Below are 519,397 nucleotides of genomic sequence, written 5' to 3' on the forward strand. Positions count from 1 at the left end.
CATTTGATTTTTGGAGTTGGGATCCTAGGGAGAGGAGGAGATAATGATTTTGGCTAGTCGACAGAAGTCTGAGGTGAGGGAAGGGAAAGTAGTATTTTGCGGGGGACAGCATGACTACTAAATGGCTTAATCTCTCTAACTAGAGTCAGTTCTTGTGGCAGACTTGTACTGTGGCATCCCTGGGAACCAGGGGGAAAGAGGAGATTGCCTGGAGGTTGTTTGTGATCATTTCTGCTCAAGGACTGGTATATACAGTGTAAATAAAATGAGGTACTGTAATATTAATAATAATGTTATGCAGAAAAAATACCCAGACTCCATGTCACTAATTTTTCCTCCAACAGCAAACTGACCTTCAAGGTCTGCTAGGCAGAGTGGTGACAATATGTATTAACAGTGTGTATGTGTTCACATATGTGTGCTGGAGTTTGGGAGAGCACACATAAGTGGTCAAACAGTATGCTGGGACACACTGTCTGACATGGGTCCCATTTATCACCATAGGATTGCTCTGGCCTTATTTAGGGCCACTTTCTCAGATTGGTAATATATCACCATGTGCACCTAGTGTGATGTATGCAACATAACACAGCCATGAGACGTGGAATACCCTTGTCTGTGGGGGGTAGCCTTCATAGAATTTGGGGCCCCCAACCAATGACAGTAAAGATGAGGAAGAATTGATGGTGCTCACGCACAAGAAGGAGTAATGGAACCAGACCAACGTGGTGGGTCTGGAAAACAAACCAGCAACTTATTAGTCCTACCCCTTGTGCCATCTGGAAATGCACAGACTGCACCAGCCCCCACCACCCATGGATGTTTGGGTAGTTGGCAACTTAACTCAGCCAACACCTGGGTAGACTGGCCTGGAAATCTTATTTTTAGAGTAATTAATTCTCATGGACCTCAGGACACAGCAATGTGACTGTATCTGTACTTTTGTAGCATGTGGATTTCAGACAGGGCAGCTGTGTGCAGTCCAGCATGACAATGCTCATGTGATAATCATGACACACGCTTGCTGAGTGGTGGAGGGAGGCCCATGAATCATTGCAAATTGGATGGAATAGGGGCTATAATTTATGAGAAACCTCTCTCCCCTCTGCCTTATTTGTTAACACATTTAATGCATTTATTCTTAACTTACGTTTCTGATACCTGGTACTAACAGGATTTCCATTTTGTGGATTTGCTTTCAGCCAATAGGAGAGCCTGATCACTGTCACTCTCCACCTGAGAGTATTGGTGATGTATACGTGCTACTCCCCAACCCCGTGTATTGTCCTCTACCACAGTGTACACTCCTCTTTACTATTATCTAGCACAGAAATGCATGACAAATGTCTTCACCCTTATGGAAGGAAGCAGCCCTTTACTGAGCACACATTAGACAATGCTTTGCATCAAGCAGACTCGTGTTTACCTCCCCAACAGCAAATAATCATTGGGTTTGGTCATGCTTGCAAAGAATCAGTGGAAAAGTAACTATTTAGTTCTTATGGTTATTAATTTTGCATCTGATCTTAGCCCAATCATCACCACTGAGATAAACACATTTCTGTTACATCTAAATGACTAGGAGATTGTGTGATACATCAGATAAAGCCCTTCTTCTCATACCCCGCTAGTTTTACCTGAAAACTGAACTGGCTGAATATTAAAAGAAGTGATTTTCAAATACCAGTTTGGTTTCAAATATGGGTTTTGCCTATTGGTTTCTGAGCCTTTAGGATACATTCAGAACACAGTTTCAAGCTTTCTTGTGCAACCACAGAGCATAGAACTATACATTTTTTAAAATGAAAGCTGAGATTCTTACAATCTCATGCCTCCAGGAGCTGGGGCTATAAGATACACACACACACACACCTTTCAATAAAATCATGAGATTTAACAACACTGAAATATTTTAACAAATAAAGAGGGTGAATTAGGCCCTACTTTTATGGATGAGGCCACTTTATTTGTAGCTGAAGAGTCTTCAGTTGACCAATGGTTTAATTTGAAACTGAAAAAGTTTTACACTTAGTGGCACAAATGTTTATTCCCCTGGGAAGTCCAACCACACTGTGCATTATTCACTTCTCTTCTTTTAAAAGTTTCAGGCAGTCACAGAGCAGAAGCAATACCTCTGATGCAGGTGACCAATTACCCATTGCAATCAGAGTCAGAGAACACTTTCCAAACAACTCTAAGCTGACATTTGTCTGCGTGAAATTTTTGGCAACTACTTATGAATAATGAGCATCTTTGTTGAAATTAGATCCGTTCACAAATAATTTGAAAACAGAAAAACAGTAAATTGATCTGTTCATTCTTCCACAATGAATAATTTGACCAACTCTGCCTGGGAGATTTTAAGCAACAGCTAAAACAGCAGTGACATTTTTAGCTACATATAAATTGAACCGTGGTGGGTTTCCTAAAATGTTGAATGGTGAGACGCAAGCCCTTTTCCTTTCATTTAGTCATACTCAGTCCAATATTCGAAAAGTAAGCAAGCCCTGTATGAATATTACAGGCCTGAATCAAAAAGCTTTATACCAATAATTGTTGTATGTATGTGACACGAAGTAGCTGTGGGGCAAGAAAACAGCTCTTAAAATGAAGACAATAAAGTGCATGCACTGTGAAATAATTTGTCTGTCCATAAAAATGTTCCATTTAAAACCCTAATTTAAGTTTACAAAAAACATTTGTCACTTTCACAGTGCTGAGCTTAGAAACAATTATGGTTGCATGTGTACAATCCATAAAGCAAGCTGTTTCTGCTGAGAAGACTTATCAGCTGATTAAGGGAACTTAAAACAAAATAGACTTCTAACATCTCTGAAATGTGAGGGAGTGATAACAGTGCCTGGCATCAGAAATGGAATGGGTGGGGATCTCACCGTTGGAGTGCCCCCTTGCATCAGTGCAGGATGTTGTCACTATCTTTGCCTCCAGCATCTCCTACTGGCTGGCTGTCTCTGGCCCCAGGTCTTCTGTGCCTCAGGCCTCCAGCCAAGTTCAGACCTCTTCCAAGGTATCATAAACAAGTCCAAGCAAAAGTCCAGATGAAACTGAATAGTTTTTCTGCCCTTTTGAGCTACTGAAGTCTCTTATTTTCTACTTACAGACTACCTCAGAGCTTCCCCTACAGGAGCCTATGCTATGCCTCCAGTGCACAACCTCACTGTTTCTGTCTGTGTACCCTAACCCTGGGCCTCCTTCAGCCAGAGAGACCTGTTTTTTCTGTTACTCTTCAGTCAATTTATTATGGCTTAGCTCCACCCCCTCTAGCCTGGAGCCAATTAGCTACTCACCTCCACAGGTGCAAAGCATGACTAATTGGGTGCATTCCCTAGCCTTGCAGGTGAACCATCACCTGCAAGATTACCATATACCTTTCCTGTATGCTTATAAATTAATCACAATCTGTAGAACTCTTGCTATTTCAAGGCTTTACACTGTTGTAGTGATTTGTACAATGATTTTTGGGATATGAAAAGCATCCACTCGGGACTAAGTAGAGACAGGCAAGCTCATTTGTGCCCTGATCCTACAAACACTTATATATGTACTTAATTTAAGCATGGGTAGACCTATTGATGTCATCTGTATCATCAAGCCTACGTGTTCAAAAATCAAGTGCCAAAAAATCACTACAGGCTTAAAAGTAATGATTTTGTTTTAAATAATTTGTTCCTGATTTGCCTTCTGTTTTTTAATCTTTTGGTTGCATTCGGGTCACAAATTACAGCTTTTCTCTACAACCATGAGGGTTAGAATTTTTTTTTTAAGTTGAAATTCTCATGTAATAACATGAGTCCAGGAGCTGGGGCTTTAAGGAAAACTCAAAGATCACAGGCTTTGCTGTAAAGTCATGTGAGTTGGTAATACTGAATCAATGTGTCTCAGACATGCTTAATGGTCAGATAGTGGTCAAATAGTTTAAAGTATTAAGTTAGAAGCACAGCGACAATAGTAACAAAAAAAGAATAAGATTTTACGGTCTCCGGTAGTCTTAGCCTTAGATACTTATGCCTAATAACAGTAAGCAAGTTACTAAAGTGAGTTATTTTAACTCAGAAAATGGATTAACACAATATCTACCTCTCCTAATGAAATTACAAAGAAAGATATAAAATCATAGTAAGTAACATTTTTATTATATATACACACCAAATTACATTTTGACCCGGTGCAGCCCACTCCTTTCAATACTGAGCTCCTAACAATAGCAGTAAAGCGGATTTTTTCTTACCAGAAATTGTTGACTTTTTAACTTACATTCTAAGCCAACACTAAGTCTGACTTTGCTCCCACTATAATATGTAGGGCAAGTCTTCCATTCACTTCAGTGGGAGCCAGAACAGGCCTGTTACTTCTATAAATCCATCCTCCTCATGTAGAACTCGCATTCAACCTGGTGAGTTCCCTCCCCACTTCTCCTTTCTCCCTCCCTCTCTCTATATACATAAACTAACTTTCCCATCCCTTGAGCAGACATTCTGAGTATCATACTAACAGGGCTGGCTCCAGGCACCAGCTTTCCAAGCAGGTGCTTGGGGCGGCATTTAGAATGGGGCGGCAGTCCGTGTCCCGCGGCAGCAATTCGGCGATGACTGCTTTGGGGCAGCAAAATTGGCCCTGGCATACTAATGTCCTCTCCTCCAAGTTGAGGCCAAATCCCTCAGCCTCTTCTGTTACAACAGTTTTAATAATTGCTATTATATAATGGATTTCTGATGCACATTAGGCCAGATCCTCAGCTGATGTAAATCGATATAGTTCTATTAATATCTATGGGGCTATAACAGCTGAGGATCTGGCCCATTTTTTCAAAATTAATAATTCTTTGGCTTTTTACATTATTTGCCCAATATCTCATAAGAAAAAAGCCTAGGAGACCTTTAGAATAAGCTACTGCCTAACATGAAAAGCTCCAACAAAAAGGAAAAAGTTACAGAAAAGCGTTTAGAAGAAAAATAAAGCAATTTTCTTGACTTCGTTTATTTTATTTTCAGACCATGTATGCAACATTCAGAAGAAAGGACCTGTGCCACTGACATCAATGGGAGCAGGATTGGGCACAAAGACCACAGTGCCTCCTCACCCCCAAATCCATTCCACTCTCCTAAACGAACTTTCTCCATTGCGAACACAACTGCTCATCCTTGCACTAAGCAGAAGCTGCCTCTAGTCACATGAAGTTCCACTTTATAGTTTGCTTAACTTACTGTCAACTAGCCCAGCTCATTTACAAAGGGCCATCTAATTTATTTTCTTATGACGCTTTGGTTCCCTGTAGCAATTTCAAGGGCTTTTCCTTTTCCAGGCACAATTCAGTCTTTGGAAAGGAGGATATAAGGTCCCTATGACATCACTCCTGGGTGGCATGCAGAGCAGACATGCATCAGGGTGGGAAACATTGAACTTCATCCTTAAAAAGTATCAAAAGGCGACTTCATTAAACCTAAAGATTTTTTGCACTGAGGTAACAGCTTATAGTGTACTGCAAAGAGATATGAGAAAGGGCAGATTTTTCTTATCTTTTGTTATTGGAATTGACCCTCGGGGTCCTTAGGCCTTGGTGAGAGCTTAAGCAAGCTTAGATCAAGGAAGGATTTTGAAATTGAATTTATTCAGATTAGCAAAACCTTCCATGAGAGGATTTACTCTCAACAAGCTGTTGCCAACTTGGAGCTTACACATCACAGCCCATTTTGCTGATTTACAATCAACTTTTTTTTTTTTTTAAACCAAGAGTAGACTGGCATTATTAAAAAAAACTTGCAAGTGAAGTTCACACAGTACCAATGTTTTTCGATCCACAGCTTGTTTTTCAGTAATTTGTGTGATATATGGAACAACTTCCATTTATTTGGCCATTTCAGGATATTGGCCTAAAACACTCCATATAATGATACAGGAAAAACAGCAAAAATGGAACAGTGAGCTGGTCATCACAATTAAATGTAGCCAGTTTAGATTGATAGCTGCCTACCAGTCACCAATTCATGACGAGATACAAATCAAACCTAGATGTTATATGAATATGCATATATGTGTACATGTATTTGTGTGTGTAAATGTATGCGTAAACACACACAAAATATTTGTCATATATGACGTATTGGGGGGAGAGAGAGAGAGAGAGCGCGTGCAATTTTATGGGAGAAATCCCAACCCTACTGAAGCCACTGGGAGTTTTGCATTTGATTTCAGTGGGGTCAGGATTTCACTCAGTGAAGCTAGGACAAAAAGCACACCGTTGAAAATCCTTATCTCTTTGTGCTTTAAACTTTCCCCCTTGATTTTAGCGAAAGGATGGGACTTCAGACAACTTGTTGAGAGAGATTGTCACCTTGTTGATTTCTCTCAGTTCAGATGGTAAGTCAATGACACATAGTGTAGGAGTTCTTATTTTAGCAGAGAAGAGCTGGCCACATTGCATTAAATCATTTTTATACCCCCAGCGGTGTATGCAGGGACATTGGGTTCTTGCTGCAAATAATCCTGGGAAATTTATTTTTGCTTATTTTACAGATCAGCAAAAATAATTGACAGGAAATCTGTCCACCTCTGAATTGTACTGAAATACCATATGCTTTGTTGTATTGTTTCATCAGACTTGTGAAAATCATCCAGCTATTCAAGGGCTTGTAATTACATTTTAAAAAGAGATTACGTAACACTTGAGGCAGCATGGCCTAGTGGACAGGGCACTAGATGGAGTGTCAGGAAATCTGGGTTCTGTTCCCGGCTCTGCCACTAACCTGCTGTAGGACAACGAGCAAGTCATTTCACCTGTGTCCTAATTCCCTTCTCACCCTTTGTCTGTCTTGTCTACAGACTGTATGCTCTATAGGGCAGTGACTGCCTCTTGTAAAATGTATGTATAGTGCCTACAACAGTGGGCACCTACAACTACTACCATAATACAAATAGTAAATAATAAATAATGACAACACTGAAATTACTGCACACCATTGAAAATGAAAATAGAAAGATACCCACAACACTGAATATGCCCAGTAATTCTATACTTGTTCTCCCATTTATGACTGAGGGAAAATATTTAGTGCTACAGTACATTGCATCTAAGTGACAAAGTAAGCCCATACAGTGAAATAAACACTGCACAAAGTACAGGTAACCAGGTTTTGTGAGAGAAATTAAGGGGAGAATGGTAGTGACAAAATCCAACCTTGAAGGCAGGCCACAGGGCTACTGTGCAGTCCCTCTACAATCACTATAGTGGCCATTGTCCCAAATGAAGGGTTCTTGAATATTAGATACACAAACCAATCCCCAGCTAACCCGCAGTGGTACCACTGTGGCTCATAGGGGCTCTGAAGGATTCTGTACAACCATTGCACTTTTGCCCTCATGCATGTGGGACTATGGCCTTTTATAGATCCTCCACAAGGGGTAGGAATTTCACACACATTTGGTATGAATTTCACTCCTTATTCAGTGTGGTTAGAGTATAAACCAGGAATACTGTCACCATGAAAGGACCCAAACTGGAATTTCTTGGATGTCTATAATTCTCAATGATTTCATCAGGAGTTCTGGGAGTGCAGGAGAATGTAAGATGGATTCCATCAATATTCCTAATATCCATTTTCAGGCACAATAGAAATAATGAATAATAGTAATCCATCTTCTCCTTCAATTTCCTTCTCTTTGTAACTTGGGTTTAACAATAGATGAGGTTGTTTTGTTTTTAAACAAGCAACAGATTTCACATTAACCATACAGACAACAATTAATAATTTGCCTTCAAAACCGATGCAATTTTCTTTACTAATGAAGGTTTTTAAAATAATATATTGTTAACACTAATAAGTGAAATAAGCCAATGAATAGCTAAGATTACAGGATGAAACTAATGGTGAATACTGAAATAGGATAATGAGCTAATGGTGAATAAGTATAATAAGAGCTTCCAAACATTGTTATATATACTAAGAAATTATTGTTCATGCAAAATCATCTGGGTATTTTACAGAAAGCTGCATTTTCCCCTATTCAGATGTCTATTCTACGTGGCTTAATGTTTATCTAATTTACCAATTAAGATTTTTTTAAACTCAGATTTTTACATTTTATTTAAGCTGTAAACTGTAAACCTGCAGCCCCCAAACCTTAAAGAATATTGTACAACACTTGTTGCATGGATTCCTAGTCACAATCAGTTTTGCAGACTTTACCATTATTGTTTCATATACCCCCTTGTGGAAATTGTGTTGCATTTTACATAGTTTCACACCTCTAAAATGTTACTTTTGATAAAATAGTTATTTTCACACTGAGGGGGAAACATATTTTTTCTACATTTCTGACGCAAAGAAAAAAAGTGATTACAAATTTTTTTAAATTAAGTCTATTTGTTGAAGAAAGGCCCATTTTACTTGAAGAAAATATATATCTAAGCAACATTTTTGTCTGAAATAGTTCTACTTCTAAATTTGCAATGAATTGCAAAAATACTTGATTTTGGCATTTCATGACAACTATTTCACACACATCCAGCCTTGATGAATTTAGTGTCTTTAAAACGAAATGATGAATTATTATGCTATGGTTACTAACACAAGTATCAAAAAATCATTATATGGACTTCTAAAGGGAAGGGGTTAAGAGAAACCTCAGAGACAACTTCTAAGTAAAGTCAGATCTTTCCCAATCAAAATAAGTCAGATAAAGTTGTTTATACACAAAGTGCAATAATAAGGATGACGACTAACACTCCACCCTTGTACCATATAGTTTGGCCATGCTTAGTGTGACACAAACATTTTCTTATCTGAATGAAGATTAATTGTAGTTTCTGCTAAAAATATCATGCATTTTTGCACTATTGAGCCGCACTCAATAAAAACCAGAGTTATCTAAAACTGAATTCCCCCCCATACACTGAATTTACTAACTTACAGATTATATTTTAAAAAGTCTATATATATTTAAAGTTCCCTATTACATTTGGTAGAATAGTTCTGAAAAAAATCAAACATACAATCAATTGCATCAAAATAGCTACAGAACTTCTAGGTACACAGGAGCCTTTTTCCCCCCTCCTCAGAAGTATACGTATGCATGGATTACCACAACCAGGTTTAGTAACAATTGTAAATTCTAGTTTTGTATACATGCCTAGCTATAAGTCCATTGTATGTGACATTAGGCCCATTTCTTGTAAGAAAGACCACTGTTGTATGTATACTATCTTAAATGGTCTTTTTGTGACCTCAGTCTGTACCCTCAAACAAATGAAGCAGTTTGGGTTTTGTTTTTTTTTTCCCCCCGATGGGCGTACTAAGAGGTGTGGGGGAGGAATCATCATTACACATGCGGTGCACCAAGGCACACAGACTTCCTTGTGACCGTATTTTAAAAAACGGACACAAAGAAATAGTCATTGCAGTTACAATAGGGGAAATCTAGTATGCATTTCCAAGGAATCACATTTTGGGGAGAATTACAGAATAATTACACATATGCTTAGATCACGAGCATTCAATGAAGCGGACAATATTTTGAGGATTTAAGATGTTGGTGTTGTGGTCGTCTCTAAGAAACCAGGATAATTCAGACATTCAAATGCAAAAATGCACCATTTGGAGAGTGTAATGCGGTCTGTTCTGGTCAGTGTTACAAATTCGGAAAGGATTCCCTGGCTGCAGACATTAGCCACTTAATACTTAAATCTGTTTCCAAATGTAAAGCATAGAACAAAAGTGCTTTGCATTAATGAAATGTATCCTAACACTGGTGTAGTGACACATTTCATTAATGTGTCACATTGCTGATGTAAAATATAATTACAACAGATATGCCTGTCTTATAGCTTGATAAGACCCTTGGATGAAATATTGTTTAACTAAATTAACAGTAAACATCTATCACAGCACTATCATTTTCCTAGTTGTAGACTGGGTTAATTTCATGCCAGCATATGAAACTAACTAATGCAATTGAACCTTTCAACTTCACAGCTATTACAGATGATTTATGCATGTTGATTTGATTTCTCTCTGCTAGTACAACAAGCATAACCCACAAATATAATCGTTAATTGCCAGTGAAGGTTGTTGTTGGGGGTTTTTTAAATACTGCTTTGTCTCCATAGAAAAAGTGCAGGGAGATATTTACAATTTATAAATATGTTTTGAGTTTCCTAAGCAAAGTGCTGCACAGTAAACTATTGTTATTTATTTTGATTATCCACTGTCACCAAGTCAAGCTACTACCACGTGTAAACTTTGGAAACTTCTTGCATCCTTGTTTAGAGGACTGGAAGAAAACTGCCATGGGTCAGGTCACTGAAAATCACTTATGTATTGGGATAAATAAAATACTGTGACATCGCTTATACTTAGGTTGGAGAGGGGGAAGAAGGAGGAAATCAACATTTTCTACTTACCTTCTACTATTGTAGGGCTTATATATTTGTTGTAGGAGGTTTGCTTCTTCGCATTTTAGTTCATTGTACCTGACAGCAGCAGAACAGCTTTGTCAGTGTTATGATTGATTGATTGATTGACTGACATATCTGAGGTCATACGATTCAGAGTACTTTAAGTGATCAACTAAATAATGCATGTAGTGTTACAGCACCCACAGTGCTACATACTTTATAGATAAGGACGACAAAGGCTTGATCCTGAAACTCCTACTCACATGAGTAGTCCTTTCGTAGTCAATGGGACTACTGGTGTGATCAAGGACCTGCTTTGAAGATTTCATAATCCAGGAGACTGATCCTGCAACAAACACTTACTTCCAAGTATAAGACTTGATTCAGTGCCTATAAATATCAAAGGGAGTCTTTGGATTGGGGCACACAGTACTTACTACCACGAGCCAAAGGGACAACTTGCTGCAGTAAGCATGAGACTCTGTAATGAGTGTTATGGTATCATAGGCAACACATGGACAAGGGAGGAGGGATTTGGATGATACAAACTGCAATGTGATTTGATCAGTTTGCCATGGTTCAGTATTCCTAATGCCAAGCATTCAAAAATTATGAGTCAGGCTTCCCCACAAATCAGAACATCTGATCTTTAAGCCAGAGATTTTAAAATAATAATAAATGATGTGGGGTTCCTTTTATATGCCTTCTGGGTTTTGAATCTTTAGGGTGTTCTTAATTCACTTTTTAGGTTTTCTCCATGACTATGAGGTTTATAAACTTTAAGTTAAACTAATTAAATGAAAATAAACTTTTAAATGAAAGCTGAGATTCTCAAAACATTGCATGATCCCAGGAGCTTCAGGTTAAAAAACCCCTCCCCAAATATCTTGAGAGGCACAATAAAATCCTAAGAGCTGGCCACACTGCATGTCTGATGAAGGTCTACTATTGCCACAATTTTAATTTATGTATTGGGGGGATTTATTACGGATTCTTTTTCATATCTATTTTAATGATCCTTCTTTCAAGAGGAGGACTAGACTATGCAGGCCTTGAACTTGAAGGATGAGAGAATTTAATCATGATAGGCCAGGTGAGGGAGGAGTCAATCAACAAAACTAGTCCTAAAAATAATTTGCACCTAATTTGTATTTTGTTATAGGTAGGCTGGTAGCAGCTCCTATATTTAGATACACTAACATTTTTCATTATAGAGGATTCTTATTACTGTTATTTTTAGAAGAGCTCAGACCTCCATTGTTTGTACCAGGCTTTTGATATTTGGCAGAAGATTAGGCCCCAGATGACAAAAAGTGGCCTCTGAAATGCCGTTCAATTTTTACAGTGATATAAACTGTTAAAAATTGCCATCGGTCTTCTCTCACTTGCATTCCTCAGGAAAAGGGATTGTAGAATTTGTGTTCTAGGAACTAAAATGCAAAGAAGCAAACCTACTAGGAAATTACGTACAAAAATTACATTAAAGGAATGTTATTTAGGTTGCAGTCATGCCGTTGAAAGTTAGATTTATAGTTGTCTGTACAACCTTAATTCATCTCCCTAATTAGGGTTGCCACCTTTCTAATTGCTAGTAACTGGACCCCTGAAGCCCCATCCCTACCCCGCCTCTTCCCCCAAGCCCCGCTGCCTATCGCTCACTCCTCTCCTCCTCCTCCATCACTCACTGGATCATCTCAAGAAGCCTGCCTGCAGGTAGGAGGTGGCCCCAGCTGAGCAGAGGCTAGCACGTGTTAATGACCTGGGGCCTCCCCCAACCCTACAGGAACTGGACTTTGGGTTCGGGTGCCATTTAGAGTTGCCAGGTACCCAAAAAACAGGCACCTAGGAACCCTAAATGGAACCCTGACACAGAAGCAAAAATGAGACTGTCTGGGTAATAACCAGCTGGTGGCAACACTATCCCTTATGTAATTATGATGCAGTTTTTAATTACATGATCGCATACTATTTATTTCTAAAGGACCCCTGCCTAATTCAGTGCACATAAGGGGACAGAATTAAGGTTGCTCAGACAATCTGGAATTTCTTAACTTTTGACTGCATGACTTGGCAAATATAACGTTTTTTGGATTTAGTTTTTTGCATTATATATATATGCGTGTGTGTGTGTGCGCACGTGGGGTTTAGAACTACTCAGGAAAGGTCTGCTGCACAAATGATGCTGGGGTAGCTCCATCAAGCAGGAGGTAGGCTCTACTCCAGCCAGCACACATATTGAATTAAGTGTGTTTTCAGAATCAGGCCTTTAGGAAATCAAGATGCAGGACTGAGAAATTACAGAGAGAAAGGATCAAGGTCAAGTCAAAGGAATAATGTAAAATACAACAAGGAGTATAATTCTGTGTAATATTCCACGTTTATCTGATGCGGAGATGAGTTAATCTTCACAATTTTAGTTAATTTCAAAAGCCAGTTGCTCAAACAATTAAGTAAAAATAATAACCATCATTAGAGGAATGTAAAAAGAAAAAATTCAACCACCTTAGTCCTGAGTAAGCTGTAAAGTTCATAAAAAAGATTATAATTGTGTTCTATTTGCAAGTTAGCCACCATACTAAAGATTTAGAGACAGAAAAAGTAAAAATGCATTTTAATATTAGAATTTATCAGAGGAGCCAAAGGATGAATTGGAGTCAAACACTGGCGGTCCTTGCTACAGGTTACTGGCAAAACCCTGGAAGAGTTCTCAGCACAGACCTCTAGTTACCACAACTTAGGCCTTGTCTACACTGGCAAGTTTCTGCACAGTAAAGAAGCTTTCTGCGCTGTAACTCCCGAGATGTACACGCTGCCAAGCCACTTTGTGTGCAGAAATTGCGCAGCGCTGTTAAAAAAAAAAAAACCCACCTTGATGAGAGGTGTACAGCTTTCTGCACCGGGGGCCCAGTGCCGCAGGGTCAGTGTAGACACCCTGGTGGATTACAGCGCTGCGATTGGCCTCCAGGAGGCATCCCACAAATGCCTCTTCTCGCCTCTCTGGTCATCAGTTTGAACTCTACTGCCCTGCCCTCAGGTGACCAACCGTGAGCCCCTCTCCTTAAATTCCTTGGCAATTTTGAAAGTCTCCTTCCTGTTTGCTCGGTGATGCGTGCAGTGGTCCACCCACCAGTCAATCCCCCACTTGGAGCAATGCCGAGCTGCTGGACCTCATCAGCATTTGGGCAAAGGAGGCTGTCCAGACCCAGCTGCACTCCAGCTGTAGAAATTATGATACCTACGGACAGATTTTATGATGTATGATAGAAAGGGGACAGGACCAGGACACACTGCAGTGCAAGGTCAAAGTGAAGGAGCTGCAGAACGCCTACCACAAGGTGCGGGAGGCAAACCGCTGCTCCAGTGCTGCTCCCACAAGCTGCTGGTTCTACAAAAACCTGGACGCGATACTCGGTGGTGACCCCACCTCCACTGCGAAGGCCACTGTGGCTACTTCAGTAGCTTGCATGCCAGTCGAGAGTGGACCGAGCCAAGAGGAGGAAATCTTGGACGAGGATGTGGACCCGGAGGCAGAGGATGACTCGGAGGTCAGAGATGCATGCAGCCAGGAGCTCTTCTCTACCCCAGAGGAGGCTAGGCAGTCACAGCTGTCAGAGCTTAGCGAAGCGCAAACAGGAGAGGAGGCCCCTGGTAAGTGGCTTTGATTTTGGGAATCGATGAAGCAAGTTTTTGGGGGCAGGAGGGTTGCAGAAAGCAGGCTTGTATCTGTATGATGCACGTACCACCACGTGCCTAGTCTGAGTAGAGTCTTTCGGAGCAGAATGCGGTCTTTTGGAGCAGAATGCGGTTAATGGCCCTGCACACTTCCATCAAATGAGTCCAGTGATCGACTTTCCCACTCTGAACTGGTTAGTGACTGATCGGTAGCTGTCTGAAGTAGTCAGTTTCCACAGTGCAATCGCCATGCTCTTCTCCAATGGCAGAGCAGCTCTCATTCTCGTGTCCTTGCACTGCAGGGGTGAGGCAAGCTCATCACACAGGCCCATCAATGTGGCTTTCCTCATCCGAAAGTTCTGCAGCCAGTGCTCGTCATCCCAGACGTGCATGACGATGGGATCCCACCACTCAGTGCTTGTTCCCGAGGCCAAAAGCGGCATTCCACTGTGGTCAGCACCTCTGTGAATGCCACAAGCAATCTCATGTCATAGGTACTATGTGTGGCGAGATCAATGTCCAGCTGCTCTTGCCTTTGTAGTTTAAGAAATAACTCCACTGCCACTCGTGACATGTTCGTCAGAGCGAGAAGCATATTGGTCAACAGTGCGGGATCCATTCCTGCAGACCAAAGAGGCAGAGCATGCAGCACACAAACCTTTGAAAGATTGTGCCAAATGCGAACGGAAGCCCAGGGATTGCTGGGATGTGAAGCAATGCACCACGGGGCATTGGGACAGGACCCAGGATGCCCTGCAACCCCCTCCACCTTCCCACAACTCTTAGCAGCAGAAGAGGAAGAGATGCTCTGTGGGATAGCTGCCCAGAGTGCACCACTCTGAAAAGCCGCAAGTGTGAACACGCTATTGCGCAGGCAGCTGACAGTGTGAACACACAACAGCAGTTTCCCTTCAGTGCTCTCTGAGTGGCGCTGTAATTCTGCCAGTGTAGACATACCCTTATGAACAAGCCTTCCAGCTTGTTCACTTGCAGCAACAGAAGACATCAATATAGCTGTCAACGTTACTTAAGCAAGCTGAGATACATAAAAATTCATCAGGATTATCAGAAAAAAAAATCTACATATTAAAATTCTACATTTGCATGGCAATTTTCATCCTGAAGAATTCTAATGCTTTAACAAACGGAAGAACATCATCTGGTGCCATTAAAGTTTTTGACTTTCTCCACCCAGCTCTGAAATACAGCTACCCACAGTAGGACACCGCAGCTGTTTAACAGAAAAATTCAATGGTTTAGAAAAGGGAATGATTCATATAGTATCCAATTGAAATTGCAGGGTGCAATGTAATTACCTGACTTTCATTTTGCCAGGAAACAGATTCCCCTCAAATTTAAAAGATAACTTGAGATCAATTTTCCCCCATGTAAAACCAGAAATTAATTATAAGAATTATTGAAACAGATCATCAGCTGGAGTAAATCAGCATAACTCCATGAAAGTTAGTGGAGCGGTGTCCATTCAGACCGGCTAAAAATCTAGCCCATAAGATTCAAGCCATTTGTGCACCAGTTCCTGAAGGCCCAAAAAAAACAGAACATAAATACTACATAAGGACTTTTGGTTCAGTGGCATCAAAGGCTGCCAATAAATCAAGTAAAATTCAAAGCAATGATATTCCTAGAGAATCAGCAGAAGTAAGGTAATATAAAAAAAATATTCTATCACATATCCAGGATGATAATGAGCAAACTAGAATCTTAAACAAGAAAAAAGTAAGATTTGGCCACTCAAGTAGTTTCAATGTAAAAGGGAGGAAAGAAATAGAAGAGGAGTCATTAAGGGCTTGTCTACACATAAACCACACAGCAGCACAGTGGCATAAACCTCTACAGCAGCACAGCTGCAGTGCTTCAGTGAAGATGCTACCTACGCCAGTGGGAAGGGTCCATCTCTCTGAGGTTCAATAACCAATAGAGGTTCAATAGGAGAATCAACTGGAGAATTCTCCCCTCAACCTACTGCTGTCTACACCAGGGATTACATCAGTTTAACTGCATCGCTCAGGGGTGTGGATTTTTCACACTCCTGAGCGACAGTTATACTGACCTCATTTCCTAGTATAGACCAGGCCTATATAGAATGTGAAGCTCTAAACCATGTCCTTGCACACTAGCATTCACTACAGCGAGCATCAGACTTAAATGGAAAAAAAACAAACACCAGACACAAAAGCTGTCTGCCCTCAGAGACTGAGTGCAGGCTTTTGAGACCCGGGTGGCTGAACTGGAGGAGCTAAGGAAGACAGAGAGGAACATAGATGAGACTTGCAGGGACACCGCAGTGTGGTCTCCGCCCAAATCTGACAACCTCTGTGCTGTTGAGTAGGATGAAAGTCTTGGGAAGGAGAACATCAAGTTCGAGTGTGAGGGAAATGATCCCTTAATTTGGACCCTCCTTCCAGATGATGTTATGGTATCCTCTTGCACTGACCCCACTTATTAGAAGAAACAGGTAACAGTAATGGGGGGTGGCTAACTATTGGAATATAGATGGTAGGGTTTGTCATGACTGAGAGAACCGCATGGTGAATTGCCAGCCAGGTGTGAAGGTTGTAGACATCAAGACATCTAGGTAGACGTATGTGCAGTGCTGGGGAGGAGTTGGTGGTCATGGTACATGTATGTACCAATGACATAGGGAAAAGGTAGGAGGGAGGTTCTGGAGGCCAAATTTAGGCTGCTAGGTAAGAGATTAAAGTCCTGGAGATTAAACCTCCATGGTAGCATTCTCTGAAAACATATCAGAATGGCAGAATAGGTCACAGGAGTGGCACTATATGCGAAAGAAAGCATAGAGTAAAAATACAGTAAAAATCTTACATAAATCAAGCTGTACCATAGTCTCTCTATGGATATAAATTCCATGCCTAAATAATAATAAAATAAAAAAAAAAGAGAGTCTAGCCTTAAGAACATACCATCGACCATCTGACCAGGATGGTGACAGTGGTTGTGAAATGTTCAGAGAGATTAGAGAGGCTACAAAAACAGAAAACTCAACTAAAATCTCTTATTATTATTATCCCCATGTTGACTGGGTACATGACATGTCACCTCAGAACAGGATTCAGAGAGAAAATTTCTAGACACCATTAATTATTGCTACTTGGAGAAGCTAATCTTAATACCTACAAGGGAAAAGGCAATTCTTGATTTAGTTCTAAGTAGAGCACATGATCTTGTCCAAAATGTGAATATAGCTGAACTGCTGAATAATTGTGACAATAATGTAATTAAATTAACATCCTTACTGGGGGGAAATACCAAAGAAACCCTCTACAGTAGCATTTAATTTCAAAAAGGGGAACTACACAAAACTGAGGAAGCTAGTTAAATGGAAATTAAAGGGAATAGTCACAAGAGTGGAATGCCAGAAAAGTGCATGGAAACTATTTTAAAACACCATAATAGAGGCTCAAATTAAATGTATACCCTAAATAAAAAAACCAGTAAGAGAACCAAAAAATTTCACCATGACAGACAACTGAGTAAAAGAGGTGGTTAAAGGCAAAAAGCCATCCTTTAAAAATTGAAAGTCAAATCCTTTTGAGGAAAATAGAAAGGCACATAAACTCTGAAAACAAGTATAATTAGGTAGGCCAAAAAAGAATTACATGAGCAAATAGCAAAAGACACAAAAACTAACAGCAAAAACAAATGTAAGTACATCAAAAGCAGGAAGCCTGCCAAATTATCAGTGGGGCCACTGGACGGTCAAGGTGCTGAAGGAGCATTCAGGGAAGACACAACTATTGCAGAGAAGCTAAATGAATTTTTTTGCATCGGCCTTCACTGCAGAGGATGTGAAGGAGATTCCCATGCCTGAGCCATTCTTTTTAGGTGACAAATTTGAGGAACTATCACAGATTGAGGTGTCAGTAGAAGAAGTTTGGAAGCAAATTAATAAATTAAACTGTAATAAGTGCTATTTATTTAATCCATTGTCTTTTTGCATTAGCTTTTTGCTCTTCCCTAGTATGGACTCTCCATCTGCTGCTTAAAAATTCATAAATGAGAACTGATCCCACATGAGGGCGTTAAAGTGTCCCTTTCCTCCTTTGCATGCCATGTGCAGTTTTCCTCCCCATCTGGCCATACTGGGTAGGCAGGCTGGTATCCTGCTGTAGAGTTTCACTGCACAAAACCCTCACAGCAACGGGCCCAGGTACCAACATCTACATTCCCTAACTCAGCCTGCAGGTAGCTCCAAACTCACAAAGAACCAGGACTGGTCCAGCAACAGGCTAACCAGCAATTACAGAGCCACCCGCCCCCAGCCTTGTGGATCTATGAGCTGAGCTGCGTGCATTTTTCTCCTAGCTCCAACTGTTCTCATTTCAATCTAACATTTTATACATTTATTTATGAGAACATGCAAAACACACAAACAAGTGAAAGCAGTAAAATGGAGCTGAAGGTCTGTGACATGGATCCAGTCACAACCTCTTCCCTCTCTTCCAGCATTTCCACCTCTTCTACCAAGATTGCTCAGATTCAGGCTACAGAACATACCCTGAGAATTCAGCATCTGCCTGTAACAAAGATCACTGCTAATGCCAGATATTTAGATCCTTCCTCAATATTGCTACAGTTGCAATTGTTGATGAAATTTCTCCCGTTATTTTTTTCCTCAGCATTCTTGAGAATCTGACTCTTTCTACCATCAAGGAATGAGTTGAGAGCTTGGTGTCTCAGTAGAGAAATGTGTATTAGGAGCTCCTGAGCTCTAACCATGAGTACTTCTGTGACTTTGGGTGAGTCACAGCCTCTGCTCAGCTTTTCCAGCTGTAGCGTGGGGATAATACAGAGCAGAGCCATTGTGGAGGCAAATTTGTATAAAAAAGTATTTTAGATGCTAAATACTATTATCACGAATAATACCTTTTCCATGGAAAGTTTGGGGACAACTGTGATACAGAAACTTTCTTTCAGCTGAGTAACTTGCACAGGCTGGAGAAGTAGTTTATCACAACAGGAACAAAAGGTCTTGTAACCACAAGGCTCAGATCCTCTAATTCTCTCTTCAGAGGCTTCTGGAAGGTTCTCCTCTACTTGCAGCTTGGCAAGAATGCAGCATCATGCATGCTCACTGGACTGAACAGCCCTGATCATGTTTCATCCTCCTTGGTATTGAATTTAAGCTTACCCTGTACACATTTAAAACTCTTACCATTGAGGCACCTGGCCCTATTGGAGACCTCCTCCTTCATGGACTTTGGGAAATGAATGGTTGTAATCTAGTTCAAAGCTGACAAGTTTCTGTATCATAAAAATTGGCAGTAAGTGATCCCCTAGTTTGTAATCTCAGCAGAAAGACCAAGCTTTCAGTGGGCAACAGATACTGATTACTCCCAAGGGTGGACTGTTCACATTATGGAAGCTCTCACTGTCTGTCTGTGCTGTACCTATTTTGTGCCAAAACCAAGGACGTCAGTCTCAAAGGCCCGCAGTCTGATACCTTTCCTCAAACACAAAGTACATCCACAGACAAATAATTATTACTGGAGTCAAATGTACTTTAAAAAGTTACATCTCCATGAGCATAAAATGAAAGTCCACAAATCATGTGTTTTAATCTTCTACTTTGTTGATTTCAGACAACATCCTTTGAAACTATCAGCCCAAGATACAGAGAACAGTAGTTCAAAACAAATACACTGATACCAGATCAAACTGCAAAGAAGTACTTCTAAAGGTAAACAGCAATAAAATTAATCATTTAAATCTAAAGAGGTGGTATATTCTCTTTATAGTACCTGTACATTACAGAAACAAAAGACAGATGCAGCAAATGTATACATGATGAATACAACTACCTGTAACATTTTATTCTTCATAACATACACATTTATAGCTTGGCAACATTATTATGAGTAAAATAATAAATTGTCTGAATAGTTTATCTAGATTTTTTTAATAATGTTCTTTCACCACACTGCTAAAAATACTAAAAAGGAGCAAACAGTTAATAATTCAACGATCGACAGGTAAATGTCTGTAGACTCTAAAATTGCCATATAATTCAGTAGCTCAGACTCATTTTAGAAGACCTAATATGACATGCATCTGACTCTGCTTTCATTTATGCCACTTTTACGCTGATACTCCTGATGAACACTAGTCAGTAGAGAATCAGGTCCATTTGTTCTAGTCTCAACTCTAGCAAAAAATGTTTTGGGACTGCTGTCTACCAGAGGACTTAGTAGCAGCCTCCTTCTTGCAAGCTAGTAGCCTGTGTGAGTGCCTCAGAAAAGCCATAGGCCAATCCTGCAGTCTTTACCCAGACAAAATTGTCACTTCAGTCAATGGTATAAAGACTACAGGATTGAGCCCATAACTTATTAACTAAATGCTAAACCTAACACTATGACAAATCGTTTAATCCATAAAGTTGGTGGGTTATGGCATGTGAATGTAATCAAGTAGCACCTGCTAAATCAGCTAAAAGCAGGAACAACATTTATACAAATTTCCCTACCATACAAATGACATTGTTTATACAATTTTTTCTATTTGACATTCATAGCTGAGAATATGAAACCAATAGTTAGCAAAAGAACAACAATAGCAAGCTCTAAATAACGGTTTCTGAAGATCCTAATTTGTTTGGGGCCAGACTGTGGCCCCTTATGCCCCAGCCGCAGGTATTCGCTTGACGGCTAGAAGCGCAGCAGGGGAAGCAAGCTCCGCAGAGGCCACTATGTCTCTCCCCTTACCCGTCATCTCTACCCCCTTCTGTAGATTGCCAGGAGGGGAGTGAGTGAGCTAGAGACTTGTCTCCACCTCACCCAACATGCCAGCCAGTGTATCTACACCAGGGAACATACACTGCACCTGGTATAGACCCAGTGCAGTTTACTACCTCCCCAGACCAGAGGGGGATCCAGGAGGGAGATTGTGAATGTGTCACCATCACCACTGTGTCTGAGATCAACAACATTAAAGCAGGTACTTTATGGGCTTTCATTTTGACACAAGTCACACTCTTCCTCCCAGGCTGCTCCAGGTGCAGTGCAACAACATATTGCCCCTTTCTCTGGGCTCTTGGCATATACAGGGCTCAGATATGGGTATCTTGTTTCAAAAGATCAATCTTTTATGGGAAGGGACTATCAAATTCTTCCTACATGATGTTATATCACTATTTGTTTTTTCATATTGCTGAATTGCTGAAATCATTTTAAAAAGCAATACTGGAAAACATTGCCACCTAGAAATGCGTAGAGCCAAATTCTCAGCTGGTGTAAATCAGCATAGCTCCACTGAAATCAACAGAGCGATGACAATTTACAACAGCTGAGGATCTAGCCCCGGTGTGCTTTCTGAATTCCCAGAGGCTTATAAAATTGTATTAAATTTGCATTTCATCCTGCTAACACACATGAAAACTAGATAGAATGTCAGAATGCAAGCCAGCACCATGGCATTTAGAAAAAAGTTTATTAATATTATGTCAGTTTGATTCTAAAGTTTAAGTAGCGATAATAAATAAAGCACAAGGAAATCTTGCTGTTGAACAAAGGACACTCCATATTTTGGCTGCCTTTTCACGCTTTCCCCATTCTTCCAGTGAAAACTTAAGCCATGAAATTTCTTTTTTGTTAACGCAAAGACATGGTAATGTCAAGCATTCATGACCATAAGCATGGAAAATTGATGAAATTACAGTGTGTTCAGGGAAATAATATGGTGATGAGAAAGAATCTTTTCTTGTGTCAGCATCCTGGTGGCTTCTTTTTAAACAGGTGAACATTTTCCCCCTCTGTGCAAAACATCTCTTGGTATGAATATGCCAAATAGATGCCTATGGAGAAAGGTCAAGGGGAAATAATCACCCAAATAATTAAGATATTTAGAAGCCATTTATTAAGTTAGTGTTTTTCACATGTCCTGTCATTGAGTGGTATGGTTGAGATATAGCTTTAAACTTGACATATGATGAATATAATATTTTTAAACCATTAATGTTCTTGGAACTGTGCAAATATAAAAGAAGATTCAATCCCTGCCCTCCATAAGTCAAAACTGCACCCTTAATACAAAATATAATATAATATAATATATATCCATACACACATACACATTTGTAAATGGTAATGTAGTAATATATACATTTAGGCCGAAATTCACACCCATTCAGCAGGCCAGTTCAATGTGACACTTTGGATTCACCTAAGCCCTGCTTTGAGGGTTATGTAGGCCTGCAGTTGTGCGTAAGCCTTGTTCTGGCCTAATGCACAGGGGTAAATTTCATCTATGTTTTGAACACCCACCAATGGTAGATCTAATGATTGTCCATTGTAGAGCAAGAAATTGCCTAGATTTCCCTATCCACAAGCCTTAATAGGAAACTGAATGTGTTTGTTGGCAGAGATGTAAAAAGATAATAAAACACATGGGATTGTCACCAGCACACTTGTGTGCAAAGGTGTGGTGTGCAATAAAATGGGAATACTAGAGGTTTCTAAGCAGCAGAGCCAGAAGGAGAGGAAGTTTCTAAAAACTACATTAATACAAAACCACTTTTGGTTGGATGTATTCCTGGAGGTTTCATCACATGACATCATCTTTAATTAAAGATTAATCTTTAATTCCTGGAGACTCCAGGATAATCCTGTAGGGTTGGCAACCCTAAGATTTATGCAAAAAATCCTGCAATCCCCACCATGGCAAAACTCCCCTAGACTATAGTTTGCCCGGTATTGAGGAGTAAGAGACAATCCCTGCCCCAAAGAATTTACCATCTTGTGCAAAGAATAATGGTAACTTTTTTAGGCTATAGAAGCTGGAAATGAGACCTACCAAACTCATCTCATATAGGGTCCACCAAACATCAATCAAATGGGAACCGTTTTTACTCCCTGCTTAGCTGTGCAGGATTCACACTGTTGACCCACAGGTGAAAGGCTCTATTGCTTCTTAGCAATTCCCTGGGACATCCAGCCCTCCAGAAGTGCCTTCAACAATGAGGCTTGCTTTCTGGAAAGAGGTGTTGATTACAGTCAATTCTCTTCTTTGGACAACCAGGGACTTCCACTCTGAACACAGGCAAAATTTCCTCCAGGTTACTCTCAGACTCACTCTCTGCAATAAAATGCCACATTTAAAGGGACAGCTCCCAGAAATCAGTTATGGCTATGAGACATGGACATTCAAACGATCAATAATAAACAAACAGCAATCCTTTAAATGACAGTTTTATATAAGAATTCTGAACATTTCATGGATAGACCATTTAACCAGTGAAAAAGTATTGGAAATGATTGGAACTCTGAACACTAGTCAGAGATCTTAGAAAAAGAAAGGTTCAATTTTCAGGGAACATTTTAAGAGGTTCAGCAGGTGACGCATGTTTATGGGCATTGGAAGGAAAAGTTGAGGCAGAAGAACACAAAGCAGAAAAAGATGATCTTGGTTGGATGATGTGGTATCCTGGGAGGATCAAAAGGACTATTCATCTATAAAGAGATTAACAGAGTATCATACAGAATGGGCTATCATGGTTGCAAACCTCCAGTAATGGAAATGCCACAGAAGAAGAAGGAGGACTGCCAACCAAATATTTGCCTTTCAGTTTCATTTTCCATCTGCTTCTGTGGGAACTGCTTCCCATCAGTTCTCCAAATGGCTATTATATTCTTATTTAACATTTGTAGCACCTAAAATATCAGGTTGGACCTATTGTCCTAGGCACTGAACAAACATTCTTATTTCTTAGCCCTGGTCTACACTACGGGTTAGGTCGATTTTAGCCACGTAAGGTCGATTTTAAGATGACTGTGTCTACACAATCAACCCCGTTCCGTCGACCTAAAGGGCTCTTAAAATCGACTTCTAGTACTCATCCCCAGCGAGGGGAGTAGCGCTAAAATTGACCTTGCTGGGTCGAATTTGGGGTAGTACAGACACAATTCGACAGTATTGGCCTCCGGGAGCTATCCCAGAGTGCTCCAATGTGACCACTCTGGACAGCACTTTCAACTCCGATGCACTAGCCAGGTACACAGTAAAAGCCCCGGGAAATTTTGAATTTCATTTCCTGTTTGATCAGCATGGTGTGTTCAGCAGCACAGGTGACCATGCAGTCCCCTCAGAATCACAAACAAGGTCCAGCATGGACCAAAAGGGAGACACTGAATCTGATTGCTGTATCTGGAGACAAATCCGTGCAGGCCGAACTCCGAACTACTCTTAGCCCAGTTCTGCACATACTCCAGGATAATGCGCGAGGTGTTTACAATGCTCACAACAATAGAGGTGAGGTGAGCAGGCTCCATGCTTGTCATGGTATAGTATCTGCATGGGAAAAAAGGCATGAAACAATTGTCTGCCATTGCTTTCACGGAGGGTGGGAAGGGTAACTGATGACATGTACCCAAAACCACCCGTGACAACGTTTTTGCCCCATCAGGCATTGGGAGCTTAACCCAGAATTTCAATGAGCAGCGGAGACTGCGAGAACTGTGGGATAGCTACCCACAGTGCACCACTCCGTAAGTCGATGCTAGCCACGGTATTGAGGACACACGCCGCCGACTTAATGTGCTTAGTGGGGACATACACAATCGAGTGTATAAAATCGATTTCTAAGAACTGACTTCTAAATGACCTAATTTAGTAGTGTAGACATACCCTTAGATTGCAAAGGCACCTTGGAACAGGAACTGCATCTTATTCAGTGATACACCTCAAAAAATCATTAACTGTTGAATTAGCAGCAAATAGATTAAATACATTCTTTGTTTTAACTTTTCATAGAAGCAATTGCTGTAATTACCACGTGATATTACACAATCACTGTACTGGCAACCCAAGCATTCAAAAAATCCATGAGGGAGGCTCCAAAACGTCATGAGGCTGACTAAAAAATAATTCGAGTTTTAAAAAAATAAGATATTTAAGTTGTTTTTATTTGCCTTCTAATTTCTAAGCTTTAAGGATACACCTCAAGTCAAGTTGTCAAGCTTTTCTCCACAATCATGAGGTCTGAAACTTACTGCTTTTAAAAAATGAACACTAAACTCATATATTCACATGACACCAGGAGCTGGGTCTTTAAGAAAAACACCACATATGAGACTTGGGATAAAATTGTGAGAGGTGGCAATATCACACTTGCGAACAGGTGCAGATGATCGGGCCCATTGGGTCTGATTCTACACGGTCTTTCCACTTGTGCAATGTTGGTGCACTCCCTTTAAAGAGCTACACAAGGTTTGAGACGGTGGAGAAGTAGGCCACATAGGAAGAATTTGATTCCTCCCTCCAAACATACAAGAAGCCAAACTAGATCTAAGCCAATAGTTCTTGCCAATGACAGTCATAATTTATGCTTTAGCCTGCCTCCTCCCTTTAGAGCATATTGCAGAGGTTCTCAAACTGGGGGTTGGGACCCCCCAGGGGATCATGAGGTTATTGAGGGGGTTCACAAGCTGTCAGCTTCCATCCAAAACCCCACTTTGCCTCCAGCATGTATAATGGTGTTAAATATATAAAAAGGTGTTTTTAATTCATAAGGGGGGGGTCACACTCAGAGGTTTGCTATGTGAAAGGGGTCACCAGTACAAAAGTTTGAGAATCACTGACATATTGGCTTTGTCTGTAATCATGCTCATGTTGCCCTCTTGTGGCTGATCTGTCAAAAGGATACAGGATGTACCACCAGTTTAAGGAAGTCTCCTTCAGCTCAAGTGATTAAGGATTGTAATTTTTGGAACTAAAGGACCAGCATTCTGGTTCTGAAGCTGCTGATGTACGTGTGGTTTCCTCTAGTAAGTTCCTATTGTCTGAAGAACAGGGAGAGGACAGCTCCTATCAATATCTTTATTCACCTAACCTTAAAGCTATAAGAGCATTAATGATTTAAAGCCCCAAAGTGTACGCATTTACCCCTCTAGTCACGGGAGCTTACGTTGTTTTAAACATCTTTGGGAGGATAGCACATTTATTGTTACTACAGTAGTACCTAGAAGCCTCCACTGGGATTGAGGCTCCATTCTGCTATTCATTGTGAGGTCCTATACATACACACAGTCAAGAGCAGTCATTGCTCCACAAAGCTTATGATCTAAATAGACAAAGCAAAGAAAGGGTGGAGAGTGGAAGAAGCAATGGGCAGGAGAAAAAGTATTTAAGTTTTAATCACAATTACACAAAGATTATATGTATCAAATATTACACATATTTGTCAATAACCATGAATAAAAAAAGATATAACTCCTCCAAAAGATGTTTAGTAATTTAAGGCACTGAGGATTTGATAAGAAACAAGATTTAAGGGGTGGTCAAGGGGTGAATTAGAGAAGCTGTGCATAGATGTGACTCAACTGTCCTTCACTGCAAAGCCATATTTAACCCAATACACTCTGGAGTAAGATTTTTAAGATGAGAAATGTGGAACCATGAACAGAAAGTGTCAAAATAAACGTCGTAAGAAAATATATTTCATCCTCTCATCACTAAATACAAACTGGTTGTTAACTAACTGCCTTTGTTAGATGAGGGTCAGGGAGCAGAATTCTTTTGACTTCCCAAACACAGACATCTATTGACTGCATTAAAGAGCAGCTCTGCTAAATCGTACCACGCATGAGTACAATTCTGACATACATTCTATCCTGCAGAGTAAAGTGGTACATACATACATAAACCAATACAATAGAGAGTGTCCCATATTTGCAGCCTGATCCAATGCCCAATAACTCAATAGAAAAGCTACTATTGACTTTAATGGCAATTGGTTTGAGCCTAATGTCCTCATCAGATTGAGAAGTCTCATAGCTAGAGGATTCCTTGTGAACCCACCTCTAACCATTTTCCGGTATGCCTCGTGGGGATTTGGTATCTCACCCCCATCTTAATACACAGGCACACACGCAAACCATAAACCTGACATTGTAAAATACTGTACATTAACATACTCAACATTTTGCTGTTTTATTCCCCTACTATGTTTCAATGGGCGGAGTTAAGGGCTTCTCCCAGTGATTTCAGTGATATCAGACCCAAACCACCAAAATCCTAAACAATTATCAACCAAATCCTACTCTCAGCTATATCAGTGTAAGCTCATTGACTCAGATTTTCCTTTTATATACCAGTGAATGTCCACTGAAGTAAATTGAGTTATTCCATGTTATCCTGGTGTAAACAAGAACAAAATCTGGCTTGTGGTTCTTTGTGGTGAGAGGAAGGATGGCCTATGGTAAGGCACTGACCTAGGACACAGGAGAGTTGGGTTCCATTCCTGGTTTTACCTGTATGGCCTGGAACAAGTCACTTAGTCTCCACGTGCCTCAGTCTTCCAGCTGTAAAATGCAGATAATTCCCTATCTTACAGGGATATTGTGAGGGTGTACATTTTAATGTATGTAAAATATTCAGATACGACAATAATGAGTTCCACAGAACAGCCTATAAAAAAATCAGTGAAATAAATGGAATTCCACTCACATAAGAGCGAGCGGAATTTGATGCTATATGTTTAACAAAAAAGACTTGTGGAATTTCATTTGAAGGGTTTTAGTTATCATTATTTAAAATCGCACAGGACAGTGACCTTGCATGTCAGTGTAACTCGGGAAGATGGGGAAGTCCATAAGACGGTGGAATGGCTATTGAAAGAACAATAGGCTCTCTGTTTGCCTCAGGGGTTCGTTATTATAGGGAAAGTAGTAAAATAATATTACAAAATCAGAAACTAAACAGAAAGCTCCCCAATCCAGTCCTGTAGCCCTGAGTATATTTTAAAAGACATTCTCCCTCCACAGTCTCACAAGCATCCATGCTTTAGCCTTCCCCCTGAGCACCTGTGTAATGGGAGGAGGAAGATATGCTGGGATTATCATCTTGCTCACCAACAACCAGACAATGCTCCTGCACACTGTCACACCTACCAAGAGAAAATATGGCTAAGAAAACGGAACTAAAACTGTGCACATGCTCATTTATACACAGAACAAAAAGTGCCCTGAGATTATTGCTAAACCCAGTACTGCAATTTATATCTATCAAAACACTAGGTAAAGAGCATTTATATTTTGCTTCCATCTATATGTAATTCTGGGAAGAGAAAGGCAGGTTTGTTGGAACAGTTCCCTCTTCTAGAGCCCCTTTTAACAGCCAAGCAGGCATAGCCCAATATGGTCCATAGGCTCCTATAAACACTATTTGTTTTGGAGAAGCCATCATCTTTCACAATTACACTCACAAAAATGATCTAGCAAAATATAGCTAGAAGCCAGCTAACTAGAGAGAGGCTCCAATGCCAAAGAGGGTTTGGTGTTTTCTGCAGGAGGGTAGAGGAAGATTCAGAACTGGAACTGTGCAAACTCTTCCAAGTTTGTTTCAAAAGCACTGTGAGAACTGGATCCCCCTGGTTTGCAGGCCCTGACGTTCTAAAACATTCAAAGCTTGAACAAACTCACTGTCCTTGTCAGGGCTTGTCAGGTCTGTTCCCCTTTACATGGGTTCACTGGAAATGGAAGTAGGATTGACTTCACCTCTGATGCAACAACAGCGCCCTGATCTCAGGGAAACAACTTTCCCCTTGTAATACTGAGCTATTACTATGCAAGTAAATAGGAGTATTTCCCAGGGAAGGCTGAATGAAAGTTGAGTATGGCTTTCAGGATTTGGCCTTCAAAAATTCAATATATTTTGATAGTATTCCTAATACAGTGGACCATCCAAAAACACCACAGAGATTGTCAATCAGTGGTTAGAGAGAAAATATGCATTTCAAGGGTAGGTTTAAAGTAAAGTAACCCTGGGACTAAGGTTCCAGATACATGAGTCAACAGAAGAAAGAAAACAACCCTAGACTGTGGATTGTCTTGCACTGCACAGACAACTGTATAGTATAAGCTCATGAAATTCGCTCCCTCCCTCAATGTGGAGGAAGATATGCACAGCTCTCCTTCACCTCCCCCCCATTATGAATTACACAAACTGGTTATAGAACAAAAAAAAAAACAAGTTTATTAACTACAAAAGGTAGATTTTAAGTGATTATAAGGGATAGCAAACAGATCAAAGCAGTTTACTGGGCAAATAAAACAAACACGCACACTAAGCTAAAGAAACACACTAAAGAAACGGGCTACAAATAGTAATTCCTTACCCTAAATGTTGTTTTCAGCAGGTTGCAGAATTTCTTTGTGGATATACAGCTCTTGCTAGCAGCTTAAAACTCGAGGTATATCCTTCACAGCCTGGATTCAGTACTCCCCACTCCCTTCCCCTTTGTCTTTGTTTCTTAGATGTTTCCAGAAGTCATCCTGGGTGGGGAATTCAGTGAAGAACAAACCTAGATTAACTCACTCCCCAGCCTTAAATAGGATTTGCATATGGTGAGAATCCTTTGTTTCCCAGTTTGACCCCCGCCCCCCATGGAAAAATACTGACAGTTCAAGATGGTGTTCAGAACCAAGCGACATGATCACATGACCCTGCAGTGTCAAAGCAGCATCCCAGGAAACTTCTCAGGAAGGAGGGATATTAGCATCTTCAAAGTTCTATTGTTCTCCCTAATGGCCCATCTAGGCTGATTGCATTCTGTCTGGTGAGTGTTCCAAAGGTCCAAACACAGTTGCAATTGTTACATAGTTCAAAGTCCTAACTTTGGATACAAGAAATGATACATGCAGATAAATAGGATAATCACATTCAGTAAATCATAACCTTCCCAATGATATCTCAAATGACCCATCTAGCACAAAACATATCTTAGTTATGCCATATTCATATCATAAGCATATCTCTATGAAGAATATGGGGCATAGTGCCACAGCATGACCCAGGTAATTATAAGCCTTTCAGTCTGACATCAATCCCAGGCAAGATAATGGAGCAGCTGATACAGGACTTGATTAACAAAGAGTTAAAGAAGGGTAATGTAATTAACGCCAACCCACATGGGTTTATGGAAAATAGATCCCATCAGACTAATTTGATATCATTTTTGATGAGCGTACAAGTGTTGTTGATAAAGGTAATAGTGTTCACGTAGTAAACAGACTTCTGTAAAGCCTTTGACTTGGTGCTGAATGACATTTTGATTAAAAAACTAGACCGATACAAAATTAACATGGCATACATTAAGTGAATTAAAAACTGGCTAACTGATAGATCTCAAAATGTAATTGTAAATGGGGAATCATCACTGAGCAGGTATGTTTCTAGTGGGGTCCCTCAAGTACAGGTTCTTAGCTCTACATTATTTATCAATGATCTGGAAGAAAATATAAAATCACTGATAAAAGTTTGCAAATGACACCAAAATTCAGGGAATGGTAAATAATAAAGAGGACAATTCTGGTGCCCACAATTCAAGACGGATGTTGATAAATTGGAGAGAGTTCAGAGAAGAGCCACAAGAATTATTAAAGGATTAGACAACATGCCTTATGCTAATGACTCAAGGAGCTTAAGCTATTTATCTTAACAAAGAGAAGGTTAATGAGTGACTTGGTCCCAGTCTATAAGTACCTATATGGGGAACTAATGGGCTCTTCAGTCTAACAGACAAAAAGGTATAATATGATCCAATGACTGGAAGTTAAAGCTAGACAAATTCTGAATGGAAATAAGGCATAAACTTTTAACAGTGAGGACAATTAACTGCTGGAACAATTTACTGGAGGGTTGTGATGGATTCTTCATCACTGTCAATTTTTAAATCAAGATTGGATGTTTTTCTAAAAGATATGCACTAAGAATTATTTTGGGGAAGATCTATTGCCTGTTTTATACAAGACATTGGATTAGATTATTACAATGGTCCCTTATGAGCCTGGAATTTGTGACTCTATGACTTTACACAGTTCAAGCCTGTTTATTCAGGTCATCATCAAATACTATTTAAGGGAGCACTATCCAAATGTCACAAAACCATTACCATTCCTTAGTCTGCATTTGGAAGTTTCCGACCTGCTATCATAATTAGAGGAACTTAACTCTGAAAGAGGGCTCTGCATAAATAGTATTTTGGGATTCCATATTTATCATTTGAACGATTTCATATCTAATGTGCCTTCTAACTTCTAGCCCTAGCCAGCCATATAAACTGAGCTTGAACCTTGAAAACCAGTTGGGTCCTTTTCATCTCATGTATCAACATAAATGGTTTTGCAGGTCAAATTTTGCTCTCATTGACACCGATGCAGTCTCAATGGCTTCACATTGTGCCACCAATGAAACCAGTGCAAATTGGTTTGCTTCAGTGGGTTTGCACAGATGTAAATGAATGGACTATAGAGAACAATTCTGTTGATGCACAAAATAGTAGAACAAGAATAGTCAGCTCACTCTCACTTAGCTCTGTTGGCTCTGCAGAGCTAACAAGAGTAAGAAACAACAGCACTTATTTTTGTTGCTAGAGCAGATAAAAGCGCAAAAAAAACCAAAACCCACCACACTCAGGGAACAGATGTATTGAATAAAAAGATATTACTGCAATTTGGGCTCTATCCAATGAGGTGCTAATCATACTCAAATCCCATTGATTTTAAGAGGAGCTTTGAGGTCTCAGCACCTCTGAAAATCAAGTCCAAATTCTCACTGGTGTTAAGATGCCTAATTCAATTGGGGCACACAAACCACTGCAAATCAGTATACACATGTGGTAAGGCCCAGATCCTCAAAGGTATTTAGGCCCTGGGAATTAGGTGCCTAAATACTTTGAGGACCTGGGCTTTAGGCCAATATTTTCAGATGTATTCAATTAATTTCCTGGGGTTTGTGCTTTGTGTGCCCCAGCTGCGTCAGGGACCTAAAAAACATTGGGAGCGAGAGGCCTGAATTTCTTTGAGGATCTGGACCTAAGTGATTATATCAGCATCACAGCAGAAGCCTGTGGAAGAGCTGGGGTTTTATATTATATTCAGATCTCCTGAGTTCCCGCTCCTGAGCTTCCTGCACAGGACCACTCTCCCTCCTCTCATGCCCTCTACAATTCTGATGACCCACTAGACTGTGTGAAATTGGATAGTTTTAATTTACAAATGATGGCGCAAAAGTTTTTATTGTTTTGAGGATATTTTCTCTCTCACATGCACATGCCCACACACACACACACTTTTCTATGGACATTGAGTAAAACTCAGTTGAGCCCACATACATTTGCATGGCTTTAGCCCATGTTCACTCAAAATCAAATGCAATTTCACTGTATTTTTTTTATCCTGGTCCAAGATCTTGTAGCCTAATGTAAATGAAGGAAAGTTTTGCTGGTTTAAGGATTTCCTATGAAATTTTTGCACATTTGTTCCAGGCCTTTAGTTAGCTGATCTGTTATTCAGATTTTTTATTTCGACTCAGACTCCAACCTGACTTACAGGCTGAACATCAAATGAATTAGCAATATAAATATAGTCACATTTCACACTGCAACTGTGGCTACTGCTTTTCTTTCGCCCCCTTTGCCATACTCAGTCCTTTGCCTTACTCAGCACAAATGTTGGATCATAAACAACCCCAAGTTGCAACTTTCAGATCCACATTTTGAACCTGACAAAATTCAGGACTGTCTGAGCTGGAGATTTGGTTGAGGCTTATCTTTAGTTAAAAGTAGTAACAGACAAAGCAGATGGCTGTCCGAAGTGACCTTAACCATGATCAGATGTATTGGAGAAACTAATGCCATTTCTTGTCCCGGGCTCCATGTGTAGGAGCAATGGAAGGAATGGGTGGGGGTTAGACCAGGTCTACACTTAAAAGTTATATCAGCAAAGCTACATCAGTCAAGGGGGGGTGGGGTGAGAAAAAAAATACACATCCCTGAGTGTCATAGATATGCTGACCTAGCCCCCCACATAGATGCAGTTGTGTCAATTGAAGAATACTTCTGTTGATGTACTGTCACTTGGAGAGGTGGTATTCCTTCATCAATGGAAGAACCTCTTCTGCCAGTGTAGGCTGCTTCCACACTACAGTGATTTAGCTATGCCAGTATAGTCTCCGTAGTGTAGACATATCCTTAGTCTGTGTTATTTTTTTTTTATCACCTCCAACTTTAACTGGTTCACTATGATTCTTCTCCCCCTCTTTTCCCAGTGTCCTTCCTCCTTTTCTTCACAGTCCTTCCTGTGTCTTTCTAATGTGCTAGTCCATGATCACACGGGTGTCATTCAGATGGAGACAACATGATGCAGGTAGCTTCACTTACCTTTGCTTCTGTGTCCCAAAATTTATACTTACCACAAAAATAAAACAAGCAAATGATATATTTGTGTATTGCACAATGTTGGCAAACTGCATCTTTTGTCAGTTTTACAAACAAAGGCAAGTATTCTTTATTTTTTGCATTTTTTAAACTGACAAAGAGGTGGATTTTGCCAATATTGTGCAATACACAAATCTTTTCACATCACTCTAGCTGACCGGCAGCTTTGAGTCTTTTGCAATACTACTTTTTGCCTTAAAAATTCAAGTCCCATCTGTTGTGTTTGCAATAGAGATATCATGGGACTTTTGGTAAGAGTAGTGGTTTTCCCTAGTATCCTTGGTTACAATTTCTCCACAGTTGTGGAGCATGATGTGGGTGTGCTTCATCCTAGGGTCAGCTGCATTTCCATGTTGTTATATGTATATATTTGAGGAAAGTGCTTTGGGATCAAAGATGCTTTGCAAATGTTTAACTACATTTGCATTATTTTTATCTAAATACTAAGATCTTTTCCAAATTGTGGAATCCATTTCCTTGAAATCTCACACTTGTATGGGTTCTTTCAGTCCTAAACTTCCCACACTCCTTTTTCAGAGACAAAATTGATTTTATTACATAAGTGATGTAAAATATCTTCCCATGTGCATTTAACTGAAATGGAATAGACAAATTCAACTTTTTGCCCTCTCTAACAGAAATCATTTCATTTTGACCACCTGATGGGCCCTTGGGGTTAATTAGAAAATCCCCATCAAGAGCTCAGAGGCCAATATCAGCTGTCAAAATCCCACATTCCCCCTCTTTCACCTCTTTCAAGTGCAAAACAACCTGTGTCTGAAGATGTGCCAGAGAATAAAAGGGCACACCACCACCACTGTGGGCTCTGACTTAGACCTATTCATGGCCTTGCTACTATGAATACTGCAAAATCTCAAATGAAAGTTTTAATCTCCCCACTGCATTCAGCCCAAAGAGAAAAGGGCTTCCCTTTTAACAATTTCCCCCTTAAATCTTTTGTGTTGCTATGCTCCTGAAAAAGCAGAGATTTTGCTCTGACCCAGCAAGGGCTTTTTTACCATAGAAAGCACAGCACCTAAACCCTTTGTGCTGAAATAAGAGTAAAGGTCTGCTCAGACCAAAAGTAACTAATGTGAAAGGGCTTTGGAGGGTCTAAATACAAACTGAACAAGATCAGAGCTAAAAATGCAGGCATCTGATCTCAGCAACTTTTCCTTTCTGCTCTCTGCTGCTGCCAACTGTCTCTGGAGGTGCCCACTAAATACTAAAATGATGGGCGCATTAGAAATGCTTAGACAGCATAATGCTAGAAGTTACAGATAGAAAGCTTTCATTAGATCATCAAGTCCATATCCCTGCCAATGCTGTACAGAGATCAAACAGCAGATATTTATCAGACACATATATTTAGATGTGTGCTATTAAAATTGTTGCAGTGTTGCCTTTGCTACTAAGTATCTTTCCCCTGGTATTTCCTTTACTTAGCAAAGGAACTCACTTAACTTAGCATAGGAAATTCTGTACTATCCAGACAAATGGTACATCTTGTGATCTCAGTAGTAAGGTGCACAGGCATTTGTAAAGATGCTAATGAAGAAGGTAGGGGCAGGCAGTTAGAGGGAGTGAGTTAGTATTAAAACATACACATCCACTACATGAATCTTTAGAAGTGCTGCCCGGTCTTTTTGATGGCTATTTCACTGCAAAACGCAGCTTCTCTCACAATCTCATTTAGAACAGCATGTCACTTTCCAAGTGCTCCCAACCCTCTGAAAGTACCATTCCAAGTCACCTTTTGTGCCCAGTCCCTCTTACTGATATGAAGGAGGCATGATTTTATGACTGAGAATGAGTCTTTCCCCTTGCCAGGACAGTGCTCACCCCCCTTCAAGTGATTATTGTTTTGTTTTTTTCCCCTCAGAGCAGTAACACCTACATTGTATGGGGGAAGACAGAGAGCATTCATACCCTTCAGAAAGCCATTCACTTAAAGGCAGCTGGAGAGGCTAAGTGTTCAGCTTGCCCTCTTCACTCTTGGATGAGTTTTGTGCAAAGCCAGGGCTTGGAGGCCTTTCCTTCACAGATCCAAGCAATTAATGAGAGAATGATGGAAAAAGGAAAGAAAAATGTCTCAGTGTTTTGTCTGCCTTCACAATGTGTCCATTTTTGTTTGTAATTAAATTATACCACTAAGGTCCCCCACGATAACAGGAAAACACCTATCTTGAGGATTTTTAAAAGGGCACAATGTTTATTTACATTTAATATTTGTGTGAGTTTTATATTATATATGAAAGTGCTAGTAAGTTTTTGGAAGTAGCACCTACTACTAATCCAACAGCAACTGGAATTAATACTGCTGGCAAGATGCTTAGTCAAACAAGACTTTATTGGTGTTTTAATTTAGTATTGCCCTAGTTCTGACAGACCAGTCAATCGGTTCTTTTCAAAGGATGCTTTTGTGGAGTGGACAGAGTTCAAAAGGTCCTAACGGAATGTTAATGACCTTTCTGCCCTAAGATTTGTGTGATACTGACCAGGATCAAATTCCAAAGAACCAGTGTGGCTGTTCACTTCTTAAAGTCTATGAGAGAGAGAGAGAGAGAGAGAGAGAGAGATGAACTAACCCCCTCACAGCTTCACTCATCTTTCTGTCTCCTTTTCATTTTACTGGTTCTTCCTTGTGATATCATTAGACTATTCAGTATTGCATAGACCACTTTTTATTAGCCAGTTTTAATTTTATCTTCCATTTCAGTTAACAGCATCATAGAAGAATATGTATTTTATATTGCGGCATCAATGCTGGATTACCAAAATTATTGATTTGCTCATGTTACTTTGTTTTAAAAAAACAAACAACCAAGCACTAAAATTAATGTACTGAATACTGTCACCAACACTAACTTTAAGATAACACTGCATAACTGTTTTAGTGCTTTGTTTAAGAACAAGAGAAGGTGATTTTGTTAGACGTGGAGATACCTCAGTGATAAACCTGGTATAAATACTCTGATTAGATAAAATAGATGTTTGCACTAAATTATGATCAAGCTCTAGTCATCTTCTGCCGGGAAGCAAGGACAAATGCTTTTTGCTAGGAATAATCACTCTAAATTAATTTTTCATGATTTAAGAACACACAACACATTTGACTTGATGGCCAGCCAAGTGTGGACGGGATCAACCTCCTCGCTGCCCACTGTGTAGTGGGTTTGTGTCCCAGAGGGCAGTAAGCAGGGACCAATCCCTGTGTTCAGGGCAGTGCAAGGGATGTAATTATGATTCATAGATGCATAGATATTTAGGTCAGAAGGGACCGTTATGATCATCTAGTCTGACCTCCTGCACAATGCAGGCCACAGAACTTTGTTTGTCCCCTGCATGGGAAGAGCAAAGGAGGACAGGCTCTTTGTTTTCTCACCCCTGAACCTTTGTGCGACCTTCTTATTAGCATTGAATTTGGCAATATGATTGTATATCATATTTCCATCTTCTCTCTCTAGAATATCCTGAGATTATTAGTCAACTAGAAAAAAAAGGAAAGGATATTCACTGGAATAGCTTCAATATGCAATTATTTTTCAATATATTATTTTAAATAGAGAAAAATGTTTTGAAAGCTATGCAAGTATGCATTATGAATCCATTTGGCTCAGTCTCCTGTCTGATTTCAACCAGTTTCCTAGTCAAACAACACAGATAAATTGTTAACTTAAAAAAAAAAAAAGCCAAAACTGTAAAGTTTGTGCTTACTCTTAGGCCGTGGCTGGACTAGGACATAAAAAGTGCAAGGTTGGAACATGTTAGCTAACACACTCTAAGGTTTGAAAAGTCTAGCATCCTGAGGGCCATTTCACATGTGCAAAAATAGTAAAGTTAAAGCCTCGGCTCCCACAATTCTCCCATTCTCATGACATTGCCACCTTCACCAGCTCCATCTAAATCCCACCACCACCTGGAATATGGGATTGCAGGGGTCCCCTCCTCCCATGGGTCCTTTTCCTTCCCTAACTTATTTCTTCTTTCTTCTCCTTTTACCTTCTAATAAGAGTCTGACTTAGCCACATGTCTACAATAGCACAAAAAGTGTATTTTAAAACACATTAGCTAACACATGTTAAAATCCTACTCTAGACAAGGTAGTTGTAGTTTTAACACATGTTGGTTTGAGGATTTTGAGATAAACCCTCCAAGCAGCCTAGGCTTACCTCACATGCTAAAATTACAACTTGCCCTGTCTATGCTAGGATTTTAACACATTAGCTACCATATGTTAAACACACCTTTCTTTCTAGTGAGGATCTGTGTACACTAGAGCTTTTCAATCAAATTCATGGCTTGCCAAGGATTTTGGCCTCTCAATTTAATGGTAACCCATTATAATTGCAGGTTTTGCCAGCTAGTTTGCATATTTAGTGAATATGATGGAAGAAGCAATTCTGCTATCAGGATTAGCGGGTAAAGAGCTTCAAAAGAAGTGAACACCATTCTGTGCTATAGTTATAAATGGTGACCCTCAGCTCTTATAGACCAGCTAACTGCACAAAACAAAGTGTCAGCTGCTTATGTGGGACTCATCCCTGAATCCATAGCTCTAGCATCCACACATGAGGAAGCACTACACCTAGCCTGGAAAGGGAAGGCCAGGATTGAGCAGGGGAGGGAGGTCGAGGAGGGGGAATGTGAATCATTTCCCCTAGAAACTTGTGGGGATTCCACAGGAACATTATTATACCTTGAAGCTATAATAACTCTGCCAGTGCAGAGGGAGCTCTGCAGTAATCTCCTTTCTTTAAAATGGGGCTTTGGAAGTGACCAAAGGTTCAGGACACCTGGAAAGCTGAAAGGGACCTGGAGCCAATTTGGAGCCAATTTAGAGGGCACAAGGCCTCTGAGCAGATGGCTCCATGCAGCTAGCAGGTCCAGAGTTCCAAGTGGATTTCAGGGGTTAGCAGGGTGTGTAGACACCCCTCCTGCTTTGCAAGGATGGGACGCCAGCTCCACCATATAGTGGAAGAATTTGGATGGACCGCTTTGAGGGGAACCTTGCCATTTGCCTCCAGTGCTGTTATCCTCTTATTATAACTGGGCCTAAAAATTTACCATACTTGTGAGCTCCAAGTGAGTGAAAGTTCATAAAACGTCACAATAACCTATAATTTTTTTTATTAATGGAAAAAACGTACAAAAAAGAGAAACAGGAAGACTGAATTAGTCAAAACAAATAGGTCTACCATCATAATTTAAGTACTGTGTTGGGAACATTTCTGGTCTTTTACTGCTTTTATTTACCAGGCATCAATTAATCAAAATTGATGTGTCAGAAATTAAGCCTAATTCAAAATAAATCCCCTTTTCGGGTCCTTAAATAGAGACTTTGATGGGGAAAAGCTGGATACCGCAATGCTGGAGGACTGAAAGACAAGAGATGAGGAAGGAGACAACTTCACCATCATGACTGCCACCTCCGCTGTCTCCTGGGAACCCAGACCTACTTCTTCCTAATCCTGAGATGTGTCCTGACTGGACCAGGCCAGAAAGAAGAAGCCAGATGACATTGCGACCTCCACCAGCTCCAGCTAAATCCCAATCACCACCTGGTATGTGAAACTTCATGGGTTTCCCCGTGTGTCCTTTTCCTTCTCTGTCTTATATCTTCTGTTTCCTCTCTCTCTCTCCCTTCTATCTAATAAGAGTCTGGCTTAGCCAGCCAAGATTGTACATTTTGCAATGCTGCTGTAAGCCTGACTAGAAAGAGGCAGATAAAAGCAATGCTCTAAACAGCCCAATGTTGGTACAAGTTCGCCAGGTATTGGAGCGGCTGATAAGACCGTGTGCTGTGTTTTTTGCAGCAGTGAGGTTACGAGTGAGAGTTAACACCCAAGACAGCAGCTGCATTTTGTGTCTTTGCTGTTCTTTTCTCTCCTTTTCTCTCCTTTTTTGTATAGTTTTGTTTTTTAGGAAATGGGATTGGACTTTAACAACAGCAGCAGCAATGACAGCTCCAGCCCACTTCATCTAACGTCTTCTCTTTTTCCCAAATAAGACCATTACCACCATCTAAGAGACTGTTAAACAAGGGGCTTTTTCCATCTAAAACTCTCTCCAGCTAAAGGGAAAGGGCATAAGGGATGCTGAAATGTTAATATTTTGTATTTAAAATGCTTTAACTGCTTCTTCTTTTCTGCATCTTGAATAAAAGGGTTCAAAGGATTTTTTTTTAATGGTGCATTTGCCATGGTACTAAGCAGGCTGAGGTCTCTGTACACTGAGCCCCAAACCTTGTTTAACCCTGTTTATTGATGGACAGTAACTGGGTTGTGTTAATGCCATAGGGCCCATATAGTCCATCTAAATTAATATAACACCTCTTATTCACCACCCAGCTTTTCCTATGGAAGGGCAAAATCTGACCTAGAGTATGTTTTGTTCATTCCAAACACAATACAATGAGTTTATTTATATATCCAGTTTGGGTTAGGAAAGACAGAGAGAGAGAGAGAGAGAGAGAGAGAACGAAACCTAAGGCCTTGTCTATCCTAGAGGATGGCACCAGCATAGCTGCACCAATGCAAAGGCCTAGTGTAGGTGTGCTGCACTGGTGTAGACTAGAACTGGCATCAGTGCCAATTCCCTTGCTTTGAAACTCAGTTGAATGATTGATAATACATGCTCACCGAGGTAAGCTGCGCTGGTGAAGACAGTTTACCAGTGGTGCAGCTATGGTTGTCTGGGATGGAAAACAGAAAATAAGGTGATGAGTTTGGAAAGCTTATTAACCACACAATAGCATGTTGTTTCTTGGATCACTAGATTGTCCCCTCAGCCATTCTTTCGAAGGAAGGCAGGGAAAATGTGAGAACAACCATGCCAGCTTTGTATCTTGGCCCTATCAGAGCCACACAAGACGGGGAAGGGAAGGCTATGGATCAGTCTTCATCCATGAGAAATAATGGCCTTAAATTGCAGTAAGGGTGATTTAGGTTAGACATTAGGAAAAACTTCCTGGCAGGGTAGTTAAGCACTGGAATAAATTGCCTAGGGAGGTTGTGGTTGTCACTGGAGGTTTTTAAGCACAGGATAGACAAACACCTGTCAGGGAGGATCTTGGTCCTGCCTCCATGCAGGGGACTGGAGTAGATGGCCTATAGAGGTCCCTTCTAGTTTGACATTTCTAGGATTTGGAAAAGCCATGGAGAGGGGATTAGTGCAGTTTACAAGCAGTAACACTAATGATGCAAACAGGAGACATTTTATCCACTCAGAGCTCCCATATTATATGTTCCTTTGTGAACCCCAGCTTGAAATTGCTGGCAAAATTCCCATTTGGTGTGAATGAAGCAGAACCAGGCCCTTAAACTAGAGATTTTTTTTAAAAATGACTATTTTTCTAGTTGCCACATTGTTAATTTTGCATGGTTCTTTTTCTAATTTGAACATTTTTGGTGCATGTGGAATATTTTACATCAAATTACATCAAGGAAACAGTACAAACTCCAGCATCTTCCAAAAAGATTCTCTGCCAAAGTCAAATGCTTTCCTGGAAATTGTAACCTTCTCATTTTGTCATCTGATACCATGGTGATGAGTACAATATAAAAATGACATATCTAAACACATAGTTTGACAGGCAGTGCTGGGACATTTTCCTGTTTGTAAAATGGCTTATGTTTCCATGTGAACATTGCTGAGTGAGCAGGCACCCTGTCTTAGGAATGGTTTAATTTATACGCCCTGAGATTGAGGTCATATCGATATCATGCATGATCTCTATCAGCTTTACAGATTCCTTAACCTGAGAACGTTCAAGCTCATTGAGATCTATTCATACTTGGCAGATTGATATAGTAACTGACAATTCACTGCCATCCAAGTGTTTCTGAGAGCACAAAGCTCACATAAATATTGTTGAGCATATCCCATTGTGGAATAGTTGGTTATTTACTTCTGCCATTCAACTTTCTACAGCTCTCTGTGGAAGATCATTTCTTTCAGTGTCATATATCTGACTCACCCAGCAGACATGGCAAGCTTCTTGTTCCCTTTTTACCAGTAATGAACTGTGCTGGAAATGTCAAACACAGATTTGTTCATCCCCAACCAACAAAAAATGTGGAACCAAATAGAACATAAAAGAAGGGTTGATGGAGACCAGAAGCAGCCAGAGCTCAAACCCAGCTTTATAAATGTTACTGAAATAAGTTGCAGCATACTCAGTAAGGCTTCTGCATGTAAAAAAAAATAAAATAAAATAAAAGAGTCCCAGAAAGGCATATGGAAGCCTACCTGATTCTTCTTTCCTTTCTGCCTCAGAGGAATGGGCTGCCTGCTTACCCAATCTAAGCCCTTCCTGAAGATATCAGTGAATGAGCAGAATTATATGGAATGTAAACAGGATTTTCACGCAACTTTACTTCAAGGCCATTTTAGAATTGTCCAGCTGGCCTCCAGATTTGGGTTAACCACACTTCTCTTACTGTCATCCTCCATTGCTGGCAACTAGATGAACATCTGGGGCAGAAAAAAAAAGTCACCAGAACCAAAGGATTGGGGAGGTGAGGGCCAGTATGAAAAGTTACTCATCCCTCAAATCAAACCTGAGCCAAACATTTTTGAAAATTCAGAGTTTGCTTGAGGCACCCAAACAATATTACATCTTCGTTATGTGGGTCTTTTCAGAGGAATCCATCTAGCCACAAGCCCAATTCAGAGGGCATCTGCACACTTCCCCATACCTGCATCTGGGTGTTGGTTGCTTTCTTTTTGGCCTGTTTTGCCGATATGCCGATTAGAACAGACCTTATGATCTCCCAAAACTACTGTTGTGCTGCCTTGCTGCAGTCAGGAAAGAAGTGCTTTCACACGTCTCACATTTGCTGGCCTTCGTCTGTCTGTGCAGCACAGACTTAGCTGAAAAAACCAGTTGGACTGGCTTTCCTTATATCAACAAGAAATATCAGGACAAACCTCAATTGTCTACCTTGCAATGGACTTCCGGAGTTAGGCTTAAGGTAAACAGGCATTAAACAATCTTGCCACTTGAGCATCATTCATACACCAGCCCCTTACTAGCACTTATTATTTTGATTCAAAGTATTACTACAATCTTGTGAGAGATTGTGTGGACGAGAAAGACGCTTTTTCCTTCTACCCTTCTCTTCTTTACCATGATGACATTAAAAGCAAAATATCAGCTATTATCTGATTAACACGATTGCAACAGAACCTAACCCTGAGATTAACTCCAAGTAGTAAAACCCTGACAAATAGTTTCTTTAATTTTTATATAGCACAAAATGAAATCTGTGTTAGAAAAATCAGATTGGTTGATGATTCGATCTTTGTTTACTTGTAAAGTGTAAAAGAAAAAGGCATCCATTCAGACAGTGCTGGTTAAGAAAAATATTATAACAAGATGATTTTTTTTTTAAACACATCAATGGTGCCTTTTGTATGAAGGCCTCAAAGCTCTTTTCAAACTTATTTCAGTCTCAGTACAACCCCATGGAGTTAATAAGTATATGGACGGTATGGCCACATTTGATAGATGAGACAGCTGAAAGTCAGAGAAGTGAAGCAACTTTTACGTAAGTTCACTGAGCAAATCAGAGCCAGGAATAGAACCAGGAGTCCAGATGCTTGGTACTGTGTTCCATCCACTAGGCAATACTTCTTCCTGCTGTGTTCTAGCAAAAAAAGAACCAAAACCTTGTATTTGTACAGAAAAGCTACTTGTGGCTAACACAAATAGGTCTGCTATCTAAGTCAGACAAGCACTGAGCTCCTATTTCATCTGGCTCCAACCTCCATCAAACAAAACAACCACACCTACATCAATCATTTGGTGTAAAAGAGATGGAGTAATTGGACTAGAATGTAGTCACAGAATTGAGGTCTTGTCTTCTGTTTGGAAAGCAGATGTCTTGGCTTTGCCTTGGTCTTGTTTATTCTTGATAAATACCAAAGCAAAGCAGCAGGGTCACTATTATCCTGTGACAACGTTCTGTTAATTAGGCATGTCATTTGCTTGTATGGCCTAACCTTCTGCAGGTCCCAAGCATTTCCCCCTCCGCAAGAATTTAACTACACAAATACCGCAAATGTAGGTGCTTTTTGATCACTACTCGGAACAGTTTATTTTGTAGTTTCAAATTATCTATCAATAGCCACCTTAAAAAAACAACAACAAACAGTTGGGCTGTCAGCTGGGCATGAATGTAAAAGATACGACATCATTTTTCTACAAGAATAGGGACTCTCGGCCAAGATTTTCTCGTCTCCAGCTGCTACGTGGTGACTGTCATGATCCTCCCCAGAGCTGGCTGCAACCAGAGGTGAAGCAGTGTGTATGTTTTGTACAGTGCTTTGGGAAAGGTGCTACCACCAGGTAAATATTTTTGCATTAAAATTAATTGGGTCAAAATCTGCTCTCAGTTACACACATGCAATCTCCCTGATGTCAAGTTTTCTGAAGGTGGCCCATTAACTATGAATGAGCAGAAGTTGGAAAGCAGGCACCAGGCTTAAAGGAGAAAGAACACACTTCATTCTGAGGAATAAGTCCAGTAGAATGAGATCCTCAATTACTGCACATTAGTAAAGTTTCACTGAAGACAGAGCTATGCCTATCAACACCAGCTGAGACTCTGGCCCCCTATTGCATACACAGGAAATACATGGAAGTACCCAGCAACAAATAGTGAGGTACAAGTCCCAGTGAAACTGAAGCTTAGAAACACTGAAATAGATGAGGAGGCAGAAAGCTGAGGAGGGGAAGTATTACCTATAGGTGATCTGCAAAGGGAAAAAAAATGTGCTTTCTGTGGCACAAAGGATGTCTGAAAGGTTCCTATAATCTTTTTTTTAATCTTAAACATCAGGAACATCACATTAGATCAGCTGTGGTATTGCTTGATGTCTCATCGGGGATCTCAGAGATGCCTATACCGAGATTTCTCAGCCCTTAAATGAAGGGAAGGGTTTGCATTAGCAAAACCAACAAAAGTCAAAGAATTTTAAACAGTCTCTATAAAAATTACTTTATCAGTCCATGGATGCTCTCTGCTGGTGTAAAAGAGCCACAGAGCGGCCTGAAGTGCCCCCCACAGGGAATTCCCACACACCACAATGCCCTTCAGTCCTACCACCTACCAGGGAAAGGGGAAACATGGCAGAGAGCCAGACACCTCAATCCCTTCCAGCTTCATCACTTAACAGGACTTCAATGCACAGTTAACTCAGATGATCAGTGCCCAAGTGTTTACAGCCACAGTGTCATGCTCTACCTGAGTAACTGTGTCCCTTCTGGTGCTGCACTCGCTCATGTGTGTTGCTAGAACTTCTTGGGGTATCTCCATGATTTTTTATGCCACTGCAAGTTGAGCTGCTCTCGGAGGCTTTCCCAGTGAATTGTGTGAAAACTTACCTGTCCTTCTGAGCACACAAGGGGAACTGTGGAAAGTTACTGGAGGACTATCAGCATTCAAGTGATTGAACCTAAGGCATTATTGTGAAGCGGGTGAGTTACCAGCCAGAGCAATGCTTCACTGTTATGTCTTCACTACAGAATTAACCTGGGTTCTTAAATTAACTGTTTCCCTTAACCCCACTTCTGGCCACACATAAAACCCTCTCATGCAAGTTTGGTGGTGCTTTCAATTCTGGCCCATCCTGACGTACAGGCTAGAGCAGTGATATTCAGACTGTGGGTCCTGAGCTCTTTGCAGCACATGATGTTAAAACGCTGTGTGATTATTAACCAGTCTAAGTTATTAAACAATCAGGATGTTTTTACTACTTTATTAACCAATTAAGATATCAATTTTCACTAAGTTATTAACTTATTTACTGTGAGAATAATATAGGCTCCTGACCACAGAGATCTGAGTATCACCGGGCTTAGAGCCTGAGTAAGGCTTTCACTCAGACCGATAACCTCAGACTATAAACACTTGCATTCACACCAGTGAAGTGCAGGCTAAATCCCATGGCAGTATAGCACCAGTGAAGATACAATAACTTAGGTAGGACTTTGCAGTGTGGCTGCTCACACCCGGACACCAATCACACAGTCTAGCTCTACAGTGAGCACATACCCTGTGTGACTTACCCTGTGTGACTTACCCAAGTTCACACAAGATGTCTGTGGCTGAAAAGGGACTTGAGCCTGGGTATCCCAAGGCCCAGGCCTGTATCCTAACCACAAGACCATCCATCTTCCCTCATCTTGGTGATGTACAAGGATTTCACAAACAAACATCTGCCTATCTAGCATGCCTCAGTAGACACATGCTTGAGTCCACCCCCAAAATTCTTGAGGGAAGATTTGTATTTTGCGCTTTACTAGGGCCTCATCCTACTCCCACGGAAGTCACTAGCAAAATTCCCTTTGACTTCGGTGAGAACAGGATTTGGTTCTTAGTTTTCCAGAGAATATCTGGGTTGTCCCTAATGCAACCATTTCTTATGATTTTTAATCTGATGCCTCTCATCTAAATGGATTCCAGTGTTCTTCATAAATGTGCTAGGTGTACATATTTGTATATTATTACTTTGCCCAACTGTGAAATACTGCTTCACCCCAGAAGTGGCTGCAACCGCTTTAATAATGCACAGCTACGCTACATAACACTTTAAGACAGGAAGTAAAGAAGCACACTGTTTCCAATTAAAAATACAGGGGAGATTTAGGTAGGGAGAATGTAATGTAAACTTAATGCCTTTACCCTTGTGAAATGTACCAGGGTTATTTGGGTTTGTTTTTGTTTAATGATCTCCAGTGACTTAATGATCTCCAGTGACAAGGGCCTCAGATTTAGGTCTCATCTGAAAGATCAATGTGAGAATGGTGCTACAGTTAGATTAGGACTTACATTTTCAGTCATCTTGACTTTGCTTGGCCATGTTTCATCCACATCCATTCTGGCCAGACAGGCTGTAAAAAAAAAAAAAAAAAAACCTCTCTCTCCTACAAGTTCCATTTCTCTATTGGAGGTGCTGCTACCCTCAGTGCATTTTCTGGTGTTTCTGGGACATGCGAGTGGCTGGCAAAGTCCTGCTTAGCAAGCAAGAGAAGACCGAGCATCCTCTTTTTCTTTATAACAAACTTCTCCATTTAAATACATGTGAATCCAAATTGAGTTTGGCTCTCGTGGTTCATCATGTCACCATAAAACCTAGATGGAATTCAATATTTATTCTGCATACTTGGGCATTCCTTAGACTGCAGGTGAATTGAACGTTATAACAGCAACAATATCATACCCCACATCTCTTACCATGGGAAGTAAAATTATTTAAACCAAATGCAGGCAAATAAATTAAAAAAAAAAAAACCAGACAGATAGTACATAATGTTCCTTCAGGAAAGCATTAAACTTCTTGTGTGAACAAATCCAGCCCCTGCGTTTAGCACGTCAGGGTCTTGAGGGGGAGTAGGGGGCCGAGATGGCTTCAGGAGACCTATTGAGGTGCTTTTGCTTCCCTGACTTCTCACACACTGTTCTTTCAAATAAATTTAAAGCTTTTCTTGTCCAAATCCCTGCAAAAGTAACCACACTGCAGTGTTTCTACTATTATGCAAATAGATTAATCAGCCAATGCTCCAGTGAGAATTAATTTATATTTGAATCAAATGAGGCCTAGACTCTTTATAACTGAACCCCAGGCCAAGGCCTAGGCTAGGTAGCAACCTCATATTATTCATTTGACGAAATGTGAACTGACATAAATACCATGGCTAACTTTCAATCCGATTACTCCGTTACCTCACATCAATGCTCTCCCAGCCATCAGACTCTGGCGTCCCTCCTTTCACCGGCCCTGCTAACAACTGACAACTCCTCCCTGATAAACAAGCACCCACGCTGCCACCTCATACCCCCATCTTAACCCATCATCCCTGCTCAATGGGCCCTATTCGACAAGGTACTTTATTTTGTTTGTAGGAATCAAGGACTAAACAGTTCAAAAATACTGTTTTGCTGGGGCTGCAATTCAAAGCTGCCCTTTCAGAGCGACTGAGCACTTGAGTCATTAACAATAAATACCCCAAATACATGAGTATGTATGTGTGTGTATATATATGAGAGAGAGAGAGAGAGAGAGAGAGAATTTAAAACAATCACCAAGGTCTATTTTCTTTTGTACGCTGATTAAAAAAAAAAAAAAAAGTAAAACAATGTTTTAGGCTACTATGACCAAAGGTCAACGTAAACTGAACCCACATTTTACACAACACCCTCATACTAAACTCATGTTGACAACCACTTAATTCTTTCTATTGCACTTCACAGGAACTTGTTTTTTAAAAAGATCTCTTCTCCCCCCCACCCCCTTTAAAACTGTAGGCATTTAAAAAGTTTGTCTAAACAATCCGCCAGGTGTGAGGAAAGCAGGCAGCTCTGTCAGGGAACCTACACTTTGTAATTAGATTAGCAGGAAAGAATTGAAAAGCTCTGATCCAAACATATCCCCCTTCTATATTGTTTATTGTGCATAATTGATAACTAAGCTTCTCAAGCCATGGTTAAATTCTACTTAAAAATTTGAGCCCTGAGCACCATGGAATTTAAATGAAGAAGGAAAATAAAACAATGCTCCCATTACTTAGAAAGCTATAATTGCTTGGCTATCCCATTTAGACAAGGCATTCTTTGAAAATATGAATCATAACACAAGCTGCGTGGTGTTATGGCAGCTCTTCAAGCTAGACCTGCTGGAAACATAGAAGAGTTACATATCTAGTGTTTATGTCTGCATTAAAATATACCTCACAATAGACTGGCACAGCACTTCTAAAAACCAGTCCCTCTATTGTGACTAAGAACACCTGTAAGTATTATACAGGGTGCTAGAGATCAGTGTAACCCAAACTCCCCAATGTGCCTATTTCTCCTCATTTTTTCTGCTCCTGATGTGGGAACCACTTCTGCTGTATGTGAACACAAACAAGGAGATTCGAGTTGCTTAATGTTTCTGTTGATTTTGGATCTGAGCACATACATGAATGACACACACATGTAATTCCTAATTTAAAGTTTGGCTTATGGAATGCAGCATCTCTATTGCAGGGTGAGGGTCTTTTGGAGGCAGTAGGTAAATATATATATGCATAATTCAATTCACATGCTGCTGAATTATGTGCTCTTTTGGGCAGTGACTGAGTCTTCTTCTGTATGTGTGTGCACGGATAATGTCTAGCACATTGTGAATGCTGCCAGAGTACAAGTGTATGATAATAACAAACAGTCTGCATAGTAGCAAAGGTGTGTTGTTCAGTGGCTGGAACAAAAGAATGGCTCTGCACTGATTCACTCTGACTGGACAAGTGGTTTAGTTTCCAAGTCTGCTCCCACTGAAATCGATGCCAAAACCCCTCATTAGCTTCAGTGAGGCAGAATTTGGACCTTAACTGTAGCCCACATCATCCCGCAATAGAATCAGAGGAAGCCCTCCTTAAATTTCTACAGGAAAAGGGGCTGAGTTGCCCCCACAAGAGTGTCCCCCTCCACCCTGGCTGATCACTTATGATCTTTGCTGGTGCTGCCTGGAGCTTCTCAGGAGTCAGTGGGGCCAGGAGTAGTGGAAGACCACTCTCCGCAGTACCATCTCCTGCTCTGCAGCCACCTATCCTTTCACAAGTATCTCTAGGTGAGAGACAATACATTTAATAGCTGTATTATCTCACTCTGGATCCCTAGTATGGCTGCTACTGAGCTGGGGAAACTCCCTACAAGGGGAACAGAGTAACAGCCGTGTTAGTCTGTATTCGCAAAAAGAAAAGGAGGACTTGTGGCACCTTAGAGACTAACCAATTTATTTGAGCATAAGCTTTCGTGAGCTACAGCTCACTTCATCGGATGCATACTGTGGAAAGTACAGAAGATCTTTTTATACACACAAACCATGAAAAAATGGGTGTTTACCACTACAAAAGGTTTTCTCTCCCCCCACCCCACTCTCCTGCTGGTAATAGCTTATCTAAAGTGATCACTCTCCTTACAATGTGTATGATAATCAAGTTGGGCCATTTCCAGCACAAATCCAGGGTTTAACAAGAACGTCTGGGGGGGGGGGTAGGAAAAAACAAGGGGAAACAGGTTACCTTGCATAATGACTTAGCCACTCCCAGTCTCTATTCAAGCCTAAGTTAATAGTATCCAATTTGCAAATGAATTCCAATTCAACAGTCTCTCGCTGGAGTCTGGTTTTGAAGTTTTTCTGTTGTAATATCGCAACTTTCATGTCTGTAATCGCGTGACCAGAGGGATTGAAGTGTTCTCCGACTGGTTTATGAATGTTATAATTCTTGACATCTGATTTGTGTCCATTTATTCTTTTATGTAGAGACTGTCCAGTTTGACCAATATACATGGCAGAGGGGCATTGCTGGCACATGATGGCATATATCACATTGGTGGATGTGCAGGTGAACGAGCCTCTGATAGTGTGGCTAATGTTATTAGGCCCTGTGATGGTGTCCCCTGAATAGATATGCGGGCACAGTTGACAACAGGCTTTGTTGCAAGGATAGGTTCCTGGGTTAGTGGTTCTGTTGTGTGGTATGTGGTTGCTGGTGAGTATTTGCTTCAGGTTGGGGGGCTGTCTGTAGGCAAGGACTGGCCTGTCTCCCAAGATTTGTGAGAGTGTTGGATTTGTGCTGGAAATGGCCCACCTTGATTATCATACACATTGTAGGAGAGTGATCACTTTAGATAAGCTATTACCAACAGGAGAGTGGGTTTGTGGGGGGAGGGGGGCGAAAACCTGGATTTGTGCTGGAAATGGCCCAACTTGATCATCATACACATTGTAAGGAGAGTGATCACTTTAGATAAGCTATTACCAGCAGGAGAGTGAGGTTGGGGGAGAGAAAACCTTTTGTAGTGGTAAACACCCATTTTTTCATGGTTTGTGTGTATAAAAAGATCTTCTGTACTTTCCACAGTATGCATCTGATGACGTGAGCTGTAGCTCACAAAAGCTTATGCTCAAATAAATTGGTTAGTCTCTAAGGTGCCACAAGTACTCCTTTTCTTTTTACAAGGGGAACCTTGGTTTTCTTCCTTCACAGGTTTTTCCACAGGATGGAGCAATCTAGTTTTTAGCTTTCCCTCCCCTCCCCCCATAAATAGGGTGTAATATTTTCATACCTCACAGGGATGCTGCAAGGCTTACTCAGTTGTTTGTGAAGTGCTTTTGAGATCCTGGGATAAGAAGTGCTACAGTATGTAAGTGCAGATCATTCTTATCCAGTCATTTGCAGAAATTTTCATTTTGGTGCAAGCCTGGTGATTGATTGAGAATGCATCGCTAGCAAAGATAAGATTCCTCCCAAGGTTTGTACAAATGTTTTAAACATGGCTCAGTAATAGTGAGGCTGCCTCTCAGCTTGATCCAGCTATCAGATACACATACTCCCCTTGGACTGGATTTCAATCCCAGTTACACCAGTTTGATCTGGAGTCACTCCAGTTTTACTGAAATTAGACTCTAGTCCCTTGTGTATGAATTAATTTTACTGGAAGACTTGCACCCTTGTTCCAGCTCCTTTACTTTTGGTAAAAGGGCCAGAGCAGCGTGAAGAAGTTCTACAAACTCCAGATCCTGCTGATGGAGAATTCCCCTGGATGCAGGAATTGAGGAAGACAGCCACAGGCTGTTTTCCAAAGACCCCCCAAACAAGTCCCAGAGGTGTACTGGGAGCAGGGTGTGAGTTTGTGTCAGGGCAGGGCCACAGCACTTGGCACTGTGGAGATTCTGAGCAGCAGTGGGGACAGACTGCTGTAATTTAGGCAGCCCTGAAGTACGGTCTAATTTTATGCTAGGAGCTACTTCAGCTCTTGGAGCAGCCTAAAACTGGGAGGATGTAAAGGTGGCTTAAAGCTACTTTAACCTCTGCTCCCCTCTGGACTGCTAGTTCTTTGCTATCTCTATCTAGGCAGCTCAGAATCTCATTCCATGTGTCTAATTGCAATTGGCATTTCTGAATCTCTTCCCCACAGCCATCTTGATGTTAAAAGGTGACATGTTTAGATAACCAGGTCCCACCCTACTTCAATAGTGATTTTTGCTACTGAAATATCATAGAAACATAGAACTGGAAGGGACCTCGAGAGGTCATTTGGTCCAGTCCCAAAAAAGCCCTTAAGGAGAACCGCATAAATATTGATAACTTTAAGACAGTCAAGGACAGACCTGAATGGAGAGCAACAATCAATAATGATTGTAAACACTTTAAGACAGATCAAAAAACTGATTGAAAAAAAGAACCAACCACTATGCCAAGTCTTCAGCGTGATCTACACATTCCTATGTAACATCCATTCGCAATGTTGTGCCTCACAGATCAGACTATACAGCCACAAGAGAATACACAAAGTCATTGTTGCATATGAGGGAGAGCCAATTATTATTGGAAAAATAATTTTTTTTTAAAAGGTCAATTTTCAAATTGATTTGCTGATTCATAAAGCAAATGGTTTACAATCCTTTCTGCCATGGCCACAAACTGTGTCACTTTTACAAGACTAGTGACCAGAAGCAAGTAGCACAGAAACATAAGATAGAATCCTCAGCTGTGTAAAGCTCACACTCCATGTAGCTGAGGGGGATGGAGGGAAAAAATGGCACTAAAGCCATCTTTACAGCTGTCCGAATCCTGGGGGCTGTATTCATTTGTGCGGTCTAGATTGATTCCTTAGGAACCATTCTGCCATCTGGAGATTAGTGAAGTGCATCATGCTCTGGCTCTTCCTCCTCCAGCTCCCATCACATGCACTTCCCAGTACAGAACCCCCCATCCTATAACTACTCAGACCCCACATGTCCCCTGCACTGGGATGGAGTCGGGATGAGCTGCCTGGCTTTACGTCAGCCCAGGATTCCCTCACATCAAGGAAATCCTCATTATCTCCTTTAAGACTGCACCTGCCACTCTGGCAACTCAAAGGAACTTTTCTAGGAGCAAAAGATCTGACTAACTTAGAAAGATCTTTTCCATTTTGAAATGCAATTTATAGGACACATAAGCAGCCACCAGATTTCACAGAAACAATGTGCCCCTTTCCCTTCAGATTCGTTATGGAAACACTTCTGAAATGGTCAAGCCATGAAGCAAAGGGTTGCCTAGTGGTCACTACTAGCAATCAGAGGACAGATCTGGGTTCTTTTCCTTTCTCTGTCACTGACTCATTGTATGACTGTCATTTAACTTCTCTGTGTCTCCATCTGTACAACAGAGCTAATAATTATCCATTTTTATAAAGCATTTTGTGGTCGTCGGATGAAAAACCATGGATAAAAATGCACAACAGTAGCAGTATTCTATGAAGTTTTATACAATACTTATTGTATCCTGCGACCTGTTTACTTCAGTCAATTTGATCATTCCGGTCTCATTTCACATTTAACGTTTTAGCAGCTTGTATTGGTTTTACTACCGGCACATTCTCATGTATTTATATCAGGTGCATTTCTGCTATGAAGCCTGCCTGTCCTTATCAACATCAAGTTCTGTTGTTCCTAGATCTTATCTAAAACATAATTTATTACCAGAACTGCCAGAAATCTACCATTCATACAAAAATAGAAATATAAAATAAGAAGCCACCATAGTGGCATAGTTTGGGTTAAGATAATCGCTGTTGCAAAACAGTTATTTCTAAGTGCAAGAATGATCTAGGCCACAGAAAGTGATCAGTACTCATGAAATATACAAGGGTTGGGGGATTGGTTGGTTGGCTTTATTGGAGGAGTTTTTGTTAACAGATAAAACTTACATTTACTGAAATGTAAGATCTGTATCTGACAGAGAACAAAAAAGAAAAAAAACAAGCCTCAGAATTCAAGCAATGACCAGCACTGAAAGTGCTCAAATACCACAAGAGAGACTATTCTTGCAGTAGTTCTAGCTTATTCAGAAGCAGGAAGTATCAGAAATCTTAAAGGAAGCCAGTTCCAGACCGAAGAGGTTCTCCTAGTTCAGACACTGTAACCATCCAAATTTCTGGATGGTTTCCTAAACCAAACCCAAACCCCATTATTTTTATTTGTATTACCATAGAGCCTAGGATACCTTGTCATGGACCAGGGCCCCATTATGCTAGATTTTCTCTTTGGTATCAAAATACCTACAACAAAGTGCTGGGCATGGACAAGTACACTCAGATTATTTTAGAACTTGACCTTGATCCATTGAAATCAAGAAGATTTTTGCCGGTGACTTCAGTGTGAGCATTATCACTCCCTTAATGACCAAGCAGGGGTCTCAGGCTGTAGACATGGGAAGATTTGCATTCTTTACTAGAATATTATACAGTTTACAACCTTCTCTTCTGTTCTTGGGAATTCCCATTTCCTGTTTCAGGAGTTTTCTTGCTCTTCATCTTGACTGTATAGGAGACAATCCCCTTATCTTCAATCAACCATGGGGATAGACAGTCAAAATGATGGAGCATGATGAGGTTTCCTATTCTTCTACAGGTGACCTCAGCAATTTGGAAGCATGGTCATTTGGTAAAGAGGCACTTTCTATACACTGGCTCAGCTCCACTGGGACAGAGAGGTGAACATAGCTGAACTGCTCAGTAATAGCGACCATAATGTAATTAAATTTAACATGCGTGTTGGGGAGGAAATACAAAAAGAAACCGACCACAGTCACATTTAACTTCAAAAAGTGGAACTACACAAAAATGAGGATGCTTGGTACATGGAAATTAAAAGGAAGAGTCACAAAAGTTGAATGTGAAACTACATGGAAACTTTTTTAAAAAACACCAACTATATGGTATACCCTAAATTTAAAAAAAAAAAAACAACAACAAAAACCCCCACACACAACAGTAAGAGAATCAAAAAAATGCCACCATGGCTAAACAACAAAGTAAAAGAGGAGGTAAGAGGCAAACAGGCATCCTTTAAAAATTGGAAGTCAAATCCTACTGAGGAACATAGAAAGGAGCATAAACTCTGTCAACTCAAGTGTAAAGTATAATTAGGCAGGCGCAAAAAGAATTGAATGAGCAACTAGCAAAAGACAAAATGTTGCTTTTCATTTTTGTGAAGTACATCAGAAGAGGACGCCTGCCAAAACAATCAGTGTGGCCCTGGACGATTAAGGTGCTAAAGGAGCACTCAAGGAAAACAAGGCCATTGGGAGAAGCTGAATGAATTTTTTGCATCAGCCTTCACCGCAGAGAATGTGAGGGAGATTCCCCACACTTGAGCCATTCTTTTTAGGTGACAAATCTGAGGCACTATCACAGATCGAGGTGTCAGAGTATATTTTGAGCAAATTAATACATTAAACAATAATAAGCCACCAGGACCAGATGGTATTCATACAAGCGTTATGAAGGAACTCAGATATGAAACTGCAGAACTACTAACTGTGCTACATAATCAGCCTTTGTACTAGATGACTGGAGGGTACCTAATGTAACACCATTGTTTTTTTTTTAAAGGCTCCAGAAGCGATACCTGGCAATTACAGGTCAGTAAACCTAACTTCAGTACTAGGGATATTGGCTGAAACTGTAGTAAAGAACAGAATTATCAGACACACAGATTAACACAATCTGTTGGGGCAAAGTCAACACAGCTTTTGTAAAGAGAAATCATGCCTCACCAATCTATTCTTTGAGCGGGAACAACAAATATGTGGACTAGGGTGACTGAGTGGATATAGTGTACTTGGACTTTCAGAAAGCCTTTCATGAGGTCCTACACCAAAGACTCTTAAGCAATGGAAGCAGTAAGAGGGAAGGTCCTCTCATGGATCAGAAACTGGTTAAAAGATAGGAAACAGGGTAGGAATAAATGGTCAGTTTCAAGGTGGAGAGAGGTAAATATCAGGGTTCTCTCTCTGCCTCCCCCAATGATCTGTACGGGGTGTTCAACATATTCATAAATAATCTAGAAAAAGGGGGTGAGGGATAGCTCAGTGGTTTGAGTGTTGGCCTGCTAAACCCAGGGTTGTGAGTTCAATCCTTGAAGGGACCATTTAGGGATCTGGGGCAAAAATTGGGGATTGGTCCTGCTTTGAGCAGGGGGTTGGACTAGATGACCTTCTGAGGTCCCTTCCAACCATGATATTCTATGATTCTATGATCTATGAACAGTGCAGTAATGAAGTTTGCAGATGATACAAAATTACTCAAGATAGTTAAGTCCAAAGCTGACTGTGAAGAGTTAAAAAGGGATCTCATTGAACTGGGCAACAAAATAGTAGGTGAAATTTAATGTTGATAAATGCAAACTAATGCACATAGGAAAAAATAATCCTAACTATACATACAAAATGATGGGGTCTAAATTAGCTGTTTCCAAGCTCTCTTTCTTGAATGGTGTCATTGTGGAGAGTTCTCTGAAACCACCTGCTCAATGTGCAGTGGCAGTCAAAAAAGATAACAGAACATTAGGAACCATTAGGAAAGGGATAGATGATAATACAGAAAATATCATAATGCCACTATATAAACCTATGTTATGCCCACACCTTGAAAATGATGCACAGTTATGGTTGCCCCATCTCAAAAAAGATTTTAGATTGGACAACATTCAAAGAAGGGCAAGAAAAATTATTAGGAGCTTCCATCTGAGAAGATATTATAAAGATTGGGACTCTTTAGTATAGAAAAGCAATAACTAAGGGAGAGGGATGTGATAGAGGGCTATAAAAATCATGAATGGTATGGCGAAAGTGAATCGGGAAATGTTATTTATCCCTTCACAACACAAAAAACAGGCATCACCCAATGAAATTAATAGGCAGCAGGTTTAAACCAAACATAAGGAATTACTTCTTCACACAACACAGTGTCAACCTGTGGAACTTGTTGCCAGGTGATGTGAAGGTCAAAAGTATAACTGGGTTCAAAAAAGGAATTACCGGTAGATAAATTCATGGAGGATAGATCCATCAATAGCTACTAGCCAAGATGGTCAGAGACAACCCCATACTCTGGGTGTCCCTGAACATGACTGCCAAAAGCCAGGACTGGATGACAGGGGATGGATCATTCCCTACATTGTCCTGTTCTGTTCATTCCCTCTGAAGCATCTGGCACTAGCCTCTGTCAGAAGACAGGATACTGTACTACATGGACTATTGGTCTGACCTAGCATGGTCATTCTTATGTTCTTATTCTGATCTCAGTTTCTTCCCTTATATTGGAGTGAATTAACTCTACTGAAGTAACTGAGATCAGAATCTGAACAATGGGAAAAATTATACTTGTAACCAAAGCAAGGCCTAGAAGAACAAGATCCCACATTCCCTAATGTAAATACCTGCAAATTGAAGCTGTCCCTGCTTCTCTTTTGAGTTCTGTTCTGAAGATAATGTATCCTAAACAAAAGTTGCTCTCAGGTGCAAAAAGGTTTCTAAAAGCCATTACATCTGCTATGAATCTTTCTTACATCCAATAACTCCAACTCAATAGGTTTCAGATTTCCCAAGCTGAAGAGGCAACCCGCTATGGAGGAATCTAAAGGCATTCACTCCCAACAATGCACAGTTATTTATGCACAGTTTCAGTGTTGTGAATTCCTTTCTCCTGCGAAGCACCTCAGACAGAACCAGAAATACAGTGCTGTGATTCTTTTATTTCTGATCATGCCCATATTTTCACTTTTCAGAAATGACTGTGAAGACACTAGGAAAAAAAGCATAACAGCAGTGTCCCACTATCTCACACACACACAGATTTTAGCTTTGGTTGGGTTTGGAGAGTTGTGGGTTCATGCAGCTCAAAGGATCTGACCAAAATTCTGCTCCGATTCTCCAAATCCTGGCACTGGGGAACAATGCATCATAGGCTTCAAATCCTCATCTTCAATCAGATCATCCGGATAAATGATTTCCTGGTCTGCTAGTTAATGTTCTCTTAATGTGTTACTTAGCCTACGATGTTAAACAGTTAATGCCTTCAAAAACAGAGAGAGGTTCCTGATATTGAGGCGAGCTATGTCTACATTGACCATTTAAAGCGCAAAAAAATTCTTTTTGCCATAAAACCGCGGGAGCGTCTACATTTGTTAATGACTTTTTGCAGTAAAACTCAGAAGTTTCACCGCAAAAAGAAAACCACTTTCACGAGAGGCACACACAGTTCTTTCCGCTGTTCTTTTTGCGCTGTTGTGAAAGTGAAGACACGTTCTAACTGTATAATCACCTTTTGGCCTCCGGAGGATATCCCACAGTTCCAAAAGTGACCACTCTGGCCAGCATCTCCGCTGCTGTGACGCCAGGTAAAGGGATGTCCACCCCTCCCCCTGTAAACCCTGGGAAGTTTGAAACTCCATTTCCTGTTGCGAGTGCTCATCTTCTCAGGTGACCATGGCTGCTCCATGTAGCAAACAATCCCCTGCTTGGAGCAATGCTGAGCTACTGGACCTGATCAGCGTTTGGGGAAAGGAGGCTGTGCAGTGCCAGCTGCATTCCAGCCATAGGAATTTCAACACCTACAAGCAGATTGCACGCAGCTTACAGGAGAAGGGGCATAACAGGGACACACTGCAGTGAAGGTGAAGGAGCTGAGGAACGCATACCGCAAGGCGAAGGAGGTAAACCGTCAGTCTGGTGCTGCACCTCAAAGTGAGTTGGATGCAATTCTAAGTGGTGACCCCACCTCCATTGCAAAGAGTCCAGTGGATACCTCTTCACGTCTGGAGGCGGTGGATAGTGGCCCTAGCCAGGAGGAGGAGTCATAGATGAAGAGGAGGCGGCTGAGGAAGCTGTGGAGCCCGTTGCTGCAAGCACTCAGGACCCCTTCTCTGCTCTGGAGGTGTCCAGCCAGTGTGAGCGGCCACTGTCTGCTGAGGCAGAGCCAGGAGAGCAGAGCTCTGGTATGTTGCTTTGCTTTATCAATGCATAAAGCAGGTTGAGGGCACAGAAAAGTACTAAGGTGGCTGTGTTTGTGCGCTGGGTGTCCTCCCTTCATGCTAGCCCTTTTCAGAATGGGTGTTTCCAATACACCGTCTAACCCTGCGTTCCCTCACCATTGCTGGGTTCTTGTGCACCATGGATGCTTGACTTTTGTCACCAAGACAGTGATTTCTTACCAGTGGTGTATTGCAATGTGCACACACAGTGATTCCTGTAGGTATGTTTCACAGCAATGTGTTGCTTTTGTCTCCCCGGAAAAGACTGGAAGACCCACCCCCCCACACACACTGAAGCAGACAGTCTGTGACATATAAGAAAGTGGCCAAGATGCACTGCGGCGGACATGTTTGCTGAGGTAATTCAGCACTCCCAAGCGGAGACGTATTATAAAAATAAATGGAGAGAAACCATGACAAAGTGGAAAGAGGGAGATAACCGAGACCAGAAAGAGAATAATGCTTTCCATAGGGAAGCTACGGAAAGGCTAATCAACGTTCTGGAGCGTCAGACAGACATGTTGCATTCTCTCATTATGCTGCAGAGTGCCCTGATTTGTGTCCGCCCCCCATTGCGGCAAGTGCAGAATTCTTTCCCAGGCACTCCCCAAACTCCCACTGCACATTCTTTTAGGCTCGCTGCAAATTTTTCCATTCCTCGACAATCCACACCCACACATAGCTTGTCAAACAACAGCTGGAGGTATACAGAGCTGGGAGGTATACGGGTGTTCTCTGTTTTTAAAATAAAAGGACACATTTTTCAAAAAGAAGCAAGCTTTATTTGTGTGTTCACGTATCTGTACATGTCATCACAGCTACAAGTCAACTAGCACTTCATCTTCACTGAAATTACACACAGAACCACCATGTAGCACAGCACATGCTGTTAACACTTCCTTTCCCAAGCACAGCAGCAAAGTTTAATGATTTTCATTTGCAAACTTTTCCCTCAAGGCATCCTGGATCCTAACTGCCACACGTTGTGCCCCCCTAATAGCCCTGGTATCTGGCTGCTGAAACTCAGCAGCCAGGCATTCGGCCTCCACTCTCCATGTATGAATAAACCTTTCGCCCTTTCTCTCACGAATGTCATGTAAAGTACAGCATGCTGCAATAACCATTGGAATATTTTCCTCACTCATTTCCAGTCTACTGTACAAACATCTCCAGCGTGCTTTCAAACAGCCAAAAGCACATTCGACAGCCATTCTGCACCTACTCAGCCTGTTGTTGAAATGTTCCTTACTCACATCCAGGTTTTCCGTGTATGGCTTCATGAGACATAGCATCAATGGGTAAGCTGGGTCTCCCAGGATTAAAATGGGCATTTCTACTTTTCTGACGGTGATCCGCTTGTCTGGAAAGAAAGTCCCTGCTTGCAGCTTTCTGTACAGGCCAGTGTTTTTAAAGATACGTCCATCATGCACCTTTCCGGACCATCCAGCATTAATAACAGTGAAACGCTCACGGTGATCCACTAGTGCCTGCAACACCATGGAGAAGTACCCCTTATGATTTATGTACTCTGTGCCAAGGTGGGCCAGGGCAACAATAAGGATGTGTGTACCATCCACCGCCCCACTACTGTTAGGGAAGCCCATTTCTGCAAAGCCATCCAAAATGTCACGCACATTACCAAGAGTCACAGTCTTGCACAGTAGGACACGATTAATGGCCTTGCACACTTGAGTTACCACGGCACTAATGGTCGATCTCCCCACTCCAAACTGACTCGCAACCGACCGGTAGCTGTCTGGAGTTGCCAGCTTCCACAATGTGATTGCCACATGCTTCTCTACAGTGATTGCAGCTCTCAGTCTGGTGTCCTGGAGACGCAGAGGTGGGGAAAGCTCTCCCCACTGTATTTTCCACTGCATGCATCCGATGAAGTGAGCTGTAGCTCACGAACGCTTACGCTCAGATACATTTGTTAGTCTCTAAGGTGCCACAAGTACTCCTGTTCTTTTTGCAGTTCCATGAAGGTGGCTCTTCGCATCCGAAAGTTTTGAAGCCACTGGTCGTCATCCCAGAGATGCATAACGATATGATCTCCCCATTCTGAGCTAGTTTCCCTAGCCCCAAAACACCGTTCCACAGTGCACAGCTCCTCAGTTAATGCCAAAAGCAGTCGCATGTTGCCTATTTCAATTTCAGGCAGCTCATCAGGCATCTCTGACTGCAGCTCTCTTTGCAAGTTGAAGAACAGCTGCACTACCAAGCGCGATGTGCAAGTGACAGCTAGCAGAGTAGTGGAGAGCAGTGCAGGATCCATTCCTGCTTGTGGATGTGGCGGGGAAAGCAGCCAGACAGCAGGGGGGTTGAAAAAAGCCGCCAAAGAAACAAGGAAGTAAAGGGGCTGCTGGGACATGAAGCAGTGCACCAAGGGGCACTGAGCAGGGGACCCAAAATGCCTTCCGCTCGCCGGCCCCCCCTTCCCACGAAAGGCCTATGGAGAGCGCTGCAGTATGGGATAGCTGCCCTACAGCCCTGCTCTCATCGGCCATGGAAGTGCAGCTAGTGTGAAGGCTCTGACCCCTGAGGAATTGAGTGAGTACACGAACCAGCGCTTGGCTTTCACCGGTTCCCCCCTAGCACCGGTGAAACTTACGGCGCAATAACACTGCAAGTGTGGACATACCGGTAGTCTCTATCTTGCTTATATCACATCCTGAAGCTGCCAGAGCTTTTCTTATAGCGGAGTTAAGATAGCTGCCAGCTACCCACGTGTAGAAAGATAACTATGTTTGAGTTACCAACTTGAAACTGAACCACTGAACTTTGTATCAACGTATTCGGTTTCCTCATCTTAAAGGTAATGCCTTTGGCAGTGTAACCGTTGAACTCCAATTGATTTCTTTTTCTCTCGGCTTATTAAGATACAAAGAGAAGGGAGCTAAGAAAATTTCAGCATCCGAGAGGTTTAAAGAAAAAAGTCAAAGTTTCTTGCAAGTGAAAAGTTACTCTGTGGTTGAATTTCTTATTTTTCTCCCCTTGGAAGCCTTTGGTAGTTGCTGGGAAAGATGTAGTGGGTTAAAAGTGGTAATTGACCATCTCCCGCCCAATCAAGACTTTCATGGGCTTCTCAGTACTGTGCTTTTGGTGGGGAGAGGGTACGTTTTGCAGAAGATATCCCGATTCCCAGAACACCCAGTGCCACTCCACATTGATCCCAGCTGTACAACACCTCTGCCGAAATTAATGGTTGTACGCCAAGAATGATTTCGTGCTAAACACTTCTTCTCGGTGTGGAACAAAGTACTTCCCGATGGTATCACTTGCCGGTTAAGAGCAGAGGATCTAATATACAGGTAAAGCCCGTTCATACATAGCCTATGGGTACACTCTACCATCTGCGCCCTGAAAGCCCCCTAAACGAGAGCTGATTTAACCACTGACTCACACAGTATATGTGTGTTTCCTACAGCTAAAGGAGCAAATAAAACCCCTCCTTTGGCTTCTCTTCAGCCACCTTCCTGATCACCCACTAGCCCCAGCAGAATTACTTTCAGATGCCAAGGCAACCTTTCCTCTTGGGCTGAAGACAAGTGTTTCAAACGAACTAGCGTTCTCAGCAATAGATAGAGCTCTCTTCTGTCGCTCCCCCTCCCCTCCAGCTCCTGAATTTGGTAGTCCACTAACTAGCCATCCTTACTTGCCCTTTTCTGCTCACTGAGGTTTACGTCCCAAAGAAGGGAAATACTGGCTGGTATTAGTTGTAAAGGTCAAAGACAAGGCTTCTGGAAGTGTCATGGTCTCACTTTTCTTTTTCCTTTGGCAAGATGGGGGATGGAGGGGCGTGGGGGGGAAGCTGGCGTCCTAGTTTTAAGAAGACAGTCCCACTCTGGGTTAAAAGTGGCTGGTTCTGCCCTCCTTCCCATCTGCCAGGCTCTGCTTTCCATGTGCTCCTCCAGCAGCCCATGGGGTTGAGGTCAGCCTCTGGTCCCATTACAGGAACCATCTAAGGCGGGTAGAGGGAGACAGACAATGAACAGACTTCATCTGATCATTCCCGGGGCAAAAGTGGTCTATTTTCTAGACCGAAAGCACTCCCTCCACCCCCGTCCCTTTACTACCCTGAGCTCTGTCGCTAACCTCACCTTAGTCCACCTCTTTACCAAGGTAAATTAAGGACAGAAAAGCAACAGCCCGGCTTTGAGGCCGGACGGGGCTTGAGACTGGAACTGAACTGCTGAAGGGGAGCAAACGGGGCATCATCACTTCATATTTCTCACTTGATAACTGATCACATTTAGGAGTCCAAAGGAGGAGACACCCCAGGTTCAGGTGCCCTGGGTCGCTCACGGCCCCCTCACATCCTGGTCATCCCAACCTTTGCACTAGCGCCAGAGTTGCTGCTTGAAAATAAATGCCTTAAACCAAGCTGAAAGTTCATTACCCTGAGTCCCCAGGCTCTTTGCAGAGGAACCGAGGGAAACAGTCATTCCCCAGTTCTGAGCCTTTGCAGTCAGGACTAATACCCTCTCAATAAACCATCTGCAAAGGGACCTTTTTCTTTCGCCATGTAAACTGGCGAGCGGGGACGAAAACGTGGCTTTGGGGGACGAGACAGCCTTCTTCCTCAGGAAAAGTCCTGGTACTTTACTGGCAAACCATATCGCCCGCCCTAGAGATTGCAGCAGTGTGTCTGGAGAAGGGCTTTACAGGAACCTTGCCAGAAATGCAACTAACGGGCTGTGGGTTTATTTGGGGGAGTTTTACCAGGGGAGGGGAGGGGAGGGGAGGGGGAGGGGAGGGGAAGAGGAGGAATCCGATTTGTGAGAAAGGTTGGGGTCAAGTTTTTGTTTGTTTTTAGAAACTCCCTTAGGAAGATAAAATAAAATTTCACACACAAGCGTTAAACCCAGCAACAAACATCACCAAAAAAATTAAAAACAAAAAAACGAGCATGAAGCTTTTTGCAGACCATCACTTTGCTCACTCTGCTTCTATTCTGTCCCTTCGCCCACTCTTTGCATGTATTGTCTATTTAGATTGTAAACTCTTGTGGCAGAAGACTCTTGAAGAATGGCTAGCAAGTTTACAGCCTCCAGGATTACTGGAATACAAATAATTAGCAATTCCTAATTCCTGTGTCGTTTCAGCCGTAGATCCCACAATAAAATAAATGATAAAGCAATAATAAGGCAAAGAGGAAAATCCCATATAGCAATTTGCAATCCTCCGAAATATTTCCCCTTTTATTGTTTTTTAAAATAAATAAACAAAACGAAGGAGAAAAGAGCAGAAAGACTGGAACACACTAAATTTAGAAAAAAATTAAAGGGACAGGTGAGGAAAAGATAAACAGATGAAAACGACAAAATAATCAAAAGTTGAAAGAAAAGCAAATTAAACAGGGTTGGAATGCATTAGTAAAGCGCAAGCAAGACAAAGACAAAACTAAAGTTAATTACTTTTGACATGATCAGATCATATGGTTCCATTACAGATTGTGTGCACTCTGGGCCGGCTAGAATGAATGGTGGGGTAGAAGAAAGTAGCTCTCCCCTCTAGGTTTCTCTGCCAAGTCTGGGTTGTGCGCTCTATCCAAGATCCCCTCTTTCTTTACGCGGGGAGGGGGGGGGGAAAACACAGTTAACCACCTGTCAGGGCTGAGAACACAATAAGGCAGCCCCCAAAAGAGCTTTTCATGCATGCGTAATATATTTGTTCAGCTATTCACTTAATGAAGCTGATAAATGTGATGCAAAACAATAGTCAAGTTAATCTATTTAGTAAAATGTTTTGAGACTTTCAAGCGATGTTAAGGAGGGCAGTGTGTTCGGAGACATTTTCATTTCAATACGCTCCTCTCTCCCCTCTTGGGGTGGGGGGGAGGGTTCAGGCAACCTATGTGAATATAATTTCTTATAAATGTGTCTTTAATGGGTTTAATTCACCCTTGCCAGCTGTTTTTTAGCTATTTTGTAAGAGCAAAACAAACGTGCCAGGCTTGGAAAGCTAATTAAAATTAGTTTCGGTCACTGGGGCCAAGCTATATTTCCTGCAAACCATCTGCTTGATTGGCACAATAGAAGGATTTTCAAGAAAAGAGGGATCTAGAAAAGCTTTGAACGAACCAACAGTTACTGTTCCTTGTGTTGAATTCTAAAGGTGAACGCCTTAGGTGTCTTAATACAGCTTCGCACCAACAGCCCTGCATTTAAGCTCTCAACGAGGTGGATAAGCATCATTAAAAAGCTTGGAAACGCATTAAACTCGAGGGATAGAGCATCCACCTTCCCCTCCCCCAGGAAAAATAAAAGCCACATATATCTTTACTCTATAGATTTTCAGAACAACGAGTCAAAGTGTCCGTAGTATACAGAGCCCTTCCGCTCTCTGAATCCGCAGCAGGGAGGCTCCCGACAAACTGCTACCTGGCTGCCAGCTGCACTTGAGCGCTTTACAAAGAGCTTCAGGAGTTTATGTGCTTGCAAAAAAGTGTTTAGCAAATAAAGACCAATATATAGAATGGAACAAACTGATGACTACCAATCTGTCTCCTTTGATCGCTGCACATGTCAAATAGTGCATTAAAGTTGGTGATGGTTTATAAAGATATTCCACGATCATTTTCCTTTGTGATAGTTTACAGCTGAATATTAAGTTAAAGCGTTTGGGTCTGATTTTTTCTGCTTAATTAAAACAAATCAGAACTTTTCATTTGTTTATTATCTTGAAATTGTTCTACAAGGCCAAGGCGGGTACAAGACACAGTAACTGTGTGAGTGAGACAGACGCAACCTCTGAAATACTGCCGGGCTCTCCATTTTCATGAAGAGACTTGCCCGCGATCCGTTCTGAAATTGATGCATGTTTCTGATTTGCAAGCTGAGCAGCTGTGCAAATATCTTGGCTGGCAATGCCAGTTGAGTAAAACGTTGCAGAGCTTTAAACAAAACCCTACCCCATCTCTTTTTTACAGGGACCTACAAAATCAACCAATCGATTATGAGGTTCTGTAGCATCAAATCCCTGGTCTTTAAAAGTTATTTCCTGCCTTTCGTTTCAGGCGTCGCTTATCCTTCTTCCAAAATGATTGAGACCTTGTAAATATGACCGACACGGAGTGACATTGTACAAATGATACTAAACGGGAGGAGATGCTCTAACTAACACAAACAAAATTCTGTATATTAGGTGAAGCAGTGCGAAGTTCTGGCTCTCCCGGACAATTCCGTGCAGATTACCAGCAGGCTGGGAGGGAGACACACACGGACTTCAAAGTTTTTCCCCTCGATTATTTTTTTTTAAACTAAGAGGGGGCGACAAAGAACGTGAGTGACTTTTAAGAAATAAATTTGAAGATAACGACATTAAAATGAATGGCAGGAAGCACAAAACCACATGAGCATAGGTCAAACGGCATTAGTCACAGGTTTTATCTCCAGACATTAGAATTCCCTTCTCTTAAACGATCACTGCCTTTGAAAAGAAACTTCCAAAGGAGATCACTTAAAATAAGATCCTTTCGTCCGATTTCTTGGTCTCTTATGGTCTATCTTCCCTTTCAATAGATGTCTAGTCCCTTTTGCCTTGGTGCTTAAGGAATTCTTTATGAGTGTGCTAAGACATATCACAAGGAACTGGGTCCACGTGTGCCACAGCATGCGTTTGACCCAACCTTCCAGAAGATGTCAGCCCCTTTTTTAAAAGCCAGAGAAATTAGCAGCAGTTGGTCTATAGTGAGGCAAAATGCCCCCGATGTATATGTAAAGAAAGGAGTAAATCTCAGTGGAACATAATGACTGTAAAAACTATAAAAAAGAAAAAAGGAGGACTTGTGGCACCTTAGAGACGAAGGAATTTATCTGAGCATGAGCTTTCGTGAGCTACAGCTCACTGCATCCGATTAAGTGAGCTGTAGCTCACGAAAGCTCATGCTCAAATAAATTGGTTCGTCTCTAAGGTGCCACAAGTACTCCTTTTCTTTTTGCGGATACAGACTAACACGGCTGCTACTCTGAAACCTGTAAAAACTATGTGTTCTCAGATCCGCCTGGGTTGCTCTTCTAGACACTCAAGTTCTGCTGGGAAATGCCGCGTTTGGGGGTGGGGAGAATTCATTATTTATTGTTTGCAGCGTTCTAGTCGATTGTTTTATTTGTTACTGCTCCACTTGCCTGAAAGTAACACCTTGAGAGCAGCCAGGCATACAGCATGGTCTCGCCTTATCCGTAGGGAAATGCTATGGTAAGAAAAGTAAATGCAGAAAACAGAGCAGGATATGGTACCGGCAGACCAAGCCTCCCCACTGTGACTTGGAGTAGTGCATAAAACTATGCCAGCTCCCAAGTGCAGGTGTTTTGGAACTGGGCTTCATTTGAGCTTAGTTTGGTTCCTTTGTAGGTCTTGCTGGGTTCTTTCTTTCTTCCTTCCTTCTGCAAAACATTAACACTAATTTAAAAAATCGCAGAGTTCTTAAGCTGTTCCTGAAGATCTTCTGAATCACCATACACTCTTACAAAGCGATAGGTTGTTGGAGCCTTGGAAATCGCATTGGGAAAACTTGTCAGCATCATATAGTTTCGATGGCCAATTCCGTCCTCTCTAATAAATAACTGTTTGATTTGAATCAGGGGAGAAGTTTAACAGACTTTCTTTCTTCCCTAATGTGATATAAATCGCAGATGCACTTTTATTGAATGGTTAAAGCATCGACATGGAGATAATCAACACAAAACACCCGGACAAAAACCATCGAGAGAAATAAAGCTGGTTAATAAGATTTTTGAGAAAGCTTTGTGTTAAAAAGTAAAAAGAGAAAACAGCTGAAGGTGACAGTTAGTTCATGGTTAATAGGATAAAGGCTGCATGGCTGAGGCTGCACACTTCTGCTTGCAAAGGTTCAGCAACACCAAAGAACTGAATAGGGTGCTTTTAAAACATTTAACACATCTGTTATATTATTTAACATAGAAATCAGGTAAAGCCACTTTTCAATAGCCTCTTTCAGCAACCTACCCCAAAGAAAATCAACTACAATTTCATATATTTCCATATTCGCCATTAAAAGGGCTATCTGAAAGTCACTTTTTAAACTATTCCCTTAAAATATTATTTGTTGTCAGAGAAAAGTGGTGGGCTCTCTGTTTGGAAGACATAATTAAATATACTTTCAGAGACTCAGATAAAAAAAGCTATTGAATATGAATTTTGGGGGACCTGAGAAGGATTCAAGCTATATTTTTAAAACTGCTGTTGACAAAAAAAATGGCACAAACTCAAAGAATACTTATGTTAGTAATATGGGTAACGACTTCGGAATGTTTCACTCGCCTTCACTTTCAAATAATGTTTATTTCTACTATTTACAAAAAATAGATTGGATAAACCCTACCAGCCGATTTAAAATGTCAATTGTTTGTTTGTTGTGTTACTAGAGTTTTATAGGTCTTTTCTATTTTTAATGTTCATATTTCCGCAGTTCCTTATGAACTAAAATAACTATTACATTTAGGTTTATTTGCAAACCTGTTTGAACACAAAATTACTTATCCAATAATCGGCATAGTAACAAAAACAGATGTAATCCTTCAAATCAGTTTATATTATTCCAAATGTTTGTAGACTTGATTTCGTGGACAGAAAAGATTGTCTTACATTCGTACAGTATACTTTCAAACTTCACTGCATAGGATAGTACAGAAGACATTTTCAGAAAACAATCAAATCTAATATCAGGATCTTTTCATCAGCAGAGTTTAATTTTATGTTCACTAATTTGTATCTTCCTTTATTCAAAAATGGTGCTTTTTTGACAGCCTGTAGATAAGTTTGTATGAATATTTATTGATTTATTTCCTAAACTCGGCAGGGGAGCAGCAAATAAATTTAGTGCTTTCTTTAAATAATTCTTTTTCTATGAGGCAAGATGTCATTTGAAACTTTTAAATAGGCATTTAATTAGCTTGTGTGTGTTGCTTCTGAACAAAACCCTGCTGGGAGCTTTTGGAGAAATGTATTCCAAAGAGGCGGTCAATATGCAAAATTGATGACTACACTTTCTTTGTTGCAAGGCCATTGTGCATTGCTTGTTTATGAAGTCTAATCCAATCATAAATTGCACCCCTGGACCAATCAGAAAGCCCAGAGCTCTCGATGAATGAAGCTCAAGTGGAGAACTTTGTTGAACCCCTTTGTTCGAGCTGTCACTTTTGAAAGAGCTTTAGCAGGGCTGACCACTATAAAACCCATCATCCAGGAGGAAGCGCAAAGAGAACCCTGCCAGACTTATTAGTTGGATCTTTACTAAAGAGGTTTGCAAAGCAGGGGGGGAAAAAAACAAGCCAGGTTCCTTGGACCCTGAAAAGTATTTGCTCAGCCTCTGCGATGATGTTCCCAAGTCTCATAGCTCCTCCGGCTGTGTACCCGAGTCTCCTGCGGCCAACTCCTACTTTAACTTTGCCTCAATCTCTGCAGTCAGCCTTTTCTAGCCATTCTAGCTTCTTGGTGGAAGATTTGATCAGGATCAGCAGGCCTGCCAGTTACCTGCCTAGGAACGGCCCTCCGCCTAGCATGTCCCCTCCAGCCTCCGGGACCAGCACAGCCAGGACAGACACGGTGACATCAGAGCTCGTCAGCTGCAACACCTCTAGCGCTAGGAGGGTCTGTTCCCCGCAGACTCCAGTCTCATCCAATAACGATTCCACTTTCCTGAAGTTTGGGGTCAACGCCATCCTCTCGTCCACTCCTAGAGCTGGTAAGCGGCCAACTTTTAGCGCCTCAATTTAGTGTTTCAGGGGGATTAGCGGGAGCTTATTCCTGTGCACTGTTTTCCAGTCGTTGGAGGGGGGGGGGGAAGAGTTTCTTCCTATACATCATTGCCAGTGTTGAAGAAATGATCATCATCTGAGTGTTTGAGGAAAGGGGGGGAGGGAGGGAGAGACCTGCAATCCAGAAGCAGAAACCTTCTGCAGAGCATTGGTTGAAGAGTGATGGGAGGCCCTGGCTCTCCGTTCGTTCTGCCGCATTGCCTCTTGAATCTTTGCAGAAATGATGAGGGTCCCTCTAAATTTTGGAGAGCAGAGTGGTTTGTCGAGTCTGATAAACGATGCCAAAGTGCCTAATCTCTGCCTCGTTAGTATCCGTTCCCTGGGAAAAAGAAAACACACTCCCGGGAACAAGGTTATTTTTTAAACTATAACCAGGCAGATTAATTTGATCCGTCTGCATCTGCTTTAGGGAAGAAATATTGTATTGAGCTGCTACTTTATCATCTCCACTGCTCTGTTCCTGCTACTGGTGGAATCCTGTGAACGGTAAATATCCTTTTTTATTTGCTTTTATTTTTATTTTTGCCAGAAACCTCCCCTGCGTTGCTTCCGAGTGTCCCTCCAAAGACATTCTCCTTTCCATACTTTGAAGGATCCTTCCAGCCTTTTATCAGATCTTCTTATTTCCCAGGTAGGTCTTAAAGCCCCTCCCCTTCCCCCTCCTGACTCCTATCTCATCGCTCTCCTCCACTCCCATCCCCCCTACTTGTTCCAGGCATATCCCAGTAATATTTCTCCGTCCACCCTTGGGGGTTATGCTCTAGTTCAGAGGTTGGACGGAAAACAACATTCAAGAATCAGTCGCGCCAATTTGATGCCCTATTTAGCACAAGCAGTGACTGCTTGACATTTCGTACCAATTTCCCCCTGATCTACGAATTAGCCGGAATTGTCATGGTCCAAATTTGAGGCGGTTCCCTTCTCACAGAGAAGCTGCTGGCATCCTCTTCATGGCTGCGGTTTTCCCACAGAGTCAGTGCACTCTGCCGGTGATCCCCAACAAAAGTTTCAGCACCATGACCAATTTGGTCAGCTCCCTCTGGGCAGCCACACACAGACCTAGCGCTGACTTTACCATGCTGCTGATAGACATTTACCAGCCATGGGCTAATTTCCCATTAAGGGTCATTCAGTGTTCCAGTATTTTCACAAGACCACATGGAGCGTTCCCTTGTTTGGGGTATTCGGTGTGGCAAAAAAGCCACATACATACCCCAAACCCCTGTCCATTCGAAAATTTACAAATACGACCTGGGCAGGTAAACAAAACAAATCAAGACTACGATGAAAAGTCCATTAACCTTTTCATTGCCTACTTTGTGTCTTCAGTGTCATATTATTACTAAATATTATCCCCTTTTCTCAATTATAGTGAGATTGAAATGCAAATCTTATCCCCTTACAACCAGAGAGTATATTCATCATTTCGTTCTTGGGTCTCCAATTTCATACATTTATATATATTAACCAATAATGGCTATTCAAATGTAATGACATCTACACGGATTAAGAAAGATAAAAATCAAGAAGGCTCGGGGTATTGAAATCTGAGTCCTATAGCTGCAAAGAGTCAGGATTTGGGGCAACAATTAAAAAAATCTAATTAGACAAACAAGCTATTAATATTTTTTTTAAAAAAAAGAGGAAGAAAATAATCCAAGCTCTTCCATTCATGCTCCTGATAATGGAATTTGCTTCTTTTCTCCAGCATGTGAATGGCCTAACAAAAACAACTTGAGCTTTATAAATAGCTTTTCATGTCCATTTAATGAAAATGATTTGGGGAAGAGAAGACTGTGTCATCAGTATTCTCCCAAGGAGCTTGGCATGCAGTTGTGTTTAGTTTGAAAGTGTAAATCTCTTTTGTTCCAATAATATATGGCTTTAGCTGCTTGTCCTCAGTCTTTTTCTGTTAGTTCATTACTACACAATTACCATTCACGCTTCATTAGAATCTCTGTCTCTCTTTGGGATTTTTTTAAAGGCGAAACTGTGCCCTTTTTATCATACCAATACCATTGGGAACCAGTCAATGTGCTAATTAGCTGTTACTTTTCATGTCTTCGGATTGAATTCTTCAAGTTTTGTAAGGGGGGAGGGAAGATTAATATAAAAAAGATGAATACTGATTGATCAAAACTGCATCTAAAGAGGAATTTTTTGTTCAAACCAGAAAAGTCCCTCATTTTCATCTCAAGAATAATAAAGTGCCTGAAATGATAAAAGCTTCTGAAAAATCAAATACTTTGGAGGGGGGGGGCGGAAATCTTTATTATACCTCTATCTTAGTTGGTACGCCTCGCTTTGCCTTTTCAAGCTGCAAACCTTTGAAACACATAACAAAACAGCCCACTATTGATACATTTTACACGTTTCAGTTGATGTATCTAATCCTAGTTATCACTTGTTGAAAGGGACAGTTATTTAAGCGGAAAGTTCCTTTCATTGCTTCAGGTTTATAGGTGCTGGTCCATTCAGTGGGATGTGTGTACAGAGTGAAAAGGGGGGGGGGGCGGAAGAGTGAAAAAGACAGAAAGAAAGTTGAAAAAGAGAAGAAAAAGCTGGAGAAAGTGCAAAGAAGTTAAAGGAAAGAAGGGGGGAGAAGCGAAGAAGTAGAAAGCGGGGGAAAGCTTGCTGTTTCTTGGCTAGCTCAGCTTAGTCTCTGCTCTTGTCTCTTTCCCCAGCGTCCTCCTCGGTGGTGCCTATCCCTGGCACTTTCTCCTGGCCCCTAGCTGCTAGAGGGAAGCCCCGCAGAGGGATGCTTCGCAGGGCAGTCTTCTCGGACGTGCAACGCAAAGCTTTGGAGAAAATGTTTCAGAAGCAGAAGTACATCAGCAAACCAGACAGGAAAAAGCTGGCAGCCAAACTGGGGCTCAAAGACTCGCAGGTAATTAAGAGCCCCCGTGTGTGCGCGCTTGCGTGGGGGGGAGGGTGGCATTCATCCTGGGCGAGCTGGCATGGGGGCCCAAGGACCAGCCATGTGATCAGCATCACGCCCTCCAAGGGGAGAGCCTTTCGCAGGCCACTGGCGGGGATGTCTGTCACTGGCCCATTGGGACCAATCCTGCTAGCTGCTGGGCGCCACCTTAAGGGCACTTAGCACACGACTGTCCATCAGGATACACAGCTTGTCCTTGTGGACTCAGCAACTGTTGGTGGAGCCCCCAGAGAGACACACGGAGGGAGAAGAAATGTGGACCCCCCGGGTGGGGAGTTACAGAGTGTACACAAAGAGGGATCGCCTCGCTAGCTGGGATGGGGTTTCCTTTCCCTATCCTTCCTCCCCTTCCCACGTGTCATCGCTTCGCCACCTTTATCCTCTCAAGCCTGGTGCACGTACACTGATGGAGCCTAGACAAGAGGCGGAAAGGGACAAGATCCTTACTCCAAAGATCTTACAATTTAGGACCCGATCTTGCCAGCTCCTGGGCGCTCTCCGCTCCCACAGACCTCAGCAGGGCTGGCTGGGACCCAGCGCCCTGCGGGGTGATAACACGAGGCGCTCCCCGCATCCAGCCTGCGCTCTGGCTAGCGCTGGACAGGGGAGAAGAGATCAAAGGCAGGGCGGATGAAGTAACTGCTAAGGCTGGAGTGGGAGGAGGCAGCGGCCTGGCAGGTGGAGCAGGGAGATCCGAAGGCTGTTCCAGATTGGGGTGGGGGGGCATTCAAAGACAAGGAGAGAGCCCAGAGTGGGAGAAAGCGAAAGGGAGAGCAAGCCGAGGCATCGCTCTCAGGAGTCAATAGAGCTGGGCTGCCCATCTACAGTCGGCTAGTGCCCACTGCGCGCTGGGCACCGTCCACACCCTCCCCCGAGGCTTCAGTGCCTGCCCTGGGGAGCTGATATGAATTGAGAGTAGATCAGGCTCCCTCTGGGCCGCGGCAAGCTCTCAGCAGCTGCGCATTGGAGCGGTGGTAGTCGCTGTAAGTCACACGTGCCCCGCCGCCCTACACTACAATTCTGTGTAACCGGAGCCCGGGGCTTTGTGAATCCCTTTCCATCCAGGTGAAGATCTGGTTCCAGAACAGAAGGATGAAGTGGAGGAACTCCAAAGAGAGAGAGCTCCTCTCCTCCGGGGGCTGCAGGGAACAAACCTTACCCACCAAGTTCAACCCTCACCCAGACCTCAGCGACGTGGGCAAGAAATGTTCAGAGGAGGAGGAGGAGGAAGAAGAAGTGTCCCCTCTGTGCCCAGCCAGCCCTCGGCACACCCTGACCTACCACCAGTCCCCAGAGCACCTACACTTGAGGGACAGACTGGACTCCCAGATGCCCCCCTCTCCATCCCACTCCAGCAGCCCCAGCAAACCTTCAGACTTCTCAGACTCGGAGGAAGAGGATGATGAGGGGGAAGAGGAAGAGGAGGAGATCACAGTCTCTTAGATCTCCTGCCTGCCCCCACCGCAACAGGGGACTTTGCAAAGATGTAAATCAAATAGAAATATAGACGTGCTATAAAATTGAAGAGGTGGTGTCCCTCCTGAATGTCTACATGGTTCTCACATGCAGGTTATTTATGGCATAGCCAGGTCTGTCTACACTTACACTCCTTTCCTTGTTTATTTGCTCTGCTTATCAGGCCTTGTATACATAGCATCCATTCGTCTCTTTGTATGTATGTTTAGCAACCAAACTTGTATGATGCTGCATTTTCCCTATTCAAGCCACAGACAAGATAATGGGGACACCCTATTTTGGAAGGCATGCTTGGTATATAGCAAGGGGGAAGTAATTAAATGGAGCGGCGACTGTGGTTTCTAGACAAAATCATGGTAAACGCTGTAATCCTTTTATTAGATTTCAGAACTCCCTGCTATTATTAAGTTATGGAAATGACTCGGAAGCTGTATGGTCTGATCCTGGAACCCTTGTTTACATGAGTAGTCCTTACACATGTGAGTAATCCTTGTGGAACTATTCATGGACCAGACCCCGCTCCTCTTAATCACATCCAGTAGCACCATACTCCAAGTAGGTCAGTGGGACACATTTGGAGTATGTTGTTACTTAATTCAGAGAACCTAGACCCTCATAAGCAAGGACTAACTGGCATGAACAAGGGTTTCAAAACAGATCTATGTGTTTATATTTTAATTGGTGCAGTAATTAAAGCACTGTCTAAACCACTTTTTGTCCACACATCTGTGATCAATTTCTACATTGCTTCTAGTATAGGTTAAATGTGGATGGAGGATAATGGATATGCCTCTTTGATTTTTGACTGAACTCTGCTGTCTTTGCACAGCTTTTATGAACTGTACACTATTTTGTACACTTACGCTGTATGGATGTTTTATACCAAGGTTATTGTGAATGAGTATAAAGATGGACTGATAAGATTTCTCTCATTTTTTTCCCCATGGTTTTTAAACTAAAAAAGTAGCTGTTTAACTGTGTAACTTATAAAAAAACACTTATTTTGTATTTTATGTGTACAGATTTTAAATATGTATATATAATAAATGGAATGAATGCCAAATAAAAAGTAGATTTCTGTGGTTGGTCATGTCAGTCTGTTGTTTACAGGCTGCTGCAAATTGTGTCTGGGAACAAAGGAATGTGTGAACAACAGGAGAATATCAGGACTGGAGATTATAGAACACCCATATCAGCACCTTTAATTTAAAACTGCTGCATTTCAATTCTGTTACTAAATGGATTTTAAAGGGTATGGGACCTGTCCCCAAACCCCTATTCCTAGGAGTAGCCCCTACTATCACAAATAATCTCTCTAACTACAGTGCTATGCACGAGCAAGAGTTTGCATCTTCTATACTAGTTGCCTCAATTATGATTCCTCTTTCCTCCAACTCCAACCCTCACCCAAACCGACAGAGGGCAAACCCTAGACGCCATGGGCCAGTCCTACATGGTGCTGAGCACCCTTAAGTCCTAGACTGGGTCCCATATCGTCAGAATGTTTGCATGGGGAGGGAGGGAAAAAGAGAAGCTCCAGGTTTACAACAAGTTGTTATTCAAAATGTGAGAACACCACATCAAGTCTGTGACCCTTTTAGTAACTCAGTTTGGAACAAGCAGACAATTTAGAAGCTTTAAGCCCCATCCTGCCTACACAGCTGGGTAGAGGGCTTACAACACAGTGTTGCCAGGGTCTGGCTCCAAGCCAGTAATACCACATCATCCTCAGATCAGTAATCCCAGCAGAGTTGGGGTAGGGCCTGTTTTATTTATAATTTTAACTGTTTCAACTTCATATTTGGGACTCAATGTTCCACTAAAGAGGAGGACTGAGGTCCATGATAACCATTCACAAGTATTTAAAACACCAAGAGCACAATACTTCTACCATTAAATCCAACAGCAAAACTCCCATTAACTCCAAAGAGAGCAGGATTGGGTTCCAAGAAAGGAGAATAATCTTTAGGATTTACAATTAGGAGTAAAGCAATAAAATTAAGCAAGGGAACAATTAGGCTGAATATCAGGAATTATGGGGAACTCCCTAACAACTGTGGAATAATCTCTTCAAGGAAATTATGGGAGCCCCATTGCTTGCGATATTTAAAATTGGAATGGAGATTATACTGCATGGAATAGCTCTGAATTGATTGCAGGGATGAATTAGATGACCTAATAGGTCTTTTTCATCTCTAATTTCTATAATTCACTCACTGGGTAATTGTAAAGCTGATCTACAAAGAAAAAGGCATTGACAATTGCCGAAGCACTTATTTGGCATTGGGTGAAGGCTCTTTACTGGTATGTGCTTAAATCCTAAAAACACAGTTACACCCCATACATTGTCTCCTTTCTATTCCAATATTATCATTTTGTCAACAACTAAATTTGGGTCAGGATTAATTGGTGACCTGTCCACTGACAAGAAAAGAAAGTCTATGAGAGCATTCTCTTTCCTTAGTCTCATCCTCTGATATTTTATTTAAATTAATGTTTTGTGACCAAAACTCCACTTATGACATAAAAGGACCATAATCATGGCCAAGAGTTTTAAGTAGCTAGTGATTTTGGGTGTCCAACCAGAGATGCCTTAAAGGAGCCTGGTTTTCCTTAAAGTGTTCCCATCCTCTGAAAATCAGGCCCCATTAAGGTGTCTAAAGCTGGGCAGCCAAAAATGGAGGCGCCCAAAAACACTAATTACTTTTAAAACTCTTGACTCAAGGCCCCTCTGAACAGGATGGTTGAAAATTAAGAATTGTACATTAACAGGAGTTTGTGTTTCATTTGAGTGCAGTATAAGTGGGAGAGGATTTCTCCCTTTTTGGGGGAGCAGCTGGAAGAGACAAATTAGTCTAGGGTCAGTATACAATATCCCCCTCCTCTTCTGCTCCCTCCCTATTATCTGTGGGTACATTACATCACCTCCACTGAGCACAGTTGAACAGTTCAATTCATGCAACATAAAATGGGCTTTCGTCAAAATTTCATCATATAGCATTAATGAGATTAATTTGGATAGAGTTTTTAAAAAAAAAAACACAAAATGCGTAATTAACCTTTGGAACTGATTGCTACAAGATCATATTAAAGTCAAAAGCTCAGTAGGCTTCTAAAAAGGATTAGGGATGAAATCCTGGCCTTATTAAAGTCAATGGCAAGCTCCCATGGACTTCAATGGGGCCAAGATTTCACCCTAGGTATATGTATAATGAGACCATCTGCAGTTACTTTAGTTATCATATGAACATGTGTTTAAAAAAAAAAAGAACTACAAACACTCATCGATAAGTCAAGCTGTAACTGACAGGATTAAGAAAAGACTTGTTGTATGGGCAGATTATTCCATTATTGTGCATTAAGAGGTTTCTTGCACCACTTTCAAAGAAAGGATCCCGGCTAGATGGACCATTAGTCTGATCCAGTTTGGTGATACCCACAATACCACAAAGGGTGAAATAGGGTGACCAGATAACAAGTGTGAAAAATTGGGATGGGGTGGAGGTAAGGGGTAATAGGCACCTATGTAAGACCCCCCAAATATTGGGGCTATCCCTATAAAATCAGGACATCTGGTCACCCTACCAGCAAGAGACCCATACAGTACATCTGTCCTTGTGCTGGATTTCTGCAATGGGGCAAATTTCACCCAGATTCTTGTTTGCACAGACATAATGAGTGGGATTTCTAAAAGCACCTGACTTCAGAGCACAAGGCTCATTGAGTTTGCAGATCTTCTTCATTGTTGCTCAACAGTATCTTACCACTAAACCAAGGCATTTTTCACTGCTTGAAATTAATTCAGACTTACAAGGTTTTGGTCTTTAAAAAGACCAGGGGTGGGTAAACTTTTTGGCCTGAGGGTCGCATCTGGGTATGGAAATTGCATGGCAAGCCATGAATGCCCAGTGAGGGAGGGGGACTCTATGGGGTGTAGCATGGTGGGGGGGCTCTATGAGGGATGTTACCGAGGTGGGGGAGGGGGGACTCATGGGGTGTGGCACTGTCCATGGGCTCTACAGGGGCAGTCCAGGGGACTCCTAAGGGCCCTGCTGGCAGTGACACCAAGGCGGCCATATCAGGCACCGCCATGGCACCCTAGCTGGGATGGGTGCGGCCCCTGGGCGGGGCCATAGGAGCCTGGAAGGGGATTGGGCTTGCTGCTGCATGGGGGGAGGGGAGGGACTGCCACATAGGGGTGGGCTTCCGATCCCAGAAACAGCATGATGAAGCCATGCCTGCGCAGTGAGACTCTGCGTGCCGGAAGATGGTGCTCATCAAGGGAATTGTGAGTCAGGGCTGGGGAGTGCCAGGCAGGTGGGGTGGGGCAAGCCCCTGACCCTACTCCCTGGTGGGAGCGCCAAGCAGAGCAGGGCAAGCCCCCAACTCCACTCCCCAGCAGGAGCTCGAGGGCCAGATACAAACCATTTGATGGGCCGGAAGCAGCCCACGGGCCATAGTTTGCCCACCCCTGGGTTAAACAGATATTAAGGGTGATGACCAACTAGCTGAACATTAATTCAGACTAAGGCCAGATGAATATTGCAGTAATTTTTCGGTGCACAGTTGCTTGAATTTTTAGATGAATTTCATAAGAATTGTAATATGAATTGCTCATGGGGAGTGGACAACAGAGCAGTTTCCTGGGGATGAGGGGAATGGTTTGATTTCCTCTTTCCCTATCCCAGCAGTCTTTGACAGAAATTAGCCACCCAACTTCACCCAGCTCCACTGTATCAGTGAAAGTTAAATAGGTGCATTGTTATAATTTCTGCTAAAATATTCAGCCGTGAAGATGATACCATTAATACTTAAATACTTAATTACTATTATTAATTAATACTTAAATACTTAATACTTAAAATGGGCATCAGACAGCCTTCTGAGATTAATGGAAGTTTTGCCATTGACCTCAGTGGAGCCAAGATTTAACCTTTGCTCTGTAAGTCTCATCCAAATATATAGGATATTACACAAAGATATTATTATTCACTTGCTACTTTAATAGGAAGCTGTGAAGGCAGATCAAACTATGTAATATATTAACTATATTTTTTGTGAATAAATGTATAACCTGGATCTCTACTGCACTGCCATATAGTATATGGTTTTTAAAACCAACCCAACTCCTCTTGGTGTTAATCAGAAGTGCAGGTCATTTTTTCTGTCAGATTATACACAAAATGGGCAAATGATTTCACTCCACTGAGACTGTTCTATTGTAAAATTTCTCTTGTCTATATTCTTTATTATTGTTCCTTGATCTTCTACCTACTTTGTGCTAGAAGAGAGGCAACTCTCTGGTATCAACTCTTTTGCATTCAAAAACAAAGAGGGAAAAAAATCAACAATTACCTTTAATTAAAAGAAAACCACACTAGGGTACAGATCACATGTGAAAGTTCAATGTGTACCTAATGATTTAAAAAAAAAAAACAAGAAAGATGCATTCAAAGATTATTCCACAGATGACTTTTTCGCTTGGATCAGGGTTTGCACTCTCTGCTTAAATACCACCCCTTGGCATTGAATCATGAATATTCATCTGAATCTGCTTTAAAAATGGACTTGAAAAAAATCAAACCAAATGCTAATGTTTTGCAAAGAAAGTTCAATCTAGATACTCAAAGAGTTAAATATCTTCACCTGAATGGGAGTTCAAGAGGTCTGAGGATTAATGTTCAAAGATGCTGATCCTATAGGACCTTAGTACCTAACTTAGCAAAACTACTTCAGAAGATCTGGGATTATGACCGGGGATATATCACTATACCAAGTTCTCAGGCCTTGTAATTGAAAGCAAGGTCTCTTAATCTACCCTAATATGATAAACATCCAATGTAACAAAATGTATGCATGAGGAGTCCAGACATGGAGAATGAAACAGCAGCCAAGAAGGCTGCCTGAAGAAGAGCTCTGTGTGGCCTGAAAGCTTTACCCTCTCACTAAACAGAAGTTGGTCCAATAAGAGATATTACCTCACCTACCTGGGCTCACTTACTCTAGAGATTATTCTTATATGCAAGTAAAACAACAGCACATTAGCATCAGCCTCTGAGCCAGCACACTTAGCAGCAATTATTTTTGTTTCCAAAGATGAAGATGAAAATAGTAATCACCACAGCATGTCATTCATTTAGAAAGCTCTGTCCTTCTTTGTGACAGAAGAATGATTGTGAGTGAAGCACAATCCAAGAGGACTAGTCGTTCTTGGAAAAGTCACTTAACCACTCTGGGCTTCAGTTTACACATCTGCAAAATGTATCTACAACTTACATGCATTACCTCACAACAGTTTCAAAAAGTTTAACTAATATTTGTAAATGAATTTGAGATGTTTGTATTCCTTTGCATTTCTATAGAACCTTTCATCCAAAGACGCCGTCTATTGAGAATCTTCCCATTCATTAAGTTTAACAACAAAAATTACAAAATATAAGCCACTTGTCCTCATAAATGTAATTTCTGTAAGTGCTGTTTATTATGCTGGAACTGGTTGTGACAATATAGTTAGGTAGAGGTTTAACAGGAATTTTACACTTTTTATTTCATAAAAAAATAGTAAAAATGGCAAAAGTGGAAGAGCATCTGAATTTTGACTAATATTTGAAATTTTCATGGTGGTTTGATGACAAATGGGTCAATACAGAAAAAATAACATTTCCAAAAATCATCACTTTCCGATATTTTTCAGGTTCCAGAGTAGCAGCCGTGTTAGTCTGTATCCGCAAAAAGAAAAGGAGTACTGGTGGCACCTTAGAGACTAACAAATCACCAAAATGTCTCACCTTTTTTCAATGCTTTTGCAAGACAAGGCATGAAACATGCTGGGCTCTGGTCTTTGCTCCACACGTGGCAAGTAATGCAATATCGGTTACTTATAGGCAGTGTTTGTCTGTCTCAAGACTGGCCACCTTTTCTTCTTAACTAAGAAGAAATGGGGCTAGACAAACCCACTGTATTCAGAAGTGATGATGTAACATCTGCTGGGAAAACCTCAGGAGGGGGAGAGGGGTGAGAGATGTGTGCGCATGAAAGAAGGGGGGGGAGATGATAATTATGTAGCAGTAGCATCTGAAACACTATAATCATTGGGGCTTAGAGAGACAACCAACCAGTTCTGCTGGGGAGACCGTCCAACTGATTTAAATCCACTAGTTAACCAATATAACCCAGTGACGAAGCTTCCTGAAAAATATCTGTGACTGCAATTTGGGGAAATAATTGTCTCATGTCATTGTAGAAAAATACCTGGTCTGAATTTGGCTAGGATCATTGGCCTAAATTTTCAAACCTAAGTGCTTAATGCTAAGAGCCTAAATCTTTATTTTGATACATAAATGTGAGTGACCAGATTTTCAGAAGTGCTGACCACCCGCAAACCTGAGCAAAACCAATGGAAGCAGCAGGTGTTCAGCAGCTGTGAAACTGTTGTTCTGTCTCAAACAGTGTTAAAATGAAAAAGGGGATTGTTGAGCATATCTAGAGAGCGTGTATCTTTCATTTCCACTAAGAAGCCCTCATTTTGCAGGGTACAAAATGGAAACTTGCCTATCAAGATCCTCATATGAAGAACCCAAAATGTCCATCTTTATCTGTTCTGCGGCTGTAATCAAGATGTAATCCCTATGTCTGGTTTTGTTTGTAGGTCTCTCAGAAATACAATAGTGAAAAGTTGCTTCTCTGAATAATGACCACCCCAAAATGTGCTTGTCTGAAATGGGATGCTTTCTCCTGAATTATAATGAATACACCAAAAAGTCCACTTACCTCATTTCCATGAATTAATTCCAAAGAGAGGCAATGTGGTCCAGTGGGTTACTCACAATAGAAACATGAGGCTGGTAGAAGTGGAATGTTTGATTTCCTTTGATTTTTTTGCTAAGAAACATCTAGCTTTAGATATTGTACATTGGCTTGCACCAAAAAAGTTATTAGTCTCTGATCCAACCAACATAATTAAGAATCCTGACTCCACTCCAAATCTATATTTGTATTCATTAGTTCAAAATCCTAAGTAGACAGAAGTGAAATAAGGAATAATTGATGGTCCCTGGAATTTGAAATCTAGATAAAGCTTATCAGGTAGGGTATGCTGGTTATAGACTAAAAGACTTACAACAACATAATTTACTCTGACTGAACAACTTGATGCCTCCCTAAGAACTGATCCACTACAAACTTTTCTTCTCCCCTTCATATGTAACTTTACTGATTGAAGTCCCTGAGACTTCATTAGGAACTTCCATACATTCTGAATTGAATCTTAACATCTTCCTCATATGTTGCTGTGCCACCCATTCAATGCCTCAAAGTGACCTTTCATCCTTCAGACTTTGAACCTACAGTTTTAAAAAGGCACTAGGTCTTTCATTTACCATATTCCCCCTAAAGTAGATAGGTGAAGGAGTATTTAGGACCCACTAGATCACACTCACTACATGTTCTACAAACTCATCTCTTTCCCTTACATGCATCTACTAAGGGCTTATCTAGGTCAGGGAAATTCACATTCGTGTATGCCCCTAATGTAGACATGCTGCCTTGATGCAAAATGAGGCCTCCGATGATGTGACTTATCCAGTGCCATGGGTCTACTCTGGGGGTTTGCACCCACCAAACTCATCCCCTATAGAGGCTATCAAACATCCATTCAAGGACAATACATTTTAATTTCTACTGAGCTGGGCAGGATTCAAACCAGTGACCTGCAGATAACAGGTTCCATAGCTCACTAAGGTTATGGTCACACTACAGGTGCTACACCTCCAGAGCTGCAGCTATGCTGCTGTAGCAGAAAAGGGGTGCAGTCATTCTCTGGGCATCAGAGAGAGAAAGGAGGAAATCCATGGGGAGTTTTAGAACCAAGATCTTTAGAACCAAGACATATATCCACCACCACCACCCCCCTCAGGTGTCAGAGCCAACGGTATAGGCATGTAGTAAATGTTTGTAAAGGGAAAACGAGATGTGGTAAATGTGGGAGAGAGCATTCCGACCAAAATTGTATTGAAGGAGTGGAGTTCAAATGTCATAACGGCAATGGTAAATACAGTTCAGCATATGGAGAGTGTACAGTGACAAGCTAAGGAGATACAAAAGGCAAAAGTTGTTAATATATCTTATGCAGAAGATGTAAGGAGGCTGTCAAAATATCAAGAGGAGAAAATCAGCACAGGGAAAGGGGAACTGTAGACATAGCCTTACTCTATTAAAATATGATAAATACTGTGAAAGGAAAAGGCGATTATATACTATCAGAGAAAAAAGAAAGGTTTATTGCATTTATGACATCAGTGATAAATTGCATATTTAGAATAGTGGGAAAAAATCAGAAAAAAATGAAAATTATAGCAAGCAGAAAAATACTTGCATGTTAGCAATCTGTCAATAGGCCACATTGAATGAGGTTAATGGTGAAATATGACTAGATTGGGTATCACAATCTCTTGCTGGAATGTCCACAATCTGATAGCACATGGTTAAGCTCTAAAAGAAAATATCCTGGAAATGAAAACAAAACCAGATATCATATGTATCAAGGAAACATGGTCAGTTAAAGAGCTTGCTTTTAAAATTTTTAAAAAGTGGTATGCCACAAAGACGTGTTATCAACCCAACCTTGTTTAATGTGATGAAAAATGAGCACCCAAATCAAATAAGAGCTACGGTAGATGTCACTCTATTCACAGATGATTGTGCTCTGTGGGTTTGGAGCAAGCATTTGAGGTGGCAGAAAAGAGAATCAACAAAGCATTATGAGACATGACTGGGGAAATGCATGGGGTTTCAAGTTTTCCACTGCCAAAGCCAAAGAACTGAAACAAAAGGTAAAAAGTAATGTAAACTGTATCTTTATGGGGAACAAATGGACATATTAAAAAGTTTCAAATTCCTAGGGGTAATAGTGGATACTAAATTACTTTGGAAAGATCATATAAACCATGTTACGGGTAAATGTATAGGAAAGATTAGCCTGTTTGTCTTGGTGGGACTAATTGGGGGTGAATAGCTAGTGGTGGTACACAGAGCCTTAATCAGAGCAGTTGTTAACTATGGCTGCCAAGTTTTTGAGTAAGCCTCAAAATCAGAACTTAAAAAATTAGGATTAATACAAGCCCAGGCACTATGAATTGCAGGCAGTGCCTATATGTACCCTACAGATAGTTTCTGATGAAATGCCAGTTACATTACAAATGAAACTACTGGACCTCACTTTCTGGGCCAAAGTTAATGGGAACTATAAGGATAAAGATACCAAACAAAGGATTGTTGGGAATCCAATAGATAGGAGAACTATTGCACCCAGTGTTAGAACTGCATGTGCCATTTGAGTTAAAATGTGGCTGCAGAAGTAGAAACACAAGGAAAAGCAAAACAATGTCAAACTTTTAGTCATAGAGAAATTAATGAATGGAAAGTCACATGTCCAGACATGGATTTAGATGTATTTTATAAACTTTAGGGGAAAAAATAGACAATAGGTATTAAAAATGAAGTGTGTCAGTACATGATGAAAAGTGGAGTTGGTTCCCCCTCCCTTGCCATATATACAGATATGTCCAAAACAGAAAAATCAGGAAGACTAGGGACAGCATATTGTGTACCAAAATCGGAATTAGTACATCTAAAAGAATATCCCATTGCGTAGCTGTGATGACCTCTGAACTAGTAGCAATTATGCTAGCTTTAAATGGGGTCTGGAATGTATGCTCAGCAATAGCTGTCATTTTTTTGGATTCCATCTCAGGCCATATGGCCATAAAAATGGTGTCTTGTATGTAGAAGTGACATAATCAATGAAATGATATTTCTAATAACAGAATTAGTACAGCTACGGATACACGTAGCAGTAGCTTGGATCCTAGCACTTATTGGGATAACAGGGAACAAAATTGCAGACAAAGCAGCTGAAAACGTGATAAGAAATGGAAAGATTGACATAGAAATACCCTTGAGTAAACAAGAATTGGATTAATGAAAAAAAGAAGAAGGAGACTTTTTGAATTTTGCCCTAGAGTTGAGGATGACAACACATTTCAGGGCCTGGACAGGAAAAAACCAAGTTATTTTGTTTAGCGTACTAACTGGCCGTTGTGGCTTAAACAAAAATCTTTTTCAAATAAATAGACACAAAGATGGACTATGTGCACCTTGTGTGGTGAAAAAAACAACTGATCACCTTTACGGGTATATACAGGCTTTGATAAAGAAGGGGAAAAACTTTCTAAGAAATTCAAATGTCTTAAGGCAACAAAAGTTACATTATACTATTTAGTAAAAATAGTGGGGGGGAAATATAGGGCAGTATTTAAAGAGTATTGTTACTGTACCTAAAGGACATAAGGAAATACTGTAGCTGACTGACCAAAATCAAGTCCTAACTAGTAGAGAATTGTAGAGGCTCTAAGTAAATAGAACAAATCGACTTGACAATGGGATCACATGTGCCGTTGTCAAACAGGAGTAAGAGACAAAGCAGGAATTATCTCCACAAAGAGATTTAATCCTGGGAAAGGCCTCCATCACTAGCATTTTATCTCTTTCTGATTCTAATGAATATTGATGAACCATCAATAGCTAAGAAATAAAGAAATCCTCCTCAGCACTTGTTGGTGTCTTCCCTGTTAACCTGTATCATTTACTTAGGGGTAAGTGAACCCACCTCTGGCAGCCATTCCAAATAAAGGGCCCTTGGAGGGGGAAAGGATAGTGAGAGACTGAAGGAAAGCTGTTCCACAAGAAGACACCTTCAGCTGTACATCTCCATATCCCTTCTACTGAATCACATGCAAGAGCAGAGAACAGCCCTGAAGGGTTATTTACCCACAGTACACACAGCAGAGGCAAAACTCATACTTCCAATGCGAATGGCTATGCTAGGGTATGTCTAAACTGCAGATGGGAGTGTGCATCTCAGCCCAGATAGACAGACATGCTCTAGGTCTCTTCACGCTAGCACTGTGGACATTGCAGAACGGGCTATCTGCCCAAGGGCACACCTGCCCCATCCCCTGGGTCCAAGCTCCGGGGGCTAGCCCAAGCGACTGCCTGAGCTGCAACAGCCACACTGTTATTTTTAGTGCATTAGCTCAAGCAGAGCTGGCCTGTGTCTGTCTACTCAGACTGGAAGTCATGCTTCCAGCTCCAGTGTAGACATACCACCAGTGACAGCAGTGGTGGATTTAGAGTTAGTGGGGGCCCTGTGCTCAGCTTCATTTTTGGGGAGCATTCTCTCTTATCTCCTCCCCACCCCCACACCCTGTTTTTCCATTCCTTTTTTCTCCATTCTCCTCCTGAGGCTCAGGGCTGGGGATGCAGGGTCTGGGAGGGACTTGGGGTGCAGGAGGAGACTCAGGATGGGGGTGCGGGGTCTGGGCGGGAGTTAGGGACTTAGGGTGCAGGAGGGGGTACAGGGCTGGGGCAGGCAGGGGGTGCAGAACATTTACCTAGGGCAGCTCCTGTTTGGTGCAGGTGGTTCTGCGCAACACGGCACCGCCCCGATGGCTGTGATTCTGGGAGCTGTATGTGATCTCTGCCCCCCGGCAGGGCCGCCCAGAACACAGAGGCTGCAGGGCCCTGGGCTAAGGGGACCCCAGGCTGCAGCTCTAACACCCCTTTCGAAATGTGGCCCTCAACCTGTGAACATGGGCGGAGGACTCAGGAGGAGCAGGGGCAGCCACGCAGCCGGAAAGAAACGGTGGTTTTCCCCTTGGCCAGCTGCACGGCCGCCCTGTGGTCCCCCTGAGTCCTCTGCCCGCTCCCGCCACCCCCGCCTCCCTCCCGCTCCCCTGAGGCTGCAGGTGAGCCTCCCTCCCTGCTCTCCGCTGCCCCCACAGTGCAGCCCCGGCTGGTGCTGAGCTGCCTGAGTGCCCAGCCCTGGGGTCCCCTGCTGTTGGGGAGCCTCGTGCCAGGGCACCCTGTGTTTATTGGTAAATGTGCCCCTAAGTGACAGTCCTCAGCTTCACACTGGCCTGCAAAGCCTCAGGGTTCTGCAGGACTGTGTCTAGTAAACTGGTTCATTGGCTTTGTCTAGTTTGAATAAAATCATCACTATCAGAGTACTGTATCAATGGCAGACATCCTTGCTCAGCCTGTCGGTGTGGAGAAAGTGCCATTGTTATTAAAGTAATAAGGAACAGGAGACAGTAATATAAAATGGGAGAGAGGCCATTGTCCCTACCTGATCCAGGCCTGCTATAGTCTAGGATAAGAATAACTTTGCAACCTGTGTCTAATCAAGTATACACTGTTCAGAGCAAGGAAAAATCCTCTCATCGGACAGAGTCACCCATCACTGCCTGTGACTCTCTGTCCACACACATACCAACAGGTATTTTTTCTCCCATTCCCTTGGATTTGGGCACTATAAATCTGGTAGTAACAAATAGCCCTTTCCTTTACTCTCTGCTTGCTATACGACAGAGCTTTTCCCCTGGGTATACCTGTGCCTCTCAAGGCCAACAGCAAAACAGACTACAAAATATGAATGTAGCTGATGGGATAATCCACATTCCAGTGGACTGTGGTGGAGTAGCACCTTTTAGGAAACACATAACATGTCCCCACATGCTCCTTTAACCTATAACACCTAGAATGCATCTTCCCATTAATTCTTTTGTACCACTAACAGCTGAGGCTCATGTAATCAAATAATCACTCAAACTTCAGGCAGGATAGAATACCACACGCACACACACAAAAATTTGGACAAGGGCGGTGGGGAGACATGACCAAATTAGTATTGCCTAGCTCTAACACCTCCAAAAGAAAATCCCTCCCCACATCACCCAAAAGGTTATATGGATGTATATGAAACAGAGACTTGCAGGATGGGCCTCAGCTCCAACTCGGCTTAAATAAAAGAACCCTTAGCTCCCATAAAACACACACATGGAAAAAAATACATGGCCATCGGCATCACACAGTTGTACATGTTGCAGCACTGCATGACAGTCGTGCAGGACTCAGTAACATGGAACCATAACTATACTAATAGCCTTAAACCAAATCAACCCTATAGCCATTAAGGCCCCCTCACAGCTCCTTCAGAGGTCACAGATATAACTACAGTCACACAGATCACAATACACAAAATGTCATATTTAGGATGGGGAATTGTAATTTAAATGTAGCTCCCTTAGACCTAGTGCTCAACAAAGGGTAACAGTCCCCCTTGCCGTTGGGCTCCTTAGGGAGTGTTTACACAACTATTCTAGAATAATTATTCTGCACCAGCTATTTTAGTACATTTCCAAGCATGCACGAGCCCTTAGAGGTGCGGAGTTTCAAGCGCCAATGCTTGTTCCTTCATGGTGAAAGGACACTGGAACAAAAAGGCCCATTGCTTACCTCAAACAAGAAGGAAGTTCTGTGGCTATGCCAGAGCCTGATACAAGCTGAGTTTGTGTTAGGGGTATGGTAGGGCTGGGAATTCTGGTTAGGCCTTCCCTTAGAAGAGAGGAAGGGCTTCTTGATTTGCTCTTTATATAGGAGAGACACAGCAAGAGACATTAGCCACCCATGTTGCCCTTGGCCTGAAGCTTTCTAGTCCTGATGAGGAAATTTTAAAGTGCTGGTCCTTATAAATGCTTGGTCTTCTGATACAGAGCTCAGAGTGCTAGTTACTGTCAATTCTGAGAGAGGAAGGGAGACTGTGGTTTCAATGTCACACCATGTTATGTTCTGATACCTAATGTCAATATTTGTATAAGCCTAAGCTCTGGAACAAAGCAATCCTTTGTCTAACGCACAGGTGCAAACTAGGGCCCATGTTAAAACATTTAACCACTTGTCTAAGGGACACCACAGCTGGGATTGCTGTTATGTGTTAGTTATTCCATCTCAGCAGAAGGAATGGTGCTGACTTGAAACTCTTTTGTGGGGGAGGTGTTGAACCTTGGGCAGCAAACTCCCTTTTCCCCTTTGACAGGAGGCAGGAGAAGAGAAGATCAGTCTGAAGGGGGGATGTTTTTGTTAAATATTTCACACTTGGTCTTGTTACCAATGTTAACGTACACCGCCCTCATTAGGCTTCAGAGTTAACACTCAGCCCAAACAAATGAAGCTGCTCATACTTTCTCAGACCTATTATTTTGCTCTGTCTGTTGGCAGGCAGTATTACATCTGCTCACAGAAGGAGACATTCACACTGACAGGGGCTGGAGATGTACACTTTTTAAATGAAACCATAAACTAATTGGAAGGGTGGAAAAACCAAAGCACTTTAAGTCCTGGGAGATGAGATGATTCAATTTCTGTGCCTGACACAACCTTCATCTCATCCAATGTTGGATGGTGGGTTTAAAAGCAAAAAATAAAAAAAATCCCCTTTTGCAGGGAGGTCAAAATGACACCCCCTTTTCCCGATTCTGTGGAATGTGGGGCCTCACTGCTGTAAATACCTCCTGTGGGCACAGGAGTGTTGGGAAGGATCATCTTATTGGCTACTGATCTGTGGGCTACACTGACCCAGGGAAGTGAACATTGTACCCCTCCCCCTGAGCCCATTAGTTCTATAGGCCATGGAGTGTGGGCTATGCTGCCATGTGGGTTTCTAGTGGTAGAGGGGAGTTTGAAAGTGCATCTGAGATGTGCAGGAGCTCTGCTGCTGGAGACTGCCTGGGGCTATGCTGAATTTCTTACCCTCCAACCACAGTGGTTTTGCCTCTGCAGTTGAATCAGCTGGAACTGGTGATTGCTCTTTGAGGGAATTTAAAACTTGTATGCTGCCTTTGGTTTGTGCACTGCACCTTTAATGTCTATGGACCCAGGTCCATCCTTAGCCATTCTGGGGCCCTATGCAGCCCCACTGTGGGGGGCCCCAGGCCTCCATGGGGCGGGGGCTGGCTTGGGGGGCAGGGGAGAACCGCCCCCCAGCAGTCACCGGTGGCACGCCGAGTTGCTGCACTTCCCGCCGTTAGTGAGTGCAGGCTCGACCCTGCAGTAGTCCTCAGGGGAGTGGGGGCAGGGCTGGGGCAGAGCAGGGTGGGGGCTTTGGGGAAGGGGTGGAGTGGGGGTGGGGCTGGGGCAGAGCAGGGGTGGGGGCCATGGGGAAGAGGAGGGGCGGGGGCAGAGCAAGGGTTGGAGCAGCATGCAGCTGCCTAGAGAACCAGGAAATTTGGTGCCCCAAATTTTCTGGTGCCCTACGCAGCTGCATACTTTGTGTATGGGTAGGGATGGCCCTGTCTACACTGGCAGATTTCTGTGTTGTAATTTCCATGGTGTACACACTGCCAAGCCATGTAGTGAGCAGAAACTGCGCAGTTGCAGTGCTGTAAAAAACCCCACCCCAACGAGAGGTGTATAGCTTTCTGCTCCGGGGGTCCAGCACCACGGTGCCAGTGTAGACACCCTGGTCAATTAGAGTGTCTGGGAGGTGTCCCACAATGCCTGTTCTCGCCTCTCTGGTCATTGGTTTGAACTCTACTGCCCTGCCCTCAGCTGACCAACAGTCATCCCCACCCCTTAAATTCCTTGGGAATTTTGAAAGTCCCCTTCCTGTTTGCTCGGTGATGTGTGCAGTGATCTCAGCACATCTTTCCAGGAGATCCCCCGCTTGGAGCAATGCCGAGCTGCTGGGCCTCATCGGTATTTGGGGAGAGGAAGCTGTCCAGTCCCAGCTGCACTCCAGCCATAAGAATTATGATACCTACGGACAGATTTCATGATGCATGACAGAAAGGGGCCATGACCAAGACATATTGCAGTGTAAGGTGAAAGTGAAGGAGCTGCAGAACACCTACCACAAGGTGCGGGAGGCAAACAGCTACTCCGGTTCTGCGCCCATGAGCTGCACGTTCTACAAAGAGCTGGATGCGATACTCGGTGGCAACTTCACCTCCACTGCGAAGGCCACTGTGCGTACTTCAGTGGCTCGCCTGCCAGTTGAGAGTGGACCGAGCCAGGAGGAGGAAATCTTGAATGAGGATGTGGAGTTTGATGGGGACCCAGAGGCAGAGGACGACTTGGAGGTCAGAGACGCATGCAGCCAGGATCTCTTCTCTACCCCTCAGGAGGCTAGGCAGTCATAGCTGTCGGAGCTTGGTGAAGTGCAAACAGGAGAGGAGGCCCCTGGTAAGTGGCTTTGATTTTGGGAATCGCTGAAGCGAGTTGTTGGGGGCAGGAGGGTTGCAGAAAGCAGGCTTGTGTCTATATGATGCACGTACCACCACATGCCTAGTCTAAGTGGTGGAACAGGGTGTTCCTTGACTCCCTCAGTTCACAGGAATCTGCATCAGAGATCTCCAGGAAACGCTCATGGAGATACTGGGCAATCTGCTGCCGCAGGTTATTTGACAGAGCTGCTTTGTTTCTTTCCCCATTAAGGGTAATTTTCCCATGCCACTCTGTTGTCACGGGGTGGGGTGGGACCATTGCCGCACATAGGCGAGCCGCATAAGGGCCAGGGTGGAAGCCGCAGTCTTAAGAAGACCCTCCCTTGATTTCCTGCTCACACTCAGCCATGAGATATCTTTCATAATGAACACAGGCTGTGGAAAATGTGGGGACAGTAATGACTATAAGACCCCCTCTACAGTGCTGGCTCTCCCCAAGAACCACGTGCCCAATGTACAGTAAGGTCCTGGAACACTGATTTCTCCTGCAGTTACTCACCATTTTGGGGGTCTTGTGGATCGTGTGTGCTTGCCTTGGGTCAGCCAGTTAGTGACAGGTATGTGAATAGTGGCTGTGTTTTAAATCACTGAATCAGTGGTCTGTGTGTTGCAGATGATACTGCTTCTGTAAAATGTTGCATTTTGGCTTCACAGATATGACCTTGGAAGCCCAGCCTCCCTCTTTGTTATCACCAGCTGAACACCTGCGCAGAATTAGAAAGCAGCCACGAAGAACTAAAGGGGACTTTCTGCATGAGGTTATGATGCACTTCGCAGCCGAAAAACAAGAATTGAAGGAGTGGCATGACAACAAGAAGAGGGACTGAAAGGAGAATGCGGCACGCCAGAACGAAGCCACGGAGGGGCTCTTAAACGTTATGGAGCACCAAGCAGACACGCTCCGGGCGCCACTAGCACTGCAAACCAAGCAGCTCCGCACCCGCCCGCCCCGGCAGCTGCTGTCGCAAAACTCTTTCCCATGCGCCCCCCAGACACCGCCAACACACCTCTTATCAACCTCCTAGCTCCAGTCTATACCCGCGGCATTCCACTCCTGTCCCATCACAGTCCACCACTGTGGACTCCCGGTACCCACTGCACTCAACACCCGTCCCTCTGCAGTTTAGCCCTGCTGAAGTACAGTACCCGCTGCACTGCACTCCAAAGGAGAGGCTGGATATGATACCTGGACATACACAAATCTTTAACCATCCCGGGACCCCACCTACTGCTGGGACCCTCCCTTCCCCCTTCCCCCTCTGTGGTAATGTGTTTTTTGTTTGTCTCTCTCCTCCAGCTGTTGTTTTCTAATAAAATAATTGTTTTGGTTTGAAAGCAATCTTTATTCCTTTAATTGAAAGCAAACAGAACCCTGCAAAGCAACAGGTACTTTTCTCAAACCTTCATAGTGCATCATCTGCACCAATCTCAATCACCTAGCATTACAAGCATTGCGCTCCCGAGCACAGCAACAAATATTCGCGGCTTTCAGCTTTAAATTGCTGCCTCAAGGCATCCCTGATCCTTATGGCCCCATGCTGTGCCCCATTAATAGCCCTGGTCTCTGGCTGTTCAAACTCAGCATCCAGGCACTGAGCCTCAGCAGTCCAGCCCTGAGTGAAACTTTCACCCTTCTCTTCACAAATATTATGGAACGTACAGCACACGGCTATAAGCATAGGAATAGTGTTAACAGGCATGTCCAGCTTCCCGTATAGACAGTGCCAGGGGGCCTTTAAATGGACAAAAGCACACTCAACAGTCATTCTGCACTTTCTCAACCTGTTGTTGAACCACTCCTTGCTGCTGTCAAGGTGCCCCATGTATGACTTCATAAGCCATGGTATTAAGGGGTAAGCAGGGTCTCCCAGGATCACAATGGGCATTTTGACTTCCCCTACAGTGATCTTCTGGTCCAGGAAGAAAGTTCCTGCTTGCAGCTTCCTGAACAGGCCAGTGTTCTGAAAGATGCGTGCATCATGCACCTTTCCGGACCAGCCTGCATTAATGTCTGTGAAATGCTCTCCACAAGTGCCTGGAGAACCATTGAGAAATACCCCTTCTGATTAATGTACTCGGTGGCTAGGTGGTCTGGTGCCAGAATTGGAATACGCTTGCTATCTATCACCCTTCCGCAGTTAGGGAAGCCCATTTGTGCAAAGCCATCCACAATGTCAGGCACTTTGCCAACAGTCACGGTCTTTCAGAGCAGGATCCGATTAATGGCCTTGCACACTTCCATCAACACGACTCCAGTGGTCGACTTTCCCACTCTGAACTGGTTAGCGACCAATCGGTAGCAGTCTAGAGTAGACAGGTTCCACAGTGCAATCACCATGGACTTCTCCGATGGCAGGGCAGCTCTCATTCTCATGTTCTTGTGCCGCAGGCTGGGGCGAGCTCCTCACACAGTCCCAGGAATGTGGCTTTCCTCATCCGAAGTTCTGCAGCCACTGCTCATCATCCCAGACGTGCATCACGATGTGATCCCACCACTCGGTGCTTGTTTCCTGAGCCCCAAAGTGGCAGTCCACTGTGGTCAGCACCTCCGTGAATGCCACAAGCAAACTTGTGTCGTAGCTACAATGCATGGCGAGATCAATGTCGAACTCCTCTTGCCTTTGTAGTTTAAGGAATAACTCCACTGCCACTCGTGACGTGTTAGTGAGAGTGAGCAGCATATTGGTCAACAGTGCGGGATCCATTCCTGGAGACTGAAGAGACAGAGCAGAGCGTGCAGTACACAAACTGTTGAAAGATGGTGCCAAATGCGGATGGAAGCCCAGGGATTGCTGGGATGTGAAGCAATGCATCACAGGGCATTGGGACAGGACCCAGGATGCCTCATGACCCCCTCCACCTTCCCACAACTCTTAGCGGCAGAAGAGGAAGAGATGCTCTGTGGGATGGCTGCCCAGAGTGCACCACTCCAAATACTGCTGCAAGCGGCGCAAGTGTGAACACGCTATTGCGCAGGCAGCTGACAGTGTGAACACACAACAGCGGTTTCCCTTCAGCGCTCTCTGAGTGGAGCTGTAACTGTCAGCGCTGTGACTCTGCCAGTGTAGACATACCCTAAAACTCTGCCTCTCTGCAGACAGTGAAGCAAAGTGGGTGAGGTAATAGCTTATATTGGACCAACTTCTGTTGGTAAGAGAGACAAACTTTTGAGCTACGCAGGGCTGAGACCTGAAGAAGAGCTCTGTGTGGCTCGAAAGCTTGTCTTTCTCATCCATAGAAGTTGGTCCAATAAAATATAATACCTCACCCACCTTGTCTCTGTAATTTCCTGAGACCAACACAACCAGAACTATGCTGCATGGAGAAACAGTGGTCATTTTGTTCAGAGAGTTTTTGCAGCCTGTAAGAGTGGAGCTAAACCCAAGGGGAGTGATTTTCCTCTGCCTTGCACTTGTGCAAAGTGGGTGTAAAATGCTACTACAAGTGTAACTGAGTTGAGAACTCTGATGTGGTAGCATTTTGCACAGGTGTAAAATAGTTTTCTATTGTTCTTGTCACTGCAGTTTGCCGTTGTTTAAAGTGAGCCTTCTAGACTGACAAGACATGTCTGTCTATGCAAACCTAACACTCAACACTTCTCCAATCCAGTGACCTTACATAAAAGCCAGAGTTTACTCAGCACAGTACAGAAACCAGAAAAAATAGAACACAGTGGGCCAGATCCTCAGCTGATGTAACTCAGCATAGCTTGTCTAAAGTCAGGGGACTGACATTGCTTTACACCAGAGTGAGAATCTGGCCCAAAGTGTTTAGGAGAATATAAACACTTATAAAAATCACAGTTAACCAGGTATAAAGGCTGAATTAACCATAGAGCTGTTGTTATGGATACTAGTACCTTGCATTTAATTAGTACAATGATCTCAGTGTGCTTTACAAATGATAGTCCTCATTAAAAGGTAGCTGGTATTATCCCCATTTTATAGGTGAGGCACAGAGCAAGGAAAGGACTAAAGTCACTTCCCCAGGTCACAATGAATCAGTGGTAGAACTAAAATCCTTGACTCCCAAGCTCCTGCACCTGCAAAATATGAAATAATGGATACCTAATCTTTGCTATGGATTTTGGCTTGTATGTCTTTGTTCTATCAAATTTTAATGAAAAAAATATGCTCCTGCAAATTGTTGCCAAAGCAAAATATTTTCTCACCAAACAGAAAAAGTAAAATCTGCACCATCTCTGCTTTGCATGTGAAGCCATTTCATAGTCAGTGTCATTAGCAGATGTTAATGGCAATCTCAGAAATACATCCTCTTTTATAACCTTGTCTTGCTTACATTTGGAATTGAGGGTTTCAGACAGAGATTTGGATTCAATTATTTTGTCTTTGCTGCCATCTGGTGGCAATGTTTTGGTAATTAACTGAAAGCATCCCTCCCTCACACTGAATGAAAAAAGACATTATTTTGCAACAATGGTGGTTGTACCATTATTTGATTTCCCCCTCTGTCCCACCCACTTCCATGGCATGCAGGGCTCCTGGAATAGTATGTTTGGTACATCAAACAAAAAAAAAGAGCATTATTTTTACTGGTATTACAGTAGCGCCTACAAACCTGAACTAAGATCAGGGCCATATTGTGCGAGGCACTGTACAGACACATCAGCCTGGAGTTAGGTACCTAAATACCTTTCAAGTTCTCATACTAAGAGACAGTGCCTATCCCATTGAACTTACAATCTAAGGCCCTCGTCCTGCAAAAAAGTATGTGTGTGGTAATCTTTACACACTCCAAGTAGTCCCATTTACTCCAATGCGTAAGTCTTTGCAGGATCAGAGCCTAAGTAGACAATACAATCAAAGTGGAGAAAGGAAGTAGTATTAGCCCCAGTTTACAGCCAGAGAACTGAGGTGAAGAGAGATTGTGATTCTTCTCTACAGGCAAAGATCTTGATGGGATGGAGTGCAAGACGGTTAATACTATGTATTATATACATAGTACTGTACTATGCAAAGATTAACACCATTAACTAAGGGTTATACAGGAAAAAAAGTGCTCAGCTAGACATAATGGCAAGGTTGCTGTCATATGAGCTGATTAATATAATGGGCATTGGCTAAGGTCAGTGCTGGTAAGTTCACTAAAGGCTGGTGTCTCCAGGAGAAGATCGGAGTCATAGAATCATAGAATCATAGAATATCAGGGTTGGAAGGGACCCCAGAAGGTCATCTAGTCCAACCCCCTGCTCGAAGCAGGACCAATTCCCACTTAAATCATCCCAGCCAGGGCTTTGTCAAGCCTGACCTTAAAAACCTCTAAGGAAGGAGATTCTACCACCTCCCTAGGTAACGCATTCCAGTGTTTCACCACCCTCTTAGTGAAAAAGTTTTTCCTAATATCCAATCTAAACCTCCCCCATTGCAACTTGAGACCATTACTCCTCGTTCTGTCATCTGCTACCATTGAGAACAGTCTAGAGCCATCCTCTTTGGAACCCCCTTTCAGGTAGTTGAAAGCAGCTATCAAATCCCCCCTCATTCTTCTCTTCTGCAGACTAAACAATCCCAGCTCCCTCAGCCTCTCTTCATAAGTCATGTGCTCTAGACCCCTAATCATTTTTGTTACCCTTCGCTGGACTCTCTCCAATTTATCCACATCCTTCTTGTAGTGTGGGGCCCAAAACTGGACACAGTACTCCAGATGAGGCCTCACCAATGTCGAATAGAGGGGAACGATCACATCCCTCGATCTGCTCGCTATGCCCCTACTTATACATCCCAAAATGCCATTGGCCTTCTTGGCAACAAGGGCACACTGTTGACTCATATCCAGCTTCTCGTCCACTGTCACCCCTAGGTCCTTTTCCGCAGAACTGCTGCCTAGCCATTCGGTCCCTAGTCTGTAGCGGTGCATTGGATTCTTCCATCCTAAGTGCAGGACCCTGCACTTATCCTTATTGAACCTCATCAGATTTCTTTTGGCCCAATCCTCCAATTTGTCTAGGTCCTTCTGTATCCTATCCCTCCCCTCCAGCGTATCTACCACTCCTCCCAGTTTAGTATCATCTGCAAATTTGCTGAGAGTGCAATCCACACCATCCTCCAGATCATTTATGAAGATATTGAACAAAACCGGCCCCAGGACCGACCCCTGGGGCACTCCACTTGACACCGGCTGCCAACTAGACATGGAGCCATTGATCACTACCCGTTGAGCCCGACAATCTAGCCAGCTTTCTACCCACCTTATAGTGCATTCATCTAGCCCATACTTCCTTAACTTGCTGACAAGAATACTGTGGGAGACCGTGTCAAAAGCTTTGCTAAAGTCAAGAAACAATACATCCACTGCTTTCCCTTCATCCACAGAACCAGTAATCTCATCATAAAAGGCAATTAGATTAGTCAGGCATGACCTTCCCTTGGTGAATCCATGCTGACTGTTCCTGATCACTTTCCTCTCATGTAAGTGCTTCAGGATTGATTCTTTGAGGACCTGCTCCATGATTTTTCCAGGGACTGAGGTGAGGCTGACTGGCCTGTAGTTCCCAGGATCCTCCTTCTTCCCTTTTTTAAAGATTGGCACTACATTAGCCTTTTTCCAGTCATCCGGGACTTCCCCCGTTCGCCACGAGTTTTCAAAGATAATGGCCAAGGGCTCTGCAATCACAGCCGCCAATTCCTTCAGCACTCTCGGATGTAACTCGTCCGGCCCCATGGACTTGTGCACGTCCAGCTTTTCTAAATAGTCCCTAACCACCTCTATCTCCACAGAGGGCTGGCCATCTCTTCCCCATTCTGTGATGCCCAGCGCAGCAGTCTGGGAGCTGACCTTGTTAGTGAAAACAGAGGCAAAAAAAGCATTGAGTACATTAGCTTTTTCCACATCCTCTGTCACTAGGTTGCCTCCCTCATTCAGTAAGGGGCCCACACTTTCCTTGGCTTTCTTCTTGTTGCCAACATACCTGAAGAAACCCTTCTTGTTACTCTTGACATCTCTTGCTAGCTGCAGCTCCAGGTGCGATTTGGCCCTCCTGATATCTTTCCTACATGCCCGAGCAATATTTTTATACTCTTCCCTGGTCATATGTCCAACCTTCCACTTCTTGTAAGCTTCTTTTTTATGTTTAAGATCCGCTAGGATTTCACCATTAAGCCAAGCTGGTCGCTTGCCATGTTTACTATTCTTTCGACTCATCGGGATGGTTTGTCCTTGTAACCTCAACAGGGATTCCTTGAAATACAGCCAGCTCTCCTGGACTCCCTTCCCCTTCATGTTAGTCCCCCAGGGGATCCTGGCCATCTGTTCCCTGAGGGAGTCGAAGTCTGCTTTCCTGAAGTCCAGGGTCCGTATCCTGCTGCTTACCTTTCTTCCCTGCGTCAGGATCCTGAACTCAACCAACTCATGGTCACTGCCTCCCAGATTCCCATCCACTTTTGCTTCCCCCACTAATTCTACCCGGTTTGTGAGCAGCAGGTCAAGAAAAGCGCCCCCCCTAGTTGGCTCCCCTAGCACTTGCGCCAGGAAATTGTCCCCTACGCTTTCCAAAAACTTCCTGGATTGTCTATGCACCGCTGTATTGCTCTCCCAGCAGATATCAGGAAAATTAAAGTCACCCATGAGAATCAGGGCATGCGATCTAGTAGCTTCCGTGAGTTGCCGGAAGAAAGCCTCATCCACCTCATCCCCCTGGTCCGGTGGTCTATAGCAGACTCCCACCACTACATCACTCTTGTTGCACACACTTCTAAACTTAATCCAGAGACACTCAGGTTTTACCACAGTTTCGTACCGGAGCTCTGAGCAGTCATACTGCTCCCTTACAAGTCAAGGGCCTTGTGTCACTGCCTGCTCCGAGTCCTGCCCTGCTCTACTTCTCTTTGCGGGGGCCACAGGCCAAAAGAATTTCAATAACAGATACCAAGGTGTGAATGGTGTGAAGTCCTTGGGCCCAGGTCTGGCCTCAGCTACACAGGCACAACTGTCATTTATCTCAAAGCACTCTGGCCTGATGCCGCTGTGTTACCCCGTGTAACACCACTCTAAGTTCACTGAAGTCATGGAGTTGCAGACGTTTAAACCCCAACTGGAGCGTCAGAGCCAGTGACCTCAATAGGAGCTACGCCTATCTGGCTAGAGAAAAACTGAGCCCTTTGGGTTAAAAATATTGAAGCTCCCCTTACAGAATTGTACTGTGAGTACAATAAAACACACGGCACTGCATTGAGCATCCCACTGATGTCCATAATGCAATATGGTCAGTTAGCAGGATGCATACGTAAACACACACGCTTCAGCTAATAAACCACAGCTGTTAACACCATATGCACAAAAGCATGTTTGTCACACCAGCATGAAACAGTGGGGCTTTACAGACAGCAGTAAGAGGAACGGTGGTGCCTGCTTTCACACCAGCCAGTCTGGTCCCCAGGCCTGAAGTTCCACACACTTCAAAAACAACACACTTCATCTGAAAGAGAAAAAAAAATATCCACTGTTGATTAACATCTCCTAGCAGGAACATTTTTTTAGAATGTGTAATCTTAAAAAAGAATAGCCTCTGATGAGCGAAAGCGAAAGCATCTCACTACCAATGGCCAAGATCACCAGACTTGACTAGCAAATGTCTGTGGCTTACTTGAGATCCCTTTAAGGAGCCTGATCTTCAGAAAGTGCTGAGCTCCCACTCTCTGAGAACCAGGCCCCTTTGAGAAATCTCCTGATAGGTCCTCAAAATCACAAGCCACTTGTGAAAGCCTTGGCCAAGAGTTGCAGGAGATCAGGTCAGGCTTTCAACAACCATAAAAAAAATGAGAGCATGTTCCTAATGCTGGGAAATGTATCCGTTCTGCTCCGCCCCCAAATGACAGGAGAACAATATCATTACAGTAAGAGCTCTGGTGGGTGAGTGAGCACCTCCCCAGTGCAGTGTGTTTGCTGCAATCCCAGGTGCACTAGCTGTGCTGTTCCTGCCTTGGTGGTTTTCTTCTTGACAGCAGGCAGAGTGTTCAAATATGTTCACAATGCCATAAAATGAAACTCAGGTGGGGGTGCTAGCTGGGAGCTGAAAGCAGGGGAGAAACTTTGCCAGCACCTTTGATTGGCGTGGGACAGAAAGACTCTCAGAGCACTGCCACAAGCTCTGGCTGTTTTTCTTAGCTCCTTCTTCCTCATACCTGAAACAGCTTTGCTGAGAGGAGGAGGAGCTGGAGCTGCAAGGGGAGGAGTTGAGCCTCTCTTCAGTGCAGTGCATTTGGCTGCCCCACTTGGCTCCCTCTGATGGTGTGTGGGTTGGTGGGGGAAGGAAGGAGGCAGAGAGAGAGCTGAACTGGCTTCAGAAAGTAGTCTCCCGCCTGGCCACCAAAGGGAAAGTATGGGCCTAGTGGCAGTAAGCTGCTTCTTCCCTGCCCAATGGACCCACTGGGTGTATTGAGAGCTGATGCCTTAGGGTATGTCTTCACTACCCACCGGATCGGTGGGCAGCGATCGATCCAGCGGGGATCGATTTATCACATCTAGTCGCATAAATCAACCCCCGAGTGCTCTCCTGTCGACTCCCGTACTCCAGCTCGGTGAGAGGCGCAGGCAGAGTCGACAGGGGAGCGGCAGCAGTCGACTCACCGCGGTGAAGACACCATGGTAAGTCGATCTAAGTACGTCGACTTCAGCTACGTTATTCACATAGCTGAAGTTGTGTAACTTAGATCCATTTCCCTCTCCCCCACTAGTGTAGACCAGGCCTTAGACAGTTCTCTCTTTCGCTCCCTTCCAAGGAGGGCTGAAAGTTGGGAGAGAAACACAGTGATGCTCCCCACAAACTGAAAGATGGGGGGGGACGGGGGATGTTTCCCCTCCACCCTTCATGCCCAGGTAAATAATACCCATGTAGAGAGGTTGATGTAGGAGTCATCAAGATAGAGGTGGTAATAAATGGTGGGTGAGGCTGTCTACAGAGAGCGAAGAGGATGGGACTAAGGTAGGAAACCTGGAAGCTACCAGCAGGAAGGAGCTGGAAGAGAGAGGCAGTGTAGACTGTTGGAAGCAGAAGGAAGGAGGGAGACAGAGCAGCAGCTAAAGAGAATGTGGGGGTGAAGGGAAGATGTTTTGAGTATGCCACAGGTAGACCCAGGAGAAAGGGTTCAAAAAAGAGTGGGGCTGAAGGTAAGCGTGGGGGCCGGGTGAGAAAGAAAGAAGAGGTTCGTGGTGCTGAGCACTTTGGTCCCAATCCCCCAAAGCACTCTTTGCAGGGTTAGAGCCAGAGCGCTGAGCACCTTCCAGTACCATGCCCCAAATTTGCGTGTCCCGGAATCAAAACAGTCTGCAGAACAGGAAAAAACCAGCTGGCTAAAAAGAACCTTTTAGAAATAAAGTTGCTCCCGCCTCAGGAAAACACTGCCACAAACTGAAACACTCTGTTACTGGCTGCTCAGTGCTGGACCCGGACTAAAAGGAGATTAGTCCGTAAAAGGAAGCTTACTGGAACTGGTGAGGTTTCGTTTGTATTCAGTTTTATTAGACATAGACATGTGGGTTTTATTTTATTTTGCTTGGTAATTCACTTTGTTCTGTCTGTTACTACTTGGAACCACTTAAATCCTACTTTCTGTATTTAATAAAATCACTTTTTACTTATTAATTAACCCAGAGTATGTATTAATCCGTGCATATCTCTCTACCAGTGTTATAGATGGCGAACAATTTATGAGTTTACCCGGTATAAGCTTTATACAGGGTAAAACGGATTTATTTGGGGTTTGGACCCCATTGGGAGTTGGGCATCTGAGTGTTAAAGACAGGAACACTTCTGTAAGCTGCTTTCAATTGAGCCTACAGCTGTTAGGGAACATGGTTCAGACCTGGGTCTGGGTTTATAGCAGGCTAGCGGGTCTGGCTCAAACCAGGCAGGGTGCTGAAGTCCTAAGTTGACAGGGCAGAAGTAGTCTTGGCACATCAGGTGGCAGCTCCCAGGGGGTTTCTGTGATCCAACCTATTGCGCAATTCTCCCCTCTGCTTGATGTGGGGAGGAGATCTGAACTTAGGTCTCCCACATTACAGCAGAGCCATTGCCACTAGGCTATGCGATAGTCTGCTACAGAGTTTTCCAAGGCCTGGTCTACACTAGAACTTGTTAAGCCAACTTGTTTTGCATGTGTCTGCATCTAAACTTGTCTGCTGCCAACATAAGCACCATTTCATTGATGCAATTACAGCACTTCCCGGAATGATACAAGCCCAAACTGACCTACTTCTCGCAATGTAGTGCTAGTGTAGACAATGCATTATCTTTGTCGACCTTACCAGTCATCCAGCAGCTAGCTCGCAACAGTGGTCACTCTGGTCACAGTTTTTAACTTCACCGTTTGGGGGAGGCACTAATACTGGACACCTGACCCCTCCCCACTCATGCCTTAAAAAAACACAGCATGGTTTTGAAATGCCTTTTCCTGGTTGTCCGCTTTGGTTAGCACACATATTAACCCACTTGTGCACTTCCATCCCTGCTGGCTCAGAGCAGACAGAGAGCTACACCTGATGCGCTCTTGCCTGGAGCCGAGGCCTGGAGCTCCTCGGCTTGGATGGGCAGGCGGGTGAGGGGAGAAGAGACTGTACTAGCCCAGCTCAGGAGCAGCCAAAAGAATAGAGCTATCTAAGTGCAGATTGTGCAGGGGATGTGCTAAGCCTGGGGCACAATAGGGGTGAGAATCCATCGCCGGTGACAGTGACAGAACTTCAGCAGGCAGATCATAAGGGCAGCAACTAATCTGTGGCTGCCCAGCACACCTGCTGCTTCTACAATGACCTGCATGCCACACTTGGCAGGGACTCCGCCAGCACCCTCAATGTGACTGGGGACACTTTGGGTGTGGAAGCCCCTGCAGTGCACAGTAAGGAGGAGGGAGACCTAAACCACAGGGCAAGCCAGGAGCTATTTCAAACTCTGCCAGAGCCAAGCCAATCCCACCAGCTGCACACAGATGAGCCTGCTGATGAAGGAAAGGGCATGCAGGTAAGTGTACGGATGCATTATTTCTTATGAGCATGTTTGTTTCCCTTTTCAGTGCCCTTCTTCCCTATTTAAAAATTGCCTGCCCCTTCCCTCCCCTCTGTACCGGTGAGAGATGGCAGCAACTTTTGATGCCTCAATTTACTTTTAAAACCAGCACTGGGCATACAATTCAACCCTCTGGACTGTATAGCAAGCAACTACTACATGGGCAAAAATAAATTCAAACAGTTGAGTGCAGCAGTCCAAATTACACCACCTACATCAGCTCGCTGCCCTGTGCTCTGACAGAGGTAGAAGAACGAGATAGTGGTGGTGTTTGCTTTGCCTTTCTTTGGCTTGTTGCGGGTGGCAGGCCGGGGACATGAGTCTCCCTATGTGGTGTTTAATTTCTTGAACATCCACGATGAGGCTTTCATGGAGATACTATGCCAACCTCTCCTGAATGTTTCTAGGGATGGCGCCATCATTTCTTCCCCCACCGTAGTACCAATTTCCATACCACTCTCTGAAGGGTTTCACTGGCACCAGTGCAGTAAGCAGGCTGGCAGCCCTAGGGTGGCTTCGGGATGCCAGTAGCAGCTGTGTTCTCTGGGCATTTGCCACCCTTAGGCTCAAGATATCAGCCAAAATCACCACTGGCTGTGAAAATATTGGCACCATGCACTGCCATTTCCCTGTACTCATATCCAGGGCTGCCCAGCATATAAAGCTCCCATGCAATAGTCCTGACTCAGCATGGCTTGAGCTACAGAGTGGCGCTGTAATGAGAGGCTAAAATGACAATTAGCATTTTTTATTAAAGATCACGATGGCACCGATGTAAGGCAGGTTTGAGCCTTAGCATCACTCCCTTTCTGTTATGACTGTAAATCTAACACTGTAGTTGTTGCTCTGCTCATCTGCCTCTGGCATGGTGGCCTTGTGCGGCATCCCCTCTGCATCCGCTGAATGCCTGAATGTCTAGATGAAGAAAGAAGCGGCCCAAGGAGGATTTGGTCTGTGAGCTTCGCCAGTCTTCTACTGCTCCTGACCGTGACCACAGGGACTGGAGGTGCTGAAGGGCTGAGAGCAGGACAAAGGATTAGGTCTGGAGTGATTGGCTGCTGGAGTAGAGGCAAAGGGACAGCGAAGTGCATTATGGCTTTGCTCAAGCAACAAACACAGATGACCATTACTGAGGCCAAAGACCCTGTCCACAACAGCCTTTCCATTCCATGGAAAACTCCATGGTCACTGCTCCCTATACTCCCCAGCATAACAGGTGGCATCATGGCATGAATGCCAGGGGAGAACCATGATTACACCTGCACCACTGACCTATGATAGCTGCAGGCTCAGCCAGCACACACAGTGCACTACTTGTTTTTAAACATGAATGAACCGTTGTAATGTGGATTTTTTTATTTGTAAGCATGTATACTTATTGTTGTAATTGGTTTTTATAAGGATAGGGCACACTCTTACAGTGCTGCTAAAATGTTTTTAACGTGTTGATTTGCACTTTATCTTTGTTTCCTGTTTGTTTGCACACAAAGTTTTAGTTTTTGAAACTCTGTGTATATTCATTAGTTTGCACCAAGCAGCCATGCCACATTACAAAAGTCCTATCAGGACTTATCACCCACCCATATTTAAGGTCTACCTGCATGAAGGCACACAAGTTCCCAACAGTACTACACTACTCTAGCTTACAGTTAAAATGGTCTTTTAAGGCCTCCCTTATAGCTCCACGGTTGGCTCTTCTAATAGCCTTTGTGCCTGACTGTTTGAAGTCAAAAGACAGCTGGTCCACCTCACCCCTCCACTCTGCTGGTAGCCTTTCCCCCCTTCACCTCCCAGGTACTCTGGAGTACACAACAGGCAGCAGTACTAATAGGAATGTTTGCCTTGCTGAGAGCCAAGTAGTAATTAAACATCACCAGTGAGCTCTGAGATTACCAACGGGACATTCATCAGGGAGCTTGCACCTACTCAGCTGGTAATTGAATCTTTTCTGGGCTCTGTCAGGGTGGCCAGTGGACGGTTTCATGAACCAGGGGAACAAGGTTCCTCCAGAATCACTATCATTTCAACATCACCAGTGAGAATGCCGTGGTCGGGGAAAGATGGGGTGGTGCCAGAGTAAGGATGTTTGCCCCATCTAGCCTGACCACAGTTCGGGAACCCCATTGCTTCAAATCTAGCTACTACTTCCTGCACAGCAGGATACACTTGATGGCCTTGCACACTTGGATGCCAATGGCCCCCACTGTGGATTTTTCCAACTCCCCACTGGCCAATAGCAACGTGCCTGTGCAAGGTTCCATAGTATGCTCACCACTCGCTGTTACGCTGTCCATGCTGCTCTGATTCTGGTGTGTCTGGGCTGGGGCGAGCTCGGCCCACAGGTGCAGGAATGTGGGCTTTTGCATTCAAAAGTTCTGCAACCAATGCTTGTCATCCCAAAGCTGCATTACATTGCCACCCAACAGTCTGTGCCCATTTCTCAGGCCCAGAAGCTCCTATTCACCCTGTGGAGCTGCTGTGTGAAGGCCAGCACCCCCCTGACACTTTTATTCACTGTGTCCATCATCCGTGAGCAGCTCCTCTTCCTCCTTGCACACTTGTTTGTAGTTGTACACACTGAAGTTCCAAAAAGGGGCATGTAGGAATTTTAAAAGAGGTCTGAAAATTTATGGGATGGGAAGAGTGAGATTGTGGGAATTTGACTCCTCTTTCCCAGCAATTCCTGGATGACTTGCTGGTGTCCCTCAGTGCACTGTGAAAACATTCCACGAAGCATGGCGCTGGATGGTACTGGTGTACCTACCCTATTTTCTACTGACACAAGCAGCTGTGGTGAGGACATGCAGTGCCGACACGAGCACCCATGTGCCTGAGCAATATACAAAAGTTGGCAGCTCTAAGCTGATGCAACTTATGTTGACCCAACTGTAGCACAGACACAGCTTCGGTCTTTCCTGTTCAATTTTTTATAAATAAAGTCAATGGAGCAGGGACTTGAACCTCTTACATCCTAGGTGAGTGGCCTAACCACCATTCTATAGAGCTATTTCCTTGCTAGGTCCCTAGCACCGTGAATAGTCCTTGGGCCATGGTATAGTTTTTTGGAAAATTTCCCCTTGTAGACAAGCTCTTATGAAGCGTGTCATCTTACTATACTCTCAGAGAAATGGACTAAAAACTTCATTTCCACTGCCTTGTTCTGTGGACACAGGGTCTTCAGTCTAGAGGGCTGTCAAGCCAGCATTCTTTCACAAGCACTGAAAAGAGAAGTATTTTAAAGAACTAAAAAGCCCAAATGCCAGTATACTAAACAGATACACTTGATCAACATGGCACAAAATTGCAGCAAAACCACAAATATGAATAAATAAGTATCAATTTTATTGAATCATGAATAATTTAAGACTGGTACAATCATCAGCTTTATTTTCCATGACACTCGGGGCGGGGGCCATGATCTCAAACAGACCATTTGCAAATTCCAATCCTAAATGACAACTGAAAATTAAATAGGGAGGGGAACAGATGGCAAACATCATACCGTACACAAAATACTCAATTCCTAGTTTTCTCTTTAAAAATGGCTAGAAAAAATTCATCAAAATGCAGCACTTTTAATCAAATATTTACATTTCTATGTTACAGTGAAAAAATGTACATCTTATAGAACATATTTCATAAACTGTTCCACTGGAAACGACTAGATCAAAACAGCAACCTTCCATTTAATATCCACAAAGACTTTTTTTTTTCCTTGAAAGAATTGCCACATTTAGACAAGATTCAATACACATAATATCGAAGTTAAGCATCAACAATGAAATAGTTTTTTCTTCCAAAATGTACAAAAAAAAAAGCTAGCCAAATGCACCCTCAGCTAAAACTGTCTCCATGTCTCAGTTATGGCCTGTACAATTCTTGGCAGTTCTGAAGGAAAAGAAATGGTTTAAGCTTCCAATTTATAACTCAAGATGAATGTTGCATAGAATCTTGTATTTTTTTTTTTTAAACAAGCCAACTTTGTAGAAAAAAAGGCAAAAAAATTGGAAGCATTTTGGACAAAGCCTTAAAAGAAGAACAAATTCATTAAAAAAAAAAGTTTTACTAAGCTATACTGAAATCATGAAGAAGATAAGAAATGTACATAACAGGTAACCCTGCTTCCCGAAGTTTCAGAAAGGACACTGAGTTTTGTGAAGATTAAAATGACTAACTTACTCAAAATCGCCTCTTTTACATTACCCCAAATGGTCGTCAGAGAGTAGCAGATGGATAGAGCCCCTTTCCTGCATCTGAGCACAGGATTCACAACAAAATATAATCTGACAATTTCAAATGTATTTGTAGGATTCAGTTAAAAGTTTGCTGAGAAATGCTGTGATGTTAAGTCATCTTAGGCCTCTATCCCACAAACAGATCCACACAGGCACAAGGGCCTACTTGCATGGATTCAGTCTCAGGTTCAGGCATTCAGTCTCTACCCAGATTCACAGTAGTAGCAGGTAAAGTCAGTGCTGGGAAGCAGAATTGTTGGATTGCTGAGAAATGAATCACTAACTCCTCAGCACGCTCTGCATGTGATTCCATATGAGTGTAGCCCACTTTACAGTAAGAAGATCTGGTTTAATAAGGTTGATTGAGTAACCCTTTGCCTTTCATTTAAATGACAATCTAAACTATAGTTCAGTAAGGTTAAAAGCAGTGACACCAGCTCAGGGGATTTTCTACTCGCCATCAATAAAATATTTTACTTACTCTTTTACAATTTCTTTTTTTTAAAAGATCATCAAGACTTGAAAGCTGTAATGGGAGCAGATTCACGACCAGCTCTCATTGGACAAAGACAAAAAAGTAACTACAGTCATGTCACAGATAGTAGAAAGTCATGAGGGATAATAAAACTATCCATTCAGACTGAGTCACAGAAGCATGAGCTTGCATCTGTTATATTATTTTAAACCCAGAAGGATTAACCAGCTCTTACAAAAAGTGTTTGTACTAAGTTTTCTACCTGTACACTGAAAAAACAGCAATCGCTTTTCTGTAGTTTAGAAGTGATGGCATTTTTCATCATAGAAAAGCTTTTATTTTTTTTCTTGCATTGAACAAACAGCTGTCCAATGACCTAGTAGCTGCAGATTGATATGAACCTGAAAAGTTCTCTCATTTCCCTCCTTTTGTCACGGTCACATTTAAACAAAATCTAATATTTCACACAAACAATATTCACAGCAATTTGTTATTATATTCCAAGAGATGACTTCTTTAGCCCTGTTTGTTCACTTACATAAACCCCCCAGTATACAGCACTAATGTAACGAATACAGTTAGTACAAAATAAGTAAGGCATCACTTTAAAATTCAGCACCGAAATAGAGCCGGAAAGGCTTGTAGAGATCAGTGTTGAGGACTGTGGTTCTTGCTGAGTACAGCCTGAGACAGCTGATGTGTGGTGGTTTTAGTGAAAGTATTTGCTCCCAAGGAAAGGAAAGTGCAATTCTTAGTGAGGTGTTCTTGCTCCCCAACCAAAGTACAAGCCTTAATACTGAAACTGTATTGTGTGCGTGTGGAGAGGAGGAGGAGAAATAGAGAACCAGGTTCACAGCTCAGCCATAACCCATGAGCAACTTTTAAACCTTAAAGAGATAGTGCCCCCCTTTTTAAGACCTGGATAAGACAGTTTCGATGAACTGCAAAAATACTACTTTCTGCTATTTAAAAACCAAACGACTAAATGATGTTACCAGAGTAGCAGCGGACTGCCTGCAGAGCTGAGCTTTAATGAACCCCTTTTGTAGTTGTAATGGTCAGAGAGAGAAATCCCTGACAAAAAAGTCTAGAAAACAGCTATAAAATTCTAATACAAACGGTAAAAACTGAAGGCCTGACTACACCCTAATTGGGTGAAATTCACCCCTATCCATAGGGCGAACAGACAACCTATGCACCAGTGAAGTTCCACTTAAGCTATGGCATTTAAATGGGGCATAGGCCCTCTGCAGAGGAGTGAATTTTGCTCACTTACACCAGTGTAAATCAGGAGTAGCTCTACTACAGTTAATGAAGTTTTACTGGTGTAAGTAAGAGGAGAATCAAGCCCTGAATATCAAAGGGGTACTTGGTCTTTAAAATTCTGTACGATAGTTTGTTACACAGTGTTTGAAAAAACCCTGATTTGTTTAGACTGTACATATATTTCTATTTATATATCTGTAAATCTCTATAAACACATGGTGAAATAGAGAAAAGCAAGCCAAGGTCTCAGACTGGCAAGGAGAGCAGCTTTTTTTATTTTATTTTAATATTTATTTTAAATTTCCCTGTCTTGCAGCTTTGCCTTTTATGGACCATTATTAGCAAGGCAAGCGATATATTATAGCACCAGAACTATCCGCAGCTGAGGTTAGTCTGCAAAGCTGATTAGTAGAAATCCAGCCCTCACCCAAATGTGTTTGGTCAGAAGCAACGTAGGCAATAAACATCCCTCCCTTCTCCTTCTGGACAGTACATAGCACAATGCTGTTTGTTTCAAAGCTGTGAAGTGTTTCGTTTTTTTAAATGTCTTCAGTATCTTAGGCATGAGGGCTTACAGTAACTAAACAGAACAAAACAAAGACATAGTGCAGTTCTTATAATTGTAAAAAGAAAAACAGTACAAAAGTTGTTTGGGTTACCTGCACCCACATTCAAGACTGACTCAAATAAAGTGTCTTGTTCTTGCAGCTCTAATACTGAGACATCTGCCCAGTCCAGTACAGTAACAAGTTATCTTCATTAGTTTGTGATAAAGATTCTTTTAAGTAGGAGAGGGACAAAGGGAAACCGCCTGTTTTCTGTCTGCTGAAGATCACAACGTCGACTCCAAGGATGAGTCAAGGATGTCATCATGATGGCTGTTGCTATTGGAGTCGCTGTCGTAACTCTGGGGGCTCGAATAGTTGGCTGCCTCTTGCAGTCTCATTAGCATGTTCATCTAAGAAAGCACGGAAAAGGGTTAAGGGTTATTTGTCTGCTGAGACGAAAGAATCTTAATACTATATAACAGTCAGATTTGCACTCACATCACTCATGTGAAACCAGTGCCAGAGCAGAGGGGAATGTTTATTTCTGATACTACATGTAAAGCAATTCGCACAGCACAGTTGTTATTACACCTCTCCTATGAGAGACAAACTGAGATGCAGAGCCGTTAAATGACTTGCTCTAGGTCACACAGAGTCAGTGGAAGAGCTATAAAGATTCCACATCTCCTTATTCCCAGCCTCTTGCACTAGCCAGTCTTAATATGTATTAACTAGAATTCTGTAGTTCTACAAACAGGTCAGAAAAAGAGATCTATTCAATTAGACAACGGATAACAACATCTCTGTGAATGTGTGCATACAATAATGGAAATGTAAGGTGATTCTTCAATATACCCAACTTATTTTGGAGGTGTACATGATTCCAAACAATAGTTTAAGAATAGCTGTAACATAAGCAATTATTGCAATAACTGTTTTCACCAGGAAGAAAGCTGCATGAACTAGTGTTACCATCACGCTCATATTAAAATGTGCATTAACAAGCAAATCCAAAGCTTAAACTATTGTATATATTGTGTACAATGTTTAAAATCTTGGTTTCCATACACTTGCATGGTATTTGCTGATTAATAAATGAGACACCAATTATGTAAGCTTCAATTTTCACACAGCAACTGAACCAGAAAAATAGCTCAATATCATAGTGACACAGCTATCCCGTGGTCCTGGCCGGGCAGGTTATGTCAAGAATTTCCACGACATTATACAAATGTGTTCCATTAAATCATGCATTTGCATACTTTATATATACACAAACACCAGAAACAGGCAAAAGGCATCTAGTTTATTGTGCAACGCTTTACATGAGGTGGACAAAGTTTCCTTCATATTCTTATAGCCATTTTAGCTACACTCTCACAGCTAGGAGATCTGAGTATTCTCCTTCACTGTATCTGGCAAAATTACATCTGACACACCGGTCTCCTGTGGCAGTGCATTCCACAGGCTGACTGTACTCTGTGGCAGGAAATATTTCCTTGTAATTCTAGAACATTTAACACTCTTAGCTTGTCACTTATTCTTTCATTCCTATTTATTTTTGCCCCCTAGCAAGTATATCCTAATTAGCTCTGGAGCTTTAGATGGAAGAACTCACCAAAGGATCTCCTTCAGCATCACTCGGGGGAACTTGTTTGCTAGTTGAACCTTCCCGTGGCATTGAGTACCCATCAAATCCAACATCTTCAGGCCGCAGTTGCAGCAAGGGAGGCCACTCGTGGTGCTGTGGGGTGGCTGCCCAGGGATACGTGTCCATTACCCATTTGGCAGGATCCTCCCAGGGAGCTCTCCTTCCATACAACTAGAAAACAAGAGCAAATGCATCTCTTAACATATGTCTGTAATATAATGGGTTCTACTACTTTAGCCCATGCTTGTCTCATCAAAGTGAGCTCTTGTGTCATGGTTATCCCAATGTGGAAAACACTCTGAATGAAGGCTGGCCAAACAGGCTGTGATTTTCATCCTTATTACTCTGACTGTGAAGTTCTAGCTATGTAATGGTAACTGACTCAGAGGAGGCTGACCTCTGAGAGCACAAACCCTCTTAATCTGCCACCAACTGGGGAGAAAGGGAACCTGAGAACAAACAACCTTGCTTCAGAAGTTGAGTGCACCATCTCTCTGTTCCTATTTCTTTTGGACTAAATAAGCAAAATACAAAATCCAAGTCACTAGTGTACACATCCTATCTGCAGTAGGATACCAAATATTTGCTTTCAAAGTCATCAGGAAGTTGCAGTATGTTGCTAGAGCATATAAGTATAACTGCTCGATGCCTTTAATCAGAAACTATGGCAACGAATGCCAAAGAAATACTTTTTGAAGTCAATGGACTTTTGGACTTTCTCTGTGCTCACACTAGTGAGAGTGCCAGCAGAATCTGGCTCCGTATGATCAGCCTCGAAACACACACACCTCCAGAAAGGTGTTTTGATTTGAACAGAATGGTCAGGAAAACACAGCCAGTTATATAATTTGTTTTATTTTTAATTTATTTTTAAATAAACACTGATCTTTGATCTATTCAGATCACTTAGTTTTCATTAGATGAAAACTCACTATTGAGCCACATGGGTTTCAAAAGCAGACGCCAAATGAAAAGAGATCTTCAAGTTTTCACTTCTGCTATAGGGTACTCTAGGCTGACTGCCCTTCAGGAATTGGATTTCAGTAGCTGCTCTTTGTCACTTGAGCTCAAAGGATTCAGGTTCCTCTTTATAGTGTACAGTGAACAGTGAAGCAATAAGACACAGTAGGTGGTCATGGATGTATTATAAGAACATCTGAATGCCTTTAATCCATGGGGTATAACTCAGTGCTAACCATCACCCCAAATCCCTTTATTGACATTAAGAATACTTTTTATGATGAAGACAAATGTGTTTCCACACACGGAGATGGTTGATATTGGTATTTTAGAAAGCTGAAAAGCAACTGAGCTGTGAGATTCTCTCAGATTAATCCCAATGCTCTCATTTTAGATTATTCTCCAGACATCTGAACAAAGCCTCAACCCAAGAATGTTTACAATATAGAATGCAAAAGTCAGCCACAAAAAGGATATTTAGCCATGAACCCATTCTCCCTTACGCTCTTAGAAAGCTCAATTGAAGCTGAATTCCTGAAGTCCTGGCTCCTATACCCTCAGTCAGCATTCTCTCTCTCTCAGAGTCTGTCCCCACTCAACACTGAGTTTTTAGATGTATTTTTCCAGAAAATAATTACAGTCTTGAACAGATTTCCTCACAACCAATTAAGACATAAATAAAATAAAATAAAATAGCATTTTGAGATGAATTTGTTGATTTTCATATCATAGTCCGGAAAGTAGCAATGATCAACAACCCCATATATTAAGCGCTCATAGGTAGAACTGGAGAGGAATGAATGAGGACAAAGACAGTTCCACACACTAACTTCAGTGCAGCGACTCCTGATTTACACTGGGATAAGTGAGGAGAAAAATCAAGACCACAGATTTTCCATTCATTTCTGGACAAACATACTCCTCTGACAATTTTGGAAACTAAAGACTTAAAAATATCTGAATGAGAAAGCCACTTCGTAACTGTCACGAAAGTTGTTCAATGACTAAACAGCTCCTTTCCCTTAGCAGAAGTGGTGGGGATAAAGGGATTTGCCAACTCTTTCAGAGCTCAAGAATAGCTCAGTTTCCTCCAACTTCCCCCCACTTATCGATCATAGAGGCTGCTATCCTTACTGGCCAAGTAGGGCTAGTTAGGGAAAACTCTGAAGCCTATCGGTGCTATTTCTTATCTTGGCTATTACTGTCGATGGTACTGGTACCAACAACTCCTCCCCTCCTAGTCCAGCATGTTATCTCCAGAACAATCCAAAAAGAATGGTCCCAACCAGTAGCCTGGTTAGAGAGTCAAATCTAGTTCTCCTGGATGGCGATGTGGAGTGTTAGCACCAAATATGCACCAAGACAACTGTGTTTGAATGCCACTAATTATGCGGAAGAAACAGTACAATGATTAAATGAGCTTCCAATGAAACAAACATGCTACAGAGATTAATGTACTTAAAGGGAACATCATCATCATCATCAGAGAAATGTTTTCTCAAATTTTTGCTCATGTTTGTGATGTTGAATTACAACAGGAAGATTAATAGCCAAAGGTCCAGTTCTATTACTGATCCTGCAGACTGAAGACACATCACAAAAATAAACTACTCATGGAGTAAGGCACTACTCAGTCTGAGTAAGAGTGGCAGAATGATGCCCTGAATAAATACAGAAGGAAACACAACATAAACTCCACAGCAACATCACACAACAGGAGACTTTGTTACAAAGATACATATATAGCAAACAGACTAATTCCTTCTTGGAAGATTCTGATCCCATTAAATTATATGAGCCAAGTGGATTATTCCAGTGGAGCCACCAAAGAGATTAAAGTTTATGTGCAATGATGGTGTGTATAAATATATATTTTTATATATATATATAAATAAATATATGGCAGCAAAGTGCAGATTCAGAAATTATGCAATGATTAATTGCTTTAGATGTTAACATTTATTCCATTCTGAAATTATGCCCAAGTGATCAAATGAGTTGGCACAGTTGTCCAGTAGGTGGTGCCAGCCAGTCTTAAACCCACCTTTCCCTTCCCAAAAAGAAAATATTCTTCATAATCATTTAGTCAGGTTTCAATGTAAGTTGTGGTAAACTGGGTCTACTATTTAAATCTGTTCCCCCAACATATGGAGCATTCATCACAGCTGCTAAACTGCTAAGAAGTGGAGAGATTTGTAAATGCTACATAAAGCTCCTGGGAATTGAAAAAGACAAATGTTTCCATTAATTCCTAGTCCAGCTCTGAAAAATCGTTATATAGTAAGTGCATTTCCTATTTAAGTAACTACCATATCTCCAGTGTGCTACCAAACCAGTGTATTAATAGTATTACTCTGTGATCTGAAAGCAGCTGCTTTAAGTGAAACAGGCAGAAGGCTGGAGGCAGTAAAGATGAGGGCATGTGCAAAACTGAATGATTTTAAGACAACACAAAATGTTAGAAGGAGGGTAGGATGTGAAATTAGGATATGAGACTGGCTGCAATAAAAAAAGATTACAATGGTAGGGATGCTCAGAAGACAGAGATGATAAGATGACAAAGAAAATAATTCAAACACAACCAAAGTCAGGCAGACCTAGAGGCTGATCACCAACTAGCTGGTGGGACATTGTATGCAAGGACATAACCAGGCTGGGCTTAATGGAGAAACAAGCCATAGATAGGAATGAATGGCAATGCTGTACTGCTCCCTGTGTCTGTGAATATGCTTTGGGATGAAAAGAAGAAAAACAAATCTCCAGCAAACTCAAGACAGGAACTAACATTTTCTTCCTGCAACCCTTGCAGATGCTCACTCTGCAAAGAAACTAGGAATGTTCCCCCTGTGCATATTAGAAGGTGGCGGTACCTAGCTAACATTCACAAGTGCCAAAGATAAAGCATAAAAGAATGTACCAGACTGGCAGGAAGCAGGCATTCTGGGACCTCCTATTTGCTCTAGCTATGGCCTATAACAATAACAGGAGGGAGAGAGAGATCTCACATTTTCACATCCCTGCTTTAGGGAACAGAGCCAAAAATCAAGATTCAGCAAGTCCATGGGAACAGTCGCTAAAAGGATCCACTTGGCCCACATGCCCTTCACCCATAATGCGTCTTTAAATGGCAATAAAAATACAGTATTCATTCAGTCCATGTCCAGCCCCATAAATCATAGTGCCTGGACTGAAATCAGGACTCCACTTTTCTTTTCAGATAGTGGTTCCAAGTAACAAGATGTGTTCACAAAGGAGCATTCTCCACCCCGCATTCCTCAAATGTATTCTGAAATGGCCACAGCTGGAGATGGGACCACACCCACATGCTGGAGATCACTTGCCAGGATCATCTGGGATTCTCTTTTAATCATTTTCCTGCCACTGCAGAGGCTGTGGGCACTGGTGTACCTTGGTCCTTGTGGCACATAACAGTCTAGTCTCCTGTAGGCTGTAATACTTTGTTCCTAGATGTAGGATCTTGGTGTACCAGAACACATGTTCAAATGAGCTCACCTTACCAAGCAATCCTGATCAGAGAGATGAACATGGAAAACCTAAGATTGCCATCCCTCCAGGTTTTAATGTGACTGTGCTGATTTTTAGTTTGAAAGTTGGGAGGGGCGGGGGAAGAGTACAGGGCCATTGACATATCCTAAAAATTTTCTCAGCCAGCATAACATCTATAAGTTGTTCCATGAAATTTAAATGCAAGGACTTCGATTATTTTTAATAAAAAGCTTGTTCTGTGGAACAATCACTGTCACTCACACACCCGTAAGACTTTACTACCATTAATTAGATAAATGCCATGACACCCATGTGAGGCAGGTATTTTATTATACCAACTTTGTGGATAGGGACCTGAAATACAAAGAGATCAAGTGCTTTTCCCTAGGCCACACAGCAAGTCAGTAGCAATCTTGAACTGAACGTGTATCTCCTGACTCTAAACCCCCTGCTCTAGCCAGAGACATGCTGGCTCTGATAAAAACTAAAAAGTGCCAGTACTATCCCAGCTTTCTAAAACTGATGGAGAACCTGAATTTTTAATCAAACGCTAAGTGCAGGCAGTTCAATAACTGCTAAAATTAGAGTTAATGAAGGTTGCTTTACAGACCCCGGAGGCACTGCAAAGAAATTCAATCAATATTTCATCACCTGGAGTGAGAAAAAATAGACAAAGTGCTTGAGAGAACGATCCTAACACTCGCTCAATAAATCTCTCCAAATGCTGCACAGTTTCTCTGCTGACAGATAGCTAAAGGTTGTGAGTTCATTGGCCATTGTAAACATATTGCAAATTCACATTTAGTTTTAAGAAGGAAAATTAGAGATAATACTGTAATAAATGCTTTCACGTATGGCATTTTAGATGTGGGGTAACATTTTCAAAAGTGCTTAGAAAACCTAGGAGCCTAAGTCCCATTTTCAAAATGGTTTAGGCACTCAGAAACCTAATTGTCATTGAAACTCAAAAGGGATTTAGGTTCCTAATGCCTAAATCATTTCTGAAAATTTTATCCTTTAAGTTTCAAGTTGTTTCTCGAGGAAAGTGTTAATGTGGTTTGATTGCATCCAGTATCTCCTTACTATTTAGACGGAAACCGTATTTAGGTTTCACATCTGACTTCCTCACCTGTAGTCCTTCTCTGACTGCCTCCAAAAGATACGGGATAATAGAGTAGTTCCACAAGTCAGTAAACCAGACCCTAGAACCATCCACGTCTATTGGACAAGAGAGGAAGAGTCGTGGACCTAGAAGGGAAAATTAAAGTCACATCATGAACATGGTTTGCAGCAGTCAATTCAAAAGCAATATCAAACAACAACTCTAAGTTCTTTGGAGACTGTAACTTAAGAGCTGAGAAGAAATGCACAAATGTCAGCATCTGCTCTTTTTGAGATAATTTGAAAGTCCCTGAATTACCTTGATACTGTATTGCATTCAAGAAGGAACCAATTACAGAATTCACAATCAGAATTTTAAAATCTTCCTTTATGTCTACAACTTATTTATTATGAACCCTTGGTACAGTTTTGCTTGATAGTATGGTCAGTCTAAAAATGTGGCTTTTATAAATCATTTCCCCGCAATGGCTCTTTAATTCCAGTGGAGTATGCGGAACTGGAATATATCCTCTCAGAAACATCAGAGAATGCTTTGGTGCTAGAACGTGAATTCTCAGTTCTCACCAATAGTAACATCAGAGGAACTGTGAGCCTCCAAGAACTTGTTGAGATGCTGCCAGACCTTGGGAATCCAGTCAATGATTTTAACCAGTTCTGCATTTCTCATCCTGCCACTGATTTCTGTTTCAATTAATTTTCGTCTCAGGAAACGACCAAGAAAGCCCTTGACTGGCTCAGTGTGGTTAGCACATAGCACCCATCTAAAGCAGAAGAAGAAGAGAAGAGTCAGAGATTTACCTGTTATTCTAGAAAGTAGTAATATGACTACTGGACTGCTGGGATGATTTAGTCGGTGTTGGACTAGATGACCTCCTGCGGTCTCTTCCAACCCTAATTTTCTATGATTTTATGACAGGTTAGATCCGGAATGGATTTTGTTCATCCTAGCTAACTGATATTCTCTTTAGATTCTCAGCTAACCAGTATAACCATAACCATCAGGTAATTTGGCAACTTACATACAGTACCTGAAATTGTGGTGTAGTTGAAGGTTAGGTGTTGAGGATGTGGCCTGGTTCATTGTGCCAATAATGTAAGGACTATGAGAAAACATTGAACAAATCAGTATTTGTAAACTCATTTCTAGGCAATAATTAAAACACATTTAATAAGTAACTTCAAATTAAGACCTTTACAACCTTAATATTCAGCTAGGTTTACTCTAGCCCCTACTCTACCAGTGCAGTTTATCTGCAGGTACAAATAATTACACTCACATTTTTGTGCCTGCAATGAATTGTGGGTGCAAAACTAACACCTCAAAATATAGAGGCCTTCACTGAAAACTGGGTTATTAATATTCAAGGGCTATTGTGTGTGATGAATACAATTTACCCAAATACTTTACTACATTTTTATTACATATATACACACACACAATTTTTTTTTAACAGTCCTATGCAACTAGACTCTGCTGACAGAATCAGTTCTAGCCATCTCCGATCATAGTATCAAAAATAATCTGATAAATGTTGTCTAGAATTCATTTTATTGATCAGGGTATAAGTCTGACTCTGTGGAAGGATCTCTTTCAGGGGTTTGAAGTGTGGGTCTAATATCCCATTACCATTTATGGTACTTGCAGTTCAGAAGCCCATTGAAGATCTCGCCTAGGGAGCTAACGTGATGCAAATTGTCCAGAATGACGACAAGAGGCATATCCACAGCATTATTTTCGCTATTACATTGGTCAGCAAGGTTAGACAAGTATTGGCGCAGTTCCTGCAAAGCATATGTAGAAAAGGAAGCTGGTTTTCATATTATTCCTTGGATACCCAGTTAGAGAAAAAAGATTTGCTATTTGGCTGTTGAATTCAATTCTAGAAATGCTCCTGATAACGAATATAACATAGCCTGCTTTGCTTTAGTCACAAGAGGTCAGATTGTTCCAAGTGGAGTAATCATATGACTTCTACTTTTAACTTTTGTTTTAATCCAAATACTTTCGGGTGTTACAGACTCAAAGATGTACCAGGAGTCCTGTTTGGGAAGCCTATTTGGGAATTCCAAGGGGCCATGGTCTGCCTTTTTGCTAAAGCACCTTGTGCTACACTGTTCTAGCCATGCTGCCCAGAGCTCTGAGATGTTTTAAGAACTTCCTCATATCTCAGTATATTGGGTAAGCAGGTGAGAAAGTTGCAGAAGGAGCAGTGCACCTTAGCTGCCCATGCTTGCCATGTTTGATCATGTTCTTGCCATTGTGTTAATCTCTAACTACAAATGAGCCCGGCCATGATGCTCATTTGCGGAGGCAGAAGTTAGATGGCTTGGACGGTGGCATGAAAGAAGGAGGAGTTCAGTGCCACTGCCGAACATTTGGGTGAGATTGCTCTCATCATCTCTAACATGTGCATTAAACAGGATGCCCCAAACTATAACAGTTGCTAGTGACCACACTTTCCAGCACTTTGCTCCAAAGAACTCCCTACTCCACCTGAGGCCAGCACATACATAGCTTGGCAGGACAGCTTTGTTTTCTTACCTACAAACCTACAAACCAGAGGTATACACAGAAAAACGCTGCTGCTATTATTTGTAGCCACATAGCTACTCGAGCTTTTAGGTTAATACAATGTAGAGGTGAATTATATTGTTACCTTTTTTTTCAAAGCGCCCACTAGCTCCCATTAAGGTTTGACATCACAATAGCCTACCGATATTTTCTTAAAGTTTAACAGCTGAGTCCCTCATTTCTGGCACATAGTAGTAGTGTTTCTATAAAGATACCTTCCATCTCCTCACCTTACTGGACTTATGATCCACGTTGAAGGTTGCAATAACTCCATCAGCCAGCTCTCTTCCCTCTTTAAGTACCATAAACTCAGACAGACGATTTGCTAGGTACGTTTTACCAGTGCCACTTGGCCCAGACAAGATAATCCGTCTATGTTCCATTAAGAGAGAGACATATCGCTGCAGTATAGGCTTTGGAATCAGCGACTCAAACACCAGACAGTCCAAACTGTTCTCACAGATACCTGCATTTAGAAAATCATCATCATTCAGGGGATCCACACCTTGCTAAAGTTGCTAAAAAAAAATTTTTTTTTTAGCGCATTTTTAAACTTCTCTCTCAGTAGCAAAAATATCATTTCCCATTGAGGAAAATGTATGTATTTCAACTGCCAAGTTTAGACTAAATTAGAGCTAAAGGGTAAAAGAAAGCACTGATCTAAAATAGAAAATGTGATTGTGTGTGACCCTGTGGCCAATTATACCAGGAAACAACCCAAAAGCTTCACTCAGAAGTTGCAGACTCCACCCACACCAATCATAAGCAAAACCTTCCTGACCCCAGATGAAGACTCCTTTTTACACTATAGCATCTCTCATGGCAGAGAAGAGTCATGAATCAGTTAGTTATATTGAATGCAAAGTGTCTTTACCGGGACCTCTCGAGCTCCCAGACTAACCAACACAGGCTACGCTGCCTAAGTCCTGCCCTGGACAAATGGTCATAGATATAATTACTGGTTAAACTATATGCCCATGAGCCATCTCCATTCTTTGGATTTCCTCCACCATGGAGCAGTGAAAGTTTATTTCGTCTATCAAGAACTGCTGGGTAAAGCCTGGCTTCCAGTTCTATTGTAGACAAATCTATTCACAGGCCATTTCACTGTCAAGTACAGTCACAGAAATAGATACATTTACCCAGAATTTAGCCATTTATTTTTGCTCTGCAAACAAAACAAACCTATCTATCATCAAGTCCCCCTGCCCTCACCAAACATCCAAACCATTTGCAATTAAACTCCTTCTGTGTAGTATGATAGACACAGCTTCAGGCATAAAAATTTCCATAGAGGAGCATTTGTGCAATGTCAGCAGTCACTTTAGGCAGAACTGGCTCAGGGCAAGCACACAAAGCTTAAAAATAAACTGAAGGAAGGGAATGTTAGCACATCAACGGCTGACAGAATCATTAGCACCTGACTGATTACTTACAAAATCAAACATTTCTATGCACAGCTCTGTATCTGGAAGGCATAATGAATTACTGGCTTCCCACAAATTGATTAAAATAGAATTTTTAAAATAAAAACAGAAGTATATCTTAAATGAGTCTACAAAGCACAAGTAAAGCTATTACAAGCTGAATATATAACTTATTTAGTATGACAAGTTCTCAAGCAACATTTTCATTCTTCTAAAATCCCCACAGTACAACTTGAATGTCTTGGTTCTTGGATAAACCTGAATAAACTGAAATGTTTCAGTATGTTTCAGTATTTTTGTGATTATGTTTTTCCTACTTTACAGCTAACATTAACACTAAGGGCTTGTCTACTGTGTGTGGGATGATATGCTTCACGGGCATGTGCTTTCTAAAGTGCACTAATGTGTAAAACACAAAACTTCTTTATCATATATGGTGGATTTTGTGTAGTTATGAGGTGAGAGAAGAAGCACACTGTTCCCTTAAAGTTTTGCTTTTAATGCCACAGTGGAAAAAATGCATTTTTGTTGCACATATTAACAGTTTACTTTTGGATAAACACAATGAAAATATGGTTCTCTTGCTTTCCTACAATAGCTTAAGTCAGTAGTACTTCACATGTAGTGTTTCAAACAGTACTATGTTCAAGCGTACTTCAGAACTTTTAGTGCACACCAGTGCTAAATTACACAGGTGAGGCTGTGGTGGTAACTTAATGGTACTGCTGCTGTGTAGGGCCATGAAAGAAAAACTGATTTCATTCCTGCTCCCTCTTTTTCATAACAGCAAGCCTGTTCAGTCCTTTATATGGTAGGAAGAGAACATTTTCTCTTGCTTAACAGCACCTCTGGTTGATTAAATGAGCAGCACTGTCAGCCAATAAAGGAACTCCCATACGGTCCACCCCCAGCTGGAAGGAAGTTGATTATAGCACAGATCTGAAGACAGGGAGGGGACAGAATGAGTCACCAAAAGAAATATAACAGATTCCCCCTCCCCCACAAGCGCGTTAAAGAAAGGAAGGAAGGAAAGAACAAACGCAACAGAGTTCAAACCATGAATCCTGGGATCTTTTCTTGGTTCTGCCTGTAACCCAATGAGGGACCTTTATTGAAGTCGATGGGCCCTGTGGGAGAATGGTGCTAATCAACAGGAGTAAGGGATCAGAGTCTGGCCCAAGGTGCATTCCAAATCCAGGATGAAATCTGCTATAAGTGCAATTATTATTACTACTATTACAGGACTGAGAAGATACAGTGATACTGAATTTGGGTACAGGCCCAATGTCCTAAAACTCTTCAGCCTCTACTGCTTGCATTAACAAATGTCACTAAAGAAGTAAGGTACAGGTGGGCTAAAGCGAGAGACAGGGAAAAAGAAATGTAATAAAACTTTTCCGATTCTCCGGGCTTCCTAAAACCATAGGCGTTATCAGATATAATTACTGAGAACTACAATGGCAGTATCAAGTATAATTACCTTTGATAGTAACTGAGATGGTGTTGTTTTCGCCAACCAGATAGCCACAGGGCAGCAGCTCAGGTGTCTCGGCACTATTTGTGCGTTTGATTTCTCCAATGTTGTATCCCAAAACACTGTCTGAATTCAGTCCTAGCTGACTCACTGGATCCACATGAATGATATATTCCTGGGGTGAAAAAATAACTTCTAAAATCTACTTGCCCTGAAGATTCTATGTCACAGTAACACCACACACCACCACCACTTACGTAATGTAGTGCTATACAAACATTATCTAATTAATCCTCACAGCATCCCTGTGAAGTAGGATGGTAACTGTTATCTCTACTTTACGACCGGGAAGTTGAGGTAGAAAGAGGTTAATTGAATTGCCCAAAGTCACACAGCATGTCTCTCTGAGCCAAGATTAGAATTCAGTGCTCCCTGGAGCCAAGTTCACATTCAGACCAATATGCAAATCTGAGCCTCCATGGAGGTCTACAAGGTATTGTAGTAGGATGTACTGCTAACTCTGAAAACATTTATTACTTAGTGGGAAGATTCAAATACACAGTAAATTGTCACTGTTTACCTTAAATAACCGTCTAACAACCCCGTCCAGTACATCCCATTTTGTCTTGCCACTGACTCCAATGCAGCCAATGAGGAAGAGGCGGGGCCTGGAATCCTAATGCATACAAACGTATTAATTTAAGTGAAAAGAAAACTAATGATGTGAGACTGTCCAAAGTAAATGATTTGTTTAAAATACCGGTTTGTCTCTACCACAACTGGTCTCTACTTTATACCAACATATGGTAAATTTTGAAAACCATACAAAAATCCTCTCTCTATTCTACTGAATAGTCATTGCATTGTTAAATGCACAATTAAAGTAATGGTTATTAATGTAGAGGGCACTTAAAATTCAATCCACCAGAAGTTTTAAATATCAGAAAATAGAGCTTAGCAAGAAGAAGAAAATTATAGCCATTATAATCAGAAACTGAGATTGTGGTACCACATTTATTTTCTCAATAACTTCCAGATCAAATATGCTCAATTTGCAAGTGAAAAAAGTTTTCCCCTCTCCATTTCAGAAAACTCCACCAGGGACCTGAAAATCAAGTTAGATTTTTTGTATCTCTTGGCAATAAACATTATACTAAGAGAATTTAGCTGATAATTTTGTTCATGATTGTCTAAGGGAAAACAGAAAGAACAGAAACCAAAAACATTTTTTGCAACAACTGCATGGGATCTGCACTGCTAACAGAATTAAAAATAGTTGTAGTCATTAAAGACAACAGATATTACACTATGGGTCTTGGAGTCATAAGGATACCATTTTTATTTAATTACTTTTCTGACCATAAACACAGGTCTAGTCAAATAGAATTAAACAAATCATTTTTATAGTTAATTTGCTTATACAAATTGGTGGATTCATTTCTCCACAGAATTTATTCACGTACATTTGGCATGTAATGGAAAGCAGATCTGAGTGACACAAATTATTCCTCAAATAGGTGTTTATTAAGGAACAACTACACAATGATTTGGTTTGATTGGTGCTCTGTAAATGCAATTTAGCAGATTTACACATGCACCACAAGTTTATTAAACGGACTGCAAGGCACAATAATTGAAATGTGTTTGTTGTTTAATCAGTTTAAAATTAACCAGGTGTGTTTGGACGTCAGGGGATACGGGTGTTTAAGCCTGGAACAGTTTCAAAATTTGACCCTGACTTAAATTTAGACAATTTGGGCTGGAATGACAAACTTTGGGTCTCCACAGACTGGATCCATTAGTTTTGCTGCGAAGCAGGCCACTCTTCTTACTGCGTATCTCAACAGAATGATTTGAATGCTAAATTAGTATGAGAACTGGAGAACTACTAAAATAATTTTAAAATGTTTGCCAAAAAAAATGCAAAACAGATTCCAAGGAGTAAAGACACGAGTTCAGGATCAAGCCCCAACCCAGTTACATTTCAAAGCTGAGGACAGGGTGTACAGGCCTAATATAGAATGAAACTCACCTCCTTCCATTTAATTTCATCCTGAAAGTTAACAACTATTTTAACATGCCTGCCTCCTTCCTTCCGGGCACAGCCATCACCGGGGTCATCTAACAGCATGTCTATGAATGGCAAACATCAACAGTCTCTTAGTTTTACAATGACAACAATGAAGAGCCTTACACCAATATTTTTGTTACACTGGGACAGAACACAGCTTAGTCCTCACATGCATAGAGGCATAACATGAGAATATTGTTACTGACATCCCTGCCAAATCTGCAGATGATTCTCAAAAAGGGAAAGTCACAGAAAATTACCACTGTCAGTTACCCCATATTTTCCTTCCTACAAAATATCATGTTGGCAAATGTACACAATTAAATGGCTCTGAACGTGATTCTGTGTAGCTGAGGTCATAATTGGAAAGCTAGATTTTAGGGTGTAGCAGAACGATGACGACATTCTAATAGAAGGGTTTATCCCAGTGGCTGACACATATCCACACCATAGCCATTAATAATCCTTACTCTTTTGTTTCTCATGGCTAACCAAAGTGAACGTTCCAACTACAGGATAAAACTTGCCCATTGCCTTTCACCGGATGCTCACCGAGGCTGGTAGACTCTGTGAGGCTCAGGCTGTGCTGAGACAGACCCATGGACTGTCTTGGCGAGGATGAAATGGAAACTTGAGACTGAGCCCTGCTACAGCTGCCATGGTTTTCAGACTTCAACCGGTCATTTTCTGCTTTTAACTTCTCAATCTCGCTCTTGAAAAGAAAAGTGAGTAGACAAGAGGCACATGCTACCTCAATTCATTTATGAGTGGCTGCAAGTATACATTTCAAGAAACTACCTAAAGTATCTAAAGAATAAACGCCAGGTGTTTAATAAGATGCACTTTTCAAAATCCCTTTGAAAAACCTGCATATTAAGAAATCTAAGGGGCACACACTTTGTAGTGACTGTAGGCCAAGTGCATGCGAACACCAGGGGCTCCTTGGGTTCCTCCCTTCTATCCCACAAGCTCCTGGTGTACCATCCTCCCATCCACCTATATTTCTGGGATTCCCTGAAATCTCTCTCCCTGCCAAGGGTTATGTGTGCCTCCCCGTTTCCCCTCCTTTCATTCCTGGGTTCCCCATTCTCTCTTTTCAAGGCAGAGGCTCAGTGTATGTCCCAATTCCCCCATCCACCTGTACCAAGGTTCTTCAATATCCCCTTCCTGCCAGAGGTTCTTGTACCCCCTTTCACTCTATTGCAATTCTCCCGCATGCTGGGGGCTTTGTGTACACCCCTATATCCCCCCATGCTAGAGGCTCTGTCTGCATTCACCCCTCTATCATACCAGGATCCTGCAATCTCCCCCACACCAGGGATTCTGTGTCTCCCCCATTTCCCATCTCCCATTTCAGGGTGCCCCAATCTCCCCTACACCAGGGGCTGTGTGCCTCCCCCCCCCCCGTTCTAGGGGTCCTCCCCCTACTCCTCCCTCCAATTCCAGGGGTCCCACATCCTCCTCACCATGTCAGGGTCTGTGTACATGTTCCCATTTTCCCTTGTCCCCTCCATTTCTCTCTAGCCCTACCACCCTAGTTGGCCAAGCTTGCAAAGGCCTCACACTCAACTCAGAAATACTGTCCCTCATCTCCTTTTTTTGAAGTTTCAGTGTTCCCCCAAATCAACAGCATTCTGGCCACTGATGTCTAGAATATTCTCTGAAATGTTTGAATTGATTGGATGCAGCATTCAAACATTATTGTGTTACATACAGACAGAAAGAGAAATGCTGTTAAGTGTAGGGCTTTTAAAAGTTTGTCCAATGAAAATCCTTAACATTCTGATAAGAGTTTCCCAAGGCACACTACAAGTCACTTCACCACCCCCACTGACATGCAGTAACCCCTGGGTAGAGCATGGCAACTGTCTAAGTGACCACTGGTGGTGGATGAAGTGATTTCTTTAGATAAGTAGCTGTAAAATTGAAAGTGTAATACCAGAGGCGTGGGTTGCCATGTCTACATTGGTGAGAAGAGCCCTGGGACCTTCAATCGCCATGAGGCATCACTGGACCTTGATTTTATACATCCTCTGAAATTATGTAGTGTGGTGGACTGTTAGTCCTTAACAGATAAAAGCAAATTTTAATTTTTGGGGGTTTTGTTCCATTCCTACCTGCATCCTGTTCATGGCCTCCCGAAGCTGGTCTAGCTGGTGGGCAGAGCTAAGGGCCTCCAGACGAATATCAGTCAGTTTCATCTCTTTGTCTCTCAGCTCGTTCCGTAACTGCATGACTGTTTCAGCTTCACTGTCAGTACATTCAGAAATACTGGGAAAGGTTGTAAAACAGTCACTTAACCAGAGAGCTTGGGAGCATGACTTTCAAATGCTGTTTCAGAGTATTTAATTAATAAAGCAAAAACAAATTTTCCCTGATTCAGCAAGATGTGCTTGATGGACAAAAATCCATTGCTGCTTACAGCACCAATGATGACATAGATAAAGTTCAACATAGACGTTTTTGCCCCACTTTCTCCTCAATTCTAAAATACTGATATAAAATTCTTGCAAAATTTCGCCCCATTTTCTCTCTAGTTATCTATGTCTGTTTTATTATCCCTTGAGATTTTTCTCATCTAATTATCTGATATTAACATTAAATCTCCTCACATGTTGCCCTTTTCTCCAATTCTTGAATACTGATTGATATAAAATCCTTGCAAATTTTGCTAATTTTCTCTCTAATCATCATATATGGATATAAAATACACTCAAATTTTACCGCTTTATATGTATCAACTATGGCTATAAAATCCCTCAAACTTTTCCAATTTCCTCTAATTTATGACAATGGATCTCATATTCGTACCCTTTTCTTTTTAATCACTGAACATTAATATCAAGTTTCAGATTTTACCATTTCTCATGTAATTACCAAGTACTGATTTGAAAAAAATCCTCTCAGGTTTGCAGGCGTTCCCCATGTATTTTAAATGCTGCCCCCCCCCCCTCTTTTGGAGTGAACCTGTTGCCCTGAGTCATTCTCCACTGGAGGTACCAGGTGGGTTAAATTCCCTCCCCCAGCTTCCCCTAATCAGGCCCATGGGCCCATCCAGCCCAGTATCTGTTGACCTTTATGTTGATAAACTGGAGAGGGTTCACAAGAATCATTCAAGGATTAGAAAACATGCCTTACAGTGAGACTCAAAAAGCTCAACCTATTTAGCTTAAGAAAGAGGTTAAGGGGGATGACTTGATTACAGTTTATAAATACCTACACAGGGAACAAATATTTAATAATGGACCCTTCAGTCTAGCAGAGAAAGGTATAAACAACCCAATGGCCGGAAGCGGAAGCTAGACAAATTCAGACTGGAAATATGGCATAAATTTTTAGCAATGAAAGTAATTAACCATTGGAACAATTTACCAGGTGTCGTGGTGGATTCTGCATCACTGACTATTTTAAAATCAAGATGAAATGTTTTTTTTAAAAGAGATGTGCTAGAAATTATTTTGGGGAAGTTGTATGGCCTGTGTTACACAGGAGGTCAGACTAGATGATCTAATGGTCCCTTCTGGCCTTGGAATCTATGACTATGAACCTATGACTCTGAAACATCAGAAACTAGCTTTACGAGCACAGGAATTATGCTTTGAGGGTAATAAAATTAGTACATGAAACTAAATTCTGGCCATTACCTATTCTTGGACAACATTAGTATTTCTTTCAAAGTAGTCATCATGCAGGAAATCTTTTAAATGCAAAAAATCCAAATAAATTAAGGAAGTACAGAGAGTAGCAGCAGTCACTTGGAGATTGATGAGTTTACAGAAAGATTTAAACCTCAACAGGTGTGCACAGCTGGGCTTCCCTGAATGATTCTGGAGGGCTTTGGAACCCTACCTATTCAGACATGATAAATTCCTTCTTGCTTTAAACCACTCATGCTTAAAAGTTTATTTTGATGGCATTTTTATTGTTCTCCCCCAAAACTCTGGGTGAACAGCCTTTCAGCACATACATTTTCTGGAAGATTGCCCTGCTGCCTCTTCATTCTGCTGGCCCCTCTCTTTCTCTGCCTGAGCCTTGTACTCAGTGTAAAGCGATTAAGCAGATTGAAGCTGATGTTCAGGTGCAGGAGTTTGTACATAGGAAGATCAGCACCAGAGCTGTATGCTTTCAGCGAGGTTTCAGTTTAAAATGTCTCTGCCTAAATCCCTAAGTAAATGAGCAAAGTTTTCCCTCCCATCAGAAAACAAATAAACCAAAACATGTACACCTCACTCATACTGGTGCCCTGCTTGAAGCCCTCCCTACGGATGAAGTATTTGACCTTTCCTCAATTCATCTCCAGCCCATTGGCTCTCCAGCTACTTGTCAAGACTAGCCATATTCACAGAGTATTTTGATTGATGACAGATATAATCAATTTCAACATTAAAAGCTAGCTTTAAGCTTTGACGATTCCATAGTATTATGGGCTGAGGTTGCTTGAAAGTGATGATATTGCAATTAAGCAGTAGAAGAACCGTGACCTTTACATGTGGTGGGGGGATTATTTCATGCTAACTACATCTTATTGCTATTGTTCTCTTGAATCATACCTCCTTACATAGAAACAAATGATGGGAAACTTGAAGTTTGGATACTATTCAAATGTATTTGATCTGAAATCAATATGGAAGTCTCATAAGGCAGGATCTCTTACAATATTTTCAATGCTTCTTGATTTCAGGTAGGTGGCATCTCTATTTCTACTGATCCAAATCAAAGTGAAGAAGTTACTGATGTACTATAATTATAAAACAGCTTTATAAGGTTCTCTCAGCACTTTATAAACATTCATTTATCCTCAAAACACCTCTCTGAGGGAGGTACCATTAACCTCATTTTACAAATTGTCAAACTGAAGCAGAGAGAGATTATGTGGTTTGCCCAAGGTCACGTAGCGAGTCAAATGACAGAGTGGAGAACTGGGCTTTTGGCATAAATGTTTGAAACAATTCTTATCGTTACTTGAACTAGCTCGACCACTTTGAAATTAAACTCTTCTCTGAAGTTTATAGTAACATGTGTTGTCTTTACTTAAAAGAAAATATGAAATCCCAGATGCCAACCTGTGCTGGAACAGCTGATAGCACAAGGAGAAGTTTCAATTAGTTCTGCAGTCCAAGATCACTTTGGTTGCAATTACTTCCCTTACATGGTGAAAATATTGAATTACTCTGTAGAAGAGAGTTGATGTCTTTTGGCTTCACAGAGTATTATGGTTAAGATGCAGGATTGGGACTCAAGATATATGTTCCCAGCTCTGCCACAGACTTCCTGTGACTCCCCTGGCAAGTCATCTAATCTCTCTGTACTCCTGCTGTAAAACAGGGATAATAATACTACTACTTCCTTTCTTCCACCTTTGGTTTATCTTATTTACTTAGACTGTGAAATCTTCAGGGCAGACATTAGGTGAAATCCTGGCTTCATTGAAGTCAGTGGGAAAACACTGAGTTCGGAATTTCAACCAGAACTGTGTTTTGTGTGTATGTATGTCAAAATGGGGCTCCGATCTCATCTTGGGGTAATATCACTAAATAATATATGGCACTCCTCATTCCATTAGCTAATCCAGTCCTATTTCTCTGTCAATGCAGGACTGCTCCTTACAGTACATTTCCTACGGTTACATTTCCAAACCACTCATTTTAAAAGATTTTAAAAAATAAAAATGCCACTTACAGAGAATTGGAATGAGAAGCTCTTAGCAACGGGGTAGAAACAGTTGAGCCATTGTGTGGTAGCTTTGGTGACGAAGGTAAAGAAGAATCAGTCATCTCCTCAATATCTGAATGAGAAGATGCTGACTTGGGGGATTTCTTTTTACCAAATGCTTGCTTGAAGGAGCTGCGTAACTGAAACAACAAAACCATAACAGTAGAGACATCATAAAGAATGCATCTAAGCAATAAATTAAGTCACAAAGTACAAACTCTAGCATGCAAATCTTTCCAACAAAATGGCAACAAATACTTCACATTAATCTTAGCCATTTTATAAGATTAATAAGGGAATCTAGAATAAGCTCTTGAAAGGGCTGGATGTTGATGCCTCCCGTTTTTAGGGTGTCTCCCTCACAACAAATACTGAATTCCATTTAGCACAAGAAACTTTGTAACAATGTTATTACAATTTGCAGTTATAAAGCAACATGGCTCAGACAAGGTTATTGATGCTGATGGGGTTAGTCATGTAAATGGATGGGTTAGCTTTGTATTTTATAGTTTAAAGTAGGTCTTCCTTACCTCATTGACCTGCCAGAGGAAGCGCAAGCAAAAGGGAAGGGGAAAGGAAAAAAGACAAGTTTTAACAGAGAAAGCCAGTGACGGGGAAAGCTTTGGATTTCTCAGACAAACATGACCAATAAACAACAAACACACCAGAAATAATTTTAAACAGGAATCAGAGTACATGGAACTATATTATCTAAAAAGGGGACCTTCGAACACATGGTCATTTCACATCACATGAGGGATGGCACACAGATCTGAATCTCAACACTGCCTGAATCTTATTTTCTCCATGGCTAGTAATCTCTTAACTGAGTTGCTGAGGCACTGGTACATCGTGTCTTCCGTCAAGGGATAAATATTTCATCAGGTTAAAATATTCAGCCTTCTCTACCTATCTGCAACTTGTAAGTCTTTTGAATGGGACTCCCACTTACAAAATGACTGAAAAATTAAGCATGATGATGACTAAACTGGTGGGTCCCTGTGATCTCAGTTCATTACAAAAGTGTAACTCACATGTTTTATAGGTGAATAAGATTTTTTTAAATTGCACTAAGTTTTCAGTGGCAACATGTCTCTGAAGTACTTTTATTTTAGCCTAAAGGTAATGTTTCACTATGTAATTAGACGTTCTGAGTTTAGAAAAGATCTCACAAATATTTGTGAAATAAGCATTCTACATTCACTGGGTGCAACTTATATCCAGTTTATAAATAAAGAATTAATTTTATATCCATTCTTCATTCTGCTATAATGTGGTCCTTTGATGAAATCAAGATGCTATTTCCTCTGTTTACCCAAACTGCACTAAGACCCTATATATTCATCTTTTTCACAATAAATAAATGTCCCCTAATCCACACTAAGAATAGTGGAATGACAAATGAGATATATAGCTTGGTGCTAGGATGAAATCTTCTAGACCATGGAAACATAAAACAACTAATAAAATAGGACTGAAAAGATATGATGAGGTATTGATCATGACTGAGGGATTACTGATCATATAGGATTAATCTAGCTGATGTGAAAAAGACTCATTAACTGTTTACAAGGAGGAGAGAAAATAAAGTCCATCTTGCCAGCAGAGTACCCCAACAAGTAACACACAAGACAGCACTGTGAGGATTTGGAGAAGCCACTGCTTTCATTGAATCCAAGGTTTGGACAATGCGGGGAGGGGAGAGAAAGTGTTATGATTAAAATATAGAAGTGAAACCACTGGGATAGAAAAGATACATTAAAATGAGAGTCTGTTCAAGTAAAATGTTGCAGTCTCATGGCACAAAGGGAGTTTCATACATAACCGTAACAGGATCACTGATAATTTCAGAATAAATGTTCACAAGAGCAAACTATCACATTTTGTAGCAACATATTTATAATTTCAGTGTGCTAAGGATCCAGGAACATTTACATTGAGTGGGAAGGAGGGTGTGGACTGCTTTACTGACTATATTACAAGAACTAAGTATTTTAGTCCAAACTAAAATAAAGCTAAAGTTACTACAGCAGCAATGGTCTAATTAAAAATGGAGTTTAATACTGTGTACCTTTCCTCCAGTGCATGGTACCTTGTATAGAACACATGATGAGCAAATAAAGAGAAGTGGAAAGTGAAAGATGATTATTTTGAAACCTTTTGGAAGAAACTTCTATCACAAGAGAATTTTAAAAACGGATTTATTTGATTTAAAAATTTCATTCAGAACACAGCCCAAGTTAAAATGGAATGAATGGACTCAGAAGAGGAAAGCAATATGAGCTAAGAGGCTTAATCTTCCTTCATTGTGAATTTGTTTCATTTACTTGGATTTTTCTCTAATTTTTACACTAATAGACTAGACAATGTATGTCTCTTAGCCAGGATTAGTCTTTGAGAGCTATTGCAACTACAGGTTTTATGACTGGCCTTTTGGCTAGTGAACGTAAAATTCTTTTCCATGCAAAGGGCCAGCACAAACATAGGCATCACTTAAGATTCACTTAGGTCTTCAAAAGAGGGTTTAGGTGTAATTTAAGTGGTCCATAGTCCTTGTGTTGACCTGATGCACAAGGGAGAATTTCAACCTGGATGTTCATAGGACAATTTTATATCTGTTTCACACAGTCTCCTGAAGAACACTCACCCAGTTTTTCCTCTTCTTTTTCTTTGAATCACTCTCTACGTTGCTTCCCACACTGGAGTGACTAGTAGCACTGTTAATACTAGAGACACTATCTGAAGAGTGTTGCCTTCTGATTCGCAGGTCAGCAGGTTGGGCAGTCCCAGTACCTGAATGTTAACAGCGATATAGTCAAATTTACTGGAGACATTTCAATATCTCCACTGGTCACTCATCCCGGCAAAAATGCTTTAGGAATTAAGTGCATTTAGAATCATTTGCACAAAATGATGGCATTGCATAGTTCACAGCAATATTCCTTGTTTCTCATGGCACAATTAATATTTCACATATGAGCCTGCAAACCTTTCCTCATGCAAATAGTCCCAATTTAAGTCAGTGAGATAAGTAATGTGAAGGAGACTTTGCAGGATCAGGCCCTTACTTTGCACTGGAAATTAATTTTTTTTTTTTTAAAGAATCAGGTAATTACTTAGAGATCCACAACTCTCAGAAGGAGGATTCTATTCCTTTATTGTGCTGCTGTGAGAATTCTGAAATGCTTACAGTGAATTTGAGCAATACAGCAACTACAGATAGCTAAGTTTTATTAAACTGTTTATTAGACAGCACAGGAGGGTCTGATAACAGTTTATTTAAATAGAAGGTACCAACAAAAATCATAGGGCTCTACTGAGATATAAATGTATACATCTCCATGTTACATCAAAGCAGAAGCAAATACAGTTGATGATATATACAAAGCCAGTCTCTGGGCAAGGTAAATTGCATCAGATATTACCAAGAGGACAAATGTCTCAGGAGTGCTACACTGCTGTTAAAAGTAGAGTTTGCCTCTTTACCTTTGCAAGTGAGTTCAGGTGTGTTAATTACTCCATTAATGGCAGCTTGGGCAGCAGCGTTCTGCTTTTTCAGGAGTTCAATGGTTCTCCTTAACTCATTCAGTTCGGAATCCTGAAATGAAAAAGAAACCAATGAGATGTCCATACATTTAGATTCCATGTAACTGTTCCCAGGGAGCCTTCTTTCAATCTGGGTTTAGGTACTTGGTGAATGGTCTGGGGTGCATGAGAAATGTGCTGAGGCTTGGTGTATACTGCACGATTGACTGGACCTTGAAAGCACTACTTTTTAGGGGTTCAGATATTGTCATTCCACAATGTAGAGAAATTATTGTGCATTAAAGTAGCACTAAACATGGTGATTGTACATAGTGCAGTAATTTTTAATAGTGTTTTTACTGGATGTATGCATGTATGTGTTGGGAAGAAGACACACTGTAATAAAAAGCAATAATTAGCCTCTCTTTTGTTCCAAGCAACTTACAGTCATTATCTAATCAGTCCTCAAAACACCCCTGTGAGGTAAGCAAGCAGAAAGATTGTGATTTGCCCAAGGCTACAAAGGGAGTCACAGTGTCAGAGCTGAAATAGAACTTAGGAAAGATCCAGGTTCCCATTCTTGTGCTGTTATCCCACCAATCACATGCACATTTCTATTTTAAAATACAAATGAAAGGATTATCCTCTTTCACAAGACCATAAGAATGGCCATACTTGGTCAGATCAATAGTCCATCTAGCCCAGTATTCTGTCTTTGGACAGTGGCCAGCTCCAGATGCTTCCAAGTGAATGAACAGAACAGGGCAACTTACCGAGTTTGTAAGACAGGTTTCATAAAAACTCCACTACTGTGAATTAATTTTTAAAAATCACTTGGTCCTCCTCCCCACTGGGATGTGTGCATCTACATGTACGCATACAGAACAAATGTTTCTCAAACTTGCCTTTTGTTCTGCTGTCATAGTCAGACTCTGTAGTCGAATGGTCATGTTGCCAAGGCTCTGCTCAAACGCTGCCACAAGGTGAGCCTGAAAATTAAATGACATTGTAGAATGAATACTGTTCTCTCCACCAAATAAAAGAGTGTGCTTATCTAAGTATTTAAGAAACGTTGTATAGCGTCTTCCAGTGTTTGTTAACTAGATACCACAAAGAGAAATAGAGAGGTTAGAGTAGGCTTGGCAAAATAAGAACACCTCTTGCCAAATCTGTTTACAATCAAAACTTCTAGGAGTGACTTATGTGTGGGAGAGTCAGCAATGCCAGAAGGTAACAATTTTGAAAATCCTCAAGCTTTGGGACATAAACCAACCTCTGATTACCGGAGGTTAGCAGGAACCCTTCCTGGGGTGCAGATTATCCCACAATTGCCAACTGCAGTGTTTCTTCCTCCGGAGCAGTTGATACTGGTCATTGCTGGAGACAGGATACTAAACTAGAAGGATCATTAGACTGATCTGGCATGGCAGTACTTAGGTTTCCTAAAGACATATTGCTTACAGGAAAGATTCTTTACAGTTCTCCCTGATTAATATTCTACATCAATTTTTCACTATGAGATCAGTGGACGGAGCAGGAATCTCAAACGGACAGATAGATCAGCAAATAATTGCAATCTGTTCTGGACTGGAGCTTTTATTTATTCTGAAAAGAAAATACAATCCTCCATATAGAGGATAACAGAGTGAGAACTGTTCTAGAGTAACTGCGAATAAAATGCCTTTGAGAAACACTGAGTCTCATAATAGGTTCAGTCCATTTTATGTATTTTTCATAGTAGTTTAAAGCTGCTTGGATTTCATTCTAACTGGGAAACTTTTATTCTGCTGCTTTGTTCAGCTGGAAGGAACTATTAGACCCAGTGTTGGAAATCTGAGAGACAACATCATTTAATTTTTTTGTTGGGAACATTTCAGGGACTAAATTTTGTCCTTTGAATATTAAGGAATAATACAAAAGCATTGTATTGTACCACCACAATCTCTATATAGATTAATAATTTTCAGTACCTTTGCACTTCTTACCAGAGAACATCAAAGCATTTTACAAACAGTAATCCTCATCCCAGGTAGCTAAGTATTACTATAGCCATTTCTCAGATGAGGAAACTGAGGCATAAAGAGGTTAAATGGTTTGTTCCAAGCCATAAAGCAAGTTTGTGACAGAGTGGGGAAGAAAACCCAGAAACCTTGACCCCCACTATCCCATTAGATGACAACATCTTGCTTTATTCATGAATTCTTTTACAAAAAGATAAAGACGCCATGGTGGCCATGATATGGTGAATTATTTTTGTTTATGGGTGGAAAAGGGAGAGTGAAAGGTTAAAATAGGAGGAATAGGAAGGGTGTGAGTATATGTGCAGAGGGAAATAATCTCCAGGTCTCTGTCAATGACGTGGAAGTGCCCCCTATTATTTAAACAATGGGATTAAATAATAAAGAAGTGGTTATATAAAAACTGTACATAACTGCAATGATGGAGCTCTAAAGGGCATATGATGATGCTCTGAAGGTGTAAACACCAATGCTGTCTCTATGAAATATCCCAAACTATATGTATTAATTCTGTGTCAGGTAAAATCAGAAACAGTAGCATCTTCCCTTTCCTGAATTGCCATTAAAAATCAGCTGGGAAATCAGCCAGTAGAGTGATTCAAAAATACCAGATACTCCTCAAAACATTTTAAATACTTCAGTTTCAAGATTTTAAAATAAGACCAAAATTTGCAGGTTTAATATATAGCAACAGTTTGCAAAGATTATATAACTTGATTTTAGTACGGCTTTTGACACACGATATTCTCATATGCAAACTAGGGTAAGGTGGTTTAGATTAAATTACTATAAAGTAGGTGCAAAACTGGTTGACAAACCATATTCAAATATTCAAAGAGTAGATATCAATGGTTTACTATCAAACTGGGAGGATGTATCTAGTAGGGTCCTGCAGGTATCTGTCCTGGGTCTGGTACAACTCAATATTTTCATTAGTGACTTGGATAATGCAGTGGAGAGTCTGCATATAAAATGTGAAGATGACAGCAAGATGGGAGGGGTTGCTAGCACTTTGGAGGACGGGATTAGAATTCAAAATGACTGTGACAAATTGGAGAATTGGTCTGAAATAAATGAGATGAAATTCAATAAAGACAAGTGAAAACTATCACACTTAGGAAGGAAAAATCAAATGCACAACCACAAAACGGGGAATAACTGGCTAAGCGTTAGTACTGCAGAAAAGGATCTGGGGGTTACAGTGGAATGAGAGTCAATAATATGATGTAGTTGCAAAAAAGACTAATACCACTGAGATATATTAGCAGAAGGGTCATATGCAATACACGGGTCTGATAGTCTACCCATGTGTTCATCCTTTTTACAAAACTATAATAGATTTTGTATGCATTGCAAGGTATCATTTGAAAACTCAAATCTGCTGAACAGTATTGTCCTGTTAAAATATGTGTGGCAACATTGTACGTAGAGTAATAAAATTCTACTGTAGAAGACATGTTCCAAGTCTGAGGAAACAACTTCAAACCAGTTCCCCAGAGACAAAAGACAAACTGATGTCTCAGCCAGGTCTCAACACAATCATATGGACTATCACCTGATTAAGCGGTCATTCTTTGGTAGGAAGAAGGGTGTGAGCGAGAAATTTACATCTTGGCAATGGAACAACTGGGGGTTCCCTTGTAAACAGACTGGCTGTTGCCTGAACCCCAGCTAGAGATGATTCTCAAAGTGGAGGAAAAAGATATATAAATGAGCAACACCTCTCTCCCCTTATCTCTACTCACATCATCGTCAACATTTGAAAGAGAATAAAAGCATGACTGAACTGGGCGAGGGGTCTTGACTGGGGAGGAATCCAGCCAGACTGCTATAAACGTACGGTGAGAGAAACCTTTTTGCTTTGAATTCACTTAGCTTGATACATTAAGTATTAGTTATTTCTTTGTAACCAATTCTGACTTTTATGCCTCATTGCTTGTAATCACTTAAAATCTATCTTTCTGTAGTTAATAAACTTGTTTTATTGTTTTATCTATGCCAGTGTGTTGGGATTGAAGTCTTTAGGAAGCTTCATTTGAGATAACAAGGTTTGTGCATATCATTTTCTATTCATGAAGTGACTGACCTTATATAAGCTCGTATTGTCTAGGAAGGTACTGGGCAGTACAAGAGACGCATTTCTCGGGGAAAGTCTGGAACTTGGAATTTGCTGGTGTCACTCTTCAATATAATTCAAGAGTGGCTAGCTAACAGCACTCATAACTCAGCTAGGAGTCATTTACATGCTAGAGGCTGTGTGTGTGTGTGCGCGAGACAGCGAGAGAGCGCGTGAGCGCAGGCCAGGAGTGGTTGCTCTCACAGCAAAGCAGTGTAAAAGGCACCCCAGGTTGGAGAATTGAAGGGACACAGCTGTCCATCAATCCAGATTGTCACAATGGTAGGTAATAGTTCCACGTTACTCAGCTCTGGGGAGACCTCAGCTAAAGTATGGTTTCCAGTTTTGGGCCCTACACTTTAAGAAAGATGTTGACAAACTGGTGTGTGTCCAAAGACGGGCAACAAAAATAAGATTTAGAAAACATGATGTAGGGGGAAGGGTTAAAAAAATTGGATATGTTTAGTCCTGAGAAGACTGAGGGGAGACCCGATAACAGTCTTCAAATATGTTAAAGGCTGTTATTAAGAGCAACGGTGAAGGTAGGACAAGAAATAAGGAGCTTAAACTGCAGCAAGAGAGATTTAGATTAGGTATTAGGAAAAACTTTCTAACTCTAAAACTAGTTAAATACTGGAATAGGCTTCCAAGGAAGGTAGTGGAATCCTCGTCAATGGAGGATTTTAAAAATAGGTTAGACAAACGCCTGTCAGTGATGCATTAGGTATATATGATCCTGCCTCAGCACAGGGTAGATGACCTGTCAAGGTCCCTGGCAGACCTACATTTCTAGGATTCTGTGCCATGTTTTTCATAAATATTAAGTGTATAGATACAATTGTGACAATTACATGCTTTTGAAGGGGGAAGGCAATGATTGAGTTTGCTGGCAAAAGCTAGTGACTGCACATACAGCTGCTGCTGCCTTCTGCTTGACCAGCCATTATCTTCAAAAATTGTTAAAATATAGTTAGAGTTTCAATTTCTAAGACAAGAAAATTCCAAATGCATTTTTCACAGCTGCTTTTAAGTCAAGCTGCAAAAATGCTATCACAGATTGATGTGCTAATCTTACCTTAAAAGAAATACTCACCAAAGAGAGAGTGCTTTTGTCAAATTAATTATTTATTAATCTATTTATAAACTAACAGTGTAGGGGTTTAAAAAAAAACCTCTTATCCCAGATAGGCTTGCAGACACTCAAAGTAACAGGGCACTGTGGAATTTTACAAGCAAATAGTCTAAAGCAAAAGTCCATTACCAGGATTTTTCCATTTCTTACCAAGTCATCATTCTAACTATGTATAATATTAAAATAATTGTACAGAGCTTAATATTTTAGATCTCTATTAATATTTTACTAGAAAAATCTACGAAGTTAAATAAAAAACAATACGTGGCTAAGTAACTAATTAACCAACTCACAGAAATGCTTAGTAACAAAATATTAAACCTGAGTTGGATAATTATCCTTTCCTTAGATAGGATAGTCAATAATTCATCTGCAGAATTCATAATATAAGTGTCTTAAGAAAGCAAGATTGAACCTCACTAGCCTGCAGCTTGATTTTGGTAACAGAGGCTGAGATTCTTTTCCTACTGCCAAATAGGAAGAATATTGCCAGTCAGTTTAGGTCCAACATGCCTTTTTTGCATAAAAGGATAATGGTTGAGGCCAGCTAGTGTGAAGCAGCTGCCAATTTACTAGAGAATTCCAGAGCTCACATTTTGCATTCAGCTAAAGAGTTCTTTAGAAAAGTTTAAGGCTGATGGAGATGCCATCGAAAGAAGGACCAGAAAAGCCATTGACTAAATATCATTCCAGATGTTCAGACCAGTTTTTCTTCATGTTTTCCTATTTTCATGGAATGCAACATTAAAAATATAGGTCAGCCTTGAAAATAAAATAACTGATGCTAATAGAAAAAGATGCAACGTCCTTCAAATTTCTTCATTTTCAGGTCTTCATGCATGGGTCCATATGAAGTTCAACTGTTTTTCCTGTTCATTATTATTGACATCCACTATCATTTCGAAATGCATATTTTCAGCTTCGAAAAGCAAGCAAGTAGAAGTGCAAAATCCTCTACTGTACAAATAAGGAATGAACTTTGAACAGTTTTCCTCAACTTTCTGTTAGAGGTATTCATGTAGCTAAAATAATTTTACTACTACTGTTTAAAGTTGCTGTAAATTTGCTAAATTGACTTGGAAATGTTTGCTATTCAATTAAATAATAATTCTGTAATATTCTGACTTTCTTGCACATCCACCAAGAAAACAAAGATTGGAGCTCAGTTTGCCTTGAGATCAGAGAAGTGCTGTGGTCCCTGAACTTAGATGGCTACAATGCAAATATGTGAATCTCTCCAAGGTGTTGTACTGGGAATATAGGGTTTGAGAGCAGAGATAAGCCAGTATGAAGAAGACTGAACAGATACCAACATGTGGGTAATTGGAAGTTCTGTATTTCTGTAGAGTTTTTGCAGGTGTCTAGATGACGCTTTTATAGACTCATAAATGCAAGTGCTGTTACAATGTATATAGATAGAATACTCAATGTACTATCAACACAGGAAATAATTATCTAGGATATTTTAAATGACTGGTGATCAGTGTGATAACCAACCTCCTTTAACAGCAAAGGAAATCCTGCTGCTCTAGAGTCATACATGATATTTGTTTTTTGTACTCTGTTCGATGACTGCAACATATTATAATACAATATTATATATGGAGAAGAACATGTATTTTCAGAAGTTGTACAAGTCTAAACTATAGGGACGGCGGGGCGGGGAGGACAAAAGTGCTAGCAGTAAGTCTACAGCTGCTTTAAATTAGGGAAGACATGAAGGTTATCAGCCATATATCTGCAACTTGTAAATTCAACATTCACTTCCTATCTACCCCAGTTTTTTATGAAAGGGGAGTTTTCATCTCTTTGTCCAGATGATGTCTGGAGTTGGCAGCTGTAATCACTGAAGACCTATTCTCTGAGAGATACTTGTCCAGTCTCATTGCTTGAAGCTAAATGAAAAGAAATATTTCTGTTATACACTTCTACCCAGGAGTCTTCACAATGATACATAATCCACCTCGTTATAAATTGAAGGAGTTAGGTCTCACAGGATGGAGTTTCCATCTTAAATCAGTTTTAATTCTAACTCTGAACTGTGCAGGAGGCTTTTATTTTTAATAAATTGCAGTGTTTAGCCCAAGGAAAGCAAAATCCTGAAATCTTAACGCTTTGCTCATTGTCCATTTTTCAGGACCCACTTACTTTAATAACATGACATTTTCTTTTTAAATCTCTTTCTTGCCATACCCTACTTCTATACTATGTGTTATTTTTTGAGTTTCTGATTCAAACTTCCCTGTACTTAGGTGGTGTTCAGATCTAATTTTTTTTTATTGGGGTCATTATAATGACAGGGGCCAGAGTAATGAAGTTTGGAATTTTAGACCTGTATCTGAATGGCCCCAAAGTTCTGATTTGAGCCTTCCTCTGATTCTTTTCATTAAAAAAACAAAACACCAGTGAGCAGCAGCAACAGAATATACCATCTATAACACACTAAATATTCTCACAATCTGCAAAAAAAAAATAATCACATTTACTACACAGTCTCCATCCAGAAGAGAGAGACTGGAATAGTAAGAATTAACTGGATGAGACAGGAGAATCATTCTCCCAGTGCCATGCCAGAATAAGCAGGGTGTGAATTTAAAGTGGATTAACAATTCCCAATATATTCCATCTGTGGATGTTCTTACTCTGGAATAAGAGTGCTTTATTACAAATTATCTTAATTTACTTAGATTAAGCTAATTTGGAATAAGGCACTCTTATTCCAGAATAAGTGTGTTCACGCAAAAAGTTAATCCTGAATATATCCCTGTGTAGACAAACCCTTAATATACATAATATTGAATACATACTTGCCCACCCTTTGCCACGACAATTGATGATAATCAAAACAAACTAATGATATTTTATTGTCAGATCAAAAATAATTATATACACTGAGCAAGTACAAATTGTATATATATATATTTTAAATCTGTCCACTAGAGAAAAGGTCATTCTCTCCTCTATGTATATACAGAATTGTAAAACCTTTCATGTAGCCATTCCAGACTTGTTCTTCATCAACACATAGCCGACTTATCCCAAATAACTGTTCTCACACTCACAATGAAAACAAACATGAATAGTACAATAACATGAGGATATATGTGGCTGTCACTCCCCTCAGACCCTAAGAAAATAAACAGGGCTGAGACTGTGAGAAAAAAGGCTGAAAATAAAACAAGTTAAATACCCACTACATGTGTTGGAAAACTAAAATGTTTATTTTAAAAACACTGGACTGAATAATTTCTTTTGGGGTTGGGGGGTGGGGGGATGCTGTGTTCAGTAACAATGAGGAATATCATTTAAAATCTTTGAGAAAGTGAAAAAAATATGGTGAATGGGACTGCATGGGTCAAGGGATAAGTAAAGGGATACAGAGCCTTTCAATTTTCAGTTGCCCTTTTGAAACCATTTAAAGTGACCACAAGTTGTTACTATCTAGTAATTGTTCAGTGAATAAGGTTGCCAACCCTCCAGGATTGTCCTGGAGTCTCCAGGAATTAAATGTTAATCTTTAATTAAAGATTATGTCATGTGATGAAACCTCCAGGAATATGTCCAACCGAAACTGGCAACCCTATCAGTGGGCTATAGGAAATACGTTGGTGGGTCTTGGTTTACTTTTTAGTGAAAGCAAGCCCTTTCCACAAAATTATCACCGCAACAAACACCCATAATGGTAGTCTCAGCCAAGTGGCCATAGGAAATAAAGTACCCTGTTGCAGAAAGAGGTGGTCCAACCCAGGTTCAGGCTGGGGCACGCTGGCAGGACAGTCTGGAGAAGGTTGTTCTGCCAGTGACCCAGATGCACCTGTTTTGTGGATATACAAGGGACTTCAGTGCTCAGGGCTGTCAGGGCCTTAGCACATTACAGCAGTGCTAAATTCACCCTGGAGAAAATGAAATGGAAAAAAGAAATGTTGCTAATTTTATAAAAAGCAAATGGAGTGTCAACATGGAGGACAATCTGTTCAGACAATGGTACCCTTAGTACCAGGAAGAAATATTTTGAGGCTAGAAGTTTCTGGAAAGAGCAGTTCCTCCTCCTTGAAGGAGGAATAGCGGCAGGGATGCTGAATGGCTTCTTAATATAGACAAAGAAGGGAAGTAATTGCTGCCCTGGAGAGAACGTTTCATCTCTACAGTCTGAAGAGGTTACTCTTCCAAATCAGTAGGCAGAGCAACCCCTAGAGTGAAAAATTTAGCCTAACTTACATGAACAGTTGTGTAATTTGTTGTAAGGAGCAGAAGCTGGAGTAATTCAAGAATAGTCTGTCAGCAAAAAAACAAACTTAAGAAAACTCTGCAAAAGAATTGGCCTACATTTAAGAAAGCAAAGCCCACTTTTCTGTAGACATTGCACATTAAGATGAGTTAAAAAAGATATTAGATACAAATGAGGTGGTTCGAATGAAATCATTTAATCTAGTCAGGTATTTGCATCTGCAGGGCAAAAGTTAACAACTTTCATTTTTGGGTTTGTTTTGTTTTTTGCTCCTGGAATGTGGCAAAGTACTAAATGTAGCCTTAATTTTCTTTCCTTAACCTATATGTTAACCATTCAGCTGCCTTCCCGTTTCTATTTTTCAAGTTGTTTGAAGAAGTATGATGCCTGCAGCCAGAAGATTAGATTAAATCATGTATGGCCAACACACTGACATACATTAGCTCTAGTTCTGATTTCTACTTTGTGAAGGATAGTATCACTTAGGCCAAACTCATTCTTCATGTTGGTATATTTGCTATTACCACCCATTCAAGAGGGAATGGCCGCGATTTCCTCTTTGGTCACTGTAAATTCTCACATCTACCCAGCCCCATAATCCTGGAATACAAATATGAAATGGTTTTTAAATGGTCCCTAGTCATTTTTGTCTTATTTGCATTGGAATCACTTATTTGTCCAGTGAGCTTCAGGGATTTTTTTAACCAGGATTTCAGCCACCTGTGATTACACAGTGTTGACTCAATGGGGATTAAAACCCCAATGTATCCTTGGTTTTCAGTCCTTTGTTCCAAACAGCGTGCAAAGATAGTTATTTCATGGCAGTGAATATTCCTCAAAGCAAACAAGTGAAAACACAGCATACTCTGATTTGAATCAGATGCATTATGCTTCTTAGACCCTGCCATAAACTGGCTCTCAGGGCACCTTTTGTGTGTCAGTTTTGCCTACTCTTGCCATCAACCCACACTGTTGCATGGTTTGTATGCTATGGGAAAACATAATGCATTTAAATCAGGTTTCCCATTTCTCATTGGCACCCACTGTTATTCTCATGTCTCGTATGACCCCTTTGACACATGTATGTGAATGTAAGACCCACTTTTATGAAGAGGACTGGGTCTTCAAAGAATCTCTTTCAGCATTAACGAAACCTATGTACCTGCATGTTGTACATATACAAAAGGAACAGCCAAATCAGTATAACTGTATTTAATGTTTTTTTTTTAAAAAATGATCAATTGAACACTAGGATAGAAGGCTTTTTCTTTTCAGAATGACACAAAATGCATATATTTATTTTAACACAAATGTGTGACCTGAATTGCTTATTACAGACTAGTGATCTTTTTGCTAATTAAAAAAGCTGGGATGGTGATTTGTGCACTATATAATTTAAGGTTTGTGCACTACATAATTTATCTATCAGCCTCCATTTTTCTGAATTGTACTCACATTGGCAGTCAACTGAGTTGTTAGAGCTGACACCTTCTCCTGGGATGCATCCAACTCCCTTCGTAGCTTGCGAATCTAAATATTGTATTTAAAAGATTAGTTTATTGTACTGTAATCTACAGAATTAGAGGAGTAAAACACTCATGCAAAGTGTCTAGATTGAAAGTTTATGTTTACAAAACCCGTATTGCTCCTTACCTCTGACTGACATTTTTCTTCAGGCTACAACAAAAAAATCAGGAAAAAACACATATGAGGAACTTACAATAGTTCATTACTAGCATATGCCAATTTTTTTACAAGTAAAATTCAAAATAGGAGTTCTTATTTATTACTTATTGATTCAGCATACATAGGTGTTTGCAGGCAACTTTATTCACATTAATAATTCCACTGAGTACCACCATTAAAAACTTTGACATTATATCAATCTAAATCCATTATCTTAGTTCTGTATTTCTGAACATGTTTGGCTCTGTTTAGATGGAAATTAAATTTACTAGCAGTAATTCTGATACTCCAAAACTTTTAATATCCTAATTCCCCCCAAAGCCTATTCTATTCAGTGGTTAGAATAATACACTTTAAATAATCTTACATTTATATGCACCATTCATTGTGACCATAATTACTTTTGGAGGAGAAGGTGGAGGGCTTATTCACACAGTGAGCACTTACTTATGTAGTGGTATTGTTTTCAATGGGATTAATTATATGAATAAATGTTCATCAATTTGAGTAGGGGCTCTACAATCTAGTCATTTGTGAATTTTAATTTCATGTAATTGGATTACAGTCTAAGGTGATGTAGCTGTAGTTCCCCCCTTTTTTTTTTTTTTAAACCAAAGGTAAAAGGTTCTCTGTTTTAGGGCCCTACAACTCTTTAATGCAGCTAGTATCACTAACTTGAAAGGAACTACTTGCTTGAATAAAAACTGCAGGACCATGCCCTTAAAGATAACGTTATTAAGTATAGGTTTGTTTCAAATATGGATGCCTGGTAGTTGTGTGGTTGTATCATACTTTCATACCAATTTGTAAGGTGATCCTCTAATACAATGACCGGATTCCACTGTTGTCCATTGTTTTTAAAAGACCGGAGTGTCAGTTCAGATATATTTTCCTTTAATGTTACATATTCTGAAGCAAGATGCTTTTGTGAAAGTATTAGAAGAAAATAATATAATACACTTTTTAAAAAACACTATAATTATATTATTTGTCCCACAATATCATTAAATCTTCTTTCAATGTCAGATTATTAAGAGACTATGCAATTAAGATTTTTAATACAAAAATTCTTGGCAAAATGAGAAGTAATGGCTCCTTTGCGATCATTAAATCCATTGCATTAAGACCTACTTAGAGAATTCTTAATTAGCAGATCACTAAATTATCAGACTGAAATGGCTTTATCTATTGAATCAATGTGGGTGGTGTTGGCAAAAAAGACCAGGACTATCCCTTACGTCCTTTCTATCAAGGCTTCCTTAGAATGGTTGTGGATTGCTGATTTAAGAGACTAACTCCTGCTTCTGGGCCATTAGGGTCTATCAGGCTAACATGAATATTGTGATAAACATCCATTAACACCTTTTTGGGAACATAAAAATAAATACCTTATGTTTACATGCAAAGAGCCATCCTCTTTACACGGAAAAAGCAATTAGCGCACTTGGTCCAATCAATTAATTTGTTTTACTAAAAAAAGTTATACAACTGCAAAATAATACTTAATATTACATTTCTCAGCAGGCTCCTGCTGAATGTTTACATTTCACGACACTCACCGTTGAATAAATAGATGATGTACTGGACACCAAGGAGAGAGAGGATCCATGCACTAAAGGAAAGATAAAATAAACAAATTGCATATCTGTTTGCAATACAGTAAGCACATAGTGGAATCATATACAGAGCATTCACTGCAGATTTTACACCTACTGAGAGCATATTTTCATAAGAATGCAAACAAAATTGCATCATCCATCATAAACTTTTTATTGTAAGACAAATCTTTGCAGATGTAAAGTTTGCAGATGTAAGTTGAAATTGCTACACAAAGGAAAGAGTTATATAAAATGTCTTCACACAGGAAAAAATCATTTGGCTCCTATAACTCAAATCATTTTTCATATAAAACGACAACATCCAATCCATTAGGCGTTCTGAGTGAGTGACTTGAAGCCAGTGGGAGATTATCACCTGTATCTGAGGAGAGAATTTGACCCCAGGATGGCCCTACTAAAAAAAGAATTCCATTTCAAATAGGCAGCAGCTATTCAGCACCTATGGAGATAACACATTTTAACATGTTGACTGAGAACATATGTGCACTGGCTGTATTTCAATCTTCAGACTAAAGACCTCACAGAAAGCACAATCAGGCCCTTTGGAACCCACTCATTGCTTCTTCCTGACGCATAATTTGCACTGAAGCTGATGTATTTTTTGCCTGAGGAAGAATTTAGTAAGGAATGTTGAATGGGAATATCATTAGGACCTTAATTCTCCTTCTACATGTCCCATTCAGGTTAACAGACATAGTCCATACTGAGAGACCCAAAGATTGGGACAAAAAGTAATAATAGAAACAAAATACAAGATTAGTGGCCAAATGCAGCTTGGTTACATGATTGTACTGCGGAGTAATTAACCAGTATCATTGGAGTAGAATCTGATCCTAAGTAAAACCTACCAACCTACTGGTCTTTATCAACCCTTAAGAGTGAAATCCTGACCCCACTAAAAAAAAACCTCTCATTGTCTTCCATGGAGCCAGAATTTCACCATTAGGGATTGTGTGTGTCACCTCAGTGACCTAATGATGTTGTACTCTCCCACAGCAAAGCCTGTAGGCAGAAAGGGCAACCAGCCCAGGAAATAATTTATTTTGTAAAGGTTTTCAGAGGCTGTTTCCTTCAAGAGGGAAGGGCTTTGGGGATGCAGGGATGGTAGTGGGCAGATACCAAAGGACCTTTGCATGAACATAAACTCCATGCTACCATATCCCCACAGTAGCAACATAATGTAACCTGAAAAATGAAATTTAACCATAGAAAATGCCTAGAATTTAATTGTAACCTCTTAAAAGATTAACATGCTTGCATTTCAAGAAATTGCAATACTAATAGTAAGTTTTTCTCTTCCAACCTGTATATTAAGTTCCACCACTTTTGGTCTAATATGAATCTTGTTATGGCAAAATATTTTGCATAGTTCAATCTGCATGCATTCAATTTTTTCTTATACTCCTAAAAATTTTACACTTCTAATTACATACTTGTCATAAATCTTCTGTATCATAGTTCTGAATGTTAATATGAAATAAAGTAAACACATAACTAGTTGACACTGAAAGGTAGGTTTGTGGAAAGGGGAGAAAAAAGAAAATCATATTAGCCTATCTTTGATTTAACTGTTTAAACTGAAACTCAAAATGCACCCAGAAGAAAAAACCATGTTTGAAATTCTTCCATTAAAATAGACTATTCTTTTGCCCCCACCAATCCCTCTAGTTAAATTTCAATCTTACACACGAGCTGGACAATATACCCATGTCTACAGAAATCAGCAAAGTTCTTAGTATCTGCTTAAGCAACAAGGAGTCTGGTGGCACCTTAAAGACTAATAGATTTATTTGGGCATAAGCTTTCGTGGGTAAAACAGCACTTATGTTTTACCCACGAAAGCTTATGCCCAAATAAATCTGTTAGTCTTTAAGGTGCCACCAGACTCCTTGTTGTTTTTGTGGACAGAGACTAACACGGCTACCCCCTGATACTTAGTAACTGCTTGTCTTTCTCTTCTTCTTACATTTTATGAGCCTGATCCAAAACTCAGTGAAATCAATGAGAGTCTTTCCATTAATGGTAATGGGCTTTGGATACTGCCTTACATTCTTTTTCTCCTTCATTTTCAAAACTGGTACAACAAAATAACTTGACACTTAACAACATTCAATTTTAAATAATTTAATTGGTAGGATTATGGGCCTGATCCTATTCCTGTTTAAGTCAATGAAGCTTTTTCCATTGATTTCAGTGTAAATGGTTTCCAGTCCATTAGCAGTGCCTTCACAAGCTTGATTTACCTTCTTCAAAGCCATCACGGAATGACCCAGAGCGGCTCATAGTTCTACTCTTCTCATCTAGTGACATTGAGCTATTCCGGAAGCGTGTGTCACTGTAAGGATCATAAGGACCATCTGCATTGGAAAGGCTGTGCGTCCGTAGCATGGTTGGATTTGACAAGCTCATCTGGACCGCAGTAGTAGGGCTTGCTAAAAAGTAAGGAATATATAGTAGAACAGGAAATTCACATATCTATTTCTTGCGCAGCTACCGAAAAAAGACTGTTTTCTTATAATCAGATATGCAGGCAGAAATTTATATCTTCTTGGCTTAATTTCCTTCCTACAATGCAGTGGATTCATACAAGAGCTATATAAACTAAGTTAAAAATAAAAAGGTCAGCTTCGGCACAGGCCTTTGAGTCTTTATGTTTACACTGGAAGTTCAGTCAAGTCAATATCACCACATAGGTAGGAACTAATTAATTCTAAATTCATTTGGAATAGTTCTCTCTCCAACTGGAGTAAAGAGCCCAAACTAATTTAAATGATCTTTTGCAGCGGTTCTCAAACTGGGGGTTGGGACGCCAAAGGGGGCCCCCTTTGAATTGGGTCACCAGGGCTGGCTTAGACTTGCTGGGGCCCAGGGCTGAATCCTGAGCTCCACTGCCCAGGGTTGAAGCCAAAGCCCTAGGGCGTCAGCCCTGGGTGGCAGGAATCAAGTTGCAGGTCCCCTGCCGAGGGCTGACGCAGTAGGGCTTGGGCTTCAGTCCCCCCTCCTGGGGTCGTGAAGTAAGTTTTGTTGTCAGAAGGGGGTGGCGATGCAATGAAGTTGAGAACCCCTGATCTTTTTCATAAACAGCATACTCTGTGAAGTATTTGCTTCAAAGCTCTCAGAAAGACTGACATTCTCATGTGAATATAAGAGTAGCTACAAATTCAAAGAACTTTAGTTTCATAATAGTACTGCACTTTTCAACTGGTGTTTTCCAGAAAGGGATCTCAGTAAGTTACAACTGAGTGACATACATACTTGCATGCATACAGAACACATAGATCAAGGGTTTTATATAAATATTACCCCTGCCTCAAATACCCTGTGAGGACCAATGTTGTTTAGAACATGTAAGTTCTACATCCAGGACCACCTTTTTTCTGGATTTTGTGTGTTTTTTATTATTATTCAGTCATTTTGCAGAGGAAAAAAAAAACCCGATAACATTCGCCAAACTTGCCACTCAGCAGTCTGATGTTCCATTAGGTTTGTTACTATTCACCTGTTCCTCTGACTGAGAAACAGTTGGTTAGGAGTCAAGTTGAAGATTGGACTGCTGAGTCCTAGCTCTCCCTGGTCTCTTGATTTCATATCTGGTATTATGTTCTCTTGGTATCTTGGGCTCATTTATCATCGGAGATATGGTTCATATTTCTCTTACAAAAGGTCAGTTTCTTTTTTCTTTGAAAAAAAGCTATAATTACACCTGTGTCCAAAAGGGTTTGGCCCTGCATGTCAGCACTTGCTACTGAAGTCAGTGGAAGTTTACTTCCCTTGCAGGGCATCTCTTGAGCCCAAAATGTCCTGAAGGATAAAGCCCAAATCAATCACCTTCCTCTTCTATTGAGGATAAAGTTAACTATCATTTACCTGGCTGAATTGCTGAAAAGCATCTCATAAACCATCATTGGGCTTGATTTGAAAGCAATACTTTGCAGCTTTTATGGCTAGCACACTAAACTAGCTGTATTCATTTTCCTCAAAGCAGTTCCTGGAACCTTGAAGAAATAATTGATTTACAACATCTTAATGAACTTCATTTCTGGTAGCTGCATTACTTATGAAATATGGTCATATAGTTCATCTTCATGTAAATTCCAAAGTAGCTAGAAGCCCCAACATTTTTACTTTGTGAGCCTGCAAAGGCTGTCATACGGTTTTGCTTGACTCGTGATATAATTCCATGCTCCTGATGCAGGTTGTTTGCTGCGAACACTTTAGGAAGTTACCCCCCCTCTCTGTTTATCTTGAATTTTGTTTTAGATGTTGATTTGACAAAAACTATTTTGGACTGGTTTATAGCTTGTTTCTTTCAGTGCATTCAAATTGTTGCTAGGACGGTTTTGCTTGAGCTCAAAATTGCACTGGAAATAAGTGACCAAGCAAATTTCTACAAATCACATAGTACACAAACTGTTCCATAAATACTAGGATGCAGATAGCTCACAGGTATAGGTTTAACTTTGGGGTTTTTTTGTGTTTTTTTTTCCCATATTTTGCTTTATCTTTCTAGCATACAGATTTTTAAAAATTAACACAAAAACTAAAAACTTAACTACGGATTATCGGAGATACAACCTTTGTTTAGAGTACATTAAGTATATATATGTCACCTCATAGGATTTAGGTTTTCCACATCAAAATAAACCGCAAAGGTAACTAAGAAATATTTTAAACTGGTGCACCAGACATCAGATGTGTTTGTGATAACAGGATTTTTACAGACAACTGCCCACACACCACACTGAAAGCTTAACTCGTACAATAAATGGATACTTACACAGAAAAATAAACTGTTTTAAATAGTGTCAGGTAACAGTTCCAGCAACAGTCCATGCCTATAAAAACCAGTAACTGAGCAACCCTGACAATAAAAACTCTCATATATTGTATATATATCTTTAAAGACAATAAAATGTTATACATAATAATATATTTGTTTCTTATATAAAATATTTTGAAACCCCTCTGATTCAGATGTTCCAACTTGAGTGCCTAAGTACTGATTTATGTATCTAAACTGGGCCCTAAATGAACAGGGAATTACTGTGCAGTCGCTTTTAAGTTGAAAGCAAGTCTATTACTGGATAGAATTTCAAGACTATGAGAACTTTAAAATTACTTTGTTTCATATGCTAGTACATTTAATTAAAGCTAGCAGAATTATATAGCTTCTTCTAAGCAACTTTAACATTTCTTCCATTTAAAAATGTGTTTATTTTAATCCAAGTTACCAAATGAAGGGATGGTAAACTTTCCAACTTAAAATTCCACTGGCTTGTCTGTGATTGTGTTGGATAAAGCTTTGTCTGGTTTCATAATAAGCTGACTGAAAGTCTATACAATGATAAAAGATACTCAAATGCTTAGATGATCACATTTTTTAATATGCCTGGAGTTCAAAGATGAAGTAGATCTAAGCATGTAGGGAAGTTTAGGTGAATAGCTTATGTAGGGCATTTGATTATACGCACAGCACCATTTTGAATAGGGTCAATTCAGATGTACCACTTTTGATCACACCACAGAACAGTGCTGACTGGTCAGCACCCAAAGGCCTATCTTATCACTGTCAAGATAAATATTTCCTGAATTGAAGCTAGATGGTAGCATGCTGTACCCAGAGCTAGGTAGGGCATTTGGGCCTGTGAGAAGAAAGGTACATTGTTAAATTCACTACTTTCAAAATAGACAACATGTGTAACGGGGGCACTCACCTCTTAAGCACTTCCTGCTCCTGCTTCAGTGGCTCAGCCCTTCAGCTGGCTCACAGTCAAAACGAAACCCTTCCAGGTGAGCAAAAAGTCCAACAAAACCTGTATATCTGCCCTGTCCGGTTCTGGGCAGCACCAGCTCTGGGCCCTTTAAATTCAGTCTTTCACCTGGGGTTCCCAATGAGCCTTGTCACCTTCTCAGGGTTTACACAACTTTAGTGGTGGCCAGTGGAGGAACCCAGGCTGGCCCACTATTCCGGGTTCCAACCCAGGAACCCTATAAACAACAGCCATGTACCTCTTACTGCAATACTCTGCTATTTCCCTGTGCCTCTTCCCACCTAGCTCCTTATCTTCACCCATACCTCAGGGTTAAAGTTCTCAGGTCCTGTCTTTCCCAGTTTAAGCAAATACAGCCAGAACCACACACTGGTTTCCCTCAAGCTGCTTTGGCCAGAGAGGAGCACCCTTTCATGCCCCTCTGGTCCCAGCCAGGAACTGATCGGCTAAGGCCCTGCAGCTCCTTTTATCTGAGTCTGCTGGGCTCTGACCGGCTGCTTCCATGAGGCCTCTCTAGGCAGCTTCACTGCTCCTTTCTTGAGGTGGGATGAAGTAGGACTGAGGGGCCTTCTGCAGGGAGCTGCAAAGGCCAGGTACACCCTATCACATTATGTTACACTGATCATAACACTTAATTACTCACCAAGCTGGGAGAAATTAAATCTAGTTCCAGAGGGTGATGTTATACTGGAGCCAGATGAAAATGGAGAATTGACAGCAGTGTCCTGAAGGCCTCCTGCCGAATGTGAACGTAGCCATTCTTTTGCATCCTCTTGACTACGAAGTTGGGATGAAGGGGTGTACCTGCAAAACCAGAAATTATTTCAAAACTTATCTTAAGATGTACTTGAAAGAAATATTATTTGGGAAAAAAAATCTTCAGATAAAATTTAAGGACTAAGTGATATAAAAGGTATATAATTCTGAATTAAGGCTCTTATCCCAACCCCAACTCATTCCACTGGAGTTCAAAAAGTGCATCTTTTTACTATGGATTCTGCAATGGGTAAGTACAAGGGAAGGAGCCTTAAGAGCTGATTTGGCAAACACATGTATGCTTACAGTCAAGCACATAAGTCAGTGTTTGCAAAATCAGTGACTTTACTTTGGAATTTCTTTGCTTGTTTTAGTTTATACCACAATTTTATCACTATTTCAACAGCTCAGTTCATCTTTGAAGTCCCTTGGCATGGCTCTTTGGCATACTATAATCAGATTCAGATCAATGAAGCCGCTAAAAGGTAGACCTTTAAACAATGTGTATTGCAATGATTCATATTAGGGAGACATTAATACATAGGCCCCTGGAAATATATCACATTTGTTCAGAATTCGTAGTATTACATCATTATGAAGTAGACTGTGTTTACCCTTCTCTTCAGGCCAAGGACTGGGTTTAATCCTGGCTACACTGAAGTCAATAACAAAACTCTCAATGATATTAATCGGGCCAGGGTTTCTCCCCTGGTCTTATACCTATGTTAGAAGTAACTAGTCCATGTAAGTGCTATACAACTAATAATAATAATAATAATGAGAGATGTGAAATGATACAGATGTCACTTTGAAATACCGTATGAGAAGTATTTGCTTATTGTGACAAAGTTCCTCCTCTACCTTGGTGGGTTCTGTGCTTTTTGGAGGATTTGCTCACCTCAGAGTTTCATGGCAGCCCTCAGTTTGGCTGCTTCTGCTAGAGACGCAAACCTGCCGTTCAGTTAGCTAACCTCATCACTGGCCAGCGTGGGGAAAATGGAGAACAATCTCCACAGTCTCTGTTGTCCCACATAGTGGGTCGGGAACAGGCCAGATCCCTTTCCAAATTAGACCTTCCCTTCTGGTGTTGCTCACAGACCAGGTCAACTCCTCCTGTGTCTGATCAGGAGTTGGGGAAGATGGGGGGAACCCGGGCCCGCCCTCTACACCGGGTTCCAGCCCAGGGCCCTGTGGATAGCAGCTGTCTACGTCTCCTGTAACGACTGCGTAACAGCTACAGCTACAACTCCCTGGGCTACTTCCCCATGGCCTCCCCCCAGCACCTTCTTTATCCTCACCGCAGGATCGTCCTCCTGAAGCCTGATCATGCTTGTACTCCTCAGTCCTCCAGCAGCATGCCTTCTAACACCCTGCTCCTCACACACGCTCCACTAACTGATGGGAGGTCCTTTTTTAAATCAGGTGTCCTGATTAGCCTGCCTGCCATAATTGATTCTAGTATGTTCTTAATTGGCTCCAGGTGTCTTAATTAGCTTGCCTGTCTTAATTGTTTCTAGCAGGTTCCTGATTGCTCTAGCGCAGCCCCTGCTCTGATCACTCAGGGAACAGAAAACTATTCATCCAGTGGCCAGTATATTTGCCTTCTACCAGACTCCTGTACCCCACTGCTCTGGGTCTGTCACATAATATATAGATAGAATGTCATAAAATGTGCCAAACAGGTACAGATGACAACTGACAAGATACTTTCAACTTTTTTTTAAAAGCCAAAATGGCCAAACCTACATGAGGTCTAATTGCTTGTAAATAATAGCTATATTTGTTTTTACTCAAAGAGTATAACTTTTGTCCAAAAATAGCCCTAATGTTATTGTCCCTTTTATCTTAAAAATAGCACCCAATTAAGCTCAATGGAATTTTACTTATGGGTTTCTGTATCTCTGCTAAGATATGTCATCTGGTCTTAGAAAGTAAATATTTATGGGGAATTAATCTCTTTATAAAGAGGATTGGCTTCAAATTAAAAAAAATCAGTCAAACATAACTCATATTAATTTGGAGTTCTATTTAACATCTAATTTAGGCATACAGGTGATCAGATTGCATTAAATATAGTAAAATATTGTTTGCCAGTTAAGAACAACGAACATTATAAGAACTTGGCCAAGAGAGTTTTTTAAAAGTACATTCTTTTCTTATGCCTTAGCCTCAATCCTATAGTTATAGTCACTGATTTCGGACTACTTGCATCTTTAAAGTTATGCACATGCATACATCTTTGCAGGACTGGGGCCTTTAATAGTCACTTTATTTTAACACCTATTTAAAATAAAAATAATACAAAATTAATACATACCTCTTCAGCCCTCAAATGTTTCAATCTTAAAAGATAGTGTTTATTAACTAGATGCGCATTTGACAGCCATAGACACATTTTACACAAAAATTTCATTCTATGAAATGCTTTTAGCACCCAGCTCGGTGTGATAAAGCTGACACAAAGAACAATGTGTTTATAGTGCAGAATAAATTGCAGCCGCAATTTGAAGCCATTGGTTCAGTGATCCTAAAAGCAGCATAAAGCAAGTCTAAAGTTTAAATGTTTTAAACTGGCCAGATATTTTCTGTGAAGTCTGTAACATGGACTTAAAGCATTTAATTTGTAGCCTTAAAGTTAATAATTTCACTAAAATTGCTTCCGTTTACTAAGGGAGGAAAAATGTTTCTCAGTGCTTTTTTTCTAGATTTCAATACTCCCTACATATCGATGGTGTTTCAGGAACAGACATTTACCAAATGTTTGTCAGGTTGTATTTTTTTCTATCAGGCCACAAATTGTCTCTCTAGAGATCCATTAAAAGTGTATTCTGAAGCAAACACACTTTTAAAATGCTTTTTTTCAATTTCATCCTAAGAAGTTCATTAAGATGTTGTAAATCAATTTTTTCTTAAATAAATCTTCAAGGTTCCAGGAACTGCATTGTGAAAATGGATACACCTAGTTTAGTGCACTAGCCATAAAAGCTGCAAATTATTGCTTTCAAATCAAGCCCAATGATGGTTTATGAGATGCTATTCAGCAATTCAGCCAGCAAAAGCCACAGTTCCTGCTCAAGCAGTGAAGCCACTGGATGAAGAAAAGAAACATGTTGGAAAAGGGCCTTCTTTGAGGTGTTTAAAAAGAAAGAAAGAAAGACTGCTGCCACCCCCTGCAAAAGCAGAGACCACCACGAACAGCCACAACAGAAACACAAAGCAAAGCTCCAAAACCACAACAAAAGCTGTTATACTATGTGGAAACACCAATACCTGAATCCCTTCTTAGGCAAAGTGTTCCTATCAAGATGTGGGTCGCTGTAGAAAAGTTAAAAGAAAAGAACTTCAGAGAAGAACAAAAGGGGAGGATTAAAAATCAGGACGAGGAGAAAAGTATTAACATCTACATCACATTTTCAGAGGAAAAAGTGATGCACCCTGTCTAAGTAAACATGCAACAACAAAAAAAAGCCTCCTAGGCATGTGTGGATCGTGTTATACATGCATTTGGTATCATGCTAATGAATTTCATCTGCTCACAATGGTGGCCTTGCTATTTCTCCTTTTCATAGTGAACAAAAATGGCTCTTTAAAAAATAAAAGAACATGCTTCAAATGAATGCTTAAAAATATATATTTAAGCAGGTGTGCAGCCACCTACTTGTGAATACTGATAATATCTCAAAGTCAAAAGATGCCTTCATACCATTTCCTTCTGCCTTCTTCACAGAGCAAATGCAATCAATTACTGTCACTTAGGCCATGTCTATACAAACAGCACTGCAGCGGCCCAGCGGTAGTGATACAGCTGCACCACTGCAACACGTGTGGTGATGGGAGAGGGCAAAAAAAAACCAACCTCTGCGAGCAGCAGAATCTATGTCATTGGGAGAAGCTCTCCTGCTGACATAGCGCTGTGCACACCAGCACTTATGCCGACCTAATTTACGTTGCTCAGAGGGGTGGTTTATACGTACCCCTGAGCGACATAAGTTATGTCCGCATAAGCTGTAGTGTAGACACAGCCTTAGTTGCAATGTAAATATAGTGGCTGCTTTTTCAAATGGGCACACGGTTTTCAGTGCTTCTGTATTTCAACTTAAATTCCATCTTCAGAGTGAAATCACTCTATTAGCATTTGCAAAAAGCAAATATTTAAAGTATTGTATTTTCACTTAACTGGCAAATGGACAACTGGCTTTTCATTTTATGAGGAGGGTTTGTTTTTAACTGAAATAAATACCATGTTTAAATACATTAATTTACTGTCAAGCCCTCTAGCTAATATCATTGTCAGTTCCTAGATGTAGGAGTGGCCATATCATAGCTGAGTGCAAAAGCAAGCTGGAGTCATTAACTTCATGTCCACCATCTCTCATCTTCCTGCATTCATTGTTACAAGAAAGGACACACACACAAATCTGCAAGACACCTACGAATCAAACTGGAGTAAAGGACTTACAACACTGAGTGTACTGAACAACACTTGAACTTCATGACAAAGGTGAAAAGCCTGAAACGCAGTGAAAAAAGCAGCATGCCATAGGAATGCTGAAATGCTAGTGAGAGTTCATCATGGTAGATACAAATTGCAGGATTTTAAAATTGCCTTTGTCAAAGAAACAAAAGAAACCAAACAAAAAAACCCAACAAAAACCCCACGAACTACATCTGTCAACTCTGTATGCCACCCCCAGATTTAATTAAGTCGACTCTCACTGGCATGTCTGTGTCACAATTTACATCTGAACAACAAACACAGCAGAGGTCTCAACTGAGCCCATCTCTCACAAGACACTTTGCTTTATAAATGTGGGCAACAAAACCCAGAGCCTTTGTGCATTCTACTGCCTTGAGACAGCATTACCTGTCCTGTCTCCTGGGTAAAGTATTTCTGCAGAATTTGGGACTAGCACCAGGGGAAGAGAGAGGGCTAGAAGAACAAGTCCAATGAGACAGAAAACAAGAGAAGGAATATTAGCATGAAAAATGGAGAGAAAGGGGAAGGAGTTAAAACAAAAAACTGTTAGAACATTTTTTTTAGTAGTTGTTTTCTGTTACAAAGATGCAACAAAGTTTTAGTAATAAAGTCATACAATAAGGTAAGGCTAAATTCCAAGGTTTCAGACACTGCCTTCTGCAGACAGTGCACTCTTGTTTGCTCAGAAAGAAATTTTCTGTTCTACTTCGGTTCATATACCAGACTAATCACCACAGTATCCAAGCACTTATTGTCCAGATCCTAATTGTGTGAAATATTATTAAAACAAACTCATTAATTTTAACCAGAAATACTTGGCTTCTCAAGACAAGATTAAAATGCTGGTATTGTACACCACTACTAGGTCAGCTGATACAGAAAGATAAGAAGATATGTGAAATTCAAATAGGAGGTAGCACTGAGTAATTAAAAATGTCCCACAGCAGTGGCAATTGCAAATGAAAGACTCTTCTGAACCCATCTCCACACCTAATGTAATTCAGAACTGAATTCCTTGGTTGAAATGGCTATTTTCGTATCTTGTGGTAGTATCATTCGATATTTACCTTGTAGGAATGGCAATCTGAATTGTAATCATGAAATGTCAGTTACAGTTGTCACATCACTGATTTTTAAGATATGAACATATAGTACATATTAATGGGGTCTAAATTTAAACCTACTCACCTCTCAGACAAAGTTGTCTTAACACTGTTGGTTCTGACAAAGGGAGTCAAAGAATCATCTTTAGAAGCTGCGATCAAGCCACTGGACGAGTTATGGCTCAGCCCACCTCCACTGCTGAGAGAGATATCAATGGATTCACAGCTGGTGTGAAGACTGCTGACAGACTGGTATCCAATGCCATCCTTGCTAACAGCGGAAGAGCTACTTGCGTTGGTACCCCAAGTTAAACTGTTGGAGGGAGCTGAATGGGCCGAACTGGGACTAGAGGCTAACGGAGACTGGTTCATGTCTGTGTTTTTACTGTAAAGAGGACTGCTGCCCCCACTGCTCAGTATACCACTGCCAGAAGGAGAATCAAGGTTACCCGGCTGGTTCAAGGTAGCATGAGGATTGGAGATCACCACTGAATTTTTCATATTTTCAGCTGTTGTGATTGGAACTTGTTTACTTGGTTTTCCACCAAAAAGTCTGTGAAAAAAGTTCAGAGAATGTAACAAAAACTTCATGAAATGGAATGTAAAATGACTAAGTGATACTTTATACATATATTATTTGTCCTTAGACACCTGAAAAACTATTACTGGAAAATTACATATTCAATTATATTGAGACCCCAGATGTTACATCTATAGGAAATGGTACAATGGTAACTATGATAATAGACTGAAAACCGGTGCTTCAGAAAAAGAATTTTTTGTTGCTAGCTAAATCGAAAAGAGAGAGAAAGATAGGCTCTGCTTCAAAGAAATTTCCTGCCTGTAAATTGTCTTTCTTAGATTCATATCGACAACCATGAATTGATGGGCTTCCTTTTCCCTTCCTTGCCATTAATAAAACCCAGAGAAAATTATTATGCCAATTTCAGACACATCTTAACTTTTCCTTCTATGAACCTTCAAACATAACTTTCACAGAACTAAAATATATTAGCCATTTTATCTTCTGTTTCCTGAGGGAAATGGATTTTACCTGTGATAATACTGAACTGATGACTTTAAAGCATGGAATATTAGACTGGCCTTTGTTCAGATCTATAAGTACAGATTACTCAAATCATATTTTAAAAGATAACACAGATTTCTGAGGAAAAGATTTTGACTTTTGCATTAATCACCGAGCGGCCCATACAAAAGTAAGTATCTGAAGAAATCCCCTACGAAAGTCAATGACACCTAGAAGGGAAAGTCTGATAATTTCCCCCTAAAAACACTGCCCTGTCTAAATCATGCAAATAGCCTCTATTACCTTCAGAAGAGCCATTGGAGGAAAGTTTCAAAAGCACCTAAACTATTCAAGATACCCATTTTCAAAGGGCCTTAAGCACTTTGGAACCCAAGTCTCATTGAAAGTCAATGGCACTTAGACTTCTAAGTGCCTACATCACTTTTGAAAATTGGATATATGCTCTTAAATCACTTAAGTGCTTTTGAAAATGTCACCCACTCGGAGCAGTGGTTAGGAGATTTCAAACAGCACTCTGCTAGGAACATAACAATATACCATCTTCTATTATCCCTAAACAACTTCCTTAAGGGAGTCCTAGATTTCTTCTGCTTAGGAGCAGATATGATCACTACATAGTGGTGATTTAACAGAGGAGATCCCTGCATTTATATAGCAAGCCCTGCTTCTAGAATGTACTATGAGGGTGTTTATCTCTTAATTTAGCTTAATTTGGTCTTAGTTTGCTGAGCGTACTTACAACAAGCATGCCATCAGACCAAGAAGGTGAAGAATGTCTTTGAGTAATGGAGATTTTTGAGGTCAAACTAATGCTAACTTTTCTCTGAACTTGGAGTCAATACCGCAAAAGAAACTAGATAGGGAGGGAGATAGGGATATTTTCAAAGTGCTACCGTAGAACAATGACAAATTCCTTTCTTTAAAACAGATTGTCACCAACTAGAATATAGTCAATATGTATGACTCCCAGACCCACTGGGATGATTCTGTCGTATGGATAATGTCTCCTGGCATACTGATTCCCAAACCTAATTAAATGAGGTAATTAAATAAATAAAAAAGAGTCGTGGAGCTGGACATCCAAGGAGGATGGGGTCTGAAGAATGTACCTTTTGAATGCAGAACCAGCCCAACTCAGCAAGTTGGCAGTGTCAGTCTAAAGATTAACCTTGGAAGGAGACATCCTACAGACAATGAGAATATTTTTCCTCCTCTCCGAGTTTTGACAAGAAACAGGCATAACTAAGCTGACTATTGGGTTGTGTCCTTAGGGATGCATCAAGAGAAGAGTGAACACTAAGGCTCACAAACAAGTGGCATAAAAACATGCATTGTCTTCTATGTAATATAAATTGTTTTCACATGACAGAAAGTGATAGATGAGATATGCTTGAACAATTAAGACAGTGCTAGACTTTCATAAAATAATTTAATTATGGAATTTTACCCTTCACATGAGTGTAGAAAATATATTTGCTTTCAGATTCAAGGGGGGTAGTATTTAACATACAGAAGTAGCAGTCTTTACTGCTGTCTTTTTATAGTTATAGATGCTTATTTGCATGTCAAATCAGCATGGAATATTAATTAAACACAAAGAGTGCAACAACATTCTCAATATTACACAATGACAGGGCTAGTGCCCAGCAATACACACACTAGGCAATTTCCACTACAAACGATTTAGCTCTGCCAGGGACACGTTTATTTACATAGTCTGGTGACAACTGAAACATGAAATAGCTAACCGAGAAAGTGAAGGTTTAGACTGAACCTTAACCTCCTCCACAAAAATCTCTCTAAGACACCTGACAGTCTCTATTCTTAAAAGTCGCATGTAGTTCAAACGTTATACCAACGACGGGTCTAGCAAAATGGTTTTCTGGTCATCAACAGAAATGTACGATTGACTTTGATTATTAATATATTTGAGGCAAGCAACATGGACATTTTTCATTTGCAGTATAATATCAGAACAACAAACAATCTTCTAGTTTTTTTGTTTTAAAATAGTAATTGCTAGAAATTAATTTTTCAGCAAGACATAACTTTTCTAACGATGTCCAGAAATAGGAGAATCACTAAACTACACAGGTCATGCTGAATTATACTTGCACAGGCTTTTCAAAGATGGCCATTCATCTCAAAAGAAATGAAGTAGTCCTTTTGTGCCTAGCTGGAACCCAAACCACCATTACAGGAGTTACGCTTAAGTTGGCAAGTTGAACAGAATGTGACATCCTCACTTCATTTGAAGTAGGATGATGTCAGTGTCCTTGTACAGAGATGAAATTATGATGTCAAGACAACAATGAAATCCAGAACACTGCAACTCAAAAGAGACTATGTTACTTACGATGTCAAATTAAAGTGGAAAATAATGTTAATGCATACCTTTGCTACAGTCAAGACATTGATGCAAATGCTGCAGAAAAGCAAGGAAATTAACTCCCACTCACCCAAGTACTTATGTTAAAAATAATGGGGAAGGGAAGGGAATATATAAGGTCAGAAAAAGCTAGGAAATAAATCATTACATGAAAGAAGATTTTTGTAAAAAATAAGAAAATTCAATGCGGCTGACATAGTACCTTTAATTAAGCTCTTCTGTACCTACATACTCGGGCACCTAAGGTAAAGAGTCTCCCCACACAGGACAACGTTACATGTAACGGAGTGAGATACTGTATTCGGCCAAGTAAGTGAACAAATGTAAATATACTGGGTCACATTACATTCTCACACTAATGCAAATCTGGAGTAACTCCATTGACTTCAATGTGTAAATCTGGCCAAACTTTGGACTGGTTCCCTGTGTTGCTGCACAATGTGTAAGTACAATGGGGTGGAATTAGGGTGACCAGATCACAACAGTGAAATATCAGGACACACTGGGTGAGCGGGGTGGGGGCTGGGGGTGGGGGTGGAGAAGAGACAGACACAGGTGCACAGCCCCGACTGGAGCCAGAAGCACACTTGTCCGCCGAGCCCTGTGCTACCAGCGTGCCGCTTCCTGTTGGGGGTGGGCCCATGCTGCGCCACACAGCTCCCCTGCCCAGCGCCCCCTGGATCCACTATGCCCAGAGCCCCCCCTACAACCCTTCCACCACAAATGCACAGTGCTGTGCACACACACACCCCGCCCAGCACCCCCCTGCCCACAGCCCCACCATAGCTGCCCAGCACCCAACATAGAACCCCCCACTCGCTAGTTTCCCAGTACACACAGATTTCCCCTCCCTCCCTTTTTCCCTCCCAGTGCCCTTCCCCACAGCCCCACCACCACAACTACACAATGCCCCACACAGACCCCCACTGCCCAGTGCCCTGACACACACAGATCTCCCCCCCTTCCCAACACCCCAAAACACACAAATCTCCCCCACTGCCCAGTGCCCTCCACACCCTCACAGCCCAACACCCCCCCACACACACCTCCCAGACACTCACCTTCACACCCTGCCCTCTTCCCTGGCCGTACTCACCAGCCCTGCTGGGAGGTCTCTGGCTCCTAGGGTGACAGCGGCGAGGGAGGGGGTCTCCACTCTCCACGTGCTGTGCCTGCCACAAGTGCGAGCTCCGTGGCTCCCACTGGCTGGGAAAAGTGCCAATGGGTGCTGCCGGAGATGTGGAGTGGGGCTTGCAGGCGCTGGCAGCACGCAGCGAGCCCCTTGCCCCCAGCCCCGCTCCGACCCTAAGAGCCAGAGGGACCCGCCAGGGGGTGAGGTGGGGAGCCCCAGCAGTGCTTACCTGGGGCAGCTTCCGTCCCGGGAAGCATCCAGCAGGCAGGTCCCTCTGGCTCCTAGTGTGGTGGGGTGGGCGGGGGGCTCTCTGCCCGCTCCTGGCGCCTGCAAGCCCCGCCCCTGCAGCATGTGGCGCTCCTGCCGGCAGGCGGGCACCGGGAGCTGCCCCAGGAAGCGGTGCGCGGTGGTGCCGCGGCTGCGGTCTGGACAGTCCCGATATTGGAACAAAGGGCGTTCTGACCAATGTAAGGTCGGGACGCGGGACAAGTCCCCTAAAATCGGGACTGTCCCGATAAAATCGGGACATCTGGTCACCCTAGGTGGAATTAGTAGTTCTACAGGAGCCTATAACCTTGCTGTTGTGGGTTTATATTTCAGCCTTTATAATGTTTTCAAGTACTAACTTTATTCTGAATTAGCCACAACTGCGATCATTTTGGGGAGGGCTTAACAATCAATTTCAAATGTTTAAGTCTGCTACTGTCCTGTAATGCAATAAATATTTACAATATTACTGGCGCACATCTTTACTAGCTGTGAAATTAAATTTCAGTACAAAGACCTCAGCCTAGCACACACATTAGTAAGCGCCCACAAAACTTAGCCAGTCCCTGGCCTGAACAGCCACAATTGTATAACTACAGTTAATGTACTTCCACAATGAACAAATTTTGTGCCTACCTGCGCAAAGTGGGGGAGGCCACGTCAGGGTACTTGGCTCCTTGCTGGTGAGTGCTTTGAGCTCCACTGGAAGTAGTCTGTGATGCAGGGTTCACTTTAACAGAATTACACGAAGCCACACTTTCATTGTCAGACGATATCCCTTTCTCTTTATCTGTTTGGTTGACTAGACCTGGCAGAGAGCTTCCGAGGGATACCTTAGCTGGCTCTCTCATTTTTGGGACAGGCAACCCAGCTGACTTGCTGCTTATGTTGGAGTCTATGCTACTGGTACTAGATCTATTACCAGCTCCACTTCTGCTACTGGATTTACTGGGTCTGGGTAAACTACGATACTGAAGATTAGTGCGGGCACTAAGTGCTAAGTAGCCATCGTCCTGGTTTTGTGAGCCATCCACACTAGTTTTCCGACCAGTGGACCGACCAATGAGTCCAGATGATTTGGGGATTTTGCCCAGTGTGGCTGATCTGCTGGTGATAGTTGTGCCACTGGCAGTAATCATAGTCATGCCTCCAGCTGACCCACTCTGCTTCTTAAATCCAAATGTATTTGTATTAGCAGCAGCTGTTCTAGAGTTACTTGCGGGAGGCTTTTTGGATTCATCACCACTGCTGCGTCCTGCATCTGATGGAGAACGTTTAACATGTCCAGCTTTAGGAGAAAGTCTACCTTTTTCTGATACCTTGGCATCATCAGTTTTCCCTAAAAAATAGAAAAAGAAGTCTAATACTTAAATTGAAAATGCTAAGCAAATGGTAAACATCAAAGCATCATGAGAAACAAAAGTATGCAATTATGATCCAGTTTGTATTAAACTGCACTATTGAGAGTTATATATGCAGGCTTGCCAGGAGAGAGTATCTGGTGTGTTTGCCCTTGAGAATACAAAAAACAGCGAACAGATTTTTAAATAATAGTGACAGATAAATAAGATGTGTTTTTCCTTCATGACTACCATTGGTTGGATCCCTTTTTGTCAATAGTGAAGTGATATGATATAGCAACAATAAATAAGCTTCAGAAAAAAAGTGTATATAACTGGTGAAGGCCACATTTTCAAAACAGACCTTGAAATTTCCATTCACAATAGGGTATACAACCGAGTGTGAGTGAAAGCGTAATTCATCTATTTGCATGCACAAATATTATTAATGCTCTTGCACAAATTTGCATGTACTAAGAGCTCTGATGAAGTCTATCTGAAAATTTGCTTTAACATAAATTAAGATGCAGTTGCTATTTTATCATTGAAAAAGCTTCTTTCACACAACTATCCTTAGCCACGTAAAGTCTAGATTCTGAGTTACTCTTAATCCAGGACTATGAAAATGGAGTTCCTCTAATTACCATTACAAGAAACCAGAATATTGAACTGCGAACACTGTGTCCAATGAACAATCTAATTTAAGGGACATTCAAAACAGGCAAACAATACTCAAAGCATTTTAGTATAATAAGTATAATTTAAAATTCACTTTGAGCCATAAAACAGAAACACAGAAATTTAGTATATTGTATACACACACACACACACACAAAATCTACGATTAAACATAGAACTAGTTGAAGTTCAGCTCCTGCCACAGGAAAGCAGTTAAGCACTTCATTTCTCCAATGTAAACTGTTGGCCTGCCTGTGTGTTAAATTTTTCCTCACCTGTTCCAGGTGTCTTCAGTGAGCCTGAGGTGGTTGAAGGTTTAGTCCTCGGTGTAGTAATGCCAATCTGAGCTGACATGCCCCGTCTCCAGGAACCAGTCTGTGAAATGACAGTGTTCTTCCTACCAGAAGTGCTTTTATCAGATTCATCAGACACATCGGAAGGATTTCGCCTCCATTTAGATCCAGACTCCATCTTTATGCCACTATCTGATCCTCCATCAGATTTCTTGACTTCATCACTGGACCACAGGGAATTCCGCTCGACCTGCGAATGCTTTTCTGCATCAGTCTAAGGGAAACAATAAATCATAACAGAATCTCCATTGTAAATGTCTTTTTGAAATCCTTCCTTTTTTTAGGGTTCAAAATCTAGAACCACCAAGCTGATTTATAAATTCACTAATAATTTTTTATTATACTTAGACATTTTACTTTTGTTTGTTAGTTGAGTCTGTTTTTTGCCAGCAAAAACCCAAGATAAATTAATTCTACTAGCTGTGTTTGCTTTCTGATACACTGGGGAACAATCATTAAAAAGCCAAAACCAAAAACGAACCAACTATCCAACACACACCAAACACCTGATTAATAAACAATAAGGAAAATACTCAGTTCATTGCCATTTACCTCCTCCTTGAATTTTATATGAACCTTTTCACTGTAATGCATAAAAATCATTTTAAACACGTGCAGCTAGCTTTTCTTTGTTCTTGCTGTTTTCCTATCTCTCGTCTGGCAATTTGATCTCAAGAGCACAATGAGGTGGCTTTTTGCATAGACTGAAAGATGTGGAATGCTGTTAGTTTTAATCTAACCCATTAGAAAGACACCCAAGAACTGGAGAGAAATAAAACCCCATTATACCACTTTCAAACACATTAAAATCTGACTTAAATCCACAAAGCAAGTCAGTTCACAGTTTGCACTGAAACTTCATCTCTTACTTTTTTATATTTTGCCAATCCTACTGCACATCCCGTTTATAAAGTCAGATGCTTTATGGAGAATTTTGCAACTACCACACTCAAGGAAGGAATTTCCCCCTGACCAAACCATAGCCAAACTCCGGACAAGCCTATCAATATCCCATTATATTATCCTATATATTCCCAACCCCATACTCCTTTTCCTTTCCCTTTCCCATTACGAATGATTACTAAGAGATACACCTATTAAAAATTCTCTTACTGAATTAGGTTTCCCCTGCCAAACTTATTTTGTGATAAACAATTGGAAGTTTGTAATATCACAACCAACTATAGAAGCTGACCACCACCCACACCTCGGCGAATGTGAACTCCAAGCGATAGCTAAGGTTATTCTCTAATCACAGCACCTTCATGGAAGCAACTGTAAATCCACACTGGCTTGTGTCTCACTGAACTGAGTTGTGCAGGAGGAGGCTAACTAAGGCCTGTTTCTGCAACTTGCTGAAAAGTGCTTTCATCCCATCGGCCTCAGGGGAGGTGACGGTGGTGAGAACCTTGTATTAGGCTTTCAAGCACTTAGAAAGATCTGGTCTTAACTACCCCAAGAGCTTTTTAAAAAACACCGTCAGATACCTGGGTAATCAGCAAAGTGGCAAAAGGAAATACAGAAAAAAGGACATGACAATTTAACATGCTCTCCGCAAGATATTAGATTTTATTTTGAAACCTCCCATTGCCCTGAATCTATCTATGGTTTTATAATTTATTTTCTTTTATCACTATGTCACATCCCTAATATTATATGAGTGAAGGGAAGAAACCTTAACCAGCTAATGAGACTCTTAGAACTTTATGACTACAATAGCAAACCCAGAGATTCGCTCAGTTTAAAAAGGTTCCATTTAAAGGTTCAGTTACCTTCCTTTCCAAATAATGGGGTCTTGATTTTAGATAAGTCTTCTTGACTCATCTGATAATTTACTGCTGCTGTTACCCTTGTGAAGGAACTGCTTTTTCTTGTGAACTATTTTAGTATTTAATCTACTGCCAGCAAAACTTCCAAGCTATTTTATTCATTCTCTCTCCCAATTCTTGTTGCAGTCTGAGTCCTTTTCATATATCTCCTAATTCTTACTTCCCATTGTTGTGGGAAGGGACAACCTCCATAAATTTTCTACATAGATTTAAACTTTTACCACATTTATAGTCTGTTTTTCAGAGGTGCTGAATTCTCACAGCTCCCACTGGCTTCAGTTGAAGTTGTGGGTGCTCAGTACATCTAAATATCAGTTCCTTAGTCTTGTATTTAGCACAATTAGATTTGTTTCTGTTTTCCCTTTCTTGTTTCTTTTGTTCAGATAATACTGCATATGCATTACTGATTACATCTACAGAGACTAACATGTGAGGGCCCTCCCCCTTTGGTATGTTGTATTGTTGGTCTGGGTTCCCAGTTTCACATACACGAGCTCCACGATCTCTCTTTAATATCTGAAATCCAAACCCTGCACTCCCTTAAACAGATGTTGTAAGACCACAACTATCTTAAAAGCTATGAACCTGTGACACGGGGACCAAAGCAGTAGGACCTCTGAGAACGGGTACGCCACATCCCTGTGTGCTGTGAAGATCTCTGTGCCAGGTCTTTGTGGCTCACCACATAGAAGAAGGCAAATATGGACAGGCAAAGACCATAATACATGAGTCTAAGCAAAGAATACAAGAGAGGGAGGAGCACGGTGGCCAATACGTAACACTCCACTTTCATAGGCTGCGGCATTAGTTCTGAGTCCACTCCCAAACTAAACATGATTCCCACAGTCAAAGCCCATTAACTTGCTCTATGTTGGTGAGATTAGGATTTGTCTTTTAAGAGATGAAATAAAGTCTTTTGTGAACAACAATTTGCATTTAACAGCACCTTTCATTTTTGGACAGCAGAACACTTTACAGAAATTCTTTAAAGATTTTAAATATTTTTGTGAGATAGTCTTATAATTCTCTCACACAGGCATTATAAAATGGGTAAACTGAGCAAGGAGCAGTTAAATTAGGTTACAGCAAGTAAATGGCAGAATTACAAATATAACCCATGTATCCTGGTGTGACCCAAGAAGCCATTAATACTAACAGGGAAGTGGGTTACAAGAACTCATTCTAGTTGACCAAAGAATGTCATGGGAGGTCTCAAATGAAAGCTCATGTTACACTGGTCACCAATATCATCGCCAAATGTATGTACAGATGTACTGAAAATATGTTCTTAAGAGTCTGTACCAAGGTATAGCCACCAGCAAAGGGGAAAAATCAGGTTTTCCTCCAGACAGGAGGTAAGAAATGTGTATCTCTCTGTTGGGATGTATATTAAGCATTGTAAGGTAACAAAATGGATGTCCATTTACATACAAAGTCAAATGTTAATGAAGAGAGATGAAATCAACAGGAAAGGAGCACACAAGAAAAAACAAGCCATGGGAGGTTATCCTGTATATGAGTGAAGACAAAGACGATCCTGCACCTAGGGAAGTAAACTGACATCACGTTTGCATTCATGAAAACAGGAGCTTCGCCAACCTTGGTTGAAAACACCAAAGAGAACTTTGGGTGAGATAAACTTCTTTACTCAGTAACTTTACCTGTTACTTAAGTTTAGCCTCTAGAAAGCGTGTAATGATCTTGTTTAGATATATCCATTTGTTTCCAATATCCTTATTCACTATCACCTGAATCTCTAGTCTTTGATAATAAATTTATTCTTGCTTTCACTATAACTATATGTCAGTGCTCTAGTATTAAGCAAAGAGCTGGTCCTAAGTGGCATGATACAAGCAGGTGTGTATACTGTTCCTTTAGGAACAGCGGACCTGGTATTTCTGTGGATAAGGGTCTGGACACTACAGGGAATACTTGGAGATGGCTCGGGGATTGGTGTGTGCCATTCACTAATCTGCAAAGAGGGAGCAGAGCCTGCGGGGGTCTAGAAGATAAGTACTTATGTTGCCAGAGGTGAGTGGCTTCAGGGAGATGACTCACAGCAGGCACAGACAAGGCTGCCTGATGCTTAAGGACTGGTGCTGGTGAGGTGCCCCACAACCCTGGGCATCCCTGGGGAGCATTCCTACTCCAATCACTGGATTGTACTGCCTGTGCAAGTTTTGGGCCCTATTGTTCTACCATATGCTTGCATTCCCTTGGATGCTAGAATGGTTGTGGGAGAAAGGGAAGTAAGTTTGGTAGTACTATTCGATTGTGATCTCTTAGAAATACTTCCTAGAATCTGACCCACTAAAAGGCATGAGTCAAACTCAGTCACCTTATTACAGACTAATATTTAGTCAATTGCCTTTATTTTCCTCACTGTATTCTAATGTTCAGACATTTCTAATTTAACAATTGTGGGGGAACCCTTAGTTTGCCTGTGTAACTGCTTTTGTAACATGCTTGAAGAAGTGCTTCAATGACCGTAACTCCTCTCTCCAATTCAGTGGAGGACTTGCATTAGCCATTTCAAACACACATGAAATCGCTGACACAACCAGAGGCTCACTCTACAAGTCTTTAATGTAGGCTCAGATACGCACCTCATGGCCAGGTAACAAAGCGTCATACACTCTTGCAACACAGTACTTTAGGCAGTGCAACCCTTCACAGCAACTACACTTCTACATTAAAACAGCCATTAAATAAAGATTCAGATCCCAGTCCAACCTGCCCCCGCCCCCCTTAAAAAAACTGTAACCATATAGGGGTCCCTTTGCAACGCCACATGTGATATCAAATTAAGACACCTTGTGTCCCATTTGTGATAACAGAGACACCCTGGCTTCCTAAACTGTTTTAGAAAGAACAAAAATGGGTTTACAGTCCTGAACTTTTTATGAGAAAATTAGTATCAAAATGAAAAGAAAACCATTTATGTTATTGCACCCTTTAGTGATGACAATCTATTTTATGAATCCACTAGATATGTGGTTTCTGAGCACTAAGAGTTGTATGCATGATGCTTATGGATATGAAATTTACGGTCTGATGAAATACTGCCAAAAGTAGAAAGCCTGCAATAATGTGCAGCCCAGGAAGCTTAAGATAATACAATTCCTTAGCCAATGTGTGTTTACATTTCCGCTGAAAGTGTAATAAACTCTAAACTCTGGCAGTAACTTAGTTAAACTCCGTTCTTTAATAAATGGTATGGTATACTTTCTAGTGCTAAAGAAAAATCACATCTGTTACTTATAATGTTGTATGTACAGTGGGTCTATTAAAAAAATCAACACTTAATTGTCACCACACTGTGGTAACAAAGGTGTCGCAAATTTCACGTACAGAGAAAGATGGTGGTATCTTCCATACACCAGTGTGGTAACTGGTGATAAGCACTAATGATAACCAGTGTATTGGGGTGTTTGCAGAGAGAATAATTACTAACTACCTTAGTGACCTATGGCCTGATTTACAAAGGTGCTGAACTCCTTCCGTAGCTTGACCCCGGCTGAAGTTGTTTAGGCCACTAGTGTTAATATTTTTCATTAAAATAAAGACTAAAAAGCATGTAAGGTCCCACAGCACTTTACCAACTCTAAGCCTGTTCTCAATAGGTGCTGAGCACCAACAACCCTCAGTGAAATCAATGGGAGTTGTGGGTGCTCAGCCTTTCTGAACATCATACATACAGCATGCCTTTCAGTGTGGAGGGCAGCAGCCAAAGTAGCACATAGCACAATTCAGAGCAGATGTGGGAAATAATATATCTGCCCTCTTTTAAAGCAGAAAAATATTATAATCGCTACGCAAACTCCTCCTAAAGTGACCTTCTTATAAGCGAATATCAGAAATCCTTATCTGATCATTATGTTTACACCAAGTACTCTCCAGAAAACATACTTGTTATGCACACACGGCACAATGTATTTTGATGCAAGGGAGCATGAAGGGTACTGTTGAAAAGATATAAAGGAGTCAAAGAGAAAAGGAACACTGAAAGATCAGACTTGCCTTCCAAAGTAGCAAGTCTGTAAAAAAACAACAACTGGGAAGTAAAATAATATTTTGAGAGGTTAAAAAAATGTACAGAAAAAAGTGATCAATTCTGCCACTCTTAATTTTTCTGAGTAGCAAGTAGCCCCACTGATTTCAGTGGGACCAGCTGTGCAGGTACTCTATTACTCAGATCAGTAAAGGGGGCAGAATTGAGCCCTTAAGGTAGAAAGTGCTGAGAGTAAAATATTAAACATTGATCAAGACAAATTCTGACAGCAGGAGTTTGTTATTTTATTTCTGGTCAGGTTTTCAACAATTTCAGAGTGAGTTGCTGAAAGGCTGTAAAGGAGCCAAATATCACAGTCTAGGGTTACTATTATAAGAAATATGCTGATGCATTTCATTCTTCATTTCAAGAAAACACTGAACTGTTGAAAGGATGAAGTAATAGTCAGGCTCATTCACTTTAAGGGATTGTAGCTATTGCTTAGAGAAAATAACTCCACCAGTGCTGCTGTATGTCTAGAAGCAAACAGAAATTTTACCTGTGCATCTATATTTTTACGGGAAGAGGCAGGTGTGTTGGCATAGGAGCTGATGGAGGAGCTGGTGTTAATGTCATCGGTGCTGAGGTTATCTATGGTATCACTGATCCCACTGCTGACAGAGCTGCTGTCATCCCAGCTGTGGAAAGAACACATGCTTTATACCCAAGCAAGACAATACTAGAGCTGTTGAGGAATCAAAAGACATACAAGTGATAAAACAAAGTCTCAAGATGACAAATATTATTGATACAGATATATCCAAAGCGCAACTTTTGACCGGTATAAGGCTGTGCTTCTTGGTGACCTACTTTCTATGGGATATCTTATTCAATACTATAGATCATCATTTTATGATCACCTATTCTGTATTAGCAACAACATCCTGCCACCAGGATCCTGGCTCAGCCCCCCGTTCGTATAGCAAAACAAAGTTTAAACTAAACATCACTCCCTACCTCCTCAGTCCCAGAAGAGGAGAAGTGGTAGGTTTAAGAAGATACCTCTTGACAGATGAAGCAGGATTTTACCGACTCATCAGCAGGGACAGGAGCTCAAATTCAGTGGTGAAATTAATTTTTGAGCAAACTTCTGGACTCTGTCTTACTAACTGAACCTGGATAACAAACTATCATATTCCATCCCCAGCACCACCACCATCAGCACCTAGTTATATTGTGTGGTTGCCAAAGAGGACAAAGGGACAGAAATTTATTTAGAAATAGCCAGCTGGTTGTAGTTTTTAAAGCTTTAATCAAAGAATGCATTTGTTGTTTAACTAATGCATAACCCTGCTGACACTTACATTAATACTCCTGCCAGTTTGGTAAGGCAATAGGTTATTATTTAGGACTAGCTTTTCCAGCACGTTAGCTGCAGCTTTTTCCATCAAATATGAAAGACACAACTGGAAGTTTAGCACAAAAAATAACCACATATTTAAATCAATTGGAAGGTCACAACAGACAAAAGAAAAAAAAATTCTAACATCAAGACAGACACTTCACCTTTAATGTGCACTTACAGTAAACTGCTGAAGTAAAGATTTACAAACTAGTATACAATGGCTTCTTTTCTAAGGATAATAAAACCCCATTTGAATAACTGTCCTACTGGCAACTCTCCAAAGATGCCTTTGGAGCCCTTGCAGCCTACTGGTAAATACACTTTTCAGAAAATGTATAAACAAATATTTCAGAGACAAAGTGTTAGCTGTAAAGAAGCCCAGGTATCTATGGCAGTGCTTCTCCAGCTATATTAGAATATGGTCCGCAGATTTAGAGAAATCCAATCCCCTACTTTTCTTACAACATTTCCTGTCTGCTTTCATAGTCCTGTATTCCCTAAGATCACTGAGGGTTGCTGGACAATTGTTTAGAAATCACTCACAAACGGATACACAGGATACACAATGTATGTTTGTTTCTTTGTTTGTTTTTAATTGTATGATTATACATAAACCCAAAGACCAATGGGTTGTAGAAGTTAGAGTTGAGGAATGGGAGCCAGATTTTCATGTATTATATTCTCAGATCTGCCACTGACTTTCTGTATACCCTTTCGCAACCACTTCCATCATGTGCTTCACGTTGCCTATTTGTGTTTACAAAGATATCTACTCTAATGTGTTGCATGAAGTTTAAAATAATGTCTTTTTAAAGTGATTTTTGCTCAGAGTATATAAAAGCAACATTTAAAATTACAAGAAAAAGGATTTGCAAACTCGGGCTGACTTGTCTACATGGGCACATTAAAAGTTCATCCAAATTAACTGAAGATATGCATTTAGAGTGAATTCATTAAACCACAATAAATCCCTGTATGGAACCTCTCATTCAGAATTAAAGTGGCCTTAATTTTGGTTTAGTTTAATGGCTAAATTCACACTTCTTGTTAATTCAGATCAATTTTCCTGAGGGTCCCCATGCAGACAAGCCCCAAGTTTTGCAAACTCCACACATAATTTGAGAAGTTTGCAAGACCCTGAATCTTAAGTTCAAAAGGAAAACAGAAGTTCACATATTTGGTGTTACTATTGTTTAGAAGAAAAAGATTTTTTTCCCTCTAGGACTAGTTTAATCTGATTATATTTTGAAGGAGGAGCACTTAGTAATAGAAAAACAAAGATATAAGTTTTTTAAAATTGAATCTAAGAATCCTTGGAATATAACAAAATAAGCAAAAAGACCCGACAACAAGAGTTTTGTTGCAATTGCTGTTTTCTAGTATTCCTTGTAATATACCACAGCTCATTATGTATGACCACACAGCATTCTCGTACTCCAATAGGCCCTGATTCACAAGACGCTTAAGCATGTACCTAATTTTAAACACCTGAGTAGCCCTATTGACATCAGTCAGTTCCCTTGACTTCAGTTAGCCTGTTTACATGCTTACTGTGAGGCATGTGGTTGCTGAATTGGAGACATAAGGCCTAGGAATAAAGTCAGAAACATGCATCTGACTGTACTAGCTGTTGTGGCTTTAAACAGAGACTGCAAAGTGTTTTAGTTTAAATATTTGATCTACCTTAAATTTGTGGTACTAAGATGGAGAAGGTTAATCATTTAAACTTTATGTATTAAAAAATATACTACTTCATTACCAAATTAAAAAACAAAACAAAACAAAAAAACAGAATTGCAACATATGTGGGGCCCAGAGCTAGAATATCTTGCATTTTGCCTGCTAATAGATAAATTACACTATTCTTGGAGCAATGCTGATGACATCAGTAAATGATGCTGATGCACAAGCAAAACTATTTTGACAGGATAAGATGCGACATAAGCTAAAATCAGCCAGGTCAATTTCAGCTTTACTCCAAAGCACTCCAGAGTGGGGGGAAATCAGTCTTTAACAAAAAGGGAAAGAATTAGATGGGCAGGAAAAAGAAACCTTGTACCATTTAAAAGATAGTTTTTTTAAAAAGGCTACATAAGCAATTACTTCGCACCGTACTTTCAAGCAAGACAGATCCTTGACTTTATTTTAATACAGGGGTTCTCAAACGGGGGTCGGGACCCCTCAGGGGGTCGTGAGGTTATTACAGGGGGGATCGTGAGCTGTCAGCCTCCACCCCAAACCCTGCTTTGCCTCCAGCATTTATAATGGTGTTAAATATATAAACAAGTGTTTTTAATTTATAAGGTGGGTTGCACTCAGAGGCTTGTTATGTGAAAGGGGTCACCAATACAATAGCTTGAGAACCACTGTTTTAATATAACTGTTGTACTCTGGACTCTGTAGATAAGATCATCATGGAAGTAGTTTTATCTGTTACTTGGCTAAATCTTTCAAAAATAAAATCTGTACAACATACATCTCAGTACAAACAGTAGGAGGATTCATTTGATCCAATTAAAATACATGCATATTTTAACCTCTTTTTCTTCAATCCAGCATATGTAAAGTTATTCATCCAGTATTCTAAAGAAATAATAATATGGTGAGTAGTACACATTATAATATATCCTACATTTTGCATTAAATATGTTATATAATATATCCTATCATATACACAGGGTCAAAAAAAACGTAGAGCTCTAAAAAAGTATCAGTTGAATCACTGTGTACACCCCCCTGCAAGGGCAGGGTGTAGTCTCCTCATAGAGGACCTAATCAGTTACCAAACTGATAAATGTCCATTTCACATTGTTTCTTTAAAAGATGCCCAAAACCCACATAAATTAGTTCGCATTATTACCTTCCTTCCGTGTCTTGATGGTTAAAGTCAAAAGAGAGGAAGCAGAAAGGGAAATCTAACAGCCCTCACAATTACAACATTCCTGGCTCTCTGAGCCATGATAACTTCTTTGTAATTTAGCTGGTGCAATTAATAATTTCTGATGTCAGCAAAAGTCAACTCAGCCATAACGCAAAGCTGGAGCCTTTGGGCTTTCCTTCATCCACTTGATCAATCAACTGAAACTCTACTTGGGTTACTCAAAATTACATGAATTCTTAGAAGTATATTTATTTCAACCTCTTGCTCCATGTGCATGGAAGTAGTACAACGACGTTCTCAAAGGATATCAGCACAATTGAAAACGTCAGATTGTAAATGCGGTCAAGATATAGTCTGAGATTTCAGATATTGTAACATCTGAAGAGATAAGAGACATCCAAAGGGTGTAACAAGACCCTTGAGAGGCTTGAAGCTCTCAGAACTCTCAAGAGACACAGGGCCATCAAGTTTAAGGGACCACTAGATCATCTAGTCTGACCTCCTGTACATCATAGGCCACCAACACCATCCAACATACTTGTATTAATTTAGATGGAGTAAATGGGCCAAAGATGTTAACGTAACACCCACACACGAAACCCAATAACTGAAATAAGAAAAAAAGCACTACAAACCACAGAAGACTAGATTATTATGTGCCATGGACAGAGAATAGGAAGGACTGATTTGTACCAGTGCTCAAGGACCCCGCAATGACAGGAAAATAGTTAATGAGATAAATCCAGATAATCCTGGTAAGTGATCCACACCCACGCGCTGCAGAGGAAGGCGAAATATGCCCACTGTCACTGCCAAACTGACCTGGGGAAAAATTCCTTCCGAACCCCATACGTGGAGATCAGTTAGACTCTGAACCATTGAATCAATGGGAGTTTGGGTGCTAAGTTATCGGTCCGGATCAGAACTACACCATGCACTGAGGAACAGACTCTATTATACCACTAATAATTATTTTTGGCTGATGTTATATTTGAACATAATCTGTTTTCTGATGCTCTGAATTGAAAATAAAGTTTAACAATGAAAGCCGGAATATGTAAGAACCTGAATAGCCTAGTATCAACATATCAACTTGAATATTTTCATGTCTACTTTTGAAGTATGGGGGATGGCTCCCGTCAGGCATCCAATTGTCAGCCTAATGCTCTCATACCTTACCCTGTTCCACTGTGTGGCTCAGCACTTCATAGACAAGAAAGCTGACCCAAATGATGAATTAATTCAGGGTCCTTGGGTTTTCACCCTCCCACAGTAACTGTTTCTCTCACCCACATACACTGTTGCTCCTCTCTGCCAGCACAGGAATACCATCTCTTCCATAGCAGCAATTGCTCCTAAGAGGTGCTTTAGAGCAGTGGTTCTCAACCAGGGGTCCGGAGTCCCCAGGGGGTTGTGAGCAGGTTTCAGGGGATCCGCCAAGCAGGGCCTGGGTTAGACTCACTGGGGCCCAGGTCAGAAAGCTGAAGCCCCACCAAATGAGGCTGAGCCCTGTGCCCTGAGCAACTTAGCTTCGCAGGGGGCGCTGTAGTATGGGGTCCCAGGCAATAGCCCTGCTTGCTACCCCCTAATGTCGGCCCTGGCTTTTATATGCGGCAAGTCAGTTGTTGTGGCACAGGTAGGCCGTGGACTTTTTATAGCATGTTGGGGAGGGCCTCAGAAAGAAAAAAAGTTGAGGGCCCCTGCTTTGGAGCAGTGGTTTTCAAACTTTTTTTCTGGCAACCCAGTTGAAGAAAATTGTTGATGCCCGCGATCCAACGGAGCTGGAAATGCGGGGTTTGGGGTGTGGGAGGGACTCAGGGCTGGGGCAGAGGGTTGGGTCCGGGAATGAGGGGTTCAGAGTGTGGGAGTGGGCTCTGGGAAGTGGGTTGGGGTGCAGGAGGGGGTCAGAGCTCTGGGCTAGGGGCACAAGCTCTGGGGTGGGGCCGGGGATGAAAGGTTTGGGGTGGAAGAGGAGGCTCCAGGTTTGGGGGGCTGGCTCAAGGCTGTGGCAGTGGGTTGCGGTGCGGGAGGGGATCAGGGCTCTGGGCTGGGGGTGCAGGCTCTGGGGTGGGGCCGGGGATGAGGGGTTTGCAGTGTGGGAAGGGGTTCCAGGTTTGGAGGGGCTCAGGACTGAGGCAGGGAATTGCGGTGCGGGGTTGGGGCGTGGGCTTATCTCTGGCAGCTCCCAGTCAGCAGTGCAGCGGGGATGCAGAGGCAGGGTTCCTGCCTGTCCTGGCACTGTGGACCGTGCTGCGCCCCGGAAGCGGCCAGCAGCAGGTCCAGCTACTAGGTGGAGGTGCAGCTAAGCAGTTCCGTGCGGCTCTCACCCGTAGGCACTGTCCCCCCAGCTCCCATTGGCCGGTTCCTGCCCAATGGGAGTGTAGAGCTGGTGCTTGGGATGGGGGCAGCGACCCAGGCCCTTCCTGTTCTGCGTCGTGACCCACGGTTTGAAAACCACTGCTTTAGAGTAGTGTGGGATGCACTCTCTCCCTTCCCCCACTCTTCTCACTCCAAAGTGACTAAGAACATTAGTAGTTAAGTACTGGAATAAATTACCTGGGGAGGTTGTGGAATCTCTGTCAGTTTAAAAATGGGTTAGACAAACACAAGTCAGGGACGGTCCATATATTAGTTAGTCCTGCCTCAGTGAAAGGGACTGGACTAGACAACCTATCAAGGTCCTTTCCAATCCTACACTTCTATAATTCTAAGATTATTCCTGTGGGTTTCCCACATAAATCACTAGACTAACTACTCAAAGCAGCTTTTTGGTTTGCAGTCAGGACTGCAAACCCATTTAATGGTTAGGTTCCAGCTTGTTGCTGTTGTGTGTATGTTTTTTTAAAACAATCTATCAGCATATTCCCATTTAACAATATTCTTGTCCATAGAGTTGTCTGCTTTTGTCTATTTGGAAGGTGCATAAGTATCACCACACAATCCTCAGGACAACCTATCACCGCAGACATCATTCATATTAGCATATTATAAATATGCTACTATGAAGAGGGGGGAGTGATAGCTTAGTGGTTTGAGCATTGGCCTGCTAAACCCAGGGTTGTGAGTTCAATCCTTGAGAGAGCCATTTAGGGATCTGGGGCAAAAATTGGGGATTGGTCCTGTTTTGAGCAGGGGGTTGGACTAGATGACCTCCTGAGGTCCCTTCCTACCCTGATATTCTATGATGATCAATTAAATCATTACTAACTAGTGCCATTGTCAAAGTTTGAACTTTGCCCTTATGCTGATGTGTGTATTTTATAACTTCTCTCTGGAGCTTCAAAATCAGAAACAAAATTAGAATGAACAGCTCAAAAGGATCGTTTGTCAAAGAGGGGAAGCAGAGCCTTGGGGCATCTACAGTATTTCAGCTGGAAACATGGCAATTACCCTTTTCCACCTAAAGCTTTAACTGTTTATTTGCTGATTGAGAAAGAAAAACTTCATAGTACAAAATTAAAAAACAAACAAATAAAAACTTTAAAACTCATCAAATCTTCCAAGAAGAAAGCCTCACAATAAAGCAATACTTAAATTTCCATTAAAAAGAAAAGGAATACTTGTGGCACCTTAAAGACTAACAAATTTGTTAGTCTTTGAGGTGCCACAAGTACTCCTTTTCTTTTTGCGGATACAGATTAACATGGCTGCTACTCTGAAACCTTAAATTTCCATTGTTTCCTTTGGGATCCACCATGAAACTGACATGATTGTATCAGGAATTCAAGAAACCATATAGAATCACTTGCATGCTTTCCCCCCCCCAAAATGTTTTACTACCAGTATGCCAAATAAATGTCTGCAAAAGCATGGATGAAGAAAGCATCTATTTGAAAAAGCAACTGTGAATTTAATGAAAATATTTTATGTGCATATGAATCAACTACAATATTCTTCAGTAAGTCCCCTTTGTCACAATTCTGTATGTTTACCTAAATTTTACAATGAAACAGTTCAGAGCCAACCAAATTTGGAGTTTAGAGACACCAATGTTACATTGGAACAGCTCTGAAAAGTGAGAATGCCAAAACATTTAGAAAAAGCAAACCATGAAGGATCTGACCATCATATAGCAAGTTTCCAGCTGGTCTTGTTGAGACAGAATCTAATCCTTTTAATGACATCCCATATCACGCTGTATAGTTAGACTTTCAGAAATCTTGCCAAAGCTGCTCAAACCATTTTAGTTTTTAGGGAACACTCAGTTTTTATTCAATAAAACATTCCATTTCATTAAATTTTATTTAACATTTATTTTAACTAAGATATGATTTCAGGCATATTTTTGAAGGCTATATTAGAAAAAGAATAGTAATCAGCAGGCGATAATATTTAGTCCAGCAAAAGACATTTACAAGATTTATAAAAGTTATAGGTGCCCTCTTCATATTTACTCTGCCCCCTTTCTTAGTCCCTAATCAAAATTCTTCTATCAGCAGTGACATAGTATTCTCTCTCTCTTTCCTGCTCTTTTAAAACTTGAACAAGACCAGCCACTGACAGACTTTCTGTGTGCACAATCAAGCGCACACCAACTAGGGGATTTTTATCCCATCTGAGCTTGTCCTGTGGAATGAAGATTCTCAGAAAGAAAAAAAAAACCACTATGTCAGTTTCTACAGAAACTAATAATCTCTCCTTGAAAAGCAGAAATTTAAAGTGTGATATCATCATGCTTTACCTGACCATATTTTGAGTCAAAGAATCATCAGCTAGTCACTATATATAACCACTAAGCACTGCAGCCAGACTGCTGTATTAAGTTGCAAACATTTGACTGGTGGAACTTGTTTTTTGGCCATTGTTCAACACAATTGTGCCTGTGAACCTACACTGCCTTGAGGGGTTGGAGATAAATCAGTTAGTGCGTCTGACCCAAATGTAGGATTAGCCCTAACCCACAGCAAAGTGAAAAGAATCCTGTAAAAAGTTTTTAGTCAGCTATTAACTTTTGTTTGCTGGAGTTGCACTTCATCATTCATATTTTGTAGATCTTCTTATATAAGTAATTGCATAGTCCCCTTTACTGTAGTTTCTGAGCGCCTATGAAGTGTATAAATAAGGGACTGATCCTGAAATTAGAGCACCGGAAGGGGTCCCTGAGCCTCTGAATCTGCCTGCATAGTCAATTGCAGGATCACGGCCTTAATTTAGCCAACAGTAGAATGCCTAGGGTCTGGATCTCATCCCAGGTTCTTGCAACTCCATTGACTCCCGTGGACTTACTCCTGATTTACCCTATTGGAAGTTGGCAGGAGAATCAGAACTCTTGTACCATTGCTGAGATCAAGGTTAAGCTCTACTGTTAGTGATAATAATCCCTATAAAAATGTTGTACTGTACTTTTGTTTTAGTAACAGATAAGTCCTTTGTTTTCCGAACAGTAAAAGCAACAAATCAAGGCTGCAAATCAATCAAGCTTATTTACACCCGAATGCGCACACATATATGTATGCTCACACACATACAAACCGAAGAGATAAACTCTGATTCAGTGTACAGTTTGTGTAAATGGGTGGTAAACTGAGGAAACCCACAGAGCTGAAAGAGGTGGCTTTGAGGGCTGTAGTGGCCCCTGCAATTGTTGCGTTCCCTAAGCCACTGCACAAACTCTCTGCATTCTTCCCCTTTACAACTGATCTGTAGTATTTTTACTGTATTCAGGCTCTTCCACATCCAAAGAGAGAGTGCAGGATTTTCCCCATGGACATATATGGCAGTTCTGCATGTGGATCACAACTGGGATTTGCCCTTTCTTTTTTCATTAAATGTTCTCCACCTCTCTCCAACTGGAAGAAATCAACAGTGTGAACACTCACAGCTAAACATGCAGAGCACAGCTACATTGACTGGAGCAGAGAGGCTGGGCTAAGAAACATGCTCCAGGATGACTGATCAGAGCAATTCCCACCGTGTTGAGAATTACCTGAGCAGAATGTCAGACTATTTGTGAATTTCAGAATCTTTGGGTCTTTCTGTAGTTGCCCATTGATTTTGCCCCTGGCAAAGATTTTATACTTCTCCAGATCCAAAAGCTGACTCCTCCAGGATCACAGTGCCCTCTTACATTGTACTAGGGCATTAGTTCAATAATGACTCAAAGAAGAGAGTCATTGAAATACCAACAGCATTTCCTGACACAATGCCTTCTGAATACCTAGATCTTCTATGGTGGTCTTCCATCCAAGTACGAGCTCCGGACCTTATTTAGCCTGTCAAATCTTATAGGATCACATCAGAAGGAGATACAGTTGTGGAAATTCTGCTTCACAGATCAAGCAATGATTGTACATTTGAGATCCACATTTCGGATACAATATAAAAATATTGTCCATAATGCAAAAGCATATGAAATAAGACTTAGTGAGCTGGATTCTTATAGTTTTGATGTAAATCAACCATTAAAATGTGGGAAGAAAGGCATGAACGACAGTAAAGAAACAAAAATATCCTGAAATGCAACAAGTATTCAGATTCCACAGTGATAAAAACTTAGATGGATAGAATAGCCAGCATAGTGGGAAAAGCTCTGAGCATTATCATCCCACGTTGGTGTTTCTGCTTATGCTTAAACAGGACAACCTATATGCACATGTGTGGCAAATGCCATGAACTCACTGACAAGGCCATCCCAAAAGATGGATGGACACTCCATACACTCACATAACTCAAACCTACCTGTAAGTGGCATGATAGAATGCGACCTCTTCTTTCCCTGTCACCCCGTTTTTCCTCTCCTGCCTTTATGCAGTATTACAATGACAGCACAGGGGGCATGGATCAGCATTCATGTCGCACTGCCCGTCAGTACCCGGACTGGGCTAGGGAAGCTAATAATCCAACCAATGGACCAAATTTGGTGATGAATCCTGGTCACATGCCACCTGAGTTAGTTGCACATATGTTGAGAAGAATGACAGCATTATACAAAAGTTCTCCAGTCTCTTCAGGTCTGCCCATTGCTATACGCCTCAACCAGGATTCAGCATAGGAAACTGCAGAGAGACAGTGCAGAACTCCTGTGTGCCAAGAACTGAAGTAACTGCCAATCACTGAAGCTCTCCTTCATTATTTATCATGGACCATAAAAGTGCTTTATAAAATAATTAAGGTTCAGCTCCTGCCCCAAACTGCATACAGTCAAACACAGCTTTTTCACATTTGGAACATACAATGCTGATGAAAGGCAGCTGAACACACACAGACACAGGGATAATGTATGCACACTTGCACGGTACTCCCACAGTAAAAAGAGGGCAGAGACTAAATTTTGCCTTGCTAAAACATTAGAATTTGCCAACATATGTTCGAATAAAATCAAACTTGGAAATAAAAGTAGTTAATTTGATCACTGGGAGCAGGACTGTCCCCAAAGAAGCCAATCACTGAAGAAAGAATGACTTACCATGGCACGATTTAAAAGAACAAACACACAATCAATCAATAGAATCCATTTTACTACTTAATTACTCAGACACACTGTGCTGAAGATGTCAGTATCAGCTCAGTAAGCAGCTGGTTTTCTGGTGGAACTGCAACATTTTAAGTAGCATCAATAAGTCTTAGGCTTGTTTCAAAGAAATTGCAAATGTAAAGGATCTTACTCTTTAACTCAGACAAGTACTTCCATGGAAGCCAATGACACTTTGCACATGAGTAAGAACTACATGCATGAAAAAAAGACTGCAGATCAAACCTTAAAATGTCAAAGAGCAGACTGCACTCACAATGGGGTGACAACAGCCCCAAAAGCTATTGTTACACAGTGCCTACAGTGAGAGCACTCACTCTTGTAAAAGCAGGTTCCTACTTTTGCACAAAAAGCAAACTAACAGTGCAAGAATATTACAAAGCCCCTAACATAGCTTCCTGAGAGGGATGAAAGGTCTGTAACTCTAATGGGAAAGATACTGATTTCTAAACCGAGTTACTTATAATGAAATAATTTAACAACAACTTCATAGTAACAGTTAGTCAATAAATATATTTGTAACTGGCTGAGGCACAGATGAAAAAAATATACTAACAATCTGTCAATTCTTGAATATTAAATTCCCTGTTATTTTATGAAAATATACCTAAACAATAAAATCCTGATTTAATTTATTGTTCTGCACTTAAAATGGAATACAGAGTGAAGTGAGAAAGAAACAAAGTTCTAAGATTTACTGCATAATTCATCACATATTCTGCTTCCAATGTTGCTGCCAGTGTAAAAACTGACTCTGTTTAAACAAAGCTCTTACACAGAGTTCATGCTTTTGAAAGTATAGAAAACTTCCTACCTTGTAATACTCCTAGGCCAAAGCATTTCTCCACTTTGCTGCCCATGACGAGTTCCAGAGAAAGGGCTTAGATTGATTTTACACGTTGATACCTTCATCAGGCTACCATTAAAAACTCTGCTAAAGAAACCAGCTTTTAATTTAAATATATGAAGAGATATTTTAAGAAACTGAGCAAGGTTGTTTTTCAGCAGAGCACTCAACAGTTAGCAGCTCTTAAAGACACTAAAAGTAAGGGCTAGTTAGAAGGTGATCATCAAACTTCCCTGGAAAGAAATCTGATCCCTCAACTAAATTAACCTCTGAAGTGCTGAAGGAGTAGGAGGTCAAGACTTTCTGCTGGTACTAGGTCATCTGTGAAAAGTTTTAATGTGGTGGCAGTGAAGGGGCCAGCTTATGCAGACCTTTAGATCAGATATCATAAGGTACAGAGTAAAAGCCCAAGTCAGAATACCTGTAACTTTGTATTTTCTACTCGCTAGGCAGCATAGTTTGATCACAACTGTAACCCCTTAATCTGAAAAACACATTTCCTAATCTATTTTGATTTAAATAATGTTGAAAAATTAGACTAACGTTTTTCCTTTTTAACATTTTCACAGAAGACTCTGATAACACTGTAGGATCAAGGCAACGCCTATTCGTGCGTGTAACTCAATACAGAGAGGACGAGAAAGACAAGAAAGACAATAATAGCAACACAAAGTTACACAGAACAGCTAAGGGCTTGATCCAAAGCCCAGTGAAGTAAGTGAAAAGATTCCCTTTGGCTGCATTGAGTGTTGGTTAGATCAGACCATAAGTGTACAATTTGGAGGCTTCCCAGTTTTTGTTGCTGTTTTAAATAACTCACATGGACATGATATGTTAATAAATGCTATTTGTTCTGGATCTACGCAACATAGCAAGTTATGAGGAATGATTAAGTTGGTAATTTTTCTAAGGGTAATCAATGCCTGTATAATTAATGTGGTTCAGGACATACAATAAATAAAGTTCATTACGGTACAGCATATTTTCCAAGGAGTTCAAGCTCTCACTAGGAAAGAACATGACACTTGTGAAGTGTGTTCAGTTTTTGGGGAGAGAACTTCCCTTGAAAAATGGGGAGCCTGGGGGGAGTTATTGGTGGGGCTGGTAGAACTGCCTATTATTACGGTTGCCTGACACTTCACATTATAAGTTTCTGTTTTCAGTTGCTTATAACTTTGCCAAACTTTTAACTGTTTGGGCTGAAATTTTCTATGTTGTATTTCTGCCTCAGATTGAACTTTTTGGGAAATTTCAGCAAAATGATGTAGTCATTTCAGAAAACAAGGCTAGGGAAAAATACATTGTTTTGCCCATGTTAAAAAATTCTCGATACTGTGATGGAGGTGGACTGTGGCTAGGACTTGGAAGGATGAGACTGGAAATGTTTGGGCAAGGAGACTGGGACTGGATTAGTAAGGAGATTGGGGAGCTGGGGTAAAGGCAAGCTAGGACTGGTTGGGTGAGGACGCTGGGATTGGTAACTGATGGGAAGGGGAGCCTGGAAGTGGCTGGGCCAGGAGATTGGGGCTGGAGCTGGTGAGGGAAACACGGAACAGACTGGGAGTAAGAATCAGTGGGCAGGGACAGGGAAATGGGGGCAGTGAGGAGGGAAAGAGATCTGACAAGGAGCTGGTGGGTAGGGGGAGAACTGAGATCTGCTAGGCAAAAAGACTGGGACTATGAGCCAAGGAAGACGGAGATGGGATGGGGAGACTGGGAGGCATAGAGGGAAGAGAGAGATCGGATGAGAAACCAGGAGGGGAGAACTTGGACTGACGGAACAAGTAGACTTGAGCTGGGGGCAACTAAGTCTGAAAAAATATTATGTGATTGAGCCATTAAATACTGAATCATAATACATAAAGGGGTGAATCAAGGTTGAACCCATAATGATGTTCTTTTAACATAGTTTTTTGTGTTGTATAAAAATGACATTTCCTGTAGTTTACACTATTACTGCCCACCATCAAGCTCACTGACTCTCAGCTTTATAGGAACAGACACACTCCTTCATTTTTGCAAGACAACTTATTCATCATGCTAAAAACTAGTGTTAGATTTCTAATCTATCTAGGTTAGATCTCAAATATTCAGGTTACTGATGAGAGAGTGTGTTGTGGAAGCAAGATGGGCAGACTTTCACATGAAGGGGTCAGGGAGAGGCAATACTGGCTGTATCCTTAGTTTCATCTCTAAAAAAACACCAATCATTCATCTAAAAGCCAAAGAGAACAGAAGGAAAGAACAGAAGTCAGAAGAAGTCTACCATAGTGGAGTATTAACCCTTTAGAGACTAGATATTCTACAGCATATAAATATATATCTTTTTTGCATTATGACACCTTTTTGGTTGAAAGGTTTAAAATGCAAATGTTCAAAAGGTTCTAAAATACAGGCTCTAGGAGATAAATTCTCCTGCCAAAACCTCCAAATAAGCGAGTCAAAGCCCAAACTTCCCTTTCTATTCTAGAGCCTATATTTTAGTGGGTACCATGTTACTATAGTAACACAGAAGACTGGTTATTTAGACGATGGCGGATGTGACAATTTGCTATTTAGAACAAATACAAATAATCAAAGAAACTCGGAAAAGCATCATTTAACATAAACGTTTGTGTTTTAGCAAGAAAAGAGAGGCTGTTAATGTAATTTCTTTCTGCAGCTAGACCATTATCTGTATTAAACTAGATTAGTGATGAATAAAAGATAGGAGCACCACTCTTATGCTTTTTAATGTGTCTCCAACTTGGAGCACAGTCACCCACTCTTTCACTGCATATTTGTATAATGACAAGGCTAGAAGCCTCATTAGCTTGTTGAGCCTTACGTGGGAGAGATATTAATGTAGTTGCAGCACGTAGTACTTTAAACAAAATATGCATTATCCAGAACCCATAAAAAGAGAGAGAAGACAATGATGTGCTATTCATACCCTGCTCCTGCCTCTGTTGATGCAGGTGGTAGCAGTCCTTGATGAACAATTTGTGTGTCATCTATTAGTTTGATCATACAAAAGTTATTATGCTGGATAACCAATCTGAAATAGCTCATTTTTCTTTTATAAGCTACAATACAATAACATTAATTTCTAGTTACCTGCCTACATAGGAAAGCCCTATGGGATTTTATAGAAAATTAGAGCATTTCTTTAGGTTTTCAGATCCATCCCATACATTTTTGTATTAAATTTTATCCCTGCTACAGCATTTTACACGATAGCTTAAAAAAAACCTATCTGTCTATTAAATTCAATGGGCCCGATTCTCCACCCACAACACCAGTTTTACACTGACATGTCATCACTGGAGCTCCTCTGTCATAGAACTGTTATAACAGAGCACAGAAAGAGTCCTTAAACACTTTTAAAGTAATTCCTATTGAATTTATATAAAGCACTTTGAAATTCTTTAAGACTTTTCTTTTTAATCAGAGTAGTAAAGGAAGGATTAGATTCCATTTTATTTTGAAAACCTATGTACCAGGACTGAATCAAACATGATTTTTCTAATAGTGATCAAAGCACTTAAAATGAGGATTTAGAATGGAAGTCCTGACAACCTTTATCAGAGTGTTACAACTATATAATATGCTATGATGTATTCTTAGTGTAATTACCACAGGGAACAACAATGATGTCAGTCTGCTATTCAATACCCACACCGCATTTTAAAAAGTCTATGCTCAGGGGAAATAATGGAGTTCTGCATGCCATATTCTAGTTCCTTTCAGTGTCAAATCAAATCTGAAACTACAGCCAAGCAAATAAAAAGAACAACAACATAGCATCCGATCTGCTAATTCTCTAAATCCAAATTAAAATAAGATCATAGTCTTAAGGAATGATGCCATTCACCATACCCAAAGCTGCAGCCTCAGTCTTTATTTCCTTAATAATTCCTATTTTGTAACCATGAAGTGAGAGGGATTTTGCAGCATACGCCCATGGTACTGAAGATGCACAGAGGGACATTTCAGGACTGGTTTTACACTTAGTAATAATCATAGTTTAAAGTGTCAGGAAGTTTAGGAGATTAGTGTGTTATGGAAGCAGTTTATGAAGGTGTTTTTGTTAGAACTTTCAAATAGCAATCTGGTGAGATAAGCTATGAGCAGCTTTACATTAAGCTCTGTTACAGCAGTTAAAGTTCGAGAGAGAAGTAAAGAGACCCCAGATATTAATTTACCTAAAGAGCAGCTGCTTAGAAAACACTGCAATGTGTCATACATACCTAGGGTAATAAAATCACAGAACGATAAAAGAGCAACCAGTTTCGGGGCACATTTTCTTCTTTATGCATGTGTGTAACTTCCATTAACATTAATTGGAGTTATGTCCATGCATTGAAAGGAGATAAAACAGTATGTGACTTAATACATGCGTATAAAAAGTAAATCTTTGTTTTACGTCTCTTTTGAAAAGTGCCAGATTCTAAGACTACAATTATATGATCACATTCTATTCAAGTGAGGTTAAAAATGCACAAGCCTATCCCATTTCAAACCCTGCCTTAGAGAGCAATGTAACACTTGAAAATCGATTTTTATTTTGTTATACCACTTCCCTCTACATTTTTCTCCAATTATTCAAGTTGTACCACTTAGAGTAGGGTTTGAGGATTACAGTGGAAGGGAAAAGCATGGCAGGATCCCACAATGCATTTAATAGAGACTGCGAAGACACCATTGTTATGGATTGTTGCTGTATGCCATTTAGTGTGTGCAGTGTAGTTTTAGCTGTGTCAGTTCCAGGATAGTAGAGAGACAAGGTGGGTGAGGTAACCTCTTTTGTTGGACCCACTCTGTTGGTGAGAGAGGCAAGCTTTCGAGCCACATCGAGCTCGTCTTCAGGGCTCGGAAAGGTACTCCAAGGATCGCAGCATCCTCTTTTTTGTCCTAGGACAAAAGTTTGTCTCACCAACAAAAGTCGGTTCAATAAAAGATATTACCTCACCTACCTCGTGTCTCTAATTTAGCGTCTGCAGTATTTCATCTCAGAAGAGCTGCATTTCAGAATTTGGTAGAGTGATCTCTTTTAATAATCCACATATCAATTTGTTAAGTTTTTAAAAGGATGTTAAGCATCAGAGGGGTAGCCGTGTTAGGCTGGACCTGTAAAAGCAGCAAAGGCATCTGACGAAGTGGGTATTCACCCATGAAAGCTTATGCTCCAATACATCTGTTAGTCTATAAGGTGCCACAGGACTCTTTGCCGCTTTTAAAAGGATGTTGACACCCCTTCGGATGAGAGATGTTTTAAATATTTACAACACACAAAATATTCTCAGGAGACTTGCGTGTACTCCTATTGCTCTTCTGTACTTTCCCTCTGTTAATCTAGGAGAATTTAGAACAAAAATCAATTTTTAAAAGTAAAATAAAAATTATTATTAATCATTTTTCAGTGCTGTCACTGTGCTCGTATTTATTATATGAGAAAAATAAATGTAGCAAGGTTTCTGTACCTATTACAACGATTGTTGATCAGATTAAAAATGGTACAGTACTTCTGCACTTATCAATAGGAAATAAACTATCCATTTAACTAATGAAATAAGCATATTTTAAATTTACTCTTTCCTAACCTCATTTACTATTTTAGAATGTGTGAAACAGAAGCAAATTTCAAACCAGAAACTGAAATGGTAAATAAGACTGCCTGATCCTCTGCTCTTCACTGAAGTAAAGCAGGAGTCAAATCAGCGGAATCACACCACCATAAAGTTGGTGTAAGTGACAGGAGAATCAGACCAGATATTTCTAATGAAATGCTGAGGTGAAGCAGAACCAGCGTGGTTCCACTGTACAAGAATGGGGGAGAAGATATAGAGAGCACATTTGCTGTGGTCTTGCGGTGGCTGCCATGAGAGCTTCTTGCATGTGTTCAGGTAAAGGAGCTTGGGAGCTAGGTGGGGTACATCTAAGCAATAACAATCCTCTGTTTCTTTCACACACCACTGGATGGAAGGGGCACTAGAGCCACAGAACCTATTCACGGTACAGGTTATAGATTGGGGGCAGGATTCTTCCTGCCTTGGCCCTGTAGAGTTCTCTGGCAACCAATCCATTGATTTAGGCTGCGTACTGGCTTGCTATGAGGATTTAATATAATTAAAGATGAACAAAATAATGTAGGGGCTCTGTTCTGAATATTGGTAAACTTTACACTGGCAGAAAATAAAAAAGAGTCACTGATACGTTGTAGTACGCTGATGCACATATAACATGTAGGAACTGGCCAGGCATGTCTTTAGGGAAAGATTTCAGATGTAGCAAGAAAGATACAAAGCCTCCAGCAATGTGATCTATTTCACAGTATGTCATGTAAGAACCACTCAAACTCTAAATCCCTTAGTCCTATTTTATCAGATTTCTTGGAGATGCTTCCACTAAAGCAGCAAACATATACCATTGTCAATGGTGCTATCCAATGCTTTCAAGCAAGAAGCGGAGTATCTTCTCTTAAAGGCACAATGAAAATCTATTCTAAATTCTCAAAGACAGGATTTTTGGTGTGTAAGGTCCCTGAATGTTGGGATTTCTATAGCAAAGGAGTCCTGTAGTGAAACCCTGGTCCTGTTTTAAGTCAACAGCAAAACTCCCATTGACTTCAAGGGACCAGGATTTCAGACAGACAAATCATGTATGTTAAGATCAGGTGCTTTGACAATGCCTTAGGGGGATACTGTAAGAGACATTCAGTCTCTAAATCCTGGGAATTTCCTTTTACTAATCAAACTGTTTGTTCAAGACAACAAATAACTCCAGCAATAGGACATATATACCTGATGGAGAAGAAAAGCCGGTTTGTGCAGAGTACGTGGGAGAAATTGTTTAACGTCACTTTATCTTTACTTAAAGATTGACTCTGCAATGCTGCCGAGGTTGGTGTCACTTAAGTGCTGGGTACACATTCACTGATGCACTTTTCAAATGAACAAGGGTGGCAGAATCTGGCCTCATGTGTAAATGGTTACTTTCTGTAAGGAATGAGGAAAGGGGAAGGCAGGAAAGGTCTTATCTAAACTAAAGCAGTTGAACAAACATGTAATTTTCACTTATTCCTGTAGTTTAACTTAAGTAAACCCCAGGTGACCACTGAATCCAATGATACTGCTTACACGAATCAAGGGAATAGGATTTGTCCTAAAGTCTTAAACATTATCAAATGTCAAGCACCTTGAGGCAGGGACCTTGTCTGCTTATATATACACAGCTAGACACTTTGTGTGTGTGTGTGTGCGCATGCATGCAGGTGTATAAAGTGTCTTGCATGTATATGGCATATAAATAAAAATAATATTAAATGTCACTTAAATAAAACAATAAATAATAATAATAAGAATTGTGAAAGACAAATGGTCACTTAGCAAATAGAGTCTACATAAAAAGGCCAAAAATTTTAATAATCCCCTCAAATGTAAACAATCGATCCAAGAAAGGAGAAAAAGAATTAAATCAGTACAGAATCATAGAATATTAGGTTTGGAAGAGACCTCAGGAGGTCATCTAGTCCAATCCGGACCAACACCTGCTAAATCATCCTAGCCAGGGCTTTGTCAAGCCGGGCCTTAAAAACCTCTAAGGATGGAGTTTCCACCACCTCCCTAGGTAACCCATTCCAGTGCTTCACCACCCTCCTAGTGAAATAGTGTTTCCTGATATCCAACCTAGACCTCCCCAACTGTAACTTGAGACCATTGCTTCTTGTTCTGTCAACTGCCACCACTGAGAACAGCCTAGCTCCATCCTCTAAGGAACCCCCTTTCAGGTAGTTGAAGGCTGCTATTAAATCTCCCCTCACTCTTCTCTTCTGTAGACTAAATAACCCCAGTTCACTCAGCCTCTCCTTGTAAGTCATGTGCTCCAGTCCCCTAATCATTTTCCTTGCCCTCTGCTGGACTCTCTCCAATTTGTCCACATCCCTTCTGTAGTGGGGGGACCAAAACTGGACGCAATACTCCAGGTGTGGCCTCACCAGTGCCGAACAGAGGGGAATAATCACTTCCCTCGATCTGCTGGCAATGCTCCTACTAATATAGCTCAATATGCTGTTGGCCTTCTTGGCAACAAGGGCACACTGCTGACTCATATCCAGCTTCTCATCCACTGTAATCCACAGGTCCTTTTCTGCAGAACTGTTGCTTAGCCAGTCGGTCCCCAGCCTGTAGCGGTGCATGGGATTCTTCCTTCCTAAGTGCAGGATTCTGCACTTGTCCTTGTTGAACCTAATCAGGATTTCTTTTGGCCCAATCCTCCAATTTGTCTAGGTCACTCTGGACCCTATCCCTACCTCCAGCGTATCTACCTCTCCCCCAGCTTAGTGTCATCTGCAAACTTGCTGAGGGTGCAATTAATCCCATCAGCCAGATCATTAATAAAGATGTTGAACAAAACTGGCCCCAGGACCGACCCCTGGGGCACTCTGCTTGATACTGGCTGCCAACTAGACATGGAGCCATTGATCACGTACCCATTGAGCCCAACAATCTATCCACCTTATAGTCTATTCATCCAATCCATACTTTAACTTGCTGGCAAGAATTCTGTGGGAGACCATATCAAAAGCTTTGCTAAAGTCAAGATATATCACATCCACCACTTTCCCCATACAGTGCCAGTTATCTCATCATAGAAGGTAATCAGGTTGGTCAGGCATGACTTGCCCTTGGTGAATCCATGTTGACTGTTCCTGATCACCCTCTTCTCCTCCCAGTGCTTCAAAATGGATTCCTTGAGGACCTGCTCCATGATATTGTCAGGGACTGAAGTGAGGCTGATCCTTCTGTAGTTCCTCGGGTTCTCTTTCTTCCCTTTTTAAAATATGGGCACTATATTTGCTTATATCATTCACCTTGTTTTTTTAGTACAGTTTTCTACTTTCCCTCTTCCAAATCATACAAGTTAATTTGTCTTTCCAAAAGATACGTTCTTTTTTTTTACCAGTATCTCATAGCTGTAAAGAATATATCATTGTGAATGATAGATTTCAATTTAAGTTTCCTTGACTAAAGAGAAACATTCTATTCTTTTGGTTTAAGCTGCTGAACAGAACATTATTTTATTTCTTTAATGCTATGAGATATCCTTGTCTTCAGCAGCTTTTAAGATTTTAGCTTGATCCCCGAAATACAAAAGGGTTATAAAAACAGTGAAATTTGAAGTGTTATTCTCTTATCAGGAGTCTGAAGAAAGGATTTGGGATGGATATGGTAGCTTATCTGTATATATGATTTATAAGCTTGTTTTCAGTTTCTGGGACTAGTAATATAATTTCTGTATCAGTAAATGACAGAAGCAAAATATACAAATAAGGTTATAAAAATCCAGAAGTCTAGTAGTAATGCTCTGCATTGCCACGGAGGGGAAGATAAATTTGAATCCTAGTCTCTTGCTGCATAAACAGTTAGGAGCTGCAGGACAATGTCAAGAGGATGCATTCAGCCAATCTGACATACCTAACCGCTAGGGAATACTTAGGTGCTGCAGCTGTCAATAAATAGCACTATCTGAGTCAGTGCTACATCAATGCTGCTTGAAGCGTGCTGTGCTCTTGAATATGCCATCTTTCACATGAGATACAAAAGGCCTTAACCATTGGTGGTCATTAAAAATGTCATGGCACTTTTTGTATGAGCAGAGGTGCTAACTATGTCCTGGTCAAATCCTAGCTCAGATACTGTCATAATTACAATCTGCCCACTTAAATTCCACCTGCCTTTTCAGTCAGACCCTTCTCTGTTTTTCGTACTTGGGTAGCATTCTTGTTAAAAAGCTAATGCATTGCACCACAGAAGTAACCTCAATTAATAAAGTATAAGTGTTAAATCAAGCTAACATCAAATAAGACTGATGTTTAATGTTTTGGATTTTAACTGTTTAGCAAAGGGCTCTATATCCCAGTGGAAATCCTCCTTCTCAGGCAGTCTAGACACCCCAAAACAAAAGATTTTTTCCCAAAAATGTATTATGGTGAAAGGACACACACACAAACTTTCATCCTTTAACACAATTGATCTCCATATACAAATCCACAACCACATACATTTCAAAAACTCATCTGTGTTCTGTAAATAAAACAAAATAATCCATTTTACCTGCACAGGAGATGAATGAGCTGGAGTGTGCATCTGAGCCAAAAGCAGGTTTCTTCTTCAGATTATCTTGTAAAATCTTTTCATCAAGAATTTCCGCATCCTTTCCCTTGTGAATTGTTTCTCTCTCTCTCTCTCTCTCACTGCTACCTGCCTATCAAATCTACTCTCTTTCCATTTCCAAATTCTTGAGCAGAATATTAATGAAACTAAGTCAAGATTTCAGATTCCTTTCTTTTTTCACCCATACCATTTTCACTCATGTCTGGGCAAGAACAGCCCCGAGTTTCCTTTCAATCTACAATTTTCCACAATAAAAGGAATTTATTCAAAATCTGATATGTATTATCTGCCTACAAACACTGACTTTAACTGGTGAGCGCATTTAAACAAAAGCCTTTTCTAATTCTGCATTGTAATGTCTGACCTTTAGTATCGAACATGGACTCTACGTTCCTGTCCTTTTTGAGTTATAAACTCTTAATGAATCAATAAGAGAACTCTAAGCTCTCCAAATAAAGCTTAGAATTTAAAATAATATTTGAAAAGTGTGACTGATCAGACATATGCCATAAATGAAGCTCCTTTATTATCCCATAAACATCTGGTGTAAATCGGCACTTCCACATATGAACTCCTGACTGTTACAAAGAGAACTAGTCTGTAATAATGCTCCCAGTCAAGGCCTTCAGATCATTTGAGAATATTAATGGCCCTTTCTCATCATAGTACTGCAGTGAAACTGTTTAGGTAGCCAACATATCAGCTTCAAGGAGTTTGACTGGAAGAAACCTCAGCCTGTAGAAGTGTAATGATCAAAAGGCTAACATTTTAAACTTTTATGGTCAGTAAGATGAAAACGTATGTTCCAGCACTTACTCATGACTATCCACGTAGGGGGCAAACTCACTCCCCTTCTCTGCAGGTGCAGACGGCGTCCAGGGGCAGAACTGGCTGTGTTTCATTCTGCAAAGGATGATTGGGTGATTTTGCACTGATGTTGTACACCTCCTTTGCAGCATGGCACTTAGTTCTGTGGTGACTGCCGGTACAGCAGCACATGAGCTGGGTTCAAAGATCCACAGCTATGTGAATCTTGCCAACTTCCCTCCCTTCACAGACAATAATAATTCACTAGGATCTGTGGGGTCTACTGCAGCCTATGGATGCAATTGTAACCACCATTTCTTGGCCTAGGGGTGAGGTGTGAAGACACCTTCCCACAGACTGTGCAATGCAGTGGAGGCCTGGGCAAATCCTGTTCACTCCTTTCACTCATGGGTGAAGACTACCACAGATACAGTGGACCAGTGCCATTCCACTGCAGAAGGAAGCAGGATTTGGGGAGCTAAGAATCAGCAACAGGAACTGCGAAGTCTAACGGTGATGCGATTGGGTTGGCATAACAATGGTTTTCACTTAAGTTCCTACCCATGTACTGGGTGCTCAGCTACCATAGTGATGGGCACAGTCTAAAAACCCATATACAACAAAACTGGGATGTGTGGGCTGAAGCAAGGATAGAGATTTTGCAGCTATTTGGATCATCCATGAGCTATTCCCTCCAGGCAGTTCAATGAGGAAGACTAGCTCGAGATTGCATTTGTGGCTATGGAGTAGCTTCACTAGTGCTTTATAGCCTCAAAAGGGGAGGCTGTCCTCTTTCATTCTTCCTGAGGCTCTCTCCAGTACACAGCTTCATTACTCTGGCTGTAGACTTCCTCCTTAGCAATGATTAACAATGTGGACTTTTTTTTCCCAGAAGAGATCACTGTTTTAAAAAACGGAGATACCATCATGCAATCAACAGGTTAAACAACTCTTCAGTTATTTTATGGAGAACACATATTGCAAAGGTATGTGTAGACAAAAAGGACAAGGTAGCATCTGGCAAGCTATTGTATTTAACAACTTTATTTTCTCTGTAACAGAATTACTTTGGAGATTCTGATTTTTTTACAGAATTACTTACCCCAAATCTCTGTGCCCTGGAGGGTTATAATCGTTACCCGATACCTGAAAAGCTAATCTGATAATGAGTTGTAAATTATATTCTTTCAGTTGCCTATAAAGTAAATATTTCCATTATATACCTTATGAACTATGTTAAATATTTAGTCTGGAGTGCCAGATGACAAATCTCAGATCTTTCCCCAAGATACTGTTTTTTTAAAAAAATTCCTTATAATCATTCTTTCCTCTGACTAATGAGCTGCAGAACTGAGGCTCAGAAAGCAGAGGTCAGTGGAGTCAAAATACTATAGTCAGGGTAACCTATACTCCCAAACACTGATAAATATTTAGACACCCAAGCTGATGTGAAAGTCACCCACGCTATTCTCGAACAGGGAAAGAACACTGTAGAGGAGATCTGTGTGCATGTTTCTGCTAATAACCTAAATCTATTCAATCAATTAATTAATTAATGGAGCACCAAAGCAGCTTTCAGGCAAGCAGAAAAATCAGGCCAGGCACTTTCAATCTATGGGCCAATTCCTACTTGGCTTACTCAGTGAAGTTAACGCTACTGCTTGCGTGAGAAAGGTGAGCAGGAATTGGCCTTCAATAAGATACAATAAAATGAAAAATGATTTTCATAAGATCATAAGATTTCCATAAGATTTCCATAAGATGCAACAGAAGGCAAGGGGGAGATAACAAAACTAGGAGAAAAGGAAGCTGCTCGTGGCAGAGATCTATTACTAGGTATTAGATCAATTTATTATATTTCAGATTCAGGCTTTCATGGCTGTTTTAATTATTTTTGGTTTTGTATAATCTTTTAAATTGTTTTAGTTTCATTATAATTATGTGCAACAGTGGAAGCAGTCAGTACCAGAGGTGAGATGTGTCATGGTCTTGTTCTGTACACTTTTGTGATGTACTTTTTTTTGTCATCAATGGGCTCCTGTCTGAGAATGCTAGAATCCATAAATTACCTGTGCTTTCACAAACTAAAAATATGCAATAATCATGAATATCTGGTGCTATTTTATAAATAAAAATGCTAAAGCAAGAACATTGGTGAGGAGAAAAACTAGCAGCAACACTGGTTATGTGCACAGTCTAATTAATATACCTATAATCTGAAGGCAAACCACGTTACTGAACACACTGGCCATTAACATAACAAGTGCTTTTTATTTACTGAGATGCAACTCAATCAGACATCCTACAGAGGTCTAACCTCCTTTCCTTAAAAAGCACCATCTTTTATTTCTTTTCCTACTCATTCTTTTCTTGATGATTAACTGCACAGAACACTGGGAGCCTCCCTTCACTGCCTTTGTTTAAAGTGAGAATCTTGTGTATTTAATTGCCCTGAAGCATCTGATCCTCTTCAATGCCCAGTGGACTCACTCCCATGGTACAGTATCCCACACCACCATTAAACTGCAGACTGCTTAAAAGTAACTCATTCAGATAATATATGCGCGATTGCCTAGATTATATTTCTCTCTTTATTTCCAAACTGATATAAAGATACAAGCAGTTGCATTTTTTCTTTAACATAATAAAATAATCACATTAATAACAACAACAATAAGAGCTCAGCTATGCAAGATCATAAACCCTTTAAGTCTTGCTACCCTTCTCATCTAAGATTGTACCCCTAATAAACGTAATCATTTAATTACTCCAACAATGAATTTCTGCAGATAAATTCATTTTATTAACTAGTTTTGAACAAAGCTCTCTTGTTGGCTCAGTTTTGTTAGCCATCTGCTTCCAGAAATATTCCATATCATGGATTTCTTGGGTGATGTCTCTCCCCTCCACTTCCCATTTTGCAGAAGACTGAGGTCCTGTCTGTTCTGCAAGATGCTTAAAGATTCTGTTGCATTTTCATAAGAGTCAAGGTTTGCTCAGCTGTCTCTTATCCAATATTTCCCTCTCCTGTCTCACCCCTGTTGAGCTTTGGGCATGTTTGTTGTCTGTGGATACGTCTAGAGATAGCTAGCTATAATGCAGCAGTGAAGAAATTGTTGTATTAGAGGCAAGGCTGGTTACACTGTTATTAAGATTTACCAACGCTACCTATTATAAGACCATGTTGTTAGTTGCTTATAACTTCGTCAAACATTAACAGTTTTTGCCTCCCAGAAATTTTCCCTCCCAGATGTTTGCCTTAGGCTGAACTTTTTTTGGAGGGGGAGGGAAATCAGACCCCAGAGTCTCAAGTTCAGCACACAGAAATGAGGAACACATAATTAGTGTCATCCCGTAAAAAGTCTGGATGAAGTGACTTGCCGAGCATCACACAGGAACTCTGTGGCAGAGGCAGGGATAGAACCCAGTTCTCCAGAGCAGCATTCAACTTTCTTAACCATGAGACCCTCATTTCTCTCCCTGCAATCCCCTGCCTTCCAACTTCTATAGACCTTCCAACTTCTGCAACAAATGAAGCGGGGGTCTAACAAACTAGAGACCCCTTCACTACACAACCCTGATTCATCCCCAAAGCAGGTTCATTCTGTGCAATGAATGTTAGGCAGGGGACCTGTGGAAAAGTATATATGATCACATAATTAAAGACTGTATCATAATGCACACGTACAAGGGAGCCAAGTTAAGGCTGTCATAGGAGCCGAATTAAGGTTGACCTTAGTTCTGGCATCTCCTTACTCTGGAGTGCTCAACTTTGCAACCTTAGCTTTTCTTGGGTAATATGTATATAGGGCCAACTTCAGCCCTACATGGGTGTTTTTAAATAGGAGACTGGAAACTTTAGGAGCCTGTTTCCCAGTTACACTAAGGCCCCTTTACACTACGAGGACAGCATGAAGGGGGCTTAATGTAGTAATTTACCCCCACTTTAAGGTCCTCACACTGTCAAAGCCTTTTGTCCCCTCTTGCCCTTCAAAGGGGTTTGGAAATAAACCCCCCAGAACATGGGGGCCTAGGGTTGCCAGGTGTTCGGTTTTTGACTGGATGTCCAACTGTTAAGAGTCTGGTTGGTCATCCGCAGTACCTGGCTCCGCACAGCTCCCGGGAAACTGCCAGCATCTCCCTCTGGCTCCAAGGCGTAGGGGCAGCCACAGGGGCTCAGTGCAGTGTCCCTGCCCCGAGAGCTGGCTCCTCAGCTCCCATTGACTGGGAACCATGGCCAATGGGAGCTGTGGGGGCGGCGCCTGCAGACAGTGGCAGTGCGCGGAGCCACCTGACAGCGCCTCTGCCTAGGAGCCAGAGGGAGATATTGCCACTTCTGGGAACTGCCTGAGCTGAGTGCTACCCCGAGCCCTCACCCTCAACTTCCTCCCATGCCCCAACCCCGAGTCCCCTCCCATACCCAAACTCGCTCCTAGAGCCTGCACTCCCTCTCGCACCCCAACCACCTACCCCAACCCTGAGACCCCTCCTGCACTCTGAACCCCTCTGCCCCTGCCTGGAGCTTCCTCCTGCACCCCTAACCCCTTATCCCCATCCCCACCCTAGAGCCCGCACCCCTAGCCAGAGCCTGCACCCCCTCTTACATCCCAAACTCCTGCCCCAGCCTGGTGAAAATGAGTGAGTGAGCGAGGGTAGGGGAGAATGAGTGACAGAGGGTGGGGGTATGGAATGCGCAGGCCTCAGAGAAGGGATGGGGCAAGAGCGTGGCCTCAGGGAAGTTGGTGGAGGAAGGGTGTTCAGTTTTCTGCAACTAGAAAGTTGGCAACCCTGTGGAGGCTCTGTATCTCCACAGTGCTTTCTCTTTTCTCTGTTCTATCTGAAAAGTAGCAGAACACAGCCACACTACTGATACTAACTGCAATGGTCTAAGAAGTGAGGTTTCATGCTGTGGTTGGAGAACTGTCATAAATGAATGCCGACAGAGCCAACATTAACTCAGTAAATCACTGCAGGATTACAGTGGTTGGTCAAAGTGTTGGAGAGTAAACATCTGTTCAACCCTCTCCCCGCTTTCTACCCATGCAGACCCATCTTTGTGGTCAGTGGAAAAGGGGGAAGTGGTCTGGAATCCTTTAGAAGGAAACGTGCTTCAGAATTAAACTGTTTCCTACGAAATTTAAAAACAATTTTCATAGACAATTCCACTGCTGTTAGGTCTTGTCAATTATACAGCATACTGGGATCATTCCAGACACCAACACATGGGTGCAAGCTCTGATTTCTTGCAGCCTATTTTTAGACATCTTCTACATAAGCTCACTAGACAGATGAATGTGTCAACAGATCTATGTTACTATAGTTGCAACTGATTGATAATATTTTACACGTCAACACTGCCAAGGGATTACACCAGCTATTGGAGAAGTTCTGGCATGAAGTGAACTGCATAAAGGACTACAAAAGGATGTGCATCATCTTCAGATCAATCAAAAATAATGGAAGATGGCACTGTACTAAATTATTTCAGGTAGTACCCGTTTATCTATTCCACTGGGTGGTTTAATGGATAATTATCCACCTTGCATTGTACTCAGGAATTGTGCTCACGACTAGCAAAATACTTTAATGCAAAATGCATTAATCAAATGCATTAATCAAAATGCACTATCAAATGCAAAGTAATGTGTTTTAATAATAGCTTCATATTAATATTGAACTCCCTGGAGTTAGATCTGGAAAACATGTCCTAGGTCATCCAGTCCACCTTCCTGTCAATGTGCAATTCTTCTGTAATGTTTTGCCCAGTTCAGATTTAAAAATTCCAAGGACTAGACCTGCCACCTCTCCCACTTTAAGAGACTATTTCACAGTTCATTACGTGTCAGGGAGTTTTCCCTTATGTTCAGTGTAAATGTTCCCTGTCTTAATCTGATTCCATTACTCCTATGTGAAACAACACTAAATTATGATGTGCTAGTATCCTTTAAATATCTGTCGACAGCTATGTCCTCCCTCCCACCTTCCCACCCATCCTTGCTTAGCCCAGTAATAAGTTATAAATTATGTTTGGCTCTCTTAATTGCAATCCTCCCTATATTTCTGAAAATGCATGCAATGCCACAAATGTTCTTTACCCTTTATAGCGGCAGGTCAATTCCCAGCATGAAGTGGGTCTCTATCCCAAAGGGCTAAAATCTATAGATCCAATCAGTGACTGATATTAGTCCACAAGAGAACAACATATACAAAGTGGGGTATGACCATTAAATTCAAACATCTGTTTAACAGAGAAGGTTTGAATAGCTTCATGAAAGTAGAGGCAGAGGGATCTTAGCAATTGCTAGTGGGGGCTAGTGTTCAAATCAGGCTGCAGAGACAATGGTGTGGAGATGGAAGGAAAAAGGGACAGTGAAGCAGCCAGCTTGGATAGAATGGAGGAAGTAGCAGTTGATGTGGGAGGGGATGAAAGAGTTGTTTTAAGCAACCAGGGCAGGGCCAGGGAGAGAGGATGGATGACACATGGTAAGATTCATGGGAAAGAAAAGTTTAGGACCCTCATGTTGAACTGACTGTAAACAATGCAGAAGCAGACCATGTAGCATGGTAAAGAACAGAAATGGGGCAGGGAGTGGGGGAGAGGGAAAAATCAAAGAACAGTCAGCAGCTATTGGAGAAACTCAACTAAGAGGAGCTCTGAGCCACAGAGAAGATATCAGAGTTCACTGTCTAAATTTTGGGGCTATGGGCAAAACCCAATCCTCCTCCACAATAGTAAAGAATGCCGACTATTACAGTTTGCCACTAATCCTAAGGCACCACTATGTAGCTAGTGATATTAAAAAAAACACAGCAAAACTTAGAGCTGGCACATTAGGTGTCATGAGATATCACATACGGATAATCTAAAAACCCAGCAATTGTATACCTATTGTAGTCAGACACGGAACAGTACGATGCTCACCGCTACTCCAATTTGAAGACAGGAGTAGTATCTGAATTTCACCCAGCATGAGGATGTTAATATCTATTTGTTTGTGATGGTTACTCATTTATGATTTTCCCTCCTCCTTTTCCTCTCCTTTTTCTATGTTTTCATCTCTGACTATTCTACAAAAAATATACAGTCCTGATCCCTCATTCCTTACACATCCAAAACAGCTTTTCAACTTCAGATTTGAGTGCACATGGAATCTAGTATTGGGCCTGCATTTTATTATCTCTGAAAATAAAAAAAAACAAAAAACAAGTGAAACCCAGAACTGTTTAAATGCAAATCAGATCGCACCTACCAAGTATCAATAGTTTCAAACAAATGCAAAGCACAGCCAGGAATGTTACTATGAACATTCCTGGTTGCAAATTTCATGACAAGAATAAATCACTTATGCTAGAACATGAATTGCAGGGGGTGTGGGGGGAGATATCTGTTTGGAAAATTCAAAGGAATTTCTCATTTCCTCTAAAAACAGACTGATTAATTAGTTGATGCAAATGAAAAGTAAACTCAAACTACAGAATAATTAGTGAAGATGCAATTTAAAGTTAAAATTAGATTAAGAAGATAAGAAATTACTTGAGGCAGATGAGAGCGTGCAGCAACACAGCAGTATCAGCTGAATTGAGCCCTTGTCAGTTAAGGACTGAAAAGTTAAGCAGCTAAAATTCTTTAAACTCAGACCTGGGGCTTTGTTCAGATACTATTCAAAGGTTAGAGTTCCAATGTCCAGTGTGACCCTCCGGCTACTTATTGACCATTCATACCCTGATATACTTGAGTGTGGCCTCCCACAATGAGAGAGTTCCCTGAAGCTCTTTGGGGTTTATACCCGTTTTACAATAATATAACTCCATTTACTTCAAAGGAGTTATCCTCAAGTTACACAGCTGTAAACTAAATCAGAATCAAGTGCTTTATTTTTTACTGAAAAACTGAATAGAATAAGCTACTACTAATAAAAAATAAGTTACACGGTCTTACAGCAGCTGCCTTGACAAAGATTTTCCAGGATATAGTGTGTAATTAATTATAATTGTCTAATGTATACTTGTTGTTGTGGTTGTTTATGAAATATGTAATCTTGTAAATATACAGGGATTGACTTCACTGGTATATAACCCTTATAGTTTCTCTTGGACATTTAGTGTCCTAATTCCTAAGACAATTCTTATTCACTGAATTGAAGCAAGCAAGTTTTGGTGTAAATCTACTGAAAATTCAGCAAGTCTGCTGAAGACAACTCAAGATAAGGAGATAAAAGAGCCAAAAGAAGCACAGCAAGGAAGATGAGAGACAAGCTTATCATGGGTATGGACTGCCTGTTTTTTTATATAACTTCCAAAGCAGTAAAATTACTGCAGAGGTAAAGTCACTGTGTAAAATGCTAATCTCCTGGCTATGGAGATTAAATCTGTTTATTAACAAATCACATGGAATCACATACAAACTGAAGATATCTGCGGTATACATATAATTGTCATCCCACACTAGCGTAATATACAACTGTGGACAATTCCACTGAAAGGCCTAATGCACTGTCCAAGTGAGGTAAATTAGAAACCATAATGGTACATTTTCCAAGTGCTGGATGGGCTTTATGCCATGCCACTCCCATTGATTATCAACAGGAGTCACATGGGTCATTATATCACAGTAAGTGAAATGAGCTGGCAGTCTTTATCCATTTTCTAATGGAAAGGTGTCCCCATTGCAAAAAAAAAAACACCAACTAAATGGCTTTCTTGGTCACCTCAGCAGGGAAGCCAAAATCATTGAATGGGCATGGAAACTACATTACTTCCTCACCCCTAGACATTTTTCTAGGTCAGCAGTGGCACATATTGGCAGAACAGTGTGGGAAAGCTTGCACCACTATCACCCAAGTTATACCTGACAATGGCTAAAGACTTCAGTCTCCTGGAGCCTTTCTTGAGCACTGAGGCTTTTTGTTTTTGTTTTTGTTTTTTTTAAGTAAAAAGTCCTTTGCACTGTGTATCGTCGAACTACCACAAATACAACACAGGCCATAGGAGTTGTGATTGTAGTGTTCACCTTTTAAAAAATGAGACATTTCAGACTGCACACAGAACGAAAAAGAACCCACCCTCAGCCCCAACTCGCTTTACATTTGCTCTATAGCCATACCAAAACCTTCAAGCTGGTCAAGTAGTACAAACATCTGAATCTGCTTTTGGAGTTTGAAAACTGTCATTAGTTTTATCTATCCAATCTCCAAATCCTGAACTCAGAGGTTACTAGAATAGGTCAATCTTGAGACTATGTTGACATTGTTGCTATTAGACATGAAAAACTAAATAACAGGGTCTGCACTGTGTCAGCGAACATTGCACATTCTTTGGTTTGTCATGCAAAGCACGAAGTCCCTGATACAGTTTAAAATGGCCTTTGTGTCAGCAAAACTTGTTTACTCGTGGAATACAAGCTTAATGCCCAAAGCATTTTTAAAAGAAATTGCATGTAACAGAGAAGGCAATGCTAGTTCCAGGCACTGGAAATACAAAATATCACTGGCTTCACATAGCCTCTAAATTGCATATACATCACTATAGTTACATACACATACATGTGCTTACACACAAAGAAAAACACTTTAGGAAAATTTAGGCCCACGTGTAGGAAAATAAGATTAGTCATACTGGATCAGACTAGTGGTTAACATGGTTTTATAGTCTGTTTCCACTGGAAGCAAATACCCAATACTTTGAAAAAGTGAGATGTCCCTCCTAATGTACACAGGTAAGATCTGTGGTGTTTTACACCCACTTTCATAAGTGTAAAATGAAAACACCAAGTATAAGGCAATGGAGAATCAGGCCCAAAAGGGCTATCCATGAGGGTGGACTGCATAGACCAGGAGTAAAGAAAGGTATAATTCTCAGGGGTCCAGATCCACTCCATGTCTTTACTATCTATCTCTGTGATGAAGCCAGTTCACTTGAGTTTTAAACTATGGAGACCAATCTAGCCTGGAAAGACTACCTGAGGTGAGCTGCCAACCTTGGAGAGAGTATCTGGCAGGAGTAGCTTGTTAAACTGCTGAGTGGTAGTACTGTAGCTCTGCAGTGGCAGAAAGGGGAGGAGTTGTTCTCTAGTATCGTCTGTGCCCAGGAGACTCCTGAACCAGATACGGGTGAGGGAAGAAGAACAACTTGCTAATTATCTGCTTGTCCTGTTTGGATGAGGTCTATGCTTGTGCCCAGGACTTTAACCAGTATCTATTTTTGTTTGTTTTGTCCATTTGATCTAGGCACAAGGAAGCTGCCCTGTGTTTATTTTCTCATTTGGACCTATGGCCAAGGGTGCCTACCCTATGACTGTCCTATTTTCCTTGGACTGAGAGGAGAATGTCTTTTCTTCTGTCAGGGCCTGTTACCCCAAAGCCCCCAGAGCTGGCATCTACACTTTTGCCTTCTGCTTTTATTTGTTGTTGTTTAATATAGTAATTGTATTATTTAGCCCCAAGAAGCATTTTGGTTTACAGCTTGTAAAAAAGATACTATACAAAATAAAGGTTTCAGAGTAGCAGCCGGGTTAGTCTGTATCTGCAAAAAGAAAAGGAAGACTTGTGGCACCTTAGAGACTAACAAATGTATTTGAGCAATCTCTAAGGTGCCACAAGTCCTCCTTTTCTTTATACAAAATCAAGGTATATTGTATTGTTACAACTTGAAATTCTAATCAGCTGATCTTTGTTACAAAATCCCAAGGCCAAAAGCTTCAAAGAAACTTGTTTCTTTGTTGCTGTGGTATCTGATTTTTCAAGATAAACATGGTATCTTTCAAAGGCTGAGGGATGATTATCGACGTGCACCAAAGTACATCTTACATCTTTGGAGTGGCGTTTCTTCTTGAGCTTACTGATAAAATCCAAGCAGACTATGAGGCTGAGTGGTAGATCTGGTGGGATTGAACATTTGAGTAATCCTTTGGTTTCACTATTAAGCAACTGTATATATAGTTATGTCATATAGTTTGTCTGACTTAGTGCACAGATGTTAATATATATTTATTCTTTGATGGATTTGAAATCTACCAGATTTATGGCTTTTTCACTATTTTTTGTGAAAATATATTTTACCTACTATATTGGATACCTGTCTGAAGGTATCCTGCTCCACATTGCTGTCCCACAACCAAATGCACTTGCAATTTTTAGGGCTTTAAGCAGGTGAAGGGTTGTGGGTAGGAAAGTGGAATCCAGGAGGTAAATGACAGCATTGTAATGGCAACAACTGTAGTATCTTAACTCCTATGGCTGCTACTACTAGCTGGAAGAGCAGCTGCACTTTTGCTGTGGGATGCAGTCTCTGGTTAACTCAGATCTCTCCAGTCTGACAAAAATTAGGAAATGCTGACGTGAACTACAAGACTTTGGATGCAATTTCACAATTTCAGATAAGAAAGGCACTGAAACAGCCTGCCTCTGAGCAAAAGGGATTAACCTGTGAGCACATGGAGAAGCCACTGAAGGGGAGAGAGACTGTCACGAGTATTCTAGAGTTAAAAATATACTGAAATAGTTTTCTTACACATTAACCTTGAAAGCTGTTCTGTATCTGCTTGTGCACTCAGACTCTAAGAATCAAGGCGCTGACAACCTAAAGGTTAAAATGTAACAAGTCATGCTTTAACATTTTAGGATAAAGGCTGTCTTAAATTCCAGACACGTTTTCAATAGGTGTTTTGCACTTCAGTAACAGACAGCAGTATAATGCTGCCCTTCTTAAAGTAGCATAATTATATAAAACTGAATCCAAGATGAAAGGAGTATGACTGTTGTGGTGCATAACAGGGTTTTGTGGTTCACTATTGCTCTGAAAATAATTCATCACCCTGTTTGCCACGATCTACAGAGACACCTTACTGTAACAATAAGTGTACTATTTCAGTTCATTGTGGTATGCAGTGTAGTTGTAGAGATGTCATTCCCAGGATATTACAGAGACAAGGTAGATGAGGTAGTATCTTTTATTAGAACAACTTCTGTTGATGAAAGAGACTAGTTTCTAGCAGCACAGAGCTCTTCTGTGGCTCGAAAGCTTGTCTCTCTCACCAACAGAAGTTGTTCCAATAAAAGATATTTCCTCACACACCTTGTTTCTCTTATTTTAGCTAAGGAAAATACCATGACAGTTTCCACTAAAATGCTGCTATTTACAAGTAATTAACAGTATGGGACTTGTGGTGGAATTGTGTTGATTGCAAATGGTAAATGGCAACATTTTCATGATGAACATTGTAAAAATAATAAGTCCACTCATCATCTTATATTATGCCCATTACTGCAGCATCTGTGATAGTATTCTCACCCTGTCGAAAGTGATAACATTCCTCCCCCCTCCCCTCAAAAGGGAGAGTATTACTTCCAAATCGATCACATGATACAACCTTTTTCTCAACTCTTTTTAAGTGCACTCCTAGTTCCCACGTCTACCCAGATAATATAACCATCTCTATCCCCCATTGAGCACTAACCCAACTTACTAGTAGCCTTGTCATTTTAAAGCAATCCTGTTATACTTCACTCAGTTAACTCACAACTAGTGATCCTATGCATGCTGCAACCTACAGGTTTTACACCATGAAAGTGTAGTCTATTGCTCAGAGTCAAAATATAGGAATGCAAGCTACATTTAACTCAACCACTGGCTTGCACTATGACCTTAGGTAAGACCCTTAACCGTTCTCTGTACTCCAACTTTAAAACAGGGATAATATTGCCCACCTTTGTAAGCTGCAAGAAGATGTTAGCAAGAAAAGTGAAATAAGTCCAACGTATTACTATTAATTATTATTGCAAGTCCCCATTTGTTATTACCATTTCTTTTGCACCTAACATTTGTTCAGGTTCCCTGCAAACATGAAATACAAATTTCTTCCCACTGCCTAAAAAGTGGCCATTAATCTCAGGTAAATTGCTGTTGATGCTGCCATTCTAAAACAGGAGTCAACTCTCTTCCAAAGGAATCAATCTGTGCTTTTTTGAAAGCCATTAAAATAAATATTTCATATGACTAATGAGTACTACATTCTTTAAAGAGAAACACATACAGTACAACAGAATATGTATGTGTGATGTAAAAAAGAACTCTTCCTACATTTGGCATAGACTCCCACGCAAAGCATTAATATTTTTGTATTCTGTATAATCCTCTAGTTTTAGGTTTATGGACCAATTCTTTCTTCTGAAATTTGCGGTGGTTAAAGTCTTTGTACATAAAATGAATACAGACTTTAAAAGCAATTAATCTGCCCAGAATATTTTAATTAAATTAGATGTAAACTGATATGTGAGAATTGCACAACACTGTCATATGAGGAAAACGAAGGATTTTCCAGTCAAGTCACAGGCTTTTCAATAGTACAGTTTAAAGCCAATTTAATAAAGGTCACAACCTACCATCAATTCACATGCAGTTCCATGGGATGAATAATGACAGGACATAGTGCCTCAGAGTCTAAACAGTACTGGGGCTACAGTAAGCTATTTGCTATCTATAACTTGCTGTCGGGGTCAGTGGGCTGGCAATTATGTTATTTTCTTCCTCTGCACTCCACAGTCATAGACATCTATTCCTTGGCTATGGCTGTCTGCTTTCCACTACTTGCCCTGTCCTCTGCCACTGTCTTTTGACATTGTCAAAAGGTCTCAAGTTTTTCATTCTGTTGTGTGCGTCAATTAGCTCAAATCTTTATCTTGCAACAATTTTTGTTAATTATTTGTGTTACCCCAGCACCCAGGAGCCATAGTTATGGACCAGGACCCCATTGTGAAAGGCACTGTAAAAATACAGAACCAGTGACATCTATAGTTTTAATCACTGATACCTACAGGTAGTTGCAAATTTGAAGTTTCTATTTCAAGTTTTACTATGGAGTTGGAGCAGATGGTAAAAAGTCCCTAGGCTTAATTCCCCTCTTACACTGCTGTGAATTAGGATTAACTCCATGGAAGTAGATAATGTTACACAGGTATAAGTGAGAGGAATTAAGATGGTATTAGTGAAACAAAATTAATGTTGCTGAGTTATACACATTTATCCAAAAGATTCCCTAGTGGTGACTGCATTAAAAATATTGGGTTTCTCTCCATTGACCGACTTTCATATTAACATCACTACATTTGTGGTTTGTATTTCCCTGATTTTATTCTGCTCTGGTTCAGTTTAACTCTCAATACCTGTATTTTACAGTGTATCTCCTCTCTTAGGTCCATACCCATGTCTATAATCATCATAAGATTATCTGAGACTCTTGTCTATGCTGTGAAATGCTATTGAGTTGCAGGAAATAGTTACATCATGGCACACGTCTGTGACATAGTTAAACTCAATCTGCTCCCACAGTACTGCAGAAACGTACAGTTTCAATAATTGTGTTCCTGGACTGTGCTACAACCTTGGCCATTGCAAAGGTGAAGCATGATTCAAAAACACAGTTAAAACACAGTTTGGTCCCATTTATGCTGGAAGATTGAACCACTTTTTAACTGCAGCCCACAACACAGTAGCTTTCATTGTGCAGTGGGGGGGATGTAATTTAAATTGAGGTGAAATTTCTCTCCCCAGCAGAGTTGAAAGGATGCATTCAAAAGGACAAGGTGTGAAGAACCTTGGAAGGGTCCAAGAATCCCTTTAGCTGTTTTACTTTTCATATTAAAATATTTCTAATTTTTCCAATCTCAATCTAAAGTATAAAAGTGAAATAATCCAAGTAAATCATACTCAAAAATAGTTTCATAAGCACTCGTTCATTAAGGCTTTAAAAAAAGACAGATTTATTGATATTTGCTTATCATATTTAATAGTAGCTTTAAAGTTATTCTTGATAAAGTCACATTCACTAATATAGTCTTCTGAGCTATTCGGGAAGATACAGTAATTTAGCTAGATGTCGGTCTCAAATTATCTACACAGAAAGAAACAAGGAATGTTTGTACGCAGCTATATTAAACTTTTTTCTCAACTCGGATATCCATATTCTGCACTCTAGTAATTGGAAGCTTTGAGCATGAATCTAATGTAGCCTTATATCAAGCAGCTCTGTCTGACAATGTGAAACAAACTTATGCAACCAGCTGGTAAACACCAAACCATAAATATGGAAGAGATGAAACCATAGGTGGTTAATTTACAAACTTAAAAAAAACAAATACTCAATAAAAAGGCATTGAAATTGCTGTTTATTCCACACACACAAATTTTCTTCAAGTGAGTAAATAAACTCAGCTGCATTGTGTGATGATTCCATTAACCTTGCAATCAAGCATTAAATTAAACTGCCTAATTCAGATTTCCTCTCCTGCTGCAGGGGGAAATGTACCTTGTGAGGGCTATGTTTTATGCTAATAGAGCTAATGTACAAAAGCTTCTCTACTAGCCATCTACAATTCATGAGATAACACTAGTAAGTAAAACAAGTAAGCAAATTGCAAAAACTCCTTTGGGAATTCTTTAACTAAATAACCGTTTAGGTGTGATTTGCTATATTTTCACACTGTGTTCTCTCATGTTATTCAGTTTACAGCTATTTATGGTGAGCTAAATTTAATCTTCATACATATTTTCTAGGTAGACTACTTGAGCAGCACTGCATGATCATTAACTTCTGTTCATAGATGGAATAGACTCTTTAACCCTTTGTTGTATCATTTTATTAGATTACCCTTCATTGCAGTAAAAGTTCAGTTGAGAAATGGATTAAAATGTAGGATTTGTCTACACCAAACATTACTACATCACACGCCAGGGTGTGAATCTGAAGTGCTCCAGGTTGCCTCACAGTAACATCCCATGTGGACGCTGCTACAGAACGCTGAAAGTGCAGTAATGTGCTTTGACAAACACCCATTTCAAACAGCAACATGTCAAAGTGCACTATGGAACTTCCAGCGTGCTGTGCAGTGTCCACATGGGACATTACTGAGCAGCAAGCTATTGCCCTGTCACATTGTGACAAGCCCTTGGTTTTAATCCCATATTTTAAATCAGAGGTGGGCAAACTACGGCCCGTGGGACCGTCCTGCCCGGCCCCTGAGCTCCTGGCTGGGGAGGCTCGCCCCCGGCCCCTCCCCTGCTGGTCTCTCTCCCCCGCAGCCTCAGCGTGCTGCGCCGCCAGTGCTCTGGCCCACCGCTCCTGCTGGGCAGCGCGGTGGCGTGGCTGGCTCCAGCATGGTAAGGGGGTGGGGAACGGGGGGGGGTCTCAGGGGGCAGTCAGGGGACAGGGAGCAGGAGCGGTTGGATGGGGCGGAGGTTCTGGGGGGGTGGTCAGGGAACAGGGGAGGTTGGATAGGGGATGAGGTCCCAGGGAGGGGGCGGTCAGGGGGCAGTTAGGGGCGGGGGTCCCGGGAGGGGGCAGTCAGGGGACAAGGAGAAGGGGGTTTGGATGGGTCGGGTGTTCTGAGGGGGGCAGTCAGGGGGCGGGAAGTGGGAGGGGGCAGATAGGGGGTGGTGTCCAGGCTGTTTGGGGAGACACAGCATTCCCTACCCGGCCCTCCACAGAGCTTTGCAACCCTGAGGTGGCCCTCAGGACAAAAAGTTTGCCCACCCCTGTTTTAAATGCTCAAGGAGCTTTTTTCAAATCACAGACTCAAATTTTTCAAGATACATAGGCGTTGCTGAGCTTAATGTTGCAACACTTAACTGATTTAGAAGTCTTAATCTCATTTTTAGAAGCAATTTAGATATGTAGGACCCTAACTCCCATCAGCTGTCCATGGGATTTTGGATCCTAAGTGCCTAAATCCCTTTTGATATTGTAGGCTCCTAGATACATTAGGCATTGCAACACTGAGCACAGCAACACCAAAACACCTTTAAACTCTGGGTCTTAGCCTCTAGCAGAATGCACTGAACTTCTGTTTAAGACAGATAGGCAAATACAATTACTATATTCTAATTAGAAAGGATTTAATCAAACTATTCGTAATAAAGCCACAGCATATGGGACTAAGCGTAATCTATCGAGTGCTCATGACCCTGTTTTGCTCCTGAGTCAGCAACATGAACCCAACCTCCAGTACTTGTATGGTTTCTTCTTCCAACTTAAGTTATAAGATTCATTTTCATAATAACCCTCCTTCTCTCCCCCATTCTCCTTAGTTTCTAATTATGAGGATGATGAAAGCTCTTTCACCAAATGTGTTCTTTGGTTTCTCTGTAACAAGTTGCTACTAGCAAGTAATTGCCTTTTCTTTTGCAATGTGACATGATTCCTCTAACTGGAATTTATTTAAAGCTGAAATAAAAAGCTCTTGTAAGAAATAAGAAAACCACACACAGGCAGGCTGGATTTCAGGCAAGTGACTTAGCACATAGAACTCAGGAAGATTTTCAGACCAAATGAAAGTATGACAGATGCTGTAAACACTAGAGGGGGAGGGAATCAACAGCTCCCTAAAAAAGTTTTTAGTATTTTTGAAAATATTATTATTTATTTGTATTGTAGGAGTGCCTAGGAGCCCTAGAGTCATGGGCAAAGACTCCATTGTGCTATCAGTGTTCAGCTTCCTTGTCAGTTCCCAAGCCTTATGTCATTCACAAACAACCCTATCTGACCAATTAGAAGTGGTGTTAAGTAGAAATGGGTCTAGGCTTCAAAATTCAGCACAAGATATGAACTCCTGAAAAATACAGGCATGTTCTGGCCCTAAAGCAGTGACTGCTTACAGAGAACTAAACTGAATTTCTTCACAGTGTTTAGGTGTTTGAATTCAACCTTTTTGTTCTGCTCCTTTTCTAGTATTAAAGAAGCATCAAAAGAAATCCATCTCTGCTCTCCTCAGAAACCACACCTAGATTCTCCTATACTTATATACCCTTATTAATCTAGTTGTCACCAACCAGAAGATCTCAACCACAGCAAATGAAGTCTATTACAGTATGTTCCAGGAAACGTTTACTGTTAGCAGTGAAAAAAACATTTGCTAACTTCAAAATCTGGTTAAAAAGTGAAGCTCAAAATCCACATATACTACTTAGGGGCACTTTATGGAAGCAATGAGGCAAACTCACAGGCCATGCATGGGCCCTTCTGCAAATGTTCTCAGTGCAAAGGCTAGGTTCAAGCAATAGATCAACTGCTTATGTTAAATTTATCAGGCACAATGGTTGGGAGGGGATAGGAAGTCCTTCGAATCAAATCCTGTTACAAAGCAAAAGTACTCAGCTTTTTCTACTCATCACAACACTAGCAATGTACATGTCACATATCTTCTCCAGAAGTTTCCTTTTTGATCAACCTCCCTAGATTCTCTTTTCTCCAGTTAATCATGTTCCTTTTAATAACCTGACAAAGCCCTTATACCAGACTTTGGGCTTGATTCTCCTCATTGAAGTTAATGAAGTGAAAGTGAGAAGAGAATTGTGCCTTTCTTTTTCAAGCTAATGTATTAAAAGTAGAATTTTTTAAATATGCTTTTGTTCTTTCCAGCTCAGAAAAACCCACTTGAGAAACCCACATTACAATCAGAGGACAATATTTTAAAGGGTTTACACTGTGTCTCTTCCCTTTTCCTAACGCATTAAGTGGTACACAGCATTAGAGATCCTTACAACCACATAGTCAACCACTGAAATCCCACTACACAGCTATTTACCTGAATTTCAACATGCATTAGCAGCTGCAAATTATGACACTGTAAAAAGGCACAATCTAAACATGCATTTGCTTGACACAAGCATACCTGTCAGCATCTCCTAGTCCCAGTGAGGTGTTACGCTGCAGTGTCTCCCGCACTGCAGCCATCCCATCTGGTAGCCGATTCAGTCTTCGAGTGTACAGGCCCAAACCACCATCAGTCATGTACCTTTAAAAAACAAAACAAGATATCAAGATATCAAAGGTTCAGTAAAACAATTTGTAAGCACTTCCACACTTTTGGTGGTGTTTGTATATCCATTTTATACCTAGTACTCAGATACGGAGCAAGCTTTGCTCTCAGTTACTCCAGAGTCATTTTGTTGAGTTCTGGCCCAGAACTCAGCCCTCCCCATTCTCTTTTCCACCCCAGGGCAAAATGAGACCAATATGAAGAAGGAGGAATACAATTTTCATTAAGAACGCACACGCATCATTCCTAAATGACTTGTGATTTGAGCTCTCTTTCCTCATTCCCCAGCTATTTTGTGTTATTTAAAACGTTGGGGGTGAAATCCTGGAGACACTGAAGTTACTCACAAAACTCCCACTGATCTCAGTAGAGTCAGGATTTCACCCAAGGTTGTATCTGCTGTACACTTACATTAAAGATCCCATAGCACTCTGTGTGAAAAAGGGGATTTGCCCCACTGGCCAAAAGTGGCTGCTCTCCTACTTTTGTGCACTGTGCTGTCTGTAACTATCCTCCTCAACCAGAGAGGTGGCTGCATTTCAGTGTTGTTGTTATTATTAAATACTTATGAAGGACTGTGTGTGTATATGGAACTTTACAAATGAATAAGACAACATCCTTGTCCTGAAGTGGTCAAAACAAAACAGAGATCTGTCTGAAATGTATTATGTTGGACAATTAAATAACATGAAATAAGTCTGTATTTTGTGGACTTCTGCATGGCCAGCAATGCAAACAGAAATCCTTTTGCATCTAGCTTTGTCATAAGAATGACTATACCGGGTCAGACCAAAGGTCCATCTAGCTCAGTATCCTGTCCTCCAAGAGTGACCAATGCCAGGTGCCCGAGTGAATGAAGAGAACACAGAAAGGATTTCAAGTGATCCATTCCCTGTTGATTATTCCCAGCTTCTGGCAAACAGAGGCTAGGGACACCATCCCTGTTCATCCTGGCTAATAGCCACTGATTGACCTATCCTCCCTGAATTTATCTAGTTGTTTTTTGAACCCTGTTATAATCTTGGCCTTCACAACATCCTCTGGCAAAGAGTTCCACAGGTTGACTGTGTGTTGTGTGAAGAAATACTTCCTTTAGTTTGTTTTAAACCATCTGCCTATTAATTTCATTTGGTGACCCCTAGTTCTTGCGTTATGAGAAGGAGTAGATAATACTTCCTTATTTACTTTCTCCACCCTCGACATGATGGGGCGTGGGGGGAAGCAATCCAACTTAATTTTCATTTCCCAATTGTTTTCTAGATCACTGCAGAGAATCTAATGTAGGAAACTTGCTATGCAACTAGGAACAGGTATGTATAGTATAAGTACTAAAAGCATCCCTTCTGCTTTATACTGGAGGTTTATAGGAACTTTCTAGAGATCCCTGATTCAGCGCAGACATGAAAATACCAGCTGACTTGTGATTTTATCCTAAAATGACAACTGCTGAAATTGGAACCTGCTGTACTATAGGGTGAGGTTCAATGCAGTAGATTTATTTGCAATCTGCTGTGGAAATGATGGCCGGGTGAGGACAAACCTCACCACCTCTTCTTTCAATAATCTAGTTACGGTCTTAATGGGACATGAGTGTTCTCACTGGGGTTGGCCCAGAGCAGTATGAAGTCGAGATAGGAAAAGAGTACCTTCTCTTTTGGAATTCCTGCCCCCTGGAACAGCATTCCTGTTGACAGAACCCTCTAACTAACATGCCCCGTGTAGGTGTATTTTGTACACATACAGCCTATACAATTGTATATATATGCTGGTAAAAGATATAATTATATAGCAGGACAAATGAACAAAAACATCATATACTCTGTATTTAAATAGCATGAGAATATAAACCTTAAACATATTCACTGAGATTTTTATATTCATGATCTCATTACTTTAATTGTGTTTTTTAACATTCTCAACTATGCTATAAGAGGGCAAAAAATTCATTTGTAAGTTAGTGATCTGCAACGCTAGTTTCTAGATAAACAAGTCAAAGTATCTATATAGTCCTGGGGTATAAAGAACAACAGGACTTAAAACCTCAGGACATAGATACTCTGAATGTTTATCTAGAAACCAGCTTTACAGATCAATAACTTACAGAACGAATTTATTGCCTCATAGTAACATAGTTAAAAGACATTTCTGCCTTAAAAAAGGAGAGCATTTCTTCTTAATAGCTTTAAAAAAGTAAATGAATGGAGTTGCTGACAGTGAGTGCAACACATCTTTATATAGACAGTTTGAGAAATGAAGAACTAAAACACATCTCAGACGACACCCGATCCCAAATGTTCTGTTGTTTTTTTAAATACCCTCAATATATTTTTCATTATTGATATTATGAATCATGATCTGAGACTGTTTTTAAAATTTAAGTCAAATATCAATATTTTTTAAACTTCTCACTGAATTAAATGAGTGTAACAGTTATGCTCCAAAGCAAGTAAAGCATGTCCCCAAGAAATACAAACATTGTGTAATATTTGCACTAAATCAATGCGAGATATTTTAACAGTGTTCTGTTTAATTGGTAAATTTTAAAAAATGCAATAATCTCATACCCAATCTTCTAAAAAATCCCCAACAATACCAAAACAACACTGCGTGGCACATTAATACAAAGATTTAAGATAATACATAGATCAATTTCTTTTCTTCTGGAATAACTCTTCAACTAACAGTGGTATAAATAATACAAATACATTAAACAATTGAACTAGATTTTTAAAATTGTCTGGAAAATAATATGCAAAGAAGTTCATAAAGTCCAAAGAAAACAGGATATTTTTGTTCTTGCTTTATATCTGTACGTATTTGTGCAACAATTTAATAATGTTATAATCAAATAAATATGTGACAACTACAGTGGTAGAGTTGATATCTTTGGCATGCAGTTCAACATACCTTATTGACTTGTAAATTGAAACGGCTATATCCTCTCAATTCTTTTGTCACTCTTAAGGAAATAGTGGTACAACACCAAAATTATATATATAGGATCTCTTCCTCTGTTTTAAAAGTACCAAAGCCAGTTACTGATTTGTCTTACTAGGGCATATTTTTGCTCACAAGAAGAAAGAACAGTCAATCCAGCCTTAAACTCGTAATATGTCCATGGATTAGAGGGAAAAAATCATGATGTAGAGAGCACTGGCTCCATCGTCTCACTTTTGTATCATTTCTGTCACAATGTCTCTGGTAACAAACCTAGCTGACTGTGCAGCCAGACTCAATTACTACAATTACATGAGACAGGAAGGTTAAAAAAAAAAAAAGAAAAAAGAAAAACCCTGCACTAGATGTGATTTAGCTATATAGGTCTGTACTGGGCCTGTTCAAGAACAACAGAAGAGTCCCCGTGGGGAGTTTTACAAAGAGGTTGCTAAGCTAGTAAAACTAGGGACAAGGTTATTTTCAGTTCTCCAGTGTCTACAGAGACAAGATACAATGCTTTTCTCCAAATTTAATAAACAAGTAGGCTTAAAAGAATTATAACTGTTCCTCCGGAACTGCTATAGCATAGCTTACATCAGGTGTTCCATTCTGTTGGTCAGAAACTCATAAAATCCTTAAAATGGAAGAGCAAATTTTGTTGTGAGCCAATCACAGAAGAAAAACAAAAGCTAGAAAAAAGATACCATTCTAATTATTTAAGCCCATATCATTAAATGTGCATATTACTGGCATGTTGCAAAAACTCATACCTGCATATGCAAATCAGCTAATTGCAGCTACTCGTTTGCACATTCAGTGACCGATTTGCATCTCAAATGCAGAAACATTATTGTGAGTGTACCTGTTACACACTTTGAAACTGTAGCATTTAGGTCTGTATTTGTCATCATCATCCTCATCTGGCATATAACTAATCCTTTTAAATAAAATAAACTAATTTCCAAGATTATTTTTTTTTAAAGTTAAAATAGATGTGATACTAGTTGAAAATTATGATACTGTGTATACACACTACATACACTAATTAATCTTAATATGAAGAATCTAGGTGAAACCCCGGTCAATTGAAAAACTCCTCTTGATTTCAATGAGGCCAGGAGTTCACCCTCTGTATATATGTGCAGCAATCAGATACATTCAAATAACTCTGTACTTGTGCCAGCTGGAACAAACAATAGCTTTTCATGGACAGATTTTCAGAGGCGCTGAGCATCCATACACCCAATATAAGTCAATGGAACTGCAGGGGCTCAACACCTTTGATAAGGATGTGTGCAGGTTTTATTACTGCTTTTTTTTTTAAAGGAAAACTAAAGTGTGCTAAAAAGAAAATATGTGAACTCAAATCTTATAACAGCTACAAGTTATGTAGTCTCACCTCGCTCTATAAAAAAATGGCACCACGGGATTGTTTTCTTAAATATTAGATAGACAAGAGTTTTAGTTAACATTGTCAAATAGGTAGCACAGCTTGTAGAATTAAAAGTTTTACAGGTGGAGTGCTATTATACATAAATTCTATCTAAGAATGTGGGTGCCCCACCCCCATTTAGGGGGAAATTTGGTCGGACTAAAAGGAGTGATGCCCTAACGCCAAACTGGGGCCAAATGGGGGCGCTGCAGAGGGCCCCATCTAGTATATTGTGCATGGAGGAATGGGGAAGTGGGGTTTTCTGTCTCCTATGGGTTGGCTGCGGGGGAGGGGAAACAGAAGCGCCAACTGGCTATGAGACCCCCTTTCCCTAATATAAAGATATTAGGGAAATTAAGAAAAAAGGCAGGCCTACAGAAGTGTTCTTATGAAGCACAAATATCATTAAGAGCCTAATTCTGCAAACACTTACTACTGGCCATAACTGCTTCCCATTATAATTTAGGGGCCAATCCTACACCTTATTATTAAGTACCTGTCTACCTCTGTTAAGCATTGGTCATGCCATCACTGGTCACTTAAAACAGGCTGGACTGTATGTTGGGCTGTACAGATTAATGGCTCTGAAACAAATTCACAACACTCTGTCCAAGGGGGTGGAATATAGGCTCTCCTACTCTTGCCTTCACAACAGGCTCAGCGGGGCAAGAAGAAATTGAATGCCTATGCTACCACTAACTTTTATCTAGTCATGTCCTGATACATCACAATTCACTACTTTTAAGCACCTGTAATAGCAGCTGGGATTTGTGTTAGCCAGTGTCAAGGGGTTGTATTTAATAACCTTATAATATATTGTGATATGCTTATTTAGTGTTTTTAGTGATGAGGAAGAACACTAAGCCTTATCCACTATGCTGACTAAGGGAATCTAGCAGATGTACCTCCAAAGCAGAAATGCAGGATGCTAGAATAGCCTAAGGGAGGATTTTCTCTCTCATGTGTATTTTGGTCTTCATGTTCCCCATAGAACTCCTGATAAGCAACTACATAAATATGTTCCTCTTTGACGCTGTGAAGGTTGACCTACCCTCTAGTTCAGTGCCGTGTGTGTCCCAAATCATCAGCTATTGGTGTGTGGCAATGGGTTCTTACACCTAAGAAGATGTTCTTTCCTCTTCACCCAGCCTGAGACTAACCACAACTCGTCCACAATACTCGCTGTATCCATTAGCCCAGGGAAAGTTTCCTTATTCCCTTGTGATAGAGTGTCTCCAGTATGCTTGCCCATAGTTCTTCTGGTATTCTTTAATTTCTTTACTTGTCTTTACAAGACAATATATTAATTGCCTTATTAGACTACTGCATCACTAGCACATTCAATGTCAAACACTCTTTAAATATCTTAAAAATGGCAGCTGAACAAAAGTTCAAATGACATAGTTCAGGAACTTTTCCGGCATTTCAGTAATAACAACCAGAGGTCTCCAAACACTGTCACTTTTTATGCAGATGTGTAAATTGCAGTTCCTCAGGAGAATTTAACAGCCATGCTTTAACAAGGTTAACAACAGGCAATGGAGAGAGTGCCTTTACTAGACTCAACTAGGAGAAGACTTTTAATGACTGGACAATGAAGCACCGATAATAAGGAGCTAATCCACATACCTTCTGTGGATTATCCCTCAGGACTCATCTCAATATTTTTACTTCTCAACAACAAGGGAAAACAATTAATTTTCCACACTTTGTGCCTCTCCACACTTGTGTACAGGTGTTGTTTACCCAAGTGTCCTTAATAGTGTATTAAAAGTGCATGGCACAAATGGAAACAAAACAATTCATAGTACTTTCTAGGCAAAAGAAAAAAGGTGCCCCGCTCTCCTCTGTTTCAACTGTTTTTCAGTTCCCTTGGCAATTTAGATCTTTGATTTGCTCTCTTGGTTTGCCAACTACACCGCTGTAGGTGTCCCTGAAACTTTGTATGGTGTAATGTATCCTTCCAAGTTCAATATTTTTAGGATGTTTCTGATGCCTAAGTGATTTTTTCCCCCTTCCCTAAGTGCACATACAGAAAACAGGATCAAGTTATACCACAGATCAACCAAAGTCTTACTTAGCAGGCCAAGTCACTTGACTTTTGTATGCACTCTGTACTTGCCCATGTATACAGAGCACCAACAACATGCTTATGGCTACACATCTGACAGCTCCCATACTTATTCAACTTTGCTGCTAAATTTCAAAACAGATAGCCAGGAGAGCAGAATTCTCAAATTGTGAGTATATACAGCCTAAGGGATAGTCTAGGCTTCGACATACACTCTTGACATTCCAAGGACTTTTTTGCCTCAGTAATAAAATTAAATTCATCATCTCAAGTAAATCAAAGTCCAGACAGGATAGTGAATTCAAAAGATAGGTCATATCAAAGTTTCCAATCAGGCAATACAAACATTTACTCTTCTAGGCTTCAGTTACAGTGTCATGGGTATTACTACTTGCTAAGTGTCAGTGCGCAACAGCCAGTCAATGTGGTTAGTTAGACAAGAACAAAGTACATTAAAGCTTTGATGTGTGTAAACAGCACAGCTCTACTACTGCTTACAAAGTATGATAAATGTGATCAAAATATGCTTGTTGATGAAACCAGGAAATTGTCTTAAAATATGACTAAACTGAAGATCATTACTGCTGCTCGACTGACTGAAGGACCACTGCTAACCAGAAACTTTTCAGTTTAGTATAATTTTGGTTTGCCTTTTTTGTTCTGACAATATTCTGGTGTTGGATCATATGCTTGTCTCTCACTTTTTGCCAAATTCCTGTCACCAATCAATCTTGCCTGACCACCATCATCCTGCCACTGCCAACTATCAGCACAGCATTTTATCTTTCTCACCAAAGGCTGGAACATGCACCCTGCCCACAAAGCCTGCCTTTAAATTAAAAAATTTAAAGTTAAAGAAATAAATAACCAGCCAAGCAAGGTCAGCTTGGGTTTTGTCTCTGGTTTAAATTCCAAGTTTTGATCCACATACATTTCAACAATTCAGCAAAGGCATTCAGGAGTGGGCTCAGGTCCTGAGCTTTTTCAGCATGGTCCTGTTGTCACAAGGCCAAAATACTCAACTTGCAATACAAATATTTCCTTTCAGGTTCACATCAGCTCATACCCAGTGTGCACTTCACTTTACATCTAATTAGATTGCGCAATACAGATGAACTTTGCGGGGTGGGGGGAAACAAGCCCTGAGTATGGAATAACCCCTCTGCCCCCAGCCATGTCTTGCATTCTCCGGAATAGCAATCATTGTTTGGGGTTGCGAAGAAGGAGATAGCCATCTAAGAGATAGGTGAGAAAGGCAATTTCCTTTAATAAAATCTCATGAGTGAATTTCACAGCTTAGTTTGAGAAACCAGGTAAATGCAATATACTTATATCATTAGCAGTGGAAGCAGCAGCTCCCCCATGGAGGGCTCATTCTCCATGCCAATTTAATCTTGACCCTTTCTGCTGGGAAAGGCACTAACATGGGGAGGTGGTTTCTGTGAAATGCATACTTCTCCATGATACTTCTCCACTGGGAATAGAACTGGGACACATTTCCCATACACCACTGAACAGCCTTCACATGGTAACAATTTTTGGTCACTTCAGCTGAGGTCTAAAAATATTTCTGCTTGCCTGGTCTCCTGGGTCCACACTTTATTATGAAGTCCACAGCTGTGCTGGTGATATTCTACAGTAAAGAGATCTTCCCTTTGCTAGAAGAATGGGTATCAAGCACATCATCTCCTGTAAGAGATTTGGTGCTTACTGTTGTACTAGATTAGAACTCAGATATGAGTCGCATGTTCTGTATGCTTTATAGTCACAGTTGCCTATTTAGGGTCCAATCCTGCACAACCAGAGTTAGTGGCAGTTTTGATAATTGTCACACTAACAGTAGTACTGGGCCTTTATTACAATGAGTCCATTTGTCCCTATTTCTGCAGGCCTCTTTTGGTGTCAGAGGATCTTAAAAAAAATTAAAATGCACATGCTTGTCCTGGTTCAAAATCCTGTTCCCATACTGGACATTAGGCAATCATTTCAGACACTGATACAGCCTCCCTTTGCCAATTCTGCTTTAAATTGTAAGCTGCACAGGGAAGGAGTTTGCCCTGTATTCATCTTTGAAGCACTATTCAAACCTAAGCCATTATAATATAAATGACAAGATTAAACACACTGACCCACTATCCAGCTCTCCCTTTTAATGGTATCAGGAAAACCAGCTACTTTTGAAGAAAAACATATACAAAAAAATCAGAGCAGTGCTGTTTCTTCAAAAACAGGGAAAAGACAATTAGAAAGACACAAGTAGTTGCATTTCAAATTGCATTAATATCCAATTCTTCAATGCAGACAATCTAAATTGTAAATTATGTGGAGTTGTAATCCTTTGGTTTAGTGTATGTGATTGCATCTCCCTCTTGTGGCTGGTCCTACAGCCTTCTCCTTTCTTACAGCTAAATGAGGTGTCCTTTAGCTCAAATGGTAAACCTGTATTTTTGGTGCAGAAAGTCCTCAGTTCAATTCCTGCTCTGGTATCTACGTGTGTATGTAGATAGGGTTTATTACAGATCCAAAAAAGAAAAGGAAGGAAGGTGGAGGCTAATTGCCTTTCATTTTCTTCTTGCATCAAGCAGCAGCCCACAATAGCAAATGTCATTTGATGTTATAGGTCTCAGTTCATGCAAGTGACCCAGAGGACTGCCCCACCATGAATCACACTTGAGCTCTTTTCTGTTCTTTTTGCCCATTCTGTTATGGCTTCATTCACGTTTGCAGCTGATTATCACTTTCCACTTCCCTTCACCTTTTCAACACTTCAACACTACAGCGGATAGCTCTCTCAGTCCTTATAGGGTGGTGGGGAAGAAGCCCAGTTGTGGGGGAGCTGCAACGGTGGAGTGAGCTGGATTTGGGAAGGTGACACAGGATGCAGGAGTGTGAGAGGAAGGATTCCCCACTGTTTGCAATAGAGTGGGTGATCTAAAAATCTAAGAATCAGGGTTGTTATACACAGTCTAGCCAAAATATCACACTGAGATCCCAGCAGCATCACCTCTTCCCTTCATTCTTTCACGACAGTGATGTGCCATCAGAATCCATACACAAAAATTTCACCTCAGTTGGCGATAAATGTGACACTCCCTAGTTAAAATACTGTTCCTTACGCATTCCAGCCTGACCCTGGGAACAAAACAAACAACTATTCCATTCTCTCGCCTCCTTATATAAATCCATCAATACAACTCCTTCATTGGCTGAGGAGAGCAACCATGGCATTTGTTGGAGGCGGGGGACTCCAGACTCTTCAACTCCCAACTGTGGCTAAATAAGCAGGCATTGGCATGGAGAGCAGCTGTTCAGGGCTCCCATTCAGCACAGCAACACACTGGCTCTCTCTCTCTTCCGGATGCTGCTGAGTAGCCGTCTGAGAAGAGGAGCCTGGAAATTAGATGATGTGCTCCTAGAAGTGCTGGTGGGAGACAGGAGAGGAGTTCCCCTGGCAGCCTCATTCAGGCAGCTGCCATACCATAGCCACCTATGGCATGACAGCTGCCTGAGGCCTGGTCTTCACTATAATTCTTCTGTCGACCTAGCTACTGCCTCTTGGGGAGGTGAGTTACTTAAACCGATGAGAGAAACCCTCCCGTAGGCGTAGGTAGTGTCTACAGTGAAGCAGTACAGCTGCACTGCTGTAGTGTTTAAAGTGTAGAAGTAGCCTGCGTAAGTAGCAGCCTGCTCTGTCCCAGCTGTAGAGAAGGCAAAGCAACCTGTGGCATTCTTGGACAGGACTATGAACCAAGTTCCCCCCCACCGCCCTTCCTGAAGTGTAACCCTTTCCCACCTGACAAATTTTGTGCAGCTCCATATGTGACTTTTCTCAATTCTGAGAACAAATTAATTGATTTCTCCCTGCCCCCTGGAACCTGCTGGGCAGGTAGGAAACTATTTCCCAAACTGGCCAGAATCAAATGAGGCTTGGGAAGGGAGCTGAAGGCCCTGGTTATGGGCTTGCTAGCACAGCCACAGGTCCTGGCAAAGCCATTGGGTTCCAGAATATTGGAGGGAGTTGGTATGGGCGAGTCTCAAAGAGCAATTGCTGAGGGGCTGGGGGTTCCTGGGAGAGTTGGTGTGGGTGGGTGTTGGAGAAACCCTGAGACTCTGTTTTATGGCATAGTGCCAATCTGAGTGTAACTGGGAGAGATCAAGACATCCTCCCCCTTGCTCTCCCCATTCCTTCACTCTGACCAGGGACCAGAGAGAGAAGAAGCAGAAAGCCCACATGGGTGTTGGAAGCCAGGTGCCACAGTGTTACCCAGTGAGCTTCTTCCCCCTCTCCCATAATGATAAGGGATTTTCTGGCTGTCACTGGCTAAAACATTCCTACTCCTGACTGTTGTGCAGTCGTGTAACTCCAACTAAGTTATTTAAGGGTCTGGATCCTGCAAACATTTATGACTTGGTGTAGTACTTCTTAAAATGTGTAGTCCCATTAATTTCTAAGGATAGGTCTATACCGCAAAAAAACAAAAAACCCGCATCACCGCACCGAGCCTCAGAGCCCAGGTCACTTGACGTGGGCTCATGGGACTTGAGCTGCAGGGCTAATAATGGCAGTGTAGACATTCAGGCTTGGGCTGGAGCCTAGACTCTGAAACCCAGCAAGCAGGTCTCAGAACCCAGTCTGCAGCCCTAGCAGGAACGTTTACACTGCTATTTTTAGCCCTGCAGCCCAAGCTCTGCAAGCCCAAGTCAATTGTCCCAGGTTGTGAAACTTACTGCTTAGATGCATCCGATGAAGTGAGCTGTAGCTCACGAAAGCTTATGCTTAAATAAATTGGTTAGTCTCTAAGGTGCCACAAGTACTCCTTTCCTTTTTGCGGATACAGACTAACACGGCTGCTACTCTGACACCTGTCTTAGTGCTGCAGGTTTTCCTTTGCAGAGTCATCGTATCCTAAGGCTCTATTGTTGGTAAGCACTATGCCTTCAAGCCTCTGGGACTGAGCCCTAGCGTTGCAGGAAAAGCTCTGTGATATCCAATTGTATTGCGTGTGAAGCAGTTTGTCATAACTGATTAAAACTTGTGCTGCTATTCACAAGAGACAGAGTTAATGCTGAGTGTGAAACATTAACTTTGACACTTGCTGACTTGCGTGCTTAAATGGGTAATATTAACACTCTCAGAATAGCTTTTTTATGCAATATTTGATTTATTTTCTTTTTCGGCCCGGCTCTCAGGACGTGATTTACTTTATATTTGAATATTACCTTATTTTTGTCTTTTCATTTTTACAGCATGGGGACAGCCGCAATTCCCTACATCCAAAGCTGGATATCTCGACAGTTCTCTGAGGAGTCAGAAGTCAGAATTTCCTAACGCCATTTCATAAAGGTCACTGATAGTGGGCTGAGTTGTTCTGAGTCTACTTAGAATTCCTTGGGCTAGCACAGGTAAAAATAAAGAAATCAATTAACTACCTACCCTCACAGTATTTACTGTACAACAGTATTAAAAGGATCAAAATGTAAGAAGCCTGTTCCAGCAAGCCAGAAAGAAGTTCGAACAAATAGCACATTCAGAGAAAATATAAAATAAACTAAATTCTAATGATTTTTCGTCATGTTGGAGTATTGCAGCCTTATATGGTATCTGTAGTTTTCAACTTCATTCATTATTCATACTTAGATCAAGTCCTATCATGCATGCTAAACTGCAGCGCCTAATGAAATGACCAAACCACTGAAATTAATTTGAATCAACCAAGGTACAGAGCATGGATATGAGAACGGTTACAAAGTTCATATTGCACTGAATGGGCTATAACATTGCAATTTGGCCCATACTTCAAAATTTGGGCCTTGATCCATATCTGCATTTTAAACACTCCAAAGATGAGGAATGTTTGGATGCAGGACTTTGATGGCTTATACTCCATCTTCTTATCATCATTATTTATTATTTGTTGAGTGGCAGCAGTGGGCTCAGCTCTGTAAAAGACCCAAAGAAAGACATGGTCCCATTCCTGAGTACTTTCATAGTCTACATAGGGCACAACTACACTTGTGAGTTACAGCGCAATAAAGGAGCCCCGGGCGCACTAGCTCACTCCCCATCCACACTGGCAAGGCACGTAGAGCACTCTGACTCCATGGCTACAGCGCGGCTGGTACTCCACCTCAGCAAGTGGAATAGTTTGCTGCACCCCCGCTGGAGTGCCGTGGTGCCAGTGTGAACGAGATGTTGCATTACTGCACTCTGATCAGCCTCCGGAAACGTCCCATAATCCCCTTAAGTCAAGTGGCCACTCTTGTCATTGATTTTGAATCACTGCAGAAATGCGGATATGCCCTTTGAAAGCTCCATTTCTGACAGCCGGCAGCTTATCTGCTCCGAGATGAAGCAAGCCATTAGTGTGGAATGCTGTGTGTGAGAGAGAGACGTGTGGGGGTGAGGGGTCTGCTGCTGTCTGAACTTACAAGACAGCATGCTGACATACTCTGAGCCCCGCAAAAACCATCTCTCTCTCCCCCTACATATACACAACACACTCCCTTGTCACACTCCACCCCACCCCACCCCTGTTTGAAAAGCACGTTGCAGTCACTTGCATGCTGGGATAGCTGCCCATAATGCACCGCTCCCAATGCTGCTGCAAGTGCCACAAACGTGGCCACGGCAGTGCGCTTGAAGCTGTCAGTGTGGACAGACTGCAGCGCTTTCCCTACTGCGCTCTCCGAAGGCTGGTTTAACTCAAAGTGCTCCATATCTGCAAGTATAGCCATGCTCTTAGATATGGCACAAACCAGAACCAAAATGTTTAGTGTGACCCAGAGGACAATTCCACCTTAGGGCCCCCGAAGTCAAAGGAAAGACTAATATTGATTTCAGGGGCATTTGGATTGGCCCTTTAGAGCACAGGCTTTTGGTTATTAAATTTACTGGAAGAGTGATGGATTTTTGCTACTGCCAATTCAGCACTGATGGGTTTTTTCAGACAAAGTGAATTTTAAGGCTTAGGGCTTGACATAGCACGGTATATGCCAAGGCCTAGGTCAGTATAACAGTGTTGCTCAGGGGTATGGAAAATAGTAAGTATTACCGACATAAATTTGTAATGTAGACCAGGGCTTAGTATTCTAAGGAGTCATTTGGGACCAGGGAGTCATTTGAACCAGCATGTACACATACTGAGATGTAGAAAGCAAAAGGTTCAGAGTTGCAGAATGGATACACAACAAAAAGTTTGAATGTAGATCTTCTTAAATCATACAGTCCTGGAATAGGCTTCTCATGCTAAATGGCAATACCTATGCTTTCAGTGCCATCGGAAAATGAGAATTACACAGCTACAGAAACAGTGAAAAATACTGAGGAAAAAGAGACAACGGAACTTCAAATAATGTGCAAGTCAAATAGGTTCTTATTTTAATCTTCACCAACTCACCTCTCCTTACTTCTTGTTAGCCATTATCTGTAGCAGCAATCATTTTTACTGAGAATAGCTAAGAAAGCAACCATTATTAGCAAGAACCTTTTTCTTAGGTTGTGAAATATATAAGCCCTTCTTTTCCTTCTCCCAGAAATGTGCTCACCTTGACCCTAATGAAGGACTGACAAACCACGTGCAAATGTAAAATAAATTCAGAATCTAAGATGCCTTCCAGACAATAACTAGATAGGCAATGAGAGTGTATTGCAATATCAATCAATCGAGGCATCAGAGCTCTCCTGCTGGTAATAGCTCACCTTAAGTGATCACTCTCATTACAGTGTGTATGGTAACACCCATTGTTTCATGTTCTCTATGTATATAAATCTCCTCACTGTATTTTCCACTGAATGCATCCGATGAAGTGAGCTGTAGCTCACGAAAGCTTATTCTCAAATAAATTTTTTAGTCTCTAAGGTGCCACAAGTACTCCTTTTCTTTTTGCGAATACAGACTAACACGGCTGCTACTCTGAAACCTGTCATTATGCAAGGCACTGAATTTAGCCATATGGAGTGGAAATCTATCAACTTCATGAAAAACTCATACAGATACAGACAGACATCATCTTCCTTTCCAAATGCAAACAGATGGACATCATACCAAAAGGACTGAAGGTAAAAAATCCATTACAATCTATATATCACACAGACTATGCTGACAGCTTGTGCCACACGCTCTCAAAGAAACTGCAGAACCACCTGATCAACATCCTCTACAGCAAACAGGGAAAGATTAAGAATGAGCTCTCAAAACTCAATACTCTCATAAAAAAACAACCTTCCACACAAACTTCCTCGTGGCTGGACTTTACAAAAACTAGACAAGCCATTTACAACACGCACTTTGCTTCTCTACAAAAGAAAAAGGACACTAAACTATCTAAACTACTACATGCCACAAGGGGCCACAGCAATGGTTCCCTCAACCCACCCAGCAATATTGTTAACCTATCCAACTATACTCTTAGCCCAGCAGAAGAATCTGTCCTATCTCGGGGTCTCTCCTTCTGCCCCTCCACCCCCATGAACATGATACAGTTCTGTGGTGACCTAGAATCCTATTTTCGACGTCTCCGACTCAAGGAGTATTTCCAACACACCTCTGAACAACATACTAACCCACAGAGACCTCCCTACCAAGACTACAAAAAGAAGGATTCTGGGTGGACTCCTCCTGAAGGTCAAAACAACTGACTGGACTTCTACACAGAGTGCTTTCGCCGACGTGCACGTGCTGAAATTGTGGAAAAGCAGCATCACTTGCCCCATAACCTCAGCCGTGCAGAACACAATGCCATCCACAGCCTCAGAAACAACTCTGACATCATCATCAAAAAGGCTGACAAAGAAGGTGCTGTCGTCATCATGAATACGTCGGAATATGAACAAGAGGCTGCTAGGAAGCTCTCCAACACCACTTTCTACAAGCCATTACCCTCAGATCCCACTGAGGGTTACCAAAAGAAACTACACCATCTGCTCAAGAAACTCCCTGAAAAAGCACAAGAACAAATCCGCACAGACACAGCGCTGGAACCCCGACCTGGGGTATTCTATCTGCTACCCAAGATCCATAAATCTGGAAATCCTGGACGCCCCATCATTTCAGGCATTGGCATCCTGACAGAAGGATTGTCTGGCTATGTAGACTCCCTCCTCAGGCCCTACGCTACCAGCACTCCCAGCTATCTTCGAGGCACCACTGACTGCCTGAGGAAACTACAATCCATCGGTGATCTTCCTGAAAACACCATCCTGGCCACTATGGATGTAGAAGCCTTCTACACCAACATTCCACACAAAGATGGACTACAAGCCGTCAGGAACAGTATCCCCGATAACGTAACGGCAAACCTGGTGGCTGAACTTTGTGACCTTGTCCTCACCCATAACTATTTCACATTTGGGGACAATGTATACCTTCAAATCAGTGGCACAGCTATGGGTACCCGCATGGCCCCACGGTATGCCAACATTTTTATGGCCGACTTAGAACAACGCTTCCTCAGCTCTCGTCCCCTAATGCCCCTACTCTACTTGTGCTACACTGATGACATCTTCATCATCTGGACCCATGGAAAAGAAGCCCTTGAGGAATTCCACCATGATTTCAACAATTTCCATCCCACCATCAACCTCAGCCTGGACCAGTCCACACAAAAGATCCATTTCCTGGACACTATGGTGCTAATAAGCGATGGTCACATAAACACCACCCTATGCCGGAAACCTACTGACTGCTATACTTACCGACATGCCTCCAGCCTTCATCCAGACCACACCACACGATCCATTGTCTACAACCAAGCTCTACGATACAACCGCATTTGCTCCAACCCCTCAGACAGAGATAAACACCTACAAGATCTCTATCAAGCATTCTTACAACTACAATACCCACCTCCTGAAGTGAAGAAACAGATTGACAGAGCCAGAAGAGTACCCAGAAGCTACCTACTACAGGACAGGCCCAACAAAGAAAATAACAGAACACCACTAGCCATCACCTTCAGCCCCCAACTAAAACCTCTCCAACGCATCATCAAGGATCTACAACCTATCCTGAAGGACGACTCATCACTCTCACAGGTCTTGGGACACAGGCCAGTCCTTGCTTACAGACAGCCCCCCCAACCTGAAGCAAATACTCACCAGCAACCACACACCACACCACACAACACAACCACTAACCCAGGAACCTATCCTTGCAACAAAGCCCGTGCCAACTGTGTCCACATATCTATTCAGGAGACACCATCATCAGGCCTAATCACATCAGCTACACTACCAGAGGCTCATTCACCTGCACATCTACCAATATGATATGTGCCATCATGTGCCAGCAATGCCCTTCCGTCATGTACATTGGTCAAACTGGACAGTCTCTACGTAAAAGAATAAATGGACACAAATCAGACATCAAGAATTATAACATTCAAAAACCAGTCGGAGAACACTTCAATCTCTTTGGTCACTCAATTACAGACCTAAAAGTGGCAATTCTTCAACAAAAAACCTTCCAAAACAGACTCCAAGGAGAGACTGCTGAATTGGAATTAATTTGCAAACTGGATACAATTAACTTAGGCTTGAATAAAGACTGGGAGTGGATGTGTTATTACACAAAGTAAAACTATTACCCCATTTTTATCTTCCCCCACCCCCACCCCCGCTGTTCCTCAGACGTTCTTGTCAACTGCTGGAAATGGCCTACCTTGATTATCACTACAAAATCCCCCCGCCCCGCTCTCCTGCTGGTAATAGCTCACCTTAAGTGATCACTCTCATTACAGTGTGTACGGTAACACCCATTGTTTCATGTTCTCTGTGTATATAAATCTCCCCACTGTATTTTCCATTGAATGCATCCGATGAAGTGGGCTGTAGCTCACGAAAGCTTATGCTCAAATAAATTTGTTAGTCTCTAAGGTGCCACAAGTCCTCCTTTTGTTTTTATAAAAATCTTGTTCGTGTTACGCAACACACAAGCAAATCCATCCTCTCACTCACTTCTCTAGTAAGGCACTCTTATCTGCTGTACTATAGGCACAGGGTATTAAAATTCAGCTTTGATAAAACTCTGCTTCAGTGATTGCTTTGGCTTATGTAGTTTATGAGGATACATCTCTTCCAAGGACCTGGCACAAGATAGACAATCTGCCAGCTAAAATGTCATTCCCAATTCCGCATCTGTGGCCCTGTTTAATTCTGGTGACAGCAGGCCACGAGAAAGCCTGAATTCCCAAACTGCTCCAACCTGCTCTCCCTTTGAATCTCCCTCCACTTCAACTCTACATCCTCACTTTACAATCCTTGTAGGAAGATTATTAGAGACCACAAAGCCTCAAATAAACAAAGAGGGATCACCCCCCAATACGTGTGCGCATGTGTACAAACACACAAATAAATTCATACATACATAAATGGAAGGAAAATGAACATCCTAGCAAAAGGGAGATTGGGGTAAATTGCCCTTTCTTGACAATTAAACCAAAATCAAGGAGAGGATGGGGGTGTCACAACCAGGACTCGGATGGCTAGAGCAGGAGTCAGAGTCAGGCCAAAGCTCAGAGCCAGAAGTTAAGTCAAGGATCAGGGCTGGAGTGAGAATCAGGAGTCAAGCCAAGGGTCAGAGCCGGAGACCAGGGCAGGGATGAGGAACAAGATGGGAAGGCAAGAACCAGCAACAGGCAGGGAAGTAGGAATCAGGGACAAGTCAGGAAAGCAGAGCTCAGGAGTCAGGCAAGAAGGCAGGGTCCTATGTAGCAGCCAGACAGAATTCACTCAGATGCACAGACAACTTCCGGTGTCTCCTTCTGGCTTAAATAGTGCAGCCGGACCAATTGGTGGGACTGGGCGCTTGTACAATCAGGACTTTCCTGGGCAGTGCCACATCACTCACCAGTCACTAGCAAACTGCCAGATGGTGGCTGGGATGCCAATGCTGCTCGCAGATCTGGGTTCAAGACTTGTGGATCCTCACATCAGGTCACAAGCCCTTTCCAGTTAATAGCACTCTTCAGCTCTGGGAGAAGTTAAAAGTCTCCCTAAAATTACTGCTTTGGTTTTGAAGTAGATAGGTTACATGATTCCAAGCCCACCGAGGGGGAACGAATTATTTCACATCAAGGCCTTTAAAAGCCTGGAGCTACACAGTTAATAACCGGGGAGTGTGATACAGAGTCTTGTTTGCTCCCTGCTCCAGGAAAATTCAAGTTCTCCACTGCTGCTTTGTTTTGTCAACTTTTTGGTTTCCAGGAGAAGTCAATTTCACACCTGGATGGGTCAGCCTGCTGCAGATCCAGCACCTGTGGTCTTCCTAGGTTAGCAAAGGTTTGGGAGACCACAGATATTTTTCTGCTGGACCAGGCCATAAGGAATGGCACTCTTTCTAAGCTTATGAAATCAATACTAATTTCTGCCAGAACCCTTCTTGAACAGAACTGGAAGGCAGGAAAAATGGAACTTCCCATGACCTGGTGCATTTAAAAGAAAGCCTCAGGAACCAAGGGCTAAAATGATTTATTTTGGCTGCAACAAATATTTTGGCTTCCTTTCCTATCAGTTTGCCAATAAAAACACAGATCCAAGGTTTTTCAAACTACAGCATTGCAGCAATTTTGAAAATGACAAAGTGAAATGTATACCAACTAATAAAGGGCTATTCATGCTATAAATGCCTTTTTGTGCTGTTTTCCACATTCTGTAGCATAACTTAGGAAAATATTGGGCTTATTTGTCCTCCAATTTATCTTAAAGAGCCATTGTGCAGCAAACCACATCAATGCTGTCTTTACAAGCAAGCTCTCTCACTTCTAGATCCTATATTACCCTTGTCCCACTGATATACACTGCTATCCCATTTTCTGTTGTTGTGAATAACTCACATCAGGGAAGATGACTCATGACACTGAGGTTACAAAACAATCTTTTCTTACCGAAGACAGCAATCCAGCATTATTAGGTGTCAGTAGGGTTCACTGAGGGTAACACCCTCGCCTCAAAGACAGAAGGTTCAAGTCCCCCAGTTGGTCCTGGGATCATATCCAATGCTGTAATTTCAATGCAGTATTGGAGGATTGCCTCCCTTCTGATGAAACCTTCCCCATGCGATTATATTCTAAAGAGTGTCTCCAAAGTCAGCATTCTGTGGTACTGCATTGTCTCTGTGACTGCTCAAACTTCAAATGTGCACACATTTATAAGTAAATATGGTAGGGTTTTTTCCCCCAACTGCTCAAAACTCAAACTTGATAAATTATCTCAAAGTGAACCTGGCCTTTCTGGCTCTGACATCACCAATAATAAAGATTCTGCCATTGGAACTTAGTTCACCCTTAAAATAATGATACGTGGCCCAGAAAACAGTCCAGTTCACTCTCCCATACCTGTTTTGGCTCTGCAGTGCTCACATAAATAAAAACATATTTTAGTCAGCAAGGGCAGCAGACATGATTCACTACATTAAGGACACATATACGTTAGAAAGGAAAATGCCATTTATATACAGCCATGCTTCTGATCCTATGCTTGAAACTGAGGTCCTTTCTATCAGTCTTTGGTTGGCTGTCCAAGTGAAAGGCAATGATCCCATAGTCCTTTTGAAAAATTGTAGCAGATAAGAGTCCTGTCTCGCAGTCTGTCTCCCTAATATCCATACTACAGGTGAGCTCTTACTGAGTACATAATGGCTGCTCTACTGGCCTATGCAGCCATGCTACCACTGGTACTTATTATGTTGAGATACCTGAAATGAGAGAAATGTTTGGTAAATTTTAATCTATTGTATTATTTTATGTGTATTGCATTGTGAGCTCCATTCTAGATTGTTATTCAATATTTTAAAGGCTAGTGTTATATTTTTGAACTTCAGCAGGTTCACTGCTATATAGTGCAGGGTGACCAGTTAGTACAAAGTAACAAATGATATGTGGAGATCTATACAGTCACTAGTGTCTCTGGAAATGTACATCCAGGACCTTAACCCCCCCCCTTTTTTTTCCTTTCATAAATACATCCTTGTTTGTAAGATGAACTTTTAGAATGTGAGGTACTGAAGCTGGAAATATCAGCTTATGATTCTGCTGAGGACAATTTTTAGTTCAGATAAAAGAAATGAACTTCTTGAGCAAAACATTAGATGGAGCCACACACAGTAGCCTTATACTCATGGTCCAGAACACATGCCAGCTCCCTGCAGACAGGCTCATTTATATTGTGAAAAAGGTGTAAAGACAGAGAAAACCATGACAGCTCTCTGCAGACAGGCTCATTTATATTGTGAAAAAGGTGTAAAGACAGAGAAAACCACAGTTCTACCAAGGTCATTCTTTTTCACTGGACAGGCCTACCCGACTGTTCAGCAGGCATAACCTGAGAGAATAGATGTTTTTGCCTTAAACTTGTTACTGTCCACTCCTATCATAATCCATGACTTGCTACAGATGAGATGTTCAGAGGGCCAGCACTAGACCCATGCACCAATTAAATTCTCAAAATAGGGCCCAAGTAGGACTAAGGCGGTGACGTCGGTCTTCTCTACCGTATGAGAATAAACTTCTCTCAGTTATATAGCTAAAACCAGCCCTTCCCTTCAAATTACATTCGCTATCTAGAACCCACACAGATCTTGCACTAGGGTCTTTTATAATGACCACAGCAATAGTCAAAATCATTTTCTTTCTCTTCTCGTCAATTTTACAAATCCAGCTTGGGGTGAAGGTCGTTTGTCTTGAGGAAAGAGTGGTAACTTTTAGTACAATAAACACTGCAAAACAAAGATATAAGCTGCTTTATTTTGTGTAAACATGGGTGATTTTAGGGTCTTTGTATACTAGCAACTAAAAGTTCCTTACATAAAATAGAGAATTTACTACTTCTCCAAATAGCTTTCCCACTGGATTCTTTAGTATATGATCCCTAAAGGAAAAAAGAAAATGTAAGTAAAACTTCCAAACTCTCTGATAGAACAGAGTGAATTGGAGGTTTCCAGGGTCCTCTGTGGTTAAATTTGCTGAACCTTGTTTCATAATAATGGTCGCATATTGGCAAACAAACAGCTGGATTCTAGCTTTCTGTTTCAGTAAGAGGCTCCAAATCTTGTGACAAAGCCATTGCTACGATAAACAATACTAAACTGTTCAAGATTTTAAAAAAGGATGTAATGTTGCCAAAAAAGGAAAAGACTAGTTATAGAAAAATTATCATGTTCACATCAATGATCATGAGTTTTGTAACATAAATCAAATGCTGATGTATTTACATACAAATGAGTTTCCCAGCCAAAGAAATGCTAAAATATTGACATAAAATTTTGCAAAGTTTAAAAATTGTCCATCATTTAGAATTTCTGCATTTTCCTTGTTCCTTAAGTTGCATCTTGCATACTAATTTTTTCCCCATCCACTGAAATGTAAAAAACACATCCCTTTGGTGATCTGAAAACACATGGATGTTCTACTGCAAGTTCAGAGAAATCACTGGGATCCACAGACAGCAAATACTTTCAGTTGCAGTGTAAAAAATGCCACAATTTCACCATCTTGTGGGGACACTGAATACTGCAGCAAACATCTGACAACCATTGACCCTAATTCAGGAAAGCATTTAAGCAGCCCATGAGTATGTTCTTTTTCAGGAACACACTAAAACCTGCTTAACTTTAATCATGTGCCAAAATCCCACTGACTTCAAGAAGAATTAAGCACATGATTAAATGATTTGCTGTATACGAATGGCGCCAGAGAGAAGAACCTGTGCTACATACACACTTTGCGACATTTACTAGAAATATGTGACTAATTCACTTAAAATACCTTTCTTTTTCCTCACCTGAAATTTTGATTACAACTCAAACGGAAATTGTGTCGAAGTCTGAAAAAAGTTGGGATTTTACCCCCCACCATTTTCAAACACGTCTAACAATTTGAGATTCTGTCCAGACCTTAGGTGCCAAGATTCCGTGGGAAAGGCTCTTCCTATAAGAGTTCTAGGTCAGGCTGGCAGATTCAAGAGATTCAGAACTAATTACAGAAACTTCTGATTTAAGTGTGAAAGGAAGATAGAGACAGCATGAGTAAGACTCTAGCCACCACTCATTCAGGTATGGCTGGGAGCTTGCTCTCCATATTCCCATTAAAAATGGGCACAATCCCTTTGCTACCTTTAAGTAGCCATTTAAATGGATCAATTTAAAGCAACAGTATAAGACTGAAAAATGCACAGTTCCATTATGCACGAAGAGCCAAATTACTTTTACTTACCCACTCGTAATGTCATCAGTCCTTATATTCTTGCCCAGAACATCGCCATCACTCATATAGCCTGTGGCATCCATGCTGATGCTTTCAAGATCTATTTCATCACCGCCCTTCTCTGAGATGTCCATGTGACAAACGTTACTACCACGGGATGCTAGCTGTCTCCTCAAAGGCGCTGAATACATATAACGCCCAGACTCAGCGTTGATGAAGCGGCTGGCATTGGCTCTTGGAGGATACCCATTTCCCATTGATGGAGCATCACCTGCCTGAAGGCGGGGGCTGGACTGCCCAAGTCTCCACGATAAAGGTGTTGGTCTTCCAGTCAAGCTGAGAATACTGCGACCGCTTATTTCAGTAGTGACATTGGTGTCAAACGTGGTCTCCAATGTGCTTAAAAAAACCCAATTGATTTAGTCTTCACTGACATGGTATAGAACCATTAGATTTCAGGTCATGCTACTGCATACATCATAAAAGAATGCAACTTCCAAATAGCGGCAAAGGTATAAACTGCAGTTGACACACTTAACAGCATTTGCCTAAAACAAATCTCTTCATGTATTTTACACAACTTAACAACACTACTTTAAAAATAAAGGGTCTCCCTAGCCAGGCCATCAGTGTTGTGTTGGGGAAGGGAGCAGAAAGAGAGGGGGTTATTTATTTACTTATTTGTATGTTTATTCATTTTTGGCATGGGTTCTCCCCAGTATCCAAGCACAACTTTTCCTCTTTCAGTCAAACCTAACCCATAATTGATGCTGTCACCATTCCAGGCAGGAGGCTTAAGCTGATAAAAAGACCACTTTTGATTTTGAGCAGATATTTTTATGATCCCTTCTCTCCTTTCTAGCTGCATTAACAAAATAACCTATCCGTTTGGAGATGCTCAAGATAGCTAACAATCCTTCTGCCTCTCTCAATGAAGATTTAAGGGGAAAAATAGTTATATAAAGATTAGGCTAATTTCATATGTTTTACCAAACTTAAGGATTTTGAATCTATTTACACAGTACTTTGATTTTCAATTTCACCTCATGACCACTAAATACATTTTCCAAGGCTCAAATGTACACTATATTCTTCATGCCTCTATAGGCGAGTATATTGCTTCCCTTCAATGACAAATGCTAATATAGGCTGTCTATTTTCTCCTCCTCCTCGAGAGCTGCAGTTTCCCTCTCCCAAACCAACCCCGATTTCCTTTCTGGCTGAATATACATACTGTTACCCTCAGTTATACTGGACTCTGGCTAAAATGGACTAAATGGGCTCAGGCTACTCACAGCATGACAAATCCTGTGGAACCATGAGCAGGCCTGTGGCTACAGTAATTAAATCATAATGAGCTGTCACTTTAATCGAGACTTTAAAAGGAGAATAGATGCACTGGGAGTTCATCTGTGGAGGCACTGGCACTGGCTTAGCCAAACTACAAACCTTCATCTGCTGAGCTCATTTAGGGCTTCATCCTATGAAGGGTTCAGCATCGTTAGTCAACTGAAATTGAGGGAGCTGAGCACCTCACAGGACCAGGCCCTTCATGCGGCCAAACATCATATTCTCCTAAGCCTCTTGTTGAACATTTAAAACAACAGCTCATAGAACGTTCAAATGTAATCACAGCTTTTGCTTATCTTGAGCATATTTTAAATATTACTGGAGATTTCTAAATACTGCTTTACTAAAAAAAATTGTACATACGCATCACTAATAATATTATAAAGCTTTGTTTGTCCAAAGACCAGTTAGGAATCCAAGTTATGCACTTTATCAAGTAGGTCAAACACAGTTCACCTGCTTGTTTAAACAGCATACTATAGATCTGGGGAGGGAAATGCATTAAAGTCACTCATAAGTAAACGAAAGTAACATTTTAAATGGTAACCTTTGCACAATTTTATTCAAACACCACCTAATGTAGTTAACAAGCATTGCTCTTTCCATGACTATTTTTCTATATCCAACCATCCTGTTCCCTGCACCACCACCACTTACTCTTCATAAATCTTGATAAATACTAAACAAGGATCAGAAGCTGTGCTTTCAATAAAAGAAAAAAGAACAATAAATGCTTAGCCAACTTAATTTCCTCCATTGTCAGTGTTAATCATTTTTGCAGGGGCACAACCCAGCCAGAGTCGGGACAGGTATTATAAGAACACAGTTATTTCACTGTTCAATAAAGAAGCAATTCATGCCACTACCTGTGAGAGACCTGGGTTCCCCTTAAGCTGGACATGGTCTCCTCTAAGTTCTGTCGAAGATCAGCAATGTTCTTGACGGTTCTCAATCGTCGAGTTTCTGGATCCTCCCCTATGAAACAACAGAACTTTAGAAGGAAAGAACTACCCCACATTAATTAGCAATAGCAAAGACATGCATTATCATCTCTTCAGGGCTCTGAGTCAAGCACAAATCCCTGCCTTTACATTATTTAATATCCCACACTAAATATGATGTAGGATTTCATTCGCTGCTGGAAGGAGCTTTCCATTGCCTTGGCCAGACTGAGGAATAGCGCTGCATTGTTAACTTCATTTCATGGGCTTTCTTTGAACCATAAAGTAATCAAATATTTTTGTATTGGACTTTACTCAAACCTCCCAGGTACAATTTTGCTTAATAGCCAGAATGGTTAGAGCATATGGCAGTCCACTCCATCCCTCCCATACTGGCATGATGAACACGTACTTGATGAAGACTGTTCTTTGCAAGGTTATCATCTCAGTAGATATCCTTTTTTCACTTTAAATAAATCAAATTCATTATTAGAAAGCTGCTGTTTTGGGAACAAACTAAACCATGTCTATTAATTGCTCCACAGGTGAATGATGTACCAGGTATTCCAGCAAATGCAGCCTGCCCAGCTTCATCCTGATATTTCATTCGTGTAAATGAGCTTTACAGAGGAGGTATGGTCACCAGAATGCATTATGATACAGAGAAAGTTTTGTTCTGTTTTTTTCGTAGGAACTCAAATTAATTTCCCTTGCAGGCTGTAACAAATTCAGGTCAGCATGATTCATGTTCCAGTAGTGAATTAGCGTATAACAGTATAGAAACCTTCCAAATTAGACCTGCAATAGTCAAGAACACATTGATACGTTACTTGAATCCTCAAGGCCATAACCACTATTTTTTGGCTTTGCATAAGAATTCTTTGCCATTTTTGTTTCCCTAAGGAAATTCTTAAGGAATTCCCTAGGATGGTCCATTCGAAAACAGCATATTCCCTGTTTTTGGACCAGAAAAGGAATCTACTTCCATTTTATAAAACCTCCTAGTGGCCTCAGTGGAATTTATTTTGCTTACTTGTCCTCTGAAATTGATTCATAACCACTTCACTGCTAGCTCACATACAGTTTATCTACTTAAAAGCTCCGTAGGTGTTAAAAAGAAGTGACTTATGATTGTTAGTGGTACCAAGGTGCTTGCTGTCAGCATGGAGCATAACCGAACTAGAAAACCTCCACACAGGATATAGAAGAAAAAAAAAACCCTGCTAATTAGCTAGGATCATTTCACAGCAGGCAATGAGCTCGTTCAAAAGGCTTACAACAGACAGCTAAATAGCAAAATGCTTCATAACCGAAATTTAGCTATTTTTGATAATAGTGCAGTCTTAATACTCTTGCATGTTCTTGAAGTGAAGCCTTCTTCCCTAAAAGCTCCCATGAAACTGAGTTGAACTAATCTACAAAATGATTAGTTCAGATGAGAATCTACACATTAAAATTAAAATTTCTGATTTAAATAAAGACTGAAAACAGCCTCCAAACAGTTGCTGCTCTTTAAGAAAGCTTCTCTCAACCCTTGAAGTAAATTTAGTGCTTGTGCAAGGTGCCAAATTGCTAGCTCTGGAGGATAAAGACCTCCAAGGCATCAGTGCAAATGTCCCATGCTGCTCCACCAATCTGCCTCAGCTCTGACTTGTAGGGATCATCTCTAGGGAAAAGAAAGTAATTTCATGTTCATCCAGCCCTTGGCCTTTCTGAGATAGACAAGAAGGGGCCAATTATTGTCCATGTTAGTGATGTTTTTCCATGATGTGGACGCTCTCTGGGAACCAGATTGATACCAATAATGCATTTCACATAGGCCACCTAACCATCAGATAGTTATGGCTTCATCATTACTGACCTGACAAGATTGGCAATAGAAACTTAATACAGCTCAATTCTCTAAGCCATAGAGTCTCTGGGATGTAAACATTTTTATACACTCATTAGTCTGCAAATTATTGCAACACTAAAGAACATTTAAAAATAATATTTCTAGGACTATGGCTGATATCTGCTCTTTCCACAGATTATTTCTTTTGTAACTATGAAGGCAAGTTCTAGATAAGCTATTAAGAGCACAGACAAGAGGCTTAGATGAGGTAAAAGCAATTAAAGTTGTTTGCTTTGAGACTCACAAAACTAAATTGTGACAATGTTTTTCCAAAGAGAAAGTCATATTCAGACATCAGTTTTAAGCTCTTTAGAAGACATTATATTGACTTTCATTGAAAATATCCAATTAGACTACACTTAAGACGTTAATCACCTTTTTTACAAGATTCTTCTCTTCATGAATATTCTGTATATTGTCTGTGAACTGTTTACTTCCATTTCTCCATATATATATATATATATATACACACTCTTCCCTCTCCACATACACATGTAACTCATTAGCATCAATGTTTGTTACATGCATGAATGAACAAAACAAGAGACATAAAAGACTTATTTATTTCTTAAAATTTTCTTCTCTTTTGGAGTTGAGGAACTGTTTTGTCTGTTCTCCATTAATGCTCCTTGATTGAATACCACTATCTGTTGACTTTGGCTTTAAACAATTTCTTCTTTGGATCCATACTGTTTGATATAGAGATTGTCCTGCTGTTGTGTACTGTTGGATCTTAAACTAACACGCATAATAAAATAATAATATTTGAAATTAAATATTATCTTCGATTAAGGGCTCTGAAAACCCTCTGTAAACTAGATATTATTACCATATTACCAAATGAGATATATATTTCATTTTACCCATTTGTAAAATGGAAATAATATACAGAGTTTGGGAGGATTGCCTAAGATAACACACGAATTAAGAGGCACTATTGAGAAAACTCAGGAAGCCCAATGCTTGTTCCCCCTATTCTAACCAACAATGCACTGCCTCCTATATTTATGTATCACTGCAGGAATGTTCACAAGGACTATGTCCCTAATGCCATTTGTTTGTCTGTTTAATATTTCATGCATTTACATATAAATTATATATGCAGATATGTGCATACGTGCACTCCTGCTGCTCTCCTCTTCCCCAATGACTCTTCCTCTTGGTTCTGTGGCCAGCATGCATGCATGCAGGTATAAACGTGGCAAAGGCAGAATATATAATGAAATTAATATGAAATTTAAATATGAAATTAATCCAATTGTGAAGCTTATAGCCACATGACTTCCCAAGCAGAAGGATCAGTTCCAAAGCTCACATTAGACTGGAGAATGCACAAAATAACTAGATAAAGAACTCTATAGTGATACCTCAATTGTGAGACATGTTAAAGACATACTTAGTTTATAAACAAAGACACACAGTTCTCTAAAAACAGAAAGAAGGATGGAGGGTGGAGACACATCAAAGATTGACAAGCACAACTCACATTTGTACTGCAATGTTGTTGCTAAAAGTCACTTGGTGAACATGTATTGTTAATTATCAGCTATTCCTGGCAGTGGCAGGAATTTTAGAATACGCACAACACATGAAATTACTTTACAACCCATAGCATCTTAATCCCAATCAATTTCAGCACACTTCTTATTCAATAGACACAGTAAATTAAAATTGGTTTTATATTTCTCATTGCAGCAATGGGAGTGTTCCCATTAATTTAGTCATCAAATTGATGAATGCTGTAGAGAGATGATTTTATGATGAATGAGAAATTGCCAAAACTCCAAACTTTCAAAACAAGAAATAGCTTGTTAACCTATTGTTTTAAATCTGGGAAACGCAAACATGAGTTGAAGCTAAAGTACACTACTTCTCAAATTATTCAGACGGAATGTGACAATGTTGGGATTTCCCCAAAGTTATAAACTAATGCAAAATGCCAAAGGAATGAGCTTTATCTAATCCACAGTCTCTGAAGTCTGATATATTAAAAAATGGAAAACATATCAGGTACATGGTTCCTTAGGGGTTCTTGAGGAATATTTTAGTCTAATCTGGCAAGACGCTGAATGTCTGCTGCAAGGTGCTAAAGCAAGGTATTAATTACCCTCAATTCCCAATGATTTCAATGCTCAGTATCTTGTAGAACTAAGCCCCTGGTGTCCAAAATCTGATCTTTACCCAGTTTCTGTTTCTGAAGGACCGAATATTAGAACTCATCAAAAACAAGGCATTAGGAATAACCACATATATTAAATTGCCCCCTAAAGAGAGGAGAAGCAAACTTCATTTAGCCCAGTCTCATTCATTATATACAATTCACACAATTCTAGACATCTTCCAGGACCTACCTGAAAGGTCTTCGAGACCAGGCTGTCCAGTTTTAGTGTAAAGAGCAGTATCCATGCTCACCCCTTCCGTGCCGGACTCAGCTGTTACATTCCCTTCATTGTCTGTCTGTGATCTTAAAGGCAACACAAATAGAGATATGCAGTCACTCACCACCAAAAATATATCACGTGTAACATTGATAAAACTGCACCCGCCATCATCCACTGTGTCCTTTTCTCTAGAATACACTAGCAGACTGACTTTACATAATTCATTAGTCCCATGTTGAGCTATGTCCTAGAAACGGAAACAGGCACTGAACTGTAAAAAAAAAAAATGAAATATTCATAGTCAAATTGTAGACTTCACAGACCCCCAGACACTAAGACATTTCAGATTTTCAGCAGCACACACTGGGCTGAAACCCTGATCTTCCTTAACAATAGAGTTTATAAGTGACAGTTCTTCACACCTGTGCAGAATTCCATCTGTTAACTAGCAATGCCACCAGCTCTTTTTTTAAAAGAAACTAATAGGTAAAATAAAACAATAACAATTGACTGCAAGAAGAACTTTGGACATGGGATTATTCAGTGGAAGGTGATTTTCTAAGAATCTGCTTTTCAGTTATGTATTAGTATAAATCTGTGATCACTTCATTTTACTGGTTACACTGTGTTTTGGATCAGAGGACCACAGCAGTTAGCAGTTAGAAGTGCAGCCTCCTTTAAGTGCAAGAAAGAGTTCCTAGATAGGAGGACACCGAAGGTATGTTACTGATACTGCTCTTGATCTCAGCTAAAAGACCATGTGGAAACATACAGGAGGGTATAATAATTTCTCTGTTTGCAGTTTAAAAAAACAGGAGAAGTATATTTACAACAGATTATCTGCTTCTCAGCTCCTTGTGTAGGGGTTGTGAACAGGGGGAGGGGATGGCTAGATTGTTCCTGCTCTCCGGTGATTCCCAAATAGTGAACTGCCCCCTTACAGCTATCGCCTACTGAGATAGTTTAGAACAAACCTCAGGCCTCTCTTGTAACATCTCAGTGTAGCAGTCTGTCCCCTTCTCGTGCTGGCTGGGCCACAGATACAGGTTGATGAGCCTAACATAGACTTAGCTAACAGAGCTGGATCTTTGAATTCATGCAGTAGAGACCCATGCATTAACATCCCGATGTGCCAGATTCAAACCCTGCTGCTGACATCCCACCTTGGAGGGCAGGACCCCAAGATCAAGAAGATACACTAGCTCCTTTGGGAGTCCCCTACAGCTGTGTCTAGCACATACTGGCTCTTTGGGGCAGAGACCATCATTTTGTTCTGCATCTGTACAGCTCCTAGCACAGTGAGGTCTGGGTCCATGGCGGGGCTCCTAAGCACTATGGTAATATGAATAAATAACAATAACAGTCTAAGGCAGAGTTTAAAGTTTGGAACATAAACTTGAAAATGATGCTACACATCATATTCTTCAGGTCTTCCAAATAGTTACACACTATTAGTGATTGAATCCCTTTTTATTAAGCATGGATTTACTTTTCCTCTTCGTTTTTCAAGAAAACAAGATAATACATTTTGACCTTTCACTTTGACTTCTGGCTGGGCAAGTAAATATGATTTTTTTTCAAGTCTGCAGCAGTTTTTCTGGCAGGGTTGTACAGTTTGTTTTGCATTCTTTTGAAAGGTCAAATAAATATTACCTTGAGACTACCAATCTGTTATTAGAGTTATAAAAATTGTACGGTTAGCAGCTCAGCTGCTTTCATGCTTCAGATGATACTGGTACTGAAAACACTGAATGGAGATCAGCTCCAAGTCAGTTATTACACTGGATTTTATTTTAGCTTTTTCATCAGGACATTATAGTCATAAACAGACACCAAGCCAATGCCTAACTCACCCTTGCATGTTTGTGGGGGTACGAAATGTCACAATCGAGAGCTCATCATGGATACTGGGAGAGTATTTGAGAGGCCAGCTCAAAATGTTTTTTAATTTTGTGCCCATTTTTTCAAAAGTGTGTGTGTATATATACATAATGAGCCTTTTGGCTATTATGCAAATCAGTTTAACATATGTTATGTCCTATGTTGGGAGACAGGCTCAAACACAGAGGTCTTTTCAATCTTTATCTACAGCATTATAATTCTAAGAACTGCACTGGCACGCTCCAGCTCAAAACAGAGAGCTGCACCCCTAATGGGTTTATAAACAAACAGCAGGCTTGGTCCAGTTCGCCATCAGGCAAACGTAAGATGCTGCACTGGTGAGGATTTGAAAATAGTGGGGTTTGGAGCAGGGTGAATCCAGAAATTTTAATATGTATTTTAAAAGTGGCACCAAGAAGAATGAAATATTAATATGTATTTTAATCAGGTTAATCACTCACAGGTGGCTCTAGAGTGACCAGATATCCTGATTTTATAGGGACAGTCCCAATATTTGGGGCTTTTCATAGAATATCAGGGTTGGAAGGGACCTCAGGAGGTTGTCTAGTCCAACCCCCTGCTCAAAGCAGGACCAATCCCCATTTTTTACCCCAATCCCTAAATGACCCCTCAAGGATTGAACTCACAACCCTGGGTTTAGCAGGCCAATGCTCAAACCACTGAGCTATCCCTCCCCCCTATATTTTGCTTATATAGGCGTCTATTACCCCCCCCACCCCCGTCCTGATTTTTCACACTTGCTATCTGGTCAGCCTAGGTGGCTCATTTTCATGTGCTGGCACAGCAGAAAGCATGCACAGCTTTTTACAAATATCCTGTACAATGCAGAAGAACTGTATTGGCCTGACTGTGCCCAGCAATGGGCAGGTGCCCAAGGGGAGGAGGCAGAAGGCACAAGGATCCCACTTTATGTTCCCATATAGGGGCCAAGCACACTATCAATCCTTTTGCTTCCCCGAGTGCAAGGACTGTTCCATGCACCTTTGCTACAGATCTATGGATGAAGCAGGGCTATGGCCCAGCTCCCCTGAGTCAACACCTACCAACAGAGCAAAACCCAAAACTCATGGGGAAATGAATGCTTGACCCTAACCAAGGATCGAGCTGCAGCCATGCTCTTCCTTCACTCCTAGGCCTCATCTCCACTACGGACATTTTCTAAACATATCTCAGCATTGCAAACACTGAGCTAGCTTCACTACTGTTAGCAACATCACGAGCACCGGTGTAGAGGGGCCACCAACTCCTGCAACCATCTTTAACACGATGACATATAAGAGCCAGTCTAATCAACACAATGTTAAAAACAACCAAAGCAGCAGCTGGACTATCTACATGAGGGCGCCGAACAGGGCACAAACTCCAGCGGAGCTGAACTGGTGTCTCCAACAGTCGGACGTTTTAGACAGAGCCTTGCAGACATCATACCCGCCAAAGGCACAACGCCTATGGAAGCTCCCAGTGCTACACTGCAACTCCACTCTACCCACCACAGGCTAAGACTGCCACAGCTGAACCACATAAACATTACATCTAAAGCACACACACTGTATACACACTATTAATACGTCAGTATCATAAAGTCAGCGTTAAGCAAACACAGTATCTGAGGCAGCAATCATTTACTTATTAACTGTTGGGAACTATAACTATCTCAGCGATGACTGTTGGGTTTTAACAGTAACCTGATAAATTATGTCACTTTTTAAAAAGAACTGTCAGCACCAATGCGACTGCTGTACAGTTTTTCTCCCCCTGCCTCCAAGTACCCATATCATAAGTAGATAAAAATGTCAGGTTCAAAACACCCTACCTGTACATGAAAGGAGCTACTGTGGCAGTGTTCGGGTGGTTGTATTGCTGTTGTGGATGAGGTAGCTGAACACTCACAGTATTGCTTCCGGTAGTCTGTGTGGTACTCACTAGCCCATTGACAGCTTGGGTGCTGCTGCTACTGTTAAGAGCAGACACCCCTCCGATCCCTTTTCCTTCTGAGGAGGCTAAACTTGAAGTGGAACTGGAATTCCTGCTGTCTAGTTGGGTCTTCTGATGAGAGAGCCCTGAGCCAGGTTTCCCACTGCGGCTTCTCTCACCTTCCTTTGCAGAAGTTGGGGCACTTGAGGATTTCCCTGTGGTGTTTTTCATTCCTGGTTTTGGTATGCCACTGTGCGAAGGGGCAGAGGCCTCCTTCTTGGCACTATTCAGCTTTCCTCCTTTAGGGATAAAGCTTGCAATCTTGGAGGACTTTTTTGGCATCTCTGTTGTAGCTGGTGCTGTCTGTTCTTCTTTTGGCTCCTCTTTCATCTCCTGCTTCTCCGTTACGGATATCCTTTTTGCAATGTCTTTGCTTTTATCCTTTTCCTTCTCTTTCTGCTTCTCTTTCTCATTGCCTTTTGGGGAACTTTTCTTATTAGTCAGTGCCCGGCTAAAAGTTCTTTGTGCAATGCCCTTCAGTGCAATTTTGGGGCTACTGGATGTTGGTCCTGGGTTGTTCATATTTCGATTTACAGCATCTATCTCTTCACTTTCCTCAAAGCTGGGAAGTGCCTCTAGTCTTTCACAGCTAGTGTCCCGAGACCCTGAGCACTCAAGGGATGTTCCTCCTGCTTTGGAGCCTCCTTTGCTATTGAAGAGTTTTAATTTCTCAAGCATGGATTTTTGACCATTGGGAGTTGCTTTGACCATTTCTGAAGGTGGTTTTGGAGACTCTGGAATTGGCTGCTTTACAGATAACATGGAAGACGTGGCTGTGTGCTTCGCACTAAGGGACTTGCTGCGCCAGGGTTTAATGGCAGAGCTGGGCTGGGGTATGGCTGATGAGTTATTGCAACTAACAGCATTTGTACTGCTGCTGCTTTGAACTGAAGATGGTACATTTTCATTCATTCCCGTGGACTGGGAGGCTGTACTGTCTGCTGGCTCTGGGAAAAACAAACAAAAACAGTAGTACCTGGTATTAAAACAGCTCTGACTAATGCAATTCCTTTCCATGGTAAAAGGGCTGGTGTTTTAGACTACTACTATTAGGAAAGAAAGAGAGATTTCTCATTGTATTACAATACAAGTTGTATTACAAACTACAGCAGTGTCACTAAACAAAATAAGATTTCTGATTTTTTTCTCCCCTCAGTAAAGTAGCAAACTCTCACTATGGCAATTTAAATGTATTCATAGTTTTACAAACACACCTAAATGAAGGTTTCAGAGTGACAGCCGTGTTAGTCTGTATTTGCAAAAAGAAAAGGAGTACTTGTGGCACCTTAGAGACTAACCAATTTATTTGAGCATAAGCTTTCGTGAGCTACAGCTCACTTCATCGAATGCATACTGTGGAAAGTGTAGAAGATCTTTTTATATACACACAAAGCATGAAAAAATACCTCCTCTCACCCCACTCTCCTGCTGGTAATAGCTTATCTAAAGTGATCACTCTCCTTACAATGTGTATGATAATCAAGTTGGGCCATTTCCAGCACAAATCCAGGTTTTCTCACACACACACCCCCGCCACACACAAATCCACTCTCCTGTTGGTAATAGCTTATCTAAAGTGACCACTCTCCTTACATTGTGTATGATAATCAAGGTGGGCCATTTCCAGCACAAATCCAGGGTTTAACAAGAACGTCTTGGGGGGAGGGGGGGGAGGGTAGGAAAAAACAAGGGGAAATAGGTTACCTTGCATAATGACTTAGCCACTTCCAGTCTCTATTCAAGCCTAAGTTAATTGTATCAAATTTGCAAATGAATTCCAATTCAACAGTTTCTCGCTGGAGTCTGGATTTTAAGTTTTTTTGTTGTAATACAGCAACTTTCATGTCTGTAATCGCGTGACCAGAGAGATTGAAGTGTCCTCCGACTGGTTTATGAATGTTATAATTCTTGACATCTGATTTGTGTCCATTTATTCTTTTACGTAGAAACTGTCCAGTTTGACCAATGAACATAAATGAAGTTAAACATGCAAAAGGCAGATGTGTTTGAGAGACTCCTGTAGATCTACACTGCATCTTCATTAGCAATTACATTTGCATTATTATCTGACCAAGCCTTTCCCTCTGCTTTTAGAAAAATCCTTACTGTTCAAGTTCATTTCTTAAAAAAACCTCAAGTGTATTTAAAAAGAAAAACTGCATGGAAAAAACAAAACAAAAAAAACAACAACCGTGAAGTTATTTCCAGTTAATGGTGGTTTCAAATTCTGATATCCATTAAAACCAGAGGCAATCCCATTCTGCAAAAATAAAACCAATTGTGTCCTTATTTATGGAGTGAACCTAAGTGATACATTTTTATCTAATAACTCCATCCAACTGTAAGAAGAGCTAGTGTCAGTAACTGCAAATCCTTCTTCAGTGAGCATGAATCGCTTGTTTATTTAGTTTTTTTTAATGTTACTTGCTTTTCTTAAATAATAAGTTCAAGAGAGCTTGAAAATCACACTGGCTTACTCACCTATCAGTGGCCACTTCTCCTCTTCTGAAGTGTTTCTTTGCAAAGTTTCCCTTCTGGAGACTTTACTCTCTCAATTATCACAAATATGTTTTCTGTTAAACGGCTCATGTTTCCAATTAACTTTTGTCATCCCTAACTGTTCGGCTGCCCAGCAGCCTGCTGGGGATTAACGGCTTTTACCTATATTTCCCTGCCCTCTAGCAATAAAGTAAACTGAATATAGAGCTGCTTTTTTTAATTTAAAAATAAACAGCAGTTGAGAACGTACGTTTTCAGCAGCAGGAGCAGCACTGTGAATTCAGTTCTGTAAATCATGAACCGCTGCAACCACACAGGGGCTGTTTTACTTCACTTTCAGCTGCTCACTGAAGATATAGCTTTGTTAACCTCACTCGTATGATCCAAACCAGACCTCCCGAAGATTTAAAGCACATACATCTTTATGACTTAGTGTAGATCTGTGTTTCTAGGAGTGTTGGAGATCCCTTTATAATATACTCAGAGTCATTTCACATTGTTATGTATCAAATGGAATAACAGAAATTAATGGTACTTTTTTTTAAAGAGAAGTCAGAACTTAAATGGGAAGATTTCCAGTGCTCTGTTATTAACTATCAACTACTAGAGTGGCTGGTCTTTCTAGCCCTTTCTTCTGGAAAGCGTTTCTCAGGTAGATGGAGAGAGGCAGTATACAGGGCCACCTAGGGCTTGATTCTGAACGCATTTACCACAGGTTTAACTAGAGCCACTCTATTGACTTCAATACAGTTACTCCTGATTTACTCCAGTGTGGGAGCAGAATCAAGTCCCAAGTGTCCCACATCCTATTCTGCCAGGTGGTGCTTGAGTGCCACTCTCTCTGCCTGAGCTCAGCACTCCAGGCTCAATCATATGGATTAGGGAGTGTGGAGCAAATGCATTGGATGGCGTAGGAGTCACAGGGGGAGCAATGCCACTGCTTTTCACTCCATGTTTCTGGCAGTAACTTGGTTCTCTTTGCTGCCACTTCCCCCACCCATAGCAAGGAGGAAGCAGGGTAAGAATTGTGCCTGAATCACCGTGCCTCTAAGGCTACATTTACACAACACACCACTGGCAGCGGTGCGTAGCATACATGTAGCTACACTCCTCAATGGATAGCATACCACGTCCACACTGCGGTGCGTAGCTAAACGTCAGCAAAAAGCTCTGGCAGGAAAGTTGGGGGAAAAGCTGTAGCAGCTCCTTGCTGCCAGAGCCTTTCAGTACTGCCAGAGTTGCTCCAGCAGCAGAGAGCTGCCAGAGCCTTCCCTGTAGCGGATAAAGGCTCCTGCAGCGAGGAGGCAGCAGGACACTACCCTGGTACAAATAGCAGTGCAGACAGAGAGACAGGACTGGGGCGAGTAGAGAGCCACATAGGGTAATGTATTCGGGTACATACACATACCCTTCATGTTTATCTAATCTACTCACCTAAGCCATGCTTCACCATCTACATTATTTATACCCATATTAGGTGGACCCATATGTGTATGTACACTACATACTGCCGAAAGAAGGGTGCATTGTAGATGCGCCCTAAGGGTATGTCTACACTGCAATTAGACACCGGTGGCTGCCCTGTCCCAGCTGACTTGGGCTTGGGCTAAGGGGCTGTTTAATTGCGGTGTAGATGTTGAGGCTCAGGCTGCAGCCTGAGTTCCAGGACCCTCTCCCATCACAGCCTCTACACCACAATTAAACAGCCCCCTAGCCCAAGCCCTGCAAGCCCGAGTCAACTGGCATGGGCCAGCCATGGTTTTTTTAATTGCAGTGTAGACATACCCTAAGGGTTACTCTTGGGGTGGTACAGCTTCTGAACTATACCTTGCTGAGGGCTGTCCCTAAAGTAACAATCTAGCCCAATGGAACCATGGAGTAAGATGCAGCTCAGCATGTGTAAAGAACCTGGCTCTTTGAAAATACTGATGAACACTCCAGCTTTTTTTTTTTTCACAACTAAACCTGTGAACATTAGAAATTGTGTGTGTGTGGAGCGGGGGAGGGACAGCTGTTAAAAAATTAAGAAAAAAGTAAAACTTCTCTATGGGCATGAAAGCTGCCATTTTTCTGCTACAAGGCAGAAAGGAAAAAGTTAGGGAAAGAAACTAATTCAGCATTCAAATAAAAGGAAAAGGTATTGGATTTAGACCACCAATTTTAGATAGGCGTCAATAAATGATTTTTAAAGATAGGTCAGTTAACTCTATATTTGTTTTAATATTCTGTAGCTTTTAATCACTTTGTTAAATGATTTCAAATGAGGATACTAAAAAATGGCATCTAAGAAATGGTCTGTCTCTAATCTATGTACATTTTCCTTGCTTCTTTAGCCAAGTACTAAGATTAGATTACTCCACCAGAGTGGCCTTGTATATTCATGGAGACTCCTAAGGTATTATCCCCATTTAACAAAGGGAAAACTTTGTTACAGAAATTAAGTGACTTGGAAAAGGCTACAAAGGGAACAGTATCAGAGCTAGGGTTAGAACTCAGGAGTTCCTGGTTCTCAGTTCCCCTCTTTCAATTTCTCCCTTTTCCTGTCTACTCAATCCCAACTCCCCCCAGCCCAACCTTCTCTCTCACACACACAGTGGCCACCGGTCCCTCACCACACACACTTAAATGTGGGACCCAATTCTCCTTTCACTTATACACATGTAAAACTAGTGTAACTCCAGTAACTTTAGATGAGTTACTCCTGATCTATGCCGGTGTCAATGAAATTAGAATTAGTCCCTGTTGCGAAACATTGGAGTATTGTAATAGATTTTGGGGCGGGGGTGGGGGGATGGTTGGAATAATCTATGAACCAGTATAATGCTATTATTAGTTTCTGTATCTGATACTTTCCAGGGAAAACCATTTGATGTCCATGAACGTCTGACTTTGCATCTCTGCTTTTATTAAAAGATGTGCAAAACCTCACGAAGCCAGATAGCCAAATTAAAACTGTTCTGTGGGGGAAAAAATTGCTTCAACATAAGAGAATTCCAATCATCTAGAATTATCTGTTCCTTTGTTACAACCAGCTTGCCAAATGTTTTTATTCCTACTACAACCAACCACTTATATTGGTAAAAGAATTGGGTTCTGCTCCAAAAGTGTGTATTAAAATGTTCTTTTTCCTTAAAAAAAAAAAAAAAAAAAAAAAAAAAAAGCAGATACCCCAGCATAGCAGATACACTAGTGTGAAGGGAAAGGTTAATTCAAAAGAGCATAGACCTGATGAAAAGCTGAGTGAGTTTTATGCTCAGTTTATTAATTCCCTTGTGTTCCTTTGTGGGGGAGATATTTTCTTTCCTCGGCAGCCTACATTAACTAAATTGACAATAAAAGAAATGTGTCCTAAATCAAAAGACAGCATAGGGTAAATAATCATTTCTCTCCTCATTTCAAAGACAAAATGTTGGCCTGAAGTCCATTTTATTCCCAATGTTTCTGTTAAAAACATGTTGGTGGTCTAGTACCAATGCCAATATACACTGTAATATGGGTAAATCAGATTTCATCTGCTCTTGTAAAACCTTAACTGCATCTGCAGACCTATCAATTTGTGATGAGAAAAGAAAATCTAGAGTCTTATGATTTAAATTAGCCACTTAAATCTTTGAGAGCACATATTATAATAAGGTATAGAGAAAATATATGCTCTTTCCTACGATTTGTCAAGCTAAATCTCAACAAGTGCATTCTCATTTGTTTCAACTGAAAACCGTCTGAAACGCAGTCACTAGAAGCAGCAAAAAGCAGCACTTACACAGATGATGTTCTCAACGTTCTCAGTAAAAAGGTCAAGATCTTTACAGTATCTTTCCATTAAAGCAAATAAAGGTATGTCCCTTGATTTCAGAGCTATGGGGAACAAACAAAATGTTCTCATGAAAAGACAAATCCTTAGTCCAGTGCATAGCTTAAGTAACCAGGCTACATTCTGTGTAATAGATGCAGAGAAGAGAGAAATCCACACTCCAAGTCCAGGTTAGAAAGTGGTAGTAGACCTGTTCTGTGGCCATTATTGTAGTCTCAGAATGGCAGAAGGCTGTTGTGTTGCTGCATTCCCAGGGTAGAGGAATGACTGGTGTATCTTGATTCTTCCCCCGTCCAGCCACCAAACCATCCTCTTTCCAGGCAGTACCAAATGAGTACAGCAAAGGCAGCTTCAGACCTCTGCTGTATTAGTGATTCATCATGCTCGGCAAACAATGCTTAGGGGTTATTGTGGCTTACATATTTCTATCAGGAGTCTACTGTAAAAGTAGAATTTTTCCACAAGCCTAAGTAATGAGACCACGTACAGAGGAATCTGCTTAATGAGCTAGCTCTGCACATGGCCTTTGTCAAAATTAGCCAACTTTATGATTAACAAAAAAGGTACCATTTCAATAGTAATGCTGCTGCCTATGGAGCTGTAGTGAGCATACTGCTGGACTGGGCAGGCCCTCTGGTACGGGAGGGTGCACTATCTGCACTGGAATAGTGACTGAGCCTGTGTCAGCGGCAGCGGCAACAGCAACCACATGAGGTGCACCATCATTTTTTTTTCTTTAAAAGCAGAGATTCCCAGAAAGGGAAATGCTCTGTGATCCCATAGTGAAGTGTACAACAAACATCTCATTTAACTGAAAAGAAATACACTTCACTGAACTGGATAGAATCGCTTGCTTCCACTTTAACCCACTGGATTTCTATCAAGATGTTTCCCCCTTTAGAAGGGATTTAATTTACTGTAATATGAAACAAAAGTCACATTTATTCCTTGAAACCTGGAGCATTATTTTCCCCCAACAGGAGGTAAGCTCTATTTGGTAAACTTCAATTGCTGTGCTGGATACTCAGCACTTCTGAAAACCAGACCCAAGATGTGTGGAAATGTCATTCAGGAAATTTTCACATTTCTGCAAAGTCCTCTTTTGTTCACATTGAGCTGCAGTATTTGAAACAACAGTTCAGTTGTTTGTGGGTTTATTTAATTAAGATTCAGCAGTTTCTGAGAGTGGAGGGGGGGAAGAAGCTGGAGCCCAGACCACACTTTTCTCTCATTGTCTTGACATAACTGACTAAGACACTTGAATTCCTTGTTGTTTTTGTTTAGTTTCAGTAAAACTCAAAAGACTCTCCACATGACTGGCTAAGAACAAGGCCAGAGGGACCTTTATCGTCCGGATACAAGTTATGCCATTATGAAATAATGAAACAAGTGGACTGCTTTCAAAACCGGTGAGTTTTTAATTTAAACCTAAACAAATACCACCCCTGTTCATTGTTCTTAAAGATTTCTCTCATTTGTAAAAATAAATCCCTGAAGGCCTGGGGTGACAGAGCCATCAAAAGGCATTAATAGGCTGCAGACAAGGGGCTGTAACTGCACCCCCTCACTTGGATGATATACATAATTTAATATTCAGTGTTCCAATCTGGGCCCACTTTAACTGCAGTCAGAACACTGATATAGAAATGGCAGGCACTAGGAAAAATTTAGACTGATAATACTGAGCAGGCACTCAGACATCAAACTAGACAATATTTGTTACTGAATGACTTACTCTGCCAGTCAGTGAAGTTGTGTAACATGCAACAGTAACAATAAAGTGATAGTAACATTGATAGGGTTGTCAATTTTGGTTTGGATGTATTTCTGGAGGTTTCATCACGTGACATAATCTGTAATTAAAGATTAATCTTTAATTCCTGGAGACTCCAGAACAATCCTGGAGGGCTGACAACCCTAAATATTGGTATGCCTAGTTTCTCTCTCTTGTTCTCTGCCTGTGGAACACAAACTTTCATCTCCTGAGGACTAAAATGCTTTAGTTTAACTGCAGTCTTTGGGCTTATTTGCATGAGATGTAATGGTCTGCAACAGGCAGGAGATTAGACCAGCCCATCAGTGCTTTGGATCCAGCCCGCAGGATTGCCACCCCTGTGGCACCATGGGCCCTGTGCCACTACTGAAAGCAGCCGGCACCAAGTCCCTGCGGCCCCTGGGGGAGGGGAGGCAGAGAGCTCTGTGCGCTGCCCTCACCTGCAGGCACTGCCCCCCGCAGCTCCCATTGCTCACTCTGCTGCCACCCCGGAGCCGCTCCAGGTAAGCGGCGCTGGGCTGGAGCCCGCACCCCGAACTTCTCCTGCACCCCAGCCGCACTCCTGCCCTGAGCCCCTTAACCCCCTGCCTTGAGCTGCCTGCCGCACCCCTCCTGCACCCCAACCCCCTGCCCTGAGTCCCCTTGTACACCACGCACTCCCTCCCGCACCCCAACCCCTGCCCCAGCCCTACATTCATGGCCCTGCATGCAATTTCCCCACCCAGATGTGGAACCTCGGGCCAAAAAGTTTGCCCACCCCTGGGCTAGATGATCTGATGGACTAATATGCCTTAAACTCTCTCTAGATATAAGACATCAACACATTCTAAAAGACTGAATTTACATTTTAAGTGAGTGAGTCTATCTGAAATCTGTATCTGTACAAATACTTGGCTAATGTTTGTGTTCATACCAATGCACACTCACAAACACAAAATCTGTTAATCTTGGCTACCAAAAATGGCCAGTGCTCACAGGCGTGGTCTTTTCTGCTGCACCTGCTGTAGTTCTATGAGCAACTCCCTCTTATAGGCCAGGATTTCTTCCATCTCTGCTTTCTGACCAATGAGACTGCCTTTCCCTCCCTGACCTAGTTGGTTTATACAAGGTCTGGTAGCTGGAGTGGAGAAAAAAGCCTACAAGCACAGAAGAGTTTCAGCATGGACATTTTATGTACTTTCGGGTACTTCACCACATAAAGGTCCAGACTGTGCCTCAAAGCCACAGCCTGCGCTGGAGGGAAGGATGGAGCATATCGTAAGCAACAGCCCTAAGGAGGAATTTTATTGAGTGAGCCAGATTTCCTGCTGGGGTGCGAGTACAGCAGTGGCAGATCTGCCACTCCAGGAGACAGTGCAGCATGCACTCTGCTCTACCTCTGCAACTTTGTAAACTGATGTGAAGAAAGGGTGGGGCCATGGCTTCATTCTCATCCTGCCCCTCCCGGGGAGGTTATGATACTAGCAAGTATGCATTTTTCAGCTACACTATAGCTGGCCCCTATACAGGAACTGAATGTCGGGGAAGACAGTTATGCAGGCTCAGCAAAGAGCCCAAAGACTGAATGGACCACGCAGACTGAACTACCTTCTTGCCTTAGAGATGTCCCTTCCAGGTGAGGGTGGAAACACACTGGCATTTGTGCAGCAGTGTTGGAAGCTAGCATTACTGCTGTGTCTGTCCTGTGGTTGAGTAGTGGACTTCAGTTTTTGTGGCTGCCCATCTGAATCAATTCACTCAGCAATAAATAAATGCAAATTTATATTAAAAAAATTAAAAACTGGAAATGTGTAATAATTGTTGCAGCACTGATCAAACAACCAGGACATTCTGGGCCAGATCTTCAGCTGGTATAAATCAGCGTAGTTCCATTGTCATCAAGGTTCTCAAGATTAGGTTTAAGCTTCACTACGGGGCTTGGATTTATTTTCCTGCTGAACTGTGCAAACTAAGGACACCAATTAAGTTTCCTGGCTTTTGCTGGCTGTTTCAAAACGTTATTTAAATATAGTTTTATTCTGTTTTTAATATTTCTAAAGTTTATACCAACTATGGCAAAGTTTCTGTCTTGTATAAGTCTATTTCAGTGGTTATTGAAACTTCAGACTCTTTCTGTTTAGGTAAAAAGATCTGGGCATATTTTGAAATGCCAAATTCAGCTAGTTAAACAGTTGTAAGATTAAACACGGTCATGATTTACTTCATAATTGTATCTTGTCCTGTAACTGTATTGTACTGCTGGATTTACTCTGCAATGTCTTTAAGCTTCCCCATGGACATATACACAATGTAAACATACTGTCAAGATTAACTGAGATGGGCCAATTGTCCTCTAAAAATATGTTTAATGAATAAGAAATAAATAGTAGGATAGTGGCTAGTAAAAACTGCACAATGTGGATTTATTAAAGTGCAACAAAAATCATAACACAAAATTAAAATTACATCAATAAATAAATAATTAAAAGAAGAATTCACAATGAAAAGTTGTAGAGTAAGATTCTAGGCTAACCAAGAAATTTGAAGCTTAATTGAGAATTAGAAATGTATATACACTGTAGTCAAAACTCCTTTCCAGGCTCCTTAAGAAGCGTTTTTATGCTTCACCACTATTACATTAGGTTTGCTCTAATTAGGAGCCTCAATATAAGAAGTAGAATATAGGGATTTCCCAGTACAGCAAGTAAGATTTAACAGACAGAATTAAGAATGGTATGAGGTGCATTTTCATTGCAAAAATACAGCTGCTCTGGCCAGTTCTCCTGCTGCACCCAAAAGATAGAGAAGCTCAGGTGAAGCTGCTGCCAGCTGGTCACCTTCAGGTCACTACTTAACATTGTAAAGGCCCTTGTCAATTTCCATGTTACTTCTACCTGCTGGAACTGAGCAGAGCAGCAAAACCACTGGCAACTGGGTGAAGCTGCTTGATGTCAAACTACTTTCTAAAGTTTGGCAGGAGAATCCAAGGGACTAAATCAGGGTTTTTTAACAGATGAGGGGGTGCTATCCCTCAGGACTGTATAAATCAATGCCATTAGTATAGCACTAGTATAGGTATTTGCTGAGGCAACTAATCAGCCTTGGGAGATAACCTTATGACAGGAGTCAGTGAACTCTCCTTACCGTTTTTGATCTGGGAATATATGCTGCAAAGCTGTGGTGATTTTATCAAAATCTTGCAACAAAATTCTTACCATTTCCCGAGGAGAAATTTTACTCTTTGTGCAGACCAAAATGGCAGCACCACATGTGTCCTAGGTAGCGGATACAGAAGTGTACAGCAATTTGCTACATTTTGGGGGATCCATGATTGCTGTGAGAGTGTGAGACTCTTACGTACATAAAGCTATTTCTAAACAACTGTTAAGCGCTACCAACTCAACTTTTACTAACCTAATCCAATCTATTCTGTTCCTTTTTGTAAAGGGAATGCAGGCTTGTAAACAGGGACACAAGAATGTGAGCCATTGCTGCTATTAAAGATGCTGTGCACATGGAAGGGTGATTCCAACAGACACGAAGGAGTATGTTTCCCAAGAGAAGCCTTGGTACTTCAGCTCTTTGACTGTAATTAAAACCAATAGAAATCAAACTACTAAATCCACCCATGAAAAATACTATGAAATTTGCCTCTAAAATTACAGGAATAAATTGTATTTAAAAACCAACTCCTACAACATTCATTAGTAACTGTTTGTAACACACAAACCCATATGTGCCAAATCCTGTGGACCTTGTAATGCAGCCCTCACTCAGGCAAATTCTTACTAAAGTCAATGAGAGTTCTGCCTGAAGAATGACAAAGTAAAAACTGAGAGCTAGATCATGACTAGCATCCATACAGGGGGGTAATGGCTTTCCTTGCAACACAGCTGCATAAGACCAACCTGGATCTTGGGTCAGGATACAGGGTGAAGGTGGGCAGGGGCTGTGGGAGTAGGCTTGGGGGAGATGGACAGCAGATGAAGCCACACCCCAACTCCCATGCACTGGCTAGTGCAGCTGGCTGGATGCAAGATGGAGAGAAAGTTGCAACTGGTAAAAGGCTAACACAGCATCCTCCCTCTCCTCTGTGGAAAAGAGGCATTCCAGAGAAATTTTGATTCAGAGGGGTGTTTCTGGGGCATAATTCCTTTCAATCTAGTCTTGGGTAATGGTCACAGAATATGGCCTATGCCTTTAAACAAAGGCCAATAACTACATGAACCCAAGCAAATTCTATTATATAAATGCAAAGGATCGAACAAGTAACACCAGAAATAAATATGTTCTGAAGATTTTACACCTCTTTTAGTTAAATTTAAAAAATCACTGGCTTCCCAGAAGAAATCTCCAGCATCAGACAAACAGATCATTCAAATCAGAACACATACACACACAAACATGTTTTTGGTCAAGACATGTCGGTCATATTGTACTGAGGATCAAATTGCACCTTACGAACATTTATCAAATGCCAGGTTTCAGAGTAGCAGCCGTGTTAGTTTGTATTCGCAAAAAGAAAAGGAGTACTTGTGGCACCTTAGAGACTAACCAATTTATTTGAGCATAAGCTTTCGTGAGCTACAGCTCACTTCATCGGATGCATAAAGTGGAAAATACAGTGAGGAGATTTATAGACACACAGACCATGAAAAAATGGGTGTTTATCATACACATTGTAAGGAGAGTGATCACTTAAGATGAGCTACTACCAGCAGGAGAGTGGGGTCGGGGGAGAGAAAACTATTTCCCCTTGTTTATTCCTCCCCGCCCACTGTTCCTCAGACGTTCTTGTTAACTCCTGGAAATGTGCTGGAAATGGCCCACCTTGAGTATCACTGCAAAAGGTTTTCTCTCCCCCCACCCCACTCTCCTGCTGGTAATAGCTCATCTTAAGTGATCACTCTCCTTACAATGTGTATGATAAACACCCATTTTTTCATGGTCTGTGTGTATATAAATCTCCTCACTGTATTTTCCACTTTGTGCATCCGATGAAGTGAGCTGTAGCTCACGAAAGCTTATGCTCAAATAAATTGGTTAGTCTCTAAGGTGCCACAAGTACTCCTTTTCTATTATCAAATGCTTTCAACATAAATTATAGTACAGAAAACAGGTTAGGATTATTCACCACTTCTGGTTTCTGTTAACACACACACCACAACTGAAGAAAAATGCCAGTAATTTTGCATCCGTATCACTGAAATTATGGATTTATCAAGACCAGTCATTTAAACTGCTTTGATCAACAATTTGATTTGCAGAGGTAGATCATCAGTCAGAACTATGAGCTGTAGCTCACGAAAGCTCATGCTCAAATAAATTGGTTAGTCTCTAAGGTGCCACAAGTACTCCTTTTCTTTTTGCGAATACAGACTAACACGGCTGTTACTCTGAAACTAACTTTTTGTAACTCTTTCACACTTGATTTGAAACAATTATTCTAAAATAGTTTTTGTTTTTTTAACGAAAAGGTAGAATTTTGTGTGTGTGTTTTCTATGCGCGACATATAGTTTATTTTTAAAAGCATTTTTGTATTAAACAGTATACCTGTGGCCTGAGATTTTTTTTGCATTAGAGCATTTTTTTTTTAATTTTAAACAATATCAGTTTCCAATATAAATGTAACCTCCGCTCTTTAACCTGAGACACAACTTCTTTGTTAAGTTACTAACTACACTGAATTAAGTAGCACACATTTGTGGATTGTGAGCACATTTGCTTTTGGCTGTACTCAGTCCAATGCGTAAAAACAATGCAAATTGTTATTTAGCACCTGCCCTACATTCAGCACCTCAAAAAAAAAAAAAAGTTTTAACACAGTGAAACTGCTAAAATTTGTGAAGCTCCAAGTCTGGAGATATTCCCACTTTATTGCAGCTAAACATTTTCATTACAAAGCAAACTCAAAAGTATAGCCAATTTACAACTTAGTTTTTAACCTCATGTACTTATGCTTTCCTTTTAAAATCTCTATCCACTATTGCAGTCGTTAGCATTAATTAGCATGTGCAAAAGGGTGCTCATTCAACCTCTAAACATAAACATTAGATTCATACGAATTTTACAAAGAAAGAAAAAGCTCAAAAATGCAAACAGCAAAGACTAATGAACATGGATGTTGGATTTGAGAAAAAATACTTCAACTTACTGCTATTTGTTGCATGAACCAAATGTTTCATGCTATAAAAGTTCTTTCCAGTTTTCTTCTTGCTCATGCTGTGTTGATTGATAATGAGGATGATCTTCTTTTCACCTCAAGATCCTCTATTTAATTTTCAGTCTCTAGTGAACTGTTCCCTAGGTTAGAGGGACTTTCCCACTCCACCTCTCCCCCACCCTCACTCAATTGCCTCACAGACTTGGACTGGATGCTACCGAATTTGGCACAGTTAAAAATCAATTTCAGTGATGATCTGGCAGTTTGTTAAAAAAGGGTCACTGACTTTTCAGGATCAATTAAAGTATATCAGAGTTCTCATTTAGAAATCACAGTAACATACTGTATGTAAGGGCCATTTGTTGAGATATCAGGCTTTTCAATTTCACGTTTCTATATGAATATAATAACATACCTATTTACAACAGTAAGTTATGCTCATTGACTTAGCAGAAGAATATTTTGGGGATAGTGAATTGCAACAAATATAAGTTAACTTGAACTACTTGTACAAACTAACTCTCCTAAATTTCATATTCTTGAAAATCTTGGGATTATTCAGTATAGATGAGCCAAACAAGTTCATCAGGTTGGTAAATGCAATGATTTCAAAATGCAAACATCTGATTAAGACCTATAAAATCAACCAACAGTGGAATGATTTTTGTGACATGGAACAGGATATAGAATTTTAAGGGTGATTTTTTTTGTTTATTTTTTTTTTAAAAAAGAAGCAGCTACATTGTGGTGCTGTGAATAGCTTTCCTTTATTATACTGATTAGGAGACAGTTTCTGAACGTCAGAGTAACTGACAAACAATCCTGATGAGTCTCTAAAAAATCTGGTTTACTCAGGACAAATGTGATCATAGAATCATAGAAGGTTAGGGTTGGAAGGGACCTCAGGAGGTCATCTAGTCCAACCCCCTGCTTGAAGCAGGACCAATCCCCAATTTTTGCCCCAGATCCCTAAATGGCCCCCTCAAGGATTGAACTCACAATCCTGGGTTTAGCAGGCCAATGCTCAAACCACTGAACTATCCCTCCCCCCCAAAACATAGAATCTCAGGGTTGGAAGGGACCTCCGGAGGTCATCTAGTCCAACCCCCTGCTCAAAGCAGGACCAATCCTCAATTTTTGCTCCAGATCCCTAAATGGCCCCCTCAAGGATTGAACTCACAACCCTGGGTTTAGCAGGCCAGTGCTCAAACCACTGAGCTATCCCCCCACCCATGATGACAGAATATTTTCTGCATTACTTTAAACTAACCAAACAAAAAGTCTAAAAATATATGTTCTATATAGCATGCCACACTTAAAGGACCAAATCCAGAGGTCCTGCTTTGATTTTAACTTTGTCCAAACTCAGCCACACTACCACTATCAACTGCGGGGGGAAATTACCAGAATTAGCAAAAACAGTGAGCAGGACTTCCAGATTAGGCCTAAAGAGATTAATTTAGCACTATCTGCTTTTGATACATATTCTTTTTCTCCTCTTGTTTGTATGCGTGTTTCTTTAATATGGAACAGCCCACAGCAAGGTGGCAAGTTGATATTAAGAAAGGTAAACTACATTTATTTAAACCTTTTTAAGCAGGGAAATAATAATTGATATACACAATTTTTGGAAATGCTCTGAAAGCTTGGCAAATACTATACTGGTACATTCACCAACAGTGAAACTACAGTCTATGATCTGTATTTCATCTGATAAAAAAAGCACAGGTGGGTTTGATTTTTTTTTAAAGTCTGTCATATTACTTATGGTTTAATAGAGTTATATTCATTGATATAATGTAACCTCAACCATCAAGTTTAAAAGAAAACATTTTTGGGAGCGAGGGGCTGAATCCTTGAAAAGGCTAACCGTATATCCCATATTCAGTAACTCTGTCTTACTTTTCAGCCAGCCAGTCTACTTTTTGCTTGCCCTGAGTCAAGTTGGCCAAATGTCACAAAATTTGAATCTGCCACCCTAACTGTCTTATGCTGGGAAATTATGAGTGCTGCTACCCACACAGAAGGAAGAATCCTTCAACGTCACAATCATAATCCTGAACAGAACGCTAATATATATGTGGAGAATAAATATGAGGACACACTTTTCACAACAGATTTTATTGCAATATTACTTGACTTACATGGTCAAGTCACATATACCACTGGGGAAAAAAAGATATCTTGCTTTTGGTTCTATTATTTGTTATTATGAGTTTGGAAAAAGTGCTTGAGGCAGTACAGAACATGAAGTAGATAAGGTCCTTTCCACCATGAGCTTGCAATCTTAGAAGACAAAATATTTGGTGATTCTGCACTTGCTGGCAAGGGCAAGGAGACCTTCGCGAATCCAAGTATTTAACAAATATTTTATACATAAGATATGTGCAGCTATGGAAGAGGGCTTAGTTCTACATTATCACAGCTTTTAAGGGCAGAAGAGACCATTATGATTGTCTAGTCTGACCTCCTGCATAATACAAACCATAAAACCTTACCCAGTAATTTTTGCATCAAGCATCGTTTGAACTACAGCATATCTTCTAGAAAGATACCCAGCCTTGATATAAAGACCTGAATAAAGACCTCATTGTTACAAATTTGCACCTTATTTCTATCTAAATTTGTCTAGTTTCAGCTTCCAAAACATTAGATATTGTTGTGCCTTTTCTGATAGTTTAAATAGCCCTCTACTATCAAAAATCCCTTAGGTACTTGTAGACTGTGATCAAGTCACCTTTTAACCTTCTCTTGGACAAACAAAATAGTCTGAACTTCTTAAATCTCTCACTATAAAGGCACCTTTTCCAGACCATTAATCATTCTTGTAGCTTTTTTCTGAATCCTTTTCCAATTTGTCAATCTCTCTCTCTCTTTTTTTTAAACTAGTTTGGCTTCAAATTTAGAATTTTCTGTTGTTGAGACTACAGGCCAATTGGGTCAAACAAACAAATAAACAAACCAACCCCAGATTTGCCATGCAAACATTTTTTTCCCCTTTTTTGTCCCTACGTCACTAAAATTTGGGGTTTACCTGGTAAATAAATAGTGGAAAACAAGAACCTTTGGTGCTTTGCCTGTTGCTGATGTCTAATTCAATTAAGCAGAATTACACACACACACTGTACAGTCATTCACTGGATTTATGGATTTTATGCCCCATGTATTCTGCATTACAAATTCTCTTGCTCTTAATAATAGAAGTATAAATAAAAATGAGTGTTTTCCATTTTGGAGGACCTTAGTTATCAAATCAAGAATGCATTTTAGCCTCTGAAATTTGGCTCAAGGGTAATACATCTCTGACCATTTACCTGTACCTGCTAATAATTAGGTATGTGCAAATAATGTGCTTGGCAAACAAACATACTATGGGAACTATCTGATTAGCAGACTGAAGGTCACTTTTCCTTAGTGTGTTTTTGCTAAATAACTATCAGGCCATTTTATACAACACAGACAAGGTTGATGCAATATGAGCAAAAGAAAGCTGCATTTCTAAATACCTAGAAATTGTAAAATGTCTTTTAAAATGTTCTATTATTCTCTTCATACTTTATCTTTTGTTTTCTTTTTATAAGGGAGACACTGTTTAGAGATTTTTAAAGTGTGGTAATTTCACATCTGTCAAAACCTAAAGTTAAAAACATAGGCAAAATCCTCTCTATTGCAGAAGCAAAGGTGAATCTAGTCCCTTACTGCTGCAAATTCTCGCTCCACAGAATCTGATCTATCCTGAGCACTCCTAGGTATGAAATCTGTCTCTGTCTGTCTGTCTCTCTCTGTGAATCATCTGCAGAACAGCCAGATTTAGTCTGTTTCCTAAAAACTACTTTAGTTTATATAAATATATAGTAAACATATGCCAAGAAACTGAGCATCTTTTTAAAAATATGGTTTCTTCCAAGTGATATATGCTGAATGGAAGCTTTGGAGAGTAAACTACTGTCTCCACAGAAGACGTACAACACAAGCAGTAAGAGCAAGAGCTTTCCCCACAAATATGCCTTAGTCACACATGGGATAACTCCCATTCATGGAGCTGAAATGGCAGTTTAGTCACTGTAGTTATTCACAAAAAGAAAAGGAGGACTTGTGACACCTTAGAGACTAACAAATTTATTTGAGCATAAGCTTTCGTGAGCTACAGCTCACTAACAAATTTATTTGAGCATAAGCTTTCGTGAGCTACAGCTCACTTCATCGGATGAAGTGAGCTGTAGCTCACGAAAGCTTATGCTCAAATAAATTTGTTAGTCTCTAAGGTGCCACAAGTCCTCCTTTTCTTTTTGCGGATACAGACTAACACGGCTGCTACTCTGAAACCTGTAGTTATTCAGTCTTTGGGCCTCTTTCATGAGATTCCTAACGGGGGTGCCAGGATTAAGTGTGACAGTGTTTGCAATTAAACGGTGAATTCATTATGCTTTTACAATACTTTGAAGATATGAAATAATAAGTATTATCATCATTATTTTCTGATTTGGACACCTGTCCACTAGGAACCGAGCAGTAATTGAGTTTCCTTCTTTACAGGCTGAAAAATATAAATCTTCTTTGGCCTTGAAGTGGAGAGGTAAACTGCCTAGATTCTACTTTAACAGCATTTATTTTTTACTATCATTTTACCTTACATTTATATTGAAAGAAAATCTAGAGGACAGTTTTTTCCCCACAGACTTCTACTGCCCTCTGCAGGATTATTTTTTTAAAAAAGCAATATTTATAAAGAAAGCTGGAAAGGACCTACCGGGGCTCAAGCAATTAGGTACTGGGGCTCAAGCAATTTTTTTACATTCATAAATGATGCAGTAAGCCCAGAGGTGCCGGGCCTATGAAATGCTGAGCCTAGAGGCTCAGTCCTGGCAAGAACTGTCACAAATTAAGCATTGGGGCTAGTCCACTTACCCAGGACTTCATGGAAGATAGCTGGAACACAAAGACATCAGTGTTTACTACATCTTTACATTATGTTTAATATAATTTTCAGTTGTGGGGGTCAGGGAAACAGAGCAGTCACATACAGGATTGCTGTCATATGCTTTGAGGGCTTGATCCTGCAAGTTTCAAAGCCCTCTTCTGAAGTGCTCAGTGTCCTTGAAATGCAATGAAGTCAGCGGGAGAATGAGGGCACTCGGCACCTCATAAAAGTCCCAGCATCTTGCAGGATTGAGCTCCTGGTGCATTGCTTGCAACATTCCAAATGCTGAATGGCTGTGTGAACCCCTAGGCTGTATGAAGGAGAGAACCTGACATAACAGGCCCATTACTCAATTCATATGTACTTGTAAATTTCAATGTTGTTTCTGCCCAGGGGCTAGTTCTGCTCCTCCAGTACAAAGGAGAAAGAAAATATTTCTCCATTGCACGTTGCCTATGCAAATTAGATTTCAGATTACGGTAATTGTTTATTTGTTTAGAGATCACATCAGTGAAACAGCCACAGGGAATGGGAATAGGACTATGAGGGAACTCCAAGATATCCACTCCCCAAGGATTCACAGAATAGGCATATGAATGCAAGACTCCTACATTTGTTTGGACTGCTTAGCAGTGTCTTGGATAATTAAGATGAGTTCAACAGTGACATTGTACAGTGGCAGATGTTATTTATGCTGTAGTTTACTCACAGTTTTACTTGTAAAAGGACATAAAAATAAACTAGAGAGGAGAATGTTTATATATAAATGGATTAAATGACAATTGACAATTCAGATGTGAATTACAAGGCTGTAATTACATGAGGGACTCTGGTGACATCAGAAATCACAAGCTCAAATGGTTCATCATTTCTTCACAACCCCAAGTTGTAATTAGAGCCCTGTTCCTTTTTTATTATTATTAAAAGAGCCTTTAACAACACAAGAAGAGTAATAATTTACATCAATTTGCACTGCCCAGAATGCTATTGCTATTATAAATGGCTAATCATCATGAAAATGAATGAAACATCTCAGCACAGAAGGGTATATTATCATAGTGCTGCGGGGTAAATTTGTGCATTGAATTTCCATTAATATGAATGGTTTCAGAGTAGCAGCCGTGTTAGTCTGTATCTGCAAAAAGAAAAAGAGCACTTGTGGCACCTTAGAGACTAACAAATTTATTTGAGCATAATAAATAAATTTGTTAGTCTCTAAGATGCCACAAGTCCTCCTTTTCTTTTTTATTAATATGAATGGAGTTCTGGACATAAATCTCCACATACAGACTGCAGAATTGACACCCCCTTCCAAGGCCTTTGATACGTATAATATGTACATACAGGGATAGGGGGATTAGGTGGGGAGGCTACAATAAAGCTTTATTGCTGTAAATTTTGGGAAGGTTCTAATAAAAACTTTGAAGGCCTGAACACCAGACATCACACATTTTCTTATACCACAGATACTATGGCCTATAATTTGCTTTATTCTGTTCCCTTCTTGTTTTCAGAGTTGCAGTACAGAGTCAACTAATACAGTAAAAACAACGAGGGGTCCAGTGGCACCTTAAAGACTAAAAGATTTATTTGGGCATAAGCTTTCGTAGGTAAAAACCCCACTTCTTCAGATCCATGCGTCTGAAGAAGTGGGTTTTTTGCCCACGAAAGCTTATGCCCAAATAAATCTGTTAGTCTTTAACGTGTCACCAGACTCCTTGATGTTTTTGTGGATACAGACTAACACGGCTATGCCTCTGATAACTAATACAATATACTGAAATGTGTACCATGGTTTGTGAAGTATGGGAGATTACAGGCCTGATGACAGGAAGTTCCACAGTTCAGCAGGCGTTAATAAAAGTTTCAGGTGCTCAGCATGCTTCAAGTGATGCCTTTTTGACTATGGCCAAATTTTCATTAGTAGCCACTCATTTTGGTTCCCTCCATTTTTGGATGTCCTATCTGAGACATGTTGGGTCCGATTTTCAAAAATGCTGTGCATCCAAAAGTCCAGCTGAAGTCAATAGGAGCCACAAGTGTTCAGCACCTCTGAATATTCTCAAAAAGAAAAGGAGGACTTGTGGCACCTTCGAGACTAACAAATTTATTTGAGCATAAGCTTTCGTGAGCTACAGCTCACTTCATCGGATGCATTCAGTGGAAAATACAGTGGGGAGATTTTTATACACAGAGAACATGAAACAATAGGTGTTACCATACACACTGTAACGAGAGTGATCAGGTAAGGTGAGCTATTACCAGCAGGAGAGCGGGGGGGAGGAGGTGGGGGGGGGCTTTTGTAGTAATAATCAAGGTGGGCCATTTACAGCAGTTGACAAGAATGTCTGACGAATGTCAGCCCCCAACTAAAACCTCTCCAACGCGTCATCAAGGATCTATAACCTATCCTGAAGGACGACCCATCACTCTCACAGGTCTTGGGACACAGGCCAGTCCTTGCTTACAGACAGCTCCCCAACCTGAAGCAAATACTCACCAGCAACCACACACAACAGAACCACTAACCCATGAACCTATCCTTGCAACAAAGCCCGTGCCAACTGTGTCCACATATCTATTCAGGGGACACCATGATAGGGCCTAATCACATCAGCCACACTATCAGAGGCTCGTTCACCTGCACATCTACCAATGTGATATATGCCATCATGTGCCAGCAATGCCCCTCTGCCATGTACATTGGCCAAACTGGACAGTCTCTACGTAAAAGAATAAATGGACATAAATCAGACGTCAAGAATTATAACATTCAAAAACCAGTCGGAGAACACTTCAATCTCTTTGGTCACTCGATTACAGACCTAAAAGTGGCAATTCTTCAAAAAAAAACCTTCAAAAACAGACTCCAATGAGAGACTGCTGAATTGGAATTAATTTGCAAACTAGATACAATTAACTTAGGCTTGAATAAAGACTGGGAGTGGATGTGTCATTACACAAAGTAAAACTATTTCTCCATGTTTATCTTCCCCCCCCCCAACCCCCGCTGTTCCTCAGATGTTCTTGTCAACTGCTGGAAATGGCCCACCTTGATTATCACTACAAAAGCCACCCCCCTCCGCTCTCCTGCTGGTAATAGCTCACCTTACCTGATCACTCTCGTTACAGTGTGTATGGTATCATTGTTTCATGATCTCTGTGTATATAAATCTCCCCACTGTATTTTCCACTGAATGCATCCGATGAAGTGAGCTGTAGCTCACGAAAGCTTATGCTCAAATAAATTTGTTAGTCTCGAAGGTGCCAGAAGTCCTCCTTTTCTTTTTGCGGATACAGACTAACACGGCTGCTACTCTGAAATCTGAATATTCTGGTCATCTGTATCTCAAATTAGGAATTCAAAACTTGGAGCACCCAAGCTCAGTGGCCACTTTGAAAACTTGGCTGCATAACTATTTTACACTTTTGGGGAACAGGATACATATTATATATAAATGAAAGACAATGAAAAAAAAATCGAATGGAACAACGAATTATAAACAAAACACCTAATGAAGTCTGCTTTCTTTTAATTTCCTTTACAAATGTAGGATTACTGTTTGCAAATATTAAATGGAATATTGTTGTTGCTGAAGAGGTTATATTGGGGGTCTGTCACTAGAGATAAAATGAGTGCATCTATTTTCTTTCTCATTTTTACTGGTGTTTAACAGGTTACGCCAAATTGGCCAATCTTTGTACTGAACTGACCTATAAACTTCAGGTAGAGTCTGGTTTCACTTTTATATGCAGTGAAGTACTGCCAAAGACTTTGCTCTAGCTTTCTTCTTGTGACAGCAGTGGTATTTGAAAATGAAGATTAAAAACATAACAGTTGTATACTTGTTTCACACCCTATGGGACAGCTGGGTGATGAGAGATGACACCTATATTTAAGTCCTTATCATCACCTTAGTTTCTTTTCTTGCAAGCTGTTCAGACTTTAAATGAAACGAGACAGGAGCTAATGGATTATTTTTTATCTGTTTTGCCAGTGAAAGTCACATTCTCTTCCATGTCTTGCAAACTGGAGTTTATTAAGCCTAATGTTAAGAAGTAATCGGGGCAATGTCAAGTTACACAATGGATAAATGAAGTGAAAAGGATCATGAGCTAGTTCGTAGACCACAGCACAAGGTGTGGAGAGATTCTATTCCTGTTTTTGTCACAAATGTCTTGGGTTCACCTCCTTGCACTGCAGTTTTCTCACAGAAAAAGGAATGATCATGACATTTACCTATCTTACAGAAGTTGTGTGTGAATTATTTCATTAATGTCTGTAAAGGACAGAACAGGCTAGATTGTATTTTTAGACACAACCCTGAGCAAGGGGTGATACGTAAACTGCATCATCCCAAAATTAGCCCTGGTAGGCATTGTGCCTCTGAGAAACCCTTCTGATGAACAGTTACCTCCTTGCTCCTTCCTTGTTCCAAAGGGAGGAAGGATGGAAGAAATTGGCTCATGCTGGCGCAGTTGTATGAACAGTGCACTGTGTGGGGGGGGGGTATGTGTGAGAGGCAGAAGCACATGGAGCCAAGGCTCTAATCATGCCCCACCCACTTTCTCCAGGATGGGAAGTAGCAGGTGTACATTGACTGCTTCATTTTGCATGTCCAGATTCAAGTCTGATCAGCCTGCATAAGGATGCTGCAGAGTCCAAGTCACAATCTACTTCAATGTTTGTAGAGATCCTCTGGTGAAATTAATGCAAGGAAGTTCTATGGTCTGTGTTATGTAGGTGCATGTGTTATGCCTGAGGTCAGACAAGATGATCACAGTGTTCCTTTCTGGCCCTATACTCTCTGTCGGATTCTAACCAAGTACAAAGTACTATCAACATTAATGGGGAAAACACACTGATGATACAGCCAGTCATTATATGTATTCCTTTGCTAAGGCTGGGTGGATAGGTGATAGTGATATATGTGTAATTTAAGAACCTATGCTTTTTGTAACACAGTATAACATTATTGGATATTGGATAAAGCCATTCCCTAAGTCTTTTAAAAAACCATTTGTATAATTTTATTGATTAATGGAATCTCGCCTCAAAATTTAGGGTTATTTATTTTTTCAGTAGCCAGCTACTCCTCTATGCTCCATTTACTGTCCTTTTCATTTCAGTTCTATTCTGCTTCAGTTAATTCACTTTCATTGCCACAAGACACAGACAACTGACTAACAAGACAATTTACATCTGGGGGGAAAAGACCATAGATTACTAAAAGGTACAGTTTGCAAACATACTTAATAATAACCAATATAAATGCATTACCCTGAAGGCTATTTATACCATAAAGTCATCACGTGTCCCAAAAGTCCCTCCAAGCCTGGGACCTCTTAAGGCAGACTTCCCTTTTTCCCTTCCCCATTCCACAAACACGTAATGAAGTAGGGGGCATATTGTAAAATATTAACAAGCCCTAATCTCCCATCCCTTGTGTCCAAGAAAAATGTACCTGTTGTGCTCTTGAACTTGCCAGGTTTATTCATTATTTCAACAAAGGACAGTAGATAGAACAGCAGGTGTAGTTCAAGGGTTAAAACTTTACAAGCATTAGCTGAACTATAATTGTGAAATGACAAAGGTGAATTGTTAGTCTAAAACTGAAAACCAAGAGTTCTTGCACTGCTGTCCAAAACATTACTTGTTACTAGGATATATGATGATATATGCAGAGATAATAAAATTTATCTATATTACACCTTTATCATCAGTCACTTTTAGGCAGAGGGTGCTCGGAACATGTTCTTGTCATAAATATAAAGGGAAGGGTAAACACCTTTAAAATCCCTCCTGGCCAGAGGAAAAACCCTTTCACCTGTAAAGGGTTAAGAAGCTAGGATAACCTCGCTGGCACCTGATCAAAATGACCAATGAGGAGACAAGATACTTTCAAAGCTGGAGGGGGGGGGAGAAACAAAGCTTCTCTCTGTCTGTTGTTTTTGCCTGGACCAGAGCAGGAATGCAGGTTAGAAGTCCTGTAAAGGGCTAATAAGCAATCTAGTTAGATATGCATTAGATTCTGTTTTGTTTAAATGGCTGATAAAATAAGTTGTGCTGAATGGAATGTATATTTCTGTTTTTGTGTCCTTTTGTAACTTAAGGTTTTGCCTAGAGGGATTCTCTATGTTTTGAATCTGATTACCCTGTAAGGTATTTACCATCCTGATTTTACAGAGGTGATTCTTCTATTTTTGCTTCAATTAAAATTCTTCTTTTAAGAACCTGGTTGCGTTTTCATTGTTCTTAAGATCCAAGGGTTTGGGTCTGTGTTCACCTATGCAAATTGGTGAGGATTTTTATCAAGCCTTCCCCAGGAAAGGGGGTGTACGGTTTGGGGAGGATTTTGGGGGGAAAGACATTTCCAAGCGGGCTCTTTCCCTGTTATATATTTGTTAGACGCTTGGTGGTGGAAGCAATAAAGTCCAAGGGCAAAAGGTAAAATTGTTTGTACCTTGCGGAAGTTTTAACCTAAGCTGGTAAAAATAAGCTTAGGGGGTTTTCATGCAGGTCTCTACATCTGTACCCTAGAGTTCAGAGTGGGGAAGGAACCTTGACACTTCCTAACTTCCCTACCCCTTAAACAGATAATCTATCTAGTACAGTGGGATTTGCTTGGCATGAGATATTAAAATGGATTGGAAGATAACTGACATTATTTCAAAATGACAGGTAAATCCTGTTTTTCCAACCCCTATGTAGTTTATTAAATACTCAAATTCTTATCAAAACCAAAATTCTGTCATGAACCCTGATTTTATGAAGACTTCAAATGTCTCCAGAACTTCACTTGAGTTCAGTTTTACTATACTGTCCAATTGGGTCCACATGTGGAAAATATGGAACTATGAAACCAACTGGCTTCACCAAATTCTTGGATTAATTGCAAATAGTTATAAGATTACCAGACACGTTGCACTGTTATAACATTAAAACAATTAAAACATCCTGATCCATACACTGTATATAAAATTTTCTCGAAAGAAAATAGCCAAATGTTTGTAACTCAGATTGTCAGGGTTAATGTCACCTACAGAAAAGACAGCTAAATCATTAAGTAAAGAATAATTTGCCCTCTAAAATACCTGAAAATTGATTTACCAAGATATATTACTGTACACTTTTTGACATATAAGCATTTTCTATGGTAAATACAAAGTCTTTTTTCATATAGCTCCTGATGAGAAGGTTCTGAGTGCCTCCTTTACAGTGCTAAGCATACCCCATTGACATCAAGAGTTGAGGTTTGGACCCTACTGCAACTGCATTTGGGATAATATTGTTAAGATCAGTGAAGCTCGGTCAAAGGACTTGATGGTGGGTGGAAATGGAGAAAAATACTCTTTAATGAAAAGAAACAAGTCAGCATGAAGAACCACAGGCATGTTGGACCAGGGCTCTAGTCACCTCCTACGCAAAATTCTCACTAATGTTAATGGAAGTTATGCACACATAACCAAGAGAAGACTAGAACCCATGGGGGCAGGAGGTAGAAATGTTTTGATATTAAAATCATTGACCTATAATGCTGTTCTAAGTGTATTGGTGCAGTGACTTTATTAGGGACGCCAGTTTAGCTGTCCCACTGAGCCACAGGTTTGATTACATCAGCCTAGAGTGACCTTGCAAATAAATTGCTCAATCCTCACAGGCTACATACCTCTTTAAAACACCATAGATGCACATTCCATTATAGAGCTCTGAGATGCAAACTCAAGCTAATGAATACTGTCAAATTACTAACTTAGCAAGGGAACACAGTTTCAGTAAATGTCATTCAGCTGAGCATTGTCAGAGAGAGGACCTTGAGCCTGGCATTTCGGAGGAGCAGCCACACATATAAGCCGTCTTTGCAACATCCATAAAACTAGGGTATGTTCCATCTTAAAAACCAACACTAAATGACCCTTGAAATTAAATTTAAATCATGCACAGTTGGCACCTTAGTTATAAAAGGGGTGAGGAAGCTAAATGGAGCTATTTATCACATGAAGACACTAAGGAAGCCTCCACTGGCCATGTTCCATTCCTGTCACAGTACTCATCAAAAATACCTTACTTGCTGGTTCGTTTTCTGTTCCCCCTTGTCCGGGACTGATGCAGCCTTCCAAGCAACAAAAGGGGAAAGGCATGTTTCATAAGTGCCAGGGAACCGGTGTCTACTGAACCTACTTTTTATGTGTGCGCTCAAGATGGCAGGTCACAAAACTACCTTTATTGCGAGGGGATTTGCGTCAATTACATTGAAGCAGGAGTATACCGTTCCTGGCTAAAGCCAGCTGGTTTTCAAATAGTAAATGTCATGCATTTACAACACACAAGGTCTTAATTTATCTTCCCCTTGAAAGGCTTCTTCGTGGTGCAGAGGGGGTCTTTTCAGAGCCAGCAACACCAGTGCCACTTAGAGCTGAATGCATGGTGAGAGCTCCTGCCCTAGGACTCAGCTGCCACCCTAGACTCCATGGTACTATGAAATATCAGCACAGTGAACAACTAAGGAGTTAAAAACAAAATTAAGGCTCCGTTTATAATGTACATGTTTTATTAACCTTTAAATTTTGAATGTGGTTTGATTTTAACAATTATGACATCATATTCCATGCCAGTGCTACAATACCAATACTTTAGCAAGGGACTCTTACCCAAATGCCCCCCAACCTTGATAGCTTGAGAAGGGTATGCATGTGTGCGCACAGTTACAAAGAGGACGGGCAATTTGTTTTCTCAAAGAATGCTATCGCCTAACCATAATCAAAAGAGAAAGGAAAGCCACTTGAGGTTTTATTCTCATTTACCCCATGACCCCTTTACACACTCAGAGCAGTGCAAAGAGGCCATAAAGTGGTGGTAAATTACATTTACATGAACTTTAAGGCACTTTACAATGCTAGAGCAGTATACAGGGGCCTCAGTGTAAATTGGAATCAGGCCCTTGGGAAAGAAAACCAGTGGGGCAGATTCTGTGCAGTATCTCCTGAGAAAGACAGAACAGAAGGTGTGGGCCTGGTGGAGGGTAGGCAAAGGCAGTTTTATGCCATCTTTGTGTAGTCTGCATGCTGCCTGCACTGGGACTGGTGCAGTCCCTTAAAACATAGTAGTGCAACCCTGGAGGTTTACCTGGGCTGCTATAGGTTGCTCCATAGGTAGAACACAATACTATGAGCTTGCTCCCATCCCCATCTTCTCTGGAATGCCCACTGTAACAGGGGGAGGAGCAGAAATGGGACACTTATGCTGGCTCTATTCTTTTCCTGCACTGGGGAAATTCTCACCAACCCATATAGTCTCCCCATTTATGCTGCCAATGCTAAGTATAGATTCAGAGTGTGGGGCCAGTAGATGAAGTGAGTGTGAAAGGAAAGTTAATACTTCATTCCTTGTATTCCTTGTAACTATACTGAATATCCCTTGTAGGGAACCCGGGTATTATCCTGGGACACCATAAAAATATATGGTTCTTGGTCAAATTTGGTTAATTCCAAAAGGTAAAAATTTGTTTTTTGGAATTTATGAGTCCTAGGGAACCCGGGATATGTAATCTCCGGAAGAGCTGATTTAACAGTATCCAAAGAGAGAATGGCTCAAAGAGGTACGTCTTCCCTTCAGAACCAAGAATGCTATCTTCAGCCCACATGTCTCTGCTAGAAAAGGCAGATCTCTAGATCTGACCTTCATTCATCCATCTGTTTTGAGAGCTCCTTGGGTGTCTCTTTCTTTTTATATATATATACACAAGGCCTAGCACAATGGGACCCAAATTTGATTGTGGCTTCTTGTGCCTTTTCCATTACAAATAAATTATGATAATATAAATATAATAAATATAAGCTCACATATGGAGGACTCATTTGGAACAGCTCAACATTTTCCTTCTTCCACTATCAGAATTTAATAAATCATAAATAAATTATATGTCTATAGTGCCTTGTAGCTAAGGATTTCAACATCTATTAGGCAGTCTCTACCCTGAGCAGCTTACAATCTAAATAGACAAGACAGACACAGAGTAGGGGAAGGAGAACACCACACAAGAAGCATAAACAGTGTTGTGGTGGCAAACATCATGTTAGTTCCATATTTTTTATTTTATTTTATTTTGGTGGGTTTAGTTAGAAGGGGATAAGCTAAATGGGAAGAAAAGTGAACAGAGGGGACAGTGAAGGGAAGAGGCTAAGGGGACAGGTCGGGGAGAAAAGGGCAAGAGTGTATGTATGAAAGAAAGCTGAACTGAAGAAACTGTGAGGGAGGGAATGAACCCCTGTGAGGCAGTGAAGTATTATCATCCCCATTTTATGAACAGGGAAACTGAAACATAGGAAGATTAGAGAGACAATGTGGGTGAGGTAATAGTTTTTATTGGACCAACTTCTGTAGCTACCCAACATACAACACAGGAAGGTTAACAGCCATATTCTGAAAAGTGGCCCAAGTTTTGGATGCCCAACTTGAAGTGCTGTGCAGAGTTGGCTCTAGGCTGACTAAGGTAACAAAAGTCCAACTCAGCCTACAACATAAAATTGTTTATAAAAATTAGCAGAAGTTGGAGACAAATAGACAGGTACAAACTGGATTGTTTAAGTTAAAAAAAAAATCTAGTAAAGCATCTGCAAGGCTCCTGGTAAAGTCAGGGTTATCATGACAACAAGATAAAAAAAACCACTCTAGAAACATGAGAAATGTTTATAGCTGAAAGCACCAAAATGTGCTTCGATTGGTTAATTTTAATGTGATGAGGTTGCTACAACTTCTTGGGCACTGTTTATCTGTGGGTCACCAATGGGAGCAGAGGGACACATGAACTGGAGGGAGCAAACTTTACAAGTATGGCTACCACCCCCTCCATCTCTGGGGACCCTGAGATCCAACAGGACACTGTTAGGCCTTTGTTGTCCTCATCCTGAAAAACACCTTAACCAGACCGAGCCAGAGAGTGGAAACCAAATGGCATTACCACCTCCACCAGCTACAGCTAAATAATGAACGGAACCTGAAACTTGGGCTCCCTCCCTCCTGTGTTATTCTCATTTCTCACCTAATTTCTTCTCCGTCCTGTCTTTCTCTTGCTGCCTTCTGTCAAGGTTCCTCCCCCACTCTGAACTCTAGGGTACAGATGTGGGGACCTGCATGAAAAACCTCCTAAGCTTATCTTTACCAGCTTAGGTCAAAACTTCCCCAAGGTACAAAATATTCCACCCTTTTGTCCTTGGATTGGCCGCTACCACCACCAAACAAATACTGGTTACTGGGGAAGAGCTGTTTGGACACGTCTTTCCCCCCAAAATACTTCCCAAAAACCTTGCACCCTACTTCCTGGACAAGGTTTGGTAAAAAGCCTCACCAATTTGCCTAGGTGACTACAGACCCAGACCTTGGATCTTAAGAACAATGAACAATCCTCCCAACACTTGCACCCTCCCTTTCCTGGGAAATGTTGGATAAAAAGCCTCACCAATTTGCATAGGTGACCACAGACCCAAACCTCTGGATCTGAGAACAATGAAAAAGCATTCAGTTTTCTTACAAGAAGACTTTTAATAAAAATAGAATTAGAAATAAGAAATCCCCCCTGTAAAATCAGGATGGTAAATACCTTACAGGGTAATTAGATTCAAAACATAGAGAACCCCTCTAGGCAAAAACCTTAAGTTACAAAAAAGATACACAGACAGAAATAGTTATTCTATTCAGCACAATTCTTTTCTCAGCCATTTAAAGAAATCATAATCTAACACATACCTAGCTAGATTACTTACTAAAAGTTCTAAGGCTTCATTCCTGGTCTATCCCCGGCAAAGACAAAATGTAGACAGACACACAAACCCTTTGTTTCTCTCCCTCCTACCAGCTTTTGAAAGTATCTTGTCTCCTCATTGGTCATTTTGGTCAGGTGCCAGCGAGGTTACCTTTAGCTTCTTAACCCTTTACAGGTGAGAGGAGATTTCCTCTGGCCAGGAGGGATTTTAAAGGGGTTTACCCTTCCCTTTCTATTTATGACACGCCCCCCAAATCTCAGCTAGGGTGAAACACTGGCTGGGATTTCTTCCTGGAGCTCTAGGAAAACAGAGTTAATAAGACACATGCATCGCTAAATATGCTACCAAGTACATAAAGACTAACAATATTTTCCACATCTCAAGGACGATTTTAACCAGTTGAGTCTGGGAAACTTTCACGTGAGAGTGCATCAGCCACTTTGTTAGAAGCTCCTGAGATGTGTTGGATGTCGAAATCAAAATCTTGGAGAGCTAAACTCCACCGAAGAAGTTTTTTGTTATTTTCTTTGACGGTGTGAAGCCACTTCAGTGCAGCATGGTCGGTTTGCAGGTGGAAACGCCGTCCCCAAACATATGGGCGTAGCTTTTCCAGAGCGTAGACAATGGCGTAACATTCTTTTTCAGTGATTGACCAGTTGCTTTCCCTCTCAGACAGTTTTTTGCTGAGGAACACTACAGGGTGGAATTCTTGATCAGGTCCTTTCTGCATTAAAACTGCTCCCACACCACGCTCGGACGCATCTGTGGTTACTAGGAACGGTTTGTCAAAGTCTGGGGCCCTTAGTACAGGGTCAGACATGAGTGTCGCTTTAAGCTTGTTAAAGGCCTTCTGACACTTTTCGGTCCACTGCACAGCATTTGGCTGTTTCTTTTTGGTTAGGTCTGTCAGTGGGGCGGCGATTTGGCTGTAGTGCGGTACAAATCGTCTGTAATAACCGGCCAAGCCTAAGAAGGATTGAACCTGTTTCTTTGACTTTGGGACAGGCCACCTTTGGATAGCATCCACTTTGGCCTGTAGGGGGCTGATAGTTCCTTGACCCACCTGGTGTCCAAGGTAAGTCACTCTGTTTAGGCCTATTTGACACTTCTTAGCCTTAACAGTTAGTCCTGCCTCCCTTATGCGCTCAAGGACTTTTTGTAGATGTTCCAGGTGGTCTGCCCAGGAATCCGAAAATATGGCCACATCGTCAAGGTAGGCGACTGCATATTCTCCTAATCCCGCTAGGAGACCATCTACAAGTCTTTGGAAGGTGGCGGGTGCATTTCGCAGCCCGAAAGGGAGTACATTAAATTCATACAGCCCGAGATGTGTGGTGAAGGCTGACCTTTCCTTGGCAGATTCATCTAGCGGTACCTGCCAGTACCCCTTGGTTAAGTCCAAGGTAGAGATGAACTGGGCCCGTCCCAGTTTCTCTAATAGTTCATCTGTGCGTGGCATTGGATAGTTGTCTGGGCGAGTTACAGCATTTAGCTTACGGTAGTCCATGCAAAAACGTATTTCCCCATCTGGTTTGGGAACTAGAACCACTGGAGATGCCCATGCACTTTCAGAGGGGCGGATTACACCCATCTGTAACATATCCCGGATCTCCCGTTCTATAGCAGTTCTAGCTTGAGGAGACACCCGGTAAGGTTGGACTCTAATTGGGCGAGCATTACCTGTGTCAATGGAGTGATATGCCCGTTCAGTCAGTCCTGGGGTGGCTGAGAACGTTGGCGCGTAGCTAGTGCACAGCTCCTGGATCTGCTGTCGCTGCATACGCCCAAGGGTCATGGAGAGGTTTACCTCTTCCACACCACCAGCACATTTCCCTTCGTAGTAGACACCTTCAGGCCACTCAGCGTCGTCTCCTCCCTGGGTTGTAAACTGACAAACCTTTAATTCTCTGGAATAAAAGGGCTTTAGAGAATTAATATGGTACACCTTAGGCTTTCGGTTGGAGGTGGGGAATGCTATGAGATAATTAACAGCTCCCAGGCGCTCCTGGACCGTGAACGGCCCTTCCCACGATGCTTCCATTTTATGGGCCTGGAGCGCCTTTAAGACCATGACCTGGTCCCCTACTTTGAAGGAACGCTCTCTGGCATGTTTATCATACCAGGCTTTTTGCTCTTTTTGAGCATCCTGTAAGTTTTCTTTAGCAAGGGCTAAAGAGGTTCGGAGGGTGTTTTGTAGGTTGGTTACAAAGTCCAGAATGTTAGTTCCTGGTGAAGGTGTAAATCCCTCCCATTGCTGCTTCACCAACTGCAATGGCCCCTTAACCTCACGGCCATATACAAGTTCAAATGGGGAAACTGGGGTGTGGTACTGGTACTAAACTGGGTACTAAACTGGTACTGGTACTAAACTGTGGTACTAAAGTGTGGTACTAAACTGGGGTGTGGTACAGCTCTGTAGGCAAAGAGCAACTGCTGCAACACTAGGTCCCAATCATTGGAGTGCTCATTTACGAATTTACGTATCATGGCCCCCAAAGTTCCATTAAACTTCTCCACCATGCCATTTGTTTGATGGTGGTAAGGAGTGGCAACCAAGTGATTTACCCCATGAGCTTCCCAAAGGTTTTTCATAGTTCCTGCCAGGAAATTAGTCCCTGCATCTGTGAGGATGTCGGAGGGCCAACCTACCCTGGCAAAAATGTCTGCTAGTGCCTGGCACACACTGTTAGCCCTGGTGTTGCTTAGAGCTACTGCTTCCGGCCATCGGGTGGCAAAATCCATGAAAGTCCGTATGTACTGCTTTCCTCTGGGTGTCTTTTTCGGAAAAGGACCCAGAATATCCACAGCTACTCGCTGAAATGGAACTTCAATGATGGGGAGTGGCTGGAGAGGGGCTTTGACCTGGACTTGGGGCTTTCCCACTCTTTGGCACACCTCACAAGACCGGACATAGGTAGAAACATCCTTGCCCATTCCCTCCCAGTGGAATGACCCCCCCAAACGGTCTTTGGTCCTGTTCACCCCAGCATGGCCACTAGGGTGATCATGGGCTAAGCTCAAGAGCTTGGCCCGGTATTTAGTTGGAACTACCAACTGTCTGTGAGGATGCCAGTCTTCCTGGTGTCCACCAGAAAGAGTTTCCTTGTATAAAAGTCCTCTTTCTACAACAAACCTGGATCGATTAGAAGAGCAGAGAGGCGGTGGGTTGCTCCGTGCCGCCGTCCAAGCTCTCTGGAGGCTTTCATCTGCTTCCTGTTCGGTCTGGAACTGTTCCCTTGATGCTGGAGACATCAGTTCCTCATTGGATTGTGGACCTAGGCTTGGTCCCTCTGGAAGCGATATAGGGGATGGAGCTGTTTCTGTTGACTGTGAAGCGCTCTCCGCTGGTGCACTATGTTGGGGTTCAGGCTCCGGCTGAGCCTCTTGTGTCGGGTTATCGGCTGCTGCCAGTTCAGGGTCGGTGGGGCCCTCTGGTGTTGAGGTTGCAAGTACTGGATTCAGTGCTGGCAATGGGTCTGGTGTTGGTTGTTTGGCTGGTTCCGGTTCTGGGACTGGTTCCGTCTGGGTCTCTGGGACTGGATCCACTACTGCTGTTGCAGACATTGGTCTGGGGTCCGGGTCCATCACCTCTGACCGGGTCCTGATAGAAGTTTTCGGAACAGAGCTAGGCCTCACGGCTTGTTTAGCCTGGCTGCGGGTGACCGTTCCCACCCTCTTGGCCTGCTTCACATGATTGGCCAAGTCTTCCCCCAACAGCATGGGGATGGGATAATCATCATAGACTGCAAAAGTCCACGTTCCGGACCAGCCCTTGTACTGGACAGGCAACTTGGCTGTAGGCAAATCGAAAGAGTTGGACTTGAAGGGTTGAATCGTCACTTGGATCTCTGGGTTGATTAAATTGGGGTCCACTAAGGAAGCATGGATAGCTGACACTTGTGCTCCGGTGTCCCTCCACGCGGTGACCTTCTTCCCGCCCACACTCACAGTTTCCCTCCGCTCCAAGGGTATCTGGGAGGTATCTGGGCCTGTGGACCTCTGGTGTGATTCCGGTGCAATGAACTGTAATCTGTTGGGGTTCTTGGGGCAGTTGGCCTTTACATGCCCCAGCTCGTTACATTTAAAACATCGTCCAGCTGATGGGTCACTGGGGCGAGGAGGGTTGCTGGAGAACGGGGTGGTGGGACGATAAGGGGTCTGGAGGGTTCTTTGGGAGGTAGGTGGGGCTTTGGGCGGCCCCCGGTAATAGGGTGTGGTCTGGGGTTGTCCCTTCTGGTCTCCGCTCCAACTGCGACCAGTTTTTTTCTTCTCTGCCACCTCCACCCATCTGGCTCCAATCTCTCCTGCCTCGATTACAGTTTTGGGCTTCCCATCTAGGATGTATCTTTCTATTTCCTCAGGAACACCCTCTAAGAACTGTTCCATTTGCATTAGGAAGGGCACATCTACTGGAGATTCAACACTTGCTCCTGATATCCAGGCATCCCAATGTTTCACAATGTGGTAGGCATGTCGGGTAAATGACACGTCTGGTTTCCACCTTAGGGCTCTGAACCTCCGACGAGAATGCTCGGGTGTTATCCCCATTCTGACTCTCGCCTTGGATTTAAACAGTTCATACTCATTCATGTGTTCTCTAGGCATTTCAGCCGCCACCTCAGCTAAGGGTCCACTGAGCTGTGGCCTCAGCTCTACCATGTATTGGTCGGTAGAGATGCTGTACCCAAGGCAGGCCCTTTCGAAGTTTTCTAAGAAGGCCTCAGTATCATCACCTGCCTTGTAGGTGGGGAACTTTCTGGGATGGGAAGTGGTACCTGGAGAAGGATTGCTAGGGTTTGTTGGTATATTCTGCTGAGCCTTTATCTTCTCTACCTCCTCCACATGCTTCCTCTCTTTTTCCTTCTCCTCCTCCACATGCTTCCTTGCCTCCATTTCCCTCTTGTGGGCAGCCTCCTGTACCTCCTTCTCCAGTCGCATGAGTTCTATCTGTCTTTCATGTTCCCTTTGTTTTTCCTCAGCCTGAAATTTGGCTAATTCCAGGTGTAGTCTAGCCGCAGATTTTGTCATTCTAACCTCTCTGTTTTTAACTAACTTTACACCCGAGGTTTAGAAATAAACAAACAAAACTTGGCTGTAAAATTTTGCTGTGCTGGAATAGAATACCTATTCTCTGATAGTGATTGTCAGCCTACAGAAAAAGACAATTCCCTTGTCTCTGCTCTGGGCCCAAATCAAAGCAAAAACTTCCAACTACTTGGAAACCTGTTTACGCAGCCCAAAGAAAAAACAAGTTTCCTTTTTAAACTTGTGCTCCTTGTAAAAAATCAAAATCCAAAAAAAACCAAAACCCTGCCACTTTTGTCTCCAGGCAAATGGGTAGAACACCCCCCCTTCTATTTACTTTTAGGGGAAAAAAAAAACTCTGGGTTGGAAGACTGTGAATTTCCCTGCAGGAGTTAAGTACCCTGCCTCCAGGCAAAGAAAACCTGCAATTCACAAAGATAATCCCCTTTTGTCTCTGCTTGGCCACAAAGCAGAGAAAAACAAGCTGCTTTCTGGACTTCCTTTCCAAAGGAAAAAAAAAATCTCCTTTTTTAAAATCTGTATTTCTAGTTCAACAAATCTCAACTGGATCTCAAAACGATTTCAGGTTAATCCCACCACTATGCCACCATGTCAAGGTTCCTCCCCCACTCTGAACTCTAGGGTACAGATGTGGGGACCTGCATGAAAAACCTCCTAAGCTTATCTTTACCAGCTTAGGTCAAAACTTCCCCAAGGTACAAAATATTCCACCCTTTTGTCCTTGGATTGGCCGCTACCACCACCAAACAAATACTGGTTACTGGGGAAGAGCTGTTTGGACACGTCTTTCCCCCCAAAATACTTCCCAAAAACCTTGCACCCTACTTCCTGGACAAGGTTTGGTAAAAAGCCTCACCAATTTGCCTAGGTGACTACAGACCCAGACCTTGGATCTTAAGAACAATGAACAATCCTCCCAACACTTGCACCCTCCCTTTCCTGGGAAATGTTGGATAAAAAGCCTCACCAATTTGCATAGGTGACCACAGACCCAAACCTCTGGATCTGAGAACAATGAAAAAGCATTCAGTTTTCTTACAAGAAGACTTTTAATAAAAATAGAATTAGAAATAAGAAATCCCCCCTGTAAAATCAGGATGGTAAATACCTTACAGGGTAATTAGATTCAAAACATAGAGAACCCCTCTAGGCAAAAACCTTAAGTTACAAAAAAGATACACAGACAGAAATAGTTATTCTATTCAGCACAATTCTTTTCTCAGCCATTTAAAGAAATCATAATCTAACACATACCTAGCTAGATTACTTACTAAAAGTTCTAAGGCTTCATTCCTGGTCTATCCCCGGCAAAGACAAAATGTAGACAGACACACAAACCCTTTGTTTCTCTCCCTCCTACCAGCTTTTGAAAGTATCTTGTCTCCTCATTGGTCATTTTGGTCAGGTGCCAGCGAGGTTACCTTTAGCTTCTTAACCCTTTACAGGTGAGAGGAGATTTCCTCTGGCCAGGAGGGATTTTAAAGGGGTTTACCCTTCCCTTTCTATTTATGACACCTTCTGTATAATAAGAGTCTGACAACTTCACCTTAGCAAAATGGCTGTGAGCCTGAAACCAGAAAGACAGCTAAAAGCAACATCATAAACAGCCTAATGCCAGGCCTCAGAGTGGCTGATAAGTCCATGTGCTTGGCCTGTGTTTTTCCAGCAGCAAAGTTGCAAGTGAAAATCAGCACCAAAGATCAGAATCTGCATTTTCTATCTTTCTTTTCTCTACCCTTTTGTGTGCATTTGTCTTGTTTTGTCTTAAAGTAAGCAGGATTGGACTCCAAGAAGGGCAGTTGCTCCTAACCATCTCAACTAAACTTTGTTTTTCCTGCTCAAGAGACAGTTAATACCACCTAAAAGACTGTCAAACAGGAGATTTCCCTATCAAAGAATTTATACAGCTAAAGGGAATAAGGAATACTGTTAAAATGAAAGCCTTACTTAATACTTTACACTTCAAATGCTTTAACTGTTTGTTTTTCTTCTTCTATGTCTTTAATAAAAGGTTACAAAGACTTTTAATGGCGGCTGGTACAATGGGAGTAAGCCAACGATCAACTGACATGAAACTCTGGACCACCTTTAACTGTTTAATGTTGTGACAACAAACAAGAATTTTATTCCCTTGGTGGGCCTGAGACATCCCCTTTTTGAGGCACCCCAGAATTGAGGCACCCAAAACAGTGACCACTTAGAAATTATGTCTTCTAATGATGACCAGCCCAAGGCACAGAGAATCACTGGCACAGCTACAGATCAAAACCATGGCCCCAATTCTGCCCTTGATTACTGGGGTCTAATTCCTATATAATGGTATGTCTACACTATAGCAGCATAGCTATGGAGCTGCAGCTGTGCCACTATATTGTAGATGCTTCCTACATAGATGGAGGGGATTTTTCTGTCAGTTTAATAAGCCACCTATCTGAGAGGCAGTAGCTAGGTTGATAGAATTCTTCCATCAGCCTAGCTGCATCTACAGTGTGGGTTAAATCAACCAAACTATATTGCACAGCTCTGAGCAATGTAGCTAGGCTGACCTAAGTTTTAGGTGTAGACCAGGCCTAAGGGAGGTCAGAATTGTTGTCCATGAGTCCTTAGTCCCAGAGCTGTTAACTTGCTGTCTGCTCTTATTAGATGAACCTGAGCAAGTAGGATCTTGGATGGCACAATTAGTAGCAGTCAGATGATCTCTTGATAGTACTGATGTTGCAGTGTTCTGTAAAGAATTAGTTACAACGTAGGAAATTGAGTGTTTTCTGACTGAACAAACAATTGATAAATAATTTATTTCAGTGAATGCAAAGAAAATAGTAAATCTAAAAATACCACAACTCCCTCCTTCCCAAGCTTATAAACATTCTAAATCAGTGAAGCTCATTCAGCTCCAGAGTTCACGGGAGGAAGCAGAGCTGTAGATTGTATCAACATGGACCTCTGATCTCCCCCTTGTAAAAGGCTACAGGGATCAAGATGAAAATAAAACTGACACAGTGGGAAGATAAATAGCAGGAAGACTAGTGAAGAACCAAAAAGGAGAGATGGAATTGCAGCAGCAGGAGAGAAAAAAAATCAATACCTTAAAGAACAGGAAGGAACATTTTTCTTTCCTACTGTGTCAAGTTCCTCCTCTGCCTTGGTGGGTCCTGTGCTTATTGGCAGATTTGCTCGCCTCAGAGGTTCACGGCAACCCTCAGTTTGGCCCCTTTTGTGGCTCAAATCTGCCGTTCACTCAGTTAGCCTCATCACTGGCCAGCAAAGGAAGAAGAACAATCCCGCAGTCTCTGCTGATCCACCTAGTGGATCGGGGAACAGGCCAGAGACCTTCCCCTCTGGTGGAACCCACAGTCCAGGTCAACTCCTCCGGTATCAAGTAGGGAGTTGGGGGGATGGAGGGAACCCGGGCCCGCCCTCTACTCCGGGTTCCAGCCCAGGGCCCTGTGGATTGTAGCTGTCTACAGTGACTCCTGTAACAGCTGCGTGACAGCTACAACTCCCTGGGCTACTTCCCCATGGCCTCCTCCCAACACCTTCTTTATTCTCACCACAGGACCTTCCTACTGATAATGCTTGTACTTCTCAATCTTCCAGTAGTATGACTTCTCACTCTCAGCTTCTTGCACCTCTTGCTCCCAGCTCCTCGCACTCATACCACAAACTGAAGTGAGCTCCTTTTTAAACCCAGGTGCCCTGGTTAGCCAGTCTTAATTGATTCTGGCAGCTTCTTGATTGGCTGCAGGTGTTCTAATCAGCCTGTCTGCCTTAATTGTTTCCAGAAAACTCCAGATTGTTCTGGAACCTTCCCTGTTACCTTACCCAGGGAAAAGGGACCTACTTAACCTGGGGCTAATATATCTGCCTTCTATCACTCTCCTGTAGCCATCTGGCCTTACCCTGTCACACTACCTAAAACTGCAGTATTAATCTATAAAGCAACAGTTGTATCATACAGTCGTTAACTAAAAGGCACACTTATTTACAGTTCCTCAGTAGGAGGAATATATTTAAATTCATGCTGAAACATAATGCCTGGTGTGAATCACTACGGTCATATTTACAACTAAACTGTTATGTTATCAAGTTTAAGTTTGACACCACTGAGAGAGCCTCCTTGCATTTTGGCTGAAAAAATGACTTTGAAGTCTGTTTTTTCTCTATTATGTATACAACAAGCTCAAAGGTAATACAATGGGATATCAAGCCTGAGTGCTTGTTATGTGCTGTGATAGCTTAGGGATGCCTGTCAACAAGAAAAATAAAGGAGTGGTGACTGGAATTATTTTGAAAGATAATTTATCCAGAAAAAAAAAGATAACAAAGCACTGTAGGAAGCTAGGAACAATGAAGATGTACAGCAAAGTCAAAACAAACTGCTAACAGAAATCCTCATCTATGCAGCATGCACTGAAGAGGGCCTGATCCAGAGCTCACTGAAGTCAATATAAAGATTCCCATTGACTTTAATTGGTTTTATCTCAGGCCTGAAGACAAGTTTGCAAGCATGGAACCATAGAGGGCCCTAGGAAAGAGAGAGGCACATCTCTAGCAGTGGGACTGTTTTAAAAGGAAAAACAAATAGATTTTGGGGAGGGAAGGTCTCAAATGCAGGTACCTACTCTGACTCTTACTCAGGTTTTCCCTAGTCTGGCTTTAAAAATGCCCGTGCATACATGAGATTGCCACTTAATCATTCAAGTGTATTTCCTTCTGGCACATTTTTTTTTGGTCATCTCTTTTTGTTAAATAACTACCAGCCACATCCCAATGACTATCTATTTCCACTGAAGTTGACAGCAAAAGACACTACCAACTTTAGTGGGAAAACGATCTCAAACACAGTTTTTATTAACAGGTTTCAGAGTAGCAGCTGTGTTAGTCTGTAGCTGCAAAAAGAAAAGGAGGACTTGTGGCACCTTAGAGACTAACCAATTTATTTGAGCATAAGCTTTCGTGGGCTACAGCCCACTTCATCGGATGCATGCAGTGGAAAATACAGTAGGACGATTTTATATACGCAGAGAACATGAAACAATGGGTGTTACCATGCACACTGTAACGAGAGTGATCAGTTAAGGAGTCCTTGCTAGAGGGACTGTTGCTGGTTTCAGTGGAAATGTGCTACAGAAGGACTGAGTGAAAGCTAGGCCAGGGCCCTAGGATCTGACCCTATATTTACAACAGACCACATATCAAAGAAATGTTTTCACCTTTTCTGGAGCTCCAGTCGTACTTCATTCCCACTGAACAAAACCAAAGCAAAGCAGATCTGAGGAAGTACAAAAGATTCATGGCACCTACCTTTTTCATTGCTATTTGATGGAGGTGGTTGTGGATTAACAGGTTTGCATTTGTCGTAGTTGTTAAAGCTCTGGCTGCGCCGGTTGTTGGCACTGACAGACCCACGAGTTTTGGTTTCGCTGCCTGCAGCAGATACCCTCGTGGTGGGACCTGGAAGTCTGTTAAGAAAAATAAGAAAACAGGACAAAGTACTCATAAGAAAAACCATGACAATTTGGAAGAGGAAAAGACAACTGAAAACCATGCGTAATCTGAGAATAAAGAGCGCAAGGCAAGAGAATTTTGTGGGTTTTGTAAGGAATTTAACCAAGCCACCACAAAACATCCTGGATAAAAATATACATAACAGTGACTACAGTTGTAGTTTGAATCGCTTTACATCAGGAAAACTCCTTCAGCTGGATATTGTACTATTCTAAGATGTGATTTTCAGATTTAAAACATTCAGAACCCAGTTCTGCCATCCTTATTTAAGTTGATTAGTACTGAACTTGGCAAGTAGTCTGATTGCTTTCAATGGGACCACTAGCAGTACTACGCAATCTAAGTTAAGGTGGCAGAATCAGGTCCTCAATCATTTTTCTCCAGTGCTATAGCCCTTGGTCTCATTCTCCTCTCCCTTATGCCAGAGTAAACAAGAAGCAACTCCAGTGAATTCAATGGATTTATGCTGCTGTAAAAGTGGTGTAAGAAATTTGGCCTTATGTTCCTAAACTCGATTGCTGAAATGCATTATACACAGGACTACATCCAATTCAGAAACAGACAATGGGACAAAATGTGTCTGTTGCTTAACAACTGGCATTTCTCTGTAGGGAGCACATTACATTTGTGCTCTGGGAACTGAACTGGCTACCAACTGATTTTCAATGGAAGGTTAATATTGCTTATTTTTGAATCTACAAAACCTTCTAAGGTTTGAGTTCTGGCTGCCTCAGAGACCACCACTCTCCCCATGTAGTAGCACGGCAGTGGGATCAACTCAGGAGCTTGAGGAACTGAACAGCCCCCGGGTTAAACTGCAGGATGCTGATAGTCATGTTTTGTCAACGAAGGGTCCTCATTGGAACACATTTCCCTTTTGATCCAGCAGAGCCCAGGCTGCAAGCTTTATCTGCTTTATCAGGCTTTTTCTGGGGAGAGGAGATTGGGGTTTTAGAGTAGATGATGGGAATGATTTCTTCTATTTTGTGATTTTTTTGGGGTAGCTGGTATTTTTAAAAAAAGCCCAATGGAGTTAGATGACCAACTCCCAGTGAATCTGAATAAGATACGGGCTTTTCATTCCTTCAGATGAGGCACCCTTGAAAATCATAGTCTTAATATATATACAGCACACTTTTATGAATCTAAATAAATGAAATACAAGAAAAACAAAATATGAAATAATGCCCTCAAAGTACATACCTGTAGAGAGTTGTTGAGACTTTTGAGTACCTTGGAAAGTAGTGTGACACCTTCATTTTTGAGGCTAAAAGCCAGAATCTGCTCACATCATGTATGGTAGCAACATTGAAAGACATGAGCTACTCTCAACCTTTATTATTTTCAGCATAAGTAAAAAAAAAAGTTTCTATAAAATCATGGTGACCTAAACAAGTGTATCACCAATGAGCCTAATGCCGAAGCCCTTACTATCAGAGTGTAGTAAAACTTTACTCAGGGAATACTGCCATGGGGGATGCAATGTGCAAAATCATTGTTACATCTGTAGCACCATTAGTGCTGGAAAGTCGGGAGAGGGGCTTTAGCACTGCTTTCCAAATCAACCAACTCTTCAGAGATTAGTGAAGGGAAAATGAAAAAATAAAAAAGGGAAAATCATAAATGTTAACAGATGCATGCACATGCTTCCAAAGCTCAGAGGAGGACAAAATATATGGGCACCACTAAAAACAAAAATATTGTATTTATAAATTCACATTACCACAGCCTCTGGCACATAACATTGTGGGTTTTGAGGTTTACTTTGTTGTATCCCAGACAACTGCCTTAAGTTCTCAACTGGTTATGAAGAACCTCAGCCAGTTTCAACACTAGGGGATGCTAGAAAATTATATATGGCATTGATCAAAGACAAATTAAACTTAGAACACCCTGGAATACTTTATCTATTGAAAAGAAGGCTACAAATGAAGAGGTGGCAGGGAGAAAAGATGGGAAACATGAATGCTTAGGGCTCTCGGTCCCATTTTTGATGTTTTCCTTGAAGTTGGCAGGGCAAGAGAGCTCATGCAGAGCCCATACTATTTAATAGGTGTTGAATCCAATCTTTTGCAGGCAGGGAGAGCCTTCAGGCTACATCACTTGACAGTCTGTTCTAAAGAAAGACTCCACATTGTTATCTAGTATGTTCTAATAATAGAGCTACTGGACTATTTTACAATTCGTTCCCTACTCTTTTCTTTTTTTTTTTCTGGTAGGATTGGTGGATGAGAAAAGAGTTATTCTTCCTAAACGGTCCTCAATAGTGGTGTAAAGATTTGGACCAAAATGCATTGCTCAGAAAAGCCAGCATTCCAGAACCTCAACAGCACAGTATGCTGAAGGGGGCAGCCCAGACACATTGACCAGCAGAGGAGAGCACAGGTTTTCAATTCAGTCATTATTGTAATTGCTAGTTATATAAATATGTATAAAATAGAAAATACACGTAAGAATAAAACACTTACGAAGAAGATATATTGTCAAAGCACTTATCCTTCCATCAGATTCCTGATGTGTGTTTATCGGATTAGTTTTGTTTTAAGCACATATCTTTTTACTTGCCCAGGACACTTTGAAAGTGTATGTAGCTACTTTGGCTATGGCAACACTACAGCTGTAAGCTCTGTAGCCACAGCCTTTGAGGGGAAAAATCTAGTTTCAGGATGGACCTCCTGGCTTCTTGTTATCAGAGATTAGGTACAAAGTTAAGAGAACACTCTTGGTTATTGCTCTTCAACACCTTTAGCTAGGCAATATGTGAACTAACTCAGACTGTAACCATGGCTGAGGGTGAACCTGATGGGTCTCAGGTGTCAAGTTAGTGTTAGGAAGGAAACAGAGTAGAGAGAATCAACAAGGCTTAAAAGATTATTCAGAATATGGGTTCTAGCGCAAAGCATCTTTCTGATGCCTAGATCTTCCCTTCACCAAATAAAAGACAAGATTTGGGGGATGTGAATCCAAATTATAGGACAGGAGTAATGTGGTTACATTTCCACATTATAGAAAGTGGTACAATTTACTGGTTAGTGCATAAAATGAGTAAAAATGTCAAATACACTACACTAGTTAATGCAGAACTACAGTGGAATTCCTAATTAAGTACATATGACAGCATAATAATACCAAGAGTAATATTAATCACAAGAAAGTCCATGATTAATACCAAAGGTATTAATAACGATTAGAGCAGCCTTTTTAAGTGCTGCTGTGAGGTGCTCATAGGGGTTGGCATGCAAGTCAAGCTGTGATTAAGGACAAAATGGACAGAAATACCTATTACTCACTTTCAGGGAGATTAGATGTTCTCTGCTACAGGGCACTAGGGAGTCCAGGAACAGTGATGAGATATATATCTACCCTGTTGTTTTGTCTCATCTGACACACTTGACTAAGTTCCACCTTTTATTACCCAAGAGAAAACTAGCCCTGACATTAGTAATTTCAACAGTGTAGAAATGAAAAGAATAACTGGTACAGAAATTGTGTGAACCTTCCCTTTTCAAAATGAAAAGCTCAGAAGAATGACCAAGGTCCATTATTTTCTTGCCAACATAGAATCATAGGACTGGAAGGGACCTCGAAAGGTCATCTAGTCCAGTCCTCTGCACTCATGGCAGGACTAAGTATTATCTAGGCCATTCCTGAGAGTGTTTGTCTAACCTGCTCTTAAAAATCTCCAATGTTGGAGACTCCACAACCCCCCTAAGCAATTTATTCCAGAGCCTAACCAACCTGACAGTTAGGAAGTTTCTCCTAATGTCCAACCTAAACCTCCCTTGCTGCAATTTTAGCCTATTGCTTCTTCTCCTAACCTCAGAGATTAAGAAAAACAATTTTTCTCCCTCCTCCTTGTAACAACCTTTTACGTATTTGAAAACTGTTATGTCCCCTCTCAGTCTTCTCTTTTCCAGACTAAACAAACCCAATTTTTTCAATCTTCCCTCAGAGGCCATGTTTTCTAGATCTTTAATCATTTTTGTTGCTCTTCTCTGGACTCTCTCCAGTTTGTCCACATCCTTCCTGAAACGTGGCACTCAGCACTGGACACAATACTCCAGTTGTGGCCTAATCAGTATGGAGTAGAGCAGAAGAATTACTTCTCGTGTCTTGTTTACAACACTCCTGCTAATACATCCCAGAATGATGTTTGCTTTTTTTTGCAACAGCGTTACTCTGTTGATTTCGCAACACTCTTTCCTAGGCAGTCATTTCCCATTTTGTATGTTTGCAACTGACTGTTCCTTCCTAAGTGGAGTACTTTGCATTTGTCCTTATTGAATTTCATCCTATTTACTTCAGACCATTTCTCCAGTTTGTCCAGATCATTTTGAATTTTAATCCTGTCCTCCAAATCATTTGTAACCCCTCCCAGCTCAGTATCATTCGCAAACTTTATAAGTGTACTCTTTATGCCATTATCTAAATCATTGATGAAGATATTGAATAGAACCGGACCCAGAACTGATTCCTGCGGGACTCCACTCGTTACGTCCTTCCAGCATGATTGTGAACCTGAGTGACTCTACCCTCTCTCCTATTTAAAAAAAGAAAAGTTGACCAAATATACACAGTATTAGAGAGTACACAAGGGAATGCTCTCTAATCCTGCGTATATTTTAGCTATTCTAAATGCTTGGCTACAAACCATCAGATAAATAATTTAAAGATGAACCCTAAACATGCAGTTGGAAATCTTGCAAGGAGGGTTATCCATGCTTCACAGAAGAGGAAGAAGTGCTAACCTAGAAGTCTTTTTCTGACCGAGAGTGAATCGGATGATTTTGCTTTGAGATGAGTCCCTGGGTGATGCACTGTACAACAGGAAAGAAAAAGCGGAAGAAAAAGAGTGAGCAAAGAAGAAACATTCACAAAACGCTACTGAGCTGAGCCAATGATTTTAGAAAAGGGAGTTTTTCCCATATGTTTCACATGACAAAGAGCTTCTCCCCCAGCATAACTCCTCAGACTTGATTCATTTTCTATAATGCATGTTAGGTTCATATACAGAAGTGAGGTGCAGCACTAGCCTAGAATGATCTGGTTTGTATGTTACTGCAAAGTCAAGTTTCATTATTCATTTCTTTCGAACTTTTTATTCTGTACAATGGTCTGAAGAAACTGAACGAACTGGTAACATTAATGCATGCTGTAGTTAATTCACAACTCTCCCAATACACAAATCCTCGAGTTAGATGTTTCGTTTTGGCTGATTTTTTTTAAATTACTTTGATTTTAATTCAATTCATAGACTACTTTGCAGGCACCAGACCAATGTTCAAGTGTTGAGAAAGGATCACTGAAACAAGTTCCTGTTGCTCAACTTCATTTTACAGTAATTGTTCTGCACTGAAGCTTATGACGATTTTATATGGCTGTTAAGAAAAATGGCTATGTTCAATTACAGAAAAAAAATCCCTGCTTTGTTGAATAAAAAGAAAGCCAGTTTATGCTGAAAGGCCAAAAATGGAACAAGCTTTGACAACTGTCCCACTTGGCCAGACTCATCTTAAGGATTTATACCTCTGGTGGTATGTTTGGTATTTGGAAACCAGCCTTGCTCTAGCACTCAATTTAAAATTACAAACTGATCTGTAGTGTTACACTGAAAACAAATCAGTGCCCATATATTTAGAATAGGAGATAAAAGAGATGTACAAGTATGTCTTCAGTGGTGCTAAATCCTGCTCACTTTACTCCCGTCCGGAGTCCCATTGCCCTCACGGGGTATGCAGTCCAATAGACAGAAGTATACCAAATAGGTACAGCATGTGCACTGTCTCCACTATTCTGCATGAAATCTAACTTGAAAGGACCATCTCTGAGTATCAGAGGATAGGTCAATCCTCACAGTACATTCAACGCCTGGTCTCTCTTCTGGGATTGCCAACAAAAAAGGTGCCAGTTGTAATGTGGACATTTGTCTAAAGACAACCAGAGTGAGACTCATTTCATATAAGCCATGAAACAGCTATCAGACAGGTAGTGACTTTTGGACAACAAACTTAGGCTGGATTTGAAGCAAAAATAATGGTGAAGGTATTCCTCAATGGAGATTTCTTTCTTTTTCACCTGAATGCTTCAGCAAGGATCTTAAAATAAAAAAATTATAAGACACAAATCACCATGCTTAGTGGAATCCCTGTGAAGATCCGTTTAATATAAAGTCCAGACTTAATCTTGATAGTGTCCTCTAGGCCACCATCCTTGGTTTTGTGTAAATGACTGTGGTGTTGCCTGACAAGTATACCTAATTAAACGCTTTGCTAGCATAAAACAAAAGAAATAAAGCCACCACACTTAAAAGAACAACAACTAAATCCTGCTTACTCATGTAGCAGGCATTTTAAACCTGTATAAATGAATATTGCTGACACAGACAGAACTTCATTATTACTTCTAGTTCGACTTCAAGGGGTGTGAAATCGATTGCTATGCAGCTTTCATCTTCTGATAAGCTGAGATGCTAAATACCTTCTGTTCTAAGGAGAAACTACTATAGAGGCTGTTTTAGTTTCTGAAATGCCTTAAAACAGAAAAAAAAAATGGAGAAAACATCCCACCTTGACTGCATTTCTGGTTGTGCTTTTAATTGATGATGTGTAGCTTGCTGGGGCTGTTGGCACTGTGTTTGGGGTGAAGCCGGCATCTGTTGCTGTTGCACCCCGACTGGACACGGGGATGGAGGCCCTGCTTGCTGGGAAACTGTTGGAGGTTGCTGAGATGGATGGTGCTGCGGATGTTGTTTCTGTGGCTGCTGCTGCTGCTGCTTATACCGAGACAAGCTGAAGAAAAGTCCTAGAATGGCCTTTAGATTCCCATTCCTGATTTCTGTAAGGCAATTTTTTAAAAGTCACTTGTCAACTACCAGTTTAGTTTTTTTTTTTTTTTTTTTTTTTACAGTAGAATGGCTTATTTCAGCATTCACGCTGTTCATAAAACTGCCTGAATTTAATTCCTTTAGGATACGACAGACTCCCTGCAAAACTAATTGGTATCACCGTTGATTAACATTCGGCATGAACCAGAAAGTAAATTAGTTATTGCTCCCCTACAGTGATTGCAGTGAATGTATTAGAAATGAAAGACATGTTGTGTGCTGGTGCATTTTAATAAAGAATTCCTTTAAGCCAAAATTAAGACGCAAAAATCAAATGCAACGTAGCAACATCATGCAGCAAATGATTAGCTTTACGTTCTAGTCCCCAATGTGCATGATGGGGAGAAACCACAGTCATACAGAATTGCATTGTTTTCATTATGTCAGTCTAATTTATTTCACTTATGAAAATCTAATATACTCGAATTAAGAAATAGAATTAGTGCGTATATTAGTGGCTATTCTTAAACTAGATAATTACTAGTCTGATCTTTTCACAAGGCAATAAGGGCCTGGTATACACAGTACATCTGAAGAAATTAGCACTGAATTTGTAAATATTTAAGTTCCTAATTGTCACATGTCCTATCTTGCATATTTTATAACACACACACACACACACACACACACACACACAGAACAAGGGTCCTGTGGGAAAAACCTAGTATGTGATTATGTATCATAACGCATATGTACAAGGGGCTGAATTAAGGTTGCACAGACAACTTTAAAACAGGTATTTCCTAACTTTTGAGTGCTCCACTTTGCTCTCTTAATGTGCTTTTAATGAGGGGTTCAGAGTGCAGGAGGGGGCTCTGGGCTGGGGCAGGAGGTTGGGGTGCAGGGAGGTGAGGGCTCTGGCTGGGGGTGCAGGCTCTGGGGTGGGGCTGGGATGAGGGGTTTGGGGTGCAGGAGGGGGCTCCAGGCTGGGGGTGGGGCCTAGGGGTTCAGAATGTGGGAGGGGGGCTCCGGACTGAGGCAGGGGATTGGGTCTTGGGAGGGGGTGTGGGCTCTGACCTGATGGTGTTCAGGGTGAGGGACGGGGCTCTGTGGGAGCGGGGCCACACCTCACCCAAGCTGCAATTGCAGGGAAAGTCCTTCTTAGCCCAAATGTAGACAGAATCTTGTGGAAATATAGCTGCTAAAATCTAAGAAGTCTCTGCTGAGCATGTGCAAACAGCAATTTTTAAAGGTTTATAACTTGATCAAATTTGGGCAGGTTTTCACAGGAACAGCAGAAGACATACCTTACCAAATATCAAGTTCCTGCTTCACAGCATGGGGGCACTAAAAGTTGCCAGAATTTTTTAACATTGTTTCAATAAATCTTTTTCCTAACCTCATTCTCAGAAATAGCTGAACTGTTTTGGCAAAATATTTCAAAATAATTCAGCATGAAGCAGACAGACACTCAGGAAGGAAAAATTCAGCCCAAATGGTTAAAGTTTAGCAAGTGATAAGCAACTGAAAACAGGACCTTATAATAGGAGATGTCAGGCAACCTTAATAATAAGAAGTGCTATCAGCCCCACCTATAATGTATAATTTGATATTTGTGAGTGCATGCCCATCTGCTGAGTTTATCAGAAGATAAACCTGGTTTTAACGTTTTCTTAGAAACACAGAAAATAAGAACCCACACAAAAATATACCCTTAAAACAATGAAAAGCAAAACAAGAAACAAAGAAAACCTCTTCTATATTTTGACAATATTTTCACATTGTCTATAATTTGCCTAAGCAAAATGTATCTTCTAAACAGGATACAACAAAAATTATACCCACAGACTTTGGACTCAATGCTGTTTCCCTGAAGTAAAAGAAAAACTTCCATTAACTGCATAGGGAGCAGGTTATGGCCCTTTAAGAATAAGCAAAGTATTTCAAACAGGCCTTTTAGAAGCACTTCTGGTTCTCTTATCTCGAAAGATGGACTGAGGTAATTCACCTGGCAGTTTGCCACTGGACTTTGTACACAGAGAGTACTTCAGCCTCACTTTGTTTTGCCAGTGAGTACAGTCTGAATTACTTCCTGTTCAAACTCCCCTTCTCTTTTGTGTGTCAGTTTAAACACACATACTGAGTTATGAGAGCACGAGCATGTAACCCAATCATTTTCATTTTGGCCGCACACAAAAAAGAAGGGCTCTTTATTTATATTTTAAGTCTTAAACAAATATTGCCAGATGTTCTGGTTTCAGGGAAAGGCAGGGTTTTAAAAAGAACCCTCCCAATCTGTTGATTGGACATTTCCATGCAGTGACGTTTCTGCTGCTGTTTGTTGCTCCTACTGCCTTGACTTCCAATTTTGAAAAGCTGCCCAAGCTACTCTCTTTCTTGACATAAAAGTATGCAAGACTCAGTGGCAAGGCAACAGGGAAATCCACAGAAAACAAGGAAGTAAATAGATAGGATAGGAATAATGTTAATTTCTGGGACAATTAGCAATGAAATGTCAGGACTCTACTGAGCAGTTAAGAGTTAAAAAGTTACTACATGTGGAATCTAGAAGTTTGAAGCCAAGAAAGAATGGAAGGAGAAAAAATACCGATTGAAGTTTTCTGCCCAATGCCCTAAAGTATCTAGCACTATGAGAATAAAATGAACAGATTTACAATGATCAGAATAGGCTAGCCACGTGGTTTAGCAAGAGCACTTTGTAGCACTACACAATGGACCAGAATTCAGGTGCACAGATTGGTTCTGAACTCTAGGGCTGACAGAGGGTGGGCCTCTTGCAGAGGCAACACATGCAGCTCCTTGGGATGGGAGAGTGATGCTCACGTCACTTTTAGGAAACTTTCTCTGGCCGACACCAAGAGTCTTTGAAGGCAGCTACATCCCTTCTCAGAGGGAGAGAAGGTGAGGCTGAGATAGGCTATTAAAGAAAACAAAAGGGGACCCTGCCAAAAAAAAGGGTCAATATAACTGCATATAATATAGGTCTGGAGACCAAACATTTCATGGGTGGACACTCTTCAGAGCCTATCCAGAAAGCCAGCTGCTACCACTTTCCTTTTAGTGGTGCTGTGTGTGTTCTAGAAAAGATTAATCCCACCCAGGGAATAACATTAGAAGGTAGCCAAGACTGATGTGACAACCCTATATGCAGAAAGTCCACTTGGATTAGGAGATTTAGCCATAGGGAAAGGAGGAAAATTGTTTAATTTACCAAGAAGAGGTGGGAAACAGCACTGACAGATTTCCAATAAATTCAAACCCACTCTGCAAAAATACAGACTCTGCTTAGAACTCTGTCAATCAAAGAGAAAGAAAAAATTGCTTGCAAGGTACAAGCTGCAGTTGAGCTGAAAGTAATTTAGCTACAGAAGCATGAATTTCAGTACAGATGGGAAAAAATATAGACATGGCCAAAATTAGATAGTGGTTGCTCTGAAGGCTAGTAAAATGCTTCCTTTTATCACTTTATGGCTTCACAATTTGCTCAGCTGTTCTCTATCCAGCTAATCTATTAATTCAAAGGTGGTGCAACTGCTATCTACAAAGAAAGTATTAGTTCCTACTGCACATACACAGCATCTGTAATCTGAAAAGCCTTGGCAATTAGAAACACTATTTGGAAAGTGGTGAGAATAAGTAGAGAGCTGGAATTCCAACAGGCCAGAAACTGGGTCTGCATCAGTCCAGGGAACAGCACGGGCATGCATACAAAGCTCAAACTGATGAGTAACAAGAGGGAAAATGGCAGTGGAAATAGGAGACAAGAGCTCCTCCACATCTCCACAGAAACTTCCCCTTGTTAAACATGTACTAGTAGCTGAGGTCTTAGTTTGTAAGCTCTTTGGTGCAGGGACTGTCTCTTTGTCCTATATTTGTACGTTCCTTCCACAACAGGGTCCTGGTCCATGGCTGGGGCTCCTAGGATAATAGAATTATTAAAAGTGTGCATACACTGGAGCCCACTTATTTAAGTGAAGCTTTACTTTACTGAGGAGTACAGATTACACTTCCAGTCATAGTGAACCTCCTCCTTATAGTAAAGGTATAGAAAAAAAAATGGATTCACTCTAGAGCATTCCAGAGGAGGCTTCAGTTTATATTTCCATTCTGAACTGATTATAAACTCCTACTTCCTCCTGGCTTTGCAAAGGGAGTAAATAAAATTATTTGCATTTGACGCACTGGATCTTAGCAACGCTTTACTGGCTTGTTTGGTTATGGCATTGTTTAACCGGGTTCAATGTTCTTATTTGTTTTTTATGAGATGCCTGCTTCCCATCACGGTTAACATGCCTCTCCCAGAGTAAGGTTTAAATTAAATGTTGCTTTCAAGCCCAAAAATTTCAATCTTCAATATGTTCTTTTTAGCAGTAGTAATATTTAGTCCCTTACATGGAACAGTAAGACAGGTAATTCATTCCACTACTATTGTGGTAGCAATTAGTGGCATCCCCATGGCTACCATCGAGTTTGCGCTATTATATCCATTGGAGACTGACTTGTGTCACTGTGAATGGTATATAAATACTAAATTAGTAGAAGCCATCAGAATGGGATACCCTGGGGCTCTGCTGAGAGTGGCTCGTGATCTGGTGGGAGAGTCTATGGACCTCTAAGGTTAGCTGAGTAAAGAATTTTACTCAAGACACTTTTCTCATCACCTCAGCTGGTTTGTCTGGGATTTTGCAACATATTGACAAAGTTACACAAGGTGAAATGTGCATGGGAATGTCTCTCTCTCATCTGGGTTGAAAAGGAAAGTTTATTGTACAGAAGCAGCCAGGTTCGCCTTTTCTGTTTTATCATCATATACTGACATGCAGGTCCCCTTTTAGAGGTTTTAGGCTGAATCCCACTCACTTCACTCAATTGAGTAGCCCCACTGATTAAAAGGGGACTATCTGGTGAAAATGGGAGACATGATTTGGCCCATTATCTTAAAGCTTCTCCTAGGAGGGGAAGAAGACTTCTGTTCCCTATGACTGAATCCAATTTAGGGCAGTCGGTAGGAAAGGATTGTTACACTGAGCCAACTGTTCTCATATCATCAGAATACTACTGCATGTATTAATGGTCTGCTGCCTTGCTTTCTGCGTATTATCATTATCAAGATGAATAAAATTATTATTTTTTTAAACACACAACATTTTAAAGTGGCAGTTAAATCCTCACGTATTACAATGAGGGAGAGCGTCACCTTGTTATCCCCAGACAATAAGTCCTGGGTGCAAATGAAATGAAGGTGACTGGAAGGGAGATAAGGGGCCTTTAAGATCTTTTCTGAATCTCAAAAGAGCATGTTTAGTTTGAAGCAGGAATTGCACTAGCTCTCTCCTCCCTACAATAGGGCATATTTTAATACGCTGTAGTGGCAAGGTGCATTTGGTGAACATTGCAAATGTTGCTGGCCACTTATGCTTAGCAACTGGGTGATGCTATATCTTTATTAAGTTACTTGAATATACTTTACAGTCAGAAAACCTATGTACACAACAGTTTTCCCATATATTTCATCACCTGTGGATTATCTGGGGTACATTTTAATAACATCGCCTATTTTCAATAGGGGATGGTTTGTTTCATTTAAGACTTGAAGGTACAGGGGTCACCTTCCAACCAGGTCAAAAAAGAGTCTTAAGCGCACAGCCAGAGCCTAGTAATATGTGAAGTGCTGTGAAAAGAAACTTCAGTGGAAAATCCTGAAACTGAGGCAAATGACATTAAATATGACTTTACACTTAGAGGAAGCAATTATTTCAGGTAATTACCACCCCACTGAAAATCCACTTTGGGGAGAAACAAATGTGGAACTAGTAGTTTGTGAGTACCAAACTCACCATAAAAATACTTCTATTTAAACCACGTTTATGTTAAGGATCTTCCTTCTGAACAACACTGGCTGTCCTCTTAGACCCTTAGACTGCAGTAAGGCATCTGCGTTTTGCAGATAATAATCTACTTCTTCTAAAGGGGAATTCTTTCTCACACACACTTAATTCAAAGTTCGTGTCTTATATTATGAATGTATGTAACAACACAGTATAACCCCAAAAGGGAGGAATGCTAATGTTCCAATTGTTTAGAAATTAAAAGAAATGCATCTTGTTTCTAAACTTTCTCACTCGGTTCTGTGGGTAGCAGGAAGCCAGGAATTTTGTAGTCACTGCTCGTCCATTGAGTACTGTACTTCAAGCATAAATATAATCAGTTAGTCTTCCACTAAGAGCATGAGACAGCTAGAAACCGAATAGAATTATCCTTTTGGCATGAAGAGTTGGGAATCCCCCAGCGCTATGTACACTAATGCTTACAGCCAGCCAGCAGATTTTGGTTGTTGGCAACCAGGCGGGCAAAGCCAAGGGAGAAAAGCTTTTCTGTTCCAGCTGAGAGGGCCTGCAGCTCTTCTCTTTAAGAACTGTCAATCACATGATCAGACAGGCTATCAAATTCACCTTGCTTTTTCAGCAGTCACATGAGCGGAGAGGGAGAAATCATAGCTTTCAGTACATAGGTAACTAAGTTATTCATACACATGCAAAAACTTTGCAAAGTAACCAGCTCTCCAAACTCAAGCTTGCAAGCAAACTTATTTGAGAAGTTAAACCAAGAAAGTCATCTCACCTGAACTTGCAAATCAGATTACTTGTTCTTGGAAATACTGAGGTAGGTGTAACCTAATACATTCAGAGTCTGACTCTGCTTACTCTGGTTGTTGGCACCTGCTTGCTTTTTCAAACATACTTAAGTGAAAGTAAAGGTGAAACCTGATGTACCAGACGCTGGCACTACAGTCTGTGCAGTGGGTGGTTATTAATATAATGTGGTTGGGGACGGATGGTCTCGACGGGTGGACTGATTAAGTGGGGGGGGGGCACTTATTTTTGTTTTGCTTTGTAACATTTGAATTTATTTCATTGTTACATGCGCTTACAGAGGCACATGTAAAAATGTACATACTAAAGAAAAATAAATAGTACAGCAAAACAGAAGTTTCTTTTTAAAAAATGTAACTAGACACTTTTCAATAGACATCCAACACAAAACAATAAAACATTTCGTTTCAGGACAGAACTACTAAAACATTTGTTTAAAAAAATTGGCCAAAGCATTTCTAGTTTCGTAAAATATCAAGTCATGAGGTGTTAACAGTCCACTTTTCACTTTAAAATTAAAACTTTAATGATTAATTGCATCATTGCTAAAGAATCAATGTGGTAAAAATATAGGTCCTGATCCTACATTCATTTACACACATGCATAACTTTATTTTTCAACCACAGCGGGACTACTGTACTTGTAAAATTATGCATGTGAGCAGATGTTTGCATGACAGGATTACAGATGTATTTTTCTGTAGTTATTTAATTCTGTACTTTTTTCACATACTGCTATTTCAGATATAGTTTGCTTTTCTCACAACCATAAATACACAGGATTTGGTTTTTCACTGTGTCATTTCTAGAACTCAGCTGCGAGGTTAGTTTCTTTGATGTATGTGTTTTGTTTTGTTTTAAAAGAAGTGAATGAATCTAATGCCCTTCCATTGTTTATTTTTAAAGTAAAAGAGTTAACAGCATTGAGTCCAGCATGTATTTTACTTACCTTTCCTACAGTGGCTGCGGAAAAGAGAGGAAAACACAACAGCACAAGTCCTATTCAATCTCCAGTGATCCTGGTTGTATTTTTTTTAAAAATTGGAGGAAAAAAACCTAAATTGAAAGTCCCTCATTAGAAGATAAATTTTGGAATGACAGATTGACTCACCCTCTGCTGATAGACCCTGTATGTTTATTCCCTTGGCAGCCAAGAAACTCAGACATGCATCTATGTTTTCAATCTAAACAAGAAAAAAGGAGACAAAGGAATACACGTTGTAGTAAATGTTTACCTTAATCTACAGTCACATTTTATTGCACACAAACTTTGTATCACAGAAAAAGCCCCTTTGTTCATTGCAGTGGAAAAGAGGTTCTTAATATTGGAACCATAACAACATGGAAACTCCAAAGTTATTAGACAATCAACACTGTGTTGGTCAGGGCTCCTCTTCAGTTTGTACTTGCATGGAGCAAGTTACTTAATACTCTACCCATGCAGGTCCAAGAAAGATGATCATTGCATCTCAGTAGAGGGCCAAATATAACATGCTAGGATTTTTGTCCTATGATAACAAACATGATACTGAAAATAAACATGGTGCCAAATTTGCCTGAGGAGAAGAGAGATTACCACTTGCTCTTAAGCAGACAGCTGGCAGAAATTTCCAGTCATGGAGGCAGTAAAATGTAAGAATGGTAACTAGAAACCTCAGTTGGAATCTAGAAAATGTTTACTCACAAAATTCCCTGGATTTTAGAAATTACATACTGAAACAGGCTGCAGTTACTCACAGTGGACCAAATTCTGCCTCTTCGGGGTTGCAATGAGCTGGTGCAATTTTGTTGAGTTGGAGGGGGCAGGATTTCAGTTGGCCTGACAGGATATGCACATCCAGCTCTCTAGGGATCCCCTGCAAATTGTTTGGGAGCCATGATTATGTGCTAGGGTTCCCAATTTTGGTTGGCCCTGTTTCTGGAGGTTTCATCACATGACATAATGTATAATTGAAGATTAACCTTTGATTCGTGGAGAGACTCGACAACCCTATTTTGCCTGTATTCACTACCCAACTGTGGAGTACTACAACTGCAAAAGTTACTTCACTAGACTGAAGTAGCCTCAGTGAAGCAGCCCCATATCCATCCCATGGCCTGAGGGAACAGGATTCATCCTCCCTTTCCTTCTATGGAAATCACCACCTTCCAGTCGTACTACTGAGGCAGGGCACCAGGGAGAAAGTGTGCATCAGAACATTTACAGAGTTGGTATATGGTGGGATTTTCAAAGGTGCTGAGTTGTCCTGACTTCGCTCTCATTACTCAAGGATGAAATTTACATTGACTACAGTGAGAACAGAGTTATGCCAATGACCAGTTCTTTTGAAAATCTCACTGTGTGGGTATGTCTGCACAGTGGCCAAGAAGCCACTCTTGGTCAATTTTCAGAAGGATCCCTTACCCCCCAGGAATGAGGATCAACAGAATCCTCCTCAGAGCCCTTGAGGAGCCCTCATTTTTTCACCTTTGTCTTTTTTTTTTTTTTTTGGAAAGTCCCAAGCTGCAATGACCCATCCTCTCTTCATGAGGTGAGGCCTGATGTGGTTTGCCTGGGAGCTGAAACATTGGTCTTTATGTTACTAAAGGAAGAGACACATACATATAATGTGCTCCCCTTCCTGGAAGCCCTGAGCAACATATCCTACCGATATGCAAAAGTCCAAGCTTGAGTAAGCAAATTCTAATCCATCAGGGCTCCTTGCAGACCTCTGTATGAACAACCAAAGTCGTCACTGGGCATTCCATGTGCAGATCCATTGTAGGATCAGACCCCAAATATGTTTCCAGATCATAAAAGCCCTCTATTACTATTATGGTTATTATTAGGAGTGCGGTAGCACAGGGGGGCCCAATTAAAGTGCTGCACAAACAGTAATAAGACAATCCCTGCCCTGGAAAGCTCATGACATCGGTTTACGATAAGATGCAAAAGGCAGATGAAATGGACAAATAGGGGTGGGAAGATAAATCCGTAGTAAAATGAGAATGTTTCCTGTCTAGCAATTAACAGGAATTACAGCAAAGATAAGTCATACAGAGGGATCTGTATAACCCTTTTACACACAGAAGACCTTGCAATAGAATACTGGGCTTTTTTCACATTTGGCATGGTGTCAGAAATCAGTAACAGAGATGGAACTGGACTCCTTCAATTTAGAGCCAGTACAAGAAATCAAGAAGCAATCAGTAGCCCAGTAAACAATAAAACAGTTAATAATACGTAACACATCTAGGCCTATCCATGTTCAAAGCAAATTGCAAACATTAATTAGTTAATCCTTACAATACCCCAAGGAAGTATTATTACCTCCACTTTACAGGTGAGCAAACTAAGACAGAGGCCTCTCTCTGCAGTATTAACTACCCTTACATGCCTGATACCACACACTTACCCCTTCTTGCTCTTTTAGGAGCTGTGCAGCCAATGGTGGATCAGAGAACAACATGGAGGTCCTGTTCTCTTGCATCTTCAGCTTCAGCCTTGAAAACTGCAGAAATGAAGTTCATAGATCCTAGGGACTCTGTGGGATTCCAAGACCTCACTCCCTCAATCTGACTTATAGCTCCTATCCTTTCAGGTAACAACGAAGACTACACTGTGAAGTTAGTGTGACAGAATTTCCAGTGTAGGGTTCCCCCAAATGTATTTTTTTTCCAATGACTTTTTTTTTTTAAAATGATTTCCCTTAATCAGGAGAGCCACATAATCAGGATTGTACAAGGCCCACAGAAGGCTTCACTAATTATCATCATTGCGATGTATGCCACAACTCTTACTAATCTTACTGTGTGTGTTAATGGAAAAATATATGCTCCATAACTCTCCAGCCTTAATGCCTGTAGTAGAGTGCAGTCCCAGAGCAGGCCCCGGTGCAGCACTGCATCAACCTGCCTCTTGGTCCCTCCTGGGTTTTCAATGACTCTCTTGGCCTCCAACCACAGTTCATTTGCTGAGGTGAGTTGACCCTTCAGCCTCAAAAGTCCACCCTTTCTGGGGTAATCAGAATCAAAAGGAAACGACCAATCTGCCATACCAGACCTGTGCCAGGCATGCAACAATCTTTGATCTCTCTTTTTCCAGCTCTAGAGCTCTGGTGAGTTCCTTCTTCCTCCCCTTAATAGCAGGGGTCATTGCATCTTTTGCCTCAGTGGTAGCATAGTGGAAAATACATGCATCCCTCTACCATGGGTTCCCAGCTCTGTCAACCCTAAATAATGGGACTCTCTCTCCTCCCCGCCCCCACTTGCCCTGGAGCCAAAAGATGCCCTGCTTCTTCTTTCCAGAGACTCATTCTATACTTGTTGACTGTCTTCTGGGCTCAAACATCTTCTCTTTTGAGACAAGGTTATCACAGCCCTCATTCCTGGGACTGTGCTTTACTATCATAGAATATCAGGGTTGGAAGGGACTTCAGGAGGTCATCTAGTCCAACCCCCTGCTCAAAGCAGGACCAATCCCCTACTATGGCAGGCTTCACCCAACCCCCAGCTTCTCCTTGAAACTGGATAGCCACTGCCCTCCTTTCTGGGACTGTGCTGCAATCCTCTTCTTCCGCTGAGACAGCCCTCCTTCTTCTGGCTAGGCTAGAGTCCTCACTGACCTCCCCAGCTCACCCTCACCAGGGTTCTGGTACTGCTCCAGGGCACCTCCTTCCAAGTCCCTCAAGACTCCAGGCTTTCCCTCCCCCCCCCCATCACTGAACTCCACAAAGTGTTTTTACCTGGTGAGCATTATACTCCCCTGACTAAAACATCTGGCCCCCATTCCCGATTTAACTGCTGATGCTCCCTTTGAACATTTATCTTATGGGCACATGCCCATAAGGGGTGAGCTGGCCAGGGCCCACTGGCACTACCTTAAAGAGGGCAGACCGCCTTGTTACCATTTTATTCTTGCTCCAGAGGCTGTAAAAAGAGCTTAACATGACATAAGCAAACTCCCAATCTTGTAAAAGGAATGAATGGGAAATGATCCATACAGATGTTGCCATTCTCAGTGCAATTGTAGTATGAAGAGAAAATGAGGTAAATAATAATTATATAGGATACAGATGAATGTGGTATATTACATGAACTGCACAATAAGATGGAACACAATAAGATGGATTAGAGTCAAGAAATAGTAAGAAACTAAATACTCTAAGACAGGGAAATAGCCGAGTTCAACAGAGAAGGAAGATGGAAAATAGAAAAGGCTAATTACAGAACTTTGAAGAAGCCAGCCTTTATGTCAGGAGACAAAATATGATAATAAGATTCTATACAGTTGGAAGGGAAGGAGTTGGAAAATACAACAGAGGCAAAGATATAGCAAGGATGCCTAACTGATATTATTTATATACTACCATTAGGTTTCTGGAGATTAAAAAATAAGAAGGGTACATGGCAGTATGATATGAATAATTAAGATGATTTTAGTATATCGAAATAGAGGTCGGTATAAAGGAAGGGAAAGATTTAAGGAATCAGAAGGAAAATGTAATACAGTATGGAGGGTAAAATGACAAAGTTATAGTTGGTAGGGACTTAAATTAGTTCCCATGTGAGGATTATTTGGTATAAAATGAGTTTGTGATCTCAGTTCGGGTCCAACGTAGATGTTTTTAGATTACATTGGCTCCTCTTTGCAATCTTGAGAGGTACCAGCTACTGAATAGGCCTCCAGATACTCTTACTCCTCGAGAAGGTGAGGAAGGAGGCCACCCTAGTAGGGCTGCATGAGGGAAGCTGGCTCTGCAACTGTCTGTATTTTTACATATTGTAAAAAATTGGAAGAAAGGGGACATATTTCAAATAATGTCTAAAATAGGAACAGTGTGATTCTTTGTGGAAGACACCCTGGGTGAAGGAGCCAAGGGGTGGTTTATCACACCATGCTATGAACTAGGCAAAGGTACCACCCTCCCCGCCCCAAAAAAGCATGAGGATTATTTAAATAGGAAAGTCTCTAGCAGCTGTGATAAAGTCAGGCCGGACGGCTGCAAGAGGGCAGTAATGTTTCTTCTCATCAGTCAGGTTTTCTTCATTGGTTCCCTCTGGAAGGCAGGGCATATGTGCCCACCTCTTACAAGAGTCACACTGGACCATCATGCCATTATTTATTTATTTATTTATTTATTTATTTTGCAAGTCACATAATTGCAGTATAAGCAGTAGTCCTCTTTGCTCTCTGAATCTTTCATTAAAAGAATTGCTATTTTTCTTCTAAATGTAGTTAGAGCCTCTTGTGTGGTTTCTACAGTACTGATGTCTTTATACTGTAAATATGTTTCTTTAGGATTAGTGGTCCACAGTTGTGCCCATCACTTTGTGGAAGGCAGATATGTTAGCCCTAGAATGTTAAAGGCCCTTTTTCCTACAAACTGAGAAGGGGTTACCTCAGGTTAATTAGAGACACCTGAATCCAATTAAGGGCTGCCTGAGACCTTTTAAAACCCCTCCTCCAGTGAGAGAGAGAGAAAAAGAGAGGGAGAGCCACCAACCCACCAGCTGTTACCAGGCTAGTGGCAACAGGGAAGTAGCTTCTCCAGGCGGAGAGGCTATGTTCCTTCCCATAGGGGAAGCAGACAAGCCCGTGTGCTGGCTAGGGGAAGGACTGACATCACAGGACAATCAACAGGATAACACCCCATCCCAGCGACAAGGCAGGGAAAGGTATCACCCTTTGTTTGGGTCTATGGGACTATTTCCCTTTTTGAGTGGGGAAGGAGCACCCTTTAGGCTTACCCTCAGGCCTACCCTGAAGACACAACCAAGGGAACATCAAAGGGGGAAGCCAAACCCTTCCTGAGTGGGACTGATTACCCCAGGCCCACCATTGCCAGAGGGGAGAAACGCTAAGGCTGGTGAGAGAAAAGAGGTGCCTTGCCACACCGTATAAACATTTCATGAATTTTGGCTATAAAAAGTATTAAAGACAAGACTCTGAACAATCTCTATGGTCCTAATATTAACACACTGTAAAAACTAATTCTTAAATGTTTATGTATCACATTTTTCCCCAATAAAATAGTTTGGGTTCACAATATTTGATGTAGCATCAAAACATTGTAATAATTACAAAAGTACTGGATAGTAAGGAACATTTGTTCTGTATCTGAGGCTATGTCTACACTAAAGAGCTTACAGCGGCACAGCTGTACCGATGCAGCTGCGCTGCTGTAAGATCTCTTGTGTATCCACCCAATGCCAACGGGAGAGAACTCTCCTGTCAACATAATTAATCCACCCCCAATGAGCAGTGGTAGCTATGTTGGGCAGGAGAAGCTCTGCCGTTGACATAGCGCTGCACACACTAATGCTTATGCCGGTCTAATTTATTTCATCCTGGGGGGTGGAATATTCACACCCCTGAGTGACATAAATTTTGCGAACATAAGTAGTAGTGTAGACACAGCCATAGGGACAGAGCCAATCTCTTTTGTGGCAATTGTCATGGCATTTTTCTAGGAATGCTAATGTAGCTAGGACTATGAACTCCATGCAAATGATCTATGCAAAACAGTTGTTGCTTCATGCAGCCATCTAGTTTTACTCCTACAGTAATGGAGATGCAAAGGATTCTGAAGTGGCATGGTAACAAGATCACATAGATGTAAATATCTAGGGTGGAACTAAAGTTCCTGAGTAGATCACAACTGACCACCAACACGTACACTGATAGAAATCTAATGACACTGCATTGCACCGACTCTCAGCATAGCATGTGTCGCTGTCCCCTTAAAATTATACTGTTTCAATGACTGCTTGTTGTTGAACTCGGAGGGACCTTTCTGGGCCAAGCCCATATATTGTTTAAGCCCTTTAAAGCAGACATAAGGTTGTTGATTTGCCAAAAGGGAGTGTGTATTTTCTTTTTCACTGTGAGCCATGACTGGCTTTTGGCAGGCAGCTCTGATTTCTCATTTGCTCTGCCTTCTGCCACAGGCAACATCTAACACAGCAGAGGAAAAGGAGAAATTGGAGGTTTCTGAAGCTGGGTAGGCATAGAGGGGAGGGATGGGTGATAAATGAGAGTACAGTCATCCACTGTGATGATCAACATGTGATTTGAATTACTTGCTATTTGAAAAGAACAGCTACAGTCAGATCAAATGTCCAAAAAAAGAAAAGTGACCCCCACCACCACCACCACCCTCGCTCCCCAAAGGAGCCATAAGTGTTGCTCTTTAGAACACTATACACAAATCCTTTTTTATGAGGAGATGTAGCATATTAAGTGTCCGTGGCATGGTCAGCTGTACAATACCAATTCCACAACACGCAGGACACTTATTTGTTCTGACATTTCCTGAAGCTAAACACAAATTAGAGGACAGTTGATTCTAACCCTGAAAGGTCCTGCCCCTATACAGGAAGTCTCGATTCTAAAACTCCACTGGCAACAGGCAGTGTAATAAAGAAACTCCACAGTCATCAGATAACACAGCGTCATAAAGAGTTATAAATATGAACTTGGGAAAATGTAGGAGCTCAGGCAAACTACACAGGTTTGGAGGGTGGGTAGGATGGAGAGCTGGGTTGGCAGTTCTACTTCCCTATATTTAATTAAGGTTTCTCTTTATAAAAACTGATTAATCCTTGTTGCTTAGTTGTTCCGATTGCTGCACATGGTAATTTAGTTAACATGTGAACTCCTTTCTGCATGAAGTTCATTTACTTTAATTGCTCTGGTGATCATCTTTTCCCAAATTCAAACTAAGCTTCTTCTGTCACTTGAGAGGGAAAATAAATATTGTTTGTCATGAATTCCCCTTTCTTCTAAATTAAGTGAGGAGAGAAATCTCTTTTTATCCACAATGATGTAAAAGCCAGAGATTCTGTTCAGAATAACTTTGGAGAATAACCTTAATAATCCTTAACCACACATTCTGCTATTTGCACTGCAAAGCAGCTGGAAAGCCGGTTTAACCAGCTACCTGAGTACTTCCTATACCTAAGGGACTCTCTGGGTGGTGTAGGGGGCATGACTGCAAGAGAACGGGTAGAGGTTGGAGAATCTTGCGTCCTAGTGATCAGTAGCTACCAGAATGGACCCATGGGGCAGTGGACAGCCATGAGCAACTTAGATCAGCCATCCAGCTGCTTTAGGCACTGGACAGGTGCCAAGGTCGGGGGGGGGAGGGGTATGCAGAACTGACACAAAGTATCTTTGCACCAAATACCACTCTGACATGACCCAGGATATGGCCTGTGGCCTTTTATGTTTGGCACTACCCTAATTTGCATTTAAATACAATTTGTATTGTAAATATTTTCCCCTTTACAATGGGAGCTAATTCATGTATCACTCATTTTTGGGTCAGACTCATAGAATTTCTTTTTCAGGGTCCTTATCCTCTGTACCATTTATCCTTCTAGTCTGAGGAGTCAATTCTAAATTGAAATCTTAATTTGTGAAGCCTGCTCTCCCAAAGAGGAACAAGCTGTGCATTTGAGGGGCTACAATCAGTCTCTCCTCCACAAGGTGGTAATAAATATTACTATACAGCAGGAGAGTGGGTTTGTGTGTGGGGGGAGGGGTAGAAAACCTGGATTTGTGCTGGAAATGGCCCAACTTGATTATCATACACATTGTAAGGAGAGTGATCACTTTAGATAAGCTATTACCAGCAGGAGAGTGGGGTGGGGGGAGGTATTTTTTCATGCTTTGTGTGTATAAAAAGATCTTCTACACTTTCCACAGTATGCATCCGATGAAGTGAGCTGTAGCTCACGAAAGCTTATGCTCAAATAAATTGGTTCGTCTCTAAGGTGCCACAAGTACTCCTTTTCTTTTTACTATACAAACTATAGCTCTTTTCATCCACTGATCTTACAGTGCTTTACAAATGTAGGCAAGCATTATCCTTCCTTTCCCCCTTCCTTCCACCTCCTGCTTTTTACAGATACAGTAACTTGAGGCATGGAGAACTTCCTTGAATTTCTGTATAAGGGACAGGAATAATAAGGTTTTCCGATTCCCATTTGTGCTCATACCCACTACTACTTTCCCAGATATACGGCCCAGGACTATTCTTGTATGCTGAAAGGTACTTTAGAATAGCTCTGCACTTCTAACAAGTATGAACATAAACAGCCACAGATGATTTTGTGCTTGTAACTTAATGGCAATCTCAATTTCTACTCTTGTCTGTGTTAGAAAAAGAAAGCTGCCTGCTCGGTATAGGCAGAACAAGGCAAATGGTACGAAAAATACCCCAGTAAACATGTAAATAAAGACCCATCTCTGGGCACAGATATATGTTGAACATGGACTACATTTGACAGAAGCTTAGACATGGAAACTCAGTCCACAGCCAGAGCATACACACAGCTTTGCCCAGTAAAAAACAACACAGTAAGTTGTAAATTGTGCTGCCCTTGTGATATGCTGAGATACAGCACTTTTTCCCTAAACAAACGTCAGACTCAGACTCTTACTATAGGTTTTCTCCCTCAGAAACTCTACCCTCAATTTTGCACAGCACTAGGAATTTGGCTTTTATGGAATGTCTCTCCACTAGAATTATTCTTTATTTCAAACTAAGTTCTAATGCCTTCAATCTCAGTATTTGGGACAGTAAAAGGTTTTCAATCTTGACTATAAAACTTTCATGAATGTTAATTTCTGAAGCATTTTTAAAAAGCTCAGTGCCCTCTCATGATACACAATGACAGAACACAGAACGAAGGCCCCAATCTGCACATTGAATTATATCCCCAAACCTGTTTGTTCTGGTAAAACACACTTCAAGGCCACACTGTTATGTTTGACAGTTTACTTCATTACATAAAAAAGCAATTAAAAGACAAAACAACCAAAAAAGTTTCATTACACTGGCAGTTTTGTTTCAGACAAAGTTACCTCTATATTTGCATTATTCCTTAAAAACTTTCCTATACGTTACATAGGAAATGGCAAGGAAAAATGGAAAATACTGCTTGCTGTCAAAGGATATAAATGATATAAATAATATTACCTTGCTCAAAATGCGCCTCTTAGCTGTATAAATGCTAATATATTTTCATTTTTGCAACCAAATGTAAGGTTGCTATCAGTCCAAATTTAGACAGGCCAATGAATATTTTGATGGGGATGTCCCCAAAACCTAAGTTTACAGGATGTTAACAGCAAGAGAGCTTGGTGCTGATAGAACATTTTCACAGTGTAAAGGCAGGATGATTGATGCTGGGTCTGTATTTAGAAGGTACAGAGCCTGAAGACAGAAACTGTGTGCTGCTCACGTTGTTCTTATGTAAACCACAAAATACGTGGCTGGCACCAAATCCCCATCAATATTTGATTTTTTTCTTTCCACAAACATATCTGCAGCTGCCAAATAGCACTAGAAATGTATTCAATAAGCACCATGGAGAAAGCTCTGATTCATGATGTCTAAGTTTCCATTCCCTTCAAAGGGCATTCTTGTATTCAGAATGATTTTGGGCAACCCAAGCCAGGATGTCTTTTCTGTTTAAAACTGCTAAAATATGATTCTGTATGTGCGTGGGGAGGGGGAAGGAGTAAGGGTAGGGGGAAAAAATCCTTCTCTTTCATCTGTACATTCAGCTCTCAAAGGTCTCCAGCCCAAGCCTGAACGACTAGACCGGAATTAAGCAGCCTTTTAGCCCAAGCCCTGCAAGCCTGATTAAACTGACACGGGCCAGCTGTGGGAGTTTAATTGTAGTGTACACATACGCTAAAGGCCCAATCCTGCAACAGAAAGATGATGAGTATCCTCAACATTGAGTAGGTCTGATCATGAGAAGTGCTACATACTCACAGCTTCAATTTTGAGAGGTCAAAGTAGTGCACTAGGTTATTATGCTTATCCTTTGAACTCTTGACTCTGATGATAAAATGATGAGGATGATTTGTTAAACACAGACACGTACCAACAAAGTTCCTGCCCAGAGCTGGTCTCAACCTAGCGCATAGTGAATGTTTGCTCATAACACAAACTTTGCACAAATGGCAGAGAGTCTCTGCTTAGGTGTGACTCAGGACAGGAATAGCAGGCTGGAGGTCAAGACTAAGATGCCATAACAAAGCTGTATGGCTCTAGCTAGTCCTATCAATGTCTCATTTTTGAGCGTTAAATATTCAACCCCAAAATAGGAGAAATATCTCAGGAAATACCCAAAGCATGTGATTCATCTGTTCTCAGTCTCTATCAGACATTGCAACAAAGCATGATTTATAGCCAATCAGACAAAAGTGGCCCTTTCTTAAACAAAGAATGGCTACTTCTCCCCAGTAATTGTGGTTCTTTGAAATGTGTAGTCCACATGGATTCTGAATCTGGTGAGTATGTGTCCTGTGCAAATGAGGTCAGATACTTTTGGCTAGCAATGTCCATTGGATCCTGGCACCTTGCCACCCAAGAGCATAAATGGCAGAGTGGACCCAACCATCCCTCAGTTCCTTCGCCAGTTCAGAATCCTGTATCTATAGGACTTTGTAAAAGCAGAAAATATGGATTTTGGAATCCACATGGACAACACGTCTTGAAGAATCACAGCTACTGTCACATAAGTAACCATTCTTCTTCAAGTGATTGGCCTCATGGATCCCAGTTCTGGTGACTATCAAGCAGTGATCTCATAGGTAGAAAGTGGATGATAGGAGTCCTATGTAAACAAGGATTGTAGGACAGCTGTACCAAAGAGAGCATCTGATCCTGAAGCCACAGTTAAGTAGTAGTGCTGGGTGACAATGTGGACTGATCCCTGTGAAGCTGTCCAGCAAATTTATGAAAAAGCCCACAGAAGCTGCCTGAACCGTGATGGGATGGTCGCTAACCTGCATGGATAGATCTAACCTGGCTATCTCATAACAGGATCTAATACAGTGAGATACCCATTTAGACAACCTTTAAATGGAAGTGGCTTGAGCCTTAATCCTATCCGCAAAGGCTACAAACAGCCTGGAGGAGTTCCTGAGGGAACTTGTCCTCTCCAGCTAGTATGAAATAGCCCTGGCCACATTAAAGGATTGCAATTTGGCTTTCCTCTGGTTTGGGGAAAAAACTGGGAGGTGAACCAAATGATTTAAATGCAAATCAGAAACAATCATAGGCAGGAACTTGAGGTCCGGCCTAAGAGTCACCCTATCTCTATGGAACTCTGCATAAGGGGAACCAGCCATAAGGGCCTGAATTCCCCAAGCTGATGTTATGGCTACTAAAAAGGCAGTCTTCATAGCCTTCATAGGTAAAAAGAGAAGGTTGCTAGGTGCTCAAAGGGAGGTTCCATTAAGCCAGATAACACTGGGGAGGTCCCAGGAAGGGGGTGGCTCCCAGAATAAGGAAAAACATGCATGAGAACTTTTAGGAATCTAGCAACTGTAGGATGGGAAAATATGATACGACCCTGAATAGGAGGAGGATATGCTGCTATTGCTGCTAAATGTATTCTTAGGGAGCTGATGGATAGTCCTAAATATTTTGGGGTTAGCAGATAGTTCAGAATAGCAAAACAGGTGCTTCCCAGGGACACAGGTGACACTGTACTTCTCAAATAGAAACTCTCTTGCATTTTGCTGCTTAACAGTACAAGACAGTCTAGCAGAGGCCTTTCTGCTATGTGCCGAGATGTCTGAACGTCAGCTGAACAACTTCTTTCGTGGCAGCTATCTAACCTGCATCCAGACTGTCAGATGTAATGATACCGGATCCAGGTGTATGTTCAAACATCTGTCTTACTAAACGATATATGGTAGAGCAGGTAGTGTGATCAGAGTCTGTCAGGACAGAGGTTCACCTGCTCTGAGTACCAGAACTGTCTGGGGCTACCATGATCACTGAGACTGAGTCTTGTCTGAGTTTCCTCAAGATTCTCAATATTAATAGGATTGGTGGGTAGGCCTACATGAGCTACGGTGCCCATGAGATGAGAAAGGCATGTGACAGCGAACCTGGAATCAACCCCCCAGCCCTTGAGTGCTCCAGCAGAAAGACCCTGAAGCAGGCCTTCCTAACTTTGTGTCTTCTTGGAGAAGGAACAATTGAACACATCAGGAATGTGTCCCTTTGCCCAGACAAAAGAGGTACTTAAAGTGCCCATCATTCATCTGATAGCAGCCTTCAAGAGGGGCAAATTTTAAATCCTGGGGACTGTTGTGACAACTGGTCTGTAACTTTTGCCTGCTTGGAAATTAACCATGAAAATAGGTCAAGCTATTTTCAAAAAAGAATGTTATAAACAGGTGCAAGAAAACCAGACAGAGACTGAATTAGTCCAAACAAAAAGGGCCTACTGACAGGGGTCAAGGACTATGTAGAGATTGCACTTAACGTTCCCTATACCAAGTTTGGCCTTACAGAAATGGATTTAATTGAATGAAATAACAAGGGGATGAACTACACCACCCATTCCCCTCTCCCGCCTTTTGGGGTCCTTAAAAGGAGATTTTGAAAAAGCAGCATGGCTTTCCAGCTCAGCTTATCACATCTTGTCTCAACTTCCTCGATCCCAAGCAGAAACAGCAGACCAAACCGCAAGGTATTCTTCCCGTGAGGAAGGCCAGCAGGCCTTGCTCTTGTTTACGGAATTTTATTTTCACCTGAGAGTCCTGAAAGTCATCATACCCTCATGACTTCCAGTCCTCAGCCGATAAGTGGTGACACTGAATTGTCAGCACTACAGAGGCACATAAGATCCCATTCTGTCATCCTCCCCCTTTGTGTTACTTTCAGCTCCACTGTTATTTTTCCTCCTAACCCCTCTCTCACTCCAGCTTTTCAACAGATTCTGAAATCAACTGCACTACACGCATTACCACATCCAGCCCTGCCTTGTCTGAGGAGAAAGGACCCAAATCAGATGATGTCCTTGACTGTAATGTGAGCTTGGGTCCAAGCAACAGGTACTGTGGCCGACTTGCCAGCCTAAAAATCCATTCATTACTGACCAGCCATCCAGTTTTCCAAGAACATCAAAAAAAGACATATTTCCCCCACCAGTTCTATCCTGTATTTCCTTCAGCTTGTGCCTGTCTATTAAAAACAGGAGACATGAATGTACTTTAGCCAGCAAGACAGAGTGAAATTAACCCTTTCCTTTTCATCAAAGAAAAGCGTGTTAGTGAAAAAAAGAGACTGACATTTTGCCTCCAAAAGAAGAGAGACGTTAATAGGCTTTTATTAAGTTTGTTTTGCATAATTACTCAGTTTCAGTTTCAATATCAATGCTTGTTTTGATTTCTTGTTCTTTCTTGAATTTGATCAATGAATGAATGCTTTTGGATGTATTCCAAGCAGCCAAGTAAACTGCCGTCTCTGTAGAAAAAAACCCAAACCTTTCTATCACTGTTTTCATGTTGAACAATTAAAGTGTTTATAAATATGTTTCACTCTTCTGAACCTTCAAATCAATACAACAGGACTCAGCCATAGCAGCTTGGGTCCCAGTATCAGGGATATCCCCAAATCTATTATAAGTTTGCGTTTTTTTTTCTTTTTTGGCTAGTGGGAATGATACAAACAACTAAAATTATACTAACTACACTAACTATAGAAATAATGAGTTAGTAACCACTAACTAGCCTAACAAGAAATTGCACGGTGCACTGAGTAAGGGGACACCGCAGAGGTTCCATGGATGCAATGGATGGTAAGAAGGAACTGAGGGTCAATTGGGCCTGCTCTGCCCTTTATGTACTTAGGTGAGGGTGAAGGGGGGGCGTCAGGATTTCCCAGGCACCAGTGTGGCCCCAACGGACATTGTGGCCAAAAAGAATCTGTTCTATGGTGCATGTGTACCAGAAAAAGAATCCATAAGAACAATCACTGTAAGAACCACCAACCTTTAGGGTACATATAAAAAAAAATTCAAACTGGAATTAAGAGCTTAAATGCCTGCAGAAGGCATGGAAATACATGGTACTGGTTAGTGTACACAGTGTTTTTCATCCCCATCCAGGAACTCAAGTACTGAAGGATTCGATATATCAATCTGTAACCTGAATGTGTAAAATTAATTCTGAAATCAATCAAACCCTGAAACAAAGAACTATAATAACCACATGAAACATTTCCACTGGCTTTAGAATTCGTTTCTCTAAATAAAACATTTTCTGTCCGTAAGTTGCTTTGGGCTACTTTCTTTATATAAATAAATTGCTTATTTCATTTTCAAAATTAAAATAGCATGTATGGATTAATTTCAAACAAGGAAAGAACATCATGGGGTAAAATGATGTAGCACCATGTTCTTCGATATTAATGGAGCATTTAGGCTCAACCCAGTGTAGGGGGCAGTTTGTAGCTACCCACTCCAGCAACAGCTCTGGTAAGAATACACCTCTCTGAAGAACACAGCTCTTCTCTTCCATGGTAGCAAGAGAGAAGGAGTGTACTGTGACAGCCCATTACCAGACACAGCATTGCCTCCCCATCATGGCTGGTAAACATGTGTGTTTGGGGGTTGTAAGGAGGGTGGAGTCCATGGCTCTACCTACTCTGCTTACTTGCTGGGGTGGTAGAAGAGGGAACATTTGGGGTGTACAGTCCCTGCTCTCTTTCCTGTGCCTGGACCCAGCAACCAGGTCTACACAGTCTCACTGGGGAGTGTGAGATCTTACTCCTCCTCACTCTCCATTATAGCTGCATAAGCCAGGACGAAGGCACAGTTTAGCCCAAAATAAGCAAGTTAGATTCGGGATTTATAAAAATAATTCCAGCCAAAAACCAGAGAATAAACTGTCCTGGACATATATCAGAGCAGCTTTAGAGTAAGACTATTTAATTACTTAAAATAACCAAATTAAACATACTTACACAAGGAAAGTGCATCAGCAGAAGCCTGAAATCAAAGCTCTACAAACAGATACTCTAACAGAGGTGAAAGCTAATTTCTCTGGACTGGATAATCCTTTGTCAAAAGTATGACTCACTTTGGATATTTGAGTGTGAAGAGCTTAGTACTAGGTATTCTATAAATAGAGATATATTCAAACAGAGACAGAAGCCCAGGTGGCAAAAGAAACAGTTGTATAAACAGCTTCATCTATTAAATCACAAACCTGACACAGAATCTTTGTCACATTCTGGTTTAGTGTGAGGAGTTTCATGACGTATCTCACTGTACATTTTTTCTTATGGATAAAGAAAATAGGGTTTCTGTTCAGAAAGTAAAGCCACTATGTGGAATTCAGAAAGCAGAAGCTGAACTATGTAAACATGAGCAGGTATCTCTTGTTGTCAACATATGCTTTAAACCTACATTACTCAGACCCATCCCATTTAGAAAATCTACAAAGATTTCCCCATAGCTGGGGCTCAGAAAGGGAATGAATTAATTCATCCTATAAGGGGAGATAAATTTATAGCTACAATTTATTTCCCGTCTAATTGATTCCCCAGCCCCTTGCTTTTAATCTTTTCTTCCGTGCAAGGAAACTTTAAAAAGGCCTTTATCATAAAGGTCAAGTGAAAATAATGTTGAGGACCAAAGACAAGTAATGTATCGTGAAGAATCTGTCCTTAATTCACTCTGCACAATTCAGCCTGAGCACAATTTCCACTCCTGAGACCAAATTCAACCTTGGTGCAAGCAAGTGAAACCACACTGAACTTAATAGTGTCTGTTGTGCCTACAAGGGTCTCAGTAATAGGTAATTTTACATAACAGATATGCTATAATATGTAGGCACAATAAGATGAGTTAAGGACGGCCTCATCTCTGATGTCCTTTTTGGTTTATGTCAAAATCCTAGTATGATGTTAAACCTTGAATTGTTATAATATATTAATTCTCTTTTACTTTTCTGGTTGCATTAAATAATCAAATTTTAAAATAAACTAAGCAGTCACAGAATAAAATCATATCCATCAAAATGTGAGTCACTTTTACTGGGGAAAAAAAGTCCCATCTATAGCACATCAAAGCTATCACCAGGAGTGTGACACATGTTAAGCACATATTTGCTTATTCCTGGGTGGAAGACCATTCCAAAAAGTCCCCTTTCAATATAGCAAGACGCAGAAACTCATGCACACTGCAGCTATGCTTTTTTTTTCCCTTAAAGGACAAAAGGCAAGAGAGTGAGGACCGGAGGGCTCTATTTTTTTTTTAGGCCCCTACTGTGATCAACAGAGACTGAGGCTACCTTAAAAAAATGCAGTGTTAGACATTCCCATACTCAATATTTAGCCAAGTGTCTCAGCATGCAGTCGAAGGAGTTAAGCTAGTGGCTGCCATAGTAAGTCTGGCATTGATCCAGATAATGCTTTTTCCTTCAGACTAACAGACAGCTGTGCTGAAAAATACCATGCTAAAGTCAAAAGATGTCCATTTGTTACTATAGGAACACCAAACAGATGTAATATTTAAACACAAACTTACTGAGTCACAAAGTCAAGGTAATAATAATAATGCCTAACAAAAACCAAGTCACAAAAGTTGCCTGCATCAGATTTCTCAGGACAACCTTCGAAAAGAATTATTGAAAATACACATCTTTATTTAACCATCGAACTATGATTCCAAGAAATCCTGTGCCTGGAAGTTATGGAGAAAAAATGTTTGTGATGCTTTTGATCTCTTCTGCACTGCTGTGTCTCTGAATTAAAAACACATTTCTAGGCAGCAAAACTCTGCATTGGGAAGGAGTGCTCTAGTGACTAGACCCCCACAAAGTGAGAGGTTCTTGGGAGGGGCACCCTCAGAAGATTTATTGCGACCAGTCACGCTCATCTAGACAACAGTGGAATAAAAGTGTTCGGAGGATCAGGCTCCAGTGACTGCTGATTATCCAAAAATAAAGACAGTGTGGGGGACAACTAGGCAGCTTGGTGGAATTTCTCTGTAGGGTGTTAGAGCTTGAGTGCAATTTCCACTCTTGAAACCAGATTCAACCTTGGCGCAACCAAGTGCAACTACTCTGAAGACAATGGAGTTACACCAAGGCTGAATTTGGCTTTGAGTGACATGGGACAGCGTCATCAGCATCAGATAGGAAATGCCAAACAGCATTTAAAAGTGACCCCTGCAGTTAACTGACAAATTCGAAGGTGTGTCCTCTGCAATCTCCCTATGCTGGGTGGAGGGTAACTGTAGTGCTAACAGTGAGAAACTGAAGAGGTGAAATTTACAGGTCTCTAAATAACAAAAATGACTTGAGAGACAAACTGGAAGGCAGGGCCCTAAGTCTCTGTTTTTGATACCTATAAAGCAGCAATTAAATACCTGGGGGTTAGTGAAGAAGGTAACTGCCCACTTAGTGATGTTACACACATAAGGTCAGATCTTCATCTCATGTAAATGGCTGCAGATCCAATTATTTCAATAATGTACACTTATATTCACCATATATACACCTGACATCTGAATCATATTAAACCTGTTCCAAGATTCCACTGGTTTCCAATTTGTTTTGGGGTGCAAATGAAGAACAATTCTTTTAATTGTTACATCTCTTTATGGTGGTGTGTCCTGGTGGCAACCCCCCTTTTGTTATTGATCCTGGCAGCTGAGGACCATTGACTCTTGAATTTACTTTCTCCCTTAACTTTACTGACCCTCAGGCAATTTGTAAGGTGTCTTTATTTTATTTTTTAGGGAAGAGGAGGGTTTCCCCTGTGACAAGGCATCCCTGCCTGGGGCACCCACGTGCAACAGGCCACACCATGACAGGTATGTCTGCCTCCATTTCCCCTTTCTTCCTCCCATGAAAGGAACACAGTCTTTCTCAATGTCCAGTTCAAAAGTCTGCTGGGGAAAATATATTTATTTTTGTACATGTCCAACAGCCCACAGAACCCTCATGATAAAACCATTCTCCCAAAATGTAACAGGTTCACAACAGTTTTCCACGCCCACTCCTGGGATATCATTTCCAGCTCACGCACCAGAGAGTCATTAACCGTCTGTCCCCTTACTCTTTCTCCCCTTGTTCCAGGGCCCCAGTATCCAGACCAGTCACCTGAGAGCTCCCAGATTCACTTTCTTCCCCTATGACTCATCTCCCAGAGCCCCAAGTCAGGTCTCCTGAGTGAGAATCCCTGCAGTGTTCCACTCATCCAAGCCTCCCTGTCTGAGACCTGGTCTACACTACGCGCCAGATCGGCAGGCAGCGATCAATCCAGCGGGGGTCAATTTATCGCGTCTAGTCTAGACGCGATAAATTGACCCCCGAGCGCTTTCCGTCGACTCAACCGCTGCGGGAGGCGCAGGTGGAGACAATGGGGGAGCAGTAGCAGTCAACTCACCATAGTGAAGACACTGCAGTGAGTAGGTCTAAGTACGTCGACTTCAGTTACGTTATTCATGTAGCTGAAGTTGCGTAATCCCCCCCACCAGTGTAGACCAGGCAAAGTTAGGTCTGCTTAATAATGTATGTGTCTACACTGCCGAGTCCCTTCTGCCAACTTAAAGGGTTTGTAAAGTCAACTTCTGTACTCCACCTCCGTGAGAGGCACAAGGCTCAGTCGACATCCACGTGTCGACACGGGGATAATGTAGACACTGTGCTGTGTAATTCGAATGAATTGGCCTACAGGAAGTGTCCCACAGTGCTCTGCTGTGACTGCTCTGGATAGCACTTTCAACTCCACTGCACTTCAGCCAAGTACACAGGAAACAACCGCCCCCCTGTTAAAGAACTTTTGAATGTTCATTTCCTGTTCGATCGGTGTGGATAGCTCGTCAGCACAGCTGACAATGGATGCTCAAGGCCACAAACGCGCTCCAGCATGGAGCACATAGGAGGTAGTGGATCTTATTGCTGTGTGGGGAGAAGAGTCTGTGCAGGCAGAGCTCCGACCAGGAGAAGAAATGCTGACATCTATGCCAAAAATTGCACACAGCATGGGGGAGAAGGACTACACCAGAAACACGCAGCAGTGCCGCATGAAAATAAAGGAACTTCAGCAAGAGTACCAGAAGACAAGAGAGGCGAACAGTCATTCTGGTTCTCAGCCACAGACACGCCGCTTCTATGAGGAGCTGCATGCAATTCTAGGTAGCAACCCTACCACTACCCCAAAACGCTCCATGGATATCTCCCAGGAGCCCCGGGTGACCTTGGGCAACAACGAGGAGGACATTGTTGCTGAGGAAGAGGAGGAGGAGGAGAATGCGTGGCAGGCAAGCGGAGGATCCATTCTCCCTGACAGCCAAGAACTTTTTTTTAAATTCTGGAGCCTATCCCCTCACAGGACCAATTGTCAGCAGAGCGTGATGCCGGCAAAGGCACCTCTGGTGAGTACACATTTTCAATCAAACTGCAGGGGTTACATGCTATTATTTTTAATGTTGAATTGATGTCTATTGATTGCCCTGACAACTTGGATCATAGCAGACCCCACAGTAGGTTTACCCACTCCAAACTGATGCCCCACTGACTGGTAGCAGACTCGCATTGCAAGCTTCCACAGAGCTATCACCACTCGCTTCTCAGCTGTTAGAGCAGTTCTCATTTTAGTATTGCTGCGCTGGGGAAAGTTCTTTGCACAGTTCCATGAAAGTGGCCTTGCGCATTCGAAAGTTCTGCAGCCACTGCTCGTCATCCCATAGCTGCATAACTATGCGGCCCCGCTAGTCAGTGCTTATTTCCCGGGCCCAGAAGCGGTGCTCCACCATGTCAAGGTGAAGCGCAACTGTCACCAGCATCTGCGAATTGCTCCACTTCACGGCTTCCAGCAGGGCTGCTTGGGTAGCATCACATTGTTCCGTGCGGCGGCTCCTGCTTCAGCTGAGCAACTACTGCAGGATAAGCATTTGCAATGCTCAAAACAACAGTGTACAGCTGAGCGGTGTCCATGCTCGCCATGCTATGACGTCTGCGCAGGGAAAAAAGGCACGAAAAAGGCTTGGATTGTTTGCCGTTGATTTCAGGGAGAGAGGAAGGGAGGAAAGTGCATCATGGGAGGCTAATGCCATATTCCCATAACCACCCGCGCAAATGTTTTGGTCCTATGAGGCCCTGGAAGCCCAACCCAACATTCCACTCTGCTCCGTGCACTGTGGGATAGCAGCACTCTGTGAGTCGATACAAGCCCTGCTCTGTGAGGATGCGCTTCACCGACACAATGTGCATAGTGGGGACATGCAGAATCAACTTAAATCGGAGACTCAATGTCAATTTAAATAAAATCGATCTAATTTTGCATCTGAAGAAGTGGGGATTTTACCCACGAAAGCTTATGCTCAAATAAATCTGTTAGTCTTTAAGGTGCCACTGGACTCCTTGTTGTTTTTGTGGATACAGACTAACACGGCTACCCCCTGATGCTAATTTTGTAGTGTAGACATACCCTGAGAGTCCTATCTCAGCTCAGATAACATCCCTCCAGGACTGAGCCTTTGTTCTGGGCTCAGCTTCCCACAGCCCTCCACTCAGGCCTACTGCAAGAGGGCATCTCACACATTATTTAGCAGTTCACCTTGAAGTACAAATTAGACAGCTCATCTCCATGTAAATCTGTATCTTTCAGAGCTGTTATGCTACTGCACCACATCCGTGCTGCACTAAAACCAAGATATTTTACAACAAACCTTTGTAGTCACCTATATAGTGAAAGAAAAAAGAAAAGGAGTACTTGTGGCACCTTAGAGACTAACCAGTTTATTTGAGCATGAGCTTTCGTGAGCTACAGCTCACTTCATCGGATGCATAGCATATCGTGGAAACTGCAGAAGACATTATATACACACAGAGACCATGAAACAAAACTTCCTCCCACCCCACTGTCCTGCTGGTAACAGCTTATCTAAAAAGAAAAGAAGTACTTGTGGCACCTTAGAGACTAACCAGTTTATTTGAGCATGAGCTTTCGTGAGCTACAGCTCACTTCATCGGACTAACACGGCTGTTACTCTGAAGCTTATCTAAAGTGATCATCATATTTCCAGCACAAATCCAGGTTTTCTCACCCTTCCCCCCCCCCCCCCCCGACACACATACAAACTCACTCTCCTGCTGGTAATAGCCCATAGTGAAAGGTTACTTTAACCAACTACCCACCCAAAGTGAGGGTTTACACCTACTTTAATGTGGGAGAGTTCAGCCCCCAAGATCAACTACAGTAGAGAGAAGTTTTTAATAGAATGGAAACCGCATGGTGCACAATAGAGTCTACACAGTGCTCCTTCTACAACCATTACTTTTAGTAGCCAACCAAAAAATACACACACTACAATCTGGTAAAGTGAGATCATTACAAAATGCATAATATTTACATTACTCACACCAGGCCTTGCAGAAAAACCAAAAGTGTTATCCTCATCACCACCACCACCAATGGTCATCGTCCTGGCATCTCCCACATACCAAGACATGCAGGCCACAACACCTTTTATAATGTGTTATGCTGATGCCCGCTGGTGTCCATACACATCTTTGAAGGTTTTAACTCCTTTTCCTTATTTGAATTTCCATGCCCCTCTACTTTTGGAGTGCCCTGTTTTTCATAGGCTAACTCATTAGTTCCCCTTATACTCATTAACATTTCCACCACCTTATCACCATATTAATAGGCAGTTACCTTAAGAAAGTCTCCAACATTTCACCTTGGCTACATTTCACCTAGGTGTCTACTGATCTCTCTCAAGACGTTATCCAAACTCAGCAATTATTTCAGAACATCAGCATACCACAAACACAGAAAAAAAGCTACATAGGTTTATTATTAACTTGCTTATGTTAACTTATCCTGTGTCCGATGGCCTAATTTTGCTAAGCTAAATATTTTACAGGCCTGAGTTTTGTACACCCTGTGTTATAACATTATTTAATATTAATGTTTCACCTCTATATCCTAAATATACCTGATATCTTTTATATTTGGCTACATCTTCCTCTTCGCATTGCTGAATTAGGTTTTCCTTGCAAGTTAAAGTCAACATATTGATAATATGGGCCTGATCATTACTCAATGAGTCGTGCCAATGATGTTAATAAGAAGTGTTGCAGGCTCTGGCCCATACTGGACGAAAACAGACTAACTCTGCACAATCTATAGCCAAATAAACAATAAAAGAAAGACTGAACTCCCTCCTTTTACCCATGCAACATGATAGGATATCTGCATCACAGATATTTCAGAGTATTACAGGCCAACTTGTGACAGGTGAATGCATAGAGGGGAGAGTGCACTCCCTCCTTGTTGTCGTGATCTCTTTTGCATAGACAGATACACAAGAGTGGTCACCATTAAAAATGAAGAATCAACATATGACCACAGATACCTCATGGTTACCACAGCTACTTCCTATTCTGAGTAAATGGGGAAAGTGTAGTCTCTCTGCCCAGGCTACATTGCTTCCTGTGTCTCCAATATCTCCTCTGGGATGTCCCTCTGCTTCCTCAGACTTAGCATGGATCAATCAAACCCTCTCATCATTCTCTCTACACTTTCCCTCTTCCTCGCTATTAACAGCTCCTCTCTCCTCCCACTCCTTCAAACTCATATGACACTGGGGTTGTCTTTGGTTATCCATGCTCTTGCCAAATATTGTCACTATACTACTTCCTCTTTAACATTTCTAACATCTGTCCCTTCCTGTCCATCCACACTGCCAAAATCTTGGTTCACACTCTGGTTCTCTCTGATCTCAACCTCTGTTAACACCGCTTCTTAGGCCTCTTGGTCTCTTACCTTGTGCCTCTTTATTTTAACTGTTGGATAAATGATCTTCCTTTCCCACTTCTCTGACCATATCAGCCTCCTTCTTAAATCCCTTTACAGCTCCTCATCTCTTTAAAACTCCTCATCCTGATGTTGAAGGCACAGCACAGCTCTGCCCCAGCCTATATATCAACACCTTCTTTCTCCCGACTTCCTACTCTGATGCTCCACTTATCTCCCCCTACTTCAGGCTTTTTATCATCTGCTGCCTATGCCTTCAACAGCCTCATTCTCCCGCTACCCCAAACAGCCTCTACCTTCAAATCCCTATTTTAAAAAAAATCTCTTCCTTTACATAGCTCTCCACCACTGACCTCTACTCCTGTGTTATTGTGCTTCTTTTCTTTTCTCTGTCTTATTCTCCAGTTTAATACTCAGATCTTTCAAGCTTCAGACGAATATACATTTTGCATGTTCCTTATGTCTTGTAACCATCATCTCTATCTTCACTCTTTCTTATGTGTTGTCGTAATTTCCTATGTTTATGTAACAGAGGACCCCATCCACCAATCTAATCAGGGTGGGTGGATGCCTGTGCCCACATGGAGCCCCACAAGCCCTACACACGGACTTCACTGAGGTTTGGGACTAGTGTTAGTATCCACAGGGACCAGATGGCAGGATCAAGGCCTCAGCTATTCAGGGTAAAGAGCTTTATCTCTGTTTTCTCTTTAGTGACATGGAGTTGGAAGGCCCTAGATAAATATGAAACAGAATAAGATGATTTCAGATATCGCTGTGCACTGAAGTTTGCAAATGCTGGGTTTTTTTAATGGAGACCACTGTACATTAGATATGCTCACATATAGAAAGCAGAATCTGTATAATGACATCACTGTGTCACAGAAGAACTTCATTCTATCAGCAGAACTTCTATTTATACATCACAATTCACTGAAATAACCTGTGCCTTTCATTGTACTTTACTCTAAAGGAAGTTTCACTATGTCAATATTCAAAGATTGTAAGCATCATTAAATACTCAGCATCTGTTCCCTAAGGAACTAAGGAACAGTGACTTCCTATAAGTACAACAGATGGTGCTATGGTATCGTAAACTCTGCAGAGTGGTGGATATTGAGTCTTTAATGTCAGCCATTGGACAGTGAAAAAATAGATCAATAGAAGATACGAAAACAGTTGCCTAGCTACTGTAATGCAATAGTATTAAGAGAAGGGCATCCCTTGCCGTGCTTCACTGGCCCATGTTTGTTTGCAATAGTTTTTTCTACAACATGCACACAAACAGGAAATAGATTTTTTTTCTTTTGTTCTTCAAGAATGAAGCCATTTTCTGACATCTTTCATTCTACGCAGAAAAACTACAATTGTAGGGATGGTCTCTGAATTTATATATATGCTCAATTTATCATAAATTGTCTTCATGTCAGTTGGAACTACTCACTGTCAATTGCAGGCCTTTGTTGTTCTATTTAAACAAATATACATTACATAAATACATATGATCCAGAAAAATCAGTTCTTATATAGTGGACAGTTATGAAAAGGCATTTAATAGTATTTATAAAGTAGTACAGTTTCATAGTAAACTGTGCTGTATTTCTATTTGAGAGGCAAAGATGAAAGCTTCTGTCATGTGCCTTTTCCAACTATTGAACTTTAACATCCAATTGTTAGAAGCTGCAATGTAGTTATACACAGCTGTGACTGAACAATTAGGTAAAAAACTAAGGCAAAACTGTGTGTCCTGGTGTGAGTGGGAGGGCTCGGAGGACACAAGGAACTTTCTCCCCCATGATGCCACCTGCACAAGGGCCAGGCACAATAAGAGTCCCTGCGCTTTGGGGAGGGCAGGGACTGCTCCCTCTTAGTGTCATCAGAGGTGGAAATTACCCAAATGGGATGAGTGGAGATGAAGCCCAATCAAGTGCATCAAGGGATGCAGACTGCACCATCCAAATTAACAGTGTCGATCTTAGAGAAAGATTGTGCCCACTGACCCAAGACAAAAGATTACAAACATTCCACCCTCTGGTTTATAATGTATTATATTCTTAGAGCACAGACACTGATAAACATTGGCCTTTAGTGTTCAGTCATGGATAACCCCACGGATATGCACATCAATGCAAGGGACAGCCATGATGATCTTGTGTTTCCATTGGTAAAGAACTGGAGTGTCCCGCACTGCTAAGCATCCTAAACGGAGTGGGACAGGGTAGACAGCCCTGCCCCAATCCATCCTTCTGCACACACCAGCACAGGGTCAGTACCTTGGAGCAGGAAGTGAAGCAAGAATACCCCCTTTTCACATGTTACGCAGCTCCTGCTCTAGCACGCACGCTGACAACCATTATGTCCAAACCTGGCTTATGCAACAACCCTTGGTGTCGGCTCTGGCTGCAAACACCAGAACAGATACTTTAGTTCTTAGAGAAAAAAGTGAGTTAATCTAACTTTCAGTTACAATGTAATGGATTTTTTTAATGTATTTTGGTATCGCCTGTAGTTTATGAATGAAATTCAGTTCTTACAATACACTTGTGAAACATTAAATTACAGTGATCTTGAAAGTTTCCTCAATTATTTATACTCTAGACAGCTGCTGTGGCTACAGCAAGAATAGCAGCCAATCTCTACCAAGGAGTAAAAGTAGCAAAGATAAATCTGTAAAGATGTTTTTCTTTTTAAGGAGTGGTTGCTCTGTGGATAAAAAGAGGATAACCTCAAAGACGGGGGGGGGGGGCGGAGGGGGGAGATGGAATAGTAAAACACAAAGCAGTTTCAGGCTCTGGGATGGAAAACTGCTGCCAAACCCTTAACCCTTCAATGGGTTCCATCACCAGATAGAAACAAATTGAACACACAGCGAAAAAATTTAAGAACTAAAACCACACACAAAATATGGTATAGAAGTTATACTAAAATAATCCTAAATTCAGTATCCAGCTGTAATTTGTACATATTTTAGATTTAATGTCATCACATTGATTCTGTATAAAAATACAGAGGAACAAAGGCATCTGTTTAAAATATCATAAATTAAATAATTTCCTTCTTACAGTACATTTTAAATAATCTTATTACTGCCAATATTCTCAAATATCTTGTCTAGAATATTAACTGTCCCTAATAGCAAACATACTCATCATGTACTGTATACTTTGAGTTCTGCTACTGTATCTTTTGGTGCTTGTTTTCAAAGATTAAATTAAATAAGTGAGAACATTTTACAGATAAAAACCCATCACTGAATCAAAAAAGACAATACACATTTTAATTTTTTCATTACAACTTCCAAAGACATATTTGCAAATTCTTTTCTATTTTGGCATAACTACTGTTAATATATGAAAAAATTCTGTCTTTTGGGAAGGACCTAAAATATCGAGATGATCTTAATAGAGCCTAAGAGATCGTAGTCCTTTAGCCTTGAAATTCTTAATTTTATTTGGAGCAACCTTGACAAAAAGCCAGTTGCACATCTACTTTCCTGCTTCTGTAAAAACTGTTTTCAAATAAAAGCACAGTATTTACATTTTGTATATTCTTATTTATACAGAGTATCACAAAAACATTAAAATATCACAGAAAGAAAAGTTATGTACCTTGTGCTAATAGATTCAGATCCAATCCTTCTCCTTTTGACTTCAATAGGATTAGAAATGGATCATTAGTTCTAATAACAGTCCAGATTTCCCCTTCTATTATATTGATGCAAGCATTTCACAACACTCAGTTAAATTCACTGTCATACTTTATTAGGAATTGAGTAACACACACATGCACTGCTGCTTTGCCACTTACCATTTGAGATCTGTTCTTTGGACAGCCATTGATGTCTTCAATCTTTTCATTTGCTGAGAAACAAATACAAAAAGTAATGCAAAAAGTGTAGTGAGGACACTTGTACCAGTTATTTCCAGAGCACTTGTTGCTAGCTAAATCAAGTGGCCTAAGATTGTAGTTGTCCAATCAAAACAAATGTGTGAAACATTGAGACCCATGCAGTGGGGATTTTTCTCATGGGTCATTCCTCCAGAGACAGCTGGAGCACGGTCATCATCATTTCAAAAGGAGACAACTGGGCTGACATTTCTTAAAGTGACAGGTAACTCCTTATGCAGCCAAATGCTTAAAAACTGGGTACTGCACTGCATCACTGGTGTGTGTGCGTGCGCATAGGTGCACACACACCACATGTGTGTAGATGGGTGTGCGCAGGAATCATTCATTTCATAAAGTGTATGTGCATATCATAGATTCATAAATTTGATGACCAGAAGGGACCACTGTGGTCATCTAATCTGAGGTAGCGACATCTACCTAATACAGGCCGTAGGACTTCCCTGAATTAACTGAGTCCAACAACTCTCTATATTAGAGTATATATTTTAGAAAAACATTCAATATTGATTTTAAATTTCCATTAATGGGGAATCCACCACAACACATGGTATGTTGTTCCAGTGGTTAATTACCTTCACTGTTAAAAAATTACACCTTACTTCTAGTCTGAAGTTGTCTAGCTTCATGTTCCAGCCATTGGATCTTGCTATACCTTTGCCTGCTAGATTGAAGAGCCCTCTATCATCACATTTCTATTCCCCATGTAGGTGCTGACTGTGATCCTTTACTCATTCTCATGGCACTTTTCTGACCCTCTCTAATTTAGGAATAACCTTTTTGAAGTGTGGACACCAGAAATTGACACAGTATTCCCGTAGCAGTTGCACCAATGCCAAATACAAACATAATATATATCCCCTTTGTTCTTACTCCATATTCTTCTGTTTATACATACAAGGATCACATTAGTTCTTTAGGCCTCTATCTTCCTGCAAGCTCATGTTCAGCTAATTATCCACCATGACACCTCCCCACCCCCCAAGTCTTTCTCCAAATCACTGCCTCCCAGAATATAATTACCCGTCCTGTAAGTATGGCTGCATTCTTTTCTCCTAGATTTACATATTCACCATATTGAAATGCAAGTTGTTTGCTTGTGCCCAGTTTAGTTAGCGATTCAGATCGCTCTGTATCAGGGACCTGTCCTGTTTATTGACCACTCCCCCACTCTTTTGGTCATCTGCAAATTTTGTCAATGATGATTTTATGTTTTCTTCCAAGACAAGTGTTAAACAGCGTAGGGCCAAGAATCAATCTGTGCGAAACCCCACTAGAAACCCACTTGATGATGATCCCCCATTTACAATTATATTTTGAGACTTGTCAGTTTTTAATCCATTTAATGTGTGCCATGTGGACTTTGTATCATTCTAGTTTCCTAATCAAAATGTTATGTGGTACCAAGTCAAATGCCTTACTGAAGTCTATTGTATCAACACTGTTACCTTTATCAACCAAATTTATCATCTCATAAAAATGATACTGAGTTAGTTCGATGAGATCTATTTTCCATAAACCCATGTTATTAGCATTAATTATATTACCCTTTTAAAATTTTTTAATAATAGAGTCCGGTATCAGCTGTTCCATTATTTTGTTTGGTATTGATGTCTGGCTGACAGACCTATAATTACCCAAATAATCCTGTTTATATTTTTGCAGATTTTGTACATTAGCTTTCTCACAGTCCTCTGGAACTTCCCCAGTGTTCCAAGATTTATTGAAAAAGTAATATAAGCAGTTCAGAGAGCTCCTCAGCCAGCTCTTCTAAAACCCTTGAGTGCAAATTATTCAGATCCACAAATTTGATGATGTCTAACTTTAGTAGCTACCGTTTAAAATCCTCCTGAATTACTGTTGAAATGGAAAGTATTTCATCATCATCATCTATCAATATAACAACTGTAGTGTTTTTAGAAAAGGAGTACTTGTGGCACCTTAGAGACTAACAAATTTATTTGAGCATAAGCTTTCGTGAGCTACAGCTCACTTCATCGGATGCATTCAGCGATGAAGTGAGCTGTAGCTCACGAAAGCTTATGCTCAAATAAATTGGTTAGTCTCTAAGGTGCCGCAAGTACTCCTTTTCTTTTTGCGAATACAGACTGACACGGCTGCTACTCTGAAACCTGTAGTGTTTTTGTTTTTTGGGGTGGTTGTTTTTTGTTGCTTTGTTTTTTTTTTTTGTTTCCTCCAAACACAGAATAGAAATATTTACTGATGACTGTAGTAGGAAGAGAGCCTGAGACATAAGCCCTTGTATCAGAGACCTGCTATGAGGCAGAACCTGCTCACAGAATCTGGCAAGAACAGTGCTTATATTGCAGAAATACACATTCCTAAAAAGTGCTAAGCACAGAGTACTCACATAAACACATCGTGATATCAAGTGGTACCAGAACATCCTGATATCAAGGATGGTACAAAAACATTCCCCAAGGATAACAGAAACACACTGACCCCTCCTAAATGATAAGGTGAGAATGACAGTACATAACTTGTTTATATCAGGGTATAAAAATGTATCTCAGAGGGAGTATCTTTGACCAGCTTAGGGGGCAGCGGAAAGTCCTGCCACTGACTGAGCTGCATCCATTGTCAGGGGCATACATGTCTTAGTAGCCTCACGGAGCCTGCCAGGTGCTATTACCGTGCTTCCTCAACAATAAACCTGGCTGGATGCCTTCGTACCTTAACGGATCTTGTGGTCATTGGGCAGTTCACTCGAGGTTGCTGTGCCAACTGTCTGTGCAGAGCTGGGACAGCACACAGGGAAAACACACACACGCAGCCAAACATTTGACTACAATGACTTCAGCCTTTTTGCATTATTATTGACAATTCTACCATTTGGACACCATTGCTAGGACTCATTTTGTTCCCAATATGCTTAAAATACTCCTTATTGTCCTTTACTCTGCTGGCCATCGACATCTCCTAGTGTCCTTTTGCTTCCCTTATCAATTTTCTATAATTTCTAGTTTGTAATTTATATTCATTGCTATCAACATCCCACTTTTCCAATTTGTTATAGATTGTTGTGTTTTTAAAAAAAATTTATAGCTTCATTCACTTCTCCACTAAGCCAGACAGGTTTTTTAACCAGTGTAGCTTTCTCCCAGTTGTGGCCCTGTGCTTTCTTTGGGCATCTAAGAAAACATTCTTAAATAGTTTTTAATTTGACATTTTTCTGTTTAAATTCTCTCTCAGCTCATTTGTCGCATAATTCTCTTCTGCTTTGTGCATTTGGCACCTTTAAAGCACAGGCGTATATATTGCTGATTTGGTATCATGGGACAGGTATCAATACAATATAAACTAGAAGAAATAATTGGAGTTGGTGGTCACATATCTTCTGTGAGGAAATCTTTGGGCTATAGAAAAAAAGAACTAGATTATGCTCAGAGTTTTCCCATAAACAGGGTCCTGTGCACTCTGTAGCAGAATGGGACCAAATTCCCTACCAACAACCCCTAAACTCTGTGGCAGCAACTTCTATAAGTCACAGAAACATAATGTATTCCGTTCCCCTCCATCCACAAGCACACACAACTATAGATCATAGCTGAAGATATTCACTGGCCCAAAATTTGTCAATGGTTATTTTCAAGGATAGTTTTTCCACCACCACCATTCTCTCCTGCTCTGCTCTACTCCCTGGCCTCAACTCCCATAGCATTGTCCACACCCAGTGGCTCCAGGTGGCTAGGGATAGCAGGTGGAAGAGACAGCTGCTAGAAGAGATGGCAGAGGAGCATACTGGCAGCTTGCTCAGCAGTAGTTGCAGTCGCCTTTGGTGGTAGCCTGGCTGAACTTTAACCCGTACCTTTCTGCTTGCCTAGAGAACAGCGGAATGTGGCTCTCTGCAGACTCATGCAGATGACACTGCATCTCTTATAGAATTCACAATTTTGAGCTTCTCTCTGCAACCATAAGAGCTTGAAACAATTTCAAATTCTGGAGCACAGTTCTCAGCAGGAAGTAAACTCCATCACAAATTCTGCAACCTCAGAATCCGGACTACATGGGTCTTTCCCGTTAACCTTTATTTACTGCAGCGCCATCAAGCTTTCATTTTCTTCCTAGGCTCTTCCCTGCACAGAATGGGTCTCTGTATCATTAGCTTGGCCTAAAATTATTCTAAAACCAACATTGTACACTATGGGCTTATAGCAGTACAGCTCCAAGGCTGGAGAGATATTTCACCATTTTCCCCCATGGCACTTTACCCATATATAGTCAGATTACATTGGTTTTATGAGAGTGAAATGAATTTCACCCTGAGATTTTTAAATGTTTCCAGACTTTTGCCACTTTTGATGTATACACTTGAGGATGTTTGATGGCTTCTCTCTTCCCCTTTATTAAGCTAGACATAGCAAAAGCAGCTTAACTCAGTGATAAAAGTAGTATGAACAGAAATAGTCATTTTTTCATAGATAGAATCTGAATCAAAGGAGAGAGAAGGGAACCTAAAGGAAGATCTGGTTTTATTTCTTCTGTGGCACATACATTATAATACTGCGAGACAGGTCATTAGAGTCTAAAGTATATGGAAACATGAGGAGGAAAGAGGGTCTCTCTACCACAAAGTGTTGTAAAGTGTTCTTTAAATCTGTTGGTCAGGCAGCTGCTGGTGTCCCAGATATAGATATGCATTCCCTGCAAAAATAAAAATCCTCAACAAATGACACTCAATACACTACATGAAAAGTTATGATAGGAATGATTCTAAACTGCCTTGGATAAGGACCATACAGAGCAGAACATGGGTGGATATAGAGAACCTTTTATACAAAAAGTAACCCAGCACACTGTACAATGAGTTAAGTTCTTTGTTGCAAAGAGCTTTGTTACAAAGCTATTAAGCATTAATCAATGCCTCAGCCACATCTTTGGATCTTACAACAATTCTTCCTGTTTTTCCTCTTAAAAGGATGTTGGCCAATACAGTTCATAAAGTGCTAAAACTTTTACCTGGACAGCTATCCAGACTCGAGCAGAAGAAATCTTTGCTTAATGTCTCAGTCACAGGATAAATTGTGATTCTGTCATTTCCTGACTGTATATGAGCCCAGATGCAGATTTGGAACATAGACCCACAACCTTCTGGCCCAAAGGTGAGAGTAATAAAGGCTTTTCTACACATAAAAAGTTATTCCAGAATAAAAGAGGTTGTGTATTTGGATACACTTATTCTGGAATAGGGGAGTTGTTTTCTAGTTTAATTTGACATATGTCCAGGTGAAAATTCCTGAATAGCCATTCCTAAATAACTCCAGGAACATACAAGCCCTTAGTAAGCAACAGCGTTAACTGAGGGATCACTAACGTGACAGAGGCAGCAGTCTGGCAAAAGAGGACATTACTGTCCATTATTTATGAAGATTACCATGCTTGGAAAATAGTATTGCAATTGCTTTCAATCAAGAAAACTAAGATACCAAGAACTCTGTGCTATTAAATAAATGGCTTTCTAAAAGTAGACTGAGTGTCTGATGCTGCTCCCATTAAAGTCAATGACAAAGTTCCCATTGACTTCAGTGGGAGCAGACCCCGAATACTTAGATCTCTATAGAAGATAGAGAGAATGTACTACAAAATGTACAAAGTGAAAGTATATTATAGAAAATGACGATAAAAGGCCAACAAGAGTAAGTGACCCATCCTTGTAAGTGTAGAGCATACTTTTGTCAATCGAAGGGCTCCACTTAGTGAGTATGGTAGTAGAAATCTGTCATCTTAACATAGACTTTCAATCATGGAAACAAAAGAGATTTATAAGTAGTGCAGGGTAGTGTGAGGATATAACACAGAATCTTTCAAGCTAGCTACCATTTTAGCAAACAACTTAATCCTTTCCAGTACCTAAATGAAAGGACTTGAATTTCTGTTCCATCAGTCCTTACATTTGTAACTTTTGGAATATCATATTACATTCTTCTTAAAAAAATGCTAGATTTGATAAATAGAAGAAATTGACAGTCCACAGGAAAACTCTCTCTCTTTTCCCTTGGAGCTTTTCCCAGGTGTGTAGTGTTAAGAGTCTCTTGAAGCTCCTCCCCTATCACAGGTGAATCATAATTATCCTGGAACACCTATGTTCAGTAAATTGATCCATTTTTAAATAGTTCAGTGGTGGTTGTATCTAATTTTTTTAAAAATGGTTGGCCAAGAGACAAGGAGGGGAAAGCACCTTTTGGTTATGTTGGCAGCTCCACTGATCTCTCAGTAAAAACTTCAAACAAAATAAAAGCCAAAAGTTTGATTGCCAGTTCCGGTTTTTTAAGTTCAGTTTCTCAGGTGTGATTCTTTGCCATTTAGACTTGATATCACTTTGTATTTGTGTGTGTGTGTGTGTGTGTGTGTGTAGACATGCATTCAGTATGTTGGTTTATTCACAATGTCAAAATCATCAGTGCCAATGTACATCTTAACTCTGTGCTCCCATACCAGTGCAACACTACTGTATATATTCCACCTTTCAGAGTACCAGTACCATTATCTGGCCAAGTGAAGAAAGGCCTATGCAATGGCATTTCACTGTTTGTAAGTCCTGGCCCCAAAAGACATGTTCCCTGACCCAAAGTGTTTACAATCTGACATCCAGGTTCTGCAAACAGTAACACATGGGAGCAGTCCCATTGACTGCAGTGGGATTATGCATATACATGAAGTTACACAGATGTGTAAATCTTTGCAAGCTTTGAACCAAAATAACCTAGCATTTTGTCAATAAAGTTCCCAGTTGACTTGAGAATATTATGACAAACTGTCACTGTGCAACACACAAAATAATTTCAGCACACTATTGCTAGTAGTTAAATCTGAAGATTACATATCTGTGCTCTTAGGTGTCAAATTTATCCCTATCAAGTTTCAAATATTTTTTAGAATTGCCTATTGTTTCAAAATATGGATGCTAAGTTATAATAAAAAGTGAATGAAAGTTACCAAGTTATAAATTCCTAAATCAGATTTCTTTTCTTTCCAGAAATATACATCTGGTTTTGAATGATAGGAATGTACACAGAACGAGGGACCTTGTAAACCTTGATAATAATTCAGTCTGATGGCCCTGATGTGTGGTGACAGTTGACTGTCTCCAGGGTGTTCAACATGCAAAGAGATAATCTCACTAATAGGATGTTTCTTGGAATGCAGTGGGGACAACTTCTTGTTTCAGATGGTGGAGGAAGTAACTGGGGGGCAGATATTTTAGTCTTGATTTGACTAATGGGGGGAGAAAGGGGAAAAATTGGTAGTGAATCTGAAGGTTGAAGGCTATTTGGATGAAAGTGATCATGAAATGATAGATTTCACAACTCTAAGGAAAGGAAGGAGTGAGCGGAGCAGAAAAAGGATGATAGACTTTAAAAAAGAAGACTTTAACCAACTCGGAGAATTGTAGGAAAAGGTGCCACAGGAAGAAAATCTAAGCCTGTTAAGGAGGGCTGGTAGTTTAGCAAACTCTCTCAACAAGAAGAATACAAAGCTCAGATTTTATAAGGTCTTAAAAGGCACTTCTGCCCTTTCCCCTTCCTTATGAAGTTTAACAAAGGCTTCACATTTTTTTTAGGATTTGTTCTGCTTGTTTTTCCTTAGAAATATCAGACATGTCAAGCTTGTTTTTTCTCTTGTTTTGCTGGAGGATTCATTGTAGATCATGAGCTTTCTGAGTCCTTACCCAAAAGGGCAGAGGCGTTATATCCTTAACAACAACAGCTTCTCTCAGCTGGGCTATTTAGGCATTTGAGCTAAACTGATGTTAACAAAAAACAGAGTTTGAAGCGGAATAAAAATTACATCTCTTCTTAATTAATCAGGTTTAACTACATGGCATCTCTGATGGCATAATCCTACCAGTTCTCTAATCATCTACAGGATTTCCTAGGGGAAAAAAGAGAAGACAAGACCTGTATTTCTAATGTTTAAAACAAAAAAAGGCAGAAAAGAGAATTCAGAAGAGAACAGAAAACCTTTCAAAAGCTCTTCTTCTTTCTTCATAAAAAGGCACAAACATATTTCCCTTTGCAGATCACCGTTAGCACTGAAGCAGCAATTTAAGTCTTGAATACAAAACTCATGCAGTGACCAAAAGGAATGTTCATAATCAACAAATTCACTTGAAAAGATTTTGTTAACCTGGGATAATCTCTAAATACACCACCAATGCCCATAAAATAACAGAGATGTCTCTGTGGTACTGCTGCTTTCTCGTACCCCACCACCACACATAACAGAGAGCACTGCATGCAGAAGGGAAAAAGAAATTACCATTCAGAAGCTTTCATAGTACAAATCCTTATTTATGAGGATAGGTCATGGTTTTATAGCTGCAGTTGAAGCTGTTTCCATGTGTGGAAGTTACCACTTCTAATGTGACAATGAGATGCAGCTTGCCTAAGGCCAGTACATAAGGGATGCAAATGAATATTTTCCTTTCAGTGCCAATTTGGGGGATTAAAGTGGAATTTGTGTGTTTAAACATGGATTTTCTTTTGTTTGGAAAAAATCTAAGAAAAAGAAAATCCTTCACCTTAGGTATTAACCTTTCACAGCTGTGTCTTAAAACTCTAAATCCAAATACTAAAGCAGCAATGAGAAAAAGAAGAAACATGCAAAGATGAATTAAATCAAGCATTTTAGTAAACAATAACTCTTCTGAATTTTTTCACAGGGATATATTTTAAACATATGGGAGCATTCACACATGGAAATATGCATGCAAGTATTTGATACACTGTTTTTGGTAGTGTTCTGATATGCATGTTTCTACTCCAGGATTTTCTGCAGCATTGTTACATATATGTAACTGTATGTATGTAGGGATAGATTTTAAAAAAGCACAAAAGGCAGGTAGGTGCCCAACTCCCATTGAAAGTCAACTGGAGATGAGTGCCTTCCTCCGCCTTATGCTTCTGAAAATCTCCCCATTAAAATATTTGTGTTGGTATACACCGTTACATAGATATTGGATGGAGTTTTGTTATACACAGGTACATAAGTAATTCATGTGAAATTTTTATACATATGTAATTACATGGATAGTTTTCAGAGTGCTATGCTCAGACAGCAATGAATATGTTGTTTGTTCAGTATGTATGGGCCAGATCTTCATCTGGTAAAAATCAATTTACCTCAGTTAGAGTCAATAGAAACTATGGCAATTTATGTCAGCTGAATATCTGACCCATACATTCATAAACTTAACTCAGGGCTCTAATTCTTTGGCACAGCATTTGTAACAGAAATAACTGGTCAAGCTTTGGTGTCTAGTTACTTCACTACTGTCTTCTACATTTGCATCTCAAGTCTGTCAGTCTTGTTGTCAACAACAGTCATTCTAATTCCTATTAATGGACTTCCTGATTCTGTCATTCTCCATAGCTCCATAGTTTTGTGATAGCCTAAATACCAGATGGATGAGTCTCTAAAGGAACTAATGAAGAACCCAGAACAGGGGGAATGTGGAGCCCTGCACAGGGCCCAATCTGAACCTTCAACTCCCATTGACATCAGTTCCTTTAGCGCCTGGGGCCATCCTGACAATAAATGAACTTCCTTATTTTAAAACAGATTGTTAAGGGTTTCTTTTCTTCCATATACTAATCATGTCCTTCCCTAATCCTAACTGCACACTGGGATTTTTCTGATCCAACCAGAAGTGGCAGGTTTAATATAACACACCATTGTATTGGTGAATTATTTCCAGACCAGTCTAAAAAAGCGAACAGGAACAAAGATAACAAAAAGATAACAAGCAAGGCTACAAGTCACCTAACAGAAAAAAGCTCATCAGCTGCTTTTTCCCTTCAGCTATCCTGGGTGATAATGCTGTGTCAGGGGATCTTATCAAGAACGTCAAATATTTTTCTGCAATCCCTTAACATAAGGCTTTATCAAATTAATTATCAAAGCCTGTGAGGCAGAATTATCATCTTAATTCCATACAGTTTCTATTTATTTTCCCCATATTTATGTGAAAAAACAAGCTGTGGCTCTGACAAAGTTGGCGTGTACATGGCACGAAAAGAGAAATTCACTCACCTACAACCTGGATGATTTCAGCCAGTAAGACTCCATCAGTCACATCTTGCTGTAGGTCCTTGATCAATCGTTTGTGACCAGATTTTGCTAGATAGTGATTAGCCCAATCCGTGTAAATCTATTAGGAGGAAAAGAAATACATAAAAACTAAATTGTAGGTATTTGATCAGACTTAAAAATGAGAATCCCATCTCTTAGTCCATGCATAACAACCTCTCACATTTTCAGACCTTGGACAGAAGATCCCTGCTTTGTGAGCTGTTTGAAACAATTTAGCACCATTACAATTCAAGGCATTGTGCAGATCAAGTATTCTGCTTACTATGGGGTATGGCTTTTTTCTATTGAAAAAACTGACATCACAGCTCAGGAAAAAACTAAAGCAGTGGTTCTCAAACTTTTGTACTGGTGACCCCTTTCACATAGCAAGCCTCTGAGTGTGACCCCCCTTATAAATGAAAAACATTTTTAAATAGATTTAATACAAATATAAATGCTGGAGGCAAAGTGGGGTTTGGGGTGCACTGACAGCTCGCGACCGACCATGTATTAACCGTGCGGCCCCCTAATTTGAGAACCCCTGAACTATAGCATGCTTCTAAACATGCTATGGCATGAATGGAGTATCAGACATGGAACTAAATATTTTGCAGCACTGACAAGGTTATGGAATTGGTTTCTATTTTCAAACTCAGGATTTTGTGTTTTCCCTCTGCCATTCCTTTTCTGTTATTGAGAAACCTTAAAGATTCATTTCTAAGGAATATTTCTATGGATGAAGTTCCTTTTAAATGTTAACTAATAAGCCCTGATGCATGAGATTTAACTGCTCTAATAAGTCCTAGTGCATGGGATCTACAAGGTCCATTAAACTGATTTTAAATTCCCTTACAGATTTGTAATTACAGTTACTTCCTTTAAAATAAATCTCTATCTGAAATCCAAGCAAATATTAATCAAGCAATTAAACCACAAGACTTTAAATATATTTTTATATATGGGCCAAGTTTTGCTCATCACACACTATATCACTTTTAACAATAGTAAATACAGTATTCAGGATAGATAACTTATTTGTCAAACACATAACCTTTCCAGAGTGTGTCATCAAAAAGAAGAAAAACCTATTAAGGAACTTCCATTGATGAGCCCAATATTGTTCCCTGTTCCCATACAGGACAAAATTAAAGGGGAAAAGCACCCTCTATGATCTATCTCAGCTCAAAACAAATAAAGTCAAAAAATCTAGACATCTGAACTTTGTCCTTTGGTTGGTGGTTTTTTGGTTTGTTTGTTTGTTTGTTTTTTGTTTTGTTTTTTATAAAGGTACCCAAGTCAACCTTAAATTCCAACTTTACTCTCAAGGGTATCCAGCCTATTAAAAGACACAGTCATCCTATTTCAGTGAAGGTGTATAGTGTCAAAAACGAAAGAGTTCCAATACTGCTAGTTCAACACACCCGTGCCTTACATATGTTCTGTGAGAGATTCTATCTCCCTCTTTATTCTCTCAGCAGTAGTCAAAGAATGCAGCCCAGTGCCTAGAGTTTTGTAAAGGAGGCCCATGATTCTTTTACAGTTCTTTGGAGCGGGAGGAGTCCAGACACTTGTGGAACCAACTCCTGTACCAGATGAGGAGGAGTAGCCACCACCTTTCTCTTTTGGACCTGTTAGTTTTAAAGTCCCTGAAAATGCTAGGGTGAAACTTTGATATCTCAAAATGAACCCTGAGGACTCCTGGATAAAGTAAATGAATTTATGAACTCACAAAGACTACAGAGTGGATGGGTCATTACAAAACCTATTTTCCCCATACTAATTTCCCCCTACTGTTACTCACACCTTCTTGTCAACTGTTTGAAATAGGCCACCCTCATTACCACTACAAACGTGATTTTTCCTCCCTTGGTATTCTACTGTTAATTGAATTGTCTCATTAGACTGACCCCCCACTTGGTAAGGTAATTCCCATCTTTTCATGTACTATGTATATACCTGCTACTGTATTTTCCACTCCATGCATCTGATGAAGTGGGTTCTAGCCCACGAAAGCTTATGCCCAAATAAATTTGTTAGTCTCTAAGGTGCCACAAGGACTCCTTGTTGTTTTTACAGTCTGGTAACATCTGAAATAGTAAACCCAAGAGGACCAAAAACCCTGAGCTGAATCTTATATAAACCAGGGCATGTGCCTGACCACCAAAACTAAATGGTCATATCTATGCTACCATATGTTGCAAATATTTATGTTGCTCAGGGGTTTGAAAAAAAACCCAACAACCGAGTGACGTAAGTTTCACTGGCAGTGTGCACGACGCTACGTTGGCTGGAGAGCTTCTCCTTCTGACATAGCTACAGCTGCCGTCGGCACAGAGCAGCTTCATGAACAATCTTACAGCAGCGCAGCTGAATTGATACAGCTGTGCTGCAATAAGCTCACAAGTGTAAAACATGGCCTAAATGACAGTAATGCTAAACAATGGCAGAGCTTTTAGAGATTTGTGTGGGCCACACAAGCAGATCTCCTCACTTCTGCCAGTTTTACACAAATATAAGTGAGAATCAGGATCATTACCTCCATATTTGGAGATTGGCAGGGTAGAAATCATTTCTACCTGCTTTTAAAACAAAGTCTGTCTTTCGTATAAATTTATTGATGATAAACAGATAATATCAAGCTAACAGATAGAGTACTCTATACACATAGCTGCTAGACTCACAGCCAGGTAATCTGGGACATCTGTATTAATGTTGCACAGTTGGTTATCTATTTACGGTAGAATTCAATTTAATTTCAGAATCTTCATAAACAAACTACAGTTTACAATGTTCATCCCCACTATTAATTTGGTTCCTTCTTCCTGAAACATTGTACTAATGGTTGGCATTGGTAGCTCAGGAAGTATTCATTCTCGGAGAGATAACTGTACCAGCTGTTACTATACTACATTAAAACAGGGTCAAAAGAGAACCAGACCTCTAAAGTCTGTTTGTTCTCATTCCAAACAAGGAAACATGAGAGACTTATTTTTTTTTTAAAGAGTCATGTTAAAAAATATCTGTAAAGGCCCCATTTCTATATTAAGATCAGTTCTTTCTTTAGAAGAACAGCACTTAAACACTTTTTGGGACAGATTCTGGCCCCCAGCTTGGCCCTTGCATGCTAATGCCAATGGTGTATGGGTTCGGGACCTGTGACACTCACAAGTTCACTGAGTGCACGGAAATCAGGAAAATATCCCCAAATCATGATTTTTTTCAATTTTCTTATAAAAAAGTAAAATGTGTTTAATAAAATATTTCAGGCAAAATAATCACTGTACAAACTGTACAGCTCAGCTGTTTCACGCCTGTGTGCTCTATCCTTCCGCACGTGCGGCATAAGAGTGCCGTGTGCATGCAGAAGAAGAGAGTGCTGTGTGAACTTGCAGCAGAGAGTGCTGTTGATCCCTAAACGCAATCTAGGGTGGAAACAGGCTGACTCAGGTGGTTGGGGTATAGAAGGGGGTAAGGGCTCCGGGGTGGGTCCAGAAATGAGGAATTCAGGGTGCAGGAGAGGGCTCTGAGCTGAGGCTGTGGGGGTTGGGATGCAGGAGGGGGTGAAGGCTCTGGCTGGAGGCGCAGGCTCTGGTGTGAGGCTGGGGATGAGGAGCTTGGGGTGCACGAGGCGGCTCCGGGCTGGGAGGTGGAGTTGAGGGGTTTGGAGTGTGTGTGTGTGAGGGCTCTGGCGTGAAGCTGGGAATGAGGAGTTTTGGGTGTTGGAGGGGGCTCCGAGCTGGGACCGAAGGGTTCGGTGGGTAGGAGGGGGATCAGGGCGGTTAGGGATCAGGGCTCTGGGGTGCAGGAGTGTGCTCTGGGCTGGGATAGAGGGGTTCTGGGCTGGGGCTAGGGGTGTGGGGGCAGGGGTGCAGTCTCCAGGCAGCGCTTACCTCAAGAGGCTCCCGGACGCAGTGGCGTTTCCCGCCTCCAGCTCCTACGCGGAGGAATGGCCTGGCGGCTCTGTGCACTGCTCCGTCTGCAGGCACTGCCCCCGTAGCGGCCATTGGCTGCGGTTTCTGGCCAATGGCAGCTGGGGTGGTGGTACCTGCAGGCAAGAGCAGCGCGCGCCATGGAGCCTCCCCCTCGCGCCCCAGGAGCCGAACTTGCTGGCCACTTCTGGGTTGCAGCACGGAGCCAGGACAGACAGGCAGCCTGCCTTAGCCCCACAGACCGGGAGCCGCCAGAGGTAAGCCTGTACCCCAACCCCAGCCCTGAGCCCCCCCAAACCCGGAGCCCTCTCCTGCACTCCAAGCCCCTAATCCCTGGCCCCAGCCCAAAGCCTGTATCCCCTCCTGCACCCCAACCCTCCCAAACCCAGAGCGTCCTCCTGCACCCCAGAGCCCATACCCCCAGCCCAGAGCCCTCACTCCCCCTGCACCCCAACCCTTGCCCCAGCCCAGGCTCCCTCCCACCCCCTGAACTCCTCACCCCTTCCTGCAGCCCAACCCCCTACGTCAACCTGCAGCCCCTTCCCACATTCCAAATCCCTCGCCCCCACCCCCCAGCCCTGCACCCCAAACCTCTCATCCCCAGGCCCACCCCAGAGCCCACACCCTAGGGACGGAACCCTCACCTCCTCCTGAACCCTGAACACCTTATTTCTGGTCCCACCCTGGAGCCCGCACCCCCATTTAGAGCCCTCACCTCCTCCCAACCCAATGCCCCAACCCAGTGAGAGTGAGGGTGGGGGAGAACAAGCCACTGAGGGAGGGGGAATTTAGTGAGTGGGGAGTGGGCACGGTTAGGGGGTTCATTTTGAGGCCATTAGAAAGTTGGCAACCCTAAATCAGCTGAGACGTGAACACTTACCTAAAGCTGCCGCATGGACAAGCAGCAAATTATGTAATTGGTGAAGCCTCCTTGGTCACTGACATATTGACTGATGCCAAGATCAGTATGTGTAACATATTTTATTTGTTTAGAAAGACCTAAATGGTGACAATGCATCTGACTTGGAAATGAAAGCTGTCCTCACTGATACAATTTACTTACAGGCTGTTAATTACAACACCATTGCACACTGCACTATTGTGAAGTGTTTGAATACCTGTAGGGTGGATATTGATAATATCAATGCATTAATTTTTTCCTCAAAAGCTTACAATCAAGTGTTTAAGAGATTACTGGCTAGCCGTTCAGTTCACCTGCAGTTCTCACATATTTTTGCTACTGACGTCTGGAAGATCAATTGGTGAGGCAAACCCACAGCCAAACCAGGGGCTGCTCACTCAATAGATGCTCCTCCAACAGAGCTGTGCAGAGTCACCAATAAGGCACTAACTTACTCTTCCCACAGAGCCTGCAGTGATGCAGCCTATCCAGGAGCAAAGTCTGGGTTAGATGACCCTCCGGCTTAGGTATTTCCCCAACCCCACAGGCTGCAGATCAGTCTGCAACAGCACTATCCATCCTGGAACCCTTCTGCTGCCTCACAGTATCAAACTCTCAAAACTCCCAGCCTGCTCTTGATCCTGTTCCTTCCCCAGCCTTGCCAGAGACTGTACCAGTCTTGTCCTTGCCCTACCCTGTTACTGACCTGCTCCAGGTTGCCTCCACTTCCTGACCCTCTCTGGACCCTTGGACTCTGACCATGCGGGCTTTGACCCCTGGCATGCACCTGGACTCTGGCTACAGTACTGACTTGGCTTGTCCTTGGGCTCTGACCACTCAGCTTTGACCTCTGCTCCAACTACTAGGCCTGATTAGCAGAAGGCAGCGCCTGACCATTTCCCTGACATTGACAAGCCACCAGCAACTGTCAAAAAGCTTTTTAAACATTGTCCAAGCAGAAAATAGCATTTTAAAGAGTATCTGCAAATCATAGTCCAGGCTGTGGGATCAAATCTTTATGTGAAATTGCCCTCTTAGGTGAGATGGGGAAGCTGATATGCTGCTATTGAATACCATTCATACTACATTACTTTTTACTCAAGTTTTGTGGAGGAGGAAATTAAAATTACACCAAACACAGAAGCTGAAGGAGTTGAAATATCTGCTGGACAATTCAGAAATTTTACAGATACAGCTCAACTTCATCGTGAGGTATGACAAAGAGTTTGTTAATTTAATCAAATTGTTTGACAGACATGAGATTCATGTTCGTCAAGCTTAAAATAAAAAACAAATAAAGTTGACTTAATTAACACTTATCAAGCATATAAATGTGAGTAACAGCAGGGATTCAAAACCAATCTATTAAAATTTTTATTGAAATTGCTGATAAGTTTTCAAACTATTATCTCCCTGATATGAGTGAAAGAAAACCCTGTTTCACTGAGCCAGCACTCTGGTTCCTTAAAAGCGGTACGGTGTTTGATCCCATTCAAGCATGTACATTAAACTTGGATGCCTTCCCACTGGATTCCATAACTCGTTTCAACAGAAGCTGGAAAACTGAATTAGAAGGCTACTGGTTTTATACAAAGGAATGCAGCAGTGACCTTTCACTAACTGCTTTTCGAAAGTTTGCAGAACCACGCTTTCCCAACATTGCAAAACTGGCCAAGTGATATTTGTCTGTTGTCCCTGACTCTGTGGATGCCAAGCGTAGTGTTTTGGCGTATGGGCAGTTCTTACTGCGCAAAGGCAACCCATAAAAGAGGAACAAGTGAACCAACTAATGATACTTAAACTTTTTAATTAAAAAGTATACACAGAAATAGCTGAACATTTAGTGGAATACATATGTTTGTGTTTACTAACAATTTTAGTTGTAAAATTGATTAAATTTAATTGTGAAATTAATTCTGTGCATATTCCTCGAAACTGATTTAGTTTCAAAATTAATTTCATGGATAGTCTATGAAATTGAATACTCATTTTACCCTGTTGTGAATTTTCTTTTTAAAAAAATTGCGATTTACACAGGGCCTTACGTATAGGGGCTCCCAGGAGCCCAGGGGAAAATTCCTATGTGCAGGAGGAGCTGCATAGGTCCAGTGTATGCAGCCCTATGCTGCCCTCCCTCACAGCCTCTAACGTAAAGGGGTGCTGGGGGGGAAGGAGGGGTGACCATACTGTTCATGTCTATGACTATGGGCTATGGAGCATCCCATTGACAGCTACAGGGAAGCTGCTGTAAGTTAGAGCTAGTATAATAGGATTCTGCTAGCCCCCAGTGTAGGCAAAACATGGTCATGTACAAAAGGGGTTCATAACCACCTTTACTTCCTCTCCTACTGGGCAATGTCTCTCAGGAGGTGAAGGGCAGAATCTACATATAGTGGGTTGGATTCTCATCTTTTATCAATGTAAATTACTGAAGTTACTAGAATTATACTGGTATAAAACCAGTGTCAAGTGAGAGCAGAATCAGGCCTACTAATTTCAGAAGTACCTTCAGAATCAAACTGCAGGTACAAGACTTATGTCTTCCTTCTCCATGAGAATCCCAAATCAACCCCCAAGTCTAACACTAACTGTTCCTTCTTCCCTGCCTGATGAATCCTGAAAAAAGAGTAAGGACATCCTAGACTCCCTGTTGCTGTTGCCAATCTGATGTCAATGCAGAAAGGTAAGGTGCAGCTATTTTGATTAGAACTGGCACTGCCTGAAGGGTGACTACCAGTCTCATTAATAATATTTGCACTTCTTACTATTTTTCTCTTGGAATGAAACAACACGTGCTTATTTTTATTTTCAGGTATCAATTCTGCAAAACAATGTTGATTGTGTTGACCATAACACTCATGAACTGAAATATATTTCATGGCTTTCCCTCATTTGTCCTCCACTTCCACCTTTACAAGTTATATTAAATGGGATGTGCATTTCCTATTAGGCCAGCGTTATTGTGAACTTTGAAAGAAAAACAGGTTGAAATGTCTCAGTGACAAACATCTCAGTGAAACAAATGCTGCCTACTGACTATACGAGTGACTTTGCTGTTGGAAAAAAAAAAACCAAAAAACCAAAAACAGCAAACCAGAAATTGTATTTCCTAGATGCCTACAGAGGAAAACATTTTAACAACAGTGTGATGGGGTGTAAGCAGGGTAATGTGGGTCATAAGGTGCAAATTCACCTTATTCACCTGAAGGGGAACCAAGGTTGGATAAGTTTCAGAGTAACAGCCGTGTTAGTCTGTATTCGCAAAAAGAAAAGGAGGACTTGTGGCACCTTAGAGACTAACCAATTTATTTGAGCATGAGCTTTCGTGAGCTACAGCTCACTTCATCGGATGCATACTGTGGAAATTGCAGAAGACATTATATACACAGACACCATGAAACAATACCTCCTCCCACCCCACTCTCCTGCTGGTAATAGCACCCACCCCACTCTCCTGCTGGTAATAGCTTATCTAAAGTGATCATCAAGTTGGGCCATTTCCAGCACAAATCCAGGTTTTCTCACCCTCCGCCCCCCCACAGACAAACTCACTCTCTTGCTGGTAATAGCCCATCAAAAGTGACCACTGTCTTCACAATGTGTATGATAATCAAGGTGGGCCATTTCCTGCAGAAATCCAGGTTCTCTCACCCCCTCACCCCCCTCCAAAAACCACACACACAAACTCACTCTCCTGCTGGTAATAGCCTATCCAAAGTGACCACTCTCCTTACAACCTGCATGAAAATCAAAGTGGGCCATTTCCAGCACAAATCCAGGTTTTCTCACTCCCCCACCCCCATACCCACACAAACTCACTCTCCTGCTGATAATAGCTCATCCGAAGTGACCACTCCCCCTACAATGTGCATGATAATCAAGGTGGGCCATTTCCAGCACAAATCTAGGTTTTCTCACACACTCCCCCCCCCACACACACACAAACTCACTCTCCTGCTGGCAATAGCTCATCCAAACAGGTTGGATAAGACCTAATGGTAGATGAAGCCGAACTGGGGGAGGAGCTGGGATAGGATTTTACTCCTCTCATAACACAAGAACTAGGGGCCACCAAATGAAATTAATAGGCAGCAGGTTTAAAACAAACAAAAGGAAGTATTTTTTCATACAATGCACAGTCAACCGGTGGAACTCCTTGCCAGAGGATGTTGTGAAGGCCAAGATTATAACAGCATTCAAAAAAGAACTAGATAAATTAATGGAGGATAGGTCCATCAATGGCTATTAGCCAGGATGGGCAGGGATGGTGTCCCTAGCCTCTGTTTGCCAGAAGCTGGGAATGGGTGACAGGGGATGGATCACTTGATGATGACCTGTTCTGTTCATTTCCTCTGGGGCACCTGGCATTGGCCACTGTTGGAAGACAGGATACTGGGCTAGATAGAACTTTGGTCTGACCCAGTATGGCTGTTCTTTTGTTCTTCTAAACCAGGAAGTGAGAGCCCGAAAAGACTGCAGGGAGGGGGTCTGAAGTCACTCCTTAGAGGGGGAAGGGAGTTGACTACGGAAAAGGAGGAGATCCTGGGGAACAGTAAGCCCCAGGGTCCTGCCCTGGACTGGGCAGTCTGGTAAGAGGCCAAGAAGGGTGAGGTAGCCATGGGGAGCAGAGGAATCTCTGGTGGTAATCCCAGAGATAGGCAAGGAGATTGAGATATGGAGTAGGAAGGAGCCCAAAGAAACAGCAACAGGGTCTGAGACTGAGCAGACCTTCATTGCTAGCCGTAGGGTCCCCTGGGCTAGAATCCCAGAAGTTCCCCGACCAGCCACTGGGGAAATGGCACAAGGACCTAAAGTCTTGGAACAGGAGACCATCTGAGACAGTGTCCATACAGCTTTTCTCGTGGGACTTTGTTACCCCAGAAGGTGGGGACTGTACAGTGGCCTGGCTGGAGGCCCGAGTCACAAACAGGGAGCATCCCAAGTCACAGAGAGAGAGGGGCCACAGTGTGAGAAATTTATAGAAGGGAGCACCAGACAGGGCAAGAGCTAATACCCAGACCTAGCCACAAAGAAGGACCCCTTCACAAACAAAAAGACATTTTTAAATGTGTAAGGACTTTAAAGAACTAAGATTGATTCTACCATTGAATTCTGCTGCTGCTGTGAATAAGCCAGAATTGCACGGCACAAAAATATACCTAATTGTAACGAAACAACTGAAATTTGCATTACAAACTAAGGAGACTACGGCTTGAAGTATATTAAATAAAGCATCCTTGTATAATGAATAGAATCCTAAACCTGAACTTTGCACTGACTTCTTTTTAATTTACAAAACACTGGAAGGTTTTAGCTAGAAATCCACATATTTACACCTGGTACTTGTGTTAGAATCTGCATTAGTATTTTCTGCATTAACAATACAATCTTAATCTCAGCACCTCTGGGATTTGTATTTAAAAGGAAGACTGGTAGAGGTAAATAATGTACCCTTTTTGATCTGTGTTCTGGACAGAGCTATTTCCGGCTGGGGGGAAATTCCACATTTCTTGGGGGGGAAATCTGGCAGGGAGCCTGGGAGGTGAGATGGCAGGAAGCCAAGCATTTTTCTATCCAAAGTTCATCAAAATGGCCAAGTTCCTGAAGAACACTGAGATTTCTATGGATCATCATTTTCTGACCAGCTCTAATTCTGGGATCTGTTCTCCCCTGGATGTCTGCTGGGAGGGAGTGGGGAGCATTGAAATGTGAGTGATGAGGGAATAGTATCTTTACCTGCTACTTCACGCTATGCACAAATCAGAAATGGAGCAAGCATCGGCAACTCATTAGCTTATGCTTACTACATCCCATGTTTTCATTGAACTTGGTGGGCCTGATTCACCACGCCAGTATGTGTGAAAATCAGAAAACTGAAAGAAAATGGGAAGAGGCGCAGGTTCTATTAATACAGTTTTCACATAGTTTCCATTTGCTGGTGCAACACACTGGCTAGTATAAATGCACAGTTGTGTCAGAAACACCACATGATGCTTTATCATCTCTGAAGACAATTCATTCAACTTTCACCTGTAAAATCACATCACTATATGCAGTTAGGATCCCACATGTTCAATATTACCTTCCAGTGATGGGCAAACAAGAGAAAGACACCAAATACCATATGCGTCAGTCAACAGAGCACTTTTCCTTAACCGGCCTTTCTACTTTCTTGTAATCTACATACTTGATTCATTTACTGCATGTTAAGCTAACTCATTCAGCAAGAGTATTCCAGAGAAAAGAAGGTGACAAGATATACAAGGGAGGAGGCGGAAACATTGCCGATTAGAAAGGATGAAACATCATCTGGAAAGAATGGACAAACACTCTTGCTTTGGGTTATAAACCAACTACCAAGTGATGGAGGTTATTGTTAGGATGGAGTTGGGTGAAACCTCACTGATAGCCTCCTTCCTTCACGATAAATTTAAGAAGCAACTAAGCTCCTTTTTGGAGTAAAATAGCTGAAATTATAAGACCCATCACTCAAAACACAGACCATTTGCAAGGCCAGTCAGAAGCTGAGCTATGTGGGTAGATTGAATACCCCTACAGGTTGTTTGGTGGAAGTGGGGATGGGGGGCGGTGTTTGTGGGCAGAAGTAGCAAGACAGAGCAAGAAGCAGCCAGAAACCAAAAAGAGAAGACTGCAGGAAAGCCATGGAGTTGGAAGAGAAGTACTGCCAAGTACTCAGTGGCCCTGAGAAAAAGCTTTTGGACAAAGAGCTGGTTGGAAACTGAGCCGGTGCTAGTCCATTGGGGGCCCTAAGCAAAAATATTTTGGTGCCTCCCCTTCCCCAATACTAAAACAGGCAAGTTCTTATAACCAAAAGAGAAAGTGGGGGAGGGGGGCACTTTGAGCTGCTCTGTGCCCTAAGCAATTGCTTAGGCTGCTTATACTTAGCACCAGTGCTGATTGGAAAGGCAAGCTGGGAACTCTGAAATAAGGCAACTGCTTCCTGTTCGATTCCTACTGTGTTCATGGAAACATTTTGGGTACATTCTTTTTAAATAAACAGGATCGCATCAAGAAATACTTGACTCCATCATTAATACCTCTTCCTAACATATATAACCTACAAGACCCCAAATATTGGTAAGCTGCTCAGGTCAAAAGGGGAAATGTGATACCTATCCCTTATGGGCAGGTTATTCCCTAACTGTCCACTGAGAAGTTTCTTGTACCGTTATCAAAATATATGGTGCTTGCCACTGTCAGAGACAGGATGCTAGACTAGATGGGCTATTAGTCTGATTTGGTATGAATATTCCTATATAATCCCCTTCATCCATTCCTTACCCTCATAACTTAAAAAAATCCTTAAAGACTTGCTCTTATAAACTTATTTCCCCTCTCACACTTAGTATGCCAATAAATCTTCACTACTACTCTGCTCCAAAAGAGTTTCCGATACCTAAACCTCTTTACAAAACAACACTGCACAGCAAAGCTGAATAACTATATAGCAAAAAAAGCAAAGCAAACAGATGAAACAAAGCAATTCATGCAGATACATAATACATACCTGAGTAGGTGAATAATCAGGAGATTAAAATAGGCACAGTGTGGAGAATTCACATGCATAACTGTATGAGAACACTGATACACAACACAATGGAACCTGATTGTTAGCATTCCCACTGTCTGGCATGCACAGAATATTCTTTTCTGTTTTATTATTAAAAATGGAAAAATAATAATACAAAATCAAACTTATGGTGTTCTTGGACCGTCATTTGAGATTCAGCAAAAACTAGACTGGACAAAACACTAAATAATACTCGTAGAGTAACAATCCTACATCAACAAAGGAACAGACTAAATGGTTTAACAGGTCATTTTCATCTCTCCCCACTATGATTTTCATATCTTTAATCGTATCCCACAATGAGATACACAAAACTGGCCTCCTGTCCTGTCATGTTTACACCACTTTGGGGCTCTCACTTTTTCATGCCAGGGAGAGAAGCATATTATGCAAAAGAAGTAAACAACTGCTATTCTGTACACTGAAATCCATTTTTATGATTGCTTGTAGAATTACAAAAAATGCTGCTTTACCTTTTATTTAAAACTTCATGTCAAAGAAATACAAACCATCAATAATGCATGCCAGTGGGGCAAGAATGCTTCGAAGGGGAATTTAAATGAGATGAGTATTGTTTTAATCAACCAGCTGAACTAATAAAGCTTCTTGTGAAAAATACAGATCTACTTTTAAAAAAAAATCTAACTGAACCACTCATTTGCTACAACAAAAGTTATTCCATTATATGCAGACCTCCTGCAATTGTTTTTGGTTTTTTTGTTTTTTTAACTGGAAGGAGTATAGAATTCTGTGCTTTTTAGGACTCTTGTGAATGCAACATTACCAAGGTCATGGATCATTTTTAACAATTCCTCACTCTACATTCACTGCTTGCTCTCATAACATAAATTAGGCTCATTGAGTAAACCTCCCAGAGTACATTTAAAAGCTGCTTGTTGCCAGTCTTTGTACCCTATTACACAAACATGATTCCTAATGCTTCTTTTCCTTTTCCCGTAAACAAGCAGAAAACCTGTACAATGGTTGCTAATTTTGAGATGCATGAAAAATATTTTAAACCACACAATGGTTTCAAATGTTCAAAAACAGTCAAATAATTGGGAAAAAACAGCAATAAAAGAGAGCTAGGAATACACTGCTAAGAAAATTTCAATAACATATGCTCAGATTTGTAAGTGAATTAATTGTTCACATACATTTGTTAATTCAGTTGTTCCAGCATAAATGTTTGCAGAAAGCAAATTTGATGTGTGAATATTTGCAGTGGAACTACTTGCACACTCATCCAATTAGAAAACAGAAATGCCATATGACTTATCCATCCATTTACAACTAATAAACAAAGCACAAAAGGCAAATATTAAATACCTGCAGAGATCTAGTCAGGAACACTATATAGAGATTATTTTTTTAAAAAAATTGAAAACAAATTAATTTACTACTTCAAAATCGAATACATCTGAGAAAACCACAATCTGACCAGGGCTATTCTGCAAGGAAGTAAAATAATTAAAATTCTTAAATTAATCAGATAAATTATTTGTTGTGAATTGTACATTCAATTCTAAGTAGGCAATTTATTTCCCTTTCAGTCCCCCCAATAAATCAAAAAGTAAGTTACTGGATAATGACATACTGCTTTTTTATATAAATCAGCATGTTCTTGTAAAATGGGTCAGTAATGTGTGCATAGTATAAACAACATTGTGGAGAGTTTCCTTATTTTATTCAAAAACATATAGCAGTGAGCAAGCACTGCGGCCAAGGCATGCCTTTGTGCCTGAGATCAGTCAGGTACAGCATCAGTTTAATCTCAGAACTTGCTCTTGCCGGGGGATGGATTCAGAGTCATAGTAGTTCCCTCCACCCCACCATCTCTAACTTCAATGATCCTAGGACTCCACTTATATGGAAACAAAGCAAAGAAAACTGTGAATGGTATCTTTTCTTTTCTTTCAGTTCACTGGGTTTGAATTAGGGGTGTGTCAGATAAACATTGACTTTGGAAATATTCAACGTGTTGCAGTTCATAGCCAAAATACCATGCGTGAGACGAACAAGGTTTTGAGAAATAACCTTCTAAAGTCAACAAATACATGACATTGTCTGTCAAGGGAAAGGAACAAAGAATGAATAAGTAATTGTACTTTTTAAAATTGGAAGCTTTTCTTCTTTTCTTTGATGAATTGTGAAAATATGCCAGGAACTTCTAGGCTTCACAATGCTTTCCAAAATGACCGTTCTTGTGAAACTGCTTGACTGTCATAACCGTAAACACTAGTTTACCTCCTTTTGGCAAACCTGTAATAATTAATTGACTGCATGTCATTGTTTGACTGAATGTCTCCTTTGCTGTCTATGCAATATGGGGAAGTTTATGTAAACTGCAAGTTCCCCAGCACAGTTCCCCAACAAACTTACCCCCATCATTTCATGATTTTCTCTCTTCTGTTTTATCAGCCTGAGATAAACACATTCATAACAATTTGCTCTAGCATTAGTTTAAACAAGCTGCAGAGAATCTCTACAGACAAAAAAGGAGTCCTCAAAGAATCAGCTAGGAGACCTATTGGGCTGTTCCGTTTCATGAGGTCAGAAGATAACTTCATACATGTAGATCCAAATGACACCACCTTCTACCCTTGGAGAATGTGGATATCACTTCTGAGGTGATACTCAAAACACTTACACCATGTCCACATGTTGAATCCTGTCACAAAGTGGCTGGTCCTTTCAAGCAGCGTTGAGGCCCGGGATCAGGTCCGAAGGTGACCTGGTCCTCAGAAAAACAGCCAGCAAGCAGCTTGGTGAGAGACCTACAGGCAGGTTTACCTTATCCTAGGTCAGAGGAAAGGACCTGTTTTATCTGTTTGCTTTGTGATGGATTGTTGTGGCTTTGATAAATGAACCCATCTCTGAAGAACGGGACTGAAATTCTGCTGCTATTGAGAGCTTTCTTTGGTGAACTGGCCAGTGAGTTGGCACGCTGGTTGACAGTTCCACTCTACTGTACTAACTAGGAAAAATACATGTTTGTTTATAGCCCTTATCCTGGTAAAGGTCTAGAGAGAGAATTTCAAAAAACAGAGTAAATTTTGAAAATAGCAGGATGGTCCTTCTCTGTATTGCCATCACATTGATGCCATATATAACTGTAGCATGTCATTCCTAGCCCGGCAAGAATCAAGTGCTTTGGAAGCCATATAATCAACTCTTGGGGAAAGGATTCACATTGCTCTCAGCTGATTCCTTTTGGATGCTACTTAGAAGAGCAATGATAAGCTCCATAAAGAGATGTGTTTCACTTTTCTTGGAGCCAGGAGGAGGGCAGCAATGATGCATTGCCAGAGCGGTTGCTCACATGTGGCACAGAGAGGAGCAAATGGGTCAGAAAATGGGTATATCCTGGAAGATGCAGATTAAGCCCCTTTTAACGATGGAAGAACCAATAGTAAGAGCTTGGTTTGGAATGCTTTGCTTAGATTTTCCAGTTGAGACCAGATACATTTGACGTGACCTTTTTTAGTTAGCTTTAAAACCACTTAATTTGAATACAATAGTCCAAAGCCGGTGTCCCAGTTTCACTTTGTTAGAGTGCCATTTGAGAAGCTGCCATCTGTAACTCTATACACTGATATAACTCCATTGTGCCAAAAGGCAGGAGCTGTTTGCACTGCCAGTGGAAATGTTCCAATAAAGCAATCTGGAGGGCTACACTTTCCCACCACCACAAGCAGTTGAAAATAGGGACCAGAAAGTTGCTCTCCCAAAGAATAATGGGGACATTTATTCCCTTTCATCAAACGGATCAGGAGATAGGCTAGGGTGACCAGACGTCCCCATTTTATCGGGACAGTCCCCATTTTAGGGGACTTGTCCCGCATCCCGATCTTACATCGGTCGGGATGCCCTTTGTCCTGATATCGGGACCGTCCGGACTGGAGCCACGGCGCCGCCACTCACCGCTTCCTGGGCAGCTCCCGGTGCCCGCCTGCTGGCAGGAGCGCCGCGTGCTGCAGGGGCGGGGCTTGCAGGTGCCAGAAGCCAGCAGAGAGCCCTCCGCCCACCCCACCCGACCCGCGACCCTAGGAGCCAGAGGGACCTGCCTGCCGGATGCTTCCCGGGATGGGAGCCATCCCATGTAATCACCTCTGGGACTCCCCACCTCGCCCCCTGGCAGGTCCCTCTGGCTCTTAGGATCGGGGTGGGGCGGGGGGCAAGGAGCTCTCTGCGCACTGCCGACGCCTGCAGGCCCCACTCCACAGCTCCGGCAGCACCCATTGGCACTTTTCCCATCCAATGGGAGCCACAGAGCTCATGCTTGTGGTGGGCACAGCACATGGAGAGTCTGGAGACTCCCCTCGCCGCTCTCACCCTAGGAGCCAGAGACCTCCCAGCAGGGTTGGTGAGTATGGCCAGGGAAGGGGGCAGGGTGTGAAGGTGAGTGTCTGGGAGGTATGTGGGGGGTGCTGGGCTGTGAGGGTGTGGAGAGCGCTGGGCAGTGGGGGAGGTTTGTGTGTTTTGGGGTGTTGGGAAGGGGGGGAGATCTGTGTGTGTCAGGGCAGTGGGGGTCTGTGTGGGGCATTGTGTAGTTGTGGTGGTGGGGCTGTGGGGAAGGGCTCTGGGAGGGAGGAAGGGAAAATCTGTGTGTATTGGGAAACTAGCGAGTGGGGGGTTCTGTGTGGGGTGCTGGGCACTATGGTGGGGCTGTGAGCAGGGGAGCGCTGGGTGGGGTGTGTGTGCGCACAGCACTGTGCATTTGTTGTGGAAGGGTTGTAGGGGGGCTCTGGGCATAGTGGATCCAGGGGGCGCTGGGCAGGGGAGCTGTGTGGCGCAGCATGGGCCCACCCCCAACAGGAAGGGGCACGCTGGTAGCACAGGGCCCGGCAGACCAGTGTGCCTCTGGCTCCAGTCAGGGCTGTGCACCTGTGTCTGTCTCTTCTCCACCCCCCCGCCCTCCCACTCGCCCAATGTGATCTCATATTTCACTCTTATGATCTGGTCACCCTAGGATAGGCAGGCAGGAAATAGTAAATGGGGGGAGAATTTCTATCCATGTGTCTCCTCCTAGACCTTAGTACCACAGCATAGCATTTACAACAGATGTCTCCCTTAATTGAGACAGTAGCCCAGAATAGGAAGATGGAGTTTTATTAACTAGCTACAGGTTCATAACTGCTTGTAGGTATTTTTAAAATGTGTGAATAATTAGGGCGACAGGATTTAGATTTGTTCTCTGACTTATTTATTGTAGAAGAAAAGGCTTTCCTCCTCAGATCATTTTAATTTTCACTAACAATTTCTAGTTAAAATAAATGTTCAATTTCCAATTTGAACTTCTCCCACCCTCTCCTTGTCAGTTACTAACTCATCAGACATTTGCTGCCTCTGAATGTTTCCTTTGGAGAGGTTACTATGAATCAGGCTCTCATGAGTATGACTCAAGGAGACACCACAGTAACAGCTGAACACTTTTTTCTTTTTTTTTTAAACAGCAAATACCATAATTAGAATTGAGCAACGGGTTTTTCATTATTGGCTGACAGGGTTAGTCACACCAAACATCCCCACAAAAACATGCATTACAATGCCATGCCTATCTCACTGATAAACAAACCATAAAGGGCTATTGAGATTCACAATATTCCTAAAATTAGACACAGTGCATTGAGTTGATCCTCATGGGAATATTTGTATTTATTGTGTGTTATGTGTAAAGCAAAATCCCACCAAATGCTCATTGAATATGCTACATACACACAGGCACACATAGCCATAGATTATATATTTCTGACTCGGATAACATTAACAGCAGTCTCCTACCAACCCTCATTACCATACAGTAAATGATCAAATCTTATGTTCAAAGAATTTTAAAATTAAAAAGTCTAGGAATAAACAAGTTAATCCCAAAGGTTTAGCCAAAAGAACCGCCCCATGAAAATGTCATCTAGTTTCAAAGCACTTTAAAGACAAGGGCCAACGTTATCAACTGCTGGTGCTGTTTCAATGCAGCACAGGGCTAGATCCACAAAGGGGATTAACAGAATATGGGGTGCACATTCCTGCCTATTAAAGAAATAGCCCTATCTGGTCCTTTTTTGTGAAAGAGATGTGGAAGGTAGGGTTTTAAGTGGAGATAAAATAAAGCATCACTGGGGTTTAGTACAAGTCCAGTGTGATTAGTGAGGTCTCACATTGCTGACAGAGGCAGGGAACAGGGGCAGATGGTAAGTGATTAAGTCAGCACAGATCCAGGAAGCCCCAACTGGCTGTTTTTGCCTAAGGCTAGATCTATCTTGCTATTGTTCAAGAGAAGTTGGAAACATCATGAATTGAAGATCTCAGTCTCTCTGGGGACGGACCATCCTTACAGTGTCCTGCTAGTAACTACTAGGAAAAGGGAGGGAATCAGTAGTCCAACATGAGAAAAATAGCGAGAGACTTCAAATAAGAGTAGATGACCAGACCAACTCAGTGGGAGAGGAGACACCCCTTTTGCATATGGGAGGAATGGAAGGAATTGAATGCGAGTTTTGGAAAGGAAAATATATTTCCACAATCCACTGAAAATATTGGTGTAATAGGTGCTGAAATAGCAAATAAAATGCAAAATTTTACTTTTCAAAAATTCATGACTTTCTACACATCATCATGTAGTGGGGTTAGCACTGTAGCAGACTAAGGGCCTGATCCTGCATACTCACATGTACAGAAGTAATTTTACCTATTGAATTCAGCAGAACTAACTCATGTGATTTAACTTACTCACCTGCGCAAGTGTTTATCAGGTCCCAGATAATTAGAAATTAGATGAGCTATCCCAATGGGTGTTACATTCTATTAGGCATTCATATGTGTCACATACATGCAGCATTCTTTGAAAGTTAGGTGTACACTGGGCAATTTAAACAAACACCACCACAGCTATTTATTTAAATCCCTTTTTACTCCTAACTGGGAGAGCTATTCTCATACATGTGAGTTGCATTTGAACTCAGTGGGATGACACACAGTGCATACAAGTGAAGCATGTGTGTAAAATTTAGCATGTTTGCAAGTCTTTCCAGGATTGGAGCATTAGGCTGTCAACACTTCAGGGGAGGGACTGCTTTGTGTTTTGTACAGGCTCCCCTGTTCATTAGTGACTACTTCCATAGTGATGAATATTTAACTACATACAATATAATAAAAGGGTACAGGGGGAAAGACATTTTTTACTTCTACCCCGTATCACTAACTTTCTGAATTCCTGTTATTGATAGAAACTGGCTATATACAGCAGCCTTCATGTTACATCAACAAAGTGACATTGTCAGAACAGCAGCCCACCTATTATGTGAAATGACACTAACAATTGCATCGGTATTTGCAAAACCCTGTTCTCAATACACCTCCCCTTTATTCAGATTTTCCACATACAAATCCCTTTCAAGCTGTAGCCACATGCCACACCAAGGCAAGCAGGTGGCCCTTTTCCCTTATACTCACTCTTACACAACATTGCTAATCGTGAATTGAAGTGAGACAGCATTAAAGCCCGCAGGCATTCCCTTCTGCATCCAAAAGTAAAAGGGAACAGATTTAGATAGTTGAATTGATCAAAGTAACTTCTCCCAACCCCTTGAAATCTTAGGATCTTCCTTGGCCACAATGAAGAAACTGATCTGATGAACTTTCTGTCCACAAAATTTAATTGTCCTTTGAACAAGAACAGCAACAAGCTTACTGAAGAACTTTTCAACCATCTCTAACAAGCCATCAATAACATTATACCATAAAGTTTTCTAATGCCACAACTTTAATATAGATATAAATGGGGCTTTAATCCCTAAAACCATATCTGTTTAGCAAATAGATAAAGGGCCTATATAAAAAGTTTAAAATTCTTACTAAAAAAAACCCAACAACCAATCATCACAGAAAACCTTAGGAAATCTCTAACAACAGAACAGAGGGAGAAAAGATTTCTGAAGCTCTTTACAGCACCATTGTCATTGACAAGGAGCCAAGATCTGCTTACTGTTTTATAATGATCACAGGAAAATTTACTTCTCCCACGAGCAGGGACACGAAAGTTCATATTGGTGTATTTCACATGAATGCAGAAATGCCACAATCCAACTTGTTCTTCCTTCTCAGGGGGGTCTACAGTTAAATGATGACATCCACTGGCATGTGAAGATTGGATGGTTAATTTTAGCTGAAGCACACACTGTGGTCAGATTTTCTTACACAGTTAATGTCTTACTGTGTTAGCAATTCCCGCCCCTGCTGCAGCTCTTCTACTCCCACTCCTCCCCGAATCCCAGCAAATTTGCTTCCCTTTGTCACCTCCTCTTCCTGTTCAATGTATCTCATCCTAAAGTTCAAACAGTGCATATATATTTGTGTTTACACTGGACACCTTCTTTAACGATCGTACATCTACAGCTTGACATAAGCTATTTGCAACCAAAAAGAAGACATTTGGTTACTGAAAAATTTCTCTCTTGAGTTCAACCAAGCAGGCACAAAGAAAGGATTATTAGAAAGGGCATATGGGGTTGCATAACCATTACATAATTACAGAAAACTTTTACTAATGATAGTTCCTAACCAAAATCCCTGATCTAAATGCCCCCCCCCCCACCCCGTTTTGTGGATATTCAGTCTGAATGCAGATCCAGATTCAAACTTTGCAAATGGTTTATAATAGGCCAAGTAAAAACTCAGATCTATCCACCCCAAACCACTGGCGCATTCACATTCTAGATCTAGATCTGAGAGTCCATCTCTAGTGCAAGATAAATATTTAGGGCTGGACTGTGCTTGGCCCTTGTGCAGATGCCTGAGGACTCTTCCGCTCTCTCTTTCACACCAGGTTTCAGGTACATACAGCAGGAACTACTCCCTCATAAGTACCCCTTAGAGAGCCAGCTCTACCCTTATGGGGAGGGGTGGTGACAATATTATGCCCCAATCCATGGTCAGCAGAACTCGTCAGATGCACAGAGGAGAACATACATAGGGTGACCAGACAGCAAGTGTAAAAAATTGGGATGGGGGTGAGGGGTAATAGGTGCCTATATAAGGTGCCTATAATAGGTGCCAAAATCGGGACTGTCCGTATAAAATCGGGACATCTGGTCATCCTAACCATACAGTACCCTATGAAAGGATGTTTCAGTCTGTCAACTTTCCCTTTGTGCAATGTTGCTGCTGGAGACATCTGAGACAGAGGCCTCCTTGAGCTCTGAACTGGGGTGGGATAGTTTTGCAGTGTCCATATCAAAGGCCTTCAATTTAAAGGTGCAATCTGTCCTTTAATATGCCTGTGCCTTCTGCTCCTGACTTCAGATCACATTATTAAATATTTGTATTGCAGTAACTCAGAGGTCCCAACTGGGGATTAGAGTTCAATTCCACTAGGCACTGGACACACCACAAAAAGAGAGTCTCTGTCGCTACAGTCTTAGCTGGAATAGCTCCCCGCTAGCTTTACCTGTCACATGTGGTACAATATTTAGGTCATCTTTCAATAGATTCATTTAATCATTTAACACTTTTAATTAAGATTAACAACTGGGCACTAATTTTTGCTCTGGCTGAAATGCAGATTAGAGAAGTCCTATGATTCTAAGACTGCCTATCGTTCTCCAGTAATGCCCTGATTGGGCCATATCTCTCGTATTTTTTTTTAATTGCCCTCTTGTAAACTATTTTGCTTGAATTTTGTATTTTAAATAATGCTGAAGCAGTTGATGGGGTGAGAAGCAGGAATAATTTCACCTCTGCTTCCCTTGCAAGCCTAAGGACAGCAGCCTGACAGTTTAACAGTTTATTTTTCAAAAGAACACTTTTTCCAATATAAAATCTGAATGTCTCTTTTAACTGCTTCATGAAACAAAACTAACTTTGTAGCAACAGTGTCTCCAAAGCAACTCCCCCTTCCAGTACGGCCCACTCATAGCTAATGGTTTTTAAGGGAATAGAGATTTCTTGCACTTTGAAGTGGACCTAATGTACTGCAACTGTCAAAGAAATGAATTAGCTGCCTTACTCACATAGTGCTAGGTGCCATGCCTCTGTGGTGACTGGAGAACAACTTGACTAAGCTATGAGCAGTAGTTCCAGTATTCCACTGATAGACATCAGGATGTGTGAGAGAGAGGGTGTAGGGGGTTAAGTGAGAGTTTCTGAAAAATAACCCTTTAAAGAGGACAGAGGAAAGATCAGCTTTAGAAGTTAAAGGCTCAACTGCAGGTGTTTTTGAAATATCTGGGGTCAAAATACTTGAGCTGGCAGGAAGTAAAAACGTAATGAAATGTGTCATCGTCTGGTCACTGTCAGCACTTAAATCTCCTGACCATTTCTAAATCTGATGGCCTTCTGCTTCCTGATTCAGAAACTCAGTGAGGAAAGCACCAGCGAATGTTACTGGCAGCTGGCACAATCATTTAATTGATCTTTCCCACCTATGGCACCTCATGCTTACAGCTCCACATGATTTCAATGTCACTGTCATTGGGGGGACACAGGATCATAAAGACAAATAGGAGATGAGTGAGATCCTTTCCAAGTGATAGTGCTTCATTATCTCTTTGAACCATAAAGACAAATTTAGATTTTAATAGGCACTGTTGCCCGAAGGACTCAGGAGACCTAGGTTTTATTTCAACTCTGCCGCTAGCCTGTTGGGTGACCTTAGCCAAGTCACTTCACCTCTCTGTGGCTCAGTTTCCCCATCTGTAAAAGGGTGATAATGATTCTTATCTCTTTTGAGATCTTCTGATGAAGAGCTAGTCATATAAATAATAATAATATGTTAAGGGGAGCTCTGCCTGTAAAACTAGGCGATATGCTCCCCATTACCATAGCATCCATTCTCCCAATGCCCGTGAGATAAGTATTATTCCCATTTTACACATGGGAAACTGAGGCACAGATTAAATGACTTGCATAAGGTCACATGGGAAGTCTGAGGCATGGCTGGGAACCAAACTTAGATTTCCTGAGTTGCAGTGCTGGACCTTAAGCACAAAGCTATTCTTCCTATCCCCTTCTCTTTGTACTGCTGGTTTAAGTTCTTAAAGGATTGTTCCAATAAGAATTTTACAAGAACATAAAGGAACAAAGGAAAAACTGTAACTCAAAATGTCGATCAATGTGTCCATGTCTCAGAAGTAAATTATCTCATCCACTTCACCTCCCAGTTGTGCATAGAATGAGGACAGCTAACTAAGCTCATCCAAAATGTGATGACAGAACCAGTACAAAGACCTTTCATAATCACTAGCATGAGGAATAGTGCAGGGGGGAAAAGGAAAATCATAGAATATCAGGGTTGGAAGGGACCTCAGGAGGTCATCTAGTCCAACCCCCTGCTCAAAGCAGGACTGATCCCCATACTTCACGTTGACTATTTCCAGTCATTTCCTTGAGGAGGAGGAGGAATCTCTATGAATCCCCTCTCCAATACATTCCCTGCCTTTACACCCATCATCTTGGAGACCCAATCCACATCCCTCTTCTGGCCAAGAATGACAGGCTAGGAGTCCCTTCCCAAGTCCAGAAATGGTGCTCTCTAAACCAGAGGAGTGACAACTGTAGGCCTATGTTTGCATTCACAATCCCAAACAGCCAGCCAGAGAGCCTCCCTATCAACAGGATGTCTGATTCTTGAACCAAGAGACAATGAATACTGCCTCATCTCCCTCACTCTACATACTGCATTTTGGTTCAACCTTTGTATGATCGGCCATCACCAGTGGCCCTACAGATGGGCACAAAGGTCTCCACAGCTTGAAGAGGCATCAGGCAGGATGCAGCCAAAAGGGCACTGTCATGGATAAAAAGCAAGTGGGGTCTGTAGTCAGCTAACCCTCAACTTGGGCTTGGCCATAGTCTCTGAGTTTCTTGCCCCGGAGGTGCTCTCCACGTCTCATCACAGGTTGCTAGCTGGGAGCAGCTCTCCAGGGCTCCTGACTCATATAAGGCTTGTAGTGTTAGTCTGTCCCCAAACAAGAGGAGGGGATGGGAAAGAAAGCCACTGTCTCAGGCTGGGCTCCCCTGGCTACTGGAGCTCATTAGCAGCCTCTCCTCCTGGGCAAACTCTGCCTCTGCCCCTCCACCCCCAACATCCTACCATTGAGTTTCACCTTTTTAAGCTCCCCTTCTCCAGGTAGAGAATGTTCTGCAGCTGTGTCTAATTGGCACTGCCTGAGGCATGCATGTACCATCACACCCTTCCCCCCCTCCACATCTCAAGACCAGAAAGGTTTCTTGCTCAAGCGTTTCCCCAATCCCATTGTCTCGGGGGGGGGGAGCGAGGGGGAATCTGCATTGGTTCTTTCCCTGCTCAGCTTTGCCCCTGGAAGCCATAGGGCTGGAGTGTTGGTCCAGGGTGCATGTGACTAGGGGAAAGGGACTACAGTAGAACCTCAGAGTTACAAACACCTTGGGAACGGACGTTGTTCATAACTCTGAAGTGTTTTTAACTCTGAATAAAACACTACGGTTGTTCTTTCAAACATTTACAACTGACCATTGACTTAATACAGCTCTGAAACTTTACTAAGCAGAAAAAAAGGCTGCTTTCCCTTTATTTTTTAGTAGTTGATGTTTAACACAGTACTGAACTGTACTTGCTTTTTTTGGGGTCTCTGCTGCTACCTGATTGAGTACTTCTGGTTCTAAATGAGGTGTGTAGTTGACTGGTCAGTTCATAACTCTGAGGTTCTACTGTATCCAGCAGGTTATGCCTGAGGGAGTCCACAGCCCATTGGATAGCCAGAGCTTCCTTCTCGATAACAGAATGCGTCCTTCTCCTGGGGAACAACTTTCTGCTTAAATATAGGATTGGGTGTTCTTTGCCCTCAAAGTCCTAGGAGAACACCACCCTCAGGCTGATGTCAGAAGCGCCCATATAGAGAATGAACTCCTGAGAGCAGTCCAGGTTAGTGAAGACAAGCGCCTGGCCCAGCCACACCTTCAGGGTATTAAAAGCTTAATTGCACTGGTTGTCCCATGAGACGTTTTTGGTGTCTACCTTTTAGTAGATCAGTCTCGGGAGTTTAGATCGACGCGAAGTTGGGGATGAACCAGAGATAATAGCCTGCCAGACCTAAGAGCATCATATCTGTCTTCTCAGCTGAGTATGGGGCAGGATCAAGGATTCTGATTAGGAATTATCATTAGTAAAAGCACCGGTTTCACAAGGCCTCCTCCTACCTGATACCCTAAATAAGTCATTTCTATCATGCCCAACTTACACTTGGCAGGGTTAGCTGTGAGGCCAGCCTCCTGTAGGGATCTCAGTACCACCCTTAAGCAATGTAAGTGGTCTTCCCACATATGGCTATAGACTAGAATGTCAACGTAAGCCACAGCATATTGCTAGCGGGATCAGACAATTCAATTAATAAGGTATTAGAAAGCTGCTGTCGCCTCTTGCATGCCAAAAGGCATGGTTTTAAAATGGAAATGGTCAAAGGGGGTCGAAAACACTGTCTTCTCCTGGAGGATGGAGACACGAGTCAGGGGGAATCTACAAATAGCCATTAGTAAGGTCAAATATGCTGAGATGTCACACCAGGCCTAATCACTCTAACAGCTCGTCCGTCCTCGGCATTGGGTAAGTGTCAAATTTTGTGATGGAACTATCATTAGTAAAAGCACCCTGTGGGCAGATGATGTATTGGGTCATACCCTCAAGCATGTTTGCATCTTACTCCTCCCAACCTTCTCACAACACATCCAAGATTCCCCTGGGCTGTCATCTGTAGAGCAGTTCAAAGGGTGAGAACCCTGAGGAGGCTTGGAGTACCTCTCACATGGGAAATAGCAGCAGCGGGAGGAGTTGGTGCCAGTGCCCAGGCTCGGTCCCAACAAACCATTTCAATATCTCTTTCAATAGCTTGTTAAATCTTTCCACACGGCTGTCTGTTTGCGGATGGTACACTGATGGTCTCAGGGCCTTGGTTTTGAGGCCAGAGCATAGCTCATGCATCGCCTGAGAGGTGAAGTTGGATTGAATGTTTTTCTAAAACATATACACTAGGAATTATTCTGGAGGAAATTCTATGGCCTGTATTATACAGGAGGTCAGACTAGATGATCATAATGGTCCCGTCTGGCCTTAGAATCTATAAATCTGATCCTAAATGTTTTGTTAATGAGATCTTACCTACATGAAGTCCTGAAGATTGAAAATGCTATCAGCTATGTATCAATAGATGGCAGCATTTCTACTCTATAACACCATTTACTACATCCTGGTATGCACTAGAAATTAGGCTGCAGCTTGACGCTTTCTGCATATCTGATGTTCCCTGGGACTTGCCATGTTTTACATTAAAGAACAACGTTGTTGCCATAAATCACTTCTGTTAGACAGTTAACAGAATCTCATAAGTTTTAAAAAAAAGTGCCAAATTAATTCCCACAAACATAATAAACCTAATGTAATCACCTTGTGGTCAGCCATCTGTTTCACAGATGTGAATCTAACTGAATCTTCTATTGACTGATAATTTTCTAAATTAAATTGCCTATTGTGACACTGCTTTTAGCACAGTTTCTCTTCCTTCCACTTAAAGTTTTTGAAAATGTTGTCTGGATAATGGTGGACTTGCTAAATGCATTATGTGGTTAGGATACAATCAGTAAGTGTTAACACAGCACACTTGGCATGAGATCAATAGAAAATGTACACAGAGAAGGACAGTGAAGATGATTAGAAGTACAGTGGGACATAGAAAATATAAGAATTTGGATCATTACAAGGACTTTGAAATTATGAAGGGCATAGTGAAACTGATCAATCTTCCTTTCCACCACGGTCTATAGTGCAAAAACAGAGAGTCAATTAGGTTAAATGTATTTGTAAATTTAGGACAAATTAAAGGAAATACCACTTCACACAGGGCACAGTTAGCCTCCATAATTAACCATGGGCTGGATTTTGTATAGAGATGGATAATTTATATCCTTAATTTATCTTTGTAGATACACAAGCTAAAATCTAGGTTATCAACTCTCAGTCTTCAGCATGATTCAGCCCTCCACTCTGTAATCAGTATAGTGCCTTATTGAAGAGGGGGTTTACTTTCCTCAGAAGCATCAGACTCTGGACACTGCTGGAGGCAGAATACTAAACCCAGTGGACCATTGGTCTAATCTAGTATGGGAAATCCTATACTCTTAATTAGAAAGGGTTGCTAGAGTGACACTAGACTACTCTTTCATTGAGCTGGTGATTAAAATTGATGATGTTGGGGTTTAGCTCAAAAATCTGACACAGACCATCTATTGGCCTAAAAAAGAAAAAAAAATCCATCCAAATAAAAATTTCTACAAGTCATAGATTTGCAGAAACAATATCAAAATGCCGATAAAGAGAATAAGTACAGCTAAAATCCCCACAAGTGCCGGGGGCCCAAGAATGGCACATTGGGCCCTTGAGAGCTGCCACGATGGCAGTACGTAAGGGTCTTCTGCAAGCCTTTTGGACTTGCATGAAATTGACCCTAAGCGAGCAAGACCATTTTTGCATTCGCCGTTGGCTTGCTATTGCGATTTCATACATAAATATATATGGAATGGTCTGGAACAAAGGTCATGAGGAAAATCAGGTGTATTTTTTTCTCAGCGCATAGAATTATACAAGTCCCATAAAAAACCACACTACTCAAAGTTTTAAAACAAAATGGTTAGTTAAGACCTGACTTAATATCCTAGTTCCGTATGATTTCTGCTATTGGATAGATTACTTTTACGACTAAGAATACTGCATCTAAAATCTATTTTTTTTACTCTTCTTCAGCTAACAGTGTATTTTATTCCACAGGAAACTAGCACATGTAATCTACAGAAAATGAGTCCCTTTAACTCCAGATCACATGTGCATCTTTAATGAGGCGGTCCCATCAGTAGTAAATGATAGCATGAATTTGCAGGCTTTGTTACTGCAATAATTCTGTCTTAGAGTTTGTTCTTCTCCATATAGGACTTATGCAAGCACTTCACAATTCTCCACAGGGACCTTCACATTTAGATACCAAATGGTAATATGCTGTTCAATCATGTGCTTAATTATGCACACATGGTATAGGTGAAAGCACATCTGGACACGAAACTGAATGTGTACATGGGGAAACACGGAAATGGGAGCACTGTCTTATTTGCAGAAACAATCAGAGCAATTTACCAGTAATCACTCAAAATGGCAAAGAGGAAAGACTGACTTGTTCATGTTGACACAACGCTTAAGGACATCAGCCATTGTTTGAGCCTGGAGCAGGGATTGGAGGAGAGAGGGAAAGGCAGACCAAGGACATATTTTAAAGAAATTTCCTGAAAAGGGAATTCAAAGTTCCACTTAAAATTTAAAAGAATATACTGAGTGCAGTCATATACAGGATCAAATTATTCCCTGCTTGTACCATGCAACTCCATTGGTTTCAGTGAAATATAAGAATTTGGCCTGAACGACATAATTTTGCTCTAATTTTTATTCAAAAATTATCTACAAAACTGCAGAATTTAGAGATGAAAAAGAGCTATTAGATCATCTAGTCTGCTTCCCTACCAATGTAAGACTGTACCGTATCACATTATTTTCTCCAGTGGTTTGTCCCGTGAAATCTTAGTTGCTCAATTTAAAAACTTTGGAAATAGGCCAACAAGGAAAAGTTACTATAGACACTCTACCAGTATTGTCAAGGCTCTGGATTACTTGAGATTTTGAAGGAAAAGGAATAGAGGTGGGGGAAATGGCTGGTTTGGGGTCAGTTTTTCAACTGGGAGTTAAGAGTGATACTGGGAACCTTAGTGGAATTGTATCGAAAAGATTCAATCAGAGGCAAATGGTAATAGAAGAGGACATCTGATTTCTGTAAATGGTTTGGAAATTCTATTGTAGAACACGTGGTTTTGCAGGGCTGTGTTTGAGCACTGAACACCAGTACCTGGATGACCTCTCAGGGATTTGTTCCAATAAAGATTTAATCTTTGCAGTCTCTTAATACCCTGAAAATTGACTGATGTTTTATTCTTAATTCATCAAATAATTTCCGGTGCCAATGCAATGTGCTTCCTGCAGGTTATTCTGGGAGCTGTAGTTGTAGGATTCTGAAGTAGAGGAATAGTATTGTAGTAGTATCAGAGGGGTAGCCATGTTGGTCTGGATCTGTAAAAGCAGCAAAGAGTTCTGTGGCACCTTATAGACTAACAGCCGTATTGGAGCATAAGCTTTCGTGGGTGAATACCCACTTCGTCGGGTGCATTCATCGGGGTTGGGAAAGCTGGCCAAACAAGAGAGGGATTTGGAGAGGGTGGTGGAGCAGAGATCAAAACACCTTTATGTGGTCCAAAAAGTATTGTATCAATCTTCTTCCCAGCTTTCCTAAACAGGCTGTGCTTCCATGATGACCATCTGAAAGCAGCCATCCCATTCTGCCTATGCTGTAGCGGTTATTTACTTAAACTGAGGACTTCAGTTTTCAGCACTCAGATACCTCAGTGATGGGCACAATACAAGGACCTACAATGCCTAGCACAATGTGCTCTTGGTCCATGACTGGGGCTTCAAGGCCTGACAGTAATACAAATAATAAATAATAATAGCAACTAGTGCTCTCAAACAAGCAACTTTCATCTGTATTAAATATAAATTAGGAACTTAGATTTAAGCTCAGAATCAGTCCTTCACCATCCCTGATGTGATTAGTAATTGCAAGGTGTCTTTACACAGAGGATGACTTCAGACTCGGGACCACCCAATTTACCCTGACACTTCTAGAAATTCAGAAATTATGGAGATCATCTTGGCCATTTCAGATTAATGGGAGTTACATGCATGCATTAAGGAGAGCGTATACCCCATTAGCATTGCTGTAACACCTTGGCCAATGAAAATAAAGATGAAGAAAAACTTCTCTCAGTGAACTGTATGAGAGCTGTTACAATTGTCAGCTGTTCTGCTCCATAGGATAAATTTGTATTTAGAGTGTGAGCTGTGGAAAAAAATAAATACTAATGGAAATTAGTTACAGATAATCAACTGTAGCCACAGTATCAGGTAAGAAACTGAATGGTTCTTTTCAAAGAGAGACTGGAAGTAACTAGAGCACAATGCCAACCACTTTCAAATTTTAGTTTTTAAAGTAAGGGGCTGGGTAGGGTAGAATGGAAGCATCTGAACTCAATAACCTATTTTTATTGATTTTCTTTTATATGACAACATTTCAAAAAAGACAGCTGAGGGTTTTATTATTTTATAAATTACAACACAAAGACCCTTGTGTGCCAGATTTTAGCCCATGGCAAACTTTTATGACCATGAAAAAAAACAGGCTTAATCATGGAAATGCTACCACAACCCAAAGTCTTAAGAGTTCTGCCTCAATATCATCTCTGCTTGAAACCCAAAGCAGCAAAAGTGGCTTGTATAGTTTCTGCCCTACATGTGTTGAAACGATTTAGAAAAGGACCTGCTTTTGCAATTAAATACAGCAACTCTGGAAGCTACTGAAGTGTAACATGTTATTAGTCATAAATGAAGATGAAAGAATGACCTCCTCACCTGGTGAAACTTTCCTATCCCTGAGAAGAAATGGGGAACTGTCTCAACACGATTTTCTTTCTGACCCTGAATTACAATGCACTCCAGCTTGTAACTGTGACAAACTGTGCCACGCAAAACAATCTCACCTGGAGGGCGCCTATTGTGTCAAATGTGATCATAAGCACATGTGCAACCTTGGCAGTATATGGCAAGAGTAATAGTTCTGAAGAGGTTGTCACAAATGCTTTTAAGTGCCGGGGGCGGGGGACTGGGGGGGGCAGAGTTTGTACAAGTGCCACACTGATTTTTGTAGGGGAATTCTGTTCCCTATGCCTATTAATGTTTGTAAAAGGAACCGTTCCTTTTACTACAGCACAATGTCTGAGAACAACCAAAGTAGTGCTGCCCAAAGATCTTCAAATATAATGCACTGGTCATTCTCTTGGGTTTGGCTAAGGGAACCTTAAATGACGCTGATGTTCTAAATGAAATTAATACATAAATAGAGTTGTTGTGTATGGCATGGCTATTTCATGGTGTCTCCGAAGTAACACTATTTCAAACTCTTACACATGTGCCAGTGAGTACCACTTTAGTTACAGTCCATTACAGGGTCCATACCTGTTTGGGGAAGGATATAGCTGAGCTCATCCTCTAGTGGAAGATTCTATTATACTAAGGGTCTTAAGTGCAAGCAAATGCAATATTTAGATGTGATAGAGTAAGCTAAGGGCCCTTATGCCCAGCCAAATATGCCATGTTTTGATTTTATTACAAGAGAGTGCCTTGAACAATTTGCTTGTGTAGAAAGTGAGTTAATCATTTTACATGATCCAAGGCACAATCAAATCCTGTTATAACACACTTGGAGCACTATCATATTAGAACACAGTACCTCCACCACACTAATTTTGGTTTTGTAAATGAGTTCTTAAATGGTGGTTGTATTGCAGCTGATTTAACTGAGTTTTGCTGCTATGAAACAAACTCTTTAACGTCTCCTGTTCTCCTAAAATCTGCAGTTGCTAATAGGAATTATACACCCTTAAGAGCAGAAACAGTTGTGTCATAAAAACAAGAGCATGTAGGACCCTGTGTTACTTTAACATAGTTATTTGTGTGTCAGTACAGATTATACAGAATTGCAGCTGTGCTCATACGTGAATCTGGAAGAACTGTCAAGGTCAGCTACTTAAACGATCTGATGTATGCTATTTAATATGACTTCTGGCAATGCTGAAATTAGTATTAGTTTAATAACTGTTCTATTCTATATTGAGTGGAGTAAATGCACTTGGAGGGGTAATAAAATTGAGGATCAAGTGGATCTTTTCCATTTCTAACTACTATGTAACCCCTGAATAATGATAGAACCCAGCTGGGAAGGAACAGTCGGGGCTAGGATAAAGCCAGGAAGCTGGCAGTAGAATGGGGTTGCAGTAAGGGAGGGTGTAGCCACACTCTAACCAGTAGAAAAAGAAAGAAGGGAAACTTGGTGGACAGGGTATAGGAAAAGGCTCAGGGAAAAAAACATCAAGGTTTAAGATGATGCAGACCTTGGCTGCTGCTAAGAGGTGGCACAGTTTTGGCAGTGAAGGGAAGACTCCCATCTTGGAGGAAGAAACTTTGATACCCTCAAAGGGAGAAAACACACAGTGACCTGGAGGGAGGGCCAAGTCACAAACACACAGCACCCTGAGTTGCAGAGAGAAAGAGGGGTGACAGGGCGCTTGAACGAGTGGCAGAAGGGGGTATCGGACCTGGAAGGGGCTAATGCCCAGAGCAGTTAGGAGGAGGCGCCCTAGTGGTGAATGAACTCTGTGACAATTATTTAGATATTTGGTCATGTAAAAATGCCCAAAATTGGTCACCTGAAGGGATGAAACGCAGTACCCCTACTTTTAACAGCATGGGATTCTACAGTTGGAGTTATAAGGACATGGTCTCTTAAGCTTGAAGGCAGGAGCAGACTCATAAACCTCTTTATGTGGACTAGCCATTAGAAGGAGACAGCCACACTATTGGTCTGAGCTACACAATCCCCCTGGGCAAAGAAAAATTACAATAATATGAGCACCTTAATTCTGTTCATATTAGATCAGTCTCATTGCAGTATCAATCAGTACTAGAGAGGCACAACATTACTGTAAGAAAGAATAATACTATTGCAAAACTGGCTAGCCTGAGGTATAGTTAGTAAAACTGAGTTGTCTTAGGTGACATATCACTGATCAAAGACGGAATTATTTCAAAACCAAGCTGTCTTCAATGTTACAATTATGATCAGAGAAAAAAAATTTATTGTGCAAAATCTGACAGAGAATAAAGTTTATCTTAGTGTGCACTAAGCTTTCATCTCTAATGTCATTAAATGGCTGGCTTACCCGTTTTCATTGCAAAAGTTTGGAATTCTGTTTCAAACAAGTTATTAATCATAGCAACCATAACTAGAGAAAATACAAAGGGAAGCTGCTAGATTCTGCTCTTTGGGTCCAACTGAGACCTGGTAGAAGCAGGTGCAACCCTACAAGCTACACTATGCCAATTTCATTCAGATTTGGACCCAAAACAAAATCCAGATCTAGTTTGGATACAAGCTTGATACTCAGAATGGATGGGACAAACCCAAATATCCTGACATTTGAGAAAGTTCAGATTTTGATTCCTACTAAGGAAAACAGGAAGGAGCATAAACTTGGCAAGTCCTAAGTGTAAAAGTATAATTAGGCAGGCCAAAAAGAAAAAATTTCAAGAGCAACTAGTCAAAGACTCAAAACACATAGCAAAATTTTTTTAAAGTATATCAGAAGTTAGAAGCTTGTCAAACAATCAGTGGGGCCACTGGATGATCAAGGTGCTAAAGGAGCACTTGAGAAAGATAAGGCCATTACAGAGAAGCTAAATGAGTTCTTTGCATCAGTCTGCATCACCACTGCAGAGGATGTAAGGAAGAATCCCACATCTGAGCCATTCTTTTTAGGTAATAAATCTGAGGAACTTCCCCAGATTGAGATGTCAATAGAGGAGATTTTGGAACAAACTGATAAATTAAACAGTAATAAGTCCCCAGGACCAAATGGTATTCACCCAAGAGTTCTGAAGGAACTTAAATATGAAACTGCATAACTACTAAGCATGGTATGCAACCTATCATGTAAATCAGCTTCTGTACCAGATGACTAGCGGATAGCTAATCTGACACAAATTTTTAAAAAAGGCTCTCCTTTTTTTAGAGGAATTCTGGCAACTACAGGCCTCTAAGCATAACTTCAGTACCAAGAAAATTGGTTGAAACTACAGTAATGGAACAGAATTATCAGACAAATGGATGAACATGATATTTGTTGGAGAAGAGTTGGTAAACGAAATCATGCTTCATTAGAATTCTTTGAGGGGGTCAACAAACATGTGGACAAGGGTGATTCAGTGGATATAGCGTACTTGGACTTTCAGAAAGCCTTTGACAAGGTCCCTCACCAAAGGCTCTTAAGAAAAGTAGCCAGTCAAGGGATATAAAGGATGGTCCTCTCATGGATCAGTAATTGGTTAAAAGACAGAAAACAAAGGATAGGAACAAATGGACAGTTTTCAGAATGGAGAGAGGTAAATAGCGGTGTTCCCCAGGGATCTGTACTGGGACCAGTACTGTTCAACATATGCATAAATGATCTGGAAAAGGGGATCAACATTTACAGGTGATACAAAATTACTCAAGATAATAGTCATCTTTGGACTTAACTAAGAGTTGCAAAGGGGTCTCACAAAACTGTGAGAGACTGGGCAACAAAATGGCAGATGAAATTCAATGTTGATAAATGCAAAGTAATGCCCATTGGAAAACATAATCCTAACTATACGTACAATGTGATTGGGTCTAAATTAGCTTTTACCACTCAGCAGAGAGACCTTGGAGTCATCGTGGCTAGTTCTCTGAAACATCTGTTCAATGTGCAGCGGCTGTCAAAAAAGCTAGCAGAATTTTAGGTACCGTTAGGAAAGGGATCGATAAGACAGTAAATATCATAATGCCACCATATAAATCCATGGTACGCCAACACCTTGAATACTGTGTGCAGTTCTGGTCATCCCATCTCAAAAAAGATAAATTAGAATTGGAAAAGGTACAGAGAAGGTCAACAAAAACAATTAAGGGTCTGGAACAACTTCCATATGAGGAAAGATTTAAAAGACTGGGACTTTTCAGCTTGGAAGAGAGATGACTAAGAGGGGACATAAAATTGTGACTGATAGGGAGAAAGCGAATAAGGAAGTGTTATTTACTCCTTCACATGACACAAGAACCCGGGGTGACCCAATGAAATTAATAGGCAGCAGGTTTAAAACAAACAAAAGGAAGTACTTCTTCACACAACACATGGTCAACCGGTGGAAGTCATTGCCAGGGGTTGTTGTGAAGGCCAAAAGGATAACAGGGTTCAAAAAAGAACTAGATAAGTTCACGGAGGATAGATCCATCAATGGCTATTAGCCATGATGGTCAGAGATGTAACCGCATGCTCTGGCTGTCCCTAGCCTCTGACTGCCAGAAGCTGGGAGTGGATGACAGAAGATGGATCACTCAGTGATTGCCAGCTCTACTCATTCCCTCTAAAGCACCTGGCATTGACCATTGTCAGAAGACAGGACAATGGGCTAGATGGACCATTGGTCTGACCCATTATAGCCATTCTTAAGTTGATTTTGCAGTCTCAAATTCAGGAGAGTTTGGATCCAGTGTTTTGGTTCATCTCATATAAAGTGATAAGAAGTTTAGGTCTTGATTTAGGATTTTGGATCTGTCCTGTCTGACCATATTTAGTAATAATAAAAACAGTGGTTTAAAGGAGACTTTTATGAAGATGACAAAGGTTCCAATGGAAAGCCCCTAATTCTCCAGTGCTTTTTCAACTTGATTAGTACTCAGTGGGCATACTTGCATGAATCAGGCCCCTGGTAAGCATGTACATGGCTTAGAGGAAAGTGATTTGGAGAGAGAAATCCCCTCGGCTCTATTCCTGGTTCTCCTGCTGACTCTCTGTGTGACCGTGAACAAGTCACCAGAACCCAGAACTGCAGCGTGCTGAGAGCTCTCTGGAAAATTCTCTGCATCCTCAACCGGAATTAAAGGGGCTTAGTGCTTTCCAGGGCCACTCCAAACCTTTGGAATTAAGCCCTTAACCACTGTAGGCCAAACCACGATCAGAGATATATGCCTGCAAAAGGGAGCAAGGAAGTATAACGTCTTCTTAATCCTCTATATGAAATAATCTCATTGAAGGTTCCGGTGTGGGGAGGAGGCTGTTCTACTCACTCCCATGCATGTGGGCAAGGAGAGGGCTGAGCCTGGACTCCACCCTACCAATGCACACCTAGGTGAGCTAGAAATAAGCTTTGACAGGTAAAGGTCAGGTAAATCTTATTGCTACCTTGGAACAAGGGAAATCCAGGAACCAGTCTGTTATTCTCTGAGTCATAATCTGGTCCCTGTTCTACTTTTGGGTGCAACACAACTGTGCAATGCTCCTCACTCATAGCTTCATGGTAACTCCACAATTCAACCTTCTGTGTCACATTTTACCCATGTATAAAGTGGGTATAACCAGTGCTTGCCTGTCTCACAAGGAGTTTATGAAGCTTAATACATTTATGCTTGTAAAACGGGAATTAAAGGCAAATTAAATGATTTGCAAGCCTCTGATGGAAGATGTGAGATTATTATGAGTGCAGTAATTTTCAGAAAGAAACAGATTTTTACAAGGTGATATAATTTTATTCAGCACATGTGCTTTGCTTTTGTATTGTTATATTGTTGAATTCTCTTACTTCAATATAATTATTAGTTAGAAAAAAATCAACTGAAGTACTCTGAACATCTTTAAACAGACAAATGAGTTTTTCTGTGTAGGATTTTTAACACTTGAATCTACGTACACGAAGCAGGTGCCTTTAAATTTTATCTTTATAAACATGGATGTGATAATGCTCAAATAAAGAAAGGGGCTTGGGAATGCTCCAGGGACACCTGCTTCTATCTTTGGCAGCTGACATTTTATTTTCCCAACTCTTTGCAGATGCTTGTCTCAGAAAGCAAACAAATGGGGGCTCAGATTATCAGAATCTGATATAGTTGTGAGCCCAGCCAAGACTGACAGACCTCCTAAAAAGTGCTTATTGGCAAAAGGACCTGCCTCCTCCTTATGAGAGGATTAAACACAATTAGCATCAGTTGTGTCGAGGTCAATAAGACTGCTATCTTGAAAACAGTAAACCTGTAATTTTTTCATTAATGAAAAATAACTCTCTTCTTCCTCTATTTAGCAAAGAATCCCTGAGCCCCCAAAATGTATTGCTCAATGCTTCTTGCTCATCTTGAGACTTTCTTGCTTTCCAATCAGTCAATTCATTGGAGATCACTTGCCAGCAAAAAAAGCTTCTTGAGGAAATGTCAGCAAACATTAAATTAACCAGTTTAAAATCGGCAGTGAACAGCTGGCACCCAACAGAACCCCACACATGACCTCATTCACATTGCTGCTCAACATAAGTAGTCAATCCCCACTAGCTCCACCTCCAAAATGAACCAACTTTTATTCTCTAAAGAAGCTTAAAGTGATGCCAAGGAAATATCTGCTGCTACTATTCAGTTTTAATGATATCAAAAGATTAGCTTCAAGAAGTGAAAGTCAGCTTAGTATTTAAAACTATTTTAAGGGCTACTTCAGAACATCTTTTTTTTTTTTTTTTTGCAATAGAAATTTAAGGTGCTATTTCTGCTGTTCATTTTGCAGTAGATTTATGTCAAGTTATTTTCCCTTCTACTGAAACTGACAGCAAATAGGTTTCAGAGTAACAGCCTTGTTAGTCTGTATTCGCAAAAAGAAAAGGAGTACTTGTGGCACCTTAGAGACTAACCAATTTATTTGAGCATGAGCTTTCGTGAGCTACAGCTCACTTCATCGGATGCATACTGTCTTCTGTAGTTTCCACAGTATGCATCCGATGAAGTGAGCTGTAGCTCACGAAAGCTCATGCTCAAATAAATTGGTTAGTCTCTAAGGTGCCACAAGTACTCCTTTTCTTTCTAACAGCAAATACATTTCCAGTACACACACATCCATACTGTGTGTGAGTATGTACCTGTGTATTAGAAATATAACTCTCTCTCTCTCTCTCTCACACACACACACACACACTTACTCAGGGCCCCCTCCAGCTCCCACACACTTCAGTGGGACTGGATGAGGCCCCGTGAGGAAATAAGTGACACTTACAGCCCAGGCTCATGTCACAGCGTATTAGCCTCCATTATCCTCATTCTCAATCTCTCTGCAGTAGTTTGTTCACAGCATGAAAGAAAACAATCACAGAGAGGAATGCCTCACTCACTCATGCTCCCATGAAGCCAATGGGAGCATTGCAAGGGACTTCAGTAGAAACAGGATTGGGTCCTGGACGTGGGGATTCCAAAGCATGAAAATACTGTAGTGCAGCAGATGCTTTCAAGAATGTAAAAAGCTTGATATTGGCATTTCTCTACAGCTCACCACTGGCACTTCAGTGCAGTAGCTGTTAAGCAGTTAACTGCAGGTTATCTGGGGATGGCAGATCTGGGTATGGTGGAGGCAGGGGTGTGGGGGCTGGGCTCCGGGATACACACTGACTCTCTCCCAACAAAAGAAAAAGAAAAGCAGGCAATGTCTTGATGAATCTTACAAAACAGGGTGTTGATGTGGCACTTTTAGAGAAAGCTGCATCTAAATAAGAGCACCATAAACTGCAAAAGGTGGCAGATGTATCTGCTCTTTCATAAGATCTATTTTGAGAACAGCAGCTACTTTCAGCATCAAAATGTAATATACATTCGGAGGCATTGCAGACTGTTTGGGTCAAAGAAGTTAGTCATTGCGAACATGTGAAGGCTTTGAAATAACTAACCAACCATTATTGGGCCAGTTTCATTACACAACTCTATTGACTTTTCCTGAATTATTTTTAATTTGCACTGGTAAAAGAGGCCAATGAGGCCCAAAGTATTTCTACTAGGATTTGTTCATCAATGTCATCCATCCACCCAATAACATGCATCAGATCTTCCATGACAGCTCTTTTTTTCTTCCTTTTCACATTTTGGATTAAACCCTCCATTTGTGCTTCTATAGTTAAATATCAGGGACCATAACTGCCCACAACAGCTTCAGTGATATCTCCAGAGCCGTCGGATTTCCATTAGAGGATTTTTATTAAAAGCACAGGCCAACATTTTGGGAGGCAGCATGGTCAAGTGTAGAGAAAACTGGCGTTGGAGTATGGAGATCTGAGGCCTAGTCCCATCTCTGCCACTGATCTACTAGGCTTAGGTAAAACGCTTCATTTCTCTGGGCCTCTTTGGGACAGAGGCAGTCATTTACTACCTGTTTGTACAACACCAAGCACAATGGGACTGTGATCCCAGTGAGGCCATTAGATGATAGATACTGTAATATAAGTAATAAAACATTTCAAACATTGGTGACTAAAGTTAGACTCCAAAATTCATACATAGGCACCTAATAAAAAGTACCATGATGGCCTCTATAGCTCCCACTGAAGTGCATTTAGAAACCTAAATTTAGGCACTGAGGTTCGAAAATTTTGACCATCAGCCTTCTCCAGCATTGACTCCAGTGGGAATCCTCTCTTTAGCCTAGATTGTTTCTGCATGTTTTGGTCTATAAATAAAGATTTATTTTTCAAGATCTTGAAAACAAAACAAAATAAAGTAATGGTGCCTATCAAATGCCAATTATTCAAAATGTGAAACACAGAGGATGAAATTAACTCGCCTCTTTATGACTATGTATTATATGGCTCTTCTCCAAATAGGCAGGGATTCCGCGTACTACAACATGGGCAGCATGACAGGGTGTTGGAAGGATGGGGGAACCCATTGGTCAGTTTAAACTAGATTCTTTGTGTTATTTTAACATAGCTTTCTACTGCTGAAAAAATACTACTGTAAATATCTACATGATGCACAGCAGCTGCTTAGTTAGAAGTCTTTCCTTATTCCGATAGGACATGCACTTCCTCTATCAAAACCAGGTCAGGTTTTCTCACCTTTGTACTAATCGCTCTGAACAATTATTTACAAAAAGTTATTTACCCTTTGGTAACAAGAGTAGGATCGTTCTAATAAAACCTAAAAATTGTATAGATGGAGTTCTAGGTCTACAGTACATTTGTCATGTATTCTGAGTAAAAGAGTGTAGCATTACAGAAACAAAAGACACATTACAGGAAATGAACATGCCAGTATCCTCAGAGGGGCACTCTTGGCACTCCAAATATAACTTCTGAGGAATAGGGGGAAATCTTAATGGGTAGACTCTCATCTTAATGATCATAACTACCACCAAGGGAACATATCAGTAAATCTTTAGTATTTGGATCTGCTGCCATTCAAACAGATTGAGAGCGATTACTGATACATTTCAGAGTAGCAGCCGTGTTAGTCTGTATTCGCAAAAAGAAAAGGAGGACTTGTGGCACCTTAGAGACTAACAAATTTATTTGAGCATAAGCCTTCGTGAGCTACAGCTCACTTCATCGGATGCATTCAGTGGAAAACTGATACATTAAATACTTAGCAACAGTAGCTATGCCAGTGCTCTCCACAATGATTCTTAACACACACACACGGTGACAGCTCTGGTCAGGCAATTTACAAGAAAAACATTGTCTTTTTTCAACAATTTATGTCATTCTTTCCCACAGCCTCACCCTTCTATGAAAACTTCTAGTCTGATTTATTTCTTCACCACCTCTCTGTGCATTTACTTCCAACTGTACTTCCAAAAAGCACTTCCGCAGATGCACATCTCATCACATAAGTGATACCTTTCTCGATCAGTAACTTTCTTCAATTCACTTTCAAGCCTCTGTTCTCCACCATCACCATACTTACAAAGTAGGATTAACTGAGGCTTGTATATTGCATACTTAAAATCTCAAATTACGACAGATTACTGATTACCCTGGGATTTTCAAAGGAATCTAGGAGAATTAGGTATCCAACTCCAATGAAAAGTCAGTGGGATCTGGGGAACTAACATAGATCCCTTTATCAGAGAGGTAGCCATGTTAGTCTGTATCCACAAAAACAACAAGGAGTCCGGTGGCACCTTAAAAACTAACAGATTTATTTGGGCATAAGCTTTCATGGGTAAAAAACCCACTTCTTCAGATCTCTTTGAAAATCCAACTTTTAAGAATTCCCATTCAGTGCAACATTTACAATGAAAAATGGACAGATTCCTGTAATATCTTTGGTGCCTTTTATACCAAGATGGGCTTCTCTTGTTCAAATTGCATCTTCCAGATATTCTCTCTAATTTATATGTCATGGCACCAAATCCTGGATCAAAAACCCATGAGCCATGGCCAAATACATACAAACGTTGCAGTCATCAGCTGTTTAGACTCAGGCTGGAGCTCAGGGCTCTGAAGCCCACCTCCCCTTCTCAGGATTCAGAACCTGAGCTCCAGCCTGAACCCAAACATCCGCTGTTTTTCGCACTGTAGCACAGCCCAAGTCTGTAGACCTGGGCTCTAAGACTTGCTGTTAAAACACATTGTAGATGTACCGAGTGAACTTTGAACTTAATCACAGAAATCACAGGCCTCAGAGACAAAAGGAGAACTCCTTATAGCTATGAGTAAGGGAAGGCTGTTATAATTGTTGAGGCCAGCCAATACATGGAGACATGATCATATGCACTAAACAAGTATATTACACAAACATCCCTGAACTTCGGACAAATAGGGAACTGCACTTTGCTGCTGAACTTTTTCTCTATAGAGGGCTAGAACCAAAGCCGTATATCTGCATGCCCTACAGATTTGGAAGAGTTTGGCTTAGAATCCAAACTTTGCATCTTGGAAACATCTCTATAACTTCAGTTATAGTCCAATTTCAATGTTGAATAAAATTAAATTATTAATTTTTGATATTAGGATATGATCCAAAAAATTCCTTTAGGCCACTAATATAGAAGGGAAAAAGCTTCGGAAACAACAGATATTCTTTCCCTTTCCTTAATAAAAAGTAATAGCTAAGTCAGCTGGCAAAAATAGATCTATCAAGCCATAACTCTCCAAACTGCATAACCCCTTATCCCCTGAGTCAATTCTTCTATTGCAGTTTTAGAGTTAAGCACTTAAAATCTCTTCCAGAACTAAATGTTACTTCCAAATAAGCATATTTTCTTTGCGGTATGCTCCACATTAGCCCAGAAGGTACATTGAGATAAGAGAATTAAAGGGAAATATTTAATAGAAGGGGAAGTCTTGTGTAAACCAGAAAAGATATCCTATACATAGCGATAAACCTTCTGAAACTGTCTTCACAGGGAAAATTCTTAATTACCTCACAATTTCACATGAACACAACTGTGACTTTTTAAAAACCAATATTCCATCCAACTTCACAGCTAGTGAAATTCTGCAGAACCGAGACTCCAGGCCAGGTTGTGTAACTTATGGATTGTCTATACAAACACTTAGTTCATAGCAAGCTGAGGTGTAAATCTACCCCATTGTAGCATGAGGCAAGTTCCCTAGTGCACTTAGATCTACCTCTACTAGGGAATTTTAGTGCACAACACCAACCTCCATACACACAGACACTTAGCAGACAGTAGGCTAGTCTTACACTTGAGTTTTACACATTTGTATAGACAAACACAATCTGGCTCCTGTGGTGGCGGTACAATGCCACACTGCACAAGCAGGAGGCTCTTCTCCACCAACCAGCAGGAAAGAATGTGAAAGTTGCACTGTCCCTTTGGCTGATACAGCATTCTCCCCTCAAAAAGCCTGTCTAGCTCCAGCGGCAACGTGAAGATGAAATGAAGCGAGGGTCCAGCTCCTCTCTGTACCTCCTGACCCTAGGAGACAATTTGGACCCTCAGGGAAATTAGGAAGGCACAAGTCTTGCACCCTTTTCAGTTCAGGGTCTTTTACTGCACGTGGTCCTTGCACAGGGTGAGCAAGGGCAGAAGGAAAGGTTCCTTGAGTCTTCCTCTCGCTGCACACAGATGCAGAGCCACACACAAACAGGCATGTCTTTGCTGTTCATTGTTCTCCCAATCAGTATACTTAAAGTAAAAGCCAGATTCTGATCTCATTTTCACTAGTGGAAATCCAGATTAATTAGACTGAAGTCAATAGAATTACTCTGAATTTACACTGGTGCTACTGAAATTAGAGTCTGGCCCTAGGTCTTTGACTAATAAACTGCATCGCTGTCTATATGGAAATGAACTTTAAGCAAGGGCAAATAAACTTCTGCATCATTCGCACAATGTGCTGCTAAGCATATTGCCTACAATGCAAGAAGATTATGAGAGGGAAAAAATTCCATGCCCTGAACAAGAAGCACCTAGACAACTCCTGGGGTCACAGGATGACGGTACAGAGAACAGAGGTGAACAACAAAGCTAAATCCCCTCCCTTCAATTCTGCCTAGCCACACAAGAGTCTCACATAACCTAATCCAATTTGAGGGGAGCACTAAGAAGGAGGTACTCCTCACTTAGCTATAAGTGAAGTACTTAGCTCAAAATAAACTATTTAAAGAAATGTATGACCAGGGTGCAGCTGTTTACATCTGATTGCTGTTAAAAAAATAAAATAAAATGCCATTGTCTGCAATGCTTTTGTTAAGAATCGCTGCTGCCATTAAAGTACCCGTTTAAACGAATTTACACAACTCCTTGGTAAATATCAAACTTTTAACATGGGTCAGACCCAGGCTCTTTAGCTACTTACTTGCTGAAATGCAGCCACTTTCTTTACTTCAGCAGTTGCTTGCAGACTCAAACAGATTAGACAACCAAAGCAGGAAAGGTTATCTGATGCCGGTTATATCCAATTACATTTGTCATCATTCTTTTACTGATGTAATGGTAAAGATTAACCTATAAAGGAGCAGGATCCTTCTCAGGTTTCACAGTTGTATGCATACACTACAAGGCTGGTCACTGCTCCAAAAAAAAGGATCATTAAACCTTGTAGCAAGAGAAAGGATCACGTGTTATTGACAACAACCTTTAACAATCGGCATAAAAACAATACGTCATCTCTTGCAAATACACAAAGCACACAGTAATGAAGGAGACCGATCCTTGTTTTGGTCACGTTAAAAAGAAGGAGTTGGCAAGAGGCATGTAGTCTGTTAATTTTTTTCATCTAAAAATTCGGAAGTAGCAGGTTTTAGATTATATGTTAATTTTATTTTCCTACGTTGATTACAACACAGTAACAACATCAGTATGATTTGAATGGTTCTTTCAGTGTTTAGTGGCTCAAGAACTGGAGAATCACCACTGTTTAACTAAGGTGGGCTATAATGCACAACTAGTGATCAGCCCAGTGGTCTGGCATCTGCATAAATGGGCTACCATAGGAAGAATCTGAGTGAGAAATTCAATCTTTTCTCCTGGACTGGCAGTACTCCAGAGAGTGAGCACATAGTCCACCAGGTAGAAGGATATGTCCTGTTACTCTCTAGCTGCTCCTCTGGTTGCTTCAAGGGTAGCACAGATGTGCTCTAGAATGACTGGCATGCAGCCCCCCATGATCAGTTAGGGGATTGTTACCATGGCATGATGGCCTTAAAGTCAGGACTGACTTGCCAAAAATGGCAACATTTCTGAGAACACAATTAAGATTTAGCAATTTTCCTAGCAACAAAAGCAAGTCCTTGGGTTCAGGATGACAAGTAGATTTGAACAGATATTCTTCTCCAGTTCTTTGTCCTCTTCCTCTCCGCACACCACCACTATTTTTGTTGGTCACATCAGAAGATTTCTAAAAGAAGTAAAACTAGGACTCTTTAAGATGCCCGGAAAGAAGTCTGGAAGATCTAAGGAATCAATGTGCCTCTGCCTCATGCTTCTATCAGCTGGGAACCAATCCAAAAAAACAAACAAAAAAGCATTGAATCCATTTTAAAAAATCAAGATATTCAAAGTGAGTCTGGAGGACTTTATGGAGATCAGACACAAACACCTCCAAGACTTTGTTCCCTTTACTTGTTTAACATTAACAAATAATGTATTTGCTTTGTGTGCTTGCCTTTCTGTGAAAGGCATCTGCTTGGATTCTTGTGTTAAATGAATAAACATGGTGCCTAAAATTAAACCTTGGCTATCAAAAAAGATATGGTTCAAACATGGCACTATGTGTGGTTTGTGTTATCCTCAACTAAATAATTATCTGTTGTCATATAGCATAGGTTTTTGAAATTTCCAGAAACAACTGGACACTTGAAATACTCTAGTTCCTCAATAGATCAAAACAGATCAAACCATAAGGTTTTAGAAAAAAGTCCAAATTGCTCCAAAAAAAAATGAGCTGTATAGTATTGATTGAACACAAAGTTACAGCAATTTATAATATACTGTAGAATATTGTATTCCAGGAATACACTGGTTAGGAATTATACTGTACCCTGTGGAAGGTGGAAAGTGCTAATCTGAGCATGAAGAATAACATGCTTGTACTGTCTCAGATAGAGTATTCTACTCAAACTACTGTGGGATTTAAAGACATCTTCCTGTTACAGAAAGAAAGAAGGACATGATCTCGAGTTCATGCCACCTTGTCTTAGGGCATGTCTTCATTAGCAACGCTAAAGCACTGCTGCGGCAGCACTTTAACGTGGCTGTGTGATCGTGGCACCAGCGCTGGGAGGGAATCTCTCGCGGTGCTGTAGAAAACCCATCCCCATGAGGGGAGTAGCTCCCAGCGCTGGTGCACTGTCTACACCGCCACTTTACAGCGCTGAAACTTGCAGCGCTCAGGGGGGTGTTTTTTCACACCCCATGAGCGAGAAAGTTGCAGCGCTGTAAAGTGGCAGTGTAGACAAGGCCTTACTAAATAAAGGTCTCTTTTGAAGGCCTTGGGACAGATCCTGGAGCTATATCAAGTTACATCAGCTGAGTTACCACAAGTCCTCCTTTTCTTTTTGCGAATACAGACTAACACGGCTGCTACTCTGAAACCTATCACATCTGTCGTCACTCTCATGTGCTCTGAGGTTATTGGTAGAGCTGGTTGAAATATTCCAAACAAAAACCTTTTCACTGAAAATCGGTCTTTTTTAGGAAAACAAAACTTTTCACAAAAAACTACATTTTTGTTTAAATTTTTCATTTTCAGGACTTTTAAAAATCAAAAATGTTAATAAAAACATTACTAAAATATTTTGTTTACCAACAACCTGGTTTCAATAAACAATTTTTTTAAATAACTATTTTTATAAAGACTTCACAGTATTTTAATATAAAAAATGGGCTTGCTTCAAAATGTTGATTTTGGTGTGTGTAATTTCCTGCCCCCCCCCCTTTTTATCCAGCTAGCTCTAGTCATTGGAAGGATAAGAGGCTGACTGGAGGAGGATTACCAAGAAAACATCTTTTTTTAATTCATCCCCATTTTAAAATCCTATTTCTAAAGCATCTTTGACATACTTCTAGCTGGTTTGCATTTGTCTTTGAAAAGGACTGCTACTGCACATGTTGTTTGGAGAGTACTGAAGGGCAAACTCTGCACTGACTTACAGGTATGTGTTATAATAAGGTACTGCAATTATCCCACAGAAAAACAAAGCTGGAAAATAAAATGTTATATCAGTACCATGACAATGTCTGTTTGCAGCTGTCTATAGCGTATTTTGTAAAACATGTGAATACTCTCCTCTGTCTCTCTGTTTTTCTGTTACTAATTAAAACTTTAAGAACCCTTTTCTACTCCCAAAGAAATAGCAAGACAAATATTTAAATAAGCTAATCAGAGATGCACCTTTATAAGCCCTGCCAGCTCCCTTAAAACATCACAAAATTCTCTTTAAACTAAGTTATCTTTACCTGAATAAGTTTCAGAATAGCAGCCGTGTTAGTCTGTATTCCCAAAAAGAAAAGGAGGACTTGTGGCACCTTAGAGACTAACAAATTTATTTGAGCATAAGCTCCAGCTCACTTCATCGGATGCTCACGAAAGCTTATGCTCAAATAAATTTGTTAGTCTCTAAGGTGCCACAAGTACTCCTGTTCTTTTTACCTGAATAAGTAACTGACATGCACTCTCAGTGTCATATTTCCTTTTGTTTTTTGACAAAAATAGGAAGGGATACACACAAAGTAACCATAAGCAGGTCACTTATGTATTCTATAGCTGTATATAACAGGTCCTATACTACTAAAAAAATGTTTCAGGGGAGATTTTCAAAAGCACAGGGAGAAGTCAGGAACTCAATTACCACGGACTTTCAATGGGAGTTAGGTGCTTAATTGGCCTTTGAGCTCCTACAGCAATTTACAGCACTTTGAGCTCCTACAGCAATTGCCCTTTCAGCTCCTACCAAAGATCTTTACAAACAATAATCGAATGAGCCTCACAACATCTTCTATTATTATTGCCCTTTTATGTGTGGGGACACTAATATACACCTCAAGTGGTTTTGCCCAATGTCGCACAGGAAGTCTGTGGCAGAACTGGGAATAGAATCCAGACCTCCTGATTCTCAAAGCTATGCTTTCAGCTTCAAGGTGATCCTTCTTCTCATGCTTACATATGCTTTGGCTATTTTACACTGGACCTTAGTATCACATCTGAACTACCACTGTAACCCTCTGCCACTTATTCTGAATACTAGGAAAGACAACACATTATTTCCCAAACACATTTTGATAATTATTTATTCACTATACCAATTTAGAAGTGCAACAAAACAAAATGTAAGGAAATCTGCCAGAAGGACAATTATCAGCACTGAAAATCTAACAGCTGAAAAGAAAGAGATTTGAAACCATATTTTTGTAGTAGCAGCAGCTTAAGGGAAGCCACCTGTCTAATCCTTTTGGTCTTGTCTCCCAACCCCCAAACAGCAGACCTATAGAAGTCTATGTTTCGTGGCAGTGTTGGATAAGGGGATTCTAGACATGAAGTGGGAAGCTTGGTATGTTCATTTGCATGTCAATACCAAGAACGCATTTCCAGTTCACAGCTAGCTGAGAGTCCTGGGAACAAACAGAAAGGTTTGGTCATGCTTGTGTGGGCACCGAGTTCTACACTAGAAGTGCAGTTTGCATGGGAAAATGGTGGCTGGACTTCCTTACTTCTGCCATACCTTTATCTATATGACACTATTAATACTTCCTCCATGCATATTCATGATCAATTGAAGCAATAATTCCATTTCATATGAAAACATAGGCACGCACTGCTGGTTATCATTGAGATAAAAGGCTAGATTTTTGTTGTTGTTTGTTTACAAGGCATGGAAAGAAATTTAGTCTTTGTGCCTTTTTAAGTCTAGAATTTCACCTAAACATTTTTTCCTGAAAGGATTATCTGCATGTATGTAAGCTGATAGCTGCTGATTACATGTTCTTACGGCATTGCCAAAGAAACATGGCTTTTCTAGGCAGGCATCAAATTAATACTAGTTACTGCTTCGGACATTTACTTTCAGTATTTTCTTCTTGAAATAATACAGTTTATTTTAATTACAAATTACAGTTAATTATTCATATGCAAGTGAACCTTGGAAAGACACTGCGGATGACAGTACCATGCAGCACAACACAATCATTCCTCATACACTAAGTAGGCTTCAGATAATGAACTGTGGGCTCCAACCAAGAGGAAAAGGGAAAAAAGAACCTCAGCCTGAACAATCTTTCCAACAGAAAGAAAATAAATTCAGCAAAGAGAAATTATGAGTGGGCTGATTTAAATCACAACTATTGAAATCACTTATTTTAATAACGATTTAAAACAGAAAGCCAAAAACCTTGGTAACCAGTAAAATAAGGTTGATTTCCAACTAAATGTAATTATTACATTAAATTTGGCACTTCTTTGGCTAACTAGACAGATAAATAAATGTGTATAGAATAAAGTGTAAGTCATCATATAGCTAATTGATATTTATTCAGATTCTTAATTTTCACATTTTATTTATGATGCATTTTTTATTTATGACATTTTTTACTTGTGATTTGTGTCAAGCTCTACTTGGATGGAAACTAAAATTGAATTACTGCACAAAAGAGCATTTTATTTATTTATTATTATTAATTAAATAATAATAAATAAATATCCACTTAAATTTGCTGGATAAATAAGAAAAAATGCATCAAAACATGTTTTACTTTTAAAACTGATTTATTAAACTGTAATTAGTTAATTCAGTTTCTGGTCACCATATCCTTCAAGGTTTTAGAACTAGTAGATCTGATCCACTTACATCTAGTTTTTATTCATAGACTGGAAGAGGAAAACCCGCTTTCCTGCTTTTTTTTTTTCCAACTCCCATTTGGTTTCTTAACTATTAACGAACTAGTTATTCAGCTAGTTCAGTTTAATAAACTGAATAGAAGAAAATATTCTCTATACAACTGCAGAAGAGCTTACTGCGGTCAAAACCTGGTTTAGCACTTCAGCAAACTGGTTCCAGATTCTTAGCCACTGACTTCCTCAGTTCAGTGGTTTGAGTTTCTTTAAAACTTAGAAACAAACATTTTCTGATGAATATATTTAAATTAATTTAAATGATTTTAATGGATTATAGTAAATTTAGGCCTTAACATAGATTTTCATAATTTCAAATTTAATTTTAAGCAGGTTTATTTTTTTAAAATAAACCAATATTTAATTTAAATGAAAAACATATTCAAATAAAAAAACTGATTTAAATTTTTAAAATCCATTGTTTTTAATTATTGATTTTTATCCATCTCAGTTGTGTCCTTTTAAATTTTTTATGATGTATAAAGAAGTTTGTTCCTTTCTAAAAATATTTATGTCTTGTTTAGGGTTGCCAGGCATCTGGATTTTCACCGGAAAACCCGGTCGAAAAGGGACCCTGGTGGCACCAGTCAGTACAGCTGACTGGGCCATTAAAAGTTCGTTGGCAGTACAGTGAGGCTAAGGCAGGCTCCCTGCCTGCCCTGGCTCCACACAGCTCCCGAAAATGACCGGCATGTCCCTGCAGCCCCTAGACACAGGTATGATCAGGGAAGCTCCGCACACTGCCCCCACCCCAAGCGCTGCCATTGGCTGGGAACTGCGGCAAATGGGAGCTGCGGGGGCAGCGCCTGTGGGCACAGGCAGCACACACCACGCAGAGCTGCCTGGCCATGACTCCACCTAGGGGCCAGATATGACAGCCGCTTCTCGGAGCAGTGCAGAGCCAGAGCAGGCACAGAGCCATCTAAGCCCCACTGAGCTGCCTGCAGTGAATGCCATCTGGCCAAAGCCTGCACCCCAACCCCCTGCCCCAGGTCGGAATCCCCTCCTGCACCCCAACCCCCTGTCCCAGCCCTGAGCCCCCTCCCAGAGCCCATACCCTGCACCCCAACCCCCACCCCAGCCCAGAGCCCCCTTCTGCACCCTGAACCCCTCATTTCTGGTCCCACCCTGGAGCCCACACAGCAAACTGGAGCCCTCACCCCCTCCCGCATCCCAATCCCCGGCCCCAGCCCAGTGAAAGTGTGAGGGTGGGGGAGAGCGAACAACGGAGGAAGGGTGCTGGAGTGCGCGGCTTCAGAGAAGGGGCAGGGTCTCTGAGAAGGGGGCGGGGCAAGTGTGTTTGGTTTTGTGCAATTAGAAAGTTGGTAACCCTAGTCCTAGTTATTTTTATATTAGAAATTCAGGTCTTACCTATCCTGTTTTTCCTGGAAGACTATATGGACAACTGGAAAACTAGTATGATTATGACATCACATAAGGCAAGGAAGTGAAACATGGTAGAGAAAGTGATTGTTATTCACGCTCTTTAAAACTCATTGGGCCTATTCTTCACTGCCTTGCACCTTATAAAGTAGTCATCTCTCCTTGTGCATCACAGGACCACTTCTCAGTTATGATACAACTTCTCTACACCACTCAATGGCACGAAGGGGTCAGAAAGCCAATGAATCTAGCCATCTGGAAGCAGCTCCTGCAAAGATAGAATCTGTGGGTGGCGAAGAACTGTTGTAATGGCTCCTGCATCACCCCTTGCAGTCCTTGGGGTAAGACAATGATCAGGGAAAACAGAGGAAGTTGTAATGCCACTGTGCTCCAGCTGTTCCTAGCTCCCTCCTGGAGCTGTAGGTAGATGGGTGTAAGAGCAGCCCCCAAATTGCTCTCATTTATGCTAGGTCCCAAATCAAGCCGACACAAAGGAAATGTTTTGGTCCCTCCCTCATAGTTAATGAGTTCAAGGTAGAATGCTGTTATGATAGCATTTTATGTACACTATGCACTCATTGAAATGACTTTACAGGCTGCAAAGCAATGGAGAATGAATCCTGATATTCTTTATATTTCTAAGGTTGAAAGGAAAAAAAAGAAAGAACCATCCCCTCCGCACTTAAGAAACAACACAAAACAAATCACCTTCAGGCCTTCTTTATACATCACAAATATATTTCTTAAAAGGACATAAAACCATTCTTTTCTTTGCAGGCCACCTTCAACTTGACATGGAGGTGAATTACACCAAAAATGTGGAATGCAAAAAATTACATGCTGTACAAACACCTACACTTAATCTACTTAAAATAACTAGAGAATGGTGTTACACGATTACAAGAACAATGATTTTTCCACCCATGTCCCCATTACTACTATTTCACTAGCCAATAAACCTACAACAAAATCAGTACGGCATAAACGCTCTGAGGATTCCTGCCAAGGACAAATACATTCTAAAATACTAAGCCACGCAGTAAATCATCTAACTGCAAAACCTACATATACACCAGGTACAACACAATGGAGGATCCATTTCCATACACTTCCAGTTCTGTGCTCTGCTTAATATGTTGTAAGAAAGGTGGTACCAGCATATGGAACCCTGACAGAGGGGGAGAGGAGTAGGAAACAAGAAAGAATCTCAGTCCCAATAAAAACATGATAAACACAAGCAGTTAGAAACAGCTATCATAAAAGCTGCAGTTTTCGTGGAAATTTTAAAGCCACTCACCAACACGTGAACCAAACAAGATCCATGAGCCAACCCATAAAAATGGGAGGACTAACCTTGCTGGGGTGATGCTGCTGGCAGCCAGATGATTGATAATTAGAAAGTGGGACTATTTGCATCCTCCACTCATGCTTCAGCTGGAGGGAGCCAAACCTGGGACTCAATTCTGTGAGGTGCTGAACACCCTCAGCTCTCAGCGAAGTCAAGGAGGATGGGTGGATTGGCGAACAGCTGAAATGTATATGCCAATCAATGTGACTGAGGAAAGAACAAACTCTCTCTGCTGTGTGGCACTCTTACTGTAATTTGCCTTTAAAAAGATTTGAGTAAAAAGAACCAATTTTTGATATAACGTATAGTTAAGCTACTATTCATTTGAGAAAGTGCTACCCTATTGGTTTGTTTTCAGCATTATTTCTTTCCTGTACCTTATATTCTATTTCTGGCTCTGCCACTTATCAACTGTACAACCTTAAGCAAGTCACTTTACCTCTGTTTCCTGCTTTGTCTGACAGATCCATCTGGGACTTCATCTGGCATCACTGAAATCAGTGGGACCTTTGCCATTGGCTTCAGTGGGGACAGGCCCTTCGTTTGCAAGCTTTTACCGGGTGTATGTACAACACCTAACTCAACAGGACTCTGATTTCAGTCAAGGCCTCTAGCCTACTGTAATACAAACAATAAACAATGAAAAATCATCATTTACTGCTATCAGTTTTAAAGATATATTAAAATGTAATTATTATTAAGTAGGCTGTATAAAAATGAACTTTATTATTGAAGTCCTATTACTGATTATGTATTTGCTTATTTTCAATAGGATACCCAAAATTAGCTCATCCTGAACAGTGCTCACCCTCTTTTTACATAATCCTCACTGAGATAAACAAAAAGCAAAGTGATGGAGAAAAGGAAAGAGAAAATAGTGACAGTCATATTCTACAGGGTTTCCCTAGGTGCACCCTCTGCCACTGATAATGACAATAAAGATTTTAAAATATTCTGTCTATGGTTTTCACTAATTATATTGCTGTGGGTTGTCAGATGTTGCTACAGTCTACCCCAGCACTGCCTGCATTCCAATAGCAGATTAAAGAATCATTATGTCTTTTTCATCTACACAGTAGTCGTAAGGATGTTGCAAGGCTTAATTAATGTTTGTAAAGTGCTCTGAGATCCTTGGATGAAAGATGCTCAAGAATCACCGAATACTGCAACAAATCTGTATCAAACTATGAATGTTATAGATGTCACTGTGCTACTCTTCACGGCCGTAGAATGAACAGAAAAAGCACAGTCCCCTACCACTTGAGCAAAGGGAGAATCTCCATGAGTGGATAGCACTATAGGGCCTATGGCATGCCCCTGAGCCGTTCTCACTTGGTCCAGTAACAGACACGTTACACATGCACACTCATTACAATATTATTTCCTATTACATATGGTTCTAAGTTTTCATTCTGTTCTATGACTTTATATTTTAACATTCTTACCTATGAAAGCAATTTTGCTTTGTATTTTAAGTTTATTGTTTTGTTTGAATTGGGTGTTCTTTTGACACTCTACATGTGTATTTGTTTGGGTTTGGTTTTTGTTTACAAATCTGCCTTTGATCCAGTTTATCACTAAAGACCAGACTGGGTCTATTAGGCTCAGTAGAGACACACAAAGCCCAAAGGTTGCTCAGGAACAATCTCTTCCAGACCCTAAGGCACAATCCCTCCCAGAATTCCCTGGCAATTGGGGGAATAATGTGAACACTGCACTATCTGACCCTGCCTCCTTCCAACCCTCTGCAAGTCTGCATCACCCACCCACTCACCTTCCCCTCCCCACCACACTAGGAAGGAATAATCCCTGCATTCCCCTGAGCACAGCTGTGCAACTGTGTCTGGTGTATGTGGGAGGGAGGAGAAACATTATAACACCATCTAAAGTAGCACGAGGTCAAATCAATATTTTTTCAGACTGTTGTTCAACCTTACCCTATTTTTCACGATCTGTTTGAGATGGTTTGTCGTGAAAGCAGAGAGGTTGCTTTCATGACATTTCTCTGAGTCTTTCATGACTGAGTATATGTTCCTATTTTCCCTTCTCAGTTTAAGTCTGATTTTCCCTAGTTGATTTAAACTGCTCCATTCTCCCCAGGCTGAGATATGTAGGTGCTGACCAAAACCCATTCTATTTGCCAAGCCCATTCAAAAAGCGGCTTAGAAGTCCATGTGTGCAATACACACAGATACACCTGTGAATCTAATTCTCTCTACTTCGGAAGACAGCTTTCTCTGTCCCACGGAGTTCAGCAAACGTTTTCCATGTATAAAGACTAAAGGGTCGGGCCCATCACAAATCCTTGGTACGGATGATAAACTTAAGAAAAAATCTTCAAAATAAAATCTGCACAGAACTGTAATTTTCGTTGTTTAAAGTAATAAGCTAAGAGATGGGGCTCGCACTAGCCTCTCTTCTGAGCATACCAGGCAGCAGTTTGAACCAGGCTTGGGCAACCCCCACATTCAAGTGACACATTTTCCTTACCAGCTCAAAAATTCAATATTCTAGGAGGTACTCATGCATGCAGCATCTGACACTATCTGATCCCATGCACCCAGCCGCTTCTCTATCAAGAACAATCTTCCTTAGGTGACATCTCTTCATCAAACAGGAAAACATTTTAGACCAGAGAGTTTTAAACGACAGCTCGATAAATTATACATTTCTGTCAACACAAGGCCAGATGCTGTAAGGGGCTGAGCACCCTCAGCCCCACCGAGTTCAGAAAACGTTTTCCACGTATAAAGACTAAAGGATTAGGCCCATCACAAATCCTTGATACTGATTATAAACTTCTAAGGAAAAATCTTTAAAATAAAATCTGTATAGAACTGTAATTTTTGTTGCTTAAAGTAATAAGCTAGTAGAACAGAGAACAGCATTTAAACTCTCTCGCAGTGTCACTGCCTCAATATTCTATTCAACCAATAGCTTTAAAAAACGTGGTAAAGTGCAACTGCATTAAGTTCTGACCACAGTTTAAGCCTTGGTATGGACAGTAATTTGAAAAGAGAGGCAGATGCGTGGGTTTCCTAATCTTATTTATGCTGCAGGAAGGATGAATCCACACACTTTCTGGTTACAAGAAACTGTGGTTTATTTTACTGTTCTGGGAAGAATAATGGGGAGATAAAAACAAACTGATCAACAAACCCAGAACCTAAAATTGCTCCTCTCTGGAAAATTACTTCCGAAAGACTGAAAGAGAAAGAAAACTTCTCCCCCCACTACACTTTCCCCCACCCCAAAGGAAGAGAAAAGGACCATATACTCAGTCTACATTTCTATTTTTACTTTTAAATAAACTTAATTACCACAGAGATCAAACATACACAGAAATCTACAGCAGTACAAAAAGATGAACTAATAACTAACAGATTCATCCGGAACTGGTCCCTCCTGCAATACACCAGACTGAAGTGAGGGAAGAAGCCTCACTTCAGCATCAGCTGTTGTAAAACAATCTATTTCACCTTACTAAGATTGCTATGCCACTTGGACAAAAACTCCTGTTTTCCTCCAGTGATCAACACTCAGGAAATAATACCATCCAAATAGGTTACAGAACAACTCTCCACATAAACTGAAATTTTACTTCTTAATCAATCCATGTGTGCGCGCTCTGAAATTCTTGCACGTGAAATTCTTACCAGCTTCATGGTCATGTTATTCTGTTCCCAGCGCCACAGCATCACACTCATTTTCCTTACAGAGCACCAACCAAGCACCTGCCAGAGGAGCCTCGACCAGGGAATGCTACAAATCCATCTCATGCGTGTCTCCAGTTCCTTATAATCCAGGTGTTACAGTAAGCTTTTCTCCCCTTTTGCTTAAGGCAAGTCATTTTCATGTTGTTGTTCTGGAGAGTTAGATTTCTTGTGGATAGAGGGAAACCAGAAACATTATGCACAGGCGACTCTCTCTGCCTTTCCCCCCACCCCCCTCTCAGCCAAATCAAACAACTCCTGAAAGGAGCTCTGAGAAGGCAGCTGGAGCTGCAGGAGTGAAAGCAGGACAAGGAAGTCTCCCCTCCCCCGGCAACCACAAGCACTTCACAGATTGGGCATTCCTGGTTCAATGGGCCGTTCATCATTTCAGAAAAGAATTGCATTTAACCCCTTCAGGGATGGGTTTTATTTTGGCCCTGCAAACTGGATGAGGCATTCAAATTAGGTTATTTAAAAAAAGAGGGGCAGGGAGATAAATATGGACCATTTCTTTTCCTTTTGATTAACTTTAATAACTCCTTGGAGAAACATTTTCGGAACAAAAGCAGTTCCAGGTGATATGTATTAGAAAACATAAAAAGGAATGGAGCAATCTATGGAGGAACCCACTCTCTTCATTAGGTCCTGAGGAACTGAGTTACAAAGTGCTTCTCCATTTACCCGGACTGACGAAGAGACTGATTCTTGAAGCTGGTTCTTTTTATTTCTAGTTAGTGCAACTAGAGAATCTTATACAGCTTCTACTTGGATTTTCTTTTTTTCCCACTCTGCTAGATTACATGGGGCCAGATTGTCCCCTCCCTCAGTAAAAGCCAAAGAAAACAGATTTTTTTTAACAACATGTGGTTAAACTGTGGAACTCATTGACCCAGGAGTCATTGAGACTAAGAACTTGATATTCATACGAATATTAAGAATATCCAGAGTTGTTATAATCAACAATAATAATTTTGGAAGCAAAATTAAACCCCATGTTCAGGTCCTTAAGCCAATCTCTATTAGATATCAGGAGAAACCTATGTGAAAGACATATTATCCCATCTGGCTACTGTGAGGTTTTTACACCCTCCTCTGAAGCATCTCTATGAGCCAGTGTCAGAGACAGGATATTGGACTAGATGAACCTTGAGTCTGATCCAATATGGCAATTCCTGTGAAATCTCTTCAAGGATTTCCCTCTCTCCTTCCTCCCCACCATCCGGCTGCCATCTCGACTGGGCAGGTGATTTTGCCCCCTAAATGGAAAAAAGCATGTTACTTTCACCCAAATATGGAGGATCCCAATGGCTCTATAGAAGATGAGGGCAACTCAAGCAAAGACCCTATACCCCTGCACCAACTGTAACCCCAGGTGCATCCTCACCTGCCTCCTTGGCATCACAGCTCTTTTGCTCTCAGCAGCCCCCAGGAGCACTGCAGGGTGTACAAAGAAAAGGTAACAGCATGGAAATGCCTTACCTGTACAAGAAACTGAAGGGTGAACAATAGATACCTCGGCCCTGCCCCTGGGCCACCCAATTCCCTCCCTCTCTCTCAGTACAAGCCTTGCTCATGTAATAGGGATTTTGCAGGGTCAGGGTGGAAGAAACAGTGTTACAAGGACATCTGAGACCCTTTTCATATGGATAAGGGGGGTACAAACAGGTCCATGTTTCCCATGTCCTATTGTACACCTTGGACCATGAACCTTCCTTAGCATTATAAGAGTTACTCACTCTGAACATAATCTGAACTCCTATAAGTAACTTCCCAGGGAAAATGTATAATCCTTAGATAGAAAGTATGCTTTCTAGAGCTCAAGAACGGTCCGCTTTAGCATTAAACAGAGTGGGATACCATTCAACAAGAGGAAGTCCTACCTCTTTCTCAGAACACAATTTACACCCACAAAACTTACGTCTCTCTGTTTGCACCTGAAAAACTCAACTGCAGGCACAAATTGGACTACTTGTTCCTCTATCAGCCAAAACTGGTGCTTACTCCAGGTGGTCAAAGGAGTACATGCTCAAATCTGTGCCCTCTGTTCAATTGCAGATATACAAACGGGGCAACTAAGTGAGGCTGCTTAGTTGAAAACCATCTTGTGACTTTACTGCTTTCCTCAAATTTAGCATGCAACCATCAAGAGGATGCTGCTGCTGCTAAAATATTTCCAAAATCAATAAAGGAACATTTAGGGAACATATTATACAAAAATATAATTTTGTATGTGCACCTAAATTTTTGAGAGGAAAAGAATCATTTCTCACCTAACTGACCAAGTCTTCTCTCCAGGGACTATGCCTCCACATATTTCTCTGCCTTTACCTTCATTCTTTAACTCTGTACTGTATTATATTACTCTGAAAAAAAATTTTTTTTGATTGCCTGTGTATGAAAAACTGCTAAAAAAGGGCCCAACCATTTCTCATCCCTTAAACAAAAAAAGTTTACCTGTACTTTTTTTTGGCGGACTTAATAGCTACACATAGAGAAAGAGATGCACAGATGTACAGAGACTTAAATTCTTTCAGTAAGTTATATTTGAACATTAGAAGTAAAATTTTAGACCTTTCTTGAGAATAAAGGCCTCTTTTCCTTCGCTTTGCGACAACATGGACCAAAGCACTTGCAGCACAGGAAAATCTTCCTAATCAGCCTTCTACATAAGTGAGTACGCTGCTGAAAGGTCACTCATACAACAGTCAAAATCAGAGGGGGTCACGGACTATTGGAAGGTTTGAAAATAAGATGTATGGTTTTAAGGAGGGTCAAGGGCAGATACAATAACCTTCTGACAAGCCCATGAATGAATGAATACACTCCTAGAAAGAAGCTTGGATGTGAAGCCAAAGAGACTTATAAAAGAATTATGTAAGACCATCTCACCAGTTCTCACATGAACAGCCAGTGCCTTCCGTTCATTCCCTTAACAGAGTTTAATTTGTCCCTTCCATGCTGCTGACACAAGGAAAACACCAAAAAGGCCTTCCTGTCAGCATACTAGCTGCTGGCTAGATCTCATGGCTGGAGATTCCATATTGTGCTTCCAGGAAGCACAAAAGGTTCAGCACAGGAAAAGCGAGGGGGCAAAAAAGTGACTTTAAGACACCTTTGTGCTCTCAGGATTCTGCCCTATTCTGAGAGCCAAATCAACCCACAGCATAAACTAGCAGAGCTGCCCAGAGATGCTCTCATTCAGAGCATCCTCCCAAGAGCTACTCTGCATTTGGATCAGCTCAGAATCTCTCCTCCCACTCCCAATTTGCTCCCTGTGCCGGAGAATGTGGGGGGAAAAGGGGCACAATGCAGACCTCAATAAGAGGCTCTACACTGGGCCTCCACTGGAGAATTTTTCCCTCAGCCCCTGGTGCACAATTGTAGCCCCATATATATGCTGCAGCAGTGAATAGGGGCCAGAATCTGTCCTATGTCCAGAAGATGGATGGATAGGGATTTAAGTGGCAGACTTTCAGCACAATGATGTGTGTAACTACAAGATGTATGTAACATACTCAACTATGCTGAATGAGGGCTAGGGAAGTTCTCAGTTTGTCTGTCTGAAATATTATTCAGATGGTGTGATGCTCCCAAGGTTGGAGTGCAAATTCTATCCATTCCCATCCCTTTTAATAACAACACATGAATCTAATATCCTGCATACAAATGCATTTTGCTGTTAGACATTTATTTAACAAACTGGTGTGAACTCAAGCCATGATTTGGGCTGAAGAATTCTTACCCACAGGATCCTGATAGGGTTGCCAGGTGTAACACGTATTTATTTGTTCTATCAAAAAGTATGACTTGGGAGCTACCTTTCATCCTCTCACCTCTCCATCACATTCTCCTGACAAAGTGAAAGAGATTCAATTTGAGCTGAAGTTGGTAAAATCCCTGGAACACTGGCAGCACTGACCTCAAAGGGGCCTTTTACATACAGCTCTCAATTTAAAAGAAAAAGAAGGCAGGATACATGCTTGCATCTGATTTCTCTAAAAATAATGCACAAGAGGGTTCCCAAAAGCTTTATTATGAACTTTGACTGTTTGCAAATGATGACGCAGCAAAATATTAGCTCCTTCCACTCCCCACAATGCAATCTTCCTACAAGGACATTGTTTACACCTCTAATGGGCATCTAAATATCCTTATTAATGTGCTAAACAATACTGTTGTTATTTGCTTGTGGGTCTTCAGTGACATGAAGTATGTTTGACTCCAGCATACACAGCACCCTAAAGAGATATAATTCTAGATTCCATTGCTCTTTGAATAAAATTGTAGGGAAAACAGGAGGAAACAGATGTTGGAAACATTATTAATGAATTCAGTGCATACAATCATTGCCAGTACAGCAGTTACTACAAGGAAAGCTCAGGGAAATCCGTTAACTAATAATCCATTGTTTGGCTAAGGAAAAATATGTATGATAACTGCTTGTTCTTTGACCACTGCATATAATTCTCCAGTACTGAATGTGTCATAATTACTTTTGCTTTTTATCACATATCACTATCTCATTTATGATTACTGCTTGACAAATAGAACATTTAGTTATTTCTCTTTGTTGCGATTCTTTATGTAAATTTTAGAGCTGGTCAATATTTTTTTTTAATTAAAAGAGGGTTTGGGTCCAAAAAATATCTTTTTTTCTAAATTGAGAGGTGAATTGGGCGGTGGGGGTGGGGGGAAAATATTGTCAACATTATAAAAAAAATCCATTGTATTTGCAGAAAAATGGTGTGGCTTTTTCAATTTTTATTTAAATATTTTGGTCAAAATTTGTATCAAAATTACTGAAAACAGTACCAGAGTGATGATCAAAATTTTTCACTTCAACTGGGCATGGGCGTGGTAAATGAAAGTTGTCAATAACTATTTAGATAACTTTTTGATAAAAATCTCCCCGCCTAAAAAATCCAGTTTTTAAAAAAATTATTCTGATTTGAATAATGTGAAAGAAAATCAGTGCAAATTTTTTATTTTTTTTTTTTGTACAAAAATCCTGGAATGTAATCCTTCAAAGATGCTGTATTCAGTTTGCTATCTGACTGTAAACTAAGAAAACAAATCCAGTTCTGATTTTAGAATGAAACTCCATTAGTTAACTATGGGCTTCTCTACACTACCGCTTAAGTTGATGTAACTTACATCACTCAGGAGTGTGAAAAAGCCACTCCCCTGAGCGATGCAAGTGCTGTCCACACCACCAGTAAGTCGGTGGGAGACGCTTTCCCGCCGACATAGCTTCCGCCTCTCGCTGACTAAGTAATTATGCCAACGGAAGAGCGCTCTCCCATCGGCATGGCGCGGCGCATCTCACCAGACACATTACAGCAGCGAAGCTGCATCGGTGCAGCTGTGCCAACGTAGTGCCGTAGTGTAGGCTAGCTCTATGGAACTGTTGCTTGAAAAATCTTGCACGTGTTCATAGTTCCATCAATTTCAGAAAGGTGAAAGGGCGTGAAAGATTTTCCTCAGGCTAATAAAAGAAGTGCAGAAGCAAGCCTTGTGTAGATCATCCGCTGTACAATGAGGCCCCATAGTTAAGCCTGAGTTTCTTGCTTTTGCAAGATGACAGAGACTATAACCTTCCTTGTATAAGTGGTTTTAGCTAGGAGAATAGGTATACGTGCAATTAGAATCACTTGACGCTTACAGCAGAAAAGCATTTCTACAACTGGCTCTATCAGAGAGAGGAGGTTTGGGGAGAGTAGCTGTGCTTTACCCTAATCGAACAGCAAAAAAAGGCATCATTGATGTAATTACCTGGGAGGGAACAAGGCCAGAGTGCACTATCTTCCAGCAGAAGGTAGAGCTGCAGTCCCCAATATTGGCAAGGACGTAAATGTAGCGTAAAGCCATCTTTACTCCCAACTCCAAATGCTAGCCCTGAATGTCCCCATCAATACATCAGCATGTTAATCAGCAAGCATTTCTTTACATTTCCAGTGACATCGTGAATTACACCAATAAAGTAATGTCACTGAAAGACAAAATAAATGAAACCATGTATATCCATTCATTAGATAGAGCTGCCATATTTAATAAGGCTAACCAGTCTTGGAAACCGGAGAACTTCTATGAACCTCAAGTGAGAGTTGTGGGGAGATTGGCAGTAGGAAGGAGCCCTTTCAAATGTTCTTTCCCTTCAGCACCCCTTTCCTCCCAACCCCACTACACTTTCTTCTGTGTACCACCTAAGGCCTGAGACAGCATTTATCTGACCTCCAGGATTTTCCCATCAGGATTTTTCACGTAGGGTATATGAACCATCTTATCTACTGATTAAGCATGAGACACTCTTTTTGTCTGTGCTATCACTAATGTAAATAAGTCGCAGTAGTGATCAGGATGCTACATCCCCCAACTGGCAAGATGCATGTGCAAGTCCATTTTTTCCCCACACTGCTGCTTCAATGTTTTAATATTGAAGGGAAAGCTGAATCCTCAGACACCAAAGATGCACTTTGTTCCTAAGCAGGCATAATTTAAAGAAACTGTCAAAGTCATTCCTTAATTACAGTAATAAGCCATGTTCTACTACAGCCGAAGAAAAACTAGAGGAAATGTAAAACTGCGTAATGTTTTTCCTCCGTTTCAGACAGATTACACCATAACATGATACAGCTATAGAAACTTATATTCAGTGCAAATATTAACAAGAATACAATCTACTCTCATAATAAAGAAGAAATTATGTTAAAGTTGCACTGAATTAAATCACAGCCGAGGAATCTGACTTATGGAGAATGTTCTGGGGCTCTGCTGCCAAATTGCTATATATAGGAATGAACGGTATCTAGTAGATAGAGAGCAGAGGATCTTTGAGTCAGGACTCCTGGGTTCTATTCCCAGCTCTGCCACTGCCATGCTGTGTGATCTGGAGTAAGTCATTTAAATACACCGTTCCTTGGTTTTCCAACCTTTAAAATAGATATAATAAACTACCTCTCTCACAGGGGTTTTGTGAGCCTTAATGAATTTCTGTTAGCTGTAAATCACTTCCTGCACTGAAATTGAGGAGCAGCTGTGAACTGCAAAGGAATTGTGCCTGTGCAGCGCACAGCCCTTCTGTGAGAGATGCAGTAGTCTGTGCTCCATAGCCCTTCCAAACCAGTTTACAGCTGCAATGTGCGCACTCCATCTTCACACCCCAGTCCTGCCGCAGTGGCCAGTGTGAAAGAAAGGACAAGGTCATGGTTCATTTCTCCCCCTTTGGGGATTCCAGTTCCAAGTCAGCACTAAACTTCCTAGTCCTTGCGTGCCAGAGACCTGATCCTGAAAGATCCTGAGCACCCTCAGCTCTCACAGAATTCAACAAGACTTGGGGGCACGCAGCACATTGCAGAATCCAGTCCCAGAAGCAACCAGTGGTTTGTCCCTGGCCCCTCTGCTGAATCACCTTGAGCATTTCCTCAGGATCAGGATCAATCTTGGCCTTTAGCAATGCCATTTGGACAAAATGGACTTTAATCACAGAACTGTGTTTACTGAGAAAATATGAAAACAATAATGATATAGTTCTGTACTCAACTTATATTTAGTGGAAAGGAAAGGGAACCTATTAATGGGGAATCTAATTGCTATCGAAGCATGACTTGCTTCATTTTTTCTGCCATGGATGAAGAAAACAGAAGCCAGTCATTTAGCGATTGTAATGCAATCTCTGCTTTCCCTCCCAGATCAATAGGGCCAGAGGCACAGATTAAGGAGCTATCCTTGAGCATATTGAGGACCCTTGCCCAGACACACAGAGACCTACCATCTGTTTTACCCATTTCATAATGTGGAACTCTATATACTGTAAACTATAAAGTGCTGTGGTGCACAAAAGGTTACTCAGTAATTGATACCTTTCTTTCAGCCTAATGTTTTCTCCAAAAGATAAAACAGAGTGATATCACGCTGAGGCAAATTTTACTTTCCAAAAATTAAAAACTATGCTTGGCATTGGGACATTTTGTACTGATGAAGCACACATTCAAAGAAAATGGACAAATACTCTTACTACATTTGAAACCAAGCTATGGATTCAAAATGCTTTAACATCTCCTGGGCAGTATTGTCTATGTCCTTATGTCACCCAGAACTATGAGTACTTGACACAAAATAACAAACAATAATTTAAAAAGAACTGATCAGCACTCCTTAAGGATGTGCACAATATTTCTGAAAAGTAAATAAACCACAAACCATCAACAAAATGGCTCCGTAATAACAAAGGACTCCCTCAGCTATGCCTCCAGAATCTCACACTAAACCAACTCCCTGTCCCAGAAAAGCTTGGAACAACACATGGACCTTATAATACATGTAGAAACTAGCGCTGGTTGAAAACCAGAATGACATTTTTTTAAAAAATCAAAATTTGAAACTTTGACAAAATATATAATTGAAATTTCAAATACTGAATTTTTTGACCAGCTCTACATGGAGTTCTTCATACCAGGTCTCTGCCAGAGCAGAGAGAGGGTACTGCATGCTCAAAACATCCTCTCTGCACAGCCCTATAATTTAAACCTGGGTGCTACTAAATTAAGTGCACCTGTCAATTGCAACCACTGTGAAATCACTGGAAGCGATAGGCAGGCAGGGGCCTAACCATCTTCTAGAACTTTAAATTCTGATTTTTTTTGGTATGTTAAAATAATCAGGACTATAAACATATACAGAAAGGCCAAAGTCTGCCCTGACTTGCATCCCCTTATTAACTACAGAGTAGCAGTGGGAGTTAAGTCCAGGCAGAAATGTTTTAGTCAATTTAGTAGTGGTTTAGGGTGCCAGAATTACAGCTGTGAAGCCCTCTGTTTGGGCCTGCTCCAATCCCCATTGATGTTAATGGAAATATTCCCACTGGTTGCAACGGAGCTGGATCGGTTTATGAACAGAATATGCACTTTAAGTGTCCGGGTACCATCAATCTCCCCTGAGACTGGAACTCTGATATTAAACAGGAAAAGATTTCCACAATGTCCTATCCATGCTTGCTCCTTGGCTTGATAATGACCAAAGCAGTATCTGTTGCTGTAATGGATTTACAGGCATATCCATTTATTTTTGGTTGTTTATTAGAGCATTATCTTTGAAATATTTCAGTGTTCCCTTGCCCTCCTCATTATGCAGCACTGAGTCATCAGCTTTACTCGAGCTTATCTCTCAATGATCCCTGGGATGACATCAGCAGCCTGAGAGTTGGACAGTTCCATGCACTTCAAAGACCTATTTTGCTGCCTACCCCCTCCCATGTTCAAATATAGATTAGTCAGAGCTGCTGATAACCTGACAGCATTGCATTGTATTCACAGTTTCCCCAGCCTGTAAAGCACAGATGAGATCTCTGCAGAGATGCATTTCAGACATCAGCCACAATCAGCTCACACATGGGACTAACTGCTGAGGTTTAAGCAGAAGTCAGTATCTGACTGTAATTCATTTAATGAAAACACACATTGCTTCTTACTCTAGACAGTCCTCTCTTATTTGTGGCCTTTAAAAGGACAGATTCTGTAGCCATACCAGAAAGTATTTGAAAATAAAATGTACATGGGCATTCTGTACCTAAGTGAGGTTTTCATCTGATCTGAAGAAACCAGATTACAGTCTGTCATAAATATAAAGGGAAGGGTAATCACCTTTAAAATCCCTCCTGGACAGAGGAAAAATCCTTTCACCTGTAAAGGGTTAAGAAGCTAGGATAACCTCGCTGGCACCTGACCAAAATGACCAATGAGGAGACAAGATACTTTCAAAAGCTGGGAGGAGGGAGAAAAACAAAGGGTCTGTGTCTGTCTGTGTGATGCTTTTGCCGGGGACAGAACAGGAATGGAGTCTTAGAACTTAGTAAGTAATCTAGCTAGATATGCATTAGATTATGATTTCTTTAAATGGCTGAGAAAATTAAGCTGAGCTGAATAGAATGAATATTCCTGTCTGTGTGTCTTTTTTGTAACTTAAGGTTTTGCCTAGAGGGCTTCTCTATGTTTTGAATCTAATTACCCTATAAAGGTATTTACCATCCTGATTTTACAGAGGTGATTCTTTTTACTGTTTCTTCTATTAAAATGTTTCTTTTCAAGAACTGAATGCTTTTTTCATTGTTCTAAGATCCAAGGGTTTGGGTCGGTGGTCACCTATGCAAATTAGTGAGGATTTTTACCAAACCTTCCCCAGGAAGTGGGGTGCAAGGGTTGGGAGGATTTTGGGGGGAAAGACGTTTCCAAGCAACGTTTTCCCAATAAACCCAGATAAATGTTTGTTGGTGGCAGTGGAATTCCAAGGGCAAAGGGTAAAATAGTTTGTACCTTGAGAAAGTTTTAACCTAAGCTGGTAAAAGTAAACTTAGGAGGTTTTCATGCAGGTCCCCACATCTGTACCCTAGAGTTCAGAGTGGGGAAGGAACCTTGACACAGTCAAAAACTGGGAAGGATTCCTTCCAGAGTATAACTTTTATTGTAACTTGTAAAAGGACAGTAAGTGAGAGATAAAGTCTAAACTTGGAAATTATTTGGTAGGCTCAGATAAAATAGAAATGAAGGGCTATAATGTGCATATATTGGTGCATTGAAAGATGAATGCACTAATTCTCTATCTTTATATTCATCTTTGTATATAAAAATAACACTCTGTCATGAATTGTTAACAGCATGAAATGAAGTGAATCCAATATTAGTTTCAAGGAATGCTGTGTATATCTCAGCTTGCTACCTTTTTCCATAGAGCAAACACACACCTACAATCAGAAACACCTTTTATTTTACATTAAAAGAACAAGGAAAAAGAAAAGCAGAGTCTTTCTGAGAGAGCACAGTGTGTGTGTCTCCTTTGATGGTCTGCCATGAACTGAGAACAAAATGGCTGCTGAAATCTGAACATAGTGAGAATGCTTTAAGTAAAGGAGTACTTGTGGCATCTTAGAGACTAACAAACTTATTTGAGCATAAGCTTTCGTGAGCTACAGCTCACTTCTTCGGATGCCTCTAAAGTGCCCCAAGTACTCCTTTTCTTTTTGTGGATACAGACTAACACGGCTGCTACTCTGAAACCTGAGAATGCTTTGAAATTTAAAGGTACAGCGCACAGAAAGAAAAAGGCCCTATTGTTTCATAGTTGCATACATAATACAGTGCATTTTTACAGAACGATTCTGCTAGATGCTACTTTCAATCATGTGTTTGAAACTGGTATGGTGTAGGATCCCTTCTTAGAAATAGGTTATTCCAAATCACCTGCCTTGGCATGGAAAATCCATATATAATTTCAGTACTGCTAACACAAAGCATTCAAAAATCATTAGTCAGAACCCCAGAATCAGGATATTTAAGAAAAATACATTTGGGTTGGGGTTTTTTTGCCTTCTAGTTTTCAACTTCAAGGTGTACATGTGTCATAATTTCAATTTTTTCCTCTAAAACCTTGAGAGCTAAGATCATAGTTTTATTGTAAATGAAAATTGGAGTTCTCATTTAGTCACATGACTCCAGGATCTGGGACTTTAAGAAAACAACCAAATATTGTAAAACTCATGATAAAATTGAGAGCTGACTACACTACAACTTTTGGGGAGCCAGCAAGTCAGTCAAGCATCATTGCAACACCTTTAACAGAATGAACAAAAGAACTACATTGACATTACATGGAAGGGTTACTTGGGGTATAATAAAACAAATTCAAGATGTCTGACAAAGGAGTTCCCACTCCATCAATAACAAACTATCCACAACAGCCCTTCCAACCTTGGCCCTTCACCTCAGATTCAGGCATCTCCTTACCTTTGGGCAGCAGCCAGTTCTTGCATGCAATGCAGTCCAAGCCCCCAACAGCTGCATACACATACTGCTCCCTGGCCCTGTCTCCAGCCTAAGAATTCAGGCTCCGGGATGTCCATATCCCTGCATCCGCAGCACGCTTCCACTATACTGTCTCTTCTAGAGCAGCATTCCCATCCTCCAATAGAAGGAAAGCTTGAAGTAGGAATGGGATTTCCTACCTGCTCTCTAGCTGACAAGGGCTCTGGTGAGGTGGAGAAGCTAGCTGCCCCTCTTACTCAGCCCTTAATCATCAGTACTCCAGGGTTGGGACTGACTTTCACATTGTTGCTAATGACCCATGGAAAACTACACTGGCTTCAGTTGTTTGCAACACTGCATCTCTCAGATAAACCCAAACACAAAGATTCTCAGTGCTCACTACTGGCAAACTTAGATTTATAGAGTACCTTCCGTGATGATTTGGGGAATATGTACAATTTATGAATCCCGGTTAACGCTATGAAATTGTTCTTATGAAACTGCTGTATTTTATTACCTCTACCTATATGTCAATTGCACCCTTGCTGACAAGGGCTGTGTCACCTCCCCCCCCGACCAGCTACAATTGTGGGGTGGAGGGTTGTTAGAACTCAGCGACCAACTATTCAGGTGGAAGCATCTTGAGACAATGAGTTAACTGAACCCTAGAAGAATTAGTTTTGTTCGACCTCTCTACATTGGGTTGGCAAAGGAGAGAGAATGGAAAATTCCCAAATATAGAACAAAAACTCCAAGTTGTTGATGCTAAAAAAAACCAGTCTGGGTGGGAAGGGGAAGCCTCTCAGAGAAATACAGGAAGTCTTGGGCAGGAGAGGAGAAGAGAAGGGATGCTTTCATAGCAGGGGAGGCCCGATTTACATTCAGGACCAAACAAAGTCAAAGCAAATTGACCTGGGGGGAGAAACAGAGAGAGGCTCCATGATTGAGAAGACAAGAAATGTAATGTAGAAGGACCACACTGGATGGCCCCTAAGGACTCTTACTCTAGCCCAAAGAATGCTCTGACATAGTGAGGAGAACAGAGGCAGGGAAATGTGTGTAGGGCCAGTGGTGAGCTGGAGCCGGTTCACACTGGTTCACACTAACCGGTTGTTAAATTTAGAAGCCAGTTTAGAACCGGTTGTTAAAGGGTTGGGCAAACTCCAGCCCGCGGGCCACATCCTGTCCGGCCTGCCTGAGCTCCCAGCTGGGGAGGCTCCGCACTTCGGCGGCGGGTCCTTCACTCGCTCCGGGTCTTCGTCGGCTCTTCGGTGGTGGGTCCCTCAGAACCGGTTCTTCAGATTTTGGCAGCTCATCACTGCGTAGGGCTCATTATTTTTGCACAGAACTTTGTATTTCGCATGTGACTAAGTATAGAGCAATGGTGGTTTAGAATCCTGTGCAAAGTGTGTGTTATGTATTACACCTATCGCATGCCCTTGAAGAATCAATCTGTCACCCCAGAGTACCCTCACAGTTGGAGTTCTGGGAGGGGAGTGTTTAAGCTACTGGGAGAGTCTGAAGGGTCAACTCTAGTCTCTAGGCCTAAGGTAGTTGGTTAAGGATGGGGTGCTAGATAGAGGATCTGCACCTTCAGAGTGTGCAGAGTCTTGAAACCGGAGAGTCTGTTCAGATTCAAGAGGCTTAAAATACATGGGATCCAGCGGTTGATTCCCTCACAGCAGTCTGGTGAGCGTCCAAGAAGTGGGGTGGGGAAGAACTCAACAAGATCTGTGTCACCTTCTATGTAAGACATAGAATTTCTTACAGGTAAAGCGAATACAAGCCCTGGATAAGTTAAAACAATTTGAACATAAACTTTCAACAACCATAAAGAAAAATATTCCAGACGGCTTGGAACAGAAATGAAAAGTACATCATCAAAAGATACCACGGTAAGAGAAATAGCCTGAGGAGGTCTCTCCTTGCAGAGCACAGATTGCTAGATGATGCATACACTTTATAAAACAACAAAATGCCAGTAATAAAACTGAGGAAACTCAATGGTACAAAATTAAGATGAATGGCTTTGAAAATGTATGTGTTGCAGCATGTGCAGCAGTATTGCTTAAATCTCAGAGAAGATGGAGAGCCTAGAATCATTTTTTTCCACTAGCACCGGAGAGACAGGGAGTGAGATTATGTTTCAGATAGCTTGGAGGAGCTTGACTGATGCATGATTTAGGAAGAACGTCCCAGATTATGCTGAAGCTATTACAGGCTCATGTTTTTGTTCCTGTTAATAAATCTGACCGCAAAATACAGTTAACCCAATTCAGCCTATTTCCATTCAGTGTCTCCATGTTTTGCTAAACATGATTGTTTTTTTTTCCATTTCCTCCTTACTCTTTTCCACGCATTACTGCCTGTATTATTTTCCCCTTTACCTTTTTACCTTCCAGCTCTTTTCTCTCACAAACTGAAAGTCTCAATTTTCTTCATTGCATTTTTTATAGCCAAAATGAGAGAGAGAGAGAGAGACACAGAGAGAGAGAGACAGAGAAGAGGGGGATCAGGGGTTGGTACATGCTACATGTTTTTCCTCAGTACCCTCAATCCATCAACTTGGATTCTTTTCTTCAGGTGCAGCTCAGTTGGGGGGGGGTGTTTTTTTACCACCACAGTCTGCATTTCATCTGGATTTTAAACAAAATGGAACTAAATTCATTCCCTTTGGTGTTTATGCATGGAATCTCTCTCTTTCTTGCCTTCCACATCTTTCTTTCTCAGGATTATTGAGAGTAATTCCATGCCCTCTGCTTTCAACTTTTGTCTCTAATCTTGCCATCTGTACACACTGCTGTACCCTCAATCACCCCAAATAAAATACAGGGTGATAGCTGAAGTCTTAAGCAGAGTTTTAGCAGATTAGACTCAACCAAAGCTACTCTTTGACTGTTCCCTCTTTGAGGTGGTGGAGTGTGTGTATGTGGAGACTTGGGGCAGAGAGATGGAAGCGGATCAGCTACCACTACTGACAAACACAGAAATGAGGGTGATCAAATTCATCACCAAAGTGCATTGGGATTCATTCAGTACAAAAAGTGCTATATAAATCCAAATTCTGTTTTATGATGCAGGATATGCATATCTGCATCCTGATATAATATTATTGCTCTAAAGGGGTGAATGAATGATTAGCTGCCATGGTAGGGAGCCCCAGAATGCCTGTTGTTAGAACAGAGCTCTGAGTCACTAGATTTCAGAGTAGCAGCCGTGTTAGTCTGTATCTGCAAAAAGAAAAGGAGTACTTGTGGCACCTTAGAGACAAACAAATTTATTTGAGCATAAGCTTTCATGAGCGGGGCCGACGGACAGAACCCCAGACTGGCAGCGCGGATGGCAGACGGAACCCCAGACTGGTAGCACGCTGAGCTGCTCAGCCCGCTGCTGGTCTGGGGTTCTGTCTGCCGGCCCCTGCCAGCCAGGGTCCCAGCCGCCAGCCCCGCTCAGCCTACTGCCGGCCTGGGGTTCAGTCCATCCAGGCCAGCAGCGGATTGAGCGGGGCCAGCAGCCAGGACCCTGGCTGGGAGCAGAGTGCCACTAAAAATCAGCATGCGTGCCGCGGGTTGCCAACCCCTGGTCTAGACTAAAGTTTGTGGTCCTATTGTAACTTGAGTTAATTAAATGCCATTTTACTTGAGCTATCCAATATATCTGTAAATGCTAATCGAGACACCCCCCAATCGCTTCCTCCTTTCGACATCTCCAACTCAAGGAATATTTCCAACACACCACTGAACAGCACACTAACCCACAGAAAGCTTCCTACCAACACTACAAAAAGAAGGATTAAGCGTGGACTCCTCCTGATGGTCGAAACAACAGACTGGACTTCTATATAGAGTGCTTCCGCCGACGTGCACAGGCTGAAATTGTGGAAAAGCGGCATCACTTGCCCCATAACCTCAGCCGTGCAGAACACAACGCCATCCACAGCCTCAGAAACAACTCTGACATTATAATCAAAAAGGCTGACAAAGGAGGTTCTGTAGTCATCATGAATAGGTCAGAATATGAACGAGAGGCTGCTAGACAACTCTCTGACACCACATTCTACAGGCCATTACCCTCTGATCCCACTGAGGGTTACCAAAAGAAACTACACCATCTGCTCAAGAAATTCCCTGAAGAAGCACAGGAACAAATCTACACTGACACACCCTACAGCCCCGACCAGGAGTATTCTATCTGCTACACAAAATCCATAAACCTGGGAATCCCGGATGCCCCATCATCTCAGGCATTGGCATCCTGACAGTAGGATTGTCTGGCTATGTAGACTCTCTCCTCAGGCCCTATGCTACCAGGACTTCCAGCTATCTTCAAGACACTGACTTCCTGAGGAAACTATAGTCTTCCAGAAAACACCATCCCAGGCACTATGGATGTAGAAGCTCTCTACATGAACATTCCACACAAAGATGGACTACAAGCCATCAGGAATAGCATCCCCGATACTATCACAGCAAACCTGGTGGCTGAACTTTGTGACTTTGTCCTCACCCACAACTATTTCAGATTTGGGGACAATTATACATTCAAGTCAGCGGGACTGCTATGGGTACGCTCAAGGCCAGGACCAGCTCCAGGCACCAGCGAAACAAGGAGGTGCCTGGGGTGGCAAATGTAAAGGGGCGGCAGGACGTCGTGCTCTGGGGTGGCAATCCGCCCTCAGCGGTGGAGGGAATTCGGCGGCTGCTCCGTCAGAGCACGTTTCACGCTTGGCGGCAATTTGGCGCCGGCAGCAATTCGGTGACCGCACCATCACTCCGCCTCCGTGTTCGGTGGCAAGGTTTTTTGCTTTGTTTTTTTTTGCCGCTTGGAGCGGCAAAAACGCTGGAGCCGGCCCTGCTCATGGCCCCACGTTATGCCAACATTTTTATGGCTGACTTAGAACAACATTTCCTCAGCTCTCGTCCCCTAATGCCCCTACTCTACTTATGCTACACTGATGACATCATCATCATCTGGACCCATGGGAAGGAGGCCCTTGAGGAATTCTACCAGGATTTCAACAACTTCCACCCCACCGTCAACCTCAGCCTGGACCAGTTCACACAAGAGGTCCACTTCCTAGACACTACAGTGCTAATAAGCTATGGTCACATAAACACACCACCCTATACCAGAAACCTACTGACCGCTATACTTACCGACATGCCTCCAGCTTTCATCCAGACCACATCACACGGTCCATTGTCTACAGCCAACCACTAAGATATAACCATATTTGCTCCGATCCCTCAGACAGAGACAAACACCTACAGGATCTCTATCAAGTGTTCTTAAAACTACAATACCCACCTGGTGAAATGAAGAAACAGATTGACAGCGCCAGAAGGGTACCCAGAAGTCAACTACTACAAGACAGGCGCAACAAAAAAAGGTAACAGAACGCCACTAGCCATCACCTTCAGCCCCCAACTAAAACCTCTCTAGTGCACCATCAAGGATCTACAACCTATCCTGAAGGATGATCCCTCACTCTCACAGAGCTTGGGAGACAGGCCAGTCCTCGCTTACAGACAGCCCCCCAACCTGAAGCAAATACTCACCAGCAACTACATACCACACAACAAAAACACGAACCCAGCCAGGAACCAAACCCTGCAACAAACCCCAGTGCCAACTCTGTCCACATATCTATTCAAGGGACACCATCATAGGATCTAACCACATCAGCCACACCATCAGGGGCTTGTTCACCTGCACATCTACCAACATGATGATATATGCCATCATATGCCAGCAATGCCCCTCTGCCATGTACATTGGTCAATGCCATGTACATTGGTCAAACCGGACAGTCTCTACGTAAAAGAATAAATGGACACAAATCTGACATCAAGAATTATAACATTCAAAAACCAGTAGGAGAACACTTCAATCTCCCTGGTCACTCAATAACAGACCTAAAAGTGGCAATTCTTCAACAAAAAGACACTTCAAAAACAGACTCCAACATGAAACTACAGAACTGGAATTAATTTGCAAACTGGATACCATTAAATTAGGACTGAATAAAGACTGAGAGTGGTTGGGTCATTACAAAACCTAAGCCTAATTTCCCCCATACTAATTTCGCCCTACTGTTACTCACATCTTCTTGTCGACTGTTTGAAATGGGCTACTCTCATTAACACTACAAAAGTTATTTTTCCTCCCTTGGTATCCTACTGTTAATTGAATTGTCTTGTTAGACTGACTTCACACTTGGTAAGGCAACTCCCATCTTTTCATGTATTTATACCTGCTCTTGTATTTTTCACTACATGCATCTGATGAACTGATGAAGTGGGTTCTAGCCCACGAAAGCTTTTGCCCAAATAAATTTGTTAGTCTCTAAGGTGCCACAAGGACTCCTCGTTGTTTTTGCTGATACAGACTAACACGGCTACCACTCTGAAACCTGTCCTCCAACAGAAACATTTGTGGTTTGCCCTGGGGCTTAGCCTGGTCATATATAACTTACTCTCCTTTCTGCTCTCAGCTGCTAAATCACATTCAGAGATGGCAAAATATATGTTAAACACTTCCTTAACATTAGATTTTGTAGTACACAGTTGCAGTTGTTGCTACAGTGATGTGTGATTGCCAAGTGGAGAAGAAGTGGGTGTCACCATCATGAATGGGAGGGGAGGTAGTTCATGTGATTGCAAATGGCAGGGGAAGTGTCTAGAGTGACCAGATAGCAAGTATGAAAAATCAGAACAGAGTGTAGGGGTTAATAGGTGCCTATATAAGAAAAAGCCCCAAATATTGGGACTGTTCCTATAAAATCAGGACATCTGGTCAGCCTAGAAGTGTTCAGGAAACAATCTATTAAGTTCTAGTCAGTACTAGGTAATAGTTCAAAAATTCCCTGATCCACATTCATAATAGTTTGAGGAACCCAGAGACAAACAGAAATTCAGGCTTAAACTTGGATGCTATGCATATATATAACATTTTTCATTAATTATTACAATTATATATAACCAGGTGTTTACTCACTGGGTAATTTCAAGGACACCCCAAAGGGAGTACCTAGAGTGAATGATGCTTTGGGTTTGGTTTAATTTTGTATTCACTTAAGTCACCAAGCTGACTCTCAGGTAAATAGTGCTAGTAATATTTTTCCTAATTGTGCCCTTCATGTTTCTTGGGTAAGTATTACTAATGTCGTCTTTGCCTAATTAGCTATTTACCCAAGATATGATAAAGGTTCCCGATCTCCCCAGCACTTACCTTCAAATAAGCATTAAAAATTACAATTGACAAAGAAATATACTTAAAACATATTGAGTCTGACTCTCCCTTGCCTTGCACTTTCTACAAAGTGAGTGCAAAATGTACACACCATTTGGACTGGATAGATATTTTTACACTCACTTTGCACAGCTAATGACTCCAAAGGTGCAAGACAGCAGAGAATCAGATCTGTATAATTGTATACATTTAAGGCTTTGCAAAAAATTTCCATTCTCTATTATGTGCAGACACTCTGATGCCACACTGATGGGCATGGTATAAGAAACAGATAGATAAGAACAAAATAGGTACTGCAGCAGTTATATAGATCTTGGATATGAAAGACGTCCCAGTCCCTCCCATAAGGAACAGGCCCTAGTAGTACTCACATGCAACTCAGCAGGTATAAGGACAGAGTGTTAAACCATGCTTTGTGTGTCCTGCATTGTATTGCGCTGTAACTGTGGTACTAATTTTATATTTTTTGTATATCAAAAGTTAGATAAATAAGAAAACCCCAGAATTTTGTCAAAAACAACTCTCGTCTGTTACTAAGATATTCATGTGAAAACAACAGACAGAAAAGACAAGCCTCTGAAAGTTTATACAGGCCAAATTTGTCTAAGCACAACATGCTCCCTTTTGGGTCAATCAAGGGTTTGGCAAAGCAACAAAGGCAAAGCCCATGACTCCAACCACCAAAGATGACCTATGGTTTTAGTGATCTTCAAAACAGAGATGTCTGTCCAACTGATGGACTGAAGCAATACACTGAATTTTTTTTCAAAGTTTTCCAGCTGGCAGGGATTCATTTGCCTTATGATTGGAATCTTTTGCCTTTACAAAAGAGTAAACACAGATGCACGGACTCCCTATGGAAACCACAACAAAAGAAGCTGATGTTCCTTACTTCTCAAGGTGCCTGGTTTTTCTGCTTGAGGTGAAATGGTATGCAATGAGCTCAGTAAGAGGAACTTACAGAAAACAAAAAACAACCCCACATAATCAGTATTTTAAATTTACATCAGGAGCTGGATTTGTTGTGATTAATAGGTCAATCTTTCAATAGTTTAGCTCAGCATATTAATCACTAACACAAAATTCTTTGATAGGGGTTCTCATCCATTTTTAGACCTGCAACCCTAAACTTCTTTCTCTTCTGACTCCCATATCCCAGTATGCCCTGTGTGGCATGTATCAGAATCTTATAAGTTGTTTTAACACACTAACTAAATAAAAATTTTAAAATACTGTAATACATAGAGCAAACTCCTGCTGGTCTTACTCACACGAGTTGTCCCTCTGAAGTCAGTGACCTAATTCTGATATCACTAATATCAGTTTAACATCAGTGTAACTCTGTTGATGTTAGTGGAGTTACTCATCCTATACCCTTCTTTTGGCAAGATCAGGACAACAGTATTGTCAACACCAAATGTTCAAAACTCATGAGTCAGGATCACAAAAAAATCATGATATTGACTAAAATCATGAGATTATGTAAAAATAATAGATTTGTTCTAGGACTGTTGATTAATTGCAATTAATTCATGCAATTAATGAAAAAATTAATCGTCATTAATTGCAGTTTTAATTGCACTGTTAAACAATAGAATAACAATTGAAATTTATTAAATATTTGTGGATATTTTTCTACATTTTCAAATATATTTATTTCAGTTACAACCCAGAATACAAAGTGTGCAGTGCTCACTTTATTATTTTTATTATAAATAATTGCACTGTAAAAATGATAAAAGAAATAGTATTTTTCAATTCACCTCATACAAGTACCATAATGCAATCTCTTTATCGTGAAAGTGCAACATACAAATGTCGATTTTTTTTTGTTACGTAACTGCACTAAAAAACAAAACAAACAATGTAAAACTTTAGAGCCTACAAGTCATAGAATCGTTAGAATACCAGGGTTGTAAGGGACCTCAGGAGGTCATCTAGTCCAACCCCCTGCTCAAAGCAGGACCAATCCCCAATTTTTGCCCCAAATCCCAAATGGCCCCCTCAAGGATTGAACACAACCCTGGGTTTAGCAGGCCAATTCTCAAACCACTGAGCTATCTCTCCTCCCTGTCATCCACTCAGTTCTACTTCTTGTTCAGCCAATTGCTAAGACAAACAAGTTTATTTGCATTTACGGGAGATAATGCTGACCACTTCTTATTTACAGTGTCACCAGATAGTGAGAACAGGCATTCACATGGGACTTTTGTAGCCAGCGTTGCAAGGTGTTTACGTGCCAGATATGCTAAACATTCATATGCCCCCTCATGCTTCGGCCACCATTCCAGAAGACATGCTTCCATACAGATGACGCTCATTAAAAATATAATGTGTTATTACATTTTTGACTGAACTCCTTGAGGGAGAATACTATGTCTCCTGCTCTGTTTTACCTGCATTCTGCCATATATTTTATGTTATAGCAGTCTAGGATGATGACCCAGTACATGTTGTTCGTTTAACACTTTCACTGCAGATTTGACAAAACGCAAAGAAGGTACCAATGTGAAATTTCTAAAGATAGCTACAGCACTCAACCCAAGGTTAAAGAATCTCAAGTGCCTTCCAAAATCTGAGAGGGACGAGGTGTGGAACATGCTTTCAGAAGTCTTAAAAGGGCAACGCTCCGATGTGGAAACTACAGAACCCAAACCACCGAAAAAGAAAATCAACCTTCTGCTGGTGCCATCTGACTCAGATGATGAAAGTAAACATGCGCCAGTCTGCACTGATTTGTACCGTTATCGAGCAGAACCCCTTATCAGCATGGATGCATGTCTTCTGGAATGGTGGTTGAAGCATGAAGGGACATCATGAAGTATGAATCTTTAGCACATCTGGCACGTAAATATCTTGTTCTCAGTGTTCTCACTTTCAGGTGACATTGTAAACCAGAAGTGGGCAGCATTATCTCCTGCAAATGTAAACAAACTTGTTTGTCTGAGTGACTGGCTGAACAAGAAGTAGGACTGAGTGGACTTGTAGGCGCTAAAGTTTTACATTGTTTTGGTTTTGATCACGGGGTTTTTTTGGACATAATTTGTAAGCTCAACTTTCATGATAAAGAGATTGCACTACAGTACTTGTATGAGGTGAACTGAAAAATACTATTTCTTTTGTTTTTTACAGCACAAATATTTGTAATCAGAAATAAAGTGAGCACTGTACACTTTGTGTTCTGTGTTGTAATTGAAATCAATATACTTGAAAATGTAGAAAACATCCAGAAATATTTAAATAAATGGTATTCTATTATGGTTTAACAGTGCGATTAATCGTGATTCATTTTTTTAATTGCGCAATTAATTGCAATTAATTTTTTTAATCACTTGACAGCCCAAATTTGTTCTTTTAATTTGCCTTCTGCTTTTTGAGCATTTTGGATTCACCTGGGTCATATTTTGACGCTTTCTCCACACTGCCATGAGGGCTAGAAACTTACCTTTTCTTTAAGAACAAAGGCTGAAATCATCACATATCCACATGACTCCAGCAGCTGGGGCTTTAAGGAAAACAATAATTATCATGAGACTCATGAAAAAATCATGAGAGTTGGCAACACTGGAATAAGCCCTGATACTGCTCCAGGGCCCAGTTCTGCTCCCATTCTACTCACTGGCAAAATACCCACTAATTTGGATGTGCAAAGGATAAAGTCAGAAGAGTAGGAGGATTTAGGCCATAATTCGATTTTTTTTGTAAGTTCTCCAGGCTACATCTATTGTCCAAGTCAGCATTTATGTTCTGTGACAATACATTTAAAAATGCCATCTTTAGAAACTCAATAAAACAAATAATTTACACAATCTCCTGGGAAAGGTCCTGATTTCTACATTCCCCATTCAAGAAAAATAATGACAGCAGCTGTTTACAGCTGTTATCTTCCCAACTAGAAGGGCTGGAAAGGTATTTTCCTTTCAGTGAAAGGTTTATTTCAATGGGGAATGTCATGGCATCCAGAACATGGCTTTATGCTGTACTGTGGGTTTGTGACGCTGAGGCTGCTCTATGGTGATGACAGTAAGAACTGCGTTCTCTCTCTAACACGTACTGCAGTAAGAACTGCTAATAAGGGTAACTTTTTATGAACTTAAGAGTCAGACTGGAGTTCATAAGAAAGGGCCTTGGACCAAAGGGCAAAAGGTTAAGAGAAAAAACCCTGATTCCTACAACAGCCATTCAGTTTTCCCGGTTTTCTTCTTCTGTTTCCTCTAACTTATCCACTCATTTTATACTGGAAAAAAGGTCCTGAAACACACACATGGCTGCAATGTAATTAAAGGGCAAATCCTTCCTGTCACACTGTAATATCGAGGTCCCTACATACAGAAACTGATGGAGTTCTCTTGCATGGGAGGCTGTGCAGGGGGTGCAAACTATGAATCTGACTTCACTAAAGCATCCTGTTTGGCCATATGCAAGGAATTGGGGCAGGGTGACAGTGCTGGAGCTATGGACATGCCCTGGCCATCACCCCCCAAAGAGCAGGGAGGTAGATAGTGGTGAGGTGGGATAGCAGCGTCAGGACTCTATAGCAGCCACAGTGTTGTATGAAGACGATCAGCAGCCTGAAGAAAGATTTCTTCCTCACTGTCAGCTGCGTGTGCAGCCCACTGGAACGCTGACCAACATTTTCAAATTAATTTCAGGGAGATTTGGGGTTGAAGACCCCACATGCCTAAATTCACCCCACAGTGGCAACTCCTGTTCTCTGGGGCTAGCCTGGCTCCCAACTCCAGCCCACTGACTCTTGCCTCAACATTCACTACTGAAAAACAGGCCACTGTAGGCTTTTTTACTAAGCATATGAATCTTCAGAAACTTTATTGCCAATGTACAAGGTGGGATCTTTAATCTGAATATGGCTGTTATAGTAAATCTGTACTTTGTAAAAATAATTATACCCTAGATGCAATTCTTTCCCCCACTCTCCCCCATATAGAACTAAAGTTTTAGCAAATGAAATCTATATATTTTAATTTTTTTAATCCTTCACTGTTACACTAATTCTACTTTTACAAACATGTAAGGTGGAAAGCACTGTCCATATTAACTTTCATTGCAAGTGCCCAGCTTTTTGGGTGTGGAGGGGGAGCACTACAAAAACTGGCTCTTTTCTAAGTGTGTCACGGCATTGTTTGAAAGCTTAGAGGGGAAGTTCGAGCAGGGGGAAATCCCCCAAACCTGTTACAACAACTGTGGCACATAATAGTCTAGTCTCCTGTGGGCTGCAATACTTTGGACTAATTTCAACTTTTGGGTTTAGTGTGTGGGTGCAGGATGGTGTTGATGGCTTGTGATGACTAGATGATCTGGTGGTCCCTTCTAGTCAAAGTCTTTGACTCTGACACTATAAGGGTCAGTATAAATCTCTGGAATCTACTGGCTTGCAGCTTTTCACAAGATTCTGCTATATTCCATGGACTCCATGTGAGAAGAGGCTGTCTTCCTGTCACTATTAGATTGCCTTCCTTGTGGAAAGGATTGCAGTTTTACTCAATTTGGCAGGAAAGCTTTGTCAAAGGGTGAACACAACGGTAATCGTCTCAGTGTTAACTACCAAGATCCCCATCTTCAACATAGCCACACAGTCTGAAATGGTCATTAACTTCAAAGTGTGCCTGTTCAAATGCTAAGTATTAAGCTTAATTCTCAAGCCTGGGAAGAACTGAAATACACCCAATTCACTCTAAAACTTCAAGGACAGGCTATTTTATATTTTAAAACAGATTATCTGTTCAATCTCCTTTGATTTCTCCATTTGCTTTGTGAATACAGAGTACGAAGGTGCTACCTCTTTGGGCTAAGTTTTGTGCGCTAGAACTTTGCTAAATATTAGAGATGGGGGGACTTAGAAATTATTATTTGGACCTTTCCAAAGTATAGAATTCTTGGGAGGTTGAAGATGATGGGCGGTGAAGAGGTAAGAGGACATTTAAAAGAATGAATATGGGAAATATACATTGTTCTCCAAAAACAGTGCACAAGGTTCTGAAAAACCTGCAGAAGTTCTCCAGAGGGGATTCAGTTAAATAAAAAAGCTGTCTCAAAACCCCACTAAATGCAACACCAAAAAGCAGCCAGTGCAGACTGAGAACATAGCTAGAGTGCAGCCAATGCTGAGAAGATGAAGCTAAACAGCAACAAGTGCAGAGAAGATACAGCAAGTCTTTTGAGTGTGCAGACAGAAGCCCACAGCCTTTTCTCCGCCAAGGAAAAGGCACAGGAGGGCAGAGGACTTACCAACAAAAGGCAATAGGAATTCTGCTCCACTTGGGGGCAGGCATGATGGAGGTGCAGAACCCGCATGGGACAAAAATCTTCCGAATTCCAGGACGGTGTAGTTTCGGGCACGAAGGTGGTCTGTGTAGCCAATCCCAAGTAGATCACTAACACTATTTGCCTGAGATTTACATGCTTCAGCTCCATTTACCAGTGCAAACAGTCATAATGCACCATAAAATGCTCTCAGTGAGGGATGCCAACTTTTGAAATTCGCTGTTTGGGACCACTGTGATTTTCCATCACCATGTCGGGGCATAGCACCGCTATACTTACAGAAGTTATGTCAACTCCAAAGATATTTTAGGACTGCTATCTGAGGACATGGGGACACATGCAAATTGGAATGGGTGACAACCTTAAAGGAACAATTCTAAACTAGACAGAGGCAACTTCAGTCCAGCTCAAGTGAGAAAAAGGTTTTAGCAACACACATGGAAGTCAGAATTGTAACTCACCCATCTGCACTGCAGAGTACCGCTCCTCACTTCCAGCAGGTGTAGAAATAACTAGTTTCCAAAATTATCCTGCTTGTGAGAAGTGAGAGTTAAAACCAATATGGACCAGATTGACACGGGAATCACAGGTCCAGAATCATTACTATTATTGCGCTTCAGTAAAGAATTAGTAAAAATTGAACACTATACATGTGTACATAAGATCATCCCATTAATATCTGTCCCTTGAGGCAATCTAGCATTGTTTTATTTATCCTATGAATCACAAGTGCCAACTTTTATTTTTTCCCTGGATGCTCCGCCCCCACTCTGCCCCCTCCCCTGAGGCCCTGCCCTCACTCCACCTCTTCCCGCCCTACTCCGTGCGCTCCCCCAAGGCTCCACCCTTGCTCCACCTCTTCCCAATCCACCCCCTCCCAAAAGGCCCCCAGCCCACCCGCTGCTCTCCACCCTCCCGAAGGACCTCTAGCCACTGCCGAACAGCTGATTGGCAGCCCCATGGAACAGCTGATTGGTGGCCCCACCAAATAGTTGTGGCTGGTAGGTGCTGAGCAGCCCCTATGTTTTTTCTGTGGGTGCTTGAGCCTCAGAGCACCCATGGAGTTGCCTATGCTATGAATATCTAATCCAGGAGCAGGAGTTTTCCACAAACTCTCATTCCCATATCTGATCCACCAACACACAGAGAAAATTTCTGACAGGACATAACACAATTTCCTCAAACCCACAGATATGTGGAAAACATTCTTCAAAATTACACTTGAAAGATTTTTGCGAACCTTGTGTTTTGATTCATAAAACTCACAGTGCTAAGGGGTGAGGGAGGAGGGCTAGGAAAAGAATAACACATCTGCCTAGGGACTGCTTCCAAAAAATATATTCCAGGCACTACTTTGGAAGTGCACCACCATACTTTCCTTACAGATGCAGGGTTTTCCTGTACAATACAAAGTTAAGGCTCTCTTTGGTTAAGTTGAAACATGCAGATAAGATTACATGAGCTGGAGATCGAAGCTTTGCCATCATGCTAACTGCAGTCTTCATCTGAAACATTTAGGTCAGATATTGTTCCCTTAAGAAGATTACATTGGATAGTTTGAAACTTAAGGAGCAAGTACAATAAAAAGTATGCTTATGTAAGTTTATTCCAATCTACTTTTATTTATGACTGACAGCTCAGTTAAATACCTCATCCTAGGCTTTCAGTATTCGTGATTCACAGAATAAGATCATCAGGAGAGCTCTTATTTTGTTTCATCAGTGCCTTTATTCCACTGCCTGCCATTTAGCTTTAACAATAATCCATCTGAGAAGCCACATACTCTCATACAGCCTATAATAGGAAGCTAAAAATGCACATTGCATTGCCAGCTCTAACGGATATATCTGTTCCCCCACCTTTTGACTGTTGTAGCCAGAGGGAGCAGAACACATGGACTGAATGAGAGAACAGAGTATGTGAGCGGAGCTTGGATTTAATAATACCGCTTGTTGAGGCTCCTGGATAATAGAACAAAGGCAGTTGTTATTGTAAGCATTTCAGAGAGCTTGTATAGTCTTTGGGGCACAATCCTGCAAACATTTTATTCACACAAATAGCTTCTAGTCACGAGAGTAGCCATTTGCAGGATCAGACCCCTTGTCTTCTGGAATATTTGTTTGGCTAGAGAAAGTTTACACAGCTTGTGCCGAGAATTATTCCATGGGAAATAAAACCTATTCAGCCCCTTCCACTCACTTGCCAACTCTCTCCATTGCTTCTACCCTCACTTCCCTCTGGTGCACTAGCAATGCCCCATAAAAGACAAGGAAGTGTTCATTACAAGCAACATTTCTGCTGAGAGAAATTTGTATCAAATTTAATATGTTTGCTTTGGTCCATTATAATTACATGTTACAATCTGGGCCCACTGTAAGCAGCATGTGTTGTATTACCACAACCCAATTAATTTTCAGGTACTGCAGGGAACAGGCAAACCTGGGCTGGAAGAAAAGAGACCACAGATGAGAATTACTGCTGGCTTCCATTACAGGAAATGTTACTAATTCAAGTAGTACGTACACACACGTGGACAGAGTGGCTGCTCTGTTTCCTGATGCTGTGGTTGTTTTTTGGTGAAACTGTGACTACTGCTTAACTACAAAGGGCAGAAAGTTAAGGAGTAACTATGCCATCTAGTCAAAACAGCCTCTTACACTGAATAATATATTGTGAACCTTGTGCAGAACAACAAAATAAAAATGACATTTAACATTTGTGGAGGAAGTGAATTCTAATGTGAAGCATTCTATGCAGAAACATTTCAGGTCCTACAAAATCAGGTGTTTAGCAAGTTAAGGAACAAGGAAGGGGGAAATTGGAGAAAGACTAATTAACAAAAATAAGGAAGAAATTTAATCAAAGGGTGATTACTGCCATAAGTGGTCCCAAGCAATTGTCTCATGGTAGTCATGTGTTGACTCCCACTATGGATCTCTGTTCTTCTGTGTACTCAGATTTTGCTCAGCCACTAGAAACCAGTGTCCTGCTCATGTGCCAAAAATGTCTCAAACTGTTATGCTTGTTCCACTGACACCATCCTTGAGGCGTCATAGGATCTGTCACCTCCTTTGAAACACCTCTGGGCCATCTTTGAGGAAGATCATTTTTGATGGACTGAATGTGGGTAATGGTATAACAATAAAGGCAATATTATTTTCCATTAAAATGGAGCCCTTCATTCTCAAGGATCAAAAAATGCTGCACAAACTCTGGGCTAAATTCCTGGAAAAACCCTGTTGACTTCAATGGAATTACTACACCAACATACACTTGACCATATATACCTCACTATTGAATCAGAGGGTAAAGACTGGCAGCTAACTAGACCACAGTGCAACAGAAGGAAGGAGAAATTTTGACCAAACCCCTACAAAAATTGCACAGGGAACTTTAATGTCAATACAGAACAAAGAGCACCTTAGTGTTTAAGGTGCTGTCTTTAGAAGCCGCACACATAGTAACCTACATTGTACTTCACTGAAAAGGTTACACCAGAACATGCATGCAGTTTGTAGGACCTGACAACCTATAGCTTAGACTGCAGAGTAGATTTTTATAACTTTACTGTTTATCTACATTCTTCTACTAAATATACTGCAATAAATTTTTGTCTAAATTAAAAGGATAACTAAGAGGCAATTAATGTTAAGTACAAAAACTCATAATTTGATAATCATCCACTAACTTAATTAAGATCAGACACTAATCACTTATGAAAATCAAATTTGCTCTGCTAATGGTACTGAACCACACTACTCTGAAGTGAGTCAGGAGATATATATTAACTTTGCTTCCACATGCCACCAAAATATGGTTTGTTATCAGCTTCCAAGGCTGGCTGACATCAAGTTATAATACTTTACATCATGTGACAGTTTTTATGCATGACATTAGAAAGTACACCTTTTGATCTCAGACATACGGTATTCATTTTTCTTTTTTCAAACAAAACAGCAAGTACTTGTGGTCTAATGGTATTCTGCAATTAGAAGATTAGGTATTTGATGAAGCAAATAATTACCAGTATTAAAGCAGATAAAACAATATCAGTTAACAGTAGAATTTTCAAAAGCACTCAGTGTTGTCCTCACTTTGTTCCCACTACTTCAAGGGGAAGTTAGCGCTTTTGAAACTCCCATCCTCAACGTAAACAAGCAGACAACTCCAGCCTGTGCCCATTGTATAGCAATGTCTCAAGTTATGGGACAGCAATGAGTTCTATCTCAGAGTTCACATGCTATGTACCTGAGTCCTGTGGGGATATTTTTTCCACTTTACATTTGCAGTTATAATATCGACAGCTGTGAAATAATTGACTGGAATGAGTGCAGGTTATTTTCTCAAGCTAGGAATCATGGAGCTACACTCCATCTTCTCCAAGTTCAGGAGGAAACCTCCTCCAGTTTCCTACAGGAACAAGAGCGCCCCACTTCACACAGGAGTACTGGATGATATGCAGAAAGAAAAAAGTGTCTGATATTTAGATCGCCTGCCGTGAAACTTTTGAGAAACAATGCTTAATGTGCAGAATTTTCCCCAAAAAGTCTTCTTGAGCAACATCCAAAAGGTAAGAAGGCAATCCATAGATGTATTTTGCAAACACTAACTGACAGGTGATAGACTTTAAGGTCACAGGTATTATACTGGGAACTAAAGGGCTAAAAGTAACAGCTGGGCAGCCCTGCTCAGTTCTTTATCTGGAACTGAACAAATGTACCTGAGGTACATCATGGGAACACAGAAGTCGCCATACTATACACTAATGGTCCATCTAGACTCATGTCCCATCTCCAGCAGTGACTAGTACCAGTTTCACCACAGGAACCACCATAATAAAACCACCATAAATATGAAATTTTGCAATAATAAACACAAAGGGGATTTTTTCCCCCTAACCTCAGAGTGCTGTGGATTTGTTCGAAAGCAACCATTGGTAAAGGTGCATCTTAGGAACAAACTATATTCAGTCTTAACCTAGAACCGAAATTCAGCTGCCAAAATCTTCAGTCAGTCTCGCTGCCCATTATAAGAGGACTCCTTGAATTACCAGGATCAACTGGCATAATTCCAACACTAGTTACCCTACATGAGGTGCTTCTCCCAAATTCACACTGATAGAATGGAACTACTCCCCATCCAACCTGGTAAAATCTCATTCAGCTTCAAAGGACATTAGTAATTTAAGCCTGGGATGGAGGGGGGAACAGAGGCCCTTGGAGGGTTCACTAATTCTTGGAGATTATCAGTGCTGTCCCCACAAGACAGGAAGCCCAGTCAGATCATTAAGTATCAGCTTTTCAGCCACAATGGCAAAGTGACAAGGATCTCTTGGCTTAAACTTTGTAATTAGAATTTAGTAACTAGACAGGTCAGAAATGGGTATAGCACCGAGCATCTTTTCCTTTCATGTACAGTTCCTTTCTTGTGCAAAGTGTTACAACAGCTGCAGTTGTCAAAGAGAGAAATGGCCAGTATCAAAAGGGGAAAGAGCAGATCTCTGCCAAGAAGACTGTTAAAAGAGGGGCAAAATGGTTTTTTATTGATAGACAGTATCTAGAAAGAACTAAGGACATTGCCCTTGGGTAGAGACGAAGTTTACTTCTACTGAAAAAAAAAATTTAAGCCAGCCTGTTTGTCCAGGTATGTGCCAGATCTCTATCAAGTTCATGCTAGTTCCTTTCAATACTTTAAAAGGCTAAAAAACAGCTGATTACACATTAACACACATGAGTCAGTTCTTCCACATCCCAGCCAGTTTTCCCAGACTTGCTGTTCCTCTGAATCTGAAATTACTTTAAAAAAGATTGACAGGCTTAACTGTAGATATTATCAGCACCCAGCCTAAACCCACAGGATTAAATATAATGGAAGTGTTTGCCTATCAAAGGAACACATTTATATACCCCCAAACTGATGCTTGTAATTGGTGTCAAGTATCTATCCACTCTGGTGCAACTACACTGTGAACATGAAAGTAAAACTGATCAATCATAATGGCTCATGTGGCTTTCCTTAAAGCCACCAGGTGGCAATAGCAGCCCAGTTAACCAGTGCAGAAGCAGTGAATTCTAGGAAGTATTTATTCTTATCCCATATCCTTCTAAAATAAGGCTCAATTTAATTTGCTAGCAGTTAAACTCTATGTCAGTCTAATTAAGTATAAAAAAGGAAACCGTATGACCACAGTTATTGTACTTGGGATTCCAAAGATCTAACCACTTCTGGGCAATAATGAGAATCTTTGAATATAAAGTCCAATTTGGCTAATGTCACCGTATCCTGGACTATGTTCAGAATGTTCAGCAATAGTGTGCACATTGTATCAGCCCATTATCAGATGCAGCTTACTCCTCTTCCAAACAGATCCCTCTCTATGGGCACCAGTGCAAAGGTGGGGGGAACATGGCCCTGCATCATCCCACTCTCTTTTAGGGTACCAGTTGATCCTCTGATGGTAACAGCTGTACACAGGAAGCCATTAGCTCTGCATAACAACATTATCAAACCCACTAATTTATAGACAATGCCACAAAATCTTATATGCCCATAGATGCTCACTATATATATAGCTCACTATACACACTATATATATATATAGCTCACTATACACACCCCTCTTGTATATAGTGTTCTGGTAACACCTGGGAAGGCAGAGAGGGAACAGTCCAAGAGCTACCAATCTGTGGCCTTCACGTGGGCTGTGCAAGGGTTATTAAAAAGGCAAATTTGAATGCTTTAGAAGGTATCAGAATGACAGTAACAATGAATCTTACCAGCAGAGGGACCAACAATGCACACTCTACCCATAATGCCCTCACCCTGGTCTGGATGAGCCAACTCATCGGGTTGGTCCAGTTCAGACACATTCAGTTGAATTCCAAGACGGATGCCAGTGCTAGTTGTGGTGGTGTTTCTTTAATAAGATATTAGTCCCAATATACTGGACTGAGACCACCATCACATTTCACACATGCCACTGAATAGATGGCGCAGATCACACAGGCCACCATCAGAGCATAACGTTTCCAGTCCCTACTGATCTGAAATAGGGACAGCGATGTAATGACTTGTCATTTCACATTTTACTACAATTCTATTTTTGAAAAAGGTTTAAAAAACAAAAAATTAGTATTTCATTTTGAGTCAAACAAAACGCTTCGTTTGACTCCAAACAATTTCTTTTTTTCAATTTTTTGATGCAACCAGTGAACCAAAAAACTCAGTGATTCACACAGTTCTGACCACCAGGACCAGGCAGCTCTCTGCAGCGTGGGGCAGCCTCTAGGGGCACTGTGCCGAAGGGAAAGAGGAGCTAGGGCTAAGTACTGGGCAGAGCCAGTCTCCACCTGCCTGAAACCTTCCTCCATCACATATCCCTGCTATGCCCTGAAAACTGGCTGTTGCTGAGTCCCACTGGGAAGCAACAGGGGGCAAATAAGCTCCCATATATTAGACAGTTGTTGAAGTTGATCAGACCTGGGAGAGTGCCAAAAATGGCTGAAGAGTTCAACTAGCTAAGAAGAAGGCAGTGGGGGGGGGGGAATAAGGCAGATGCAGAGCAGGAGACTTCGGGGGCAATTCTGATGCTTTGGGAAGGGCGCATTGCAATGGAGGGGAGGCAGAGACTAAGGAAGGAAGCATTACTGTAAGCAGAAATAAGTAAGGGGGTGGTGGTGGAAAAGGAGTTGTGAACCAAGTTTTCTTGGCTCCTGTCCCTCATCAGAATCCCAAGGCTAAGTACATTCATCCTTGGAAGTCTACACTACAATTTATGGGGGTACAATTTATGTCATTTAGGGATATGCATAAGCCATCCCTCTAAGCAAGAGTTACATTGACCTAAGCGCCAGCGTGGACAGCGCTATGTTGGTGGGAGAGCTTCTCCCACCGACATCGCTACCGCCACTCACGGGGGCTGGAGTAATTAAGTCGACGGGAGAGCTCTCTCCGATCGTCTTAGAGCATCTGCACTAGCCATGTTGCAGCTGCACCACTGTAAGCTCTGTAGTGCAGCCATAGTCCCTGGTGCTAAGGGTGGTAGGCAAAACCCATCATGATCTTTTGTTGAAGGAATAGCTCTGTGGCTGAAAGTTACATACCACAACTATTTGACCCAACTTGGTTGGGTTTTTAATACCAATTCCAGTATTGTGTGTAATTTTGTTTATAAAGCTACATTATGATCTAGACTGCAAGATGCATGCCAGCTGATGTTTCTTATTTGTTATAAAAATATTTACTTTACAATCAGCTATGTGGCTGCATAATTAATGCTCTGTCCTTGTTAAACCCACTGGCATAGGGAGGAGGAGTAATATCTTCAAAACTTTGCATGAACCTGTAGCTATGCATCTCCCTCTCACAAGGAGATATCACAATTGATATCTCCTTCAGAAAAACTAGCCCAGATTCTTAGCTAAGCTACACTGAGTGCAGGACGTGTGTACGTGTACGTGTACGTGTGTGTTAGTTAATAGGGGCTCTATACCACAACTTTGCAGCTCCCTAGTTTGTAGACCAGTTTGGTCTTCATTGTTTGAGCTCCAACTTGTACCCACTTGCCTATGATCTCAAAGGACAGTTCTAACAGCTATGGATCGCTGGAACACAGTGGTTCTCCAGCCATAATCCCTCTGCCAGGAGCCATAGAGCAACTGAACTGTCTATAAACAAGGGTAACTGCTTACGCAAAGGAAATCTCCAAGTAGATCAGCGCAAATCAGCCAAAATATAGAGGAGAGACAGCACCCTAAGCACATTCTATCTACTTATAGCCTTTTTATATCTATAACAATCCATTCTTTTCTTTTACATTTTTCAGTTCAGGAAAGTGAAAAACAGAATGGTTACTAATCTTTCATAACTGTTATTCTTTAAGATGAGTTGCTCATGTCCATTCCACATTAGGTATGTGCACACCATGGGCACCATTGCTGTGGATTTTCTCCTCAGTGGTATCTGTTGGGCCAGCTCTAGCGCCTGCTGGGCTATGTGCTTATGCACCGGTATAAGGGGCCCCACTGGCCACGCACACCCTCAGGTCCTTCTTACCAGTTAACTCTGACACATGGGGGGAAGGGTGCGAGTCACAGAATGGACATAAGCAATGTATCTCAAAAAACAACAGTTACGAAAGGTTAGTAACTTATTTCTTCAAGCGCTTGCTTATGTCCATTCCATGTTCGGTGAATCACAAGCAGTACCCCAGGAGGTGGGCTCATAGTTCATGGACATGCTGATTGCACCACTGCTCTTCTGAAACTGGTGTCGTCTAGGGCCTGTTGCGTGATGGCGTAGTGGGAAGCAAAGGTATGCACCAACGACCAGGTTGCAGCTCTGTAGATGTCCTGGATTGGGTCCTGCGCGAGAAATGCTGCTGACGAAGCCTGGGTTCTTGTGGAATGAGTGGTTAAGATGGCCAGAAGCAGGACATTCACCTGCTCATAGAAAGCCTGAATATAGGCGGTTATCCAGAATGACATCCTCCAGGCTGACACAGGAAGCCCTTTGATCCTTTCCACTATTGCTGCGAAGAGTTGCGTGGACTTGCAGAAGGGTTTAGTCCACCTCAATATAAAAAGGAAGGGCATGCCTGAAGTCCAAGGAGTGAAGCCACCATTCCTCAGAGTTCCTGTGAGGTTTCAGGAAGAAGACTGGTAAGAAAATGGCTTGGTTGTTATGGAATTGTGACACCACCTTTGGAAGGAAGGCCAGATGGGGGTCGCAGTTGGACCTTGTCCTTAAAGAACACCGTGTAAGGTGGTTCTGACGCAAGGCCTTGATTTCCAAGACCCTTCTGCCAGAGATGATCACCACCAGGAAGGTGACCTTCCAAGAGAGAAGTAGCAGAGGGCATGATGGTAGCAGCTCAAAGGGGGGACCTGTGAGTCTTGACAGAACCAGGTTTAAGTCCCATGTGCGGGGCGGTTGGTTCACAGACCTGAGGATAGAGCCTATCCATCCCCTTGAAAAAACGTACTGTCATCTTGTGGGAGAACACTTGACCTGCCATTCACTGGAGGGTGGAAGGCTGAGATGGCTGCTAAGTGCATTTGAATAGACAAGATGACCAGGCCCTATTGCTTTAAGTGGAGCAAATAGTCCAAGATAGAATGAAGGGGAGATGGAGATGGACAGAGAACATATTCAGAAGCCCAAAAAGTTAAATGCTTCTACTTGGCCAAGTTGGTAACCCTGGTGGAAGGCTTTCTACTGCCTAGCATGATCTGCCAAACCTGTTCTGAGTAGGCCTGTTCTTCAGGGTTCAGCCATGCAACATCCATGCAGTTAGGTTCAGGGAGGAGAGGTTCAGGTGAAGCAACTGGCCGTGGTCTTGTGAAATCAGGTGCAGACAGAGTGGGAGTGAGAGTGGGGTTGTCATCAAGAGATCCAGCAGCGTGCCAAACCAATGCTGGCACAGCCCCTCCGGAGCTATCAGAATAACTTTTGCCTTTTCCCATTTGATTTTTAGGAGGCCCTTGTGAACCAAGGGGATCGGGGGAAAAGTATAAAGAAGGAGGTCCAGCCACGGGAGCAGGAAAGCATCAGAGATGGAGCCTGGGCTGTGTCCGTGCAGCGAACAAAACTAATGGCATTTCCTGTTCTGCCTCGTAGTGAACAGGTCCACTTGAGGAGGCCCCCACCTGTGGAAGATGGATCAGGTGACCTCTGGGTGAAGGAACCACTCCAGGGGAAAGAAAAAGGATTTGTTGAGGTGATCCTCCAGTACATTCCAAGTTCATGGGAGATGTGATGCCTCAAGATGAATGGAATGCTTCACGTAGAAGTCCTACAGATGGATTGTCTTCTGACACAAGGTCAAAGATCGAGCTCCTCCCTACTTGTTGATGTAAAACATGGATGCAGTATTGTCTGTCAGGACCTGCACCACTTCACCTGAAATCTGGGGAAGGAACACTTGGCATGGTAAGTGTACCACACTGAGCTCCCTGATGTTTATGAGTAGGGAGAGTTCTTCTTGGGCCCAGAGACCCTGAGTCCTGAGATTGTTGAGGTGGGCTCCCCACCCGAGATGTGACGTGTCTGAGACTAAGGCTACTGATGGTTGAGGGGTAACAAAGGGAATCCCCATCATTAACAATCTCAGGTCTTTCCACCAGTCCAGGGAGTCAAGGACCAGTGGAAGGACCATGAGCACTGAGTCCAAGTGGTGTCTGCTCAGAGAGTAAACTGATGCTCGACATATCTGGAGGGGCCTGAGAGGCAGCCTTGCGTGCTGACTGAACCACATAAGTAGATGCCGCCATGTGCCCCAGTATCTTGAGGCAAACCTGAGCTGTTGTGATTGCGTGGGCCATGACCTTGGATATGAGGTCTGACATAATCTGGAACTGGGCTTCTGGCAGGAAGGTCCTGGCTTGGGTGGAGTTGAGCATTGCCCCAATAAATTCTGTTCTCTGAACTGGAACTAGAGTTGACTTCTGCTCGTTTATCAGCAGGCCCAGTGCTCGGAAGGTGGCGCGGACTATGCTGATGCTATTCTGTACTTAGGCCTGTGACTGACCTTTGATCAGCCAGTCACTGAGGTACAGATAAACTTGTATGCCTCGCCGTCTGAGGAAGTCTGCTATGATTGTCATACATGTAATGAAAACTGAAGGGGCTGCAATAGGCCAAAAGGAAGCATGGTGAATTGGTAAAGGCATTGACCCACTATAAACCTGAGAAATCTTCTGTGGCCATGGAAGATAGAAATGCAAAAGTATGCATCCTTTAAGTCCAGGGCGGCATGCCAGTCTGCTGGATCCAGGGAGGGAATGATGGAGGCCAGGGAGACCATGCAGAACCTTAGCTTTTTGAGATATCTGTTGATGTGATGCAGATCCAAAATGGACTGAAGGCCCCCCTTTGGTCTTTGGGATTAAGAAATACTGGAAGTAAAACCCCTTCCATCCCAAGTCTTGAGGAACCTCCTCCACAGTCCCCATATGTAGGAGGGATTGCACCTTCTGGATAAGGAGTTGCTCATAAGAAGGGTCCCTGAAGAGGGACAGGGATGGGAGAGAAGGGTGGATAAAAACTGAAGGGTATATCTATCTGACTGTCACTGTACTCAGGACCCAATGGTCTGATGTTCTGAACTATCATGCTGGGCTGAAGAGCGATAGATGGTCCAAAAATAAAAGGGGCAGTGGATAAATAAAAGGGGCAGTGACTGGTACAGTGCCCTCAGGTGCACCTTCAAAAGGCCTGCTTGGGCACACCAGAGTATCTCTGAGATGCCCACTGGGAAGCTGAGATGGACAGGAGTGCTTGGCGCCATTTATAACCTCTCCTTTATAACCTTTTCTTTTGTAAGGCTTAAGCATGCGGTTCTAGAGGGTGCCATAGCCAGCCCGATGGATACCACTGAGGGAAAAATCTCCAGCAATGGTGCATGCCATGTACACACCTAACATGGAATGGTCATGAGCAAGCTCTGGAAGAAGAACAATAGGCTCAGCTACTGCTAGACATTATGTAGGTAGACCCTGTACAAGTCTTTATCGCAGAATGCTGAAAATGGTCTTCAGCCATGATCTATAATGCTGGAATACTTGATAAATGGAGTAGTTCGCCATCACTACTGCCAGTCCTGGCCCTTTTCTGAAAAGAGCCCGCCACTTGTGTCTGTGTGGGTTTTTGTAAGCAGCTAGACTATATCCTAATATTTATGAATAAAGCAGTAATATTTCACATTTACTGTAGAGAGCATTCTTCATTCATAAGGTTCCCTAAGCAAATCTCCTGGAATGCACCTCTCTTTGATATGGTGGGCATCAGCCAACTGGCACACACAAGGCTGCAGAAGAGTGGGACGAAAATAATGTTTGGCCAAATATGATGAGCCAAACTCCTACTCTTACCAAAAGCGCCAATGTTCTTAGTAGACAGGACCCTACTTTTTGAGCTGTATTTTGAAAAACCCACATGCAGCAGATGGCACAACAATTCAACGTATTTCTTCAGGTGGATGAAGGATTGAACATGTGGTAACCTGGATTCTAACCTGTTGTTTAGACCCTTAACCATTCTGTCCATGACAAGAATAATCATTTTAATGGAACTCACCACATCCAGTCAGGATGTATTATTTCCATATGTTATCTGATTGGTTAATATTTATTTAGACCTTAGTATTACTGATTGAGAAGGTAAACAGACTACTAATGACTAGTCACATGATTGCTTTTAGCCAACCACAAACCATGATTTTCTTCTTGTACCAATTTTGTAACACCAGCTACCTACCGCACAGGGTGGTGGCTTGTTTTCATTAATGAACCTTTGTGAAGCACCTGGAGATCATCAAATCCACGGTGCCAAAGAAATGTATAGCATTATTAAAGGAATACTAGGATGATGCTACTAAAATACTTCATTTTTACTATGCTGCGCAGTTATATTTTTTGTAACCATTCAACATATGCTGTACCAATGTTTGACAGTCCTTCATTTATCATTATCACTGTACTTTACACATAACAATTTATTAGAATAACACTTTCACCCACTGACTCCAATTGAGACACATACGTTATTCAACTTAAGATTTACATCCATAAACATTGGAAATTCAGCTTAGGTCTGACAGACAAGCTGAAAATTGATTTTAATCACAAGACTAACTGAGGTATTATTTTTTCCCTTCTTGTTCCCTACCTCCATAAATGCAGAAAATGAGTACGAACTGTAAGAGAACACAAGTCAAATACTCCCCCCACCCCGCCCGAGGGTATATGCTCCAGAGGACTATGCATTCGAGTGGTGGTTGTCAAGTTCTGCAAAACTAAACCTGACCTGAAGAAATCGGATTGATTTTTTTTTTTAACTTTAACAATTTCTCTGGTATTCAGTCTCAAGCACAGCATTGCAGGCTACTCACAGCAGCCACGAATTTGTTTGTGTTCTTACTCAACTGTCAGCCTTTTCAATGGAAATCATACATGGCAGAATACCTCTTGAACCTGCACACAAAAAGCTCACATAATTGGGGTTTCACTCAGTGTTCAATCGGTTAAAATTGGCAAAAGCTAAACACAAAGTCAACCTGCAGCATACAGACAGATATACAGTAGCACCAGTTTTTTAGAAATGAAGCTATTTTTAAACCACTGTAGCAGTGGGAGCTGCATAAATTAACATAATTTCAGCCTTCACAAACTGTTTCCAGTATTTGCTGTTACTTGGTATAAATTAATTGTCTACTTATACATTTCCCTTAATGTGGTCAACCAAAAAATTCATCTGGCAATCTTTGAGCCTTCCCAACCCCCTCCACAAGCCTCCCCATCTTCCACAATTTCAAAGATCTGCTTTTTTCATCCCAGCCCTTCTCTCCGCTTCAGAGTGATGTTATCAAAGATTTGGATTTCATGGCAAATCTCAGAAGATCTTCATGTGTAACTGGTGGTTTTGTGGGTTGATAACTGCAAGACATCCTGCTATTTTCCCCTATAGTGACATTCTCCTTGTTGGCAGATGGCATCAAAGTGGTGTGCAGATGGTAACCCCCAGCCCGCAAGCTTCTCATTACTGTTTGAAATTGCATGTCCAGGTCCTTGGATTCTTCTCTTGTCTTCAAATTATTTTTAGCATTAAAGGACGCATTGTTGTTCTCAAGAGATAAGGCCAAAAATAATAGTATCTGTTCTGTTTAAAGCTGGGAACTTTTTCCCCCATACAGCAGAGAAGTGATTATATACCTTGTATCTCCATGCACTTTATTAAAAATCCATAAATTGTTGGTGGAACAGGATTTTAAAACAAATCCCCTTTGTTTTGATTCAAATATTATCTTAAGGCAGAACTGATGCTATGGAGACAGCATACCACACTGGGGAATGAAGCCTTGAGAGACATGCATCCATCGATCATACTTATATAGCCCCCATTACCACAGTATCTGAGCACCTTGCAAGCTTTAATGTATTTACCCTCGTACCACCCCTGAGAGGTAGGGATGTTACAGGTGGGGAACTGTGGCACTGAGAGATCAAGTGACTTGCCCAAGATCACACGGGATGTCTGTGGTGGAGAAGGGGATTCTGCCAGGATCTCCTGAGTCTCAGGCTAGTGCCTTAACCCATTGGATCATCCCTCCTCTCTAAACCTCAGCAACCTGAAGTTCGTAAAAACACAAGATGAGCGTGTCATCAGCACGACTCTTAGTACACTTACTGTGAAGCAGCTTGGATGGCAGGTATGGTTGGATTGGTTTGTCTGACCTCCTGGACAAAAACCAGAAGCCAAGATGTAATTTGTTGCTAAAAATGGTGAGTTAAAAATTTCTGGTGGACAAGAGAAATAAAAAACTAAGAGCTGGAGATCAAAAAGCTAAGACTGGATCCCTGGAAATTTTATATTTATGAGGTCTTTCACAAAATAAATTAAACTTTTTTTCTCGACATAAAATAATGTTATTGACAGAACGTAAGCATCCCAGTGGTACGGTGAGTTAATGCACTTACTAGTCTGTCACATCTCTCAGACTTTATAGATGGAAAGGACCTATGACGTCTATCTCCTTTCTAGAAACCTAGGATCAATCTGCCATAGGACAAAAGTGTAATGAGTTTTCAGTGGTCTCCCGGTGCCTAACATAGATTTATCCAAATAATAAAACCACCAAACAATTCCACCTAATCTATAGCATTACCTACTCGAATGTTTCACCAAATAGTTTTTATCTGTTTAAAGGACAGGTAAACTCTGCTTACATGTGCTTACTGCCTCTGGGAATAACTTTGTGATTTCCTTTCTAAATCTCCAAAATCTTTTGTTTTCTACATCAGAAAATGTGCAAAGTTTTAAGGGAGCTGCATTGGAAATGCATTGCCTGTGACACTAAATAATCTGATGGTACGGAAAAAGGCCATAATTTCATTAAATACAGCCTCACATCTTCCCCAGCACACATGCACATTAATGACCATCAGGTAATTTACTCCTGCATGCGCAAGTTAAGACTAAATGACAGACTGTCTCATCCACAAAGGGCAATTTATCTTGCCTTCATTCATGAAGGAAGATCATAGCAAGTCATCTTCCTAGACGTTTCATTCTCAGGACAAAAAAAAAAGACAACCAGTCTTTGTTCAAGAGAATTCGCCTTTCTGGTGCTGAGACACGTTTTTCACAATGATGCACTAAAATCAGCATTGACATAATTATGCAGATCTTCTAACACAAAGGTTTAAGTGGGTAATAAAAATGCCTACAGTTCAGATCCAGTATAGGATGGCTTGCTTACTTAAAAAGAACACAAAGAATGCTGTTTCTTCCCTATCTTGAATGAAGTTTATTTGGATTTAATGAGGCTCTTTTAACTGAAAACTTAAAATCTTGTTCCCTGAAGAAACTCCGCTGCATGCCTCATTCATTGTGCAACATAATAAAAGACTTCACTAGAAAGAGAAAGCTTCACTGTAGCTGCCTTGGCTAAGCTTTGGCCTCAGTAAAGGTCAATCTTCATTGCAGAAAAATCTTAAGAAGATGTGTTCAAGGGACATCCTGAATTCTGTTGCACACACGTGGGCCAGCTGCTGAAAGAAAGATGAGAGAATTCTGAAATAAAACATAACCAGTTCTAGGGGGCTTCACATATAATGAGAATATGTTTGTCACCGTCATCTCCTCCCAAGCAGAATCTGGCTGTGACAAGATCTGTTTCAAAGAGGGTGGGTATTAAAAGATTACGTTGCCACCATACTCTCATTGAGTTTTTGTTAATTATTCAGGGCAGAGTAGAAATTCCCTCAGCTCTTCATGCCATCATAATGTTCCACTACTGGCTGCAGAATGCCAAGAGCCATGGAATTACTCACCACCCACCTTGAAATTTAACTGTTGGATCCAGAGTATATACAGTAATCCATGTAATCCAGGACTGTACACCTGTCCTCCCTCCCACTAATCTGACCATCCTTAATTATGTCATGTCTTAATTTAGGGTCTGAACCTGCAAGGTCAATAGGAATTGAATGATGCTCAGGACCTCACAGGAGATATTCACCATCTTGCAGTCTCAACCCTTTAGACTAAGATTTTTGAAGCAGGGACATCGCTGTAAAGCACAATGCACAACTGTGGCACGGTGTAAATAATAATCTCTTCAAATTCTCTAGGCAACTGTGGAGAGAGTGGACAAATAGTTAAAAAAAATGAAGAGTGCCACCTCAGGGAATACAATCTTGCCGAGTATTGTGAAGTCTTCTCCTGAAGGAGTTAAGTGTACACCTGCAGCTCTAAATTAACAACACTCTTACAATGATGTGAGGCACTGACCAAACCACATCTGCCACCTCAGCCACTGTTGAAAAAGGAGGCAGGAGGACAACTGCAGTTGGGGAGAAGTATTGCAACAACATTTACAATTCTGATTTAAAGGGCACGTCCTTCATCCCACCCCCACTACTGCTATTTTGGCTGAAATTGGAGGGGATGGGGACACTGGGGAGAGCGGGTTGCTTTTGAAAATGGATTCATGCAAGTTGCTAAGAACCAGGGCAAAATGATTTAAAATAAAATTATTACTCACAGGGACACTGAACTTTCAAACTTGTCCCTCCTTAATGCTTTGGAATAAATATAAATTGGATCAGTCACTCAGCCAGCCCTTATATGATGACACAGCAACACTGGGCTGGCAGAAGTTGGTGTTGTCATAATGATGATGCCCAATACCAACGGCTATTTCTCTGCAGCCTTTTGTGTTTCAACTGCAAATTATAGTGCTTTTTCCGCTTTCATTCCACAGTTCAGTGTAAATTCTTCCTCTGTGGAATCCCACAGAACCCAGGAGGCAGGAGTGAGGGTTAAATCTTATATGGTCCACATTGTTGTGGCCAACAGATTAAGCTTCATCCCAAACCTCAAACTATACAATAGAGTGGCTGATTTGCCAAGATATATTTTGGGCCTTCGTAGATTTACTTTTTTATTTCAGATTCTTTTGAACCTGGTTTAAGAGTCTACAGCAGCCACAAACTTACTTCACCAGGTGAATTTGAGAGCACTTATGTTAAAAACAAAAAATAGCTGATCTAGCTAACTTGACTGATTGAAAAACCAAGTCACAGCACCACAAACTGGGGCTCTCAGAGGTCATGTATAAGGGTAGAATAACATTCACCGATAGTTATAGTAAGTACAATGCAACCTCCCACTGATGAACCAGAGGGAAAAGATCTCTCTTGGTACTTACATACTCCATCACTTTAGTATCTGAGAGTCTGACAGACATTAATGATTTACCCTCAAACACTCCTGGGAGATAATTCTTCCCTATTATCTGCATTTTCCAGATGTGGAAACAGACACAAAGTAGGTGACTTCTCCAAGGTCACATGGGACATCTGCATAAGAGCAGGGAAATGAATCCAGATCTCCATAGCCCCAGACCAATGTCTCCCAAAAGAACACAGCAAATCTAACCATTCAAAATAGAATTATTAACATGAAATGGACAGTGAGGAAGAAACAGAATGGAGAGCAAGTAAGAGGCATTGTGCTGAGTGGCCTTCATTCTCCCTACCCACTACCAACTTTTCTTCAGTCTAAAGGGAGTGTCCTTCACTATTCCCCACTTTTTCACTCCAGTGGTCAATTAGGAAAAGCTGCTATTGCTCAAACACTTCATTCAGGTTTTCTTTCTTTGAACCTCTTATATAACCTTAGCTGTAAGAGTATGATAAGAACAGGAAGACACAGATTCCAGCCGCCTCGGGCAAGTTGGATCATTCTCTCTCTCTCGTTTTCCTACTTTTAACTCTGGAGAAGGGAGACCCTCTTCCTTCTTCAGTTTGGAAACTTCAGAGACATCCCTCGTTTTAGAATGTCACCGCCTTCTTGGGAGAGACACTGGGGTTGCACTACTGAAAATCTGTAGGCAGGCCAGCAGATGGTGCTGACAAGTAATGCAGCTGACCATTCTTCCCCTGCACACCTCAGCTGGAATGACTAAGCACATGACAATGTGCCAAGTTCTCCTGGTCACAGATCAGAAAGAATCCAAGCTGCTGCTGCAGCAGCAATGATCTGTGGCTATAGCTCTACTGCAGCGTAACGCTCCGTCTATAGCAAGTATTCTTGCACTGACAATCTGTCTAGACTCAGTGCGAGGGGATGTGCTCAAAGGTGCACTCCCACAAAATGGAATGTCTGTCTTTTTATACAAAGATACTGTAGGCATTGGTCAAACTAATGAGCTTGTTTCCATATCCTTTCAGTTTTGCATTTCCTTCCCATCACTTAACTGTTCTGAAAAGCAGTCACAGGGAGAGTCTGTCTCTTCTCCTGAGTGCAAGAAAGATTCCTGTCTGCGGGAAGATTGTAAAAAGGTCTGCTCTATGGCAATCAACAGCAGAGTCTCTCAGTACTACTGCAAAAAGAAAAGGAGTAGCACTCCTTTTCTTTTTGCGGATACAGACTAACACGGCTGCTACTCTGAAACCTGTCAGTACTACTGGTCTCATTGGTTTGGGGTCAAATGGTTGAATCTCCAAAGATCACTATGCCATGCAGTTAAAAGCCATACAGTCGAAGGGCCAAAAAGCTAACACCTCCTAGAAAGCCAACAGAACATAAAGTCCGCCCTGTTTCAGAGAAGAGAGACGAGAGTTTGTATCAGATTGCTTGGAAATGAGATCCTAGGCAACAGCTCCTTTTCCCTCTAAAAAAAGCAAAAAGTGGTTTGGTTTTGTAAATTAAAGCAAGTTCATTAGAATTCCCCTGCTAGCCCGTTGCTTAGCAATAGGATGCTAACTCTCCACTCTGTTCTCTAAATTAAAGGAAGCATACCTTTTTGCCAGATTTTTAACAGTCAGTTTTTTGGCAGGGTTTGTTCTTTTAGACTGGGCAGTATGTCCAAGACACTGGAGCTGGTGCATTCCAAAGCAGTTTGGAGAGGAGTAAAGTGGCAAAGCTGAAAATATGAGGATAAATACATCTTCACTTTTGTTCAAAGTAATCAATCCCAGCAAAGTCACAGAAGAACCCAGTATGTGTAAACCCATCCTGAAAACCTGAGTAATCCTTGATTAGCCCTCAAGCAAAACAAACAAACCCACCGCTAATATATTCCCTCAACTGGCCTCAAATGGTGAAGTGGTTGCTTGATTTCATCGTAAGTGTGTTGTCTTTAAAACTAGTTTTGAAATCATTCTAAGATGTTTACATGATCTTCTTGAGTAAGGAGGACTTTATGCCTTGATCAAATTTGTCTCAATGGACTGCTCCGCTGACAATTAAGCTAGCCAGCTGCAATCAAAATTGTGCACTGATCTTTTCAATTTGTAAATATGTTCCCTAAGCCTGTTCTGAACTTCTTCAGTGTGGGGGCACACAGTTAAAGCACCATTTGTAATAAAGTTTCTGTAAGAAAATGTAACTTTGCATCTCATTACAGCTCTAATAGTAATTTCTAGTAATACACATGGCTATGAAGTCTCAATACCAATGAACAGGTCATCAATTTCCAAATGTCCTTTGCTTTGGGGGTACACAAGGGAAATTTGGCTTAGAAGTCTACTTTTGCCATCATATGCTATTAATCAGTCTAGTTCAGCAGTTCTCAAACTGTGGATCAAGACCCCAAAGTGGGTTGCAACCCTGTTTTAATGGGATCGCCATGGCTGGCATTAGACTTGCTGTGGCCTGGGTCAAAGCCTGAGCTGCACTACCCTGGATGATGGGGCTCAAGCTACAGGCCCCCTGCCCAGGGCTGAAGCCCTTGGGCTTCGGCTTTGGCTCCCCACCCAGGGTGGCAAGGCTCAGGTGGGCTCAGGTTTCGGTCCCCCTTTCTGGGGTCGTGTAGTAATTTTTGTTGTCAGAAGGGGGTTGCGGTGCAATGAAGTTTGAGAACCCCAATCTAGTTCAACAACATGGATCCCAAAGTTAATCAGTGCTGTCTTACCAAAAAGGTCATTATAATCATTGAGAACTAGTAGATGGTGTATAGAATAAAACACAAGGCAATTTCTGACCACTACTTTATCTAAGTGGAAAACTAAATGTCTCCATTGAAAGACTCCCCTCTTCTCTTGTAGAGCAAAAAAAGCATTTTCAGTTAAGATACCACTGTCATCCTTTTCACTGCCCTGAAATACCTCTCAGTCTGAGGAAAAGCACATAAAGAAGAAGAATTGAAGACATGCAGATTGTATACTACATGGATTCTGAAGGAACTAAACACCACAAACTTATCTTCTCCCACTTCCTCTTGCCCCCAAAACAGTGAAATTATGTCCTCAGCTGTGCATGATAGGAAATTTTCTTCTTACTCAATTCTGAAAATGTAATTACTGCAAAGTTACAACACTTGGTCAACTATTAGGAGAAAAAGAGGGTGGATATGGGAAGACCAGGAGGGTTCCCCTTGTACCCTTCCCTCCTCCAAACACCAGGTAACCCACAAAGTCCAAGCAACATGAACAACTGCTTCCAAAGCCATGCAGCAGTTTTAGGTACCTCCCTGACTGTTTATACCCACCGTCATGGAGATACTTTCTGTCTGAATATTCCTGGCCAGACTCCTGTAGTGAAGCAAAGTGAGTCACACTGTTCTGGACTTGACTGTGTTGATTGCCATTGGATCTACACTTTAGGCCCCGATTCTCTTGAGCCTCCAAGGTACTCCTCACTGTCAAAATTGCATCTGCCGTATCACTATCCAGTGTGTGGGTTGGGGTGTCAAGTGAAACATCTCTAACACTATCTCTATTCCCTCCTTGCTTCTGAAGGAAGGACTAATTGGATTGAGTAGTCTTGGGACTGGAAGGACTACCGATTCCAAATTGAGGACTGAGGGATTTATGAACCCATTGCACTAAGTCTCATGATTCACATCATTGGCTATGTTTCCTCCTAAGCATTATTACCATATTAAGACCCACTAGGTTCTATAAAGCTGAAATGTAGTCCCCAATGTAGTCTTTTTAGTCTGACAGTTACCCTGCCTATTTGAATATTAAAGTAAACTCACAAGCAAACCAACTCCTGGGAAGGAGTCATTGAGTTCTTTTTCGAGCTGATAGCTTATCTATGTGCCTTCTGCCATGCCTAGGCTCTATCTACTGCCAAACTGCTATTCAGTACTTACACAGTACCACATGTGTGTATGGCACTTGTCAAAACACATAACCAAACAAAGTCCCTGATGTATGCTGCTTACAGTATAAAAGGCTGGATGTGATACAAAGTACAAGACAGGAAGATAGGAGCAGATGGAGTCATAGCAGTGGAGGACTAATGAAAAGAAGGGTACATAAAGACAGATTTGAAAAGGGAGAGAGAGGTTGCTTGACACTCAGGAATAAGGAGGCTACTCTAGCCATATGGGGGGGAAGAGAAAAAAGACAAAGTGGAGATTGGGAGAAGGGGTCAAAGGATCATTCAAGACAATGGACTGGACACAGTGTAGGATATAAGAGGAGGTCTAGGAGGAAACGAAGACTTATGAGATCTGATGAGATCACAATCCAAAATGGTACCAACACAGAGACAAAACTAGTAAAGGCAGTTTAATAAGGTATCAATATTTTTGAGATCTGAAAACTAGATTTTTTCCTCTCATTTATTGTTTTCCCACATGCTGCTTCCAGTTCTAAAATAAGCCAAGTACAGGATGAAAAATAATCCATGGTTAACACCTAAAAATACTGTCAAGGGGGAAAAAATAGGACGGTGTAACCATTGCAAGAACTGGGATCTGAGGCTGATTTAAATATAAAACAACCTGTTTTATCAATTTGTTTTAATGTTTTATTTATTATGTTTTAGCAATTATTTCCATGCCCGTTCTTTGCATAACTATAGAAACTTCAAATGTTTCCACAAACTATTTCACAAAGAACAATTTTCAGATAAAATTAGAGGCTTGCAAATAAGTGACAAGTGTTTGACTGAATGCCAGTACTTGGTGAATGGAAAACCAGCAGCTCCCAGTTACAAAATGTACCAACAGTTCATGACTAATAATACACATGGAGCCTGGCAATTTATATGCTTCAAATATAAAATTTTCTAAAAATAATATTTTACCAGTGTATTTTTAGCCAGGTAAACATCTCTTGGGAACAAATCTGAGTCACACTGTGTTTCTGCAGTTCGCCCCAATTTAAACTCAATTTAAAGACCAAATTCTACTCTCACTTACCAGAGTACCAATCCAGAGTACCTCCACTAAACTCACTGATATAAATGAAAGCAGAGCAAGGCCTTCAGGACATTGACTTCATGGGGAGTGTCCCTTGATTTACACCAGCGTTCTAGTCCAGAATTTGGCCCAGAATCTGGAATAGGCAGAAACTGAAATGATGAATGGAAAAAGTCGTGTATCATTCAAGGGCCAGCAGTCAGACTATTCAAAACTGGATCTTCTTAAGGTCTCTCAAAGTACTGATTTTGTGTAACAGGCTCAGGAAAATTAATAAAGAATTAATTATTGATATAAAAATAATGTTGTCCCCTTTGGTAGGAAAAGGTGAAAGGGATCTATCGGCAAAGACTATTACAAATCTATAGTGACAAAAATGAGACACTATCTCACCTCTGACTTAACAATCTTGGAACCAAGATTATGGCGTGGACAATGATTCTCAAAGCACTGATCACTGGAAAGCCGATATGGGTAAAAGCAACCCCAGGTTTACAAAACATCCTCCCTCAGGTTTTGGTTTTCCAAAGCAAAAAACAGGTGTGGTTTGGATTTGGGTCCCATTTAACTAAATCCCTCTTCACCCCCTCAACAAAACTGGGGGGAGGTAATGAATGTTTGTACTCTTGTCCCTCTGTATACAGAGATCACCAAAAATGGGGTGGCTGGGGTTTTGCAAACTTCTATTGGAAAGAATGTTTTCTGGCTCACTCCATTTCTTTTATGTGCCTGTTACCTCAGTATCCAGGTGGAAAACAGACAAAGGTCCAGGCCCTACTTATCCAACCCTTCCCACCTCTCCCCCCCATTTGGTGACAGTAAGGTTTCAGTTAAATAGTTCCAATTTTCCAGAAAATGCATCTGGAGGTGTTAGTCTTTAATATTTACAGGTACAGTCTTAGAGGTTTCTGACAGTGGGAATGAACAGAAATCCAGCTATCCCTTCTCCTATAGCCTCCTTTCCCCTCCCTGCATCTACAGCAGGGGTGGTCAAACTTTTTGGCCCAAGGGCCACATCTGGGTATGGAAATTGTCTGTCTGGAAATTGTCATGAATACTCACGAAATTGGGGGTTGGGGTGTGGAAGGGGGTGATGGCTCCGGCTGGGGATGAGGGGTTGGGGGTGCAGCAGGGTGCTCCGGGCTTGGACTGAGGGGTTCAGAGGGTGGGAGGGGGATCAGAGCTCAGGCAGGAGTTTGGGGCATGGGAGGGGATCAGGGGTACAGGCTCTGAGTGGAGCTTACCTCAAGCAGCTCCCGGAAGCAGCAGCATGTTCCCCCTCCAGCTCCTACACAGAGGCGCGGCCAGGTGGCTCTGTGCACTGCCCTGTCCGCAGGCACTGACCCTGCTGCTCCCATTGGCCATGGCTCCCAGCCAATGGGAGCTGCGGGGGTGGCACATGGAGTGGGGGCAGCGTGCGGAGCCCCGTCTGCCTCTACGCGTAGGAGCCAGAGAGAGGACATGCCACTGCTTCTGGGAGCCGCACGAAACTACGGCAAGCCCCCGACCCCATTCCATGGCTGGAGCGCAGGAGTGGAGCAAGCCCCAGACCCCACTCCCTGGCAGGAGCTCGAGGGCAGGATTAAAACATCTTAAGGGCCAGATGCGGCCCCTGGGCTGTAGTTTGCCCACCCCGATCTACAGTGTCCACCATTGTGATATCTTTTACATTTCAGATTGTTAATTTTTTCACAACGGCATTTTGAATCAGGGCAGAGAAAATTACTTTATGACAGTCTCCATCATCTGGGGTGGCATGGTTTTATGTTGCTAAGAATACTCATGGAGGGTGAAGTGCTAGTCAGGCCAATCTTCTGGCACACTCAGAATGCTTGTTCTCTCTCAATTTCACCATCTCTGCTCTCTCACTCTGTGTATACATTAAAGGATGGTATCTCTCTCTGAGTACTACCAGACTAGATGGACCAGCTAATAGTGAAATGGAATTAAACCCATAAAGAGTTAAAAAGGTTTGGGGCATATGTGGAGAAATAGCTGATGTGTTTCAGTGCACATGAGCCTAAATCAGAAAGTTTGGAGTCTAAAAGAATTAAAGAAAACAAAAAACATACATTAAAAGGGAGATGTTCTGTAGAACACAGAATGAGCAAAAAATGCAGGCATGCCAGAAAGGAAATCCCTAAAGCTGTCAGAGAAATATCCCACTGCAGCTTGAAAGAAAAACAGAATACTGAGATGTAAAAATAGGGGAACAGAGTAACAAGAAAGAAGAAATTATTCTCCACAATGAACTCATTACTGGTTAGAGCACGGCTGGACTGTGGTGTCCAGTTTGGGCACTGCTATAGAGAAAGAACAAGAGGGTTAAAGTGTGAGCCATAACAATTATTTGAAAAATTAGGAGTAACAGAAGTGGGGCTGTACTCACTGGAGACATTTAGTTTCATGGGAAAACAGAAGTTTCAACGGCTGAAGCCTGCAGGGCACAGTGAGAATATACAGGGAGAATATGATAAGCAAATACCAGAAAGGAAAATAATAGTCCAGTGGTCAGGGTGCTATACAGAGACTCTAAAGGGCTGGATTCAATTATCTGGTCTGCCACAGCCTTCCTGTGTGACTTTGGGCGAGTCATTTGGTCTCTCTTTGCCTCAGTTCTCCATTTATACAATGGGAATAATAGTACTACACTGCCTCACAGGAATGTTGTGAGGATAAATACATTAAAGATTGCAAGGTGCTCTGAAACTACAGTAATAAAGGACACAGAAGTATCATACATAGCTAGAAAGTGGAAAATAGGAAGAATATTTAGCTTAAAGGAAGGATTTTCAAAAACAGTCAGCATTGGCCTAACTCTTCTCTCAGTACAGTCAAAGGTAAAATTCCCATTGACTTCAATGGAAGCAGAGTCAGGCCAACACTGAGGACTTCCGAAAATCCCACCCTGGATGTTTTCGACCGAGGGCAGTGAATTTCTGGAAGACTGTATTTATGGTGACCAGGTGCTAATTTACTGGCATGCTGAAGGAGTGCCCCAATTATCCTGTAATCAGAAGGATAGTCATGATGAGTGCCTGCTTGTTCACCTATAATGGACTAGATAGAGAACTAACCGTGAATGAAAACTGAATTGGACACTGAGAACAAATGGCGCTTCATGGTCCTAATGAAAAAAAAGCCCCAAAAGAACCCCATGAGTTTACACTATAAATCTTTCATCTTTAGTACAAATGCTTGAGGAACATGACAGCTCTTTATACTCTCTTTAGTGATCACTATAAAACAAATCATGAATAATTTTTTCTTTTTTTTTGGTTTCTATGTGGTAATAACTCCTGGCACTCATTAATATGCAGCTATTAAAGTGCTATCAAAACTGCTATCATAAACACAATTATAGGGCACACAGTTTGGCTGGGGGATAGCTGACGACTTCTGTTTCAATTTCTTGGTGACAGGTGTTCGTGGGAATCCCTCAAAAAGAAAGTTACAATTATAATGTTGACAAGTTTTTTGTCACAGACCTTGTCTGTGATTGAGTGAAAGTACTTAAGCACAAGTTTAATTTTAATCATATAGGGAGTCCCACTGAAATCTATGTTCCTCCAAGTTAAGCATGGGTTTAAGTATTGGCTGGATTGGGGCCACTGTTATTTCTTGGGGGTTTTTCCTCCACCACTGGTTGCAAATTCCCTAACAAAAGTTTGAAAATATTATTTCTTTGCTATCATTTTTTCTCCATTTTATCCATGATAAAAAGTTTCCTACTTTTGCTTCTTACAAATCAAAAGCCAATATAAGTTTGCCTCCTTTATGTCTGTGTTACCAGTATTACTGGTTATAATTCTCAAGATAGCTCTGGCGATATCTGAGGCCCAATTCTACAATCAAGTACTTGCTGGCAACTTTAGCTGGTGTCAGTGGGACCTGTATGTGCATAGCTGAGGTCACAACTGGGCCTAGGCTCTGTTTACTTCTCCCCCTCCTACAAGATGGCTCTGCACTGCCGCGCTGAAAACAGGACTACGTTAACCCGAACTAGGTACCATTTAGCTTGCGCTCCCAGGGTCTACACAGAGCTGTTACAATGCAGCATGCTAGTGCACACTATAGTTTACACCCCCATAGTCCAGGCGCAGTGAGATATGCTCTGTGTTTCCACTGAGCCACTACAGAGCCATCCTGCAGAAAGAGCAAATCCTAGCGGTATGATAGCTGCTGCTCTTGTGTGTGTAGGGGAGTTTAATTTCTCAGCAACATGTTTTTTCATCTCTCTGCCTATCAAGTTTTACAATCAGTGAGAAAATGATTTGGAGCTATAAAGTGTCTTTGATAAAATTAATAAAAACATAATAATAAACAATGTCTGAACTATGAATGTTCTCAGATACTAGCAGATAACCACTCTCTGTGTTCTCCCCACAGAGTTAAGAGCAAGAAGCTAGAGACGATTACACAATAGCAAAAAAAATGCACTAATTAAATCCATAATTGTCTTTTATGGTTAAGGCAAGATTCCTAATTTTAACATAATAGAGCAAGGTTGCAACTGGTTGTATTCTTGAGGCAATATTATCTTCTTGATGGTCTCATTATTGAATCCCTAAAACACTCTCCTCCCCAGAAGAATTGTAGTCAACAGTGATTTTTGTCTTAAGAAATGAGTAAAAATTTAATAATTCCTCAAAGTGCAAATGACTTTTTACAAAATAACTAGTGAATCCCATTTAGTAAAGGACAGATCCCTATCTTGTTATCTGTTAGATGGAAGTTTCTGTGGAAACAAAGTTAAATATTTCCAAAACAATGCTCTCTAAATATGGGTATAATTTACTGGTAGGTATGTCAGACAATATAAGTATTACTTCAAGAGGAGGTAGCCATTGTTCACCATACAGGGAATTAAACACAAAAGAATGAATGGAATGCACAAATCAGTGAAAATACAACAGCAATGACATTATAGTGATTCATCAATTTAAGGTTTCAGTCTAGCACTGGTAATGAACTTGAAGCTACGCGTTTTGGATCTTTCTTTAGAAAGTGCCTCTAAAATGGACTAAAATTGCTTTTATAAAAATTACACAGATTGTAACTACTACATTTCACTTATATGGTACTAATTAAGACACAAAATATGCCTGAAATATAGGTGCTTTCTCCATTTTACAGATGAGGGAGAAAGACAAAGTCAAAATAATCAGAAGTGGCCACTGATTTTCAGTGTTCCCATCTTGAGATGACTTGGGATTGATTTTCAGAATTTGTGTGACCCCGAAACTCCACTTAATGTCAGCAGAAGCAATGACTGCACAGGTCCTCTGAAAATCAAGTTCAAAATATCTAAGGTTAAGCACTCAAAAATGGAGGCATCCATTATTATTTACATTCAAGTGACTTGACACACATGGAAACCAGCCTGGACTAGAACCCAGTTGTTCTGACTCCTAATTTCCTGCTCTAAACATTAAACAGGGCTCCTTCCCCACAATAAATCACAAAGCCAAGTGCAGGGAAAAAGGCATAACCATCCTCCAATAGGAGCTCAGATACTATGATAAAGGCATAAATTCCTCGACAGAGAGAAACTGGTGAAAATTTATGCATCACTAATGTGCACCTGTTTCCTTACTGTAAAACCTATACAGGAGGAAGGCTGGGCATAGCAGCCATTAACACATGTACCTCATTCCAGACCCCTTGACCACATCCCAATATGCCCTGTCCCGGCTCCTCCAGTGCAGCACCTGCAAAGCAACACTGTGCAGTGTTTCAAAGGTGCCGGAAGTGGGATAGTCAGTCTCCTCCCAATGCTTCCTCTGCCTGCTGGGAGTTTGTTACATGCATATTTACACAGCCAGCCAAAATTCTGCCCAGTGAAAATTGCAACAATTGCAACAGTAAAAACATTTACAAAACAGGACATGATGAAAGACCCAGCAGACAGGCCCAACCAGCTCACTTTTCTGCCATGTTTGAGACAAGATCTAAGAACGCCCTCATGGCTGCCACTCCCTGGGCTACTTCACACTACAGGTTGCCGCAAGGTGACAATGAGAAGAGTCTGATTTTTGCAGCCCTTCAGAGCTACTGCTGGCCAGATCAGAGAGCAGGCTTGGTTAGGAGGAGAGGGAAGCTGCCCATCCCAGGCCACAAGAAAGGTGTCATCATGGCAGTCAGGGAGGGTAGCAAATTGTAGAGTGAACAGGAGGGCACATGGCACCAGGCCTAGGACTTGTGACTACCGAAACTATCGTCAAATTAAAAACAAAGAGTATTTCAGCTAGGCCAGAGGCTCAGCAGTCATGTTCCAAAGTACCATACAGGATCTAAGATGTCAAGTTAGGGGTGCCCAACACTAAAACAGCCATGGACAAGGGCTTGGGATTGAGGTGCACTGGCAAAGCCCCTGGATAGAGGTCACTGACCAAATTTGCTAGAAAGGAGTGCCAGCCTAGAACTCCAGACCTGGGTTCAATTCCCTGTTCTGCCATGGACTACCTGTGTCACCTTGGGCATATCACTTAGTCTCTCGCTCTGTCTCAGCTCCCCATCTGTAAACACTTCCCTACCTCATAGGTATGTTGTGAGGATAACTATATCAAAGATGATGAGGTGCTCAGATACTCTGATAGTGGGGGCTATATGAATACCTAAGATAGAAATATTGCTGTGGAAATGGCTATTCACTCCTTAGAAGTAGGTTCTGGGAACCTCCTAGAGATATTTAGTCCTGGGTGAACTGTTCTAGAATCTATCTGTGTAGGACTATTAGACTCGACATGCTCTATAATACTTAGTCCTGCCATGAGTGCACGGGACTGGACTAGATGACCTCTCGAAGTCCCTTCCAGCCCTATGATTCTATACCTGGATGCAGCTGCAGGCTTTTTAGGAGGAAAATACCGTTGCCATCTGACAGGAGACACCCTCATAGCGGGGAAGGGGGAAGAGAACAGTAGCTCTGATATAACTGGTGTGGAAAAAACTCATTAGGTGTAGATCTATGTCCCGAGTCAGTATCTTGGGTGGGAACAGCCGTGCATAATACCCACATGGGCATGGAGGTAATTAGGGTGGTAACAATAAACAGAGCATAAGAGAAACGTGATTACCAGAGCTTAAACCAGTTAACATAACACCAAAAATACGTAATCATACAGTCTGGACCAATCCTAAGAGGTACTAGTCACCTGCTGAGATTTGGACCCAAATAAGTCATTGGACATTGCTAATAAATCAGGATTTCTCCCACAGGTTGTGGCAAGAAATTATCCCAAACTCAATAAGTAACTCCTACATTTTTTGGCCAAAATCTTGCCCTGCTTGACAATTCAGTATCATGATATACAAACGTGTGCTTCACATCTATATATGGGTTAAAATACATACTATCCTCCCAAAACTCCACAACTCTAGTAGTCTCTTTATGCCTAAATTACTATTTAAAATGAGACAATACCTATGAATAAGAAACATTTATGCAGCAATCAAAACTTAAATACAGAACCAAGGCATGTCTTAGCGAGAAAGCGAGCAGCGTATGCAGAGATTTTGCTGACATTTTGGAATTTGAAGGGAAAACTCAAGAATTAGAAGAAATAACATTTGTTCCTCTCTTAAGAGCATGATGTGATGCAAAGGTCAGTCTGTCTGCTGCCACCTCCCTGACACCACTCGCATGTCTCCCTTTTCTGCTTTCAATCCCTCAGGAACTGGTACAGTCACATTAGTCTGGCCCGACTAGTCTGATACGTCACCTGTCTGCCAGAAAAATGCAGCAAATCCTAAAATGCAGAGCAGGAGGCCAAATGCACCCAATCAGCAGTCATGCTATCGCTAAGAGAAGAGGTTGTGAGGCCACAGCGTGCAATCCCTAGATGGCACAGATGACCGAGTATTCTGGGGGAAAGAGGGGAAAGCTAAGATTCTTTCTAAAATACTCCATTTCCAGTGTATCACCCACCTTCTCCCAGGTTCAAATGCCTGCAGAGGAGGTTCATGATATGGACGGCTGGTTTCAAAATACACCACCCGCCTACATAGCAACCTCTATATAATGTTAATCAGTTCAGTTTGCTGCAGCAGACCATCTGCTTTGCTCACACCATAGTACTCTAACATACTACTATGTGCTTACACTGCTATCAAGCACACTGGGGCATCAGAATTACAGAGGCAATCTGATCCGTGCTGAAATAAACTAGGATGTACACTAGCAAAAATAAAACAAGTGGTGGAACGTACATTTCTTCTCTCACCATGGAAAGCAACATATTTAAAGAACCACCCAGATGCACATTTTAGAGCAATCTAAATACTGCACATTAAAAATGAAGTGCTGTCTCTAGACTGCATATACATGTCATCAAAGTCGGAAAATTCCATTTAGCATGAATTTCCTAGGTAGTCAGTTGCATTCAAGGGTACAATCTGACTGATAATATATTCTCTGTACATTGCAGTTGAATACAGAACATGTCAACCTGCCCATCATCTCACACAATCACAAATACAAAACGCACAACTAACCAATACTCCATACACCCCCATATACAAAATACACCCACCACAACTAGAAGCCCTGCCACCATCAGAGACCAGCACAAACACAGAACACACCCAACCAGTCAACACCCCTGTAAATACAAATCACATACCCCATAACCAACATCCCTTCCACCTCCAACAAACCCCACAAATACTAACCCTGCAAACAACCAACACACAAGCAAACACAAATACACAGCATAGCACACCTAACAACCAACACCCTGCCACCACCCCAACTAAAAAACCAAGATCACCTCCTGCCACCACATGGCACCACCAAAAATAGAAACATCCCCACCACACACCACCTCCACTACACACACACACACCCCTCCCAAAATACCACACTTTTCTAACCTGTGTGTCAAATCCATTTTCTAGAGAGCTACTCTTCCTGGGGGGGAAGCCATCCCCTGCATTCTCATGTCCATGAGGTGATTTGAGGGGGATCTGGCTGGAATATGATGCCTTGGTCACCTCCACCTTGTTCCCAAACTTCAGGTAACAGGGTTGCCGGATGGTCCTGGCCGTCGGGACATGCAGGATGGGAGCAGCGCTGTGTACGGGTTTAGGTAGTCCCGATTTCATTTTGGAGGCCACCAGGATGGCTGGCATTTTCTCTTTCTGCTTTCCTAACACGTTTCTGTCAGCAGCAGCAACAGTAGTAGCAGCAGCAGTCAGGGAGAGTGAAAAGGCAGGTTCAGGAAGCTGCAGCCCTGCTTAGGAATCTCCAAAAACTGCTTAGAAAATAACAGAATGAAGGAAACAGACACTTTTAAGCCTAAATTATCTCAGTGTCTTGTGAGCCTTCCACCTGTTTCCTCTGATTTTATTTTAATTCTCAACCACTGTCCTCCTTCCACTCTTCTTCTGTTGCTACTGCTATTTAACTTGTTCTTCCCTTTCGATTGCTGACTCCTATAATTTTCTTTCTTGGAAACGGGAGACTTTTACTTCATTATCTTGTCACTGCATCTCCAAAGTGAGGCAGCCTTTTGGAATAGAAAAAGAACCTGCTGCAGCATATGCCTTCTGTGTATGTGTGTGTGATAGAGAGAGAGAGAGAGAGAGAGAGAGAGAGCGAGAGCAAGCAAGCAGGATTTCCAGCTTAAGATGTCTTTCTTCAGTCTTAGCCAAGAAGCAGATGTAGCTCAGTGTGTTAATGACTGATGCCCTTGGATACGAGCCTTAGAGAATCAAGCTTCTTAGTCTTAATATCTGTGAACAGGACAATGATGCTAGAGCAGAAGGAGAAACGCCCATTAATGACACGTAAATAAAAAAAATGCCAGTGGCAACAAAATTTCCCAGCTCTTCCAGTGATGATCGTGAAACACGGAGTAAAAATTCAGCTGTCAAACAGGAGGGACAGCAGCCACCACCTCATTTTAAACATCGGCACTGACACAGGTTTCAGCACTACTGCTAATATATCGTGTGTGTTAGAGGCAGCCTGCTGTGCCTACACCAAAGAAGGCTACAGAGATTAGCTGGAGTAGGGGAAGGTTGCAATCTGACAGTACAGTGAAACAGTGCGGCCCTCTGATTGGTCCTCCCAACTCAAATCAGAAACAAAATATCTCTGCAAAAGAGGAGTGGCTTCAACTCCGGTGACTGGCAGGGAACTGTGTGACTGTGCTCAAGTACAAAGCAGGATCTGTAGCAGCTCTGCAGCAGCACTCACAGCTGAGCTGTGCTCATGTTAAGGATACATTCGAGTTTCCTACCCATATTTTTTTTAAAAAGCATTTTCAAATAAAAACACATGGGACTGAATCATCACTCAATTTTTACTCACTCCTCATTCAGGAAAACTCCCTCTGAAAGTGTAAAGGAGTTTGTCTGAATAAGGGCTTACAAATTTAACCTGTTAGCAGATGTATAGCACATGTTAGCAGATGTATAGCACTTTGCACATGTATAGCACCTTGCATTTAAGGATCTTCTGGAGGTCTTCTGTTCAGTTCCGAGCGAGTTAGCCAAGATGGTGGCCACCACACCAACAGTTGACAAAGGTTGTAAGGGATGATTAGTCCCATTTTACGGCAAGATACTGGAAGAGCTAAGTGACTTGCTCCAGGTCACATAGTGGGTAAGTGGCATAGTTAAAAATAAAACCCATCTCCTGTTCTAACCACTATCCACAACACTTCCCACCTAACATTTGTATGTAAAACAATCCCTACCGACTGCCTCGTTGAACAGATAACCTAAGCTCAGATCATATTAAACCATGGAGTATTTTTGCAAGAGGTTTCATATCAAGTAGGTTATTTATAGACAAATACAAAGCCTGGACACTTTATCATTGCAGACTCCTGTGTCTCCTGCTTAGCACTTGCTACTGACTCCATAATTAAAGTGAGTTCTGCGATGCTTCTATAATTTTGCACAAAGTCAACATGTTAAATATTTATTTTGATTTTGGCATCCCTACCCTCAAATACACTGGCTTCGTGGGATGCTTTGCATTAACTCTCAGTGGGTAATTTTTTTTTATCAGTAAATGTATTTTCCCTCTAGTCTTTTTATCCACAAATCTCAGATTACAAACTGCTCATCTCTGTTCTTCCAACACATTGAGATAGGCATTCCAATGTTTTCTAGCTTCTGGCTAGAAATTATTGTGAAAAAAAATTCAAAGCATAAAACTTGACAGCCAATGTCAGATTTACCAGATTAAAGGACTGGTAGTTGTGGGAGCTAAAATTTATTTAATGCTACAATACTTTATGCATCGTTTCAGTGCTGAAAATCTTTCTAGCTAAAACAAAAAGAAGCAGAGATTGAAAAGAAAAAGAAACAAAAAACCTCTGCAGAAGATCCAGGTCCAAATGCAAGGCTAATTTTAGTTTTGTTGCAATATTCATAAACAACTGAAGAAGCAGAAAAGGTAATTTATATCTTTTTTTTTGTATTTTGCTTATGAGTTTGATTAGGTTCAGCGCACCTTCCCCCCAGTTTCATAGGATTCTGCCAATTTTTGGGGATCTGTCTGCATCCTGAAAAGCTAACTACCTAGCTTTCAGATACAAACAAATACACAAAATTAATTTGAGTAAAGAAAAACAAATCCTTTTAGTGCTAATTTTTAATGGCTATTGAATGTCATGTTTGTCAAAGATAGATTGAATTTCCTAGAATGGCCATGCTCATTGACAAAAACAGGTCAAGTTTCCACAGAATACTCCCTACTGTCTCTATCTTTACCTAATGGAATAACTCTAGAATCCAATCCAGGCCTTCTGCTGAATGCCAGTTGTTTTGGTGGTCTAATGATGTGGACACCTGTCCACCATGATCTAACCTGACTTCAACATAGGCAACTAAACAGCCAACAAATGGAAATAACTTGGTCTCTGATTTGTTTATGGGTCACATATGGACTGGGGACCTAAAAGTAGAAACTTCTATTATTAATCCCTTGCAATCTAGGTCCCCTTTGTGTGTGTGTATTCTGTTGTAACTATTTTACCAGTTCCAAATAATGCAACCCAATGTCACTGAGATACAGTGTCTTGCTGGCAAGACACATCATCACGTCACAAAATGATGTCATAACATTTTAACACATCACTTTACAGACTACATTTGCAAAGGTGGAGAACCTGAGGTTCGATCCCTCAGCCTTGAACCATCTTTGGAGATTATTAGTTATTTTCAGTTGTTCCTTAAGGCATTTTCAAATGTGCCTATTTACAACAGAAAGTCAATGGGAGTTGGGCATCTAACTCAGCCTCCTTAGAAAGACAATTTAGACTGGGATTTTCAATCACCCAATTTCAATACCTTGGTTAATTTCCAATACTAAAGAAAGAATAAACTATGATTAAAAGGTGATATTTCAGCTGAAATCATCCAAATCAAAAACCACGAACCTTATCTTCCCTGGAGATTGTCATATGTGTCAGACTGGCCCCTACCCATGCACACAAAGGGAAAAGGTGAAAGTGCAAGAAACCTTTTAACTCAATTCTCTTGTGCAGGGCTCCCATTCCACCTTTGTCTAGGCCCTTCTTCCCCTGCACAACACCCTTCTTAGTCCCCTCTTTCATTCCTACAGCCCTGTTCAGACAATGATCATGGTCATCACCTGTCTGTGAAGGTCCTTTGGGTGAATCTCAAAAACTGAACCAAATGAACCAAAAACTAGGCAGTAAGTCAAAGTGCAGCTTCCCAAGAAGGAGGGGAGTTAGGGAATGGAATGTCTGCCATGAACAGAGAATCATGGATGCCCCCCGGCTGCTGTGTGGTGTACTGAAGCAGTCCTCTAGGCAGCACTAGCCAGGAAGGGGATGATCAGGGCTTCCGGGAGCCCAAGAAGGTCTGCCACAAACTTAAATACCTTCCCTTCATAGCAAGAAGCCTCAGAGAGGCTAGCTGCAGAGAATCTGTTACTAAACACATGTAGTGTTTGTTTAATCTCTCTCGCCCCAGTGAGGTATGTACTGAATTTGGAGAAGCACCTAGACTCTGAGGCCACAGGTCTTGAACTTGGAATTGCCAGACTTTCTAACTTTTGTGATTTTGGACAAACCTATGGTATACTCATAAGGGCTTCCCTTCTTTCTGCCCCTCTGATACTCTATTTGGAGTTTGGAAAGAACATGGTTTGGTATCCAAAATCTCTGTGAGGACTATGTCAGTTCCTGTACTTTCCGTCTGCCTCCTGTGTGCTTCCTTTTATAGAATAAGAAATTATTAAATTTCTTTTAAAAAGCAACAAGCATTGCAATTTTCCTGTAGTTTAAGCTTAACTTAACTTCACCTCTAGTGGCAACAATGGTGCCAGGATTACCTTAAAATAAATTATAATAATTAATTTTATGACCAAGCTGCCTCTTCTATGTATTTAAGGTGCAGGAATGTTTTCTGTAGTAAGGAAAAAAGTGTTATAATGGTTAAAACCTAACTCCTATATCACGAGGGGGTCACACTGAGCAGTTCCTCCACCACCTGAGGGCATGAGGAGTATGTTTTACCAAATGACTCATGACAGGAACAAAAATAATCTGTGGAGGGGGACTCTGTATGAGGCCATAAATTAGATTGACGATGGGATATGGGTCAAACTTAATGCTGCTTTTGCAGTATAAATGTATGCTTCCTGTGTCAAAACTAATTGTCCGGACTTTGGCTTTTATTCATGCATTTCTAATTTTATGAATAACGCTCTTAATTAAAGTTGGTTCAGAAATTAGGGGTGCGGGGTGATTTTCAGAAGAAATTCAAATATTGAAAATATTTAGCTGAAAAATGAAATATTTCAATTTGGAAAAGTTGCCACGATGCCTGATGGGACCTGTCATTTGGGTGCCTCATGCTCTCATTCATAGAATCATAGAATATCAGGGTTGGAAGGGACCTCAGGAGGTCATCTAGTCCAATCCCCTGCTCAAAGCGGGACCAAATCCCCAATTTTTGCCCCAGATCCCTAAATGGCCCCCTCAAGGATTGAACTCACAACCCTGGGGATAGCAGGCCAATGCTCAAACCACTGAGCTATCCCTCCCCCTCATTCTTCTCTAGAGGCTGAGTTCTCTGATTGGACTACATCTCCCATGATGCATGATGGTCTCCTCTCTTGCAGAGGGGAGGTGTTCTTGGCCATGTTATCTCCACAGATGACAATGAGGACACGAGGCAACTGAGCTACAAATCCCATGAGGCACAGCAGCTGCATTTCCAAATCAAAATAGCATGGCTTTTGGCTGAAATATTTTGGTTTTCAGACATCTGATTATTTGACATAAATAAATATATTTTCTGTGGAAAAAGAGACATTTTTAGTGAAAAATTTCACTTATCTGAAAACCCAGTCTTCCAGTGAAAAACACTTGAGATGAAAATATTTTGACTAGCCCTACTCTTAACGTACAATATGTTTGCAAAAACAAACCAGTGAACAGAAAAAAAAAATCAAGTTTCCCATAGCGGATCCAACTGGACCCTAAGAAACTGGAAGAGATGTTATTTCCGTCAGACTATGCAAAATTAATGTTTTGGGGCTCCCTCTGCTGGTGGTGCAGTATAGATTAACCAAGAAGCACTGTCCTCAGACTTGAGTGGAAAGCAAACACTGATGCTGGTGCACCAGGATGTTTCACAGAAACAACAAGTGGGGTTTTTACCCACGAAAGCTTATGCTCAAATAAATCTGTTAGTCTTTAAGGTGCCACTGGACTCCTTGTTGTTTTTGTGGATACAGACTAACACGGCTACCCCCTGATACTTTACAGGATGTTTCAGGCACAACAAGAAGCTTTATGATATGCAGTTGTTAAACACAAACAGCTGTGTTGATTTCAGCTCCATCCAAAACATGAGGGCGGGGGAGAATGACAATCAAAATCTGACAAACATAAATGGACACAATGTGCAGGGATTTTATGTTCTTCCTTATAGGACATTTTAGAAACAGTAGGTCTGATTCTTCTCTCACTAGGGAAAATTCTCATCTTCTATGAAGGCAACAGAGTTACACCAGTGTATGTGAAAGGGGAATCGGAAAAAGTAAAAACGACAATAAATAACTAATAAAATAATAATAATAATGATGCCTTGGCTAAGTGTGCTGATAATTCAGCAGCAATGATTGAGCTTCAGTCATTCACCAGATTAAAGATACCATTATCAATATTTTCTTTTTCCTTGAGGCATTTATGGAACTCTCTAAAATCTTCAGCCTAATCACTTAAGTCTGTGTAAAACTACCTAAAATGTCATCATCTGCCGCCAGTATTGTTCCCGCAAAGGCTCTCTTTTCAAAATTTACAGTTGCCAGAAGACTAGTTTTCCTGTAGACAAAGTCATCCCTGGCATAATTCCATTAACTTCAGTTGAGTTCTGCCAGGGACGATTTTTGGCATTGCAGGTATTTTAAATAGTTAAATCAATCTTTTGTCATATTATTTAAAAACCAAGGGCCAAATACCACAAGTCATACTCATGAAAGAAGTCCAGACTCATGTAAATAAGAATTGCTTCTATGAATAAGGCTGGCAGGATCAAGCCCCAATTTTTTTGCTATGATACTGAGGGAGAGAGCATGGCCCAGTGGTTAGAAAATAGGCATGTACATGAATTATCTGATCTGGCATCCCTATGTCTTGCACCAGGGAAATCAATCTTTGCATGGGTGTTTTCTGTATAGTACTTAGGGGAAATTAGAAGACCATGGATCTATTCCCAGCTCTGCCATTGAAGCTTTGCCTACACTACAGAATTTTGGTCCTGTCATCACCTTTGTAAACCCTTGGAACATTTTTGACACCTACCAGGCTGATTCTCCACCGCCTTGCACTTTGTGCAGTCATTCACAACTGTGCAAAATGACTGCCAAGTGGGTATGAACAAATAAATCATAATGGTGGCATTTTACATCATCTTTGTACAAGTGTAAATCACTACACAAGGTGCAAAGCAGGCCTATCATGTCTGCACACAAAACTTCTTGCAACAGCACAAGAAACACTGTAAAGGTATTGGCACCACCATTGCTCTGAGCAATACTCCTGACTATATATATACTTGATATAATGTATCCTATATCAAGCCATTCAGCACCTGGTAGTGCCAGTGAGGACAGTAACAGCAGGTATTGCAGTTGCATCCAAGCAACTGCTCCGGCCAACCCATTCAACAATACCCCTGAAATTTCCCTAATGGATTTATCTGGTCACTTTTTGATCTCTGTAGTCAGTAGAAATCCTGGAAGTACTTTACTTGTGCATGATGAGCTGCACAAATACTAGTTACAATGCCAAGCACCTTTTGACCAACAGCCACTTCTGTGATTTCACTGTCTTCCAGTCATTTTTGGACCCATGATCATGTCTTCTCAGAAGATATCCCACAATCATGTTCCTAACAGGCTCCAGACAGACACACAGGCACTCAACCAGACTCTGAGTTTGACCTTAAGGAAGTCAATTTCCTTATATGTAAAATAAGGTAATAGCACTTACCTCACAGGGGAGCTGTGAAGCTTTGTTCATTATTGCTTATACAGTGCTTTGCGATCTGCAACACCACAGGGATGTGAAGCATTATTATAGTGACTCCATATTCTAACAGCATCCAGAATAACTATTTCAATACACCGCTTTAGAATGATCCTTGCAAATCTCATCTTCCCAAAAGATACACGTGTGGGCATTCTTGTCCTATGCACAGATGTGCTCTTCTTTCCCCCTTCTTCCCCCTCCATTCACAGCACTGGTTTAAATGTTATTTTATGTCTGATATGACTTTGCCTCTAGCCTCCTCTGCTTGGGAAAGCTAAGAAAACATTGGTGACTAGGCTCACACTAACACACACGTCACAGAAAGAAAGTGACAGTGAGCCAAATATCAAACTATCCTTAACCCTAAGAACCCTCAGGATTAAGTCAAATCTGAGAGACAGGAGCTGAAAAACATGGATGCTCTCTCTTATCCTCCCTGTACTCCCTTTGTTGTTTTTCTTACCTCCACAGATCTCCCTGAGAAATGTTGGAAGAGAACCCCACCTCATGGGTTGATAGCCTCATTGCCAAACTTTTTCCCTGACAGTTTCTCTCAAAACTTGCCTTCTTCTGCTTATGTGCACCAAATCCAGCTGCTTTGTTGCCCGAGAGAGCAGTCAGGGCCTAGTGCTGGGGACATCTGGAAGACAGGCTAGGAAAAGGAGATCATAACCTGGTAGAGATAGGCAGCACTCATTTATACCAACCTAGCCCAAGAGCCAGAAACCCTCCCACATTAGCAACCCTAGAAGTTTTGAATAAATCCCATCAAAATGGCCAGTCCTTAAAGTATAAGGACTCAGATATACCCTGTTTCTTAAAGATCAAAGCATCACTGACACCATACAAGGAAAAAATGGAGAGAAATTCTCAGCTGGCATAAATCAGTGTAGCTCCACTGATGCCAACTTGAGAATCTGGCCCTAAAAATGTTACAATTTATCAAAATCCCATTAAACTCTCAAGCACTGATTCTCTATTTCCTTTCCCAGAATTGCTGATTATCAAGGAATTTTTGTTAAATAGAAGTTCTCTTGTCCATTCAGACAGTTTCTGCCCAATCCATTCAATGATGCACAGCCCAGTGCTTGAACCATCACAAATGCTTCCTGTTATACTTGCCAACTGGCAGCCAGATACTCGAGCACAATTAGCAGAGTCCCCCACATCCTGAACCTGCCAAGTGTACATCCTTCATGTTCCATAGCCAAGACTCAAATCCTGGACCTTCTTGATCAGTAGATAACAGCTCTTCCGTAGGAGCCCCCAAAAAAGAAAGCCTCTCCTAGCACAGCCACTGGGAGCTACACTCAGCTGGAATTTGCTTGCTGCACATCATCCCGTTCCATGGTGATGAACTGTGATTTTACAAACACTGGATCAGTGAATGCTGAATGAAGCAGGAAAGTGAAGCAGGCTATTTAGAGAGAAATGTGTAGAAAGACTCTCAAATATCTGGATAATCAGCAATGATGGAAAAGGAAACAGAGAGCTTTATGGGGTTTACGCAAAAGATATTGTTAGGACATTTGCCTGAGTGTTTCCAGAGCTCCTTTAAATAACATTGGATGTTGCTGTAACTTTTACAGAAAATGAAAATGCAACTTCAAAAGACAGGCCATGTAATTCCTGGACCCATTGAAGTAAATGAGAGTTTTGCCATTGATTTCAATGGGGCCATGATTTCACTTAGGAACTTCAGTGGATTTACTCTGAATGTACATGCATCAGATAAGCCTCTAGCTCACTGTCTCAGATGAATGTGATGGCATAGCCAGCCTGTAAAACAATTTTTGCCACCCTCTCCGCAAATGTAACCAACCCCCATCCATCGTGATTATACTACTGTGCCTGGTAGGGATTTCGGAGAGGGTCAAAGAGATGGTTCTGGGACACACCCTCATGTAACTGACTCATTTTACATGAAAATGCTTTGCTTGTACCTTTCAACACTTGTGTCATAAATATAAAGGGAAGGGTAACCACCTTTCTGTATACAGAACTATAAAATCCCTCCTGGCCAGAGGCAAAACCCTTTCACCTGTAAAGGGTTAAGAAGCTAAGATAACCTCACTGGCACCTGACCTAAAATGACCAGTGAGGGGACAAGATACTTTCAAATCTGGAGGGGCGGGGAACAAAGGGTTGGTCTGTCTGTGTGATGCTTTTGCTGGGAACAGATCAGGAATGCAGCCTTACAACTCCTGTTAAGTTAGTAAGTAATCTAGCTAGAAATGCGTTAGATTTCCTTTTTTTTTAATGGCTGGTAAAATAGCTGTGCTGAATGGAATGTATATTCCTGTTTTTGTGTCTTTTTGTAACTTAAGGTTTTGCCTAGAAGGATTCTCTATGTTTTGAATCTGATTACCCTGTAAGGTATTTACCATCCTGATTTTACAGAGATGATTCTTTTACTTTTTTTTTTTAATTAAAATTCTTCTTTTAAGATCCTGATTGCTTTTTCATTGTTCTTAAGATCCAAGAGTTGGGGTCTGTGTTCACCTATGCAAATTGGTGAGGATTTTTATCAAGTCTTCCCCACGAAAGGGGGTGTAGGACTTGAGGGGATATTCTGGGGGGAAGACATCTCCAAGTGGGCTTTTTCCCTGTTCTTTGTTTAACACGCTTGGTGGTGGCAGCATAGGGTTCAAGGACAAGGCAAAGTTTGTACCTTGAGGAAGTTTTAACCTAAGATGGTAAGAATAAGTTTAGGGGGTCTTTCATGCAGGTCCCCACATCTGTACCCTAGAGTTCAGAGTGGGGAAGGAACCGTGACAACTTGTAATTGATTTACATTGGTTTAAGTTTTCAAGATCTCTTTGCAAAGAAAAAGGTTAGAAATTTTTTTTCAAAGAAAGCTGGGTTGTATTCTTTTCTTCTTTCTTTCCCCAGTTCCACTTCCCTCAAATCAGAGTGTTCACAGCTGTGGGCACTGCAGGACCCAATGGCCAGTTGCTTTCTGGATCTGAAGAATTGCTTTTTGTGCTCACTTATCTTTTACCTTTCCTATTTCCCACTTGTGAATTGACAGCTGATACCCCCGACCCCCACCCATTTTATAATGAAATTAAAAATGTCAAAACTAAGCACTCACAACCAAAGTCAATGTTATTGGGTAGTGTCTGTACAAATATTTTGCTGCATCTCAAACCAAAGGATGAGATGATGGTTGACTTGTTTCCTCAACAGCTATGTTTTTTAAAAATTTAATCACAGTTTTGAATGAGGGTGGCATATTATTCTACTCTGAGCCTTTTTTTCAATCTATATTTTGCCCATGATGCTGTGCTGAATTCATGGTGCTCAACATTTGGCTGCACAGACCTAGTGGATTACATTTGATCTTAAGCATCCCATCACATGCCAACCGTAGCATTTAAAACCCACTCCTGTGATATGTCTGAGATGGAATATCCACAAGAGCTATCAATGCCAAAAAATCTCACAAATTTGGTATATTATAATTTCCCCAAAGGAGATCTGACTAAAACCTAGTGCGTGTAAACAAACAGTGAAATGACATACACCACTGAAAGGTCCAATTTTCTGTATATACATTTCCTCCTGCAGTATTTGTAGGTGCACATTAGTTGTAGAAGACATATTTATACTTGCACTGGACAGCAAGTCCTCTTATCCAGAAAAGAGGGATGCTAATTTGATTGGGGGACGGGGGGAGATTCCCTACATCCTAGTGGCAAAAGTTCCAGTATTTTTTAAGATTGATTTGGAGTCAGAAAAAGCTTTTTTTCAGTCCATTGAGCATCTAAATTAAGCTGCCTTCACAGTGGTCCACAACGAAAAGTACAGACCATGCATTACTGACTGGAATGGAATACTAAATTAATCATTTTCTCTCTTCAATTGGTTCCTGACATAACGCAAGACGGCTTGTTAGAGGTCAAGACTAATTGTAGTCTCTGCTCCACTCATGTCCAGGTTAGTACGCTGTGTTGGAATTCACCCATGTCCACACCCTACACACAATTGTAAAACTTTGTACAAGATATGCCTTGTGAGGTGGTATTTGAAAACTCATAACTTGCTGATCAGTAATATGGTAAAGTGAATATAGCAACATTATAGGTAAAGTTATGAACATAAGCTAAAATTATGACTGAAGTACATTTTCCAGATAAGTCTGGGGAGTGGTTAAACCAGTTTCTCAAAGACAAAGGGAAAGATGATGCTCCAGCCAGTTGTCAACCAAACTAATGGGCCATTACTTATCAAGTGGCCAGTCTTTGGCAATGAAAGGGGGTAGGGACAACGAGACCTGCATCTTAGCAAAGCAGCATCATGGAATCTCCTTATTCCAGGAGACTGCATGTCTCCTGATTCTCAGCTGGAAATGCTTTTCAAAGAGGGACTAAAAACTATAAAAAGGAAAGGCAAGCACCCCAAAACACACCCTCTTTCTCCCTGCCCATCTCATTCTCGGCACCTGAGAAGACAAAGGAAACAGGTATTGGACTCTGGGGTGGAGTCCTGACCTGAAGAGTTTGGTCAGTAATGCTGCTGGAAGCCTGTGGTGAGAAACTTTGCTTGAACCTAATATAGTTTGGTAAGTTAGGCACTAGAAAACGTTTTATCTTTATTTTTCTTGTAACCATTTCTGACTTATGGCTCATTGCTTGTACTCACTTAAAATCTGTCTCTTTGTAGTTTAATACATTTGTTTCATTGTTTTATCTGATCCAATGTGTTTAACTTAAAGTGTCTGGGTAACTCTAAACTATTAAGCTGTTGTGTATTTCCTTAAAGGAATAATGGATGACTATCCAGGAGAGGGCTGGCAGTACAGAACATAAATTTCTGGAGGGAAATCCAGGAATGGGAATATATTTGGGTAACCCTGCCGCATAATCAAGGCTGGTGAGAGCCAAGGTGTGACTAGCAAGCTGCAGTTACACAAACAGATCTGGATGTGACCTGCATGTTGGAGGCTGTTTCTGAGGAGTCCAGGTTAGAGGCAGGCTACAGAAGCAAGACATTGCAAGGCACCCCAGGTTACAGGACAGAGGACACTGGTCTGGGGTGTACCCTGATATGTCACTTACAACCCAAAAAGGGATGTACTATTGAAGCTACAAGAGCTGAATTTCAAAATTTCTTTTATCTGCTAAGAATTACTTTGACATAAATTCCTCCCCTCTCGAAAACAGATGGGTATTTAACTCAGTCTGAAATCTAATTGGCAAAACACAAAACCTACTGTTAACAATGTTCCACAATGATGTTTCTATCTATCTAGCAATTATACCAAATTCATCACTGAAGTATCTTCGCTATCTGATTGGATCACTAACACTGCTTTGAATCCCTTGCTTCCAGAGGAGCTTGATCTGAACCAGAACCATCCATATATCTCTTTTTTAACAACAGAAAAGGGTTACATAGTTGGAATCCACTGAAGAAGCAGTCAGTCAGAAACATATTAATAACCAGATGGAAGGGTGCAAGAGACGCTCTGTGAGAATGTACCAGTGTTATGGGTCTAAAATATGCTATTCCAGTGGCATCAATAAATTAGGGTGTGAAATATATATAGGTCATTTAAAAATTAATCTTTAAAGACATGTTATATTGCATCAGTCATAGCACTCCTATAGAATTTGGACTGGAGGCTAAATTCTCCTCTTAATATGTGACTTGGGTGATATTAATGGAAATTTCCCTGACTGTAACTAAAACAAGAGTCGGGCCTAGTAATCTTTTTGTGCTAACTGCAATTACGGCCTTACATGGCCGCACATGGGGAAACAAGGCCAGGATAAGAGAAGAATGGAAGATGTGTTGTGATCGGCGCAATCTATATGAGGGCTGAAGGACTAGTTGATCAAGGCGGTGAACTGCAATTACAAAATGTTTGTGTGAACAGGCATGATCATAGAATATCAGGGTTGGAAGGGACCTCACGAGGTCCCTGATTTAGTGGTCTGAACACAGGACAGGGAGACAACCTCCTGACTTTGAATTCTAGCTCTGAAACGGACTCCAGCAATCACCTCACTCAAGTTACTTAACCTTTCTCTGCCTGACTTTCCCCATCTGTAGAGCTGGGATACATGGCACACTAACCTATCTCATGGGCTTGTTGTAAGGATTAATGTTTGTACAGCAATTTAAAAATGAAGTATTAAGAATTATTATTATTAAAACTGAAATAATAATATTTACTTTGGGGAGTAGCAGAGTTTCCTACCTTACATGCAACATTCTCTACAGACTGGCCTGCCAACCATTTGCCTTAGGATTCCTAACCAGAACAGAAATGTTGTACATAGGGGTGTCATCATGCATAAATCCTTCTGAATATTTAGGCTCTGGGTCTGCAGTAAAATCTAATGTCCAGCTCAATCCAAATCAGTTGTGTTTGCTTAATTCCCAACCTTCCCCCCCCCGCCATTTCTGTTTGGTGTTTTCTTTTCATCTTCAGAGAGCTACATCCACTTCCAAATTTTCCGTCCTAATTCCAATACTGTGTTATGAAAAAAAAATCTCTTCTGGACAGCATCCTTGCTGAAACAATGAGAAAATAAGTATGGTGGAGCATGTGTGTCTGTGCTGTAAACTTAATAAAAATGAGACTGATGTTCAATTAGGCCTAAGAAAACCAGACCAGGATTTCTATATAAACTGGAAAAGGTTGGAGGCTATTCAAAACACAGCATCGCAACGTCATTTCAGATTTCTCTTACATTGTGCAGAACAGGCATTTTGGATTCAAAAGAGTAATTAGCATACTATATAAAAATTAGAGCATGGCAAATACCCAAGCTTTAACCTTGCATAAGAAAGATCAGTGAGAATTCAGCACTATAAGCTCACTAGCACTGGCTACTCAAACATGGGAGGTTATGTGGTGTGGTGTCTATAACACTGAAGTGTTACTGATAGGAAACTTGCAGCCCAGCTGGTAATATTTAGTTAAAGGAGTTCCAGGTTATTATTAGTGTAGTGCTGGTACACTTTTATTAAAGTACACTATTATTAAAGCTGCCCAACGCTTCCCATTATAAGACCCTGTCTTCAGCAGCTTATAACTCTGCCAAACTTTAACGTTGTTTTGCCATTAAAAAAAAAATGTGGTTACCTTTTCCTTGCGAAGTTCTAACATCTCTCATACTTGGGAGCAGGGAAGTGAAACTTGGAAGGCAGGTGGCCTTTGCGGAAGGGATGTGCTTTTCGCCATTCCTGTGAATATCTGCCCAAATTTGGCCAAGTTATAAGCCTTTGAAAAAATCGGATTTCACACACACACACTCAGTAAAGACTTCATAGAGTCTAGCAGCTAAAATCTTCAAAGATTCCATCCTCACTGAGCATGCTCCACCCCCTCACGGCTCCTGCGCATGAGCCACCCTCACAGAACTAAGCATGTTCCTGCCCAGTGCTACAGAAGAGAAGCTGGACTTTCCCTGCAATTGCTCCTCCTCGTGGCTCTGGGCTGGGCTGGGGTCTGGACACTGGAGCTGATAGCAGGGAGTCTCTCTCTTGTGTGCTCTCAATGACCTCCCCTGCTGGTCGCCTGACTCAAATCCAAAAGGGACAAGACCCGGACCCGGGAGGAGGGAAAGAAGTAGATGGAACAGAGCTGGGGGAGACTGGGAATGGAGATGGGAGTGGGAAAAGAGAAACTACGACTGGGAATTGGTGGCTATGGACTGTACTGCGAGACGGGATAGGGACATTAGGACTGGTTGGGCAAAGAGATTCTGACTGGGATCTGAAGCCTGAGGAGACTGGGAGTGGGCAGACAATGGGAATAACATTAGGACAAGACCCCAGATGTGTGAAGAGTCTGGATTGTGACAGGGATAGGATGGAGGGGACAGGGCAGAAGAGATCAATCTTTGGGGAAACAGACAGAAGAGTTTGTGCTCCCTAGAGCACACTTCCTTCTAGAGCCTGGGATGGAACCTAAGATTTCTAGTCTCACCATTCCTCTGCTGTCAGCAAATATCTGTAAAAACCACTGGCAAAGTGTGTGTCTCATGCCCCTCTAGTGCAGGTTCACATAGAGGATGACAACCTACTACTGTTATCAATTAGCTCAAGTGGCAGAGGAGTATGTATTCTACAGGTTCCAATCCTGATGATGAATCAGGCAAGTGTAATTATGATGCCACATAATGGAATTTTGGTTTTTCATTAAAAAAAATTAGGCAATTACAAATATATGTATATGTGTTCAAATAACATTAAGATTCCAAAGTCGAGCACTCAAAAGTTAGGAAATGCCAGAATTAATTCAGCCCCCTTGACTGTATGACACAGTCTGTAATGACATGAACACATGCTGTTTTCCATGGGACCAGTGCCTCACTCAGTGTCCAGAATGGACGATGCTCAGTTAACAAACAGCTACTCAATATTTTGTTTTATTCTCATTGTTCAATGTGTGGCCCGATGCCCTATTTTACTGCATGTTATTCAAATGCTGCTCTGAATACAGAATTATTCATTTCCTCATAGGCTTTTCTATGGCATACATCACTATCAGTGCTTCACAACCATTCATTAATTTTCCTTCACAACGTTGTGAACTACTATTCCCATTTTACAGATGACGAGCTGAGGCAGAGAGAGATTAAGCTAAAAGGTATCCATTAATTTTGAGCATCCTATTTGAGACACCTAGGACCTGATTTTTCAGAGTACTTAGCCCTATGTGGACTTCATATGTTCAAAAAACAGCTCCCATTGACTTCACTTACAGCTGTGAGAAGCCAGCACTTCTGCAAATCAGACCTCAGGGTCTCAGACTGAGCACCCAGAAAATGAGGTATTCTCTATTAGTGAACACCTGTGAAAAGTTTGGTTTAAGTGTCTTGCCCAGAATCATGCAGGAACTCTGTGGCAGAAGCAGGGATAAACTCATTCTCCAGGGCAGCACTGAATTGTGTTAGCCATGAGACAGACCCTCCTTCTCTTCCTGCATTCCCCGCCTGCCTCATTAACTAAACACCTTTCAATATTTGCAACAAATGAGGCAGGGATCTTACACACAACAGCTTCCTTTGATTCACAATCCTGATTCATCTTCAGAGCAGGTCCATCCTGTGCTCTTAATCAGGCAGGCGTCCTATGGAAAAATTAGTATACAATCATGTAATTAAAGACTGTAGCATAATGCATACTCACAAGGGAGCTGAATTAAGGTAGCACTGGCAACCTTAATTCTGGCATTGCTTAACTTTTGCATGTTGACTTTGCAACCTTAATGTTCTGCTAATCTAGTTTTGGTATATAATTTAATATAGTGTTCCAAAGCATGCTAAGTGCCTCACTGTACAAAGAGAAAAACAGACCTTGCCCCAGAGTGCTTACAAAGCAGGGCCAGATGCTCAGTTTTCATTGAAATCAATGGAAGTACACGGATTTACAGCAGCTGAGGATCTAGGCCATCCCATTTATACAGACACAACCAGAGAACAAGAAACAATGGGGAGGGAGACAGATGTAGAAAGATTAAGATTTCATGCACATTTTGAAAGTTTTGCTGGGTCCATGACCATCTATTATACACAAACACTAACAAAGACACAGCTGCCCTTTAGACTTCTCTTCTGTCTAAAAATGCCAGTAAGTAGCTGGAGTTCCCACCCTGCACTAAAGAAAGTACACACACACATGCACACGCACGCACACACACACAATAGAGTCCAAACTTTCTACTTCCTGGGGCTGGGATTTAATTATTAACTTCAGTAACAAAATCAAAATATAAAACTTAGTTTAATCTTTCTCCACAAGCTTGGCCGTACTTAACGTTTTCTCTGTAGAATCGATGAAGTGAGCTGTAGCTCATGAAAGCTTATGCTCAAATAAATTGGTTAGTCTCTAAGGTGCCACAAGTACTCCTTTTCTTTTTGTGAATACAGACTAACACGGCTGCTACTCTGAAATCTGTAGAACCAGTTTGTCTCAGGGTTCTTCATCCTCCTACCTGAAGCCAAGAGAGGGGGTGGGCTTCAGAGCCTGAATGTCTACACAGTTATTTTTAGCGCCGTAGCAGGAGCGCCGCAAGACCCCAGCTCTGAGACTCACTGCCATGGGCTGCTCCTTGCGGTGTAGATGTACCAGATATGTCACGATAGTGTGGGGAAGCTGTGCTGCTATTGATTCTGTTCAATGCCTAAGTAAGAGGCCTTATTCTCTGGGGTTGGTCAATCTGGCAATTTTCATCAGCCTAAATTCACTGCAGTAAAAAAGAATGTTTAAAAAAAATCACCTCTCCGTTGGCAAGATTTTTTTTAAAACAGCTACTATTTTTAATTTGATCCACAAAAAACAGCGTATTAGTAACTTCCTGATCTATACAGCAGACATTGACCCTCCAGGCTGGCCCATAAACAAAGGTGTTTTGACAAACCAGGGAGAACTATGCAAACTGATGATGTAGTAGCTAAACAAAACAACCATGTTAATTTAATCTCTGTACAAAGCACAGCAGGGGAGAGGTTGGAAGTGGGGCAGGGAATTAAAGTTTGCCACGTGGAAAAAGACAAAATCATTAGGGAAAAAATACGGTCAGGCTTCTGGGAGGGAACTGTAGCCACTGAAGAGTAAAAACAAAAATATAAAGCTATAAAAACAAACATTAACAGCGGTCTCTTTTCATGTGGAAATCTGCACTGATTGGACGCTTTCTGTTTAAAGCACAACTGAGTCACAGACAAATAAGATGAAAATTAGGGAGGGTCATGGAGGTAATGCGGATGAGGGCAGGAAAAAACAAGACAATTTATAGTTTATTTTTCTTTTAACCCTCTGTGTTTTGAGTCCCTGCCCCAAATTTAGGACAGTGGAAAAGTTCAAGTTTCAAATGTCACTAGATAACCCTCCCAGTTGCCTGATCCGAAACAGCATAATAAATAGATCCTCTTTCCCCTTAGACATTTCAACAGGTATAAATCAAGAGCAACAAGGGCAGCAGTTTCAAATACAGTCTGAAGCTGTGAATGTGCTAGGACCTGTGCTAGGAGCAGATAACTGAGAAAAAGAAAATTAATCCCTCTATACAATGATGTGAAAGCAGATCCAGTAGCTAAGGACATTGGTTGATTGGTGAAAACAGCCCTGAGAGGCAAAGAGCCAGGATATTAATACAATCTTTCATCCCCATACAAAATAACGAATGGAGTCACATACAGAAAGAATCACCATAAAGCAAGGCTGGAAACTGTCCCAGAAGTCTTACATTTCAGCTCCATCACAGTTTAGAATTCATGATACACAGGGGTCTGAACATAGCACCGAGCAATTTTGTTAGAATATAATCAAGACAATTAGCGCTCTCAGGTCCAATCTGAAAACTCACTCAATGAAATCTAGTAAAGCAGCAGTAAAAGCCCCTGTACTAAGGGTGTTAAGAGTATTGCTCCATAATATGTCAATATGAAATGATCCCTTTGTGCCAAGAGGCCAACAAGAGAGCCCGCTTGAGGACAACAAGGAGTCCAGTGGCACTTGAGGACAAACATTATCTTACACACTATAAATACATGAAAATAAGATTAGAGACCGCGGTTGTGACAGCAGTTTGCTTTCCCTGTCAATACCGCCCTAGCACCATGGCTAGGTTGTTAGCACAGTACAGACTAAGAAGGAAGAATGACAACTACTAAACTTCCTCCAACAGGTGTTCCTTGCACATCCAAGTATTTCCCTCACCCTGACCTGGTTTAGTTTCTGAAATCTGACGCAAAGTAACGGATTCCTTTCTACCCAAGCTGTTTGTGAGTTGATGCAGAACAGTGCAATTCGGATAACATTTAATACATATTCTTGAAACTTAAATAATAAATCATAACAAATATCAGTGGTAACACTAATTCAAAGCCAAATTTCCAAAGTCTCTCCTCTAGTAATGGTGACTGGTCTGTGCATTTGAGCAACTCTTTCCTGTAACACATACTACTCGTCTCTACTTTTCTCCAAATACTAAGCACTTCATAGCAGAATTATATATCTGCCTTTACCACTCCCATTTATTTTAGTGGGAGCTATACACCCTGTAGGAGGGGAAAACTGACCCCTTTATATTTCGTGGAGGATTTTACACTATTTTTCTTACCTTGATATGTCCAATGGTAGTTTTTCTTTTCATTTTATACATAAACTCTTATCTCAGCCATGAGTGGAGGTGGAAGACTTCTGTCAGCTAAATAGTAATGGTCATATCGTATGGAAGGTACTCTCAGATCATAAAACAACACACAAGCAAAAGGTCCAGTTATTTCAGTGATAGTGAAGAGTACCAGAACAGTATTGTTGAACAGCCTAAAATACACTGTGTGCACCTTTGAGGCAGGGAAAAAGTCACAAAGGGAAAGAAGGAGCAAATATTCCCATCAGAATGAGTCAACAGACTATACCAGCTTCCAAGAGTCACAGATGAGCTCAGCTAAGTAGGATTTTTTTTTAAAGAGTGGGAGAAGCAGGGAAAGAGAGCAGTATGAATGACCCCCAGATTTGGGGTCTACTATGGGGTCTACAGAAAACCTGTTGTACAGTTTTGCATTTCTATCTGTCCTTTTACACATGGTGCTCGAAACACTCTACATATTTTGAGTAGCCTCTACAATGATGATTTATACCCATTCTGAAAGATGTATTAAATAAGGTACAGAGAAGGGTTACATTGTGGGGTGATGCTGGGGTGACAAGACGACTTTCACCTTTTGCCCCCACTATGAAAAGACAGGCCTCAGTTGCAGTCCTTGTACTACTCAGGAGATCACAGAGGCTGCACCTCAAAGGGCGTATGAAGTTTGAGGAGCAGGCACAGCCACCAGCACAGAGCATTGTTCTGCAGAAGGCTGTCCCATCACATGAAGCCATGTGGATTAATGCACTACTGGAAGGTGCACAGACACTATGATGATGAACGCGGTATAAGGTCCTATGTAGGATAGGACAGGATAGAATCCTAAGGGATGTGCTCCCTGTCAGGGAGATAAGGGAGAGACTGCACTGCCCGGAAGCACAACCCCCTTGGGAACTCCCTTCGCCTCGGCTCAGCTCCATAACTCTCATGATGTGTCCTAATCACACAGTCTATCCTCAAATGACTTGGCCAAGTTCATCCAGTGAGCCAGTAGGAAATCGGAAACCGAACCCAGGATTCCTGCCTTCCAGTCACCTTCTCGAACTGCCAAATTACACTCCTGGTAATATATTTTACCGGACCAGCTGTGGCTAGTTGTAAGGACAAGCTTTCAAGCTTCACAGAGCTCTTCTTCTGGTCTGGAGAAGAAACTAGAGTGTCCGAGCTAAATACAAGGTGGCACAAATTGTTAAGCATAAGGGGTTCACACAGGATGCAGGAGACCACAAGATGTGGATGAGTTGGGCAATGAGTTGGAGGGGATTTCTGAGTGTTGTTCTTTGTCTCGTAGATATTTCAGGGAGGCCACTGTCTACAAGATGATAAACAATGCTCAGAAATCCACCCCAAATGCATCGCCAAACTCATACATAACAACTTTACATTTAACACAAAAACTTTGCCCAAATTGTGGGAACAGCCATGGGTACATGGATGGCTCCCCAATATGCCAAACTCTTCATGGGCCACCTAGAGGAAGAATTTCTGGAAAAATACACCACAAAATCAGTGATGCTTGAGATACACTGATGGTATTTTCATCCTCTGGACAGACAACCTAAACTCCCTCAGATTTCCACCACAACTTCAACCACCATCACCCATGCGTCAAACTCTCTAGTATACTCCCACACCAGTATCAAGTTCCATGATGAGCTTCAACAATGGAACTCTAAACACAACAACATACAAGAAACCCACCCAATCACTACATTTACCTCCACAGATCCAGTAACCACCCCAAACACACAAAAACATCTATTCTTTATAGCCAGGCACTCAGATACCATAGAATATGCTCCAAACAGGAAGTCTAGGATATGAACCTTAATGCACTTAAAACTGCCTTCACCAAAAGACACTATACTAAAGAAACAGATCACATCATGGAACGGGCCACCCAAATACCCCAAGAGAACCTGCTTCAACACAGAAAAAAGAAAAACCCGCCACTGTTCATATACCTCTACTTCTCATGTACTACCCCACATCGGGTATCACCAAACTATACAACCTGTACTTGATGGGGACCACATCTTCAGACAAATCTTTCCTGAACCCACTCTTCTGGCCTCACCAAGCTCATCATCAGAAGCAAGCTCCCTGTAGGCCAGAACACACCAAAAGTGTGTAGGCCAGAACACACCAAAAGTGACACCAAACCCTGCCAGATCAACAGATGCAAAACCTGCAAACATATCTCCACTGCTACGATGATCAATACCCCCCACAACACACCTTTCAAGATCCATGGGTACGACAAATGCCTATCACAACATGTTCATCAAATGCCCCAACAACATCTACGTGAGTGAAACCAGACAGTTACTACACTCTCATGAACTTGCACAGAAAAATGATAAAAGACAAAAAAACACCACCTCACTTGTTCGGTGAACACTTTTCGCAAAGCTATCATCTATATTTGACCTCTCAGTCTTCATCCCCAAAGGAAACCTGCACAACAACTTTAAAAGATGAGCTTAATTACTGCTTCCTGGAGCAGCTAATCCTAGAACCCCCATGAGGAGAGGCAATTTTTGATTTAGTCCTAGGTGAAGCACAGGATCTGGTCCAAGACGGTGAGTATAGCTGAACTGCTCTGTAATAGCAACCATAATATATTTAAATTTAACATTCTTGGGGGGAGATACCAAAGAAATCCACCAGAGTAGCATTTAACTTCAAAAAAGGAAACTACACAAAAAGGAGGAACCTAGTTAAATGGAAATTAAAAGGAATAGTCACAAGAGCAAAATGCCTGAAAGCTGCATGGAAATTATTTAAAAACACTATAATAAAGGCTCAAACTAAATGTATACTCCCAAATAAAATAAAATAGTAAGAGGACCAAAAAAATAATGCCCCATGCTTAAACAGCAGAGTAAAAGAGGCAGTTACAGGCAAACAGGCATCCTTTAAAAATTGGAAGTTAAATCCTTCTGAGGAAAACAGAAAGGAGCATTAACTCTGGCAAATCAAGTGTAAAAGTATAATTAGGCAGGCCAAAAAAGAATTTCAGGAGCAACTAGCAAAAGACAAAAACTAACAACAATTTTTTTTTAAGAACGTTAGAAGCAGGAAGCCTGCCAAACAATCACTAGATGATCAAGGTGCTAAAAGGAGCACTCAAACATGACAAGCTGTGGCACAGAAGGTAAATGAATTCTTTGCATCAATCTTCACTGCAGAGGACGTGAGGGAAATTCCCTCACCTGAGCCATTCTTTTTAGTGACAAATCTGAGGAACTACCCTAGATTGAGGCATCAATAAAGGAGATTTTGGAACAAATTAATAAATTAAAACACCCAAGGAAACTCAAATATCAAACTACACAACCGTTAACTGTGGTATGTTACTATCACTTACATCAGCCTCTATACCAGATAACTGGAGAATAGCTAATGTGACACTGAAAAAAGCCTCCAGAGGCAATCCTGGCAAATACAGGCAAGTAAGCCTAACTTCAGTAACAGGCAAATTGGTTGAAACTATAGTAAAGAACAGAATTATCAGAACCCTAGATGAACACAATATTTTGGGGGAAGAGTCAACGGCATTGGTAAAGGGAAATCTTGCCTCGCCACTCTATTAGACTTCGGGTATCAACAATCATCAAGACAAGGGTGATCTCACTGATATAATGCACTTGGACTTTCAGAAGGCCTTCGACAAGGCCCATCTCCAAAGGTTCTTAAAGTAGGTAGTGATGGGATAAGAGGGAAGGTCCTGTCATGGCTCAGTAACTGGTTAAAAGATAAGAACAAAGGATAGAATAAATGGTCAGGTTTCACAGTGGAGAGAGATAAATAGCAGGATCTGTCCTCGGACCTGTGCTGTTCCACATATTCATAAAATGAGCTAGAAACAGGGGTAAACAGTGAAGTGGCAAAGTTTGCAGATGACACAAAATTACTCAAGATACTTAAGTCCAAAACTGACTGAAGAGTTAGTAACAAAGGGATCTCACTAAACTGGGAGACTGGGCAACAAAATAGCAGATGAAATGCAATGTTGATAAGTGCAAAGTAATGCACATTGGAAAAGATAATCCCAACTATACATACAAAATGATGAGGTCCAAATTAGCTGTTGTTACCACTCAAGAAAGAGATCTTGGAGTCATCATGAATAGTTTTCTGAGAACATCTGCTCAGTGTGCAGCAGCAGTCAAAAAAGTTAACAGAATGTTAGAAACCATTATTAAAGAGACCAGATAAAAAGAAAATATCATAATTACAACATAAAAATCCATATGCCCACACCTTGAACACTGCATGGAGTTCTGCTCACCCCTTCTCAAAAAAGCTATATTAGAATTGGAAAAAGTACAGAGAAGGGCAAAAAAAATTATCAGAGGGATGGAACAGCTTCCATATGAGGAGAGTTTAAAAAGAACGGAACTATTCATCTTCGAAAAGAGATGACTAAGAGGGGATATGATAGAGGTCTATAAAATCATGAGTGGTGTGGAGAAAGTGAATAAGGAAGTGTTATTTACTGCTTCATGTAACACAAGAACCAGGGGTCATCTGATTAAATGAATAGGTAGCAGGTTTAAAAACAAACAAAAGGAAGTACTTCTTCACACAACACACAGTCAACCTATGGATCTTATTGCTGGGGATATTATGAAGGCCAAAAGTATAACTGGGTTCAAAAATGAAATAGAATGTTAATGGAGGATGGATCCATCAATGGCTATTAGCCAAGATGGTCAGAGACGCAACCCCATGCTCTGGGTGTCACTAAACCTTTGTCTGACGGAAACTGGGACTGGATGACAGGGGAATGGACCACTCAATAAATGCCCTGTTCTGTTCACTGCCTCTGAAGCATCTAGCTCTGGCCACTGTCAGAAGACATTATACTGGACTAGGTGGACCATTGGTCTGACCCATTATGGCCATTCTTATGTTCTTATGACTGGAAACTTAAACTAATAACTCTGCTGGACACTAAAAAATATGAACTTAACAGAGGACATTGGTTATGGCCCCTTACAATAACATTAGTTTTCTTCTCCAGACTTGAAGAAGAGCTCTCTGAAGCTCAAAAACTTGTCCATTCCGCCAACAGAAGTTGGTTCAATAAAAAGTATTACCTGACCCACCTTGTCTCTCTCATATCCTGGGACCAATATGGCTAGAACAACACTGCAAATAAGATTACACTCCTGTCCCCCATTACTGGAAAAAAATGTGTGTGTGTTTCCAAAAAAGACAGCAACACTGAGAAAAATTCCCACTCCTGAACTGGGTCACCTGACCATGTCAAAAATGTCGACCCTCGGTTTGTTCTGACAGCCGTGTTTTTGCCCATGGTGCTTTTCCTTGCTCCTGTGAGCTTGGCAGGGAGTTGAAACAGAAATGGAAACAATCCTTGAACTGCAATTGCCTGCCTGCTCACATGAATGAGGAGGGCAAGGAGAGGAGCATGACGGAGCCATGGAAAAGCCCAGGTAACAATCACAGGCAAACCAGTACTCAGAGTTTGCTACTGGCAGGGCATCCAGCTCCAATGCTGGGATTTTCACAGAGTTACTGCCCACAATTTCGGGAGTGTCTTTGAAGTTCCAGTAATTCAGAGCAGGGAAGGTGCAGCGGACTAATTGTAAACCAAATTAATTTTGATACCAATTAAATTTTGGGACCTGTCAACCATGATAGTTTCTTATCAAGAAACTAGTTTCAAGGTACAACATCAAGACCAACCCCCAAGTTATGTGAGACCTATCTTGGGGTTTTCTACCCCAATTCTGCTGCAGGGGGGAAAGCGTGTGGGGTCTGACAGCACAACATTCTCTTCCTTTCTGCTCCTGCTGAGGGAGGAGAACAGATAAGGAGACTGAAGAAGCACACAGAGCTGATCTGTGAGCTGCAGTGCTTGTGCTATAGACAGTGCCCAAAACAGTGGGGCCTTAAATAGCTGCTTGATTTGGAAGCCTGCATTAAATGCCTATAATGACTGTACTGGTGGCTGAACAGCAGTTCAGTAAGCTCCAAGCAGCAGCTGGGTGCCACAGACATGAAAGCACAGTGCTGTTTATTCAGTTGCAAGTGCTGTAAGTGAAAGGAAGGAAACAAAAAGACACCAACACAGCCATTTCCCAGCTATCATTGGGCTGGAGGGTGGGCAGAACATTTTTGAAGAGTAAATCACCATATTTAGCAACTATATAGAATTTTCCTTTCAAAGCCCTTAGCAAAAGCTAGCCTCATCACGCCCTGTGAGACATAGCAGGTCAGTTCTATTACCCTATTTTACAAGGGAAAGAGAGGCTGAGAGAGTTTAAGTGACTTTCCCAAGGTCACAGAATGTGTCCGTATTAGAGCTGGGATTAGAGACTAGCTATTGCTGAATCCAGCCCTGTGCTCAGAACGTGACTTTCTCAGACACACCTATAGCTCAGGCTTTTTCTGTTTACTGTAGGTGAGTGACTGATAGGTTCAATGGCCTCAGTATTTCAGAATTATAAGTATTAGTTTGTGTTAAAGAAGGTCAAATTTTCCCATCAAAAAAATTAAAACAACAAACCTTCTGAAAGTTCTTCCAACTAACCCTTTAAGGGGCTATTGGAAAGATGTTCCCCATCTGGCTCTGAAGGGCCCCAGCATTCTCCTCATTGTTACTTTCCACTCAAAGTTCTACCTATCTAAGGGCTCCCATTCAGAGCCCATCAGCACCATTCCTACTTCAGTTAGATGGTACAAGTAACTCTCTCCCCTAGTCCCTGGAAATGCTCCCTTAAAAGCACTTCCAAGCCCTGCCTGTGTACCAAGGGACCCCATTTTGGAACAAAATCTCAGGCTCATGTGGTTACACAGACCATTGACTATAGCTTTAACCAGGCTGAACCCAACATAGAATCTTTACCCATCTCATTAATGTCTCTTTGAATTTGTTTTCCCCACAGAGCTACACTGACCTGGACAGAAGAAGATAGTTATTTATGGGTAGGGGAGACCCGGATACAAAACTCCAGATCAGAAAAGCCCCAAATATTGGAGAAGACTGGATTCGGACATACATTTTGCAGCTCAGGCCCCTCTCAATTTGTTGGCACATCCTAAAACCTGAATAAAATTGAGCTGTAGTTTTATGGAGCTCTCAGCTCACTGAGATGGGTCATTCAAATAGCTGAATCACTAGCTAAATTACCCAAATGCTTGGTAGAGTCACTGTCCCAGAAGCCCGAAAATGTCCTTCTCTCCAAGATGCTTCATTTTCAGTGGCAAGGCTATGCTTGAGCAGAGCTGGCATTAAAGCTTTTGGCACCCAAGAGAGATTAGATTATAGGTTGCGTGCACTCAGAGAGTTTTAAGAGTTTTGTGGGTGGAGAGGATCATCAAACAAAATAATAGGTTTAATCAGACATCAAAGAAGAGAGATCAATGGAAACCCACCCTTTTTCTTCCTTCTGTTAACTGTAAGCATCAACAATTAGGGGCTTGGATAGCTGTCATTACATAGTTAAAAGCATAGGCAGCGTTAATAGTTGTATTAAATTTGAAAGCAACAAGGCCAGACTTTGGGTAAGGGCAAGGGTAGAGGAGCAAATCTTCAACACATATTCCTCATTCACTTTGGTACCTCTTATTCTGGCTCTGTGCTCATGCTTATCTGATGCTACAGCTAGGTATCAGTGACAGAGTCAGGGATTGATTTATTTTTGCCATGTATCTTATTTGTGCACAGCATTCCTAACAGTCTGTTGTATTCTTAATGGCTCAGGCCCCATGGCTACAAAACCACTGGAGCTGCAATTCTAGAAGAGAATCTTGTCTCCAAAAAAGAAATGACCAGCTCCACTGGTCAACATCTCTCCAAATGAATGCAGTGTTGCCAAATAGCCATTTTATCACACGTCTCATGATATGGGAACTTCTCTTAAGGCCACAGCTTGTGGAATCCTGTGATTAGGTGAGAATCTCAGCCTTCTTTCTTGGGGAGAGCTGGGGGTGAGGGGCAGAGTCCTCATGAACACAGAGAAAAACCTGAAAATGTGACCTGAGTGCATGCTAAAGACTCCAAAACAAAAGGGCAAATAAAAAGAACCCAAAAAATCAATTATTTTCTAAAATATCATGATTTTGAAGACAATGTCATAATTTGGGGAGAATGACTGGTAATTTTTGAACACCTGGGGTTGGCAGCACTGCAGATCTGTGACACGCCTCTGTCAGCCTTTTCTATCACAGTTACAGGTCTACCCCACCCCCAGTCCCACCGCTTTTCTCATTTAATTCTCATTAAATCCCATTAAATCTCTCATCCTGATCCCATACTATCACTGTAGGTTCCCACCTGATGCATATTCTTTTACTTTACTATCGAAGTAGGGAGAGGCTGTAGCTCTTTTTTAAAACTATATGATCATTAGGAAATAGACTTGAGAATACAGGCCAATATTTGTCACCAAAACCATGATAGTCTTTAAAAAAAATTGGTGAAGGGCACCAGACACACTGAACGAGGCAGAGTTGCTATGACACCCCGGCTGCACAGTCAGCCTCATCTTTCCTTTACTTTGTTTCTCGTTACTAAAAAAATGGGATAATGTTATGTCTGAAATCCTATTTTAAAAATTTCATAGGAATACAAATGACACCGATTTAAAATCTATCACCTTTCATGCAGTTTGTTTACTTTATGCATTTCACCCAGCTTGGCCCAAAGGAAACAGACTCGTAAGTTTCACTTCCTGGTTCTTGTGCAGGAGTAAAGCGATTCACTTAGGTTACAAATGCTGCAAGGAAATGTCTAAATACAAAGAATAGTTTTCCTAAGCTTCAGTGCAAACAAGGAAAACATTTTTATCACTGGGTTTTGAAGACAAGAAAAATGTTTGTTTGGGGTTTTTTTGTTTGTTTTTACTCAAACCCTATATTTTGGGCCCAAACAAAAACTGTTTTCTGCATTGTAATTCAGCTTGTACTAAGGACTGAGTTGATTTTATGTCTTATTAAGGCAGCTATCTCACTAGGATGCTCTGATCCCTAATGCATGCCCTGGCTGAATTATTGTGATTACTTTTTTGCAAGACTCCCCAACCCTGCTACCTGACTGCAGTGCAGAAATAAATGTGTCACCAGAGTACTTGCCAGAATCAGGAGCTCAGAGCGCATTATTCCAGTGCTAAGAGAAACTGTCTGGCTTCCAGCAGAGCAGCAAAGGATTGTTTTTAAACAAAATGAAGGGAGTTACTATACCACCATAAAAGGCTATGTTTGAGGCCCTGGCTGGATTCCTGAGTCCAGTTTTGTACAAGTTCTGGAGAAAAATCCATAAAGAAGCTACAGAACTGACCAAAGTATGGAGGGTCTTAGCTATGATGACTGGATGAAGAGCTTAAGCATATACAGTTTGAAGATGAGAAGGCTACAGGGGGGATCTTCTTGTACTATATAAGTACCTTAAGGGGGATCACAAGGATTTAGGGTTGGATAAATTTGAACTAAGCAGCAACACGAAACGTGGACACTTCTAGAAATTAAAATTAAAGTACTTCGTTTTAATCTAAACATAGGGGCTATTTTCCCCTGAGAAGCTAATCAATCCACCACATGGAATTCTTGGCCTGAGGAAACAATGGCAGAATCCAAATGACCAAGATTCAAGAAAATAAAAATGGATGCTTACTTGTATACCAGTGATATCCCCAGGGATAAATTGGATTAGATGCTTAACCATGGTGATCCTTGCTTGCATGCACAGAGTTGAACTGATCACTACATTTAGAGAGTCAGGAAGGAATTTCTTCCCTCCCAACATATTACAGGGATTGGGGGTGGGGGGAAGGTGGAGAATGAAGCGGGTGCATCCCACCTGATCCATTAATCCAGATTCCTGTCTTGTGTTCCTGAGGCCATGTCTGCACTACGAACTTTGATCAATGCCAGTTATGTCAGTATAAAGCCACCACAGTTAGTATAATGCTTGTGTGTATGTATACATAGCTCCTTGTGTTAGTACTGTGCATACTCACCAGGAGGGCTTGTGTTGATGCACAATGCAGTGCATCATGGGTAGGTATCCCAGTGTGCAACCCATTACCATCCAATGTACTGTCTTTTGGGAAGTTTTGGCAATACATGGTGGGGTAGAAACAAGTCACACAGTGGTGACTGGAAGCAAGGGGCAACTTCCCAGCATGCAGCTGCCTCCACCCATAATTTTTGTGCCTTTAATAAAATTTCCACAAACCCACATGGACTTCCTTGCTCTCTGCCATCTGACAGAAGCATGGAGCCTGCACTGCTCTGCACTATTGTCATAACCATTGCAAGCATAGGACACATGATCCTCCAGTATTTGCAGACTAAAAACCAATGAATCAGTGGGGAACATGACAATTTCTTAGAAGACAGATTGCTATGAGACATAGTGAGAACCAAGTCAAGGTTGCTGGTGGCATTCACAGAGCATCTGTAGATGGTGGAATGCTGCTTCTGAGCCTCCAAAGTGAGCACTGACTGGTGGGACTGCATTGTAATGGAAGGTTGGGATGATGAGCAGTGGGTACAGAACTTTCAGATGTGCAAGGCCACATTCCTGGATCTGTGTGCTGAGCTCACCCCAACCCTCCGGTGCAGGGACGCCGGAATGAGAGCTGCACTGACAGTGGAGAAACAAGTGGCTGTGATCGTACTGTGGAAATTTACAATGCCAGATTGCTACTGGTCAGAGTTGGAAAATCCACTGTGGGAGTCATTGTCATGTAAGTGTGCAGGACCATTAATCATCTCCTGCTAAGCAGGACTGACATTCTTGGAAATATGCAGGACACAGTGGATAGATGGGTTTCAGAGTAACAGCCGTGTTAGTCTGTATTCGCAAAAAGAAAAAGGAGTACTCGTGGCACCTTAGAGACTAACCAATTTATTTGAGCATAAGCTTTCGTGAGCTACACTAGTGAGAAAACCTGGATTTGTGCTGGAAATGGCCCAACTTGATTATCATACACATTGTAAGGAGAGTGATCACTTTAGATAAGCTATTTCCAGCAGGAGAGTGGGGTGGGAGGAGGTATTTTTTCATGCTTTGTGTGTATATAAAAAGATCTTCTACGCTTTACACAGTATGCATCCGATGAAGTGAGCTGTAGCTCACGAAAGCTTATGCTCAAATAAATTGGTTAGTCTCTAAGGTGCCACAAGTACTCCTTTTCTTTTAGTGGATAGATGTGCAGCAGTGGGGTTCCCGAACTGTGGTGGAGCAAAAGACAGAGTACATCTACTTTTCTATGGTTAGCAAGAATTGGTGGATCATCAGGGATGCTTCACCAACATCAGTGTTGGCTGGTCAGAGAAGATATATGATGCTCACATCTTTAAGAACACAGGCCTGCTCAGAAAGCTACAAGCAGGGACTTTCTTTCCCAACAGGCGGACTACCATTGGCAGCGTTGAAATGTCAGTAGCGATCCTGGCGGACCCAGCATATCTCTTGCTTCCATGGCTCATAAAGCCGTACACCAGCCACCTCGACAGCACCAGGGAAAGATTCAGCTATTGGCTCAGCAGGTGTAGAATGACAGCTGAATGTGCTTTTCATAGATTGAAGGGAAGCCAGCATTGTTTACTCACAGGATTGAATCTCAGTGAAAAAACATCCCAATGGTTGTAGCTGCCTGCTGTGTCCTGCAAAATATCTGTGAAGCAAAGGGGGAAAGGTTGCTGCTGGGGTGGAGGTCGAGCAGCTGTCACCTGAGTTTGAACAGCCAGACACAAGGGCTATTAGAAGAGCTAAATGCAGAGCTATATGGATCAGGGAGACATTGAAAGAGTGATCCACAGTAATGTGCTGGGATGTACTCTGCTCTACCTGGCCCTGCTGTTTTGGGGACTGTTAGGAATTGTGTGATGTTTGGTATACATCTATGAATATAACACTATCCGTGCACCTATTAATTTTACACTGCTTGCTGTACATTTATAATTATTATACTGTGTTTGTCACTGATCCTATGAGTTGTGTCACACTATACAGTAACAAGTAAATGGGTGCTTTCAGTGCTGCTAGGCATTCTGCAGCATATGTTGTGAACGAATAAAGATGAATTATTTTCCAAATAATAGAATTTTATTTAGTAACAATATCAGTGCAAAGAAAACTGTTCAGTTTAAAAGTAAATACATTAAAAACTTAATAAATTAACTTAACAAGAGGAAAGAACATTCATGTCCATTTCACCTACACATACAAAAACTGTTGCTTTCATAGATCTCTGTATATGAAGTTGTGGTTGTTCTTAATGTTCCCTGGGGTGGAATGGTAGGGAGAGCGATGCAATCCTCTTCTTTCTCCTCCTTATCTGGCTCAGGCATTCCACAGGTATGGAAGGGGACACCCCTCCCCGCCAGGCTGCAAGAGCAGCAGCTGTGGATAAACACAGAGGTACCATTATCAGTACGGTCACAATGGAAAGTTGAAGTTAAGATTCAACACTACCTTCCCTAGCTCCCCTAAACTTTTAAACAAGACGTGCTTATTAGGGTTGCCAACTTTGATTGGACATATTCCTGGAGGTTTCATCAGATGACATAATCTTTAATTAAAAATTAATCTTTAATTCCTGGAGACTCCAGGACAATCGTGGAGGGTTGGCAACCCTAATACTTATTGACACTTCTACTTCGGAGTGCTTGTGCATGGTTATGGCCCACCGGGGTGAGGGAAATGAGGAAGGAATTGCTCAGTTGCATAAAACTATGAGTACAGGGCAATGGCACTAAATAATGGCTCCACTTTCCACAGGCAGTGGTGAGTTTAGCTGATATCTCATACCTGAGGGTAACGGAGGCAGAGAGAGAGCACAGCTGCTGCTGGCGTCCCGAAGCTTTCCAGGCCTGCATGCTGTTAGCCTGTCTACTGCAGTGGTGCCTGCTGAAGTTATCGCTGACTGGTGTGGGAAAGCGTCCTACTGTGGAGGAAGAAATAAGGCTGCCATCCCCAGAAACCTTTGGAAAAGGATTGCAGAGTAGGTCCATGAAAGTTTCATCAAATTCTCTCAGGAGAATTCAAGGGACACCCCTGTGTACATAAACTGCTCCACATGATCCTCTCCCACCTAACTCTACAGGGGAATAAGAAGAAGATAACACTACCTCTCTTTGTTGTACTCCTATCTCTTCTGATACGAATAAATTAATGAAAAGCCAATTGCTTTGTCCTGTTAAGTTGGGGGCATCATCAATATATCATTGTAATGAGAAATACAATTATACACTTACCTGAGGTTCCGTCCCCTGCATCAGGCTCACCCATGCTCAACTGCCAGGACTGACTGAATTGCAGTGGAGTCTCAAACAGGTCCTAGCTCGCAGCATAGCTGGACCTCCTGGTCACATCCCCCATCCTCCTCCTTATTCTCCTCCACTTCCTCGTTGTCCTCGCTGTGCATGCCAGGGACCTCTGGCTTGGGCTGCTCAGTGGTGTGTGTATGGGAGAGGGAGGTATTTCCGCCAAATATGGCAAGCAGCTTTTTGTAAAAGCTGCAGGTTTGTGGCTCAGCACATGATTGTCTGGTCACTTCCCTGGCCTTCTAATATGCCTGCCGCAGTTCCTTCACTTTCATGTGGCACTTCTGCTGGTCCCTATCATACCACTTCTCCTGCATCCCCCAAGCAATCTTCTCATAGATGTTGACATTTCTGTGTGTGGTTCAGAGCTGTGCCTGCACAGCCTCTTCTCTCCACAGGTCCAGGAGATTCAATATCTCCTGTCTATACCAAGCCAGAGTGAGTCTGGAGTGTGTAGCCAGCCTGGTTATCTGGGCAGTTGCACAGAACAATGGAGAGCTGCTAGGTTTGTTCACCAAGCTGGACAATGAAGAAAAGGCATTTCAAAAATCCATGGGGCTTTAAAGGTCGGGTGGGGGGGGGCACCTTAAGGTCCTTGTGACCCCTGGGTAGTGGAGTTCACAATTGTGACCAAAGCGATCAGTGTTGGGCATTGTGAGACAGCTGCTGGAAGACTGTTCGTGTTAACGTAAGTAACGGAGTGTCTACACTCATTCTGCATTGACCTCAGTACATTGACCATGGCTTAACATCAGTCGGGAAAGCGGTGTACCGGGGTGCTTACATCGGTGGGAGACAAATTTAAGTGTAGATACTTGCACAACTAGGTTGATGCAAGGCGGCTTACATCAACCTAACTTTGTAGTATAGAACATGCTTCGGGCGAAGATGACTCCAATGACCAAAAGAACTTTTTTTTTTTTTTTTTTGGGGGGGGGGGGGGAGGGGAAGGACAGAGAGAACAGAATTTGTTTTAAACATACCTTGCACGCTCTGGTTATTTCAAACATTTTCCAAAGCAACAAGCTAAGCAGTGGTTAGGCCGAAGACTGTGTAGGCAAACGGGGCTGCCTCAGTAGAAAAAATGTTGTTAATATATAGAGGACATGAAACAGTAAAGCTTGGTCCACACTGAAAAGTTATATCAGTGTACCATACAAACATAGACTAACAGCCCACTGCCCTGAAAAATTACAATCTAAATACACATGGCAGACAAAGGATGCCAGGAGGGAAAGAACCATTACACTACTGAATGATCACAGAATTTTTGTGCTCCAAACTGAGGGGTGTGTCTTCAACTCACTGCCCTGGTATTTTTCTCATTTGATCCATTTATGTAGCAATCAGCTAATGTACATAATACCATGATCTCATACCTCAAACTCATCAGGCTCCTACGATGTTTGCAAAGTTCTTTGAGCACTGAAAATGCCATATAAATGCCAAATACAAATATTAGTATCAGATAGCAGTGAAAATCATCATTTAATTCAAAAAGGGAGAAAAAATACCATAGGATGCAATTGTGGTCCTTCCAGTGGGATAATCCAACTCTCCCTAAGTGTCCCTGGTATGCACATGAATCTTTCATCTTTTCCAAACACCAAAAAACATATGTTGCCTAAAAGAATGTTGTTATGAAGGGAGTCTGGAATGATTTAGAAAACACCTATAAAAACCTGCAAGGAAACATTCTTGATTAGCCAGGAGATCCCAGAGCGTGTCTGCTGATATGTAACAATATAAAGTGATGATAAGTGCTATGCAAAGGGCTCCATTTTGAAAGAACTTCCCTTTTGTCAATGTGAAGATTTTGCACTTGCATCCATGTGCATAGGCAATTATCACAATCACATGTGCGAAAAGTCAATTGGATGCCGTTTCCTAATTTGAGTGTGCAAGAGCTGTAACTGTTTAAACCAATGGGTGCAACCACAGATGGGAGGTCCTTTAAAACATGGTCCAGAAAGTCATGACAAAAATTAACCTTTAACTCTATTTATTGCAGCATAGTCACTGTTCTATCCTTACCAGATTATTGCAAAGCTGCACACATTTTTCAGTTCCCCTGCAAATGTAGAATTCTGTACCCTTAAGATAAAAGGGCCATATGAAAACTAACCTCCTGTTTCAGCTTCTCTTCAGAATTGAAAAAAAAATTTAAATCGCAACACAGATAATATAAGAATGGCATATAAATGAGAAGATTAGGCAGCAAAGAAGAAATCTGTAAATTGCTAACCTAAGAAGAAAGCTTTCTGCCTTTTATTTTTTATTACAACTCCCTGAATAGACAGCAGCTACAGCTGCTGCAAACGATCCTAAACTAAAAGTACACATTAGGGCATCCAACTGTAAGCTGTGTATAAAACCTTTTAAAATGAGGCCTGAAATTAAAATTCAGAGGGGTCAACATCAATGAGAGTTGGGCGCCTAACTGCTCTGTGTGCCTTTGAACACCTCCCACTCAGCTTACTATTCCTTTTGAATGGCTCTATCAGAGCCTTGGTGTTTGCTACCGGTGAACTCAAACAACAAGCAACTTCTATTAATCTACCAAAGAAGATAGAAGTACACAAAAAGATTGTGTTTGTGAGGGGGCATTTTTTAAAATTTTATTTTAAAAGTATGTACAGATTTATTTGAAAATTAGGATGCAAACCCTAATGGCAAGCTCCAGCTCAAAGTTTCTCTTGTCCTTTCCCTCTATGTATAATCCATGTGTATATATGTACTATATTGTAACATGGGGGTCAGGATTTTCCAGGGGACATCAAAAATGGAAAAAAGGAAGCATACAGGGGATACAAAAAGCCCCTGAACAACAGTGATCCAAGGGAAAGAGCCCGTGCCAAGTCTACCTGAATTTCAAACTACTCCTAGAGACTAGACCCGCTATTCCAAAAGGACATTTAGTAATGACCTTCAGGATCTCTGTTTAATTGGCAGCCTTGTAAATATTCTTAACACAGATTTTTTGAACACTAGAGCTCCAGCCTGAATTGTTAAATAAATCTTTGAACCAATAATTTTTCCTCCCACAAACTCTAATAGGCTCAAAATATTGCACAACATCTAAAGGAAAAACTTACTGGATATCTTCCTAAAGAGAAACTTTTGCCAGGGGGCAGAAAGTCTGTCTCCGATATTTATTTTGATTCGTCGCTTTCCACTAGTTTCCTCCATCCTTTGAAACCAATGTTCTTTCCAGAACCGGCCCAGCTCAACTGTGGGAATTTAGGAGTCCATTACCAGAAGCGCAACCACATTTTAAAAAGGTGCAGAGGTGGATCAGTGGGAAAGTATGAAACCTGCAGCCATCCCTAAGAGTCCTCAATAAAATAAATTAACGTAAATATCCCCATTCATCCCCTTTCATGGTTATGGGAATGGCATAGAATCATAGGACTGGAAGGGACCTCGAGAGGTCATCTAGTCCAGTCCCCTGCACTCATGGCAGGACTAAGTATTATCTAGACCATTCCTGACAGGAGTTTGTCCAAACTGCTCTTAAAAATCTCCAATGATGGAGATTCCACAACCTCCATAGACAATTTATTCCAGGGCTTACCCATCCTGACAGTTAGGAAGTTTTTCCTAATGTCCAACCTAAACCTCCCTTGCTGCAATTTAAGCCCATTGCTTCTTGTCCTATCCTCAGAGGTTAAGAAAAACAATTTTTCTTCCTCCTCCCTGTAACAACGTTTTACATTCTTGAAAACGGTTATTATGTCCAGTCCCCCATCTTCTCTTTTCCAGACTAAACAAATCCAATTTTTTCAATCTCCCCTCAAAGGTCATATTTTCTAAACCTTTAATCATTTTTGTTGCTCTTCTCTAGACTCTCTCCAATTTGTCCACATCCTTCCTGAAATGTGGTGCCCAGAACTAGACAACAATACTCCAGTTGAGGCCTAATCAGCGCGGAGTAGAGCAGAAGAAATACTTCTCGTGTCTTGCTTACAACATTCCTGCTAATACATCCCAGAACGATGTTCACTGTTTTTGCAACAAAATTACACTGTTGACTCATATTTAGCTTGTGGTCCACTATGACCCCCAGATCCCTTTCCGCAGTACTCTTTCCTAGGCAGTCATTTCCCATTTTGTATGTGTGCAACTGATTGTTCCTTCCTAAGTGGAGTACTTTGCATTTGTCCTTATTTAATTTCCTCCTATTTACTTCAAACCATTTCTCCAGTTTTGTCCAGATCATTGTGAATTTTAATTCTATTCTCCAAAGCACTTGCAATCCCTCCCAGTTTGGTATCATCCGCAAACGTTATAAGTGTACGCTCTATGCCATTATCTAAATCATTGATGAAGATACAGTATTGAACAGAACCAGACCCAGAATTGATCCCTGCGGGACCCCACTTGTTATGCCCCTCCAGCATGACTATGAACCACAGATAACTACTCTTTGGGAAAGGTTTTCCAACCAGCTTTCTACCCACCTTATAGTAGCTCCATCTATAGTTGCATTTCCATAGTTTGTTTATGAGAAGGTCATGCGAGACAGTAGCAAAAGCTTTACTAAAGTTTGCCTGTGAGATCCTGAGTCCCCTAGTATGGTTTAATGTCTGGTTTCTAAAGACTCTCACACAGAATGGAAGCTTTTTCTCAAAACTGTTACTTAGAAGCACCAACCTAATTTGGTTATACGGTCACATGATGCACACTGTTCCCCTTATTCACTGCCCACAATATCCACAGTTACTAAACTAGGCTTTCATTCGAAGCTGTTATATTAAGCCAAAAACAGAAGCCCAGAAAAGTGAAGTGAGTTGTCCAATGTCAGTGGCAGAGCCAGGAATAAAAACCAAGTCTTCTGAGTCCCACTCCAGTGTATTCAGTAGAGTACACTGACTCTCCAATACCGTACATATTTTCTGAGGTGGGTAGGACTTTTGAAAATGCATAGCACTGGACTAACTCTACTCCCAATGAAACTAAAGGAAGCTTTTCCCTGGACTTGAATGAGAGCAGAGTTAGACCAATACTAAGTGCTTTTGAAAATCCCATCTATAATGTGTGAGAACCAAGGTCAGTATACACAAACAAGCTGTTAAGGGCCAAAATCCTGAGGTCCTTACTGAAGCAAAACTACCATTGACAAGTTCAGTGGTTCTCAACCAGTTGTCAGCCTGACTATGAAGAGAATTTCCACTCCTGGGTAGCTGCCAGGCACGCAGGGGGACTTGGCTGCACCATATTAAATAATGTACAGTTTCCTGTTCATGTCAGGTCTTTCAGTAGGTGAGACACAATCTCTTCCTGCACTCCTCTGGGATAGAGCGGCTCCACCTCTCCTTACCTGAGCCAACTGCTAAATGAATCCTTATTCAGCTTCAGGATTTGGCCCAAAGGACTTAATCCCTTGGTCATTCAGTGACTTCAGTGAACATTAGGACTGAGTTATTTAATCATCCACAACTAAATCAAGACTTCCCTTTCCAGTAAATCAGCCTTCTATGGGACACTTTATCAGATTTATATCATCAGGGAAATTACACAGGGCTGTCTTTCCGCTATATCCTTCATAAAAAGAGAGATAATAATGTCTGCTGTGTTTGAAGGAATGCCAGGAAAGGCCCTTTAGAACAAAACCTTTGTTTACAGAGTTCTAGACGATGAAGAACGGCAGAGAGAGGCAAGTTCAGTGGTTCTCAACCAGTTGTCAGCCTGGCTATGAAGAGGACAGATCAAAATACAAGGGGTAGTTCAAAATGAAATATTTAAACAAATGCTTTCTCATGTGACTTGGTGCAAATAAGACTTTTCATCATCATCATCATCATCCACATTTTATGATATTGCCATATATGTATATAGATGATTAAAGCTAAGACAAATATTTATTTGTTCTTAATCCACATACCTCTTTGCTGGGCACAGTTGATAGCCTGCAGTCACACAACTTCTAGCTGCAACATTATCAGCTCTCACAAAGTAAGAAGCATAGGGCTAAATCAGTACTTTGAAGGGAAACTTACAGTGAAACCTGAATGCTGCAGAAGAAATTATTTAGAATAAGTAATATACATAAGGAGGTCTTGAGGAGATGGTTGAGGTGGTAAAAGTCCTACCACAACAATTCAATAGGCCCTACGTAAAAACCACAGATTCTATTTTCATTCCATATTGGGTGTGTAATATTACTGCATATTAGAATGATTCCATTGTTTCTCTTATACTGTTTTGTACCTGTAAAACCAGAAGGGTAGAAAATAGGAATTTACAAAATTTGTGAGCCACCCACAATCAAGAGAGCAAGGCCCTAAGATGTTTGAAGGGGAAGTCAGCTCTCCCACTGGTTCTAATGTCCGAGAGGGAGACAAGGCCAACCTGAAAATTTTAGAGCTTGCATGAGATGTACAGCCCACAAAGGAGCAGCATATCACGTCTGCTTGCTTTGGCTGTGATTAAGGCCAACTTTGACCCCATATCATGGGCACAGTTTCTGGTCAAGAAGTTCTCCATGGGATCACAGTGAAGAATAGGAATTGGCTGGTGAGCGATATAAGGCACTTTCTCCTTGATAAGGGTGAACATTAGACTCAAGTCTGGTGGCAATACCACTTGGCCTCCACTCCACCTATATATTTACAGGTTTTCTTGGTTACATTGTTAGTGTACACAGTGCAGTATCCCATGTCTTTGAGACCAGATGGCTTGGGACTGGTAATGGGAAACTTTCACAATCAGGTCACCATTTAAATCCCAGTCTAGACTGGTAGTTAAAGAAAGTCATCACATAATAACAGGTACTGAGTGGCCCCTGTGAAATGACTTAGTGGATCATAGAGCCCAGTTCCTAGTGGACAAGTGTCCCATCTCACAAAGCTACCACCATGAATGGCACTATTTGTTGGCAGTCTCAGCAGAATGGTCAAGAGTTGAATGGCTCCGGAGCCTGAACTACCCTCTGGGCCCCCTCTAAATTGGGGATGAGGTCTATTAGCAAGGTACTGTTGCTATCCAGGCTATATACAAGACCCCAGTCTCCAGGGCTGTCAAGTCTGGTAATTTTCACAAGCATTAAATTTGGTAATTAAATAATAAACAATAATAATTAATAAGAAGAAAACAACTTCACAGATCTGACTGCAAAATGTAATTATACTCCATATGCATCCAACAAGTCTACCACCTTCAATTACTTTTTTGGATACTGCAGTATACTCCTGACATTCTTGAATTCAAATAAAAACAGTTATTCAGGAAGGCTGCTCAGACTATAATGTACTGAAAACATCTGAGAAAACAGGCACTCTATTAGTCAGTTAAACTGTAAATCCTCTGACTCATCTGAGGAGTAACCACACCACTGGGCACAGCGCCCTTTAATTTTTATAAAATGCAAAGAACTTGTAATGCTGCATTATGGAAAAGCATCTGGCATTTGATGATCAAAGGCATTAGAGTTTAAATGACTAACAGCCAGCACCGAGTCTTCTGACAAGTAAGTAATAAAAGAGACATCATGTCGGGCTCTGTAATACTCAGTGGGCTTCTGGGATCTCACCAAGTCTCAACTCTGAGCAGCACCTTCCCCTTTTAGGGATATCTCTCAACTTACGCAGTTTGCTTTCAGCTTCTTTTCATTTAGGGACTGATTTTACTCCTAAAGGTCAACACATTAAACACTGTGAGGTGCTCAGACACTATGGTAATGGTTACCATATATTAAGTACCATAGGCAGGCTGATGATAAGATTAGGCCACAAGAAGGCATGTGGCAAATCCTGGTCCCTCCTTTGCATTCCCACAGGACTTCCACCTGCAACAGAACCAGTGCAGTTCCACAGCATTGGGGCAGTCAGGATTCAAGGAGCCTACACAGAATCCACTCCCCTAATTGGGAGTCCACCTCCCTAGGGGCTCCATGTGTGTCTGCACAGCCAGGTTGGGGGGGTGGGGCAGAGGCAGGCTGAGCAAAGGTATATTCACGGATATATGACTCCACCAGCCTTTGCCCCCTGTTGAGCAAGGGCTTAACAGCTACAACTCTTTCACTCCCACACGGGATTCCTCTGTGCCAAATCCAGCTACTCAGGACCAAAGCAGAATAGTGGGGAGGATTTGGCCAGGAGCCACCAATATCTCTATGTTGTAGTGATTTCTGCAAATTTCTTTTATATAAGTCAAAGCCTTTTCTGTGAAACTGCATTGTAACTAGAGATGGTTTCAGAGCGAGAGGGGACAGAGGTGACATACTCTAAAAAATGGATCAACAAGGGCCTAAGAGATATACATTATTATTGAAAATACAAAAAGTACTGGACAATGCCCAACAATTAGTGATGAATCAGTGCTCTGGACATGTGCATTTTTACTATAGCTAATCTCCCATTTTGAACAAGTTGCTATAATCCTCTGAGAACTAAGGCTGGACAGTAATTCAGCACATTTTGGTAGCACTAGGCTGTCTGCTGCTACCAGCCATACTGGAAATCAATGTGATGAGCAGCAACTTTTCAGGACTAATCATGTCAGGCAGACAGGGGCAGACTCTTCTTTCAAACATCTGACACATGAATGGATGAGAAAAATCAGGAATTTTACTGGAGACCCCGCAACCCAAATCACACCAGTCTGCTTTGTTCAAAGCAGATAATCTAGGACACAGTAGTACAGTAGCTTAACTGTTTCCAGGGAGAGAAAATACAATTTCCCAGATTTTGTCTGGGGAGCTGTCAGGATTTGGGTAGCCAATGCAGACATCCCTTCCCTGGACCCTTGGATTCCTGTATATCACCTTCATTTTCATTCTGAAAAAGGGGTGGGGCTAGGGAGAGACAGAGCTAGGAATAGTCACACAAATTCTGATTGCCGGTCCTTGGTTCTAATCACATGACCACACTGGAAGGATCTGTGTTAGAATTTTCACCATCACAGTTTCAAGCTGTTTTCCATTCCCACTGGTTAACCCAAAACAATCCCTACCCCCTTACCACCAGTAGTATTTACTATTTGTACTGGGCTCACACCTAGGAACCCCTATTCTGGATCAGGGCCCCACTATGCTAGGCAGTTTACTAACAGAACAAAAAAGACCATCCTGGACCCCACAGAGATTACAATCTAAGCACAAGACAAGAGCCCATAGATAGAAACAGACAGGCAATGGGGAGCCGCAGGTGATCATGGGCCAATACTGGTCAGCATGACCAGCAAAAATGATGCTTCGGAGTCATTAGCTCACACTCGAAGCAGGAAAACAACTAGTATGTTCTTTTCATGGGATGGATAACTCCCACTGGAGGCACAAACATTGTCTAATAATTTGGGGTTATCAAACAGCTCTAATTTAACCAGAGATGAGCATTAGTAACTTCAACACAACTCCAGGGCAACAGAGAGAATAAAGTAAAAAATATCATTGCCACTTAAATTTAAAACCAGACTCCACTAAAGAAAGAAAATCTGGTCCCTACTTCACAATCATCTCTGTGCTGGGTTCACATAAAGTCCAACTATTGACTATATTAATTGGCACACAGCTGCTCTAATCACTGTCAGTAATAAGGAAAGAATGGCATGTGACCTGTGCTTCTGATGATGGATTGCAATGAACACTAACTGAAAGGGAAGGGAAGAAATGCTTATGCATTCCATCCCCACAAAAGGAGTCTATAGGCATCTTTTTATGCAAAATGAATGGCATATATAGGTGTTTAAAGCAGCAAAACCATACACATGATTTTGGAGGCAAATCTATTCGTTGCTAAAGGTAGCCCATTTTAAAATATATTTGCCTAATTAGCTCTGTATGCATAAAAGGATGGATGAAACTATCTCTGGAGAACCAATGACATGAAAATCGATAAAACAGAACGTTAAAATTATTGCCATGAACTTTCAATATTTGCTATATATTTTTACAATGGTGTTTGCCTATGTCTGACCCCAATACATTACTTAAAAAGCACCATTGTCAAGGGATGAAACTATCTCCTTTCACCAATCATAAGTCAATATGTAAGTTATTCCTCACTCACCACTCATTTTCAGGAATATAATGGCAGACAAAGAACTTGATCCACAACCTTGCATGTATATGCAAGGAAAATTTTTATTTTAGTTTTATTTATTTGTTTACTACTTGCCCTATGGGAACACTTGTCTGTCCTCAGACACACACCTAAAATTATCTGAGTCTGTACTTCCATAAGCTATTGCTCAGTTTCAAAGAAGCTGGCATGCTAACTTCAAGAACTAATTGACCCCTTCCATGTTTCTGTCATGGGTTTGAAGCCAGGCTCTGCTGGGTATAGCTGGAGATTGGATGAGGATGTGCTGAGTTTCTTGTTCTCAGTGGAGGGCTTGCCGACATGGCAAAGTTGCATAGATATAGTTTACATTTTTCAGCAGAAATTGCCTTGAGTCTAGGCACAAATCATCTTATACCAGTTTGTTTTACACTTAAAATAAAATTACTAAATTGCTTTGGAACCAACTTCATTTTTTTCAACAAGAGTTATACTGGTGTAAGGTCCACGTGGATGTTTCACCTTTCTGATAATACTAACCCACGAGTCATGTAGTCCTCCCACTACTACCACACTGCATCAGTTCACACCTGAAGTGGTCTTCTCTCAGGTTTCCTGTATGCACCCTACTGCTATGAATTTTTGAAGTCATCTGGACCAGGTGTCCCCACTCTCTTTAAATTTTGCTGGCACACACCCACAGGCACCCTATTTGCGACTTGAGCTCATTACAAGTACAAATTATGAAAGCTAACATGTTCCTGAAAATCACCCAGAATACACAGACACTTGTTGCAGTACTTGGCACCCTGGGATACCCACCCAGAATATAATGCACCTATGGCAAAACAGTGCTGTGCAGACACGGTGCTTCACAGGAGGTATCTTAAACAAGTGCATGTACAGCAGTGTGGACTCACACTATCAGTTTAGCTATACTGATGTTATTCGATTACTGTAAAATTTTAAAGCAGACTGGTTTCACCCCCCAAGGGGACCAGTTCACTAGTAACTCCTTTTGCACACTACATATGTAAAATGCAGCCATTTCTGAAGTGAATTCAGTAGCTGTGTAACAGTTTTCAAAAACAATATTCTGCAGTTCAGAACACTAAGGGAAGAGAAATGCCATAACCATTGGAAACTGCAGAAGATTTTTAGGTAAGCAAAATGTAATTATCCACACTGAAATCTAGCCAAGATAGCATTAGATCCCTGTTCTTATAAAAAGTGCCATAATCTTTAATGATCACAAACCACCACCAGCTTCATTTTATCTAACAGATGGCATCTCTAGCAACAGGGACCTTTACACTAAGTTGGGGCACTGGTTCCATTCCCATTCAAAGGAAAAGGGGTATTTGTTAAATCACCTACATCACTAGCTGTAGCTACTGGATATTCCTTGGTGGTCTCCATCCATATACAAAGCAGTTCCGAGTCTGTTCAGCTTGCTAAATCTGACAAGATCAAAGCCCAGAGTGGTATGGCTGCAGGCATCATTTGAAGTTGGGCTATTAAAAATTGAAACCTTCTACTCTGTTTATTCACAGTGGCACATTTCAACTTTAAAATGGATACACTGTTCTGAGTGTGCTGTGTTATTCCACGAAATCCTCACTGACTTAAGTCGAGAACCATGTGCTTTTTGTTTTATAAAGTAGTGGATTTGTATGGTGATAGCTGACTCTACATAATGATCATCCTAACATTCAGCTGAGATATCCTGGGAAGATATACAATAGGTGGAATTCACAGGCTTTACTGAATTTTTCACACAAATACTAAAGTAGAATGGATGAATACATGAAGAGAGCTGAATCAGAGATTTGTTTTGTTGTATGTGTTCTACTAGAAGGTATATTCAATCGCCCAGGAGTAAAAGTAAGAGGATAAGCTTCACTCATTATCCTTGCTCTGCATGATTGGCTGACAGCAGAGTGAATCTTAGGCTGTATCTACACTGCCACTTTCAGCACTAAAACTTTAGTCATTCAGTGTGAAAAAATACCCCCCTGAGCGACAAAAGTCTTAGCGTTGAAAAGCACCAGTATAGACAGCGCTTTATCTCCCAGCGATAAAGCTACCACCCCTCATTCGGGGTGGTTATTTTTTTTTTAATCATGGGGAGAGCTCTCCCCCCGGTGATAAAGCGTGACTACAGTGCCCATGTCACAGTGCTGTAACGTGGGCAGTGTAGACATACCCTTAGAATCCTGATCTCTGAAGCATGGTGGAGAGATCTTCTACAAAGTTTCTCTTTTCTGTCAGCCCATCAGTACTGTGCAATGAAAAAATAATTTGCTAGTATATTATAGTCTCTGACATTTAACTACTTCAAGGAATAAGGTAGATCACCTAAGTAGCTGAGTACGCATGCATACACATAAAAACAATTAAATATTATAGGTACCAGAGAGAGAGAGAGAGAGAGAGAGAGAGAGAGAGAAAGTGTGTGTCTTGTTTAAAGCAGCCTTGCTAATAACAGTTTGCTCTTACTACAGGTTTTTGTCCCTTAGTTCAGTCTCCAAAATGTTGCCTGGCACACTGCAATGACTATGAGAGACTGGTCCTGGTATTTAGGAGCTAATTGGCATTATTTGGATAAGATAACTTTAAAATGGCTATAATAGGATAAGAGAGGGAACTCACATGGGCAACAAATTATTGGCAGCAGAGGAGAAAAGGGAACAGAGGCCCTTCCTCAATTTATTTTTACTAGGCCTGTCACATAGGTCACATGATTCAAGCACTAATTGACTGGAATGTTCTTGTGAAACTTGGAAATCTCACTCTAACCAATAACCCTGTGAACACCTAACCCACATCTTTTCGATATCTATCTATTCCATACCCAATCTAGCACCTATGTTCCTCAATATACAGGTGTCAAATATTTTATGACTACTCTTAAGAAACAACGGAATTCCTGAAGAAGGTTAATAGTCAGGCCAATCAGGACATTTCTTTTTACTTGGCTCACACACCACTTATTACTATATATAGAGGCAGCTGCTTTTACCAGCATATAAACTTAAGAATGGTTAAATTCTTAAGAATGGTTAAAGATTCAGTGAAATTGCAGCAGATTTAGATCTCTAATCCACACACAGTGGAGCAGGAATGCTTGAAAAGCATGTTGAGAAATATATGTACATTTTCACTCCAACTTCCACTTAAAGTGGATGACTAGTTTAGCAAATGAGTAAAAGGATAATACCCTTCAAAAGAGTTGCTGATTCCAGAGGCAAGGCCATTTGCTCATTTTACGAGTGGCATTATTCTCTGCTTCGTGGGAGTTTATTCCCTCCTGGGACCTTACCATAAGAGTTTCACTTGTGATGCTCAAGATTTTCTGAAACTACTTCAGCAAAGAGGGAAAGTAAAGTAGATTCATTTCACTGTGGAATCAGCCTCACTGGTTTAGGCAAAAACTGACTGACACCTGATATACTGTAGCTTGAATATCTTTAACATTCAGGAATCATTCCCTAATTTAAAAAAGGAATCTCCAAACATTCTGTACTATAAAGAGATATTTTTAGGGTGTAAAGAAAGAAAAGTCTGAGGTCTGGTGTGCTCCTATTGTCGCTGTTTCTCAGTCTGTACACTGCAAACAGTATTACATTTTCTGAAAGTCCAGTGGCAATTCAGGTGTACATTATACATCCAGTGGTAAAAGCATAGCATCCTCCCTTATGGCTTTTGCTTCCGAGCCACTGTACCACCCAGAGATACAGCAATGTGCTGACCTGCTACCATTTCAAAGATGAACCTACATTGGTAGCAGAAGGTTTTAAACAGATGGTGCTTGTATATAGACAACTGGTATACAAGTCAGCTGGGGCAACCTGACAGATATTGCCATTACAGTATGGGAAGCCCGAGTCTTAAGAAAAGGTTAACAGATTTTTCTTTTCAAGGAACTTGTTAGGATTGACATGTTTGACTGTATTATTTAAAGCTCAATTATACCTTGATCACTGAGCCATGAAGGATACATTTTAAATGTGACCTGTCAAAACCTTCTCTGAAACAAATAATCAAATACATCATCATTGGCTGCCAGAGAAATGAGAAACCTGATTTGTCTAACAAGGTCAAGAAACAAAGATTGATTTTGTTAATTCAATGACATTAAAAACAACTCTAATGTTACATAAGAATACATTATTTTACCTTGTTATTTATATTAATATTTTATTATTCGATATTAGCTTCCATAACCAGCAGATTTTTGTTTCAGCTAAAACAATTGTAAGTTAATAATTTCTGCTGTATAATCAATATGTTCTATTTTGCATTTTCCAATATAGTTATTGAGTAGGAAAAGCATGTAAGGCAAAGAATAGAATTTTGCCTTCAAGTTATCATCACAGAAACTCAGCAACATATTGTTTTCAGCAGTAAAGCTTTTAGCTGCATTACAGAAACCCTAGAAAACAAACATGAGCAGCAGTTATTCTCTAGATAGTTGGGCCCAGATTTTTAAAGGTATTTAGGCACTAAAAATGCAGACACATGCCTACTGGGATTTTCAAAAGGTGACTAACTCCAACTGATTTCACTGAAATATTTTTTGAAAATCCTACTTGATGCCTATCTGCATCTTTAGGCATCTAAATATCTTTAAAAATCTGGCCCTTGATGCCCAAGGGGAGGTCAAGAACTGTGGCTTAAGCATCAACCTTTAGCAACAATCATGGCTAATTTTGAAGGGATTATCATCAGTGCATGATGAACAAAGCAGATTTTTTTACTATTTGGCATTTCAGTTTACTCACTATTACTGGAAATACAATCAATAGCGCACAGTCATCCCTAACTATTACAGAAGGGGTGCATCCTGTCCAATAGGAATTTAAAGTAACTGCTCTATAAACAGAACTCTCCACTGTATCACATTAGGCAGTATATCCTGTATCACAGAGGATTCTGGCTCCTTACTGCCTTTCACTGCATAGTCAGGTGACATTTCACAGGACAGAGAGTAGCCAGGAGGTGAGGGAAGGAGGAGACCTTCCTCCAATAGCTCTGCGCCCTTTGCTCCCTTTCCTTCCAAGGAGCAGAGAGAGGCCTATGAGAAGGAGACCAACTGCCTGGAAGGAGACAATAATAGATTTTCAATAGGAAGGGAACAGGTGGGGCTCACACATTTTTCACAGGAGAAAATGGGGAAGAAGGGGGCAGAAAGAGCCCAACAGATGATGGCTGCCTTTCCTCCTGCTTCCGTTATAGTCCTCCTCCCCACTCCTGTCCCGTGAAAATAGTATGGACCCAGCTGCACCGTCCCCCTCTCGTAAATGGCTTCCCCTTTTCTTGTGCACCACATTCAAGTTTCTCATTCTCACAGTGACGAACACGAAGCCGCTCTGTAATAATTTGTTAATACTGTGTGTTGGCCTGGTGTTTTCTGAATAAATATTTTGGTTTAAAATGCTTCTAGATGAGGGTCTGTGTGATGGGATAGGCAGAAAAGAGGAGGAGATGGATCAAGCTGGTCACATATCAGATTCCACTTAAGAGATATTAAGAGTCAAAGCCACAACTATTTATTCTGACAATTCTGGCTCAGTCTCCTGCCAGCCTGCCAAACTGGTTTCACCAGGAAAGGCATAAAATCCACAAACGCAGTAATAAGTATTCCCTCAGAAACGAAGAAAACCTGTAGCATTTAGAAGCACACTCTCTTGGAGGTGCAAGGGGAGAACCAGAATGAAAGACGGTCAGACACATGAACCCATGGGGTGACTGAAGAAGAAGATAGCCTAGGTTGCCATTATGGGACGTTAGGCACACATGAGGTCTGCTTCTTGTTTTAAAATTCTTTCTCCTCGAATGCTTTGTTCCAATTGCTAATAAACATACTTGGGCTTGAAGAAGGCTGTTGGTCACTGTATCATTGGTCACAGGTTCCCAAAGGGAAGAAAAACAGATGCTGAGACCACATAGGGCCTTCAGGATGATAGTGGTTGGTATAAAAAGGGTAGTGCTACCAGGTCATCATCTAAGAATCTCGAGATTCCACCCCGAGATAGTTAATGGGAAGAAGCCAAAGACATGACATAGGTGCACTCAGAGAAACCAGAAATGGGACAGAGGTGCAGCTAGCCCTATAGCTGTAACATTCATCACCAGGTTTCCGCATAACTCCTTCACTGCCAGCTGGCAGTGACATCTCTGCTGTCATGTCTCTCCTCATCCTCTTTCATCTTCCTCCAGTCCACACTCATTTCAAAACACCCTCCTGAAGAACCTTGTTGTTAGAGCTGGTCAGAAAACAATTTCCATTCTGCAGGAATTCCAGCATTTTGAAATGTGTTTGTCCTGAATTGGAAAAGTTGAAATTTTTAAATTTATCGTAGAATGGAAATTCCAAAGTATCTGATTTATAAACATATAAATGTTTCATTTCAATAATATCGAAACGTTAAAATATATTATAAAGGCTATAAAATATTAAATATTTGAACTGATATTTTAATACAGTATAAAAGTTGGGAAAAATAAAAGGAATGATAAAATCAAAACAGACGTTTTCAGCATTATTGAAACATAATGTTCTGACACTAAATCTGTTTTGAGCCCAACCAAAACAACAGTAACAAAAGTGGCAAAGGACAGTGAAAAATATCTATTTGAAAAACGAATTTTACATCTAACAACAGTTTTGACCAGTCCTTTCATTAGTATTATGTTAGCATGTGAAAGCCCCAACAAAGATTGGAGCCCCATTGTGCTCGTTGTTGTATATACACAGAGTAAGAGACATTCCCTGCCCCAAAGAGCTTACAGTTTAAACAGACAGATAAAGGACAGAGAAAAGGAAGTATCCTCTCCATTTCACCAATGGGGAATTGAAGCACAGACAGATTAAGAGATTCACTCAAGGTCTGTGGCAGAGCCATTGTAAAGAGTTCAGCATCTGCAAACATTCTTGTGAACAAAAACCACTCATACCAAGCAATGTTGGCAGAAAACAAATTAACCACCACTAACACCTCCCCTCAAATACCAGCAAAAGGAATTTGTAGTTTTTAAATGGCCAGTACCTTCTAGACATATTCACTGGCTCTTCTTCAGGGTCCATCTACATTGCAATCAGAGGTATGACTGCAGCCTGGGCAAGCACACCTGTGCTAGCTGTAATCTAGCTAGCGTGGGTGAAAACAGCAGTGAAGTTGCAATGGCACAGGTTTCAGCATTGGCTGTACAAGTCTGCCCAGAACCCTGGTACCTACTTGTGTTGCTTGTCCATGCTGGGCTCTGCACCGCCACATCTTCCTGCTATTTTTAGCTGTGCAAACTAGATTAAAGTTAGTGCAGGTACGCCCACCTGAGCTTCAATCACACTTGCAATTGCAGTGTCAAAACTCTCTAACTTCATTGGTAGTGAGACAATTCTTGGAGAGGCTCCCCTATTTCAATGGTTGGCACCAACCCACATTGCGTGCTGAGAAAAAGCTTTCCTATACAAAGCACATTTTTCAAACGGTCATGAACACCCAGGCTGATTTAAAGTGAGCCCCCTGCCTTTCAGACACACTGATCTTTACTAGATGAATACAGAAATATACTATGAATGACAAACTAAGGCTGACAGTCAGTCAGGCTCCTCCTGTACTCAGCTGCATAAGCTTTCAGATTCAATATTGGTTCCAGTGCACAAATTTATCTACAGGGCTCGTCACTCTGTTTGAAAATAAAATTGTAGCGTTGTGTTCTTTGCTTTGAGGTTTGCCTTGTATTGTTTGTTACAGTGGGACTCTCAACCTTAGTAAAGTATTCCTGAAATCAGTTAAAGATCCTACAGCACAGACTGGACAGGAGGGCTAGTGGCAGTAAAACACACTGCCGTTCCAGGGATCCGAGATCTCATTTCCTTGGTTCTGTGGCAATAGCACTATGGAGGCAGCATATTCGACCCCTGGAATCCTCGGGTGGGAATATGTCATTTTGTTCACGTGCCACCATCCGTATGCCCCACGGCCAGCTGACACACTCCGCAATGAGTGGTGCCTTACCCTCCTCTGGCTGGAAGTGATAGGTGAAGATCGTGAGGTGGGAGGACAGTGGGCTGTACTGTTCAACTTATCAGCATATATGCTGTTAATGGCAGCTATGCCATGCATCAAGACAAAGAGAACATCCATGTAATTCTGGTTTCCTTACTTGCTGTAGAAAAACTCAGTTATTCTGAAGAATATTCAAACAAAAGAAATCCATAAACATCTAAGAGGTTTAATACAAACAATGTAATGACTCCTTGAATAAGCCACCCTGCTGAGATGCCAGTGACATAAATCCAGCTGCTAGGAAACAAGTTATACTTGCCATTCACTTCAAGAGAAGAAGCAGGAGGCAGAAACACACACTTCAAATACAGCCTCACAGTGGGGCTCAAAAGTAACTGTATGATAATTGTTAATTATCCCTTTCACAGAGAACAACAATTATTTATTTTTAAATACAAAATGCATGATTTTCCAAACAACATTAAGTGACACAAAGCAGCAATCTCTAGCTCATGGTCCTTTGTCCAAAGGCCTTCTCCTGGAATCTAGCCCTAACAACATTATCATCAATAATATTTAATGTAGCCTATGTTGGCTTGTTGTACTGTTCTGTGTAAAGAAAACAGATTCCATTCTCCTGTGCTGCAGCAGAGATTATATATCAAGTGTACTCTTTTATTATTTGCTCATCTCTATATAAGTTAACCATTTGGTACTTAATTGTTTGCAACCTGAAGGCTGAATCTTTATTAACCTTTCCTCATTGGTTACCTTATTTTTCCCTTCCACTAACATATTCTGTGAAAGAAGCTTATAATAATACCATTAAAACAATTTTATTTGGAATTTGCAAGATCGTGTGAAAATAAATTATCAAATTATACCTATTTATTGGGCTATGAAGTACCTTTAAAAGCTTCATCGCATTCTATCAATACCTACAGGGACATAGTTGTTCTATAAATGTAACTGGACTGATCAATGTCAACTTCTCTTATTAAACTACTAAAATTCTATTCTGTTTAAGAAATTTCTGCACACAGCAGACTCTGAAATGTGTTAATCAATACAGAGAAGCTTAAAGTAGACATTGCCATAAATTATACAAAGCCATTTATTTATATAATTTTATACTGTGTAGATGATGCAAGTAACTATAATAATTTTAGTGGATATTCTGTTTTTATATCTCTTCTTCCTAGTACAGCTGGGATGATATAATTTAATTCTTCATCCTAGTGGTTGGCAACCTGCAATTAGTTTTAGAGATTGACAATCATCTTTGTTAAAGGCAAATTTGGCTTCTGTGGATTTGTTTTCCATGTTACTTAACAGCATAAATACTGTATGAATCTGCAAACCTACATCTTGCTGGTTGACCATCTTTATTTGCTGATCTAATGCTTTCATACATACAAGCTGCAGGCTGACCTACTGTGAAAATCAGCATGGGTCTAATTTAGCATACTTTGAAAGAGAAACCTACTCACACAGCAAAACTGCTGGCTTGAAATATACAGATGGGCAGCTGGATACATGCTAAACCAGCATTTCTGATGTGATAAGGATATGTTAACATTTGCAGATGTAAAGCCAAACAAAGACATCATTTGTTGAGGTGCTAGCAGAAATTAAAGGGGAAGATGAGGAAGAGATGAGCAACCCCGATCTAAAGAACTGAACAGCAACAAACATTACAACATTACAAAAACACAAGGGTAGAAGAGAGATTCTGTGGATAGAAGTCTAAGAAACACAAAGAAAATAAAGTTAGCAGAAAAAATATATTAGTTTTGTGTTTCAAAGTCACTGCTCTGAGCGCTTTGCTCTCGCACCATATCTCACACGCAGCATAAGGAGTTAGTGCTGCTCAGCACTCATCTTACCTCCCAAAGCATAACAGAAAACACTGACTCTGGGCACACAGCACGTGCAGGAGAGTTGCAACACAGCAAGGCCGATATGCAGCATATATCTTTGCAGCTTTGCAAAGACAAGACATCATATACACCCACATTCCTCTCTCCACTCTGATACTTAACTTCTGCTCTACTACCTGAGCTTCCTACCTGATCACTCTCTCTTATAGAGAGCCAGATTACTCTCCACTACTTCTTTATATTGCTCCAAATGCTCCACGCTCAAGGATGCCTGCACATTTTAAAACAATGGAGTGTAACTACCTTGAATCTCTAACACATTTACAAAAACATTGGTACTATAAACCTGGAGCAAAATCTTAGCTCCATTGAAGACATTGCTACGGACAGGTGGTGATGAGGTGCCTCACAACCCAGGGCACCCCTAAGGAGTGTCACTGCATTACACCCTGGTTAATTTATCTTTTGTGTTAACCACCAACTCTTGGACAGCTCTACGGTTCACTAAACAAACAGCAGCTTCTCCTGCAAACCATACGATGTCAGGCTATGATTCCGTCAGATCTTAAAAGAAGCAGTGCCCAGCTGAAATGTTACTTGGCTGGGAGATCTCTGTGGGAAGCCTACGTGCTGCAGGAAGTGATGGTGGTGGCTTAGTGAGTGAGTTGGCACTAATCTATTGTCTTCACATATAGATGACCTTTGAAGGGGATGAAAAATGATATCCTCACCACTAGGCACTTCTCATTTGCCATTTTCTGTGAGAGCATGAGAAAACTCCAAGTCAGGTATTGTACATAAGTACATAATGTACATAAATACTGCGGGCAGTTTGAATTTGTTCTTCACATCCTCTTACATCATGTAGCATTGTTTTATGCCTTGAAGACAGCTGCTAGATTCTACCACAGAGGTGGCTGCACTTCAGCAGTGGGTGAAAAGATTCCCTCTTACCTACCTCACAGTGGATGTTGTGAACACTTTCCTTTGGTGCTGTAGAAGCACAGTGTACTATTATTTGCATCACTATTAAACTGACTCATGGCATTACAGTCTCAACCTGCCTGCAGTTTTACAGAGTGACTGGCAAGGCAAGGTAGGGCGTATGGGGAAACATTTTATTTTATGTGCTTGGGATGACATCAGTTCTTACACAGAAAATGCACATGTAACTCATACTAGAAGTAAGTGGGTCTTTATTCTCCTCTAGTGGCTGGCCCAAGTAAGATGCGAATGATTCTGCTACACCTGACAACTTGGTGCTTTGGAAAACCCCATCTTTCATTCTTTCATTCAAGTGGTAGAAGCGCATGCTTTTAGCTCTCCAGGTTCCACGTTCAAACCTGGATGACAGCTAAAATGGGGTGAGTTATACACAGACATGTAAGTTTTCAAATATTAGCTCTAAAATGTCATTATCTATAACTTTTCAAGCTGGATATAAGGTATATTATATTCCATAGGGGATGGGGTGGTTTAATAGTTATAGCAGAATGTGTCAAACAACAAATACTCAGCTCTGCTACAGATTTCCTGTATTTCCTTGGACAAGTCACTTAGCATTTCTTTGCCTCTGTTTCCCCATCTGTAAATTGAACAGGATAATAATTATTTATTATTTGTATTATCATTGCATCTGGGAGCCCCAATCACAGACCAGGACCCAATTTTAATAGGTGCCGGACAAACACAGAACAAAAATATAGTCCCTGCTCCAAAGAGCTTCCAATCTAAGGATGCTTACCTCCCTCACAGTGGAGTAGTAAGGATTCATGTTCCAGGACTACTTCCCCCACACTACCCCCAATCTGTTCTGTAAAGTGGAACTATGACAAAAGACAAGATGCTATGGAAAAAGATATGAGAAGATGATCCTCAACTGGGGCACGCGTCACACTGGTCATGACAAACCATGAGTCGTTCAGGCCTCCAAAGGTCTCTGTGAAAATGGTATGACTTCTAAACGCATCTCCCTCATTAGCAATCCCTGCTCCAAGTAAGTTATGGACTAATCTCAACACAATTAGCAAATAAGACATCTGGAGCAAAAACCTGACCCCAATGAAATCAATAAAAGGTTTGCCAGTGACTTCAATGAGGCTAAGATTTCACCCCAAACCTCTGCAAAACTTTACTGGGTTGCGTATGTGATGTGTATCAGAGGCTATGTTTTGTCTAAGACAGGATTTACCTACTACTGAGATTCTGCCAACTAACATTAATGAAGTCGTTGTGTCTCTGGAAGTGTTGAAGAAATGTTAGATAAACTGCAGGAGTAAGGAGTGTAGGGTCCTTCCTGCTTGATTCGGGGGACTGAATTCAAAAATCCAAGAGGTGCATTCCATTTGACTAACACAAACACAACCACTTTAATTAAGGAGCTAGAACTCTGTATCTTAGAAGAACATAAAACACCAAAGGCCATATCTTGGCTGTCATGATTATTCAAGAGGTGGGATAGAAGGTCCTGGGTATCTTTCCTCTTCTTTGGTGCATTTGTTTATTGGGAACCAAGCTCCCTCTGCCTGCCCCTTGTGTGCAAGACCTGGGGGGGAATTACAAGAACAGCTACACAGCTTTGAGGTACAGTGGGGGCACGGCCAAAGCCTTTCCTTCTGTTGCATCAGTGGGCATTCTAGGGAAGTGCATACTGAATCTCCAGACAGGACCTGTAAGAGTCTCTTAAGCAGAGTCCCTAGAATTGTCTGCTTGAAGCAGTCCACAAGCCAAATGCAGCTGCCAATCAGGTCCTGCACCTCTCTGGCAACACTTTGCTTACTTTAAAAGCCAAGGCAGAGTCCTAAGCAATAATAAAATGATACCACTGGTTTGGTATTGTTATGATAGCTAACAACCCATGCCATACCCTTACCAGACCTCAGTGTTTAAGGCATCTGTGTAACCCAAAACCACTCTCCGCCATTTAGCACTACTTATCATGAACTAGGATTAGGCAATTATTCTCAGCTATGCGAAAGATAATGATGAATTTTCAAAGTGGTGTATGGTGATTTAGCCATGTAAATTTAGATAACAGCTATACAAGCTGGGCAACTCAAATTCTCTCAGTGATTTGTGTAGGCAAAACTGAAGATATTCTAGAATTCACAATTGAGTCCCCAAACTGAGTCACTGCTCTTCAGTTCTCTCTCTCTTAAAAATTATAAGGCAGCATGGAACAAAGAGCCATACTATTATATATATTTTTCAATTTTAAAGAAAATACAAAATTAAAACAGACTTCTAAAATTCCTCAGTCCCTGTTTACTTGTGATCAGGAAGGCCATTTGTTAAGCATTAACATTGCTGTGTAAATCAATATTCTCTGGAGTTTATAATGTGTATTTTCTTTAAATACCCCAGTTCCACTGACACAGTATGCTGGGTAACGGAACAAAAATACCATGCAAGAGGAAAGCATGCAGTCCACTTTGGAACATTTTCTTTCTAAACACTTTTTGTTTACGTTAAAAGAACTCAATCATATAAACTAAACATAGCTAAGAACCACCATAAATATACAAAGGACTGGGTAGAAATAAAGCATGTAACATGTCCACCCAACAGCTCTGATGTAAGGAATATTTTGATTTTAGACTCATAAGAATGCCATGTTCATAAAAGTTACCATGTAGGACTTATAGTCCAATAGCTACATGGGCATGGAGAATTTGAATTAAGCCTATGCAAACTTCCCTCAGAATCAGAGGTAAGCAGACTCAGCAGGGTTGAGCTGGGGAGAGGCTGTAAAGTACAAATAAGTACTGGAGATGGAGAATACTCTAATTTTCCAATAGCAAGAAATCTTTTGAAGATCTTCATAGATCTTGGACACAAAGCAGCTCATAGTGAAACCTCAAAAAAGATAAATAAAAGTTAGAAGTAATCTGGAGAATTTGGAACAGCCTTCAACTCCCAGTGAAGCAGTTGTATTGGCTTAATGTTCCTCTTAATTTATTGAGTTAAGTGATCAGAATCTAAGTACAGTGAAATAGTACATCAAACCTCATGCTATGAGAACTGTTAAAGGAATCTATGACTTAAAACACAAGGTGAAGGTGACTATATACATATAAAGCAGATGCTATTTGCTAATCAGTAAGGCTGTGAACATTTGGGTAGACATTTTGGTACCTAAGACACATAGCATGCCAACAAGAATGGCTGTGCTTTACAAAGTACAGTATAGACATCAGCTGGTATGCTAGTACACGCATAAAGGTGTTTAGTCGTAAGACATAATAGCAAAAAACAGCTTAAAGCTCCATACAAAACATACAGAAAAGAAAGTGTTTGCCACAAGGGGAAAGGAGATAGTCCATGGGAAAAATTATTTGCCAACAGACAGTATGAATTAAAAGCAAATGAAACAAACGCATGTAACTAGAAAAATTTAACACTCCCATAACTGATACAAATGATCGACCTTTGGGAATGCCTTACTGACTGAGGTGATTGTTATTACTAATAACTTGAACTACAGACACCTCTCTGGAAGCACTAAAGTATCACTGAATGAGACCCTAATTTGGGAATGAACTTCAGCACATGCTTGCAGCCCATTGACTTCAAGTGACCTAAGTTAAGTATGTACTTGCCTGAATAGGGATGCTTTGCAGACCGGGATGTAAACGAGTAAGCTCAAGCAGTTTGATACAAGTACTTCAGTGTCACTTTTGGTGTACTTTTCCTAATGCCCTGAAACCCACCTTAAAACATTAACAAAAACAGAGTGTCTAACATCATCACAATGGAAAAGAAGCTCTCAATGGATGTGCTTCCCCTCTCTGTCAGGAGTGGCACCAGGCACAGTCTTGAGGTGTGAAACTTGATAAACTGTGGGTGCAAGATGTACCACTCCTGACAAGAGACACAGAAGTGCATCCATTTAAAATTATACTATGGGGTTTATACAGATAGGGAGAGAACATTTTCTCATTGTTACAGAAAAGACTGGAATTCTAGACTCCTAGGTTCTACACGTGTCTCTGCCATTGATTTGCTGTGCTATATAACAAAAGTCAACGTATACAGCTCTACAGCACCACCCAGGCAATGATCTCAAAACATTAATTTACCATTACAACACACTTGTGCTATTGGGTAGAGCTCACTTCACCCACCACTAGAGTGACCATATTTCCCAAAGTGGAAACGAGACACTGTTCACGGCTGGCCCAAGGAATTCCCCTTCTCAGCCCTCCCCACCCTCCCCCGAGTGGGTCTGGCCTGAGGGTCACCCCATCCACTCTGCCCCCCAGAGCGGGGCTGGCCTGAGGGAGCCCCAGCATGGTGCCACTGCTTGCCCAAGCCCCCCCAAATGTTCCTTCACACCCCCTGAGGGGGGCACACCCAACTTTTTTGGGGGGCAAAACTGGGCATTGGTCCCATTTGCTCTTGCCAACTGACGATTAATGCCCAGTTTTGCCCCCCCCAAAAGGGGGACAGTCTCAGCCAAAATGGGATGTATGGTCACCCTACCCACCACACATACATAGCCACCTCTAAGGTGAAGCCTGGAGTGGTTGTTTAACAACACACAGCAACACAATGCAACAGTTGAGGACAGAATATGACAGGGGAGCTGGAACTTCAACCCGAACTGGATTTTGCTCAGACTCTCAAAAATGCAATGAGACATGTATTGACAACAAATGGTCAAGACCAAGTGTCAAGGTTCCTCCCCCACTCTGAACTCTAGGGTACAGATGTGGGGACCTGCATGAAAACCTCCTAAGCTTACTTTCACCAGCTTAGGTTAAAAGTTCCCCAAGGTACAAATTAATTTTATCCTTTGTCCTTGGAATATCCACTGCCACCACCAAACTCTAACTGGGTTTACTGGGAAATGTAGTTTGGACACGTCTTTCCCCCCAAAATCCTCCCAACCCTTGCACCCCACTTCCTGGGAAAGGTTTGGTAAAAATCCTCACCAATTTGCATAGGTGACTACAGACCCAAACCCTTGGATCTGAGAACAATTAAAAAGCATTCAGTTTTCTTACAAGAAGACTTTTAATAGAAATAGAAGTAAATAGAAGTAAAGGAATCACCTCTATAAAATCAGGATGGTAGATACCTTACAGGGTAATTAGATTCAAAACATAGAGAATCCCTCTAGGCAAAACCTTAAGTTACAAAAAAAACACACAGACAGAAATAGTCATTCTATTCAGCACAATTCTTTTCTCAGCCATTTAAAGAAATCATAATCTAACGCATACCTAGCTAGATTACTTACTAAAGTTCTAAGACTCCATTCCTGGTCTATCCCCGGCAAAAGCAGCATACCAACAGACCCACAGACCCTTTGTTTCTCTCCCTCCTCCCAGCTTTTGAAAGTATCTTGTCTCCTCATTGGTCATTTTGGTCAGGTGCCAGCGAGGTTACCTTTAACTTCTTAACCCTTTACAGGTGAGAGGATTTTTCCTCTGGCCAGGAGGGATTTTAAAGGGGTTTACCCTTCCCTTTATATTTATGACACCAAGATCTTTACATCCCATCCAAAAGATGGCAACTGCAGCAGTACTGTGTTCCATTAACCAGCACTCAAGGAAAACACTTATCGTACCATCCACAGTAATAAGGTGCTCCTTAGAGGTCTCCCATTTAAAAACTGATATTACTTAGCATGTGAGATTTGACATGATCATAGCAAAAGGTGCTGTGAGTACAGGACACTTAATTGCACCTCAATTAACTCTCACAGGGTGATATTTGCTCACAGATTCCAATGCCAGAAGGGACCATTGTGATAATCTAGTCTGACTTGTATAACACAGGCCAGAGAACTTCCCAAAAATAATTCCTAAAGCATATCTTTTAGAATAACATTCAATCTTGATTTAAAAATTGCGAGCAATGGAGAATCCACCATAACCCTGTATACATTGTTCCAACAAGCTTGTGATCAATATTGGTACTTTCCATAATAACTCAAGGAGATTCACTTGTCTGAGGCCATGAAGAGAAAAACAATAGCTTTTGAAAAGCATCTACAAGCAGATGACAGCAATGAATCTACACAACCTCCCATGTAGATCTATGTTGTCATTTTTTCATGCAACGTCAGCAGCATGACTGTAAAAACAAGCAAAGTGAAAATCTACAATGAACTATGTGGACTTGCTAGAAATCGCCAGTCTCCTGTGATTACTGTTGTTATTGCTAGGAAGATGGGGCAAACCTAGGGCAAAACACTATACACACAGCTTTGCATATCTTCATCTCCCTGGTAGAGAAGATCTGAATTGGAGAGAACTTGCTGGATTCACAACTCCAACCTGCATCTTCCTAGCTATCATCCCAAACTAGACATGTCTTACAGTTTCTGCAATTAAAAATTAAAATATTTTGGTCCAAATGTTCCATGCAGCTTACTTTCTTGGTTCACTTGGAGATGCCTTTGACCTTCAAGGATGAACATCAAAGTCTTCTTTTCTTCTACACCTCTTTTTATCCACTACTTAATGAAGCATGCCTAGGCACCTGCATGCTTATTCACAAACACTGAATGGCTGCTTTGAGACTTTTGGAGGTAGTATTCTGTAAGTGTAACTGACTTAAACCTTCCAGCAGCATATTGGTATGCAAAGGATACAGCTGTGGCACTTACAGCAGAGATGAATAAGAGCTCAAGTCTCTTAAAATGTATCTTCACACGATACCCTTGACAAATTAAACCTCTCTTCTATAGGATTCATTGCACAGAGGACATCTCCTTCCAATAATGACCCATCCTCTGTACATATACACACAGATTAAAGTACAGAGTGGTGATCATATTTAAGTAACCAACTTATTGCAAAGCAAACTAATTTCAGGAGAAGTTTAAATGATGCTCATAAATTACCATACCGGCTTAGATTAAACACATAGATAACTTTAATACTAGCCATCTGGATCAGACAGGGTTTTTTTTTTTTAAATGTCTACTACAGGACAAGAATTGATTAAATGAGAGGTTACAGCAGAGTAGTACTTACTAAGAATTATACCATCCGCACAGCCTTCATCATATGGCAGTTAAAAGCAGTCCAAAGGAGACCACCTCCTTGACAAATTATTAACAATCCACAATTCCCAGAGGCCTGAATGGGCAACCCTATGTTAGCTGTGAGACCAACTTGGCATTACGATTCTCCAGGATATTCCTGGCAAGGAAATGCCCTTTGAGACACTAACAAGTTTTTACCAGATACCAAAAGAAGACAAAGGCCCTGATCCTGCAATGACTCCACACAGGCACAACCCCACTGACTTCAGAATGGAATTAAACGTAACATCGTTTTGAACTGTAAGTTATTATTTTTGCATTGGTGTAAACCCCTGGTGTGGGCGTTCTGTCATCTTTAGCTTTCTCTGTATGCTTTGGCATTAACAATCTGAAAAAGAAAGTCTTTGTCTTTGATCCTCTGGTTCTTAGAACGGAGCATGATTTGCAGCCTGGGCACAGGAGCCCAGTGGTTATTGGAGGATTAGGATCTTAGATATTTTAAAATAACGCATTATCTGTGGGAAGTAACTAACTTGAAATATTATAGCCCCAGGTCCCAGACTGATGGTAATGGAGGGGGAAAATCCCTATCCACAGCACAGACAGGTGTAACACCCCTCCCGCCCCCGGCACCCGGTAGTTGTCATATCTAATGATCGGAAAGGAGTCTTCATACCCATTTTTGCCCCTCTGCAGAGATTGTTTAGTGCTAATGTCATTGCTATGTGTGCAGTGTCAACACTCAGCCACTAGAAACCAGACAGAAACTGCCAGCTCATTTTATAGAGGCCACTGAAAAGTCATTACACTATTTAAAAAAAACAACTTTTTAATCACTACTGACCCAGACTGGGCTTAAACCAGTGACCTAGAAGTGAAAAGCTCCAGATCCCATTACCAATTCCCTGATCCATTCAGCTCTAACCAGCACTTGCCTTTTGCAACTTTTCTCTTGAGTGTTTAGAATGTCCATGTATGGGCACCACATACATGTCCTAGTAGAAAAAATTTCTCTATTTATGCCACATTCAAATTTAAAAGTTGTGTTGTCACAAAATGCTTGAGGAATGTTGGACCCTGAATCAATTGGTTTATCTTTAGTTTCTCCACTGTTTTCCAGGCTTAAGAAAAAACAAGATTTATGTACATCTGAGCATACATTTGTTTAAACAAATGAAGCTAGAACCTAGCACACACCGGGAGACGCACTTCTCTTATCTTTCTCTACAGCTCACTAAAACACAGAAGTTCTGTAGCTATAGACAATTGAAAATCAAACCACATTCTTATAAAGTAGCATTTAAAGACAGAGTGTGCATTTACTGGTATGTGTAATTAGCAGGTGATCATAGTAACACACACACATAGATCACTTTCAGAAATCATAACAACACACAAAATGAGGAGCCTTTGCTGTGACCTTTGGATAATTCCAGTGTTCTAATAAAAGTAGATGATGCACAGAAAAGCCAGCACTATAAGGAAACCTCAAGTTATGTTAAGCAGCAAATAAATTTTTCAGATAGCAGCCAATCCTGCAGCCTCCATCAGGCACAAGATCAAGCTCTCATCATAGTAAGTGTTGGCTACCTTACAAAACACTCACTAAGGCTGTTCGAAGTTGAACACATGTTCTGTAGTAATTGTGACAGAAGTAAGGATTAAAAATAAGACAATTCTTAGACTGATTTATGACTCATTTTGTACATCATTTTACAGCACTGAAAAGCTTCAGTCATCGTTCCTTACCAAGGAATTTGAGATTTGACGCATAAATGAATATTCACATATTGAAAGACCTCCAAGTGAACAAATGCATCTTAGAGAAGCACAAGGCTGCAAATCATGAATCAGAGGGTCAAGGATAAAGACTTCTTTTTCAGTTTCTTAATGCCGAAGCTCACGGAAAAGGCTAAAGATGACAGAACACCCACACAAGTAGTTTACACCAAGGCAAAAATAATGAACTACAGTTCAAAACGACTTTACATTCAGTTCTAGTCTCTTGACCATAGATAAAAGAGCTAACCACACACCCACCCCCTTCAGGTTTTCTTAATGAAAAGAAGCAAAGGAATTAAAATTTAAACACAGATGGTTTGATATTTTTTTTTACTTAATGTTACACAGTGACCCAACAAAACTACCTTTTCATTTCCCCCTGCTGTTATCTCACAGTAGGCAGCAAACATTAATAATTAGTTTATGTGCACTGATAGCACTGTAATCATTTTGAGCACTATCTCCTGTACCAGTATTTCCAAATCCATCTGCATGCAGCTGTCTTCTCTCTTAAATACCTCATGTAAATACTTTGCAATTCATTGTGACGCTTGGATGCACATAACTATTTTATTTTTAAATAAGGGGCTGAATAAAGACAATGAAATTCTGCACAGATATGCAGTTAAGAACAATACTCGCATTTGGAAACTGAGCACATAAACATACAGTGCAGGTAACAAAGAAAAGCAGAAAGTGATCATTTATTAACAAGCCCAAGGCAAAGTGATTCTAGCCGCTTTTTCTTTTGTCAGATTGCACTGGATTAAGTGGTTTAAAGTAACCTTGTTGGTGCAATTATGTTTCTATAATATGTTAAAAATATACAAAGGGCTTGGCCATGACAGCTCCATTTAATCAGCGCCATTGAGAGGATTCAGTTAAAAAAAACAAACCTTGAGAAATCATCATTTTGACTCAATCACCTTATGCCTGTCTTTTGTTCTCAGGTATCCCAGGGTCCTTTACAAATTGATATACAAACTACATGCAGGGATCCCTTCATTCCACAAAGAACTGCAGCAGCCTGTGGGGTGAAATGTGCATTACCATGCAATTTAAGATATATTGATTTTAGTGACGAGTGATTTTGGGTACTTCAATTTTGGGGAGGCCCAACTTGAAACATCTTAAAGGAACTTGATTTTCACAAGGTGAGTGCTCAGCACTGTCGGAAATTTGACTCAAGTGTACTTGTGCCATTTTAAAAAAAAATACTTGTCAAGTGATTGTGTGTTAGGTGCATTTAGAAGCCAAAAATTAAATGCGGGATGGGGTGGGGTTTAAAATAAGCATTTTTAACCAGAGCTGAAATTTGCCCAGGACAATCAGGCCTGTTATTCACAGTCTTGCAGAAAGTGCCCTGGGTATCTTTAACAGTTATAAGTGATCAGGAAATTGGTATTGGGTAAAATTTTCAAAATCATCCAAGTAATTTGGAAGCCTAAAGTTCCATTTTCAAAAGCTACTTAGGCACCTAAGACCTACTGGGTTTCATTGAGATTTAGATTCCTAAGTCTCTTTTGAAAATGGGACTCAGGCTTCTAAGTCACTTAGGGTATGTCTACATGGCCATAGAAGGTGCGACTGCAGCATGTGTAGGCACACCTCTAGCTAGCTCAGGTACCCATAGCAGTGAAGCTGTGGCAACATGAGCGAGCAGCCTGAGTATGTACCCAGGGTCACAGGCAGGCTTGCACAGCCGACACTGAAGCCCATGCTGCAGCAGTTTCACTGTTACTGGCACCCTGCTAGTCAGATTAGAGTTAGCTCAAGTATGACACTTGAAAACTTTACATCCTTTGTGCCTTACCACCAGAGCAGCACGTCCTCCAGCAGAGCACCAACCCCAAACACCAATGGAATAATTCTGACTTGGAGGGAAGGACATGAGCTAGTAAACTGCCAGCACAATTTTCTGCATCTAGGCCTCCCGCTCAAAGCCTAAACTAGCCCAAACCTGATCTGCATGAGATCTGACAGAAGAGTAACACAATGTGATGGCACATAAAAATTATACCAATTAGTCTTTCTGTGTAAGTTACTCCATGAGGGAAGGGAAAAAGGCAAGAGGGACAGAAATGCAGATGAGACACTTAAGCTTGGCAAGGAATATTTCATCAGTATTATTACCTTGCTTTTAGTACCTTGAGGTTATCTGAAGACTGAGGTAAATAGCCCCAGAACAGCATATTTAATTAACTATGTATCTAAAATGCATAAACCTACTCATTTCCCCTACAGCAAAAACAAATTCTTTCTTCCACACCAATTAAAGAGCTAACCAGGCCCATTTCAGATAAATGGATTTTTTTAAAGTGGATTTTAGTTTAACCTTAACAAATAAATACCCTTTAGTAAGGAAGATTTGCAAGACAGGTTTTAAACGCTGCCAAAGGTCAGTCTGCTGGCCAATCTTTTCACAGAGTCCCAGAATCATTAAAGGCAAAATACCATGGCTGCTTCTATAACATCAAAACATTCTGAACATTCCAGCCCTTACACTTTGCTACACAAATCTGCCTGTCTATCCAAGGTATTTTTATGGTGCCTATCACCTTAGTACCTATGGTTTAAACAACTGTCTAAAATTTTCTAGATTATTGCAGGTCAAAATAAGTTAACTCCCCCCCCCTCTTTTCTTTCCCTCCTTTCCCCCTGCTTGCTTGATCTTTTCATCTGTTGGACCATTAAGTTCCAGCTTCCTTAGCTTAAAGAGACAAGTGTGCTCAGAGAGAAGCCGGGATCGTTCTATGTACATTTGAATGGACGATAATTTCTCCTCATTCATTTAAGGTCACAGTCTGCACATTTGTTATTGTAGGCAACCGTCGATCCTCTGGATCATACGTGTAAGGGGTCTAGTCACGTGCCTGATGAATCAGCTTATGGCTGACAAGCCCAATTCGAGAGCAACACAACTTGCTACAAGTTTCACAGATCCATGTGTCGTCTGAGTTGGAATCCAAGATCACAGTACACTGTTTTCTTCTTTCTCACTTTGCTTCCATCCTCTGGATCAAAGCCACTTCATGTTGAGCTGCACCCAGTGTCAGATATTTCCTCCAGATTGGATGGGATTCTGCACGCTCCTCCCAGCTTTCTACATTGATGTTGAACGACTTCATATAATTTTTTACACAAATCGTGGTACCACCTAAAGAGTGACTCCACTTTCTATAGCCATCACGAATCTCGCTGTACAAGGGATTCGGTCTCCTCCCATTTTTCTGACATGACCAAGCCATTGCAACCTTCTCTTCTTAATAGTGGTTTTTAAATGTGCCAGTCCTGAGCACTCCAGCACCTCTGTATTTGGTACTTTGTCTTCCCACTTTATTTTCAGGATCTTGCACAGGCATTTCACATGGAAGTTGTTCAGTCTTCTGATGTGCCTAGCATACGTAGTCCACGTTTCAGAACCCTGATGACAGCACACAAGTCTTGTAGATTTGCATCTTCGCCTTAGTCAATAGCGTGCCGTTATTCCATGCACATTTCTGTAACAGCCCAAAATTCTTGGCTGTTTTTCCGATTCTGTTAGTTCAATCTGAAGGTCAAGATTCCTGCTGATCATAAAACCCCAAGTAGCAAAAGCTGTCAATGACGCCAAGCA

The 519,397-nt window shown here is 41.2% G+C and overlaps 2 protein-coding genes and 1 long non-coding RNA gene across 7 annotated transcripts; 2 read left to right on the plus strand and 1 right to left on the minus strand.

Annotated features, from left to right (window-relative positions):
• Positions 1–68,334: 68,334 nt before the first annotated feature.
• Positions 68,335–74,275, plus strand: DBX1 (developing brain homeobox 1). Its single transcript, XM_074956977.1, has 4 exons — positions 68,335–68,889; positions 69,492–69,593; positions 71,647–71,849; positions 72,966–74,275. The coding sequence occupies exons 1-4, from the start codon at positions 68,520–68,522 to the stop codon at positions 73,341–73,343; spliced, it is 1,053 nt and encodes a 350-aa protein (XP_074813078.1). The 5' UTR covers positions 68,335–68,519; the 3' UTR covers positions 73,344–74,275.
• A 31,607-nt stretch (positions 74,276–105,882) lies between these two features.
• NAV2 (neuron navigator 2) lies at positions 105,883–460,708 on the minus strand. 3 transcript variants are annotated; one of them, XM_074955205.1, is made up of 39 exons: positions 460,652–460,708; positions 339,937–340,054; positions 329,785–329,837; positions 302,514–302,586; positions 294,472–294,739; positions 292,654–292,722; positions 287,702–287,859; positions 246,280–247,387; positions 242,535–242,647; positions 238,215–238,323; positions 236,008–236,397; positions 213,215–213,337; positions 171,547–171,685; positions 165,090–165,381; positions 163,433–164,135; positions 158,046–158,513; positions 157,245–157,310; positions 155,651–155,695; positions 152,268–152,428; positions 148,097–148,285; positions 145,794–145,846; positions 144,202–144,225; positions 144,004–144,078; positions 133,960–134,043; positions 133,016–133,127; positions 132,177–132,322; positions 129,497–129,669; positions 125,935–126,088; positions 124,370–124,529; positions 123,779–123,879; positions 122,327–122,422; positions 121,753–121,921; positions 119,076–119,311; positions 117,901–118,055; positions 117,302–117,373; positions 116,838–117,034; positions 116,281–116,399; positions 110,652–110,855; positions 105,883–109,443 (listed from the first exon to the last, which is right to left on the minus strand). In XM_074955205.1, the coding sequence occupies exons 1-39, from the start codon at positions 460,679–460,681 to the stop codon at positions 109,318–109,320; spliced, it is 7,131 nt and encodes a 2,376-aa protein (XP_074811306.1). In that variant the 5' UTR covers positions 460,682–460,708; the 3' UTR covers positions 105,883–109,317. The 3 variants fall into 3 exon arrangements, with proteins under 3 accessions (XP_074811306.1, XP_074811304.1, XP_074811305.1); XM_074955203.1 differs by lacking the exon at positions 460,652–460,708 and adding an exon at positions 453,042–454,188; XM_074955204.1 differs by lacking the exons at positions 292,654–292,722; positions 460,652–460,708 and adding an exon at positions 453,042–454,187.
• On the plus strand, positions 195,453–256,822 carry LOC141989004 (uncharacterized). Of its 3 annotated transcripts, none has more exons than XR_012639893.1 (6): positions 195,453–195,538; positions 214,622–214,671; positions 225,049–225,204; positions 238,835–238,922; positions 254,035–254,159; positions 255,619–256,822. It is a non-coding gene; the product is annotated as an uncharacterized LOC141989004 (long non-coding RNA). The 3 variants fall into 3 exon arrangements; XR_012639892.1 differs by lacking the exon at positions 195,453–195,538 and adding an exon at positions 202,753–202,818; XR_012639894.1 differs by lacking the exon at positions 214,622–214,671.
• Positions 460,709–519,397: the final 58,689 nt, after the last annotated feature.

This window comes from Natator depressus, chromosome 6, assembly GCF_965152275.1.
Source record: "Natator depressus isolate rNatDep1 chromosome 6, rNatDep2.hap1, whole genome shotgun sequence".
In the NCBI taxonomy this organism is placed as follows: domain Eukaryota; kingdom Metazoa; phylum Chordata; order Testudines; family Cheloniidae; genus Natator; species Natator depressus.

Coding starts and splice junctions, on each gene's coding strand:
- NAV2 (XM_074955203.1), bottom strand. CDS start 453,299: ATGCCAGCCATCCTGGTGGCCTCCAAAATGAAATCGGGACTACCTAAA. Junction 213,338..236,007: donor ACTGATGACATTACGAGTGG/GTAAGTAAAAGT, acceptor TGTTTTTTAAAG/GTACATGACTGATGGTGGTT. Junction 165,382..171,546: donor GTAAAAATATAGATGCACAG/GTAAAATTTCTG, acceptor TGTTTCCCTTAG/ACTGATGCAGAAAAGCATTC.
- DBX1 (XM_074956977.1), top strand. CDS start 68,520: ATGATGTTCCCAAGTCTCATAGCTCCTCCGGCTGTGTACCCGAGTCTC. Junction 68,890..69,491: donor CTCGTCCACTCCTAGAGCTG/GTAAGCGGCCAA, acceptor TATTTTTGCCAG/AAACCTCCCCTGCGTTGCTT. Junction 69,594..71,646: donor CAGATCTTCTTATTTCCCAG/GTAGGTCTTAAA, acceptor CTCTTTCCCCAG/CGTCCTCCTCGGTGGTGCCT.